The sequence below is a fragment of the Heterodontus francisci genome, chromosome 37 (assembly GCF_036365525.1).
Source record: "Heterodontus francisci isolate sHetFra1 chromosome 37, sHetFra1.hap1, whole genome shotgun sequence".
In the NCBI taxonomy this organism is placed as follows: Eukaryota; Metazoa; Chordata; class Chondrichthyes; order Heterodontiformes; family Heterodontidae; genus Heterodontus; species Heterodontus francisci.
In genome coordinates, this window is record NC_090407.1 from 3,396,050 (window position 1) to 3,972,765 (window position 576,716).

At 43.8% G+C, this 576,716-nt stretch overlaps 5 protein-coding genes across 12 annotated transcripts; 2 read left to right on the forward strand and 3 right to left on the reverse strand.

Moving 5' to 3' along the window:
- Positions 1-6,134: 6,134 nt before the first annotated feature.
- On the reverse strand, positions 6,135-23,650 carry smim1 (small integral membrane protein 1). Of its 2 annotated transcripts, none has more exons than XM_068016857.1 (3): positions 23,366-23,650; positions 13,417-13,557; positions 6,135-8,398 (listed from the first exon to the last, which is right to left on the reverse strand). In XM_068016857.1, exons 2-3 carry the CDS (start codon positions 13,518-13,520, stop codon positions 8,272-8,274), a joined length of 231 nt encoding a protein of 76 aa, XP_067872958.1. In that variant the 5' UTR covers positions 13,521-13,557; positions 23,366-23,650; the 3' UTR covers positions 6,135-8,271. The 2 variants fall into 2 exon arrangements, with proteins under 2 accessions (XP_067872958.1, XP_067872957.1); XM_068016856.1 differs by having other exon boundaries at positions 23,200-23,648.
- A 92,809-nt stretch (positions 23,651-116,459) lies between these two features.
- gabrd (gamma-aminobutyric acid type A receptor subunit delta) lies at positions 116,460-163,110 on the reverse strand. Of its 2 annotated transcripts, none has more exons than XM_068016752.1 (9): positions 162,891-163,110; positions 141,808-141,920; positions 138,755-138,822; positions 130,963-131,183; positions 129,867-129,949; positions 128,763-128,900; positions 123,612-123,764; positions 117,637-117,848; positions 116,460-117,012 (listed from the first exon to the last, which is right to left on the reverse strand). In XM_068016752.1, exons 1-9 carry the CDS (start codon positions 162,956-162,958, stop codon positions 116,713-116,715), a joined length of 1,356 nt encoding a protein of 451 aa, XP_067872853.1. In that variant the 5' UTR covers positions 162,959-163,110; the 3' UTR covers positions 116,460-116,712. The 2 variants fall into 2 exon arrangements, with proteins under 2 accessions (XP_067872853.1, XP_067872852.1); XM_068016751.1 differs by having other exon boundaries at positions 123,612-123,767.
- A 25,066-nt stretch (positions 163,111-188,176) lies between these two features.
- Positions 188,177-437,160, forward strand: cfap74 (cilia and flagella associated protein 74). Of its 6 annotated transcripts, none has more exons than XR_010969608.1 (41): positions 188,177-188,255; positions 192,094-192,194; positions 203,353-203,440; positions 209,523-209,666; positions 223,429-223,527; positions 228,574-228,678; positions 232,482-232,655; positions 246,756-246,866; positions 249,140-249,242; positions 259,843-259,997; positions 266,317-266,536; positions 268,618-268,776; positions 280,080-280,250; positions 284,901-285,019; positions 287,756-287,822; positions 290,882-290,971; positions 292,712-292,858; positions 293,651-293,690; positions 296,607-296,656; positions 306,100-306,222; positions 309,438-309,559; positions 330,286-330,414; positions 340,940-341,027; positions 343,062-343,235; positions 345,349-345,482; positions 356,596-356,872; positions 360,615-360,764; positions 365,203-365,342; positions 366,707-366,841; positions 372,924-373,033; positions 375,399-375,454; positions 377,018-377,137; positions 379,273-379,425; positions 381,156-381,285; positions 382,465-382,619; positions 388,017-388,146; positions 388,374-388,501; positions 390,140-390,274; positions 401,538-401,823; positions 402,192-402,285; positions 437,107-437,160. XR_010969608.1 is itself a non-coding variant. In XM_068016858.1 (39 exons), exons 1-39 carry the CDS (start codon positions 188,251-188,253, stop codon positions 401,634-401,636), a joined length of 4,836 nt encoding a protein of 1,611 aa, XP_067872959.1. In that variant the 5' UTR covers positions 188,177-188,250; the 3' UTR covers positions 401,637-402,161. The 6 variants fall into 6 exon arrangements, 1 of the variants encoding a protein (XP_067872959.1); XR_010969607.1 differs by lacking the exon at positions 437,107-437,160 and adding an exon at positions 433,074-433,086; XR_010969606.1 differs by lacking the exon at positions 437,107-437,160 and having other exon boundaries at positions 402,192-402,374.
- A 92,529-nt stretch (positions 437,161-529,689) lies between these two features.
- On the forward strand, positions 529,690-536,572 carry LOC137351957 (transmembrane protein 52-like). Its single transcript, XM_068016859.1, has 5 exons — positions 529,690-530,675; positions 530,852-530,904; positions 531,966-532,001; positions 534,063-534,229; positions 535,767-536,572. The coding sequence occupies exons 1-5, from the start codon at positions 530,619-530,621 to the stop codon at positions 536,012-536,014; spliced, it is 561 nt and encodes a 186-aa protein (XP_067872960.1). The 5' UTR covers positions 529,690-530,618; the 3' UTR covers positions 536,015-536,572.
- A 5,441-nt stretch (positions 536,573-542,013) lies between these two features.
- On the reverse strand, positions 542,014-562,081 carry LOC137352002 (calglandulin-like). The gene is made up of 5 exons (XM_068016981.1): positions 562,001-562,081; positions 555,965-556,139; positions 550,589-550,733; positions 542,207-542,307; positions 542,014-542,096 (listed from the first exon to the last, which is right to left on the reverse strand). The coding sequence occupies exons 1-5, from the start codon at positions 562,079-562,081 to the stop codon at positions 542,050-542,052; spliced, it is 549 nt and encodes a 182-aa protein (XP_067873082.1). The 3' UTR covers positions 542,014-542,049.
- Between the last annotated feature and the right edge of the window lie 14,635 nt (positions 562,082-576,716).

The window sequence follows — 576,716 nt, forward strand, 5'->3', positions numbered from 1 at the left end:
AGTCACACACCATCCTGACCTGGAACTATATCGCCGTTCCTTCACTGTCGCTGGGTCAAAACCCTTGAACTCCCTTCCTAACAGCACTGTGGGTGTACCTACCCCACATGGACTGCAGCAGTTCAAGAAGGCAGCTCACCATCACTTTCTCGAGGGCAATTAGGGATGGGCAATAAATGCTGGCCTGGCCAGCGATGCACACATCCCATGAATGAATTTTTTAAAAAATGTTTCTGTATATATTTGTGTGTATGTGTGACATTGAGCGCTGCTGAGTGCACAGAGTGTGAAGAAGGGAGTTCGGTAAGGAGGGGAACTATAAATTAATCAAGAAAAATCAATTTAATTTACTTGAGCGAGAGAGCGAGTGGGAGAGTTCACTGGGTAACAGCGAGAGAGAAGCGGGGCTAGCTGCTTCTGTCGCCAGTCTACCGGCGTTTGGAAAGAAAATCGAGGTGTGACATCACAGGGAAGCAGGCTGGATGAGACTTCAGAGCTACAGCACAAGACAGGACGGAGGGTGGTGAGGAACAGGGAGCTGGTAGGTGAGTATTTGGTGGGTATTTTCTTACTTTTCTCTGCTGATTTTTATTTTTTCTCTAACATTTGTCTATCTACTAAGTAGAAGCTAAAATACTAGTACTCGGTAGGTGGTTACCCATTTGTTCATAAAATAGCCATTTTATTGTGTTTATTTAACTTCCAATTTTTGGTGTAGTAAATAAATAATTCGAGGCATGGCAGGGCTGCTCACACCCGTCAAATGCACATCCTGTGCCAGGTGGGGACTCCAGGACCCTACCCATGTCCTGGACAACTACATGTGCAGAAAATGCCACCAGATGCAAAAACTCGAGCGCCGAATCTTGGAACTTGAAGAGCAGCTGGTGTCACTAAGGTGCATTCGTGAGGATGAGGGATACATGGATAGCATGTTTCATCAGGTGGTCACCCCGCAGCTTAAGAGAGTGCAGGCAGAGAGGGACTGGCTGTCTGCCAGACGGACAAGGAGGACAAGGCAGGTAGTGCAGGAGTCCCTGGAGGGCATCCCACTTTCTAACCGGTTTTCAGTTCTGAGTACTGATGGGAGAGAGGGTTTATCTGGAGAGTACGGCTGGAGTCATGACCAGAGCACCATGAGTGGCTCAGCTGTGCAGGCAGGGAGGAGAAAAGACAGGAGAGAAATAGAGGCCGGGAATTCTATAGTTAGGGGGACAGACAGGTCTTTCTGTGGTTGCAGACGTGATTCCACTATGGTATGTTGCCTCCCTGGTGCATGGATATCACCCAGCGGCTACAGAGCATTCTGGAGGGTGAGGGTGCATACCCAGAGGTCATGGTCCGCATTGGTACCAATGATATAGGAAGAAAGAGGGATGAGGTCCTGCAGGGAGTTAGGAAAGAAATTGGCAAGCAGGACCTCCAAGATAGTAATCTCTGGATTACTCCCAAGGCCATGTGCTAGTGAGTATAGAAATAGGAGAATACACCAGATGAATGCGTGGCTGGAGAGATGGTGCAGGAGGGAGGGCTTCAGATTTCTGGGGGATTGGGACCGGTTTTGGGGAAGGTGGGACCTGTACAAGCCGGACGGTCTACACTTGAACAGGACTGGGATGAATATCCTTGCAATACAGTTTGCTAGTGCTGTTGGGATGCTTTAAACTAGATTGGCAGAGGGATGGGAACCTGAGGGCAGATAGGACAAATTCAGAGCAGGGAACGGGAGGCAGAAAATTAGCAAGTGACTCTGAAAGACAGAAGAAGCAAAGGTTAAAAAGTGTGCAGCGCAGGAATTTGGCAGTTAAAAAGAATTTATTAAAATGCAAGGAGTATAGCAAATAAAGCCGATGAGGTGAGGGCACAGATAGACACATGGCAGCATGATATCATTGCTATAACGGAAACTTGGCTTAAAGAGGGGCAAAAATGGCAGCTCAACATCCCTGGATATTGAGTTTTCAGGCAGGATAGAGAGGGGGATAAAAAAGGAGGGGGTGGAGCATTATTGGTTAAAGAATCAATTACAGCAGTGAGGAGGGATGATATGCTAAATGAATCATCAAATGAGGCCATATGGGTTGAGCTCAGAAATAAAAAAGGGGCAGCCACACTACTAGGAGTGTACTATAGACCCCCAAATAGTGAGAGGGAGATAGAAGAACAAATATGTAGGCAAATTTCTATGTGCAAAAACAATAGGGCAATAATAGTTGGGGATTTCAACTACCTTAACATCAACTGGGATACAAACTGTGTGAAGGGCACAAAATTCTTGAACTGCATTCAAGAGAACTTTTTTAGCCAGCACCATAACAAGCCCAACGAGAGGGGGCGCAATTCTAGATTTAGCCTTAGGAAATGAAGCTGGGCAAGTGGATGAAGTAGTAGTGGGTGACCATTTTGGAGATAGTGACCATAATACAGTTAGATTTAGCATAATTATGGAAAAGGGCAAAGATAGAACAGGAGTAAAAGTTCTAAATTGAGGGAAGGCAAATTTTATGAAGCTGAGAGGTGATCTGGCGAAAGAGGACTGGATACAGCTATTTGAAGGAAAATCAGTGGCAAATCAGTGAGAGGCATTCAAAAGTGAGATTCTACAGGCACAGTGTAGACATGACCCAACAAAGAAAAAGGGTGGTACTGCCAAATCTAGAGCCCCCAGTTATCTAGAAGCACACGGTAAGATAAAGCAGAAAAAGAAAGTTTATGACTGTCACAAAAAACATAATACTTTTGAAAGCCTTGAAAGTATAGGAAGTGCAGGGGGTGAAGTAAAAAATGAAATTAGAAAAGCAAAGAGAGGACATGAAAAAATAATGACAGGTAAAATCAAGGAAAACCCAAAGATGTTTTATCAGTACATTAAGAGCAAGAGGATAACTAAGGAAAGGGTAGGGCTTATCAGAGCTGTACAGGTAACTTATGCATGGATGCAGAAGATGTGGGTTCTTAATGAATACTTTGTCTCTCACTTCACAAAGGAGAGGGATGATGCAGACTTTGTAGTTAAAGAGGAGGAGTGTGAAATATTAGCTACAATAAGCATAATGAGAGAGGAAGTACTAGAGGGTCTGACATCCTTGAAAGTGAATAAATCGTCAGGGCCGGATGGATTGTATCCCAGGCTGTTAAAGGAAGCCAGGGAGGAAATAGCGGATGCTCTGAGGATCATTTTCAAGTCCTCACTACATACAGGTGAGGTATCAGAGGATTGGAGGTCTGCGAACGTTGTACCATTGTTTAAAAAGGGTGCAAGGGATAGGCCAATTAATTATCGGCCGGTTAGTCTGACCTTGGTGGAGGGCAAATTTTTAGAATCAATTCTGAGAGATGGGATAAACTGTCACTTAGAAAGGCACGGATCAATCAAGGATAGTCAGCATGGATTTGTTAAGAGAAGGTTGTGTCTTACTAACTTAACTGAATTTTTTGAGGAAGTAACAAGGAGGATTGATGAGGGTAGTGCAGTGGATATTGTCTACATGGATTTTAGTAAGATATTTGACAAGGTCCCATATGGCAGACTGGTCAGAAAAGTAAAAGGCCATGGGATACAGGAGAATGTGGCGAGTTGGATCCAAAATTGGCTCAGACAGGAAACAAAGGGTAATGGTCGATGGATATTTTTGTGAATGGAAAGCAGTTTCCTGTGGCGTTCCACAGGGCTCAGTTGGGTCCCTCAGCTTGGGTCCCTTGCTGTTTGTGGCATATTTTAATGATTTGGACTTAAATGTTTAGTTTAGTTTAGAGATACAGCACTGAAACAGGCCCTTCGGCCCACCGAGTCTGTGCCGACCATCAACCACCCATTTATACTAATCCTACACTAATCCCATATTCCTACCACATCCCCACCTGTCCCTATATTTCCCTACCACCTACCTATACTAGGGACAATTTATAATGACCGATTAACCTATCAACCTGCAAGTCTTTGGCATGTGGGAGGAAACCGGAGCACCCAGAGGAAACCCACGCAGACACAGGGAGAACTTGCAAACTCCACACAGGTAGTACCCAGAATTGAACCTGGGTCACTGGAGCTGTGAGGCTGCAGTGCTAACCACTGCGCCGCTGTGCCGCCCATGTTTGGGAAATTTGCAGATGACACAAAAATTGGCTGTGTAGTTGATAGTGAAAAGGATAGCTGTAGACTCCAGAATGATATCAATGGTTTGGTTGAGTGGGCGGAAAAGTGGCAAATGGAATTCAATCCAGAGAAGTGTGAGGTGATGCATCTGGAGAGGGCAAACAAAGTGAGGGAATACACAATAAATGGGAGGATATTGAGAGGGGCAGAAGAAGTGAGAGACCTTGGAGTGGATGTCCACAGGTCCCTGAAGGTGGCAGGACAGGTAAAGTGGTGGAGAAAGCATATGGAATGCTTTCCTTTATTGACCGAGATATAGAATACAAAAGTATGGATGTGATGCTGGAACTGTATAAAACGCTGGTTAGGCCACAGTTGGAGGATTGCGTACAGTTCTGGTCACCACATTACAGGAAGGACATAATTGCTCTGGAGAGAGTACAGAGGAGATTTACAAGAATGTTGGCAGGGCTTGAAAATTGCAGCTATGAGGAAAGATTGGATAGGCTAGGGTTGTTTTCCTTAGAACAGAGGAGAATGAGGGGTGACATAATTGAAGTGTACAAAATTATGAGGGGCCTAGATAGAGTAGACAGGAAGGACCTGTTTCCCCTGGCGGAGAGGGCGGCAAAGTGGCGCAGTGGTTAGCACCGCAGCCTCACAGCTCCAGTGACCCGGGTTCAATTCTGGGTACTGCCTGTGTGGAGTTTGCAAGTTCTCCCTGTGTCTGCGTGGGTTTCCTCCGGGTGCTCCGGTTTCCTCCCACATGCCAAAGACTTGCAGGTTGATAGGTAAATTGGCCATTATAAATTGCCCCTAGTATATAGGTAGGTGGTAGGGAAATATAGGGACAGGTGGGGATGTGGTAGGAATATGGGATTAGTGTAGGATTAGTATAACATGGGTGGTTGATGGTCGGCACAGACTCGGTGGGCCGAAGGGCCTGTTTCAGTGCTGTATCTCTAAATTACCAGGGGACACAGATTTAAGGTGATTGGTAGAAGGATTAGAGGGTATTTGAGGAAAACCTTTTTCACCCAGAGGGTGGTGGGTGTCTGGAATTCACTGCCCCGATCGGTTGTGGAGGCAGAAACCCTCAACTCATTTAAAAGGTACCTGGACCTGCACCTGAAGCGCTGTAACCTGCAAGGCCACGGACCAGGTGCTGGAAGGTGGGATTAGAACGGGCAGCTAGTTTTTTCTTTCAGCTAGCGTAGACACGATGGGCTGAATGGCCTCTTTCTATGCCGTAACTTTTATATGGTTCTATTATGAACATGCCTAAGTGTTTGTATTTAAACTGTAGCCTTAAACTTAGCTAGACAGGACTTCAGCCTCCACCCGCCACCCCTTCCCCAATCCTCTGTTTCCCTCCCCCACAGCATTTCAGTCCCTAGCTTTGGACATTACCTCCCTTCCCCCAGTGACCTGTACCATCATCTGACCTTGGTCCACATTATTCTCCTACCACCCAACGAAGCAGGAAAGACATTGTTGATCAAGTGTAAAGTCCCAGGTAAATGAATGAACATTGCCACACTTTCACTACACCCACCCTGATCGTCTGGGAGATTGTTCTCTCTCGTTCACCACCAATCATTCAAAGCCTAATGCAGCATTGACCTTCACAGTGATGGAAAGACTTGTCTCATTCACTGAAGTCCATAAATCAGACTGGCTTGGCTTGGTTACTGCATCCCCAGTGAACTGGAGGTGCTGTAGACAGGTCACCCCACATACCCAGATATGAGTGTGTGGCCTATAAGTACAGATGTGTCTTTGGGTATTGATGGCAGTGACCATACCTGTTGAGGTGTTGTTGGACCTGAAGATGGTGTGCCCTCCTGAATTGGCCATCATCATCCAATCCATTCATCACCATGAGAGCAGCTAAGAAAATCCCACCCTTCCAAACTTCACCATCTGGAGCTTATACTGCATCAGGAATTATCAACACTGCAGGAAAGTGAAGCTTTGACAAAGATTTCAACAGAGTCAAAAAATATACAGGCAAATGAAAAGTCTGCAAGATGTTCAATGCACAAATAGAGAACTGTTTACTGCTAAATTTCAGGACCCAGTGACACAACTGCAGCTTTGTTTACAGAGACACTGCGGACCAGGCCCTGTTCCCTGTTAGATGCCCATTTTAAATAGGTGAGGTGTTTGCTGCAAGAGAGGTTCATTCAAACTTACAACGTTCAGTGTGGGATCCAATTTTAGCAATTACTCTATTTAGGCATGGCACACATATATCTGTAGTGCAACCTCCTGCTGGCTCCAAAAATGTCTTGGAAAATTTGGCACAACATGATTTTGGTGCACGAAGTTGGGGGTCCAATTTTCTGACGTGCACCTGTCACCAGAGAGGCTCCAGGCTGTTAGCAGAATCTGGAAAAATCAGGTCTTTCTTGCATCCACCAATATGTGTGTGTGCAACTGTATAAAGCATGTACATGGATATGTAGGTAATACATTTAAGTATGTCAATGCACACGTATGGATATGAATGCATAGGATGGATAATTTTCTGGCTTGTGTTTTAGGTGAGAAGCTTCAATCTCTGGTGTGCACTGCAAATGATGTACCTGCCATCAATTAAATTAAATGATAAGTACTCTGACATGGCATTCAAACATCCAACATGTGAAGTCAGCTGGCAAGACTTCCCATCAGAAGTGAAAAATTGGAAAATTAAGCTCAATATGCACACGTTTGAATTTGCAGTTACATTTCCTTCAATTAAAACAAGCCCACCTAGCAGTGAGCATTAAATCACTGAGCCTTGCTCAATTCTACTCTGAGCCACAGGAGGAGTGGTGACATTATTCTTGAGACAATAGTCCTAATGTTAACCCTGAACCCTCCCACTCCCTGGCCAGAGAATCAATGCACTTGGGAATGGGGAAGGGATTTTAGTTAATCTGTGAATGGATTGGTGAATTGAAAGGTTGGATATTGAAAGTTTTCATGCACTGCACTAGGTACAAACAGCTCTGGCATTTGAGCAGCAGCGTGAGTGAAATCATTCTCTGCTTGTATTGATGTGAGGACACCTACGATCAAACCCCTACACACAGTTGTACTTTTCTGCTGGTGAGATTTCAGTCTATTGAGAAAAGATAACTGGGAAGTCAACTATTATTTAAAGTTTGTTCCCTCGCTCTTCCAATACTGTCTCCTCTTCTCCTGATAGGTACTAACCCACCCTAGGATACAGTTCCACAGGCAAGGCTCCTAACTGATATGTTAGAAATGGAAGATCATATGACCTTGGAGGACACCACAGCTTGATCACTCCTCACCCAATACCTACACACTTGGAAATTTTAGTAGGAGGGTATCATCGGATGGCGATCAGGAGAAGCAACATTGGAAAATTTCTCTCCCGAACCCTAAGGTCACTGAGACCAGTTTACAACAGAGACCAGGAATCAAACCTGGGACTTGCCTGGTCTGTATGGCTCAGTAACATATCCAAACAGTTAAAATGGAATATAAAGAGAAAATTCTGGATGTATTCATCAGGTCTGGCAGCCCCTGTGGAGAGAGAAGCAGAGTTAATGTTTCAGGTCAATGAGCGAACGGCCATCGAGCTGACATGTTAACTCTGCTTCTCTCTCCACAGATATTGCCTGACCTGCTGAGTATTTCCAGCATTTTCTGTTTATATTTCAGATTTCCAGCATCCACAGTATTTGCGTTAGTAAAATGGAATGGTGCATTTAGAGGGAGGCTCTTTAGTTTGAATTCTTTTTAAAAAAGAAAACATAATGAAAGTTGGTCTTGTGTGCTGCTCATATTTATACTGCTGTGATGTCACTGTGTTGCTGATGATGTTGTACCCTCCGCTGTGCTCATATCTTCCTCAACATAATCCCATAGAAACAATGTTTCTTTAAGAAAAACAAACTACATCAGGACTTAATTTGAATCCAACATTCACACAATGGCTTACTCCAGTAAGTTATCTGATGAATGAATTTCAATCATAACAATAAAAAGGTAATCAAATTAATTTCTCTTCTGTAATAGTGTCTTTAACTCTTTTCCAACATTAATAGTTTCATTATATTCAAACAGGAGGCAGGGAGCTGCTGGAGAGATCACACCTGAAAGAGCGTAGAATTATTTAATGGAATGCAGTAACTTCCTGGTTTCTGTTTCTTGTTTGTTTACTTGCACTTGTGGACATAGTAGCCTGTCACATAACCAATGATGAAGATGATCCAAAACACAGCAATTCCTCCAAGTACTTTCATCACAATGCCTAGTTTTCCAGTGCATAATTTATTATATATCCTAAAAAGAGAAACAAACAAAAATGTTCTCAATTTTAAATTAGATCAGCATTACCAAGCTTTGGCAAAACTGTTGAAGCAATATAAAAGCATTAAAGCCTTGCTACAACTATACAGGGTATTGGTGAGACCACACCTAGAGTAGTGCATATAGTTTTGGTTTTATTTAAGGAGGGATATACTTGCATTGGAGGCAGTTCAGAGAAGGTTCACTAGGCTGATTCCTGGAATGAAAGGGCTGTCTTATGAGGAAAGGTTGAGCATATACTCATTGGAGTTTAGAAGAATGAGAGGTGATCTTATTGAAACATATCAGATTCTGAGGGGGCTTGACAGAGTAGATACTGAGAGGATGTTTCCCTTGTGGGGGGAATCTGGAACTCTTTAAACAGTTTAAAGATAAGGGGCCTCCCTTTTAAGATGGAGATGAGGAGAAATTTCTTCTCTAGAGGGTCGTTAATCTTTGGAATTCCCTTCCTCAGAGAGCAGTGGAGGCTGGGTCATTAAATATATTGAAGGCGGAGTTGGACAGATTTTTGATTGACAAGGGAGTCAAGGGTTATGGGGGGGGGCAGACAATAAGTGGAGTTAAGGCCACAATCAGATCAGCCATGATCTTATTGAATGGTGGAGCAGCTCCTACTTCTTATGATCTTTATGATATTATGGCTATCTGCACACAAGGACACAACAGCAGAGTACAGCAGCAATGCTAACACTTAAAATGATGGCAAGTTCAGGCGAAACACTGTAAAGAGCCCTCCAACACATTTCATTTATTTTTAGCTCATGTATTTTGACAAAGAAATAAACGCTAAGCCTAACTGTGTCAGGACCTTGGCAGAAATGTCATAAATCATCGACGTTATCCATTCCCACGATTACTCTGTAGTTTCCCTGACTTATCATCAAAATTACAGCGGGAGATTGGGACCTAATATTGCATTAACAAAAATATTCATAAACAGCTGGAATATTAAAAGATAATGCTGGAAGTCAGCATCTGTGAACTGAATAGGTGGGTTGAAGTTTAAAGTTAGAGGTTCTTCATTAGAGTTCTAGCATCTACAGTTTTTTGTTTTTTTATTTGAAGAACTGGAATAGTTTTAGTATTTTATTCATTCATGGGATGTGAGTGTTGCTGCCAAGGCCAGCATTTATTGCCCATCCCTAATTGCCCTTGAGAAGGTGGTGGTGAGCTGCCTTCTTGAATCGCTGCAGTCCATGTGGGGTAGGTACACCCACAGTGCTATTAGGAAGGGAGTTCCAGGATTTTGACCCAGCGACAGTGAAGGAACGGCGATATAGTTCCAAGTCAGGATGGTGTGTGACTTGGAGAGGAACTTGCAGGTGGTGGTGTTCCCATGCATTTGCTGCCCTTGTCCTTCTAGCTCGTAGAGGTTGCGAGTTTGTAAGGTGCTGTCTAAGGAGTCTTGGTGAGTTGCTGCAGTTTATCTTGTAGATGGTACACACTGCTGCCACTGTTCCCCAGTAACGGAGTTAAAGGTGGTGGATGGGGTGCCAATCAAGCGGGCTGCTTTATCCTGGATGGTGTTGAGCTTCCTGAATTTTGTTGGAGCTGCACTCATCCAGGCAAGTGGAGAGTATTCCATCACACTCCTGACTTGTGCCTTGTAGATGGTGGATAGGCTTTGGGGAGTCAGGAGGTGAGTTACTTGCTGCAGAATTCCCACCCCCTGACCTGCTCTTGTAGCCACAGTATTTATGTGGCTGGTCCAATTGAGTTTCTGTTCAATGGTAACCCCCAGAATGTTGATGGTGGGCTATTCAGTGATGGCAATGCCTTAGAATGCTAAGGGGTGATGGTTAGATTCTCTCTTGTTGGAGATGGTCATTGCCTGGCACTTGTGTGGTGTGAATGTTACTTGCCACTTATCAGCCCAAGCCTGAATGTTATCCAGATCCTGGTGCATGCGGGCATGGACTGCTTTGGTGTCTGAGGAGTTGCGATTGGTGCTGAACATTATGCAATCATCAGCGAACATCCCCACTTCTGACCTTATGATGGAGGGAAGGTCATTGATGAAGCAGCTGAAGATGGTTGGGTCTAGGACACTACCCTGAGGAACTCCTGCAGTGATGTCCTGGGGCTGAGGTGAGTGGCCTGCAACAACCACGACTATCTTCCTTTGTGCTAGGTATGACTCCAACCAGTGGAGAGTTTTCCCCCCTGATTCCCATTGACTTTAATTTTGCTCGGGCTCCTTAATGCCACACTCGGTCAACTGCTGCCTTGATGTCAAGGACATTCATTCTCACCTTACCTCTGGAATTCAGCTTTTTGTCCACATTTGGACCAAGGCTGTAATGAGGTCTGGGACCGAGTGCCCTGGACGGAACTCAAACTGAGCATCAGTGAGCAGGTTTTGCTAAGTGCTGCTTGATAGTACTATCAATGACACTTTCCATCACTTTGCTGATGATTGAGAGTAGACTGATGGAGCAGTAATTAGTTTGATTGGATTTGCCCTGCTTCTTGTGGACAGGACATACCTGGATCATTTTCCACATTGTCAGGTAGATGCCAGTGTTGTAGCTTTTTAACCTGGATCCACTGAAATAATCACAATTTAGCACATGGTTAATGTTATCCTATGCTTCTTCAAATCTCTGTTATAATTCTTATTTTAACCTTAATTTTTATCTTTTCTCTCACCCTACCCTTACCACTGATCACTCTGCCCCCTCATTTTAAAGTTTAAACACCTTTTCTTAAGAAAAGTTTTTCATTGGTTTTGTATCAGCTTGAAAATGAATGTCTCAGCCAATGAAAACCATGAATCTGGAAGATTGATACGGTTGCATTATCAATAAAATCAGCTGCAATCCCGTCACAGCAATTTTGGATGGTTTGGAGGGCAAGAAACTGTCATTGGTTCACTGTCAGTGGAAGGGAAGGAAATACAGTCCTGGTACAAATTGAAAAGACTGCGGCCAGTTAAAGGGCAATATCACTTTTCAGCAAGATGGCAGAAGAAGCAATAGCCTGAGGGGTGTCCACTGGTGGCAGGCCCCATAATCCCCTCCCAGATTTTCTGTTGCATCTGTATAGGTACTGCTGGCAGTAGTGTTAAGAGGGACAGTCTGATGGGCACCGAGGGCAGGAGATTCCATGAGTGAGTGGTGCAGGCATCTGGAGGGAGATGGCAGAATTTACTATTGCAACTTATGCCACTCCAAGAATGGCCAGGTATTGCAGCAAGCGGTTCAATGACCTCAGAATGGTGGTTATGGTACGTTGAGGTTCTAGTGCTCACACACATCCTCTATCATTATAAAAATGAACAACAACAACTTCTATTTATATAGCGCCTTTAATGTAATAAAACGTCCAAGGGCCCTTTACAGGAGCATTATAAAACAAAGTATGACACTGAGCCATAAAAGGCGATATTAGGTCAGATGACCAAAAGTTTGGTCAAAGAGATTTTAAGGAGTGGCTTAAAGGAGACAAGTGAAGTGGAGAGGCGTAGGGAGGGTATTACAGAGTTTGGGGCCAAGGCAACTGAAGGCGCGGCCACCAATGGTGGAGCGATTAAAAGCAGGGAATAAAATTAAAATGAACTCTGACAAAAGGCCACTGACCTGAAACGTTAACTCTGTTTTGCTCCCAACAGTTGCTGCCTGACCCTCTGAGTATTTCCAGCAGTTTCTGTTATTATTCCTCTATCACTCATACAGCTACACCTGCCTCCTTGCCCATCATACTCTTTCTCACTCAGTACCTCACTCAGGTACCAGGGAAACTCACTTCTAGAACGAGCAACCTCTCCAAACATCCAAGCAATTTCTTTACTCAAACTCACTCTCACAACCGACAACTCACTTCAACATCAAGGACACTTCATTCAAAGGGACAAGGCAGCGTCACCTCATCACCATGGCAACATCGATTTCTTGTGGCAGTGTGGAGACAGTTTCCACATATACTGAAGCTGACGGAGTCCACCCTTCCCATCTACAACAAAAAGCTCAGGAGGCTGCTGCAGCATCAAGGCAGCAGGAAGGGTTTCTGAGGCCATTGTTGGCTTTCAGTATGGCAGCTGGCTGTGCTGCTGTACACGTTTTGAAAAGGACTCTTTCACAGGACTTCCAAGATCTGAATGGTGATAACACTAACCAGTAGAACCTCAGAAATTGTGCCCAGCACTAATGGGTTTGCAAGGAACGAGTGCAGATGTTGTTCTCTCTTCAGAGATTGTCAATAAACCTGCTTCCAGCATGGGCCAGGCACCTTTAGACATGGGTCAGACACTCTTTGCTACTGCCTGTGCTAGTCTGCCAGAAGGTGGGACACATACGGATCGGGAAGGTCCCAGATTTTCTTCCTTGAGTGAACTGATGCCAGGCAGGGCAGCAATGCTACATCTGTCCTCAGTGTTCCTTGTGTATAGAGGGGATAAATCAGCCAGGGTTCCTGCTCCTGATCACTATTCAATGACATTAGCTGGAAGCCATATGGATGCTGGCTCTGCATAGCGCTGAGCTCAGCAATGCCCTAAGGTCCAGTTTGAAACATGAAGATTGGTTATTGGAGTGTGTTCGTGGAGAGGGGCTTCCATGCAACTGTATCCTAGCAACAGCCTGAGCTTTCAAGAGGGAAGAAAATAAAGGAAAAGTGAACAGAAGCTATAGATTTTTAAAAGAAGCAAATGTAAGATACACACCCGTTCCATAACCTTTCATTTTGTTATTATTTTAACCGTATTAAAAGTAATTTCTGTGAGATTTCACTCAACACAATGTACACCATTTTCTTAAGATATCTGAGTTCAGCTGACCTGTACAACCATAATCACACAATTACATTTTTAAAGCTTAATAACATTACTGATTAAAAATAGCAAACTTAACTTTGTGCTGAGCTCCTCCATTTAAACGCTCAGCTGAAATTTCAGACAGATATATTTGAAGGAGCCAGACAGATTAATTCTTTTGCCTGTCTATAAACTGTTATTGTCTAAGCACGTGAATAATCTTATTTGAAATGAGCCTTACCTTTTACAACCTGTTGCTTCGACTGGAGAAATGCTGATGGTGACCTGGTCCTGAGCATTGTCGTTCCATCGGCTATACTGTACATCTGTCTCATGAGTGTTCATTGTTAAGTTCAATTGCTGCTGCTGACAATTGCAGGATCTGTTGGAACACAAAACTCATGCTCTCAAGGCTTTAAAGGCTCTTTTATTCAGTCTAAGTTGAGAACCAGAATTTTCTTTTAAGTCAGCATCCTATGGTTGGTTGGAGAATACAGCAAGAATACAATTAGGAATAGGAGTAGACCAATCAGCCCCTGAGCCTGTTCTGCTTTGCAATTAGATCATGGCTGACCTGTATCTTTATTTGTTCTACCTCCCTTGATGCCATAACCCTTAATACTCTTGCCCAACAAACTTGTTTCAACTTTCTTTGATTCCTTATCATTGATGCAATCCTCTAGCATGAATTTAAAGCTTTTACTATCTACTATATTACAGGATTTTTGTTACATTTTAAATTTTATATAACACAAGTGATTCCAGAACTTAAGCACAAATCTAAGCAGGACTGAGGGAGTGTTGTATTGACAGAGCTGCTGTCTTTTAGTTAAGCCAAGGCCCCATTATCTGTTGAGGTGGACGTAAAAGATCCCATGATGCTAAAGAAAGAGCAGGGAAATTTTCCAGATGACCTGGCCAACACTTATCCATTAACCAACAGCACCAGAACATATTAACTGGTTATTTATTTCTTTGCTCTTTGTGGGACTTTGCTGTATGCAAGTTTCCATTATGTTTGCCTGCACTTCAACAGTGATAACACTAGAAAGGCTGTGAAGTGTTTTGACACATCCTGAAGATGTGCAAGGTGTATAAATACCAGCTTACTCTTTCTTTTCAAAAATAGCAATTCTTCTTATTTTTAGCCAATGACATTTTATTCTCTTCACACTGCACTCCATTCACCTAACAAGAATTCCCAAACCTCCATCAAAGCTTGGGTGTTGGCAAGGACAGAGCAGGTTGATTGATCTTCCTCCCCCCCACACCATCCCCCATCCCCCGCACTACCCCGGTCCCCGAAACCACAAAGCTTTCCTCTTTGACTAATCATGTGTGTTTGTCACTTCCTCATAAGGGCTGGGATCTGAAACTTGGGAAAACATGGCAGAGAATCTCAACTGTACAAGTAAGTCTTTAGGCATTGCTTCATCATCATTGGCCACCATAAGTAAAAGAGGGAGCTTTTTCCCTCTCCAACTTTCTCCTCCCTTTTCCTGAAGCCACTGACTTACACAAAAGTACAAATCTTGATGTGCCAGCCAACTGACAGTAAATTGCCCAAATGTCTTTCTTCAGTATGAGTGTCAGAGGGCTGTTCACCCATGGAAAGAGGGAGGGAGCATTGCAGCTGTATTTGATTCTGCAGAACCTAACCACATTTGTGCAGGAGTCACTAGCCAGTAATCAGGAACAAGAATCTTAGATGATTATTGCCTTCCAGGGACCCGTAAATACAATTTATTTTCCCAGCCTGGCTGACACCTAAATACTAACGTAGCTTAAACTCTGGGCTGCCAACTCCAGTTGGGTATACTCCTAGAGGTCTCATCACATAACCGCTCGTCCCTAACCATCCTACCATCGTGCTGCCAGCATTACCCCTTGTTTTAAAACACTTTCCCACCCCAACTGAAACTCATCAGACTCTTCACTACCTGTTTGGAATAATTCTCGACAGTCGGTCAAATTGCCTTTTCCCCTTGTTTTTATAACTAAGAAATTAAAGTTTTCAAAGAAAATGGGGGAATAAAACACTTTTTTAAAATGCTGCTCTGATTGTTCTCCTGGGTTGCTCACAGCAGTGTCCTGCGATTAATCTTTAATTCCTGGAGACACCATGACAACCCTGGAGGGTTGGCAACCCTGTTTAGACTGTGAATTGATCCTGGAACCTTCCTGTTCTGTGTGACTCTGTTCCACTAAGCAGTGCACTTCTGAACTGAATCATCAGGACAGTGACAACAAAGAATCTGAGCAATTTGAATCAGTTGAAGAATGCATGATTAAATGTGCTGATAAATTCTGTCCTTGGAGGACTGTGCACAGTCTCCCTTTGTGTCTATAAAATGTGCTCTCCATTGTTGCCAGTTTTTTTGAATGCTTCCTTCTAATTTAATGTTAAGGTACTTGCCTGTCAAAGGAGGACCTGAGATTTTCCCAGAGTGAGGCAGAATTGCTCAATGCCACAGACTAAATGAAAGAGGTTGCAATAGTACAAAGAAAAGAACAAAGAAAATTACAGCACAGGAACAGGCCCTTCGGCCCTCCAAGCCTGCGCCGATCCAGATCCTCTATCTAAACCTGTCGCCTATTTTCCAAGGGTCTGTATCTCTTTACTTCCTGCCCATTCATGTATCTGTCTAGATACATCTTAAAAGACGCTATCGTGCCTGCGTCTACCACCTCCGCTGGCAATGCGTTCCATGCACCCACCACCCTCTGCGTAAAGAACTTTCCACGCATATCCCCCTAAACTTTTCCCCTTTCACTTTGAACTCGTGTCCCCTTGTAATTGAATCCCCCACTCTGGGAAAAAGCTTCTTGCTATCCACCCTGTCTATACCTCTCATGATTTTGTACACCTCAATCAGGTCCCCCCTCAACCTCCGTCTTTCTAATGAAAATAATCCTAACCTACTCAACCTCTCTTCATAGCTAGCGCCCTCCATACCAGGCAACATCCTGGTGAACCTCCTCTGCACCCTCTCCAAAGCATCCACATCCTTTTGGTAATGTGGCGACCAGAACTGCACGCAGTATTCCAAATGTGGCCGAACCAAAGTCCTATACAACTGTAACATGACCTGCCAACTCTTGTACTCAATACCCCGTCCGATGAAGGAAAGCATGCCGTATGCCTTCTTGACCACTCTATTGACCTGCATTACCACCTTCAGGGAACAATGGACCTGAACACCCAAATCTCTCTGTACATCAATTTTCCCCAGGACTTTTCCATTTACTGTATAGTTCACTCTTGAATTGGATCTTCCAAAATGCATCACCTCGCATTTGCCCGGATTGAACTCCATCTGCCATTTCTCTGCCCAACTCTCCAATCTATCTATATTCTGCTGTATTCTCTGACAGTCCCCTTCACTATCTGCTACTCCACCAATCTTAGTGTCGTCTGCAAACTTGCTAATCAGACCACCTATACTTTCCTCCAAATCATTAATGTATATCACAAACAACAGTGGTCCCAGCACGGATCCCTGTGGAACACCACTGGTCACACGTCTCCATTTTGAGAAACTCCCTTCCACTGCTACTCTCTGTCTCCTGTTGCCCAGCCAGTTCTTTATCCATCTAGCTAGTACACCTTGGACCCCATGCGCCTTCACTTTCTCCATCAGCCTACCATGGGGAACCTTATCAAACGCCTTACTGAAGTCCATGTATATGACATCTACAGCCCTTCCCTCATCAATCAACTTTGTCACTTCCTCAAAGAATTCTATTAAGTTGGTAAGACATGACCTTCCCTGCACAAAACCATGTTGCCTATCACTGATAAGCCCATTTTCTTCCAGATGGGAATAGATCCTATCCCTCAATATCTTCTCCAGCAGCTTCCCTACCACTGACGTCAGGCTCCGGTCTATAATTACCTAGATTATCCCTGCTACCCTTCTTAAACAAGGGGACAACATTAGCAATTCTCCAGTCCTCCGGGACCTCACCCATGTTTAAGGATGCTGCAAAGATATCTGTTAAGGCCCCAACTATTTCCTCTCTCGCTTCCCACAGCAACCTGGGATAGATCCCATCCGGACCTGGGGACTTGTCCACCTTAATGCCTTTTAGAATACCCAACACTTCCTCCCTCCTTATGCCGACTTGACCTAGAGTAATCAAACATCTGTCCCTAACCTCAACATCCGTCATGTCCCTCTCCTCGGTGAATACCGATGCAAAGTACTCATTTAGAATCTCACCCATTTTCTCTGACTCCACGCATAACTTTCCTCCTTTGTCCTTGAGTGGGCCAATCCTTTCTCTAGTTACCCTCTTGCTCCTTATATATGAATAAAAGGCTTTGGGATTTTCCTTAACCCTGTTTGCTTAAGATATTTCATGATCCCTTTTAGCCCTCTTAATTCCTCATTTCAGATTGCGCCTACAATCCCGATATTCTTTCAAAGCTTCGTCTTTCTTCAGCCGCCTAGACCTTATGCATGCTTCCTTTTTCCTCTTAGCTAGTCTCACAATTTCACCTGTCATCCATGGTTCCCTAATCTTGCCATTTCTATCCCTCATTTTCACAGGAACATGTCTCACCTGCACGCTAATCAACCTCTCTTTAAAAGACTCCCACATATCAAATGTGGATTTACCTTCAAACAGCTGCTCCCAATCTACATTCCCCAGCTCCTGCCGAATTTTGGTATAGTTGGCCTTACCCCAATTTAGCACTCTTCCTTTAGGACCACTCTCGTCTTTGTCCATGAGTATTCTAAAACTTACGGAATTGTGATCACTATTCCCAAAGTAGTCCCCTACTGAAACGTCAACCACCTGGCCAGGCTCATTCCCCAACACCAGGTCCAGTATGGCCCCTTCCCGAGTTGGACTATTTACATACTGCTCTAGAAAACCCTCCTGGATGCTCCTTACAAATTCTGCTCCATCTAGACCTCTAACACTAAGTGAATCCCAGTCAATGTTGGGAAAATTAAAATCTCCTATCATTGACTGGGATTCACTTACATGAGGGAGAGAGGAATAGAAGGATATGGTGATAGGGTGAGATGGAGAGGGGGTGGGAGGAGGCTCATGTGGGGCAGTAACACTAATATGGATGCTGGGTTGAATGACCTGTTTTGGTGCTGTATCTTCTATGTAATTTTTTAAAATTCATTTCATTGTGGGGCCTCGCTGCCTCAGCCAGCATTTCTTGTCTATCCCTAATTGCCCTTGAACTGAGTACCTTGCTAGGTCATTTCAGAGGGCATTTAGGAGCTAACCACATTGCTGTGGGTCTGGAGTCACTTGTAGGTCAGACCAGGTAAGGACAGCAGATTTCCTTCCCTAAAGGACATTAGTGAACCAAATGGGTTTTTACAACAACTGAGAATGGTTTCATGGTCATTAGATTAGCTTTTAAATTCCAGATTTATGAATTGAATGCAAATTTCACCATCTGCCTGTTGGGATTTGAACCCTTGTGCCCAGAGGATTAGCCTGGGCTCTGAACTACTAGTGCAGTGACATTACCACTAGATCACTGCCTCCCTTTTATCTTTACATATCACTGGAAGGGCAGAATGCTGAAAACATGTCTGTAACACTTTGGATATATACAGTAAATGTAGCCGGGTTAAGGCATTCTGCAATCTTGCAATACTAAAAAAACCTAGCCAAGGCTGAGAGATTATGATACAGTTAAGTTATAATGATCTAAACTGCATGGCAATTAGTAATATAGGACCAAATACTCATTTTAAGTCTCAATATTTAATGGCATTACTTGTACCATCATAGATGTTGGTTAATGCAGCCTTGTGTCCAACTTTAACTAGTTTAACTTTAACTAGTAAGAGTATTAACTTCACTCTATGGTATATTCTGTTCCATTATGCTTTCTCATTTAGTGCCAAAGTTCAGATCAGATAGAAAACTCTTTAATATGGCAAAGTGAAACATCTGTTGATCAAGGAATTCTTTTTCGCTGACATTGCAGTGCTTGCCTCACAGTGGGAACTGGAGATTAAACTGCTTTGCAGCAGCTTTGCATTAACATGAAATTAATTTTGTCTAGTCATCGATCTAAAGACGAAAATGATCACGGCTCAAGATACATTGATTGCAGCAGACGTTTCAATGGTTAATATCACACTAGAAATTGTACATAGGTTTTGTTACCTGGGATTAATTGTATTGGACAATTTATCTCTGGATGACAAGCTTAACTAGCTTAACTAGATAACCAGCACATTCAGCCAACTGATTAATAATAGGAATAATAGGAAATGAAGATTGAATACCAAGGTATGAGTTTACCAGTTATGGGTTGTGAGCACACTGTTGTATGGTAGTGAGTCCTGGATCATCAACAACAAGCGTGGCTGCTGTGTTTCCTACATTACAACAGTGACTAACCTTTCAAAGTACCACATTGGCTGTAAAGCACTTTGGCCTGTGCTGAGGTCATGGAAGGTGCTATATAAATGGAATTTCTTTCTTTTCTTTATGATGGAAGCCTAAACTCATTGCTGTATTCTAAATATCAAGTGGGAAGATAAAGATAAAAGCAAAATACTGCGGATGCTGGAAATCTGAAATAAAAACAAGAAATGCTGGAAATACTCAGCAGGTCTGGCAGCATCTGTGGAGAGAGAAGCAGAGTTAATATTTCAGGTCAGTGACCCTTCTTCAGAACTGGCAGATATTACAAATGTAAAAGGTTATAAGCAAGTAAAGCGGGGGTGGGGCAAGAGATAGCAAAAGAGAAGGTGTTGATAGGACAAGCTAACAGAGAATAACTGACCAGAAGGTCATGGAGCAAAGGTAAACAATATGTTAATGGTGTGGTGAAAGACAAAGCATTAGTACAGAGAGGGTGTTAATAGACTGAAAACTGAGCAACCTGGCCCCAAGCACAAACATGAAAAAAACAGTGGGTAGACACAGTAGAAACAAACTGAACAAACTAAAACAAAATAAACACAAAAAAGAAAAGAAAAAAATAACTAAAAATAAAAGTAAAATGGGAGGCCCATCATACTCTGAAATTATTGAACTCAATGTCCAGTCCGGCAGGCTGTAGCGTGCCTGATCGGTAAATGTGGAAGATAAAGATCCTGATACTAAAAAACTTGAGGAAGCTAAGCTGCCAAGTCTAATAACCTTTCTCAAACATACACACCTTGGTCATCTATCTTAGTTGGAATATAGTCATATTCCAAAGGATCACTTGTATGGAGAAGTTGTAGATGCTTCAAGGCCACTGGACTGACCTAGACTCAGGTTCAGTCATTTGCAAGCACATTTGAAAACTTTCAACATTGATACCACAAACTAGCAAGATGTGGCTAACAACAGACCACACTGGAGGGTTGCACTGCACCAGGGAGCCAAAGAGGCTAAAGACAGGTGTCTGAGAGAGAGAGGAAAGACAAGAAACCAAACAGGAAAGTGCATCAAATCCAAAGAATGAATATTGCACAGCTTCAGACCCTGTTATTATATCTGCACCCTTTGTGTCAAGGACAGTTGTTCGAGAATTCAGAGTCTTCACCCACTCATGATGCATGGTAAAGAAACTGAACAGCTTTGTTCAGATAGGTTTTTTGAGATAGGTGGCTAACATATATGTGAAGAAGCGAAGGGAAGATCTCCTGTGTTCTAGGGAGCATGAATCCTTTAACGTTAAGACAGTGGATCCCTAGCCATCTTCTGTGTCCTTTTCAAGGGCCTCAATGAAACACACATCAGCTTGCAACTGGCAAGAACTGGGTTAAGGCCTTATAATGATGATCTGTGCAGAATTCTCAGTGTATTTCAGGGTCTCTTTCAGACACACCTCTTGTAGAGGGGCAAGCTCAAGAGACTCCTGTCCTGTTCGCCTCAGAATTGGAGGCGGCACGCTGTATAGGGTGGAACCCGGTGGTACTGGTCCCTGTCCCAAATTCCATCTCCTGATGATGGTTTTGTCAGCTCTCTGCTCTGCTGAGAGTCTAGTTGTCCAGTAACAAAAGCACTGCATGAATGTACCCTAGGAGGAATTGTACTGACCTTTGAATTCAGCGGTGCCTACACCAAGATCATTTTCTGATTATTGGAGTCCATATTTAGAGAAAGAAATCACAAAGGGATTGAATGCATATTCATCCACACCCAGCAAACAGCTGAATATGTTCAGGACTGGTTGATGGCTGTCCGCTTCTGTACAGTATGTGTAGCCTGTCTAATTCTGATTTACTCCCTTCTCTCATTGTTCATTGTTTGGTAAGCAAACCCAGGTCATGTGCCTATTTTGTACCGTTATCTATCACAAGGCTTGAGGTGTCGATGGGTCACTGATTCGCAAGGGTTAGTGATGTTGGCTCAGAATGAGAGTTATGTGATTAACATATTGAGCATGGGTTGTACAGATCAGGATGTTCTGGCACGTACTGTTGCTGCTGGATCAGACTGGAATGTACTGTTGGGTGCTGTTGGACTGTGTTGGTATGTGTGGCTGGTCGCTATTAGATTTTCATTGCCAAACAGTATATGTATGTTTGTATGGCTGAGAGACTCCGTGCATGTTCAACAGCATTCTCACCAATTAATGGGTCACATAGGCAAAAAATAATTCCAGTGTCAGAATAACAGACTGAGAATAGCACAAGAGCAAAATACTGTGGATGCTGGAAATCTGAAATGAAAACAGAAAATACTGGAAATACTCAGCAGATCTGGCAGCATCTGTGGAGAGAGAAACAGGGTTAACATTTCAGGTCTGTGACTTTTCATCAAACTGAGAATAACCTGTGACCTCACAATCCACACCTGAATTACTAGCTTATACACAGGCAACAGATTCATTTGGATAATGTGATTGGTTTCGGCCAAAATAGAAAATTACATAGGCAAAGAATAATGGATCTAATGATTTGAAAAAAGAGCTATAAGCATTTCATACTACAGAAGTTGCGATAGTGATTCCTTTCTATTCCTATCTTATCTCCCCTGCTACTGAATCACTTGCCCACTCTTTTGTCACTACCAGACCTGATGGCCCCAATATAGACAGTGGCGGGGCAGGGGGAGGTCCACACAGAAACACTAAAAATCCCTGTTTCTCCATTTGCTGTGGAGTTTTAACTCCACAACTTGTGACTTTTTAAACAGGATTCCTGTCTGGAAGTTAGCCTGATTGGGTGAGGAGGACTCCGGAACAAGCCGAAATTCTGCAGCTACTACTGGGAGAATGGGCAGGGGGATCTGATTCCAACCTGGGGGGCAGTCTTTGTATGTGGGAGGTAAGGGTTCTTATGGGGGGTATCGAATTTCAGGTAAGAGGGTAAGCTTGGGGGCTGGGAGGGCAAAGCACATTTACACAGTGTTTTTCATGGCCAACGCACTTTACAGCCAATTAAGTACTTTTCAATTGTATTCACTGCTGTAATGTAGGGAACCCCAATTTATTTTATTATCTCCCTACCCGAGAGACAATGATTTTAATTACAGCGGCCTCTACTATTGGCCCAGTTGGGATCAGTTAGGAATTGAACCGAGGATGGTCCTGGCCTGTACAGTTTAGCACCACAGCAGGGAACACGTTCACCCAATGAGATGTTAAACGAAGCCTGAATTTTACTACAAAGAGTACAAACTCTGAGTGCTCATAAATCAAGCTGTGGGGTATTTTAAGTTTATTATATTCATCCTTAGTTTGTGTTTGCAGGATCACAGTATGTTGTAACTTAGGTGAACAAAAATGTTAACAGCAATACTGATTGTTATCAAATATAGCTTTGTATCACAATAAATGACCAAACTAAACCCCACAATAAACTGTTGTACAGGATGCCAGAACTAATTAATGAGACAAAAATGACAAATTGAATTTTAGTTCAATTACCAAATAATTTAACTTCAAGCCCTTACTGTAGGAATGATTACGGTCCATTTCTCTGTTCCAACCATACACGTAATGGTGTCTAATTTAACTAAACTTAACAAAATCAAGCCTTAAATTGAAATTTCATCAAATGTTTCAAGTCAAAATAAAATGAAGAGCTTAACGTACCTGATACAGTAAACACTTCTTTCACAGAGAAACTGTTCCCCGTATGGAAATTGCTTCAAAGTTTGAAAGCAGTCAGTCAGATTTCTACCAAACACTTACACCGTTGCTGAACAAACGGCTGAAATCTCAAAAATTCTTATAAATTTGCTGTAAGTTAGAAACGTACCAGGGCAATAGCTTCCAGATGGTTGTGCAATTAAGTCTTGGAGGAGTTTACAGATTGCGCAGCTGCCTGGCAGCGAGCTATGTCATGTGGGGCTGGAAGACACAACACAGCTACTTTACAAGATAACCAATAACTTCTGCCACTGACAGGCTCCTGTGGAGAAGTGAGGAATAAAACCCAGAGGCCTCAGCTAGTCCGCTGCATAATGCAGAGCCAGAAAGAAAGTCAAAGTGCAGTGCAAGACTTTTTGGTCAGGCATTGGACTCGGAATAGCTTGTGTTGTTGCAACGTGTTGCAAAATCCAGTAAACTGAAGCCTTTTAGGGTCAAAGAGTTCAGCCTAGTCCCTTCTAGGCCACTTATTAACTTCTAAATCACTCAGTGCACCTATTTACCATCCCCCACGATCCCTTCAGGGAAAACAATATTGGAAAGAACATTGACCTGGCCTTGGGCTGATAACTCAGTTACACATGAGTAAATAGTAAATACAGTGTAGAGATGTGAGGAGCCAATAGATCCTAGAAATGAGGAGATGAGGGACTGCACTCCTGAACCTGGATGTGTCAGCAGCCTCTACTCTTCCCCCTCCTTTTCTTCCTGCTCCTCCTCTTGAGCTGCTCGTTGTATTCCTGGTGGCAGGGGTTGTGCCCTCGGCCAGGTTATAGAGGATACAATAGACCACCCCAAACTGAGACCCCCCCCCCCGACTCCAGCGAATACTGGAGGGCCCCTCCAGGCAGCTGAACCATTGCTTCAGCGGCCCCTTGGTCTGCTTTGTGATGTTTTGTGTGGCAGCATGCCTCTCATTGTACACATGCTGGCCATGTGTGCTTGGGTTCTGGAGTGGAATCAGGAGCCAGGTGTAAAGTGGATAGCCCCTGTTGCCCAGCGGCAACTCTTTGGTTTGACGGTTGAAAGATTGGTGGAACAATGGACTGACGCAGAATGAGAGTATCATGATTGCTGCCAAGATAACGGACACCAACACGATGTGGTGAGTGTGACACACCAACTATACATTCAAAGTGCAGTAATCTTTCCGACTTTGGTACATCTCATACCGAGATGCGGTGCCCACAGACACATGTGCACAGCTGATGCCAAACTGCACCATGGGGAAGCCTGATATCTGGGCAAAGCCACATTCACACTCCGCCTTATCTCTGTTCAGAGAGAACACAATGAAATCCCTCTTCTGGAATAAAGAGCCTCTGTCACCTTTCTGATGGAGCACCAGACAGCAAACTGGGAGATGTTAGTTATGTCCCCTGCTCCAGCCTGGAAGGATCCTGACATGGTGGAATTCAGGGTCACAGTCACCTTCACAGCCATTGGCAGTGCCGTCCTCATCCTGCTCTGTAGTTGCAGCTCAAAACTACCTGCACTGTGGAGCCCATTTCTCCTGCCTAAGAGACTTGTAAATAATTACTAAGACTTGGGGCACAGTATACTTCAGGCATCAGTTGGAAACTGCTACTAGCTTAGAGCAACATGGGGGCAACAAATTCCAGAATTACTGCCAGCTGAGTATCACTGTGTTATCAAGGTAAGTGGGATTCTGTGCATAAATGCAGAGTCCCATTCTGCAGTGTTCAAATGCTGGTTAAATTTTAATATGGACCAAGAACTGGTTGGATATTTGTTCTACAGCCAGAATTTGACAGGTTCCCTCCCTAAGACGGTCCCTAACTGTTTAGTGTTGACATTAAAACCAAAGTGTTTATTTTCTGTGGTCCTCACAATATGATTTTATGGCAACCCAAACGCAAGATCTCTACATCTAGAAGGGCAAGGGTAGCAAAACCACCTGCAAGTTGCCCTCTGAATCACAGACCCACTTGGAAATACATCACTGTTCCTTCATCGTCACTGGGTCAAAATCCTGGAGCTCCCTCCCTAACAGTACTGTGGGAGTATCTTCATCACATGGACTGCAGTGGTTCAAGAATGCAGCTCTCCACCACTTTCTCAAGGGCAGTTAGAGATGGGCAATAACTTGCCAGCATTGCCCACAACCCGTGAATTAATAAAAAATAGGCATCTGGTAACACCAGTGGCAAATGCAATGGCAAGCTCAGTACATGAATACCCCATTCACGAATGATCCCACTATTGTCCTGGAGGCTGTAATCTCCAAACAGTCATGCTCAGCTTCAACTTGCTTGGTATAATTGTAGGGCAGATAGGCAACTGTGGATGAAATGATTCAGAGACCTCCTAGATGCTTAGGGTTCTGTGTTCAAAGAGATGAGCGAGTATTATAAGTTGATGTCCCCCAGCAACAGTACCTCCGCCTTAAAAATATTCAATGACCTCTGTTTCTCTACACTTCTCAGTCTTCCTTGGCCTCCTTGTCTCGAGAGACAATGGATAAGGTCCTGGAGGTGGTCAGTGGTTTGTGAAGCAGCGCCTGGAGTGGCTATAAAGGCCAATTCTAGAGTGACAGTCTCTTCCACAGGTGCTGCAGAGAAATTTGTTTGTCAGGGCTGTTACACAGTTGGCTCTCCCCTTGCGCTTCTGTCTTTTTTCCTGCCAACTACTAAGTCTCTTTGACTCGCCACACTTTAGCCCCGTCTTTATGACTGCCTGCCAGCTCTGGCGAACACTGGCAACTGACTCCCACGACTTGTGATCAATGTCACAGGATTTCATGTCGCGTTTGCAGACGTCTTTAAAGCGGAGATATGGACGGCCGGTGGGTCTGATACCAGTGGCAAGCTCACTGTACAATGTGTCTTTGGGGATCCTGCCATCTTCCATGCGGCTCACATGGCCAAGCCATCTCAAGCGCCGCTGACTCAGTAGTGTGTACAAGCTGGGGATGTTGGCCACCTCGAGGACTTCTGTGTTGGAGATACGGTCCTGCCACCTGATGCCAAGTATTCTCCGGAGGCAGCGAAGATGGAATGAATTGAGACGTCGCTCTTGGCTGACATACGTTGTCCAGGCCTCGCTGCCATAGAGCAAGGTACTGAGGACACAGGCCGGATACACTCGGACTTTTGTGTTCCGTGTCAGAGCGCAATTTTCCCACACTCTCTTGGCCAGTCTGAACATAGCAGTGGAAGCCTTACCCATGTGCTTGTTGATTTCTGCATCTAGAGACAGGTTACTGGTGATAGTTGAGCCTAGATAGGTGAACTCTTGAACCACTTCCAGAGCGTGGTCGCCAATATTGATGGATGGAGCATTTCTGACGTCCTGCCCCATGATGTTCGTTTTCTTGAGGCTGATGGTTAGGCCAAATTCATTGCAGGCAGCCGCAAACCTGTCGATGAGACTCTGCAGGCACTCTTCAGTGTGAGATGCTAAAGCAGCATCGTCAGCAAAGAGGAGTTCCCTGATGAGGACTTTCCGTACTTTGGACTTCGCTCTTAGACGGGCAAGGTTGAACAACCTGCCCCCTGATATTGTGTGGAGGAAAATTCCTTCTTCAGAGGACTTGAACGCATATGAAAGCAGCAGGGAGAAGAACATCCCAAAAAGTGTGGGTGCGAGAACACAGTCCTGTTTCACGCCACTCAGTATCCTACCATTTATTGTGTATTCCCTTGCCTTATTAGCCTTCCCCAAATGCATTACCTCACACTTCTCTGGATTCAACTCCATTTGCCACTGTTCCGACCATCTGCCAAATCGATTGATATCTTCCTGCAGTCTACAGCTGTCTTCTTCATTATCAACTACACACTAATTTTTGTATCACCTGCAAACTTCTTAATCATACCCCATGCATTCAAATCCAAATCATAGAGATATACCACAAAAAGCAAGCGACCCAGTACTGAGTCCTGTGGAGCAAACCATTTTCAATTCTAGCTAGCAGAGGGACCAGAAAGGGAAGTTACTGGTGAACAGTTTACTAGGCATTCACAAGATCAAATTAAACCGACAAAGTTCATGCACCTAAACACAAAACAAAAATTATTCACCTTTAATTTATCCTGTAGTTTGTCATTCTCATGTTGTGCAGGAAATAAGATGTCTGTTTCGAAAAAGTAAATTTCTAAAGAACGTGTGTAGTCTGTTTAAGGTAAAACAAGGAGCAGTTTCATCATTGTAAATATTCCAATCGACTGTAATATTCCCTACTTGCAAAACTCACTGCAAGAACCAAGGTTTTCACACACTTCTAGAACAAAAGAGCTACATTTATATAGCACCTTTCACAACCTCAGGATGTTCCTAAGCCATTAAAGTAACTTTGAAGTGTAGTCACTGTTGTAGGAAGTGCAGCAGCCAAGTTGTGCACAGCAAGCTCCCGCAAACAGAAATATGATAATGGTCAGATAATATTTCTTTTAGTGATGCTGATTGAGGAATAAGTATTCACAAGGACAACCTCTCCTCTTCACCATCATCCTAGTCTGGAACAAGGCCTTTATCAATATTACATTTATACAACATGTAGAATTAAAGCTATTATCTTGAAGTGTGATCCATGATTGGAATACGTAGCACATGTCTCCAAAGGAGCCACAACCCAAACCGATTTTACCTTCAGAGAACTGTGGCACTGGTTCCTTCAGAATGAAAGATCCACATGGTTTCAGGAAAGCTTGCATTGAGATGCTGTATTGCCTTGCAGCTTTATGTAAAACTAACTCTTCCTTTTAGGCATGTTATTGGATTGTTGGTAGATGTACTAATGGCTAGATGCATATAGTCAATAGGAAAACCATCAAGTTAGTGAATTTTAGCTTCCTCTGTTACTGCCAAAGGTCAATGTTGATACATTGTGGTATCAGCCTTTAGTTACCTCCTACATAGTAAAGTGACTGACTGACTGTAGCATTAACATTCAACTCACTGGTGACCTTCAGTGTCACTGGTTGTGCAATATAGGCTGTCCCTGCCGGTCTTTTTCAATCAGGTGGCACAACTCAAACAGAGTCTCCCTATTGACCTCGAGTCTACTCAGGCCTTGTTTAACTCATTATCTCCAGGTAGCTAACCCTTTTCTGGTAGGCCAGTTGCCCCAGGTAGTGCTGCTGGGAGTCACATAACACCTATGCCATCTGCACAGGATCATAGCCAGCAATCACATTTTCGGATAGGAACAATCATTAGAGCAAGGACTGAAAACCTGTACTTTCTCCTGGAAATGCACCACTAGTTAATCACAAATAGTTTTTCACTAGAGTTATCAAATAGAGATAAACCAGATTGGACTGCTGACCAATCTGATGACCAGTTACTGTTCTATAACCCTTCCAAATGGGAAAGATTCTGCTAAGGATACTTGACAAGATATCCCATACTTGTCCGTGCAATTTAATTAGAAATATGTGGATTGAAGATCAACTGGCTGATGGTGTCTGGAGAGAATGAAGGTGTGAAAAGAATTTGTCGATATTGCGTAAATTAAATAGCCTTTCACAGGGTGTGGTTTTGCTGAGATAATAAAAGCATTTGAAGCGTAACTTCACATTGTCTTTATTTTTTTCTTGTTACAGGGTAATAATAGCCTATTAACGCCAAACTGCATCTCAATCATTGCAAAAAGATGTCCTCTTGACTTATTTAAATATTAACAAGGTGGCTAATTTTGTTGAAACAATTATGGAGGTCTTTAGGATGCATCTGGGTTTTCATTTACAAAGAGAGGAGGAACTGGTATTCCATTATCGGTCAGCATGCGATGAAATTCAAGGCGGTCATCTAATATTTTCTAAAAGGCAAACATGTAATTATTAATTGTTTAAGACCTGCTATTCTGTTTTGCTACGTAGTTACTCAACATATTTTGAAATACAAGACACAGACAAGTCTTTGTTCTTGATGTATCAGTTTTGAACATTCTGGATTATAGTGACGAATAATGCTGATAATGGAACATTCATACATGCCAAACCAGAAAATCAGTCGACGTTGAACAGCAACTTCAAAAATGTTGACATAGTCTAAAAAGCTGACAATTTCAGAAAGGCCTAAACCATAAACCTATGACACTAAAACAAGTAATTACATTGAAACTTCTGTAATTAAAGCTGTAGATATACCCAACATAGGCTTTAGAAAGAGTACTGAAGAAATTTATTAGAATGGTTCTAGGGATCAGAAATTACACTTACAGACTGGAGTAGCTGGAGTTGTTCTCCGTGGAGTAGAAGAGGCTAACAGGAGATTTGATAGATGTGTTTCAAATCATGAAAGGCTTTGAAGGAGTAAATAAAGAGAAACTTTTTCCAGTGGAAGAAGGGTCAATAACCAGAGCACACAGATTTACAGTGATTGGCAAACCAGAGGCAACATGAGGAATTTGTTTTAACACTGTGAGCTGCAGTGATCTGGAATACCCTGCCTCAAAGGGTAGTGGAAGCAGATTCAATAGTAATTTTCAAAAGGGAATTGGATATAAACTAAAAAGGGAAAATTTGCAGGGCTACGGGAAAAGGGCTGGGAAAATGGGATTAATTGGTTAGTTCCACCAAAGATCAAGCACAGGCATTGATTGGCCAAATGGTCTCCTTCTGTTCCAAGTTTTAGTTGGTTTGTTTTCTCCGGATATCTGATGGAGGGGTCAAGCTACTCAGTGCAGATGCAAACACCTTGAGGGATTTAATTAAATATATATTTGATGGTCAGGTTTTTATTTTGCAATTCAACAGGTAACTATTCAAATCTGCTTGGTCCTGGCCATATTTTTTAATGTATTTATCAAGCAGTCTTTTGCCAATCAGTGACTCCGTAATCTTCTGAGAGATAGTCAGGCTAGTTAGTTTTGCTAAATGGCAAGAGAAAGGAAAATACCTGGTACATAAGAGTATTACTTTCAACATAGTCTTGCACAGTGGTTATGAAGTATTTATTTCCTACTATGCAAAGAAATACCTTAAAAGCTACTGTAAAAATATATGTTGTGTTACTCCTTTTATCTACTAGTTCGTTTATGGCCCAGTAAATTTGTTTGCAGTTAAAGTTAGATTAATGTTTAGTGGAATTTTATTTCATTCGGGGGATGTGGGCATCGCTGGTTGGGCCAGCATTTTAATGCCCATCCCTAGTTTCCCTTGAGAAGGTGGCGGTGAGCTGCCTTCTTTAACCACTGTGGTCCTTGGGGTGTGGGTACACCCACAGCGCTGTTTGGAAGGGAGTTCCAGGATTTTGACCTAGTGACACTGAAGGAACGGCGATATAGTTCCAAGTCAGGATGGTGTGTGACTTGGAGGGGAACCTGCAGGTGGTGGTGTTCCCATGCATCTGCTGCCCTTGTCCTTCTAGGCGGTAGAGGTTGCAGGTTTGGAAGGTGCTGTCAAACGAGCCTCGGTGAGTTGTTGCAGTGCATCTTGTGTATGGTACACACTGCTGCCACAGTGCATCAGTGGTGAAGGGAGTGAATGTTGAAGGTGGTGGATGGGGTGCCAATCAAGCGGGCTGCTTTGTCCTGGATGGTGTTGAGCTTCTTGAGTGTTGTTGGAGCTGCGCTCATCCAGGCAAGTGGAGAGTATTCCATCACACTCCTGACTTGTGCCTTGTAGATGATGGACAGGCTTTGGGGAGTCAGGAGGTGATTTACTCACCACAGAATTCCCAGCCTCTGACCTGCTCTTGTAGCCACAGTATTAATGTGGCTGGTCCAGTTCAGTTTCTGGTCAATGGTAACCCCTAGGATGTTGATAGTGTGAGATTCAGCGATGGTAATGCCATTGAGCGTCAAGGAAAGATGGTTAAATTCTCCCTTGTTTGAGATGGTCATTGCCTGGCACTTGTATGGCATGAATGTTACTTGCCATCTATCAGCCCAAGCCTGGATGTTGTCCAGTCTTGCTGCATCTGGACATGGGCTGCTTCAGTATTTGAGGAGTCGCGAATGGTGCTGAACATTGTGCAATCATCAGCGAACATCCCCACTTCTAACCTTCTGATGGAGAGAAGATCATTGATAAAGTAGCTGAAGGTGGTTGGGCCACAACCCTGAGGAACTCCTGTAGTGAAGGGTTTAAAAGGATATTGGAGCGGGAGGGGGAGGATCCAGTTGTTGTGGTCCACGTTGGGACTAACAACATAGGCAAGGCTAGGATGGAGGACCTGTTTGGGGATTATAAAGCACTAGGAACGAAATTAAGGAACAGGTCCTCGAGGGTCATAATCTCCGGATTACTGCCCGAGCCACGTGTAAATTGGCTTAGGGATAAGAATATTAGGGAAGTAAACACGTGGCTAAGGGAGTGGAGTGGGAAAGAGGGGTTCCATTTCATGGGGCATTGGCATCAGTTTTGGAACCGGGGGGATCTGTACCGATGGGACGGTCTCCACCTGAACCGATCTGGAACCAGTGTTCTCGCGAAACGGATAAATAGGGTGGTCTCTAGGACTTTAAACTAGTGACTCGGGGGGAAGGGAAAGGGAAAACGACAGGGAGTATGATGATAAATAAAAAGGTAAGCAGCAGGCTAACATGTGTGCAGGAGGGTTTAAGTTCAAGGCAGACGATGAAAGAAGCAGAAAGGAAGGATAACTCAGGAGTTATTATTAGAGATGTTGGGAATCATGAGGGTAAGAAAGCTAGCATAAAGGCACTTTACCTGAATGCTCGTAGCATTCGTAACAAGGTTGATGAGTTAACGGCACAAATCATCGCGAATAAATATGATTTGGTAGCCATTACGGAGACATGGTTACAGGTTGGTCACGACTGGGAGTTAAATATCCAGGGGTACCAGACTATTCGGAAGGACAGACAGGAAGGTAAGGGAGGTGGTGTAGCTCTGATACTCAAGGACGACATCAGGGCGGTGCTGAGAGATGATATAGGTTCTATGGAGAATGAGGTTGAATCCATTTGGGTGGAAATTAGAAACTCTAAGAAGAAAAAGTCATTGATAGGCGTAGTCTATAGGCCACCAAATAATAACATCACATTGGGGCGGGCAATAAACAAAGAAATAACTAATGCCTGTAAAAATGGTACGGCAATTATTATGGGGGATTTTAATCTACATGTAGATTGGTCGAACCAGCTCAGTCAGGGTAGCCTTGAGGAGGAATTCGTTGAGTGTATCCGTGATAGTTTTCTTGAACAGCATGTAATGGAACCGACGAGGGAGCAAGCTATCCTAGATCTAGTCCTGTGTAATGAGATAGGAATAATTAATGACCTCATAGTTAGGGATCCTCTTGGAAGGAGTGATCACAGTATGGTTGAATTTAGAATACAGATGGAGAGTGTGAAGATAAAATCCAATACCAGGGTCCTGCTCTTGAACAAGGGGGACTACAATAGAATGAGGGAGGACTTGGCTAAAGTAGACTGGAAACAAAGATTTTACGGTGGGACAGTTGACGAGCAGTGGAGGACTTTCAAAGCAATTTTTCAAAGTGCTCAGCAAAAGCATATTCCAGTGAAAAGGAAGGACTGGAAGAAATGGGGTAATCTGCCATGGGTGTCTAAGGAAATAAGGGAGTCTATCAAATTGAAAAAGAAGGCATACAAAGTGGCCAAAAGCAGCATGAAACTAGAAGATTGGAAAAACTTTAAAGGTCAACAGAAAGCTACAAAAAGAGCTATAAAGAAAAGTAAGATAGAACATGAGAAAAAACTAGCACAGAATATAAAGACAGATAGCAAAAGTTTCTATAAATATATAAAATGAAAAAGAGTGGCTAAAGTAAACGTTGGACTTTAGAGGATGAGAAGGGGAATTTAGTTATGGGATATGATGAAATGGCCGAGGCATTGAACAGGTATTTTGTATCGGTCTTCACAGTGGAGGACATTAATAACATGCCAGTAATTGACAAAGAGACGAACGTAGGTGAGGACCTGGAAACAATCATTATTACGGAAGAGGTAGTGTTGGGCAAGCTAATGGAGCTAAGGATTGATAAGTCTCCTGGCCCTGATGGAATGCATCCCAGGGTACTAAAAGAGATGGCGGGAGAAATAGCAGGTGCACTGACGGTAATTTTCCAAAATTCGCTGGACTCTGGGGTAGTCCCAGTTTATTGGAAAACAGCAGATGTGACGCCACTGTTTAAAAAGGGAGGTAGACAAAAGATGGGGAATTATAGACCGGTTAGCTTAACCTCTGTAGTGGGGAAGATGCTTGAGTCTATTATCAAGGAAGAAATAGCAGGGCATCTCGATAGAAATTGTCCCGTTGGGCAGACGCAGCATGGGTTCATGAAGGGCAGGTCATGCTTGACAAATCTTTCGGAATTCTATGATGACATTACGAGCAAGGTGGACAATGGAGACGCAGTGGATGTGGTGTACCTAGATTTCCAAAAGGCCTTCGACAAGGTGCCGCACAAGAGGCTGCTGCATAAGATAAGGATGCATGGCGTCAGGGGTAAAGTATTAGCATGGATAGAGGATTGGTTGACTAACAGGAAGCAGAGAGTGGGGATAAATGAGTGCTATTCTGGTTGGCAATCAGTCACTAGTGGTGTGCCTCAGGGATCGGTGTTGGGACCGCAATTATTTACAATTTATATAGATGATTTGGAGTTGGGGACCACGTGTAGGGTGTCAAAGTTTGCAGATGACACTAAGATGAGTGGCAGAGCAAAGTGTGCAGATGACTGTGAAACTTTGCAGAGGAACATAGATACATTGAGTGAGTGGGCAAAGGTCTGGCAGATGGAATACAATGTTAATAAATGTGAAGTCATTCATTTCGGTAGGAGTAACAGTAAAAAGGATTATTACTTGAATGGTAAAAAGTTGCAGCATGCTGCTATGCAGAGGGACCTGGGTGTCCTTGTGCATGAATCGCAGAAGGTTGGTCTGCAGGTACAGCAAGTAATTAGGAAGGCAAATGGAATTTTGTCCTTCATTGCTAAAGGGATTGAGTTTAAAAGCAGAGAGGTTATGTTGCAGCTGTATAAGGTACTGGTGAGGCCGCACCTGGAGTACTGTGTGCAGTTTTGGTCTCCTTACTTGAGAAAGGATGTACTGGCACTGGAGAGGGTGCAGAGGAGGTTCACTAGGGTGATTCCGAAGTTGAGGGGGTTGGCTTATGAGGAGAGAGTGAGTAGATTGGGATTATATTCATTGGAGTTCAGAAGAATGAGGGGGGATCTTATAGAAACATATAAAATCATGAAGGGAATAGATAAGATACAAATAGAGAGGATGTTTCCACTGGCAGGTGAAGCTAGGACAAGAGGGCATAGCCTCAAGATTAGAGGGAGCAGATTTAGGACTGAATTAAGAAGGAACTTCTTCACCCAGAGGGTTGTTAATCTATGGAATTCCTTGCCCAGTGAAGTAGTTGACGCTTCTTCAGTAAACGTTTTTAAAGCTAAGGTAGATATCTTTTTGAACAATAAAGGAATTAAGGGATACGGTGAGAGCGCGGGTAAGTGGATCTGAGTCCATGAAAAGATCAGCCATGATCTTATTGAATGGCGGAGCAGGCTCGAGGGGCCAGACGGCCTACTCCTGCTCCTAGTTCTTATGATCTTATGAAAATTGATAAAGAGCAAGTGTTAGATAGGCTGTGTGAACTTAAAGTGGATAAAGCACCAGGGCCGGATGAGATTCATCCATGGATACTTAGGGAGGTGATGGTGGAAATCGCAGAGGTACTGGCCATAATTTTTCAGTCTCCCTGGTGCTTGGTGGTGCCAGAGGACTGGAGAATTGCAAACGTTACACCCTTGTTCAAAAAAGGGTGTGAAGGTAAGCCCAGCAACTACAGGCCAGTCAGTTTAACTTCGGTGGTGGGAAAACTTCTAGAAAAAATAATTTGGGACAAAATCAATAGTCACAGCCAGCTTGGATTTCTTAAGGGAAAATCATGTTTAACTAACTTGCTGGAGTTTTGTGAGGAGGTAACAGAGAGGGTTGATGAGGGCAATGATGTTGTTGTGGTGTACATGGACTTTCAAAGGGCGTTTGACACAGGGCCACATAACAGACTTGTGAGCAAACTTGTAGCTCATGGAATAAAAGGGACGGTAGCAACATGGACACAAAATTGGCTGAGTGACAGGAAACAAAGAGTAGTGGTTAATGGATGTTTTTCGGGCTGGAGGAAGGTTTGTAGTGGAGTTCCCCAGGGATCAGTGTTGGGACCCTTGCTTTTCCTTATATATATTAATGACCTAGACCTTGGTGTACAGGGCACAATTTCAAAGTTTGCAGATGATACAAAATTTGGAAGCATTGTGAACTGTGAGGAGGATAGTGTAGAACTTCAAAAGGACATAGACAAGTTGGTGGAATGGGCAGACAGGTGGCAGATGATGTTCGATGCAGAGAAATGTGAGGTGATTCATTTTGATAGGAAGAACATGGAGAGACAATATAGAATAAAGGGCACAATTGTAAAGGGGGTGCAGGAGCAGAGGGACCTAGGTGTATATGTGCATAAGTCATTGAAGGTGGCAGGACAGGTTGAGAGAGCGATTAATAAAGCATACAGTATCCTGGGATTTATTAATTGGGGCATAGAGTACAAGAGCAAGGAAGTTATGTTGAACTTGTATAAGACACTAGATCAGTCTCAGATGGAGTGTAGCGTTCAGTTCTGGGCGCCGCACTTTAGGAATGACGTGAGGGCATTGGAGAGAGTACAGAAAAGATTCACGAGAATGGTTCCAGGGATGAGGAATTTCAGTTTTGAAGATAGATTGGAGAAGTTAGGACTGTTGTCCATGAAGAGAAGGCTGAGAGGTGATTTGATAGAGGTATTCAAATCATGAGGGGTCTGGACAGAGTAGATAGAGAGAAACTGTTCCCACTCGAGATAGGATCGAGAACGAGAGGGCACAGATTTAAAATATTTGGTAAGAAAAGCAAAAGTGACATGAGGAAAAACTTTTTCTCGCAGGGAGTGGTTAAGGTCTGGAATGCACTGCCTGAGAGTGTGGTGGAGGCAGGTTCAATTGAAGCATTCAAAACGTTTTACTACATTAAAGGTGCTATATAAATGCAAGTTGTCATTGTCAATCAAGGGATATGGGGATAGTGGGGAAAAATGGCATAGAGGTAGATGATCAGTCATGATCTGTTTGAATGGGGGAGCAAGCCCGAGGGGCCGAATGGCCTATTCCTGTTCCTATTTCCTATGAACCTATGATTCTAAACTTAGTACTATTAGACTACTTAGTACTATTTGCCATGTGAGCACAAAGTCCTCACAGTGTAAATGGAGGAGCAGGACTGTCCCCCTCAGATGCCACAACCTCATCTCAGAATGGCATGAAATGTTTGAGATTATACATAAACAACCCTACCAATGAGCTTCAGGCTGCTTGCATGCAGCCTTGGGGAGTTTATCACTCTGAAGCTGAATCTAACAGAAATATTATTGTGTTAAAATATTCAAGTCAGGGAACACAAGCTGAATCTAAATTGCTCCAGGTATAATGGGACATCTTGTGTAAAACATTGCAAGCAACTTAAATCAAGCAAAGCCAAGAGACATGGTGGTACTTTAATTAAACTTTTTACCTGGAACATTTCAAGAGTATCCTCATCACTAATTTGAGTTGTTGGTTGGACGATTCCAGGTGTGGTGTAGAGAGCTTGTACTATTTTGCTGATGAATCTTTCAAACTACAAATAACGGACATGGTAAATTAATAAATAATCCTTCCATATTCTACAGCTGTCCTGAAAGCAGGAAGCACTCACATTCAGGTGTTAAAGATTTATTACAGGTTATGAAAGGGTTTGGTAAGGTAGATATAGAGAAAAAAATTCCACTTCTGGTCTAGTCAAGCATTAGAGGCCATAAAATATCAGATAGTCACTAATAACTTCAATTGGGAATTCAGGAGAAACTTCTTTAACCAGAGGGTGGTGAGAATGTGGAACTCACTATCACATGGAGTAGTTAAGGTAAATAGCAAGAGGTATTTAAGGGGGAGCATGAGGGAGAAAGGAATAGAAGGTCATGTCAATCGAGTTAGATGGAGAGGAGAGGGAGGAGGCTCCTGGCAAGTATAAACACCAGCACAGACCCATTGGGCTGAATGGCCTGTTTCTGTGGTTTATATTCTATGTTATGAAAAGAATTTGGTTAAATGTCAATAACAAATGGAAAATTCAAATAGGAAATGGAGGAGAAAAGATGGTGAAGAAATATCAAACGTGGCAAATGTTAGATCTGTCTCTACAAGAATGATATTTATACAATGCATGTGAAGAATATCATCCGATGCTTCAAAGAGAGGGGTTAAGAAAAACAGATGATAAGTCAGAAAGGGAGAGATTAGGAGGGGTATGAAAAGGTTTGGTCAAGGTAGATGCAAACACTTTTAAAAGGATGGGAAGGAGGTGAAGAGGCAAAAAGATTCAGGGTTACACCACTCAGGTACAAATATTTAGAAAACACTTCTCATTCCAACATGCAATACCCTTTACAAATAACAGCAGAGTTAGAAAAATAAGCTGATTTTCTGAAACAACTCGTATTTGATAAAAACTGGACAATTAAGTGGAAAAATTAGTTTTCACAAAGTCAGTTGTAATTTTGATTTTACTAAAATTCCAATATCTGAAAATGTCATCAAGCTAGTGACATTTGGAGAATTTACCAGATTTAAGTTGGGATTTTTTTACTGACTTGAAAATGATTTTATGAGCACTTAAGAACCGATACTGATAAAGCAATGGCTTACAAAATGAAACCACCAACACAGAAAATAATATGAGAGACTACATTTACCCTGGTCCCAGTGAATTTTAGTGCAATTTGTAACTCCTGCAGCTCGCGTTGTAGTAAATTGCCTTGAGTAATGGCATCGTCACATTGGGCCTGAAGCTGTTTCTTCCTCACTTCTTCAACAGTGATATGAAGCTGGAGTTTATCAATCTCAGACTTCAGCCTTACTATTTCTTCATTTTTCTCTGTCAACCCTGACTGCAGTTTGGCAACCAGCTAACAATAAATCAGAAATAAAATGTTAAAAAAGCAAAACCATCCTTTGCCTCCAGGTGCACTTGGGGTCCCTGTCACAATTTAAGGTAGTTTTGCTGTGAAGTAGTGTCATGGAAGATCAGTGAAAACCTGCCTTTGGTATCACTCTCTCAGCACCCATAAACAACATCTGAATTTTGGCAGCTCCTCCCAAGCTACAACCTTCTTTCCAGCCCTTGAGTTCAGATTGGTTGGACACTTGCACAAAGTTATGAAATCAGTGATAAATTGTCATGAAAATCATTGACGTATTTCCTCACCATAAATAACCAATAGTGGAGGATTCCAAGAAATGATAAAATATGAAGAAGTAATGGTATTTCTTGATAGGACAAGAAAGAAATCAAGTGAAATACTAAACCCGTACCTCTTGGAAGTTGAAGTTTTCTTTTTGCAGATCTGCCATAACTTTTATACGATTGTTTTCTTCTCTCAGATTGGAAAACTAGGTCCATTGAATGAAACATATAACACATTTACTATCCGAAGATTAAATTCATAGTGTTCCAATCTCTAAAATAAATTGTTAACACACTTAATAAAGGATTTCACAATAGTGAAGTGTGTCATACATCTTCAACCCATTTATCGAACATTATTTCTTCCCCACCTTCTCCCCAGTTTTCTCTCCTCTCCTAAAAGACGCTTCTCCATATTGGAGTATGGTAACATTGACTTTGATGGACATTGGGGATGGGGGGGGTGGCGGAGAGCAGGGTGCTGGGGGAGGGAGCAGGGTTCTGTGGGAAGGGAGCAGGGTGCTGGGGAAGGGAGCAGGGTGCTGGGGAGGGGAGCAGAGTGCTGGGGGAGGGAGCAGGGTGCTGTGGGAAGGGAGCAGGGTGCTGGGGAAGGGAGCAGGGTGCTGGGGAGGGGAGCAGTGTGCTGGGGGAGGGAGCAGGGTGCTGTGGGAAGGGAGCAGGGTGCTGAGGAAGGGAGCAGGGTGCTGGGGGAGGGAGCAGGGTGCTGTGGGAAGGGAGCAGGGTGCTGGGGAAGGGAGCAGGGTGCTGGGGAGGGGAGCAGAGTGCTGGGGGAGGGAGCAGGGTGCTGTGGGAAGGGAGCAAGGTGCTGTGGGAAGGGAGCAGGGTGCTGGGGAAGGGAGCAAGGTGCTGGGGGAGGGAGCAGGGTGCTGTGGGAAGGGAGCAGGGTGCTGGGGAAGGGAGCAGGGTGCTGCGGGTGGCAGGAGCAAAGAACCGTGTGAGACCCTGACAATCTTAAGAGTGGAGCTTAATTTCTGTGGGTTTTAGGAGGATGTTATTTACAGGATAGAAGGTAGTGAAGGATTGAGTAGGTGAAGGTAATTATCAAATACTGTCAGCAAAGGAATCTTCAGAGTGTTTCAGAGGTTTTGGGCGAAGGCGCAAGTTCTCTTAATCCACTCGAGACATGAAGAAATAGGTCTCTCAGTGGAAAAGATTGGAATATAAAAGTATGGAAGTCTTTCTACAATTATATAAGAACAGACTTCCAGCCTTGGTGGGCTGATGGGTGTCTGAAATGCACCCCTAACAGCACCAGCATCTGCCTGCTCAGTCCCAATGTAATTGCTGACATTGGTGCTGGATAATTTTCAGGCGTCTGAATATTGCTGCCAATTACTTGCCTGCTTCGTACCTTATTAGACATGTCCTGTAGCTGAGTACATCTGTCCTTCAATTCCTTCTGCAGTCTTTCCACGTCAGCCTGAGCATTTCTTAGCTGGGCCTCGGCTAGTGACCGTTCCCTGTTTACAGACATGACTGCCCCTATGAAAAAGAACAAGAAAACAAGAACTTATATTAGTTCAAAAATGTTAACAGCTTCCTTCAATATTGAAGCTCATCACTGATCTGTTGTTCTTGCAGAGAGCCGGCACGGTGACGACAGGCTGACTGGTCTCCTGTGCTGTATACATTTTATGATTCTATAAAACTGAATGTTCCCTTTCCTACTTTACATATGTACAATTTATAATGAATAAACTATATAAAGTGGTTAAGCCTTTAATGTTTGGAATTCCGTGTCTTGTTTGTTACAATCCCGTATCCTCTGTGTGAATTGTATCTCTACTGTGCGGTTATAACTTCAGGATATAAAGCTTCAACAAATACACATCAGGAATGCATATTCAGATTAATCATTCAAAATTTGAATGGTCCCTGAATCTGAGGACCAAATGAACAAGTCAAGACAAAAATGAGATTCTTCACAAGGCAATATTAGTATTCGCCTACTAGGGAGTGGCCAATTACCTATTTTGAGGTGGTCTTCCTGCCACATATGAATTGACCATCATCACTCCAATAACAAATGGTAATGGGTACTCCCAACTTCGAAACTGGCTCAAAAACGGACCTCACATTCATTGGTTGTAAGATACAAGGTCCCAATCACTTATTCAACTCAGTAAATGAGGGTTCTGGTGAATGCTAATTTTAACTTGGAACCAGTTCTTTGGGATCCCACTGGAAAGCTGTAAGAGGCACCTCTGGTCTTTCGTGATTCCAGCAAAGCACCAATACAAATGAAGCTTGTGCTGTATAATATCTGTCAAAACAGTTTTCCCTTAAGACTGAGTTCCTGATCACGCAAAGGACAGGCTTCTTTCAGTGGACTGCTCAATGCTGGAATGGAACACTACAGCTCTATACTGTAAAGTTAAGAAACAAAACAGAGATCGGATATAAAAGTGGTCACTGTGGCAGCAAACAATGGTTACAAAGAAAATTGAAATGATAAAGGGTTTAATATGTCCATTAACAGGTATTAAGTCACTTGAACAATTTTGATATTAATGCCAATGCTTGTCAGCCTGTTGAGCTTACATGCAATGTAGGACAAGTGCCCATATGTACATATCAGGTAAGTCTATACCTACCCAACACTATTCATTTTGTGATGGATATTTTAAACTTTCATCACTATTGTGATGGTTTAAATATATTGTTTTCAGTTTGAGTCCAACATCTAAAAAATGCAGTTTATATTTTTTCTAGAATTTATATATAATCTATTTTGCATATTGTGACGGAAATCACAGATGCCAAACGGAAAATATAAATTTTGTCATATGGAACTCTGCTTGAGACTTTTACTGGACATGATAAATAACTTTTAAAAAGCAGAACAGAACAGCTAAAGATGGCCAGGCACAATTTGCATATGAAAAGCCAAAGGCTGGTTGGGAGACCGAGGTAGATTATCCAGACTATACCCAGGTTTTGTCACTAATGTGATCAAATGCCATCAACACCCTTTGACTTTGAAAGAGTCAACCTCCCCCCAAAGTATGTCTGAAGAACTTTGAATTTCAAACAACCTCCCAGAAACTTCTACTTTCAAACAGAGACATGACATACCTGCTGGTGTAACATTGAATTTGTGAATTGTGCCTCAGAAAGAAAGGAAGAGACTGTAACTGAATTCCAAGAAGAAAGCACCTCTCTCTCTGTCTCCCTCTCCAGCAAAGTCCCAGGGGAACCTCGGCTACAGCAAAACCTCAAGACTACAGAACCTTACAGACAACAACCAAGAAGATGGATAAAGCCTCTCTTCAGCCTGCCAGAACCAGAGAAGCAAGCCCGAATTGTGCACGTGGCCCCAGCAAGAACTTCAAAACTTTAACTTCAACAAAGGACATTGAAATTCAGTATTTGAATTCCATTTATTATGGACTTTATTTCAACCTCCCAACTCTATTTTTCCCCTCTGTATCTATTTGTGTGTGTGTATGTGCCTTTCGTATGAATGTGAGCATGGCTGTGCCGCCTATTTTAGCAAATTTAACCAGTTTAGAGTGATAAGGTTAATAAACTTACATCTTTCTTGTTTAAACTCAAGTAAACCTGTCTAATTGGTTCATTTGTAATTATATTCGAGGAACAGTGAGCAAGGGCTCACTGAGATGGTAAGCTAAATTAACTGTGTTAAAAGAATAAACCCTGTTGCAGTCAAATGAGAGAAGGGACAAAAGGTGAGCCTGAGACCCCTTCCTCACCCGGTCGTAACAATATTGCCTGAAAATTAGATAGAAAATTAATTTATGACTCCACCTGAAAATTGTGGCAAGTATACCTGGTCTATAAAGTGGACAATCTTCCCCTTCTTATTGTTATCATTATCCAAATATTTGGGAAGAGCAGGATCAATTAATTTCTGCAATAATACGCTCATTATCATCCAACAAAGCCAAGTCTAAATGCAATTCTTTGATTTTTTTTGGTATACATTCCTCAAAAAACAGACTTTATTTAACTGTACCAGTTGACATGTTGTAGCGCTTTCTTGTTTCGTTCAGTTTCTTCTTCAGTTCTTCATTCTGCATAATCAATTTTGTCAACTCCACTGGGTTCTCATCTTCTAAATCTAGGTCATTAGCTTCAGAATGATCAATATATTCTGCTGGACCAGGCATTGGACCTCGCTCAAACATTTCCTTGTATCTTATTTCATCTTCATCCTCTTCTCCTGTATTTATTACTATTTTTACGGTTGTATCTCCTACTTCATTTCTTTCTTCTTTTCTCTCTTCCTCACCAGTTTTTTCCACTGGAATCACTGAAAGCTACAGAAAAAAATTAATAAATGTCTCATTATCATCAATAAATCATAGAACACATCATATCAATTTGAATTACATTTTTAAAACTCTATTCATAACTAATACATTTATAACCCACTTCAATGGATTTTGAACAGGACACTTATAAGGTAAGATGAATAAACAGCTGAAGTGACATTACTTTTCCCCAATTTCATAGGGCAGGATTTTGTTCTGCCCTTGGAGACAGGCACAGAGGCGGAGGGGCAAACAAAATGGCTGGGAGCACCATTCCTGACATTTCTTGGACCCCTTGCCATTCTGTCTGGGGCGGGGAAGGCTGACAATGGTCTTCCCACCAGAGGCGAATTGAAGGGCCTCTTCCCACCTACACCTCAATTTTGTTGAAGGCAGAGGGGCCGTGGGGAGACACTGCCAAGTAAAGCCTAGCAGCTTCCTAGTGGGGTTGGGGGAGTGTCCCTCCTTTGGGGCAATCCATGGCCACTGGACGGCCCTCCAGTGGCGATCGCGCCCCTCAAGGAAGACACCCCCCCCACCCTCACTAACACCACTACCCAATCCCATCACCGGGGCCTGCCTGAATTGCCCCGGCGACCCCAACCCCACTTATCTCTCCCGGGGTCATCTCCAGTCTTCAGTACTGCAGGGCTTCCTGCAGTAATGGCAGTGGCCATTGCTCCCGGTAGCGCTGCCGGTGCTGCAGAGCTGTCAGCCCTCAGATTGGTCGGCAGCTCTGGAGGTGGAGCTCGTCCCTTAGAGGGACGGTGACCAATGAGTGGTCAGTTAACTGTCTGCCTGCCATGAAATAGCCACGGGGGTCCAATGGAGGGCCAAGGCAAGGTCTCCCTCCACCTTCCGACCCGCCATTGCAACCCCATCGCCGAAATAAAATCCGTCCCATAGTCTTTGTCACATCTGCTCTGCTGATGCCAGCTTGCACACAAAAGTTTTCAAAATGACCTCTTTTTTGCTCAACCAAAGATGCTTCTACTATGGTAGACAGGACCCCTGGTCGAGTCTCTCTGTCCACAACTGTGATCGGGTCCCCTTGTCCTCACCTTCCACCTCACCAGTCTCCATATTCAACAGATCATCTATTACCAATTCCATCAATTCCTGTGTGATCTCACAGTGGCCATATCTTCGTGTCTCCCTCTCTCTCTCTGCAGAGATGCAACACCACTCATTCATCTCCTCCTACACCCCTATCCCGATCCCAAACACTGGTCCGGGTACAACAGCAATTTACTTCTGCCAACACACCAGAGTGTTTTTTCTGCAGAGGCCAAAGGTAGATTAGGTGCCTGGGTACCTCTGTTCTGTCGACAAGTTCAACTCTGAATTGTCATCACCTAGGATTGCTAATATTATTGATCTTCTATTTTCTTTGTGTTATACTACTGTTAATTACTCCTATTGTGTTATATAATCACCAGAACATTTTTTTCCACTGTATTTCAATAATGACCCTAGTGAGATGTACAGGCTTGCAAGAAGAATGATTTGCTTAGTGGGTTAGTTTCTGGAAAAACTGATTTTGTTTGAAATTTCTTTCCTCTTTCATACAAGCATGTCACACTTAGCCAAGAGAAATGTTTGGTGCATTCAAGTATATTATTGTTTACCTCATCTTCAGCTTCCCATTCTTGTTTGCCTTGCACGTAGCTGAAGCTATCATCCAGTGTTGTGCTGGTGATGGTAATAGCACTGTTAAATCTCAAATGGCTGACTTGCAGTCCGAGTTGCCATATCTCATCCCTCAAGTTAGCAATGATACCATCCTTCACTTTACTGTCTGTTTCAAACTCTTTGAGTCTCTGTATTTCACTTTGCATCGCAAGGATTGACTGGGCCTAAAACAGAAGTGAATTAAACACAAGTAGGACAGAAGCCATTTAAGAACAATGAGACCTGACATATTGATAGGAATTTAGCTTCCTTTTCTTAAAAAAATGTTATCCATAAAATTTGTAAAAATACATTGCATAGCAATTACATAAAATGCAATACAGTTCAATTTCTTTCAATACAGTGCGGTGCCTCACTACACTTACAATTACAGGTTATATTTACAGTATACATTACATGTCAATCATTCTCTGGGTTTTACATGGGTTCCAGCCCCTCGGTGCACTATCGCAGGAGGGCCTTAGACCGCGGCCTTTCCCCATTGATCCTTTGGAGCAGCTGCCCCAAGCTTTAGTGGGTCCCTCAGCACTGGACCTTGGAATGTGTCAGTCTGCAACACTGGAAGACCAAACAGCATCTTTCACAGAGATTGGAATTCAATTTCCTGCTGCAAACGCAAAGTGCAGCGTATGCAGAATAATTATAATAATTAATTATTATAATAATTATAATGCAGAGATTTGTGCCCCAACAGTTCTGTCACTAAGAGCTTTATCAAAAGTATGGTCAAATGGAACATTCACACTCATCACCAAGACTTGTCAAAAATAACAAGCATTGCAGTAAGATACTGCAGGATGTCTGAAACCCGAGTACAAATACTCCAGCAAGGAGCTAACGCCTTCAGAGGAGGGGAGGGATGAAAATTTGCAAGAGAAAAGATGTTTCCCACAATTCTACTGTGCATCTCCCAACCACGACTTAAAACAGAGAAGAGCTTGCATTTGTATGGCAGTTTATCATGTCCTCCAGATGTCCAAAAGAACTTCGTAACCTGTGAAATACTTCCTCTACCTGCAGCAAAGTCCAGCAAATGAGATAAATTAACAAATAGCCTATCTCAGGGTCAAACTTTCAGACTGGAGCATTATTACTAACTGGAATATTATTCCTGATACCCTCTGACACTCATTGCAGAAAGGCATTTACCCAAAGTAAATACTTAGTCTACATCATTACTATTTTGGATGCCACTAATTGTGAAATTAATGCATACAAGTAGTCAAAATTTCTGAAATAAAGTTGTCTATTTACTGCTGTGTCTGCTGGCGCAGCAGATTATATTCAGAAGGGCCGTATAACTCAAAAATGGGACTATGGCAGGTCCTGAGAAAATAGGAAGACCTGAAAAATGGTTTGTCAACAGAATGTCCTACAGTCAACAACAAATTGAATTTATATAGCGCCTTTAACATTGGCAAACATCCCAAGATGCCTTACATAAGTGATACGACCAGGTGAGAAAAGGGGTCTAGGGGTTCCCTCTCAGCCTTTGTCTGGTTTGATGGTAACAGGTTTTAATTTTTAAAACACCGTGTTTTTAGCTCCCCCTCAGTGAATCCTTGTTCACTGCTCTCCAGTTGTAAGGCAATGAAATCAACCAGACAGGTTTTCTTAGACTTAAACAAGAAAGGTGTAAGTTTATTAACTTTAAAACTCTAATTCGGTTAAAACTACTCCTAATAAGTGACGCAACCACGCTAGCATGCACACCCAATAAACACACATGCAGATAGAGACAGAAAAGGAGTAAGAATAAAAGGGAAAGGTTTGAAGCAATAGCTTGGGTTCATTTACTGTCCTTCGAGTTCGATGTAGAGTCTTTGATTGCAGTTAAATCTTGCCATTTCATTGGGGTCCAGTGCATGCTTTCAAACTTGTTTCGATGTGGGAGTCTTCTTCCTTGAGGTTTAAGTGACATCAGTGGATCTGGAAATTCAGTAGAGAGAGAGAGAGGGCCAGGGAGAGAAACCTTCCTTCTCTGTTGTCTTCAAAGCAGTCTCTGTCTTCAAACTGTCCTGTGAACACAATTCAAAAACCCTGGGCCAGCAGGTTAGTCACGTGACTAATTTTAAAAACAAACTCTCCTGCGTTTTTGTGGATTCCTTTCATCTGAGCAGACACCCTCAGTGGAGGTGGGGGGTGGGGGGAATGGAATGCTGGCTCGTTCCACCTTCAATGCCTGGTGATCAAAATCCATTTGGGTTCATTGGATCAGGGAGCAGTTCCATTGTCTTTTCCTAGGCAACTGTCTCTTAGAATGCAAATTTTTCCAGCCACTGCTGATCTCTTTAACCAATACATCTCTGCAGTCCAGCAACAGTTTAAAATTATTGTTTCATACAACAAAATTAATATGCCTCATTCGTGGCAGGTGGGGTCTTCAGGACAATAAGCATGAGCAGTCAAAATTGACATCGAGCCAAAGAAGCAGATACTATGAGGGTGGTCAAAGAGGTAAATTTAATCAGAGGTAATAAAGAGGGACAGAGAGGTAGAAAGGCATAGAGGTTTAGGATGGGAATTTGTTCAGCTTTGACCTTAGACAGCTGAAAGCATGGCTGCCAATGTGGGGAGATGTGTCTGAGGCCAGAGTTGGAAGAATGCAAAATTGTTCGAGCATTGCAGGACTGGAGGAGGTTACGCTGTTGCCATGAAGCAATTTGATCAAGAGGATGAGAATTTTAAATTGTAGGTGTTGCAGGAAGCATGGGTCAGTATCGGTCAGTGAGCACAGGAATGATGAGTGAGCAGGATGTGCTGCAGTTTAGGATATGGGCAGCAGAGTTTTGGATAAGTTTAAGTTGGGGAGGGTGGTAGATGGAAGACCTGCCAGGTCAGCATTGGGATTGGTGGTGAAAAAGGCACGGATGAGGGTTTTGGTAGCAGATAGACTGATTGCCAAGGTACAAACAGCCAATGTTATGGCGGTGGAAGTAGACAGTCTTTGTGATGGAGAGGATATGGGGATCAGAAACTCAACTCAGGGTCAAAACATATGATGAGATTGCTAACAAGCAGCTTTGACTGGAGGCAATAGCTACAGAGGGGAATGAAATCAGAGGCCAGGATATGGAGTTTCTGGCAGGGGCTGAAGAAGGTGACTTCAGTCTTCACAATGTTTAACTGGAGGAAATTGTTGCTTATTCAGGACTGGATGTCAAACAAACATGCTAACAACATAGGTGCAGTGGAGAGATTGAGAGAAGTGGTGGAGAGGTATAGGTGGGTGTTGTCAGTCTACAGCCCTATCGTCATCTAATACATGCTCCAACAATCCTAGTAAAGCAAGTTATTTTAATTAGTTAAATAAGTAAAATGTAGGTTACATCCATGTGAAATGGGGAAAGGCTATATTTCAATTATGGATAAGAAACTTCCAGAACTTACAGCAACAGTTTATTTTAGTGTCAGTTTCCAACAAATGTTGCACCAGTGTATAAGGCTTTTTCTATGAATATTTTTCAGCTGACATTTAGGAGCATTCCTTTTAGGTCTTGTTGTGAATTTGAGTTTCTCACCTGTATCTTTATAGTGCTATGGTCAATGGCTTTATTTAGCTGTTGCGTTAATTCAGTGACCTCATCTTGGAGAGCTGCAATTATATAGTCCTTTTCCTTAGATTCAGCCTCAAACTGAGATAGACGCTTTACCTTATCTTCCAACATCAAGACACATTTCTCCTGTTTCCATAAAAAAAAGGAAATTATTTTGATGATGACAATGTCTTCCAAACTATTTCTGAGTGATCTTGCTGCAGAATTATTTCAGCAGACATTTCAGGAGGAAGGCTGCAAATTAATGGATAACATTTCAAGAGCAGGATGTCTGGATCCAGATAACAAATTGGAAATAACAAATCATCAATTTTAACTGGATTATTAAAAACTGCAAAGAATTAATTAGGCAATCAGTATAGCCAGGAATGAGTGGGTGGACATATCCCTGTTTCAATGCTTAGGAGACTGGACAGACAGATATTAATTTCCTCTGGTGCATGGTTAATGCATTTATGTAATTATGAATTGTAGTTTATTTGACAAATATCAAAATTTGGAAACTCTCGATTATTTGTTAGTCTCATTATTCAACAAGTGATGATTTCCTCCATTATAAAAGATATCAGAGATTTTACTCTATAACCGTCTATTTAGCAAGAGTGTATTCACACTTGCATTCTGACTCTATCTCTGTAAGTACTATGAGTTCTGCTTTTCAATGGAGACTCATCGCGAGCAATCTCACACAACTGACTTCTTGCGTTTACATAACTGAATGGCACAAAGCTCATCAACATTTCCATGGGTCTATCAGGAGCCAAGGGGATTAACACTATGGCCTGCAACTGACAAAGGCAGAACTAAGTGTCCCAGTTGACTGCATGGTATGGCTGATCTATCATCTTACATTCCCTGCAGTTTGCGGGCACTTTGGAACTAGTAGCAATGAAATCTTGCCTATGTAGTAAGTGTTAGTGGATCTTCCGTGGTATTTAACCCAGTAATCAGTTGGGAATATGTTTTCATTTGTCTTTGTGTTGCTTTCTCTATCAAAGCCTCTCCTCTCTCACTTGTCCCTCCATGACTCTCTCTGTCTCTTGGATGTCTGATGGAGGTTGTGGATGGCATGGTGTGACTTGGCACGGAAAGAAGACTCTAACGATTGCAGGCTGCATGTTTACTTGGGGTTGTGGAGAAAATGTGGCAATACAATGGCTCCTGTCTTGTTTACTCCCCCATCAATCATTTTTTCCCCTTTTATTATGCCCCCTACCATTCGCCTTCCCACCACCCCCACCTTTCTACTAGCCCCTCGTTCCATCACCTCTCACCTCTTTCCCTTTGAACTCAGCTCCTGCATCCTCCCTTTCTTTTCACTGTTGTCACTCACCTCACCTTTAACTCTCCATCTGCTTCTACTTGTTCCCTTCAGAAGCCTCACCATTTTCTTCCTGCCCAGTTCTCTCCTATTGATTTCAGTCAGAGGCTGTTTATAAAGTTCAACTTACACATTTAAAAAAATCATATTGGAATGAGGAGAGATCCTGGTCTGGATTTTTACTGGGAGCAGCTGTGTAGGCAGTCAGCAGAGCTACAGACAAGAAACCCAGAAGTGGTGTTTTAATTCCACAGCATGCATCTTTTGGCCCTGAGAGGTTCCTTAGCCAGAAGACAGCCTGATGACAGGTTTGGCCTCCAGGCAGGCAGGAAACAGTCGAGCAGGCAACAGGTCCAGGTAGGTCCTTGAAAAAAATTTAATTCCTCTCTGGCCACGGGGGAGGTGCCAGAGGACTGGAGAACAGCTAATGTGGTCCCACTATTTAAGAAAGGTTGTAGAGATAAGCCAGGGAACTACAGACCAGTGAGTCTCACGTCAGTGGTAGGGAAACTATTAGAGAAAATGCTGAAGGAGAGAATCTATCTCCACTTTGAGAGGCAAAATTTGATTAGGAACAGTCAGCATGGCTTTATCAGAGGGAGGTCATGCCTAACAAATTTGATTGAATTTTTTGAGCATGTGACCAGGTGTGTAGATGAGGGTAGTGCAGTTGATGTAGTTTACATGGATTTCAGCAAAGCCTTTGACAAGGTCCCACATGGGAGACTTATCAAGAAAGCAAATGCACATGGGATACAAGGTAACTTGATTCAAAATTGGCTTAGCTGTAGGAGACAGAGAGTGATGACAGACGGCTGTTTTAATGACTGGAAGCCAGTGTCCAGTGGCGTACCACAGGGATCTGTGCTGGGTCCCCTATTGTTTGTCATTTATATAAACGACATAGATGACTATGTGGGGGGTAGGATCAGTAAGTTCGCAGATGACACAAAGATTGGGTGAGTGGTTAACAGTGAGGTGGAGTGTCTTGGGTTACAGGAAGATATAGACGGGATGGTCAAATGGGCAGAAAAGTGGCAGATGGAATTTAACCCTGAAAAGTGTGAGGTGATACACTTTGGAAGGAGTAATGTGACACGGAAGTATTCAATGAATGGCCTGACACTGGGAAGTTCCGATGAACAAAGGGACCTTGGCGTGTTTGTCCATAGATCTCTGAAGGCAGAAGGACAGGTTAATACGGTGGTGAAAAAGGCATATAGGACACTTGCCTTTATCAATCGAGGCATAGATTACAAAAGCAGGGAGGTCATGTTGGAGTTGTACAGAACTTTGGTAAGGCCACAGCTGGAGTACTGTGTGCAATTCTGGTCGCCACATTATAGGAAGGATGTAATTGCATTGGAGGGGGTGCAGAGGCGATTCACCAGGATATTGCCTGGGATGGAACATTTAAGCTATGAAGAGAGGTTGGATAGGCTTGGGTTGTTTTCGCTGGAGCAGAGAAGACTGAGGGGTGACCTGATCGAGGTGTACAAGATTATGAGGGGCATGGACAGGGTGGATAGGGAGCAGCTGTTCCCCTTAGTTGAAGGGTCAGTTACGAGGGGACACAAGTTTAAGGTGAGGGGCGGGAGGTTTAAGGGGGATTTGAGGAAGAACTTTTTTACCCAGAGGGTGGTGATGGTCTGGAATGCCCTGCCTGGGAGGGTGGTAGAGGCGGGTTGCCTCACATCCTTTAAAAAGTACCTGGATGAGCACTTGGCATGTCATAACATTCAAGGCCATGGGCCAAGTGCTGGCAAATGGGATTAGGTAGACAGGTCAGGTGTCTTTAATGCATTGGTGCAGACTCGATGGGCTGAAGGGCCTCTTCTGCGCTGTATTATTCTGTGATTCTGTGGTCCAATCCGTGACACCGTGCAGGAGTGTGGCAATCCTGGGCAGTGGTGATCCAATCCTGGAGGAGTCTGATCCCAAACCTGGGGTCTTTGTATGGTGGGGGACAGTCTGTTGGCGGGGGACAGTCTACTGGAAGGGGACGGTCTGTTGGAGAGGGACAGTCTGTTGGAGAGGGACAGTCTACTGGAGGGGGACAGTCTACTGGAGGGGGACAGTCTGTTGGCGGGGGACAGTCTACTGGAGGGGGACAGTCTGTTGGAGAGGGACAGTCTGTTGGAGAGGGACAGTCTACTGGAGGGGGACAGTCTGTTGGAGAGGGACAGTCTGTTGGAGAGGGACAGTCTACTGGAGGGGGACAGTCTACTGGAGGGGGACAGTCTGTTGGTGGGGGACAGTCTTTGCAGGGGAGTTTTGGGGTGACGGGGAAGCACTCCTGCTCCTCCTGGCCCACCAGCAGCTGTAAAGACACTTAGCTTCTCCCTGAAGCTGTCCTCACCGCTCTTCAGCTCCTGGATTTCCCAAGGCCTGGAAAAGCGGCAAAGCAGGTTAAAGCAGAGGCTGCCAGCCTCATTAATATATTTCAATTGCGAACTCACAGCCTGGGAGCGGATTGGATGCCTGGCTCTTCTCCTGCTTCAATAAAATTCAGACATTGGAGCTGGCTTCCCAACATGCTCAGAGTTTTTCCCAGTTTAACCTCCCAACTGCACTGAATCCCAACGCACTCAGCCATGTTAAAATTCCCCCCACTGACTGTCTTTCTCTCTCTAATTAAAAAAAAAACAAAGATAATTACAGCACAGGAACAGGCCCTTCGGCCCTCCAAGCCTGCGCCGATCCAGATCCTCTCTCTAAACATGTCGCCTATTTTCTAAGCTTCTGTATCTCTTTTCTTCCTGCCCATTCATGTATCTGTCTAGATACATCTTAAAAGACTCCATCGTGCCCGCATCTACCACCTCCGCTGGCAATGCGTTCCAGGTGCCCACCACCCTCTGCGTAAAGAACTTTCCACGCATTTCCCCCCTAAACTTTTCCCCTTTCACTTTGAACTCGTGTCCTCTAGTAATTGAATCCCCCACTCTGGGAAAAAGCTTCTTGCTATCCACCCTGTCTATACCTCTCATGATTTTGTACACCTCAATCAGGTCCCCCCTCAACCTCCGTCTTTCTAATGAAAATAATCCTAATCTACTCAACCTCTCTTCATAGCTAGCGCCCTCCATACCAGGCAACATTCTGGTGAACCTCCTCTGCACCCTTTCCAAAGCATCCACATCCTTTTGATAATGTGGCGACCAGAACTGTACGCAGTATTCCAAATGTGGCCGAACCAAAGTCCTATACAACTGTAACATGACCTGCCAACTCTTGTACTCAATACCCCGTCCGATGAAGGAAAGCATGCCGTATGCCTTCTTGACCACTCTATTGACCTGCGTTGCCACCTTCAGGGAACAGTGGACCTGAACACCCAAATCTCTCTGTACATCAATTTTCCCCAGGACTTTTCCATTTACTGTATAGTTCACTCTTGAATTGGATCTTCCAAAATGCATCACCTCGCATTTGCCCTGATTGAACTCCATCTGCCATTTCTCTGCCCAACTCTCCAATCTATCTATATTCTGCTGTATTCTCTGACAGTCCCCTTCACTATCTGCTACTCCACCAATCTTAGTGTCGTCTGCAAACTTGCTAATCAGTCCACCTATACTTTCCTCCAAATCTATTTGTTTCTTGCTGTCTCACAGGTGTTAACATTTTCTGCATGAAAGTTAAGATAATCAGAGGCTCGCTGTTGGCTTCAAAATTCAGCCCAGGATAGTTGTTCCCTTCAGCTCCTTTTTGTATAGGTGAGCTAAAAATGCCTCATGGGGACAATATGGAAATAGCATTTAGCATTCAGTATAGTTATCACACCTTATAAAATTAAAATAAAGCATCTAGTTTGAAGATTTAGTGCTGCATAACATGGGCAGGGCTAACGATGTGAATCTCATCAATTCCTTGGCATGTTGCTTAACTCTGTGCCAATGCCAACTATCCCAGGATGAAAATGTACCCTATCAGTCTCCAGTAGGTACCTACAAAGGCAGTAAACGGCAACACTAGATGTGAATTCTTCTCTATTTCCAATCCCAGATGAGCTTGGATCTAATACAAGAAACTTTCTGCTAATTTTGACAATGATCTGATGGTTGTTTTTGTACCTTTTCATGTACCATGGCAACATGCCAAGGAACACCATTATTGACAGCACTAGATTCTTTTTGACCACTGCAGCTCGACTGTCCTGGGCATTTGACTGAAGTGCTCAAGTTAGTTGGGGGTGGGACTTCAATTGTACTTTTGATGTAGGATGAATGGGCTGCAGAAAAAGAAACAAAATTCAAAGAATCAAAGAGAATTGATCAGTGTCTCTGGAAAATTCTACATTGCTGTGTTCAGATATTACTGATTTTCCACAGTTTTTCCAGTACAAGTCCGTCATGAGGCGACAGATGGTGTTTACTGTTTGATTTTGAGGAAATATGATGTCAAACTTTCTAATTCTACTTTTTGTTTATTCCAATACTGAACAAAACCTCTTTAATTTACAGAATTTTGAGCATCCTGCCATTGTAGTTCACATCATTTCGTGTCATTAATTGTGAGCTTTGAACATTATAGCTGTTTTCTTGTAACAGGACTTGTAACAGGAATGACTTCAGGAAAGATATCAAGACCTTAGAAAGGGTACAGAGGAGGTTTACCAGACTGTTACCAGAGATGAGGGACTTCAGTAATAACATAAGAACATAAGAAATAGGAGCAGGAGTAGGCCATTCGGCCCCTCGAGCCAGCTCTGCCTTTCAATAAGATCATGGCTGATCTGATTGTGACCTTAACTCCACTTTCCTGTCTGCCCCCCATTACCCTTGACTCCCTTGTGGATCAAAAATCTGTCTAACTCAGCCTTGTTTATATTGAATGACTCAGCCTTCACTGCTCACTGGAGAAGCGAATTCCAAACACTAATGATGAAGAGAGGTTGGAAAAGTTAGAACTGCTCTCCTTGGAATAGAGAAGGTTAAGAAGTGAGGTTTTCGAGATGATCAGAGGTTTGATAGAGTTGAGAAAGAAAAACTAATCTCGGTGATGAATGTGTCAATAACCAAAGGTCATGGATTCAAAATCATTAGCAAAATAGCTAGAGGGGAGATGAGGAGAGATATTTTCACTCAGGGAGGCAAAGAGAGGAGTTTTTTTTATCCAGTCTGGACTGATGATTTTAAACCCAGTCTGCTGATCGACTACATCACACAATCCCTTCTCCTCACATACAAGGTTACAAAATCTCTTAAGTATTGCTACAGACGTATTATATACACACTTTGTAACACTATTCAACAGTACCATTTCAACCGAAAAATCATTGTGGTCTTACCTTTTGTGGTGCTTTTGTCATCAATTATATTTGTCATAGCTCTGCTGTGTGTCTGAGTGTTAGAAAGCAAAAACAGAATTTTCTTACTGTGATCAATCAATAGGCTTCCACCAGCCAAGAAAGCTGGATGAGGATCTATACACATGTTTCGAACAAACATAAAGATTACTGATAGGATTTAATATACTGAACATTTGACTTGAATGCATGATGGGAGACAGTATCTCACTGACAATTCAAGAAATTTGATTTCACACAATTAATAGTCACTGGTTAAACCCCAGTGTAAACAACCAAAAAATGGGGGCAGTTTTTAGGAATGAGAAAAAGCCAATTAAGGAGAACAATGTAATTGCCCTTTGCAAGATCAACTCCACCGAACCATCTTCTTACTATATCTCACAATCAGTCTCTCCCCTCAAACACATTTCTCTCGAAAACATTTCCACTGTCTTTGTCAATTTCACTGCTGTCTTAGAACATAGAACATAGAACAGTACAGCACAGTACAGGCCCTTCGGCCCACGATGTTGTGCCGAACCTTTAACCTACTCTAAGATCGAACTAACTACCTACCCTTCATTCTACTATCATCCATGTACCTATCCAAGATTCGCTTAAATGCCCCTAATGTATCTGCTTCTACTACCACCGCTGGCAGCGCATTCCACGTACCCACCACTCTCTGTGTAAAGAACCTACCTCTGACATCTCCCCGAAACCTTCCTCCAATCACCTTAAAATTATGCCCCCTGGTGATAGCCCTTTCCACCCTGGGAAAAAGACTCTGACTATCCACTCTATCTATGCCTCTCATCATCTTGTACCCCTCTATCAAGTCACCTCTCATCCTTCTTCGCTCCAATGAGAAAAGCCCTAGCTCCCTCAATCTTTCTTCGTAGGACATGCCCTCCAGTCCAGGCAGCATCCTGGTAAATCTCCTCTGCACCCTCTCTAAAGCTTCCACATCCTTCCTATAATGAGGCGACCAGAACTGAACACAATATTCCAAGTGTGGTCGAACCAGGGCCTTATAGAGCTGCAGCATAACCTCGCGGCTCTTAAACTCAATCCCCCTGTTAATGAAAGCCAACACACCATACGCCTTTTTAACAACCCGATCAACTTGGGTGGCAACTTTGAGTGATCTATGGACATGGACCCCAAGATCCCTCTGTTCCTCCACACCACCAAGAATCCTGTCTTTAAGCCTGTATTCTGCATTCAAATTCGACCTTCCAAAATGAATCACTCCACACTTTTCCAGGTTGAACTCCATCTGCCACTTCTCAGCCCAGCTCTGCATCCTGTCAATGTCCCGTTGCAACCTACAACAGCCTTCCACACTATCCACAACTCCAGCAACCTTCGTGTCATCGGCAAACTTGCTAACCCAGCCTTCCACTTCCTCATCCAAGTCATTTATAAAAATCACAAAGAGCAGAGGTCCCAGAACAGATCCTTGTGGAACACCACTGGTCACCGAGCTCCATGCTGAATACTTTCCATCTACTACCACCCTCTGACTTCCACGGGCCAGCCAATTTTGTATCCAGACAGCCAACTTTCCCTGAATCCCATGCCTCCTTACTTTCTAAATGAGCCTACCATGGGGAACCTTATCAAACGCTTTGCTAAAATCCAACTACACCACATCCACTGCTCTTCCTTCATCAACGTGTTTTGTCACATCTTCAAACAATTCAATAAGGCTTGTGAGGCATGACCTGCCCCTTACAAAGCCTTGCTGACTGTCTCTAATCAAACCATGCTTTTCCAAATAATCATAAATCCTGTCTCTCAGAATCCTCTCCAATAATTTGCCCACTACCGACGTAAGACTGACTGGTCAATAATTCCCAGGGTTATCCCTATTCCCTTTCTTGAACAAGGGAACAACATTTGCCACTCTCCAATCATCTGGTACTATTCCAGTGGACAGGGAAGACGCAAAGATCATCGCCAAAGGCTCAGCAATCTCTTCCCTCACTTCCCGTAATATCCTTGGGTATATCCTGTCTGGCCCCGGGACTTATCTGTCCTCATATCATTCAAAATTTCCAGCACATCCTCCCTCTTAACCTCAACCTGTTCGAGCATATCAGCCTGTTTCACGCTGTCCTCACAAACAACCAGGTCCCTCTCACTAGTGAATACAGAAGCAAAGTATTCATTTAGGACCTCCCCTACCTCCTCCGACTCCAGGCACAAGTTCCCTCCACTATCCCTGATCGGCCCTACCCTCACTCTGGCCAACCTCTTGTTCCTCACATAAGTGTAGAACGCCTTGGGATTTTCCTTATCCTTGCTGTTTGAAATTCCATGCTTTTTTTTTAAAGTGTAAAATTAGGGCAAATTCTTTTCCTGAGCGGCAAATTGGGGTGGAAGCAAACTCTGTGGATGTTCCACCCTAAAAATCGATTGCCCCCTGAATTCCCTGGGCAGCCGCCCAAGTATAATATATGCAAAGTGACATGCAGGCCTGACTTTCCTGGCTTTCTGAATATTGGAAAAATAATGGACAGAAAAAGACCAACTGTTCCAGTGTGTCTGGTCCATGTTCCAGTGTGTCTGGTCCATGCTGCAATGATGTGCACCATGATCTCATTCTCTCCCCCCACCTCAACCCCCAGCTCCATCCAATCAGCAATGCAATCACCTGGCAGAGGCTAAATCAGCCAACAAAACCCTTGACCAATTTAGGGGAAAAAAACCACTGGGTATTTCCTCTCCTACCCCTGAGGGCAATCCAGGAAACCAAGGTAAGAATCCTTTGATCCCATGTCCCAGACCTCACCATCTCCCATGCAAAGCTCCATGGCCTGCTGACTGTGGGTTTAAGCATCCAGATAGTGGTGTTGCACCCTCCAGCGCCTAACCTCTCATTGAATAGATTTCTCTTGCAACAGTGTATTGATGGAATTGAGGATTGTGTCTGAATTAACAGCAAAATGCTGATGCAAGAGACATATTGGTAAAACAGAGGAAGAGGTTTTTAAGGTTGTGTAAATGAGTACGAGCTATTAGGGAGATGATTACACATACCATAAGGTTCCAAGTTAGAGGGCAGTGTGAAGGGTTAATTGACCAGCTCCTAACTGTAGAGGGTACAATGGTACTCAGGAGCCCCAAGGAAGTCAAGGGAAAGTGGCTGGTATGTTACCTTGCCTGTCCTGGTCAAGTCATTGAACTTCTTTTGACACTGCTCTGAGGTTCAGTGCCAGTATCACCTCCCTTCACAAGGCCACGAGAGATATCTTTGAGGTTTCCTCTTATGCTGAACCAGAGTTGTCTCTCCTGTGTTCAGTATCCTCAAGGAGAGTTTGGAGGTCCTTTGTTTCTCTTTGCATTGCCCTTGTCCCCTTTCCTGCTGCCAAATCATCCAGGGGAAGATATTCTTGAAGAGTGGGACAAAGTGACAAAAAAATGAACCATCCAGTGCAACTACCTGACAGTGAACTCAGTGAAGCAAAACACTTTCCTACTGAGCCGCTGCAACATTTAGCTCCATTTGGCTTTTTAAAGGCTGCATTCTAATTTACAAGCACCCTCAGTGGATTACTCTCATTTTATACAGTATTTGTGCTGGAGATTATCTAATTTCTGGCAGGTTCATCAGCAGGTACCGCTCCACATTGATGTAACTCCAGTGCAACTCACCAAGTGGAATTTTGGGCTATTCTGTCCAATTTCTTTCCTCACTCCTCAGGCTGGATTCTGTGTTGGAGGCAGGGCTCCTGTTGCTGGGCCAAAAAGGCGGGGAGATCCCTGCTTCTGCCTTTGTGTTCCCAGCAGTGGTGGGAAGAGGTCCTTAATTGGCCATTAATAGGCCACTTGTGGGCCTCACTTGGTCTCTGAGCATGACACCTTGCCAGCCTATCCGACCCCCCGGAAGATCGCATCATGATGGGAAGGTGACAGACCCTCCGACCCCCCCCACCCCCACCTTGCCCCGCTCCCTGCCCCCCCCCCCCATCACGATACTCCATGCCCCCCACCTCCTTCTCTGCCTCAGGGGGCCACACCAAATCCTAGCCCTAATTTCATCATTTTACCTAATGCCCCCTCCCTCCAACTCATCTTTGACCCCCGGTGCTAAAAAGAACAATTTGTCTGGATGATTTGGCTCTCAGGGATGGGATTGATTTTTGCAAGAAATTTAACATAAAAAATAACAAAATATTGTTGTTTATTTCTTTGCAGGAGTGAGATTAACAAACCTTTACATGGCTTTGATTTACACCCAGCTATTTGCTTATCACTTTCTAATAAAAGCAAAGCTCATTTGCAATGGTTTAATTTTTGCAACAAAAGGGCAGAATGAAATCAGGAATCAAGGAAAAATTATCCATCTACCATTGTTAAATCAAAATCAGAATAGTATGATTGAAAAAAGCTGGCATGATAAACATACCTCCTTTCCAAGTGTACTTTCAAATATTTGTTTTGCATTTTCAAGAATTCGTTCCTTAGTCTCAATACATTTCAGTTTGTCAGTGTCTGCCTGTGCTTGACGGTCAGTTCTTTGAAGAGCAGAGAACCCCCGCATCTTCAGGGTGAACTCTTCACCAGGCTTTCTTTTTGTGTGATATAAAAACAAGAAATGCTGGAAATACTCAGCAGGTCTGGCAGCATCTGTGGAGAGAGAAGCAGAGTTAACATTTCAGGTCAGTGACCCTTCTTCAGAACTGGCAAATATTAGAAATGTGAAAGGTTATAAGCAAGTAAAGCGGGGGTGGGGCAAGAAATAACAAAGGAGAATGTGTAGATAGGACAAGGTCACAGAATAGTTGACCAGAAGGTTGTGGAGCAAAGGCAAACAATATGTTAATGGTGTGTTGAAAGACAAAGCATTAGTACAGATAGGGTGTTAGCGGACTGAAAACTGAACATCCACAAGTACAAACATGAATAAAAACAGTGGGTAAGCAAACTGAACAAACTAAGATGAAATAAAATAAAATAAACACACAAAAAATATATAAAACACTAAAAATGTGTGACTGCAGAGCCACACAATTATACTAAAATATCAGTGGATGTAAATGAAGGCCTGTATTTGTAAATGCACAAGCAGTAAATTGTTTATTGTACCAGCAAGCTGTTCCATTTGCAAAGCCAGTCACTAATTTAGTGATGCCATGCCTGCATTAAATAAAACAGCATACTTGCCTTGTGCTCCAATTTTTTTTCCAAAGAGCTGTGAAGGTAATTTAAAATTACTTCAAGATGAACACCAGTATAACCTGTTGGGCCGAATGGCCTGCTTTGTGCTGTAAATTCGATGGAATTCCACATAAGATGCCAACATTTCAAAGGCGACAAAATATTTGCCTTCATTCTAAAGGTAATTAAAATTGCACAAAGACCTTTCACGGCCCCATGCCAGGGAAGAAAAGCTAGGTTATCATTTTGGGTGAAGACTCTTTGCCAATATTACCCGGGGAAATTCAATTCTGCTAACAACCAAAGTTGAACCTTTGGGCTGGTGTCCAAACATACATTGTTAGAACTACAGGGCTCCCTAAAGAGTCCTCGATTGTTAGAATTAATGTTTCATGAATCCACAATGAACTTACTACAGCTGAAAGTGTACACACACAAACTAGATGGAGAGAGATTTTCTAATCCTACCCTGTTGCTTTATCCACATTACAACAGATAATAACCTCTGAAGATATTGAGAATTCAGGCAGATATTCTACAAGTTAAAATGTATTATCCAATAAATATCGCATCTACTTTCACATTCTGTGGAATGATTCATGAAGTTTATATTATTTGTGTACACAAACGTTGCATTAAAAATCAGGAGTGGATAAAGAACACATACACAAGTACAATTTGCTTATGTGTTACAGGTCTAAAAATTTCAATTAGAATTTTTTGATTTTCAAAATTTGAGATGAATTTTTAAAGCCGGGTTTCCCTCCCCGTCCCCTTTAAAATGAATGTATCCATCTAGTAAAATGTACCGGAAAGCTGCTCTCTGATTCCGGGAGGGTCAGTCGATGGGCTGAATGGCCTCTTGCTGTGCACTCCTGCTCGGATTCTATGAATGACGGAATGAGGCGGGAGCCAGGGGATGATTGACAGGTGGAAGAGCAATGAGTTTATGGAAGCAAGCGTGTCCGGGAATTCCGAAATTACTCTTCAATGGTTCGGGTGCAAGAGCACAACAGCAGAGGAAATCATAGCGCCACTTTGTTGCCCAGCAACGAGCAGCGTCTGATGAGCAACAAGGGATGGTCATGAATGGCAGGTCTGTGCCCTTTGCTGACTTCCTGCAAATGAACTTTGCCAGCCATTGTTACTGTGTCTGTGGTGCCAGGGGTCTCCCTCCTGGCTCTATTAATCCCCCATTCTCTGGCAAACTAACACACCTAGCAAAGCACAAATGCATTGTATTTCCCTGCTTTGCCGGCAGCCAGAATCCTCCTGATTGTAGAGTTCACCTCCAAGAAGCAGAGTTCCCAGTCAGACACCGGCATTGACCTGTTGGGCCGAATGGCCTGTTTCTGTGCTGTAAATTCTATGTCTATGTCAACCAGATGCCAAGGTGACCTTGGAGAGGGCACACACACAGTGCCACAGCTACATTTGAGACCTTCAGTGCCCATTCTGATTTAGCTGACATGATACCTTTTGGTTTTGTTGGGACTATGTGACATGGCATCTTCTAGTTTGATCAGACCATATGTTTCTTCATTGTATCAGTAGTTATGTAGTGGTGTATTTGTTGTACCCTTAAAGGGGCACTCGTTTTGCTGGGTCCTGTTTGTTGGCACAGGGCCAACATAGTGCCAACCCTATAGCTCAATCAAAACAGGCCCACTGAAATGGAAGGACCAGAATCTTGAAACCCCCTGCGCAACTCACTCCTGTTACCAGCACCAGCGTAAAGGTTCTAGCTCGTCAGTTTGAACAGATGGAGCAACCAGCACATGGACGAAAAAGAGTGTGTGCTGGTGGAAAAGCAGGAATCCTCTCTATAATCTACAACTTTTAAGAATGGCCTCTTCAAAGGAGCTCAAGGTCTAGAAATTACTGGGCAGTCCTACCACAGGGATATGATCCTGGGATGAGTCATTCTCTAATTTTCCAGCCAATTGTATTGAAAGTAGCCATGGCATTCCATTGGTGATGCTCCCTTCTTAAAGCATGATTGTCCCATTATTAATATTGATCCATGTAGCAAATAGAACAAATGTTGCATTTGTCCTACAGAACAGAGGAGGAGAATTCCCTCTCTCACAATAAGCCTGGTTCTGAGACTTTCATAGGGGCTGTCCTGAGAGAGGAGAAACTGGGTAAGCAAATAGATTTCTGCCTAAAGGCCTTGAAGAGTTTTTAAAAAAATACTGCAGCCTCACAGCTCCAGTGACCCGGGTTCAATTCTGGGTACTGCCTGTGTGGAGTTTGCAAGTTCTCCCTGTGTCTGCGTGGGTTTTCTCCGGGTGCTCCGGTTTCCTCCCACAAGCCAAAAGACTTGCAGGTTGGTAGGTAAGTTGGCCATTAGCAATTGCCCCTGGTATAGGTAGGTGGTAGGGAAATATAGAGACACGAGGGGATGTGGTAGGAATATGGGATTAGTGTAGGATTAGTATAAATGGGTGGTTGATGGTCGGCACAGACTCGGTGGGCCGAAGGGCCTGTTTCAGTGCTGTATCTCTAAACTAAACTAAACTAAACTTATTCCTCCCACACAGCTAGTCTCAGACAATGAAACTCCTATTTTCAGGAGGCTGTTTCAATTGGAGCCTATTTAAGGCGGTATTTATGTTCTTTTGCACAGTGGAGAGGAATTACTCCGATGGTTCACACAAACAGTTGTTTTCAAACAAGCTATTGATAGCATGAAAGAAGCAGATAAAGCCTCACAGCTCTATTATTGTAACATTAATGTAATAGTTTACTCAAACATACACTTGTTAACAAGGACATTATAAATAAACTGGCTGCTTCCAGCCCTATACATTGCTGCAAGACATGATGTGCAATCAATTCTGAGGCATTTGTCTCAGCTGGCACCAACAGAATGCTAATCCAGTGCGAGATCAATACCCAGGCAGTCTTGGTACAAGTTACGTAGGGCCATTAAGTAACAACCAGTTATACACTTGAATTTGCAATGTATTTTCAAACATAGAAGTCAGTGTGCATACAATGCCAACATCCTCGTGTAAGGGAGGGATAATTATATTTCATTAATATTTCTAGACACCATTCCAAAATCACAGGACAACATCAAGTCAAAGGGCAGCAGCGAAAATACAATACATAGAAAAAGTAATTGTTAGGTGGAACTGATCTTGGGTTTTGAAAGTCTTTTTTCTTGTAGGAGAATGTAGGGTTAACACCAGTACCTTTTAAAACTAGACACCAAATATCAGCTTTTCAGAATAGAAATCCATTTATATGTGTCATTGTTTGGCAGCATTAGTCAGGAAAATTTTAAAATTAATTTAATCAGCAACTAAACAAACTTCAAAACTCAGAATACCATTCAGGCTATGTCCAGATCTGCAGTTCTGGATTTGACAACAGACATTAACTCTTGGCTGAAGGGAAGATTGTGAGAGGTAAGGAGTTCTACAATCATGACGTCAAAGAACAAAGAACAGTACAGCACAGGAACAGGCCATTCGGCCCTCCAAGCCTGCGCCGATCTTGATGCCTGCCTAAACTAATACCTTCTGCACTTCCGGGGCCCATATCCCTCTATTCCCATCCTATTCATATATTTGTCAAGATGTCTCTTAAACGTTGCTATCGTATCTGCTTCCACCACCTCCCCTGGAAGCAAGTTCCAGGCACTCACCACCCTCTGTGTAAAAAACTTGCCTCACACATCCCCTCTAAACTTTGCCTCTCTCACCTTAAACCTATGTCCCCTAGTAACTGACTCTTCCACCCTGGGAAAAAGCTTCTGACTATCCACTCTGTCCATGCCGCTCATAACTTTGTAAACCTCTATCATGTCGCCCCTCCACCTCCATCGTTCCAGTGAAAACAATCAGAGTTTATCCAACCTCTCCTCATAGCTAATGCCCTCCAGACCAGGCAACATCCTGGTAAACCTCTTCTGTACCCTCTCCAAAGCCTCCACGTCCTTCAGGTAGTGTGGTGACCAGAATTGCACGCAATATTCTAAGTGTGGCCTAACTAAGGTTCTGTACAGCTGCAACATGACTTGCCAATTTTTATACTCTATGCCCCGACCGATGAAGGCAAGCATGCCGTATGCCTTCTTGACTACCTTATCCACCTGCGTTGCCACTTTCAGTGACCTGTGGACCTGTACGCCCAGATCTCTCTGCCTGTCAATACTCCTAAGGGTTCTGCCATTTACTGTATACCTCCCACCTGCATTAGACCTTCCAAAATGTATTACCTCACATTTGTCCGGATTAAACTCCATCTGCCATTTCTCCGCCCAAGTCTACAACCGATCTATATCCTGCTGTATCCTCTGACAATCCTCATCATTATCCGCAATTCCACCAACCTTTGTGTCATCTGCAAACTTACTAATCAGACCAGCTACATTTTCCTCCAAATCATTTATATATACTACAAACAGCAAAGGTCCCAGCACTGATCCCTGTGGAACACCACTAGTCACATCCCTCCATTCAGAAAAACACCCATCCACTGCCACCCTCTGTCTTCTAGGACCGAGCCAGTTCAGTATCCATCTTGCCAGCTCACCTCTGATCCCGTGTGACTTCACCTTTTGCACCAGTCTGCCATGCGGGACCTTGTCAAAGGCTTTACTAAAGTCCATATAGACAACATCCACCGCCCTTCCCTCATCAATCATCTTCGTCACTTCCTCAAAAAACTCAATCAAATTAGTAAGACACGACCTCCCCTTCACAAAACCATGCTGTCTCTCGCTAATAAGTTTGTTTGTTTCCAAATGGGAGTAAATCCTGTCCCGAAGAATCCTCTCTAATAATTTCCCTACCACTGACGTAAGGCTCACCGGCCTATAATTTCCTGGATTATCCTTGCTACCCTTCTTAAACAAAGGAACAACATTGGCTATTCTCCAGTCCTCTGGGACCTCACCTGTAGCCAATGAGGATGCAAAGATTTCTGTCAAGGCCCCAGCAATTTCTTCCCTTGCCTCCTTCAGTATTCTAGGGTAGATCCCATCAGGCCCTGGGGACTTATCTACCTTAATGCTTTGCAAGACACCCAACACCTCCTCCTTTTTGATAATGAGATGACTGAGACTATCTGCACTCCCTTCCCTAGGCTCATCATCCACCAAGTCCTTCTCCTTGGTGAATACGGATGCAAAGTACTCATTTAGCACCTCACCCATTTCCTCTGGCTCCACACATAGATTCCCATCTCTGTCCTTGAGTGGGCCAACCCTTTCCCTCGTGACCCTTTTGCTCTTTATATATGTATAAAAAGCCTTGGGATTTTCCTTAATCCTGTTTGCCAATGACTTTTCATGACCCCTTTTAGCCCTCCTAACTCCTTGCTTAAGTTCCTTCCTACTGTCTTTATATTCCTCAAGTGCTTCATCTGTTCCCAGCCTTCCATCCCTTACAAATGCTTCCTTTTTCTTTTTGACTAGGCTCACAATATCCCGTGTTATCCAAGCTTCCCGAAACTTGCCAAACTTGTCTTTCTGCCTCACAGGAACATGCTGGTCCTGGATTCTAATCAGTTGACGTTTGAAATACTCCCACATGTCAGATGTTGATTTACCCTCAAACAGCCGCCCCCAATCTAAATTCTTCAGTTCCTGCCTTTTTTTTTCTTTGGCCTCCTTGTCTCGAGAGACAATGGGTAAGCGCCTGGAGGTGGTCAGTGGTTTGTGGAGCAGCGCCTGGAGTGGCTATAAAGGCCAATTCTAAAGTGACAGACTCTTCCACAGGTGCTGCAGATAAAATTGGTTGTCGGGGCTGTTACACAGTTGGCTCTCTCCTTGCGCTTCTGTCTTTTTTCCTGCCAACTGCTAAGTCTCTTCGACTCGCCACACTTTAGCCCCGCCTTTATGGCTGCCCGCCAGTTCCTGCCTAATATTGTTATAATTAGCCTTCCCCAATTTAGCACCTTCACCTGAGGACTACTCTTATCCTTATCCACAAGTACCTTAAAACTTATGGAATTATGGTCACTGCTCCCGAAATGCTCCCCCACTGAAACTTCGACCACCTGGCCGGGCACATTCCCAAATACCAGGTCCAGAGAGGCCCCATCCCTAGTTGGACTATCTACATACATACCGGGACAGAATTGATGTGGGGGGAGGGCAGGGGGAGGGTATTGTGTAATGTTTTCAACAGAGAGGATGCAAGGGGAAGGGGGGTGCAGTTGTACATGGGACACTGGAAAGGATCACACTAAGGATCTTCTATTAAATAAAGTTGTTTGTTTCCTAGTGACTAAGCCTATGTTTTCGATGCTTTGGGTTGCATTTACTTTACAACAGTTGTGTCAGAGAAGGCAGTTTTGCTTTATACCAACACTACATTACAGTATACAGCAGGTATATCCAGAGTTCATCTGGGCCTTCATGTATACCCTAAATAAAATGCATAGCTTTAGTGGCAGTGCTACACTGAAACTGCTTTACACCAATCACGATCCTGTTGTAACATAGATTCTCAATCTTCACTTTCCACTTTGCAGAACAGAAATTAAGAATGAAACATTCTAAACTTGCAGATTTCTGTGTAATTTGAACCAGCTGCACACTGAATACCAGGAGATATTCTATTGCCAACATGCATTTACTTAGAAATGACAGCAGAGAAACAGGCCATTCAGCCCAACTGCTTTATGCTGCATGAGCCTCCTCTATTCTCCATTCCAGAATGGTTCCAGGGATGGGGGATTTAGAGTTACAAGGTTAGATTGGAAAAGCTGGGTTTGTTCTCCTTAGAACAAAAGAGATTGAGGAGAGATTTAACAGAAGTGTACACGATTATGACAGGCTTCGGTAAGTTAGACAAAGAAAAGCTGTTCCCATTAACAAATGGTACAAGGTCTAGGGGGTACAGATTGAAAGTTCTGGGCAAAAGATGCAGGGTGAACATGAGGAAGCACTTTTTAAACGCAGTGGGTGGTAATGAGCTGGAATTCACTGCCCACAAGGGTGGTGGAAGCAGAGATGATCAATAACTTCAAGGGAAAGTTGGATGACCACCTGAGGGAAACAGATTTGCAGGGCTGCAGGGATGGAGCAGGGGAGTGGCACCAGCAGCATTGCTTGTGGAGAGCTGGCATGGACTCAATGGGCCAAATAGCCTCCTTCTGTGCCGTAAATGACTATTCTATGACTCTATTCTTCTCCATTTCACCCTATCAGCACATCCTTCCATTCCTTTCTCACTGCTTATCTAACTTCCCCTTAAAAACATCGATACTATTCACCTCAACCACTCCCTGTGGAAGCGAGTTCCACATTGCTGCCAGACCTGCTGAGTGGTTCCAGCATTTCTTGTTTTTATTCCACATTCTCACCACTCTCTAGGTCAAGAAGTTTCTCCTGAATTCCCCATTGGATTATTAGGGAATATCTAATATTTATCTGCTGTGGTTTTGAACTCTCCCCACAAGTGAAATATTCACTTTAGAAATGAATGAAAGCAGTGGTAGGAATATTATGCTGGGAAGAGATTTGCCCGCAATCTGCCTATTTTACTGCTTTTTGGCGGTCTCATGACAACTTTGCGGTTTGTCGGATTATTGTCTGGAAGTTTCGCTGGTGCCGCACCGTGTTAGTTAAAACCACCGTGTACTTTCATCAGTGATTCTCTGCTTCCCACACAGTCGGTTCAAATACCCACCTGAGAACTTGCTGATATTGAGACAGTTAATTCAGTCATTGATTGAGTTCCCTGCAGAGCGGATTTCTGACACTGTCACCCGCCTGTCTAACCATGTCTCACATTCCAGCCCTGGTTTGTGACGCTTTAAAACGGGCACCGAATTGTCGCAGCTTCGGAAATCAACAGCCAGGAGTTAATAGTGTGCGGGAAAATTGCTCACATTGTGGGGAGAGAATGGGCCAGTGTTTTCTCATGTTACTATGTTATTACTTAGTATCATTGGCAGTGTTATAAAACTTAGTAATGCGAAGGAAATCCTGATATCCAAGATGGGTTTTTGCCTGAGAATAATTCTCCTGGCATTATTAATACGAAAGATAAAGGATGCTTCCACTGAATTCTCAGTGCAAGGTAGGGTGTAGTCTGATTAAACTGCGATTAATGTGGAAATTAATTCAGCATGGTTTGATCTGACTTGTAGTCATCAGGAAATGGGTGCATTTCTGATCAGACTATTTGTTCTGTCAGATGCGGGTTTTGTTCAGTTGCATTTTCTGTGTTATGAGCCAGAGTTTTTATTCATTTGTAACATGGCTGTAATGCAAGTGTAATTTCACTTAGGGTTCATAATCATAAAGGGACAAGGCCAGCTGAAATGTTACATTAAAGACAATGTGCCAGGTTTGTAAAGAGAGCAGTTATATGAACAATTTCAGATAATTAGCAAAAGAACCAGGGGAGATGAGAATGTTTTAATGCAACAAGCTGCTATGATCTGGAATGTGCTGCTAACTTTCAAAAGAAAATTGGATAAATAGTTGAAAAGGAATACATACTTGATGGGGTAGAAATAAAGTGATATTAGCAAAGAAAACACAGCTGATTGGTGAGTAGCTGGTGAGTCTTTATTTAAGTAGTAAGTTTAATAGTCTAATAAGTAGAGGCATGGCAAGGCAGCTCAAACCTGTGGAGGCGCATCCTGTTCCACGTGGGAACTTCAGGACACTTCTCATGTTCTGGACAATCACCTGTTCAGGAAGTGTTGTCAGCTGCAGCAGCTTGAGCTCCGGGTTTCGGAACTTGAGCAGCAGCTGGCGTCACTGCAGTGCATCTGTCAGGTGGAGAGTTTCATGGATAGCATGTTTATAAATGTGGTCACGCTGCAGCTTAAGGGTATTCAGGCAGAGAGGGTATGGATGACCACCAGGCAAGCAAGGAGGACCAGGCAGGTACTGCAGGAGTCCCCTGAGTGCATCTCACTCTCCAACCAGTATTCCGTACTGAATACTGGTGAAAGTGATGGTCCCTCTGGGCTGTGCAGCAGAGTCTAGTCTGCAGCACCACAGCTGTCTCAGCTGTACAGGGGGACAGGAGGAAGATTGGCAAAGCAATACTGATAGGGGATTCTATAGTTAGGGGAACAGACAGGTGCAGACATGAATCCAGGATGGTATGTTGCCTCCCTGGTGCCAGGGTCAAACTGTCACTGAGCAGCTGCAGAACACTCTCAGGGGGGCGGCTGAGCAGCCAGCAGTCGTGGTCCATATCTGTACCAATGACATAGGTAGAAAGAGGGATGAGGTCCTGCAGGCAGAGACTAGCGAGCTAGGAAAGAGACTAGCAAGCAGGACCTCAAAGGTAATAATCTCTGAATTACTCCCAGTACCATGCGCAAGTGAGTATAGAAATAGAAGGATAGAGCAGATGAGTGCATGGCTGGAGAGATGGTGCAGAAGGGAAGGCTTCAGATTCCTGGGACATTGGGATCAGTTCTGGGGGAGTTGGGACCTGTACAGGCCAGACTCGTTGCACCTGAACAGAACCAGGACCAATGTCCTTGTGGGACAATTTGTTAGTGCAATTGGGAAGGGTTTAAACCAATTTGGCAGGGGTGTGGGAACTAGGAGGTAATATTAGAGAGGAAACCAAGATGTACTGAGAATTGGAAGAGACAGATAGCACTAGAGTAGGAAATAGTAAGGTATTAGGTGGGGTCAGAGTAAGAGGGAATGTAATAAGGTCTAAATTAGGTTTACTGTGCATGTGTATGAATGTGCAGAGTGGGGTAAACAAGGTTGGTAAGCTGCAGGCACAATAGTCCCCTGGAAATATAATGCCTTGACAATATGAAGATCTGGTTCAAAAAAGGGCAGGACTGGATACTAAATATTCCTGGATTGCAAGGCATTTAGGAAAGATATGGAAGGAAGGAAAGGAGGAAGGGTAGCTGTATTAATTAAGGAGAATATTACAGTGCTGGAGAGAGGATATCCTAGAGGAGTCAATGACAGATTTTATTTGGTTAGAGCTAAGAAACAATAAAGGTACCATTACACTACTGGGGGTATTCTATAGGCCACCAACTAGTGGGAAAGATATAGAGGAACAAATTTTCAAGGAAATTGCAGATAGGTACAATAATTATAGTGTAGTTATATTGGGGGAACTTTAATTATCCTAATATAGACTGGAATAGTCATCGTGTAAATGGCCGAGAGGGGCAAGAGCCTCTACAGAGTGTTCAGCAGATTTTTCTACAGCAGTATGTTTTGAGTCCAATGTGGAAGGAGGCTTGCTGGATCTGGTTCTAGGGAATGAGGTGAGTCAAGTGAATCAAGTGCCAGGAGGGGGACATTGAGGGGACAGTGACCATAGCATCATAAATTTTGGTTAGCTATGGAAAAGGACAAGGAGCAATCCAGAGTTAAGATAATTAATTGGGGGAGGGCCAACTTTAAAGGAGTGGTAATAGATCTGGCCCAAGTAAATTGAAATCAAAGATTAGAAGGTAAAACTGTAACTGAACAATGGGCGGTTTTTAGAGAGGAGATAGCTTGGATACAGTCAAGGTACATTCCCACAAGGGGGAATGGTAGGGCAAACAGATCCAGAGATCCCTGGATGATGAAAGAGATAGAGAGTAAGATGAAGCAGAAAAAGGTGCACATGACAGCTGTCAGGTGGATAATACAACCGAGAACCAGGCTGAATATAGAATGTTCAGAGGGGAAATGAGAAAACAAATAAGAGAAGCAAAGAGGGAGTATGAAAAGAGACTCATGGCTAAACAAAAAAGGGAATCTAAAAGTCTTCTATTGGCGTATAAATAGTAAAAGAGTAGTAAAAGAAGGAGTGGGGCTGATTAGGAATGTAAAAGGAAATTTACACATGGAGGCAGGGGGCAAGGCTGAGGTACTAAATGAGTACTTTGCATCTGTCTTTACCAAGGAAGTAGATGGTGCCCAAGTCATAGTGAAAGAGGAGGTCGTTGAGACACTGGATGGGCTAAAAATCGATAAAGAGGTATTGAATAGGCTGGCTGTACTTAAAGTTGATAAGTCACCAGGACCAGATGAGATGCATCCAAGGATACTTAGGGAAGTAAAGGTGGAAATTGCAGAGGCACTGGCCATAATCTTCTAATCCTCCTTAGATACAGGGGTGGTGCCAGAGGACTGGAGAATTACAAATGTTACACCCTTGTTCAAAAAAGGGTGTAAGGACAAGCCCAGCAACTGCAGGCCAGTCAGTTCAACCTCGGTGGTGGGGAAATTTTTAGAAATGATAATTTGGGACAAAATTAATAGTCACTTGGACAAATGTGGATTAGTTAAGGAAAGCCAGCATGGATTTGTTAAAGGAAAATCATGTTTAACTAACTTTCTTGAGTTTTTTGATGAGGTAACAGTGAGGGTTGATGAGGGTAATGCAGTTGATGTACATGGACTTCCAAAAGGCATTTGATAAAGTGCCACATAACAGGCTTGTCAGCAAACGTATAGCTCAAGGAATGAAAGAGATAGTAGCATCATGGATACGAAATTGGCTGAGTAACAGGAAACCGAGAGTAGTTGTGTACGGTTGATTTTGATTGGCGAAAGAAGCAATGGCAACATGAGTAAAACCTTTCTTTACACAGCGAGTGGTCAGGATCTGGAATGCACTGCCTGAAAATGTGGTGGAGGCAGATTTAATTGAGGCTTTCAAAAGAGAATTGGATAATTATCTGAAGAGAAAAGCTTTGCAGGGCTACAGGGAAAAGGTGGGGGAGTGGAACTAGCTGAGCTGTTCTTGCAGAGAGCCAGCACAGATATGATGGGCCAAATGGCCTCCTTCTGTGTTGTAACCATTCTAATGTAGAAACAAAATGCAGAAGGCGAATCGATAACAGCAATACCACTGTCCTCAAAAAAGGTAAAGCAAAGGGTGGGAGATTCCTACAAGCATGAAACCTTTGCTCACATGCAAAGATAAAATCAAACCGTAACTCATTTGTTTTGCAGATCCATTTCTAAATGAATGCATTTACAGAAAAATCTATTGTCACGACAAAGCAATTTGCAGGCTGGATTTGGTGACACAATTATTTTACTGTCAGTGCCTGCCAGGATATACTGGGGATGGAGTTAACAACTGCCAAGGTAAGATAACACCGACAGTCAATCAATATCATTAGTACTAACAATCTAGTATTTAAAAAAACGAGTCTCCCCAGCGTTGCTATTCAATGGGTTAATTGGTCTGTGCAAAAGGAGATGAATAGTAATGAAACCACTCTTGACTCGTGGTTTAATGTGCAACCCGGAGGCAGGTTTTTGACAGGCATTTTACAATATATAACTAATTGACCCACCAGAAACATAGACTGGATACAGCACAGAAAGAGGCTATTTGGCCCATCACGTCCATGCCAGTTCTCTGTAAGAGCATCTCAGCTAGTCCCACTCCTCCACCTTTTGCCCATAGCAAATATTTTCTCTTCTGATAATTATCCAATTCCCCTTTTGAAAGACACGATTGAATCTGCCTCCACCACACTCTGACAGTGCATTCCAGATCCGAACCACTCGCTGTGTAAAAAGGTTTTTCCTCTTGTCGCCTTTGGTTATTTTGCCAATCACCTTAAATTGATGTCCTCTAGTTCTCAACCCTTCTACCAATGGAAACCCTATCTACTCTGTCCAGACCCCTCATGATTTTGAACACTTCTATCAAAATTCCTCTCAATGTTACCTTTTCTAAGGAAAACAACCTCAGCTTCTCCAATCTATCCATGTAACTGGGGTCCCTCATCCCTGGAACCATTCTTGTAAATCTTTTCTGCACTCTCTCTAATACCTTCACATCCTTCCTAAAGAGTGGTGCCCAGAATTGGACACAAAACTCCAGTTGAAGCCGAACCAGTTGTTTTGTAAAGGTTCATGATAACTTCCTTGCTTTTATACTTGATATCCCTATTTATAAAGCCCAGGATCCCGTGTGCCTTATTAACCACTTTCTCAACCTGCCCTACCACTTTCAATGATATATGCACATTTACCCCCAGGCCCCTCTGTTCCTGCACGCCCTCTACAATTATAACCTTCATTTTGCCTTTCTTCATTTTTGTCAACCAAAATGAATCACTTCACCCTACTCTGCGTTAAATTGCATTTGCCATGTGTCTGCCCATTCCACCAGCCTGCCTACGTCCTCTTAAATATCATTGCATTTATCAAATTTCTTCGTTGCTCACAAATCCCTCTTAGAATCATAGAGTCATAGAGTCGTACAGCATAGAAACAGGCCCTTCGGCCCACTGCGTCCATGCCGACCATAATGTCTATCTATACTAATCCCACCTGCATTAATTCCATATCCCTCTATTCAAGTACCTGTCCAGATGCCTCCTAAATGTTGCTACTGTTCCTGCCTCCACCACCTCCTCTGGCAGTTCATTCCAGATACCCACTATTCTTTGTGTGAAAAATGTACCCCTTTGATCCCCTTTAAACCTCCTCCCTCTCACCTTAAATCTAGTTTTAGTCACCCCTACCACGGGAAACAGACTCTGGCTATCTACCCTATCTATGCGTCTCATAATTTTATATACCTCCATCATGTCCCCTCTCAGCCTCCTTCGCTCCGGGGAAAACAGACCCAGCCTATCCAATCTCTCTTTATGACTCAAGCCCTCCAAACCAGGCAACATCCTTGTGAATCTTTTCTGCACCCTCTCTAGCTTAATCACATCTTTCCTGTAGTGCGTCGACCAGATCTGCACACAGTACTCTAAATGCGGCCTAACCAACGTTATGTACAACTGTAACATGACGTTCCAACTCTTGTACTCAATGCCTTGGCCGATGAAGGCAAGCATGCCATATACCTTCTTCACCACCCTGTCTACCTGTGTTGCCACTTTCAGAGAACTATGTACTTGCACCCCAAGGTCTCTCTGCTCAACAACACTCCCCAGGGCCCTGCCATTCACTGTATATGTCCTGCCCTGGTTTAACTTCCCAAAATGCATCACTTCACACTTGTCTGTGTTAAATTCCATTTGCCACTCCCTTGCCCACTTTCCCAGTTGATCTATATCCTGTTGTAACCTTAGACAACCTTCTTCACTGTCCACTGTACCACCAATTTTGGTGTCATCTGCAAACTTACTAATCATGCCCCCTACATTCACATCAAGTCATTAATATATATGACAAAAGACAGAGGGCCCAGCACTGATCCCTGCGGCACACCACTGGTCACCGGCCTCCAATCTGAAAAACAACCCTCCACTACCACCCTCTGCCTCCTATCACCAAGCCAATTTTGTAACCAATTTGCTAGCTCACCCTGGATCCCATGTGTTTGAACCTTCTGGACCAGCCTACCATGCGGGACCTTGTCAAAGGCCTTGCTAAAGTCCATGTAGACAACATCCATCGCCCTGCCCTCATCAATCCTCTTGGTCACCTCCTCAAAAAACTCAATCAAATTCGTGAGACATGATTTCCCATGCACAAAGCCATGCTGACTATCCCTAATCAGACCATGCCTTTCCAAATGCCCATAAATCCTGTCTCTCAGAATCCCTTCCAATAACTGTCCCACCACTGATGTAAGGCTCACCGGCCTGTAGTTCCCTGGCTTATCCCTGCTGCCCTTCTTAAATAAAGGCACAACATTAGCTATCCTCCAGTCTTCTGGTACCTCACCCGTGGCTAATGATGATACAAAACTCTCTGCCAGGGCCCCAGCAATCTCCTCCCTTGCTTCCCATAGCATCCTAGGATACACCTGGTCAGGCCCTGGGGATTTATCCAGCCTAATGCGCTTCAAAACCTCCAACACCTCCTCCTTTGTAATGTTGATATGCTCCAGGATATCAGTGTTCCCTCCCTTGAACTCACTAGCTTCCATGAGCTTCTTCACGGTAAATACGGACGAGAAATATTCATTTAAGACCTTGTCTATTTCCCCTGGCTCCACACCACACTGATCCTTAAGGGGACCTACTGTCTCCCTGGCTACCCTTTTACTCTTAATATACTTATAGAATCTGTTAGGATTCTCCTTTATCTTATCTGTCAGGGAAATCTCATGGCCCCTTTTCGCCCTCCTAATTTCCTTCTTAAGTGTAGTCTTACATCCCCTATACTCCTTGAGGACTCGCTCGATCCCAGCTGCCTATACCTGACATATGCCTCCTTCTTTGTCCTGATCAGACCCTCAATATCCCTCGTCAACCAAGATTCTCTAAACTTGCCAGCCTTGCCCTTCAATCTAACAGGAACATGCCGGCCCTGAACTCTTCCTATCTCACTTTTAAAAGCCTCCCACTTGCCAGACATCCCTTTACCTGTAAACCCTCCCGAGTAGTACTCGCAAACCTCCCCGCAAGGATATTGGTCCCCCTCCAGTTTAGATGCAACCCGTCCCTCTTGTACAGGTCACCTCTGCACCAGAAGAGATTCTAATGATCCAAATAACTGAAGCCCTCCCGCCTACACCAGCTCTTCAGCCACCCATTTATTTGCCTTATCCTCCTATTCCTACCCTCACTAGTACGTGGCCCAGGGAGTAATCCTGAGATTACAACCCTCGAGGTCCTGCTTTTTAACTTCCTGCCTAATTCCCTATATTCACTTTGCAGGACCGCATCTCTCTTCCTGCCTATATCGTTAGTACCAATATGGACCACGACCTCTGGCTGCTCACCCTCCCCTTTCAGGATGTCCTGCAGCTGCTCCAAGACATCCTTGACCCTAGCACCAGGGAGGCAACATACCATCCTGGAGTCTCATTTGTGGCCACAGAAACCCCTATCTGCAACCCTTACAATAGAATCCCCTATCACTATATCTTTTCCAGCCCTTTTCCTCCCCTGCTGTGCAGCAGAGCCCTCCGTGGTGCCATGAACTTGGCTGTTGCTGCTTTCCCCTGGGAGGTCATCCTCCCCAACAGTATCCAAAGTGGTATATCTGTGAGAGGGGGATGGCCACAGGGGACTCCTGCACTACCTGCCTGCGCCTACTACTCCATCTGGTGGTCACCCATCTCTTTTCTGCCTGTACAGCCATTACCTGCAGTGTGACCACCTCACTAAACGTGCTATCTTCTCAGTCAATCTCTAGATTTCTGGAAGCTGTATATTGTACAGTTAGCCCTCACTGCCCAATGTTCCTGTAATAATATGACAACATAGCAGAATATTACAATAGGTGCGTGCCATCTTGCCTACAGTAGTAACCAGTTGCAAAGCAGTTTGGTGACAGGAAATGAAAAGCTATGATTAGTTGTTGATCGAGTTTAAATATTTTCAATATAAAATGAAAAAATGCAAGCATCAAAAGCTATTGCTGACTTCTAAAAAACCTGAGAGCTGTCACAGGATGGTTAGGGTTAGGGGAAATGTTGACAGTTCAGATAATTTATCTAACTTGGTGACTAAACCTTCCAAAGAGGCCTGAAACTGAGAATCTTGTTTTCCTGACCCTCTTCTGATGAAAGTGTCATTTAAATAACCCCAGACTGGAAAGCCCAGTAACCCTGTGGTTGAACAGGAACAGTGTCTAGCACTGGGACAGGGGAACAGGGGAACACCTATCCTATGATCTAATCTCATATTGTGTTCATCAGCTACATTTCAGGGCAGTTATTTTGGTGCGGAGGGTCTTACACTACTGGTATGACCTGAGGATCACAGTCAGCCAACAAGGTAGCAACAGCCCTATTTCTCCTGACTGTTGCTCATTGGTTCCTGACGATGAAAATATATCTTCCAGTTTCTCGCTTGACCCTGATTATCCAACTTCTTCAACACAAACAGTGTCAATCTGGCATCCATCAGCAATATTTTCAAGTTTGGTAGAAAGTTCAATACACAACATTATCATGTATTAATCTGGTAATAGCCAATTCACTTTATTTCTGAATTTGGTGGGGCATAGTGCAATAATGGAATGTTTAATACTTCACTTACCTTGTGTCAGTAACAGGGACTCTCAGATCTGGAACAGTATTTTTAGCTGAAAGAAAGTCTTGCATTATACAGCACCTTTCACAGCCTCAGGACATCCCAGTAAGCTTCATTTTCACAGCCAATGAAGTACTTTTGAAGTGCAGTCACTGTTGACCTGTACTAATGTAGATGCAGAGTAAAACTCCCTGTGCCAACAAAGTACCTCAGCCCCAACCCTCAGCAAAGCTACTGCACTGTAATATTTTTCCATTTCACACACTGGCTATTCTGTGACCTGTCTTAATGAGATTGCTAATTTAGTGTCAACTACTGTAGAAGTAAGAGGAGTTTTAAGTCATACGCCATTGCCATCAAAAGCTGAATTAACACCGTACAAATGCACTCAACCTGGGATATCTGCTAGCTGGCATGTTGCATCAATCTAAACTGACTCTGAGCCCAGACACCAGAGGTGAAAGGGCAGCAAAGTATCATTCTTGTTAATCATAGCGTAAAAAATCTAAACTTCAGGATGTCAGTGAATTCATTTCTCATGGTTTGTTTTATTTTCTTTTTGCATCTAGAACCTGATGGGATAGTTACAGTTTCTGACCAGGGGATTTGCAATGGAACAGAATTTCAAACTTGTCTGATAACAAAAACAGTCGGAGGAAATGTTACGTTCAGTGTTTCTGTCTCGGGTTATAATCTTGAACAGATTGCATGGTTTAAATTTTATGCTTCTCAAGGACCAATTTTTCACAGGTATACAGGCTGCAAAGGAGCAGGTGAATAAAACACATTTATACTGACAGATGAATAACTCGTACTTACCTCCATGTCAGGTATAGTTAGTCAATACTGGGTAATAATGGTATGTGAAAAATACACCGTTTGGAATGATGGGCCCATAATTCACAATCTGTGATCGTTATGCACGTCAAGATAATTAAAAATTCTAAATCAAAAATATGTCTACTCCATCTACTCACTATTGTGTGTACGTATATGTACTGTAATAAATATACCTACGTTAAAAGGTATTTGATGCTGTTTTGAATCCCTTTGTAAGCCAGATTAGTTTTCCATTGTTTTAGGTAAATTCAGATGAGCCGTTACTGTTCCTCTCCCAGCACGTCTCTCTATATCTTGCATCTCACTCTCCCCTTCACCTGTTTCTTTTCCACCGTGTCATTCTCTTACCTCTCCCAAACATCCCTAGTGCTGGTCCTGGCATTATAATCCTTCCCCTGCTCTCGCATTCACTCTGTATAACCTCAGCATTTTAGTACAAGTCACAATGAACCCTTGCCTGTCATCCAACTGATATGTAGAGCTAAGGTTCAACGACTGCTGTGAGAGCACGGACTCACCACTCCATCACCTGTCTGGACTTAAGGGTTAAAATGCCAGAATTCTGCTATCCTGAAGATGAGAGCATGCAAGCAAAAATGTTTCCTATTAACGAGGAAGGATTTTTAAAATGCCATGCTCTGTCTTCATGGGGAAACACTTTACATTATACCTGTACTCCCCAGATCTAATGTATGCTTTTAAATGCAACTCTTTGTTAATCAGTTTTGAAAAGGGGACACTATTTTTGTTTCCAATTTGAGCTCTTAATGTCCCAAAGGTACTGGGTATGGTTCCCCACTGGTACCCAAGTGACCATTCATCACTGAGCTAGTGTCAGTCAGCTGCTTAACTGTGGAGTGCATCGCAGTGGAGGCTTATCCTGTCACCTGGTGTCCACACATGAGCACTTTATAGCAGGGTCATTGGAAAGTGAACAAACTTTACCCCAGTGTGGAGTCCAATTGAAGCAGAATTTGAAATGCTGTAGCTGGGAGCAGCTAACACAGCACAGACCAGGCAATGAACCCAAGACTTGTACTCTTTAGCTTCACACTGATTGGTGCATCTACTAACTGAGCCATCATGAGGTGTAGAATAGAATAATGACTTTTCTAGGAGTCTAGGAGCTTTCTCTGTTTAATTTAATTTCTTTAAAAACATTTTGAGCATTTTTTTTAGTTCACCTTGTAGTGATCTGGTCTACTGATCTAGGGTGCTGTGTTCTGAATGGTCTGAAAATGAGCATGGAAAACTGACAGTCTTCCACTTAACCCAAGCTCCCAGGATACCCCTCTGCTCATTAATTGTAACTTTTTTAAATTAATTCATGGGATGTGGGCATCGCTGGCTAGGACAACATTTATTACCCATCCTAATTGCCATATGATCCAGTTACAGCCACTGTGCTGTTAGGAAGGGAGTTCCAGGATCTTGACCCAGCAATAGTGAAGGAACGGCGATATAGTTCCAGGTCAGGATGGTGTGTGGCTTGGAGGGGATCTTGCAGGTGGTGGTGCACCCATGTATTTGCAGCCCTTGTCCTTCGAGGTGGTATAGGTCGCGGGTTTGGAAGGTGCTATCAAAGGAGCCTTCGTGAGTTGCTGCAGTGCATCTTGTAGATGGTACACACTGCTGCCACTGTGCATCTGTGGTGGAGGGAATGAATGTTGAAGGTGTGGATGGGGTGCCAATTAAGCGGGCTGCTTTGTCCCGGATGGTATCAAGCTTCTTGAGTGTTGTTGGAGCTGCACCCGTCCAGGCAAGTGGAGAGTATTCCATTACACTCCTAACTAGTGCCTTGTAGATGGTGGACAGGCACTGGGGAGTCAGGAGGTGAGTTACTCGCCACAGAATTCCTAGCCTCTGATCTGCTCTTGTAGCCACAATATTTATGTGGCTGGTCCAGTTCAGTTTCTGGTCAATGGTAGCCCCTAGGATGTTGATGGTGGGGGGTTCAGCGATGGTAATGCCATTGAATGTCAAGGGGAGATGGTTAGATTCTCTCTTATTTGAGATGGTCATTGCCTGGCAGTTGTCTGGTGCAAATGTTACTTGCCAGTTATCAGCCCAAGCCTGGATGTTGTCCAGGTCTTGCTGCATATGGACATGGGCTTGTGCAATCATCAGTGAGCATCCCCACTTCTGACCTTATGATGGAGGGAAGGTCATTGATGAAGCAGCTGAAGATGGTTGCGTGGTTGGGTCTAGTACACTACCCTGAGGAGCTCCCGCAGTGATGTCCTGGGACTGAGATGATTGACCTCCAACAATCACAACTATCTTCCTTTGCACTAGGTATGACTCCAACCAGCGGAGCGTTTTCCCCATGATTCCCATTGACTCCAGTTTTGCTAGGGCTCCTTGATGCCATACTCGGTCAAATGTTGTCTTGATGTCAAGGGCAGTCACTCTCACCTCACCTCCGGAATTCAGCTCTTTTGTCCATGTTTGAGCCAAGGCTGTAATGAGGTCAGGAGCTGAGTGGCCCTGGCAGAACCCAAACTGAGCATCACTGAGCAGGTTATTGCTGAGCAAGTGCCACTTGATAGCACTGTCGACGACCCCTTCCATCACTTTACTGATGATCGGGAGTAGACTGGTAGGGCGGTAATTGACTGGGTCGAATTTGTCCTGCTTTTTTTGAGCAGGACATAACTGGGCAATTTTACGGGTAGATGCCAGTGCTGTAGCTGTACTGGAACAGCTTGGCTAGGGGCGCGACTAGTTCTGGAGCACAGGTCTTCAGTACTATTGCCGGAATATTGTCAGGACCCATAGCCTTTGCAGTATCCAGTGTCTTCCTCCTTTTCTTGATATCACATGGAGTGAATATGATTAGCTGAAGACTGGCATCTGTGATGCTGGGGACTTCAGGAGGAGGCCGAGATGGATCATCCACTCGGCACTTCTGGTTGAAGATGATACAGATGCTTCAACCTTATCTTTTGCACTGATGTGCTGGGCTCCCCCATCATTGAGGATGGGGATATTTGTGGAGCCTCCTCCTCCGGTTAGTTGTTCAATTGTCCACCACCATTCACGACTGGATGTGGCAGGACTGCAGAGCCTCATGGATTCCCAGTTTTAAGTTGCTAGATCTGTTCAAAATTTATCCCATTTAGCACGGTGGTAGTGCCACACAACACGATGGAGGGTATTATCAATGTGAAGACAGGATTTCATCTCTACAAGGACTGTGCGGTGTTCACTCCTACCAATACTGTCAAGGACAGATGCATCTGCAACAGGCAGATTGGTGAGGACGAGGTCAAGTAGGTTTTTTCCCTCTTGTTGCTTCCCTCACTACCTGCCATAGACCCAGTCTAGCAGCTATGTCCATTAGGACTTGGCCAGCTTGGTCAGTAGTGGTGCTACCGAGCCACGCTTTGTGATGGACTCAGAGTATATTTTGTGTCGTTGCCACCCTCAGTGCTTCCTCCAAGTGGTGTTCAACATGGAGAAGCGCTGATTCATCAGCCGAGGGGGTCAGTCAGTGGTAATCAGCAGGAGGTTTCCTTGCCCATGTTTGACCTGATGCTATGAAACTTCATGGGGTCTGGAGTCAATGTTGAGGACTCCCAGGGCAACTCCCTCCCAACTGTATACCACTGTGCCACCACCTCTGCTGGGTCTGTCTTGTCGGTGGGACAGGACAAACCCGGGGATGGTGATGGCAGTATCTGGGACATTGTCTGTAAGGTATGATTCCATGAATATGACTATGTCAGGCTGTTGCTTGACTAGTCTGTGGGACAGCTCTCCCAACTTTGACACAAGCCCCCAAATGTTAGTAAGGAGGACTTTGCAGGGTCGACAGGGCTGGGTTTGCCGTTGTTGTTTCCCGTGCCTAGGTTGATGCCAAGTGATCTGTCCAGTTTCATTCCATTTCTTAGATTTCGTAGTGGTTAGATACAACTGAGTGGCTTGCTAGGCCATTTCAGAGGGCATGTAAGAGTCAACCACATTGCTGTGGATCTGGAGTCATATGTAGGCCAGATCAGGTAAGGACAGCAGATTTCCTTCCCTAAAGGACATTAACAATACATTTTGCAATACTAAATGAAAAACTGGCCTTTTCAGTCAAATACTCTTCCGGGCCTTATTCTACCTGCTTTTTTCTCTTGTTTAACATCATGGATATCTGATTTTGAGAAATAGCAGATATTTTCATACTACAAAATGTTTAATAAGATTGTCTGTGGAGTTTGTGTGAGGGGAGGGTGTGAGGGGAAAGTGTAGGGGGTTTGTGGGGGGGAGGGTGTGTGGGGGAGAAGTTGTGGGGAGGGGGTGATTGTGGGGGGAGGGTGGGGGGGGAAGGTGTGGGGGGTTAGGGGAGGGTGTGGGGGGGAGAAGGTGTGTGTGGGGGGAGGGGGCGGAGGTTTGGGGGGAGGGTGTGTGGGGGGAGGTGTGTTGTGGGAGGGTGCGGGGGGGGGGGGAAGGTGTGCGAGGGGGGGGAGTGGAGAAAGTGGGGGAGCAAAGTGCCAATGGGAGTAATAAAGGAATTGTTCTCTTCAAATGCTGTTCCATGTTTAATGCATTTTTGATGTTGATGTAAAAGTGTCAATTAAACTGAGGAATCAAGTCCCAGTCTGTAGCTATTGAGAAAGAGTGCAAGGACCAGTCAGCAAGAGCAGCAGCATTGCAGCCTACACTTCACACTTTGCCCAGAAGGTGGGAGCTCTCTGCTCCTCTGGAGGCTCCTCTTGCCGGTGGGACAGGACATGCCCATACCCGGGGGTCATCTTACACTGCCTGGCTTCCACAAAAGCTGCTTCATAATCAGCCATGGACTGGCATCCTGAAAGGGCTCAGAAATGAGGGGTGTGATTGTGCCAAAAAGCAGAAAACAATGTGACTGGAGATGCTGATTAATATAAAGAATTAATATAATATATCATTAATTAATATAAAGAGTTATGCCCAGTGAAGATTATGGGTGCTTGCAAGGTTCACAAAAATCAGAAACAATGTATGTTTGGTTTTGATTGGCCTAAAAGGACTTTGCTGTAAAGATACAAAAAATAACTCACAGCAGTGAGAGAAATAATCAGATGATGAGTTTTTTGAGTGGTGTTGATTGAGGGACAAGTATTGACCGGGACATGGGGGAGAACCACCACCCACTCCTCCCCAACCCCGTGCTTTTCAAAATAGTGCCTTGAGTTCTTTACATCCCCCTGAGAGGGCAGATGGAGTCTTGGTTTAACATTTCATCTGAAAGAGCCGATGGACATGGAGATAAAATTAAGTAGGTGATTTAGAACACGGAGGAGGAGAAACCTCTAAAAGTTTGCACTTGGTCTGAGGAGAATGCACTACTGCAATTAGTGATTGAAGCAAAGATTGTGTCAACATTTAAGAAGAGGTAAGGTGGATGGTTGAAGGAAAGAGGGCAATGGTATGTGGGACCGAGCAGACTCATGTGATCAGGACTTCTGCTTTCGCCAAGGATAAACACCAACTTGGACTGCTTGACCTAAACATCATGTTTCTGAATTGTGATTTCAATGTTAACCAATGTAATTCATCTTTCCATGCAGCTACAGGCGAAGACTGACACCTCCTGCAAATTTGCTTCCCAGAGTTCTGTTGAAGAACGAGAATCAGGAAATCGAGCTGATCAACATCAGCGAAGATGATTTCTACCCAAACAGGTTTTGGGTTGAGTTGGAACCAGTTATTATTAAACATGTGGAACAGGAGATAGAACCTTATGATGACACTCCTTTTGAATTGCTAAATCCCTCGCGAATACGCTATTACTTTGTTCTTGACAGCCACCCAATTGGTAAGAAGAATTCTTTCTGTTTCCACGCTTAAAGATGAGCAAACTTAGAAAACAGAATAAGAATCTTCCCAAACATTTCAGTAAACAGTGCAGGCATCATGGGAAATAACAAAATACACATTTTCAGCAGTGGCAGAATAACAAAACTGTCTGATTAACGTGCAGCAAACTTTAAAATACATATAAAATTAGTTTTGTGGTAGTTTAAAAAGGAATACAATGAAATACGACAGTTTATCTTAAATTATAAAGGATTGTCTGTGTAAACAAAATGAAGCACAAGTGCAGTTATCAACTGCTCCCCTTCCTTTGTCTGTCTGTCCCCCTGAATTAAAATATAAGCACTTGAAAATAGTTTCGCAGTAAAACTTTATCAGATAAAGTTCCTAAAGTACATATTGCAGCTTGTTTTGAAATAATTTGGGAAAGAAACAAACTGATAATTACTGCTTGAACCTATCTACAAAAGATGATTCAAAAACATTTTGAGTGATTCATTTGTCTTTCTTATTTTTTAAATTATTGGTTTAATTTTAGCGATTTCATTTAAGAATGGTTGTTTTTATAAGTCCTTGATTGTTTTTCATCGGCAGCTCTCAAGCTACTGACCATCTTTTTGATGTACGTGCTCCCTAATATTTTGCTCTGATTTCTGACAGTTTTATCTTGAGCCAGTCAACAAGTTATGATGGCAAAAGTGTCACTCTAAAAATTGTGACAAGGGAAAGTGTGACAACAGGAAGTGTATGCTCAATGCAGGTTTCCAATATATTCTAGAAATGCATTCTAGCATTCTAATGTTTCCTGCTATTCTGCTCTCCAGCCTGTACTAGATATCACTACTAATTTTGTAATAAATGTGAATAAAATATTGAGTACTTCCCTCCCGTTTAAATTCCTTCTAGGGATCCTGGTAATACATATTTGAAGGAATTTATTTTTCTTCAAGAAAAGTCAGTTGCTGTCAATGTGATGCTTTTTATGGTCCTTTGCTTAGCAGAGCAGCAGTTAGCACTGAACAATAAGAGATAAGACCTTTCAATCATATTGCTCCCATTGATATGTTACAACACATACAATAGTGAGCACAGTAGCCGTGGGAACAGCCACCTGATTACTAGAGACCAGAGAGAAATCCACCAACTGCTGCCCTCACTTTACAGAATAGATCCAAGTAACATAGAACAATCAAATTGGTCACATGAGCATCAGCAGCCAATGAGATTGCTAGAAAGTGACAAATAGAATGGCCAAATGTTCACTATTGGTTAACAAGATTGATTAAAAAGTTCCACTAAAATTTAAGAGGTCATATGATCATTATGAGCCATATGAGTCAATGGCCATGTTAACATGATACACACCTTAAGTTATGTGGAAATATTAACTTATGCATTAAAATAGCAGATTGAGGAAATCAAATCAATATGAATGGGTACAGTGAGTTTCAGGCAACCTTCCCTTGCAACAGGAGTGGAACTTGATATCACTTCATCAGTGCTAACATTTCTGTTTTCAAGCCTCGCTTAATCAGCAGCCATAAAGCATAAGACAAGGGATAATTGAGAGAGGCCAGTATGAGGAAATAGCTATCTTCATAACATTTAGGATTATTGGCAAATTTTGTAGGATGTATTATCCCTTTATTGGTACTACCTTTGCTAGTATGGGAAAGAAGAGAGTTGTTTAAAATGTCATGGCTGAAATGGTGAGAAAGATAAAAGTGAGTTTGGATATGAAGTATTGTAGCTTCACAAGACTGTAAGTATAAAAGAGTTTTTTGTGATTGGAAAATGAAAAGTCCTGGAGGATTCTGTTTATTTAGACGAGTCTAATTAGACAAATGGATAATGTAAATATATGGCAGTCTGGCTGTATTATTTAGCATTAATGAAGTTTTGCTTGTCTTTTATAGATATTGGAGAATATTTCTTAGGAGATATTATACAAATCCATATAGCATCCTATGTCGCAATTTCAAAGACAGCGTTTGTTAGATGGTACAGAGAGCCTTTGAAACTGTCACAGTTTGGGGAAAATGTAACTGTTTTAGAAGAAGGAACGGAGGGCATCTTAATCAATGGAATAAAGTAATACTAAATTAAAAATCTTCAAACGTGTGTGAATGTGTGTGAATCCGTTGCCTATTTTTAAATTAATTCTTCAATGTACAATTGAATGTGCATTCCAATTCATGCTGTAAATTCTTTTCTTATTTAACAAAGCTAACTAGCAAACTAATTAGCTGATTTCATGCCACTGTACCTTTTCTATAGATTTTTGGAAATTTGAAATATTGTCTATTTTGTCTATTATCTATACTGCAAATAATTGTCACTCACTGCATGGACATCAACCAATTATATTACAGAATTGATATGCATACAACTTTTATTGTACTCTTATTGGGCCCTAACTCTAGCAAAATGTAAATTTTGTCACAAAGAAAGAAAAACTTGCATTTATATAGCACCTTTCACAACCACATATGTACAGCCAATGAAGTACTTTTGAAGTGTAGTCACTGTTGTAATGTAGGAAACGCAGCAGCCAATTTGTGCACAGTAAGATCCCACAAACAGCAATGTGACAATGATCAGATAATTGAGGGATAAATATTTCCCAGGATACTCGAACTCTCCTGCTCTTCTTTGAAGTAGAGCCATGGAATCTCTAACGCCCACATCAGAGGGCAGGAAGGGCCTCAGTTTAACCTCTCATCTGAAAGACGACACCACCGACAGTGCAGCACTCCCTCCGTACTGCACTGGAATGTCAGCATTGATTTTTGTGCTCAGTTCCTGTAGTGGGACCTGAACCTGGAAATTTCTGACTCGGAGGCAAGAAAGAGGTAGGATCTCTGTTCATTCACCTCCCAGTTCGATATATGAACATAATAACATAAGAAATAGCAGCAGGAATAGACCATTCGGCCCCTCAAGCCTGCTTCACCATTCATTACGATCATGGCTGATCTTCTGCCTCAACTTCACTTTCCTGCCCACTCCCCATATCCCTTGATTTCCTGAGAGAGCCAAGATCTATCTTTCCTAGCCTTCAATATACTCAATGATGGAGCAGCTACAATCCTCTGGGATAGAGAGTTCCAAAGATTCACAACCCTCTGAGTGAAGCATCTCAGTCTAAGATGATTGATCCCTTCTCCTGAGACTGTGCCCCGTGTTCTAGATTGCGAGCCAGGGGAAACAACATCTGTACATTGAATCTGAGCTGGGTTCAACAGTGTGTGTTATTAATGGTCTGCGGTATATTCGTTAGATCCCTGGTGACATCTCTTTTAGTATAAATACTGGTACGGGCTTAGGAAAGCAAGCTTATTGGAGATTGGTAGATTTAGACAAATTAAATTGTTGTACCCAGAAATGATTGATGGAATTCCATGTGGGAGATGTAAGATAACACACTGCAGTTTGGGAAACATGCAGTCATTAACAAAAGGTCAATGAATAACAAACATGTGTGATTATTGATCAATTATTAAAACCATTCAATCAATACAAGCTAAGGTGAATCAAAATGAGATTTGATTATAAATGAAACCACATTATTTTTAATCCTTCATAACTTCAAACCATATTTGAATGTTGGCAGAAAATTTCTAGCCATTGGAATTGTTAATGCATTTATGATTTTGCCAGACCAAGCACACAGTGGGAACACCTCCTCATTGTGTGTAATTTTGGCAATTATCTTTAGGAAGTTTGGTGAGTTGGAGAGCGTAAAAATTTTGAGAATAAGTTGACAGAATTGGACTTTGTCTTATTGAAGAAAAGTACATTTTGTAGTGATCTGATTTAAGACTTTAATATATTGAAAGGGAGAGACAACGCGGATGTAAGTGGACTATTTAAGCAGAGCTGTGATTGTAAGACTGAAGGACGTGATTTCAGAATTAATGATCTATAAATTTGGTCGCGCAGTGCCTGTTTTTTGGATGTGAAAAGGTCTATATGGCAGGCAGGAAGTGTGTATACACTGCAAGTAAAACAGGAAACACAGAGAGAAAAACAGTAACAACAAGACAATAGAGACAATTAAGAGAATGACCATATTTTATAACTTATTGCATACAATGCCAGGAGAGATTGACTGTGAAATAAAGAAATATTGATTTCTGGAGCATCAAACTTTAGAGGCTGGATTGTCCCAGTGACCACAAATAAGGAGCAATTCTAATAGCTATTTTTAATCACGTGCAAACATTTTTATATCAGGGTGATAGAACAAATTCAAATTGGGGAAACGTGGAATGACTAATTATATATATTTAACAATATAAAATAAACTACTGATATTACCAACTTTATGGTACGTAGGTGTGTTTTACATTCATCAATACATTGTCAACATATTTGTTCTAAATTTTACTTGTCTATGTTTTTCAGGGATGGTGAATTTGGCCACATCCGTGCTGTTGTTTATGATTTTAAGAAGAAAATCCCTGGGATTGTGGCTGTAGCACAAAGGCTATTTGACATCAGGAAAGGTACAGGAAACGGAATCTTTCCCCAACACTCACTCAGATCTTATTAATGTGGCAGTGCATAGTTTCTGTTTCATGAAACCATTTAAATTGGGAAAGGTGCACAGATACATTGTACTGTGCTGTAGTCAATCTTACACTGTATTTCCTTGTATGTTAGTTCATAATCTCAAGTATGCATTTTGTAATTATATACAAAATATAGATTTGAGGCATATTAATCCAGCAATTCTGCGGTAGTTTATGTTTATCCTTTTTTGTGAGGATATCTGAATGTTCATCCCTTTTCTAGTCAGTATTAAAACCCTTTTCTTCATCTACTTGGCTTGACACCTACAGATAAGAGGGCAAGCACAGTTCCTGTTCCCATACCGCCAATCCCCACAAAATTTGCTGATGATGCCAAATTTGGAGGTGTGGCAAACAGTGAGGGTGGTACAAATCACCTGCACCAGGACATAAATAGATTAGCAGAATGGGCAGACAAATGGCAGATGGAATTTAATACAGTGCATTGTGAGGTGATGCATTTTGGCAGAAGGAAAAGGAAGAGGCAATATATACTTAATGGTACAGTTCTAAAGAGTGTGCAGGAACAGAGGGACCTGGGTGTGCATGTGCATCGATCTTTGAAGATGGCAGCCTATACTGAGAGAATGGTTAGTAAAGCATATGGGATCTTGGGCTTCATAAATAGAGGTGTTGAGTACAAAAGTTATGCTGAACATTTATAAAGCTCTGGATAGGCCCCAACTAGAGTATTACATCCAGTTCTGGTCACTGCACTTCAGGAAGGATGTGAGGTAAAGGCCAGCTTGGGTCTGCAAATGAGACCCGACCCGAGCCCGACAGAACCCCAATCCCAACCCGGCCCGAGTCCTTCCATTTTTCACTTTGTTGCTGATCTGCACAAGCTTAAAATAACTGTAACAAAACCACCTTTCAAGTCCAAAAAGTACATTAACAGTGGAGCCACTTACCGGAGGTGGTGGTGGAGCGTGTCCGACCCGGCCCGAGCCCGAATGCCGGACCCGGAAATGCGACCCGACCCTGACAGATGTCGTTGGGTCCCGTTGGGTTCGGATCAGGTAGACGGCCTTTAACGTGAGGGTCTTTGAGAGGGTGCAGAGGAGATTTACCGGAAGGGTTCCAGGGGGATTTTAGCTACAAGGTTAGGTTGGAGAAGCTGGGGTTGTTCTCCCTGTAGTAAAGGAGATTGAGGGGAGATTTGATAACAATGTACAAGATTATGACAGGCTTAGGTAAGGTAGACAAAGAAAACAGTTCATATTAACTAATGGTACAAGGATTAGGAGACACAGATTGAAGATTTTGGACAAGAGATGCAGAGGGAATGTGAGGAAGAATGTTTTTTACACAGCATGTGGTAATGACCGGGAACTCACTGCCTACGAGGGTGGTGGAAGTGGAGACAATCAATGATTTCAAAAGGAAATTGGATGAGCAATTGAAGGAAACAAACTTGCAGGGGCTATGGGGATCAAGCGGGGAATGAGACTGACTGGATTGCTCCGTGGAGAGCCAGCATGGATTTGATGGGCTGAATGGCCTCCTTCTATGTCATAAATGACTCTATGACTATCGATGCATGAATCTCCACTCCAATTTACTATCCTCCTACTGGGATATGGCGCTACTTCCTCTTGGCACCTTTTCAATTGGCAGAGCTCCAAGCAGGAGCTAATAAAATATATTTATTAAGTCTAACTTAGAACACAGGATTTAGATTAGCTTTCTTCAGTGGTTTCATCATGTGAATAATGAAAATTAAAAGGGGTTTTCTGACGAATTCACGCTGAAGTAGAATGGATTTTATTATAGAATTAAGAATTGGAAAAAGAACTTGGATTTGGATCTAGCACAACTTCAGGATTTTTCGAAGGACTTCAGAACCAGTGAATTACTTTTATGAGATGAATAACCAGTTAAGCTGTTCTTCTAGTGTTGGTCAAGGGATGAATGTACAGTAACCAGGACAGCTTTAAGCCCTTTTTTGAAATACTGCCACGGAATATTTTATATCCATGTGCACAGGAAGGCAGTCTTCCGTTTAACATCTTGTCCGAAAGACAGTACATTAGGCAACTACAGCGCTCCCTCAGTCCTCCGAGATTATGTGCTCAGTTCCTGGAGTGGAGCTTAAATCTATAATGTTCAAATAATTAATTTGGATCTTTTATGTCCACCTGAGAGGGGAAACTGAACCATGGTTTAACCAAAAAAATGGCACCTCTGACAGTGCTGCATTCCCTCAGTACTGCACTGGAGTCTTACCCTGGATCAGGGCTGAGCAACCTGTTTAACTGAAGAGCCTTTTTAAAAAAGGTTTTCTATAAGAAAAACCTTTGGGAGCCACAAGTCACAAATTCAGCATTTCTAAACCAAATTGCCAAGTGTCTCTGGTAGAGCACATATATAATGTAACATATCATAAATAAAATACATTATTGAATTTATATATTAGAAAAAATGAAAATTAAAACAGACCTAATTCTGAGTTATCCTGTTTCTTGGCATTTTTTAAACAATTTTTTAAACTAACTTTAACTAAGGATGTGTAGAAATGAAGACAATTCTTTTGGCTATTGATTCTCATGATAAAAAAGCCCAATCAGAATAATTTATCATCTCAGTTATATTCGAAACAATAATCATCGCTATCACAAAACCTGTTTCTCGAACCAAAGGCATTGTCTATAACTGTGATGTAGCGATACTGCTCAAACAGGTTTATTTAGAACACAATGTTTTTCGTTAGAATAATCATTTGAAATTGTAACGTGCAGCATAATGATTAGCCTTTTATCCCCACAATTAAAACATGACTCCTACTTTTCTGGACTTCATTTTTTTTAGGCTTTTTTCTCGTTACTGCGATCCAACTTGAAAAAGGTTTGGAGCTGCAAATATCATGTTAAAGAGCCACATGTGGCCAATCCCTGCTCCAGATTATTATAATCTCAGATCACTGGAGTCTGACTGAAACCATGTGCTCCTGATTTAGAGGTGATAGTACTACCACGGAGCCAAGGCTAACACGTAAACTAGCGCTGTTAAACTCAGTTTTGTGATTTATTCAGAACCACTGGTTTGCTAGTCCACTCCCAACCCTAATCACAGTTGTTTGATACAAACTAATATTTTGTGTCTGATGCTCATTATTGATCTTCTAGGAAGGACACTCTGGTCTTCAAGAACTGAATCAAGTTCTTCAGTTGGGCTTAATTTATATTCCAAGAGGTGCTATTTAAATGCTGTAGTTTGGGTACTGTAACTCATGCCTTTACTCCACTGATATGGAATATCATTGTCAGTAAATAAAGAACAGTCTGTACATAAGGACTAGGAGCAGGAGTAGGCAATTCAGCCCCTCGAGCCTGCTCCGCCATTCAATACGATCATGGCTGATCTCATCTTGGCCTCAAATCCACTTTCCTGCCCGTTCTCCATAACCTTTCAACCCATTACTGATTAAAAATCTGTCTATCTCCTCCTTAAATTTACTCAGTGTCCAGGCATCCACCGCACTCTGGGGTAGTGAATTCCACAGACTCACAACCCTTTGAGAGAAGTAATTTCTCCTCATCTCTGTTTTAAAATCTGCAACCCCTTATCCTAAAACTCTGGCCTCTGTAACTCAGATCATCCTGCCTTCACAGGAGGAGGAGGATAGTGTGTTGGGAAGTGGGTCTGGCACGTTAAGAAATAAAATGGGGCAAATGTTAAGACAACCTTTAAAGAAAAAGTTTTTTAAAAAACTTTTTTCATGCAAGAATAATTTTAATTCATTTCCACTTTGCTTGTTTGAAGATTAATTATGAGGTTTGTGAAACACAATGTTACAGATGTTCTTAATCTTTTGCTGGCCTGCAGACATAACAAAGACCTGCAGTGGCAGTATCAGGAGCACTCACAGCTGCAAATGCAATGCTGGATTTGAAGGAAATGGTGTTCACTGCACTGGTGAGTATTTTTGCAGGGTTGTTATAGAATAGAATCACAGCATGACACAGTGCTAGAAGAAGGCCATTTGGCCCATTTTGCCTGTGCTCACCCTTTGGTAGAGCTATCCAATTCCCCATAGCCATGTATCATTTTTCCCTTCAAGTATTCATTTTTTGAAAGTTATTTTTGAATCTGCTTCCACTGCCCTTTCCACTGCATATTCTGGATCAGACAACCTGCTGTGTAAAAAAACTGTTTCCTCATGTCGCCTCTGGTTCTCAGGAAGGAGATATTAGCCTTGGTTTTAAATCTTAGCCCTCCGGTCACCAACCCTCCTGGAAATAGTTTCTCCTTATTGACTCTGTCAAAACCATACATGGATATGATAACCACGATCAAATCTCCTCTTCTCTGACATTATCTAGAGATTGCACCTTCCCTGCGTCCTAGTCAATGACCTGGCAAAGTACTGTGGAGTTACAGTCAGCTTCTCTGATCAGGTGCACACTGGCAGTCTGCAGGATAGTGCCAGTGCTGTGACTAAAAGTGCTTCCATTACAACATGATGCAGTAATGACAACATTACTATGATTGACTTTTTGGTTAATAAGGATATATCATCCGGCTGAAGAATGAAACAAGAAATGCACCAATTCAAATACAGCTAGAATGTTTTAATCTATGAATTTTTATTGTAATTGCTTTTTCATTATAACACACACTTATTGTTGTCATAATATGCCGTAAACATGGTAGAGTTTGCAAAGTGTGATACTATCGTGGCTTGTGGGTGACCCCAAAGACTGGCTGTAGGGAATGGTTCACTGTCACAATGTCCTGTTGTACTTGTTCAGAGTCGATCCCTGCTGGGTTTTCATTCAGTCACGCTGCCTTTATGAATTACCATATTTGGTACTCCTCTTCTGTAATGTGGGGAGGCCACTCAGGGCAGCACAGTTCCCTCGAGGGGGTTTGAGGTCCCTCAATAGCACATGCAAGGGACTTGATTTAGACAGCCTTGTGTCTATAAAACTCCATCATAATTTTCCTCCTTTTTCTCAGCCACTCCATACTCCTCCATCTTTCCAGTCTCCCTCGTTTTTTGTTCCTTCTATTTCATATGATCCTAGTGACTTTATTTTGTATTATTAACCCAAGATTTGCCATAAGCCTCTTTAATGAGTCTCAGTTTAATTTGTCTATTCATCCAAGACATTCCCGATTTTTCTGTACCACCTTATTTTCTTGTGGGAATCTGTACCCTTTGTTTACTGTTTTCTCTGACAGCTTTCCTTTCCAGTTTATTTGTGCTGGTTTCTTTTTTATTGTTGAAATTTGCTTTTCCAGTCAAGTACCTTTATCCTCAACAGTTCCCTTTCTTTTTCAATTTTTATACTCATAGCAGCATAGGCACAGGCCATTCAGCCCCTTGAGCCTGTTCCACCCTTCAGTTACATCATGACTGATCTGTATCTTCACTTCATTGGCCCACCTTGGTTCGATAAGACTTAAGACCCTTACCTAACAAAAATCTATCAATTTCATTTTTAGAATTTTCAACAGTTTTTGAGGGAGAGTGTTCTAAATTTCCCTCCCCTTTGTGTGAAGAAGTGTTTCCTGGCATCACCCCTGAACGGCCTGGCTCTAATTTGAAGGTTCTGCCCCCTTGTTCTGGACTCCCCCACCACCACCCCCCACTCCCCCTCCCCACCAACCCCCCGCCCCCACCAGAGGAAATAGTTTCTCTTTATCTAATCTCAAATCCTTTAATAATCTTAAACACCTTGATTAGATCATCCCTGAATCTTCTGTATTCAGGGGAATACACGCCTAATCTATGCCACCTGTCCTCATAATTTAACCCTTTAGCCCCGGGATCATTCTGGTAAATCTGGGCTGCATCCTCTCCAAGCCTTTCTGAGGTACTGGATACTGCCTGTGCGGAGTTTGCAAGTTCTCCCTGTGACCTCGTGGGTTTTCGCCAGGTGCTCCAGTTTCCTTCCACAGCCAAAGACTTGCAGGTTGATAGGTAAATTGGCCATTGTAAATTGCCCCTAGTGTAGGTAGGTGGTTGGAGAATTGAGGGAAGGTGGGGATGTGGTAGAGAATATGGGATTAATGTAGGATTAGTATAAATGGGTAGTTGTTGGTCGGCACAGACTCGGTGGGCCGAAGGGCCTATTTCAGTGCTGTACCTCTCTATGACTCTATACAGGTTTTTTAGAGATACAGCACTGAAACAGGCCCTTCGGCCCACCGAGTCTGTGCCGACCATTAACCACCCATTTATACTAATCCTACACTAATCCCATATTCCTATCACATCCTCACCTGTTCCTATATTTCCCTACCACCTACCTATACTAGGGGCAATTTATAACGGCCAATTTACCTATCAACCTGCAAGTCTTTTGGCTTGTGGGAGGAAACCGGAGCACCCGGAGGAAACCCACGCAGACACAGGGAGAACTTGCAAACTCCACACAGGCAGTACCCAGACTTGAACCCGGGTCGCTGGAGCTGTGAGGCTGCGGTGCTAACCACTGCGCCACTGTGCCGCCCAGAACTGTAAATGAGGTCTGACAAACTTAATTATGTTCTGAGAAATGTTCTACTTTTCACCCTTTCACTGGATGCAGCTCCTGCCTTTGTCAGGGGAGTTGCTGGAATTCAAACCAGTGTCTCTGCTTTTATAAGGTAACCCATCCTGCCATACACAAACCCAATGACAGCAATGCCACTGACAACAGGGCAGGAATAGGAACTGGAATTTGGAAATATTCTGCTTTTGGACATGTTCTTCTGAGTTAAACTCAGTCCTGTGCTTGATTGCTTCAGACTGGGTAATTTTCCATCATATCTCATTGATTGGGTTGGATGTTATTACTTTATGACGATGACCCAGTTTACAAAAATGAGTTGCTAGGCAGAGCACAGCCACTAGATGGAGCAAATGTACTAATTTTGTTTGCAATGTTCCCTGGAAATACAATACAGCATCAGGCACAGGCCATTCGGCCCAGCTGGTCTATGCTGGGGTTTATGATCCACATGAGCTGCCTCCCACTCGACTTCATCTCACCCGACCTGTGTAGCCTTCTATTCCTCTCTCTCTTATGTAGATAATAACTTTATAAGTTTTAAGATATTGGATTTTCCTGTTTCTGATAGATAGTTGATGATCTGTGGAGAGTGCAGGTCTAGATGCCAGGTCTGGAACTTGATGCTCTCCTGAAGTGTTTGAGAGGCTTTAGGAATGCTGTCACTATCTGTTCACCATTGCAAGACAGAATGGTTCTTCTATAAAGTGATCTGTGTTTCTAAGATTGTACAGTATTTGGGGCATCACACTGCCTATAAATTTGATATATAAATAGCTCATTCTCATTACAAGAGTTAATGCAGCAGCTGACTTGATTTGTCAGTATGCAAGTAAATTTTGATTGGGTGATAGCAAATACTAAAATCATTTAAAGGTCCAGCATGTACTGAGCGGGCCGAATGGCCTCCTTCTCTGCCATAAATGAGTCTATGAAATGGTAATTGAAGTATTTGGAAGCCCAGTGACCTTAGAGTAGGAGCCAGTCTTTCACTTCATGGTAGCATTCCTGCCTCTGAGTCACAAGGTGTGGGGTGCGAACCCACTCCACTGTCCTGCTGTTTGGAGATTGAAGCTCCGGCTCGGAATTCCGTGCTGACGCCCAGCAGCATCCTCGTGTCCTGTGGGTGTGGGTGTGGGTGGCCCCTCCATCATTGTGTGAGTTTTGGAAGGCCATGGAACCCTCCCGCAATCTTGGACTAACGCCAGTATTGGCTGAAATGATAGAGGAGGTTTCACATCGTGGCCCGTCCGACTGTTAATCAATGTGCTCATTCTTCCAATTCGCTGTTAAGATACAAAAACCGTTACTGTGGAATATTCTTGCAGGGATATTGTGACCAGGTCAGAGAGTTCTGTGCATCTGCCAGATCTGCTGCCGTGTAAACCTCTCCCCAGTGATTGTGCATGTGTTGCTGCAAAACCCAAGTTCTCCTCAGCACCATTTCCATTAACATGAAGCAACATGGTGCTTTCACTGAGGTGGCTATCACAACAAAACTAGTGCTGAAGGCTCAGACATACTCTTCTAAAACCCATCAGGAAATACTATTGAAGGACTTCAAGTGGCTGGTGTTATTCTTGCCACAGACCTGGGTCTTCTTAATGGATGAACCTCATTGCAATAAGCAGTGAACCAGCATTAACAGGATGAGGAAACCCAGGGCTTCCTGTGCAGACCCAAGCCTGGAAAGAACAGCTTAACGTAGTGGAGGCAATTGCAGGCATGGGGTATGGGACAGAGGGGCTAGCAGTGGCTGCAGTCTCCAACCTTCCAGGAATGTCTCAGAGTCTCCAGGAATTAAAGATTAATCTCCCAGACATTGCTGTGAGAAACCCAGGAGAACAATCATAGGCACTTTAAAAGAAATGACTCAAACAGTTTTGTTTACTGGTTACAAAAATATTGGAGATGGGGGTTGGGAGGGGCGAAGGTTGCAGGTGATATTCTGAAACCTCCAGGAATACATCCAACCACAGTTAACGACGCAAAGCGGGAGGAAAGATTTTCACTGGGCCAGGAAAATATTAATTCTCTTCCTGGCCACACAAAGATCTTTAAAAATAAATGCACCGTTCCTGTTTTTTCTGAGCATCTTGCAGCAGTCACTTTGCAAATACAGAGCACTTGCTCCATCCGTTGGTAGCCAAAATGGCGCTGAGGTTCGACAAACCTCCCAGAGCCCTGATTTGCACATTACAAGTGGGCCGCCTGAAATGGGGAGATGTTTCTGGCCGCTTTTCACCCTCTCCCCAAGAAAAAGGAGGAGAGATGATCAACAGTGGGAAGGAGACAGTATGTCCAGCACTGAGTGTCGAGATGTCACTGTCCAGTTCCTGCCTGCCAGAGGCTGTGAAAATTGTCCCAGAATCTGAAAGAGCTCAGGAACCTGCTGACAGGCAGCGGCCGGTCTCTGATTCAGAACCTCAGTGGAGTCATTTTAACCTGACTCACTGGGCAGGAAGCCCACAGGATCGGGTAGAAGGTGGGTTTTACACTGCCCAATATTAATTCACTTCGACGGAGAGTAAACTCAGAAAGGATGTAAAACCAGCGTTACTCCCTGTCAGCTTCCCGCTGAGTGGTATGAGTTAGAATTGGCCCTTAAGCCATCCATTCAAATGGGAATCTTTTTGGAATATATTCACAGACCTTTTTCGCTGGACAGCAGTGAATTGCACTGCACAATTTTTCTTAAATTAACCAGTGAAAGAATATTTGGTATAAATTCCACTATTTACAGAGGAATCGCAGAATATCACGACCCAGTTAAATAAACATGCCCTCTGTAGCACGAATTGTAACTCATTCAAAACAAGCAATTCATTAATGAAATGATGATCGTTTGAGTTTCTAACTTTATGTTTTGTGTTTGTACTTTTTCAGATATTGATGAATGCAGACGAGGAATGCCTTTCTACTGCCTCTACAGAGCAGTGTGTATTAACACATACGGCTCATACAAATGTGAGTGTGTTGAAGGATATGACGGAGATGGCATATATTCATGCATAGGTAAATCAAGCAGCATTTTAACAGCCAATGTGAAATATTTACTGTATTGATTGTACTGGAGAACAGTGTTTACGTGGAACAATGAGCACTTTCCCCCATTCAATCATAGCCCAGTGCTGAGTGAGTTAAATCTGGATAAGCCGCAGTTTCTATACTCAGTCAGCTGGAACAGTAATAGGGACACTGCAACTAGCAGCTGCTCACCTGGGTCAGAGAGGGTTAAAATCAGGCAGACTTTTCACTCCTGTTCATTGTCTATTGACCCTGCTCAATAATGCCTTAATTTCCTGGTTTGCGATATTTACCCATCTTTTTGCAGTAAGTTGCAGCCTGGAACACAGTCCCAGTTATCTCCTGTTATATGTCTTGTGTTTTGAAAGGTCTTTCCTGTGTCTTTATCTTTATCTAAAGTTTATGGGTTAGCTGGAAAGACTGACGATTGAGTCAGAGTGAGAGGGGTTGCACATCACATACACCCCTTCAGGTAAAAGCAAATACATTCTTAAATCTATCTCCCATCAGAAGTAGAGAGATCAATAAAATTAGGATTTTTAAATGTATCGAACAGTTAAATAAGTTCACAAAAGCAAAATACCGCGGATGCTGGAAACCTGAAATAAAAACAGAAAACGCAAGTGTGGCAGCATCTGTGAAAAGAGAAGCAGAGTTAACGTTTCGGGTCAGTGACCTTTCGACAGAACTGAAAAACTTAAAGATGTAACCGGTTTTAAGCAAGTGCAGAGGCAGGGAAAGGGGAACGGGAGGAAAGAACAAAAAAGGTGGAAGGAAGATAAATAAAGTTCCTAGTTTACAGGTTCAATTGCTAAAACTGACCTCATCAAAAATTATGAACTCAGGCCCCAGATTTCTTGCAGCTCTGCTGTGCGATTGAGCAGAATTCACGGTGACACTGCCTCCACCCTGAATCCCAAGGACAGGGCCATTAACGTAAGCAGGATGGCTGGCCGTGTCCGTAAAGGCACATCATCCCACACCCCACACTCTGTACAGGAGTCCCAGGAAGGACACCTACTGACACAGAATACCCATACTCTGCAGCTGCCAAAGGGTCTGTCAGCCTAATCTCTGCAAAGTAATTTGTTCCTGTTCGGGAGCTCTCACGGGACACGTAATGGAAACTATTTCTGCTGTCAGGGTGCACATGTTCGTTTGGCCCTTTCAGGAGAAGGACTGGATGGATTTTCTTGGGAATGCTTGGGAACTCTTCCAGTCAAGCCCCCTTGATGAGGGGATGGGGAACAATCTTTCCAAGGCCCCTCTACTGGAATTTAGCATGTTTTCTCCCAAGACTAGCATGGACTCAGTGGGCTGAAAGGCCTCCTTCTGTGCTATAATAACTCTATGACAATAAAACATGAGGCTCATAATTAGTGTTTGCAATTTTTACCTAATTTTATTCTGATTTTTAATTTGGTGCCAATAAAAGATTGCTTAAAGACTAATAATTGGCCTACATGGTTCCGTGTCAAAACATCGTCATGGTAACAGAGGATAAAATCCAATGGTCTAGGAATCGAATTGCACAGCACCCATTTTTTGGGTGTTGCATGGATTATAGACCCCAGAACGGTGAGCTAGAAGTGTTCACACACTTTCATCCAGAAATATGTCACACACCATATTGATTAAAGTCAAATAAGAGGCGTCCTTTACCCCTGCCAGAAGCAGGTATTAGGCCTTGTGCATAAGCAAATAATCGGCCAAACACCTCTTGAGACTCTCTCTCCAAGACTGGTGTGCTCTGAGTTAGCCAGCACCATCATGGGCTGCACATGGGGAACCCAAGTCCAAGGATCACCTGCAACAATAACTGAACCACAAGCCTTTGCTCTCGCGCCCCACCCCCACTCATCTATTGACTCTATCGACTCCAAAACCCTTTGATCACCCACACCCCTGACCCAGCCACCCCTGGCTCCGTGATTTCCAACACTCCTTCAGACCCAGGATCTCCGGCCTCCTGAGCTTTTTCCCCTGGCCTACGTGACCCCAGGTCCCCCAACCCAGGGCCCTGCTTTTCCCAGATTCCCCCCAGCCAACCTCCCCCTCCCCCATCCCTGATCTGGCCCCCAGACATAATTACCTGGGGCTGCAGTGGCCTGATTTATCTGCAGTCTTTGTCAGTAGACTATTGCACCATTACAATGAGCTCCGAGGACCAATTTCAGGATATCAGGGTACCTTAGACATTACCATGCAGGGGTCGATCCCTGCTCTCCTCATGTGCCAGAATTTCTAAGCCAATTTTCTTTCTATGTGCACCAATGAATTTTATGTCCTTTGCTATGTCCGTAGCCTGTCTGCTCAATGTGTCCTTTCTACAGATATTGATGAATGTTTACAGCAGGAAGACAACTGCAACCAAGATGCAATTTGTGTGAATACCCTGGGATCATTTATATGTGTTTGTCAGCATGGCTATTTTGGTGACGGGAATCAATGTATAGGTAAGGAATACTCTGCCAATTAAACTTGCTCATTAAATACTGCATTGGTTACTGATACAAATACATTGATGTTGAGGAAGGTGAAAAGGAACAAGGGCTGGATGATGCATTGGCTTAGAATGTTGCTCATTCATCTCTTTTCAGTCTGGGTTTGATCTGGTTTTGAACCTTGGGGTTTAAAATCACCTCTTCCTGTTGATTGGGAGAGTCTTGTGTGAAATTAATCTTGATATTTGCACTGCAGTTCTAAGTGAATCCATGTGCCAAAATTCAACGTAGTTCAACATTAATAACAATCTCACTGAGAGGCAAGTGAGAGAAATAGTAATGTCATTCATGGTGCAGTAGGGGATGCTTATTGGAGGTTTGGGTTAATATTGTCAGTAAAGAGAAAACAGAGCTTTTCCCGTTTTGTACATGGTGATGGCACTGGGTGATAATATTGGAAATCTTCAGGGCAATTAGGGATGGATAATAAATGCTGGCCTTGCCAATGATGCCCACATCCCATGTACAAATAAAAACAATCTGTTCCATTCTCCAGCATCACCTTTCCACGGGTTACTGCCACAGTCCAGATCACAATCCTAATATGATTGCTCTTGTGTTTTTATATTTTGCTGTTTGCCTGCAAAATACTTCAAATGCCATTCATTGGCTGTGAAGTGCTTTGGAACATTGCGAGGTGCTTAACCCATGATTCTTCCCCGTCATCTCACTGGCTAGGCACAGCCTGCAGCCAAAATGATTCAGGTGATCCAATGCTGCTGAACTGGAGTAGTGTCATAGAATCATAGAGTTTTACAGCACAGAAACAGGCCCTTCGGCCCATCGTGTCTGTGCCGGCCATCAAGCACCTATCTATTCTAATCCCATTTTCCAGCACTTGGCCAATAGTCTTGTATGCTATGTAGTGTATTATTGATCATCCCTCCCTTCTCTATTGGGATTCACTCAATCTCCATCCACTGCTTCACCAAGGCTGAGCCCAGAAAGGCGGCATTGTGGGGACTGGAGCGATGTCAAACATCCCATGATGATGCTCACTGTTGCTTGTTGTCTGTATGTACTGTCCTGATGTCCTCTTTTGTGGGACAGTGATCTGCGCTTCATTTATTCACATTGTTTCCCTTAACAACAACAACTTGCATTTATATAGCATCTTTGACATAGTAAAACATCCCAAGGTGCTTCACAGGAGCGTTATCAGACAACATTTAACACTAAAACACATAAGCAGATAATAGGGCCAGTGACCAAAACCTTGGTCAAAGGGGTAGGTTTTAAGGAGCGTCTTAAAGGAAGAGAGAGGGAGGTAGGGAGGTGGAGAAGTTTATCGAAGGAATTCCAGAATGGGGGAGCTAGGTGGAAAGGGGAAAATAAGACTGAAGAAAAGCTCACCCTGTGCAGACTACCAAAAATAAATGCAGCCAGAAATACACAGCATGCCTGTTATAAATATCAATGATTTTGTGGCATTAAGGAGTTCTGACCCCCCGCCCCCCCCACCCAGGGCCTGTTTCCTTCCTCAGCCATGCTATCGACTTTAGTCTCAGAGGTGTGTTGCTGCATATAGGGACAGCAGAGGATGTTGTACTTGGAGTTTGGGAATGGTTCCCAGGGCAGATTCCTGTTGGAATTAACTCTGGGAGGATGCAGACTCCCTTCATATTTTTAACTCTAACGATTCAATTCAATTTTCCAGGAAGCAAAATGAATTTGGACAGAGGTTTCTTTTTACTTTGTTGCAGCTGTCAGTACTTGGACACCCTGGTCTCCTTGGTCAGTCTGCACTGCGACTTGTGGGATTCAGAACAAGATGCGTATTCGCTTGTGCACACACCCTGAGAGTGGAATGCGCTGTGAGGGCCCCTCAGCAGAACTGATCCCCTGTGAAGTACACAACCCTTGTCCAGGTATGCTCACTGAGAATAGACCTTCTCTGTACAGTGAAATAATTCCTTTTAAAGTAACTGGTGCACTTCCACAAAGCTCTAGTTAGTGAGCCAAGATAACCCAATCAAACCTCTACACCTGCAGTTTCCATGGGGGACTTTTCCAATCTCCTGTAACATCAGCAGAAAATCAGTAGAAATTATGAAGGGATGTGAAAATTCCATCGTCGCACTTCTCTCTCTGTCACTGCCTTTCTTATTTGCTTTTACTTTGCCATTGCTTCTCTGAATTTTCCTCTCATTTCTCTTAAACTCTTAACACATCATCCTAAGTATTTTCCCTTCCTCCTTTTCTTTAATTGATCACCCAAGGAGAAGGTGGATTGTGCCCATGGATTGTGGCACATCAAAAGTTGAAAAGAATAATCAATGGGTGAATCGGGACATCAAGTTTAGGTAATGCCATGCTTTGGTTATAAAAGCCTGAGTATTACAGAACAAACAAAAGACCCAAGAGTTCTTAAGGTCCCAGAATAGAAGGAAAATATTTGAAGGAGAGAAAGATTCCAAGGATATGGGGATAGAACAGTGGGGTGGCACTAACTAAATGCTCCTTGAAAGGGCCAGTGCCGACTCAATGCATTGAATGGCCTCTTTCTGTGCTGTATTATTCCACGATTCTATTAATTTGGCAGGGAGCAGGAAGAGTGTGTAAGACAGCACATTTAAACTGGAGAACTAAGAGAGAAAAGCTCAGAGCTGCATGGACCATAGCAATAAGAGATGTACAAGAAGGATTAAGATAGAAAGGGAAAAGTTGGAGGCTAGAGATTTGAAAAGGATTGTCTATCAGGTGACAAGCTTTTTCTTGTATTTCAGAAAGTAAAAAAGTTGTCGGAAAAGCTTCTTCGGGTGTGGGAGCACAGTAGGACAAAACTGATGAGGAGAAAAGGAGAGTTTAGCATGACAGAGGAAAATAAATTCCTGCGTTTTAGCAAAGGAGGCAATATGGGAGGTCAATTTGAGATCAGAGGAGATTCTGAAAATGTCATATATGCAAAGGGACTGAGGGAAAAGCCATCAACGATGTCAGTTTTGCTGGTTTGCGACAGACATAAAGAGGGTATCACTTTGAAAGCAGCTTTTTGTTACTTCATTGATGGGTATGGGGGAGATCACAATGTAGTGAGAAGTATTCTGTGGATCTTGTCCATTCAGCTAGGTTTCTCAATTTAATATTTCTCAGTTTAAAATAGCAGAGCCTTTATAGGACACTTTGGAAGCACAATGTTCACTTCTTTTGAACTTTCCCCAAATAAAGCCAGGCTTCTGACCAGCAACTTTAGCAATTGAACTTTGAGTGAACTCACCTAGTGTTTACTTAACATCAATTAGACATTGTAGATTAAAACAAAAACACCTACCCAGACTTTAGCAGTGTTGCAATAATACATTGTGTTCTGCCTGGTATAACATTCCTGTTCTTAGGAAACAGGGTTTACTGTGAGCATTACCTGAGAATTCAATTAGTGATATTATAAAAATGGTGCATATTATGTACATTTCCTGTCACACTCAATGAAACACTTCTGTATATCATAGTAAATGGAGAATGGTCGGAATGGTCTCCCTGGTCAGCTTGCTCTGCCTCTTGTCGTGGGACCAAGAGAAAAATTCGTATCTGTGACAACCCCACTCCAGCCCATGGTGGGATACCATGCAGTGGAAATACTGACGAGACCACGACATGTGGAAACAATGACTGCCCAGGTAACATTATAACAACTTACTGTCTGACTTATACAACAAAGGTCCCATTTAAAAGCATGGCACGGCTGCATTTTCCAAGCATGACATCCCAATCGAAAGCCCATCTTGAGTGTCAATGAGTGCCCATGCTTGTAGTTCAACGCTTTAATTTGAAAAATGGCATGGGAGATGTGAGTGTGACAACTGTTAGTTGCATCTTGTCGATGTGCTTTGTTGAGATTTGGACATGCATGAACTGCATTGATAGCACTGTAAATGTTCATGCAATAATATGGAAGAGATTGATGGGCAGCACTTTGTGACATGGAATCATGGGTCAGCTGTGAGATACATGAGATTGTTGATCATTTACACTTTGGTCAATTCCTTAAACTGTGTAATGTTCCCTCACATCTGTTCCCAAGTGCTGCAGTACTGGCTGTGGCGTGAAGCCTGATTGCTCCCTCTTGCCAGGCATATTACACTGCCATCCTCTGTGGAGGGTGCCCTGCTGATCTAAACGCAACAACCTTCCTTGTATCCAGCATAGCCACTTTGTCAACCATTCATTAGAGGTTAAGGCTGCTGTGCCACTTGCCCCCAAACTCCTCTTCATGCCTCTACATCTCTCCTATCTTTCTTAGCCATCACTTCTTCTGCTTACAGTCTTTAGCCATCACTTCTTCTGCTTACAGTCTTTGCAAGGGGATGAAAACTTGTCTGAGCCTTTGAAAAGGGTCTAATTCTTTTCATTATCAAGGTTAAAATGTCTGTATCCCTTTCACTGTTAACAGCAGCACTTTAAGAACCACGTGCTTGTGATATTCTGTCAGGCCGCCTTCATTTTTTCCCTGAAGGATATTCACAAGCTAGTCTTGCATTATCCAGTGAGGCTGGATCATCACTGTGCTGCCAAATATCACAAGCCTCATGTCATTTTGCCAGTGGTTTTCTCGCCATGATCATGGAATTAGCTTTTCACCCCAAAAGGCTTGATATAATCGGATTATCAGTGTAAATGGAACCAACAAACTGCAGCTAGCTTGAGCTGAGATGACTGATCTCAGCAGAACTCTACAATTAGCCTGATGTCCTTGAGCTAAGGAGAGGAAGACTAAATCACTTGGGTCTCAAACTCCTAATTGCTGTCCAGTGACCCTTGCTGAAAATGCCTACAAATAGATGATGGAAGGATTATGCGCTGCATTAATGGAGCTGGAGTTGAAAAGCTTGCCAACACTCATTATCTAATCTCATACATAAAGAATGGACCAATTCAGACTCCTGTGAGAGTCAGAGGGGGTAATTTGGACTCTGTGTGATAATGTAAAGCAGGTGATAGTGAATCAGCTGCTTGTTTTGCATCTCTCTCAGTTTTTATTTCCATTGAAGTCCGTTCACAAATCTGTCGTACCAGATCAAAATTACACGCCAGAGTTGTCAGGAGAGATGAGGAGAAAATGAAAACATCTTAAAAACGCAGACTGCTACTACTTTATGACATTCTATGTAATGAAATCTTTGCTGTATTTTACACTTTGCATCTTTTTTTGTTTTATTCCAGTTGTTGGGATGTGGTCACTGTGGACAATGTGGACACCCTGTCCAGTCACCTGTGGCATGAGTGTGAGGAAACGTTTCCGGGTTTGCAGCGAGGTATTTCCCGGAGCTGGTGGCACTTATTGCCTTGGCCGTAATCATGAGGAAAGATCATGTGGATTTCCGGTGAGGATGAGGTTATTAATGCTCCACCAGTTCAGTCCCGGTGCAAAATGTATCAAGTGTGCCCATTGTGTGGCTGAGCTGGGCATTAGAAAATAGAGGAGATACCAACAGTAACAAGCGGAGGGATAAAGCAGATCTGTTATCAGGTTGTAAGGATTTGATCTTGGGAACATTCACTTTATCTACTTAACAATATAATTGATGCTATTTAATGTGTTTTTTTTTCGTAATTCTTGTTTTTAAAATGTGTTTTTTTTCTCTTCCTATTTTCCTTGCAATTTTTTCCCATTTACTGCTTACTTCGCTCATGAAGGTGGGACGTGCCTTGCAGCGACTGGCCATTTATCAGTACCTCATCGAAGTGAGAACCTAGGTTATTGCAGTATGGGAGCCATCAGCTAAGTCATACAGTCCTTGACCAGCATGCAGACTTGCACACCTCCCAGCACAGATCCTCAGTTGTCATTTGGGAGTGGGAATTTCTTCATTGCCTGGGAATGCAGTTGCTAATTATAGTACCCCATGTAGTTCCCCACCCCCAGTTATGCTTTGATTAATTTCAGTTCATGCACTGACACTGGAACAAGCATTAACGTTTGATTGGCTAAATCACAAGCTCAAAAGGTTGTTTTTTCAGCCAGTTAAATGGCCAGAGCTGGCGGGCAGCCATAAAGGCGGGGCTAAAGTGTGGCGAGTCGAAGAGACTTAGCAGTTGGCAGGAAAAAAGACAGAAGCGCAAGGGGAGAGCCAACTGTGTAACAGTCCCGACAACCAATTTTATCTGCAGCACCTGTGGAAGAATCTGTCACTCTAGAATTGGCCTTTATAGCCACTCCAGGCGCTGCTCCACAAACTACTGACCACCTCCAGGCGCTTACCCATTGTCTCTCGAGACAAGGAGGCCAAAGAAGAAGAAATGGCAAGAATTTGGCGATTGACCCTAATTTTACTTTCCATTGAAATCAATATTAGTGGGGTGTAAAATCGATCCTGTCAATTTCCCAACGGTGGGTTAGGTTAAAATTATGTCAGGTTAAAGCGAGAGGAATCACTAAACAGAAAGAACTATGAGAGTAAATCAGTCCTCATGCACTAAGGGTTATCATTGTACAAACGTTAGGGTGGTGCAATCCCTAAGAAAATGCACATTTTCTGAAAAATATCCAACAGCACCAATAATTAATTTCTTAGGGATTGCACCACCCTAATGTTTGTACAATGAGCTGATGATTCGAACAGAAAATCTATATGAAACACATCTAATCAAATTATGCCACACCTGGAGTACTGTGTACAGTTTTGGTCTCCATATCTAAGGGATATTCCTGCCTTGGAAATGGTGCAACGAGGGTTCACTAGACTGATTCCTGGGATGAGGGGATTGTCCTATGGGGAGAGATTGAGTAGAACGAGTTAACATTCTCTGGAGTTTAGAGAAATGAGCGGTGATTTCATTGAAACATATAAAATTCCAGGAGGATTGGACAGGGTAAATGCTGAAGGGCTGATTCCCCAAGCTGCAGGGTCTAGAACTAGGGAGCATAATCTCAGGATAAGGGGTCAGCTATTTAGGACTGGGATAAGAAATGTCTTCACTCAGAGGGCTGTGGATGCTCAGTTGTTGAGTATATTCAGGCTGGGATCAATAGATTTTTGGATGGGGATTGGGCGGGAAAGTGGAGTTGAAGTCATAGATTAGCCATAATCTTTATAAATGTCTGTACGACTCGAAGGTCCGTAGGCCGACTCCTGCTCCTATTTCTTATGCTCTTATCAGCTTCAAATACTCAAACAAAATAATAAACTTGCTAAAAAATGTACTGCCTGATTTCCAAGTCAGTCATTGATATAAATATTTAATTGCATTCTTTATTGCTAGAGTACCTTTGATTAAAACGTTATTTTGTTCTGGACTTTGAATGAGAGGCTGCACCTGTTAATGCATCTTCTAAAATTATCATTTGAGATTATTATTGGTTTGTAAATCAGAGTTACATAAAGTTAACATCACAAACTTGTCATAAATACCGGAGAACAAGAAACCCTCTCCATTGAATGAATTTCTTTTGTCGGTGACAGTTTTGAAGATATCAATGTTTCAGGAGCACATTCGTTTCAAGTAAAATACATTAATTTTATAAATGAAAAAAATGCATAAATAGGCTCCAGATTTATTTTAGAGTTCCACTGGACTCAAATTCCAGCAGGTTATGCTGGCTGCGTGAGAGTTCCTGGTCAGCCTTTGCAGCCTCAGCAACCTTTGCTTGTCCATTACTCAGCCATTGCTGCCAAGGAGGCAGAATCAGAGGCAGTAAACCTCCACGCTGGAGATCTCTGCTTCCCTGGCTCTGAAGGGACCCAGTAAATTGCGAGAGGCCAGTAAGCCAAGAACCATCAGGCATACCTGCCACCAGATGGGTGCAAGTGGCAGCCACTAGGGGTTCCAAGTGAGGCCCAGAATGCTTTTAAAAAAAAGCCGCCTTACATGGTGTTGAAACGGAGATGGATGATATCCTGAAGGGGCCTGGGCATCCCAAGATGTAGGCAGACAGGGTATGTATTTTCTGGGTACAGGGGCAGGCCGTGCCAGAGATGCACCCATAACGATGCAGGGGATGCACTAGTTGCATACAACTGATGTGCCCTTCTATTGACTCCACAGTCTCAGGCGAGGCAGCTCTGGAGAGTGCCAGTGGGCACAACCCTTGTATAAGTGCTTGGATTACTGCTCTTGGATGTTTGGGGTCATGGTCTTTCCTGATGATCACACTTTGCCATTATTTGGAGACTAATTTTAGTTCATTTGTTTCTTTTTGTACAGGTTGATTACTGCAAATATCTGTCTCAGCCTACAAACTCTATCATTACGGGAAGATGGATCTAACAGTGTGTTTATTCATTGAGCTGTGCTGAGCTGCACTCTGCCAGTATTTCACATAGAGCATAGAGCTGGCACCATCACAAATTCACCAGGCTGGTCTTTTTGTATATGTATGTATTCTTGTTTATATGTTAAATGCTTTCAGTCTTAAACTGATATTGCGCTTTGAAGCATACAGACTTCTGTATACATATTCTAATTCTGATTATAATTAAATAAAGCAGTGAAGAATGGAACATTGGTTTTCTGTGATATCTCAGTATTCAAGATCAACCCTTGGAGCAGCATGCGGTGGAAGGAAATTCTTGTCTTCCTGGCAGACTGGTTCTGCCAAGTTCATGTCCTGTGACGTTGACAAAAACATTAATATTGCAGAAATGAAATATCACCCACCAAATGCACCTAAGTTATTGTAATGTTAACACCAAACTACTTAAACACCTAAACCACATTTCACTGATCAAATATTTCTGTGCTTGTTCTGTTGATCATCTTTGCTTCTATTTTCCTTTAATTTTATTCTTTTCTACCTATTCTGCTCTTTTTGCTATTATCATGCAGGCCCCCACCTGCCAAGAATGAGGCACATTAATTTCACCACATGAACATTGATTTTTAAACTGTTACTGAAGTAAAGAAAGAACTTGTTTTTTTAAAAAAAGCCACCAGACCCTTGACTGTAAAGACATTTTCATTGTAACAGACAGTACGTGGAAAGGACAAAGGAGCCATTCACTGCTCCAATTTAATCCACAATGGACTTTTGATTACCAGACGTTGAAGGTGGAGAGGCTAGCATTCCAGGTTAACTGATAAGATGGCCGAATACACAAACAGACATGGTCAGACCAGTTTAGTCACATGACTAATTGGCTGTTGGAGTTTTTTTGAATTTGAACACACCACAGAGTTTTAAAACTCAGGAAGCTGTTTGCTCCTGGACTGGAAAAGACCTCTCGCGGCTGGCTCGTCGCAGCCTCTCTCCTGTCTGCTCATCTCTTTCTCACCTGCTTTGGAATCCACTGAAGACGGCACAGTGGCGCAGTGGTTAGCACCGCAGCCTCACAGCTCCAGCGACCCGGGTTCAATTCTGGGTACTGCCTGTGTGGAGTTTGCAAGTTCTCCCTGTGTCTGCGTGGGTTTTCTCCGGGTAGTCCGGTTTCCTCCCACAAGCCAAAAGACTTGCAGGTTGGTAGGTAAATTGGCCATTATAAATTACCCCTAGTATAGGTAGTTGGTAGGGAAATATAGGGGCAGGTGGGGATGTGGTAGGAATATGGGATTAGTGTTTTCTTTTCTTTTGGGCCTCCTTATCTCGAGAGACAATGGATACACGCCTGGAGGTGGTCAGTGGTTTGTGAAGCAGCGCCTGGAGTGGCTATAAAGGCCAATTCTAGAGTGACAGGCTCTTCCACAGGTGCTGCAGAGAAATTTGTTTGTTGGGGCTGTTGCACAGTTGGCTCTCCCCTTGCGCCTCTGTCTTTTTTCCTGCCAACTACTAAGTCTCTTCGACTCGCCACAATTTAGCCCTGTCTTTATGGCTGCCCGCCAGCTCTGGCGAATGCTGGCAACTGACTCCCACGACTTGTGATCAATGTCACACGATTTCATGTCGCGTTTGCAGACGTCTTTATAACGGAGACATGGACGGCCGGTGGGTCTGATACCAGTGGCGAGCTCGCTGTACAATGTGTCTTTGGGGATCCTGCCATCTTCCATGCGGCTCACATGGCCAAGCCATCTCAAGCGCCGCTGACTCAGTAGTGTGTATAAGCTGGGGGTGTTGGCCGCTTCAAGGACTTCTGTGTTGGAGATATAGTCCTGCCACCTGATGCCAAGTATTCTCCGAAGGCAGCGAAGATGGAATGAATTGAGACGTCGCTCTTGGCTGGCATACGTTGTCCAGGCCTCGCTGCCGTAGAGCAAGGTACTGAGGACACAGGCCTGATACACTCGGACTTTTGTGTTCCGTGTCAGTGCGCCATTTTCCCACACTCTCTTGGCCAGTCTGGACATAGCAGTGGAAGCCTTACCCATGCGCTTGTTGATTTCTGCATCTAGAGACAGGTTACTGGTGATAGTTGAGCCTAGGTAGGTGAACTCTTGAACCACTTCCAGAGCGTGGTCGCCAATATTGATGGATGGGGCATTTCTGACATCCTGCCCCATGATGTTCGTTTTCTTGAGGCTGATGGTTAGGCCAAATTCATTGCAGGCAGACGCAAACCTGTCGATGAGACTCTGCAGGCATTCTTCAGTGTGAGATGTTAAAGCAGCATCGTCAGCAAAGAGGAGTTCTCTGATGAGGTCTTTCCGTACTTTGGACTTCGCTCTTAGACGGGCAAGGTTGAACAACCTGCCCCCTGATCTTGTGTGGAGGAAAATTCCTTCTTCAGAGGATTTGAACGCATGTGAAAGCAGCAGGGAGAAGAAAATCCCAAAAAGTGTGGGTGCGAGAACACAGCCCTGTTTCACACCACTCAGGATAGGAAAGGGCTCTGATGAGGAGCCACCATGTTGAATTGTGCCTTTCATATTGTCATGGAATGAGGTGATGATACTTAGTAGCTTTGGTGGACATCCGATCTTTTCTAGTAGTCTGAAGAGACCACGTCTGCTGACGAGGTCAAAGGCTTTGGTGAGATCAATGAAAGCAATGTAGAGGGGCATCTGTTGTTCACGGCATTTCTCCTGTATCTGACGAAGGGAGAACAGCATGTCAATAGTCGATCTCTCTGCACGAAAGCCACACTGTGCCTCAGGGTAGACGCGCTCGGCCAGCTTCTGGAGCCTGTTCAGAGCGACTCGAGCAAAGACTTTCCCCACTATGCTGAGCAGGGAGATTCCACGGTAGTTGTTGCAGTCACCGCGGTCACCTTTGTTTTTATAGAGGGTGATGATGTTGGCATCGCGCATGTCCTGGGGTACTGCTCCCTCGTCCCAGCACAGGCATAGCAGTTCATGTAGTGCTGAGAGTATAGCAGGCTTGGCACTCTTGATTATTTCAGATTAGTGTAGGATTAGTATAAATGGGTGGTTGATGGTCGGCACAGACTCGGTGGGCCGAAGGGCCTGTTTCAGTGCTGTATCTCTAAACTAAACAAAGACACATGAACCCCAAGAGAGAAAAGTCTCCTACAGTGAACAAGGTTTAAGAAGAATACTGGGCCCCAACAAAAAGCAAGAATTACTTACAAGCAAGAACTACCTACAAGAGGACTACAGTGAGCTCGAAGCACAGTAACAAGAAACCCTTCTGATATTGCCTCAAACCTCTCTATTTTTCTTCTGCTCTTTTCTGTCTCTATTTGCCTGTGCACATCGCGTATGCGTGCTTGCGTAGGGATGTGAGGTTGTTTCCCCTGGCTGGAGAGTCAGAACTAGGGGGTCACAGTCTTAGGATAAGGGGGTGGCTATTCAGGACTGACATGAGGAGAGGTTTCTTTGCTCAGAGGGTTGTAATAGACTGCATATTCGTGATTATATTAGGTTAGAAACTGTACAAAGATGACATGTGAATGTCTCAAAATGGAGGGAAATCTCATGACTTTCTTGATGATTGACAGGTTGAGGAGCAATTTTATTTTATTATTCGTTTCATGTGATGTGGGTATCGCTGGCTAGACCAGCATTTATTGCCCATCCCTAATTGCCCTTGAGAAGGTGGTGGTGAGCCACTTTCTTAAACTGTTGCAGTTCATGTGGTGTAGGTACACCCACAATGCTGTTAAGAAGGGAGTTCCAGGATTTTGATCCAGCGACATTGAATGAATAGCAATATATTTCCAAGTTAGGATGGTGTGTGGCTTGGAGGGGAACTTGCAGGTCGTGGTGTTCCCATGCATCGACTGCCCTTGTCCTTCTAGGTGGTAGAGGTCACGGGTTTGGAAGGTACTGTCGAAGGAGCCTTGGTGCATCGCTGCAGTACATCTTGTAGATGGTACACACTGCTGCCATTGTGCATCGGTGATGGAGGGAGTGAATGTTTAAGGTGCTGGATGGGGTGCCAGTCATGCGAGCTGCTTTGGCCTGGACAGCATCGAGCTTCCTGTGTAATGTTGGAGCTGCACTCATCCAGACAAGTGGAGAGTATTCCATCACACTCCTGACTTGTGCCTTGTAGATGGTGGACAGGCTTTGGGGAGTCAGGAATTGAGTTACTCACTGCAGAATTCCCAGCCTCTGACCTGCTCTTATAGCCACGGTATTTACATGGCTGGTCCAGTTCAGTTTCTGGTCAATGGTAACCCTCAGGATATTGATAGTGGGGGATTCAGCAATGGTAATGCCATTGAATGTCAAGGGGAGATGGCTAGATTCTCTCTTGTTTGAGATGGTCATTGCTGGCACTGTGTGGCGCAAATGTTACTTGCCACTTATCAGCCCAAGCCTGAATGTTGACCAGATCTTGCTGCTGATGGATACGAACTGCTTCAGTATCTGAGGAGTCGCAAATGGTGCTGAACATTGTGCAATCATTAGTGAACATCCCCACTTCTGAACTTATGATGGAGGGAAGGTCATTGATGAAGCAGCTGAAGATGGTTGGGCCTAGGACACTACCCTGAGGAACTCCTGCAGTGATGTCTTGGGACTGAGATGATTGGCCTCCAACTAAAACCATCTTCCTTTGTGCTAGGTATGACTCCAACCAATGGAGATATTTCCCCTTGATTCCCATTGACTTCAATTTTGCTAGGGCTCCTTGATGCCATACTCGCTCAAATGCTGCTGTGATATCAAGGGCAATCACTCTCACTTCACCTCATGAGTTCAGTTCTTTTGTATATGTTTGGACCAAGGCTGTAATAAGGTCAGGAGCTGAGTGGACCTGGCAGAACTCAAACTGAGCATCACTGAGCAGGTTATTGCTGTTTAAGTGGCGGTTGTTAGCACTGTCGACGACATCGTCCATCATTTTGCTGATGATCGAGAGTAGACTAATGGGGCATTAATTGGCCGTGTTGGATTTGTCCTGCTTTTTGTGGACAAGACATACCTGGGCAATTTTCCACATTGTTGGGTAGATGCCAGTGTTGTAGCTGTACTGGAACAGCTTGGCTAAGGGTGCGGCAAGTTCTGGAGCACAAATCTTCAGTACTACAGCCGTGATGTTGTCAGGACCCATACCCTTCACAGCTTCCAGTGCCTTCAGCCGTTTCATAGAATCATAGAAAATTTACAGCACAGAAAGAGGCCAATTGGCCCATCGTGCCTGCGCCGGCAAAAAAAGGAATCATCCAGCCTGATCCCACCTTCCAGCATTTGGTCCGTAGCCCTGCAGGTTACAGCACTTGAGGTGCATATCCAAACACCTTTTAAATGAGTTGAGGGTTTCTGCCTCAACTACCCTTTCAGGCAGTGAGTTCCAGACCCCCACCACTCTGTGGGAGAAAAAGGTTTTCCTCTTCTCCCCTCTAATTTTTCTCCCAATCACTTCAAATCTATGCCTCCTCGTCACTGATCTCTCTGCTAAGGTGAATTGACCCTTCACCTCCACTCTATCCAGGCCCCTCACAATTTTGTACGTTTCAATCAGATCTCCCTCAGCCTGCTCTGTTCCAAGGAGAACAACCCCAGCCTATCCAATTTTTCTTCAGAGCTGCATTTTTCCAGTCCTGGCAACATCCTCGTAAATCTCCTCTGTACCCTCTCCAGTGCAATTACATCCTTTCTGTAATGAGGTGACCAGAACTGCACACAGTACTCAAGTTGTGGCCTAACCAATGAGTTATACAGTTCCAGCATAACCTCCCTGGCTCTTATATTCTATACCTCGGCTAATAAAGGTAAGGATTCCATATGCAGTCTTAACCACTTTATCAACCTGTCCTGCTATCTTCAAGGATCTGTGGACATTCACTCCAAGGTCCCTCACTTCCTCTACACCTCTCAGTATTCTCCCATTAATTGTGTATTTCTTTGCCTTGTTTGACCTCCCCAAATGTATCACCTCACACTTCTCCGAGTTGAATTCCATTTGCCACTTTTCTGCCCTCCTGACCAGTCCATTGATATCTTCCTGCAGCCTACAACTATCCTCCTCACTATCTACCACACGGCCAATCTTTGTGTCATCTGCAAACTTCTTGATCATGCTCGCTACATTTATGTCCAAATCTTTTATATATATACACATTAAATAGCTAATATAATTGTTAATATTTAATTAATATATATCACATGGAGTGAATCAAATTGGTTGAAGACTGGCATCTGTGATGCTGGGATCTCAGGACAAGACCGAGATGAATCATCCACTCGGAACTTCTGGCTGAAGATGGTCGCAAATGCTTCAGCCTTTTCTTTTGCACTGATGTGCTGGGCTCCCCCTTCATAGAGGATGGGATATTTGTGGAGCCTCCTCCTCCTGTTAGTTGTTTAATTATTCACCACCATTACGACTGGATGTGGCAAGACTGCAGAGCTTTGATCTGATCTGTTGTGGAATCACTTAGCTCTGTCTTATCGCATGCTGCTTCCGATGTTTGGCATGCAAGTAGTCCTGTGTTGTCGCTTCACCGGGCTGACACCTCATTTTGAGGTATGCTTGTTGCTGCTCCTGGAATGTTCTCCCGCACTCTTCATTGAACCAGGGTTGATCCCTTGGCTTGATGGTAATGGTAGAGTGGGGGATATGCCGGGCCATGAGGTTACAGATGGTAGTTGAATACAATTCTGCTGCTGCTGGTGGCCCACAGCACCTCATGGATGCCCAATTGTGAGTTGCCAGATCTGTTCTGAATCTATCCCATTTAGCACAGTTGTAGTGCCACACAACACGATGAAGGGTATTCTCAGTGTGAAGATGGGACTTCGTTTTCACAAGGATTGTGTAGTGGTCACTCCTACCAATACTGTCATGGACAGATGCATTTGCCACAGGTAAATTGGTGAGGATAAGGTCTGGTAGGTTTTTCCTTCTTGTTGGTTCCCTCACCACCTGCTGCAGATCCAGTCTGGCAGATATGTCCTTCAGGATGCAGCCAGCTCAGTTAGTCGTGGTGTTAACAAGCCACTCTTGGTGATGGACATTGAAGTCCCCCACCCAGAGTACATTCTGTGCCCTTGCCACCCTCAGTAAAGTTCTGCTCAGGTCAGGAAAAAAAAACCCAACCCGAACCCGACAGAACCACATCGGACCCAAGCCCGACCTGGCCCGAGTCCCTCCATTTTTTCCCGCACCCAACCCGACCCAAGCCCAACCCGACCACCAGAATGTTCACTTTACCTACCTTGCGAGTCCAAATCTGCAGGAAGCTGCAGCATGAGCGCGATGAAGTCATAGAGATACTCACTCGCTCACTGTGCAGACTCAGAATTTCCCTCCTTGACGTCCCGGACTCCAAGCTCAGGTAGGCTTTTCAACTTTTGATACTTACTAAACTCAACTTCCCAGCAGAGCAAAATGTAATACTTACTGTGTGTGTCTGACCAGGACCCGGCCTGACCTGACCCTGAAAGCCAGACCCGGAAGAGCGACCCGACCCGAGCCCGACACACGTCGTCAGGTCCCATCGGGTTCGGTTCGGGTAGCAGGCCTTTAACCCTCAGTGCTTCTTCCAAGTGGTGTTCAAAATGGAGAAGCACTGATTCATCAGCTGAGGGGGGGAGGGCGGTAGGTGGTAATCAGCAGGAGGTTTCCTTGCCCATGTTCGACCTGATGTCATGAGACTTAATGTGTTCCACAGTCAATGTTGAGGACTCCCAGGGCAACTGCCTCCCGACTGTTTACCACTGTGCCGCCACTTCTGGTAGCTCTGTCCTGCTCGTAGGACAGGAAATATCCAGGGATGATGATGGTGGTGTCTAGGACATTGGATGTAAGATATGTTTCTATGAGTATGGCTATTTCAGGTCACAAGTCCCCGGCTGTTAATAAGAAGGACTATGCAGGATCGACAGGGCTGGGTTTGTCGTTGTTATTTCTGGTGCCTAGGTCAATGCTAAATTTTCCGTCCTGTTTTATTTCTTTTCAAATTTTGTCTAGCGGTTTTGTACAACTGAGTGGCTTGCTAGGCCATTTAAGAGGGCAGTTAAGAGTCAACCACATTGCTGTGGGTCTGGAGTCACATGTAGGCCAGACCAGGTAAGGACGGCAGATTTCCTTCCTTAAAGGACATTAGTGAACCAGATGGGTTTTTTCGGCAATCGATGGTAGTTTCATAGCACCATTACTGAGACTAGATTTCAATTCCAAATTTTTATTAATTAATTGAATTTTTATTAACTATATTAAATATATAAACTATCCAACACTGTTAAGTTAAATGAGCTTTATTATTTCCAAAGTACAGATTGTTTGCATATTCACATCAGATGATTTGCTGATTTAATTCAGTTTTAAGACATCAAGGTTGTTGAGGGCAAAAATCAATATACAAAGGATAATGGAGCACAGATAACTCATCACATCAGGCATTAATCACATTTCATTATTTAGTATTTATATACATTTATCAAATGTTTCCTTGACATATCAAAAGCATCCAGCTCAAAGGTTCTGGAGGTTTGGCATCATGCATTTGTTCTGTGTTGATGTACAGGTTGTGTCTTCCTATACAATATTGTGATGGGACCAGTTTCCAGGCCGCACTGGTGCATCCCACTTACATGGTATAAGCGACCCAGTAGATGATATTGACTGCAGCAAAAGCAGCTGGAAAGACGGCTCTTGCATAAATATCAATCGTGTCAGAATCAATAGGTTTGAAAACGGATTTCAGTGTAAGCTTTTTGTTAAGCTTTGGGTTATGCTTATTTACTCTTGTCTTTCCATTTTCAACTTCATCTCCACGGAGAATCCTATGAGCCCGGTGCAATCTGTTGGACATAAGCAATTCCTGGTTCAACCCAGCTGCTGACAAGGAGAACAGAACTATTGCATCCTTTCCGTTTCTTTTAATTGCCTATAATAAAGAGGATGTTGAGAGGTACAAATACTGCAAGCACATATAAGCTGAAATTCGTACAATGCACCAAAAGAACAACTTTATCAGATATATTGACAATATCAACTATCAATAAACAAATGCTAGAACTTCGCCAATGACTCAAGTGGCTGCTCATTGCCTAGTGCAGTCTGAGCCTAGAAAGGTTTCAGGTTTGTGTCCTGCTCCATGATGTTAGCTGATCTCGGTTTGTACTGCAATAGGAGTGTTACAATTCCCTTCAGCGTCCCCGGTATAAACGGGAAACGTCAGCAAGGGTTTCCATTTCTGAACGTTATGCAGTATCCTGATAAATATTCTGTGTTTGAGAACACTGGGTGAAGACATAACCAAGACTGATTGCACTGCCTCCCACAGTCTAAATTCACACGTGAAGAACAGTTAATTGAGTAAGGCAGAGGAGGCAGGGACAGCATGAGTCAGCATCTTCAGGGGAGACAAATCTAAATCTCAGTTGAGGTTTGATTTCAGATTCTAACCAATTAAAACTGTTTCACACCCTTGTTTGCACGACATGATCTCAGCCTAAAATGTGTATTTACTCTTTGAACTAATTCAATGCTGCGTTACATTACTACTCACCTCCGCACATAATTTATTTCCCTTAATCTTTGCACGCTGCTTTCGCATGTAGTCTGCATTGAAGTGGGCAAACGCATACTCAACTAGAGCAGCAAAGACAAAGACATAGCAGATCCAGAAGTACACATCCAGTGCTTTAATAGCTGATGCCCTGGGTAGAGATTTCCTTGCACTGATCATCAGTGTTGTCATGGTCAACACTGTTGTGATACCTGGAAGGAACAGTTTCAAATAAATCAGCCATTTAAAGTGATGGGATGAGTTGATAGTTTATGTTTCTTGCCACAGAATTTATCTGTTTATTAAACTTTAATCAGTAGTGCAATGTGCATAATTGCACAAGAACATTTTAAATCAAGAACCATTTAAACCAGTTTCTTTTAAAGACTTGTAGGGCAATCCACAGTTCAATGCTCCCATTAAGGAAAGACACTCACAGGCAGCACATCCCAGGAAATGGCGAGTGTTCAGTCCATGATTTTCCATTTTTGCAGCTCAGTTTCTCGAGATGTGTTTAGTACACATCCAGATTATGGAATCACCTCTTATGTAGTTTTTTTTTAATTGGGAACTCGTACCCCGATCATTTCATACCAGTCAGGGAGTCAAAAGGTAAACTGAGCAAATCTCCAGAATACCCTTGTTACAACACTCTTCAAAAGTCAATTGTGTGATTTAGCACTCCTGGCTCAGAGCTTTGACTAATCACTGAATTGTTACAGCACAGAAGGAGGCCATTCGGCCCATCAAGTCTGCGCTGGCATGGGAGCACACAAGGGGATATGAGGCTTCATAGTCGGTCTGTATGTCTTGTAGCATATACAGTCTTCTCCCCATTCATTTTAATGATAGAAAATCATGTGGGCCACAAATTGGGCTCACTGAGCTCTGTGTCAAATTCCGGACATGCACTTCCACCGTGTAAAGCCTTGTGTCAGGAGTGTGAGAACATATCCCTCCGGATATGATACATAGAAAAATCATATTCTATAAAGAAATGTTCCAGACAATTGCTTTTCCTGGCATGATATTTCAATGTTCCAAATAGTTCAGGAGCCACTGGCCAGATTTTCAGCACACCCCCAAGTCAGGAATGGAGGCAGGCAGGCACTAGATAGTGCTGCCAGCCTGCGTGCCGGTTCCCTGGCTTCATTCCACCCCTGGACCAATTTCCTGGAGGCAGGATGGTGGGGCACAGATCCATCTGCCTACATATGGCAGTAGCCGATTACACCAATTAAAGGCCTATTAAGGCCTGTTAACGGAGGCCTACTGGGATTTTCCAGTAAGCCTCCAGGTTCCTGGAGCTGGCAGGGGGCCCGTCTAGCTGCCTGGAGACAGACCAGGATGTTGGGGGAGGGGCAGCGCTCCAGCCAGGCTTAGAGGCCCTCCCTGACTGCAGCAGCAGCCAAAGGCTGCCCAGTAGAGGGGTTGCCCCTCCCCCCACTGTGGTGGCCTTGCTGCAAAAGCAATTTTTCATGTAAAATTTAAAAAAGTTGGAGAGTGTCTCCATTTGGAAGCACCCTCTCTGTACACTTACCCTCCATTGCATCCTGCTACTGCTGTCAAGCTAGAAGGCCTTTGATTGGTTCTCCTGCTTCAAGAGCCCACCCATTAATTGGATGGCGAGTCTGCACTCTGACATTAATTGGCCGCTCTGGGAAAATCCCATTGAGTGACTGTTTCCCGCACTGTGCAGGCTTCTGACCCACATTTGAGCTTGATGGCGGGGTTCAGAAGCCCACAGGGGAAATCCTGCCCCACCACTCTAAATCACCCCTATGTGGAGTTTTCCTTAACACTCTGCATTCCATTCATAATCAGATAGTCGTTCCACCTCTTTGTTTAAAATGGTTTTAATTGGCACAGCATTAACTACTTTAAGTGGGAGCCTATTCCAAAATTTCACCACCCTGAGGGGAAATAAATTCCTTCTGATCTCAAATCTTATTTCTGCACAGAAGGCAAACTTCAAAAATTCAGCTTCCAATTCTCTTTCATAACCAAAATATAATAGTACAAGCGATGTTGCATTTGTTTGCATCACAGGTTGCCCATACAGTTGTAGCCAAGGTTAACCCAGTTTAGTCTGACAGCACCTTGTGCCTCTAGACATTCACTCATGCTCTCAAAGCAAATAAATGGAGTTGAGGTAGAAGATCAGCCATGAATTTATTGAGTAGCAGAGCAGGCTCGAGAAGACATAGGGCCTTCTCCTGCTCCTACTTCTTAAATTGAACTAATTTTGCATTACAATCTCCGATATTAAAAATGATATATTTTTTCATGTTATCTCATTTTGGGAAGTACCTTAGAACAAACTGCGAGCTTTGAGACATAGAAACATAGAAAATAGGAGCAGGAGTAGGCCATTCGGCCCTTCGAGCCTGCTCCGCCATTCATTATGATCATGGCTGATCATCCAACTCAGTAACCTGTTCCCGCTTTCGCCCCATACCCTTTGATCCCTTTAGACCCAAGAGCTGTATCTAACTCCTTCTTGAAAACATACAATGTTTTGGCCTCAACTGCTTTCTGTGGTAGCAAATTCCACAGGCTCACCACTCTCTGGGTGAAGAAATTTCACCTCATCTCAGTCCTGAAAGGTTTATCCCATATCCTTAGACTATGACCCCTGGTTCTGGACTCCCCCACCATCGGGAACATCCTTCCTGCATCTACCTCATCAAGTCCTGTTAGAATTTTATAGGTTTCTATGAGTTCCCCCCTCACTCTTCTGAACTCCAGCGAATATAATCCTAACTGACTCAATCTCTCCTCATACATCAGTCCCGCCATCTCAGGAATCAGTCTGGTAAACCTTTGCTGCACTCCCTCTATAGCAAGAACATCCTTCCTCAGATAAGGAGACCAAAACAGCACACAGTATTCCAGGTGTGGCCTCACCAAGGCCCTGTATAATTGCAGCAAGACATCCCTGCTCCTGTACTCGAATCCTCTCGCTATGAAGGCCAACATACCATTTGCCTTTTTTACTGCCTGTTAGACCTGCATGCTTACCTTCAGCGACTGGTGTACGAGAACACTCAGGTCTCGCTGCATATTCCCCTCTCTCAGTTTATAGCCGTTCAGATAATAATCTGCCTTCCTGTTTTTGCTACCAAAGTGGATAACCTCACATTTATCCACATTATACTGCTTCTGCCATGCATTAGCCCACTCAACTTGTCCAAATCACCCTGAAGCCTCTCTGCATCCTCCTCACAGCTCACCCTCCCACCCAGTTTTGTGTCATCTGCAAATTTGAAGATATTACATTTAGTTCCCTCATCTAAATCATTCATGTATATTGTGAATAGTTGGGATCCTAGCACCGATCCCTGCGGTACCCCACTAGTCACTGCCTGCCATTCTGAAAAAGACCCATTTATCCCTGCTCTTTGTTTCCTGTCTGCCAACCAATTTTCTATCCATTGCAATACACTACCCCCAATCCCATGCGCTTTAATTTTACATGCTAATCTCTTATGTGGGATTTTGTCAAAAGCCTTCTGAAAGTCCAAATAAACCACATCCACTGGCTCCCCCTCATGAACTCTACTAGTTACATCCTCGAAGAATTCTAATAGATTTGTCAAGCATGATTTCCCTTTCGTAAATCCATGCTGACTCTGCCCGATTCTACCACTGTTCTCTAAATGCTCTGCTATAAAACTGCAGGGCTGACTCTGCAATTGGCACTCCTAGCAAGAAGCCGCTCTCACAAGGATCACAGGTCACAGGTGAAGAAAGAATACATCAAATCAATGCCTTTCGTGAGCTCAGATTGTCACAAAGCACTCTACAATGAGGTACTTTTAAAGTATAGTTATTATAGTAATGTAGGGAAACATAGCAGCCAATTTGCACTCCTAAAACTGAGATAAATGGCAAGATAATTTTGCTTGGTTGAGGGGCAGTTGTTGATCATATTACCAGGAGAATTTGCTGCTCTGTTTCACACAGTTATTGAACTTTATATGTCCTCCAGAAAAGGCAGGTACAGCTTCGGTTTAACATCTCATCCTAAAGAAGGCATCTTCAGAAGTGCTGCACTGACCGCATCAGTACTGTACTATTATAGTAGAATATTTTAAAGGCATTTAAAGGACTCAAAAATATATGTGTAGGGGGCATGAAAAAGGAAAATCCCAAGGTGTTTTATAAGTATATTAAGGGCAAGAGGATAACCAAGGAAAGAATAGGACTCATTAGGGACCAAAGTGGCAATGTGTGTGTGGAGCCGGGAGACATAGGTGAGGTTTTAAATGATTATTTTTCATCTGTGTTCACTATGGAGAAGGACGATGTAGGTGTAGAGATCAGGGAGGGGGATTGTGATATACTTGAACAAATTAGCATTGAAAGAGAGGAGGTATTAGCGGTTATAGCGGGCTTAAAAGTGGATAAATCCCCAGGCCCAGATGAGATGTATCCCAGGCTGTTATGTGAGGCAAGGGAGGAGATAGCAGGGGCTCTGACACAAATTTCCAAATTCGCTCTGGCCACAGGAGAGGTGCCAGAGGACTGGAGGACAGCGAATGTGATACCATTATTCAAGAAGGGTAGTAGGGATAAACCAGGTAATTACAGAGCAGTGAGTCTAACATCAGTGGTAGGGAAATTATTGGAAAAAATTCTGAGTTACAGGATAAATCTCCACTTGGAGAGGCAGGGATTAATCAAGGATAGTCAGCATGGCTTTGTCAGGGGGAGATCGTGTCTAACAAATTTGATTGAATTTTTTGAGAAGGTGACTAAATGTGTAGATGAGGGTAAAACAGTTGATGTAGTCTACATGGACTTCTCTAAGGCTTTTGAAAAGGTCCCGCATGGGAGATTGGTTAAGAAGGTAAGAGCCCATGCGATCCAACATAATTTGGCAAATTGGATCCAAAATTGGCTTAATGGCAGGAGGCAGAGGGTGATGGTCGAGGGTTGTTTTTGCAATTGGAAGCCTGTGACCAGTGGTGTACCGCAGGGATTGGTGGTGGGACCCTTGCTGTTTGTCGTGTACATTAATGATTTAGACGTGAATATAGGAGGTATGATCAGTAAGTTCACAGATAACAGGAAGATTGGTGGTGTCGTAAATAGTGAGGAGGAAAGCCTTAGATTACAGGACAATATAGATGGGCTGGTAAGATGGGCAGAGCAGTGGCAAATGGAATTTAATCCTGAGAAGTGTGAGGTGATGCATTTTGGGAGGACTAACAAGGCAAGGGAATATACAATAGATGGTAGGACCCTAGGAAGTACAGAGGGTCAGAGGGGCCTTGGTGTACTTGTCCATTGATCACTGAAGGCAGCAGCACAGGTAGATAAGGTGGTTAGGAAGGCATATGGGATACTTGCCTTTATTAGCCGAGGCACAGAATATAAGAGCAGGGAGATTATGATGGAGCTGTATAAAATGCTAGTTCGGCCACAGCTGGAGTACTGTGTACAGTTCTGGTCGCCACACTACAGGAAGGATGTGATTGCACTGGAGAGGGTGCAGAGGAGATTCACCAGGATGTTGCCTGGGCTGGAACATTTCAGCTATGAAGAGAGACTGGATAGGCTAGGGTTATTTTCCTTCGAGCAGAGAAGGCTGAGGGGGGACCTGATTGATGTATACAAAATTATGAGGGGCATAGATAGGTTAGATAGGAAGAGACTTTTTCCTTAGTGGAAGCATCAATAACCAGGGGGCATAGATTTAAGGTAAGGGGCAGGAGGTTTAGAGGGGATTTAAGGGAAAAAATCTTCACTCAGAGGGTGGTTGGAATCTGGAACACACTGCCTGAAGGCGTGGTAGAGGCAGGAACCCTCACAACATTTAAGAAGTATTTAGATGAGCACTTGAAATGCCATAGCATACAAGGCTACGGGCCAAGTGCTGGAAAATAGTAAAATAGTAAAAACAAAATAGTAATGAAAGTGAACTGTTAATTGGCTTTAGAAGTCAAGGGTGAGCTGATGAATATATTCACCTAAGGAAACACGTGCAGGCACTGCCGACTGACTAATCCAGAATGATACCCAAGACATTGCCACCAGCAAGATGGACGGCATGTACGATTGAATGATGTAAACACCTCTGTTCCTCCGCAACTGGAAATGAAGACTTAGCCGTGGAAATCGACCTGCTGGACAACCAACAAAGAATTAATCCTAGAAGACCTCAGAAAGATTTACTACCGATAATTTGTGTAAGTACTTGTGGTTACAACAGGCATCAACACAGTCATTTTGTGTCCCTTTTCTCTCCATAGCATACAAGGCTATGGGCCAAGGGCTGGAAAATGGGATTAGAGTAGTTGGGTGCTTGATAGCTGGCAGAGACACAATGGGTCGAAGGGCCTGTTTCTTGCTGTATAGCTCTGACTCTATGATTCTTCCTTTCCTGAAGGTGCTGGCTCATTCTCCCGTGCAGTTCCATAGGTACGGAGCAACCTCAAGTATCTCACCCAAGTGACCTTTCTTCATGTTTATGGGTAGTAAGTGTCATCAATAGTTCACCTGGGGAAGGGGAGCAAGGGCATTAAAGACAATGTGCATTTGTACACAGGTATTTTTCAGCACTGGCTAAAGAATGGTGATTTGGAGTGGGAATTCTGTCAGATTAATCCCTTCTGATGCTCATGGACGCTGACGCCAACTGTAGGATTCCTTCCATCACTGCAGCTAAAACTGGGATCAAACCAGAACTTTCCTCGTTTGTGTGACTCAATATCACAAAATACTAAGACAGGGGGTGGGGTGGATCTTACAATCAAATTTTGCTGAGAAAGCTTAAATAGTTCAGAACATTCTACACATTTTATTAGTAATATAATATTAGAATTTTGCAGCACAGCAAGAGGCCTTTTTTAATTAATTTATGCGATGTGGCCATTGCTGGCAAGGCCAGCATTTATTGTCCATCCCTGCACAACTCAGTGCCTTGTTAGGCCATTTTAGAGAGCAGTTAAGAGCAAACCACATTGCTGTGGGTCTGGAGTCACATATAGGCCAGTGTAGGTAAGGACGGCCAATTTCCCTCCCTAAAGGACATTTAGCTTATTGGGTTGGTGCTGCTGCTCTGAAAGCTATTGACTTCAATTCATTCCCTCCCCTTCTCCCACACCCTTTTAAACTTTTCCTTTACAATTATTTATCCACATTCTTTTAAAAGACGGTTATGGATTCTGCTTCCAGCACTAGCTTTGGAAGGGCATCTGACAGAGCTTTAAATGTTCACTGCAGCACCCAATGACTCAATTGCTAAAAGCAGCACCATGGGTGGAACTGAATTATACTGGCTCAGGAAGGCTGCAGCTTTAATGCTCACTATGTGGTGAATCAGCTGAGCTTAAGCACATCAATGTTAGAAAGCTGCAGAATGTTCCTGCTCCTGGTCACTGTCCAGTGACTCCTGCTGGGAAGTGTGTGTGTGTCTGAATGTGGATTGAGGGCCAAATCAGGCTTGTTTGTTCACCAGGTCAAATAAGCTGCTGGAACTCACTGTCTGGAGGCATTAGGTGTGCTGTGAGAGATAGCCAAGGTGATAAAAGTTTTGCCCCAGCATCCTCAGGGGAAGTGGGCAGAGAACAAAGAGAGAACAGAGGGATGAAACAGGAAGAAACTGCAAAGATGACTTGAATCATTTAACCTGATGGGAATCTGTTTCTGCATATAAATAACAAAAAAAGCCATCTTACTTGTTGCTGCTTAATTAAATCCCTCTTTATGAGCCAGCTGGATTAGTCAGTTTGGATGAACTGAATCTCCTACATATTTGGCAGAATTCTAATAAAAGATCAAGGATAAAGGTTGTTTTATATGTTTTTTGTGCCTTCAGTCTGACTGTTCCTATTTTAACTCTGTACTTCCCTTCCTCTGAGCCATCTGTCTTTTATGAGACAGATGCTGCAATGACCATGGTCATCCATCCCTACCTGGTCTTAATAACTGGACAGGTAACAGGAATTATTTTATTCAGTGGTGCAGTGGTTAGCACCACAGCCTCACAGCTCCAGCAACCCGGGTTCAGTTCAGGGTACTGTCTGTGTGGTGTTTGCAAGTTCTCCCTATGACTGCATGGGTTTCCGCTGGGTGCTCCAGTTTCCTCCCACAGCCAAAGACTTGCAGGTTGATAGGTAAATTGGCCATTGTAAATTGCCCCTAGTGTAGGTAGGTGGTAGGAGAATGGTGGGGATGTGGTAGGGAATATGGGATTAATGCAGGATTAGTATATATGGGTGGTTGATGGTCGGCACAGACTCGGTGGGCCGAAGTGCCTGTTTCAGTGCTGTATCTCTCTATCTATTATATCCTCCACAGCAGTTACATTATTCTATGAATCAGCATTTGGCGACATTTTATATTAAAGAGATGTTAAATTCAAGTTAAGAGTAAAAATTAAGTTCAGAGTGTTATGTTTTAGCTCCTCCCAAGGATTGTAAGGTGTTGGGAAATCAGATTCTATTGGTGTTTGCCAATGTGAATATGCCAACCTCGAGTAAAGCCAGAGTGGATTCTTTGCAGTTATGTCCCTGACATTTGACTGAGTAGTGGTTATGTTATAATAAGGGTTAAAAGATCAGTGAAAACAGTCTCACTCAAACAGCTATTTGTAAACTGGGATGGCATCTGCGATCAGTGGAATTAAAAACTGTGAGCTATTGAATTGAAGATATGAAGTAAAAACCCAAGTTCACTGAATTCACTAATCCCCTTCACCTGGCACACTTGTAAACAATATTGTTTGGAAAACTGGGTCAAAAACCAAAATGAATTAAACGCCCCCACCCCGTGTCCAACTTTTAACCCGATGAGCACCATGGAGGAGTTGGCACGTTGGCACCAACAGCATTTTATTTATTTATTTTTATTTAGAGATACAGCACTGAAACAGGCCCTTCGGCCCACTGAGTCTGTGCTGACCAACAACCACACATTTATACTAACCCTACAGTAATCCCATATTCCCTATCACCTACCTACACTAGGGGCAATTTACAATGGCCAATTTACCTATCACCTGCAAGTCTTTGGATGTGGGAGGAAACCGCAGCACCCGGCGAAAACCCACGCAGTCATAGGGAGAACTTGCAAACTCTGCACAGGCAGTACCCAGAATCGAACCCAGGTCCCTGGAGCTGTGAGGCCACGGTGCTAACCACTGCGCCACTGTGCCGCCCATTCTGGCTTCAATGTGAGTTTCATGATATTAAAGATGACTGGGCCACATCCATAACAACCATTCTACTATCAATAAAATAGATAGTGAGAGCAGAAAGATAAAAGAGTAAATATCCTCTGAAATGGCCTAGCAAGCCATTCAGTTGTACGCGGCTCACCACCGCCTGCTCAAGGACAATTAAGGATGGGTAATAAATGCTGGCTTTGCCAGCGATGCTCACATTCCAAGAACGAAAAAAATTTAACATTATAAATTTAAAACCTAGGGAAAAAGTGATAAAACAGATCAAGTTAGAATAGATGGGAAGGAATAATATTGAAGTTAAAATATAAAAAGGACAAAGATAGAAAATCTGAAAGAAGAAGAAGGGATAACAAATTGTGTTTAGCTGTTTTGTGTAACAGTTTATGACTAATATTAAGAGTAAGTGAAGGTTTACCAGACTGATTCCTGGGATGGTGGGACTGACGTATGAGGAGAGATTGAGTCGGTTAGGATTATATTCGCTGGAGTTCAGAAGAGTGAGGGGGGATCTCATAGAAACCTATAAAATTCTAACAGGACTTGACAGGGTAGATGCAGGAAGGATGTTCCCGATGGTGGGGGAGTCCAGAACCAGGGGTCATAGTCTAAGGATACAGGGTAAACCTTTCAGGACTGAGATGAGGAGAAATTTCTTCACCCAGAGAGTGGTGAGCCTGTGGAATTCGCTACCACAGAAAGCAGTTGAGGCCAAAACATTGTATGTTTTCAAGAAGGAGTTAGATATAGCTCTTGGGGTGAAAGGGATCAAAGGATATGGGGGGAAAGCGGGCACAGGTTACTGAGTTGGATGATCAGCCATGATCATAATGAATGGCGGAGCAGGCTCAAAGGGCCGAATGGCCTACTCCTGCTCCTATTTTCTATGTTTCTATGTAAACCTGTTTCTGATGTTTTAGTGTCTTTACTATTGCAATATTAGTCCTGGGCTTGATTTTAACTTAACAGGGATGGTTACACCCTCAAAGTGACATCAGTAGCCTAACCATCCTGTTAATCTTGATGATGCAGCAGGCGCCATTTTGAAAGGAGCCTGCCACAGGGCTTCTGTAGCACCTGCCTGACTCTGGCAGTAGACCCAATTCAATATGCAAATCGGGGTCCTAGGAGCCTGATTGCCATTGTAGGTTGGAAATGGTCAGAGGGTCGGCACTAAGCATATTCCCACCATTTCCACTGGTAATAGAGGAGAAGAGGCCCAGCAAAGCAAAGTTTGGAATTACATTTGTGGGGATAGGAGGAGCAGTGACACAGCAGGATGAGCCAATTACTGTCATTCAGCCTGAACTGATCTTACTTGGGAAGTATTTCTTGCTGCTTGTCTCAGCTCCAATGGAGAATGATTGACTCCTCAAAGTGAGACCAGCCACTGACAGCAGGCAGGAAAGATAATTTTTATGCTGTGATGTGAGGAGTATTGGAAGCTTTAGGCAATTGTCAGAAGAAAATAAATCAATGAGATTCAAGTATAGAACTGCAAAGATCATCTCACAGTCGGATAAACTTTGGAAAAGGAAGTATAAATTGAGATTGTCCCGAAAAAAATCAGCGCAGAAGTTGGCAAGTATCTGTTAAGAGCACAGAGAACCTTTCATGTCACAGAAAATATCATCATTACTGTAGTCCATCCAAAGTGGAAAGGTCACAGGGAAAAACAGCCCAGGCATGTGGATATGCCATTGAGTATCATTGAAATTCCAATCTCTAACAATTAGCAGTTTTGCTGCAATCACAATCAGAATGCAACCCAAATCCAATTCCCATTTAGTATAATTACTGCACCATTTATCCAATCTAAAGACCATAAAGAATGGCCGAGATACTGACCATAGTGTCCAGGTGGTGCTAACACCCACAGATACATGTTCATTATTGTACTTCACTGAGTAGCTAATTTGCTGAAATTGGTGCTTACCTGATTTGAAATTCATCATTTCTGTGACAAAGTAATAGTTGGTTATTGTAAACTGAGCCAACTGAATTTGGTCCAGTCCATGTATCTGATCCTGATTGTCTGACCAATTATAAACAATATCGTCTGCTGAATAGCCATCTGGAACAATAAATATCAGATTGGTTTGAATGAAATAGCACACAGAAATGCCATTAGCAAATCTTTGATTTCCTTGTGCAAGATGTGAATATTTTTCATCTGCATATGACTGATTTGGCCAAGAGAACCTATGTATCACTTCAACCCAACAGTCTCACCCTCTTTGTCACACCTTCTGTTCCCTAAATTATCACTAACAATCCAAACCACCCTAACTGGCATTGGGAGTGACCACTTTTTTTACTCTTTTTATCTAACTTCTTTTCAGAGTGGAAAGGGTAGGACTTAAGAGGCAAATCACACGACAGCATTCTTCCGCTGACCTTGGTTAACCAGCCACTTCCGAGTCAGCGATGAAAATATACAAATATAAAGGGAGCTCTCCCATCAGCTAAGGAACATAAATATGTGAGGTATCTGCATATTTATGATGATATCATCTTCCATCAACACAATGATTTTATGATGCATCTTTGTCAGACAAATCAAATAAAATTAATTGCTAATCACCTCTCTGAAATGATTCCCCGGTTCTATAGATTGTCTCAGCTGTTGCACATACTAAAGATAAAATCTGAGCCCTTGTTATGTATAATTACTCAGTGTGTTCATTGAAAGCACAGCAATAAAAATAAATAGCTTCTACTGTGCACATAACTTTCAGTACACCCCTCAATAAGCCTTCGAGATAGCCCTTACTGGTCCTAAAACCCACCCACAAGCACACCCTCATTAGCCCTCTCAAACACTGCACACTAACTCTCAGGTCCACCCCACACTAATCCTCAAGCCCATTCCTCACTAACCATCAAGTATACCCTTCATTACCTCTGTAGTACACCCTTCACTACACCTCCCACTAACCCTCATACAGTTCCTCATTGCTACACGGCTCCCTGCGATGGTATTGCAGAGCAAGATTAACTCTGAAGACAGGAATAATGCTTGGTAATAAAATAAACTCACAACTCTCAAGATCCAGCATGCATTCCTGCTCATCCATTGGGTACTTGGTGAGGTCCATGTCACAAGCAACTGTGGAAGTAATTCTGGCAAAGATAAAACAGACCAGGATTAGACTGTTGATTCTAAGCTGTGATTCATTGTGAGTAATTCCTTGGGGCATCTGTTTATAAATTTGAGTCCATCACACTTCACAGGTCATGCTGTAAAGGTGTCAAAATACAAAGTCAATTCATGCTGGTTCCTTTTGACCACAAACTGGAAATTTGCAAGGAAATGCCATTCTGGAAACTTGCATTCACAATGTTTTGTATAGGCAACAGTTAGATTACATGGACAAGACAAAGTAAATGCAGCTGCACCTTCACAGCAGAATAATACTTTGTCCATTACATGGTAAAATATTCCTGTCGTTATAAAATGGCAAATCATCCAACTTACCATGAGCAACGCAAAAGGAAATGTCCTATTTGTTTATAAATTTCTGTAATTTGCAGTTTAAAAAACAGAACATTGGCTAATAACTTCCACACACAAGTGGTAATTTTACACAACAGTATTGCTAGCTTTGCCCATCGACGAAACATATCAAAAATGCAAGCACACAACAGGCACCATTAATGGTCAGGAAATCGTACACAACATACTAGCAGCACAAATTCATAAAAGTACCCATATAATGCTCTGATTATTGAAACAAACATGTTTATAAAGTTATCCACATATTACAGTGACATAGTAGTTAGCATCGCAGCCTCACAGCTCCAGCGACCCAGGTTTGGTTCTGGGTACTGTCTGTGCGGAGTTTGCAAGTTCTCCCTGTGACTGCGTGGGTTTCCTCCGGGTGTTCTGGTTTCCTCCCACATGCCAAAAACTTGTGAGTTGATAGGTAAATTGGCCATTGTAAAAAGAATTGCCCCTAGTGTAGGTAGGGGGAAGGTGGGGATGTAAGAGGGAAAAATGGGATTAATGTAGGATTAGTATAAATGGGTGATTGATGGTTGGTGCAGACTCAGTGGGCCGAAGGGCCTGTTTTGGTGCTCTATGACTCTTATCTATTTTGGAGTACTAAACTGCTGGAAGATACATTTAATCCAACCTGATGCTGTATAATATGACTCCATCTGGCTGAAGCCTGATAAGTTTGTTTTCCACTGTAACATCGTGAAACCAAGCTGACTTTGCATTCACTATGTAGGTGTCTGGTAACCACAGCTTATCCACAAAACGACTGTCCAAACCCAGGGTCTTGTTAGTGTGGTTGTAAGACAGCCGTTCATCTTTCCAGATCTGACGTAGGAAAACTGTCATTGTGTAGTCCTGACAAAAGGAACAGAAGAAATACTTCAAGGGAGAGTTTCAATTCTCAGTATGATGCTGAATTTATCAGCTATTGGTGCACTTATTTTATAGTGGTTTGATCCTCCTCGACCTTAAGTAATTAAATTCACATCGATGAATTTCAGTTTTGTACAGCATGTTATTAATTACCCATAATTTTTTTACAAATCCCTTATTGGGAACATACATTCTCACAAAGGACAGAAAGAAACATTGTTGAACAAATTAAACAGTAGTTAACAGCACTGGGTATACTCTACTATTTCACTGAAATTTTCCTCTTCAGCCTCAGGCCACTTCAGAAACTTGAAAGTAAAATGCTCATCCTTATATACCTGCCTGCTCTTGTCTAACCCTTAAAGGGGACATCCTTATCCAGGCTGGGGTAAAGCATCTGTCCTTTCCTAGGCCCAGCATGAAGTGCCAGTAGTGGATGCAATTGTATCCTGTGGTGTGGGTCACTTAATTTTTGAAAGGCTTATTCTGACCCTAACAACACTGGACATCAGTAACGTGTTAGCATTACTGACATCCAGTGGTCCTATGGCAGCATTGACAGTAAAATATGACTTCACTTCATTATTAAATACCTTATTTGTTTCTGTCTTCTTCTTTTGGGTGGCACTTCCAACACCCGGTAGAAGTGACACCAGAAGATCACTATGTGGCCTTAAATGGACGAAGACTTGGTGGGACATGTTCCCAACATATTTTCTATCCATGCCCACGAGTTATGCCAGAAAATTGATGCAATTTGAGGAAGATTCTTAGAACTACTGCCTATTTCAAAAGGTTTGGAACATGAGCGAACCTATGGGAAACTGTTGGTATTGTTTACTCAGTAAAACATATTTTGAACAGAATCTTCTAAACCACGTCATTACGGCAGCTACCTCAATTTCGCTGTAATAAAAACAGAAAATGTTGGTAACACTCAGCAGGTCAGGGAGTATCTATGGAGAGATGCTTTTGTTCCCGATTTCTCAGTGTCTGTGCTTTATTTTCAGATAACTTTCCCAAGCACATTTTCAACATGAGGCATTTCGTATACCATTGTTTCAATCTATTCTATAAAGTGTCGAAGCAATTCTTTGCTATATACTGAAATTAACCTGGAATAATTGAATGGATCACAGAATTTTCTGATGGGAATTTGATCACTCTGCACATATCTGTTATTATTAGGGACAAATTCAAATTTTTACAAGTTGCTTAGAAAGTGGAAAATTCGGACCAGGTTGGATTTAGCACTTGGTTCTCAGTTCATCAAGAAAGTCAATATGGTAATCGATTTTCTTGGCATTGATAAATGTTGCCAGTTCTGCCTGCAAAGCTGAAGGATTCTTTAACCTAAAGATAAGCACTGCCAAACACATACTCAGCACAACAGAAAATTGACTTTGTGAAACAATACTTATTTTCCTGATATTATATATAGCCGCTAAATGCATTGCACTGCTGAACTACAAAAAAGTCCCCAGCGAGTTAACATCCGTAGCACTTAAAACAGCCAGAAGCGCTGCACAAATAACAGCCAGGCGCTGCGCAAATGACTACTGGCAACACCTATGCAGTCATATTCAGCTGGCCTCCGACACCGGAAACATCAGAGGAATGTATGATGGCATTAAGAGAGTTTTTGGGCCAACCATCAAGAAGATCGCCCCCCTCAAATCTAAATCTGGGGACACAATCACTGACCAACACAAGCAAATGGACCGCTGGGTTGAGCACTACCTAGAACTGTACTCCAGGGAGAATGTTGTCACTGAGACCGCCCTCAATGCAGCCCAGTCTCTGCCAGTCATGGATGAGCTGGACGAACAGCCAACAAAATCGGAACTCAGTGATGCCATTGATTCTCTAGCCAGCGGAAAAGCCCCTGGGAAGGACGACATTACCCCTGAAATAATCAAGAGTGCTAAGCCTGCCATACTCTCAGCACTCTACGAACTGCTTCGCCTGTGCTGGGACGAGGGAGCAGTACCACAGGACATGCGCGATGCCAATATCATCACCCTCTATAAAAACAAAGGTGACCGCGGTGACTGCAACAACTACCGTGGAATCTCCCTGCTCAGCATAGTGGGGAAAGTCTTCACTCGAGTCGTTTTAAACAGGCTCCAGAAGCTGGCCGAGCGTGTCTACCTTGAGGCACAGTGTGGCTTTCGAGCAGAGAGATCGACCATTGACATGCTGTTCTCCCTTCGTCAGCTACAGGAGAAATGCTGCGAACAACAGATGCCCCTCTACATTGCTTTCATTGATCTCACCAAAGCCTTTGACCTCGTCAGCAGACGTGGTCTCTTCAGAATACTAGCAAAGATCGGATGTCCACCAAAGCTACTAAGTATCATCACCACATTCCATGACAATATAAAAGGCACAATTCAGCATAGCGGCGCCTCATCAGACACCTTTCCTATCCTGAGTGGCGTGAAACAGGGCTGTGTTCTCGCACCTACACTGTTTGGGATTTTCTTCTCCCTGCTGCTCTCACACGCGTTCAAGTCTTCAGAAGAAGGAATTTTCCTTCACACAAGATCAGGTGGCAGGTTGTTCAACCTTGCCCGCCTAAGAGCAAGGACCAAAGTACAGAAAGTCCTCATCAGGGAACTCCGCTTTGCTGACGATGCTGCATTAACATCTCACATTGAAGAGTGTCTGGAGAATCTCATCGACAGGTTTGTGGCTGCCTGCAACGAATTTGGACTAACCATCAGCCTCAAGAAAACGAACATCATGGGACAGGACGTCAGAAATGCTCCATCCATCAATATCGGCGATGACGCTCTGGAAGTGTTCAAGAGTTCACCTACCTGGGCTCAACTATCACCAGTAACCTGTCTCTCGATGCAGAAATCAACAAGCGCATGGGAAAGGCTTCCACTGCTATGTCCAGACTGGCCAAGAGAGTGTGGGAAAATGGCGCACTGACACGGAAAACGAAAGTCCGAGTGTGTCAAGCCTGTGTCCTCAGTACCTTGCTCTACGGCAGCGAGGCCTGGACAACGTATGTCAGCCAAGAGCAACGTCTCAATTCATTCCATCTTCGCTGCCTCCGGAGAATCCTTGGCATCAGGTGGCAGGACCGCAACTCCAATACAGTAGTCCTCGAGGCGGCCAACATCCCCAGCTTATACACACTACTGAGTCAGCGGCGCTTGAGATGGCTTGGCCATGTGAGCCGCATGGCAGGATCCCCAAGGACACATTGTACAGCGAGCTCGCCACTGGTATCAGACCCACCGGCAGTCCACCGCTTTAAAGACGTCTGCAAACACGACATGAAGTCCTGTAACATTGATCACAAGTCGTGGGAGTCAGTTGCCAGCGATCGCCAGAGCTGGCGGGCAGCCATAAAGGCGGGGCTAAAGTGTGGCGAGTCGAAGAGACTTAGCAGTTGGCAGGAAAAAAGACAGAAGCGCAAGGGGAGAGCCAACTGTGTAACAATCCCGACAACCAATTTTTTCTGCAGCACCTGTGCAAGAGTCTGTCACTCTAATATTGGCCTTTATAGCCACTCCAGGCGTTGCTCCACAAACCACTGACCACCTCCAGGCGCTTATCCATTGTCTCCCGAGACAAGGAGGCCAAAGAAGAAGAATATCAAATTTATGTAGCATTGCCACTCCACATTAAGAGGATCAGCATCGGAAACAAGTCCTGCCTGAAATGGACTAATTAAGCAACAGGAGGCCTCTTGAAAGCTGTTCCTACTGTGCCTATGACTCATTGAACTGAGATCGGTACTGCAGATCTCAGAGAACTGGTATTGCCATATGCTAAATGGCAGAGATCAGAGTGGGGCAGACTGTGGCTTGAGTTTTAACGTATGCTTTGTTGTTGATGAATATAAATTGAAAACATTACTAACCAATGTCTCCACAGCATTAATAAGTAATAAGTCAAATAAATTAACTTTTATTTAAGAAAAAAAAGCTTTTCATGTTTGGTTTAGATTTCAGAAGTTTCTGGACAGTCCTTTCGTAAGATGACTGTCTGGTCCACAGCCCTTGCTAGTTTATCAGCTGTAGCTCAGTTGGTGGCACTCTTATCTTGGGTCAGAAGGCTGTTGGTTCAATTCCCACTCCAGGATCTGAGCACAAAAATCAAGGCTGACATTCCAGTACAGTACTGAGGGAGTGCTGCACTGTCAGAGGTGCTGTCTTTCAGATGAGATGTTATACCCAGGCCCTGTCAGCCCTCTCAGGTGAATGTAAAAGATCCCATATTTTGAAGAAGAGCAGAGTGTTCTCCCTGGTGTCCTGGTCAATATTTATCCTTCTGTCAACATCACAAAAACAGATTATCTGGTCATTATCACTTTGCTGTTTGTGGGAGTTTACTGTGCGCAAATTGGTTGCTGCGTTGCCTACCTTATCAACAGTGACTACACTTCAAAAGCAATTCATTGGCTATAAAGTGCTTTGAGATGCTCTGAGGTTGTGAAAGGTGCTGTATAAATGCAAGTTTTTATTTTATATTTTAGCATTCCTTGCATTGGGTTATCAGTTTTGTTTTAAGTTCCTGTTTTAAGCTAAACATACCCGTGCAGAAGAAGTGAACAAGATAGATAAATGGGTTAAAAAAAAAATCACTGTATAGGAACTGTTGCTATGGGGCTAGGATCAGAGAACAGGCAGCTATTTTGATTTTTTTGAATGGAAGGCTGTGTTAAACTCTACAGTAGAATCCATTTGCCAGTTTATACTGATTCAGCCATGTGGATGATCTTTTCAGAATGTTGGATGTTATAGTCTGTTAATAGAGAATTATTTGGCAAGGCTGTTGATAAACGGGAACACTGTTTGTGAAGTTTAATCCCTACAATCAAAGTTCAGCACCTTAACAAGACACAAGTAAACCTGTTTTTTCTTTTATTTATTTTTTTTATTATAAACTGTCTCCAACCTAGTTGTGTTGATCAGGCACTTTGTAACTGTGGTTCTGAAAAGCCCTTTTTACTGGTTATCACGTGTCAATCAAGAGGCCACGGCCAAGATAACAGAAGCATTTAAATCTTCCAATCCATATACTAGAAACCAGCACAGGCACATATCTCCAATGTAGTGTCTACCACCTGCAAGAAACTTGCCATCAAGAATTGTGGTGCATGATTTTATAACCATTAATTTAAATGAATTTAAAATCATGCATAGCGCACATCTGAATTACTGATAGGAGATCCTGGCAGGCAGGACTCACTGGTAGGAGCACAAGATTAGATAAGTTATTCCTGAAGTGGAAACGAACAACAAAGCTTGGCCATGACACAGGTACATTCCTCATTAATGCACATTGAGCTACGTTTTCAGGCCATAATCTATCTCTCAAAAACAATATTGCAGCTGGACATTGCATCCAGATTTGATGGACATCATAGGAGACATAAACCTGCACATTAGAAATTACCTCTTACCTGAAACAGGTTGGCCTCCATCTGCTCATCTCAGTGCCCGTGAAATGGACACTATGTGGCCGAATTTCTGGGCCATTGCGTCACAGTCCAAAGATAAAACTGGCAAATAACAGGAAGGCACAGGATAGAGTTCATGATATTCGGTAACTCACTCCATTGGAGAAGATTTCTTCTATGTCTTCAGTGCAGTGAAATTGTAAATGTGTTCCTTATAAACGTGTTTACAGTCTAACTACAGTTAGTGCAAAGAGCATATCCTCCCACATGTGAGGAAGCTGTCATAGCTTAGTATATGAGAGAGTTTAGAAGGCACTAGGGATGTGGAGATTAGGAGGGAGTATAGAACTACTGCTACATAGCATATAAATCATATATTATGTTAATGTGTCCATACACCCTGATTATGCATGAACACAGAATAGTTCATGTAATGACAGTACAGTACCTAAACAGACAAGTGCTCTTGTGTCCTCAAAATGTATCACATAATAAACAAGAGGAACCTAGTGTACCCAAAGCTGCACCTAAGGAGCACTAAACACTTAAGCATTAACTGTGGCCACTTCCACTTCAAGCATGGACCAGCACAGATATGCAAATTATAAACCAAGTCAACAGTCCTGTTGGGAAACAAGCACACGATGAGGTATGGCGCACAGGTGAGGAAGGGAAATCAGTGGTGGTTTATGAGTGACCGTCTGGTACAGATGGATGCTCAAATTTCTGAGTGTTAATACTGAATTGTCTGGGGAGACAGACTTGGTTCATCTGCCTGCACATAATGTCCGTTACAAGTTGTAAGTACTATCAAATTCACTGCTGACTTTCACAGAAGTTTTGCTGACTTCAGAAGCCCCACATAGCAAATACAGCCAATGAAAAATGTACATTACCATAGTCCAATAGCTTGTTCAAGGTTTAGGTTCATACATGTATATCCTGTATCTTCAGGGTGAGGGCAAACTGGAGGGAAGCTAACGTACTGTTAGAACTAAGAAGAAAGAACTTGCATTTATGTAGCACCTTTCACGTCCTCAGTATATCTCAGCCAATTAACTACTTTTGATGTGTTGCCACAATTGTTTTGTAAGTAAATATGGTTGCCAATTTGCACAAAGTAAGGTCAGCAAACAACACATGAGATAAATAACCAGATAATTTGCTTTGGTGCTTTGGCCAGAACACCAAGAGCACTGTTATCTGCTCCTCAAGTTAAAAGACACAGTGAAGTTTCTTTGTTGCACGTTCATAGATGTTGTGTTATCTGTCCCAAAGTAAAACTTGGATCATTCACCAGGAAGCAGCTGTTTCATCAGGCCTTATTATATTGCCATTTCCCACAAAGACAATTTATATAGAAAAAAAGCGAGAAATACATTACTAAAGATGAGGATAAACAGAGCTCTATCAGTTATTCATTCTGAAGCTGACAATTTAAATGATGCTTTCTGGGTTCTCATTCCTATCTCCAGAGGTTGAAAAATTATCTCACTCATTGTCTTAAAGAAAAAAGAACATGTTGTAATATATATTAGTAAATCAAAACCATACAAAATACAGCAGACTGTCTATATAACACTTATTTTAAAAGCTTCACAAGGTAGCACATTATGGTGAAAGGCATGTAACGGGGAGGATATTTATATTGCTTCCCTATTGGTAATGTAGCCTTTAACAAAGCGTCATATCAAAGATTGGAGCATAGATTAGGGAGCGTTCGAGACTCATTTACTTTCATTACCTGGCACATGCATTGGAATGTAATAATGTCTGTCCTAATCCTCTCATTATCTTTTTCATTTTTGTACGATGCTTTATTTAGAATAACGGTAATAGTGTATATTAACCAGATTCAGACACAGCTTAGACATAAAGTCCACCCACCATGGCAAACGATAGTGTTACTACAGGGTTTGAGAAACTTCTGTTCCTCACATAGGGTTGCCTCTTTGCCAACACAGGCTTTGTTTCACAAGCATAGGGACTTGTACTTACTCAGAACACTTGTATTGCAGACCCTGGTTTATTTTGTTATGTTAACATGACAACACACCAGGCAGTAAACAGGACTAAAGTTGAATGTAAGTATCACATACATCTTTTTAAACAAGGAAAGAGCAAACAGTACCATATTAGCTTCTGATATATGGTCAATACTGGCAACTTCTATAGCCAAAGCTACGTTCAAAGGAGGCCCTGTATAAACAAAAGTACAAAATCAGTAAATAAAGGACTTTTAAGAAAAATATTCATACATTATGGGATTTGACTTAAATTAATGTTAAACCGCATAACATATTATCTATGTTTTATCTCCTATTACTCCCACAAACCCATCATACAGCAACATCACAGTGACCTGGAAGAAGCTGAATATTTGTGACAATTAAATTGAGCATATATATTACTATAGATGATAAATATTTATATCTGAACTACAGCGATTAGATTGGTCTGATCATTAACAATTTTGGCGTGGCGTGTACACATGAATCCAATGTCTGTATGCTGCCAGCTCACAATCCTTCTCAACTGGTGTTTCACATTATTTCGTGAGCTAGCAAATAAAACTAAAGCCTATATTCCCTTTGTGTTTGCTGTATTTTTCTTCATTTTTTCCCCCTCATCTCCTGAGGTGCTGCCGTGTGCTTGGGTACTGTTCATTGACATCTGCTACTCTTCTGTCTCTCTTGCCCAAGTGGTCATTCTTTATGTGTGAACCAGGGCAGCAAGTGCCTCCTGGCTTTTTTTCATGGAGTTGGATATTGGAGTTAACCTGATCTTGTCCTCATCCAATGACCATACATAGAAACACGAGTAAGTCATTCAGCCTCTTGAACCTGCTCTGCCATCCTATTAGATCATAACTGATCTGCACCTCAGCTCTATTTACCTGCCTTTGCTCTATACCTTGATACCCTTATCTATCACAACACAGTCTTGAAAATTTCAATTTACCCAGCATCCAGCCTTTTATGGGGGGAAAAGTTCAAGATTTCCACTACCTTTTGTGTGAAAAAGTGCTTCCCAATTTATTTCTTAAAATGGCCCAGCTCTAATTTTAAAATTCATCCTCCACCTGAGGAAATAGTTCATCTGTATCTACATGGCTGAATGCTTTTATCATTTTAAATGCCTCGATTATATCACCCCAAACCTTAGAAAATAAAACAGCAAGATCTCATTTTGTAACATTTTATGTCAAAGCCAATAGATTCAGTTTTGTAAAGTGCTTTTTCCCTGGGTCAGAACCTGTCATAAATCATATACAGCACAGAGCGGCACACAGAGTGAATGTCAGAGAGGTAACAGTGCTCTAGCTACACTCACAGATTGGAACTCTTACAATAACACACTATGCATAGAGTTCCAGGTAATTCGTTATCATGAGGGTTCACTGTGTTGCATTTTAGTGAGATGAGAGAATTTGATTTCAATGTTTTCCCTATTGTGTTGTGCCAAGTTGACTAGAAATTATCTTTGTTGGATTTCAGTATCAGTTCCAGAGAAAAGGATGCATCAAATTCCATTGGAGCTTCCCTGCAGTCTAACTGAATTCTGTTAATTGTTTTACAATAAGTAGTCTGTCTCAAAATAAACATTTGTTAACTAATAGTACAGGAACTGAAAGCAGATTGAGAGGCTTCATCAAGATGAAGCTGATAATTTTCAATTTTAACAACAGGTGGTGGTGGTCGTGGCTGGAGAACCAACAGTATTGATTGGCTGGCTGTTATACACCAAACCCAATTTGCCTCACCACTGACTGGAATAGAAACAGAAATCAAGTGTGGCCAATCGAATACCATGACTTTTCCACATCTAATGATGTTGCAATTTAACACCGCCCCCCCCACCCCCCCCCCCCCCACACAATGTCTCTGTTCCTATGAAATGCTACTCGTGTCAGATTATGTCATTCCATTTTAAATTTATTCCTTACTTTTAGTAAGTTTCTTCAGCCTCATAAATGGATCTCTGTGCAACAGCCTCTGTTTCTCTGCAGTCTGCTCCCAGACCTCCTCGGTAAAGACCAATAGGAGACTGTACCAACCTGCCTGGTCATTGATTTTTCCAATTTTCATGCTAGAAATTGTCTAATTTCTGCACTACTCTGCCAATTCCCAACATTACATTTGAGATTGGGAACTTGTGTGTTAGGAGTTACAAGGAATGAAATCCAATAGCGACAGGAGCTCAAAGAGAGCAGCAGTGGCTCTACTGCCCAGTTATACCTGCCAGGAAATCAAGCAGAGTGTTTAACAGGGGCTGATCTTTACCTTTGTATTGGTGAAGTTCAGGATGCTTTGTACAAGATCATGACCATTTCCTACCATCTCTTATAAATGAATAAATATAATTTCCCTAATAACTGAATTAGTAAAAACACTAGCCTGTGTGGGATTGAGTTTTGCCTGCCAAAGAGGTCCTAGATTTAATCTCGCATCTGTGCTGTTATTTAAACTCAGTTCAGTATATTATCATTGGTGAAAGAAGGAAATAAATCAACCAGGATCCCTAATCTTGACTGCTATCCAGTGAAAGTGCAGATACATTGCTGTTGGGAGACAAAATAGTTGGATGTGCTGTGAAGTGTTGTTACGTTACCAACTTCAGGAGAAGGGGAAAGAAAAGAAATGAGCAACAGGGTTCGTAACATATGGTTCCAAGGCTTCCAGTTCAAAAGCGTTAAAATGATGCAGATAGCAATTGTGCATAATTACACCAACCACTGGTGAAAAAGTCCAAGAAGCTTATTCAGGGTTGTATTGTTCACAGCTGTTTGGGATTTCCAGAACTGTTGCTAATTTATCTTCTTCACATTGTAATAATGTTTGTCTTATTAAATTGTCCATAAAGAGTCAAATATGTGAACTACACAGTATGGGGCAATTTTATCAGTTCAGTGCAGCCAGTGGAAAGTTTCACCACTTACAACACAAATTGGAAATTCAGGTACACACTGTCCATGATTTTCTGAAGATTAATGATCAGAAAATTATGGGCCATGCAAGCCCAAACTTCCAATTTGTGCTGCCAATGCAAGGTTTCCGTCAGCAAAGTGATCTCATTAAATTACCCCTATTTTAAGTGCCTTTATATAACTTTTCAGTAGAATATTATCAGTTCTAGAGTGTACATGTACTATTATTCTACTTGTCTTTGTTTTGTTGGGCTTACCTCCTATTCCTGGTCGAAAGTTCCGAGCGTATCCCTTCATTAAATCATCCAGGTTTGGTAACCAGGAAATTTCTATATCAGTGGTTATATACTCCCCGAGATCAGTCATTGCCCTGTTTTAAAAAATGGTTTATTTAAGGTTACAGAGTCAGTTTAACTTCAAAGCAATGATGTGGTAAAATGCAACCAACATTCCACTGATGGCTCATCTGGCAAGGCAGCATGTAGTTAAGCCATAGGTCTTAGGTTCTAAGCTGATTTCAGCAAGGCCTCAGTGCCTCTGAGATACAGAAGGGAAATTCAGGCGAGAGTTCCCATTCTTACTTTCAACCTTGCTGTCAAGTGAGGGTGAAGCTGCTGCTATGTAATATATGCTGAAACTGTTACTATTGAGCTGAAACATAAAATCATAGAATAGCACAGAAGGAGGCTGATGGGTCTGTGCCAGCTCTCTACAAGAGCAATTTAACTAGTCCCACTCATGGAGTCATTTATGGCAAAGAAGGAGGCCATTCGGTCCATCAGGTCCATGTTGGCTCTCCGCAGAGCAATGCAGTCAGTCTCACTCCCCCACCCTTTCCCCGTAGCCCCACAAGTTTTTTCCCTTCAGATAATTATCCAGTTCCATTTTGAAAGTCATGATTGAATCTGCCTCCACCACGTTCCAGATCCTAACCACTCGCTGCACAGAAAAGTTTTTCCTTATGTCGCCTTTAGTTCTTTTGCCAATCACTTTAAATCTGTGTCCTCTGCTTTATGACCCTTTTGCCAATGGGAACAGTTTCTTTTTACCAAAGGGTCAAATTCACAGCACCATAGGACTGGCATGTATATTAGTTCCAGTTGGGAGCATCTGAGTTGGAGACAATGAAAGATAATTTGACATTCCTTGAGACCATGCCCATTTATTGCTGTTGTGATCATATTTCTGACCAAATAAGAATAGTGGGCTCTGTTCTTTGAGGTGGCAGGGGGTTGGGGTCAGTAAATTCTTATTAAAAGCTGACACTAGGGCAAGGCAGGTTAAAAAAAAGAAATAGAGGCATCAAAAAGGCAATCTGCTTTTGGGAAATAGGAAATAGTTGCAAAATACAGGAGCATGGAGGGAAAGGAAGTTCTGCCCCAGGACCGTTTTATTTAGGTTAAGTGAGACAACTCGCAACATGCATCTTCATTGTTTTAACATGAAGCCAAGTTCCATTAATTGAGCTATGAAAATCTGATTCTAACTATACTCTGTACATGCACCTGACTGTGGAATAAAGCAGCTTATGGTTCAAACCAAACTTTGGCTCATTTAGTTTAATTTGGCCTCCCTTGAGAGAAGTTGAAGGAATACACTTGCAGAAGACAGAGATCTGGTCTAGATTACAAACCAATTTCATAGTCACATTCCTGGATCACAGTATCATACAAGTAAATATAGGCCAATGGGAGTCAACTCCCATAAAGGCCTCTCAGACTACTTACAGGAATCGGGTCCCTTTCAGAACAAGACTGGCTGCATTGTTGGGGGCGAATGGAGTGGTAAGGCCACTGACCCCATTTTTGAGGCTGTTACTGCTCCATTACGATGGGTGAAATCGATTAAAATCAACCTCAATTAGCGTAGCTGAGGGAGTCAGTTCTAGTTTCTCTCCATCAACTTGACTCCACATTATCAGTGCACAGCCATTATTGTGCTGAAACTGGATGAATATGTGCAAATATAAAAACACCTTGACTGAGTGTTTTCCAGCATTAAATTATTCAGGGATGACTGAGTCAACCTGCAGTCAGTCACACTCCCAACTTCTATGGGAGTTCTGATGAAAGGTCATTGATCATTGGGGTGGCACAGTGGCGCAGTGGTTAGCACCGCAGCCTCACAGCTCCAGTGACCCGGGTTCCGTTCTGGGTACTGCCTGTGTGAAGTTTGCAAGTTTTCCTTGTAACTGCGTGGGTTTCTGCCAGGTATTCCGGTTTCCTCCAACAGCCAAAGACTTGTAGGTTGATAGGTAAATTGGCAATTGTAAATTGCCCCTGTGGTAGGAGAATGGTGGGGATGTGGTAGGGAATATGGGATTAATGTAGGATTAGTATAAATGGGTGGTTGTTGGTTGGCACAGACTCAGTGGGCCAAAAGGGCCTGTTTCAGTGTTGTATCTCTCTATAACTCGATCTGAAATATTAACACTTTCTCCCTCCACAGATACTGCCAGACCTGCTGAGTGTTTCCAGCATTTGCAGCCGCTCACTACTGCTCTAATTCAACTGCTGTGTGACCATATCTTAAATCTTATATTATACTGATTAAAAAGCCTTTTGCTATTGAAGATTCTTCTCCATTTAAAGAGCAGAAGGCAACCTCGATTATTACACTCAGAGATGTGGACGCATCAATGTAACTGATACCCTTACTTTTACAATGACATACAGTGAAGTATATATTAATTTACAGTGGAGCACACAATACTGCATATATTTTATTGTGAAACACCATACTGAGTATATTATTTAACAATTGTGTACAGCTAAAGTATTATCTCCAAAGTGGTCTTACGTTTAATAATAAAATTATTTGTAAAATAATCAGTCATTTTAACAGTACAGAAGTGCTCTGTCAAAGCTAGAACTGTATAATTGCAAGAGTTATTTTACTGTTTGCAGTATTTACTTCTGTATTTTACTTCTTTGGTAAGTGTCTGCATTAATTGTATCGGAAAGCTTTTGGTCGCCTGTCATTTTAATTCTGTGCCCCACTCCCACTCTGACCTCCCTATCCTCAGACTTCTACACTGTTCCAATGAAGCCCAAAGAAAGCTTGAGGAACAGCACTTCATCTTTTGATTAGGCATTTTAAAGCCTTCTAGATTCACCATTGAGTTCAGCAATTTCAGATCATAAACACTGCTTCCATTTTTTCGGGCAGTAGGTGTTGGTAATGATTCTGTTTTCCCGTTTACACCCCCTATAGACCCACCTTTTGTTCTCCTGTCCCATTAGCAGTCCCTTTTGCCTTGCACAATCATCTCTTTTGTCATTTAATCTCTCCTGCCTCCGGCCCTATCACAGACCTTCCCTTTTGTCCTTCCCTCCACTCTCCCCTTTCCCTGCCTCTGTACTTGCTTAAAGCCTGTTACATTTCTAACTATTCCCAGTACTGATGAGAGGTGATAGATCTGAAATGTTGGGCTGGATTTTACCAAGCCCCGACTTCGGGCTCCGAGGCTGGGATGGTGGGGGGCGGTCGGGGGGGGGGGGTGTGGGCGGCTGCCAAGTAGATAGTTCTGGCAGAGGCCGCCATGAAGGCTGATACAGGAAGAGCCCGGCCCGATCCTCCCGGCAGTGGCGAGGCTCTGTGGCGGCCACCCCACCACTGGGCGACAGGACCTCAATTTCAATATTTAAATCAATGACATGAATACATTTAAATGAACTTACCCTCAATCTTTCAGGCCCACCACAATCTTCAGAGCAGCGACTGGCAGTCCCGCACCTTCAATTCCCTGTCTGAGGAAAGCCGGCGTGACATTGTTGGGGAGGGGGTGGAGTTAAGATTTCCGGTGTTGAGGGGCTGCGGGGAATGGAGTCAAATAAACGTAATGAGGGTAGGGGATGGTGGGAAGGGGTGAACTTTAAATTTTGAGTCTGGTGGGGCAGAAGGTCAGATTTAAAAGGAAAGTGTTTTGGGGGAAAGCACAAATAGTTAATGCAATTGTTATTGGGGGGTGGAAAGAGGTGTTAGTATTTTATTTGCTAAATTTTTGGGGGATGTATCTTTAAAAGTTTAAATATGCCGGCAGGGCTGGCTGCTCTTTAAAAATGGCGCCAACGCCTGCGCACAGGCAGCTGACGCCATTGCCAGCAGACAGCCCGCCCCCTCCACATGATTGGGTGGGGCGGGCCACCCGGGCTATTGAAATGAGCCGCCATGCGGGGGATTGTGGTGGCTCTGCAGCGTTGCCGTTTGTTGAGCCCGCCGTTGAGAGCGGCAGCGAGTTCTTACACTCCAGCCCGTTAACTCTGTTTCTCGCTTCAAAGGTGCTGCCTCACCTGCTGAGTGTTTCCACTATTTTCTGTTTTTATTTGTACCTAAAAAGCATGTTGTTTTAAATAAATAATTTATCTTTGCTTTTCATTATTTCAATGTCATGTTTACAGACAGTTCAAAATTATTGCCATTTATTTCGATGTTACAAGCAACTTTTGTTTCGAAGGAGTCTGCTGTAGCTCTGAGGTTTGACTGCAGCAGTGAATTTGTTTCTAGATAGTATAATTAATGTTACTAGTGTTATGACCAGGTGAGAAAAGGTATCTAGGGGTCCCTCCCAGCCTTCAACTGGTCTTGCTTTAACAGGGTTTATTTTTAAACACACTGTTTTTAGCTCCCCTTTGGTGAATCCTTTTTCACCGCTTTCCAATTATAAGGCAAAGAAACCAGCACAAACAGGCTTTCTTAGGTTTAAAGAATAAAAGTTGACATTTTTAAAACTTGAACTTAAACTTAAACTCTAATTCGATTGACGCCTACGGATACACAGCATGCCCACGCTAGCATGCATACGTGATACACACATGCAAATAGAGACCAAAAAGAGCAGAAGAAAAATAAAGTGGCAACATTTGAGGCAATATCTGAAGAGTTTTTGTTACGGTTCTTCGAGCTCACTGTGGAGTCCTTGATCGTAGGTAAATCTTGCTTTTCGTTGGGGCCCGGTATTCTTTTTAAACCTCGTTTGCTGTAGGAGACTTTTCTCTCTTGGGGTTCATGTGTCTTCAGTGGATTCAGAGACATGTGAGAAAGAGATGGGAGCAGACTGGAGAGATCTTCTCAGTCCAGGTGCAAACAGTCTTTCTCTGAGTTCAAACTCTCTGTGGCCAGTTCAAAAGAAAACCCTGGAACAGCCAGTTAGTCATGTGACCAGTTGGTCTAACCAGTCCTGGCCTTTGTGGATTGTACCCTCCTTAGCAGGCCCTGGAATGCACTTCCTCACCTTCCATGTCTGTTAGTATGCAAATGTTTTTTTTCCAGCAACAGCTGATCTGTTTAACAAGTCATTTCCTCGCTCCAACAACAGTTAGAAATCAATGTTCATGACAAAATTGATGTGCTTCATTCTTGGCAGGTGGGGGCCTAGCATGACACTAGGAATATACATTATAAGTCATGTGACTTAGTACTATATACAATTTCCCACAAAGTTCATTTGTTAATTCTGCACTGTCTTGCAATTTAAAATGTACAGTATTCTCCCTTGCAGAGTGTATTCATATGAAATAGGCATCTATTTGTCTTGGGATCTTTGACTCATCAATATTTTACCATAGAAGCAACTTGAAAGAGATATGTCAGCTTGAAAATACTTTTCACTTCTGAAGATCCCGTCGTTTTCTATAACAGTTACATTTCCTAAGAATCCAATTATTTTCTCATTTCAGGAACACATCTCTAAGAAATATGTGGATGTGATTTAACAGTCCTGAAGGCGGGCTCTGTATGAAATATTGACTTGTTCTCGCCACAGATTCTGACTGACCTACCATGTGTTTCCAGTCATTAACTCAGTTCAATATCCTACCCAAAAGACAGCACATCTGACAATGCAGCTCTCCCTCAGTACTACACTGTAGTGTTAGGCTGGATTTTGTGCTTGAGTCTCTCAAGTGGGACTAGGAACTCACAACCTATTAATTAAGAGATAAAAGAGCTACCACTGATCCATGGTTCACACCTCTCACAGCCCTAGGACCTTCCAAAGTCAATGAAATGAATTTGAAGTGTAATCACTGTCGCAATGTAGGAAATTACTCAACATATAAAAGGTTTCGCAACTTTTAGTAATTGTTGCCATTGATTGTGTCAAGTCAACCATTTTTAGTCAATTAAAAATTACATTTTTCAACTTATTAGTATATATCTATTCCTAAATGGAAACACCACTACAATTTCATGAAATGTTGCAGTGTTATAGATAATAACAGAATCTTCAGAACCCATTTTTAAAGACTGCAGAGATGAGAAATACTTTCAAATTGATATCTCTTTCAAGTTGCTTGCCTGTTATGACACTGATGAATCGTCGATTCCTTGACAATAATATCTTCTTCTTTGGCCTCCTTGTCTCGAGAGACAATGGGTAAGCACCTGGAGGTGGTCAGTGGTTTGTGGAGCAGCGCCTGGAGTGGCTATAAAGGCCAATTTTAGAGTGACAGACTCTTCCACAGGTGCTGCAGATAAAATTGTTTGTCGGGGCTGTTACACAGTTGGCTCTCTTCTTGCGCTTCTGTCTTTTTTCCTGCCAACTGCCAAGTCTTTTTGACTCGCCACACTTTAGCCCCACCTTTATGGCTGTCCGCCAGCTCTGGTGATCACTGGCAACTGACTCCCACGACTTGTGGTCAACGTCACAGGACTTCATGTCGCGTTTGCAGACGTCTTTAAAGAGGAGACATGGATGGCCGGTGGGTCTGATACCAGTGACGAGCTCGCTGTACAATGCGTCCTTGGGGATCCTGCCATCTTCCATGCGGCTCACATGGCCAAGTCCTCTCAAGCGCCGCTGGCTCAGTAGGGTGTATATGCTGGGGATGTTGGCCACCTCAAGGACTTCTGCGTTGGAGATATGGTCCTGCCACCTGATGCCAAGGATTTTCCGGCGGCAGCGAAGATGGAATGAGTTGAAACGTCGCTCTTGGCTGACATACGTTGTCCAGGCCTCGCTGCTGTAGAGCAAGGTATTGAGGACACAGGCTTGATACACTCGGACTTTTGTGTTCCGTGTCAGTACGCCATTTTCTCACACTCTCTTGGCCAGTCTGGACATAGCAGTGGAAGCCTTTCCCATGCGCTTGTTGATTTCTGCATCGAGAGACAGGTTACTGGTGATAGTTGAGCCTAGGTAAGTGAACTCTTGAACCACTTCCAGAGCGTGGTCGCCAATATTGATGGATGGGGCATCCTGTCCTGTCCCATGATGTTCATTTTCTTGAGGCTGATGGTTAGGCCAAATTCGTTGCAGGTAGCTGCAATCCTGTCGATGAGTCTCTGCAGACATTCTTCTGTGTGGGATGTTAATGCAGCATCGTCAGCAAAGAGGAGTTCCTTGATGAGGACCTTCCGTACTTTGGTCTTCGCTCTAAGATGGGCAACGTTGAACAACCTGCCATCTGGAGGAAAATTCCTTTTACTGAAGGCTTGAACGCATAAGACAGCAATAGCGAGAAGATCCCAAACAGTGTAGGTGTGAGAACACAGCCCTGTTTCACACCGCTCAGGATAGGAAAGGGGTCTGAAGAGGCACCGCTATGCTGAATTGTGCCTTTCATATTGTCATGGAATGAGGTGATGATACTTAGTAGCTTTGGTGAACATCCGATCTTTGCTAGTATTCTGAAGAGACCACATCTGATGACGAGGTCAAAGGCTTTGGTGAGAGCTATGAAAGCAACGTAGAGGGGCATCTGTTGTTTGCGGCATTTCTCCTGTAGCTGGCGAAGGGAAAACAGCATGTCAATGGTGGATCTCTCTGCTCGAAAGCCGCACTGTGCCTCAGGGTAGACATGCTCAGCCAGCTTCTGGAGCCTGTTTAAAACGTCTCGAGCGAAGACTTTCCCCACTAATAATAATCACATACTGCAAAAATGTAATCAGTAATTAATCGTAACTACTTCTGCTCATCACAAAATATCAGCTGATATTGGGACTGTATAGAAGCCAGATTCTAAAAAATGACTAGAGGTGCATTCACACTCTGACTAAAGAGATGGTGTGAAACAGTTCACTTTGCTCTGATGCTTCAGCAACAAAGCTTGAATGCAACACAGGGCCCATCCTGACACCTGAATGAAACTGAAGGAGACTCCCTGGAGGTGGTAGTTTTACTCTTCTTCACCTGTGAGTCAGTCAGGCCTCGATACTTAAAGTAGTCTCCATGTTTGGTGTTGGTCCCAGCTTTACACCATTGCTAAAGTTGAGGTGAGTGAATGTAACCCAAAAACTCGAATTGGTATATTTCATTAAAAAAAAGCTTTAAGATTCTAAGAAATGTATCAATAATACATAATTGATTTTCCCAACTAAGGACTCTCTTCTCTGAGTTTGAATAAAAGCACAGACCAAATTTGCACATGATTAATACTTTAGTTAACTCCTTTTCAAATCCCCCATGGCCTCGTCCCTCCCTATTTCTGTAATGTCCTCCAGCCCCTCAACCCTCTAAGATATCGCACTCCTCTAATTTTGGCCTCTTGGGCATCCCAAATTTTAATCGCTTCACCATTGGTGGCCATGCCTTCAGCTTCCTGGGACCCTAACCTCTGGAATTCCTCCCCATCTCTCTATTTGTCTTTCCTCCTTTAAGATACTCCGTAAACTCTACCTCTTTGACCATCCTTTTGGCCAGCTGCCCAAATATTGCCTTATGTAGATTGATGTCAAATTTTGTTTTATAATGCCTCTGTGAAGCGCCTTGGGACATTTTATTAAATTAAGGGTGCTATATAAATATAAGTTGTTATTATTTGATTCAGACTGTTCCTCCAACAATTCTGTCGGGTTCGTCACTGTCAAGGATATTGATAGTTTCTTGCCACCAGAATGTCCAAGAATTTCTCGCTCTTTTATTTTATTCTATATAAAGTAATACCATGTCTTGTTTACAGCAATGAAAAGATGAAAGCGTTTCAAGGTGGACAGTGTCACCGAGGAGGCCGTTCACATTCCACACAATCCTTCTACTGTAGTTTCCACAGCTGTCAAATGTCAGTAAGATTAGAGCCCCCAGCAGTGAATTAGCAAGCTACTGTGAAATTTCCTAAGGCTAGACAGAAAATGTGCAGACCATGTTAACCCAAGCTGTATGCAAACTGGCTTTGATTTCAGTATTTGGTACCTGTTATTTTCCTTGTGTACCACTTCAGCATTGTCTAGAAGTCACAGTGTTTTTTGTTTCTATACATTATAGTTAAACATAGACCTTTTTAATTCAATATAATAAAAGCAAAATACTGCGGATGCTGGAAATCTGAAACAAAAACAAGAAATGCTGGAATCACTCAGCAGGTCTGGCAGCATCTGTGGAAAGAGAAGCAGAGTTAACGTTTCGGGTCAGTGACCCTTCTTCGGAACCCCTTCGGACCTTTTTAATTCCTTTTGTTATTTCTTCCACTCCATTTTACTTTCAGGAAAATATATCTAACCTTCAGTGTAATGTTTTATTTTCTGACAATTGTTACTCCTATGTATTGACACATAGGCACATATATTCATGCCTTATTTTGACTGAAAACATAAAACAAAATGAAGCTGATCAATGGGAAGGGAGATAATGGAGATATAATTTCCCTAGTTTAAAATAACACCGCATAAAAAGAGCAAATGCACCCGTGTTTCAGTTCAGTGTACAATATATCAGAGATATGTGAGGACATCCACTTTAAATGATTAATATTGTGCCATTATGACTGTTAAGTTAATCAGATCAAAACAACAACTTATAGTTATATAGCACCTTTAACATAATAAACATCCGACAGTGCTTAACTGGAGCATTATAAAACAAAATTTTACACCAAGCCACATAAGGAGATATTAGGATAGATGACCAAAAGCTTGGTCAAAGAGGTAGGTTTTAAAGATTGCCTTAAAGTAGGAGAAAGCAATAGAGAGGTGCAGAAGTTTAGGGAAGGAATTCCAGAGCTTAGGACTCGGGTAGCTAAAGGCATGGCCACCAATGATGCGGCGATTAAAATTGGGGATGCTCAAGAGGCCAGAATTAGAGGAGCTCAAATATCTCGGAGGTTTGTGGGGTTGGAGGACATTACAGAGATAGGGAGAGCAAGGCCATGGAGTAACTTGAAAACAAGGATATGAATTTTAAAATCAAGGTGTCGCTGTACTGGGAGCCAGTGTAGGTCAGTGAGCACTGGGTTGATGGGTGAACAGGGCTTGGTCCGAATAAGGACACAGGAAGCAGAGTTATAGAAGACGTCAAGTTCAAGGAGGGTAGAGCATGGGAGGCTGACCAGGATAACCAACAATTGCGTATTATGAAATAGCACAACCATTGAATGTAATAGTAATTATTCTTCTCAGTTAACATAAATGCAGGATAGTTTTTTTTTATACATGTGCTAGTAAATCCCAGCAAAATGACTAAAGGCTAAGTAGAGAAAGAAGTTTAAAATGCTTATATATATGATAACTTTTTTTATATATAAATTGTTGCACCCTGGACATTGTGAACACAAATAGTTAGTATACACTGGTCAGCAATCAGCAGCTTCTGTAACATATTAATTGTTGCAGCTATCATAACCCACTTACACCTACAGTAATTTGCTTTCAGTGAAGTGCTGGTACTCAACAAATATTGCCAGTCTTTCCCCAATATTCAACAGTTTGAATGAGCAGAGCTCATTCACTACAGTCACTGCTGTCGCCCAGACACTGCAGCATTGATAAGTCTTAGCATAATATTTTAAGATATCACTATTGCTACGACCAGGTGAGAAGGGGTCTAGGGTTCCCTCTCAGCCTTTGCCTGATTTAACAGGAACAGGGTTTAATTTTAAAACGAGGTGCTTTTAGCTCCCCTCAGTGAATCCTTGTTCACTGCTCCAATTGTAAGGCAAAGAAATCAAACAGGTTTCCTTAGATTTAACCAAGAAAGGTAGAAGTTTATTAACTTAAATTCTAATCTGGTTACTGGTTAATGCCTACGAATATGCGACGTGACCACACTAGCATGCATACGGGATAAACACACACGCAGATAGAGACAGAAAAGGTAGAAGGAATAAAGGGGAAAAGTCTGAGGCAACATCTGGTAGTTACAGTCCTTTAAGTTCAATGTGGAGTCTTTGGTTGCTGGTCAGTCCTGCTATTTGTTGAGGCCCAGTTTACACTTCAACTTATTTCGATGTAGGAGTCTTTTCTCTCTTGAGGTTTACGTGTCTTCCGTGGGTCCGGTGGCTTGGGAGAAAGCGAGAGAGAGACAGCCAGGAGAGAGGCTTCCTTGCTCCAGGTTCAGTTTCCACTCCCTTCTGCCTTTCTCGGTGACGCAATTTTTTAAAAAAACAGGTTGTCCAGCAGGTTATGTAACTAGCTGGTTTGACCACTTCTGTTTGTAGATTCTGCCATCTTAGCAGTCATACTGGAACAAGAGCTTCCTCATCTTCAGTATCTGGTTTCAAAGTCCATTTTGGGTTAAGTGGACCAAGGAGCACTCCTTTTGTCCCTCCAAGCACTGTCTGTTAGTATGCAAATGTTTTTCCAGCCACTGCTAATCTGTTTAACAAGTCGCTCCAGCAACAGTTTAAAATCAATGTTCATATGATAAAATTCATATGCCTCATTCTTGGCAGATGGGGGTCTGCATGACACCTCCACACCCAATGGAATGAAATGCGAATTTTAAAAACAGCATTTCATTAAAAGGGACTAGTGAGAAGATAAGGACAGGAACACACACACTTATCTCTATCAATCATTCAGAGCCCTAACAATTGTTACAGCCTGTCTTTTCTTGGAGGCTGTGCTGATTTAAATGGCCCTTTCTGGCATCCCAATAACATGTGGTTTTTGGAGCAGTTTTTTCAGTGTGCACATTTCCATGACTCCTAAGGGGTCTTTGTTCTTGTTGAGGTCTGCAGGGGAGAGGGTTAGGTTTAAGTAGCCCAAGGTTGGAGTTCTGTTCAGGAGTGGCAGCAGTGGGCGGTTCCCCTCTGAACTCTCTTTCAATGCTTTGATGAGTCATGCAAGGACTTTTCACATCAGGGGATGGATGGTTCCCTTTTTTCCTGACTGTGGGGGTGGATTCCTTGCTAATCTCCCCTTTGTCCTCTGGGACACTCCTATCAGGTATTTGTCCAGATTCCGTTGCACTCCCCTGCGGCACCTCGCCTAGGTGAAGCATCACCCTCACGGTTTCTTTGCCCGCTTGATGACTTTCCTTGTCTCTTGCAGGTGCCTGTAAATGCTGTTAGCAACTCTGGTAGGGTGCTTCTAGCATCAGCATTTACAAATGAGGATGTGGTGTCTAGTTTTTTAAACATTTCGGGGTTGGCTGACCATATAATAGGGGTTTTCGTCCGGGATTCTTCCCGGACTTCCTTTAACCTGCCCTCTTGGTCCCCTTTTCCCCGTTCCCTGCTGACCTGTTGCCAGCCTGGTGCCTATCTGTCCCCTTTTGCTCTCGGCAAGAGTCCCTTACAGTTCACCAGCCCTCTGCTGGAGGGTCTTCCAAGCACCGGTACAGGATTTAGGGGTGCAGATTTCACTGTAGGTTGGGGTTTCCCCTCAAACTGGCACATGTGGCAACTCCTACAGTACTCCACCACATCTTAGTGGAGTTTTGGCCAGTCAAACTGTTGTCTTATACGAAATTTGGTTTTTCCTATACCGACATATACAGCCACTGCAATCTTATGGGCCATTCTTACTATTTCCGGTACTTATGCGGCACCACTAACTGATGAACCACTGTCCACTCCTTGCTCTCAGGTCAATGAGGACAACTCCATTTCCTCATCAACACCTCATTCTCTAAGTAGAAGCAATCAGGGACTCCCTCTGCTTCAATTTCAGACTGGACAGCCTGTGCTAGCTCACAATACTGGGTCAGCTCGCTGAGCCTCAGCGAGGGAAGATCCATTTAACTCATTCCCTGGGTCTTCTAACTTCCCAAAGAAAGTCTCGGACAGGCAGACCCCATGGTCATCTGCCTGCACTGCCAATTCAGTCTCCTCTGGGGGAGCTGGTTTGATCATGGCCTGATTCATTACACATTCAGGGAAACTGCAGGGGACCGTCTCCTGCCATTGCTCTGCTCTCTGGCCTCCTGCAGTCTCTCTTTCACTACTGGAGAAGCTACCACCTTCATCCCCGCCAGATCATTACCCAGGAGCAGGTCAACCCTGTCCACAGGCAAACTAGGGACAATCGCTATGGTCATCGGTCCCGAAACTAGGCCATATTCCAGGTGCACCTGGTGTACAGGTACAGGCATACGCTGCCCTCCAATACCATTCACCACCATTCTGGAGTTTACTGCACTCTCTGGGGGAAAGGTCAGGCCTTTTCCCAGTAAAAGGAATCTAATGGCCCCTGTGTCCCTGACTACAGGCTTGCTCTATGAGCCTTTTGTTCCTCTACATGTGTGTTTTTGGAGAGTGGGAGAGAGTTTTTAAATTCCTCTAGCAATATTACTTCCCTGAGATTCTCATAGCTGAGCTGTACTTTAAGAGCCCTCAGCCACTGCTTATTTCTCTCAAACTCCAGCTAAGTTTGATCATCTTGCTCCTTGAGTGTTCTAAACGTCTGGCGATAGGCTTCCAGTACTAACTCATATGCCCCGAGGATAGCATTTTTGTCAGTTCATAATTTGATGAACTCTCATCTGGCAACACGGAATAAACCTCATGGGCTTTTCCTACTAATTTACTCTGTAACAGCAGAGTCCAAGCCTCATTTGGCCACTTTACCTGCCTTGCCAGTTTCTCAAAAGACACAAAAAATGCTTCCACGTCTCCCTTATTGAATTTTGCGATCAGTTGGGAAAGTTTTAACGATTCTGTACCCAGCCCTGAATTACGCTCCTCCATATTTGCCATGCTTTCACTGAGGTTACTCTGTCGCCCCCTAGTTAACTCAAGTTCCTCTCATTCATAATTTCTGCACATTCTTTCTGGAAGGTTCTTTCTCTTTCTCTCTCCTCCCTGTCTTTTTCTTTCTCCTGTCTTGTTTTCTCTCTCTCTTCTTCTTCACATTCCTTCTGGAAGGTGCTTTCTTACTCTCTCTCCTATCTCTCTTTCTTTCTCCTGTCTCTCTCTTTCTCTTTCCCTGTCTTCTAACTCAAGTTTCCTTTGTTCCAATTGTATCTTTGCTAGCAGTACCCTGTCTGGGTCTACTTCTAACCCGGTTTCTGCTTCTTCAGATTCAAGGGAAAAATGGTTGGCCCTATTCTTAGGAGTTCAGACTTCCTAGCCTTGCCACGTACAGTGATCCCACACTGCTCAGCCATTTTCCTCAACTCTTCCGTAGACAGTGCTTTTAACTTATCCCAAGTTACTTCACCCTGGCTTGGGGAGCGACTAACTTCAGTCGCCGACATGTTAGTATTCTGCTGATCTGTTTAACAAGTCATTTCCTCACTCCAGCAACAGTTTAAAACCAATGTTCATATGACAAAATTAATATGCCTCATTCTTGACAGGTGAGGGTCTGCATGACACTATTGTATGTAGGTCATTGTAATGTATTATCATGTTCTTTAGTAATAGTAGCAGTTAATGTAAAACAGCCACATCATTCTGAAGCCTCAGACAGAAATGCCACCACTCATAATCTAACAGAAGAACTTGTGCTGAAGGTACAATTTGCTGTAATACGTATGAGAGAGATAGTTTAACTTTTTCCTTAATTTTTAAAGTTACAGTTAAATGCAGGGAAAGATGTTAAATGGGGGAGATGCTCTTCCGCAGTAAGTGGGGGGACCTGTACATTTTTTAGTGAATGGTCTAAGAACAGAAGAAGCAGAGAGGTATGGGTACCTGCCCACCATTATGATGAAAGTGAGATCCGCAACAACCTTAGGGGATTGGAACATATTAGATTTTGGAAGGAAAAATGAAGAGAAAATATAAACTAAAAATGGTGCAATTTTAAAGGCCATGCAGGGACAAGGAGATCTGGGCACACTCATACATAAATCTTTGAAGATGGTAGGACAAGTTGATAAAGTGGCCATAGAAGCATGTGGAATCCTTGGTTTTATAAGTGGAGGCAGAGAGTACAAAAACAAGGAAGTTATGGTAAACCTTTATCAATCACTGGGTTGACTTCAGCTTGAATATTGTGTCCAGTTCTGGGCACTACACTTGGGAAGGATGTCAAGGCCTTGGAGAAGGTGCAGAGGAGATTTACCAGAATAGTATCAGGGATGAAGGACCGATTAGGTGCAGAGACTATAGGAGCTGGGATTGTTTTCCTTAGAGCAGAGAAGGTTAAAGGGAGATTTCATAGAAGTGTTCAAGATTATGAGGGGTTTTGATAGAGTGGATAGGGAGAAACTGTTTCGATTGGCAGATAGGGCAGTAAACAAAGGGCACAGATTTAAAATAATTAGCCAAAAAGCCAGGGGGGAGACGAGGAGAATTTTTTAATGCAGTGAGTTCTTGTGATCTGGAATATGCTGCCTGAAAGGGTGGTGGAAGTAGATTCAGTAGTAATTTGAAAAGGGAATTTTATACATGCTTAAAAAGATTACAGGGCTATGAGGAAAGAGCAGAGGAGTGGACTAATTGGATGGCTCTCCTAAGAGCTGGCACAAGCACAATGGACCAAATGGTTTATTTCTACGTGTTATGATTCTATGACAGAAGTGACAAAATGCGTATGTACAGGAGGTAGGGGAAGGGTTAATTAACAAGATCTGGTGGATAGTTTGACAAAACCTTTCCTACTTGTGTTCATGTGTTGATGTAAATCATTGAATGGCATCACCGTGTCCTTCACATACAATGTTAAATGAAAAAAATGACTTATGTGGTATTTCTTTCTCATTCCTCCAAATGAAAGATTTCCCAAACACTTTTTTGGCAAAGACAGTACTCCAGTAAATCCTGCTGAGGAGGAGAATTTTCTTTGGCAAATAAGATCTTATCCTAAAGCCTCCACTTTGCCATTAAGAGGATAGTGTGAAGTCATGTGTTAGTCAGGTTGTGAATGTTGTATCACCTCTTACATTAGCATAGCTTTTCATGCAACATGTGATGCGTTTTAGTTCTAACTGAACTACCACAGAAACTATCTTGAAGCTATGTGTCATCTGTGGCTCAGTTGGTAGCTCTTGCACCTCTGATTCACAAGGTTCTGGGTTTAAGTCCAATCCAGGACTTGAGTAGAGAAATCAAGGCTGACGCTCCAGTGTAGCACTAAATGAGTGCTGCACTGCTCAAGGTGTTGTCTTTCAGATGAGATGCTAAACAGAGTTCCAGTCTGCTCTCTTAGGTGGGTATAAAAGATCTAATGGCACTACTGGAAAAAGAGCAGAGGAGTTCTCCCTAGTATCTTGGCCAAAAGGAAAAGAAAAATTACCCCTCAATCAACATCACAAAAACAGATTATCTGGCAATTATCACATTGCTGCTTGCAGGAGTTTGTTGTGTCTCCTACATTACTACAGTGACTGCACTTCATTGGTTGTAAAGTGCTTTGAGGTATCAGGTGGTCATGAAAAGCATTATATAAATACAAGTCTTCCTTTTTTTCTGTTTTATAAAAACATCCAAGTGTTAATATTTCAGCCCAGTGTCATGCTTGGAAGGGGTGACTGGAGGAATTATGAGAATAAAAAGTCAACTGTAAAGCTGAACCACAAGAACATGGACCCTTGTACCACAGGCAAAATGGAGTAGCAGTCAGGTGACCCCCTCCTGTATTGACAATATGCACCCCCGTCTGTTGAGGATGAAACTTGTTAACCTCGTCTGAAATAGCTCTGGCTATTGATGACACCTATCTTCATGAATGAACTAACAAAGAGTTCTGGAGACAGACTGACTCACAGCCCAAACCAAAATGAATAGAATGGCCCCCATTCAGACTTCAATAGATAGCCCTAGTTTCCATATTCCATTGTGTGGCCACACTAGCGGAGAGGGCCCTGTGACACCTGACAGAGACGCAAATGTGATGGATTTTTATCTTAAAAGGTATCCATCTGGAGAGAGAGGGGAAATCAAGCCAAGACTATAGAATGCCAGTTTCTAGCCAGAGGCTGTGAGAGAGATTCAGCTAAATAAAAGAACCCTGCTGAACAACAAATGAACAACCACTACAGCAGAGAAATTACTCAGTGACTTTGTGACACTTCATCTGTAAATGTAAACCAAATTCCACCCATCAACTTTGGGCTAAGTTTTAGTCACTATAACTCTATAACACCTCAGTAAGTTCAAGACTGCAAACATTCAGGCTGCCCCTTTAAAAAAGACTTTCCTCCTGAGAAGATTCAATAGTATTCTGTAGAGCATGAACTCTTACATCACCTTGGACTTAAATTGCATCCTACCCTTTTCTCTCTATCTATCTATTCTTGTGAATGCATGTGTGTGAGTGTGTGTGTGGGGGTGAAGGTTGCAACCATTTCTGGAACTGTTTAAAAATAGTTATCTTCCTTTTTTAATCTACGAGAAAACCCATAGTTTTTCTGTTCATTTGATCCTAAAACTATCCATGCACTAACGCACCATTTTTAGCAAAACACGATTGCAGTCAGTCGGAGGTGAAAAGTCGAAGCCACCCATACACCTATACCTGACCGTAACACCAGATAAAACTTAATTATAATATACTTGTCATGGAATTCGGTTTAGGTTAAATACCCAACGTCACACAAGATGATAGAAATAGAATCATAACTTGTAGAGTTTATGGAACTCACGACACAACTGAGATCTTCAAATTCCAGCCTAACACTGACAATGCAAGAAAAATAAACAGTCAGGACCACGCCATAATATTTCACAATGTGTGGCACAATACAGTCTCTAATGTTTATGCACTAGTAGCTCCAAATGAAATTACTAAACTACAAATAAAAATAAGATAAAAATGCTCATATCTAAACATAAATTGCAATCTGGATATTGGATACACAGGATACTAGTACATGCTGGCTGAAAAAGCTTACTAATGTTGCAGCCCTCAAAACTCAGTCAGACATGCAGTGGTTATTTTTTGGTCAACCACTAGTTCCGGAGGAATGGGACTGACTGGATTACTTTACAGAGAACGGGCATGGACTCGATGGGCTGAATGGCCTCCTTTTGTGCTGTTATGACTCTAGGATGGGACACTCTATAGTATTTGATGCTGCACATTATCACATTTTTCAAGCTCGGTTATTACTTGCCGATTATTGCAATACAATATATTATGTACTTTAATAATGGTAACGGTTAATGCAAAGGATCCATTTTTTTCTGTAAATTCATTGCCAATATACTTAAGAGGTCAGCAATGAAATTTCCCTCTCCTACAGTGACCCCAGTGACCAAACCTCATACTACAATAACCTTACTGGAAAATCTGTACGTTAGGCATAATATGACACACTGTGTAAGTTTCCTGTAAAAGAAATTCAGGAGCATCGTCACTCTCACTCCTTTAAGAACAGAAGAAAACTCAAGGAGAAAGGCCATTTGGCTCTTCAATTCTCATTCCTATAGTAGACAAACTCTCCCATTTATTTTGTATATTCAACATTATATTTTTAAATGTTCCATTTTTCCCAGACTGAGACACGTTATAGCAATATTTTCCAGTTATATTTTCATAGTTCATGCTTTATTTCAATCACAACCTGCATTCATATAGTGCCTTTAATGTGGTAAAACATCCCAAGATACTTCATAGAAGCTTTATCTAACAAAATTTAACACTGAGCCATTTAAGGAGATAAAGGGCAGCTCACCAAAAGCTTGGTCAAAGAGGTAGTTTTGACAGAGTGTCTTAAAGGAGGAAAGAAAGGAAGATAGGGTGAGAGGTTTAGGGAGGGAATTCCAGAGCTTAGGTCCCAGGCAGCTGAAGGCACAGTCACCAATGACAAAGTGATTAAAATTTGGGATGCTCAAAAGGCCAGAATTGGAGTAGTGTAGAGACCTCAGAGGATCGTAGGACTGGAGGAATTTGTAGAGATAGTGAGGGGTGAGGCCATGGAGGGATTTGAAAACAAGCATAACAATTTTTAAATTGAGGCATTGATTAATCAGGAGCCAAAGTAGGTCAGTGAGCATGGGGATGATGGGTGAATGGGACTTCGTGCAAATTAGGACATGGGCAGATGAGTTGTGGATGACCTCAAGTCCTTTCTGGAGCTCAGTGCCAGATGATCTCTATGTACATAGTAACCCCTAATTCTCCAAAAACAACAGTTTTAATGAAACTTTAATAAATAGAAAATGTTTTTAAAGAAGCAATACATGTCAGCTGGTTAGGCAACTGAATCACATGCCCTTGTCCCAGCTCTGCTACATCCATAATAACAGCAAAAGAATATTGCATTTATATAGTGCCTTTAACATAGAAAAAATAGCCAATGGTGTTTCACACAGGTGTAATCAAAACAAACTGGTGAAGAGTCAATGACTTAAATGGAAATAGAACTCAGGTGAGAAGGAAAACAGGCTGCCAACTCGCTATCACCTGTTTTACACTATCGCACAGTCAAGATCTACCCATCAGGATAGGTAACCAAAGCTCGGCCAAAGCCGTGGATTTTAAGGAGGGATTTGCAGAGTATGGGGCCTCAGTATCTGAAGCAACGGCTAACTATGGCAGAACAAAGGGAGGGGGAATGGACAAGAGGCCAGAGATAAAAGAACAGAGTTGTGGGTTGTAGGGCCAGAGAAAAGCACAGAGATAGGGAAGGGCAAGGCCCTTGTGCATATATACAAAAATGAGAATCTTACTTAACCTCATGTTTACTTAACAGCAATTAAATTTTTTGCCCTTAAAAGGAACACAGCTTCACCTTAACAGAATAATTGCAGAGCACATGGGATAGCAATCCAGTCCTTAGAAAACATTATATTTTCCACTAGTATAAATACAGGTAAATATATTTGTGAATGTATGATCTCCAATGGCATTGTTCACAGTGGGGCAGAAGATACACCGAGGTAGATATTGGATGCTGTTGTGCCGGTTTTGTTGGTGCATCGAGGCTCAAATCCAGGGACCAATTTCCTGCGGCTGAAAGATGATCAACCCAATATTAGGCCGGGGCCATTTTTCAGGCAACCCCGTGGAGGCACAACAGGTACCAGCAGCTCACCCAAATAATACTAATGAGGCCTAAGCTCAATTTTGACCCATCTTGGGGCACATGCTCGGTGCTGAAAATGGGCCTGAAGGAATTTCGACTCTATTGTGTGATAGCGATTGGGCTGCTGCCAACAGAACGTGAGGGGAAAGGGTTGCAGGAAGACGTGGATCTTACAGGCAAGACAAACTGTTAGGCTTTTTCTCAACCTCACCACTGTTCAAAAGTAGATCAATGAAGCCAGATCCCTGTTTGCTATCCTTTTGTTTATTGGCTCAACCTATCAAACTTCACATTTTCCTTTAACCATTGAATACTGTTCAGTGAATATGGGGGGAAAATGTAGAGATTTGATGCTAATTGTAGTCACATGGTGAAAGGTATATTAATGATTTCGCTGTCAGAGGAGAAGGTAATGCTCGAAAATACATAATTATCTTCCGGAGACAAACCAACCACGTTTTTCGCTCAATAGAACCGATTTGATGATTGTTACATTAGATCTGTAGACGCAGTGCGCTGTGTTTAGTAATGTTTTAATATTAACTATTAAAAATGTTTAATATGATAATATTCAGAGACAGTGCGTGCTCCATTGTGAAAACTCAATACACAATGTTCTGTTCTCCGCTGAAATTAAATTATAAAATAATCTAAAACCTAACGGTAGTTTATAAAAAATGGGAAGAAGATTCTCGTGGGCGGGTGTATTTGTATTATACTGGCTGCTTCCCATCTGAAGTCTTTTCAAAGTATCTCATTAGAAAGTCGTAGAGAAGGAAGGGATTAAAATTAAAAAACAGACATTTGGAAGAAGAAAATAGGTCAATGCAATATGGAAGGGTTAACAAGTGTTTGTAAATTGCAGAAAAGAAATTCATTTGAAATAATTCGGCGTTCCACCGCCTTCAGATGAGGGAGTTGGCACAGGACTCTGCGTGTCCCAACCTCAGTAAGTTAAAGTGACAAGGAATAATGATCGCAATCTGTGTGTGCATGTAGATACATATTATAACATGATATCGATTATAAATATATAATGGTGCATTTGTAAAATGGAACGCCAGTATGTTGGTTGAATTTACCTGTGAACATATTTATCTGATTGTATCAACACTAAAGCAGGCTGCTTGTACAGTCATTCTCAACACCTTCCTACTGAAAAGCAGTAACATACATACTGGGAAAAAGTTACAAGCTTTCCAGAAAACGAATCGAAGCAGACGTAACCTAATTTAAAACAATGGAAGATTGCCAAGTACAATAATTACTTACCTTATAAACTTATTGTGCTGCGCACAGAGTAAAAGCAGAGATGTGAATGTTAAAGTGATAAATTCCATTTTATTTCCCTGAAGTTAGGTTTTGCAGGGGAGCCGACTTGTTTAGGAGGAAAACTGTCCGCTGTGCAGAGCTGTGGATAAAACGTTGAGGGATTGTCGCTTTTCCATTTTTCATGTGCTGATCTTCCAGTCTGAGGTTTTCTTCTGAACTGTCTACAAGATCCTTCGGGGTAATAGTGTTATCACCAAACGCAATCAGGAGCCGGCTTTTCCCCTTCATTGCACACCACTCCCAGCCCACATCCACAATCTGCTCCCATTTAAAGGGATAGCGCCAACTCCTTCCCTCTCGGTACAACATTTAAAGCTGCATTACCCCAATATTTGAAAACCAGCAATCCCTATGTAAATACGGTGCTACTGAAAAAATGTGGCACTATTGCACCAAGTTCTTATCCCAATATCACTGATTGTCTCACTAAGTTACGAACAATTCAGCTAGAATTGATGCCTTTTCTGCTTTACTATATTGTCTGTATCGAAACTTTTATCAACTTGGTTAATAAAATTGCATTTCTTACATTTCAGCACTATTAGAGAAAAAAATAATAAAACAAGGTGTTTAAAATCCTCATTTGGTCAAGTCCCAAGATGATACTGTATGAACATACGAGCAATGACGGACTGGAATAGACCCTCTGGTCCATCCAGTCTGTACCACATCTGCCATACCTTGTGCAACAAAATATAGAGACTCCCCATGCCACTCGAAAGCCTGGCAGAGGTGGAAAACCAGATTAAAACCCTAGACCAATTCGGGAAAAGAATGGAAAATACCTCTCCAAGCCTCTAAGCCTATTAAAAAAAAACTCCAGGAGACCACTCTGGCTGTGAGTAATGTCATGCAGTACCTACCTTTTGTACAAGCTGATCTTCAACCCAGCGAGAAACAGGTTCAGCTTTCACTTGAAGGAATTCAGTGAATCAACATACACTGCACAGGCCAGCAGCTTGTAACCTTATTAGGTTTTCACTGTAAAAGTTATATTATGGCAGTGAACCATTATTGTGCACCTGTGGGGAGACCAGAGAAGGTAGGGTTGTTCTCCACAGAGCACAGAAGATGAAAGGGAGATTTAATAGAGTTGTACAAAATTATGTATTTTGACAAAGTACATAGGGGAAACCTGCTTCCTCCGGCAGGTGGATCACTAACCTAGAGGACACAGATACAAGGTAACTGACAAAGGAACCAGAGGCAAGATGAGGAGAATTTTTTTTTATGCATCAAGTTGTAACCATCTGGAATTCACTGCCTGAAAGGGCAGTGGAAGCAGATTTAATAGTAACTTTCAAGAGGGAGTTGGATAAACGCTTGAAAAGGAAAACTTTGCAGGGCTATGGGGAAAGGGCAGTGTAGTCTGACTAATGGGATAGCTCTTTCAAAGATCCAGCACAGGTATGATGGGCTGAATGGCCTCCTTCTGTGCTGTACGATTCTGTGATTCTTGTAATTGCAGGCACTAGCACTGCACTGGCACTGATAGGAAAATCAGCCCAGGCTCCTGCTCTTGATCTCTGCTGGAAATGCCGGTGAGGATGGTTTTAGGTTCTGGCCATGTTGATCTTTCAGAAAGCTGGCAAGGATATGATCAGACAAATGGCCTCCTTCTGTGCTGTAAAATTTCATGATGCTTTGAGTATTGAATATTTGTTTCCTTGTCCACTTCAAAATAAATTGCTTTAGATGAAAGCAGCCCTTGGGCTATAATATTCCAAGCAGATTTCTAAAGGAAAGTGTTTTAACTGCTTGTGGATTGATTTCAGCTCTATTATGTAAGGATGCTTTTTGTATCTTTTTGCTTTATTATTTTATCTGTAAATAAATATGACCAAGTTGTTTAGCCTGTATGAAGTAGTCTTGTGGTGTGTTAGCTTTCTGCCTTGCAAGGCAAGAGGAGAATGTATTGCGAATCCCACATATTCTCCAGCAAACAATTTAATAAATCAGTGCTACACCAACACACGCAAAAGCAAAATACTGCAGATGCTGGAATTCTGAAATAAAAGCGGAAAATGTGAAAGGTCACTGACCTGAAACATTAACTCTGTTTCTCTCTCCATAGATGCGCCTGACCCACTGAGTATTTCCAGCACTTTCTGTTGTTATCTACAGTAACCTATACTTGACAGGGAATAGATGACATTTTATTTATTATTTATTTTATTTTTATTTAGAGATACAGCACTGAAACAGGCCCTTCGGCCCACTGAGTCTGTGCCGACCAACAACCACCCATTTATATGAATCCTACAGTAATCCCGTATTTCCTACCACATCCCCACCATTCTCCTACCACATACCTACACTAGGGGCAATTTACAATGGCCAATTTACCTATCAACCTGCAAGTCTTTGGCTGTGGGAGGAAACCTCAATTCGTAATGGACTCAATCTATTTATGGAACTGGTTGCCTCGCCTCGAACGTAAGAAACATGTTTGAAAAAGCCTGAACTATATTGGGCTGGATTCTGTTCTCAACTTGATGTCGGGTTTCATGGCGGGGGATGGTTGAGAATCAGAGTGGCAGCAGCCGCCACGGAACCCGACACTGGGATTGCAGGGCCCAATCGTCCTGGTGGTAGGACAACAAAATCCAGCCCAAAATGTTCTTCTACTATAATCCATCCAAGTGCTGGAAGAACATGAACATCTTCCAAACCTCTACCACCTAGAAGAACAAGAGCAGCAGACACACGGGAACACCACAACCTGTTGGTTGCCCTCTGAATCACACACCGACTTGGAAATATGTCGTCATTCATTCATCTTCACTGGGTCAAAATCCTGCAACTGCGTACCTAACAGCACTGTGGGTGTACCTACACCACATGGACTGCAGTGGTTCAAGAAGGTGGCTCACCACCACCTTCTCAAGGGTAACTAGGGATGGGCAACAAATGTTGGCCTCTTACACAAAGACTTCTGGGAAACAAAGGAGAACCTAGGTTGTAACCAGAAGCTACATGTGAGTGGGCAGGAAGTATTGTGACAAATAGTGAAAACTTTTTTTCAAAACCTTTGAGCACATCTGGCAGTGATCACTTCAGCAAAATAAAAAGACAAATTAAGATAGGGTGGAAAGTTTTCACAAATGTAAATGTCATCTGGATTGATGGATATGTAAAAATGGAGCAGAAACAAATATTTTTATATCATTAGCGTGATATAAAAAGTGATTCTGAAGTGCATACGTAGATGTTGGGTAATGATGGAAACAGGCTTGACTGTAACAACTTCCATGGTCAGACTGGCTGCTAGAACTCATTGTCCAGGCTGACATATGAAGATTGGTCTCATTAGCTTGGAATGCAAAAGTAAGGAAGTCATGCTTCAGTCATACAGTCCTTTGGTCAGACCCCACCTGGAGCACAGCATTCAGTTTTGGGGACTGCACTTCAGGAAGGATCTATTGGCTTGGAGAGGGTACAGCATAGATTTACCAATGATACCAAGCCTTTAAGGGATGAAGTATGAGGAGAGATTGCATAAACTTGGCTTGTATTCACTTGAGTTTAGATGGTTGAGAATGTTCTAATTGACCTTTTTAAAATGATAAAGGAATTTGATAGGGTAGAGACAGAGGAATTCTGTCCCTCCAGTGGGGGAATCCAGATAAGGGGAATAATCTCAAAAATAGAGCTAGGCTAATTAGGTGTGAAATCAGGAAGCACTTTTTCACACAAATGGAATGGAAATCTGGGATCTCGCCACCAGAAAGCTGTGGATGTTGGGTCAATTTCAAGTTTCAAGATTAAGAGCAATTGATTTTTGTTGGGTAAGATTATCAATTAATATGGAGTTGACGTACAGATCAGCCATGGTCTTTCTTTTCTTTTTATTTATTCGGGGGATGTGGGCGTCACTAGCATTTATTGCCCATTCCTAATTGCCCTTGAGAAGGTGGTGGTGAGCCGCCTCTTGAACTGCTGCAGTCCTTGGCATGTAAGTACACCAACAGTGCTGTTAGGAAGGGAGTTCCAGGATTTTGACCTATTGACAGTGAAGGAACGGCAATATCTGTCCAGTTCAGGATGGTGTGTGGCTTGGAGGGGAACTTGCAGGTGGCAGATCAAACTCATGGGGCTGAATGGTCTACTCCTGCTCCAAAGTTCCTAATCTATCTACTCAGCTGGCAGAAGGGGAAAAATGACACCTCCAACAATGTAGCATGCCCTCACTGCAACAGCAACAACTTGCATTTATACAGTGCCTTGAACATTAAGAACATCCCATGATGTTTTACAGAGATGTGAGAAAAAACAGTGAGCCAAAGAAGGATTAGAAAGAGTGATTAAAAGCTTGCCCATGCGTGGTTTTAAGGAGGGTCTTAAAACAGAGGAGAAGATTTGAGATCTAAGCACCCAAGTAGCTGAAGACACTGCTGCCAAGGAGGATAGAGTCAGAGGATTGGAGAGCTCAGGAAATTCAGGAGGAGACAAATTACCAGAGAACTCCTGGCACCCGTGGAACTGTACCACAAATGGTAAGTGGCTGGGGTGGGGGGGTGAAATTGGAGAGAGTTTTTTTAAAGACTTATTAACTTTTTCAGCTCATTTACCAGGCACAAATGTTGAATGGCATTGACCAGTTTTTGAAAGGATTCCATTTTCTATAGTTACAAGAGCCACTTCAATTTAGGCACTCTCTCTACAGCCCCATATGAGTGACAAATGGGTAGGAAGATCACGATCTATATTATAATAACAATGCTACTGAGGGTTTCTCCAGGAAGAAATTTATTTCAGTGTTTCCATGAACCGCGTAATAGTATCTGTTGCCCAATTAGAAAATTGCATAGTGCATCTAAGTTATAGATGTTGAGCTGTTTTCAAATTACATATACTGCCTACCTATCTCAGTAAAAATTTGTCAATATTGAATTAGTAAGTGTGTTTCATTCTGCCTATGGGTGCCTGCATTATTGTGTCATAGATACATCTTTTCCATTTTCTGCTCAGACCCATTCACCAGGCAAATAATAATCAGTTTTTTACCCCAAAGCAAGATGCAATCACTTTGCCAATAGAATTAAAGTTTCTAGATAATTGATTTTGATTAGAACAATTTTTGAATTCTTACTAAAACTAATAATTATCTCACCCCATTAAATTATGGTCCTTCACTGAATCTTAATTAGATAGTTCAAGAAGCTCATTAAATAGGAGTAGACAGAACTTTAATTCCTTCTGTATATACTCTGCTTGACTGGAAGAACGACTGTAGGGCAGATTCTGTAGCACCAGTCATAACAGAGGAAAAAACTACTGATTGAGCGTGCTAAGTGTTTAAAATTTGACATTGCGACTTTCATATTTTGGTCACGAGCTTTCCTTCATGTTGGGGAAAGGACTAAAAAAGCCACCAGAGCAAAAACTATGTTGTTGGCCTGTATGGATGGGTTGAGCACTGAACTTCTCTGATCAGAAGAAATGTTAGAAGTTTGTACTTACTGGCGACAGTATTACTGCATCTGGAGGTCAAGCTTTGGGAAATCACTTTCCAGCCTTGGAGCTTGTAGTGATAACAGTGCTGTAGCCAAAGTGGTGGGGCCCATTGGCAAAAGTTCTGTAATATATAGGGAGCACAAACACATTTCAAGTGGATTTACTATGACTGATCAGGTTACCAAAGTGTTTTGCAACTATAATAACTCCAAATATTGATCACCTAAGTCAGAAGGTTTTGGAGAAGGATTAAGAAGATGTTGAAAGGAGATTTTGACGTTGATTTTAGGGAACTGTAGAGAAAAAAAAAGGGTTCTGGAAACTACAGAAAATGTAGTTAACAGTATACAGCTTTGCCCAAAGGATTAGAGTTTAGTGAAGGAGAAAAATGCTATTAAATCGGGCAGAAAGATAACTTCAATAAATGCAGAGGGTTACTAAACTGAGTTAAACAGTGGTTAACCTGCTTCTTGGTTTAAAGGGACTCCGATTTTATAGTGTAATCATCTAATGTCAGATAACGGTGGAAAACTACTAGTGCTATCCTGGGTATAAAGGTCAAATATTAACCCTAATAGGTACGTACCAGAATCCTAGAAATGCAATATGTTGAGTTGAGCCCATCGAAGAATGCGATACTGTAATTCTGTTATACTGTATGTAGGAAAACTAGCTAAGACGGATATGTAGAGTGGAACAGTACGTGTTAGGGAAAATAGAACTGTAAGCTCAGTGTGATAGTGACATATAACTGTAGTATTAAAAAGGTGGAGGCGTGATCAATAAAAGGGTTGAGAACTGATTAGTTTAGCACGGTTTTAACAGCCCTTTGTCTTGTCTTATAGACCTATGATAAGCAGAATACATTGTGAGCTGAAAAAAAGGACACTTGGAACAATGTGTGTACTGGCACATAGGCACTCTTACAATCTTCTTTGGCCTCCTTATCTCGAGAGACAATGGATAAGCACCTGGAGGTGGTCAGTGGTTTGTGAAGCAGCGCCTGGAGTGGCTATAAAGGCCAATTCTAGAGTGACAGGCTCTTCCACAGGTGCTGCAGAGAAATTTGTTTGTCGGGGCTGTTACACAGTTGGCTCTCCCCTTGCGCTTCTGTCTTTTTTCCTGCCAACTACTAAGTCTCTTCGACTCGCCACACTTTAGCCCCGTCTTTATGGCTGCCCGCCAGCTGTGGCGAACGCTGGCAACTGACTCCCACGACTTGTGATCAATGTCACAGGATTTCATGTCGCGTTTGCAGACGTCTTTAAAGCGGAGACATGGACGGCCGGTGGGTCTGATACCAGTGGCGAGCTCGCTGTACAATGTGTCTTTGGGGATCCTGCCATCTTCCATGTGGCTCACATGGCCAAGCCATCTCAAGCGCCGCTGACTCAGTAGTGTGTATAAGCTGGGGATGTTGGCCGCCTCGAGGACTTCTGTGTTAGTATATATATATATATATATGTGTGTGTGAAGGGAATGGCGATCGTCGAGCAGTCTCTCTCGAGCGGATCGAGCGAGCTGCAGCCCCTTATGCATACTTGTATTGAATAAACCTTTGCTTGTTTGTACCCTCAGCCATCTCCGAATCGAGTGTTTTTTGATACTCCACAACACTACTAAGCTGAAACCAACTAATACTGTTGTAATTTTGAAAGTCAGGTTTATTCCTATGCTTCTGATGATTTGGGTTCTGCTGGTATGTGCTCGATATCAGTCACCTTTTTTGAACTGAATAGTTCTGAACTCAATGATCCTACTAACTGTAACATGATACATATAGTTGAATAAAACAGTCATTAGCAGTATACTGAACTGGGTCCTGTCAAACCTTCACCTATCTGACAATGAGCTAAAAGTTGAATGGTACTTTAGCAGGTCTTGTACCACACAACCATTGGCTAATGGCAAAAGCTGTGGCTGGGCCCTGTGTAGGATAAATTAAGAGCCAAATTAGGCAGCACTACCAGAATTCTAAATAAAACATAAATCCAAATCCAGTTTCTCCTATCATAAATAACTACTCTTCCTCATACCTGTTTCCTGTAAGGACTCCATCCCATTCTCCCGGTTTCTCTGTCTCCGACACATCTCTTCTGATGATGCAACCTTCCACAACAGCACTTCTGAAATGTCTTCCTTTTTCTTCAACCAAGGATTTCCCCCCACTGTGGTTGACAAGGGCCCTCAAAACCGTGTCCGACCCATTTCCTGCCCTTCTGCCCTCACCCCTTCCCCTCCCTCTCAGAACCACGACAGGGTTCCCCTTGCCCTCACTTTCCACCCCACCAGCCTCCACATCCAGAGGATCAACCTCTGCCATTTCTGCCAACTCCAGTATGATGCCACCACCAAACACATCTTCCCTTCCCCTCCCCTGTCAGCATTCTGAAGGGATCGTTCCCTCTGCGACACCCTGGTCCACTCCTCCATCACCCCTGACATCTCATCCCCTTCCCATGGCACCTTACCCTGCAATTGCAGGAGGTGTAGTACCTGCCCTTTTACCTCCTCTCTCCTCACCATCCAAGGCCCCAAACACTCCTTCCAAGTGAAGCACGATTTACTTGCACTTCCTTCAATTTAGTATACTGTATTCGCTGCTCACAATGCAGTCACTCAATCTACACTGGGGAAATCAAACATAGACTGGGTGACCGCTTTGTGGAACACCTCTGCTCAGTCCAAAAGGATGACCCCAAGCTTCCGGTTTCTTGCCATTTCAACACACCGCCCTGCTCTCATGCCCACATTTCTGTCCTTGGCCTGCTGCAGTGTTCCAGTGAACATCAATGCAAGCTCGAGGAACAGAATCTCATCTTTCGATTAAGCACTCTACAGCATTGTGGACTCAACATTAAGTTCATTAGTGCATGACTGACCTTTTTTAATTTTTAATTTCTTTTTTTTTAAATTATTTTATTTTTTAACCATGTGCCTGTTTTTCATGTTGTGATTTTGGACCTACCTAGGCTCAACTATCACCAGTAACCTGTCTCTAGATGCAGAAATCAACAAGCGCATGGGAAAGGCTTCTACTGCTATGTCCAGACTGGCCAAGAGAGTGTGGGAAAATGGCGCACTGACACGGAACACAAAAGTCCGAGTGTATCAAGCCTCTGTCCTCAGTACCTTGCTCTATGGCAGCGAGGCCTGGACAACGTATGTCAGCCAAGAGCGACGTCTCAATTCATTCCATCTTCGCTGCCTCCGGAGAATACTTGGCATCAGATGGCAGGGCCGTATCTCCAACACAGAAGTCCTCGAGGCGGCCAACATCCCCAGCTTATATACACTACTGAGTCAGCGGCGCTTGAGATGGCTTGGCCATGTGAACCGCATGGAAGATGGCAGGATCCCCAAAGACACATCGTACAGCGAGCTCACCACTGGTATCAGACCCACTGGCCGTCCATGTGTCCGCTTTAAAGACGTCTGCAAACGCGACATGAAGTCCTGTGACATTGATCACAAGTCGTGGGAGTCAGTTGCCAGCGATCGCCAGAGCTGGCGGGCAGCCATAAAGGTGTGGCTAAAGTGTGGCGAGTCAAAGAGACTTAGCAGTTGGCAGGAAAAAAGACAGAAGCGCAAGGGGAGAGCCAACTGTGTAACAGCCCCGACAACCAATTTTATCTGCACCACCTGTGGAAGAGTCTGTCACTCTAGAATTGGCCTTTATAGCCACTCCAGGCGCTGCTCCACAAACCACTGACCACCTCCAGGTGCTTACCCATTGTCTCTCGAGACAAGGAGACCAAAGAGAGATTTTGGACAGAGCTGCTCATTATTCTGCCATTAACACTCTCTCTGGATTAGTGCTTTGTCTTTCACCACAACCGTTAACATGTTCTTTACCTTTGTCCCAAGACAGCTTTATTATTTAATCTCTCTTGTCCTCTGCCCTATCACACACCTTCCTTTTTGATCTCTTCCCCACCACCACCAACGCCCCATTTCACTTGCTTAAAACCTAACACTTTTCTTACCTTTGCCAGTTCTGATGAAAGGTCACAGACCTGAAACGTTAACTCTGCTTCTCTCTCCATAGATGCTGCCTGACCCGCTGAGTATTTTCAGCAATTACTGTTATTATTTCAGATTTCCAGAATCTGCAGTATTTTGCTTTTATTCCAGTTCTCCTTCACTGCCAGTAATACAAGTAATAAAAGGTTACTGCACAAAGGGTAGTGGAAATCTGGAACTCTCTCCCTGGGGATCAGTTGAAAATTTCAAAACTGAGATTGATGGATTTTTATTAGGCAAGGATATTAACAGTTATGGAATCAAGGCCAGTAATTGGAGTTAATAAACAGATCAACCAAAATCTAATTGAATGGTGGAACAGGTTCGAAGGGTTGAATGGCCTTCTCTTGGTCCTATCTTCTTATTTGTAGATTTTCCAAACATTTGCGATTGCCTACTGTGTTTGAGATGGTATTTCCAGCACATGTGGAAAATTGACAGTTTTTATATTTAAAGATTTTGAAGATCAATTTTTCTTGCCTATCAGAAAGATGGGTTGGAAACAGTCCTTGCCATTGGTGTCAGTGTCTGGAAGCAGCTAAGGAAAGCAATTCTTGAGATACATTCAGTGTCTCTGGAAGGAAGTGTGTCACCTCTGCTACATTATTACCAATAAAGTTGGGGTTCCATCAGCAGCAAGCTCACTGATTTATATTTCCCAGTTGTGATATTCCCCTATCTGCAATAAAACTTGCCCTGCAATATTACTGTAGTATTCACACAGTTCTGAAGATTTTGAGTAAATCTGCTTATTTCTCTATCGTCTCCTGGGACTGGAGTGTGCTGATATGTAACAATGGTTAGTTAGCAGAGTTCATTGTTATAATTAGTACCTCTGTTGAAGACTATATGGCTGAGAGACATTGTTAATAGTCTCCTCAATTGGTGTGTACTGATGTGATTATAATGGCAAATTTATTTGATACAGAACTGTTTCAAATATAACAGATTCTCTATAATTGTGATTGTGAGGTTCCTAGAGCTACAAAATTTGCCCTGTTTATATTGTGGATCTGAATAGCAACACGAAACACTATAGCACAATCATCAGACCTTCAATGATAGCTGAGTAAGCTCCATACAGTCAGCGTTATGGCCTTATTTCTGGTCTGAACAGAAGGATAAAGGACTCAGCCTACCTGTACTCATGCAAAAAAGATCTGTGCTACTACTATTTTGCTGCACATCCCTCTGACTTGGATGGTACAAAGAAAAAATGTCCTTGTAGCATGCTCTCATGAGCCTTGCAGCGCTGCCAATACAGCTGGGGCTAGAATTGGTAGAATTACTTAAGACAAATGCAGCATAAGCTTACAAGTCAGGGATCTGAATAGGGCATTAATAAAAACAAGAAGTGCTGGAAATACTCAGCAGGTCTGGCAGCGTCTGTGCAGAGAGAAGCAGAGTTAACGTTTCAGGTCAGTGACCCTTCTTCAGAACCCTGAACCCTGAAGAAGGGACTCTGACCTGAAACGTTAACTCTGCTTCTCTCCACAGATGCTGCCAGACCTGCTGAGTATTTCCAGCATTTCTTGTTTTTATTTCAGATTTCCAGCATCTGCTTTTATATCCAAATAGGGCAAATTACTTCACACAGCATGGTGCCATGATAATTCCCCTGAATTTCTATACCCACAGGTGGAGGGAGGCTTTAATTGTCAGTGTGTTTCTAGAATTGCTGGTCTCTGTAAATTTGCACCTGCATGCGGCAAAAAGAGGTCACAGAGAATTTAACCTGTGGGCCACATTAACACGCTGCAGGCCAATATCCTGCCTGGAATGTGTGGAAAGTGGTCAGGAGGTAGAAGGTGGCTTGTGGAAATATTCAGACTGAGGCTCTCATGGCACGGAAGAAGGAAGTCCTTTTCAGGGGATGTCTAAACATTCCTAATGGGTCCTGATGCAGCACTCCTGCTCCTCCTGACTCCACAGAGGAAAGTAAAGAGAAACTTATCTGAAGAACCTCTTCTGTTTCAGATCCTCTTCTCAATTGACTTTACCTGGTGGACAAGCTGCTACAGCTTTCCCACTCACACCGGAGTTAAAATCACGATCACAGCCCGGTGACGTCACTGGACTGGTGGGTCCCTTTGTTATTATCCACATTGAAGGATAGAGCAGATTGTATTTGAAGGTGATAGGATCCAGGAGAGACATCAGCGGGTAAATCACTTGATTGATTTTAACTGTCTACCTGTTAGGCAGGCAGGGTTAAAGTCAACTCCATCATGTGTATCATAGCTTGTCGGTCATATACTGCAATGCTATATAAAAAATCACAGAGGAAATGAAAATGTCGGCTTCTGAGCTGATGTGAGAAGCAACAAATTGCTAGGACAATTTATGAGCCTTATTTGTATTGTGTCATGGATAGTTTGGAGAAACTGGGCTTGTTCTCCTTAGAAAAGAGAAAATTGAGAAGAGATTTGATAGGAGTGTTCAAAATCATAAGGGATATTGACAGAGTAAATTGAGGGAAACTGTTCCCATTGACAGAAGGTTTGAGAACCAGAGGACAGTAATTTAAGGTGATTGGCAAAAAAACCCACCGGCAACATGAGGAAAAACTTTAGGAAAGATGTGAAGGCATTTGAGAGGGTGCAGAAAAGATTTATAAGAATGGTTCTAGGGATGAGGGACATCGGTTACTTAGACAGACTGAGGAGCTGGGTTTGTTCCACTGAGAAAAAAGAGATGAGATTGGATAGAGGTGTTTGAAATTATGAGGGGTCTGGACACACTAGATAGGGAGAAACTGTCCTTGTTGGTGGAAGGATCGAGAACTATAGGACACTGATATAAAGTGAAGTCAAAAGAAGCAACGGTACGATGATGACACCTGGCATTACCTCACAGCCACCTCTCTCAGCCCCGCCACTGTCACTAAATTATCAGACTGCTTGACCAACATCCAGTATTGGTTGTGCAAAAATTTCCTCCAATTAAATATTGGGAAGACTGAAGCCGTTGCTTTCAGTCCCTGCCATAAACTCCACTCCCTCGCCCCTGACTCCATCCCTCTCTCCGACAACTGTCTGAGACGGAACCAGACTATTTGCAACCTCGGTGTCACAGTTGAGATGAGCTTTCAACCGCATACCTACACCATCACTAAGACCATCTATTTCCACTTCCCTAACATTGCCCAACTCAGCTCCTACCTCAGCTCTTCTGCTGCTGAAACCCTATTCTAACGCATTCCTGGCCAGCGTCCCACATTCTACCCTCTGTAAACTTGAGGTCATCCTAAACTCTACTGCCCATGTCCTAACTCGCACCAAATCCCATTCACCTATCACCTCTGTGCACACTGACCTACAATGGCTCCCAGATAAGCAAAGCCTCGATTTAAAAATTCTCATCCTTGTTTTTAAATCTCTCCATGGCCTGGCCTCTCCGTAATCTCCTCCAGCCCCACAACCCTCCGAGATATCTGCGCTCCTCCATTTCTGGCCTCGAGCATCCCTGATTTTAATCGCTCCATCATTGGTGGCCGTGCTTTCAGCTGCCAAGGTTCAAAGCTCTGGCTTTCCCTCCCTAAACCCTCCACCTCTATACTTCTCTTTGCTCCTTTAAGACACTCCTTCAAACCTACCTCTTTGACCAAACTTTTGGTCACCTGCCCTAATAGCTTCTTATGCGGCTCAGTCATATTTTGTTTTATAATACTTCTATGAAGAGCCTTGGAACATTAAAATAAATTAAAGATGCTAAGTATGTACAAGTTGTTGTTGTTTTGCAAGACTGATCCAGGCAAACCGATAACCATGATGGTGTCCAAATATCATAGGCAGATCTTAACAATTAGACATTAGGGGGTTGAAGTTATGCAGGGATTCTCCTGAGTGTCCACATAACTCCAGAGGATTATCTGAGGAAATCATGTCTCTAATACTGTGTGCAGTTTTGGTCTTTTTATTTAAGGAAGGATGTAAATGCGTTGGAGGCGGTACAGAGGAGGTTTTCTAAATTGATACCTGGAATGAGCGGGTTGTCTTCTGGGGAAAGGTTGGACAGACTTGGCTTATTTTCACTGGAGTTTAGAAGGGTGAGGGGAGACTTGATTGAAGTATATAAGATCCTGAACAGTCTTGACAAGGTGGATGAGGAAAGGATGTTTCCCCTTGTGGGGGAGTCCAGAACTAGGGGGCACTGTTTTAAAATTAGGGGTCGCCCTTTTAGGACAGAGATGAGGAGAAATTTTTTCTCTCAGACGGTTGCGCGACTTTGGAACTCTGGTTCAAAAGGCGGTGGGGGCAGGGTCATTGAATTTTTTAAGGTGGAGATAGATAGATTCTTGTTAGGCAAAGGAATCAAAGGTTATCGGAGGTAGATGGGAGTGTGGAATTCGAGACACAAACAGATCAGCCATGATCTTATTGAATGGCGGAGCAGGTTCGAGGGGCCGAATGGCCTACTTCTGCTCCTAATTCATATGTTTGTATGTAAACAGAAATTCTACCTTTGGAGTTATAATAGAGGTCAGGTAGAACATTTTTGCATACAGTGTAATATGCCCATGGATTAAGTTACTGAGGAAATCCATTTGAAATGTACAATAAAAATGGATTGTAGTGGCAATTTCATATGTTCCTGCAGCAAGAAGTGATTAAAGGATATGGTGAGATGGGGGTTGAACTAAGTTGAGATAAAAAGGCTTTTGAATTTTGGGCCAAAAGTTATTTTATTTGTTTCCAAAATGTCTTATCATCTTTTCATGATGAGGAAATACTCAAACCTCTCCTGCACTTGTTCATTAATTTGTCCCCAACATCATTAGGAACACATTTCAAGAAGTCATTTTACCTAGACAACTTTGATGTTCTTAGTTTGGGTAATTTTACTTATCTTGTTATTCTAAGTCAAAATGCTCCAATTTTCAGATAGCACCACAATTATATTAACCCGGTTATCTTCTTCTCCCCTACATGTGCAGCACCCACTTGATATTTGGGTTCTTTTGCAGTTGAAACTGATGCTTATTTTTCAATTGGATTAACCTTAAACTGCTACTGAAGGTAGCATCTCTCACATTGGGAGAGGTTCCTCCATGATATCAAATTCAGGTAAAAGCCCTACCTCTTCTACTATGTAAACTTAGCTTTTGCTAATTCAAAGTCTTTCAAGTTATTTAATATGTTTTACACACACTCTGTAACAGCTTTTAAATTAACAGCATCTATTTTATATATTCAAAATATATTTTAATATGCTTCTTAATTTGTTATTAGACTTTTCCTGCATCTTCATAATATATGCATTGGATTCAAAATACAATCATGTGAATAAACACAATATATTTAATAAAAACAAGAAATGCTGGAACCACTCAGCAGGTCTGGCAGCGTCTGTGGAAAGACAAGCAGAGTGAACGTTTCGGGTCAGTGACCCTTCTTCGGAACTGGGTCACTGACCCGAAACTTTAGGTCTGCTTCTCTTTCCACAGATGCTGCCAGACCTGCTGAGTGGTTCCAGCATTTCTTGTTTTTATTTCAGATTTCCAGCATCCGCAGTATTTTGCTTTTACAATATATTTATAATTTGCTTATTTTATTTTAATATGAAAGTAACAGCCCTCTTGCCCATGACGATAAAAATCAAGGTGATGCCTCAGACAAGTCTCAAAGTTGGGTTTGGATCAGTCAAACACCTGGCCTACATTTTTAGAAACTCATTGCACGGATGCAGAATTCTCCTTTCCATGCACAGTATAAATAAGACGAATTATGCCACATGAATACACCCTGGCACAAAATTCGGATTCAGACACCACATTGTAAATCACCCAGAATCCACAAAGAGGGCCGAAGGGCCTGTACTGCGCTGTAATGTTCTATGTTCTATATCTAAATGTTGGTAGCATCTTTGTTGCCTTTATAACAATTTTTCCAGATGCCTCCGCCGTTGCACCAAAAAGCTGTGTATACATCCATACAAAGATGTAGATATATGCTACTAAGGAAAGCACAAAGAGAAAAATGAAGGCATTCTGCTCAGGATGAAATATGAATGAGTTTGCTCCAATGAAATCAGAATCCTCGACACCAGTTTTGAAACTGAATTTGATGGCAATGAGCTGACATAAAATGAAGTATTGGAGTGAGAATTCAGTTAAATTACCCCTTAGTGAGAGGAGAAAAATACCAAATTTAATCAACCCTGATTAATGTCACTAACAAGATTACTTTAACGAATCAAACATTTACATGTACTGGCTTCAAGAGCAATTATTTGAGGATTTACTGAAATGAGTGATTTAATAAAGCTCAGATAGCACTTCAGTAGTTCATTCCAGAATATTATAGCTAGCATTTTATTTCAAAGAATTGCAATATAGAACAATGCTTTGAGTATATGAATAAAAATGGCTATAAGCAGAACCAGGAAGTGAATATGATTGAAGCTGCACTCAGTCATGATAAAAATTACCCAATGGCTATTGTATTTAATGTGCTTCTGTCATATTTCTTGTGTAAATTGAAGAGGCATTACCTCTTCCTGAGCACAGTCATTTATTTGATGTGTATTATAAGTATAATTATGATTAATACTTCCTGACAGGAATGTGTCATGAAGGAATACCTTCAATGAATGTTAAACTGATTATATTAATAAATGGGACACATGCATCTAATTCACTCATTTCTAATTTCTCTACATAATAATAGTGACTACACTTCAGAAGTACTTCATTGGTTGTGAAGTACTTTGGGATGTCCTGAGATTGTGAAAGGCGCTATATAAATACAAGTTCTTCTTACTTTTTAATTTGCACAGCTGGATGTGTGAAACTACTCTAGGTAAGAAAATGCTTGTTTCCAAGGAGGCTGTGTTTGAAGAAAACATAATAGTTGAAAACATTTCAGATATATGAGCCTTTGATGTAGCAAATTCAAACTGAATCACTTTGTGATCTGTTGACATGAAATAATGCAAATTAGTTGGTGTTAATTAGATCATACGCTTGTCTGTCAAAATGTTTTTGTTGAGACCTTCTCCAGTGAATTAGTTTCTAAGTGCATCACCTAGTACAGTACTGAGCAATGCAGGTTCAATCCCTTTGCTGTGCTAAGTTGGCTAATCAGGATCATAGATCACTGTGATGCCTTTCACAATAAACATTCTGCCAACACTAACCATCTGAGATCACACATGAAGACTAGTCACTTGATGAGGTGCTGGAAAACTGTCGGTATCTGTGGAACTATACCCTGGGAATGCTCAATACGCTCAGCAAATGAGAAAAATAAAGGAAGGAAATAATTGTAAAAAGGAAAAATCAACTATAATTTGTTCAGATTTTCTTTGTCATGAAGCACTTTTGAATAAAAACTTCAATTCATGGCAACTGAATCTCATCTTGTACAGAATATGTGTTCCTAATGCCAAATTTTCACATTTTACTGCAGATGCTGGAAATCTAAAATACTTTCCACCTTATACTGGTTTCATGCTTAGTTATCATAGTGTCACAGAGTAATTTACGGCAAAGCAAATATTTTAAACAATAGCACATTTGTAAGTTCAAGTATAGAAAAGTAAATATCTATACAAAGTTTGTTGACAGATGTTAAGTAGTAGTAGAGGATTACAATACAAGACTGTAAAAGCACGAGTTTGTTGACTGTGCATATTTTTCTCTCAGCCTCTCTCCTCACTCAGAAGAATCTTTTACGTCCTGTCTATCAAGTACTTCAACATGAACCCATTTGGAAGGTTGAATTTGAATGCAGAATACAGGATTAAAGACAGGATTCTTGGTAGTGTGGAGGAACAGAGGGATCTTGGGGTCCATGTCCATAGATCGCTCAAAGTTGCCACCCAAGTTGATCAGGTTGTTAAGAAGGTGTATGGTGTGTTGGCTTTCATTAACAGGGGAATTGAGTTTAAGAGCCGCAAGGTTATGCTGCAGCTCTATAAGGCCCTGGTTCAACCACACTTGGAATATTGTGTTCAGTTCTGGTCGCCTCATTATAGGAAGGATGTGGAAGCTTTAGAGAGGGTGCAGAGGAGATTTACCAGGATGCTGCCTGGACTGGAGGGCATGTCCTACGAAGAAAGATTGAGGGAGCTAGGGCTTTTCTCATTGGAGCGAAGAAGGATGAGAGGTGACTTGATAGAGGGGTACAAGATGATGAGAGGCATAGATAGAGTGGATAGTCAGAGTCTTTTTCCCAGGGTGGAAAGGGCTATCTCCAGGGGGCATAATTTTAAGGTGATTGGAGGAAGGTTTCGGGGAGATGTCAGAGGTAGGTTCTTTACACAGAGAGTGGTGGGTGCGTGGAATGCGCTGCCAGCGGTGGTAGTAGAAGCAGATACATTAGGGGCATTTAAGCGACTCTTGGATAGGTACATGGATGATAGTAGAATGAAGGGTAGGTAGTTAGTTTGATCTTAGAGTAGGTTAAAGATTCGGCACAACATCGTGGGCCGAAGGGCCTGTACTGTGCTGTACTGTTCTATGTTCTATGTTCTAAAGCGAGCTATTGTAGTACCCTGAAAAAGATGGTTTATGGTCTGTTGTAAAAACAATTAAAGGGAGATTATAGTCTACTGAATTACCATATACTTAATTGCTATAAAGGAAAATATTTGCATACTTACTGATGTTTCAGTCATCTCTGTTTTATGTTTTACAACTGCTTACAGACAACTAGGAACAACCTTTTGTGTAGGTCTTTCTCTGATGTGAAATTATGTGATTTCAACAACTTGAATATAACACATTTAATGTAGTAAAATGTTCCAAAGTGCTTCAGAAAAAGATAAATATGGAAATGGACCCCCCCACCCCACCAAGCAGGAATTCAGAGGAGTTAAGGTTGGTGATCAAAGGTGTGGTCAAAGAGAGAGATTCTGAAGAAGCTTTTGAAGGCAGAGACAAATGTAGTGAGATGGAGGGTTTTAGAAAAATTCCAATCTGCAGGGCTGTGATGGTTGAAGGCTCTACCACTAATTCTGGGGTGAGGGGGTTCAGAGTAGGGCAAAGGAGGATGATGTAGTCAATGGGCTGGCTTCAATTTTAGAAACTAAGAAATCCATAGCTTTCTCACTTTTGACATTAGAGAATGAAAGGGCTGGGGAAGGGGATTGAAAAATGTTTGCTGGTGGAAATAATTGGCCTGGACTGTTGTTACTGTCTCAGGAAAATCTTGGACTAGTAATAAGATTTGTGCATGGAGAAGTAGAGGTAATATTCCTTGGTATGTCCTGAATTGGTACGATGGGCTGTAGTCAACATTCTCTAGTCTTTAAGTAATTGGAGCAGAACTTCTATTCCAAAAAAAAAACTGTAGGTCAGTCAATATTGGTGTGAACCTGAACATATCTTTCGCTTTCAGTTGCTGACTGGCCTGCTGTGCATTTCTAGCATTTTCCAGTTCCATTTCAAATTTCCAACATTTTGTTTTGCTTTTATTCTTCATTCTGCCACATCAAGCAGTGCCCCAAATCTCCTCAGCGTATTGATACAGGCAAGAACTTCCAAAGATCATCTAATATATGGAACGTCCATTTCCTAACAATGGCCATTGAAAATCTCCAGGAAAATACACAAATGACATATTTTCTGCAATAAACAGAGCAGCCTCTAACAGGGTCCAGAAGGACAGGGATTGTAAAGTGAAAAAGTAACAGGAAAGAGTAAGTATAGGGGAAAGAGAGACTAAGACAAACAGAGAACCAGCAGAAGAAGAAAATAAACAAAAGAGGAAGAAATCAAGAAAAACTAACAAAATAACATACCCTGCCAAAAAGAAAAGAAGCAAGTAAATGGGAGACGGAAGGAAGAACAGCAAAACCACAGAAGTGAAAGAGTCAGAAAGAAATACTGCACCAAGGCATGGAGAAGGGAAGCAACATTTCAGTAAACAGTAAGCAATGTATATTTGTACTATCACCTTGTATTTAAAGCCCAAAAGTTGATTTAATTCATATTGATGATGCTATTCCTGCTGAACTCTCTTGTGAGATTAAGTTGGTTGTTTTTAGACCTGTGTAAACGGTGTAATGATGAAGGATTTGGAAAATAAGTCCCTTGATAGTATGTATCTTTGGCATCAAGGAACACCTGAGCTGTTGAAAATTTCAAAACATATTTTTGGGAACAATTTACAGCTAAAAAGTATACTTGCTGTATTAATCATAAAATCATAGAATGGTTACAGCACAGAAGGAGACCTTTCAGCCCATTGTCTCTGTGTCAGCTCTCTGCAAGGGCAATTCACTTAGTCCCATTCCCCCACATTTTCCCTGCAGCCCTGCAATTTTTTCTATTCAGATAATTATCCAATCCCGTTTTGAAAACCACAATTGAATCTTCCTCCACCACACTCTCAGACAGTGCATTCCAAATTCTAGTCACTCACTGCATACAAAAGTTTTGCCTCCTGTCACCTTTGGTTCGTTTGTTGTTCACCTTAAATTGGTGTCCTCTGGTTCTCGACTCTTCCACCAATGGGAAGTTTCTCTCTATATACTTTGTCCAGATTCTTCATGATTTTGAACAGCACTATCAAATCTCCTCTCATCCTTCTCTTCTCTGAGGCGAACAGCCAGCTTCTCCAATCTATCCATGGGACAGAAGTCCCTCATCCCTGGTACCATTCATCTAAATCGTTTCTGCACCCTCTCTAATGCCTTCACATCCTTCTGAAAGTGTGATGCCAGAATACTCCAGTTGAGGCCAAACTAGTGTTTTATAAAGGTTCACCATAACCTCCTTGCTTTTGTACTGTATGCCTCTATTTATAATGCCTAGGATCCCATATGCCTTATTAACTATGTTCTCAATAATGTTTAATGAACAGATCATCTTTTATATGACAACAGTGTTCCTTTGAATCATGAATTTGTGGCCAATATCCTTCGACCTATCTCCTTCAATTTTTCTCACCTGTTCTTCCTAAGGTTCTGCGCTTGCTGGGATATCATTCCGCAGGCATTAACCAACTGTTCAATCTGGCACTCTGTAACAATCAGCATTTCTCCACGGATATCCGGACAGTGTCATCAAGCTGTTAATGAGATTAAAGCCTCGTCCTCTATTTGCTGCTCTCCACACTTTACAGCAAAATCGAGCAACTATCTGATTTGATATTTCGCCTCTATCTCAGAATGTATCCCCGATGATGAGAAATCATCCCCAATAAGCCTAGCTTTTTTGTGTGTCATAGCCTTTGTAAAGTAATTTATTGATGTAGTTTTAACAATTGAAGAAAATGTGCCAATAACATTAACATCATTTCATTGAGTAAAATGCTTGTCAAGCACCTTCAAGCAATGATACAGCCTTTTTAAGTACTGTGGCACTAAACTACCCCAAAGGCCATTTATAATTTGGTGAAAGCTGAGCTCAAATCTATAGGACTATTTTTGCATTCTTGGTGAAAAACCATAAACTGAATGTACAGGTCAGTGTCAGTTACCCACACGTCTCTATGATAATATATGACAATTTGTCAAGGTTATAATCACATATACAATCATGTGTAGTGTCTTAAACATGGCTATTATTGAAGATTACATGCTGTTGTATGTATTGTGTCCCTGTATCCTATGTGACTATGAACATGGTGAACCTTCCTCATCCTTCTCAATCATATCATCCTCCTCCAATGCCTTTCTTCCGTTGTTCAGCCTGATAAGACTGCCCTCACCTGATTCTGTTCTTACCTATTCATTCGTAGCCAGACGATCTCCTGCAATGGCTTCTCTTCCCACTCCCACACCTCTGGAGTCCATCCTTGGTCCCTTCCTATATCTCATCTACGTGCTGCCCCTCGCAGCATCAATTGAAACAGATTCCACGTGTATACTGAAGACACCCATCTCTACCTCACCATCACCTCTCTCTACCCCTTCACTGCTTCTGACTCATCATACTGCTTGTCTAACATCCACAGGTGGATGAACAGAAATTACCTCCAAATAAATATTTCTTCCACCCTCCCCTAATTCCGTCCATCTCCACCTCACCTCAGATCATCTACTGCTGAAATCCTTATCCATGCCTGTATTATCGGCAGACTCTAATATCTGAATGCTCTCCCCTGCCTATCTCTGTAACCTCCTCCAGCTCTCTGCTCCAATTCTGGCCTCTTATGCATTCCCATTGATGACTGTCAGCTGCCTAGGCCCCAAGCTCTGGAATTCCTTCCCTAAATTTCTCCACCTTGTTACAACCGACCGCTCAAGACAAAGCCCCCAATCAAAATATATGATTCTGATTGCAGTGGGAGAAATGCACTATCAATTCAGTCCCGTCCCTCCACAGATCGCCTAACATATCACTTTAAACTTTCCAAATTAAAGAACGCCACAGCCAAAATGACCATCCACCAACCCCCGAATGAGTCCAACCAAACCAGGTGTCTTTAGATCAACAAATTAACTGTTTAATTAGAAAAACTAAATTCTTAAACACTACTAGGATATAAACAACATTTAAAATAGAAAAATTAGTGTCCTTGCAGATTTATGCTCCTGGCGAAGTGGAATCTTCCAATGTGGAACTGTCCGAGGTTGCTTGAAGTCTTCGCATCTGTCCGATGAGAATAAAAAAAAGTCCAACATCTGAAACTTCAACTCCTCTTTCATCCAGCGATGACCTCAGCCGATCAACAACTCGCAAACACTTCAATGAATCAATTTGGCTTCAGAATTTTGAGGGGTGAAAAATGATCAGTCTAAAATTCACCTTCCTTCAGTTTAAATTATCAAAGAATTCCGTTAGGTTCATGTTGGTCCAGCTGTCTGTGTCTTAGAAGAGTCTGTTTCAACTAAAAGCCAGTTCAAAATGTAATACCCTAATATCTTTATGTGACTCGGTGTCAAATTTTGTCAGATAACGTTCCTGTGAAGTGTCTTGGGATGTTTTTACAATATCAAATGCACCATATAACTGCACATTGTTGTTTTTTTATGAAATTCAGTGGCGCACACTCCTCTGTTTCTCATCATTACTTATCCAAGCACAGAACACCGCAAATGCATATATGAAGCAAGAATGACTAAAAATTGGAATTTGAAGGTTAACTTTCCTTTGGGTAGTTTATTATAATTGCCTTAAAAAGTTCCTCATTACATAAAAGTGCTTGACAAGCATTTTACTCAATAGAATGATGTAAATGTCATTGCAATATAAGCCCCTCAGAAGTGCTCTTAAGCCATGAAAATGTCATTGCTTTTGTGCATGATATTATCTCAATAAATGTTATGTGCAGCTCCTTGGGGTATTCTCGATCCCTTTCTAAACCCAGCATCCATCCAAACCAGCCCAGTAACAACATTCAGTGCAAGGAACTGTGCAGCTGTCTCATTTATTTGTGTCAGTCATTTTGGAAATTTGGGTCACCTTTCTCAGCTTGTGTGAGTGCTTAATGCTTGCAAATCTGTCGCCATCACATCCGTCATTTTCCATGTATTTTTCCTGTTTTGTACCAGATGTTCTTAATGTCTAAGCTTCCATTTAAAATACCCACTGGCGAGAAATTCATCTCTGCAGTGCCACCGCCAGTGGTGCTAAGGAGGTCTCGTGCCGTTTTGCTGCGGTGCCTGCACCAGCATCCCCAGCATGTGCCAGAAGGCTGTGAAGGAGTGCTATGCTGACATCACACTGCCCAACTGGCTGCTGCAATGCCAGGATACCTAATTTGGACCATATAGGTTCAGGCTGCTCTCTCTCATCCTCCTTGGGCTGAGCAGGTGGCAGTTCAAGGATATCTGAAAGCAGGAAATCAGATGAGGAAGGTTTGTGTGAAGCAAGGAGGGTGCAGTGGGAAGCAACAAGTCCACATTCAGACCATCTGCAGCTTTCTCTTCGTGCCAGATAACAGGATGAGGGAGTGCTGGGAGTTGTGAAGGGGCATAAGGCAGGAACATTCTGTCATCCTCAATGCTCTCAGCGATTACGGACGCCACGGGCTCTGTCGCAACTGGCCCCATGATGCTGAGAGCCATCTCCTCTGTAAGGCTCAGGAGCTGTAGGTGTCTTTGTCCCCTGCCAGTTCTGATCTGCTTCCTTCGACTGAGTGCCACATTGTCCTGCAAAAGAGAGGCCAGAATGTCAGTGCATACCGCTGTGTTTAGGTGCTGTGCCTGGCTAAATAGCTAAAGGTATATGGAGGCAGTGAGAGATGGGCGTGAGGCTGGCAGCATTGGTAGGGGTGTGAGGGTGAGATGGAGTATCTGAATGTTAGATGTGAGTCCTGAATTTTGGGAAGTGATGGGAGTAGGGTGCATTGGGCAGCATGAGAGGTTGATGGTATGGTGGGTAGGAAATTTCATGTGAAGATGCATTCACTGACCTTGACCACCCATGTGAGGTCATTAGACTTCTTTTTGGCACTGCAGCTAAGTTCTTGGGGCAAGACTCCAGCAGTTGTCTTCCCTGGGCACCTGCTCCCACTCCCTTCTGAGGACCCCCCCATGAACGCATGACTTCTCTTCTGCCCATCTCCACCACTAGACCTCCAGCGCCGCATCCGTCACCCTGGAAAACTCTCTCTGCGTTGGTGCACCATTTTCCATGTTTTAAATTCCAGCAACATTATTCAGTGGAGCTTCCCTTAACGACAGTCTGCCTTCAAGAAGAAAGTGCTGGCTGCACCACATGCCATTAGCGCACGCAGTTTGGCCCCCTGCTGAACGCAGAGGCAGCAGACAGTGAGGAACCTGCTTGGCCCTACGCTACAATCAGGAAAATGAGACGGGAGCACCAAATTTGCCTGCTACCCACCTCCAATGGAACCGCCGTGGGAATGCCACGAATCACGAATTCCACGCCCAAAAAACGTGGCAGCTGAATTTTTTAGCCCACTGTCTCCATCGTGCACTGGATGAAATTGTTCTATTAGAGAACAGCATGGCAATTGTGTGTCATGTTCAGTGGATTGGAAGGAGAAGAAAAACAAATTGTGGAAAAACAAAAGATGAGTAAAGGAGTCAGTCAGATCCATTATTAAAATAAGTTATGAAAAATAAACTGATCATGCATTATTGCAGCCATATTAATAAAAGACAGTTAATTATGACTAACCACAGTCCATCATTTGAATGTACTCAATTTGAAGGTCTCATTTAGAATGAATGGATCATTTTACACTCAATAATCTGCACTGATGATACTGCTCTGCAACCAGCTGCCTGTGCCAATAAAGTATATATTACTACTGCAGCAGTTACAGCGGGAGAAACTGGGAGATGAAAAGAAAAACTTGCATTTATACAGCACTTTTCACGACCGCCGGACATCTGAAAATTATTCACAGCCCATGAAGTACTTTTGAAGCATAGTCATTATTTTAACGTAGGAAATATGAGCCTAGAGGTTGTTGATGAGTTATTTGGGGGTTCGGTGCTGTTTATATGGAAGTTTTTGGGGATAATCATTGGGCCCAGACTTGGTGCCGCTGAGGATGTGAAAGGCGCTATATTAACAGCAATGAGTACCTGCAGCGGCTCGTCAGCTCGTGAGACCCATCCCCAAATAAAATAAATTAATCAAGTTCTGTCAACACGGCCGCTCTGACTCTCCTCACCCAGCGGCAGCTTCCCTAGCAACCGAATGCTCCAAGTCCCGCTTTCAATTCAGAGAGACTAAGCTGACAATATTTTTAAACTTCTTCCCCATCAACCTGCCACTGCATTACTGGAGCATCAGAGCAATGACCCTGTTCATATTAATCACATTTTGCTGTGATTTTCCTGATTATAAACCTCTCACCTCCCCCAGGCTGGATGGTTCCCCCCGGGTCGTCGCCATGGAGACTGCAGGCTGTTAGGCCTGAAGCCTTGGCCTCGGGTGGATGCGGGAGTTCGTATGAGGTACGCTGGGGACTTGTGTAGGGTTTTTACCGGCGCGATATGGGAGGGCGGAGCTGGGCGGTTGTGTATCCCCGCTCGGGGTCGGCTTTACCAAAAAGACCCCCTTAAATCACCCCGCAATCCACCTAAACCCCCCACCTTCACCTCTTTAACACCCCCAGCAACTCCACCCTCCCATGCCCCAGCAACTTCCCTTCCCCCCCCCAACACCCTCCCATGCCCCAGCAACTCCCCTCCCCCCCCCCAACACCCTCCCATGCCCCAGTAACTCCCCTCCCCCCCCCCCCAACACCCTCCCATGCCCCAGTAACTCCCCTCCCCCCCCCCCCAACACCCTCCCATGCCCCAGTAACTCCCCTCCCCCCCCCCCAACACCCTCCCATGCCCCAGTAACTCCCCTCCCCCCCCCCAACACCCTCCCATGCCCCAGTAACTCCCCTCCCCCCCCCCCAACACCCTCCCATGCCCCAGCAACTTCCCTTCCCCCCCCCCCAACACCCTCCCATGCCCCAGCAACTCCCCTCCCCCCCCCAACACCCTCCCATGCCCCAGTAACTCCCCTCCCCCCCCCAACACCCTCCCATGCCCCAGTAACTCCCCTCCCCCCCCCCAACACCCTCCCATGCCCCAGCAACTTCCCTTCCCCCCCAACACCCTCCCATGCCCCAGTAACTCCCCTCCCCCCCCCAACACCCTCCCATGCCCCAGCAACTCCCCTCCCCCCCCAACACCCTCCCATGCCCCAGCAACTTCCCTTCCCCCCCCCCCCCAACACCCTCCCATGCCCCAGTAACTCCCCTCCCCCCCCCAACACCCTCCCATGCCCCAGCAACTTCCCTTCCCCCCCAACACCCTCCCATGCCCCAGCAACTCCCCTCCCCCCCAACACCCTCCCATGCCCCAGTAACTCCCCCCCCCCCCAACACCCTCCCATGCCCCAGCAACTCCCCTTCCCCCCCCAACACCCTCCCATGCCCCAGCAACTCCTCTCCCCCCCAACACCCTCCCATGCCCCAGTAACTCTTCCCCTCCCCCCCCCAACACCCTCCCATGCCCCAGCAACTCTTTCCCCCCCCCCCCCCCACAACACCCTCCCATGCCCCAGTAACTCTTTCACCCCCCCCCCCCCCCCCAACACCCTCCCATGCCCCAGTAATTCCCCCCCCCGGCAACACCCTCCCATGCCCCAGTAACTCTTCTCCCCCCCCCCCCCCCCCCCCCCCCCCAACCCCCCCCAACACCCTCCCATGCCCCAGCAACTCTTTCCCCCCCCCCCAAACACCCTCCCATGCCCAGCAACTCCCCTCCCCCCCCCCCAACACCCTCCCATGCCCGAGTAACTCCCCTTCCCCCCCCCAACATTCTCCCATGCCCGAGCAACTCCCCTCCTCCAACACCCTCCCATGCCCGAGCAACTCCCCTCCCCCCCCAAACACCCTCACATGCCCGAGCAACTCCCCTTCCACCCCCCCAACACCCTCCCATGCCCGAGTAACTCCCCTTCCCCCCCCCCCAACACCCTCCCATGCCCGAGTAACTCCCCTTCCCCCCCCCCAACACCCTCCCATGCCTGAGCAACTCCCCTCCCCCAACACCCTCCCATGCCTGAGCAACTCTCCTCCCCCAACACCCTCCCATGCCTGAGCAACTCTCCTCCCCCAACACCCTCCCATGCCTGAGCAACTCCCCTCCCCCAACACCCTCCCATGCCTGAGCAACTCCCCTCCCCCAACACCCTCCCATGCCTGAACAACTCCCCACCCCCAACACCCTCCCATGCCTGAACAACTCCCCTCCCCCAACACCCACCCATGCCCAAGCAACTCCCCTCCCCCAACACCCTCCCATGTCCGAGCAACTCCCCTTCACCCCCCCCCAACACCCTCCCATGCCCGAGCAACTCCCCTCCCCCAGAACTCCCTCACGCCCTCAGCACCCCCTTAACCCTGACCCCCAATCTCATTGCCTCCCCCCACGCTGAGCAACTCCCCCTTAACCCTGGCACTAACCAATGTCAACCCACCAACCTCCCCCTCCAAGCAATTTCCCCTTAACATCCTTCCCTGCCTTGCACAACACCACCCCCCCCCCGCCTTATTAGAATGTGTGCAGGGGTTAGGGGAGAAGGCGGGGGAATGGTATTCGGTGAATTCTTCATTCGTAGAGCTAGTGCAGGCAGGCACAATGGGCATTGTAACAATTCTGTGATTCTCTTAACCCACAACCTCAGTCCCTCCCTGCCACCCTGAGCAACTCCCCCTCCTTTAAACCCCTCCCCAGCAACTCCCAACTCTCTCAGCCTCTCTTCCCCCCACCAAGCAACTCCCTCCCTTAACACCCCCACTCCCAACCTCAGACCCTTCTCCCGCTGCTTTTCCCTGGCTTTCAAAAGGGAGTTGGATAAGCACCTGAACGGGAAAAATATTCAGGGCTATGGGGAAAGGAGAGAGTGTGGGGCTAGCTAATTTGCTCTTGCAGAGAGCCTGCAAGAACATGGCAGGCCGAATTGCCCCCTTCTGTACTGTAACGATTCATCTTTGATAATATTGCTTTTAAAATATCTGAAAACCTTAACATAGTTATCTGTGTGCAGTCTGCAGATTTCAATGGTTTTTTATTCTGTTGTCACGGGTTCGCTGAAAGTATCCAAATCCGTTCCCAAGTAAAAACAAAAGAATTATGTGGAATTCTGTAATTTCCCTTCCAAAACTCTGATTTTGCATCCACTGTCCTAAGATATACATTTTTTTGCCAAGTTTGAGCTTAGAGTTGGTTATTCAAGGCCAATATTCTTCTTTTGTTTCTGAGAGACACTGTTGAATAAATTGTTGTATAAATTATCTCCCAATTCCCTGGAATTTAGACGATTAAGGGGTGATTTGATTGAAGTTTTCAGAATATTAAGGGGAACAGGTGGGGTAAATAGAGAGAAACTATTTCTGCTTTTTTTGGGAGTCTCGGACTAGGGGGCATAGTCTAAAAATTAGAACCAGACCTTTCAGGAGTGTAGTTAGGAAACACTTCTACACACAAAGGGTGGTAGAAATTTGGAACTCTTCCACAACTACCAATTTATGCTAGATCAATTGTTAAATTTAAAACTGAGATCAACAGATTTTTGTTAACCAAGCTATTAAAGAATACGGAGCATAGGTGGGTGTATGGAGTTAGGTTGAAGATCAGCCATGATCTCATTGAATGGCAGAGCAGGCTTGAGGAAAATAAGCACCCTACCCCGTTCCCATGTTGCTGTGCTTGAGGTCTTCCACAAGCGCCCCAAGGCAATTCATGGAGGCATTAATGTAGCATGATGTTATCATCACGCAGTCGGCAAATTGCATTAACAGCTGCTGTCGATATATTATATATTCTCTACTATTAGAAAAAATACTCCCTTAAAAATCTAATCGCTTTAAAAAAAATCTTTTCAATTTGAAAACTGTAATTTATTCCGTGTAGGGGTAATTAATTAACTGACAGTACAATTGCATAAAATTATCTCATACAATAAAGAAAATGTATTTTGTGAAAAATGAATTGTATGCATGGTACTTTACATCTAATGTGATGTATTTAATAACACTCCACACGTAATGTATAAATACTGTTAAATTATTGCACTTAATTATGGATAGTTTCTAAAGCAATTATATTTACTTTGCAAATAATTGCTTGAATACAGTACAGTTTTGCGACGGTGAGCAATTTATGTATGAGCAAATGGAAATTTGCTTTTTTTGGGCACATGTATTTTTGAAAAGGGCAAGTCTTTATTATTATTAGCTGTGGAACACTTGCATAAAATGCATGAAACTTCTGATTTCTATCTATGTTGCAGCCTGTTCAGCTGGGACAGTATGGAGGAAGAGGATGATTATCTGTATGAAAATGAAGGCGAGGAAGAAGCAAAACTGGATCCAGAACAAGAAGTGGAAAAAAGTAAAGATAGCATTGTTACTTCAAATATTTTTTTCCAAAAATAGCTTATTAGTGATATATAGTGTCATTGCTTTAAAAAATTGTAACATGTGAGGGGGTTATTCTGCCCATCCTCCCACAGAAACCTACACCTCCACCCCATCAGAGTAAGCAGCTGCTTCTTGAATGACTCCAAAGTCTTTGCCTCCACTGCCCTTCCTGGAAGACTAGTCCAAGTATTGTTTACTTTTTGTGTGAAGACATACTTCCTGACATCTATTTGGAATTTACCATACACCAGTTTCACCAGCTCAAGTGTCCAATTGACAATCAAAAGAGGGCACAATTGCTAGGCAGGTAGCAAAAGGCACTAGTGAGAAATGAGTTCTTCTTCTTCTTCTTTGGCCTACTTGTCTTGGGAGACAATGAGTAAGCGCCTGGAGGTGGTCAGTGATTTGTGGAGCAGCGCCTGGAGTGGCTATAAAGGCCAATACTAGAGTGACAGACTCTTCCACAGGTGCTGCAAAAAAAATTGGTTGTCGGGGCTGTTACACAGTTGGCTCTCCCCTTGCGCTTCTGTCTTTTTTCCTGCCAACTGCTAAGTCTCTTCGACTCGCCACACTTTAGCCCCGCCTTTATGGCTGCCCGCCAGCTCTGGCGATCACTGGCAACTGACTCCCACGACTTGTGATCAATGTTACAGGACTTCAAGTCGCGTTTGCAGATGCCTTTAAAGCGGAGACATGGACGGCCGGTAGGTCTGATACCAGTGGCGAGCTCGCTGTATAATGTGTCCTTGGGGATCCTGCCATCTTCCATGCGGCTCACATGGCCAAGCCATCTCAAGCGCCGCTGACTCAGTAGTGTATATAAGCTGGGGATGTTGGCCGCCTCGAGGACTTCTGCGTTGGAGATGTGGTCCTGCCACCTGATGCCAAGTATTCTCCAGAGGCAGCGAAGATGGAATGAATTGAGATGTTGCTCTTGGCTGACATACATTGTCCAGGCCTCCCTGCCATAGAGCAAGGTACTGAGGACACAGGCTTCAAACACTCGGACTTTTATGTTCCGTGTCAGTGCGCCATTTTCTCACACTCTCTTGGCCAGTCCTGACATAGCAGTGGAAGCCTTTCCCGTGCGCTTGTTGATTTCTGCATCGAGAGACAGGTTACTGGTGATAGTTGAGCCTAGGTAGGTGAACTCTTGAACCACTTCCAGAGCGTGGTCGCCGATATTGATGGATGGAGCATTTCTGACGTCCTGTCCCATGATGTTCGTTTTCTTGAGGCTGATGGTTAGGCCAAATTCGTTGCAGGCAGCCGCAAACCTGTCGATGAGACTCTGCAGACACTCTTCAGTGTGAGATGTTAATGCAGCATCGTCAGCAAAGAGGAGGTCCCTGATGAGGACCGTCCGTACTTTGGTCTTCGCTCTTAGGCGGGCAAGGTTGAACAACCTGCCACCTGATCTTGTGTGGAGGAAAATTCCTTCTTCTGAAGACTTGAACGCGTGTGAGAGCAGCAGGGAGAAGAAAATCCCAAACAGTGTAGGTGCGAGAACACAGCCCTGTTTCACGCCACTCAGGGTAGGAAAGGGGTCTGATGAGGCACCGCTATGCTGAATTGTGCCTTTTATATTGTCATGGAATGTGGTGATGATACTTAGTAGCTTTGGTAACCAAGAAAGAAAGAAGGAATTAAAACTGTAAATTAACAAAAAAAATCTATTTTTCCTGATATATACTTTTTTTTTTCTTTTTATTTTGCGCCTCCTTATCTCGAGAGACAATGGATACGCGCCTGGAGGTGGTCAGTGGTTTGTGAACCAAGAAAGAAAGAAGGAATTAAAACCCTAAATTAACAAAAAAATCTATTTTTCCTGATATATACTAATGACGTAGATTTGGGTGTACAGGGCACAATTTCAACATTTGCAGATGACACAAAACTTGGAAGCATTGTGAACTTTGAGGAGGATAGTGATAAACTTCAAGAAGGCGTAGACAGGTTGGTGGAATGGGTGGACAAGTGGCACATGAAATTTAATGCAGAGAAGTGTGAAGTGATTCATTTTGGTAGGAAGAATGAGGAGAGGCAATATAAAATAAAAGGTACAATTCTAAAGGGGGTGCAGGAGCAGAGGGACTTCGGGGAATATGTACACAAATCATTGAAGGTTGCAGGACAGGTTGAGAAAGCAGTGAATAAAGCATATGGGATCCTGGGCTTTCTTAGTAGGGGCATAGAGTACAAAAGCAAGGAAGTTATGATAAGACTTTATAAAACACTGGTTCGGCCTCAACTGGAGTCTTCTGGGCATCACACATTGGGAAGGATATGAAGGCACTGGAGAGGGTGCAGAAAAGATTTTTGGGAATAGTTCCAGGGACGAGGAACTTCAGTTCTGTCGATAGATTGGAGAAGCTGGGGCTGTCTCCTTGGAGAAGAGAAGATCAAGAGGAGATTTAATAGAGGTGTTCAAAATCAGGAGTGGTCTGTACAGAGTAGATAAAGAGAAACTGTTCCTGTTGGCAAAAGGATCCAGAACCAGAGGACACTGATTCAAGGTGATTGGCAAAAGAACCAACAGCGACGTGAGGAAAAAGTTTTTTACGCAGCAAGTGGTTAGGATCTGGAATGCACTGCCTGAGAGTGTGGTGGAGGCAGATTCAATCGAAGCCTTCAAAGGAGAATTGGATAATTATCTGAAGAGAACAAATTTGCTGGACTACGGGGCAAAGGCGGGGGAGTGGGACTAGGTGAGTTGTTCTTGCAGAGAGCCGGCACGGACACAATAGGCTGAATGGCCTCCTACTGTTCTGTAAACATTCTATGGCTCTATGATTCTAGTAATTGCCATAAATCAACCAAAGTGTTGAAATAGTTTTGAATTTATTTTGTTGGCCATCAACAATGTTGTTTCATAGGCCATAGGTGTGCACTTCAAAAAAGCTAATGTCTGAATGGCTTGGATTTAAGTTCCATTTCCTCACAGCTTCTAATTTTTCTCTGACACATCCATAATGATGGTTCTTGAGCTTTGCCCCTTTCAGGGTCTGTGTCCCTCAAGGCATCTTTGAGGGTTTTTGCATTAGTATGATTCATCAATGCTTCTCAGAACCAGTTTGCACAATGCAACAGAAGACCCAGCTTTCCGACTGCTTTAAGTCTGCACATGAGTATGCGAGACCATGTACTTCTCTCAAATGTCTTCTCTACGCTTCATCTGCATTTTCCTTTGCAGGTGGTTGTAAAACTATGGCCCTGTAAGGAATCAATGTCTTCAGGAGGGAAGGGGAGTAACCTGACAGCAATAGGAAAAAAAGTGGTTTAAGATAACGAGAAAAAATTGAAAACTACGTATACCCTCATTACTAACAGCATCATGCACAGCATATTTTGAAGAGTCACTGACATTGTCTGAACCCTCATATGTGTTACATTCTTCAAATGTACTTCAGCGTGTTTGTCGTTATAAATATGGCTGTGCGGTTTCTGGAGGCGTTTTGGGTCCTAGTGGCAGTTGTTATGGTGAACGTTGGCTGGAGCCTCTCTGTTGAATTTGTGATATGAACTAAAATTGAATTTATTTCTCGAGATCTAATAGGAAATCCCTTTTTCATACTGTAATGCAATGATTAGTAGCAGCCAACTTATTCCAACTTAAGTAAAAACAGAATGTTGGAAATACTCAGCAGGCCAGGCAGGATCAGAACAGAGAGAAGTAGCATTTACTTTTCAGTGCATTGTCAGGAGTTCTAACGAAAGGTCATCGACCTGAAACGTTAACTCTGCATCTGTCTCCACAGATGCTGCCTGGCCTGCTGCGTATTTCCAGCATTCTCTGTTTTTATTTCAGATTTCGAGCATTTACAGTATTTTGCTTTTGTATTATTATTCCAACTTAGCTAACAATACATTTGTATCAGTGTGGATGATAGTGGAAACAGCATTGTCTAAAATATTGTCCCATATGCTCGAGTTCCATAAGGTCTTTTTTTTAATTCATTCATGGGATGTGGGCGTCGCTGGCTAGGCCAGCATTTATTGCCCATCCCTAATTGCCCTTGAGAAGGTGGTGGTGAGCTGCTTTCTTGAACCGCTGCAGTCCATGCGAGGTAGGTATACCCACAGTGCTGTTAGGAAGAGAGTTCCAGGATTTTGACCCAGCGACAGTGAAGGAACGGCGATATAGTTCCAAGTCAGGATGGTGTGTGACTTGGAGGGGAACTTGCAGGTGGTGGTGTTCCCATGCATTTGCTGCCCTTGTCCTTCTAGTTGGTAGAGGTTGCGGGTCTGGAAGGTGCTGTCTAAGAAGCCTTGGTGTGTTGCTGCAGTGCATCTTGTAGATGGTACGCACTGCTGCCACTGTGCAACAGTGGTTGAGGGAGTGAATGTTTGTAGATGGGGTTCCAATCAAGTGGGCTGCTTTGTCCTGGATGGTGTCGAGCTTCTTGAGTGTTGTTGGAGCTGCACCCATCCAGGCAAGTGGAGAGTATTCCATCACACTCCTGACTTGTGCCCTGTAGATGGTGGACAGGCTTTGGGGAGTCAGGAGGTGAGTTACTTCCCGCAGGATTCCTAGCCTCTCACCTGCTCTTGTAGCCATGGTATTTATATGGCTACTCTGGTTCAGTTTCTGATCAATGGTAGCCCCGAGGATGTTGATAGTGGGAGATTCAGTGATGGTAATGCCATTGAATGTCAAGGGGAGATGGTTAGATTCTCTCGTTGAAGATGGTCATTGTAGGCGCGAATGTTACTTGCAAATCAGCCGAAGCCTGGATATTGTCCAGGTCTTGCTGCATTTCTACACGGACTGCTTCAGTATCTGAGGAGTTGCAAATGGTGCTGAACATTGTGCAATCATCAGCGAACATCCCCACTTCTGACCTTATGATTGAAGGAAGGCCATTGATGAAGCAGCTGAAGATGGTTGGGCCAAGGACACTACCCTGAGGAACTCCTGCAGTGATATCCTGGAGCTCAGATGATTGACCCCCAACAACCACAACCATCTTCCTTTGCATTTGGTATGACTCCAACCAGCGGAGAGTTTTCCCCCTGATTCCCATTGACTTCAGTTTATCTAGGGCTCCTTGATGCCATACTTTGTCAAATGCTGCCTTGATGTCCAGGGCAGTCACTCTCACCTCACCTCTTGAGTTCAGCTCTTTTGTCCATGTTTGAACCAAGGCTGTAATGAGGTCAGGAGCTGAGTGGCCCTGATGGAACCCAAACTGAGCGTCACTGAGCATATTATTGCTAAGTAAGTGCTGCTTGATGGCACTGTTGATGACACCTTCCATCACTTTACTGATGATTGAGAGTACACTGATGGGGCAGTAATTGGCCGGGTTGAACTTGTCCTGCTTTTTGTGTACAGGACATACTTGAGCAATTTTTCATAATGCCGGGTAGATGCCAGTGTTGTAGCTGTACTGGAACAGCTTAGCTAGGGGCGTGGCAAGTTCTGGAGCACAGGTCTTCAGTACTATTGCCGGAATATTGTCAGGGCCCATAGCCTTTGCAGTATCCAGTGCCTTCAGTTGTTTCTTGATATCACGTGGAGTGAATTGAATTGGCTGAAGTCTGACATCTGTGATGCTTGGGACTTCAGGAGGAGGTCTTCAGAATCAACAGCTTTCCTTTTAATACCTGATAAATATTGCAACCAACAGAGGCTCTGGTTAATCTTGATAGTTTTGTTCACAGAAAGTGACATTCATCTAAAAAATGAAATAAGCTTAAGTTGTATGTGGGATGTTTGGAATGTCAATCAATATCATATTGTTTTTCCATATCTGCATTTGTGTAACTGGAGCTCATGTTTTATTCCTTTTCTTGATATTTTGGGTTATACTTTATCATTCCACTATGCAGTTTAAAATTCTAAATCATTTCCTGGATACTATTTTGGTCCTATGTTCAAGAAAGAATTGTAAAGATGCAACTCAGATGACACAGTTGCAGAGAATGCTGGCTTTACTGTTAAAGTTACAGTCTGAAAATGGATGATGTTGTCATTGAAAAGGACACACTATTGAGGCACCTAAAATTAAACTTCATGCACTCAGTCTGTGAATTCCTTGAAAGGATGAGCAACTAGGGATGGACATCAAATCCTGGCCTTGCCAGCAATGCTTCCATCCCATGAAAGAATAAAAAAAGCGGATGATTGTTTTGACACCGTGACTTGGACAGAAACTTGGCTACCAGTTGGCGTCACTTTGTTTGTTACTGAAGCCTCTTCATCTATCTATACTTTCCACCATCTGCCTGCAGTGGTACCATTTCCCTTATCACTAAACTACTGGTCTCTCCCTGTACCTTGCCACTTTCACTTCGACTGTTTCACTCTGTTCCATCTCTCTCATCTCTTTTTTAAAATCCTTTTGTCTACTGACCCCCAAGCTCCATCCTTAGTTCCTGCCCAGGACATCTTTCCTCCTTTCTTCCCTTCGCCCTTGCGTTGTGAATCTTCATATTCAGTAATTTCAGTCTTCATCTCAGCTGAGCCAAAGTTGGAGATATTGGGAGGGATGAAGAAAAGCTTGGTCAAATATCTGGGTATTGTCATCTGGAACCTCAACCCGGGTCTTTGGATGATGTTTCCAAGGGAAACATGTAGATGAAGAGGAGGAAAAGGTCAAAAATAGATTCCTGAATTCTCTAGAGATAAAGCATAATGGTTCCAAGAGAAGCCATTGTTGGAGAATCTCTGGCTATAATTGGATAAGTAAGAAAGGAACCAAATGAGGGCAGCCCCACTGAGCTGGGCAATAGAAGAGAGGCAGATGTGGTGGATGATGAATGTTAATTGTGTCGAAGGCTGCAGAGACATTAAGAAGTACGAGGATGGATAGTACCCCATAGTTAATGACATCTCTAATGTTCAAAGAGCTTATGAACATCTGTTTAGGTGCCTCTCTTGCTTTACCTTTCCATATCTCACCAAACCATAGCTTCCCCAAGTCCTCCCACCCCAGGTCTTAATTGCCATCTCTCTCTAGTTCCTTACCCATGTCCTTTCCGAGATAAGAATTGGTTTTGAGAAAATTTAGACCTCACTATTAGCTAGTACTAAATACAGTAATCATAACTGACAGCTGAGCAGTCTTGATCTATTGCTGTAGTTCAACTGCAATTGCTGTTTTTGCAGTAAATCGAACCTGCTTTCCTTACCACTCGAATTGTTCTGTTACCAAATGTTATTTTATTACACAAATATTAACAGTATGTTACTGCATGAGTACATTTTTAAATTGTTTCTTTGCTATTGCCAAGGCAGCATTATTATAGAAGACACTGAACACATTTCCAAATGTGAGATGAAAAAAATGCCAAATTTAATTTACAAACGTAAATATTTATTTTGCATTTCAATTTCTGAGGAACTATACATAACTTTTCAAATAGGTTTATTATTATACAGATTTTCATTTGAACATTTTTTTTTTACAGAATTTGTATTATTTTAGAAATACAAAATATGCAAATAGCTAGTGTAATCTAATTTAAATATGCATATTTCATTTTTGCAAGAAAGATTTTAGTAATGAATCTTTATCAAGCACTTATTTAAATTATTTCTACTATAGGGTGATTGCAAAGTAATATATCATAGATACAAAAGATATCAGTGATTAGCACATGTTGAATGCACATTGGGACCCTGTGGCAACATATGTGCAAGTGACTGTAGCAGAGAAATGTGCATTTGGAATTCTGCAGGACAGATAAACGAAAGTAAGCACTGATGGATCAATTTGTATGTAGTTACCAAGCAAATGAAAGAAGAATGGAAAATGGTACTTTCGATAGCTGTTCAAAATGAACTTGCCACTTTTCATTAGTTCATACTCGCCACTTGCCTGGATGAATATAGGTCCCACAACGCTCAAGAACCTTGACACCATCCAGGAGAAAGCAGCCTGCTTGATTGGCACCCCATTCACCATCTTAAACATTCACTCCCTCCACCACCAGCGCAGGATGGCAGCAGTGTGTACCATCTACAAGATACACAATGCAGCAACTTACCATGGCTCCTTCGACAGCACGTTCAAAATCTCTAGCCTCTGCCACCTAGAAGGACAAGGGCAGCAGATGCATGGGAACACCACCACCTGAATGTTCTCCTCCAAGTCACACACCATCCTGACCTGGAAATATATTGCTGCTCCTTCGCTGTTGTTGGGTCAAAATCCTGGAACCCCCTTCCTAACAGCACTGTGGCTGTAACTGGATCATATGGACTGCAGCGGTTCAAGAAGATGGCTCACCACCACTTTCTCAAGGGCAATTAGGACTGCGCAATAAATTCTGGTTCAGCAATGCCCAGATCCCATGAATGCCTTGAGGGATAATTGTATTTAAGTAATTGGGCTGAATTTTATCAGCGCGCCGAGTTCTGTGCTGGTGTGCTGTGAAGTCAGCAGCCTTCTGACATGGAAGTGTCGCTGCAGAGCCCCTGCGCCGTGCAGGGTCTCATTTAAATGGAGGGGGTGGAGCGGCTGCCCCCGATGACGTAGAGGGAGCAGCAGCCGCGTCCCTGGCAATGGTGTCTGGTGCCACCGCATAGGCCCCGGTGCCATTTTTAAAGGGCCCCAAGCCCTTCAGGTAAATTTAAATGTTTAAAGCGCTTTAACAAAATTTTTATTTCAAATAAAAATTAAAACATTGAGGCCCTTTCCCAACCCCCACAATGCTGTTTTTATTGTCGGAAGTGTTTGGAATGTATTTTGGTCCCAGCATGAATTTTCCCTCCTGCAGCCTCACCACATTAGCCCTTCAGCCCCTTTCCACCTTCTCAACGACCAACGATAATTGTTTTTCCTGCTTCGCCTCCCCCCCACCATCCCACCCTGATAATTTGACTCCCCTCCCGACCAGTGTCTCGCCTCGGACTTCCGTACGGAGTTCTGAAGACGCGCAAGTTGCCGTAAAATCAGCGTGGGATGGCCGGCGGTGGCAGGTAAGTTCATCTGCATTTTAATTAACCCTTTTTTAATGAAGGCCTTGCCACTCGGTGGCGGGGGGCTGTACTGAGGCCTCGCCGCCGCCTCTAATATCCAGCTGGGCCTTCTCGGCATCATGGGTTGTGGCGGGCCGCTCCCGTTAGCATTTTATGGGCCTCTCCACCACAATCCACGACACCAAGGGGCTGGTAAAATTCAGCCCATTGACTAAGCTTTCTGAATAGCTTTCAGAACCATCTTGGTCCATTCTACTTAGGCAGACTCTGGTGTGGTGTATATTTGTATTTTAAAAAACAATGAAAGATTGATGGCATGCAACATGTGTGAATGCCTCAGTAATACAGTGGTCATATAAATACTGCAGTGTTTCAATAGAAGACAGAATCACAGAATAATACAGTGCAGAAGATTCCCTTCGGCCCATCGAGTCTGCACCGATGCATTAAAACACCTGACCTGTCTACCTAATCCCATTTGCCAGCACTTGGCCCATAGCCTTGAATGTTATGACATGCCAAGTGCTCATCCAGGTACTTTTTAAAGGATGTGAGGCAACCCACCTCTACCACCCTCCCAGGCAGGGCATTCCAGACCGTCACCACCCTCTGGGTAAAAAAAGTTCTTCCTCAAATCCCCCTTAAACTTCCCGCCCCTCACCTTAAACTTGTGACCCCTCGTAACTGACCCTTCAACTAAGGGGAACAGCTGCTCCCTATCCACCCTGTCCATGCCCCTCATAATCTTGTACACCTCGATCAGGTCACCCCTCAGTCTTCTCTGCTCCAGTGAAAACAACCCAAGCCTATCCAACCTCTCTTCGTAGCTTAAATGTTCCACCCCAGGCAACATCCTGGTGAATTGCCTCTGCACCCCCTCCAATGCAATTACATCCTTCCTATAATGTGGCGACCAGAATTGCACACAGTACTCCAGCTGTGGCCTTACCAAAGTTCTGTACAGCTCCAACATGACCTCCCTGCTTTTGTAATCTATGCCTCAATTGATAAAGGCAAGTGTCCCATATGCCTTTTTCACCACCGTATTAACCTGCCCTTCTGCCTTCAGAGATCTATGGACAAACACGCCAAAATCCCTTTTTTCCTCGGAACTTCCCAGTGTCAGGCCATTCATTGAATACTTCCGTGTCACATTACTCCTTCCAAAGTGTATCACCTCACACTTTTCAGCGTTAAATTCCATCTGCCACTTTTCTGCCCATTTGACCATTCCGTCTATATCTTCCTGTAACCTAAGACACTCCACCTCACTGTTAACTTCTCACCCAATCTTTGTGTCATCTGCGAACTTGCTGATCCTACCCCCCACATAGTCATCTATGTTGTTTATATAAATGACATACAATAGGGGACCCAGCACAGATCCCTGTGGTACGCCGCTGGACACTGGCTTCCTGTCACTAAAACAGCCGTCTGTCATCACTCTCTGTCTCCTACAGCTAAGCCAATTTTGAATCAAGTTACCTTGTATCCCATGTGCATTTGCTTTCTTGATAAGTCTCCCATGTGGGACCTTGTCAAAGGCTTTGCTGAAATCCATGTAAACTACATCAACTGCACTACCCTCATCTACACACCTGGTTACATGCTCAAAAAATTCAATCAAATTTGTTAGGCATGACCTCCCTCTGACAAAGCCATGCTGACTGTTCCTAATCAAATTTTGCCTCTCCAAGTGGTGATAGATTCTCTCCTTCAGAATTTTCTCCAATAGTTTCCCTACCACTGACGTGAGACTCACTGGTCTGTAGTTCCCTGACTTATCTCTACAACCTTTCTTAAATAGTGGGACCACATTAGTTGTTCTCCAGTCCTCTGACACCTCCCCCGTGGCCAGAAAGCCCCTGCAATCTCCATCCTCACCTCCCACAGCATCCTGGGACACAAATCATCCGGACCTGGAGATTTGTCCACTTTTAAGCCTTCCAAAACCTCCAATACCTTGTCACTCCCTATGACTATTTGCTCAAGAATCTCACAGTCTCTCTCTCTCTCTAGGTTCCATATCTACATCCTCTTTCTCTTGGGTCCATATCTACATCCTCTTTCTCTTGGGTAGAAGTACTGAATAAAGTGCTGTGTAAAGCAAAGTGCACTTAAAAGAACAATTTTTGGCACACAATCACTAAAAATGTTCAGTCTGCTGCCTGATAAATGTTGAAACTTTCTGTTTTTATTGAAGGAATGGAAGAACAGCTTTGTGATTATGAGGAGCTAGGGATGGAAAGTGATGATGGGATTCCAGGTGATGATGACTCTGAAGTTACTCGGTGAGTTGGTGACCTCTGTGGAATATTGGTAAGGGTATCAAAGGTTAAGCAGTTCAATGAAGTTAAGAAACAGATCTGTTATGATCTAATTGAATGGTGGAATAGGTTTGAGAGGGGCTGATTGGCTACTTCTGTTTCTATGTTTCTATATTGAGGTAATTGTTCACACCAACATTTTCAGTATCTTCTGTGGCTTTCCTTTGAGGCATTTAAAAAAAATTTGCTATATCAATCCAAGCAGTTCTGATTATGGATTATGCAACCAGTTTTCTTGCAGAGAAACTGGTCCTAAATTAAAACAATTAATGTGCATTGAATTAAATTAGATTGCCAGATTCATTTTGAGTGTGAACTTCCAACATTTTAATAGGTGAGTCCCAAAAATGTTATTTTTAATATTTTTTCAAACCTTCTGAATGCTTTTACTTTGAAATCTAATCTGCTCTCCAGTATTCATGCTACTGATTGGTTGGTTCATTTTATCCTGCAACACCTAAGGTAGAAAAGTGTAATTTTTCTATAATAGGGAAGCAAATCTATGAAAGGTGCAGAAACCCTCTCTTCCTACAGCATTTAATGAGCAATAACAAGTCACAGGATTTCTAGAATAACTAAATTATGTATTTGGATTTCTGTTCGACAAAATGCAAATGTGGTTTTCAAACACACCAGTAGAAAAAACTGAGCTCAAGCCAGGCAGGCGAAAGAAGGAACTGGGAAGGATTAGTACATTTGGTTGCTTTTGAAATTCATTTCATTGTTTTTCCCCGGAGGGGTTTATGTGTGCTAACACTCTGACATACATGTATGTGGGTGTCAAGTTGGCGGGGGTATATTGCAACTTGTAATATAATTATAGGATTTGATATTGTAAACTACAAGGAAAAACTCAGGTGGTGTATTACATTACATGTTTCAAAGATTATTGTATTTCTGTTACATTTGACTTAGTAAACAGAACTATTTCTCTTTAAAAATTATTCTTTTCTAACTAGAAGTAATGACACCTTATTGGTTTGTTATAATTGTACATTTTAGGGTAGTTCTTACAAATTCCTGCACCGAGTACTGTTTTGCTTGCCAGCTGTGCAAACTAGGAATTCAGGCAGAGACACAACAGACACCAGAGGATTTAACATCCGTAATGGGACAGCTGACAGTCTCTTAACATCTGCTGGTGGTCTATATTCTAACACACCTTGATTGGAAATTAGAAAATTATGCACTTGTATAATTCTCATGATTTTATTCAACTTTGCATTAGTACTAGCATGTGTATTGAATTCAGGTATGATATTTGTACTAGTTTTCATCGTAGCATGATGGGTTTTTGCCAATTGATACCTATGTCCCAATACTCTGCAGATGTGACAAAAATTAAACATTCTTGCCCATAACATGTTTTTTTAAAATTCTTTATTGCTGGCCACCATATACACAAGACAGTGGATAGGTACTCATAAGGGGTTTAACAAGCTGGATAGAATGTACATTACAGTCTGTAATGCCAAAGAGTCAGTTTAGATGCATTATTCCCTGTCAATAATTTCTTGGCATTTTTCTATTTGGATGTCGTTCTATCCAATTTAGTCAGTTTGACACTTGATCAGTTGCAAAAAGATAGGCTGAGATGTCTTTGAGCTTTGCAGTAAGTGGCAGATGTGCATATATGGATAAATATTCAGTATAATTGCCAACCTGAACTTCTTCATCAGAACTTCTGATGAAGGGTCACTGACCTGAAACATTAACTCTGTTTCTCTCTCCACAGATGCTGCCACACCTGCTGAGTATTTCTAGCATTTCTTGTTTTTGTTTCAGAGACACTATCATTGTGTTTCACCATGTAAGAAGGAAGCAATTGTGTTTTAAGGGTGAAATTTATAGTGAGAGTTAATGCAGGAGAAGCATCATTGTTGCTTTAATATTTTGAGACTAGAAAGGTTCTAAGAACTGTTATACTGTTTGTACCAAGTACTACTTATTTACCCTTTTAATGTTAAATAAACTTGTCTATTGGTTTATAGGGTTGGTTTTTCCCACCAATTGGGTGTCCCGAGCCTGGATTTGCCAGCAGCGCACCCAATGGCACAATCTTCCCTGAGGCTGTTGCCTAATTGGCCACCTCCACGCTCACGGTCCTATTAAGGGTTGCAGGCAGGCTCTTGATGCTGCAGTCTCAATCATTGGACTGGCAGCTTTGGAGCCTTGGCAAGCCTGCAGCGAGGTGCCCTCTGAGGTGTGTAGTTAAAGTTAAAATTATGAGGGACGAAACTGTTGGGTCCCTCGAAGTAGAGGGGAAACCCCTCCAGGTGGATTGTTTGGGCTGCAAGTGTGGCCTTTCCTGCCAGCAGCCTCCTGTTTGAGGCACGGAATCTCTATGGAGATGCTGGTCTCCGCATGTGGCAGGAGGGCCACTCTGCTGGCAGCAAAATCCTGCCTCCCCCTGCAGAATCGAACTTAATTGGGTCGGTAATCAGCTTAATTGACTGCCCACCTCTGTGATGTGGGTAGCTGATCCAGGCCCACCTCTGTGATGTGGGTAGCTGATCCGGATCCCGCTGACTCCTGGAAAACTTGCTTAGCAGTGGGAAAATTTCGGGGAGCCATCCCAATGAGGCTCCCCCTATTTTCCTGGCCACCGTTCCCTCCCCACCCCCCACCCTGGCCTCCAAGCCTACCATCACGAGACTTGGAAATTTCGGCCCGTAGTCTCTACTTTGGTCTGATCGAGTGTATATTCATCCATCTCTGAAAGTGTTAGCATGTGATATATTCCAGTGTAATGGCGTCAAATGGCAAGGTTTGTCTGTTTGACGACTTGTTCCCACTACTTTTACCTACAGGTAAAATTTCAGCCTGATTCATAGAGGTAACGAGGTCCTGTTACCAGTGTGTTGGTGACATTAAACCAAGGAGATTATCCAGCATAAAATCCCAAAATGTATATTTAAGCTGAAATAGTATTCATGATTAACCTTTTCTATTCCACTCATAAACTTCTATAAGGTGCCATCTTATATACCTCTTTTCAAGGTTGAAGAGTCCTAGCTTTTATAACCTTTTCTCTTAACTCAGTCCTTTCACACCAGGCATCAGACTCAATTCTCTTCTCTCTCACTTGTAGGACTTGGCTCGTTCTCTCATGCTTTAATGACTGGAACTGAATGTAGTTTTCAAGCTGTAATCTGACCAGAGTATTATTATAGCTTCAGTATGGCATCCTCATATTTAAATTCTATTTATTTTGGCAATTTAGCTCACTATTCTGTTTTCTATATCAATTGCTGCTCTGCAATGACTGGTATAGAGCCTACCTATCACTCCCAGATCCCTTTCAACGGGCTGAATTTTCCGGTGAGCGTTGGGACCGTATATGGGTCCCGACTTTAATGGTGTCCGAATTCTGTCTGCCTGCGTGAGCTTCCCGGAGGTAGCCAATTAACACGCAGATGGGAGGGCCAATCGGAGTGCCTGAGGCTGTGGGAGACTGGTAGCCCCACTGGGAGAGGTAGGTGCTGCTGATGTAGGTGGGAGAACGTGACGCCACCTCACAATGGAGGCACTCTCTGAACACTTCAAAGTGTGTTAAAAGTAAATGTGACCACAGCTGCCACGCCATCGTAGTGGAGGGGTAACCCCTCAAGAGGATGGCCTGTGGCGGTGGCTGTGGGCCATTGATCACCATGGCTCTGGAAGGGGGGATTTAAAGGAGGCATCGATAGCGCCCTGAGTCCTCCGCCGGGAGGCTGCCTGCAATGAGCTGGTGGCCTCCACTCATGGTGGGGGCATCTCTGATGGTGGAAAAATACTGGTGCCTTTGCAGAGTAGCCCCTAAATGGGGACTGAAATTGCCCTAATTAGCTGTCCACCTCCATGGAGGGGGCAGCCGACCCGGGTCTCAGCCCGGCCCTGGGAAAATCCCCCAGAGGCAGGAATGTGTCGGGAGCCGTCCCAACGCGGCTCCCTCCTATTTTCCCAGCATCCGCTTCTGCCTCTAACCCCAGATTGTCCTGATGAGTGCCAGCCAAAAAGCTTCAACAACATGTCTCTATTTTCAGCAATACTCAAGTTCTGTACTATTAAACGACTATTTGCATTGAGTTGAATTGAGGTAATTTATGTCAATCAGAAACAATAAAGCTCCAGCACTGTTCCTGAGAGCATGTCACTCAGTCTGACATTACTCTTTTAACCAATACCGTTGCATACTTTCTTTCAGCCTTATCCACCGCCTCAAGACTGTGGGCTGGATTTTACACGCGGCAGATGTGAACAATGGCGGTCCGCCCATGCGGACGGCACGTTGCGGAACCGCCGTGGTATTAAATGCGGCGGCTCATTTAAATGGCCAGGGCAGACCACGTCTCTCTCCCCCCCACCCCACCCGATGACGTGAAGGGGGCGGGGGATTCGTCCCACTGCGCAGGCACCAATGCATTTTTAAAGGGCTTCGAGCCCTAAGTTGCAATTGACAATTTAAAGGGACATTGCTTTTAAAAGATTACATAGCTTGATTCTGACCCTCTCCCACCCCCCCCCCCCCCCCAATAAACATAGAATTAAGTACCTGCCCTCTTTCCCCTCTCCAAAACACTTAACTGGTGCACCTGACCTCCCCGCCCCTGCCAAAGTTCCTAAACTTTAAAATTTACCCTTTCCCACCATCCCCTTAAATTACTCTGATGCCACTAGCCCACTCCCGCACAGCGAAGCTTACCTGCTCCCCCCCCCTCTCCACCAGTGTTCCGCCTCGGATTTCTGGATGGAGATCTGAAGGCATGGGAGCGCCGGCCATCGGTACCAATATTGGAGTGGGATGGACAGCGGGAGCAGGTAAGTAATTAATTCATTTATTTGCATTTTTTAAAATATGCAGATTTGGCTGATGTCGCCAAGTGGCGGGGATGATGGGGGCTGCCATGAGGCCTTGACGCTGCCGGCAATATCGGGCCGGGTCTTCCCGGCATCGAGGCTCATGGTGGGCCGCTGCAGAGGCATTTGCCGACCCCCCCGCCACGACCCCTGACATTAGGGGTCTGTAAAATCCAGTCCTGTGTAATAGCCTTTTATGTAGAACTCGGTTGAAGACTTTCTGGAAGTCTGGTTATATTATATCATAGGGCTTTCCAATATCCATTTCCTCAAGTAAGTCAATGAAATTGGTCAGACAGGGTCTGTCACTTCTGAAACAATGTTGACAGTCAGCTTTGGTTCTGAATTGAATAAAAATTAGCTGTTAAGGCTAGTGAACCTTCAGTTTTCTGTCTTTGTTTTTTCATGAAAATAAGTACCACATTGGGCCGGAACAACAACTTACATTTAGAGCACCTTTAACGTAGTAAAATGTACCGAGGTGCTTCACAGGAGCATTATCAAACATAATTTGCCACCAATCCCCATAAGGAGAGTTTAGGACAAATGACCACAATCTTGGTCAAAGAGTAGGCGATAAGGAGCGGCTTATGGGAGGAAAGGAAGGTGGAGAGGAAGAGAGGTTTAGGCAGGGAATTCCAGATCTTAGGCCCTCGACAGCTGCAGACACAGCTGTCAGTGGTGAAGCGATTAAAATCAGGGATGCTCAACAGGCCAGAATTGAAGTCAATTTTGTATTAGAAGTTTCCTTTTGGGGCAGGAGAGCTCCTCTGGGCTCTAGGTCCCTCTAGCAAACCTACAGCTTCCCTCCCACAACTGTAATCTTTTACCCAATCCATGCCCACCACTTACCCAACCGCCAGTTTCACAGGACCCTGGCTGTATTCCAGCCATGCACGACCACTGCCAACTAGCCTGATGTCATTGACACTGGGTTCAAGCAGGAGTTGCATCTTTTTTAAAATCCAGGAATTAAAATGGGTCAGGCCTCAAGTTGGTGAGCTGGGCAAATCCGGTGCTCGACTCACTGGCTGCTCACCGCCATCTAAAATCGGGGCTTGTGTATTTTTAGCTACCTTTACTTGTAGTTTTATTTTGAGAGACTGTATCTGATGTAATATAATGCTGCAAACTGAGTAAGTTGTTGACAAAATTGTTCAACTGTATTTTGATTTATATTTAATATTATTCATCATTTTATTTTAAGGGAGGAAAGTGAAGCGGCTGTTGATTCTACTGGTCCAAAAGGCCTGAGCTATCCTGAGAGGGTGCAGGTCCGAAAACGCCAGAGAAATCTGAAGGAGCTTGAGATACTCCTTCAGGAAATAGATTTGAAAGTTCAAAAAATAAGGTATTTAACAATTTCTGCAGTCAAATAGGCGTTCTGGGGATACCATACCTTTAGAATTGGGAAAAAAAATATTCATTTCTGATGTCGGTGTCTGTGTATGGATATAAATAGTAGTACGTTGTTGGTCTCATATGTTTGAGGTTAAAGTGTGGCAATGTAGGAGATCTCTGTAATGCATCTTCTGTTGGCACATGAGATGAGAATATTTGATATTGTCACTAGTGCAAAGCAGAAAATGTTTTGTTTCCTTGCATTTCGCCTTCAAGCACAGACAGTGGTGCTTCAGCACATTATTTTCAGAATGTGTAATTGATTGATGGGGGCTCGCTCCCTATTATCTGTCTACCTTTATGAACGAGCACCTGATTCAAACCATGGAACTGTATGGTGAATGAAACTAGTGTGATTTAGCTGATCTTTTCCTTTGTGAAATAGTTCTGACTGAGCACACTGATTTTCTTTCTTATACTTTTGTCAGGCATTCACAGCAAGAATTATTTTTTTTATGAGAGTGAGCAGGTGAACAGTTTAATTTTCTCTGTCAGTGCATCAAGCATAAGATGTGTGGAATGAATGGGTTGACTCCCGGATGCACTTTTCTTTGGAAAATAAATTGGGGAAGTAGAGGGCAGAACCTGTCCCCACCTCTACCTGGTGGAGCGTATCTGCAGCAAAAAACTGCACCACCAGAGCATCCAATACCTGAGTGTTAACTGAAGGGTCTAATAGCAGCAATAATAAATCTAAAAAGCCTCTTGAAAAATATCTTTTGACTTTAAAGCTTGTATTGCTGCAAGATAATCATAATTCTACTTTAGTTTAATTAAAAGCAAAATACTGCAGATGCTGGAAATCTGAAATAAAAAGTGCTGGAAATACTCAGCAGGTCTGGCAGCATATGTGGAGAGAGAAGCAATGTTGACATTTCAGGTTCTGGTGAAAGGTCACAGACCTGAAACTTTAACTTTGCTTCTCTCGCCACAGATGCTGCCAGACCTGCTGACTATTGCCAGCACTTTTTGTTTTTATTCCACTTTAGTTTCTCTTGTGGATGGAGAAGGCCTGATCTGCAAATATGTGAGGTCCCTCATGGAGTCACAGCCTTCTGTTGTGGCCGTTTTTTCCCCTGTAAGGAATGAAACAGGGATGAGGAGTATAACATCGAGAAGTGATGCTGAAGAAGCCTCTTTCAGTAGGGTACTGGTAAGATGAAAATGTGCTTCATATGGATGAGGAGGCATTGAAGCTTGGGAGCTTCTAGCAAGTGAACAGGCTTGTGCTGTGAGAATGCTAAAAGAAGATTTAGAGAGATGAAGATGAAAGGCTTTCTGAACACATGCAAAAGAGAGATTGTGAGAGGCAGCATTTAGGTACACATATAAATCACCTCTTAGTTGAGAAGCATAGCCATCTGGTGCCCTACTTTGTCCCATCTGGTAAGGTCTGTGAGCTTCTTCGGCATTGTATTCTGCACACTCCACGTGCATTGTTGGCCAGTGCAGCTGGAGTTTAGTTCCCTTACTGTCTTCTGCCATTCATTGTGTCCTGTTGTTTTACTCCTAATATGGGGATCAGCACTACCCTGCGCCTCGCTGCAGCTTGCTGCAGCACTTCCATGCATACCTTTAAAAAAAAACTGTGAAGCCCTTTGCCTTAATCATCATGTTGCTGCCATCCCATCCAACCAAAGAAGACAAGAAACTTATTAAGTGACTGAATTTTAAAATCAGCAAACAGCAGTTAAATCCATGGCAGTCTTCAGTCACTAAATACTTTGAAAGAATTTTACATTAAACTCTCAGCCAGTTTCAATCTTTTTAAGTTAAAAATAATCAGGAGCTAAAACAGTTACTTACCTACTCACAAGAACGTCAGAGCTAGCTAGTTACAATACTTCTGCAGCATCCTTGTTTTTGACTCTTCTTTCACGATGACCTTTAGATCAGTCTTCAACCTTTAAGGCTCGAGATGCACCTGAACTTCCTTTCATCTGGGTGTAGCTCCACAAGTGCATGAAGTCCACCTTCTATTCAAGTGAATAACTTCAGGAAATCCAAGCTTGCCAGTTTTACCTGGGCACACTTCTGACGCACTGTGAAAATACTGTAGTCAAGCAGTTCTCCCCCAAGAAAGTAATCTGTCATAAAACCGAAGGACCATTAATAAGCAGAATAGATCCTGAAACTTAATCACTGTGGGCAGCACCAATATAGGTATTATGCACATAAGAAATTGGTCCTGATTGCAACCTGACCTGCGCAGTGGGAACAGTTTGGGTGAGCCAACCATTTTACAACCCATCCGAAGTCAATGGAACATTAAATCAGGCTGGATGTCAAATAGATGCCCAACCTGGACCCGCTCCATTCCTACCTGGCAGGTTAGGTTTAAATTAGGGCTATTATTTTGGAACATATTTTTGGCATGGTAAAGGATTATGAAATAAAGTCAATAATTATATTGCTACTGGTGCTCTCTCAACACGTCTTGATTTTGTTTCATTTTTTAACTACAGCTATAATAGAACATTCGTTAAAAATCCTTCACCTGGTCTCCCTCAAAAGAAGATCACAGCTTCCTGTCACCAACTTGCTTGGCATCCTTTATTTCGGGCTTTCTTTACCTGATAGATGACTGCATGCAGTTATCTAAGAATTAATTCTATATAGTTCACTCCACGCATAGGTCACAACAGATTGTACAGCAACTGTTATGGTATTGGACTGCGCTGGACCCATTCTGGAATTCCTGTAACTCATTTAGATCAAGGGGAACCATTCCATATTTTCTGATTTTTTTCCCTCCACAGCCTTATGCAAGATCTCTGCTGTCTGGTCATTATCCTGTTAATGCATTAATGCTCGAGCCTTAGAGACTTGCATACCAATATCCATAGAGTTTATGTGCAATAAATTTTGTAATCACTTATGTCAAAGATAGATTTTCTCATGCTGAAGATTGCAATTTGAGTAACTTGTGTTACATATATGATTGGAGGTTGGGACAATATTTGACTGCTTTCTAAAGAGAAGATCCAGGTCCATTGGGAAAAAGAAGTCAATAATAGATTTGAGTGGAGGAGTTAGTTCTGCACCTTCACAGTTACTTCCTATAGATAAATGGTATTGTAAGCAACAGTTTATGTTAGGTGACATGTTCGTCAACATGCATTTCATTTTTCTGTAATGATAAACAAAAAGGCATGCTTCGAGGAAACCTTTCTTTGCTGTGCTTTGAATATATTTTGCTTTTCTGGTCTTGCTCTGGGTTAATTTTTATTGCCTCTGTTATAATTCTCTTTCTTTCCTTTTTTCTGCCCTTTTGATATAATTACTAAATTTATGAATGTCCTGTTAGATTCTTTAGCTTGTGAACTTATTATTTAAATGACTGGTAATCAACTTTCAAAGAACAGTACAGCACAGGAACAGGTCATTCGGCCCTCCAAGCCTGTACCGATCTTGATGCCTGTCTAAACTAAAACCTTCTGCACTTCTGGGGACCGTATCCCTCTATTCCCATCCTATTCATGTATTTGTCAAGATGCCTCTTAAACGTCGCTATCGTACCTGCTTCCACCACCTCCCCCGGCAGCAAGTTCCAGGCACTCACCACCCTCTGTGTAAAGAACTTGCCTCTTTTGTCTTGGCATTTGGGGCATTCTTTGAAACCAAAATGACTTGCCTTGTGGCCACTACATTCTCTACCAAAACATCCAGTTCTTTATCTGTAAACATAGGTTTGCTCAGAACTTAAGACATTCTGCACTAACATTTCCACCCAGAATTGCTGTTGGAATGTTTGCATGTATTCTCGCAGGGTCAAGTGCCTAATTTTTGACTCGACTCACTCCTAAACTATGTTTTACAGGTAGGCTATTATTTAAAGGTAACAGAACAAATTAAATTTATTACATTGGATTCCAGGTTTTCTTTGTCAGTTTGAACATTTCAGTCCGTGATTCTGGCCATTTATAATTACTCCATTGGTTTATTGGTTTATGGAAAATTCTGTTTTTATTGTATGGGACTGTGGTATCTTCTGGAAGTTTTTGCCAGTGTTCATATTCCATGTTACCAACAACTTTTCTGGATGATAATTGCAAATTGGTAGCCTTGCTAGGAGTTCAGCATTGTAAGACTTTGAATTTATTTTCTGGTGGTTACATTTTTGATGTTCTGAACCAAATGATAGAAAACAATGTTTTTCCCCCTCTAAAATTCACCCCAGATGCCTTTTTACCTTCCAGCTAGAAGACTGTTGTCCCCTCCCAGAGTGTTTGCAATGTTCTTAATACAGTACAATAGGTTAGCATTCGAAATAGTTCTGTGTATCCACCAGATATTATCACAAGAATGTATTTGGGACAGTCGAATGTTCATTTTGTGTATTAAGAACATAATACTTTAGAATTAAATTAAATGAATATTTGATAAAAGCATGACAATCACGACAAAATTGTTTGCCCTTAAAATGAAAAGGTGTTGCATTATTTGTGACATTTTGCAGTCAGGCAGTTCATTTGCACATGGCATGTTGTGAGGTTGGGAATGATCTATGGCAGTAATTAGAGCATCTCACTGAGGGATTCTGACACTTTACTGCTTCATTGCTCTTTCAGCTGTTCAGATTCAGACAGAAAAAATTCCAGCACTAGGTAGATGCCTGCTAACATTGCTATCCAAATATATTTATATTTTCATAATGGAGTACAGTACTCTTGTATTTTGTTATGTTAACCACTTACCTATAGTTGTGTTAATGTATTTTTCAGCTATTCATTTATCTGATGTAAATTTGCATTTCTTTTCCCTGTTTATTGCAGATTGTTTAAATGTCTGGATGGAATCAATTTTATTTTTTAATATGTTTACAAAATACTTTTTCTTCTGTGTTTTCTTAACATCCAATCTCTGTAAACTGTTTGGACCTATGCTAGAAATGCAAATAATTTTCCTGCCATTTTGTACTCCAGTATCAGCCAACAGTTATGCCGTTATGTCGATAATGATATACTCTCATTATTCATTATCATTGGGGCTTTCACAGCGAATGGAATTAATTTAATAATTTTTAATAATAACAAGCTAAAAATATACTTTGTGCATTTATGACATAAAATGGTAAATGTGGATTAGGTATAGATATGGATCTGGGCCCTTTGTTGGTTTTGGCTGTGTATATGCCTGAGTAATGACTGACCAAAATTAAATTGACGATTCTTGCATATCTTTCATTATAACTCAACTTATACTTATTCTGTTTCTCAATCTGTGATTGCTGGAAATACTTGTTATTTATTACAAATTGTTACATAACTTATTACCAAAACATCTCTTGTAGAATTCTTTAGAGTCATGTTGTTACAATGAGGTACAGGCAGGTGTTTACTTACTTTTTTTTTCATTCATGGGCTGTGGGCATTGCTGGCTAGTCCAGCATTTATTGCCCATCCCTAATTGCCCTTGAGCCTTCATGAACCACTGCAGTCCTTGTGGTGCAGGTACATCAACAGTGCTGTTAGGAAGGGAGTTCCAGGATTTTGACCCAGTGACAGTGAAGGAACAGCGATATATTTATTTATTTTTATTTAGAGATACAGCACTGAAACAGGCCCTTCGACCCACCGAGTCTGTGCCGACCAACAACCACCCATTTATACTACCTGCAGTAATCCCATATTCCCTACCACCTACCTACACTAGGCAGGATGGTGTGTAGCTTGGAGGGGAACTTGCAGGCGGTAGAGGTCATGGGTTTGGAAGGTGCTGTCAAAGGAGCCTTGGTGAGTTGCTGCAGTGCATCTTGTCCAACAGAGAAAGGGACATGAGGGCAAAGAGAGAGAGAGAGGGCAAAGAGAGAGAGAGAGAGGACAGCGAGAGAGGAGCAGAGAGAGTGGGGACACAGAGACAGGGGAGAGAGAGGGAGGGACAGAGAGACAAAGAGGAGGGGACACAGGGAGATGGGGGAGAGACATAGAGAGAGGGAGAGACAGAGGGCTGAATTTTATGTCGTCCAGCAGGTCGGATGGTGGCGTAGGGGTGGCGTAAAATTGAACAGGAGGCTCCAGGAAGCCTACCTGCCCTGCTCCCGCCTCTGGTCAAGTTTACGGCATCGGTGGGGGCCAAGAAACGGCCCCCTGCCCAAGGCCAATCAAGGCCTTAAGTGGCCCTTTAAGGGCCCTCGCCCACCTCCATGGGTATTTTACCCATGGCAAGCGGGCGTGCTGGGGACGTGAAAGGCTGCCCAGCGATGGCTGCTGGCCTTTCCGTGCCCCGGCAGTGGGGGGGAGACCATGGCAGTCGGGCACAGTGTGTCCAATTGAGTGCCACCCCCACTTCCCAACCCACCCTTGGGACCCAAGACGCCCCCCCCTCCCCCCAAATGACCACTCCAGCCTCACCAGGGAATCCCCGGCTGGGCTGCTGTCCCGTCAGTGGCCACCGCTCCCAGTGGCGCTGCTGGGACTAAGAGCTGCCGGCCAATGAAGCGTGTCTTCCTCCCTCAAGCGGGTGGAAGATCCGCCTCAGGACAATTAAAGCCCGGGGATCACTTTTACGTTGGTGGAAAATTCTCGTCCGCCTACGGTAAAATCCAGCCCGGAGAGAGGGGGAGAGTGTGATCAAGATCATTCCTGACAGATGGACATCTATCCGGAATAATCCGCATCGCTACAACAAGTGTGCAGGCAAACATTGACTACTTGTGTCAGCAAACAATTGCCAGATATCTCATTAAATCATTGTCCAACATAGTGACAAGAAAGTAAGTCAATAAATTAACCTTCTCATTTAAAGTTTCTTCGCAAAAATTAACATTTGTTATTTTTATTAATAGTGTCATGCTAGGCCCCCACCTGCCAAAAATGAGACACATCAATTTTGTCATGAACATTGATTTTTAACTGTTGTTGGAGCGAGGAAATGACTTGTTAAACAGATCAGCTGTTGCTGGAAAAAAAATATTTGCATACTAACAGACATGGAAGGTGAGGAAGCACATTCCAGGGCCTGCTAAGGAGAATACAATCCACAAGGGCCAGGACTGGTTAGACCAGCTGGTCACATGACTACCTGGCTGTTCCAGGGTCTTTTGAACTGGCCACAGAGAGTTTGAACTGAGAGTGTCTGTTTGCTCCTGGACTGAGAAGATCTGTCCTGTCTGCTCTCATCTCTTTCTCACTAGCCTCTGAATCCACTGAAGACACATGAAACCCAAAAGAGAAAAGTCTCCTTCAGCGAACAAGGTTTAAGAACAGTACTGGGCCCCAATGAAAGCAAGATCTACCTACAATCAAGGACTCGACAGTGAGCTCGAAGAACCGTAATAAAATCTCTTCAGATATTGCCTCAAGCTTTTCCATTTTATTATTTTTCTTTTGTTCTTTTCTGTCTCTATTTGCATTTGTGTATCGCAAATGCATGCTAGCGTGGGCGCGTCCTGTATCCATAGGCGTCATCCGAATTCGAGTTTACGTTTAATAAATTTCAACTTTTCTTCTTTAAACATAAGAAAGCCTGTTTGTGCTGGTTTCTTTGCCTTATAATTGGAAAGCAGTGAACAAGGATTCACCAAGGGGGAGCTAAAAACTGGTGTGTTTAAAATTAAACCCCGTTACGGTAAGACCAGGTGAAGGCTGAGAGGGACCCCAGACACCTTTCTCACCTGGTCGTAACAGTAGTAAGATAAATTATTAATGCCTTTATCTTTCCAATTCAGCCCTTGTGCATTGTATCCTCTGTAGCAGGCCCTGGAATGTGCTTCCTCGCCGGCCCCCTATGTAAGACAAATATTGTAAATGTAGCACCCTATTCGAAAAGGTTGGACAACCCTGTTGTAAATTGTGCACACTGCTGCCATTGTGCATCGCTGTTGAAGGGAGTGAATGTTGAAGGTGGTGGATCGGGTGCCAATCAAGCGGGCTGCTTTGTCCTGGATGGTGTCAAGCTTCTTGAATGTTGATCGAGCTGCACTCATTCTGGGCAAGTGGAGAGTATTCCATCACACTCCTGTCTTGTGCCTTGTAGATGGTGGACAGGCATTGGGGAGACAGGAGGTGAGTTACTCGCCACAGAATTCCGAGCCTCTGACCTGCTGTTGTAGCAACAGTATTTATGTGGCTGGTCCAGTTCAGTTTCTGGTCAATGGTGACCCCCAGGATGTTGATAGTGGGAGATTGAGCGATGGTATTGCCATTGAATGTCAAGGGGAGATGGTTAGATTCTCTCTTATTTGAGATGGTCATTGCCTGGCACTTGTGTGGCATGAATGTAACTTGCCATTTATCAGCCCAAGCCTGGATGTTGTCCAGTTCTTGCTGCATCTCGACATGGGCTGCTTCAGTATCTGAGGAGTTGTGAATGGTGCTGAACATTGTGCAGTCATCAGTGAACATCCCCACTTCTGACCTTATGATGGAGGGAAGGTCATTGATGAAGCAGCTGAAGATGGTTGGGCCTAGGACACTACCCTGAGGAACTCCTGCAATGATGTCCTGGGACTGTGGTGATTGACCTCCAACAACCATAACCATCTTCCTTTGCGCTAGTTATGACTCCGCCCAGCAGAGAGTTTTCCCCCTGACTTCCATTGACTTCAGTTTTACCAGGTCTCCATTTTGCCACACTTGGTCAAATGCTGCCTTGAAGCCAAGGGCAGTCATTCTGGGAGCCATGCTGTCCTATAGTAATTTTCCAAGGATTGCACTCCTATATTTCTGTAAAACCCTTCAAGATGTTTACACTTGTGGATGACTCCAAAATTCAGGATTATTAATATAAGATAGCCACTAATAAATCCATTTAAGAATTCAAGAGAAATCTCTTTACCCAGACAGTGGTTAGAATGTGGAACTTGCTACCACATGGAATAATTGAAAGGAATAGGAGGTTATGTTGGTAGGGTTAGATGAAGTACAACATCAACAACACCTTGCTCTTATATTGCACCCTTAACATAGTAAAACATTCCCAGACACTTCCCAGGAGCATAATCAGACAAAAAATTACCACAGAGCCAAAGAAGGAGACAGGAGGAGGCTCGTGTGGAGCATAACTTGTAACTATATCGCCGTTCCTTCACTGTCGCTGGGTCAAAATCCTGGAACTCCCTTCCTAACAGCACTGTGTGTGTATCTACCCCACACGGACTGCAGCGGTTCAAGAAGGCAGCTCACCACCACCTTTTCAAGGACAATTAGGGATGGGCAATAAGTGCTGGCCTGGCCAGCGACGCCCACATCCCATGAATGAATTTAAAAAAAACACTGGCATGGACCTGTTGGTCTGTTTCTGTGCTATACGTTCAATGTAATTCATTCTTCCTATCTTTGCAGTTTTCTAAAATTGTTTCCCCTAATTCCAGTCTTCAGCTTTCCTTTTTTTTCAACAGACTTTTTTATCCTCATGCCTACTCCATTGCATCTATTGCCTGCAACTTCTTATGTTTCTGGCCTCAACTTCTTCCTTTCCCAGTTTGTTTGCAAATCTTTTACTCTTTATTCACGCCAGTTTCAAACCTCTGATGTTTCTTAAGTATCTCCTCATTTGACTTAGTATTGTAACTTTACTGATGAACCCTTTCGTATTATCTGAATTTTAATCTTTTTATCAACATTTGTGAACACATCATGCTCATCTATGTTTTTCCATTGTCATGCCTGGCATAGGTTTTAACGTCGATATTTTTTTGGGATGGAGGAAGAGAAATAATTATGTCAAAAGGTAATCTCCAAAAATCAGGACAAAGTTGAGCAGAAAAGGGAATTCCAGCTTACAGGAGTATTATTCTTTTCTCAGTGGTTTCTTCGGGGGCGCAGTATAGTGTTTGCCTTTGTATCTTTCCCCAGTTTTTTTCTGATATATATCTCACTGCCATTGTAATATCTCTACGAGCCACCTTTGTCTAATTTATATGTGTATGTGTTTTATATAATAGGGCACTTTGTCTTTGATAGAAATACATATTCATAAATAAACTACGTGTGTTTTGGAGCCTGGACTTTGTGCTTCTCTGCATTCGCTGTACACAGCTGCTTTGATGTCTTCTCTCTCTGACCATGTATCTAAGCAAAACAAGTAGATGACAGACATAACAACAGATGTAACAGTCTTAAATAATTCTTAAAACATTACCAATACTGGCTTAGAAAGTAGCATGCAATATTAATGTATGAATGCTTAATGCATTTCCATCACATTTCTGTCTGCTATTTTAACAGATACAGTAACTCATTCAAAATAAATGTCTGTTAAAACATGTGATAGTGGAATGTCATGTGAGTTCTCAAATATTGCGAACAGTTTGTTGGATATTTAGTTGTTCATAAATTAGCTTTTTGGCAACATATGAAGGTGCTGAGTATTACCACTGACTCACCTCACTCCCCATTTTGGGTTGCCTACAGTTTATATAGTTGTAGTTACAAAATTACTAACAATGAATCAAGGTTGAGATTTTTTAATGCCATAGTCATTTAAAAAATATATAATATACATACAGAATATAATACAAATCAAGTGACAACAGAGAAACAGGCCCATCAAGCCATTACCTGTTTTCCCCATCAACCACCTAGTCTCGTACCTTCCCCTTGATCATATAAGAGAGAGAGAAAGTCATATTGTGTAGTCTGAATATTGATATTATGACTTTGTGTTAGAGAGAGTGCATTGCCAACTGCTAGAATATTCAATTTATTTGTGGAATGGCTGAAACATAAAGCCTGGAGATTCAGTTGTGGAGCCATTTTGACTATAATCACATCGGCAGATATCAGTTTCACCAACTTCATGGCTGACATACTCTGCTCCAGGCTATATTAATATGTTTACATAACTGGGAGCTGGTAATTCCCATCACAGTTCAAAGATTTTGATCATTACGAAGAATGACTCTGCCTGTAGGATTGAACCACTGAATATTTCAGTTCGCTATCAATAGTAAGGTTTTACAGTATGTAGCTTTGTTAAAGGTTTATATTCAGTGTTTTATTGCCATCTTTATGCGGGAAGTTAATTTTTCAGTCATCTTTTAGTTATGGTAAACTGGAAGGAGTGTTCTACAAGATAACACAGAATTTAATATATATTAAGTACTAGAGTGTTGAACTATTTAAGTTTTGATGGACCTTTCCTAGTAGGTGTAAAGAGATGCCTTAAGGAAAGCTGTTTACTCCTAAGTGAAGGTATCTTTAAAATAAGGCCACAATATCTAACTGGAGTAAAGCATAAAAATGATCTCTTTGCTGTTTGGTCTCCTGTTTGGGGGAAGTGATGTAAATAGGAGCACCAGAGGTCAACTAAAAGCTAATTACCGTTGCTCAGGAAAGTTTGTCTGTTTTAAAGAAAACCTACAAAGTAAGAATCCTGCTTGTTCTCCTGAGACTCACCAGAATAGAATAGTTTATTGGTCTCTTAATGCTCCACACTGGGGATGCTTATCTGCAGCGTGACCCCTCGGGGAGAGCCCATCTTATCAAGGGCAGAAGAAACCAGCAGAAAATGACAGGCATTGTTTGCTCTTTCTTAATGCTTCGATTGATAACATGGTAATTGCTTATTGATAAGTTCCCTGTCTGATTAGTTGGGATGTGTTACTGTATTAGAAATATGTTTTTCTATCAATTGGTGCAAGTATGATTTGGAGTTTCCATATGTGCATTTTCAACAGTGCCACTTTGAGGTGTGACAGACATGCTAGATGCAAAACCTAGATGGATAGATGGTTAAAACTGACACATTTTCAGAATAAGAATAACTTTTAAGTTGTGTTGGGATATGAATAAAGAAATGTTTGTAACCATATTTGTATTTTCTAGAGTACTACAAATTATTAAAGGGTTAATTTTTTTAACCAACCATTTGAAATGACTAAAATATAACACACAAGACAGTAGACACGATTTCACCTTATTCACAGTCATAGAATCATAGAGTCGTACAGCATAGAAACAGGCCCTTCGACCCACCACGTCCATGCCGACCATAATGCCTATCTATACTAATCCCACCTACCTGCATTAATTCCATATCCCTCTATGCCTTGCTCATTCAAGAACCTGTCCAGATGCCTCTTAAATGTTGCTACTGTTCCTGCCTCCACCCCCTCCTCTGGCAGCTCATTCCAGATACCCACTATTCTTTGTGTGAAAAATGTACCCCTTTGATCCCTTTTAAACCTCCTCCAGCTCACCTTAAATCTATGCCCTCTAGTTTTAGTCACCCCTACCAGGGGAAAAAGACTCTGGCTATCTACCCTATCTATGACTCTCATAATTTTATATACCTCTATCATGTCCCCTCTCAGCCTCCTTTGCTCCAGGGAAAACAGACCCAGCCTATCCAATCTCTCTTTATAACTCAAGCCCTCCAAACCAGGCAACATCCTTGTGAATCTTTTCTGCACCCTCTCTAGCTTAATCACATCTTTCTAGTAGTATGGCGACCAGAACTGCACACGGTACTCCATGTGCAGCCTAACCAATGTTATGTACAACTGTAACATGACGTCCCAACTCTTGTACTCCGTGCCTCGGCCGATGAAGGCAAGCATGCCATACGCCTTCTTCACCACCCTGTCTACCTGTGTTGCCACTTTCAGGGAACTATGTACTTGCACCCCAAGGTCTCTCTGCTCAACAACACTCCCCAGGGCCCTGCCATTCACTGTATATCTCCTGCCCTGGTTTAACTTCCCAAACTGCATTAAATTCCATTTGCCAATCCCTTGCCCATTTTCCCAGTTGATCTATTTCCTGTTGTAACCTTAGACAACCTTCTTCACTGTTCACTATACCACCAATTTTGGTGTCATCTGCAAACTTACTAATCGTGCCCTCTACATTTTCATCCAAGTCATTAACAGTGTATGAGGAGAAAATGTCATTCAAACTTGATTACCAATTTCCCTTAAATTTTCTAGTTATTTAATTATGGAAATGGATAAATAAAACTTCTGTGCTAATCAAAACAAATTGAACATACATTTTATTTAAATAAAAAGTAAAATTATGTTTTTAACTTTGTCAAGATGTCAGTGAATTAGTTGATATTAATTGAGAAATTAGAATCCCAACCACCGGAAAATATATGAGAATACCAGCCAGCGAATTTTAGATGGTACAGGTGAGGTGTCAAATCAGGGAAAAAAATTGTGCAGTTATTTTGTCCTATACCAGGAATCTTTATTTTCTTTTATCCATTTCTTTAAATTTGTTGCAAAATTTTTGTATTTATCAAGATGAAGAATATGTTCTGAATTTTCTCCCCTTATTTCTCTTTAGGCTAATAATTATAAAACAAAACCGTTAAATGTGTAAAGCCATAGCAAATTTTATATTCACTGGCTGCAAAATTACACTGTGGCCTATGAAAGTACAGCTGCTTAACGTGTTTATCTGCAATTCCTCTCTCCACTATTTCAATGAGGTGTTAACCAACTTCAAATAAGTGGGTTAATGCCACCACTAAAATAAAAGCGAGGAATTTTGTATGAAAATGTTAAGCATTCACACACTGGTAGTTTCAGCATGACTGCGTCCTGTGGCTAAACCTGAAATGCATAATTTTTGCTTTTTAAAATGTTAGTGTTGAAATGCAACCTCAGTGTTTAAAGGCTAACCGTTACAGTTTCACTCAGTATAAAAGCAGCTTACAAATTCAATTGAAATAACAGAATTTCCAGAAATGTTAGATGCATGTTGTTCTGAAAGCTGTCCACTTACATCTGCATGTTCTTTCATCGGCATGCTTTCGAATTTTAGAGAAGAATTAAAAGAATGTGCCAGGAGGATAGAAACTTTGGAGAAGGAGAAAGAGAAAGTGGAAGACGATATTCAAGAGCAGCAAACTGCCAGCAACAAGTATGTGATCTTTCTGCTGTTTAGTTCATTGCATCACACATCTGTCTGAATCAAATTCTTCCAGCATCCAGTGAATTTAATATTGCTTAGCAGTGTATGTAAATAAATTAATCTATTTGCTCTGTTTTCTTCATAAGTTCTCAACTTGTCTTTATTTCTGCTTCTCTCTCTTTCTCTTTACTTGGGAACCAATTTCATTTGGAATAGCAGTACATCCTGGTGTTGGCTGCACAATAGGAATAGAAAATTATTATCTTGATATCATCATTTTCATTAAAATAAAAGCAAAAAACTGTGGATGCTGGAAATCATTTTCATTGTTTTGACATCTAAAATTCAGCCTGGTTATGAATTGTCTTTATACAGTTAGTAACACCTTGTGCTTAGAAAACTATTATTTATTTTAGTTTTTTTCAATTTATGGTATAAATTATGAGCTTTGAAGATAAGACAAACATCCCAAGGCTTGTAAATATATTAGGTTGAAGAAGGAACTTGCATCTATATAGTGCCTTTCTCAACATCAGGATGTTATACGGTGTTTTACTGCCAATGAAATAGTTTTGAAGTGTAGTCACTGTTGTAATTCAGGAACTGCAGCATGCAATTTGCACACAGCAAAATCCCATGAACAGCAATGTGATGGTGACAAGATAGTGGTTGAGGGATAAGCATCGACCAGGACAATGGGGAGGACTGCCCTGCACTCCTTCGAAGTAGTGCCATGGAATCTTTTACGTCCACCTGAAAAGGCAGATGGGATCTCGGTTTAACATTTCATCTAAAAGACGGTGCCTCTGACAGTGTAGAACTCCCTTAGTACTGGAGTGGGATTTGAACCCACAACTTTCTGACTCAGGTGAAAGTACTACCACTGAACCATGACTGATGCATTATAACAATGCTGCACAGAATATTAATTTATTCAAATATCTTTATTGTCCTTAATTAAATATTGGGAAGACTGAAGCCATTGTTTTCAATCCTTCCTCCAAACCTTTTTCCTTAGCTACTGATTCCATCCCTCTCCCTGGCATCAGTCTGAGACTAAACCAGTCTATTCGCAATCTTGGTGTCATATTTGGCCCCGTGATGAGCTTCCGACCACGTATTCACTCAATCACTTAAACCACCTATTTCCACTTCTGTAACATCGCTTGACTTTGCCCCATCTCAGCTCATCTGCTGCTGAAACCCTTTTTCATGCATTTGTTGCCTCTAGACTTGACTATTTCAACACACTCCTGGCTGGTCTCCCACATTCTACCCTCTGTAAACTTGAAGTTATCCAAAACTCTGCTGCCTGTACCTTAACCAAGTCCAGTTCACCCATCAGGCTGAATTTTACCAGCCCCACGACGTCAGGGGTCGTGGTGGAGGGGCCTGTAAAATACCTGCGGGAGTGGCCCGCCATGACCCCTGATGCCGACAAGGCCCTGCCGCATTTTACCAGTGGTAGTGAGGCCTCGGTGTGGCCCACTGCCACTTGGCAGTGGGGCCTTCACTTGCATATTAAAATGAATGGAAATAAATTTAAATCAACTCACCTTATCCCGGCAGTCGTCCCACGCTGATATTACGGCCACCAAACGGAAGTCCCACGCCTTCAGAACTCCATTTGGAAGTGACACTGGTGGGGAGGGAGGAGCAGTGAAATCTTCAGGTTGGGAGGGGTGTAGGAGCAGGGAAAACCTCTCCGATTGGTTGTGGGGATGGTGAGAAGGGGTTGAGGATCAAATGTTCTGAAGGTGTGGGGTTAAAGTTCGTAACTTTACAGATTGGTTTCTCTGGGGGATGGGTTGTTTTATTAATTGATAACTCATTGGGGGCGTTGGAAAGGGGATTGAAAGTGTTTCTGACAATTTGTTTGTTATAAAAAAAACTTGCCTGTTTGCCTCAAGAAAACCTGTCCGATTGGTTCTTTCATGATCACAGTAAAGGTAAAAGGTAAAACACTCAGAGGTGTAAGCACAACCACAGTTTTTAAAAAAAGGAATAAACCCTGTTGCGATCAAATAAGAGGAAGGGCAAGAGGGGTGACTGTGATCCCCTCCTCACTTGACCGTAACAACATTATAAAACAGCCAAGGCACTTTGCAGAAACGTTCTAAAACAAAGACCGAGCCACATAATGTCTATGCTTCTATGACTTTATGGCAGGTGATTGAAAGCATGAAATGGTGGAATCGCAGTGGAACTTGCTTACACCTCAAACTTCAGCCACTGTGGCAATCTACCCACTCCGCCTTTAATAATTCCATTTGGAATTTTGGATCCACTGATTTTAGGGTTAAACTGAATTAGACTTGATAGTTAATCCCTCTCCAAACAAGTTACAAAATCGGAGATAAATTGCTAGTATTCTATAAAAACCCACTGAAATTATTAATTTCGCATTGCAAGCGATGAGATCAGCAATAGTCTATGAAATGATTATTTGGTGTTCACTAATAGGGTCATGTTCAATCGTGGTCATGGTCCAGAGAGAGTTAAGAAGAAGAATTGGATAGTTGTCACTTTCCTCAGCCACAGAGATCCTTGTGCCATGCAACAGTGCTCCCTTTTGTCAGCAGGTTTTATGACAATGTCAGGGTTGGAACTAAGAGATTTTTCCTGTTAGTCAGTCAGTCCTAACAAGTACCAACAACAGCATAATCATATTCAATAGTGAGATGACAGTATAGTGTATTTTTAAGGCCAAATTAAATCTATTTGGCATTTTACAAATTGGCCATGAAATTCTGGGGCCTGAATATTAGTGTATAAATATCTTTATGCAGTAATTTTTCTTCTATTTTAATGGAGTTGTTAACCTACTTAGAAAATAATTATTGCACTCTAATATTCACATTGCATCATTTCAGGAAATTTTAAATCTGACTTCTCCTGCCTCCAGCAATTCTTGGACCTCTCTTTCTTGCCTTTTACCTTTTCAGTATCTTTGCATTGAGTGCCTCTCTCACAGCATCAGTTGACTGAATTTCTCTACTCCCTTCACACTCTCCTCCAACACCATCGGAACTTTTTTTTCTTCGTTCTCTTAGTTCCCAACCTGACAGTGTCATAAAACCTGCTAACGAGGAGCAGCATTGTTGCATGGCGTTAGCCTCATTTTATGGTAGAGGTTAGTTGGCGACATTTTGACTCCTGTTCCTAATTCTGTCTGGACTATAACCTCACTATTCAACTTTAAACAGTCATATCTGGACTGTTGCTGGTCTCATTTCTTCCAGAGATCGTCACCCTTGACCAATTCAGGCCTGCACTCGCAATTTTCACCTACTCCTCAACAGTCACAAACAGGTCTGTACTGGCAGACCCATCAATTGACCTAATTGTCTCCTCCTTAGTGTGGACATTGAGTCTCTTTACACTGCCTTGGGGTTGATTGTTAACCTGAAGCAGGGTTAGATCAGGCACGTGAGTGACAAAGACACTCACTACCCGAAGTTTGTTTTTAACTCCAAAACCTCCTTTATAATTCGTCAGCCTACTTTCTAGCCATTATGGGTGAGAAGAGGCGGCACAGTGGCGCAGTGGTTAGCACCGCAGCCTCACAGCTCCAGCGACCCGGGTTTAGTTCTGGGTACTGCCTGTGTGGAGTTTGCAAGTTCTCCCTGTGACCGCGTGGGTTTCCACCGGGTGCTCCAGTTTCTTCCCACAGCCAAAGACTTGCAGGTTGATAGGTAAATTGGCCATTGTAAATTGCCCCTAGTGTAGGTAGGTGGTAGGAGAATGGTGGGGAGGTGGTAGGGAATATGGGATTAATGTAGGATTAGTATAAATGGGTGGTTGTTGGTCGGCACAGACTCGGTGGGCCGAAGGGCCTGTATCAGTGCTGTATCTCTCTATGACTCTATGACTAAGAGGGCACACAGCAGCAGTTGGCAGGGAAAGATCAGGCAGTTCCTGGCTGTCCATCAGCTTGCAGCTAAGTGATGAGGAGGCATTTCGAAAAGGAAGAGAGGGGGAGTCTGGAGCACAGGAGGCCACAGGTTTTCTTGTGAAGGCCAGAGGAGCCTCATTCACCTCCAGAAATGAAAATGGTGCCAAAGGTTTAAGTCCAGAGTAGATAAGTAGTCTGCTCATTTTTTTTAAACAGCCCATTTGTCTAGTTTCCACCAGATGGGTAGCATTAAAATTGACCCTACCACTCTCACCAGATTGGGTTTCCAGGCTTTTCTTCATTCAAATGCATCCACACCAGCCTCATCTTGGTTGATGTTACTCTCAACCTGAACTAGATCTGTTTCAACTCAGTTCCTCCAAATTAAACATGTCTTAGTTTTGGTAGAATATGAGGAACGCTCCTTTTTCCAATTCTATGTAGGCCTTGTCACTGACTTCTTCTGTTACATTGCTGACTACGTTGGTATAATTTGCTGCTTTCACTTCTATCAAAGAATTTCATTTACTCATTTCCACTCATTCCTGACCTTTCACATTGTCCATTTCACATTCTTTCTTTCTTTCTTTCTGTACCTGGATTTCTCTCTCTCTCCATCTCTGACTGTGAACCTTTCATAGATATCTATTACAATGCTACACGCTCCCCAGCACCAATATCCCTCACCTTGATGAGCATAAAGAATTTTTTTTTAAAAAGGAATCTGACCTTTTGTGCCCCTCCCCCAAACCAGTAGACTACGCAAGTAATGAAAAAATTAAGCATAAAGGAAAAGGAACTACCTATTTTTGGAAGCCGCTGCCTGGCACCTACAATGTCAAATGTACCATGACAGAGGTAGTACAATATCTTGTGTGTGTGTATATGTACTTTTATGTATTTGTATCACCATCACCATCATAATATCTCCTCCTTTAGCTCAGTGTCAATTTCTTGCTGATTGCATTCCTCTGAAGTGCCTTGGGACATTTTGTAATGTTAAAATCATGGTATAAATGCAAGTTGTTTAATTAGTTCCACAATAACAAATGTTGAAGGTGGGAAGAATTAGATGAAAGCAAAAATAAGGAATTTCTTGTCTTTGGACATAATTTTTGTCATTATTAATATTCCTCATTTTTTTCCTGATGTTGTTCCAGTGTTGCTTTGTTTCGCCTTCGGGCACAACACAGACGGCTGTGTGAAGAGCTTCGTGGGGAAGAAGACCTTGAATCAAAAATTGCTTTGACATTGCAAGAGAATGAGTGAGTTACAGACTGACAAGAGAGGAAGGGTGTCTGCAAATGCTTCACTTTGTCATAGTAACAGATTATATTTTCATAACTCTTTGTTGAACGCACTGATGGATGGCCTGTACATGTGCTAAAGGAGCAAAGTAGATATATCTCTTCAGCTTTTCAAGCTGAGATTTTCCTATGGACGGTTAGCATGGGGCAAAGAATTTAACAGCAGTTTACAGTAATTGCATCATGAAGACATCATAAGTGTAGTTAACATGTGGAATCCTTACTTTTGTTGGCCAACTTCACAAAATCTGATTTGAGCTCATAAATAGTCTTCCTATGTAATTAAAATGAAATGGCTTTGATCAGCAAAAATAACCCAATCAGAAGTCCAAAGTCGTAGATATGAACAATTCAATTTTTGATTACTCTACTTTATGGGAATTTGCAGCGAGTTGATCTATAATGCGTAAGATCATGTCAAGTCGTGAAGGGCTTCCTAAAGAGGAATAAACTTTTTGGGGCCACACATGCTGACAACTCTGCAATGGTTAAAGGCTCATTTTAATTTAATATGCCAGTGGGGAATTTAGTTAGCAAAAGAGAATAGTGGAACACAAGAACCCACAGATCATTTCACGGTTTCTATTAAAGTTGTTTTGCTAAATCTCATGATTTTCAAAAAAAACAACAACTTTGTCATGTTCTAGTGAGATAAATCGGATACATATCAGGGAACAGTGACTTATGGAAGATAAGTCACTGAGTAGGATCAGTCATGTAACTTGTAAACACTGTAGTGAGTTATCTCCCTCAGCACAACTTTATTCTTCATAATTTACCAGTTCTTGGAATGTGTATCATTTCATTGCATGTGATATTTTGTTTCATTTTGAATTAAATTTTACTTTGGTTTTATGCCAATTTGACTTGACTTACCAGGATAGGTTAATTGTGAGGCTGCAAAGTGACCTATTATAATTATATAATGTGGAGCAGTGTCTGCAGTCAGCAAAAATGTAAATGAAAATTATTTTTACGGTAAACTTAATGTACATGTTGTAACTTATTACACACTGTGTTACTACTGCAATAAAACTACTTTGAATCACAGGGATGAACTTTACGTCCCCCCCAAAGAGCAGGGAGGGGGTTGGGGGGTGGGTGGGGGGGGGGGGGGGGTGGTTGTGGGCAGGCGTAAAATGGAGCGGGAGGCTCGGGGGGTCCTTCCCGACCCGCTCCAGCCTCTCCCTCCACTTTATACACGGCGGTGGCAACAATAAATGGCCCGCCCACCCCAGGCCAATCAAGGCCCTTAAGTGGCCAGTTAACGGCCACTTAAGGGCCTCTGCCCCCCATCACGGAGATTTTACCCATGGCTGGTCAGGCAGCCCAGGCCCGAGAGAAGACGCCTAACAAAAGCAGGCGGCTTTCTGATGCATCCGGTGGCGCTGCTGGGACTAAGAGCTGTCGGCCCGCTGATTGGCCTGCAGCTCCATTAGGCAGGACTTCCTGCCTTAATGAGGTGGAAGTCCCACCTCAGACCAATTAAAATGGGGACCATAAAATGCGGTCTGGATACCTAGGCGAGGCGGGTGCGCCACCAACTTTTCAGGTGGTGGACAGCTCCCGTCTGCCAAGGGTAAAATTCAGCCCATAGAGTCATGCAGCAGAGGAGTCCATTCAGCCCACTGTGCCTGTGCCAGCTTTTTGGTCAAGCTATCCAATTAGTCCCTTGCCCCAGCTCTTTCCCCATAGCCCTGCAAATATTCCCGTTATAGATATATATCCAATTTCCCTTTGAAAGTTACTATTGAATCTGCTTCCACCACATTTCAGGCAGCAAATTCCAGATCATAACTCGCTGTGTAAAAAGAATTCTGCTCATCTCCCCACCCCTGTCCCATGGGCTTTTGCCCAATTATTCTAAATCTGTGTTCTTTGATTACCAACCCTTCTGCCAGTGGTAACAGTTCTTCTCTGCTAGAAATTTACGGCATTGGCACATTTTATGGTACCACACTTAGTATCTATCTACTAGCTGGAATTGAAAGCTAGCCTCAGTAATGGCGCTATAAAACTATCATCGATTATTGTGAAAACTCATCTGGTTCACTAATATCCTTTAGGGAAAGAAATCTGCCGTCCTTACCTGGTCTGGCCTATATGTGACTCTATACCCACTGCAATGAGGTTGACTCTTAACTGCCCTCTGAAATGGCCTAGCAAGCCACTCAGTTGTCAAAGTCAATTATGGTTGGGCAACAAATGCTGGCCTTGTCAGCGATGCCTACATCCCATGAAAGAATTTAAAAAAACTATCTATTATCTATCTCTCTATCTCATTAACTATTGTACAGAATTGTATTTTTAATATTTTTTTAATAGTGGGTTTGATAACATTTAATTTTTAAAAATTTATCCATTGTCTTGCAACCAAATGCTGCTCGCAAGTCCGTGAATCATTGTGGGCTTTGGGGCTGTAATGGCTTCATTACTTTAATGGCTTCTCCTTTTAAAGGAGATACTCAGGCTGGCAGTCAGTTGAATCTGTAGAAAGCTCCTGAAATTTAAAGTGGAACCTGTTCATTTCCCATTTCTGCTTACGCATATTCATCTTGGAAAATCCAATTACCTTCTTGATTTTAATGTCCCAAGTTGAAATATCTTATTCTGTATCCAAAGCAAAGTGGTAGAGATTTTAAACAAATTTTCAGCCATGGTAGAATCTTTTGCCACTTTTGTGCTAAAAGAGAGCGGAAGAATAATCTCCACCATTGTTGATTTGTATTTTGCTTTGCATTATGTATGTATTATGTTTATATGTTTACCCTAGTACCTGAAAAAATGTAAGTAGAGCACTACTTTGGCGGCACAGTGGCGCAGTGGTTAGCACTGCAGCCTCACAGCTCCAGGGACCCGGGTTCGATTCTGGGTACTGCCTGTGCGGAGTTTGCAAGTTCTCCCTGTGTCTGCGTGGGTTTCCTCCGGGTGCTCCGGTTTCCTCCCACATGCCAAAGACTTGCAGGTTGATAGGTTAATTGGCCATTATAAATTGACCCTAGTATAGGTAGGTGGTAGGGAAATATATAGGGACAGGTGGGGCTGTGATAGGAATACGGGATTAGTGTAGGATTAGTATAAATGGGTGGTTGATGGTCGGCACAGACTCGGTGGGCCGAAGGGCCTGTTTCAGTGCTGTATCTCTAAACTAAAACTAAACTAAACTAAACTAGAACAAATTAACATATAAATCCTAAAACCAAAAGTAATCTTCAAATCTAGAAGGGTCACTGACCTGAAACGTTAACCCTGCTTCTCTCTCCACAGATGCTGCCAGACCTGCTGAATATTTCCAGCATTTCTTGTAATTATTTCAAATCTAGAATTTGAGGGTTTTGCCCTATCCACTTTCCTACTTTCTATTTTCACTTTAGATTTCTTATACCTAGATATTATTAGAACTATCCTTTATAGTTTTATTAGTTGTGGCGGCATTTAGTTTGCTAGCCTATAGTTCAGCTTTTAACTACTAAATTAAATAATTTAATCATATTAATTTAACTTTTATTTCACAGAATCATAGGGTTTTACATTTCACTGTTTGTTTACTTTCCTCACTTAATATTTCTGGTATTTACACCTTTTTTTATGGTACGGTTGGTGATAACAAAGAAGCTGAATAGTTAACTTCTTACACTGACATTTATATTTATTTAAGTGGTGTATATCTACCACAGATGAATTCTACAGAATGTTTCCTTTTTGAACGTTACTAAAGTTTTGCTCAGAGCTGGATTTCGGTCCTTTTTTCCCCATTTCAGACGGAAACTGTTTGAAGTTGAACTTGAACAAGCAAAAATGACACGACTCCATGAAGAACATAAGAAGGACGAAGAGGAATATGAGGCGCAACGCTTGCTAGAGGCAAAACGGAGACTGGAAGCCACAGAGGCGGCTATTTTACAACAAGGGAAAAGGAAAAAAGTGACCAAAAAGTTAGTGAAACTTAAATCCAGCAATTTACTTTAGTCTTTAGTCATTGTTTGAACAGGTTACGAACAGTACTGTTGCATCATGCTTTTCAGTGCTAGTGCTCTTATTGTTCATGTAAACTTTGTAAACCTCTCATTAATGGCTAAACTGCAAAATAACATTTAATGTAAATGAGAACTGCAGTCAGATATTAGTCACTCGAGATGTTTACTCTGTATTTTACCAACATTTTTGTATTGTTTATTGATATATTTTGTACTATTAAGGTGATAGTGAATAGAACATGTTCAGCTTATTCATTTAGTGTGAACAAGAAGCAATTTTAGTAGAGCTTAGAAAATGAACAAATAAGGAAATCTGAAATAAAAACAAGAAGCTGAAAATACAGAGCTGGTTCAGGTCAGCACCTGAAAAGGGAAAAGTCAGGTTGTTTCTTCACCATAACTGATAGGTTACTGCTCCTGAAACTTGGCTGAGCTTGGTTGTGAACATAGGAACAGTAGTAAGCCACTCAGCCCTCAAGCACATTCAGCCATTGAATTAGATCATGTCTGATCTTATACCTCAACTCCATTTACCTGCCTTTGCTTCTTATCCCTTTACATTCTTATGATCTTGGTCTTGAAAATTTAAATTGTCCCAGCATCCACAGCCTTTTGGAGGAGAGAGTTCCAGATTTTCACTACCCTTTGTGTGGGAAATAATTTCCTGATTTCACTTGTAAATGGCCAAGCTCTAATTTTAAGATTATGCTCTTGTTCTGGATTCCCATACCACAGGAAATAGTTTCTCCATGTCTATATTATTGAATCCCTTTGTCATTTTAAACACCTTGATTAGATTACCCCATAGCCTTCTAAGCTCAATGGAATACAAGCCAAGTTTATGCAACCTATTTTCATAATTTAACCCTTTAAGTCCTAGTATAGTGCTACATGACTACAGCACTACATGAACTGCTATGCCTGTGCTGGGACGAGGGAGCAGTACCCCAGGACATGCGCGATGCCAACATCATCACCCTCTATAAAAACAAAGGTGACCGCGGTGACTGCAACAACTACCGTGGAATCTCCCTGCTCAGCATAGTGGGGAAAGTCTTTGCTCGAGTCGCTCTGAACAGGCTCCAGAAGCTGGCCGAGCGCGTCTACCCTGAGGCACAGTGTGGCTTTCGTGCAGAGAGATCGACTATTGACATGCTGTTCTCCCTTCGTCAGATACAGGAGAAATGCCGTGAACAACAGATGCCCCTCTACATTGCTTTCATTGATCTCACCAAAGCCTTTGACCTCGTCAGCAGACGTGGTCTCTTCAGACTACTAGAAAAGATCGGATGTCCACCAAAGCTACTAAGTATCATCACCTCATTCCATGACAATATGAAAGGCACAATTCAAAATGGCTCCTCATCAGAGCCCTTTCCTATCCTGAGTGGTGTGAAACAGGGCTGTGTTCTCGCACCCACACTTTTTGGGATTTTCTTCTCCCTGCTGCTTTCACATGCGTTCAAATCCTCTGAAGAAGGAATTTTCCTCCACACAAGATCAGGGGGCAGGTTGTTCAACCTTGCCCGTCTAAGAGCGAAGTCCAAAGTACGGAAAGACCTCATCAGAGAACTCCTCTTTGCTGACGATGCTGCTTTAACATCTCACACTGAAGAATGCCTGCAGAGTCTCATCGACAGGTTTGCGTCTGCCTGCAATGAATTTGGCCTAACCATCAGCCTCAAGAAAATGAACATCATGGGGCAGGATGTCAGAAATGCTCCATCCATCAATATTGGCGACCACGCTCTGGAAGTGGTTCAAGAGTTCACCTACCTAGGCTCAACTATCACCAGTAACCTGTCTCTAGATGCAGAAATCAACAAGCGCATGGGTAAGGCTTCCACTGCTATGTCCAGACTGGCCAAGAGAGTGTGGGAAAATGGCGCACTGACACGGAACACAAAAGTCCGAGTGTATCAGGCCTGTGTCCTCAGTACCTTGCTCTACGGCAGCGAGGCCTGGACAACGTATGCCAGCCAAGAGCGACATCTCAATTCATTCCATCTTCGCTGCCTTCGGAGAATACTTGGCATCAGGTGGCAGGACTATATCTCCAACACAGAAGTCCTTGAAGCGGCCAACACCCCCAGCTTATACACACTACTGAGTCAGCGGCGCTTGAGATGGCTTGGCCATGTGAGCCGCATGGAAGATGGCAGGATCCCCAAAGACACATTGTACAGCGAGCTCGCCACTGGTATCAGACCCACCGGCCGTCCATGTCTCCGTTATAAAGACGTCTGCAAACGCGACATGAAATCGTGTGACATTGATCACAAGTCGTGGGAGTCAGTTGCCAGCATTCGCCAGAGCTGGCAGGCAGCCATAAAGACAGGGCTAAATTGTGGCGAGTCGAAGAGACTTAGTAGTTGGCAGGAAAAAAGACAGAGGCGCAAGGGGAGAGCCAACTGTGCAACAGCCCCAACAAACAAATTTCTCTGCAGCACCTGTGGAAGAGCCTGTCACTCCAGAATTGGCCTTTATAGCCACTCCAGGCGCTGCTTCACAAACCACTGACCACCTCCAGGCGCGTATCCATTGTCTCTCGAGATAAGGAGGCCCAAAAGAAAAAAAAAAAAGAATAATTCTGGGGAATCTGTACTGTATTCCTTCCAAAGCCAATATATCGCTCCTGAGGTTCGATGCCCAAAATAGAAGTACTCCAGATGGAATCTGACCAATGCTGTTCCCAACTGAAACATTATTTCCTTAGTTTTGAATTCCAGCCCCTCTGAGATAAAGGCCAGCATTGTGATAAGCATTTTGCTTACTTTTTGTACAGCTCATTGTCTCTCCATTAAGAAAATATTCAATTTTTCTACCTCAGATCCAAAGACGATGACTTCACATTTCCTCACATTGAACTCCACCTGCCATAGTTTTGCCCATTTACTTAGTCTATCTATGTCCCTTTGTAACTTGTTGTGCCCCGGCGTAAGGTAAGTGGTTGGGAGGGTCCTAGGTGATTGCGATCTGGAAAGGGGAAGGGAATTCCACAGCAAGAGAGGCCTTACGTCTCCTTGTAGGGCCCAGAGGAGCAATGGGAAGTGCCCAGCTGCCATTTTAACCACCTGTCCACCTGTTGCCGCAGACTGGGAAGGATTAAAATCAGATTTCAAGTTCTTTATCATGGCCTCTACCCAAGCCACTTAACCTAAGGAAGAAGATTCGGCAAAATTAAGCTATGGAAAGCAAAACTTCAAATAATCTATCTAACTTGCATCCAACTGCTGAATCTTATTTTCAACTGTTGAGTCAAGGATGTCTTATGGAATATCTTATATTTGTTATTGTTCACTTATGGAATGAAGACTGCCACCTATAGTGCAGTAGGCAAAAGAGGCTAAATTTCTCAGTCACTGGGAATGCATATTTAGATAGAGAATTAATTGCCCCCCTACACCCTCCCCCATGCTCCCAATCACAAAACATTTGTAAAGAGCCAGTCCATTTACCAAACCACCACTTGGTCTACTTCAAAACAGCCTTTCATTGTGACTTAGAAGGAAAACTATGATGCATGAGATGTAGTTGCTTGACAGGCTGTCCAGCAGACAGTTGCTACTTCAGACTGGAATCTTGTCTAGCAGTCAAAAGCTCTAGACTTCACCTGGGCTTGGATCAAGCACGTGATCTTTAGCGTTACAGAAAATCACTTGCAACCACTCATTACCATTGGTTTAATAGCCAAAAAACTGAAATGCTTTGGTCACACTTCCCAAGATTTTTGTCCTTTCATTCTAGGTATCAGCTGTGGCTCAGTGGGTAGCACCCTTTTATCTGAGTCAGCAGCTTGTGGGTTCAAGCCCCATTCCAGAGACTTGAGCACAAAAGTTTAGGCTGACACTCCAGCACAGTAATGTGGGAGTGCTTCACTGTTAGAGGTGCAGTCTTTCAGATGAGATGTTAAACTCTCAGGTGGATGTGAAAGATCCCCTGGTGCTATTTCAAAGAAGAGCAGGGAGTTATTACTGATGTCCTGGTCAATATTTATCTCTCAATCACCATAAACACAGAGTATCTGCTCATTATCACATTGCAGATTGTGGGAGCTAGCTATGCGCAAATTGGCTGCTGCGTTTTCTACATTACAGCGGTGACTTCACTTAAAATGTACTTCATTGGCAGTAAAGGACTTTGGGATGTCCTGAGGATGTGAAAGGTGCTAAATAATTGCAAGTCTTTTTTTTATTTTAATGGAACATGAGGATTATTTTTGTGATATTCCAATATGTACTGCTGATAGATAAGAATCCTTGCTGGGAATAAACATTCATAAAATCAGCCCTACTGAGTCAACTGAAGCATTCAAAGACAAATTGGAGTGATTTTGTTTCATTGGGTTTGGAAAACACTAAATGATCCAACTGGTTAGGCTGAGCTGCTTTTACTTCTTTCTACATTCTTATATTGTGATATTACAGTTTCACTCATTATCTGGTCCATTGAGAATAATTCAGAAAGGAATGTGCGGCACAGTTGCGCAGTAGTTAGCACCGCAGCCTCACAGCTCCAGTGACCCGGGTTCAGTTCTGGGTACTGCCAGTGTGAAGTTTGCAATTTCTCCCTGTGACCGCGTGGGTTTCCGCCGGGTGCTCCGGTTTCCTCCCACAACCAAAGACTTGCGGGTTGATAGGTAAATTGGCCATTGTAAATTGCCCCTAGGGTAGGTAGGAGAATGGTGGGGATGTGGTAGGGAATATGGGATTAATGTAGGATTAGTATAAATGGGTGGTTGTTGGTCGGCACAGACTCTGTGGGCCGAAGGGCCTGTTTCAGTGCTGTATCTCCAGATGACTTTAATAGAACCCCTATGACTAGATAGCACAGTGGGTTAGCACACAATCCATTTATCCCAGTGACATGCATTTAAATCCAGTTTAAACTGACAACTTTAAAGTGTTCTATCCCAGCTACAGGGTTAATAACTAAAATGAGATTTGGTAGTCTCATGTGAACATACCTAGTTCCTGGTGCATACGACCTATATATAATTGATATGAATTTCCAATTGTATTCTGGTGGTAAGGAAATTCCAATATGACTGTTAAGTTGCTAACATTATACTTCCTTGTCACAAACTGAAAATGAGAAGCCCTCTTATTAAAGTCAGGAAGACTGCTCAGTTCAGGCTGCCCTCATGCAGTGAATGTAATCTGTGGGGCTATAATATAACATCAGTCTAAAGTCAGTACTAAATCATATAATGCTTAAAGGAGAATTCTAATGGGGTAGAAAGAACTTGTTCTGAACCTTCATATCTCTTAAGAATAATTAGTAAAAGGCTTCCTTCATTGAGCCTACGACGTTAGAGTTTAATGAAAGTGGATGTACTGTACTGAAAGCAGGAATGCTCTCAAGGAATGAAACCAATCTCACCGCCTGCAGTTATCTGGCTAAATCAGGAAATATTTGTATTGTCAAAGTAGTTTTGCTGCCCGTCCAGCTAAACTCCGTAAGAACCACTTTAAATACATTTTTTTCCTCTGTCTGTAAACAAACAAATGAACCAAGTGACATCCAATGAAGATCCTGTACTGAAGGTGGGAAGAGTACATCTGCTAACACAAAGGGCTGAATTTTATAGAGCCCTCAACGTTGGGAATGGTGGCATGGGGGGGGGCATGAAGATCGCTCTGGATGAGGCCCGCCACTGACCCCGATGCCATGAGGGCCCAGCCTGATCTCAACAGAGGCGGAGGAGCCTTGTTGCGACCGCCCCTGCCGCTTAGCGGTAGAACCACACTTTACATATTTAAATAAATTACCTTACCTGAATTAATAAAGGTCCGGTCGCCTCCTGATTTGCCGCACCAATCTTCATTCTGGCGGCCGCAATGCCGCGCCTTCAGATCCCCGTCCGGGGAAACGAGGCGCGACTCCTGTTGGGAGGGGGGAGGAGGTACTTTTCTTAGTACAGATGGGGGGAGCGGGGTCAAACTCTTTGGATTAGTTGGGGGGATGGTGGGAAGGGGTTGAGGGTTAAAGGTTATGAACTTCAGGGTGGAAGGTCACATTGTCAAGGTAAGTATTTTGCGGGGTAAGCGGGCAAGGAATTAAATGTAAGGCTATTCGGGGGGGTGGGGGAGAGGGGATGGAAACATTTTTGCAATTACTTTTATTACTGTAAAATGCAATGTTCCTTTAACATTTGAAACATTTATTTGGGGTTCTAAGCCTTTTAAAAATGACGCTGGCACAGGACGCCATTGCCGGGGATGGCTTGCCCACCCCCTCCATGTCATCAGTGGGGTGGGGGTGGCCGCCCCGGCCATGCTACTGAGCGGCTGCATTTCAAATCACTGCGGCTCTGCAACGTGCGCCCCGTGTGTACGGGCCATCATTTTTTCACCCACCGCCTATTCTGGAGGCGGGCCTATGATATCCAGCCCAAAGCGTCAGCCTTCTGGGATCTACGGATGAGCACTTCAACTAATGATCATTCTTCAAAAGTAGGTGTTTGTTCAAAATGAAACAGTGAGACATCCAAGCTGATTAAATGTGTTACATTAGCAGTTCCCTTTAATTAATCCATATAACAAATATTGGGAGTACTGTTAACTTTTAGAGCCAAGCAAAAATCAAGGGAATAGCAAATCATAGAAATTTACAGCATGGAAGGAGGCCATTCGGCCCATCATGTCTACACCAGCCAACAAGTAGTCATCCAGTCTAATCCCACTTTCCAGCTCTTGGTCCATAGCCTTGTAGGTTACTGCACTTCAAGTGCATATCCAAGTACTTTTTAAATGTTATGAGGATTTCTGCCTCTACTAGCCTTTTAGGCAATGAGTCCCAGATCCCCACAACTCTCTGGGTGGAAAAGTTTCCCCTTGAATCCCCTCTAAACCTCCTACCTCTTACCCTAAATCAACGCCTCTTGGTTATGGACTCTCAACCAAGGGGAATAGGGTCTTCCTGTTTATCTATACTTCAATTAGGTTTCCTTTCAACCTCCTCTGTTCCAAAGAAAACAACCCTAGCATATCCAATTTTTCCTCATAACTAAAATTCTCCAGTCCAGGTAACATCCTCATAAATCTCCTCTGTACCCTCTCTAATGCAATCACATCTTTTCTATAACGCGGTGACCAGAACTGCACGCAATACTCGAGCTGTGGCCGAACCAGTGTTTTATACAGTTGCAGCATAACCTCCCTACTCTTATATTCTATGCTTCAGCTAATAAAGGCAAGAATCCCATACGCTTTCTTGACCACCGTCTCTACCTATCCAGCCACCTTCAGGGATCGATGGACATGCACTCCAAGGTCCCTCTGTACTCCTCAGTATCCTACCACTTATTGTGTATTCCCTTGCCTTGTTAGTCTTCCTGAAATGCATTACTTCACACTTCTCCGGCTTGAACTCCATTTGCCACTATTCCGCCCACCTGACTAGTCCATTGATATCTTCCTGCAGTCTACAACTTTCTTCTCCATTATCAACCACACTGCCAATTTTTGTACCATCTGCAAACTTCTTAATTAAAACCCATACATTCAAGTCCAAATTATTAATATATACCCCAAAAGCAAGGGTCTTATTACTGAGACCTGCAGAACCCACTGGAAACAGCCTTACAGTCACAAAAATACCCGTTGACCATTACCCTTTGCTTCCTGCCTCTGAGCCAATTTTGGATTCAACTTGCCACTTTTCCTTGGATCCTATGGGCTTTTACTGTTGTCACTAGTTTGCCATGTGGGACCTTATCAAAAGCCTTGCTAAGATCTATATAGACTACATCAAGTACAATACCCTCAGCGACCTTCCCTTAACAATTCCGTACTGACTGTCTTTAATTCGTCCGATCTTTCTAAATGATGAGATATCCTGTCTCTCAGAAATGTTTCCAACAATTTATCCACCACTCTGGTTGAGCTGATGGGCCTGTAACTACTCGGTCTATCGCTTTCTCCATCCAGTCCTCTGGCAGGACACCTGCAGTCAGAGAGGATTGGAAAATGATGATCAGAGCTTCTGCTGTTTTTTCTCTTGCTTCCCTTAACAGCCGAGGATGCATTTTGTCCAGGCCTGGGGATGTATCCACTTTCAAAGATGTTAAACCCTTAATGCTTCCTCTCTAACTATGTTAATTTCATCTAATATTTCACACTCCTCCGCCCTGATTGCAATGTCTGTATCATACCTCTCTGTGAAAACAGATGCAAAGTATTCATAAGAACCATACCAGTATCCTCCGCCTCCATATGCAGGTTACCCTTATGGTCCCAAATAGGACCTACTCTTTCCTTAGTTATCCTCTTGCTCTTTATGTATTTATATAAAAAAAACTTTGGCTTTTCCTTGATTTTACTTGCTGATATTTTTTCATGCCCTCTCTTTGCTTTCCTAAATTCCTTTTAAATTTCCCCCCTACAGTTTTATATTCCTCTAGGTTTTCTGCAGTTCTGAGTCCTCACTATCTGTTATAAGCTTCCTTTTTTTTCTTTATCCTCTCCTTTAAGCGCTTTGACATCCAAGGGCTCTGGATTTGTTAGTCCCACCCTTTTTTTTAATGGAAGATAGTTTACTGTGAACCCTCACTGGGCTAGATTTTAAGGAGCCCTCGACATCTGGATCCGTGATGGGGGGGCCTGAAGGTGGCCCCAGATGAGGCCTGCCAAGGACCTTGATGCTGGCAGGGCTCGGCCCGATCCTCCCAATGGCAGCAAGGCACCGTAGCGTCTCCCTGCTGCTGGGCGATGGGATCTGAATTAACATATGTAAATGAATAAAATTAATTTTGGGGCGGCACAGTGGCGCAGTGATTAGCACCGCAGCCTCACAGCTCTAGGGACCTGGGTTCGATTCTGGGTACTGCCTGTGCGGAGTTTGCAAGTTCTCCCTGTGATCGCGTGGGTTTTCGCCAGGTGCTCCGGTTTCCTCCCACAGCCAAAGACTTGCAGGTGATGGGTAAATTGGCCATTGTAAATTGCCCCTAGTGTAGGTAGGTGGTAGGGAATATGGGATTACTGTAGGGTTTGTATAAATAGGTGGTTCTTGGTCAGCACAGACTCGGTGGGCCGAAGGGCCTGTTTCAGTGCTGTATCTCTAAATAAAACATGCACTTACCTGGGATCTTGCTGGCCCATCGTGATCTTCAGAGTGGCGGCCAGCACACCTGTGCCTTTGGATCCCCATCCAGGGAAACGAGGTGCAACACTGGTGGGGAGGGGGGAGGAGGTAGGTTTATCGGTGCGAGGGGGGTGGGGTGGTGGAATGGGGTCAAATTAGCATCATGTGTGCAGGGGATGGTGGGAAGGGTTGTAGTTGCAGCTTTGTGCAGTTTGTAGGAGGTCGGTCATATGGTTAAGGTAAGTGTTTTGGGGGGGAAAGGGCAAATTTATTTAATTTTTATTGGGAATGTGGGAGAGGGGCATAAGAAATGTATTTATGTAATTTTATTGCATATTTCTTTAAGCTGGTAGGGCTGACAGCCCTTTAAAAATGGGATCAGTGCCTGTGCACTGGCTAAAAAGGTTCTCCTGAATGCATTTTAAGAATTATGTTCCCTCTGTGCCTGTCACACTAATTTTATCCCAGTTACTATTCAGGTAGTTGAAATCCCCCACTATGACTGCCCTATTGTCTTTTCACTTCTCCGAGATTTGCCTACATATTAGCTCTTCCATCTCCCTCTGACTGTTTGGGGTGTGTCTACAGTACTTTCCCAAGACTGTGATTGCCCCTTTTTTGTTCTCAGTTCAACCCATATTACCTCATTTGATGATACGTCTACCATATCATCCCTCCTAACAGCTATAATTGTTTATTTAAATAGGCAACTTGTTTTACATCTTGCTTGATTCTCTTTTTGTGCACTGCCTTGTGGGCGTCTCGGGAGAGACCAAGGCTAAGGGAGTAAGCCCTAACAGATAATCCGGAGCGGAACCCCGTAGGCGGTCATGTGTCACCTTTGGCATGTTTCCGGCAGTTCCTGCAGCCATACCGGTGCCAAACGTCGTGCTCTGCACTCCTTTGGACCCCACCAGAAAGGCCGAGAGGGGGGCTTTGACGACTGGGCAACTCTCAACCTCCATAAATTCGCCCAGGCATGCGCCATGAGAGGTCACTCCATAGTTGCCTCACAGCGACCGAAACAACACGGAAGGCAGCAGTTACGGGTTATAAGTCCAGATAAATTGGCGTAGAAACTGGGCGCCACGGATTGCCTTTGTCGGTGGGAGAGGTCATTGCACCTCACTGGACAGCTACCGCCCGCCTCAAACCGGGCAGCCCCCGGTCAGTAAGGTTCTGTCCCGCCACAGTCTACCTGCTTCAATGGGTGCTTGGAGCTCAGGGTCATTGCCCGAAAGGTGGACTGATACACTGCACCAAACAACACGAAAAAAGGAAAGAAGGTACCAGTCCTTCGCTTTGCAAGCTGGAAGGTCAGAACTATGTGTCCTGGCCTGTCGGAAGACCTTACTCAAATCAACGATTCTCGGAAGACTGCCATCATTAACAACGAGCTCAGTAGACTCAATGTAGACATTGCAGCACTTCAGGAGACTCGCCTCCCCGCGAGTGGATCTCTAGCAGAGCAAGACTACACCTTCTTCTGGCAGGGTAGGGATCCTGAAGAAGCAAGACAGCATGGAGTGGGCTTCGCCATCAGAAACCCCTTGCTCAGCATGATAGAGCCTCCCTCAAATGGCTCGGAACGCATACTGTCCATCCGACTGCTCACCACCTCTGGTCCAGTACACCTACTCAGCATCTATGCTCCAACACTCTGCTCCCCACCTGAAGCTAAAGATCAGTTCTACGAGGAACTCCATAGCATCATTAGCAGCATCCCCAACACCGAACACCTATTCCTGCTGGGGGACTTTAATGCCAGGGTTGGGGCCGACCATGACTCATGGCCCTCCTGCCTTGGCGCTATGGCATTGGAACGATGAATGAGAATGGGCAGAGACTGCTTGAGTTGTGTACCTATCATAACCTCTGCATCACCAACTCGTTCTTTCACACTAAACCCTGTCATCAGGTTTCATGGCGGCACCCAAGATCGCGTCGTTGGCACCAGCTAGACCTCATTGTCACAAGACGAGCCGCCTTAAACAGTGTTCAAATCACACGCAGCTTCCACAGTGCGGACTGCGACACCGACCACTCCCTGGTGTGCAGCAAGGTTAGACTCAGACCAAAGAAGTTGCATCATTCCAAGCAGAAGGGCCACCCGCGCATCAACACGAGCAGAATTTCTCACCCACAGCTGTTACAAAAATTTCTAAATTCGCTTGTAACAGCCCTTCAAAATACTCCCACAGGGGATGCTGAGACCAAGTGGGCCCACATCAGAGAAGCCATCTATGAGTCAGCTTTGACCACCTACGGCAAAAGTGCAAAGAGAAATGCAGACTGGTTTCAATCTCATAATGAAGAGCTGGAACCTGTCATAGCCGCTAAACGCATTGCACTGTTGAACTACAAGAAAGCCCCCAGCGATTTAACATCCGCAGCACTTAAAGCAGCCAGAAGCACTGCACAAAGAACAGCCAGGCGCTGCGCAAACGACTACTGGCAACACCTATGCAGTCATATTCAGCTGGGCTTAGACACCGGAAACATCAGAGGAATGTATGATGGCACTAAGAGAGCTCTTGGGCCAACCATCAAGAAGATCGCCCCCCTCAAATCTAAATCAGGGGACATAATCACTGACCAACGCAAACAAATGGACCGCTGGGTTGAGCACTACCTAGAACTGTACACCAGGGAGAATGTTGTCACTGAGACTGCCCTCAATGCAGCCCAGCCTCTACCAGTCATGGATGAGCTGGACATACAGCCAACAAAATCGGAACTCAGTGATGCCATTGATTCTCTAGCCAGCGGAAAAGCCCCTGGGAAGGACAGCATTACCCCTGAAATAATCAAGAGTGCCAAGCCTGCTATACTCTCAGCACTACATGAACTGCTATGCCTGTGCTGGGACGAGGGAGCAGTACCCCAGGACATGCGCGATGCCAATATCATCACCCTCTATAAAAACAAAGGTGACCACGGTGACTGCAACAATTACCATGGAATCTCCCTGCTCAGCATAGTGGGGAAAGTCTTTTCTCGAGTCACTCTAAACAGGCTCCAGAAGCTGGCCGAGCGCATCTACCCTGAGGCACAATGTGGCTTTCGTGCAGAGAGATCGACCATTGACATGCTGTTCTCCCTTCGTCAGATACAGGAGAAATGCCGTGAACAACAGATGCCCCTCTACATTGCTTTCATTGATCTCACCAAAGCCTTTGACCTTGTCAGCATACGTGGTCTCTTCAGACTACTAGAAAAGATTGGATGCCCACCAAAGCTACTAAGTATCATCACATCATTCCATGACAATATGAAAGGCACAATTCAAAATGGCTCCTCATCAGAGCCCTTTCCTATCCTGAGTGGCGTGAACAGGGCTGTGTTCTCGCACCCACACTTTTTGGGATTTTCTTCTCCCTGCTGCTTTCACATGCGTTCAAGTCCTCTGAAGAAGGAATTTTCCTCCACACAAGATCAGGGGGCAGGTTGTTCAACCTTGCCCGTCTAAGAGCGAAGTCCAAAGTACGGAAAGTCCTCATCAGGAAACTCCTCTTTGCTGACGATGCTGCTTTAACATCTCACACTGAAGAGTGCCTGCAGAGTCACATCGACAGGTTTGCGGCTGCCTGCAATGAATTTGGCCTAATCATCAGCCTCAAGAAAACGAACATCATGGGGCAGGACGTCAGAAATGCTCCATCCATCAATATTGGCGACCACGCTCTGGAAGTGGTTCAAGAGTTCACCTACCTAGGCTCAACTATCACCAGTAACCTGTCTCTCGATGCAGAAATCAACAAGCGCATGGGAAAGGCTTCCACTGCTATGTCCAGACTGGTCAAGAGAGTGTGGGAAAATGGCGCACTGACACGGAACACAAATGTCCGAGTGTATCAGGCCTGTGTCCTCAGTACCTTGCTCCATGGCAGCGAGGCCTGGACAACGTATGTCAGCCAAGAGCGACGTCTCAATTCATTCCATCTTCGCTGCCTCCGGAGAATACCTGGCATCAGGTGGCAGGTCCGTATCTCCAACACAGAAGTCCTCGAGGCGGCCAACATCCCCAGCTTATACACACTACTGAGTCAGCGGCGCTTGAGATGGCTTAGCCATGTGAGCCGCATGGAAGATGGCAGGATCCCCAAAGACACATTGTACAGCGAGCTCGCCACTGGTATCAGACCCACCGGCCGTCCATGTCTCCGCTTTAAAGACGTCTGCAAACGCGACATGAAATCCTGTGACATTGATCACAAGTCGTGGGAGTCAGTTGCCAGCGTCCGCCAGAGCTGGCAGGCAGCCATAAAGGTGGGGCTAAAGTGTGGCAAGTCGAAGAGACTTAGTAGTTGGCAGGAAAAAAGACAGAGGCGCAAGGGGAGAGCCAACTGTGTAACAGCCCTGACAAACAAATTTTTCTGCAGCACCTGTGGAAGAGCCTGTCACTCCAGGCGCTGCTTCACAAACCACTGACCACCTCCAGGCGCTTATCCATTGTCTCTCGAGATAAGGAGGCCAAAGAAGAAGAAGAAGATTCTCTTTTTAAGAAAATTGGGAGAGGTATCAAACTTGCTACTGATTCGTCATCGTTGGTTTTTATGCCCGTTGATAAAAGTAAAAATTACCCCAGTATCTTTAGATGATTAAAAATAACTAATAGAGTTCCTTAAGGAATAATTCTAATAAAAGAAATTAAATGTGAATTCATTTTCAGCTGTTTAGAGTTTAGAATGCAATAAGTAGTCCTTCTGAGTTGGAAGAAAAATGAAAGAAGGGAAAAAAACAACTTAACGAAACACAATACATTGGGGAAAGGAAAGGGATAATGTGGCTTTCAGAAATTGTGCGAGTTAAATATCCTCCTAACTATTATATGTTGGTTTCAAGCCTTCATTTATTTGTAAGTTACTGTGTATTGTTCTGCTGTAATTTTCAGGAATATAAATAATATTTATGAAGTAGATAGATGACTGTGAAGTTGAATGCTGATATTTATGATCTTCTATTCATGTACAGGAAGCTGATGAAAGATGTTGAAAAACAAGAGCTGGAACATAGAAAGGTGGTTGAAGATGCTAAAAAGTCCAATCAAAAAACAGTACAGTTTTTGAAGGAATCTATGGCTAGGTAAAGCATACAAGTAAAACTATAAGGGGGAACTGTATATTAATGAAATAGTTTTTAAAAATTCTTATAAATATAAAAATGATTCTATTAGAAGACATTTTCCTTTACCATACATGGGGAAGGCAATTAGTAAAATTAGATTCTAAGATGGAACTACGTCGATTTTTCCTTACAATTATTCTGATACTTCACCACTACTGGCATCATTCAAACAGGAGGTCCATAAGAGAAGTAAGAATAAAGACAGGTTTATTTTTATTGTTTCATTAAACTCATCATGCACTGCTAATGGCCTGAATCCCCCGTTTGATTTTATAATCATAATAGATATACAGGTATTTTGCAGCATTCACCAATAGTCTTAACTTACTGGATATGCAAATTAATCCTGACCTTATCCTTGCATAGAGCCCTATCTCCTCCAGTGCTATAACCCTCTGGGATATCTGCGCTGCTCCAATTCTGGTCATCTGAACATCCCTGATTTTAATTGCTCCACTATTGGTGGCCATGCTATCAGCTACCAAGACCTTAACCTCTCGAAGTTCTTTCCTATACCACTCTGCCTCTCTTCCTCACTTTCCTCCTTTAATACAGTATTTAAATCCTTCCTCTTTGACAAAGCTTTTGGTCATTTGCCCTAATATCTCCTTGTGTGCCTCGGTGTCAAATTTTGTTTGATAACACTCCTGTGAAGCACCTTGGGATATTTTACTATGTTAAAGGCACTGTATCAATACAAGTTGTTGTTGTTATCAAGCATGGATTTCACTATTTTTTTTTGCAAGAGTGATATGCAATTCCCGTTTGGTTCAGCAAATCACAGTTCTTTTGTTCTACCCAGTTCTGCAGAGATCTAAGGAAATGTACTCCAGTAAATTAGAGATATAATGCTGGAACTGTATAAAACGCTGGTTAGGCCACAGCTGGAGTATTGTGTACAGTTCTGTTCACCACATTACAGGAAGGACATAATTTCTCTGGAGAGAGTACAGAGGAGATTTATAAGAATGTTGCCAGGGCTTGAAAATTGCAGCTATGAGGAAAGATTGGATAGGCTAGGGTTGTTTTCCTTAGAACAGAGGAGAATGAGGGGTGACATAATTGAAGTGTACAAAATTATGAGGGGCCTATATAGAGTAGACAGGAAGGACCTGCTTCCTCTAGCAGAAAGGTCAGTTACCAGGGGGCATAGATTTAACGCGATTGGCAGAAGGATTAGAGGGGACATGAGGAAAAACTTTTTCACCCAGAGGGTGGTGGGTGTCTGGAATTTGCTGCCCGTATCAGTGGTGGAGGCAGAAACCCTCAACTCATTTAAAAGGTACCTGGACATGAACCTGAAGTGCTGTGACCGGCAAGACCACGGACCAGGTGCTGGAAAGTGGGATTAGATCGGGAGGCTAGTTTTTTCAGCCAGCACAGACATGATGGGCTGAATGGCCTCTTTCTGTGCAGTAACTTTCATGTGATTCTATGGTCTAAACTTCTGTATCCTTTGAGACCAAATCATTTGTCATCCTCGTGTCCAAACTGAACATTGGTCCATTGAAAGGTCAATAACTGCATACTGCTGTTTTAGCAGATGAATTTCTCCTTTAAGAAATCAGGAGACCTACTACTGCTTGGGCTAACCTCGGATAATAAGGATGCGGATGTTGACATGGTCAAAATCTAGAGTTGGCAAGACATAAATCTTTAGTAAGAAAAGATCTACAAAACAAAGTAACAGACTTGCATTATTGATGAGGAATGATTTAGCAACAGAAGGGCATCAGGTGAAACCAAATGAATGGAACTGAGAAATGAAAACGGAGGTGAATTGTTGATTGTTAACTGCCATAGACTACCATCATTAGTGAAGAATGTTGATGAGCTGTTGGCACAGGTAAGAAAGGGGTGTGGAACATCATAATGTGTCTGTTGTAGGGAAATTCAAGGACAACTAGAGACAGAGGTAAAAATGCAAACAAATTCACTGAGTTGGTATGGTATTGTTTACTCATGAACTGTGAGGCAGGCTACAGCAGAGGCTGTGTTGGTTCCATCAAAACTGGTTAGTAACCTGGAAGTTGGTGAGCATCTGGGATCCAATGATCATTAAATTATTGATTTAATGGTGGGTGTATCTTCTGATCACTGCTGCTTGCAATGGTGCAGAGTGGAAATTAAACCCCAAGACATAATAAGGCCTGTATAAATCTAAGTGTTACAAAAATAAACTGTAATGAAATTTTGAGCATATTGTAATGTGGTGTTTCTTCTCAACATAGAGCTCGTCAAGAACAAGCTGATCAAGAACTACAGATAAGAGAGGATCTGGAGAAGAGGATGCAAATTATATTGTCACTGAAGCGCAACATTGCAATGAGCCGAGTAAATATTGCTATGATAGCTAACTGGATAAACAAATCAAAGTTACAACATATTTATTTATTGATGGAAGTTAAATTGTAGATCTATCAAAAAGCAAGGTGATGTGATCCAATATAACAGGTTGCTGCCTTAATTCTCTAGAACACTTTTCAGATGTGGATTTTTACTCTCAGTTCCACATTCTATGCCTTAAATGACTCTATGGGCTGGATTTTAAAGCCTCTCCACCGTCGAGAACATTGGTGGGGGGTGGGAGCAGTGAAGATCGATGTGGCGGAGGCTCGCCAGTGACCCCGATGGCGGCAGGCCCCATGCCGATTTTGGTGGCGAGGCCTCATGGTAGCCGCCCTGTGGCTCGACGACGGGACCCCCATTTTAATATGTAAACTAATTTACATACCAAATTTAATGAGGGTCCTGTTGCCTCCTAAATCACCGCACTGTTCTTCATTCAGGCAGCCGATGATGCTGTGCCTTCAGATCCCCGTTCAGGGAAACATGGCACATCACCTCTGTGGAGGAGGGAGGAATTTTGCTCTGCGCAGGAGGTGGGGGAAGCAAGATTAAAACATTGCGGATTGGTCGGGGGTGGGGGGGGGGGGGGTGATGGGAAGGAGTAAAGGGCAAAGTTGCTGAACTTTGGAGGGGGGAAAGGGCAAATTTTCACTATTCGTATTCTAGGGGGGAAAAGGGCACGAATGGCTGGAAATGCCATTGTGGGGGGTGGGAAAATGCATTGAAAGATCATGTAATTCTGTTTTGCTGCAATGTAACTTACCTGGCCCTTTAATTTTTAAATGGCTGTTAAGGGTTGTAAGCCCTTTAAAAATGGCTTTGGCACCTGCGCATTGGCACTGGCGCCGTTGCCTGTGATGGCTCACCCACCCCCTCCAAGTCATTGCAGGGGGCGGGCAGCACAGCCATGCTAATGAGGTGCTGCATTTGAAATCGCAGCGACTCTGTGACACGGCGCCAGTGTGGGTGGGCCGAATTTTTTTACGTCCCCCGCCTTCTTCAGCAGTGGGCTCTTAAAATGCAGCCCAATGACTCTATCCAGTGAATTTCAACCTCAGCGGGGCTATTAGATTGAAATCCAGGCATTTTTCACCCAGCCTAAAGGAGGTTTGCACATGGCGTTGCGATGGATGGGGTTACATAGCATTGATAAAGTTCTTGAACAGTTCAGATTGATCAGAGGAATTTAAACAAAAGCAGAATTAATAATGACTAAAAATGGTAGAAGAAAAATGATTTGATTTTTATTTTTGATTAAATTTGACAATTGTATTATAATGTGAGATAAATATTGTTTCAGTCTTATTCGCATTCCTTTAATTTATTTCTAAGCACTTAATTGTGAGCAAATATTGGGGCTGATTTTCATATACTCGTGTAAGTCTTTCTAACTTGAGAATTAGTGCAGACTTCAGCAGAATGATAATGTGACAACAGCACTCAATTTTTTGGGGTCAATCTTTGCATAATTATTCACATCTCAAGGTGCAAATTTAGACAGATGCAAGGTGCATTCTAGTGGCAGGAGTGGAAAATTATATTTAAAGGAATGTAGATAATTAAAGGGAAGTCGCAAAATAAGGGACACACATTCCTACAGCCTTTGAAGGGCTCAAAAGGCAGTTAAATACATTGGCAATGTTTGCTCAAGGAAAAGGGAGAGAGGGCTAAGAAGTAACAGCGAAAAATGAAGGGAAAGAAAATCCAGTGTGTAAGCAAGAGTCTGCACGTAATTGCCAGATCATCTAGACACCTGACCCCTGTTTGACTGCTCAAGCCAGGGTGGTAATGGCAAAAAGGGTTATCCAATTTAGGGCAACATTTTAAAAATTCTTTTATGGGATGTGGGCATCACTGGCAAGATGAGCATTTGTTGCCCATCCCTTATTGCCCTTGACAACTGAGTGGCTTGCTAGGCCAAGAGTCAATCACGTTGCTGTGAGTCTGGAGTCACATGTAGACCAGACCAGGTAAGGACGGCAGATTTCCTTCCCTAAAGGACATTAGTGAGCCAGATGGATTTTTATGACAATCAATGATAATTTCATGGCACCATTGCTGAGACTAGTTTTTAATTCCAGATTTTGTTATTAGTTAATTGAATTTAAATTCCACCAGGTGACATGGTGGGATTTGAGCCCATGGGTTACTACTTCAGTGACATTCCCACTACACCACTGTCTCCCCCTGGTTTTCGCTGTAATAGCCCAGCTGAGGTTGTAACTCACTGGATAGAGTCATAGAGTAATTTACGGCATCAAACATGAAACTATCTCCATAGTTTGCACTGCAGCAAGCTTGGAAGAAGATGGAGTCAGGCTTAAGCCCATAGCAGACCGGTGCTTTCATTGATGTGGCAATCCTGTACTGCATGGCATTTGTAGGTGTTCTAGTAGCCCTGCCTGTCTGAAGACCTGAAGCTAGCGAAGACAGTTTTTTTTTATTCATTCATGGGATGTGGGCATCACTGGCCAGGCCAGCATTTATTGCCCATCCCTAATTGCCCTTGAGAAGGTGGCGGTGAGCTGTCTTCTTGAACTGCTGCAGTCCATTTGGGGTAGGTATACCCACAGTGCTGTTAGGAAGGGAGTTCAGGATTTTGAACCAGCGACAGTGAAGGAACGGCGATATAGTTCCAAGTCAGGATGGTGTGTGACTTGGAGGGGAACTTGCAGGTGGTGGTGTTCCCATGTATTTGCTGCTCTTTGTCCTTCTAGTTGGTAGAGGTCGCGGGTTTGGAAGGTGCTGTCGAAGGAGCCTTGGTGCATTGCTGCAGTGCATCTTGTACATGGTACACACTGCTGCCACTGTGTGTCGGTGGTGGAGGGAGTGAATGTTTGTAGATGGGGTGCCAATCAAGCGGGTTGCTTTGTCCTGGATGGTGTCGAGCTTCTTGAGTGTTGTTGGAGCTGCACCCATCCAGGCAAGTGGAGAGTATTCCATCACACTCCTGACTTTTGCCTTGTAGATGGTGGACAGGCTTTGGGGAGTCAGGAGGTGAGTTACTTGCCTCAGGATTCCTAACCTCTGACCTGCTCTTGCAGCCACGGTATTTATATGGCTACTCCAGTTCAGTTTCTGATCAATGGTAGCCCCTAGGATGTTGATAGTTGGAGATTCAGCGATGGTAATACCATTGAATGTCAAGGGGAGATGCTTAGATTCTCTCTTGTGTGAGATGGTCATTGCCTGGCACTTGTGTGGCGCGAATGCTACTTGCCATTTATCAGCCCAAGCCTGGATATTGTCCAGGTCTTGCTGCATTTCTACATGGTGCTGAACATTGTGCAATTATCAGCGAACATCCCCACTTCTGACCTTGTGATTGAAGGAAGGTCATTGATGAAGCAGCTGAAGATGGTTGGGCCTAGGACACTACCCTGAGGAACTCCTGCAGTGAGGTCCTGGAGCTCAGATGATTGACCTCCAACAACCACAACCATCTTCCTTTGAGCTAGATATGATTCCAACCAGCGGTGTTTTCCCCCTGATTCCCATTGACCTCAATTTTTCTAGGGCTCCTTGATGCCATACTTGGTCAAATGCTGCCTTGATATCCAAGGGCAGTCACTCTCACCTCACCTCTTGAGTTCAGCTCTTTTGTCCATGTTTGAACCAAGGCTGTAATGAGGTCAGGAGCTGAGTGGCCCTGGCGGAACCCAAACTGAGCGTCACTGAGCAGGTTATTGCTAAGCAAGTGCCGCTTGATGGCACTGTTGATGACACCTTCCATCACTTTACTGATGATTGAGAGTAGGCTGATGGGGCGGTAATTGGCCGGGTTGGACTTGTCCTGCTTTTTGTGTACAGGACATACCTGGGCAATTTTCCATATTGCAGGGTAGATGCCAGTGTTGTAGCTGTACTGGAACAACTTGGCTAGGGGCGCGGCAAGTTCTGGAGCACAGGTCTTCAGTACTATTGCCGGAATATTGTCAGGGCCCATAGCTTTTGCAGTATCCAGTGCCTTCAGTCGTTTCTTGATGTCACGCGGAGTGAATCGAATTGGCTGAAGTCTGGCATCTGTGATGCTGGGGACTTCAGGAGGAGGCCGAGATGGATCATCAACTCGGCACTTCTGGCTGAAGATTATTGCAAATGCTTCAGCCTTATCTTTTGCACTGATGTGCTGGGCTCCCCCATCATTGAGGATGGGGATATTTGTGGAGCCACCTCCTCCAGTTAGTTGTTTAATTGTCCACCACCGTTCACGGCTGGATGTGGCAGGACTGCAGAGCTTAGATCTGATCCGTTGGTTATGGAATTGCTTAGCTCTGTCTATCGCATGCTGCTACGCAGTTTGGCATGCAAGTAGTCCTGTGTTGTAGCTTCACCAGGTTGACACATAGTTTTGAGGTTTGCCTGGTGCTGCTCCTGGCATGCCCTCCTGCATTCTTCATTGAACCAGGTTTGGTCTCCTGGCTTGATGGTAATGGTTGATTGGGGGATATGCCAGGCCATGAGGTTACAGATTGTGGTTGAGTACAATTCTGCTGCTGCTGATGGCCCACAGCGCCTCATGGATGCCCAGTTTTGCATTGCTAGATCTGTTCGAAATCTATCCCATTTAGCACGGTGATAGTGCCACACAACACGATGGACGGTATCCTCAATGTGAAGGCGGGACTTTGTCTCCACAAGGACTGTGCGGTGATCACTCCTGCCATTACTGTCATGGACAGAAGCATCTGCAGCAGGCAGATTGGTGAGGACGAGGTCAAGTATGTTTTTCCCTCGTGTTTGTTCCCCCACCACCTGCTGCAGACCCAGTCTAGCAGCTATGTCCTTTAGGACTCGGCCAGCTCGGTCTGTAGTGGTGCTACCGAGCCACTCTTGGTGATGGATGTTGAAGTCCCCCACCCAGAGTACATTTTGTGCCCTTGCCACCCTCAGTGCTTCCTCCAAGTGGTGTTCAACATGGAGGAGTACTGAGGCATCAGCTGAGGGAGGGTGGTAGGTGGTTATCAGTAGGAGGTTACCTAGCCCATGTTTGACCTGATGCCATGAGACTTCATGGGGTCTGGAGTCGATGTTGAGGACTCCCAGGGAAATCCCCTCCCTACTGTATACCACTGTGCCACCACCTCTGGTTGGTCTGTCCTGCTGGTGGGACAGGACATACCCAGGGATGGTGATTGCAGCGTCTGGAATATTGTCTGTAAGCTATGATTCCGTGAGTCTGACTATGTCAGGCTGTTGCTTGACTAGTCTGTGGGACAGCTCTCCCAACTTTGGCACAAGCCCCCAGATGTTAGTAAGGAGGACTTTGCAGGGTCGACAGGGCTGGGTTTGCCGTTGTCATTTTCGTTGCCTAGGTCGATGCGGGTGGTCCATCCGGTTTCATTCCTTTTTATTGACTTCGTAGCGGTTAGGTCCAACTGAGTGGCTTGCTAGGCCATTTCAGAGGGCATGTAAGAGTTAACCACATTGCTGTGGGTCTGGAGTCACATGTAGGCCAGACCAGGTAAGGACAGCAGATTTCCTTCCCTAAAGGACATTAGTGAACCTGATGGGTTACAACAATCGACAATGGTTTCAGGGCCATCATTAGACTAGCTTTTAATTCCAGATTTATTAATTAAATTCAAATTCCACCTTCTGCTGTGGTGGGATTTGAACCCATGTCCCCAGAGAAATACCCTGAGTCTCTGGGTTACTAGTCCAGTGACAATACCACTACGCCACCGCCTTCCCCACACATAGTTGTTACCAGATGGATGCGACAGTTCTCAAAACGCAGTTGGTAGCATCTTGGCTGATGTGATTAATCAGGCTTTGCTGGTTAATGGGCACCCTGGCATGTCTTCTTTCATGCAGTACTCCTGGGAGCATGAAATAATGTAATTTAAGATGCTACTGAAGAACTATTTAACAATTTATATGGTCAAATATTCATTTTACTTGTGTAATCGGATCTGCCGTCCCAGCTTCCTTTATGACTAGGAGCTTCTGCATGTATTAATAATTTGCTAAAGTGAGGTCTGGTCACCTTTGTAAATCCAGATGTACATATACCAGCAGTTGGGCACAAAGCACTTCTCTTGCAACCTCAGCTGCTTGACGTTATCCTTTTCCAAACCATTTGGAGATAGTAATGGTTCTGTGGCAAATAAAAAGAAACTATTAGCACAAAGGATCATGAGAATCTAAATGCCAACATGAAAAGTATTAAGAAAAGCATTGCAGAAATGGCTCTAAATGTACCTTTAAGCCAATGCTAGAGATAGTTCAGCAGCTAGGAAACTTGGGATTTGCACTTGGCACAGACCTGACATGTCATTGTTATATTACAAAAAAGTTCCCCATTTCAGGTAGGAGCTTCCTGTGCCCTTACCCCAGCCCGCTGAAAATGTACATCATGCACAAAGGTCGCAAAGATCCATCTTTAATGGGTCTTCACCCCTTTTTCTGTGCTGCTAACACCCTCTTGTCTGGCATACATACAAGGCTGAATTTAGTGAGGTCATTTGGAGTGGGAATGGAGGCATGGGACGCTGGAGAATAGCGCTGAATGCCCCGAAATCCAACATTGTGATGTTGATTCTGGATTTAATCAGCATAAGGATTGTACCAAGGTGGCGTTGCTGAACTGACACAACAGGACTGGCATTTAAATTGTAGAATAGTTAGTTATAATATACTTGTCTGTGATTGAAAGTGATTTCAGTGGGTGGGGGGCCTTGGGATTAAATGGATGATGGCCCTCACGTGCCTTCGGATTCCCAGCCATTGAAGGGCGGCAGCACCGAGGCGAGGCCTCAGTGCCGCGACGGGAAGGCAGCCATGACCAGCATGGATAGGGTGTTATGAACCTTGGACTTAGTAGCATGATAATGTTTTAAAAACTGTGATTTTTAAAAGTTTTAAGATGGAATTAGAGAATTCCAAGTGACCTTACATCCACTCTGCTTATAACAAGACAGATATCTTGGTTACAGGGAACACAGTTCAAAGAATTTTTTGAAAAACAAGCTGCAGGGGTATAACATCTGAAGAACAATGGGTTTCACCCTCCCAGACTTTTGGAACGTAAACCAAGAGTCAGTGATTCCGAGAATTCAAATGTGCATGGCAGCTGCTAACACTTGGAAACAATGAAAATTTCTGCTGAAACCAGACTTCTGGACTTTGCATATTGGAAAAGGACAATGAACTATTGACTTTTGATTCCAGATAAATTTAACAGATATTCTGAAGGCAAGTAGGCTGTAAGAAAGGAATAAAATCAGAAAGTGCTGGAAATACTCAGCAGGTCGGGCAACATCTGTGGAGAGAGAAGCAGAGTTAACGTTTTAGGAAGTCCCCTTGAAGAGATGGCTACTCATCCCTCTATGAGAACCTGAGACAGAGGCGCTACAGCTCAAGCCATCTTCTCACTAGGGAGCAGGCCAACGCGCTTCTGAAGATGCGGTTCCATTGCCCTGGTCTGTTGGGTGGTGCCCTGCAGTGCACTCCTACAAGGGTCTCGCACATTGTGTGGTCTGCTGCGCTCTCCTTATGATGAAAGGTCACAGACCTGAAACGTTAACTCTACTTCTCTCTCCCCAGATGCTGCCTGACCTGATTATTTCCAGCACTTTCTGTTTTTAATTCCTTTCTTACAGCCTGCCTGCCTTCAGAAAATCTGTTAAATTTGTCTGGAATCAAAAGTCAATAGTTCATTGTCCTTTTCCAATATGCAAAGTCCAGAAGTCTGGTTTCAGCAGAGCTTTTCATTGTTTCCAGATGTTAGCAACTGCCAAGCACATTTGCATTCTCAGAATCACTGACTCCTTGTTTACAATCCGAAAGTCTGGGAGGATGAAACCCATTGTTCTTCAGGTGTTATACCCCTGCAACTTGTTTTTCAAAAAATTCTTTGAACTGTGTTCTCTGATGTCCTCGTAACCAAGATATCTGTCTTGTCTTTAAGCAGAGTGGATGTAAGGTCACCTGACTTCTCTGATTCCATCTTAAAACTTGTAAAAATCACAGTTTTTTAAACGTAGTCCTCCTAGTTTGGGGGTATGAAATGAAGAGCTGTGGCAGGCTGGACTGCAAAGGGTGCAGGAATCATAGCAGCTGCCAGGAAGGTGAGCACACACGTGGAGGAAGCTTTTGTTGTGATCACAGACTAGTTGAATGTTGTGGTAATGGAAGCCCTTCCTGGTGATGAATCTCTGGGCAGTCACTCGGTGCCTTGATGGCCACTTGGGTGCAATCGGTGATGCCCTGTACCTGGGAAAATCCAGCGATGGAGGTGAAACCCACTGCCTTCTGTTCCTTCAAGGCCCCATCTGTCTGGAATTGAATGTACTGTCTAGTTCTCACAAATAGTGATCTGCGAGATGCAGTGGTGTACAGCCATTTGTGAGACACCACCAAAGTCTGTAGCTGATCCTTGGAAGGAGCCAGAGGCCAAGGTTCAAGGCCACAGTGACTTTGAAGTTTATTGGCAGGGCATGGTGAGCAGCGCTGCATGGTGTGAGGTCTTCTGCCATGAGGGCACAAATCTCTGTGACCATGTGCTTGGAAGGTCGCAGTCTCCTGCGCCGCTGGTTCTCTGACATGTCCAGGTAGCTCTGTCTTTGACGGCATAGCCTATGCTGAAGGTGTGACCTCTGTTGCCTTCCTGCCCCTTGTCCCTCTCTGTTGCCCTCCTCATGCCCAGAGCTGTACCTTCCTGTGCAGGATGTTGCTCCTCATTGCCACTGGACCTGACATCTGAGAGTCGTGCCCCCACTGCCAGCTGGTGCCTTCCTTGTGCTCAGGTGACCCCCCCAATTTTGTCTGGAAGCCTTGCTCCTTCCTCTTATGCCTCCCCAATGCCAGGAGGGTGACGATCCCTGAGACCTTAATGACCGTTCTCCCGCAGCCTTCATTGACCGCATGGCACCAGTTTGCCAAAGGCCCCATCACCCTCTGTGTCATTCTGCCTTTTATGTGCCCACCTAATTTCTTGGGGTGGTCATGACTGGCTCTTTTTTGTGTGTCTGCCACCAGGCACCTGGTCGGCACTTGGTCTGCCCCTGAATCAACAAAATCTCAACATGTCCCTCAACGAGCGCTCAATGAGCTCTTTAACTACCTTCACTGCCCTTATTAACGGATCCGCGCGTTCTCGGGGCTAGTCTCCCTCTGCCCCAGTGAAACTTGCGGGAACGGCGACAGGTAACAAGCACGCTGGCAGGCACTGATATTTTCATCAACCATCAGCCTTCATTCCTGCCTTAAAATCCTGCCCCTGTTTTTGGTGAGTTGGATAATATTTTTATGTTAAATTACATTCTGCAATTTTAAAACACAGTTACTAACTTGTTTTAAATGAAAAGGTTAGCAACTGTAATAATAGAACAGAAAAAAATTAACAGGAGCGTGTTAACCAGTTTACTAAAAATAGTCACAGATGAAATTAAAGGACTGAAAGGAGAGGCATCAGAACCACTGCTCCTTGGATACTGCATGTTTCTGTATTGCACTGAGCTTACTTGGTGCTATAATGAAGTCAATTCATTTAAATAAATTTTTGGTTATAAAGGTGCATGTTGCTTTGGAGGTGTTACTGCAGGAGGTGCTTTATATAATTTCACTGTAAGCTTGGTACTGCAACACAGAGCAAGGAATATATAGCACTGTAGCAACTGTTCATCTATTTAATTTGGAATGCACAGGGGATACACATGTTTTACCAGGGATCCTTACAATGCTGCGATCAGTGTGCTTGCCCTGGGGCCTATGAAATGTGGTAAGAAACAAGCACCAAACACACTAGCTACAATAAAGTTCCTGCATGCTTCATATTCACAAACTCAGAGGAACACTCATTCTCATACTCGTTCCTTAAATCAATCAGCTAAAAATGTCAAAAATAACAAATACAAAAGAGTAAATAAGAACACCAAATAAAATACAACCCCGCCAAGAAAGGACTCAAAATTTCAGGCAAAAAGCAGCATTACACACCTTTTAAGAAATTACCTACAAAGGCCAGGGAATGACTTGTCCAGTGTACCTATTTTATGGGTGCCTGATGTGGTTCACTTCCCAGGCGGCCCTCAGGAAATCATAGGTGGGATAATTTTAAATATTTCCTGATATTTACTTAACCCTTCGCTGTTACTTACCAGTGATAATAGTGTAGACTGGCTGAAAAATACCTGGCTTTGTCCATCAGAATCGAGGTAGACCTAGCATTTACTAGCCCAAAATGTTGACAGTGTGCATTGGTAATTCACATGCTCGTGGAAGACATCCTAGTCGAGGACAGTAATATTTCCATTCTTGCACACTTCCAGCAAGGATCACTGGATAATGATTAAAAGCAGGAACCCTGGCTAATTCTCCCCACCCTAACCCAAAAGTACTGAGGCTAATTGTAGTGCTTCTACTGACATCCAGGCTGAGATCAGCTAATTCAGATCCAGGACATTGGTTCTTATAACTTAGTTATTCAGTGGACAAGCTGTTTGAGCAGTGAGGGAGCTCACTTTAGCTTATATAGTGTTTGGTCATGCTGCAGGACTATAAGTAATCTATGTTGCATATTCTTTAGCTTCTACGATTAAGTTACTGCAAAAAATTAAGTCTCTTACACATGTGCTAATAGGAAAACCTACGAGTAATGCAGGTGAGGAAAAATGCTCGGGCTGCAGCAGAAAAGAAAAAGAAGAAAATGAGATCTTCTGTGTACTTGGAAAGTGGAAATTCCCTACAACATATGCTCAACCAAAAGCGCCTGCAGGAATTTGAGAAAAAGAAACAGTGAGTATCTTTGACTACTCAACAAATTTGTGAATGACAAGGAGCTTGGAAGTATTGTGAACTGTGAGGGGGATAATGATAAACTTCAAGGGGACATAGGCTAGTGGAATGGGCAGAACAAGTAGCAGATAAAATTTAGTGCAGAGTAGTGTGAAGAGATTCATTTTGGTAGGAATAACGAGGAGAGACAATATAAGATAAAGGTTACAATTCTAAAGCGGTGGGGGGGGTTGCAGGTGCAGAGGGACCTGGTGGTATATGTGTACAAATCATTGAAATTGGCAGGGGAGGTTGAGAAAGTGGTTGATAAAACATACAGGATCCTAGGCTTTACAAATAGATGCATAGAGTACATGAACCTTTATAAAACACTGGTTCGGCCTCAATTGAAGTATTGTGTCCAATTCTGGGCACCACACTTTAGGAAGGATGTGAAGGCATTAGAGAGGATGCAGAAAAGATTTATCAGAATGGTTCCAAGGCTAGGAACTTCAGTTACATGGATAGATTGGAGAAGCTGGGGCTGTTTTCTTAGAGAAGAGATTAAGGGGAGATTTGATAGAAGTGTTCAAAATCATGAGGGGTCTGGATAGAGTAGATAGGGAGAAACTGTTCCTGTTGTTGGAAGGGTTGAGAACCAGAGGACACTGATTTAAGCCGATTGGCAAAAGAAGCAATGGCGACACGAGGAAAATCCTTTTTGCGCAGCAAGTGGTTAGCCTCTGGAATGCACTACCTGAGAGTGTGGTGGTGGCAGATTCAATCGAGACTTTCAAAAGAGAATTGGATATTTATCTGACATGAAAGAATTTGCACGGTTATGGGGAAAAGGCAGGGAAGTAGGACTAAATGAGTTGTTCTTGCAGAGAGCCGGCACGGACACGACAGGCTGACTGGTCTCCTGTGCTGTAAACATTCTATGATTTTATGAAACTGAATGTTCCCTTTCCTACTTTACATATATGAGAGATTAACAACTTATAATTTTACAGTAAAAACACAAATAGATAAATGATGTAGAAAACACACACACACATATATACATATATTCAAAGATTTGAATCCATTTATGTATTTACTTATTTATCAGAGTTCCTATTAACATCACTGTACCAGCCAATGAGTTGGAGGCAGGGAGGGACTTGGGGCAAGACTCATTTAAAAAAAAAGTGCCTTTTATTGCTAACAAAGTCTATTTACTCAGCAAACTGAGTCTGTTTAAACAACGCACTACAGCCAACAGTCGACAGAATCTATATAAGAATCTCTACGGACTACAGAAAACAGAACTTCTGAACAAAACTTCTGCAACCTCTCCCAGTAAAAGCAGGGTGATTTCTCCAGCAAAATGCAGTGAGTGAAGGATAATTGCATAAAATTATATCCATAAAAATCAATCCCAGTTACTTAGAGCAGTGATCTCCGGTTAAAATTGACGATGGGGGTGGGTGAGTGGGGGAAGTGGGGCGGTGGTGTTTACCTGACCATTTCCACTCTGGCTGGGACTAGTGGTCTTACTATTACGCAGCTGGTATAAGTTGACTCATATATAGGACTACCTTCTTTCGCACTCTCCATCCCAAAAAATGTGAAAATAAAAATCAGTGGCCTATAAGAGATCAGTCACTGCAACTCCTCAGAGAGGAGGAAATTTGTTTTAATGTGCTCTGTCTGTTCTACTTGCTACCAACTCTGTGCAGAGACAGTAGTGGGAGACAGGAACTCATGAGTGATGAGAAAGACTGGAGAATCTAGAATGTACAGTGTGACCAGGCCACAAACAGGAGAGTGTAATCCCTAGAGTAAGCTACAGTACCATCCGCCAATGACTTGGTAAAAGGCCACTTTGATACTTTCGACTTTCGCTCAGGAATAGGAAGGGTGCAGTCACGATGTTGGGGGTTTACTAAAGGCCTCCCAACAGCCAGCGGGAGATAGAGGAGCAGATATGTAGACAGATTTTGGAAAGATGTAAAGGTAACAGGGTTGTAGTGGTGGGTGATTTTAAGTTCCCCTATATTGATTGGGACTCACTTAGTGCTAGGGGCTTGGATGGGGCAAAATTTGTAAGGAGCATCCAGGAGAGCTTTTTGAAACAATATGTAGATAGTCCAACTAGGGAAGGGGCCGTACTGGACCTGGTATTGGGGAATGAGCCCGGCCAAGTGGTTGAAGTCTCAGTAGGAGAGCATTTCGGGAACAGTGACCATAATTCCGTATGTTTTAGGGTACTTGTGGATAAGGATAAGAGTAGTCCTTGGGTGAAGGTGCTAAACTGGGGGAAGGCTAATTATAACAATATTAGGCAGGAACTGAAGAATTTAGATTGGGGACGGCTGTTTGAGGGTAAATCAACATCTGACATGTGGGAGTATTTCAAACGTCAGTTGATTAGAATCCAGGACCGGCATGTTCTTGTGAGGAAGAAGGATAAGCTTGGCAAGTTTCGGGAGCCTTGGAAAATGAGGGATATTGTGAGCCTCGTCAAAAAAAAAAGGAAGCATTTGTAAGAGCTGGAAGGCTGGGAACAGACGAAGCTCTTGAGGAATATAAAGAAAGTAGGAAGGAACTTAAGCAAGGAGTCAGGAAGGCTAAAAGGGGTCATGAAAAGTCATTGGCAAACAGGATTAAGGAGAATCCCAAGGCTTTTTATACGTATATAAAGAGCAAGAGGGTAACTAGGGAAAGGGTTGGCCCACTCAAGGACAGAGCAGGGAATCTATGTGTGGAGCCAGAGGAAATGGGCGAGGTACTAAATGAGTTCTTTGCATCAGTATTCACCAAAGAGAAGGACTTGGTGGATGATGAGTCTATGGAAGGGAGTGTAGATAGTCTGGGTCATGTCGTTATCAAAAAGGAGGAGGTGTTGGACGTCTTGCAAAGCATTTAGGTAGATAAGTCCCCAGGGCCTGATGTGATCTATGCCAGAATACTGAGGGAGGCAAGGGAAGAAATTGCTGGGGCCTTGACAAAGACCTTTGTATCCTCATTGGTTACAGGTGAGGTCCCAGAGGACTGGAGAATAGCCAATGTTGTTCCTTTGTTTAAGAAGGGTAGCAAGGATAATCCAGGAAATTATAGGCTGGTGAGCCTTACGTCAGTGGTAGGGAAATTATTAGAGAGGATTCTTCGGGACATGATTTACTCTCATTTGGAAACAAATTAACTTATTAGCGAGAGGCAGCATGGTTTTGTGAAGGGGAGGTCGTGTCTCACTAACTTGATTGAGTTCTTTGAGGAAGTGATGAAGATGATTGATGAAGGAAGGGCAGTGGATGTTGTCTATCTGGACTTCAGTAAAGCCTTTGACAAGGTCCCTGATGGCAGACTGGTACAAAAGGTGAAGTCACACGGGATCAGAGGTGAGCTGGCAAGATGGATACAGAACTGGCTCAGTCATAGAAGACAGAAGGTAGCAGTGGAAGGGTGCTTTTCTGAATGGAGGGATGTGACTAGTGGTGTTCCGCAGGGATCAGTGCTGGGACCTTTGCTCTTTGTAGTATATATAAATGATTTGGAGGAAAATGTAGCTGGTCTGATTAGTAAGTTTGCGGACGACACAAAGGTTGGTGGAGTTGCGGAAAGTGATGAGGATTGTCAGAGGATACAGCAGGATATAGATCGGTTGGAGACTTGGGCGGAGAAATGGCAGATGGACTTTAATCCGGACAAATGTGAGGTAATGCATTTTGGAAGATCTAATACAGGTGGGATGTATACAGTAAATGGCAGAACCCTTAGGAGTATTGACAGGCAGAGAGATCTGGGCATACAGGTCCACAGGTCACTGAAAATGGCAACGCAGGTGCAAGGAAGGCATACGGCATGCTTGCCTTCATCGGGCGGGGCATAGAGTATAAAAATAGGCAAGTCATGCTGCAGCTGTACAGCACTTTAGTTAGGCCACACTTAGAATATTGTATGCAATTCTGGTCACCACACTACCAGAAGGACGTGGAGGCTTTGGAGAGGGTACAGAGGAGGTTTACCGGGAAGTTGCCTGGTCTGGAGGGCATTAGCTATGAGGAGAGGTTGGATAAACTCGGATTGTTTTCACTTGAACGACGGAGGTGGAGGGGCGACATGATAGAGGTTTACAAAGTTATGAGCGGCATGGACAGAGTGGTTAGTCAGAAGCTTTTTCCCAGGGTGGAAGAGTCAGTTACTAGGGGACATAGGTTTAAGGTGCGAGGGGCAAAGTTTAGAGGGGATATGCGCGGCAAGTTCTTCTGACACAGAGGGTGGTGAGTGCCTGGAACTTGCTGCCAGGGGAGGTGGTGGAAGCAGGTACGATAGCGACGTTTAAGAGGTATTTTGACAAATACATGAATAGGATGGGAATAGAGGGATACACTCCCCGGAAGTGCAGAAGGTTTTAGTTTAGGCAGGCATCAAGTTCGGCGCAGGCTTGGAGGGCCGAATGGCCTGTTCCTGTGCTGTATTGTTCTTTGTTGTTTGTTGACCACCAGTGTTTGACCTAAATTTCTGGTTTTACTTGTGAATACCTGCAGTGTTTTGTTGATATCGGATTTTAAACCTTATTCTTGCAAAGAATAGAATTTTACATGTAAACTGATAAGATTTGTATCCTCCTTATACTGGTGAAAAGTGGTTTCTGTTTTATAAATTAACTACATTACATGTGGTGATTTTAATTAGAACTATCTCGGTAGGTTTCATGTTGACACCAATTCAAATATATGGCAATATCAACTATAGGCAGACTCACACTCCAACCCATCCCAGGCTACCAGTTTCAACAACTATGTTCTGACTGCTTTTGAAATACTTGCACATATGGACACACAGGGTCTGACATATGAACACTGTTTGGCATACTTACAAGCTCTGTGAATGTACTAAAAATGTACCCATAAAGTTCATCAACTGAGAGGCTGGAGTATTAATAGCATACACAAATCTAAATAATGAGCCCAGATTGTAACACTGAGTCTTGGTATAATGATATTTGTTTCATGCTGTTTCATGTGGGATACACAGGAATTTAGCGCTGTTTAAAATTCAGTAGTACAAGACATTTTGTGATACACGTCAGTACTTCCTTCATTTGTCTTTTTCAGTTCCATTAGAGTCTGTATTTTTACCTCCGTTTTGGTTTGGTTTAGAAGTTATCCCCCTCTTGACTGTAAAGGGAATATTTCAATTGGTCTGAGCCCATTCTAGTGGATGTGAACTTTGTAGTCCAAATGTGCACAGCAATGTTACAGTGATCACATTACTTGTGAAATGAAGCAATCTTGCTGAGGTTTTGACTAGGTTTCTTTCTTATTCGAAATCTCACCATTCAAAAGTGATGGGGGAGAAGAATGGTGAACTTTACAGACAGTGTGAGGAATTGCAGATAAATAGACTGGGAGAGAGAACTTTGTTTAACTGTTAAAATTATCTCATCTGTAATTTTAAAAATGCACTAGCATACCATAGCCCTAATTCCAGGATTGTGCAATTAGGGCCTGGTCTACTTAGAGAATGGATGAGAGTGCACATGGGAGGGTGTGACTGAACTCATCTACTAATTTTAATGGCCTACCCGCACAAGTGGAAGGGCCCAAAAAGGATCCTGATTGGCCAGGGCATTTTAAATCTGCCAAGGTTGCAGTTCTTAAAACCCTGATTGACACCAAAATTGCATTGGGGTCCAATCTCCTCATTTGATCCCCCTATTTAAATATTATTAAGGAGGCCACTATTTCTTTCTGGCAGGGGAGCTGGCTGTCTAAATCAAGCTCCACCTGTAAATTGGGATGGGTGGAACCTCAGTAGTAAGTTAGTGATTTAAAAAAAACAATCATGTGGCTTCTGCTCCGTTTATACAGAAACATGGAGCGGTATCAAGATATAAATTGGTCCTGTGATATCTAACATACGTACAAACTCCTCAAAATTTCAATATTTTGTTATGTTTAATGTTTAATTCAGTGTGCAAATGTAATCTATAGATAAAAACTATATAATGTCTATTGATAAGTATGTAATTCATTTTTTACAAAAATGTAATTCATTGAAATAATCTGTATTTGGACTATAGAGAGCTATTATCTATCTGTGGTTTCAGAATGGTTAGAATTTGAACTTGCTACCAAATGGAGTAGTTGAGATGAACAGCGTAAATACATTTAAGGGGCAGTTAGATAAGTATTGTAGAAGAAAGGAATAGAAGGATATGTTGACAGGTTGAGTTGAGGTAAGGCCAAATGAGGCTCCTGTGGAGCATAAACATCGAGATAAACCTGTTGGGCTGAATCCCTATTAATTTATTATAACTACTGGAATTTTGTCATATATTTATCTTTGAAAGGGCATTTGCAGAAGAGCAGAAAACATTGAAGGTGGAAATTATGTCTAAGATCCTTAGGGAAGAATTCAATATGGAAAAGAAGAAAAGGGTCAATCCTGCACTATTCCCCGAAACTCTGAAGAGCCATGATAAAACTTCAGAGATGTGGAAACCAAGAAAAAAACTGCTGCAATACTTAGACAAGACCTCTGAAGATGAGAAAATTATAAATACCAATGAAGTAAGTGAAGTAACTCATCTGGCAAAATTAATGCACTTGATCAGTGCGGCGCAGTGGTTAGCACTGCAGCCTCACAGCTCCAGGGACCCGGGTTCGATTCTGGGTACTGCCTGTGTGGAGTTTGCAAGTTCTCCCTGTGTCTGCGTGGGTTTTCTCCGGGTGCTCCGGTTTCCTCCCACAAGCCAAAAGACTTGCAGGTTGGTAGGTAAATTGGCCATTATAAATTGTCACTAGTATAGGTAGGTGGTAGGGAAATATAGGGACAGGTGGGGATGTTTGGTAGGAATATGGGATTAGTGTAGGATTAGTATAAATGGGTGGTTGATGGTCGGCACAGACTCGGTGGGCCGAAGGGCCTGTTTCAGTGCTGTATCTCTAATCTAATCATACTACATGTTTATTACAATTCTATTTAGCAGCAGATTTGTAAAATTGCACATGCCATCTGACTGATGAAAGAATTGTAACATCCTGCAGAACATATTGAGCAAGGATTTTCAGTGTTGAGTGTTGATATAAAAAATGTGACTCAAAATTATGACTAATGAATTAAGGTCAATGGCCATGGAGTACTCACCAAATGTAAAGTTTTTAATAATATACATAGATATAATGTTACAGATAATTTGTCTTCTGGAGCTGTTGAGTAACACTTTTATATTGAATATATATGTCATTGTAAAACTGTTCTGTGTGTATTGAGTGACATTGCAGGGTGTCATTGTCATCAGCTTTTCTAATTAAGAGGTAGTGGCTATGCAGAAAATCCTTTCAAAGTAAATTGAAATAGTAACTTGCTGGGGGCTATAAATGGAATTAAAAAGTGTAGTGTACATTTTCTGTCAATAATTCTGAGGCTGCCAATGCAATAAACCAGTTTTTCACATCATGCTGTTCAGTTAGTGCTGTGATCTATTCAAATGGAAACATTTTCAACTCACCACTACAACTCCTGTGGAGTTGCTTGTGGAACAAGTAATGGAACTTTGAGAATAAACAGAGGATGTGTGCCCGAGGCTTGGCAGAGAATGAACAAGGGGCGGGAGCCAAGCTCCCCAATAAAGCAGGAGTGCAGAATAACAAGGCGTTAGCAAAGAGCAGCAGGTTACCATGAGGCAGCGCTGGTGACGATAGGATTAGGAAAGCATAATGGCTGCTTGGAAAGCACCAGTAGCTCAGCTTTGGAAATAAGGACATACCTATATTTTTCTGTTTGTTGGGTCCCTGTAGTGCATTTTGCTATCGTGGAATCTCAGAGATTTGATTTATTTTCCCCCATACTTGATTGTTAACAAACCAGAAAGGGGAATTTATTTTTTTCTTTCCCAGTATATCATTGGCTGTTTTTTTACATCAGATACATAGGAATAGATTTTCAATTTGATGACCAGGCCCAAAAAAACTACCCCATAGACTCAATTAGATATTGGGGATGTGAGCTGATTGTTATGAAGTCAGTTCTGCTGCTGGTATTAGCAGCAGTTCAATGGGAATAGTTGATCTTTTAAGCAGTTTGATTGCCCACTTTCTAATGCAAGTTGACTACCACTGCCCCGTAGTGTAGCAGCAGGACCTGGAAGTATAACAATGAAACTCCATTGTGATCTAGTTTGTTACGTGTGTACCTTTTAACCTCTCCAAAATGTATTTAGTTAACGTTGTTTGCCACAATTAATAAAATGCTTTATTCCACAGCAGGTAAAACATTGCGTATAATGAAAGTAATTTGGGACAATAAATTCAACTCCTGCTTGGGTACGGTTACACAAATAAAGAGCACATTCACTAGCGCAGGGAGGATTTTTACTTAGAACAAGAACTTAGGTTCACTCTGCTATCCGTTCCTCCATGGATTGACAACTCAGCATCAGGCTGGCTGGAGCAGCCAACCAATATTAGGCAAGCTTCTGCTCAAAAAATATTTTATCACTCCTCAGTTCTGAGTTCTATTTATGAAAAAATAGCCCAGAATTCCGAATCTTGACACTGATATTAAACCAGTCAGAAAGATCAATCCCTATAGACACACACGCAATTATTATATGCATAGATTCTGATAGATTTGCTTCTTTCCCCTGCAGCAAGAATGGCGATCCCTATCACAAACATCAGATGAAGAAACTGTCACAAAACAGACCCAACATCATTTCAAACAGGACGTCAGTGACGCTGAGGATGAAGAAAGTCTTAATCAGCCTGAATTTTCAGGGCTTTGGGATAACCAAACTAAACACAGCAAGGTATAAAGGAGAATAAGTCTGGTGATGATTAGTGACGATGCATTGGAGTCTTGCAACCAAGGAGCAAAGCACAGAGGGAGGCTAGAGAAAGTACATATATTAACTAAATCCACTTTTGTAAACAATCTACTTTGGTATCTTTTACATAGCGATTCTAACTAAGCATAATATGGTAAATTTTGAATTATAAGTCACAATAATATTTTTGTATTGCTGAAAATAGAGACATTTTGTTGAAGCTTTTTGGCTTGCACTCATCAGGACATTTCGCAAGAATACCAATGTAAGGGAAGCAACAAATTTATACTGTATGAGAAGAGAGTGCTGAATGATTGCAAGTGGACTTTGATTGGTAGAGGCGTTGCCATGGAGAATGCACCAGTTTATGGTGACTGACAATTAACTACCAAGCTTTGTTTGAAATTTAAACCAGGCAGCTTGACTCTGATAGGTCAAGGCATTGCCCTGAGGGATGAACCAGTGAATGGCTGTCACTTATTTTGTTTAGCTAAAACAAGCGCAATGTATGTACATATTCTTTCTGTCTGCAAGGAACAGGGCCCTGTGTATTAGTATATGTAGCTTCCAGTATGCACAAATGCGCCACACTGCGAGCCCGACTGACCATCTTAAATTGGTTCTCAGTGTAATTCTTAGCAGGATTATTTAGCAAATGTTGCCCAATCACATCTAATGTTGGACACTGTGTTTTGAGTTTTGTAAGCTCTGGCTGGTTGGGTATGGCCTGTACCTTTCCTGTTGCGAACAGCGGAAGGGACATGCTATTTGATACAACCCGCCAGTTTTTGGGACATACGGCAATACTCAAGTTCTGTACGACCAAACGAATAATATTTTTTCTAATGACCATTATAATTGAAAGAAACAAATTTCAGTGGTAAGTGCAGAGAAGTGTAAATTAATACATTTTGGTAGGAAGAACAAGGAGAGGCAATATAAAATAAAGGGTACAATTCTAAAGAGGATGCAGGAACAGTGAGACCTGGGGGTATATGTGCACAAATCATTCAAGGCAGTAGGATAGGTTGAGAAAGCCATTAAGAAAGCATACAGAATCCTGGGCTTTATAAATAGAGGCAAAGAGTACAAAAGCAAGGAATTTATGATAAACCTTTATAAAACACTGGTTTGGCCTCAACTGGAGTATTATGTCCAATTCTGGGCACCACACTTTAGGAAGGATGTGAAGGCTTTAGAGAAGGTGCAGAAAAGATTTATGAGACTGGTTCCAGCAATGAGGGACTGCAGTTACGTAGAAAGATTGGAGAAGCTGGGTTGTTCTCCTTACAGTAGAAAAGGTTGAGAGGAGATTTGATAGAGGTGTTCAAAATTTTGAGGGGCTTGGACAGAGTAAATTGAGGAACTGTGCCTATTCGCAGAAGGGCCAAGAACCTGAGGGAACCAATTTAAGTTGTTTGGCAAAAGGACCAACGGCGACATGAGGAAGAAATTTTTAAGGAACGAGTGGTTATGATCTGGAATGCACTGCCTGAGAGTGTGATGGAGGCAGATACAATGTGGCTTTCCATAAGGAATTGGATAAGCACCTGAAGAGAAAAAATTGCAAGGCTACAGGGAAAGGACATTAGCTAAGTTGCTCTTGCAGAGAGCTGGCAGGTACACAATGGGCCAAATGGCCTCTTTCTGTGCTGCAACGATTCTATGATTCTAAGTATGTAGAAGGTGCAGGTTATACACTGGATTTTATGCAAAAAAACACATTTTGAACAGTATTTCCTAAAGAAAAAGATTTGAAGAAATAAATTGAATGCTCTTGATTATTAGAAATACTGTGAACTTCTGATCTTTTCAAATAGAAAAAGATAATATGAGAAATGTTAACCCCTCACCTGATGGAAAGCCTGCGGGGTGGAGTGGTGGGGGAAGTTAAAATGGAGCAGGAGACTTAACCTCCTGCCAACATCCTGTTGATTGCAGTTTTATATTGCAGGCACTAATTGACACCCACCCGAAGCTATTGGGGCCCTTCTTTAAACATGTAGTTCTGGCCCCCACTGCAATCCTAACCCCAGGCCTTTGTAAGGAAGTCCTTATGGCTTCCCCACCAGGTTAAGCCTGTCAGGAACAGGCACTGGAGTAGAAAGGTCCATAAAGTTAGGTGTCCTTTTCAAAAAAAAAAGGTAGTTTCTTTGTGAGCTGGATGGTCAGGGCCCCCTAGGGAGACCTTGGGCCCCAGCATGAAGACTGATTTGAGATATAATGAACCACTAGTTTTAAACTTAGCTTGAACAGATTCATGAATATTAGGCAATAGAAAAAAATCCTCCTGAATATGCCTGTCATTCTGGGAATTTCATGTCATGAGCTGTACTAATCTTGAAGGTAATGTGAAATTTGGGAGACAGGAATGTGTTCAATATCGATAACTGCTATTAATAGGATATTGACTGTTCGACTTGTGTTGATAATTGAATGCTCTGTGGAGTGTGAATGTAATTTCTTACTAATGTTCAGAAAAGAAATCTATATTGAAAGTTAAAATTAAATTCCTAATGTTCTGAAAGATTCATGTGTTTTCACTGTACCATCCAAGGAAAGCTCCAAATCATAGAATAGTAACAGCACAGAAGGAGGCCATTCAGCCTGTTGTGTCTGTGCTGGCTCTCTGCAAGAGCAAGTCACTTAGTCCCACTCCCCTGCCTTTCCCCCATAGCCCTGCAAATTGTTTCTCTTCATATAATTATTCAATTCTCGTTTGAAGGCCTCGATTGAATCGGCCTCCACCACACTCTCGGGCAGTGCGTTCCAGATCCAAACCACTCGCTGTGTAAAAAAGTTTTTCCTCATATTGCCGTTGCCTTTTTTCTCCAGTCACCTTAAATCGGTGTCCTCTGGTTTTCAATCCTTCCATACTGGGAAGTTTCTCCCTATCTACTCTGTCTGGACCACTCATGATTTTGAACACCTCTATCTAATATCCTCTTAATCTTCTCTTCTCCAAGGAGAACAGCCCCAGCTTCTCCAACCAATCCATGTAACTGAAGGTCCTCGTCCCTGGAACTATTCTCGTAAATCTTTTCTGCATCCTCTCTAATGCCTTCACATCCTTCCTGAAATGTCATGCCCAGAACTGGACACAATACTCCAGTTGAGCCCAAACCAGTGTTTTATACAAGTTTATCATAACTGCCTTGCTTTTGTACTCTATACTTCTATTTATAAAGCCTAGGATCCCATACACTTTATTAATGGCTTTCTCAACCTGCCCTGCCACCTTCAATGATTTGTGCACATATACCCCAGGTCCCTCTGCTCCTTTAGAATTATACCCCAATAATTTTTATTGCCTCTCATTTGTTTGTACCAAAATGAATCACCTCACACTTCTCTGCATTAAATTTCATGTGCCACCTTGTCCACCCATTCTACCAACTTGTCTATGCCCTTTTGAAGTCTATAACTATCCTCCTCATAGTTCACAATACTTCCAGGTTTTGTGTCATCCGCACATTTTAAAATTGTGCCCTGCACACCCAAGTCTACTTCATTATTTTATATCAAGAAAAGCAGGGATCTTAATACCAACCCCTGAAGAACCCCACGATATAACTTCCTCCAGTCAGAAAAACAGCCGTTCACCACTACTCTCGGTTGCCTGTTACTCAGCCTATTTCGTATCCATGCTGCTGCTATCCCTTTTATTCAATGGGTTCTATCTTTGCTGACAAGACTGTTGTGTGTCATTTCATCAAATACTTTTTTGAAGTCCATGTACACCACATCAACTGCATTACCCTCATCAACCCTCTCTGTTATCTCGTCAAAAAACTCAAGCAAGTTAGTTAAACACAATTTTCCCTTAACAAATCTGTGCTGGCTTTCTAGTGACTGTTAATTTTGTCCCAAATTATAGTTTCTAAAAGCTTTCCCACCATTGCGATTAAACTGACTGGTCTGGAGTTGTTGGGCTTATCCTTACACCCTTTTTGCAATTCCCAGTCCTCTGACATCACCCCTGTATCGAAGGAGGATTGGAAGATTATGACCAGTGCCTCTACAATTTCCACCCTTACTTCCCTCAGTAACCATGGATGCATCTTGGTGACTTATCAACTTTAAGTACCACCAGCATACCTAATACCGCCTCTTTATCAGTTTTTATCCCATCCAGTGTCTCAACTACTTCCTCATTCGCTATAACTTTGACAGCATCATCTTCCTTCATAAAGACAGATTCAACGTACTCATTTGGTACTTGAGCCATGCCCCTTGCCTCCATGTGTGAATCCCTTTTTTGGTTCCTAATTGGCCCCAGTCCTCCTTTTACAACCCTTTTACTAATCATATGCTGTTACGACCGAGGCAGAAGCAATGCACTATCAATTCAGTCCCATCAATCCACAGGTCGCAGCATATTATTAAAGTTTTCTTATCCAACCGGAAAACAGCCGAATTAAACACTCTAGTAACCCCCAGAATAAAACAGACCAAATCAGGTATCTTTAGACAACAATAAACTAAATCTTAAATACTATTAAGATAAACCTATGTCTAAAGACCTTATAACTTATTTTAACCTAACTCCCCCATTCACACACATACACTCAAAAATCAACGGGTAACCGGTTTTTAAAAAGAATGATGTTTTTAAAAATTAGCTGTTTCTTAAGAATAAATAAATAACTGGATTGTTAGTCTTTGTGGGTTGCGTTCCTGATGGGTGAGGTGTCCTAGTGTAAAAATAATCAAATGCCAGTCGAAGTCTCCACGCGGATTTAATGAAACAGTCTCTTAGTAAATAGACATTCGGCTGCAGCAGGCTTCACACCGTTCTTTCAATGATGAGCACAGCAATAGGTCTACTTGAATTTTTAAAAAATCAGCAGTCTCTCAGTTGAAACTTTACTACGAATTCCAGCAAACGCAATCAGTGAAGAGAGAGACAATCTTGAAGCAAAGACTTTTAGATTGGAAGTAAAGAAAAGGAATTTTGCTATCTCCAGCGATACAAATGGTCTCTTCAAAGTTTTTTTTCCTCAGGCAATTAACATAGCTTGTAGCTCATTGTAGAATTTCTGCTGAGAGAAATAGACAGCTCTTTCCTTCAGTAAGCACACTTTGCTGGTGTCTCTCAAAACTGGTTTTAGCTGGTTTTTACACACAGTTAAATTGAAACATTATGCCACGTGACCTCCTCACTCTCCTGCTGTTGCCTAGGTAACAAATTCAGCTGTGGCACACTGTTCTCAGAAATCTAACACTTTTCTGTCTTAAAGGGACACTTTTTTTAACAGAGTCTTAAAGACACACTGTTTTAAACAGGAGAAAATAAATACAGTTCTGTGACAATGCCAATCTCTTCTCAAACTCTCTCTTTGCTTCTCTTATTTGTTTTTTCAATTCCCCTCTGAACCTTCTATATTCAGCTTAGTTCTCAGTCGTATTATCCATTTGACATCAGTCATGTGCCTAAGAAAATATTCAAATAGTTAAACTGTGACAAGAAGTTGAATTTTAATAGCATTTTTACCACAGAGAAATGTCCCAAGGAACTTTACAGGGCCAAAAAGAAACAGATGTTGATAGAATTAGAAGCAGTGACTGAAAGCTTGGTCAGAAAGAGAAATTTTAAAGGCAGCGCGGGAAGTGGAAGGATTTAGGGAGGCAATTCCAGAGAGTATGGCCAATGTAGCTAAAGATTCTGCTATCAATGGTAGTGCAAATGGCAGGATCTGAGAAGCAGACTGTTGGGGGGAGGCACTGGGCACATAAGGGTGAAGGAGTTTGTGAGGATAGGGTGAGCAAGGGCAGGGGATAGACTTTAAAGTAAGGACAAATAATTGGATGGGATGGAAATCAAAAGAAAAAGGGTTGAGGAAGATGGGAAAGCCATTACAAAGTGACCAGACAATACATGAGGATGGGGCTGGAAGGTGGTCGGGAACAAGGGGAAAGGAGCGGGAGGTGGTGGCAGAGGTAACTGCACCAATAATCTCAGTAAGAGTCAAAGAAATCCATGAGCTCTTTGTGTTGGCAGTGGGGTGGAGAGGGTGAGAAAAAGAGATTTGAGGATTTTGTTTGGCATGGAGAAAAGAAGCCATGGGTTGTCATTGCCTTTCAGGATAATCCTGGAATAATAGAAGGATTTGGCTTTGATGAGGGAGGCATTGTAGAGTTTAATGTTGTAAAGCTAGATATGGCAATGAATGACAAGGCCATATTGTGCACCAAATGCACTCAATTTGTATCCCTCAGACAAGTCTGAGAACTGTTTGGCAGGAGTGGGATTTGGGGAAACAAAGCTGTTGAAAGGAGAGACAAGATCAGCACTGGCGGTGGTGTTATAATAGGTCGGAATCCAGAGGCAATGAAATTGAATGTTTGAGACTTAATTTGTGAAGGAGTTGGGGCAGATCTTCATCCAAGGACACAGATTAAGGGTAGTGGGGTTAGAGAAATTCAGGGGGAGATGGATAATAAGGAAAAAGAGAATGTGGTAAGAAATACCCTCTTCGGTGCTTAAGATCTCAAAGGTGGACAGGGTGCATGAGATGGCAAGATTGAAGGAGTAGCTACCATTGTGGTTGGGGCATCTTGTGTGAAAGGTAAGATTTATTGAGGATAGGTGGGCAAAAATGTTAGATAGGGGCATGGGCAGTTGAAACCACTGTTGACGAGTTTTGTGGTGCAAGTGTTGAGGGAGGAGACTACATATTTTACAAAATTTTTCACTTTATTATGAAACAGGTGAAATTTCATCTTGTACATTATTTATCTTATTAATATGAAGAAGTTTACAACTTTCACTATCCAGAAGGTATTTATTGATTGAGACTGACTGATTTAATTGCAAACACTGCTCATGAGGGCCTTTAAGTCAAAATAGTCAAGAGCCTATTCATTTTAATATTTTTTTTTTTAATTTCTTGTTATTTAAAAAAAAGCAGAACACCTAAGCTTGAAAGCAATAAATGAGTAATGTTTGATAGTTCTATTTTGAACTCATTAACAACTAAGCATCTGTCTTATTTTGATGTAAACGTTTCTAGAATGCATTAATATGAAGATTCTGCTATCAATTGACATTTACAATAAATCTTCATATACTACCAGATGCTACTATATTTTCTAAATGAGCAACTCATCATGTCTGAAATAAATGTAATTCTACAGGGCTTTTTCTGGTCTCTGCCATTTTTGGAGTTTCCTTGCTGCCATATAAAGAACTTCTGTCTGTCCCCTATAAGATGCATGAAACCATGGGGATAGAGGTAGTGCCAGGAGCGAGACTTCCTGAGCCAAGGACTCCTGCTGCTGCTCCTCAGTTGCAACGAGCCATTTGTGTTTCACCGAGCGAATGGAATATACCAACTTCTACAAGAATCCATGGGTACTCCACCAGTGCAGGCCTGGCCAGGCAAGTGGCCTGCATTCTTGAAGAGTTAAAGAAGAAAGTTTCTTCTTACAATTTGTCCCCAAGCATGTAGAGTTGACAGGGTCACGATGGAGGCGAGAGCAACCCCACCACCACCACCCCTTAAGGCAAGAGAATGATGGAAGTTTCTGTGGCTATGGGCCAGGTCGGCACCAGAGATGCTTACATCTGTTTGCCCCACGTAAATAAAATATTCTCCTACTGACCTCTCAGGGTCAATGCTGGAGTACAACATCGGGCAAGATCTGAGCAAATTCAGGGCTAATTACATTTTGGTTTGATAGAATAATTTTTGTTCTAAACTAATAGCTGCCGAGCAGCTCATCAATTTTATATTAAGAATAAAATTTATGTTGCTTAAGTAACCATGGTGATTTTGTTAAATTAGGCCTAATCAATAATCAACAGCTTCATGAGGTTTATCCATAGTTGTGCCTGTTATCTCTGCAAACATTTTTCTGAACAATTCACCCGAAAAGTAGCTATAATTTGAAATCCACTCAATCCGGGAAGTTCTATCTGAGAATCTGGTTTTCTGTATTTTTTTAACTTGCTACTCAAGATTCTGAAATAAGCACTGTAAATCTTTTTCTGAGTGGAACGGTGAAATAGTTTTGACAGAAGATTTAAACAAATGGCTTTTCCTTTAAATAGTACCTTTGTAAAAGACAGCTTGAGGCTCTGCTTGCCCAATCTAAACTATCTGTGATTGTGGTAGAGTACGCAGAACTGTCACATGAATTATCATATTAGCTGGTGCTGTGTCCTAACGTACTAATACAACTTGATGGGGTAGAAGGGAGGCAGTGAAATTCTATTTTTCCAGTTGACCAGTGTTCTGTATTTGTTACTTGTCATGTACTGTTGGTTGAATACAGTAAAAGCAAATGTTACACAATCACCCATGCTACATTTGACAAGAAGCTCAATAATTTCCATCTTTGCTGTCTGCATCGCACGGTGAGTATATTCTGGCAGGACAAAATTGCAAATGCGGGAGTCTACTCAAAGGCAGAGCTCCCAAATGTGTTGGTACTAATCAGACAGTGGTGGCTTCGGTGGATCGGACACGTCGGCAAGATGGAAGACGGTCGCATACCCAAAGACCTTCTGTATGGTGAGGTAGCTGGGCCAGACGACCAGTGGGGCGTCCGAAGCTCTGCTGCAAGGATGCTTGCGAGCGTGACGTGAAGGCCCTTTCTTTTGGGCCTCCTTATCTCGAGAGACAATGGATACGCGCCTGGAGGTGGTCAGTGGTTTGTGAAGCAGCGCCTGGAGTGGCTATAAAGGCCAATTCTGGAGTGACAGGCTCTTCCACAGGTGCTGCAGAGAAATTTGTTTGTTGGGGCTGTTGCACAGTTGGCTCTCCCCTTGCGCCTCTGTCTTTTTTCCTGCCAACTACTAAGTCTCTTCGACTCGCCACAATTTAGCCCTGTCTTTATGGCTGCCCGCCAGCTCTGGCGAATGCTGGCAACTGACTCCCACGACTTGTGATCAATGTCACACGATTTCATGTCGCGTTTGCAGACGTCTTTATAACGGAGACATGGACGGCCGGTGGGTCTGATACCAGTGGCGAGCTCGCTGTACAATGTGTCTTTGGGGATCCTGCCATCTTCCATGCGGCTCACATGGCCAAGCCATCTCAAGCGCCGCTGACTCAGTAGTGTGTATAAGCTGGGGGTGTTGGCCGCTTCAAGGACTTCTGTGTTGGAGATATAGTCCTGCCACCTGATGCCAAGTATTCTCCGAAGGCAGCGAAGATGGAATGAATTGAGACGTCGCTCTTGGCTGGCATACGTTGTCCAGGCCTCGCTGCCGTAGAGCAAGGTACTGAGGACACAGGCCTGATACACTCGGACTTTTGTGTTCTGTGTCAGTGCGCCATTTTCCCACACTCTCTTGGCCAGTCTGGACATAGCAGTGGAAGCCTTACCCATGCGCTTGTTGATTTCTGCATCTAGAGACAGGTTACTGGTGATAGTTGAGCCTAGGTAGGTGAACTCTTGAACCACTTCCAGAGCGTGGTCGCCAATATTGATGGATGGAGCATTTCTGACATCCTGCCCCATGATGTTCGTTTTCTTGAGGCTGATGGTTAGGCCAAATTCATTGCAGGCAGACGCAAACCTGTCGATGAGACTCTGCAGGCATTCTTCAGTGTGAGATGTTAAAGCAGCATCGTCAGCAAAGAGGAGTTCTCTGATGAGGACTTTCCGTACTTTGGACTTCGCTCTTAGACGGGCAAGGTTGAACAACCTGCCCCCTGATCTTGTGTGGAGGAAAATTCCTTCTTCAGAGGATTTGAACGCATGTGAAAGCAGCAGGGAGAAGAAAATCCCAAAAAGTGTGGGTGCGAGAACACAGCCCTGTTTCACACCACTCAGGATAGGAAAGGGCTCTGATGAGGAGCCACCATGTTGAATTGTGCCTTTCATATTGTCATGGAATGAGGTGATGATACTTAGTAGCTTTGGTGGACATCCGATCTTTTCTAGTAGTCTGAAGAGACCACGTCTGCTGACGAGGTCAAAGGCTTTGGTGAGATCAATGAAAGCAATGTAGAGGGGCATCTGTTGTTCACGGCATTTCTCCTGTATCTGACGAAGGGAGAACAACAGCATGTCAATAGTCGTTAGAATATAGTCGTTAGAATAGTCAATAGAAGGCCCTAAAAGTTAACTATTGCACCTGGGAGTCACTAAAGAGGGAAATAGCGACACAATCTGTGAACTGGTGTGCACTACCACAACAACCACTGGCTACAGCAACTTGACAACAGATGCCAACGCCGAAAACAACAACTCACAGCGTCACTTGGCAGCTTCATGTGTGGCACTTGTGGCAGAACCTGCCTGTCAAGAATTGGCCTTCACAGCCATTAACAAAGATGGAAAAAACCCCAACCAAATGGATTGTTAGCTGCATGTCCATCATCTTTCCTAAATGGAAGGATGCCAAGTCAACATTTGACGTGGGATAAACTGGTTACAGTAATACACTACTTCCATTGGGTAGAATTCATACCTTTTGAGGGTGAAAGCAGCATTAGTCGTATTAAATTGAAAAAATTAACCACAATGAAATCAGAATCAATAAATGACCTTCCATACTGTACATGTTCCAATTCATCCTCATTTCTGTTGTAATTGTTTTTTTATTGTTTGGGATTTAATTTAAAATTAAATTAAAATCATCTGCCTAATATCTCCTTGTGTGGCTCAGTGTCAAATTTTGTTTGATAATGCTCCTATGAAAGTGCCGTAAGACATTTTACTGCATTAAAGGCACTGTATAAATACTAGTCGATGTTTATGTTGCTGTAGTTAAGTGAAAAATATTTTGCTAACTACAGCATGTGATGCTGAAGCTAGTTTTGATTTATCGCAGTGACATGCTGATGTCATTTACCCAAACAATTCAGTTTGTGCAAGTAAATCATTTAGATCATTAATAACATTAATTTGTGACATGATATTAATTCAACATGGAAACTGACATACCATTTAATAAAAAAATTAATACGTTCAGGGTACACTGGAAGTCTACTAGTTTGGTTACTTGATCAATTTAATAAATATGTTCAAATCAATGTATGGGAATGGTGTTTCATAATTGAATCAGTTATCTATATTTTCAAAACATCTTTCCAAAAAGCAACAACATTCTGCAACTCCTACCCACTCCTACCAGTACTTATATTGTGGTTCTTTTGATTTTTGGGGGGAAAAGATATTTGTGTCAGCTGATGCTGGCTTTAAAGGTAGGAAATTATAAAAACTATGTCAATGGATAAGAAGGCTAGGGTGTGTGCTATATATAGGCTTAATTCTTTTTAAAGAGTTTGTTACCATATGTTGAATTTATTTTCTATATCATTGTTCAGGATGAAACCATCAACAAACATTTAGTTGCGGGTACTAGTAAAATGGAACAAGAGATTTTGGCTCGACAGTTAGAAAAGCAAAGAAGTGGGATCATCCAAAAACAAGTAGCAGCTGGTCGGGAATTCAAAGGCTGCCCTTTCTACAGCAAGCCAGATATTATTCGCTTCCAGGTTGGTGTGATAAAATCAATTTGAACAGTTGTACATTCTTTAAAATCTGTTGAGCCAATGTTGAAAGTAAAATTATTCTTCACTAGCTTCCTACACATACACTGAAGAGAAGAACAGGTTCTTAATATAGCAAACTGTGGGTGTGACTCCTTTGTTCAAAAGCTGAATGCATTATTTGATGGTAAGGAAGCAGCTTCATAAACTAAGTAGCACCTCCTTTATTTGCTTTAAAATCACAAAGGTGGGGCAATTCCATTATATATCCATTGATATTCACCGATTTGAGCCTTGGGCAAATATATGGTATATTCTTCCCTTCATCCTATCCTGAAATTTAATGTTTTGCAATAAAATCCTAATCTCCTGGCACTCCTGATCCTCTCTCTCAATGTCCCCCCTCCCCCCCCCCCCCCCCCCAGTACTCTTCCCCCACAGTAAAGAATCGCGCAGCCCTTTACTGACTGCTGGTGCTCAACACTGAGGCCTGGTATATTTGCCGCATCGTAAGTCAATGCCAGAAAATTATGTCAATGAGCTGACCTTGCATTACTTGCCAAGATCAACACAGTTCTGTGCAGGGCTGCACAATGGCATAGTAGATAAATCATTTTAATGTTGAGCCTTTTTTTCAGGAAGTCTGTTATGATAAAGATGTATTTTAGTGTCTAAAAATGAATAACATTTCAGTGAGTTTAGCATTATAGTAATCCAAGGGAGATAGATAACAACTAGTAGGAAATTTAAAAAAATATTGTTTTGAGTTTAACTCAACATCCACTCAGTGAATGTTATCCTTCTTTCCCCACTCCTGTTCATTTTGGTTTTCTTGCTTGTTTGTGTTGGCTGCCTTCTCTTGACTCCCTGCTAATTTTGTTTATGCCTCCTCACTGCTGGTAATCTTGTTCCTGTCTGTGTCCTCCTGCTGATTTTCCCTTTTCTAATTTCACTTCTCAGGCATTCCTGTTTCTTTCTGGTAATTTGACTGGTTCAGCGAATTTCACAGCCTTTTCCTTTGCATCTCATTCTCATAATGTCAATGCAGACAGGTTACTTAACTTGGAATTTGAGTGCAGAGCTAAAGAACATTAGTATAAAATTAATGAACTGGGCAAATATTTTAGATTAAAAGAATGGTTTTCTCTACAGACTCGTGAGTACGTGAATTAGGCTCCCAATTAAAAAAGTTAATGCTCTATCAATGAATGCCTCAAAAAATAACAGCTGCACAAAACATCATAGTACCTGAGCTGTTGGAGCTGTGAAAATGTTATCGCCAGAAGGGCCCAATCAGGAATATATAAAACTCACAGATCCGAAAAGCATATTCAGCCTATCAAATTTTATCCCTGCAGTACAATAGGATAACCCCAATTTGACTATTCCAATTTGACTATTCTAAACGTTTCTAACTCTTTGAGTAGGTTTCATCTGATATCTGTTCTAACTCTTCAATAATTTTCATTTATATGCTGCTTTCTTGGTCTTTTGCACACATCCACCACACTTCACATTTCATACTTGAGCATCAGAAAAATGGAAGACAATTATTTACAACCAGAAATTTACAAACATCTGTATATCTGCAAACTTCCTTACCAAAAGCAATTAATCTCTAATTAGCCTCAGAAGGAACATCTAATTGGTCTCAGGACAAGCCTATATAAAGATATTAGACTATTCTACCTGTTTCTTTTCTTGCTCCCTCTTGTTCTGTTCGATCCTACTAAGAGATTCCATTAGTTTTTTTTTCATTTCTGATGAAGGAATTATATCCAGAAGAGTATTACAGCGACAGAAAGGACGTTTGAGGACTCGGCTACTGAGGTAGTATGGGCTGAGGTTAGAAACAGGAGAGGTGAGGTTACCCTGTTGGGAGTCTTTTATAGACCTCCGAATAGTTCCAGAGATGTAGAGGAAAGGATAGCGAAGATGATTCTCGACAGGGGTGAGAGTAACAGGGTAGTTGTTATGGGGGACTTTAACTTTCCAAATATCGACTGGAAGTACTATAGTTCGAGTACTTTAGATGGGTCAGTTTTTGTCCAGTGTGTGCAGGAGGGTTTTCTGACACAGTATGTAGACAGGCCAACCAGGGGCGATGCCACATTGGATTTGGTACTGGGAAATGAACCCGGCCAGGTGTTAGATTTAGATGTAGGTGAGCACTTTGGTGATAGTGATCACAATTCGGTTAGGTTTACCTTAGCGATGGGCAGGGACAGGTATATACCGCAGGGCAAGAATTATAACTGGGGGAAAGGAAATTATGATGCGATTAGGCAAGATTTAGGATGCGTAGGATGGGGAAGGAAACTGCAGGGGATGGGAACAATCGAAATGTGGAGCTTATTCAAGGAGCAGTTACTGCATGTCCTTGATAAGTATGTACCTGTGAGGCAGGGAGGAAGTTGTCGTGCGAGGGAGCCGTGGTTTACTAAAGAAGTTGAAGCGCTTGTCAAGAGGAAGAAGAAGGCTTTTGTTAGGATGAGACGTGAAGGCTCAGTTCGGGCGCTTGAGAGCTACAAGCTAGCCAGGAAGGATCTAAAGGGAGAGCTAAGAAGAGCAAGGAGAGGACACGAGAAGTCATTGGTGGATCGGATCAGGGAAAACCCTAAGGCTTTCTATAGGTATATCAGGAATAAAAGAATGACTAGAGTTAGATTAGGGCCAATCAAGGATAGTAGTGGGAAGTTGTGTGTGGAATCAGAGGAGATAGGGGAAGTGTTAAATGAATATTTTGCGTCAGTATTTACAGTAGAGAAAGAAAATGTTGTTGAGAATACTGAGATTCAGGCTACGAGGCTAGATGGGATTGAGGTTCACAAGGAGGAGGTGTTAGCAATTTTGGAAAGTGTGAAAATAGATAAGTCCCCTGGGCCAGATGGGATTTATCCTAGGATTCTCTGGGAAGCTAGGGAGGAGATTGCAGAGCCTTTGTCCTTGATCTTTATGTCGTCATTGTCGACAGGAATAGTGCCAGAAGACTGGAGGATTGCAAATGTTGTCCCCTTGTTCAAGAAGGGGAGTAGAGACAGCCCTGGTAATTATAGACCTGTGAGCCTTACTTCGGTTGTGGGTAAAATGTTGGAAAAGTTTATAAGAGACAGGATTTATAATCATCTTGAAAAGAATAAGTACATTAGAGATAGTCAGCACGGTTTTGTGACGGGTAGGTCGTGCCTCACAAACCTTATTGAGTTTTTCGAGAAGGTGACCAAACAGGTGGATGAGGGTAAAGCAGTGGATGTGGTGTATATGGATTTCAGTAAGGCGTTTGATAAGGTTCCCCACGGTAGGCTATTGCAGAAAATACGCAAGTATGGGGTTGAAGGTGATTTAGAGCTTTGGATCAGAAATTGGCTAGCTGAAAGAAGACAGAGGGTGGTAGTTGATGGCAAATGTTCATCCTGGAGTTTAGTTACTAGTGGTGTACCGCAAGGATCTGTTTTGGGGCCACTGCTGTTTGTCATTTTTATAAATGACCTGGAAGAGGGTGTAGAAGGGTGGGTTAGTAAATTTGCAGATGACACTAAGGTCGGTGGAGTTGTGGATAGTGCCGAAGGATGTTGTCGGGTACAGAGAGACATAGATAGGCTGCAGAGCTGGGCTGAGAGATGGCAAATGGAGTTTAATGCGGAAAAGTGTGAGGTGATTCACTTTGGAAGGAGTAACAGGAATGCAGAGTACTGGGCTAATGGGAGGATTCTTGGTACTGTAGATGAACAGAGAGATCTTGGTGTCCAGGTGCATAAATCCCTGAAGGTTGCTAACCAGGTTAATAGGGCTGTTAAGAAGGCATATGGTGTGTTAGCTTTTATTAGTAGGGGGGTCGAGTTTCGGAGCCACGATGTCATGCTGCAGCTGTACAAAACTCTGGTGAGACCGCACCTGGAGTATTGCGTGCAGTTCTGGTCACCGCATTATAGGAAGGATGTGGAAGCTATGGAAAGGGTGCAGAGGAGATTTACTAGGATGTTGCCTGGTATGGAGGGAAGGTCTTACGAGGAAAGGCTGAGGGACTTGAGGTTGTTTTCGTTGGAGAGAAGGAGGAGGAGAGGTGACTTAATAGAGACATATAAGATAATCAGAGGGTTAGATAGGGTGGATAGTGAGCGTCTTTTTCCTCGGATGGTGATGGCAAACACGAGGGGACATAGATTTAAGTTGAGGGGTGATAGATATAGGACAGATGTCAGAGGTAGTTTCTTTACTCAGAGAGTAGTAGGGGCGTGGACCGCCCTGCCTGCAGCAGTAGTAGATTCGCCAACTTTAAGGGCATTTAAGTGGACATTGGATAGACACATGGATGAAAATGGAATAGTGTAGGTCAGATGGTTTCACAGGGCGGCGCAACATCGAGGGCCGAAGGGCCTGTACTGCGCTGTAATGTTCTAAATTCTAAATTCTAAATTAACCTGTCTTCACACTTTACAGATGCAGGCCGACCTGTGATGTATTTCCAGCATTTTCTGTTTTTAGTTCAGATTTCCAGCATTTGTAGTTTTTTTTTATTTTGCCTGATTTTTCCTTTGCCTATCCTACAAATGTTCTGACAGTGCATTGCATCTTGAACATCATCACCTTGTTCTGTTACAACTCACTGCACAAATGAATTGATGTCAAATGGTAACAATCATGTTGTGTTTTTAGAACTTTGATGTTGGAAAAACATACAAGAAAAAGGCGACGCTGATAAATGCTTCATATGGTATCACTTTCTGCAGGCTGATTGACATCAGTGAATGCTTGAAAGATTCCATTGAGGTTGAGTAAGTATTGTGTGGAAACTAGGAGAATGTTTTATCACCATTAAACAGGCATTTGAAATTAAACAATTAGGTTAAATAGTGATAAAATTGTAATAGAAATGTATTTTTGTCACCTATTGCAATTACTTTTGACAAACAAAGGGACATATGCTTTTATTTTGACTGCATTTTCTTCAATCAATGATATAAATAGAGCATAAATGGCAGGGAGCTGTGTGATACATTCTGGTAATTCACAAGCTACAAAGTTATGAGTGAATTATGGTCAGTTCAACCAGTTGTATGATATCACACATCTATTAATTTATTCTGTTTATATAATTCAATTCCATAGATAATTCAAATGGAAATTTCAGTGGTACTATTAATTCTTCCTCATTCACTCAATGTCTACATAAAATTAACATGGCATTATCCAAACACTGGAAAAATTAAGGACTATAGTTGTAGACTTAAAATGGTACTAACTACATGAAATTTAAATATGGAGACCTTCATCCTGATTTTAACGGGCTGGAAGTTGATGGGCAGGGGTGGGGGCTGAGGCCTCAGCAAAGCTCAGGAGGTTTTAACTCCAGTGCCTCATCTGCATAGACCCCATAAGTCTCCTGCTGAAACCCAGTAGGAAGGGGCAGCTGACCACCAATTGGAAGAGGGATGTGGGGAAAGTGGAGTTGCACACCTGGGACCTGAAGGAACGATCCTTGCTGCTCAACTGAGAGAGCGTTCCGGAGGGCCTCACAGTTGGCTGAGAAATGGGGTGCAAAGCATGGGGCAGGAGAAGCCTAAACATTACCTGTGGGACCCGGAGGAGCACTCCTGCTGCTCTGAGCCCCGGAAGGAAAGCATAAAAAAGAATTTCCATTTACCTTTCTGGACCTCTTATGGCTCCAGCTTCTCACTAGTTTGGCCTGTTGAAGAAGCCATGACAGCTTTCCTATGTAGGCCTCTTTTTAAAATTGCAGTCAGGCCACAATGGCATAATTGAAGCTCAGTCTGCAAAAAAAAGCCCCCACTGGCTTCTGGTAGGTGTCCCTCTTGCCTAGTCAGAAGAGCAGGCTAAGATTGGAACCTGGGGGTAGATGGCAGAATTGGTGTGGGTAAGTGCGAGGGGCAATTTTAACTGGCTGCCTGCACAGTGCGGTTAAAATCAGCCCATTTATCTTGGAATTAAAGTGTGTACTACTGATCTGATTATTAGTGATTATTGTGCAGATGTCACCATGATGTAATACAGGCCCTATTGTAGATGACATTAGCCAACTGATTTCACATGATACAAATACTGGAAATTAAATGAAAGTTTTTTAATATGAGTTAATTTATGAAAATATGAATAATTCCCATGTTTTAATCTGTGCTGCATGTTCTTACAGCCTACTATTGATTCTATCACCAAAATACAAAGTTCTATTGTACGTATGCAAGAGTAATAGCTATTTGAGAGCAAGTCTTCTTTAAAAAATAATTTACATTTACTTACTCTAAGTACTGGGATGACATCCAGTGGAGTGGAGTGGCAACTCCCATCACGTTTAGCCAGTTCTGCTGATAGGGAGTTGTGAGTCAGGCTGACAACCAGTCATGTAACAAATGGCTTTATTGCGGACATAACTCACCACATAATCTGCTGGAATCAAAGCAGCCAAAGAAATGGGATTTTTAAAAATTCTTTCATGGCAAGGCCAGCATTTGTTACCAATCTCTAATTGCCATTGACAACTGAATGGCTTGCTAGGCTATTTCAGAGGGCAGTTAAGAGTTAGTCACATTGCTGTGGCTCTGGAGGGAAGACCAGGTAAGGACGGCAGATTTCCCTTTTTAAAGGATATTAGTGAACCAAATGGGTGTTTATGACAATCAGCAATAGTTTCATGGCACCATTACTGAGACTCGCTTTCAATTCTAGATTTTTATTAATTAATTGAATTTCAATTCCACCAGCCTGCGTGGTGGGATTTGAACCCATGTCCTCGGGGCATTAGCCTGGGCCTCCAAATTGCTAGTTCAGTGACATTACCACTATGCCATCATCTCACTGCTCATATGTCATTAGGCATAGAAGAACTCTATGCAACTAAACCAAATAGTTGAGAATCAAATTTTGAGTAAAAGGATTTTAAGTTAAATATTCCTGGTTGCCTTACCAATGCATTACCCTGATTATTCTTCCAAGTTATTGGGTTTGGTTATATCAATCATGTCAAAGATAACTACCCCTGATTAGTGACAGAGTGACTGACCAGCATAACCTTCTCAAACACATTCAATCACTTCTATAGAGCAAAACAATTGCAGAAAACTCAACACACTCTGTTTTTATATTGCATTCAGCTTGTCTGTGACAATTGGTGAGTTTTTAATGGTGATTTGTTGGGATGTAATGGTTAGAGAATAAGTATAACTGTATTAGTGTAGGGAATATAGGGGTGAAATTGGTCTTAGGCATTGACACAAAATGAATGATAGTGAATGTGCAGCCAGTTCACACCTGCCTTGTTTCCATTGAAGTAAATGGCAAAGAAAGATCAAGTGGGGTGTAAAGTGGGTCGCTGATTCGCAGTCACCCATTTCTGGCTTTCACCCAATACCAATTTCAGCCCATTATTTTTGGGATCGTTTGTATAACTGATTTTGTACATCATTACATCAGTTATAACATTGTTTTGTTTTTTTCCAATGTCACAGAGGAAACAATTTGATTGTTACCTCACGTTTTACTGTATTTAATCTTAGATTCAAGCCTCCAGGTCAAATTTCAGCTGGTATGTCTTGTGAGATGGCAGTGACTTTCAAACCTGCGGTAAGAAGAAATATGTGCATAATCAGAGATATGTGTGTCAAGAGTATCCACTATTGGTAGTGAAAACAGCTACTGGAATGCTTTCTTCAGTCAAGTGTCCATAAGCAATCCTGTTTGCTTTTATGGTATGCTGACAGCTGTGCCTCTTATAACTCAGTTCCCAATCCTTTCTTTTGTAAAGGGCCAATTGAAAACATTGTACATAAATTACCAGACACTGTTTACATGCACAATGTTAAATTTCTTAGTCCAATTGATGTGTTGGAAGAGTGTGGGGAGTTTAACACCTATAGGGCATGTACAGGTCTTACCTCATTCATGATTTGGATCTTGCATGTGTTATTACTGAAATGGAAATTCTCATGGAGTATCTGTATTGCTTCTTGAGTTTGCCATTGATCGGTGATAGAGACAGACCTGTATGCAACCTGTTCCAAAATATTCTTGTGCTTTCTCTGTTGTGTATTCTGTTACCTTGGAAATTCCCTGACCACCTTACTATAAGTTGCATTTTTGGCTGCAGGTCTCCTCGGAAGCTTTGACCCTACCATCTCTTTCCCATAGACAGACTTTTGCCCTTTATTACTTCCAAGTTTTTCGGCTAAGTATGGTCCTTCCAGTGAGTTTATTGAATTGGGTACCCTTTCTTATTTTCTTTCATTTTTGCTATACCCCAACTCTTGAATCCCCTGCTCTGTTGGTTTAGATTCCAACTAGGTGCATGTGAGATGGTGAGGAATGCCTCAGCATATGGTTAGAAGTGTAGTGCTCATTTATTATAATGTTGGCCTCAGTTTCTTTTTTTCTGTTTTGCTGGCTAATAAGTGGAAAATGTATTTCTGTCATTGCTTTATAACAATGAGGTGTAACAGAGCTTTAAATAATTTGTATAACTGTTTTTAAAATAATTTTAATTGTGATAGCAACTGTCTTGATTAGGACTTGCATATCACAAATTGCTGATTAAACTTAATTTTAAATTCATATACGTTATGCAACTTATCTCAACTTGAATGACAAACATTTCTAGGCAGACTGGGTAGACTTTTGTTTTTACCGCTTCGGGTTCAGCATCACCTGGGTGGATAAATAGCTGGAAGGAGGATTGCACACTGGTAATAGAACCTGCCTGATTTTCCTTCCATCAAAATTAATGAATATAGATATCAAATTGTATTTCTTCATTGGCCTCCTAAAAATTTAAGCAGTGTCATTTCCATATTTTTTCTATTTGTGTTTGTGTGACTGAAAAGTACAACAAAATTAATTAATGACCAAACATGAATACTGGAAAGGAAGAACTTGCATTTATATACTGCCTTGCACATCCTTGGGCTGTTACAAAGCACTCCACAATCAACGGATTACTTTTGAAGTCTCGTTATGTAGCAGTGAATTTTACATCGCAATGTCACACAAATAGCAAATAAGACAAGTAACTAACCTGTTTAGTTTGTGCAGGTTGAGAAATTAATGTTAACCAAGATACCAAGAGAATTCCTTGGTCCTCTTGAAATAGTGTCACGGAATCTTTTATGTACTCTTGAGCAGGCAAATGGGGCTTCAATTTAACATCTCATCCAACAATGTAACAATCCATCATTATTACACTGAAATGTCAATATAGATTATGTGCTCAAGTCCTAGATTGGGGCTTCAGCTCACAACCTTGTGACCCAGATGTGAGCCAATCTGACGCTGGAAATCTGAAATAATAACAGGCTAATCAGCATCTCAGAAAGGTTAGCATTTTAGGTATAATCCTGAACTTACAGTTTTAAAGAAAGCAAAAACTAAAGGTAGAATAACTCTATCTTCTGGCCTCGGAAATTCATCGGTTTTCCTAGTGTAACTGATCCAACAGTTACACCAGGATCATATTTGCTTGCTCTTTGCTCTGGGAAATTCTGTTGCTGAGCCAATATTGGGAGTAGAGAGGTGGGGAGGAACCCAGACCCTTGTTAGGATCATTGAATCATAGAATAGTTGCAGCACCGAAGGAGGCTATTTAGCTTGTTGTGTCCATACCGGCTCTCTGCAAGAGCAACTCAGCTAGTTTCACTTCCCCGTCCTTTCCCCATTGCCGTGCTGATCCAAATGTTTTAAAAATTAGCTTAATAAAGAACAAAGAGAACAAAGAACAAAGAAAATTACAGCACAGGAACAGGCCCTTTGGCCCTCCAAGCCTGCGCCGATCCAGATCCTCTATCTAAACATGTCGCCTATTTTCTAAGGGTCTGTATCTCTTTGCTTCCTGCCCATTCATGTATTTGTCTAGATATATCTTAAAAGACGCTATCGTGCCCGCGTCTACCACCTCCGCTGGCAACGCGTTCCAGGCACCCACCACCCTCTGCGTAAAGAACTTTCCACGCATATCCTCCCTAAACTTTACCCCTCTCACTTTGAACTCGTGACCCCTAATCTTGATAGGTCCAGTCAACTCCCTGTCTGGACCCCTCAATGGATCCACTTCCGGAAGCCAGTGTACCTCTCAACATGGAGTTTTGCCAAGTGGAATTGTGGATTGGATAATCGGAAGTCAGTGTTCCCAATTTCTAATCCACACCACAATGGAGTGTGGCTCAACACCAGGTGCCTCAAAAGGGCTATCCTTATATTCCTAGCTGAGTTCTGAAATCCAGTTTTCGTCATACTGATGTCTTCTTACAAGTATCTGAAAACCTGAAATTTTTGAGGGATCAGGGAGAATACTTGGCGCACTATTTGTGTGAACCAGGTGTATTTGATATTTATGTTGGTGCAGATTGGCACTGAAATAGGAAAAAATGTGGGAAACATACAATGGAAGGTAGTAGAAATTGTTCAAGATACTTAACAAGATGTTGAAAGGGCTGAGATCAAGAAGACACTGAAGGCAGAAGTTAACATTCATCAAATAGGAGAGACACGTAGGTCGAAAACTTTTACAGAAAAAGATTTTTTTTAAAGATTCAAGACAGGAATGAAGAATTATCATGTTTAGCATAGCCATTGTTGGAGGAAAGAGTTTGATTAATGTATAAATCCATGACGATTATTTCTATGTTTGTACCTAGGTTAATGAAGATCTTGAAGGAGAGATAATGTTTCGGACTCATATTGGTTCCTTTGCTGTTCCACTTAAATGTACAACTAAAAGATGTATTGTAAGTCTTGACACAAAATACATGCACATTTGTTGTTATTATGTTTATTGTTTGAACTGATATGTAGGAAGACAAAATAATTTTTCACACATTTTGTTCTAGTACCAGGGCTGTTCTAATTGATCCCCCTATGGATTTCAATATCCAGAAACCCATGTAGTATAATCCCTTAGCATTTATTTGATAAGCTCTAAGCCACAGCCTCAAAGCCTGCAAGGACAACGTTGTAGTTGTCTACCTCCTATAACAATTGTAGGGACATCAACTGTGTTCTCATGATTTGATGACGTTTAGAGTGTAAAGACTAGCTGAAGTGCTGATATTCTATCCGTTATTAAACTCTGATACCTCAACAGATTATGTCATGCCCATTTTTTGACAGCCACCAGCACAGCACGAAGTCATAAGAAGAGTGTAACGTCTTCAGTGGTATGCTTCTTGTTTAGTTCATCCCAATTATAATCTGAGAGGGGAAAAATAGAAAGCAAAAAGTTATGGCCTTGCAGCAGTAGTTTAGTTTAGCTTAATGAACTGGCCTGGGCCTCCTGTTCCAGTGTAGAGGAGGGGACAGTCCAGATGATTTGCTGGTCTACCTGATAAGTCTGACATTGGTTTAATGTCTTAGCTGAAAGATGGCTTCTCCAACAGTGCATGCTTTCCCTCAGCACTGACTGTTGCATGATTCTTCAATAAACACTTTTTTAATTTCAGATATTTTGTGATTTCCACGACTGGGGAAAAATTGACCTTGCTTTAGAGCTGAATCATTTATAGGGGTAAAATTCAACATGATGTCACCAACAGTGCTGCTAAAGGCAGTTTGAAGGGAATTGCTGTGTTCCAAATTTACTTAATTTGAAAGGTGCTTTTATGGAAAAAATCTTTTTTTTTTCTTATTTGGAAGGATAAAAGAAACACTTCTGGTTCTAAGTCATATAGATCAGCAGATTTCCAGGTTAAATACTGGGTCTGATTCCCCATGTTGAATTACTTATTTTCAGCCAGCAAAACAGGACTACTAAAATTGACCACAATGTCCCGAGACTAAGGAGAGGAAAGATTATGTCCTTATCACTATCCATTGTCCATTGTGGGTGTTAGATTTGACTATTGACATGCTGATGCAGGTAATGGACAAATAGCCTGCCAATACTCTCATGAATAATGTATCAGAGCCCTGCTGGAACCAGTAGAATAAGTTCTAGATATTAATGTTTGCAATATTCGTGCACACATGCTCACTGTTTTCATACGGCATTCCTCTGTCTGCCATTTTAATGGGTATTAATCTATTTAAAATAATTATTTCTGCTCTTAAAGTAGCATTAAAGAAATATCATACAAATGTGTCAAATAATCATACCTCACTGTCACCAAACAAATTTTCTAGCTTTATAGAATCATAGAGTCGTACAGCATATAAACAGACCCTTCAGCCCACCGCAATATCGCAGCATGAGTCAAGCCTTCAGGGGAAAAATGAACAATGGGAGAAAAATGTGACACTCTACCTGTGTTGGCATTTCTAATTGTTTCAAAATCCAAAAATCATTTGTTCCTTATATCGGTGGGCACACTGTGATAAGTTGCTTCAAATTTTCTGCATATACTGGATGTTTAGAATGGAATCTAAAGTCTGTAGTTAATAAGAAAGACTAAACTTAAATATATTGTGAAAAATGTTGTTCAAACACAAACACCAATCAGCTATGAGTAATAACTTTAAATTGGTTTCTGCAGCTCGTTGTAGATAAGCAAGTTGTTGATTTTGGCTGCCATGTTATTGGTGAAACAATTACACAGAACATCACTCTGACCAACCATGGAGCAATGAGCACATATTTTCAGTTTCTGAAATTTCTTCCCAAACCATCGCTTATCATAGAGGTAAGCATGCTTACATGGTATCAAACTTCCTTTAAGTAAGCCATCAATGGTTCAAAATCTGTTTGCAAATAGTGCAAAATTCCAAAACAGTGGTGGGGATTATTTTAATCAATTTGTTTACATCGCTTTTGAATATGTATTATTAGATATTTAATATTACAAATCAGAGACGTGATTATATAACTCCTTTAATGGCATTGTAAGGAGATGATGGATGTTGAAGGATATAATGAAGCAGAGGGAATTCTTGAGACTGATGGGGAAGTGTGCTAAAAGGAGTGTTGGCAGGTATTTTTGAGAGAGATGAAAGGGGCTAAATTGGATAAATTCAGGCACAGGGTTCGTGATGCGCGATTACTGTGCACCCAATTGAAGAAATGCAGGCCGCGCACAAACTTTGTGCAGGCTGCCCATTTCCACAATTGTGGCATGCAGCTGTGTAGCAGTGAAATGCAAAAGCAGTGAAAACAACCTCACTATAAGACATAATTCCCACTTTAAATAGGCTGGGGGGGAGACTGGCCAGAAATTGCACTGACAAAGTGGGCTAGCTGTCCACTTCCAAACACATTTGGGTGCGTAGCCTATCAATCATACAAAACAAAGCCTGCCATTAAAATTGCTCAGGCTTCACACTGACAATGTCATATGAAATTTGGCACTCGCCCCGTCCCTCGCTTGTCCGAATCCTGCCCTGAGCTAAAATCAGGGCCAATGAATTCAAATTGTTTATATTCAAACTAACTGTCATTACACAGTCTGCCATCTAATTTGCTTTTATTATTTTTCTAGGAAACAAATGAATTGATTGTTTCATCAGACCTTGCACAAGGTAACTTACTAAGTTGAATTTACAAAAGCAGCAAAAAATGTGCACAAATTTCCTCCAATTAAATATTGGGAAGACTGAAGCCATTGTCTTCAGCCCCCCACCACAAACCCTGCTCACTTGCCACCGACTCCATCCCTCTCTCTGACAACTGTCTGAGGTTGAACCAAACTGTTCGCAACCATGATGTCATATTTATCCTGAGATGAGCTATCAACCACATATCAGTGCTATCACTAAGACTGCCTATTTACACTTCTGTAACATTGCCCAACTCTGACTCAGCCTCAGCTCTTCTGCTGTTGAAACCCTCATCCATACTTTTGTAACCTCTAGACTTGACTATTCCAATGCACTCCTAGTTGGCCTCCCACATTCTACCCTCCGTAAACTTGAGGTGATCCAAAACTCTGCTGCCTGTGTCCTAACTCCCACCAAATCCCATTCACCCATTACTGCTGCACTTGCTGACCTAGACTTGCTCCCAGTTAAGCAATGCCTTGATTTTAAAATTCCTGTTTTCAAATCCCTCCGTGGCCTGGCCCCTCCCTATCTTTGTAATCTCCTGCAGTCCTTTAAGCCTGCCTGGAGTGCTGGTCCCCAAGTCTGCCGCCAGGAGACTGCCTCCAGACAGCTACACTGTTCTCCAACGTCTCCGAGAACTTAAAGGACTTGGACAATGAAGAACTTGGACAGTAGACCTTAATAAGCCTTTAACAAAGTCAATTAGCTACTAATTTGGTAGATTGCCACTTCTGGCAAAATGGTCCGGGGGCAGGATGGAGCCTGGGAATCGGCATGCCGGCCAGTGGTGTGAATTTACGTGCCTGCTCACCTCCATCAGGGCCTAAAAATTCAGCCCTAGGAATTTTACCAGTGATCTGGGGATCATATTACATGATTCCACCCAGTTACAACAGAGTTGCAGATTTATAGTGATGTAATTGGAAATTGATTTATTTAAATAGTCAAGATTTTTATTTCATGTTTTGAGCAGTATCTTCTGTCATTCCATCTATAGTTTCATTAAAAAGACATCAATGGCATTGTAGGTAACCTATAAAGTTCCAAATTTCCCGTAGTTGGAAGCCATTTAGAGTTTGCTTGTTGCATATCAATGGCAACAACAAAGATTGCAAAGTTTAACCGTAATTAAATTTTGCAACTTGGAAAATAAGTACCCCACTTGGTGACAGTTATGTGGATACATGTTATACTCCAGACAATTTCAGTCTATGTATGCATACTGCTTCTCCCAACAGACAGGGAAGATGAACAGTAATTGAATTTGCATTTTTTACGTTACATCGAGTCTACGGCACAGAAAGCCAGCGTTTATGCTGCACATGAGCCTCCTCCCATCCCTTTGCATCGAACCCTATCAGCGTATCTTTCTATTCCTTTCTCCCTCATATACTTTTCTAGCTTCCCCTTAAATGCATCTATGCTGTTCGCCTCAAATACTCTCTGTGGTAGTGCATTCCACATTCTTGCCACTCTTGGGTTTCTCCTGAATTTTCTGTTATATTTATTAGTGACTAACTTATATTTATGGCCTTTAGTTTTGGACTCCCCTAAGAGTGGAATCATTTTCTCTATGTCTACCTTATCAAACCCTTTCATAACCTTCAACACCTCTATCAGGCCACTCCTTGTCCTTTTCTTGGCTAGAGAAAAGAGCCTTACCCATTCCTGATAAGTATATCCTCTTAGTTCTGATATCGACCTTGTGAATCTTTTTTGCACCTTCAGGGCTGAATTTTACCGGCCCCTCAATGCCACAGGTCACGACGCAGGGTCCAGTAAAATGCAGCGGGGAGAGGCCCGCTTTGACCTGCGACGTCCAGAAGGGCCCGCTGCATATTACCAGCGGCAGGGGGACCTCGGTGTGGCGGGCCCTTCATCTTAATATTCAAATTGACAATAAAGAGATGTAAAAGAACTTACCTGCAGGCGGTGGCCACCCCACAATGATTTTACGGCCGCTGTTTGTACTCTGTGCGCCTTCGGAACTTCGTATGGAGTTCCGGGCGTGAACCTGGTGGGGAGGGGGGAGGAATAGAATTTCCAGGGTGAGAGGGGTGGAGGAGCGGGGTAAACAATCTTTACTGGCTAATGGGATAGTGAGAAGGGGTTGAGAGTCAAAGGGAACAAATTTTGGGGGGAAAGTTTGGAATACTATTAAAGGTTTATTATAGGGGAAGAGTGCGATTGATGTATAATTTACCAATGGCGGGTTGGGGGAAGTGATTTATATTTGAAATGACATTTTATAGTTATATCCTGGAGATCGGGCCCTTTAAATTTTAAAATGCAACTGGCGGGCTTAAAGCCCTTTAAAATTGACACCTGCGTGGTGGCACTGGATGCCATTGCCGGGGACGCGGCGGCCGGCCCCTTACGTCATCCGGGGCAGCCGCTCAGCCACTTATATTTAAATGAACCCCCGCGTTAATATCGCGGGGCTCAGGGACGGCGCATCCGTGTGGGATGCGCGCCGCTTTTAGAATGCGCCACCGCGAACTGCGGCGCACTCGTAAAAATCAGCCCTCAGTTAATATTCTGGAGACCAGCACTGTGCACAGTACTCCGGGTGTGGTCTGACCAAAATTCTTTGTAACTTTAACATAATTTCTCTGCTTTTTCAATTCTATCCCTCTAGGAATGAATCCCAGGATGTGGTTTCCTTTTTTAATGGCCTTTTTAAATTACGTATGTCGCTACTTTTAGTGATTTGTGTATTTGTACTCTCAGATCCCTTTGCTCCTCTACCCCATTTAGACTTATTATCCGAGCGGTATGTGACCTCCTTATCAAAAAGTACCACCTCCCATACCCCTATATTGAATGCCATTTGCCAATTACATACCCATTCTACAAGTTTATCAAAATGTTCATGTGATTTATTTGAATTTCCAGATTTATTTGATCTTGAACAACAGGCTTGCAATAAGATCAAAGCTGGTGAGGTAAGAATAATGGAAGCGATGCTGAAAAAAACGGAATTCTTAAAATTATTTGTACATTAATGTACTGTTTTGATTTTCACTGCAGTTGTGACAGATCAGAAATTAACATTCAAGCAAAAACATCTTAGGCTAAATTTTCCAATATCCTTGTCGCTGGTTTCTTAATAGTGTTATGATCAGGTGAGGAGGACTCCTGTCTGTTCCCTCTCCTTGTTTGACCACAACAGGTTTATTTCTTTTTTAAAGTGGATATACTGGCCAATTCAGTGAGTGTTTAACTGCTTATGAGCCGTGGCCATAAAAAGAGCCAATTGAACAGGTTTTCTCGAGTTTAACAAAGAAAGATCCAAGTAAAAATAATAAAATTTGCTCCAACTTTCACACAGACACAGATAGGTTACAGAGTGGAGAAGGATAGATTGGTTGAATTCGAGTCCAGAGAAATAAAAGGAGTATACAATCTGTGGAGGTTAGTGACAAAGCGGGCTTCAGGCTGAATTCTTTGGTTGTGCGACTTTCCTTTGGTGGTCCTGAGGCTTCCTGTTTGAAGGTGTGGATGCTGATTCGGTGGTTCTCCGGGCGACAGCAATGTGACTGATCTTCTTCCGGAAGCGTCGCTGTCTGTTCTTTCCGAAAAGTTCTTTATCCACTTTGGGCGGCACAGTGGCGCAGTGGTTAGCACCGCAGCCTCTCAGCTCCAACGACCCGGGTTCAATTTTGGGTACTGCCTGTGTGGAGTTTGCAAGTTCTCCCTGTGTCTGCGTGGGTTTCCTCCGGGTGCTCCGGTTTCCTCCCACATGCCAAAAGACTTGCAGGTTGATAGGTAAATTGGCCATTATAAATTGCCCCTAGTATAGGTAGGTGGTAGGGAAATATAGGGACAGGTGGGGATGTGGTAGGAATATGGAATTAGTGTAGGATTAGTATAAATGGGTGGTTGATGGTCTGCACAGACTCGGTGGGCCGAAGGGCCTGTTTCAATGCTGTATAACTAAACTAAAACTAAACACGTGCTCCCCTGTCAGTCTTAAGTCATTAAGCCCAGTGAGCATCAATCATGAACAGACTAACAATCAAACACAGATTAATTAAACCACTGAACACTACAGTCTGCAGCAGGAAATATGCCTCAGTGCTCATGGTCAGCAGACAGAGTTCGAAGCTTGCAAGGTTTGAGTGGTTCATCTCCACCAGTTTAATATTCAGGTTTCCAGCTGGCGGATTAAAAAATCATCATTCGACCTAGCACGTTTACATGACAAGACTTGGATAGGAGTATTGCTCCATGAATCGCTACACTATGTCTCCCTCCCTCCCTGCTCTCCCTCCAGCCATTTCTTGGCAGGGAACCCTGACAACATAAGATAAACCATTACCCCCAAACTGGGGCACTCCACCAGTATCTCAAGGCCAAAACTATAAAACAAGCATACCAGGAAGTTGCCAACAAAACCTTCAATGGCTCTACTACTAAACTGTGAGCACAACTGTTATTCACGACTGTTAATTATTAAAAAGCTATTACAACCATATAACAGAATATTATAAATTATATTTTTAGAATGATTGTTCTTAGACAGCTTCCTGAAAATGCGAATGCTCCCCAAATTCACACTTGATGACCCACTTGTGCCATGTATTATCATATTACCTCTTCTGTGTCCTCATTCCCTTACTAATTATTTTTCATTTTTCCTAACTGAATTGGCATTGCTGTATATTGATGAAGTTATCTAGTTACACTGTTTAACCTACCTGCTGCTTTATCAGCTGTATCCTTGGAGATTTCTCTTTAAAGTGTTCTCTTCGTACCAACAAATTATCAACAGCAGTAAAGAAACCAATGAGCACTATTGCTTTATTATTTTATCACTTTATTAATTTATTTGCTGTCCCAATTTTTCCAGTGTGCCAGTGACTATGGAGCTAGAAACTCATCCAGGATCAAAGGGGCATCTCTATGGCTGGTGGAATTCTTGCCCAGATAGAGATACACCCAGTTACAAATTCTAAGCTTTTAATTCTTTCATCTTTTTTTGAAGAGTTAATTAATGTTCACAAACTTGAAAACAAATTGGTAATTCTGCATGTTTTCCAGCATTATCTGGTTAAGTCTTGCTTTTTGTTCTAAGCATTCACTACAGAAGAAAGGATATTTTCTGACAAGCCAAGAGTACACTAGAGTCTGAGTATTGATTCATGCTGTGGGAATTCCTATGAAGACTGGCAGTAACAACAACTTAAGCTAAGGGTGGGGACAACTATGGCACTGGTACCTGGGATCCTGGGAATTAAGAGCGAGGCAAGCAGTATCCATGTCTGGCCCATGTTTTGATATAGTATGGTTGGCTGAAGTGTTCTGCGTTGTGAAGAGGATGAGTCAGTAATGGGAATGTAGTGCAACTATCCCAACATTATTAGACTCATGGGCTAAATCCATTGGATCCAGGGAGGACAAGGAGGTAAATGAATCTGGCTGATTAGATGGATTTGTGACATTCATAAAAAATAAATAACAAAAGGATTTTTTAAGTACATAACATATTTGGAACATTGAAACAGATGATTTTACATAGAATTCCATAGCACAGAAACATCGTACAGCACAGAAACAGACCATTTGACTCAACCAGTCCATGCTGGTGTTCATACTCCCCTCGAGTCTCCTTCCATCCTTCCTCATCTAACCCATCAATGTAATCCTCTAGAATATCTCCTTCATGTGCTTATCTAGCTTCCCCTTAAATGCATCTATGTTTTTTGCCTCAACTACTTCCTGTGTTAATGAGTTCCACATTCTGACCACTCTGCTGCTTATAAACCTATGAATTAGCATTTACCCTAAGGTAATAAAACAGTGAAGTCTCTCTGTCACCCATATTCAGCTAATTCTTTGTGCTGCGCTACGCTGCACGTACACACTTTGTTCCTACTCATTATATGCTAACCATCCCATCATGCTCTTGTGCTTAAGCCAAGCCATTTATCCTGTCATGGTACACTATCCTACACCTCATGCAGTGTGCATGGAATTGAACACATGCTCTATGGTTGAATGCATTGCTTCGATGGATTTGAAATGAGGTAGAGGGACAAATGTTAACAATTAGTGGCAAGAGAAAACAGTAGCAGATGACTGGCAGCTCTAAGCAGTACCAGGTTGTCATGCAGAGTGTGAGAGGTAGAGAGTTCAGTGCCAAGAGAAAAGGAGGGGAAGATAGCCAAACACTCTGCATGGCATATCCTCTGGCCTCACCATCTGCTTCTTACCTTCTTTCTGTCTACAACATCTATGGCGACCTCCTCCATTGGCGTGATTCCTTGGTAGATGGTAGCTCTGCTCTAGTTCAAGTCATCTGCACCAAATTGTCCTGCAAGAAAAGTAGATGTGTTATTCCTTCAAGTGAGAGCTGGACCTGTTTCTGGCTGGGTGGAGATCACCTCATACAGATATTGCATAGAGTTATCGAGGCCAGGGTGATCTCCTGGACTAATTTTTATCATCTAAAGGAGATGGAGAGGAATTTCCCAGATTTTTATTTCCCCAAATTGGCCTGGGTTTGTAATCTGTTTTTCATCTCTCTCAGGCTGTGGGTAAGGAACATATATATTGTGATGAACAAGATATCACAAAGATTGTGGGATGGACCAGTGGGTCATTCCTGTCAGTCATTGTCCATATGTGTTAAAGTGTGGCCTGTTGAAGATTTAAGTGACAGCTTAGCATAGTTTACATGGTGATTGAAAGATGCACCGGACTTGTAAAAGCGAGTGCAGTGATTGTGATGGTAATAGCAGGTTCAGAATGTGAAAGTGGATGCAGAAGGAGGTGCAAGGAACTGTGCTGCTTTGATTGGAGGAGAGGGGTGGGAAGCGGGGGAGGGAGGGCTTGTTATTGCTTGGGCTACAGGAGAGTGGTGCAGGACTGAGATGAGAATAAAGGAGCTCTGAATGGGTGGCTTACCTTAACAGTTCTGGTCAAATCATTACAGTTGCAGCAAGACCTGTACAACGTTAAAGCTTGGGCTGATAAGCGGCAAGTAACATTCTTGCCACAGAAGTGTCTGGCAATGACCATCTCCAACAAGAGAGAATCTAACTATCTCCACTTGACGTTTGACAGCATTACCATTGCTGAATCCCCCACCATCAACATCCATTGACCAGAAACTTAACTTGACCAGCCATATAAATGCAAATGAAGACCTGTGCCCGACAGAACCACATCTGACCCCTCGCCTGACCCGGCCCAAGTCCTTCCAATTGCTCCCGCACCCGACCCAACCCGACCATCAGTTAACCTACCTTCCATTTTTCACTTTGTTGCTGATCTGCACAAGCTTAAAATAACTGTAACAAAACCACCTTTCAAGTCCAAAAGGTACATTAACAGTGGAGCCACTTACCGGAGGTGGTGGTGGAGCGTGTCCGACCCGGCCCAAGCCCGAATGCTGGACCTGTAAGTGCGACCCGACCCAACCCGAACCCGACACATGTCGACTGGTCCTGTCGGGTTTGGGTCGGGTAGCCGGCCTTTAATATAAATGCTGTGTCTACGAACACAGGTCAGAGGCTGCGAATTCTGCAGCAAGTAACTCACTTCATGACTCCCCAAAGCCTGTACATCATCTACAAGGCACAAGTCAGCAGTTTGATGGAATACTCTCCACTTGCCTGGATGAGTGCAGCTCCAACAACACTCAAGAAAGTTGACAGCATCCAGGACAAAACAGCCTGCCTGATCAGCACCCCATTCCACCACCTTAAACATTCACTCCCTCCACCATTGGTGCACAGTGGCAGCAGTGTGTACTATCTACAAGATGCCCTGCAGCAACTCACAAAACCTGCCCTGACAACACCTTCCAAATCCCCAACCTTTACCACCCAGAAGGACGAGGGCAGCAAATGCATGGGACCGCCACCACCTGCAACTTCCCCTCCATATGAACATAGGAGCAGGAGTAGGCCATTCAGCCCATCGAGCCTGCCCCGCCATTCAATACGATCATGGCTGATCATCCACTTCAATGCCTTTTTCCCACACTATCCTCATATCTCCTTATGTCATTGGTATTTAGAAATCTGTCAATTTCTGCTTTAAACTCGATGACTGAGCTTCCACAGCCCTCTGAGGTAGAGAATTCCAAAGATTCACAACCCTCTGAGTAAAGAAATTTCTCCTCATCTCTGTCCTAAGTGGCTTCCCCCTGATTTTGACATTGTATCCTCTGGTTCTAGACTCCCCAACATCTTAGCTGCATCTACCCTGTTTATCCCTTTAAGTATTTTTTAGGTTTCAATGAGGTCACCTCTCATTCTTCGAAACTCTAGAGAATACAGGACCAGTTTCCCCAATCTCTCCTCATAGGACAGTCCCTTGAAGCCACTTTGCATCTTCCTCACAACACACATTCCCATCTAGTTTTGTGTCATCCACGAACTTGGAAATACTACATTTGGTCCCCACATCCATCATTGATATATTGTGAACAGCTGGGGCCCAGCACTGATCCCTGCGGTACCCCGCTAGTCACAGCCTACCAACAGGAGAATGACCCTTTTATTCCTACTCTCTGCTTTCTGCCCGATAACCAATCCTTAATCCATGCCAGTATATTACCTCCTATCCCATGTGCTTTAATTTTGCTAACTAACCTGTGGGGGACTTTATCAAAAGCCTTGTGAAAATCCAAGCATACCACGTTCACCGACTCCCCTTCATCAATTCTGTTAGTAACATCCTCAAAAAACTCCAACAGGTTCATCAAACATGCCACACACCAACCTGACTTGGAACTATATTGCTGTTCCTTCACTGTTGCTATGTTAAAATCCTGGAACTCCCTCCCTAACAACACTGTGGGTGTATCTATCCTAGATGGACTGCATCAGATCAAGAAGGCAGTTCACCACCACCTCTCGAGGGTAATTGGCGATGGGGAACAAAATGCTGGCCTTGGCAATGATTACCACATCCCATGAATGAATAAAAAAATGCAAAAAATCCATTCACATCTGTGAAGAGAAAACATAGGTCAACATATTGGGTATGGATCCTTCTGCATTCTGAGGAAGGATCTACAGCCAAAATATTAACCTGTCTTTTCTCTTTACGGATCCTGGTTGCCCTGCTGTGCTTTTTTTATTTGTTCGTTGCATGTGAGGATCGCTGGCGAGGCCAGCATTTATTGCCCATCCCTAATTGCCCTTGAGTGGGTGGTGTGAGTTGCCTTCTTGAACCGCTGCAGTCCATGTGTTGTTAGGGAGGAAGTTCCAGGATTTTGATCCAGCAACAGTGAAGGAATTTTGAGGGAAAGTATTTTGAATAAACTGTGTTTTTATTTCAGATTTACAGTAGACAGTTTTGTTTCTTTTTCATTTTATTTATATGAGTTTGGATTTCTTGCTGTGCTGATAAGTGGCAAGTAACATTCGCACCACACAAGTGCCAGGCAATGACCATCTCCAACAAGAGAGAATCTAACCATCTCCCCTTGACATTCAATGGCATTACCATCGCTGAAACCCCCACTATCAACATCCAAGGGGCTACCATTGACCAGAAACTGAACTGGAGTAGCCATATAAATACCGTGGCTACAAGAGCAGGTCAGAGGCTAGGAATCCTGAGGCAAGTAACTCACCTCCTGACTCCCCAAAGCCTGTCCACCATCTATAAGGCACAAGTCAGGAGTGTGATGGAATATTCTCCACTTGCCTGGATGGGTGCAGCTCCAACAACACGCAAGAAGCTCAACACCAGGACAAAGCAGCCCGCTTGATTGGCACCCCATCTACAAACATTCACTCCCTCCACCACCGACGCACAGTGGCAGCAGTGTGTACCATCTACAAGATGCACTGCAGCAATGCACCAAGGCTCCTCAGACAGCACCTTCCAAACCTGTGACCTCTACCAACTAGAAGGACAAGGGCAGCAAATGCATGGGACCACCACCACCTGCAATTTCCCCTCCAAGTTACACACCATCCTGACTTGGAACTATATCGCAGTTCCTTCAGTGTCGCTGGGTCAAAATCCTGGAACTCCCTTCCTAACAGCACTGTGGGTGTACCTACCCCACATGGACTGCAGCGGTTCAAGAAGGCAGCTCACCACCACCTTCTCAAGGGCAATTGGGGATGGGCAATAAATGCTGGCCTAGCCAGCGAGGCCCACATCCCATGAATGAATAAAAAAAAATTGACAGCCAGGACCATGTGCCAAGAACTGAAAACTAGTGATTGGTTAAAAAATGTCACCTTGATAGATTTCACTCACTAAAATAAATGAAGCTCCATATATTTAACAGTGAATTAATGGCTTCCTATAAAGTAATATATGAAAACGGCGAATTGCAAATTATTACCAGATGTGATGCATCCAGGGATACTGAGGGAAGTGAGAGTGGAAATTGCAGAGGCACTGGCTATAATTTTTCAGTTTCCCTGGTGCCTGGTGGTGCCAGAGGACTGGAGAATTGCAAATAATATATCCTTGTTCAAAAAAGGGTGTAAAGATAAGCCCAGCAACTACAGGCCAATCAGTTTAACTTCGGTGGTGGGAAAACCTCTAGAAAAAAATAATTCAGGACAAAATTGATAGTCACATGGACAAATATGAGTTAATTAAGGAAAGCCAGCATGGATTTCTTAAGGGAAAATCATGTTTAACTAATTTGCTCTTGTTTTTTGAGGAGGTAACAGAGAGGGTTGATGGGGGCAATGCTGTTGATCTGGTGTACATGGACTTTCAAAGGGCGTTTGATACAGTGCCACACAACAGACTTGTGAGCAAACTTATAGCTCATGGAATAAAAGGGACGGTAGCAACATGGATATGAAATAGTTTGAGTGACAGGAAAGAAAGAGTGGTTCAGTGATTTTTTTCAGGCTGGAGGAGGGTTTGTAGTGGAGTTCCCCAGGGATCAGTGTTGGGACCCTTGCTTTTCCTGATATATATTAATGACCTAGACCTTGGTGTACAGGACACAATTTCAATGTTTGCAGATGATAGGAAATTTGGAAGCATTGTGAACTGTGAGGAGGATCGTGTAGAACTTCAAAAGGACATAGACAAATTGGTGGAATGGGCAGACAGGTGGCAGATGAAGTTCAATGCAGAGAAATGTGAAGTGATTCATTTTGGAAGGAAGAACATGGAGAGACAATATAGAATAAAGGGTACAATTCTAAAGGGGGTGCAGGAGCAGAGGGACCTGGGTGTATATGTGCATAAGTCATTAAAGGTGGCAGGACAGGTTGAGAGAGCGGTTAATAAAGCATACAGTGTCCTGGACTTTATTAATTGGGGCATAGAGTACAAGAGCAAGGAAGTTATGTTGAACTTGTGTAAGACACTAGGTCGGCCTCAGCTGAAGTATTGCGTCCAATTCTGGGTGCCACACTTTAGAAATACATGTGGGCATTGGAGAGAGTACAGAAAAGATTCACGAGAATGGTTCCAGGGATGAGGAATTTCAGTTTTGAAGATAGATTGGGGAAGTTAGGACTGTTTTCCTTGGAGAAGAGAAGGCTGAGCGGTGATTTGATAGAGATATTCAAAATCATGAGGGGTCTGGACAGCAACAAAAACTGTTCCCACTCATGAAAGGATTCAGAAAAAGAGGGCACAGATTTAAAGTATTTGGTAACAGAAGCAAAAGTGACATGAGGAAAAACGTTTTCATGCAGAGAGTGGTTAAGGTCTGGAATGTGCTGTCTGAAAGTGTGTTGGAGGCAGGTTCAATTGAAGCATTCAAAAGGGAATTAGACTGTTATATGAAAAGGAAGACTGTACAGGGTTACGGGGAGAAGGCAGGGGAATGGAACTGAGGGAATTGCTCTTTCAGAGAGCCAGTGTGGACACGATGGGCCGAATGGCCTCCTCCTGCACTGTAACAATTCTGAGTGATTCTGCCTTTGCAGCTGCCTTTTATTTGGGCATGGATTTGAGTTGCTGTCTGTGCAGGTTTGACAGCCAGGATAGCTACCAAGGAATGAAAACTAGGCACTAGTTTAAAAATGTGACCTACTGTGATGTATTTAATAGAAATAAGTTACGCCAATATGAGTAGTTACTCCTGAATCCATACCATGAAACAGTCTTGTGTTTGTTTAGTAGCAGAAACATTAGTGGCATGGTAAAAACATCTCAATAATTACATGCATATTTTAACGCTGCATAGACATGGCTCACCTCTTGTGTGTCTTTGGAACAAAATTATTATGAGATGGAGCATAAACATGGCAACTCCAGCTGTCACCTAGAAATAGCTGTAACATGGTTGCTCTCAATGCAAAGTTAATATTGGTAAATTGACAGCGTCCTATAAAATAATACATGAAAACTGCACATTGCAAATCACTGCCTTTGCCGCTGGCTTTTAGTGCCTTAAATCATCGCTGGTCTTTTGTTTACTGAAACTTTTTTGTTTTAGGTCACAGAGGAGGAAATTGGTCCGTTTTCGTCTATCAAGTTGCCAATCATCTTTGTAGCTACAATCCCCGGCGAAGCATACGCATCGCTTGAGATAATATTTTCTGATCCAAAATCCAAAAATGTAAGTCTCATATCTAGTTAGTTGATTGCATATATATTTTGGAATAATAATCAAAACATAAATTTGGAACGATTTAAATGTCTACTTGGCTCAGTTGGCACAATGTTTGCCTCTGACTCAGAAAATAATGCATTCAAGTTCCCCTACGAACTTGAACACATCTCAGCCCATACTTCTGTGTCATTTGGGAACTGGTGTGTGCTGTCAGGTGAGCAATCCTTCAGATGAGATATTAAACTGCGGAACCTTAGACCTGTTCAGGCGGATGTTTAAAGATCCTTTTTCAGTGGCTATTCTTGTATCCATACACAATATGCCTTATTTGAGCCATAGCTACTGAAGAAGCAATTATTATGGTGTAGTTTTGACAGAAGATTTCTTCCACCACAGCTTGTAGCCATGCTCAGAAAGTGCTCTGGTTTTTCAGGGTCATGCACCATCTGAATGTAATCGGCTCGTACTGATTGATTAGAAGGTCCATTACTTTGCTTTCCTAGTTTATGATGTTATCTGAATCCTTCAGTTGTGTTGGGGGTCTTATAATTATTTTCCACCAATCCATTGTTCTAATATAAAGCAAAATACTGGAGATGCTGGAAATCTGAAATAAAAACAGAAAGCGCTGGAAATATTCAGCAGAGTTAATGTTTCAGGTCTGTGACCTTTCATCAGAACTGATGACCTGAAACGTTAACTCTGTTTCTCTCTCCACAGATGCTGCCTGACCTGCTGAGTATTTCCAGCACTTTCTGTTTTAATCCATTGTGCTATGCATATTCACATTTGTTTCAATGGAGTGTCATCAAGTATTTATTTTTAAATATTTTTTCCCTGGAGGTATTTTACTGTGCTCCATCTGAAAACATCATTGGTCAGCCTTTGACCTCATGATATAGCCCTTCTGAAACATACCTCCATCAATTTTTTGTTTGCTTTCGCATAGCTAGTAACCTCCTGTGGATCTATGATAAGAATCTAATAACAGTATAAACACTTAAAATATTAAAGTTGATTTATCTGTACACCAATAAGTTCAATATACTTAAGTTGTCACGGTTCAAACTGTCAGAAGTGTTAAAAAAGACAAAGAAACTGAATTGTGTCTTGCAAGTGGTCAGTGGTTTGTGAAGCAGCGCCTGGAGTGGCTATAAAGGCCAATTCTAGAGTGACAGACTCTTCCACAGGTGCTGCAGATAAAATTGGTTGTCGGGCTGTTACACAGTTGGCTCTCTCCTTGCGCTTCTGTCTTTTTTCCTGCCAACTGCTAAGTCTCTTCGACTTGCCACTCTTTAGCCCCGCCTTTATGGCTGTCCGCCAGCTCTGGCGATCACTAGCAACTGACTCCCATGACTTGTGGTCAATGTCTCAGGGCTTCATGTCGCATTTGAAGACGTCTTTAAAGCGAAGACATGGACGGCCGGTGGGACTGATACCAGTGACGAGCTCGCTGTGCAATATGTCTTTGGGGATCCTGCCATCTTCCATGCGGCTCACATGGCCAAGCCACCTCAAGCGCCGCTGACTCAGTAGTGTGTATAAGCTGGGGATGTTGGCCGCCTCAAGGACTTCTGTGTTGGAGATACGGTCCTGCCACCTGATACCAAGAATTCTGCGGAGGCAGCGAAGATGGAATGAGTTGAGACGTTGCTGTTGGCTGACATACGTTGTCCAGGCCTCTTTGCCGTAGGGCAAGGTACTGAGGACACAGGCTTCAAACACTCGGACTTTCGTTTTCCGTGTCAGTGCGCCATTTTCCCACACCCTCTTGGCCAGTCTGGACATAGCAGTGAAAGCCTTTCCCATGCGCTTGTTGAGAGACAGGTTCCTGGTGATAGTTGAGCCTAGGTAGGTGAACTCTTGAACCACTTCCAGAGCGTGGTCGCCGATATTGGTGGATGGAGCGTTTCTGACGTCCTGTCCCATGATGTTCGTTTTCTTGAGGCTGATGGTTAGGCCAAGTTCATTGCAGGCAGCCACAAACCTGTCAATGAGACTCTGCAGACACTCTTCAGTGTGAGATGTTAATGCAGCATCGTCAGCAAAGAGGAGTTCCCTGATGAGGACCTTCCGTACTTTGGTCTTCGCTCTTAGATGGGCAAGGTTGAACAACCTGCCACCTGATCATGTGTGGAGGAAAATTCCTTCTTCTGAAGACTTGAACGCATGTGAGAGCAGCAGTGAGAAGAAGATCCCAAACAGTGTGGGTACGAGAACACAGCTGTGTTTCACGCCACTCAGGATAGGAAAGGGCTCTGATGAGGCACCACTATGCTGAATTGTGCCTTTCATATTATCATGGAATGAGGTGATGATACTTAGTAGCTTTGGTGGACATCCGATCTTTGCTAGTAGTCTGAAGAGACCACGTCTGATGACGAGGTCAAAGGCTTTGGTGAGATCAATGAAAGCAACGTAGAGGGGCATCTGTTGTTTGCGGCATTTCTCCTGCAGCTGGCAAAGGGAGAACAGCATGTCAATGGTGGATCTCTGCTCAAAAGCCGCACTGTGCCTCAGTGTAAGGCATTTACTTGTATCAATGTGCTTATGTTAAAAAGTATAAAACAAGATTCAAATGTCTTTATTTCACATTATGGAGAAAGGCCAACAGCAGACTAAAATAAACATTAGAGATGCTGGAGAGTTGGATTTCTAAGTTGCTCTCTTTTCAGTGCTACTGAGAAGTTGATTAATGATACCATTGTTCAATTGTTTTATATAACTAATAACACGGATTTGATTGTCAAAATACATAGGCTCTTACTCCAGTTTTTCTGGCAAATTATGGGCATCCATTGCTCACATAACCAGTATTTGCATAACCATAGCTTTAATCGGAAGGGCACAGGAATCTTTTATAATGCTGCTATTTCTATCATTTATATCTCCTTTACAAAGCATTCAGCTTTGTGTGATTTCCCTCTAGCTGGTACAATGGTAGGCTGAAGAGTCTCTCTGTTGATGCTGTTTCTGCACCAGCTGTCAGTAGGCGTCCCAGAGTCACCAGACACCCCTTCATTTTCACAGAAAGGGGATATATAAGAAAACTGGCTCTAAAATGTATTTCAATATTTATGAAACAAAATTCTTTCTAATTTGAGACTGTACTATTCCACTACAATGCAATAACATTCTTGGAATTGTTGCAATTTTTAGATTAAACACAGCAGGTTATGCAGATTAGCCCTGATAATTTTTTTTTCCACTCCTAAAAATAGATACCCATTAAGGTTCGAGCACTGGCCATTGACGTACCAGTCTGGTTATCAAATCCTAATATAGACCTGAAAATCTGCATGTATGACCGGCTTTACCAAGATTCCATTTGTGCTCACTCTAGGTAAGTTGATAAGAAAAGAAATTACCCTTTATGGTAGAGTGGATGTGATGTAAAGAGACTGGAGGTGAAATACATGGTGATTCTGCAAAGGATGACAGCACAGAAGTATTCAGCTATAACAGACACATTTTCAGAGAATTTTTTTTTTCCAAAATATACTTTGTTCATAAAAATCTGTAAAAAATACATTACAAAACAGTTCCAAACAGCACCAATCAAAAAATACAAACTGTGCCAAAGAGGTCAGTTTCCTTCAATACAGGAGTGAGTTGCCTCACCACCCTTCCATTTCATTTTTCCTGCCATATACATTTTACATTTTCAGAGAAATATGCCTTGTAAAGGTCATTGTAAGCTCTTGGCTTTCCCAAGAACATACAAACTGAATCCTATTTCTGTCTTTTTCTTCCCATGATGCTGATGCTTCCCTTAGCAATACGCTTACTTGCTCCAATTCTTTAAAAAACAACATTTTGAACAAAGAAATAACAATCTGATTTTGTTTTTCCAAGATCTTAGGCATAGTATTTTATTCATTTTGCTTTGCTGACAAAAGCCCATAGTAGAATTATGAAGGACTATGTAAACCTAACCTTATGGGTGCTGCATTGACAGTACTTAGTCTTGAGTATTGCTGAAAATTCTTTTGGGCCTCCTTATCTCGAGAGACAATGGATATGCGCCTGGAGGTGGTCAGTGGTTTGTGAAGCAGCGCCTGGAGTGGCTATAAAGGCCAATTCTGGAGTGACAGGCTCTTCCACAGGTGCTGCAGAGAAATTTGTTTGTTGGGGCTGTTGCACAGTTGGCTCTCCCCTTGCGCCTCTGTCTTTTTTCCTGCCAACTACTAAGTCTCTTCGACTCGCCACAATTTAGCCCTGTCTTTATGGCTGCCCGCCAGCTCTGGCGAATGCTGGCAACTGACTCCCACGACTTGTGATCAATGTCACACGATTTCATGTCGCGTTTGCAGACGTCTTTATAACGGAGACATGGACGGCCGGTGGGTCTGATACCAGTGGCGAGCTCGCTGTACAATGTGTCTTTGGGGATCCTGCCATCTTCCATGCGGCTCACATGGCCAAGCCATCTCAAGCGCCGCTGACTCAGTAGTGTGTATAAGCTGGGGGTGTTGGCCGCTTCAAGGACTTCTGTGTTGGAGATATAGTCCTGCCACCTGATGCCAAGTATTCTCCGAAGGCAGCGAAGATGGAATGAATTGAGACGTCGCTCTTGGCTGGCATACGTTGTCCAGGCCTCGCTGCCGTAGAGCAAGGTACTGAGGACACAGGCCTGATACACTCGGACTTTTGTGTTCCGTGTCAGTGCGCCGTTTTCCCACACTCTCTTGGCCAGTCTGGACATAGCAGTGGAAGCCTTACCCATGCGCTTGTTGATTTCTGCATCTAGAGACAGGTTACTGGTGATAGTTGAGCCTAGGTAGGTGAACTCTTGAACCACTTCCAGAGCGTGGTCGCCAATATTGATGGATGGAGCATTTCTGACATCCTGCCCCATGATGTTCGTTTTCTTGAGGCTGATGGTTAGGCCAAATTCATTGCAGGCAGACGCAAACCTGTCGATGAGACTCTGCAGGCATTCTTCAGTGTGAGATGTTAAAGCAGCATCGTCAGCAAAGAGGAGTTCTCTGATGAGGACTTTCCGTACTTTGGACTTCGCTCTTAGACGGGCAAGGTTGAACAACCTGCCCCCTGATCTTGTGTGGAGGAAAATTCCTTCTTCAGAGGATTTGAACGCATGTGAAAGCAGCAGGGAGAAGAAAATCCCAAAAAGTGTGGGTGCGAGAACACAGCCCTGTTTCACACCACTCAGGATAGGAAAGGGCTCTGATGAGGAGCCACCATGTTGAATTGTGCCTTTCATATTGTCATGGAATGAGGTGATGATACTTAGTAGCTTTGGTGGACATCCGATCTTTTCTAGTAGTCTGAAGAGACCACGTCTGCTGACGAGGTCAAAGGCTTTGGTGAGATCAATGAAAGCAATGTAGAGGGGCATCTGTTGTTCACGGCATTTCTCCTGTATCTGACGAAGGGAGAACAGCATGTCAATAGTCGATCTCTCTGCACGAAAGCCACACTGTGCCTCAGGGTAGACGCGCTCGGCCAGCTTCTGGAGCCTGTTCAGAGCGACTCGAGCAAAGACTTTCCCCACTATGCTGAGCAGGGAGATTCCACGGTAGTTGTTGCAGTCACCGCGGTCACCTTTGTTTTTATAGAGGGTGATGATGTTGGCATCGCGCATGTCCTGGGGTACTGCTCCCTCGTCCCAGCACAGGCATAGCAGTTCATGTAGTGCTGAGAGTATAGCAGGCTTGGCACTCTTGATTATTTCAGGGGTAATGCTGTCCTTCCCAGGGGCTTTTCCGCTGGCTAGGGAATCAATGGCATCACTGAGTTCCGATTTGGTTGGCTGTATGTCCAGCTCATCCATGACTGGTAGAGGCTGGGCTGCATTGAGGGCAGTCTCAGTGACAACATTCTCCCTGGAGTACAGTTCTAGGTAGTGCTCAACCCAGCGGTCCATCTGTTTGCGTTGGTCAGTGATTATGTCCCCCGATTTAGATTTGAGGGGGGTGATCTTCTTGATGGTTGGCCCAAGAGCTCTCTTCATGCCATCATACATTCCTCTGATGTTTCCGGTGTCTGAGGCCAGCTGAATATGACTGCATAGGTGTTGCCAGTAGTCGTTTGCGCAACGCCTAGCTGTTCTTTGTGCAGTACTTCTGGCTGCTTTAAGTTCTGCGGATGTTAAATCGCTGGGGGCTTTCTTGTAGTTCAAAAGTGCAATGCGCTTAGCGGCTATGACAGGTTCCAGCTCTTCATTATGAGATTGAAACCAGTCTGCATTTCTCTTCGCACTTTTGCCGTAGGTGGTCAAAGCTGACTCATAGATGGCGTCTCTGATGTGGGCCCACTTGGTCTCAGCATCCCCTGTGGGAGTGTTTTGAAGGGCTGTTACAAGTGAATTTAGAAATTTTTGTAACAGCTGTGGGTGAGAAATTCTGCTCGTGTTGATGCGCGGGTGGCCCTTCTGCTTGGAATGATGCAACTTCTTTGGTCTGAGTCTAACCTTGCTGCACTAATTCTCATGCAGAGGAGCCTGCTTAAGCAAATAGCCCATTTTGGCGATGAGATTTAGTCATTCATGCGGTGTATGATGGAATGATTTTCACATTTGCCTCTGCTAAAACCAGGTCAATTTTATGCCAAAGCAGTATAGCAGTTGAGGGCTTGTATTACCTGCATTACAGAGATGGTCTACCAACAATCCCTGCCTGCCAGCCCATCCTTCTTCACACATGCTCCTGGACAACAACAGCAGCAACTTCTTGCACTTGTGTGTCCATTAGGGAAGGATATCTGCACCTTTGACACAGTGAAGTGCCCTAAGGTGCTTCACTGGGGCAGAATAAAGAAATGGATGCCAAGCCAAAGAAGGGGATATCAGGAAGGATGATGAAAAACTTGGACTAGGGGGTGAATTTTGAGGACGATCTTAAAGGAAGAGGGGGAGGGGTGAAGGGCTGTGGAGTTTAAGGAGGGAATTCATGAGTACAGGCCCTGGACTGCTGAAGACTTAGGCATGGGAAGGTGGAGGGAGGGTGGAATGCACAAGAGGTCAAAGTCAGAGGAAGAGAGAGTCTGGTTGGGTTGGGGTGTGGTGGCTTTAGAGCTGAGCCCTGAGATTAAATTGGACTGCCAGTTTGTCACACGTTGCCAGTAGAACCGTACATTGAGGTAAACTCCTAATCCTGTTCCAACCAAATTTGAGGCTAAGACAGTCAGTGGGCAGGATGTAGCAGCAAGTTTTTGAGAGCTTGTAAAACCCCTGAGCTGACAAAAAAAACATGTATTAGGTAGGAGGGAAAAGTTTGGGGGTAGGCAGAGTTCAGGGGGCTGGGTCACATGCTGTGTAGATTATTCAATTCATTTAAACAATTTAGACATCATTGGGAGATATAAGAGGGATATGAGCAGTTTAATTCTACTCGTTTTAAATGGGTTAGTCACTTATCAAGTGCCTGTTGAAGTTATCTTCATTGTATTTTCATTCAAATCCTTGAGATGGATCTATTTTCCAAAAACAAAATGGATGAAAAACTACAAGGTTCTATTGAAAGATCTGTTGCCTTGGAAAACCAATTGGCTATCAATGAATCCAGTCAGGAGTGGAGAATGTTAATTTTTTTTTCCAGATTTTATTCTTTATTTTTATGAAATGAAGATCTCTTTGACTTGAGGAGGCCAAGGACTTTTACAGCCTGAGTCATTTTATTTTGCAGAGGTTAATTTCCTAATACGGCACTTTTCAGCCCCATTGAGGTCTCCTCAATCGGATCCCCAACATTGAACCTAGGCTGTACATATCTCTTTCTATCTATATGCACTTACTTCGATTTAATCCCAGTATAATCTTTAAAGCTAGTGCCCTCTTAGTGTGCACAGCAATTAATTATATATCTGACTGTTGTGTTCTGAAGAGGATTCTGCAGATAAGGGGGAGGAGGGGTGGAGATTGGGTTGAGGAGAGAATGTCAGATACGTCTATTAGAAGATACTTGACGAACAAAGACATTTTGATCTCATTAAAATCAATGTTGCTCAACAAAAGGATTTAACATTCAGATCATTTGTAGGATCTTTTCATACTCGTACAAGTTTACAACATATACAGTTGACATGTTAAGTGCCACTTGTTTGGAAGGAGTCTCACTTTGCTTATAAAAGATTTCAGTATCTTGTCTCTACATGTCTTACCCTTTCAAAGCAAACAATACATTTCATTGGGACTATGACCTATCTTCTTTTGATCATGAGGTATTATTATTCGGAAAGGCATTCCCATTGAAACTGCGCTGAGGAGAATGGGTTTCGTGAATAAAGGTTATTTCAGCATTAAGTGGATATAAGCTTCAACACTTGTCAGCTGGCAAAAATGTAAAATTGCTGCAAGGTATTTTCAAGATGGCTCCTGGGCTGGAAGCTCCCTAGGAAGCTCCCTTGCTGTTCAACTCTATCCATGGCCATCTGCTCCCATCCCTAACGTTTTCTCCCCCAATCTGCCCTCTTAAACTGTTTAAATTCCCCTGGCTCTTTAAATCAGTTCATTTTAGCCCTATCTAAAAGTTAACAGTTAGTTTAGTGTATGTTACCTGGGCCCACTGCCCTCCCCCAGCCACACCTGCTCTTTGTTTTCTCAATGAAATTGATCCGGATGAAACTGACGAGCACAGCTGTCGATACTTCGATCTCCGATCCTGCTGTCTTCACAGTCCAGAGTGTCTGCAGCCACGGCATGCGGTAAGTCCATTGAGGTGAAGAAGGAGCTGCGGGACCCGAGAGAAGTCCTGTGAAAAGGTGCCCCGAACACCCAAAACATCCACGAACGGCCCCCCCGGCCGCAACTTCAAAGCGCCCGCGGGAGATGGCTCTGAGAGCATCTGCAGCGCACTGTCGGCAATGCTGCATGCCTTTATTTAAACCACTGCAAAAAAAAACCCTTAGCAAATGTAATCACCTCTAAGTCTGCCAAATGATGCTTCACCTCCCGAAGGACGTGGATGAGCTTTCCGGACGTCGATGGTGGGCACTGAGGAAATGGCTTATTACCTGCACCAGATTCCACCCCCCCTCCCCCCCCCTTTACCCCCCTTCCACCCCCCCCACCCCCGTCCCCTTCCCTGCTCCACCCTCTCAGCTCACCCCCTCACAACCCCGTCCCAGCCCGCCCCCCCCTCGCACCATCTTCACCCCGCACCCCCTTCCCCTGCACCCCCCCCCACCCCCTCCCCCTTGCATCCCCTCCTCCCACCGGCACCATCCTACACCTGTGTAGGGGCCCCAACAACCCCACTGCCTTGTGGGCGTCTCGGGAGAGACCAAGGCTAAGGGAGTAAACCCTAACAGAAAATCCGGAGCGGAACCCCGTAGGCGGTCATGTGTCACCTTTGGCATGTTTCCGGCAGTTCCTGCAGCCATACTGGTGCCAAACGTCGTGTCCTGCACTCCTTTGGACCCCACCAGAAAGGCCGAGAGGGGGGTTTTGACGACTGGGCAACTCTCAACCTCCATAAATTTGCCCAGGCATGCGCCATGGAGAGGTCACTCCATAGTTGCCTCACAGCGACTGAAACAACACGGAAGGCAGCAGTTACGGGTTATAAGTCCAGATAAATTGGCGTAGAAACTGGGCGCCACGGGTTGCCTTTGTCGGTGGGAGAGGTCATTGCACCTCACTGGTCAGCTACCGCCCGCCTCAAACCGGGCAGCCCCCGGTCAATAAGGTTCTGTCCCGCCACAGTCTGCCTGCTTCAATGGGTGCTTGGAGCTCAGGGTCATTGCCCGAAAGGTGGACTGATACACCGCACCAAACAACATGAAAAAAGGAAAGAAGGTACCAGCCCTTCGCTTTGCAAGCTGGAACGTCAGAACTATGTGTCCTGGCCTGTCGGAAGACCTTACACAAATCAACGATTCTCGGAAGACCGCCATCATTAACAACGAGCTCAGTAGACTCAATGTGGACATTGCAGCACTTCAGGAGACTCGCCTCCCCGCGAGTGGCTCTCTAGCAGAGCAAGACTACACCTTCTTCTGGCAGGGCAGGGATCCTGAAGAACCAAGACAGCATGGAGTGGGCTTCGCCATCAGAAACTCCTTGCTCAGCATGATAGAGCCTCCCTCAAATGGCTCGGAACGCATACTGTCCATCCGACTGCTCACCACCTCTGGTCCAGTACACCTACTCAGCATCTATGCTCCAACACTCTGCTCCGCACCTGAAGCTAAAGACCAGTTCTATGAACAACTCCATAACATCATTAGCAGCATCCCCAACACCGAACACCTATTCCTGCTGGGGGACTTTAATGCCAGGGTTGGGGCCGACCATGACTCATGGCCCTCCTGCCTTGGGCGCTATGGCGTTGGAAGGATGAATGAGAACGGGCAGAGACTGCTTGAGTTGTGTACCTATCATAACCTCTGCATCACCAACTCGTTCTTTCACACTAAACCCTGTCACCAGGTTTCATGGAGGCACCCAAGATCACGTCGTTGGCACCAGCTAGACCTCATTGTCACAAGGCGAGCCGCCTTAAACAGTGTTCAAATCACACGCAGCTTCCACAGTGCGGACTGCGACACCGACCACTCCCTGGTGTATTGCTGAAAATAGAGACATGAAATTTAAACCAGGCAGCTTGACTCTAATTGGTCAAGGCATTGCCCTGAGGAATGAACCAGCGAATGGCTGTCACTTATTTTGTTCATCTGAAACAGGCGCAATGTTTGTACATTTTCTTTCTGTTTGCAAAGAACAGGGCTCTGTGTATTAATATATGTAGCTTCCAGTACGGGTAAATGCGCCACACTGTGAGCCCGACTGACAATCTTAAATGGGTTGTCAGCGAAATTCTTAGCACACTATGGATTATTTAGAAAATGTTGTCCATTTGCAGAATCACATCTAATGTTGGACACTGTATTTTGTCTCTATTTTTAGCAATACTCAAGTTCTGTACTACCAAACGACTATTCGTACTTACTCTATTCTGTACCTGCACATTACAGTGTGTAACTATGCTCATCCGATACGTTACATGCAGATTATTTATTTATTTAATTTATTTATTGAGATACAGCACTGAAACAGGCCCTTCGGCCCACCGAGTCTGTGCAGACCATCAACCACCCATTTATACTAATCCTACATTAATCCCATATTCCTAACCCATCCCCACCTTCCCTCAATTCCTCTACCACCTACCTACACTAGGGGCAATTTATAATGGCCAAATTACCTATCAACCTGCAAGTCTTTGGCTGTGGGAGGAAACCGGAGCACCCGGCGAAAACCCACGCGGTCACAGGGAGAACTTGCAAACTCCGCACAGGCAGTACCCAGAATTGAACCTGGGTCACTGGAGCTGTGAGGCTGCTGTGCGAACCACTGTCCCGTCCATCATAAAGTATCTTAAAAGTTGCAAATGTTATGCTATTGTCCAGTCTCCACAAACCCAATGAGCTGAATTTTGTGTTGGAGGCAGGGCTTCCGACGCCAGGTTGAAAAGGCAGGCGGGACCCCGTCTCTGCATTTTCGTGGACTCCCTGAGCAATTCTCAGGTGTTTTTAAATGTACGTTTCAGGAAGCAGGATCCCCGCCCCTGTAAAGATGGGTATCCCGCCTTCATGAGGGCTGGCAGCTCAACAGTATCAGCAGCACCACCAGGAGTGGTGGCCACTGCCGGTACGAAGAGGCTTTGGACCCAGATCCAGCACTGGAACCCCGGACAAAAGGTAGGTGAGGGAGGGTCGTCGGGGCCAGTCCAGAAGGCCCAGGCAAGAGAGGGCTGGGGGATGGTCTTGTGGTCCAGAGGGAGGGGGCTCCTGGGGAAAGGGGGGGTGGGGGGGTGAATTGGTTCCAAGTGGGGTTCCTCCATGGGCCACAATGCCCACAGAGGAGGGACCAAGCCTATAGAGAGGGCACCTTGTTTTACAAGGTGTCCTTCCCGCACAGCGGAGGCCTCCCCCACTGCTGGGAAGATCCCAATGGCACCGGGACCAGACCCCTAATTGACTTGTTAATAGGACACTTAAGGGCCTCAGTTGGCCTCTGGGTGGGAAGTCCATCGTCTGCCTATATCACTCCTAGAAAGATCATTGGGTGACGGGGAGGTGATGGGCCCTCCGTCCTTCCTCTCCCCCCGCCACCCGTCGCAATACTTCATGCCCCTCCCCCCCGCCTTCGATCCCGCCTCGGGGTCCCGTAAAATTCAGCCTAATACATTTCAATCTCTTCCTTTTAAAAAGATCTACAAAAGCTTGCTGATACAAAATTAATAAAGCTGCAATTGCTGACATTGCAACCATAAGGTAGCACAGTACTAGCACATGCGCAAATGCAGCCTCTTCCACTGAAACATCACTGTCTGCGACATTCAAGCAGCAGCCAGGATTAAAGATGGCACTGCTCAATTTATCACAGAGAAACAACTTCATCCTGAAAATCCCCTCAATGGCTGCCATCACCGCCTCCATCCCATCCCCAACCATCCCCAGCTCCCTCCTGCCATTGCGCTTCTCTCTATCGGTCCTTCCTGCGCCCGTCTTCTCACAGCTGGCTCCCCGCTGCTTTCCCTTAAGCACTCGCCATTTCCTCCCCCTCCCTCAGCAGCTCGCTCCAGACCTCGCTACTGCTCCCCCCACTCCCCTTGGCCGATTCTTCCCCACTCCTCACTTCCCATGACCACCTCCCCCCCCCCACACCCGCCACTCTGTTCTCTGGCTGCTCGCTTTCTGCTTCCCCCCACTCCCTCTAGCCACTAGCTCCGGGACGTGCCACTTCCCTCCTCTCGGGCACTCGCTCCCACGTTCGATCGTTCTCTGCGCGCTGCCCTAAGAAGTAAGGTGGGCCGCCAGGGCTGATGGGGTGACATAGGAGCATGTGGCCGAGAGGAGGGAAGTGGCTGCGGGGGTGGGGGGCGGGGAGCTGGGAGCGAGCCGGAGAGCGGGGTGGGGGGTGGGAGGCAAGGAGCAAGGAACAATGGGCTGAGGGAAGGGGAAGTGGGGGAGAACTTCTGGCGAGGTCTGGAGCGAACAGCTGAGGTGGGGGGGGGGGGTGGGGAAGCGGCCGGTGGAGAGGAAGGGGGAGGGGGAGAAAGCGTTGAGGCCTGGAGCAAGTAGTCAAGGGGGGAGAGCGGCCAGTGGGGCGGGAGAGAGCAGCTGAGTTGAGGGGAGCGAATGGCGGGGATCGAGCTCCAGCCTCAAAGTGCCCCATTCAGCTGCTCGATGACGTTGGCATTACGCGATGACATTTTCCCACGCATGCGCCAATTAGTCCTGGCAAGACAGAGGCTGTGCATGCGCAGCATCTCACTGAGAGCAGGAGACCGTTTGCACATATGCGCATCTTGGAGCGCTCTGATGACATTGGCGGGCCGCTGCGTTGTCAGGAGTCACGTTGTTCAGAAAAACCTGCTGCCCAGCCTTACTGTGATGTGAATGAGTTCTAACTGCTTACTCAAGATGTTCTACATTAGATAAAACATTGCAGTTTAACTCACGCATAATTTAATAGAAATGACGCTTGAGGGTTAGTGTTAGAACCGGGTGAGAAAGGTGTCTCGGGGTCTTTCTCTGTTTTCACCTGGTCTTATTGTAACACGGTTTAATTTTAAACACACTGTGTTTTGAGCTCTCCTTTGGTGAATCCTTGTTCACCACTTTCCAATTATAAGGCAAAGAAATGAGCGTAAACAGGCTTTCTTAGGTTTAAAGAAGAAAAGTGAAATTTATTAAAACTTAAACTCTAATTTGGTTAACACCTACGGATACATGCCGCGCCCCATGCTAGTATGCATATGCAATACACACATGCAAATAGAGACAGAAAAGAGCAGGATAAAAATAAATTGGAGAGGTTTGAGGCAATATCAGAAGAGTTTCTTGTTTAGTGTGCCCCAAGCTCACTGTAGCTCTTTTGTAAGTAGTCTTGCTTTTCGTTTGGGCCCAGTATTCTTCTTAAACCTTGTTTCCTGTAGGAGACTTTTCTGTTTTAGGGTTCATATGGCTTCAATCGTTTCCGAAGCTGGTGAGAGCGAGATGAGAGCAGAAAGGAGAGAGGTCTTTTCCAGTCCAGGAGAAAAGTGCTTTCTGAGTTCACAATCCCTGTTAGAAGTTCAAATTCAAAAAATTCGAACAGTCAGCCCATCATGTGGCCAAACTGGTCTGACCATGTTTGTTTGTGTATTCGGCCACCTTAGCAGTTAACCTGGAATGCCAGCCTTTCAACCGTCAATGTCTGGTAATCAAAAGTCCATTGTGGATTAAATTGGAGCAGGGAATAGCTCCTTTGTCCTTTTAAGTATTGTCTGTTGATATGCTAATATCTCTCTCCAGCCAAAGTCTCCAATTGTTTTGCAAAGCAAGTTCTTTCTTCACCAACAGTCCAAAATCAATGTTCATGTGGCGAAATTTATTTTCCTGATTCTTGGCAGGCTTGCCTGACAGTTAGTGATTTCTGAAAAAAATCTTTTGCAACATTAAGGTACTTAAGTACTATGATTAAGAAGCCTTACATCTGCTTCTTGCAAGATATTTGGAAGGAAAATATATATGGATATTGATGGTTAATCTGAAAAGAAATATGATAGTGTTTTTTGAAGAAAGAAAATGAGGGAATGCAAGAGACTGAAGACCCAAAATTGGCAGCTGTGGGGCTGCAAAAGCAAAGCCATGCAAGGAGGTGGGGGCAGAATGTAGAACAGCACCTGGTTATACCAAGTCCCTGCCACTTGTACTGCCATCGTAACATCTGAGCATTTTATGATGTGATTCAAATGATGAAAAAATGTCATACAACACACTTCCTGCAATTTGTGCCCTTGTAACACTGGATGCACGTGACACCTATATAGCTCTGGAATCCAGGGTTGCTAAGCTTATTGGACGGCATTTGACATTTAAGGAAGTTTGCTAAAAGCAATCAGTCACAGAAGCTGGCCTCCAATGTAAGTGGCAACACTGTTAAAGTTTTAAATTCTGTTCTGTCTTGAGCCTGGGCCCAATGCTATATTATATTTCCATCCCCACCAAAGGTGGGTTTCCCATTGACACTTGAAGTTCCGCTGTGCCCTGGATCCATTCCCAAAAGTCTTCGTCCAGAATTTCTGAGCAAGAATTTTGGTACCAATTTCAGTGTTTCAGTGCTGTATCTCTAATCTAATCTAATCTAATTGTGTTTTCTCCCCCAATCCTACGTATTTCAATGTAGCTTTGCATGCAAGGGAGAAACAGCCATTTTTTGAGTTTTTTACTGAAGTAGTAATAATAATGTTTAATAAATGTGGTTTACAATGTTCCTATCTTGAATGATGTGGCATTATCACAAAGGAATTGACTTTTTTTTTTTGAAAAGTAGAAGAAATACATGATTAATGTAAAGATTAATTCGGGTTCAATTCTGGGTACTGCCTGTGTGGAGTTTGCAAGTTCTCCCTGTGTCTGTGTGGGTTTCCTCCCACATGCCAAAGCCTTGCAGGTTGATAGGTTAATTGGCCATTATAAATTGCCCCTAGTATAGGTAGGTGGTAGGGAAATATAGGGACAGGTGGGGATGTGGTAGGAATATGGGATTAGTATAAAATGGGTGGTAGATGGTCGGCACAGACTCGGTGGGCCGAAGGGCCTGTTTCAGTGCTGTATCTTTAAACTAATTAGGGAACTGCTATTGAAATTACGGGTTCTCATGGTTTGTAGTTGGTGATTCCTGACAATGCAATTTTGTTAGTGATAATGAAAGAATAATAGGCAGTCATGACATCTCAGTAATTGGATAGTCAGAAGCTTTTTCCCAGGGTAGAAGAGTCAGTTACTAGGGGACATAGGTTTAAGGTGAGAGGGGCAAAGTTTAGAGGGGATGTGCGAGGCAAGTTCTTTACACAGAGGGTGGTGAGTGCCTGGAACTTGCTGTCGGGTGAGGTGGTGGAAGCAGATACGATAGCGACGTTTAAGAGGCATCTTGACAAATACATGAATAGGATGGGAATAGAGGGATACGGTCCCCGGAAGTGCAGAAGGTTTTAGTTTAGGCAGCCATCAAGATCGGCGCAGTTTTGGAGGGCTGAATGGCCTGTTCCTGTGCTGTACTGTTCTTTGTTCTTTGTAATAATGATCCTTTACTGCCTCTCCGGCAACGAACAAGCCACTGAACTACTATAAATGCTGGACAGTCGGTTAACCAATTGTGAAGTGTGCAAATTCAGTATAAAAACCAGCAAAAAAAGGTTCACGTTTCCTTATGAGCACTTCCAAATCCTGATGCCATCTGTAATGGAACCTTAAATCAACCACTAGAAGGAACTGACAGGGAGCAATAAAGAATGACTTAAATAACAACACAGAATAAGGTATAAATATCACTATAAAGTAGCAGGCTACAGTAGGCAAATTACTTTATATATCCTTTCCTATCCTGAGTGGCATGAAACAGGGCTGTGTTCTCGCACCGACATTGTTTGGGATTTTTTATTATTAGAGATACAGCACTGAAACAGGCCCTTCGGCCCACCGAGTCTGTGCCGAACATCAACCACCCATTTATACTAATCCTACACTAATCCCATATTTCCCTACCACCTACCTATACTAGTGACAATTTATCATGGCCAATTTACCTATCAACCTGCAAGTATTTTGGCTTGTGGGAGGAAACCGGAGCACCCGGAGAAAACCCACGCAGACACAGGGAGAACTTGCAAACTCCACACAGGCAGTACCCGGAATCGAACCCGGGTCCCTGGAGCTGTGAGGCTGCGGTGCTAACCATTTTCTTCTCCCTGCTGCACTCACATGCGTTCAAGTCTTCAGAAGAAGGAATTTTCCTCCACGCAAGATCAGATGGCAGGTTGTTCAACCTTGCCCGTCTAAGAGCGAAGACCAAAGTACGGAAAGTCTTCATCAGGGAACTCCTCTTTGCTGACGATGCTGCATTAACATCTCACACTGAAGAGTGTCTGCAGAATCTCATCGACAGGTTTGCGGCTGCCTGCAACAAATTTGGCCTAACCATCAGCCTCAAGAAAACGAACATCATGGGACAGGACGTCAGTAATGCTCCATCCATCAATATCAGCGAACACGCTCTGGAAGTGGTTCAAGAGTTCACCTACCTAGGCTCAACTATCACCAGTAACCTGTCTCTCGATGCAGAAATCAACAAGCGCATGGGAAAGGCTTCCACTGCTATGTCCAGACTGGCCAAGAGAGTGTGGGAAAATGGCGCGCTGACACGGAACACAAAAGTCCGAGTGTATCAAGCCTGTGTCCTCAGTACCTTGCTCTACGGCAGCGAGGCCTGGACAACGTATGTCAGCCAAGAGCGACGTCTCAATTCATTCCATCTTCGCTGCCTCCGGAGAATCCTTGGCATCAGGTGGCGGGACCGTATCTCCAACACAGAAGTCCTCGAGGCGGCCAACATCCCGAGCTTATACACTCTAATGAGTCAGCGGCGCTTGAGATGGCTTGGCCATGTGAGTCGCATGGAAGATGGCAGGATCCCCAAGGACACGTTGTACAGCGAGCTCGTCACTGGTATCAGACCCACTGGCCGTCCATGTCTCCGCTTTAAAGACGTCTGCAAATGCGACATGAAGTCCTGTGACATTGATCACGTGTCGTGGGAGTCAGTTGCAAGCGATCGGCATAGCTGGCGGGCAGCCATAAAGGTGGGGCTAAAGTGTGGCGAGTCGAAGAGACTTCGCAGTTGGCAGGAAAAAAGACAGAGGCGCAAGGTGAGAGCCAACTGTGTAACAGCCCCGACAACCAATTTTATCTGCAGCACCTGTGGAAGAGTCTGTCACTCTAGAATTGGCCTTTATAGCCACTCCAGGCGCTGCTTCACAAACCACTGACCACCTCCAGGCGCGTATCCATTGTCTCTCGAGACAAGGAGGCTAAAGAAGAAGAAGAACTGTAATGAGAGACAACGGCCTGGATTCTATAGGCCACCGCTGGAATAGGCGGCGGGCGAAAAAAATGGCAACCCACACACACTGGGCGCACGTCGCAGAGCCGTCACAATTCCAAAACTGACGGCTGATTAGCATGGCTGGGGCAGCCGCACCCCCCACTTTTCTCCCCCCCCCTCCTCCCAATGACACGGAGGGCGGGTGAGCTGTCCCCGGCAATGGCGTCCGGCGCCACTGCGCGGCACCGTCACCATTGTTAAAGGGCTTGGAGCCCCAAATGACTGTTACAATTCTTAAAGGAACATTGTATTTTACAGTAATAAAAGTAATTGAAAATTTTTTCCATTCCCTCTCCCACTCCTCCAATAGCCTTATATTTAAATCCTTGCCCGCTCACCCCCCAAAATACTTACCTTGACGATGTGACCTTCTACCCCTGAAGTTTGTAAACTTTAACCCTCACCCCCTTCCCACCATGCCCCCAACCAATCCAAAGAATTTGTCCCCACTTTCCACACTGAGAAAAGTACCTCCTTCCCCCTCCCCACAGGAGTCGCGCCTCATTTCCCTGGACAGGGATCCAAAGGCACATCATTGCTGGCCGCTGGAATGAAGATCGGTGCGACAAAGCAGGAGGCGACGGGGCCTTCATTAATTTAGGTCAGGTAATTTATTTAAATAAGTAAATTGTGGTCCCCTCGCCGAGCTCCACAAGGCCTCTTCTCCTCCGTTGATCTCAGGCCAGGCACTCACGGCTTCTGGGTCAGTGGCAGGCCTCATCTGGAGCGATCTTCATACCCCACCACCACCATTCACGACGTGAGGGCTCTATAAAATTCAGCACAATAGAATGTATTAATAACTTAAAATGAGCCAAATATGTAACTCTTGTATTGAAAGGCAAAATGTGCACATAATCAGGGGTCACATCATGGAACTGGTAATAAACTCTTGGATCATTATTAATTAAAAGTGGCTCCTGACAATACAGCAGCCCTTTGATGTCATCAGAGCACTCCAAGCTGCGCACATGTGCAAACGGTCTCCTGCTGTCAGTGTGATGCTGCGCATGTGCAGCCTACGTCTTGCCAGGATGAATTGGCACTTGCGCAGGAAAACATCATCGCGTAACGCCAACATCATTGAGCGGCTGAATGGGGCACTTTGAGGCTGGAGCTTGATCCCCGCCACTCTCTTCCCCTCAACTCAGCTACTCTCTCCCGCCCCACTGGCTGCTCTCCCCACTCGTTCCAGGCCTCAATGCTTTCTTCCCCTCCCCTCACCTCCCCACCGGCCACTCCCCCCTACCCCCGAGCCAGTCACTCCAGACCTCGCCACTGCTTTGCTCCCCCTTCTCCTCCCCTCGGTCAATTGTTGCCCGCTCCTCACTTCCTGCCAGCCCGCTCTCCACTTCCCCCTACCCTCCAGCCACTAGCTCTAGGCTGGGCCACTTCCTTCTTCGAGGTCACTCACTCCTATGTCTCCTATGTTGCCCCGTCACCCCTCGCGGCCCCTTGCTTCTTCAGGCGACACGTGGAGAACGATCAAACATGGGAGCGAGTGCCCGAGAGGAGGGAAGTGGCACAGCCTGGAGCTAGCAGCTGGCGGGAAGTGGGGGACATGGGGAGCGAGCGGCCAGAGAGTAGGGTGGCAGGCTGCTGCGTGGGAAGCAAGGAGCGGGTAAAATTGGCGAGGTTAGTTGGGAACAGTGGCGAGGTCTGGAGTGAGCGGCTGAGGAAGTGGGGGGAAACGGCAAGGTTGTAGCGATGCTTAAGGGAAGGCAGCGGGGAGCCAGCGGTGAGAAGACAAGTGCAGAAGGGACTGATAGAGAGAAGCGCAATGGCAGGAGAGAGAGGGAACTGATGGGAGTGGGCTGGAGGCAGCGTGGCAGCCATTGAGGGGATTTTCGGGATTAAGTTGTTTTTCTTTGATAAATTGGTCAGCGCCATCTTTAATCCTGACAGCTGCTTGAACGTCGCAGACACTGATGTTTCAGTGGAAGAGGCTGCATTTGTGCATGTGCTCTAACAGCGCCATCTGATGGTTGTGAGCAAACACAGTCTTTTCTAAAATGGGTCATGGAAGCTCATGGCTAGAGCATCCACTTCATATCCATTTGTGTTTCTCTTTAATTTCTAATCATTAAGGACATTATAAAATTAGTGTTATCCATTTTAGTATTTTTGTAATTTAATGTCTATATTTATAACTATCAAAATGCACTGTAACTGGAAAAAAAATCAGGCTATGATGGTAATTATTGCCTCAGGTCATTCGCAAAGAAAGTGAAGCTTCGTAGACTTATGCTATTCCTAATTTTTGTGTGTGTGTCATCTTAAGGAAAGCATGCTTTTGCTGCCTCTCAACTTTAGGAAAAATAATTTATGAAACCTGTGTAAAATGCAATAAAGTAGATATAGTTTATTCAAAATTGATGCAAGCTAATGAATGTATGGCAATTTCAAATAGTTTTATAGTACTGCTTAATAACTAACACTGTTCATAACCTGTTTAGACATGTAAGTGGGGGGTATTTGCCTTTGGCAATAGTGGAAAATGGGCAATTGCTATTTGACAGCATGACTTACACTCAGCTCGATTTTCTTTTCCATTTTGGATAAGTTTTCTCTGAAAATATTGACACACGCCTATGCAACCTCTGTCTTAGCTCCCAAGAAACAATGTCAGCTGCCCAAGTGGAAACCCTGCAATCATCCAAAAAAATGTTACAACAGATTTTTTAAAAAGTATTTTTCAATCTGCCTTTCTCTGCGCCTTTCCATACACAAACATCCTCTGTCCTGTACTGTTTCCATGATTTTAGAGTTTGTAACCAATCAAGCTTGTTTCTTTACTTCAACTTGCTGTCATACTGCATTTCCTCTTTCCATTCTGTCCCACCAGTCAACAAATACTGAAATGTTTAGAAATCCGATGACCTTAGGACCTTCTGTGCCCCCAATTTAAAAACTAGGTTTTCCTGATTACAGTAATAGTTGTGAAATTATGAAAAATTCTTGCAGGCATCAATCATATTTAATATTTTATTTACAACTAATTGTATCAAAATTCAAACCTTTGTATAAACAGCACAGAGTATATGTTACTTCTTTATTTTCTCCATGCACTGAACTGATTTCTTCACAGAATTGTTACAGCACAGAAGGAGGCCATTTGTCCCATCGTGTCTGCACCGGCTCTCCAAATGAGCAGTTCACCTAGTGCCACCCCCACCCCCCCCCCCCCCCACCTTCTCCCCGTAACCCTGCACATTCTTCCTTTTCAGGTAGCAGTCTAATTCCCTTTTGAATGCCTTGGTTGAACCTGCCTGCACCACACTGTCAGGCAGAGCATTCAAGACCTTAACCACTCACTGCATGATAAAGTTTTTCCTCATGTCGCTTTTGTTCCATTTGCCAATTACTTTAAATCTTGTTCTCAATCCTTTCACGAGTGGGAACAGCTTCTCCCTATCCACTCTGTCCAGACCCCTCATGATTTTGAATACGCTATCAAATCACCTCTCAGCCTTCTCTTTAAGAAAAACAGTCCCAATTTCTCCAATCTATCTTCATAACTGAAGTTCCTCATCCCTGGAACCATTCTGGTGAATCTTTTTTGAACTCGCTCCGATGCCTTCACATCTTTCTTAAAGATCTTTCTTCTCCACTTCCCAGGCTATGCCTGGCATCTGCCTCTGTTCTGCCTACTGTCTCCCAGCAACTGCTCCCAGTTTCACCTGTCCTGCCCTGACTCGGGCCCTGAATATCCTCTGCTCCTTCATCCGTTTACCAAGCTGTTAGTGCAACACTTTGATTTCAGTGCAGATATTGCCATTAGGCAAGCTGCATCTTTTCTTGAGACTCTGCCGTTACCTTTCCCTCCGAGACTCTAAGGATTTGTGTGGGACTGATGGGACAGAATGAAAAAGAGGAAATTCAGTATGACAGAAAGTTGAAGTAAAGAAATAAGCTTGATTGGTCACAAGCTCTAGAATCATGGCAACAATACAGGACAGCGAACATTTGCTTGTGGTAAGGAGCAGAGGAAGGCAGATTGAAAAATAGCAAGGATATGCCAGTTTGGAAAGTCTTAGCAAAACATTAATGCAGTCTCAAAATCAAAGTCTCAGATTTTTATGTTTATTTTGTTTAAAAAGAAAATTTGGAAACCAAAAAGAAGTTTTGCATTGATCAGGAAATAAGGATCCGGTTCTGAGATTAATTTATTGAAATAATTCATTATCTGAGAGCAGTGTGTAAATTATAGAATAATTCATTGCCTGAGAGACTGTAAATATCGAATTATTCATTAACTGAGAAAATTGTATATGTGGAATAATTAATTTTCTAGCTGGGATCAATTGTAAATTTGGAATTAGATCAAACAATTTGTCATGTTGCAACATCCTAGTTACCTAATGTACCAAGATATTCTGCCTGGTTCTGTTGTTTTGCGTTAAAGTGCTGCCAGTATTGAGAATGCCCATCCCTGAGTGACTATCACCAGCCACAACATTTACCATGCTCATTACATTACTCTGTATGAGATAGGTGGGAGACACAGAAGAGAGAAACAGAAAGGGAGAGGAGATACAGAGAGAAAATACTTAGATAAGGAGCCATGCAGAAGGAGGATGAAACAAGAAAAGAATGAGAAAAAGAGTTACAGGCAAGCAGAGATAATAGTGAGAGAGAGAAAGTGTTGCAGAAAAAGACAAAGATTGAAACAGAAAGAATTCTAGAATGGAAGACAGGTAGCAAGAGGGATTTTCTCTGTTTTTAAATTTCCCCCGCCCCCCACCCCCCCTCCCCACCACCTCCAGAATTATTCCTACTGTCTGGGGAGAGTAGTGCACAAAGTTGTATCATTTAATGGAAAGGGTGGACTTTGTTGGGCATGATGTGCTTTTTCGCACCTTTTTTCACATGTACTCTTGTGTGAACAAAATGTACACATATTCAACCAAATGTTTACTGCTACGTAAAGCTTTGAAAAAAGATTAAAACAACTTGAAGTTGATCAAACTTTGTAATTGATGCTTCCTATGTTGAAAAGAGCTGAATCAATCTCCCCTTTGGCTTAGTTGATGAGGGAACTGCCTGGAGAGGTTCTGCCAGGAAGGTCCCAAGTTCCTTAAATATGTTCGTTTAAACTTGTACTTTTTGTTTGTGAGAAACGCTATAGAGATCAACTAGTACATTATAAATTACCCTACTTGATAGTTTGATGTGCTTGTTCCCATAATGTTTGGTACAAAAATGTGACACAAATTAACTTCATAGCTGTTTTTCCTCCTCATTCATTTCTGCTTTGAGGTCCTTCTGCTAATACTTTATTCTCTGGCTAAGAAATCAAACAAATGACCTGCTGCCTGGGCCACTGTGGAACTGGCCCATGAAGGTGCAAGAGTACAACCCAACTTAACTCATTATTTCTCCTTTCTTTCTGCGATGAAGCATCTACATGGCTACAAGAGCAGGTCAGAGGCTAGGAATCCTGCGGCGAGTAGCTCACCTCCTAACTCCCCAAAGCCTGTCCACAAGGCACAAGTCAGGAGTGTGATGAAATACTCTCCACTTGCCTGGATGGGTGCAGCTCCAACAACATGCAAGAAGCTCGACACCATCCAGGCCAAAGCAACCCGCTTGATTGGCACCCCATCCACAAACATTCACTCCCTCCACCACCGACGCACAATGGCAGCAGTGTGTACCATCTACAAGATGTACTGCAGCAATGCACCAAGGCTCCTTAGACAGCACCTTCCAAGCTCGCAACTTCTACCACCTAGAAGGACAAGGGCAGCAAATGCATGGAAACGCCACCTCCTGCAAGTTCCCCTCCAAGCCACACACCATCCTGACTTGGAACCATATCGCCGTTCCTTCACTGTCACTAGGTCCCCTTGAACTCCCTTCCTAACAGCACTGTGGGTGTACCTACCCCACATGGACTGCAGCGTTTCAAGAAGGTGGCTTACTACCCCCTTCTCAAGGGCAATTCGGGATGGGCAATAAATGCTGTCCTAGCCAGCGACGCCCACATCCCATGAATGAATTTAAAAATACTTTGTTACCCTCCTTTGCTGTCATTTCTGTGATTAGAAACTCCTAACACTGTGGCCCAGAAGCATGTATCATTTCCCAGCTGATTTATCAAGTACACAACAATACCTCATCACATTTATTTAACTAGGTTACTGTTCTATTTAATTTATGCTTTATTTCATCAGGGCAAGCACAGCACTCCACTTAAAGTTTGATGTGTGCCGCGAATTGAGAAATCACTTGGAACTTCTACCAAAAAGTGGTTATATCCAAGCACATTCTAGTTTTAGTTTTCAACTCAAATTCCTGCCCAGGTAAGTTCCTCATTAGCACATTGATGAACACAAAAAACAGATTTTAAAAACAACCATTGCTAGTGTTCTGCAGCATCAACATTGACAACAAATTGAGAGAAGTGCACCGACTTACATGTGTATAGTTCTTTGAACACAGAAAACCTTCAGGCACTTCACAGTGTGAAGGAAAATAAAGTGTATAAAAGAATGCAGAAATGAAACATGAGTCACGGTGCAAGAGTTAGGAGCTGTGGAAAAAGGCCTGCCCAGAAGATGGGTTTAAAAAGGTGGAGACAGTTTGGAGAGGAATTGTAGGGGGATTGCTCTGTTCTCCGTGGTTGAGGGGGTAGGGTGGAGGTGGGGTAAATAGAAAGCCAATCTCAGAGGATTGGAGGATGCTGAGGAGGACATAACAACATATGATGAGATAGGGTTGCGTGAGATCATAAAATGTAAAAGTGCCAGTTGTAAAGGTGAATCTGCGTATTCAACCACAGAAATATTGCTTGCACCATTACCATTTATTACCAGAACTCTAATTAATGTACAGCATAGCAGGCCCTATTTCAGCAATTATAAAACCAGGGAGATATAATCTAATACTATTTTATTCTATTAGAGTCATAGAGTTATACAGCACAGAAACAGGCCCTTCGACCCATCGTGTCTGTGCCGGCTATCAAGCATCTATCTATTCTAATCCCATTTTCCAGCACTTGGCCGGTGGCCTTGTATGCTATGTAATTTCGAGTGCTCATCTAAATACTTCTTAAATGTTGTGAGGGTTCCTACCTCTACCACCCCTTCAGGCAGTGTGTTCCAGATTCCAAGCACCCTCTGGGTGAAACATTTTTCCTCAAATCCCTTCTAAACCTCCTGCCCCTTACCTTAAATCTATGCCCCTGGTTATTGATCCCTCTGCTTAGGGAAAAAGTTTCTTCCTATCTATCCTATCAATGCCCTTCATAATTTTTTATACCTCAATCAGATTCCCCCTCAGCCTTCTCTGCTTGAAGTAAAACAACCCTAGTCTATCCAGTCTCTCTTCATAGCTGAAATGCTCCAGCCCAGGCAACATCCTGGTGAATCTCCTCTGCACCCTCTCCAGTGCAATCACATCCTTCCTATAGTGTGGTGACCAGAACTGTACACAGTACTCCAGCTGTGGCCTAACTAGCATTTTATACAGCTCCATCATAACCTCCCTGCTCTTCTATTCTATGCTTTGGCTAATAAAGGCAAGTTTCCCATATGCCTTCCTAACCACCTTATCTACCTGTGCTGCTGCCTTCAGTGATCAATGGACAAGTACACCAAGGCCCCTCTGACCCTCTGTACTTCCTAGGGTCCTACCATCCATTGAATATTCCCTTTCCTTGTTAGTCCTCCCAAAATGCATCACCTCACACTTCTCAGGATTAAATTCCATTTGCCACTACTCCGCCCATCTTACCAGCCCATCTATATCGTCCTGTAATCTAAGGCTTTCCTCACTATTTACGACACCAGCAATCTTCCTGTCATCTGCGAACTTACTGATCATACCTCCTATATTCACATCTAAATTATTAATGTACACTGCAAACAGCAAGGGTCCCAGCACCGATCCCTGCAGTACACCACTGGTCACAGGCTTCCACTTGCAAAAACAACCCTCGACCATCACTCTCTGCCCCCTGCCACTAAGCCAATTTTGGATCCAATTTGCCAAATTGCCCAGGATCCCACGGACTCTTACCTTCTTAACCAATCTCCCATGCGTGACCTTATCAAAAGCCTTACTGAAGTCCTAGTAGACGACATCAACTGCTTTACCCTCATCTACACATTTAGTTACCTCCTCGAAAAATTCAATCAAGTTAGTTAGACACGATCTCCCCCTGACAAAGCCATGCTGACTATCCCTGATTAATCTCTGCCTCTCCAGGTGGAGATTAATCCTGTCCCTCAGAATTTTTTCCAATAGTTTCCCTACCACTGATGTTAGACTCACTGGTCTGTAATTACCTGGTTTATCCCTACTACCCTTCTTGAATAATGGTATCACATTCGCTGTCCTCCAGTCCTCTGATACCTCTCCTGTGGCCAGAGAGGATTTGAAAATTGTGTCAGAGCCCCTGCAATCTCCTCCCTTGCCACACATAACAGCCTGGGATACATCTCATCTGGGCTTGGCGATTTATCCACTTTTAAGCCCACTAAAACAGCTAATACTTTCTCCCTTTCAATGCTAATATGTTCAAGTATATCACAATCCCCCTCCCTGATCTCTACACCTACATCGTCCTTCTCCATAGTGAACACAGATGAAAAGTAATCATCTAAAACCTCACCTGTGTCCTCTGGCTCCACACACACATTGCCACTTTGGTCCCTAATGGGCCCTACTCTTTCCCTGGTTATCCTCTTGCCCTTAATATACTTGTAAAACGACTTAGGATTTTCCTTTATCTTGCCTGCCAGTGTCTTTTCATGTCCCTCTTCATTCTTCTAATTACTTTTTCAAGTAACCCCCCACTACACTTTCTACACTCCTCTAGTGCCTCCACTGCCATAAGCCTCCTTTTTTTCCCTTATCTAATCCTCTATATCCCTTGACATCCAGGGTTCCCTGGACTTGTTGGTCCTACCCTTCACCTTTATGGGAACATGTTGGCCTTGAACTCTCACTATTTCCTTTTTGAATGACTCCCACTGGTCTGATGTCGACTTTCCTACAAGTAGCAGCTCCCAGTCCACTTTGGTCAGATCCTGTTTTATCATATTGAAATCAGCCTTCCCCCAATTCAGTACTTTTATTTCCAGTCCCCCTTTGTCCTTTTCCATAACTGCCTTAAATCTTACAGAGTTATGGTCACTATTCCCAGAAACGCTCCTCCACTGACACTTCTACAACTTGTCCGGCTTCATTCCCAAGGATTAGGTCCAGTACTGCACCTTCTGTTGTAGGACTTTCTACGTGCTGGCTCAAAAAGCTCTCCTGAATGCACTTTCAGAATTCCACCCCATTGTATCAAATCTTCAGTAGACTGACCACTAAAGATTGTATTCTGGAATCCCAGTTGCAATTTACTCAAAATCAAGTGATAAGCAATATGTTTCTGTCATGCCACCTACTGATAATTTATAATTTATTTCCCCAGATATGTCCTTCCCTTCAAATTATGATTAGCAGATTTTGCATTCATTCATTTGAGTTATAAGTTGTTTAAAGTTTACGTGAGCAGATGAACTTAAATGGCAGTTCGAAACTTTAGTATTATCATGATATGTATTAAATAAGTAAAATCATTACGCACAAATGAATGAACTTGTGGCTGACTGAGAGAAATAAGCAAATGAACAACAGCAAGAAAAAGCAAAAAGGACTGAGATGGAAAGCAGTGAGAGAAATGAGTGAGTTGTGAAGACTGGTATAGAATCTTGAATCAGCTTCTTTCCATGTTCACACAACATAACAGGAAAACAGTTATTGTACCCTGACATATTTTGTGGTGTATTCACATGTTTTTGCTTCCGGGGAAAATAGATAAAAGGCAAATACAGAAAAGGTTTGACCATAGTATGGGATGGCACTTTATGGGTTCAGTGTATAGAGCAGTTAATCATCTCTTTGTCAGATATAAATTATAGAAATATAACTGTGAATTTCAGTGGGCATCATAGCTCTAGTTTTGAGTAGTTTATTTTATATACAAAATTAATCATAATGCAAAAGTAGATAAACAATACGCTTAACTCAGATTTATAATGGGGTTGTAACCAATAACTACTATCATTTCTCTTCAGACCTTATAAGCAATGAAATGAGAGTTTAAAATAAGCTTTTGATCAGTAATATGGTGGAAAATTATTAAGGAGCTGTAAGAGTCACTGATATAGCTTGCCTACCTTGTGAAGAAATGACAATGTTGAGCTTTTAAAGAAACTCCTACGATATATTGGAGCCACTGATCCATCATTTGTGTTGCTTTCAGAATTGTAAGATTGTGAAACGCTATCTGAGCCATTCAAGCAGGTTAATGCTTCAGTCAGAAATCCTTGACTTGAGCCCTTTCACTGGCCAAAAGTAACCCCCAATTTTGAAAATGATCTTTCCAACAACAATTCAAAATTTTTATAATGTTTCTGTTTTTAGTATCGAAGAAATACAAAATATGTGTCAATTAAACTTAGATCATTAAACCCTTCAACATCAGAGGCTTTATCAGGGCACTAACTGCTGACTGTTGGGAAGGGGTGCACGTATTTAGAATTTTTAAAATATTACTGATTTTAGTTTTAGTTTTTAGTTTTAGAGATACAGCACTGAAACAGGCCCTTCGGCCCACCGAGTCTGTGCCGACCATCAACCACCCGTTTACACTAATCCTACACTAATCCCATATTCCTATCACATCCCCACCTATCCCTATATATTCCCCTACCACCTACCTATACTAGGGGCAATTTACAATGGCCAATTTACCTATCAACCTGCAAGTCTTTGGCATGTGGGAGGAAACCGGAGCACCCGGAGGAAACCCACGCAGACACAGGGAGAACTTGCAAACTCCACACAGGCAGTCCCCATAATTGAACCCGGGTCGCTGGAGCTGTGAGGCTCCAGTATCTGTATCCAGTATCCATTTTCTCTTCAGTATCAAATAGCAACAGTATGTAGGAATACAACTCCCCTTTTAGGCTATGTATATAGTATTTGTATCAGGTACTGTAACATGCAGTAAGCCCGTTTCTCTCCCATCACCGTTATTTTTATTTTATTTTTTATTTAGAGATACAGCACTGAAACAGGCCCTTCGGCCCACCAAGTCTGTGCCGACTATCAACCACCCATTTATACTAATCCTACATTAATCCCATATTCCTACCCCATCCCCACCTTCCCTCAATTCCCCTACCACCTACCTACACTAGGGACAATTTACAATGGCCAATTTACCTATCAACCTGCGAGTCTTTGGTTGTGGGAGGAGTACCCGGAGTAACCGGAGCACCCGGTGAAAACCCACGTGGTCACAGAGCGAACTTGCAAACTCCGCACAGGCAGTACCCAGAATCGAACCCGGGTTGCTGGAGCTGTGAGGCTGCGCTGCTAACCACTGTGCCGCCCCAATGGTGTGAATGGTGGTGGACAATTAAACAACTAACGGAAGGAGGTAGCTCCACAAATATTATCTTGTACTTCCATAGTATAGTGTCCCAAAATTCTTCACAGAGGTGAAAATAGCCAGAACTGCGAAAAAGACGCATTACGAGAGCTGACTGTAAACAAGAATGGAAGGGTAGGTTTTGAGAAAGCTTTTAGAGGAGGGGGAGAGGTAGTGAGGTCAAAGGGTTTGTGAGAGTGTGCCAGAGTCCAGGGCTAAAATGACTGAAAATTCTGCAGCCAAAAGAGGAGTGATAGATTTTTAATAAAAGCAAAATACTGCAGATGCTGGAATTCGATTCTCTCCGCGTGATATCAAGAAACGACAGAAGGCTCTGGATACTGCAAAGGCTATGGGCCCTGAAAACATTCCGGCAATAGTACTGAAGACTTGTGCTCCAGAACTTGCCACGCCCCTAGCCAAGCTGTTCCAGTACAGCTACAAGACTGGCATCTACTCAGCAATGTGGAAAATTTCCCAGGTATGTCCTGTACACAACAAGCAGGACCAGTCCAACCCGGCCAATTACCTCCTCATCAGTCTACTCTCAATCATCAGAAAAGTGATGGAAGGTGTCATCAACAGTGCCATCAAGCGTCAATAACCGGCTCAGTGATGCTCAGTTTGGGTTCCGCCAAGGCCACTCAGCTCCAGACCTCATTACAGCCATTCAAACATGGACAAAAGAGCTGAACTCAAGAGGTGACGTGACAGTGACTGCCTTTGACATCAAGGCAGCATTTGACCAAGAATGGCATCAAGGAGTCCCAGCAAAACTAAAGTCAGTGGGAATCGGGGGAAAACTCTCTGCTGGTTGGAGTCATACTTAGCACAAAGGAAGATGGTTGTGTATGTTGGAGGGCAATCACCTCATCTCCAAGACATCACTGCATGAGTTCCTCAGGGTAGTGTCTTCGGCCTAACCATCTTCAGCTGCTTCATCAATGACCTTCCTTCAATCATTAGATCAGAAGTGGGGATGTTCGCTGATGATTGCACAATGTTCGGCACCATTCATAACTTCTCAGATACTGAAGCAGTCCATGTAGAAATGCAGCAAGACCTGGACAATATCCAGGTGTGGGCTGATAAATGGCAAGTAACATTCGTGCCACTCAAGTGCCAGGCAATGACCATCTTTAACAAGTGAGAATCTAACCATCTCCCCTTGACATTCAATGGCGTTATGATTGCAGAATCCCCCACTATCAACATCTTGAGGATTACCATTGGCCAGAGACTGAACTGGAGTAGCCATATAAATACTGTGGCTGCAAGAGCAGGTCAGAGGCTAGGAATCCTGAGATGGGTAACTCACCTCCTGACTCCCCAAAGCCTGTCCACCATCTACAAGGCACAAGTCAGGAGTGTGATGAAATACTCTCCATTTGCCTGGATCCGTGCAGCTCCAACAACATTCGACACCATTCAGGACAAAGCAGCCCACTTGATTGGCACCCCATCCACAAACATTCACTCCCTTCACCACCGACGCACCATGGCAGCAGTGTGTACCATCTACAAGATGTACTGCAGCAACGCACCAAAGCTCCTTAGACAGCACCTTCCAAATCCACGACCTCTACCACCGAGAAGGACAAGGGCAGCAAATGCATGGGAACACCACCTCCTGCAAGTTCCCCTCCAAGCCACACACCATCCTGACTTGGAACTATATCGCCGTTCCTTCATTGTCGCTGGGTCAAAATCCTGGAACTCCCTTCCTAACAGCACTGTGGGTGTACCTACCCAGCAGTTCAATGCCAGCGGTTCAAGAAGGCAGCTCACCACCACCTTCTCAAGGGCAATTAGGGATGTGCAATAAATGCTGGCCTAGTCAGCGATGCCCACATCCCATGAACGAATAAAAAAATAAGGGTATTAAGGGTTATGGAACGGAGGCGGGTGAATGGTTAAAATACAGATCAGCCATGATCTGAATGAATGACGGAACAGGCTCTAGGGGCTGACTGGCCTACTCCTGTCCCTATAAGTGAATTGGAGAGAATCAGATATACAAAGGAGGCATCTATTGGTTGATCAGTGGTCACATGCTGAATTAGAGCTGAATGAAGTTGCAGAGGGACAAAGCCGTGCAATAATTTGTGACTGAAAACAAGGGTTTTGAAATGTTATCCATAGGTACTGAAGGTAGACAAGCACAGGGCCAATAACAGCAACAGAATTAGTGTTGACAGTGTTGTTTTGGTCAATTTGGGAGGTCATTAAAGAGATTGTTGAAATAATTAAGTCTGGAGGTGTCGAAGTATGGATAAGCATTTCCGTGTTAATGTAGGAGTGGAGGCAGGCAATTAAAGACGGCAGGTGGGCTCTCGATGCTGGAGGGCCGATAGAGGGTAAGTAAGGGAGAGGGTGCTTCAAGTTGGAGGCACCTTCATGCCAACTTTTTAAAATTTTAATTTAAAAAATGGCCTTTGCAGGCAGGCAGGACCCCTCTACAGGGCAGCCTGCAACAAGACAGGCAAGGAGGGCCCCTAGGCCTGCCTGGAGTGCTGACCCCCAGTCTGCTGTTGGGAGGCCGCCTGTCTGCACCTAAACTGGCTCCCGTCACCTGCAGGAACGTGGAGGCTGACTAATATCCCAGCCATCCTCCTTTAATTGGCCTCAGTAGGCTTTTAATGAGCCATGTCAGCTACCCGCCATGTGCAGGAGGGTAGCCCTGCGATGCCCCCATCCCACTTCCACAAAAATGGCCCGGAGGTGGGATAGAGCCAGAGAACCAACACGCCAGGCAGTGGGACTATTTTTAGCTTCACCTCCATTCCCAGCCCCCGCAGGGGCTCAAAATCCTGCCCAAAGTGTCAGTTGCTGAGATGTAGTGTTTTAGGCAGGAACCAAGCACAATGGCCTGGATATTGACAGGCAGGTTTTCGGCATGTAGATACAGAAATGCGGGTGACCTGGCTGAAACCTTGGGCACACCCAGCAAGACCATATGGGATAAGGAGAGTAAAACCATGACTTAAGCAAGGGCTTTGTTTAACTCTACTTATCCCAATGTTGCGATCACAGGAAGGGACACTACAGAGGAGAGACAGTGGAGAATGATGGAATGGCCATCTATGCTGAGTGCTGCAGGAGAACAAGCAGGGATAGAACATTATGGCCACAGTCACTAAGTATTGGTGATATTCATGAGGACAGTTTTGGTGCTGTGGTCAGAGCATAACTGGAGTGAATCACCAGAAAAGTAAAAAGAAACAAAACAGAAAAACAAGTCATAGAGTCATGGGCTGGATTTTGTTCCCAGCCCAACGTTGGATTCCATGGTGGGGTGAGGGAGGGGGGGAGGTGCCAGAGAATTGGAGCGGCAGCAGCTGCCACGGAACCCAACACCGGGATTGCTGGGCCCGATCTTCCCGGCAGCAGGGAAGCTCTGTGGCGGTTCCACCACCACTCTGCGATAGGACCCAAGTTAGCATATTTAAATTACATATTTTCATGAATTAAAATGCAAACCGCAATGACCTTACCTTCAGTTCCCAATCTTCAGAGCGATGTGCGCACTCGCTCGCCTTCACTTTCCCGTCCAGGGAAAGCTGGTGCCACCAAGGTGGGGAGAGGGGTGAACTCTGCACTCTGATAGGTATGGGGGGGAGAGGGATGAATTCTGCACTCTGATGGGTATGGGGGAGGGAGAGGGGTGAACTCTGCACTCTGTTGGGTATGGGGGAGGGAGAGGGGTGAACTCTGCACTCTGTTGGGTATGGGGGAAGGGGTGAACTCTGCACTCTGTTGGGTATGGGGGGTGCGGAGAGGGGTGAACTCTGCACTCTGATGGGTATGGGGGGGGAGAGGGGTGAACTCTGCACTCTGATGGGTATGGGGGGGGGAGAGAGGGGTGAACTCTGCACTCTGATGGGTATGGGGGAAGGGGTGAATTCTGCACTCTGTTGGGTATGGGGGGGGGCAGAGGGGTGAACTCTGCACTCTGATGGGTATGGGGGGGGGAGAGGGGTGAACTCTGCACTCTGATGGGTATGGGGGAGGGGAGATGGGTGAACCCTGCACTCTGATGGGTATGGGGGGGGAGAGGGGTGAACTCTGCACTCTGATGGGTATGCGGGGGGAGAGGGGTGAACTCTGCACTCTGATGGGTATATGGGGGAGGGGGAGAGGGGTGAACTCTGCACTCTGATGGGTATGGGGGGGGGGAGAGGGGTGAACTCTGCACTCTGATGGGTATGGGGGGGGAGATGGGTGAACTCTGCACTCTGATGGGTATGGGGGGGGAGAGGGGTGAACTCTGCACTCTGATGGGTATGCGGGGGGAGAGGGGTGAACTCTGCACTCTGATGGGTATGGGGGGGGAGAGGGGTGAACTCTGCACTCTGTTGGGTATGGGTGGGGGAGAGGGGTGAACTCTGCACTGATGGGTATGGGGGTGGGGAGAGGGGTGAACTCTGCACTCTGATGGGGGGGTGGGGGAAGGGGTGAACTCTGCGTTATGTTGTGCTGTTTGCAGCCTTTTAAACATGGCACCAGCACCTGCTCCTTCAACAGGTGATACCATGAACAGCATCACCAAGGCCGCCTCTGCCACCTGATTGTGGGGGTGGGGGGGGGGGAACGGCCAACGTCAACATGTAAAGTGGCCACCCACCATGTAATTGCGGCAGTATGACAGTGCGGGTCCTGTGGGGGATGTCCGCCATGTTCCACACCCATCGCAGCCGCTTCCGGTGGTGGGACTACAAAATGCAGCCCATAGTCTCTCTTTTCCTTCCTCTCCCGCATCCCCAACACCTCTGTCCAATTTGATCACAGCTTGCCTTTTATATTTGAAATTTAGATGTTAAATGACTTAATTTACTAGAATTAATTGACAAAGTGAATAAGCAACACTGTGTTTTAAACCACTTTAGTAAAATGCTGGGAGATCGAGCGTAGAGTAACTTCAAACCTTCTGCACACCCAGTATAGAGGGAAACATCGCCTGTTTCACATCAGCACAACTGTCACTGGTCATTGCATTGTCAGCCCCTATTTCTAAAGCAACAAATTTATTGTTCATTAAAATTACAGCATATACAGGCAGGAGCTTTTTTTTTATTGAGGCACCACTCATTTTCATGACTGCATTTTGTTTTATTTGTTACATTGGTCAGATTAGAATGACAATTGTTGGATAGCATTCCATTGTTTTTCTGATTTTACAATTATTAACTTGCTGACTTGTCGGAGTATTTTCACAGTAAACAAAGTAAAACAAAATTATAATTGTGTTCATATATTTGTGAGGCATATTGTAAATTTGTAAATATTCCTTGTAGATTAGAAGTTCACAGAAAATCATTTTGTCAAGTTTGCCTAATATCGCCCGTGTGTTTTTTGAAAGCTGCAAATGACATTCAGTATGTTATATATTTCAGGCAATCTTTATCGGAAGATGCTAAAAAATACTTTAATGCGGAAACAAAGGTTCTGGAGGCTCCAATGAACATATGGGTGGCAAATCAGGTTACTATATCATTTTTGTAATGTGACAAAACAGTGTCCATGTGAAACTTAAGCGTTTGCTTTTGCCAGTGCAATAGTTCAGATTATCAAAATGTTTGATCAATTTCTCTATGCACTTTAAAAAACAGTAATGGTTCATTCACACTGCACCTGCAGCATCAGTGCAAAACAATTGTAGCTTTCCAGTGACCCTAAGCTTATATAATATAAAGCAGGTTTCAAGGCAGACTGAAGTGAAGCAGACTAAGACTCCTTCCTCCAGGAAGACACCCTCCTCCATACTCCATGATCTGGCTACGTTTATGCTATGACTACAGCATTGGTGTGAAGGAAACATTTTGCACCATAGAATTCCATACAAACTACGACTTTGAAACAGGCCATTTGCCCCAACCAATTTGTGTTGGTGTTTATCTTGCACACAAGCAGTACTTCTACTCCTATCTGCCCACTCTGTTCACATATCCCTCTATCCCCTGTCTAACCTTTTCTCAAAGGTTGATCAGAGGATAGGTTTTCAACTTGTCACCTGGGTGTAAATTTCCCATTCATTTCAATTGACTAAAAATCAGGCGAATTCTATGAAGGAAAGGTGATCCACTCCCCCGTTCACTACCCAAGCAATGAAGACAGAAATGTGTCCATTTTCTCTCTTTTAGGCAATAACTCTAGTAGTGCATTCCACAGTCTCAACCCACTTTTTAAAAAATTAGTTTTTGGGATGAGAACCTCAGTGGCAAGACCATCATTTATCATCCATCCTTAATTGCCCTTAAGAAGATTATGGTGAGCTGCCACCTTGAACCACTGCAGTTCATGTAGTATACATACATCCACAGTGCTGTTAGGGAGGGAATTCCAGGATTTTGACCTAGCGACAGTGAAGGAACGGCGACATAGTTCCAAGTCAGGATGGTGTGTGACTTGGAGGGGAACTTGTAGATGATGGTGTTCCCATGCATCTGCTGCCCTTGTCCTTCCAGGTGGTAGAGGTCACAGATTTGGAAGGTGCTGTCGAAGGAGCGTTGAGTTTCTATGTAAACATTTCTTCTGCTCTCTGTTCTAAATTTCTAACATTTAATCTGGTACCTTTGTCTGCTCGGTCTAAGCCCCTCAAACACTGGAAACAGTCAGTTTTTATCTGCTATGCCCCATCTCTTCATAATCTGATAAACCTCTACCAAATCACTCCTGTTTTCTAATGATAACATCCCCATTCTCAGTTGTAGAATCATTGAACTTTACAGTGTGTGAGGTCATTCAGCCTTGTGCTGGCTCTCTGAAAAAGCTATAGTTCTTTCCCCATACCCTTTTATGTTCTACTTTTGAAATATTTATCCATATTCCTTCTAAAATCTATCAAGAATTTTGTCTCCTAAATTTTTGCTAATCTTAAATTTATGCCCCATAGTAGTTGACTTACCAATCCATGCTAACAGATTTCCTCTATTAAACTTATCAAAGCACTTCACAATTTTTAACTTCTCGGTCAGATCTCCGCTTAACTTGCTCTGTACTGATGAAAAGAGCCCTAGTTTCTCTGTTCTCTCCTCATAACCAGAACCTCTCTTCCCTGTTTTTATTGTTGTATAAATGCACTGTAATGTTCACTTACTTGCTGCAAGCAATTGTATTTTACTTCAAGTCCTTTGCAGAGACAGCCAAACCAACATAATTTAATTTTGTGCAAAATACCCTTTGATATTTTAAATGAGAAAATAAAAAAATTCAGTTTCTATATTGGCATAAGGGAAGAAGATCTTTTGAGGGATTTTTTTCATTAAAGTAAGTAGGTTAACATCTGCCCTAGAAATCATCCATCAGATCTGTTCTTTTCGATTCGATAGAGTATTAACTGGTGACTGAACTTCTGATACAAAAATGCCCAATTTATACTTTTTTTCTCTCTCTCTCACTTTCTCTTGATCTCTGGAGTTTCTTGGCTACCCAATGATGTTTTTAAAAAATACATAATTAGAAAGACTTGTAGACACTTCTACTCCGACGTTCACCAGGTTTTGTCCTTTCTTTTAGACTAAGTCAGTTCCTTTCACTGTTCACGCCATTGTTACCAGCTCAGACTTAGAGATTGATCACCAAATGATTGACTTTGGTTTTTGCTCAATCTATGAGACTGTGTGGACCACTATCAAGCTCACAAACAAATCAATCCTGAGCCAGGAATATGGATTTATTGACATTCCAGAGGTAAGAGAGACATTATTGAATTTCTATCCGATTGAGATGATATTTATCAATAAGGAAAACAAAATACAGGATAAAATACTACCTATTGACTAAATATGGTAGGCTCTTGGCCTCTTCAGGTGCTGGTTTCTCTTACTGCCAGGTTGACCTGGTGGGGAAATCACAGAGGCTTCCCTGTACAGGCCTCTGGTTAAAATTACAGTCAGGTGCCAATGATGCCATTGAAGCCAGATCTGCATATTTAAAGAACGATCCCACTGGCTTTCGGTGATCATCCCTCCCACCTGCTCAGAAGAGTAAGGTTGAGCTTGGAACACTCAAAGTCTATTCTTTAACCTGTAAATATTGTTCACCTTATAGCATGAAAGTAAAGCCTGGATTCAAAGTGCAGTTTACTGTCTGTGCTTGGAACACACAGGAAGGCAGTATGTGGCCAAGATCCACGGGCCATTTTAATTTCCAAGGGTTAAATCATTGAAGGAGTTGTGCCCCAAAAGGTCTATATAAATGACTTGGATGCAGGGATAGAAGGTACTATAGCCAAATTTGCAGATGATACTAAAATAGGTGGGACAGTAAGTTGCAATAAAGAAATAAGAAATCTATATATGGATAGATTAGATAAATGGGCCAAAATTTGGCAGATGGATTTTAATGTGGATAAGTGTGAGGTTATCCATTTTAGTCAGAAGAATAGATAGAAAGGCAAATTACTATCTAAGTGGAGAGAAACTTCAGAGTGCTTCGGTGCAGAGGGTGTCCTCGTGCATGAATCGCAGAAAACTAGTTTGCAGGTACAGCAGGTGATAGGAAGCCAAATGGAATTTTGGCATTTATTGCTAAAGGAATAGAGTATAAAAGTAGGGAAGTGTTGCTGCAACTGTACAAGGCATTGGTGAGACCGCACCTGGAGTATTGCATACAGTTTTGGTCCCCTTACTTGAGAAAGGATGTAGTTGCATTGGAGGCAGTTCAGAGGAGGTTCACTAGATTGATTCCAGAGATGAGGGGTTTGTCTTATGAAGAGAGATTGAGCAGTTTAGGCCTTTACTCTCTGGAGTTTAGAAGAATGAGAGGAGATGTAATTGAGGTATATAAGATGATTAAGGGGATTGACAAAGTAGACGTAGAGAGGATGTTTCCTCTTGTGGGGCAATCTAGAATGAGAGGTCATAGTTTTAGGATAAGGGGTAGCAGATTTAAAACAGAGATGAGGAGAAATTACTTCTCTCAAAGTGTTGTGAGTCTGTGGAATTCACTACCCCAGAGTGCGGTGGATGCCGGGACATTAGGTAAATATAAGGGGGAGATAGACAGATTTTTAATTAGTAATGGGTTGAAGGGTTATGGAGAACGGGCAGGAAAGTGGAGTTGAGGCCAAGATGAGATCAGCCATGATCGTATTGAATGGTGGAGCAGGCACGAGGGGCTGAATTGCCTACTCCTGCTCCTAGTTCTTATGTTCTAAGAATAACTGGTAGTGCTGTATGGGCAGCCACAAGCCCTTCCATTGTTGCTGGCACCCAGACTTTCAGGTTCCCACTCCTGTGGCATATAGAACATAGAACATTACAGCGCAGTACAGGCCCTTCGGCCCTCGATGTTGCGCTGACCTGTGAAACCATCTGACCTACACTATTCCATTTTCATCCATATGTCTATCCAATGACCACTTAAATGCCCTTAAAGTTGGCGAGTCTACTACTGTTGCAGGCAGGGCGTTCCACGCCCCTACTACTCTCTGAGTAAAGATACCCAGCACATCATACACTTGTGCTGGTAATGTCACCAAACTTTTTAATGGCCTGTCAAGGCCAATTTATTGAGTGTGGGCACCTGGAAAATTTAAAAGGTAATGGTTCTGGTCATGGTGCAGTGGTGATCAGTAACATAGTACTTCACACAAGAGCTTCATTAGACTTATGCTTATCTGTTGGTGCTTGAGCTACTGATGAAAGAACCCCAAAAATAACGACTTTACATTTGTAAAGCTGCAGAGGTGTACAATATCACAAAATTATTGCGCTTAAACTTGTCTCAACTCACAACATTGAATTTAAAATTTAACATCGTAAAGCTAATTTGCTCATGTTATTTTTTCTGTTCCTTGCAGTATGTGGATGTGCAACCTAATGATGGCTTTGGTGTACTCATGCCTCTGGAGACTCTGAATATTGACATCATGTTCAAAGCCAAACAAGCCAAAGAGTACGCCTTTGAGCTAATTTGCAAGTCTGAAATTAACAGGTAATCAAACAAAGCTTGTGTGGAATATCTGCTTCTAACTAGAACTTGTAAACAAATTATTAGCTGAAATGTGTGACAATTTTTGGAATTACTGCGATGTTTATTTTCTGCTTTATGCCGTAGATCACTCCCGTAATGGAACCCTCTCTCTACGAACTGTAGTACGACTTTCTTCTTCTTCTTTGGCCTCCTTGTCTCAAGAGACAATGGGTAAGCGCCTGGAGGTGGTCAGTGGTTTGTGGAGCAGCACCTGGAGTGGCTATAAAGGCCAATACTAGAGTGACAGACTCTTCCAAAGGCGCTGCAGATAAAATGGTTGTCGGGGCTGTTACACAGTTGGCTCTCTCCTTGCACTTCTGTCTTTTTTCCTGCCAACTGCTAAGTCTCTTCGACTCGCCATTCTTTAGCCCCGCCTTTATGGCTGTCCGCCAGCTCTGGCGATCACTGGCAACTGACTCCCACGACTTGTGGTCAATGTCACAGGACTTCATGTCACGTTTGCAGACGTCTTTAAAGCGGAGACATGGACGGCCGGTGGGTCTGATACCAGTGACGAGCTCGCTGTGCAATGTGTCCTTGGGGATCCTGCCATCTTCCATGCGGCTCACATGGCCAAGCCATCTCAAGCTCCGCTGACTCAGTAGTGTGTATAAGCTGGGGATGTTGGCCGTCTCGAGGACTTCTGTGTTGGAGATACGGTCCTGCCACCTGATGCCAAGTATTCTCCGGAGGCAGCGAAGCTGGAATGAGTTGAGACGTCGCTCTTGGCTGACATACGTTGTCCAGGCCTCGCTGCCGTAAAGCAAGGTACTGAGGACACAGGCTTGATACACTCGGACTTTTGTGTTCCGTGTCAGTGCACCATTATCCCACACCCTCTTGGCCAGTCTGGACACCTTTCCCATGCGCTTGTTGATTTCTGCATCGAGAGACAGGTTACTGGTGATAGTTGAGCCTAGGTAGATGAACTCTTGAACCACTTCCAGAGCGTGTTCGCTGATATTGATGGATGGAGCATTTCTGACATCCTGTCCCATGATGTTCGTTTTCTTGAGGCTGATGGTTAGGCCAAATTCATTGCAGGCAGCCGCAATCCTGTCGATGAGTCTCTGCAGACACTGTTGAGTGTGAGATGTTAAAGCAGCATCGTCAGCAAAGAGGAGTTCCCTGATGAGGACTTTCCGTACTTTGGTCTTCGCTCTTAGACGGGCAAGGTTGAACAACCTGCCCCCTGATATTGTGTGGAGGAAAATTCCTTCTTCTGAAGACTTGAACGCGTGCGAGAGCAGCAGGGAGAAGAAAATCCCAAACAGTGTAGGTGCGAGAACACAGCCCTGTTTCACACCACTCAGAATAGGGAAGGGGTCTGATGAGGTGCCGCTATGCTGTATTGTGCCTTTCATATTGTCATGGAATGAGGTGATGATACTTAGTAGCTTTGGTGGACATCCGATTTTTGCTAGTATTCTGAAGAGACCACGTCTGCTGTCGAGGTCAAAGGCTTTGGTGAGATCTATGAAAGCAACGTAGAGGGGCATCTGTTGTTTGCGGCATTTCTCCTGTAGCTGGCGAAAGGAGAACAGCATGTCAATGGTGGATCTCTCTGCTCAAAAGCTGCACTGTGCCTCAGGGTAGACACGCTCAGCCAGCTTCTGGAGTCTGTTTAAAACGACTCGAGCGAAGACTTTCCCCACTATGCTGAGCAGGGGGATTCCACGGTAGTTGTTGCAGTCACCCCGGTCACCCTTGTTCTTATAGAGGGTGATGATATTGGCGTCACGCATGTCCTGTGGTACTGCTCCCTCGTCCCAGCACAGGCAAAGCAGTTCATGGAGTGCTGAGAGTATAGCAGGCTTAGCACTCTTGATTATTTCAGGGGTAATGCCGTCCTTTCCAGGGGCTTTTCCGCTGGCTAGAGAATCAATGGCATCACTGAGTTCCGATATTGTTGGCTGTTCGTCCAGCTCATCCATGACTGGCAGAGACTCGGCTGCATTGAGGGCAGTCTCAGTGACAACATTTCCCTGGAGTACAGTTCTAGGTAGTGCTCCGCCCAGCAGCTTTCCTCTTTGGCCTCCTTGTCTCAGGAGACAATGGGTAAGCGCCTGGAGGTGGTCAGTGGTTTGTGGAGCAGCGCCTGGAGTGGCTAGAAAGGCCAATTCTAGAGTGACAGACTTTTCCACAGGTGCTGTAGAAAAAATTGGCTGTTGGGGCTGTTACACAGTTGGCTGTCCCCTTGCACTTCTGTCTTTTTCCTGCCAACTGCTAAGTCTCTTCGACTCGCCACACTTTAGCCCCGCCTTTAAGGCTGCCCGCCAGCTCTGGCAATCACTGGCAACTGACTCCCACGACACGTGATCAATGTCACAGGACTTCATGTCGCGTTTGCAGACGTCTTTAAAGCGGAGACATGGACGGCCGGTGGGTCTGATACCAGTGGCGAGCTCGCTGTTTTCCTTGGGGATCCTGCAATCTTCCATGTTGTTCACATGGCCAAGCCATCTCAAGCGCCGCTGACTCAGTAGTGTGTATAAGCTGGGGATGTTGACCGCCTCGAGGACTTCTATGTTGGAGATACGGTCCTGCCACCTGATGCCAAGGTTTCTCCGGAGGCAGCGAAGATGGAATGAATTGAGACGTCGCTCTTGGCTGACATACGTTGTCCAGGCCTCGCTGCCGTAGAGCAAGGTACTGAGGGCACAGGCTTGATACACTCGGACTTTTGTGTTCCGTGTCAGTGTGCCATTTTCTAGGTAGTGCTCCGCCCAGCAGCTTTACAGGCACAATATCTGCTAATGTAGCATTGCCTAGGGGTCAAACAGAAATACTCATTACTGTAATTAGCTTACAGAATGAGACTTGAACCTTCTAATGAGCTTACAGACTTTGGAAAGCAGCAGAATAAATGCTCAGTGTAGACTTTAAATCACATAGTAGATTTATTAAAAGTGCAGATAAATTGTAGCAAGAAATCACACAACATCTAGTGCTGCTTTACAGAACAAAGAACAGTACAGCACAGGAACAGGCCATAAACTAACACATTCTGCACTTCCGGGGCCCATATCCCTCTATTCCCTTCCTGTTCATATATTTGTCAAGATGTCTCTTAAACGTCGCTATCGTATCTGCTTCCACCACCTCCCCTGGCAGCAAGTTCCAGGCACTCACCACCCTCTGTGTAAAAAAACTTGCCTCGCACATCCCCTCTAAACTTTGCCCCTCGCACCTTAAACCTATGTCCCCTAGTAACTGACTCTTCCACTTTGGGAAAAAGCTTCTGACTATCCACTCTGTCCATGCCGCTCATAACTTTGTAAACCTCTATCATGTCGCCCCTCCACCTCCTTCGTTCCAGTGAAAACAATCCGAGTTTTTCCAACCTCTCCTCATAGCTAATGCCCTCCAGACCAGGCAACATCCTGGTAAACCTCCTCTGTATCCTCTCCAAAGCCTCCATGTCCTTCTGGTAGTGTGGCGACCAGAATTGCACGCAATATTCTAAGTGTGGCCTAACTAAGGTTCTGTACAGCTGCAACATGACTTGCCAATTTTTATACTCTGTGCCCCGACCGATGAAGTCAAGCATGCCGTATGCCTTCTTGACTACCTTATCCACCTGCATTGCCACTTTCAGTGACCTGTGGACCTGTACGCCCAGATCACTCTGCCTGTCAATACTCCTAAGGGTTCTGCCATTTACTGTATAGAACACAGAGAGCATTTCCTCTTCCCTCAGAAACCTTTCATCAGTCCTCCACTCTCTTTTTACTGTGAAGACTGGGCTGAGACAAAGGAAATCAAAAGGTTTCTTGTACTAATAAATACAGTTTTCACTTATGGTAAAGTTCAAAGGCATAAGGCTGGTGTCCCCAGAGCCTGTCTTTAGCCAAAGAAGGTGACAACCTAATAATTTGCCAGATTTCATAGACTGATAACTATACATTAGTTATTTGGACATCCTTGTGATGAAGCATCAATGCTAACGACTGTATTTAAACAATATTAGCATATTATGTCTCACTTTTCACTAAAGCAACCTGATAGTTGGCTTGTACTTAAGACCAATACTACCTTAGTGACTGCACAGTTTTTAAATTGCCTTAGCTTTAAAAAAAGGACAACCAATAATAGGCAATGTACTCAATTTTTATCTCCAGTAATTCTTGCCAGCAAGAACAGCGACCAATAGTAGACAAAGGTTCATTTGGCTCTTGATGGTTTCAAAAATCTTTCTGATATGGCTAATGTCTGCTTTCTTTCACTCAGCTATAGTATAGCACTCTAATATTCCAGAGCAAAAATAAAAGAAGCACAAATTCCCTACCTAGCACCACATTGGAAGCACCATCACTGCAAGGACCGCAATGATTCAAGAAGACCGACAATCCATCTTCTCAGGGCAGCAAGGGATGGGTAATAAATGTGACTTTGCCAATGTTGCCAACACCTCAGAACATTTTTTTTAAATGCTGAAAATTTGAGATGAAAGCAGGAACTTCTGGAACTGTACAGCAGGCCTGTCAGCATTTAAAATAGAAAAAAGTGTTTTTATTTAGATCTCTAAAAAGTGCTCCCTAATTATCCATCTGTCTTTGTATAGCATGGCCTCTTAGCTGTTTCAATCTGGTACAATTGTTAAATAGATTGCTGTGCAGTATGAATGTCTGTGCCTTAAGTATCTTGTCTGAAGCAAATGGGGATGTGTTGAGGATTCCCCATCCCAAGAATGGCCATTATATGAGATTTCCATGTGATAAAATTAGCCACATGCTTCAACAATTTAAACATCCTAGCTTTTGGGAAACTCATTAAAATGAATTTGTCCAGATAATAGAGGAGTGAGCTCTCCAACTCTCTTCTTTGAGTAGAGATTTAGCACATTGTGCCTGTTGGTGACAATTAGGTAATCAATCATCTCCTCTACAATGTAATACCAACCAAGACTGTGTTTATCATTGAAAGAGAAATCAATCTGAAAGGTGTGACTCTTGTTCTTAAAATGCCTTTAAATTGAAGACTTTCAGAAAGCAGTAACTTTTAAAATTCGTCCTTGCGATGTGAGCATCTCTGGCAAGGCCAGCATTTATTGCCCATCACTAAATGCCCTAGCCGGTTGGCTTCCTAGGCCATTTCAGAGGGCAGTTCAGGAACAGAGGCAGGCGAGCTAAAAATAGCCTCGTCAGCCAGCATGCTAGTTCCTCAGTTCCACCCTGCCTCCTGGCTGTTTTTGAGGAAGCAGGATGGGGTGGGGGGGCGTGTGGGGAGCAGCAGGGCTACCCACAAACATGCAACAGGTAGCCGTCACAGCTCATTAAGAGCCTATTGTGGCCAATTAAAGCAGGCCGACTGAGACTGGCAGGCCGGGGGCCAACACTCCAGGCAGTCCTTGAGACCCTCCCTGCCTGCCTGAGTGCAGGAGCAGCCACAGTTCACCCTGTAGACGGGCTCCCTCATCCCTCCATTGGTGGCCTGGCTGCAACATCCATTTTTTAATTTGTTTGAAAATGTTGGAGGGGGTCTCCATCTTGAAGCACACTCTCCCTTACATATCCTTTATTCTGGTCTGCTGCCCCTTTCCTTCCTCTGGCCCTCCAGCTTCAAGAGCCCACCCACCATCCTTAATTGAACGGCAAGCCTGTTTCCAGGTCAATTAAGGGGAGCACCCCCATGCAAATCACAATGAGTAACTGTTTCCCCCCAGGGGTGGGTTTGACACCCGGAAACAGTCCCAAGTTCTGTTTCCAGATCCCGGAGGGAAAATCCTGCCCTTTCTCATTACATTTTTATATCAGGATGTATCGATGGCCAGAACTTACTAATTTACAGCAGTGTGTTTTAAAAGTTTTACATTGTCCACTTACCTATTCTTACCTTCCACTTTTTGCTCTTCCTGCATCACTCACTGCTGCTTGGTTGAGTGAGGGCAGTCTGTCTGTTCCCTTGTCTGTCTCAATAGCATCCTTGGGCTGGTCACTTGCATAGGTGTGAGAGTGGCCTTTGATGACTTGGCTGCCAGTTTTTTTCCTCCTTCATGACGGAGAATTAAACAGCTGGTTCTGTGCACTAATCCCAAATTTCACCAATTTTTAGACCTACTACTGCCTGGCATATATTGATTCCATATGTGTATGACCTCAATGATAACTTATAGTGTGTACTTGTACAAGAGTATGCAAGCATATTGTGGTTGTAAATCCCTTACAAGGTATATTACTAAAACAGACCAGATGAATCTTCAACCTCCTTCACTTTAATTCCTCATCAAAGAGCTGTGAGGCGATTTGTTTTACACATCCAAGCATTATTAAATGCAGCAAATTTAGCTCCTTCCAACTGTTTTTCATTAACCAATCCAAATCACATTAATAGTTAAGCAAACTAACCCCACTATTGAAACAATTGATACACTACTGAGTGAATGAGTTAACCTTTTCTTGTCAAATAAGCAGAGGAACTTGAACATTTGTAGCAAATAATTTTATTTTTAAAACAAATAATGATGAACTGCCACCCACTGCTCCAGCTGCCTGAGTTGATGTGCTATGTGCTGTGACATTGGGCCATACAGGTCAGTCTGGTCACAGGTTTGATGTCCACTCTGTGCCGAGCTAGCCAATCGCAGTTGGGAGTGCTGTGCTACAATTAGCCTTGACCCCCTGTTGCTGCAACAGCCACTACGGGCACTGAGCTCAGCTGTGAATCCGCCCAAGGTTTAATTACTTCCTGATCACGTTGCTGCCCAAACTCTCACTCCAAGAACAGCCAGTTGAACAAGGTACCTGAAGGCCATTAAGTCTGTAGAATTGTATCCAACAGGATTCAATGTTCTTCACGAGGGTCAAGAGAGAAAACTGGATGAAAAGTATGTCAGAAAATCAAAAGCAAATAGTCATGGTGAAATTCCATCTCTCTTTTTTCAAATTTTCTTCCCTTTCTTTTTTGAAGGCATTAACTCCTTCAGTAGTATAATTCCACAAGCAATGGGTGCCTTGGTCCAATTAGCAATATTCATTCAGCCTTGACAGTGTGTGGCAAGCACACTTTCTGACTGTGAAGGATCTTCTACCTGAGGCTCATCTGTGCTCACATATGCACACTCGTGCATCACTGTGTAGTGATCATGATGGGAACCCAGATCAATTATCCCTTCCCTAACCAACTACAACAAAAAATTACATTTAAACAGTACCTTTAACATATTAAAACATCCCACAATGCTTCACAAGAGTGTTACCAAACAAACTTTGACATCAAGGCACATAAGATAGCAAACCTGGGACCATTTCAGTCTATATATGATTGGATACAGACTTTACTATTGAGCCATTGAAACAGCCAGGAATTCGTTCTTTACACATCATTATTCCAAGCAGTTAGTAGTGAGGAATCACATACTCATTGTTTCCTGTGCTGCACAAATTACTACACTTTTGAAAGCACTTCCAGCTTTGGGCATTGTTTTGTGTGTGTACGTGCTGCAGATATTGTGACTGTGTGGAAGGATTGAATATAGTTGAGCAAATAAACCTCTGCTGTTTCTTCCTCTTGTCATGTAATTTATTAATAAACAGATGTGAGTGTAGTGGGAACATAGCTAAATTAAATTTAATCCCATTATCTTTGATTTGGTGCCAAATTGTTGCTGTATTCCTCAAAGGGTTAAAAACATCCAACTGTGGCACACATCAAACACTGTAACCTTCATAAATGGAGCATATCTCACCTGTGACAGTGAATTATGTAAGATCTTTCACAAGTATGAAAAGCCCATAATTCATGAGAACCACGGGCGTGAATGAGTTATGACGGTCTTTGCCATGAACGAAAGAACACCTGGAAGTTGCCAGCAGTGGTGAGGAATCATGTTTATCTGATGTGCACAGGTTTCCAGTCTCAGCACAAAATTTTGAGCTGATCTTTAAAAGAATTCAAGAGCCCCAGAGGCTGTTAACAATCATTAGCTGTTATTTCACACATGTAAATTATCACTTTTGTGTTTCACACACGTTAAGTATCAATCTTTAGAGCAGCAAGATTGCTTAACATGCCTGTAGAATAAGATTATTTATTTCAATACTAACATATTAAGTAACAGAATTTGAAGAAAAAAATATAATTTTGCCCAGCAGGAATCATTTTGGTTTCTACTCAAGCCTAATGATATGACTGCAAACTGTGCCTCAATTTGTGGGTTATTCAGCATTGATAGTTCAAGTATTATTTGCCTTTCAGATGTGATTTATCTGCTGAGCCTTATTAAAAATAAAACAAAGTAGATCAGTGAAGACACTTCAAATAATCAACAGCAGCAGGAGTCCAGTAGAAAAAAGAATTGTCCATCAGGCGGCTCACATTTTTCATCCAGCATGTCAAATCAGTTTCACAGTTATTCACTTTTCTTCTTTTTGTTCCATACTTTTTTTTTACCCTGTTGACATTTTGGAACAAGTAATTTATTTTAAAATCAGTAAATGGAATTACTTCCACTGGAGCTGTATATTCTTAAAAACTGATGCAATTCTGTATGAATTCAGACTGGTTTAAAATAATGACTATTATATCAAAGATACTACCTAAGATGTGAAGAACTAGGTTGCAGTTTTGACGCAGTATCTTACACATGACGAACCAGATGATGCTAATGTGTTATAGAAATGATTAAACAAGATTGGCTTAAGCCAAACTGGCCCCTGCTCTTCTAAGCATGTGCAAAATCCAAAACACTAAAATTGTTGTCAGTATCAAAAGTGCGCAGGAAACCTTGGCTCAATTTCAACATTTTTTTTGTCACTTTGGAATTTGGAACTCTGATGAAGGGTCATAGACCTGAAACATTCGCTCTGTTTCTCTCTTCACAGATGCTGCCAGCACTTTCTGTTTTTATTTCATTTCTAAGTTTTTTTTTTTCCAGTCATCACTTGATGACTGAGAGAGTAGGTAACAGTTTCCCAACCCCCTCCCAACCCTGAGGTGATTGGCCACTAGGTGAGAAAAAGGAATGTGGGTAGACCCTCTGTGCATTTTTCCCTTCTGCAGGAAATTTTCTGCATTGTGAAAGGTTCCATACCTCCAGACGGCCCCATTGAGATTTGATACTCACTGTGTAGGGACCTGTAAAGAAGGATCCACATTATAACACTATGTGGCACAACCCATTAGTACGTCAACCGGTCAAACCCTCTGGTTTCTGTGTCGGCATATTTTCAAAGCTGATATGTAACCAATGCATAGCAATTGACCTCAATTCAAATTCAGTGCATACTGATACTGGATGAAAAGATCTAAATGAAATGAGTTGAGGCAGTAGTCTGCAACATATAACTTTGTAATTCAAAACATTTTTGAGGCAGTTTTGTTCTACATCTAGCCACCGCTATACTTAATCTGACAGTGCTCAATGTTGATCTCATTGCCAGCAATGGAAATGATTCTTTTTCCCAACGCTGACCCTAATAGGTGCCCAAATACATTAGAAATAATAAAGTTGATGTGCACCACCATTGCTTTATTCCGAAGCACTGTCCAAATTGAACTGAACATTATATTACTGTATTTACATGTCATTAGATTTATCAGTCGCTGTCCTGCAATGATGGGACTTGCGTTGTGGCACCAAAATCCTGGCCTATATGTGTACATATCTTGCCTTTATTTCTGTCTCACTCTAAAGGTACCCCATGTTTCTGAGTGATACATAGAAAATAATTCAGGAATGAGCAACCTTATAGCTTATAACTAAAGTATTTCCCACCTCTCATTGCAGAAATGGGTATATTGCATTCATGGCACATGTGTTTTAATAAATTCCAGTGTTTTTTTACAATCTAAAAAAAAATGTTCTTAAAATTTTAAATGGTGGCTTATTTGTACACAATGGGTAGATCTTTTCCCCCCCTGTAAAGTAGATTACAAACTGTGTCGTCGTGGCAGGCAATTAGACAGACAGAAGTCTGTTAAATGCTTTATTGTCATCCAGGGAGTAACGGTCCTGTACTGCTTAATCGGTTATTTGTTAAAGTTCTGGGAAAGGTAAGATTTTGATTGTGGCAGCAGATGATTGTTTAACAACTTGTTGAGTTATTGTTAATTTCCAAGTCTCACTTTTTGTAATGTGAACATAAAGTATAATTTGTTTTGTGCTGTGCAATTGTACCTACTGTTTACAGATTGATAGTTAGCCACTGTGACTGTTAATAGGGGAACACTATACAGTGCAGGCCAGAAACTGTCTTCGCTGAGATAGATGGGTTTAGTGAATGTTAAGTGGAGCAACTGATTTAAGGTTGAACCAGTGAGTTTACTTTTCTTTTGAAAAATCCTGCTTAACTTTGTCGAGTTATCCCAGTCATGTTACTTAACTGTCTGACCACAGATATCTTATGAGTTTTCATTCTGAAGCAGTGTCTGGAACCATCTTTGCCTTTGGAGACTCATTCAAATTGAGCTCAAGAATAGGTTTCTTATGGTTATTAAAATGAGCAAGTGACATGATTTGTAGCTGCTCTTGTCCTTGTGAAATGAAGATGCTTCAGGAAGTTCAGCTGAAAAATCCACCGAGTTTAACAATCAGGAATAAAAATGAATATTGGCAAAGTAGAGTGATTTTCCAAGAATGAAATGTTACTTGAACCAACAGTACTCAGTACAGTCTCAGAAACTGCATGAATTGAATTGTCTTGCATTAGCTTCTGATCTAATTTATGATTAGGTTGGCCTTTCTGGTTTAGCTCATATTGCTGAAAATTAGCCTTTCACACAGGCCTTTACCATGTAACATATTTACAATATTATATGTAGCAGAGGCAATTAAAACTATCTTGATTGTATTAAAAGAATTCACTTTTCCACATCAATGTTATGTAAGGAAATTCAAAATGCCTGCAGTATGTACAGAAAATCAAGCAGTGCCATTGACTGTCCTGATACTTTTACAAGTGTGGAAAATCTCAATGTACAGTATTAGACTTTCAGCATTGCTAATCAAAGGCAGTAGGTACCACCTCAGAAATAACTATCATCATACTCGCTGTTTAAGGGATCATTGATGTCGTGATGTAATTTCAAAATCAGTCAGCAATATTTTATCAACACATTTTGTTTTATTATTTAGGGAATTCAAAATTTCCTGTAAAGCTATTGGTGTCTTCCCTCCGCTGAAGTTATCCCACTCGGTGATTCACTTTGCTGCTACAGCTTTGAACGATACATCTACAGTGACTCTGTATGTGGTAAATTCACACACCAGCCGAAATGAATTTACTCACCCTGTGCCAAGGATCGGAAAAGGAGAAATTGCTCCTGTGGGGCCAACATCATTTGAATTTGTCATTCCAGAATATTCATATTTAACTATTGCACCTGCTGTTGGAACTGTAATGCCAGGAGAGGTCAGAGTTTGTCCACCATGTTTTCACATATCTGAAAAGAAATTGATCTCATGCTAAGATGTGAAAAAGAAATGGAAATAGTACCATGATAGGAAGCTTGTAATCTACTTTTCCTATAAGACATGTTCATTTGGAGAGTAAAGATAATACCCAACTCATTTTCTGTAATACAAGCCACCTCCTTAATCCTCTTTCCCCTCACCTCCAACAGCAAATGGAAGGAACGTAATGATTTCCTGTCTTCCTCGAGAAACTATCGTTCAGCTGCCTTTGTTTTGCTTGCATTTTCTGAATCCCCATCAAGCCAAAGCTACCCCCTGTCCCTTTCTAACTCTAGCCCTGTTTAACCAATCATGTTTAACCAATTTATTGGAGTTCTTTGAGGAAGTTATATGTGCTGTGGATAAAGGGGAACCGGTGGATGTATTGTACCTAGATTTCCAGAAGGCATTTGATAAGGTGCCACATCAAAAGTTATTGCAGAAAATAAAAGCTCATGGTGTAGGGGGTAACATATTGGCATGAATAGAAGATTGGCTAGCTAACAGGAAACAGATAGTAGGCATAAATGGGTCATTTTCTGGTTGGCAAGAGGAAACGAGTGATGTGCCAAAGGGATCTGTGCTGGAGCCTCAACTTTTTACAATTTATATAAATGACTTAGAAGAAGGGACCGAAAGCATGGTTGCTAAATTTTCTGATGACACAAAGATAGGTAGGAAAGTAACTTGTGAAGAGTACATAAGGAGGCTACAAAGGGATATAGATAGTTTAAGTGAGTGGACAAAGACCTGGCAAGTGGAGTATAATGTGGGAAAGTGTGAAATTGTCCACTTCAGCAGGAAGAATAAAAAAAACATATTATCTAAATGGTGAGAGATTGCAGAGCTCTGAGATGCAGAGGGATCTGGGTGTCCTAGTGCATGAATCGCAAAAGGTTAGTATGCAGGTACAGCACGTAATTAGGAAAGCTAATAGAATGTTATTGTTTATTGCGAGGGGAGTTGAACACAAAAGTAGGGAGGTTATGCTTCAGCTGTACAGGGCAATGGTGAGACCAATGGAGTACTGTGTACAGTACTGTTTTTATTTAAGGAAGGATGTAAATGTGTTGGAGGCAGTACAGAGAAGGTTTACTAGACTAAAACCTGGAATGGGCATTCTGTCTCATGAGGAAAGATTGGACAGGCTAGGCTTGTATCTGCTGGAATTTAGAAGAGTAAGAGGCGACTTGATTGAAACATATAAGATCCTGAGGGGTCTTGACAGGGTGGATGTGGAAAGGATGTTACCCCTTGTGGGAGAATCTTGAACTAGGGGTCACAATTTAAAAATAAGGGGTCGTCCATTTAAGACAGAGATGAGGAGAATTTTTTTCTCTCTGAGGGTTGTGAGTCTTTGGAATTCTCTTCCTCAAAAGGCAGTGGAAACAGAGTCTTTGAATATTTTTAAGGCAGAGGTAGATAGATTCTTGATAAGCAAGGGGGTGAAAGATTATCAGGGGTAGGTGAAAATGTGGAGTAATCAGTTCAGCCATGAACTTATTGAATGGCGGAGCGGCCTACTCCTGCTCCTAATTCTTATGTTCGTATGAAGATTTATCTCACTCATCACAGATTTCATCCCTGTCCCAGCCATTATCTCCGTCTGAACCAAATAGTTCACAATCTCAGAATCCTATTCAATCCTGATTTTTGCCTTTGACTCTGTATCTTCTCCATCGGTCCTGCCTTAGCTTATCTACTGCTCATCTATGTCTTTGTCACCTGCATGCTCACTATTCCAATAATCTCCTGGCAACCTCCCATTTTCCACCCTCCCAAAGACTTCAACTGATCCACAACTTTGCTGCCGATATCCTATGCCGCATCTGCTCACCCATCCCCTCTGTTTTCTGACCTACATTGACTCTTAAACCCCAAAGCTTATAATATAATAATATTATAACACAATATTTAAAATTCTTGCCCTTGTACCCAAATCACTTTGTGACCTTGCTCTCCCTATGTCTGTAACCTTTTCTGGCCCTATATCCCTCCACCCCCTCCTTCCCCAAACTCAGTGTTCCTCGGGCTCTAGTCTCTTCTGTATTCTTCACTCTCTTCACTCCACCATTAGCAGTCTTGCCTTCTGCTATCTAAGCCCACATTCTGGAACTTTCTACTACTCTCCACCTTCCTATGCCTCTCCACCTCCCTCTCCTCCTTTAAGAACCTTTTTAAAACCTACCACTTTGACTAAAGTTTTGGTCAACCCTCCAATCTGTCCCTCTTTGGTTCAGTGTGGGCTTTATGTACACCTCTAAGAAGGAGGTTGAGATGTTATCTATATGCTAGGTGCTATTTAAGTACATGTTGCTGTTATTGTGGTCCATGTTCATAGATCTGTAGATATTGGGCTGGATTTTATAATCTCCCCATCACAGAGCCACCGCAATCATTTTAATTTATTTAAATATTCAAATTGGGGTCCTGTGACCGAGCGGCGAGGTGGGTGGGGGGCCTCCTTGAGGCCTTGCCACCGCCAGTAATATCGGGCCAGGCCCACACTGCATTGGGGTGCATAGCTCCCTCTCCCGGAGGCATTTCCCGTCCCCTCCCCCGCCATGAAACCCGACGTCGGGCGGGGGCGGGTGGTGGTCAATAAAATCCAGCCCATTGGCATTTGAATGCAATCATCACTGGTGATTCAAGTTCAGCATATCTCTGGAGAACTAGGTGGAGCTGTGGTTTGAAATGCTATCTTTTCAAGAGCGAAGAGACCCACAATTCACAAATTAATCTAAATTTGCAATCTTACTTTGGATGCGTCTAAGGATAGCTGGTCTGCGGAGTGGAAAAGTTCACACTAATACAGGAAAAGGGTGTTTTTAAAAGGTTGGTTTAAGTCATCGAGCAGAGTGAAAGGAGCATTACTGTGCATCCAGATGGGCTACACTTTACAGTGTTCGGTGCAGGCACTGCTTGGCCAAAGGGGAACACATTCCATCTGTCATCCCGTATATTAAAATCACCAGTTGTAACCATATCACTGAGTGAGATATTGTACAGGCGATTAACGATCAGTGACTGCTGCTTCAGGAACCTGTTTACCTGCTGAACAGCACAGGGGCAGCGCAGTGGTTAGCACCGCAGCTTCACAGCTCCAGGGACCCGGGTTCAATTCTGGGTACTGCCTGTGTGGAGTTTGCAAGTTCTCCCTGTGACCGCGTGGGTTTTCGCCGGGTGCTCCGGTTTCCTCCCACCGCCAAAGACTTGCAGGTGATAGGTAAATTGACCATTGTAAATTGTCCCTGGTGTAGGTAGGTGGTGGGGAATATGGGATTACTGTAGGATTAGTATAAATGGGTGGTTGTTGGTCGGCACAGACTTGGTGGGCCGAAGGGCCTGTTTCAGTGCTGTATCTCGAAATAAAATAAAATAAATAAACAAATGTCATAAATATCAGCTTTAAACATAAAAATCCTGAGAATGATTCTCTTAACATGTTGCTCATTATGGAGAGATAATGTATTCTATCCTTTTCTCTTTAAAGAATGAATTTCAGCCCCAGTTTTAAATATCCTTGTCTGCAGTTTCTCTTCAAAAGTTTAAATAGTAAAAGAAAAATTTATTTCAAGTTTGAAAGAAATGCTGGCTATTCATTGGACTGATTTTCCACATCAAAAATTTCATGCTTTATTTATCATACAAGTGTTTGTTTGCTACCTTAAAACGTTATCCTTTCTGTCCCTGAACTGTAGAAGTGTGTGGTGCACTTGATGTTTAAACCGAGAATACCAGACCGACTGGTGCAAGAAGAAGCTGTACGAATGTTGGCCTGGGCTGCAGAAATAGAGAGGCTATTCGAGAAACAGGAAACTGAGAGCACCTCAAAATCAGAGGATTTATCAGTAAGAATATTTAGACATCTCTATTTTATAATTACATGTCACTTATTCTTTTCCAACATGAACTCTAAAGTGTTGTCTTTTGGCTGTGGCAGTTCGCCTCACAAAACTGCTCTATATATTGAAACTCAGTGTTTTATTCTTCTTGGAAAAGCTAAACGGGAGGGACTGGAGGATCATTACTTGTGGCATCAGAAGAGAGCAGTGTTCAGTGTGTGAAGCATGTGTGCAATAGACCAAGAAACTACTGGTACCACAAGGCACAAATTATGAAATGTATAAAATAGCCCAAACAGAAAAAAAGTTGAAATAATTAATTATGTTTAATCCAATTTTAATGCAAATATAGGTGGAAATGCAAACTGTGACCAGAACCTCTTGGGCTTTTGTTCAGGATGTAAATATTAGACTGCCTTTTGAAGGAGGGAATAATTAAATTGTTAGAAATAAATGAACTGAGGGGGTCAGTATAGCTTTGAGTGGAAGATCATGTTTGATGAATCTATTGGACTTCTTTGAGGATTAACAGACCTAGTAGACAAGGGGAACTCCATTAATATGTGTTTAGATTTTAACCTGTTTACAGGAGATGGGTGACAAGGTAGGAAGACGTGGAATAGAGGGGCATCTTCTGGAGTGGATCATTAATAACCTGATAAGGTGGTGGAAATGGATTCAGTAGTAGTCATCAAAAGGGAGTCGGATACCGACTTGAAGGAGAAAAAAATTGTGGGGTTATGAAGAAAGAGCAGGGGAATGGAACTTTGAAAGATCTGTAACACATTTGATGGGCCAAATGGCCGCCTCCTGTGCTGTACTATTCTGTGATTATAGTTTTTTTTTGCTCTAGCCATAGTCCCAAAGGACCATAGGCATCTCTCCCCATTAGAGAGAGACAGTTGGTGATGTATAGCTTGAGGGTCACCACTCCACAAGTGTGGGGCAAGGCGAGGAGGCAGCCCTCCATGAACTACCACAGCCAGTATGGGGATTGAACCCACCCTGTTGGTGTCTTTCTGTATTTCACACTAGCCGTCTAGCCAGCTGAGCTAACTGACCCCCATTGTACACATGTGGAAAAGGTAGTTCGTCTGAGTTCAGAATTAAAATTTTGCAAAGCAGAGGAGTCATGCAGATTAAGGAGATAGGACCACAAGTGGCGAAGAAATGTGGCAGGAAAGACAGAATCTCAAAATCAGCTGCAAGTAATGTGCCATTTAGCAATAATTCTGAGGACACATTGTAATACCAGTAGCGTGTATGGATATTTACAGCTCTGGAAAGGGATGTCAGCTTTGAACACAGTTTCTCCCCACAGTCATTCATTTACACATTAGAACAGGTGGTGATCAAACCCAAGATTAAGATGCAAAGCAGTAATTCAGTCAAGTGGTCTTGATGGCATAGTAGTTCATGAGAACAAAAGGTGACTGGTCTGTTATGCCTCAAAATGACTGCCATCTATTTACTATAGTGCATAAGGTTTGTAGATTGTGTCTGTACCCCCTAGATATAAAGTATCTCCTAGTAAACCCAAAGAGCAGAATAGGAGGGAGGGATTACACAAACCTGCCTGATCTTACTTAATTTAAATGGAAGGAAAATCAGGCAGGTTCTTTTACTGGCATGCAATCCATCGCACCTGATAAAGATCTGGCCCCATGTCTTTTTCACTTATCAAATAATAATCAAACAATTCTCCCATTAGCTGACAACTCGAGCTCTCCTATTCTTGAGATGCAGCTGAAATAGAAGTCATTGCAGTTAATTGTCCCGAGCCATTTGATACTATTCTATTTCAGCTGTAGAGTTTGCAGGTAGTTCATACAATAGGGAAGAATTACTACCCATTATATCTCTTGTAATACCAAAACATAAAATTTGTGAATTGACCTGATTTGTTTGTAAAATGGTTTTAATCTTTAGATTATTCATTTTACATAAAGGCTATAGAGGCACTAGAGAAGCTGCAATAAAGATTTATAAGGATGATACCAGAACTGAGAGATTATAATCATCAATAAAGACTAAAGGCTTAATCTGAGTTTAAAGAGAAGACAGAGTGGTATCCTAATAGAGGTCTTTAAAATTATGAAGGGATTTTATGGGATAGACATAGGATAGATGTTTTCACTCGAGGGGAGACCAAAACTAGAGGACACAAATATAAGATGGTCACTAATAAATCCAATAAGGAATTCAGGAGAAACTTCTTTACCTAGAGATTGGTGAGAATATGGAACTCACTGCCACAGGGAGTAGTTGAGTAGTGAATAGCATAGATGCATCTAAGGGGAAGCTGGATAAACACATGAGGGAGAAAAGAATAGAAGGTTATACTAAAAGGATTAGATGAAGTGGGGTGGAAGGATGCTCATGTGGAGAATCAACACTGGCAAGGGCCTGTTGGACCGTATAATCTGTTTCTGTGTTGTAAATTCTATGCAATTTTCTGTAGGTATTTTTAATTGTGTTTTGCTACAACAGTATTTGATAGTATCATAGAGCAGAATATGATCTAGTCCTTTAGGAGTGAGAAGGCAATTGAAATAGCAGAGAGGAGCATCCAGAAGAATTCAGATTTGAGCACTGATGTGGTAAATTCAAAGCCCTTTCAAATCTTAATCGATATAAATTGATCCAAATGTGAATTCTTAGAGTTCCAAATGGCATAAATTGGTCCGATTTAATTTAACCTCCGATTCAGTGCAGATCCCTATAAAATAACGTTTCATGTTAGTTTTTGGAAGTTCCTTCAGTTTTCTCAGTGACATAAATTAACATTGGCTTCCATTTATCTCTCAGTTGATTTAAGGCAAGAAGCAGATGATTCATAGGCACCAGGAGCACCCCATGTTTGATCTCCAATCTTTTGTGTTCGTTGATCAAAGCCAGGGCCATTGTAAGGGTTTTACAGTTATTCCAAGCATGAGCACAGCCAGGCATGTGCTCTGCTCAGACTCTCACGCACAACTTTTAATTTCTGGAGCTGCCAGAAATGAGTGCTACCCCTCACTCTGCCCCTCAGTGCCACACCCCCTCACCACCCTTCAATGCTACCCCTCATTCTGCCCCTCAGTGCCACTCCCCCTCACCACCCTTCAATGCTACCCTTCATTCTGCCCCTCAGTGCCACTCCCCCTCACCATCCTTCAGTGCTACCCCTCACTCTGCCCCTCAGTGCCACACCCCGTCACCATCCTTCAGTGCTACCCCTCACTCTGCCCCTCAGTGCCACTCCCCCTCACCACCCTTCAATGCTACCCCTCATTCTGCCCCTCAGTGCTACTCCCCCTCACCACCCTTCAGTGCTACCCCTCACTCTGCCCCTCAGTGCCACACCCCCTCACCATCCTTCAGTGCTACCCCTCACTCTGCCCCTCAGTGCCACTCCCCCTCACCACCCTTCAATGCTACCCCTCATTCTGCCCCTCAGTGCCACTCCCCCTCACCACCCTTCAGTGCTACCCCTCACTCTGCCCCTCAGTGCCACTCCCCCTCACCACCCTTCAGTGCTACCCCTCACTCTGCCCCTCAGTGCCACTCCCCGTCACCACCCTTCAGTGCTACCCCTCACTCTGCCCCTCAGTGCCACTCCCCCTCACCACCCTTCAGTGCTACCCCTCACTCTGCCCCTCAGTGCCACTCCCCCTCACCACCCTTTAATGCTACCCCTCTCTCTGCCCCTCAGTGCCACTCCCCCTCACCACCCTTTAATGCTACCCCTCACTCTGCCCCTCAGTGCCACTCCCCCTCACCACCCTTTAATGCTACCCCTCTCTCTGCCCCTCAGTGCCACTCCCCCTCACCACCCTTTAGTGCTACCCCTCACTGCTGCTCCTTCCTTTTGCTCCTGCATGCTGCTCCCCACTCCAATCCTCAGTTCCATTTCCCTTTCCTACCTCCGACTGCTCCAAGAATGAATCACTGTAATGGGCAGGAATTCAAGCAATAGATCTGGAAGATCAGGAACTGGGGGAAGTTGATGACATAAGAGTGGAGGTTAAAGAGAGGGAGTGCCTCAAAGTTTAGGATACTGGGTAGAGAGAGGGGAGTGCTTCTGTGAATAGAGAGGTAAGTCCCTTAAAATGAAGTTTATATGTGAAGCTCTCTGCAGTTGACCAGCCTGTTGACATTCATTGTCTGACTTCACATATATTAAAGAAGGGCAGGGGTGAAGTGCTGGAACACAACTGTTACCAGTGGAGCACCAGCAAGGATTCAATGCTTTTGGAAGAGGAGGCAGTGAGAGGAGGAGAGATAATTGTCAGAAAAAGAAATGCAAGTGTTTAAAAAATTTCATTTTGAGTTATTTCTATTTTGTCCAGAGGTTGAATGGTTTCTATTATCTTCATCAGTTTGAATAATAAATATTCCACTCAATGAAAGATGAATGAGTTCTGAGAAACTGTTCTTTTTAATCCTTTGGTTTGTTCTGCAGAATAGAAAGAAAACACAGCTAAAACAAAAAGATGTAAAGGGACGTAACCCAAGTCCGCCTAAACTGCCAGTTAAGGAAAAGAGTAGTAAAAGTAGCAGCACCCTGTATGAACCTCCCAATCCAACAGACATTCTTGTTGAGTAAGTAAAATGGCATTTGCCACACAGTCTTTGTCACTTTGGGCAATGAGGGGTAATTTTATGAATTTTGCAATCCAGACACAGAGCTTTGGTCATCAAAAGAGGGAATTGGCTAAGCATCTCTAGGAAAAAAATGCAGGGCTACAAGGAAAGGGCAGGGGAGTCGGAGTAGCTAAATTTCTCTTGTACAAAGCTGGCATAGACTCAATGAGCCAAATGGCCATCTCCTGTGCTGTAACCATTCTATGATTCTATGAAAGCATGAATCAGGAATTCGAAGGTGCACCGCTCATGATAATCTGTTCATTCATTACATGGACAGAAACTTATAGGGAACATATGCCTGAAAAGCCAGTGTGCATTGATGGTGAGTGCTGCTTTGTGCTTAACGTGAAGTTATCCCAATAGTTTTCTGTTTGGGGGAAAAAATGTGCAATATTTTCTTCATAAATTGTAACTTGCACCAGTAGTAATAGAATAAGCTTCATAGGCCATAGACATAGCATACTCCCATGAGATTCTGCTATACAGGCTTTCTGGCAATCCTGGCCAGCTTTATCTTGAATGGTACAAGGCAACCATGAGGGAGGGATTCTGATCCTTCACAAATGAGGGAAGCCAGGGGCCCTGAAAAGGAGAAGCACTAATGCACCTTTCTAAGGCCTGCAGCCCAGCCTACACCTGCACTCTTTGATTTGGCTCCAATTCCCAATGCAAACAGCAACTGCCAAGGGCCAGGCCTGCAGCGGGGTGTGCTGTGCCATGCTAATTGTCTGGACCACCAAATTCAAGCTCTTGGCACTTTGGGCACACAGGGCATGCTTCTGATGTGTTCTGCCTCTCCTACACCAAGGCAAGAAAGGGGAGGAATATCAGGGTCATAGTTTATTTGAGGAAACTATCCAACTACTATTCTTTTATATTGTATTCTGGGTAAATATATTTCTATTTGTTCAGATTGGTATTGATAATACTAAACTTGTTTTAATATATTTAATTTGCGACTATTTGTATAAGCAATTTTCATAATAAATGTACCACTCCTTTAAAATACAAAAGGAACCAGTACTCCCATGTACACCATTTATTATTAAAACTTCAATAAGTTAGTAAAGGTAATAGTATTTTGTAATCATGATTTCACTTGACTGGTGCAGTTTTTTTTCTTTTCTATTATATATTTTGTGGACATTTTTCCAATTTGAAGTATATAATCAAAATGTAATGCCACGTATGTTATGTGGTTATCCAGATGCCCACTTATAAAATCTGTAGCCTTTGACGGCACCTAATTTATCCCCCAAGATTCAGAAGTTATTCTTTATTCGTTATTCTTTTCAAATAACGCTGTTCTATTTTTTCAGTTCTGTTGAATACAATGCAGCTTTTGCTTCATTGCTGAGGAATTTCAAGGAAGTGTTTCATTCGTTTGTCATTCCCTGTTTTGTTGCACATGGAGAAACAACAGACCATAAAGAGTCAGGTTGCCTCTTTTACAGGTAAAATAGCATTAATAGCATTGTACTTACAATGAAACTTGTCTTGGCTAACCCATTCAACACTCAACTGTATTCTTTTATTTTGAAACATGTGGGTATGTCTTCTGTGACCTTAATTTTTGACAAAAGCACAGAGATAATGTACACCTGGGAGTGATAACACAGTAGTACCTTAATTGAAGGGTTTTAATAGCATCATGACCTTAAGATGAAAGGACACCTTTAAAATCATTCCATAGGCCAGAATTTTACACACCCCCCAAACAGCGCGATAGTGGCTGGGTGGGGGGGGGCCTTCCCAACCTGCTCCTGCCTCTGCTACCACGTTACGCAGGGTGACGGTGGTGAAAAGCAGCCCACCCACCCCAGGCCAATCAAGGCCCTTACGTGGCCATTTAAGGGCCTCTGCCCACCACCACGGGAATTTTACCCTTGGCTGGCGGGCGGCCCAGGCTCAAGAAGAGCCGCCTGTGGCTTTCTGACCACCTGAGGGGTGGGGGTCCCTGATCAGGCACCCTGTGCCAGACTGAGGGCTGCCCCCAATGCCCCAACCACACTCAACACGCCACCTGTCCCCCCAATCAACCACCCTTGCCTCACTGGGGCCCGACCGATTGCCCCCAGTGAGGTCCCAAAAACCTACCTGTTCTCTGGGGCTCACCGACACCTTCTGTCTTCAGCTGGGCTGCAGTCCCAGCAATGGTCACCGCCGATGCGGCTGGAACAGAGAGCTGCTGACCCACTGATTGGCCAGCAGCTCCATTAGGCAGGACTTCCTGCCTCAATGACGTCCTGCCTCAGACCAATTAAGGGCCTGGGAACCGCAAAATGCGGTCTGGATCCCCAGGCCAGGTGAAGGTAAGCTCGCCACCAACTTTTCAGTCGGTGGACAGCTCCCATCCGCCGAGGGTAAAATTCCGGCCATAGTTTCTATTTTTCAAGCAAACAATACTATTGTCATTTTTTCAATCTAGAGGTTAGTTTCTGTTCCAAAAGCAGATACCGATGTGAACATTAACACTATTGCACTTCATTCCATTGAAGTGTGATGGTATTTACACTGAATCAACAGTCGTACAATATTGGTTGTCGTTTGGCATCCTTCCATCTCTGAAAGATGATGGACACACAGCAAACAATCCATTTAAGTGGGGTGTCTTCTCTTGGTGCACTTTTGCTGATGGCTGTGAAGGCCAATCCCTGAAAGACAGGTTCTGCCACAAGTGTTGCACGTGAAGCTGCCAATTGACACTGTGAGTTTTTGTTTTTGACATGGACGCCTATTGCCAAGCTGCTTTAGCAACTGGTCACTGTGGTAGCGCACACCAGTCCACAGGATGTGTTACCATTTTTCTCTTTCACCAGCTAGTGACTGCCAAGTGCAATAGTTGACATTTAGGGCCTTCATCTCATGCTCGCAAGCATCCTTGAAGCGGAGCTTTGGGCACCCCACTGGTCATCTGGCCCCAGCTATCTCACCACATAGAGGGTCCTTGGGTATGTGACTGTCTTCCATCCTGCGGACGTGTCTGATCCACTGAAGCCACCTCTGTTTGATTAGTGCCAACACACTTGGGAGCTCTGCCTTTGAGAGGACTGCCAGGATATACCCATAATGCACCACCGACAGTAAAGATGGAAATTATTAACTATATTGAATCAACAATTGTACAATATTACTTCTAGCTTATTAAAGCGAAATCATTTCAATTGATTGTTGAGCTTTTCCATGGCCAATATATACTCTAATACATTATCAAGGAATAACCAATAGATAGCATCATAGAAAGATATTTAAAATATGGTTTTTGAGGATCCATGGGTTATGATTTATATTCCACAAGTAGACCAACTAAATTGTTTGTAAACAGTCATGAATGAGTTTTGGACAATTCTCTGAGTCCCTGAGTGAGATATGGTTTATATCCCATGGCTCCTCCTTCTGCAATGTGTATATAGTACAATGGATGGACAATTGCAGGCAGTGCCTGCTATTTTTGAATAGGCACCAACAGCAGGTCAAGTTCCCTATCACCAACATGTATTTGTAAAATTATCCTGTGACATTTTCTCCTTGAAAAAGCTGAAAAATATTATGAAGAACATGTGTGTGTAATACAGTCCACAAAGAGGCGGCAGAGCGGCGCAGTGCTTAGCACCGCAGCCTCACAGCTGCATCGACCCGGGTTCAGTTCTGGGTACTGCCTGTGTGGAGTTTGCAAGTTCTCCCTGTGTCTGCGTGGGTTTTCGCCGGGTGCTCCGGTTTCCTCCCACATGCCAAAGACTTGCAGGTTGATAGGTAAATTGGCCATTATAAATTGCCCCTAGTATAGGTAGGTGGTAGGGGAATATAGGAACAGGTGAGGATGTGGTAAGAATATGGGATTAGTGTTCTTCTTTGGCCTCCTTATCTCGGGAGACAATGGGTAAGCGCCTGGAGGTGGTCAGTGGTGTGTGGAGCAGCGACTGGAGTGGCTATAAAGGCCAATTCTAGAGTGACAGGCTCTTCCACAGGTGCTGCAGAAAAATTTTGTTTGTCGGGGCTGTTACACAGCTGGCTCTCCCATTGCGCTTTTGTTTTTTTTCCTGCCAACTGCTAAGTCTTTTCGACTCGCCACACTTTAGCCCCGCCTTTATGGCTGCCCACCAGCTCTAGCGAACGCTGGCAACTGACTCCCACGACTTGAGATCAATGTCACAGGACTTCATGCCGTGTTTGCAGACGTCTTTAAAGCGGAGACATGGACGGCCAGTGGGTCTGATACCAGTGGCGAGCTCGCTGTACAATGTGTCTTTGGGGATCCTGCCAACTTCCATGCGGCTCACATGGCCAAGCCATCTCAAGCGCCGCTGACTCAGTAGTGTGTATATGCTGGGGATGTTGGCTGCCTTGAGGACTTCTGTGTTGGAGATACGGTCCTGCCACCTGATGCCAAGGATTCTCCGGAGGCAGCGAAGATGGAATGAATTGAGACGTCGCTCTTGGCTGACATACGTTGTCCAGGCCTCGCTGCCATAGAGCAAGGTACTGAGGACACAGGCTTGATACACTCGGACTTTTGTGTTCCGTGTCAGTGCGCCATTTTCCCACACTCTCTTGGCCAGTCTGGACATAGCAGTGGAAGCCTTTCCCTTGTTGATTTCTGCATCGAGAGACAGGTTACTGGTGATAGTTGAGCCTAGGTAGATGAACTCTTGAACCACTTCCAGAGCGTGGTCGCCAATATTGATGAATGGAGCATTTCTGACGTCCTGCCCCATGATGTTCGTTTTCTTGAGGCTGATGGTTAGGCCAAATTCATTGCAGGCAGCCGCAAACCTGTCGATGAGACTCTGCACACACTCTTCAGTGGGAGATGTTAAAGCAGCATCGTCAGCAAAGAGGAGTTCCCTGATGAGGACTTTCCGTACTTTGGACTTCGCTCTTAGACGGGCAAGGTTGAACAACCTGCCCCCTGATCTTGTGTGGAGGAAAATTCCTTCTTCAGAAGACTTGAACGCATGTGAAAGCAGCAGGGAGAAGAAGATCCCAAAAAGTGTGGGTGCGAGAACACAGCCCTGTTTCACGCCACTCAGGATAGGAAAGGGGTCTGATGAGGAGCCGCCATGTTGAATTGTGCCTTTCATATTGTCATGGAATGAGGTGATGATACTTAGTAGCTTTGGTGGGCATCCAATCTTTTCTAGTAGTCTGAAGAGACCACGTCTGCTGACGAGGTCAAAGGCTTTGGTGAGATCATTCAAGATGGCTCTGGGCTGTAAACTCCCTAGGAAGCTCCCTTGCTGTTCAACTCTATCCATGGCTATCTGCTCCCATTCTTAGTGTTTTCTCCCCCAATCTACCCTCTTAAACTGTTTAAACTCCCCTGGCTGTTTAATCAGTTCATTTTAGCCCTAACTACTCGCTAACAGTTAGTTTATGTTACCTGGGCCCACTGCCCTCCCCAGCCATACCTGCTCTTTGTTTTCTCAACGAAATTGATCGCAGTCCGGATGAAACTGAAAAGTGCAGCTGGTGATACTTTGATCTCCGATCCTGCTGTCTTCACCGTCCAGAGTGTCCGCGGCCACGGGGGTTAGTGTAGGATTAGTATAAATGGGTGGTTAATGGTCGGCACAGACTCGGTGGGCCGAAGGGCCTTTTTCTGTGCTGTATCTCTAAATCAAATAAATCAAAAATCTTTAGATTCGATTCAGCAAACATCATCATTCATCCTGTTGAATGTATGAAAATAACTGGAGTTACTCGAGAGGAGATAATTATATTAGCTTTGAAATTATGCTAGAGGTCTAGCAACAGCATTTTCTGCTTACCTGGCTAAAAACTGTTTCTTGAATTATATACTTTTGCATTTCTTCTATAAAACTGCAGCTGGCTCTTAAGCATTTTTCTGACACCTAAACTTTTGGATTTTACAGTCAATTGGAAACAAGACTTTTCTGATATTCATAAGATTAACTGCATGGTGCATTAAACTGTCTGGGGCAAAAGAAAATAAAGTTGTGGTTTTGTTAATTAAATGATTTTAGAAAGGCCAGTAATACTGGCAGGATTCTAAGATCTGGATATAATTAGAGTTCATCAGTGAGAACATTGTAAATATAGATCCGTCTTCTCACTTACCATTCATCCACTTTTGATTTGTCTGTTAGAACTGGCACTAGGAAGAGCTGACAACATGCCGGTTAGATTGATTATTTTGTATGTGCTGTCAATCATCTGTAGGAGGTACATTTCACAGGGTGTAGCTCTAATACCCATCCTTCTCATAGAAATTTATGTTTCAGAGCAATCAATCATTTATTAGGATTTGGAGTCATTCTCTGTGACCACCGAAAGTCTGGGATTCTGTGATATGTTAAACTTAATGAGATAATGGCCCCAATTCAACAAAATGACTTCTAAGTGCCAGGGGATATCTCATTTGATACATGCATTGCCCACTGTGAAATTGAGCCATAAAAATCAAACATTCCCAAATGTGTTTCCCTCTTTATACTCAGTTAACAGATCTCAGCCAGGGTATTAGTAGATCCAGTGCAATTGGTTTCAGTGCTGCTGCTGCTATAGAAAGGAGAAAAATTAGCTAGGATTCTTGGACTTGATTTTTATTCAATGATTATGGCTGCAAAATGTGCATGTGTGGAGATTGGGCAGAATCAGACGTAGTTGTAATGATGCTCATGGTTAAGTAGCCTCCAAGTACTCATGTCCAGAGGCATATATGAAGAATAATTTCCTGGGTGAAAACCAGACAGTGGCAACTGCCCCATGATCAGTCAACACTTTAAGCAACGAAAGGGAGTAAAGTGGATAGGAAAAATGGTTCATAAAGGAGTATATTTTATGAAGCAACATGATTGCCAATAGTAGTTACATGATCCTTTCAACTGTTGGTATCACTTTTTTGAAATCTTTCTCCAATAGTGATCACATGTCTATTCTGTTAGTGTTTTGAGAACTGTGATTAGTTCATGGGAATAATTGCATTTGAAATTGTGTTTTGCCATTGGTCTCTGATAACCAAATGACCATAACATGAGATGAAATCACAGTGGCACAGTAACATCATGAAGCACTGTCACCTGACATTTCTTGGGCTACAAAAAAAGAATTCCCTTAGAAAATATGTTACCAATGTCATAGGTAGAGTCTAAATTGGGAAGGGAGTTCAACATTTTCTTATCACTTATTCTAAAATTGATACAGATATGTAGTACAGACAGATGAGCAATGGAATAGCAGGAGATAATTAAATATACTTTTTTGAAGTCATCTAATGACATATGAATCTTATTCATAGTTACACAAACCTCTGAGCTTTATTCATCGACATCTGAAATAATAGCTTGTTACAAAGGGAATGTAATTTTTTGAAGGATAAACCACAGGATTGATTTTCAATTTTGATGTTAAACATGGGTGGTTCCTATAACTGCTACTTGATCCAAAATGCTGAATTTTTGCCTGGGCAACAAATTGAAAACCTACCTCAAATGTTTTAGTAATTTTGTGTTTAAGAGCTGTGCTCACATTGATACCTACTTTGGGAATAACCATTAATATTTTGTGTATTTGTAGCATCCACAACACCCTGTATCTGGAGGTTAATTGCCCTACAGTTGCCCCACCATTAGTACTCATTTCTGGTAACAAACAAAACATGGTGGACTTTGGAGCGATTGCAGTAGGTGAGGAAATGATTTAACTAACTGATTACAGAATTCATGATAGATATAATTGAGAATATTAGAACTGTACATTGTGTCCCTGATATCTTAGTTAGTAAATAAATGGCACCTTACGGAACTAAGGCACGTCATCTATGAAGTCCCCAGGTTCTTGATTTGACCCTCGCTCTGTGCTGTTGGCTGATCTCAGCCAGAATGGCAGTCGAAGTACTGCAACGGCTGCCAAACCCCAGGCTAAGAAAGGGAAAAATCAGCCAAGGTTCTGGTAGTTGCTAGGTGATGCATGCTGGAAAAGGTACAGATGTGGATGCCCAGTGAGGATATAATCGGTCTCAACTCTGATGTCCCCCACAATTGAATAGCCATGAAAAGTGGCTGAGGTCCAGAGGTTGGCCAACATCCATCAAACTTTACTCCAGCATCAGGCAGCACCTTCAGGGCTGGAGAAAGACTCAAAACACAGAATTCTTGTAAAAGAATGTTTCTTGAGCACACACATGAAAATGTCACCTTGGTTTTTAGCTTGACAGTCCTACATATGGGGCTAAAACTTTAGGCCCCGATAGGGGCAACCATGCAGGTGGGTAGGCACGTAATGTTGCACCAGCAGCTGACGTGCCAGTTCCCTGCTCCATCCATCCCCTGGTCCATTTTCCCGGAGGCAGAATGGGGAGGTGGTGGGGCTATTCGCCCGCAAGTGGCGGATAGTCAATTGATCTTGTTAAAGGCTTTTTAAGGCCTATTGTTGAAGGCCGACTGGAATTTTCCAGTTGGCCTCCAGTTCCCCAGAGGTGTCAGGAAACAGCATGCAGCTGCCTGGAGACAGCCTCCGTGTGGAAGATTGGCATTGGCTGGGGTGGCGGGGTGGGGGGTGGGTGCCAGTGCTCCAGGCAGGCATAGAGGCCCTCCCTGCTTGCCTGGTTTCAGCCGTAGGCCACCTTGTGGAGGGGCTTCCCGGGTGGCCCGGCTGCTAATGGGACTTCTTATTTTAAAGTTAAATAAATTGGAGAGAGGGCATCTCAAAATGCTGGCACCCTCTCTCTTACTTACCTGACAAGGCACCTGCTGCATCCTCAGTGCTGGAGGGCCTCCTATTGGCCCTCCAGCTTCAAGAGCCTGCCATCTGCCACTAATTGACCAATATGAGGCAAATCACAGCCAGGTGACTGTTCTCCACACAGTGGGCTGAATTTTATAAGCTCCCCGATGTAGGGGGCCGTGTCTGGGTGGGGGAGCCTGGATAATCCTTCCGGGAGAGGCCTGCCACAGGCCTCGATATCGGGAAGGCCCCGCCCCATTTTACAGCGGCGGCAAGGCCTCGTGACGGACTCCCCACCTCTTGGCGATGGAGATTTTATTTAAAAATGTTACTTACATTAAAATGAATGAATAATAACTTACCTTGTAGCTACGGCTGTCCCACGCCGATATTCCAATATTCCGGCCAGTTGCCAGAAGTCCCCCACCTACCTTCGGAGATCCGAGGCATAACACTGGTGGGGAGGGAGGAGGAGTGAAATTTTCACGGCTGGCGGGGGAGCAGGGAAAACTGTTCCGATTGGTGGGGGGATGGTGGGAAGGGGTTGACGGTTAAAGTTAATAAAGCTTGTGGGGGAAAGGTCAAGATCGGAATAAAAAATTTTTGGAGTGAAAGGGAAATTAATGAAATGATTAGTCATTGGGGATATGGGAGAGGGGATTGTAAATGTTAGTAAAATGGGGAATTTTATTTTTGAACATTCTGTGACTTTAAAAATTTAAATGTTACTGAGCAGCTTGAAGCCCTTTAAAAATGGCCGCCATTGCCGGGACTGTTGCACCCGCCCCCTCTATGTCATTGGGGGCGGCCGATCCGCCCCCTTCATGCTAATGAGCTGCTGCGTGAAATATCATGGCGGCTCCACGGCGCACGTCTTGCATGCTTTTTGAAGCTCGCCGCCATTCTCAGTGACGAGCTATTAAAATTCAGCCCAGCACTGGCTTCTGACCCCCCACTTGACCATAACAATGGAGTTCAAATCCAGCAGGGAGAATCCTGCCCATGGTGTTTGAGTCCTGTGTTATATACAGCTCCAATACCTGTGTCATTGCTTTTTGTCAGGCCTCTGGCAAAAGTTTGGATCAGATCTTCAGTCACTCTGTAGGAGATGATTACATTTCATAGACTTAGATCAAACATTCTGTTAATTAATCCAACCTGTCCAGTATTTTTTGATGATTCTTCATGTTTTCCAATAGCGTTAGGTGTAAACACTGGTCAAAACCTGATGTAGAAGCTTTAGAAAATAGTGCCAGTTTCTCTCAGGGACATGTTACATGCTTTAAATTTAAGTCAGTGCAATTTTCTTTCATACCATTATTGCAGAACAGAGAGTGCTTAAAAGAATTAAGGTTCAGAATATTTCTCAAAGCGACCTGGATGTATCCTTTTTTTACTATGGTAATACTTATCTTCTCCAAGAGTTCCAAGAAGTCTCTTGCAGGTAGTGCGTTGTCCTTAGGAATAGCCTGAATTTATGCACTGTTTTTATTTACCTCTCCTCTTTCATCTCTTTTTGCTCAATGCATTTGTCCAAATAAAAGGGAATGTGGATAATGTACACCCTGATTCCTGTCAACACTTAATATTCGCCAGTGTCCAGCAGGTATGAATGTGCGGCTGGGATTGACTCGCCTTCCTATCTTAAACTGTAAATGCAAGTCAAATAGCTGTCCTCTGCAGTGTTGTAGTGTTTTGAAATTGCAATTGCATTGTGCTTTGTGGACACAAGAGGCTGCTGTAGAACACGCATGCTAGCTAAAGAAAGTTGAAAGTAAAACACAATAAAGAAAACTGTAATATGTTTAACAGTCTGCTGCCCTGTCTCATCATGCTGTCTCCGTCCAAGCCTCACATCTTATACTAAACTCGGTCAGAGCTCACTAAAGTCCCGAGAGACATCACATCTTCCACCTACTATTTCCTATGAAGAGTTTCACTGGACGTTCATCATGTGGGAATCATAGGAGTCTTGCAGGTTTACGATGTTTTGCTAAATTTCATTCATACTTCAAGCAGTATAATAAGATGCAGTTTTGGCCTAGTTTATTAACTGCTGAATGTGCTGCACTGTGGAGCAGTAGAATGTAGATCAACTTTTTTTCTCCAAAAATATACTTTATTCTTAAAAATTTGCAAAAAATACATCATAAAACAGTCCTCCAGTAACAGTTTACCTGCCCTCAAGGTGGCTTTGGTGGGGAAGAGACTGTTGCCCACCTCCTTCCGGGATGTGCCTTTGCAAAGCAGGTATGGAAAGAGATGCAGTGGTTTTTGTTGAGGTTCATTGTGAGCAGCTCTGTAACAGAGGACTCTGTGCTCTATGGGCTGTTCCCAGGGACAGACACCGAGAATGTAGATTAACCAATCCAGTATGGGAGGCTGCCAAGGTTAGCAATGTGCTTCATTGCAGGAGAGAACATCAGAGGAAAAGTCTCCTGGCCTGCTATCATGGTCAGCATGATCAGAGGCGTGAGGATGCAGCAGCCAGTCTTCGTGGTTAGACAAAGGTGTAAGATACAAGCCAGAAATTAAAAGAGAAACTTTAAAATTACGTCATTCAACCCCACTGGTTTGTGCTGCTGCTTATGTTCCACGTGAGCCTCCGCCCACCCTACATCATCCAACCCTATTTACATATCCTATTCTTTCTCCTTCATGTATTTATCTAGCTTCTCCTTAAAGCTATTCACCTCAACCACTCCATGTGGTAGCAAGTTCCACATTCTGATCACTCTGGGTAAAGAAGTTTCTCCTGAATTCTTTATTGGATTTATTAGTGACTATCTTCTATTTATCTATTATTTTATCTTAACTATTCAATTAAGTGTATAACACTGTATTCACAGCAAGATGAGCCAAAGTAACGTTGCCAGATTCATTTAATTCCATCCCATCTGTTTTCTGTACTTTGATCAGTGAATCCTTGACTAACAATGTTACAGCTGAAATCATCTGTTCTGGACCCTGGTGGACCCTTCCAAATGTTAAATTCTCTTCGATCCCTTCAGCCAGGAGCAACTCACAATCTTATTTTTTCCTTCACTCCAGCAGAGAGCAAAATGGTAACACATTTTTGTTTTCTTTAGTTAATTCATATTGAATTTAAGTAGAATGCACAAAACCATAGAATTGCAATCTGTGTGTTTCACATTTGTTTTAATTGGCATGACAGGACTAAAAATCCTCATTCCAACATGCCAACAGCAGGACATCATGCTGACATTTACTGTATGACCCCTGCTATTGAAACTTGCTGCCCACATTGCAAACTGCTTTTGAGCACACACACAGACAGGGAAACAGAGATTTAATGCTTTGTTGGACTGTTAAAGAGCTATTGTGGTGAAGCGAATGGGTTTTTGTTTATGGCTAGCAGATTGAACTCATGGGGGAGGAGAAACTTTCCCAAAACGGGCAGCAGGTAGGCAGAGTGATTGCTTGGCACGCTGGTCTGGGCTTGCCTGAGGCCCCAGCCAAATTCAACATCAGGTCTCATTTGAATGGGAGCAGCAAGCTTTGGGTGCCAAACAGGCACCTCGATATCTGCTTGCCTAACGAGTTCTGGCCAGCTCTGACATGTAATTGGCCTGCAGGTAGAACCCGGGGAAAGGGGTTGGGGTGGGTGGAGCCCAAAGCAAAGGGCTGGTGGGGGTTGGGGGTGACCCAGGCTGGCAGCAGCTCAGCAGAGTTCTTCTCATCCCTCGAGTTGCATTCCTGCTGCTTCTAGCTTTGCAAAACTGTAACTTCTATAAAGTCTTGTTGACGTTTTCTGTATGGGCTCCAGTGGTCCCTTTAAGAATGGACACTCAAGATCTGGTTTTACTACATGGGTACCTGTGGGTGTGGGCATTTTTTGTCCATTACAAGAAACCTTGAATTCTTCCTTTCATCCTGCTGCTTCCTGCTCCAAATAACACAGGAAGTGCAATTTACATATCCAGATATTTAATTATAGCAGTGAAAAATCTTCTGCCAAAAGTCATTGGAAAATTCAGCTCCCACAAACTCAAAGCTAACGTCCAATTTCATATTTGCTCCAAACAAAAATATGGTTGGTCCCCTTTAAAGGCTGATTTCCTGCCAGCCCAAAAGGTATATGACCTTCATCACCACTTTATACGGGTAAAAAATGCACGCATTTCATTCTTGTGCTTATTTCTATCTCATTATTGTGTATTAATAGATTAGAATAAAGCTAACTTTTGTGTAAGAGCAGCTTTGGACAAACCCAAAAGGCCAGTCAGAAATTGCGTGTACCTAACAGAGGACATAGACCCAACAAGATCAAGCTCATCCAATGTCCTAGACTCTAATTACTGTTCGACCCTGGTGTTACAGGCCATGGCAATTAGAAATTGACCCCAAGCACATTACCATTCTAGTTACTCAGCATTGATTAGCCAAACAGAAGGGGATGGGAGCTTATTCTTTCTTTTATTCTATCCCGGGATGTGGGCGTCACGGACTTGGCCAGCATTTATTGCCCATCCCTAATTGCCCTTAAGAGTCAACCACATTGCTGTGGGTCTGGAGTCACATGTAGGCCAGACCAGGTAAGGATGGCAGATTTCCTTCCCGAAAGGTCATTAGTGAACCAGGTGGTTTTATGACATTGGTTTCATGGTCACCATTAGACTAGCTTTTTTTAAAATTCCAGATTTAGTAATTGAATTCAAATTTCACCATCTGCTGTGGTGGGATTCAAACCCGTGTCCCCAGAGCATTAGCCTGGGCTCTGGATTACTAGTCTAGTGACATTACCACTACGCCACCGCTTCCCCCTAATTACAGCTGTAATGTTCTGAAGAAGAAAACATTCATATTCTTGAACACTACACCAATTCTTATTCAGGACACATTGGGCCCAATTTTCACTCTGTGCCAGTTAATGGGTTTTGAGAGAATTAAAATCTTGCTTATTGTCTTTGTTCCTAATACTCTTTCAACAGGGTATGCTAATGTAAAGGAACTAGAAGTATAATCTGTTATTTTATATCTGATGTCTATAAGCAGAGTATAAGTTGCATATTTCCTTGATTAGTTATTTATTATGAATACTAAACCAATATTTTTGCTATGAATATTCTGGATATCTTTCCAAGGTAATATAACATTTAACAAAGCCACCTTGTATAGTTATAGAATTATCTGTATTTACTGAAGCCCCTGGTTGAAATGATCCATCATCTGTTCACAGTTTTATGAACCTTTAGAAATCCACAGTGTTAAAGGAAATCTTTCCCTAATCTTGACTGGGTGTGGTATAGACCCATCAGTGACATGTTCTGTAGGAAGAGTATTGGATGTGGGATATGTTCTTGCAAATCAAAGCAGAACAGTGACATTTCAGGTAAGTGACAGTAAAGATATGTATTTTCTTTTTTCACTCACCCAATTTTTCCATGATAGTGAGTGAAAGGTGAAGTGAGTGAAAGTTAGCTCAGTTCTTCCCTTACCCAATGTCTGCACATCAGCACTTCAAGCAGGGCTCCATGGATAATGATCGTGTCCAGGAACCCCGGCCAATTTCTCCCAAACACCCCTAATGCTGTCACAGTTAAGGTCAGCCAATAGAGCACAGACTGGAGCCAAATATGGTACCTTGCTGTTCTGTATGATTCAGCTGCTCACTAATTAATCTCACTGAGTCATTGACAAGTCAACTATCCTAGGGGTTACCATTGACCAGAAACTGAACTGGAGTAGCCATATAAATACCGTGGCTACAAGGGCAGGTCAGAGGCTAGGAATTCTGCGGCAAGTATCTCACCTCCAAAGCCTCTCCACCATCTACAAGGCACAAGTCAGGAGTGTGATGGAATACTCTCCACTTGCCTGGATGGGTGCAGCTCCAATAACACTCAAGAAGCTCGACACCATCCAGGACAAAGCAGCCCGCTTGATTGGCACCCCATCCACAAACATTCACTCCCTCCACTACTGACGCACAGTGGCAGCAGTGTGTACCATCTACAAGATGCACTGCAGCAATGCACCTTAGACAGCACCTTCCAAACCTGCAACCTCTACCACCTCGAAGGACAAGGGCAGCAGATGGATGGGAACACCACCACCTGCAAGTTCCCTGCCAAGCCACACACCATCCTGACTTGGAACTATATTGCCATTCCTTCACTGTCGCTGGGTCAAAATCCTCGAACTCCCTTCCTGATAGCACTGTTGGTGTACCTACCCCACACGGACTGCAGCGGTTCAAGACGGCAGCTCACCACCACCTTCTCAAGGGCAATTAGAGATGGGCAATAAATACTGCCCTAGCCAGCGATGCCCACATCCCATGATTGAATAAAAAAAATACATTATGTAATTAAAGGTTCTGTATAAAGAATATATGGCAAATTCTACAAATGAAGACCTGATATTGCAATATTTTGTTAGTTGAATTGAGATTGAAATTCTCAAATCATTTTCTGTAATCAATGCTAGTTGTAAATACTTTTGTCAGCTGGATTATTTTTGCTGTTGCACACTATTAGTTTTTTCCCGTATAACTCATTTAACCTTGGTCACAGCCCAAATTACACAACATTAGCTTCTTTGTAATGTACTTTATCTCTTCTGTTATTTTGCAAACTACAGCAACGTAAAAGTAATTATAGTGTGAAATGTTAGTACTGATTTAATGAATTTATGATCCTGCCATAGATTGCAAATTCAAAAAATCTACCCTGTTATTTTGAACATATATTCCATTGCAATATAAAGTGCCTAAGACAAAAGTCTTTACTTGTGCTAATACTTGTTGTTGAATTCTGTTACACAAGTACAAAGAGATTATTGACTTAACATGAATTGACTATATTGGCATATCTGGTCAGGAATGCCCAAAAAGATTGACAGACCTCGAGTGGGCACCATCAGGGTGCTGAAAAGGAGCTGGTGGTACCCACTAGGACATCAAACTGCCTGTAGGGCCATCAATCTAAGTAATCAAATGATTGAAACCCTTCCAGGGTACATTCATTGCAAAATACAGAAATTCACATGCTGTTGGAAATGCTGCCTGTAGAACCAACATTTTAAATTTAGCTTGACTTTATTAATACATTATTCTGACAGCTGCAAAATGCCACAATCCTTCATGTCATGTTCAGTGTGAAGCTGGACAGTCTGTCTTACCGCAAACACAGAGACCAACAAGTGCTGCCAGCATTCTTGGCATCTGATGAAATATCTGGTTCTTTAGTGGGTAAGGATGTTTTGATTATTTCAATTATTTGAAGTCAATTTTAATCCAGCAATTTTATAGCCAGACATTTCAAACAATTAATTCAACCAATTTTACTCCATTGCATATATTCTTTGCTAGTTTTCTCTCATTGGTGAGTTAGGGTTACCACCACTCAAGCTCATATCAACTAATTCAGCACAAACAGAGCATCAAGCCTAGCACCTTTCTGATCTATATGGCTCAGCAACTCACTGGATAATGTTCCTGAGCTATTGGAGGATACCACTGTATTGACCAAAGTCATTGAAACGCTTGGAACAACAACTTACAGAGCACCTTTAAATTAGTGAGATGTCCCAAGATCCTTCGTATGGTGAGAGTTAGACTTAAGCAGGAGCCAGGTGAGGATTTAGAAGTGGTAGTTGAAGGTACAGTTGAAGAGGCCGATAGTTTTGAATATGAAGAGAGAAATAGAAAAGCAGATTCAGTTTGAGAATTTGGGAAAAGATTATCGAAACTTCTGTCAGCAATGGTGGAACAAAGGGAGGGGAATGCATGTTAGATAAGAGTCAGCAGAGTAGAGGATAGAAGAGCTGTAGGAGGTTCCAGAAGTTGGGTAAAGAAGGCTTGGCGAGGTTTGTAAACAAGGATGAGGATTTTGAAATGAACATGCACTGGGGAATCAGTGTGAGGTCAGCAATTCAGAGGAGATGGGTGAGCAGAGCAAGGTATGGGAAAGAATGTGGGCAGCAGAGTTGAGAGGTAACAAAGGCATGAATGAGAATAATACATCTCAAATATGTTTCAATTTTATTTATCTCTTGTTATTAAGGTTCTTCCCTTCATCTGTCACTCTATAGACAAGTTACTGAATGATCATGGTGAATTATCTGTGACATTTCTATTTGCAACCGACTACTCACCATCTCAAAGTGGTGTGGTCGGAGTTCAGGAAGTTAGCATGTGAGAAATTGAAGACATAGACCATTATTACAGCCTTGGACCCAAACATCATTTCCTCCTTGTTATGATCTGGTCAGCTCTTGCTGGCTAATCAATGAGGCTGAATAATCTTTGAAAACTATGCAGGATTCCCAGTGAGTGTATTGAGTATTTGGAAAGGGAGGGAGAAAGAAAATAACACTGATCTAAATAGAATGCAATAAGTGTAATTCCCTTATTTATACATTCTGCCAGGTACTCAAAATTATGGTGACCGAAGTGTCTTCAGTGTATCTCCTGTTAAAGGTTCCATAGGACCAATGCAGAGTCAAGAATTTGAAGTCACTTTCCGTCCCGACCATGAAAGTCTATATTACTCAGATGGAATGCAGGTGGAACTGTTTGACAAGGTAACTGGAAATCCCCTATCCTAATCTCTGTATAAGGGCAAATTTGCTTTTTACAATTATCTTTACAGTACCTATGTTTACATTCTTGCACTCGATTAGATAGTTGTTGTTTCTACAGTAGAAAAATTGGCCTGGGCTCCTGCTGGGATTTTGCTTGTTGTCCATTGACCTGTTCTGGAAAGTGATATGGACAAAATCAGGTTCAGTTCTGATGTCTCACACTCAAATATATTGAATACGCTTCACAACCAACATCCCTGTTGTAAAGCTCATGTATCGTTATTGCAAGCATCTCCCATAGAACATAGAACATAGAACAGTACAGCACAGTACAGGCCCTTCGGCCCACGATGTTGTGCCGAATCTTTAACCTACTCTAAGATCAAACTAACTACCTACCCTTCATTCTACTATCATCCATATACCTATCCAAGAGTCGCTTAAATGCCCCTAATGTATCTGCTTCTACTACCACCGCTGGCAGCGCATTCCACGCACCCACCACCCTCTGTGTAAAGAACCTACCTCTGACATCTCCCCTAAACCTTCCTCCAATCACCATAAAATTATGCCCCCTGGTGATAGCCCTTTCCACCCTGGGAAAAAGACTCTGACTATCCACTCTATCTATGCCTCTCATCATCTTGTACCCCTCTATCAAGTCACCTCTCATCCTTCTTCGCTCCAATGAGAAAAGCCCTAGCTCCCTCAATCTTTCTTCGTAGGACATGCCCTCCAGTCCAGGCAGCATCCTGGTAAATCTCCTCTGCACCCTCTCTAAAGCTTCCACATCCTTCCTATAATGAGGCGACCAGAACTGAACACAATATTCCAAGTTTGGTCGAACCAGGGCCTTATAGAGCTGCAGCATAACCTCGCGGCTCTTAAACTCAATCCCCCTGTTAATGAAAGCCAACACACCATACGCCTTCTTAACAACCCGATCAACTTGGGTGGCAACTTTGAGCGATCTATGGACATGGACCCCAAGATCCCTCTGTTCCTCCACACTACCAAGAATCCTGTCTTTAAGCCTGTATTCCGCATTCAAATTCGACCTTCCAAAATGAATCACTTCACACTTTTCCAGGTTGTACTCCATCTGCCACTTCTCAGCCCAGCTCTGCATCCTGTCAATGTCCCGTTGCAAAGAGCAGAGGTCCCAGAACAGATCCTTGTGGAACACCACTGGTCACCGAGCTCCATGCTGAATACTTTCCATCTACTACCACCCTCTGACTTCTATGGGCCAGTCAATTTTGTATCCAGACAGCCAACTTTCCCTAAATCCCATGCCTCCTTACTTTCTGAATGAGCCTACCATGGGGAACCTTATCAAACGCCTTGCTAAAATCCATATACACCACATCCACTGCTCTTCCTTCATCAATGTGTTTTGTCACATCTTCAAAGAATTCAATAAGGCTTGTGAGGCATGACCTGCGCCTCACAAAGCCATGCTGACTGTCTCTAATCAAACCATGCTTTTCCAAATGATCATAAGTCCTGTCTCTCAGAATCCTCTCCAATAATTTGCCCACTACCAACGTAAGACTGACTGGTCTATAATTCCCAGGGTTATTCCTATTCCCTTTCTTGAACAAGGGAACAACATTTGACACCCTCCAATCATCTGGTGCTACTCCAGTGGACAGTGAAGACGCAAAGATTATCGCCAAAGGCGTAGCAATCTCTTCCCTCGCTTCCCGTAATATCCTTGGGTATATCCCGTCTGGCCCCGGGGAATTATCTGTCCTCATATCATTCAAAATTTCCAGCACATCTTCCCACTTAACCTCACCCTGTTCGAGCATATCAGCCTGTTCCACGCTGTCCTCACAAACGACCAGGTCCCTCTCACTAGTGAATACTGAAGCAAAGTATTCATTTAGGACCTCCCCTACCTCCTCCGACTCCAGGCACAGGTTCCCTCCACTATCCCTGATCGGCCCTACCCTCACTCTGGCCATCCTCTTGTTCCTCACATCAGTGTGGAATGCCTTGGGATTTTCCTTAATCCTACCCGCCAAGACTTTTTCATGTCCCCTTCTAGCTCTCCTAAGTCCATTCTTCAGTTCCTTCCTGGCTACCTTGTAACCCTCTAGAGCCCTGTCTGATCCTTGCTTCCTCAACCTTAAGTAAGCTTCCTTCTTCCTCTTGACTAGCTGTTCCACATCTCTTGTCATCCAAGGTTCCTTCACCCTACCATCCATTCCGTGCCTCATTGGGACAAACCTATCCAGCAGTCGCAGCAAGTGCTCCCTAAACAACCTCCACATTTCTGTCGTGCATTTCCCTGAGAACATCTGTTCCCAATTTATGCTCCCCAGTTCCTGCCTAATAGCATTGTAATTCCCCCTCCCCCAATTAAATATTTTCCCATCCCGTCTGCTCCTGTCCCTCTCCATGACTATAGGAAAGGTCAGGGAGTTGTGATCACTATCACCGAAATGCTCTCCCACCGAGAGATCTGCCACCTGCCCTGGTTCGTTGCCAAGCACCAAGTCCAACATAGTCTCCCCTCTAGTCGGCCTATCTACATATTGAGTCAGGAAACCTTCCTGGACGCACCTGACAAAAACTGCTCCATCCAAACTATTTGCACTAAGGAGGTTCCAATCAATATTAGGGAAGTTGAAGTCACCCATGACAACAACCCTGTTACTTCTGCACCTTTCCAAAATCTGCCTCCCAATCTGTTCCTCCGTGTCTCTGTTGCTATTGGGGGGTCTATAGAAAACTCCCAACAAAGTGACTGCTCCTTTCCTGTTTCTGACTTCCACCCATAATGACTCAGTAGACAAACCCTCCTCGATGACCTCCCTTTCTGCAGCTGTGATACTATCCCTGATTTACAATGCCACTCCCCCACCTCTTTTACCTCCCTCCCTATTCCTTTTGAAACATCTAAACCCCAGAACATCCAACATCCATTCCTGCCCATGTGATATCCAAGTCTCCGTAATGGCGTAATGGCCACAACATCGTAGCTCCAAGTACTGATCCATGCTCTTAAGTTCATCACCCTTATTCCTGACACTTCTTGCATTAAAATAGACACACTTCAACCCATCATACTGGCTGCAACTTTGCCCTGTCAACTGTCTAACCTTCCTCACAGACTCTCTGCACTCGGTATCTGCCTGTTCAACAGCTACCCCATCCACTGATCCGTGGCTCCAGTTCCCATCCCCCTGCCAAACTAGTTTAAACCCTCCCGAAGAGCGCTAGCAAACCTCCCGCCCAGGATATTGGTGCCCCTCCAGTTCAGATGCAACCCATCCTTCTTGTACAGGTCCCACCTTCCCCAGAAGGTATCCCAATGATCCACATATCCGAATCCCTCCCTCCTACACCAGTTCTGTAGCCACGTGTTCAGCTGCACTCGCTCCCTGTTTCTAGCCTCACTAGCACGTGGCACCGGTAACAATCCTGAGATTACTATCCTGCTCGTCCTGCCTTTCAGCTTCCAACCTAACTCCCTATATTCGCTTTTCAGCTCCTCATCCCTTTTCCTAGCTATGTCATTGGTACCAATATGTACCACGACCTCTGGCTGCTCCCCCTCCCCCTTAAGAATCCTGTGGACTCGATCCGAGACATCCCTGACCCTGGTACCCGGGAGGCAACATACCATCCAGGAGTCTCGTTCGCGACCACAGAATCTCCTGTCTGTTCCTCTAACCATTGAATCTCCTATCACTATCGCTCTCCTATTCTCCCCCCTTCCCTTCTGAGCCACTGAGCCAGGCTCAGTGCCAGAGACCTGGCCACTGTGGCTTTCCTCTGGTAGGTCCCCCCCCCCACCCCCCAAACGTATCCAAAACGGTATACGTATTATTGAGGGGAACGGCCACAGGGGATCCCTGCATTGTGCGCCTATTCCCTTTCCCTCCCCTGACGGTCACCCAGCTACCTTTATCCTGTAACTTAGGTGTCACTACTTCCCTATAACTGCTCGCTATCACCCCCTCAGCATCCTGAATGATCCGAAGTTCATCCAGCTCCAGCTCCAGTTCCCTAACGCGGTCTGCGAGGAGCTGGAGTTGGGTGCATTTCTCACAGGTGAAGTCAGCAGGGACATAAGTGGTGACCCTTACCTCCCACATCCTGCAAGAGGAGCATGCAACTGCCCTAGCTTCCATCCCCTCCGCACTAAATGGACAACAGAGATTTAAAAAAAAGGAAAACCTTTACTTCCCAAACCCTCCACACAAGAGTCCTTTTTTTTTGGTTAGAGGAGGAAGATGGGTGGGAGACACTACACGTGTAGTGTTTCGGGTTTAGCCACTGCCCGAATATATAGATTTACTTACCCAGCAGTCCCTTTGTCCGCCGAAACAAAAGGTAAGTTATTTTAAACTGAAACTCACCTTCCCAGCTGACACCTCACTCACACTATCGCTGCTTCAGCGATCTTGTCTTGTGAGGCAACATAAGTTCTTAAAGAAGGTATGGCAATAAGAGGTTTCTATTGTCCCGCTTCTCTTAAGAAATAAATAATTTTACAACATTGGTACTTAAAATGCATCCCGAATTTAAAAACAACGTGCTTTGTCCTAACTTGGATTAGTACAAATGCTACAAGGTTTGTTTTGTTGGATGTTTCCCTTACTTGAGAGAGGAACTAAACGCACAACTAAAGTAATGGTGTCATTTATTTTAAGTTATGAAAATCTAACAAGACACAGCAACTGCTTGAGGGTTAGAGCCAGGGTTAGCGGGAAATGGAACTGAGCCAAGTGGATTGAAATTGTCACAGAAAGGGATGGTAGACAAGCAGGAGAGCTTAAACCACTAAAGTATTATACAAAAATAAAACCTAGCATCTCAAGGAGATACATTGGAAGATTTTTATTGTTTATATATGTGTACATTATATCACTGGTATTCACTTGTTCATATTTTAGTATTGCTGAAAATAGAGATATGTTGTCGAAGCTTTTCGTCTTGCACTCATCAGGACAATCGCAAGAATAACTAATGTAAGGGAAAACAACAACTTATACTGCATGAGAAGAGAGTGCTGATTGGTTGGCAAGTGAACTCTGATTGGTGGAGGCGTTGCCAAGGCAAATGCACCAGTTTACGGTGACAGTTAACTGCCAAGCTTTGTTTAAAATTTAAACCAGGCAGCTTGACTCTGATGGGTCAAAGCATTGCCCTGAGGAATGAACCATCGAATTTGAATGGCTGTCACTTTTTTTTTCAGCTGGTTCATTCCTCAGGGCAAATGCCTTGACCAATCTCCAAGTGAAGGTGGTGGCATGCGCGGTGGCAGTGACCAGTGCCTGACTGTTTATTTAATCAGCCAGTACAAAAACTGCCCAAAGCTGCAGCAGCACTTCTTCTGTTGAGAGGAAATGCCAAACAGATTGATTGTCTATCTCTTTGCAGGTTGCTCATATGATCCAGCTGAAGGGAGCTGCAAGAGAGCATTTGATGTTTGTTGAAGGAGGAGACCCAATAGATGTTCCGGTTGAATCTTTAAGCATCCTACCAAATTATGAGGATACAAACATAGCAGGTATGTATGTACCTGAATAGGCTGTAAAGCCATTTACACACAGCTGAGGGGAGGATTCTTTGGTTGTTTGCCCTATACATAAGTTTCCAATCTCGGTTTCTTAACATGATATATGTTTCCCGTAGCCATTTCTACTGGCGGTCATTTTGGGAAGGGAAGAAGAACATACCTATAGCAGTCTACTTTTGGAGTTTGCGTCAGTGACTTTGTCTAACTGTTGTCCACAGAAGTCCCTCGGGCATTGAAATCAGTTCTGCTTACTCTAAAGAGCACCAAGTCTGACAATAAATTCACAACAGCTTTGAGAGAATTCCAGGTGGGATGTATCCGATCGACCCATGCTACTGCTAAAAAGGTAGTGACAGATTAACATTCCTTTAAATTGTAGATGTGTAACAAAATGCATTTTAAATAGTTAAATAAAAAGAAGTACGTTGGTCCAGAATTTGCTGGGAAAATGGTGGTGAGTTTAATACCCACACCCTTTATTTGTGTGTGAATAACCCAGCAGTTTGTAGTGAGGAAGCAATACCTCGTGAGTTGTGAATCATCACAAATTGCTGGATGATTAGCCTCACAAAAATGAGATCTCACTGTCAGCCTCCTTGTGAGTTTCAAGAAATTTCTGCGTTTGCCTTGTTGAATAGAATTAAACTTACTGCAGAAAGTTAGGGCTGGTATTTACATAGAAAGGTTTACAGCAGAGAAGGAGGTAGTTTGGCCCATCGTGTCCATGCCGGCTGCACAAGACCTTTCCGGTCTCATCCCACCTTCCAGCTCTTGGCCCATAGCCCTTTAGATTATGGTACTTCAGGTGCCTATCCAAGTATATTTTAATTGTGCTCAGTGTTTTTGCCTCTACCATCCTTTCAGGCAATAAGTTCCAGACTCCCACCACCCTCTGGGTGAAAAAAATTCTCCTCAACTCCCCTCTAATCCTTCATCCAATTAGTTTAAATCTCTGCCCCCTGGTTATTGACCTCTCTGCTAATGGAAATGTGTCCTTCCTCTCCACTCTATCAGTGTAAGGACTTTTTTAATGTTCAGATTTATATTCTGTCAATGCCACTTAACCTCTCCAACCCAGTAAGGGAACAAATGAAAGTAGAGTCTCATTCCTGCAGTTAAGGTTTGTTCCTAATTGTAATTTTTTTCTTTTTACTTTTCATTTCTGTCTCTTCTATACTCTCTCTCTCTTAATCCAGTCTTTCCTTCCCTCTCTTTATTTCTCTTTCTGTCTCTTTCTGTATCTAATTTGACTCAAATTTCCCCCAGTTCCTTTTCAACTGTTCTTCTGTTTCTTTCTCTATCCTTAAATTTCATTGGTTTTGGAGATAGGCTGTTGGTCCCATCATTCACCAAGATCCCAAATTCCCCACTGACCTCACGTTTCCAGCAATTGGTGGAGCAAAACTTCTTCCAGCTGAGGGAAAAAAATCTAACAAACAAGACACACCATGAGATACCCAGCTCCAGCAAATTCTGGGCCATTGTTTCTGTACAATTACAAAAACAAGTGTCTACCAGTATTGTGTGTATTGTTGACAAGAATATTGTCTACCCATCCTGCAGCAAAACTATAATATCAACACGGACCAGAAAAAAGACAACATGCAAAGCCTACTGGAATAAGGAAAGTGGCTCAGGCCAGTTGCAAGTGTATCAAGCATATCTAAGATGTCAAAGGGTTCTTATCACATTCTTATTTACAGGAATGCAAACCAATATTTAATTTAATCTGTGGACCAAAAACCATAAAGCCTGAATTTCATGTTTTATCCGCACCCCCGCACCACCCTCCCCCCTCCCCCCCCCTACCCCCCAATTATATTAAATATGATCAAATGGACCATCTCCAGTCAAATGGTTTGGAAGAATGGATTAAAACCACAAAGTTGGTATTGTTTAAGTTATAATTGACAGTCCAGCTGAAAAGGGGGGTTTCTGTAATCCTTTTTTAAACTACAATAGTTTGGTGTCATTTTTCTTGTAGAGTGTCGAGTTCACCATTGACAGTCCACAAGCACTTCACCTGAAAGGATTCACCATTGATCCAGTCAAAGCCATAGTGGAAGCTGATACCACAAAGGCTGTTACTGTTAGCTGGACTCCACCTCGTGGACATGATGTAAGTCAATGCACTGTGAAATCCTGTGTTAATTAAAGTATTGAATGTGAGAAACTGAAGTCTGATATTTAATTGAAACTTGTGATAATAAGTTATAAAGTACATAATAACCAACAGAAACCAGGTAACGCAGCTTTTATTAGTGAGTGCATTTCCCCTGGTACTATCCCAGGGAAATATTTGGAAAACTTACAACCAGTACACTGTTATTTCTGAAAGAAGATGATTTTCTTTTTGATGTAAACTGCTCAAAGCAGTAAAATCACAGATTGCTGTGCCTCAAAGTGCATTTTACAACATCTTTAAAGCACTGAGAAAAGAAAAAAAAATTGGCGAGAGATGCCTGAACAGGCCACGTCAAAGAACAAAGAACAAAGAATATTACAGCACAGGAACAGGCCCTTCGGCACTCCAAGCCTACGCCGATCCAAATCCTCTATCTAAACCTGTCGCCTATTTTCTAAGGGTCTGTATCTCTTTACTTCCTGCCCATTCATGTATCTGTCTAGATACATCTTAAAAGACGCTATCGTGCCTGCGTCTACCACCTCCACTGGCAATGCGTTCCATGCACCCACCACCCTCTGCGTAAAGAACTTTCCACGCATATCCCCCCTAAACTTTTCCCCTTTCACTTTGAACTCGTGTCCCCTTGTAATTGAATCCCCCACTCTGGGGAAAAAACTTCTTGCTATCCACCCTGTCGATACCTCTCATGATTTTGTACACCCTCAACCTCCGTCTTTCTAATGAAAATAATCCTAACCTACTCAACCTCTCTTCATAGCTAGCGCCCTCCATACCAGGCAACATTCTGGTGAACCTCCTCTGCACCCTCTCCAAAGCATCCACATCCTTTTGGTAATGTGGCGACCGGAACTGCACGCAGTATTCCAAATGTGGCCGAACCAAAGTCCTATACAACTGTAACATGACCTGCCAACTCTTGTACTCAATACCCAGTCCGATGAAGGAAAGCATGCCGTATGCCTTCTTGACCACTCTATTGACCTGCGTTGCCACCTTCAGGGAACAGTGGACCTGAACACCCAAATCTCTCTGTACATCAATTTTCCCCAGGACTTTTCCATTTACTGTAGAGTTCACTCTTGAATTGGATCTTCCAAAATGCATCACCTCGCATTTGCCCTGATTGAACTCCACCTGCCATTTCTCTGCCCAACTCTCCAGTCTGTCTATATTCTGCTGTATTCTCTGACAGTCCCCTTCACTATCTGCTACTCCACCAATCTTAGTGTCGTCTGCAAACTTGCTAATCAGACCACCTATACTTTCCTCCAAATCATTTATGTATATCACAAACAACAGTGGTCCCAGCACGGATCCCTGTGGAACACCACTGGTCACACGTCTCCATTTTGAGAAACTCCCTTCCACTGCTACTCTCTGTCTCCTGTTGCCCAGCCAGTTCTTTATCCATCTAGCTAGTACACCTTGGACCCCTTCACTTTCTCCATCAGCCTACCATGGGGAACCTTATCAAACGCCTTACTGAAGTCCATGTATATGACATCTACAGCCCTTCCCTCATCAATCAACTTTGTCACTTCCTCAAAGAATTCTATTAAGTTGGTAAGACATGACCTTCCCTGCACAAAACCATGTTGCCTATCACTGATAAGCCCATTTTCTTCCAGATGGGAATAGATCCTATCCCTCAGTATCTTCTCCAGCAGCTTCCCTACCACTGACGTCAGGCTCACCGGTCTATAATTACCTGGATTATCCCTGCTACCCTTCTTAAACAAGGGGACAACATTAGCAATTCTCCAGTCCTCCGGGACCTCACCCGTGTTTAAGGATGCTGCAAAGATATCTGTTAAGGCCCCAGCTATTTCCTCTCTCGCTTCCCTCAGTAACCTGGGATAGATCCCATCCGGACCTGGGGACTTGTCCACCTTAATGCCCTTTAGAATACCCAACACTTCCTCCCTCCTTATGCCGACTTGACCTAGAATAATCAAACATCTGTTCCTAACCTCAACATCCGTCATGTCCCTCTCCTCGGTGAATACCGATGCAAAGTACTCGTTTAGAATCTCACCCATTTTCTCTGAGTCCAAGCATAACATTCCTCCTTTGTCCTTGAGTGGGCCAATCCTTTCTCTAGTTACCCTCTTGCTCCTTATATATGAATAAAAGGCTTTGGGATTTTCCTTAACCCTGTTTGCTAAAGATATTTCATGACCCCTTTTAGCCCTCTTAATTCCTCGTTTCAGATTGCGTCTACAATCCCGATATTCTTTCAAAGCTTCGTCTTTCTTCAGCCGCCTAGACCTTATGTATGCTTCCTTTTTCCTCTTAGCTAGTCTCACAATTTCACCCGTCATCCATGGTTCCCTAATCTTGCCATTTCTACCCCTCATTTTCACAGGAACATGTCTCTCCTGCACGCTAATCAACCTCTCTTTAAATGCCTCCCACATATCAAAAGTGGATTTACCTTCAAACAGCTGCTCCCAATCTACATTCCCCAGCTCCTGCCGAATTTTGGTATAGTTGGCCTTCCCCCCAATTTAGCACTCTTCCTTTAGGACCACTCTCGTCTTTGTCCATGAGTATTCTAAAACTTACGAAATTGTGATCACTATTCCCAAAGTAGTCCCCTACTGAAACGTCAACCACCTGGCCCGGCTCATTTCCCAACACCAGGTCCAGTATGGCCCCTTCCCGAGTTGGACGATTTACATACTGCTCTAGAAAACCCTCCTGGATGCTCCTTACAAATTCTGCTCCATCTAGACCTCTAACATTAAGTGAATCCCAGTCGATTAGATTAGATTAGAGATACAGCACTGAAACAGGCCCTTCGGCCCACCGAGTCTGTGCCGACCATCAACCACCCATTTATACTAATCCTACACTAATCCCATATTCCTACCAAACATCCCCACCTGTCCCTATATTTCCCTACCACCTACCTATACTAGTGACAATTTATAATTTACCTACCAACCTGCAAGTCTTTTGGCTTGTGGGAGGAAACCGGAGCACCCGGAGGAAACCCACGCAGACACAGGGAGAACTTGCAAACTCCACACAGGCAGTACCCAGAATCGAACCCAGGTCCCTGGAGCTGTGAGGCTGCGGTGCTAACCACTGCGCCACTGTGCCGCCCAAAGTTGGGAAAATTAAAATCTCCTATCACCACCACCCTGTTGCTCCTACAGCTTTCCATAATCTGTTTACATATTTGTACCTCTATCTCACGCTCGCTGTTGGGAGGCCTGTAGTACAGCCCCAATATTGTTACCGCACCCTTCCTATTTCTGAGTTCTGCCCATATTGCCTCACAGCTCGAGTCCTCCATAGTGCCTTCCTTCAGCACAGTTGTGATATCCTCTTTGACCAGTAATGCAACTCCTCCACCCCTTTTACCTCCCTCTCTATCCCGCCTGAAGCATCGGTATCCTGGGATATTTAGTTGCCAATCATGCCCTTCCCTTAACCAAGTTTCAGTAATAGCAATAACATCATACTCCCAGGTACTAATCCAAGTCCTAAGTTCATCTGCCTTACCTACTACACTTCTTGCATTAAAACAAATACACCTCAGACCACCAGTCCCTTTGCTTTCATCATCTGCTCCCTGCCTACTCTTTCCCTTAGTCACGCTGACTTCATTATCTAGTTCCTTACAGGCTTTAGTTACTACATCCTTACTCTCCACTGACCTCATTTGGTTCCCATCCCCCTGCCACATTAGTTTAAGCCCTCCCCAACAGCGTTAGCAAAAGCACCCCCAAGGACATTGGTTCCAGTCCGGCCCAGGTGTAGACCGTCCAATTTGTAATAGTCCCACCTCCCCCAGAACCGGTCCCAATGTCCCAAAAATCTGAACCCCTCCCTCCTGCACCATCTCTCAAGCCACGCATTCATCCTGACTATTCTTTCATTTCTACTCTATCACGTGGCACTGGTAGCAATCCTGAGATTACTACCTCTGAGGTCCTACTTTTTAACTTGGCTCCTAACTCCCTAAATTCTGCTTGTAGGACCTCATCCCGTTTTTTACCTATATCATTGGTGCCTATGTGCACAACGACAACTGGCTGTTCACCCTCCCCCTTCAGAATGTTCTGCAGCCGATCTGAGACATCCCTGACCCGTGCACCTGGGAGGCAACATACCATTCGGGAGTCTCGTTTTCGACCACAGAACCGCCTATCTACTCCCCTTACAATTGAATCCCCTATGACTATAGCCCTTCCACTCTTTTTCCCGCCATTCTGAACAGCAGAGCCAGCCACGGTGCCATGAACCTGGCTACTGCTGCCTTCCCCTGGTGAGCCATCTCCCTCAACAGTATCCAAAACGGTATACCTGTTGTGGAGGGAGATGACCGCAGGGGACACCTGCGCTGCCTTCCTGCTCTTTCTCTGCCTTTTGGTCACCCATTCCCTTTCTCCCTCAGCAATCCTAATCTGCGGTGTGACCAATTCACTAAACGTGCTATCCACGACCTCCTCAGCATCGCGGATGCTCCAAAGTGAGTCCATCCGCAGCTCCAGAGCCGTCGTGCGGTCTAACAAGAGCTGCAGCTGGACACACTTCCTACACGTGAAGGAGTCAGGGACATCAGCCATGTCCCTGAGCTCCCACATTGAGCAAGAGGAGCATGTCACGGGTCTGAGATCTCCTGCCATTTTTAATCTTAAGCTTAAACTTAATTAAATGAAAAAGGAACGAAAAGTTTTTTACCAATCACACGATAAAAAAAAAGAGAAATAGAAAAAGCCTTACCTTATCTACACACCACCGAGTCCTTTTTTTTGGTTAGAGGAGGAGGGCGGGTGGGAGACACTACAGGTGTAGTGTCTCGGGTTCAGAAACGGCCCAAATATATAGGGTTTTACTTACCCAGCAGCCCCCTGGTCTCCGCCGAAAACAAAAGGAAATTAAATTTACTTTAAACTGACCTTCCCAGCTGCTCACTCGCTCGCACTCTCTGCTCCCGAAAAAGCTGCTGCAATGAAAGGCAAGTTGTTTTAAACGGCCCAAATATATAGGGTTTTACTTACCCAGCAGCCCCCTGGTCTCCGCCGAAAACAAAAGGAAATTACTTTACTTTATTTACGTCATTGAGAGTGAGCAGATTAAATGAGGGGATGAGTTGCAAGTTGAATCCAGGGAGAAGACTCGGAGGACGGAGTTCCGGACCGGTAAGTATAAAAACCTCACCTCGGGGATTCGCGGCCAACATCCAGGGAGAAGAATCTGAGGGTGGAGTTCCGGACCGGTAAGTATAAAAACCTTACTTCGGGGATTCACAGCCTACATCCAGGGAGAAGACTCGGAGGGCGGAATTCCGGACCAGCAAGTATAAAAAACTTACCTCGGGGATTCGCGGCCAACATCCAGGGAGAAGACTCGGAGGGCGGAATTCCGGACCAGCAAGTATAAAAACCTTACCTCGGGGATTCACAGCCTACATCCAGGGAGAAGACTCGGAGGGCGGAATTCCGGACCGGTAAGTATAAAAACCTCACCTTGGGGATTCGCGGCCAACATCCAGGGAGAAGACTCTGAGGGCGGAGTTCCGGACCGGTAAGTTACCTCGGGTGGAAAAAAAACTGAAATAAAAACTAAAAAAAAAACCTGAAAAAGTGACGTCACAGGAAAGCTGTGACCTGGTTGGCTGGTAGGGCATCTGCAAACATTTGAAAATAAAGCATTGATAAAAATTGATTAAAACCCTAATTAACGAATTAATTAATAAGTAGAGGAGTAACTAAACTGGAGGGAGGAGATTACTGTATTTAGCATTTAATATTTATAGTAGAAATCTAGCACCAGGGACCATATAGTTAATTGTAACTTAATTTGGTAAGGATTTAATAAGTGTTTAATTATTTATTTTAAATTAATTTATTAATTAGTGCTAGAAATGTCAGTTAGAGGGGTAAAGTGCTTCACCTGTGAGATGTGGGAGGTCCGTGACCCATCTAGCGTTCCGGATGACTACATCTGCAGGAAGTGTACCCAGTTGCAGCTCATCACAGACTGCGTGGATCGGTTGGAGCAGCAATTGGATGCACTTAGGAGCATGCAGGTGGCGGAAAGCGTCATAGACAGGAGTTTTAGAGAAGTGGTTACACCCAAGGTGCAGGCAGATAGATGGGTGACCGCTGGAAGGGGCAGGTAGTCAGTGCAGGAATCCCCTGTGGCTATCCCCCTCTCTAACAAGTATATCGTTTTGGATACTGTTGGGGGGGGATGGCCTGTCGGGAAAACAACAGCAGCCAGAGCAGTGGCACCATGGCTGGCAATGTTGTTCAGCAGGGAGGGACAAAGTGCAGAAGAGCAATAGTTATAGGGGACTCTATAGTCAGGGGCACAGATAGGCACTTCTGTGGACGTGAAAGAGACTCCAGGATGGTATGTTGCCTCCCTGGTGCCAGGGTCAAGGATGTCTCTGAATGGACAGGGGGCATTCTGAAGGGGGAGGGTGAACAGCCAGAGGTTGTGGTCAACATCGGTAGGAAGAGTGACGAGGTCCTGCAGGGGGAGTTAAGGGAGTTAGGTAGAAACGTAAAAGACAGGACCTCTAGGGTTGTAATCTCTGGATTACTCCCTGTGCCACGTGCCAGTGAGGCTAGAAATAGGAAGATAGTGCAGCTAAACACGTGGCTGAACAGCTGGTGTAGAAGGGAGGGTTTCAGATATCTGGACCATTGGGATCTCTTCAGGGACAGATGGGACCTGTACAAGAAGGATGGGTTGCATCTAAACTGGAGGGGCACAAATATCCTGGCTGCAAGGTTTGCTAGCGTCACTCGGGAGGGTTTAAACTCGTGTGGCAGGGGGGTGGGAACCAGAGCAGTAGGACAGCAGATGAAATAACTGAGGGAGAACGAGTAAATAAGGCCAGTAAGACTAAGAGGAAGAGCAGGCAGGGAGATGTTGCGGAGCACAGCGGGACTGGTGGTCTGAAGTGCATTTGTTTCAATGCGAGAAGTATAACAGGTAAGGCAGATGAACTTAGAGCTTGGATTAGTACTTGGAAATATGATGTTGTTGCTATTACAGAGACTTGGTTGAGGGAAGGGCAGGATTGGCAGCTAAATGTTCCAGGATTTAGAAGCTTCAGGCGTGATAGAGGGGGATGTAAAAGGGGTGGGGGAGTTGCATTACTGGTTAAGGAGAATATCACAGCTGTACTGCGGGAGGACACCTCGGAGGGGTCATGCAGCGAGGCTATATGGGTGGAGCTCAGGAATAGGAAGGGTGCAGTCACGATGTTGGGGGTTTACTACAGGCCTCCCAACAGCCAGCGGGAGGTAGAGGAGCAGATACGTAGACAGATTTTGGAAAGATGTAAAGGTAACAGGGTTGGAGTGGTGGGTGATTTTAACTTCCCCTATATTGACTGGGACTCACTTAGTGCTAGGGGCTTGGATGGGGCAGAATTTGTAAGGAGCATCCAGGAGGGCTTCTTGAAACAATATGTAGATAGTCCAACTAGGGATGGGGCCGTACTGGACCTGGTATTGGGGAATGAGCCGGGTCAGATGGTCGAAGTTTCAAAAGGGGAGCATTTCGGGAACAGTGACCATAATTCCATAAGTTTTAAGGTACTTGTGGATAAGGATAAGAGTAGTCCTCGGGTGAAGGTGCTAAATTGGGGGAAGGCTAATTATAACAATATTAGGCAGGAACTGAAGAATTTAGATTGGGGGCGGCTGTTTGAGGCTAAATCAACATCTGACGTGGGAGTCTTTCAAACGTCAGTTGACTAGAATCCAGGACCGGCATGTTCCTGTGAGGAAGAAGGATAAGTTTGGCAAGTTTCGGGAACCTTGGATAACGAGGGATATTGTGAGCCTCGTCAAAAAGAAAAAGGAAGCATTCGTAAGGGCTAGAAGGCTGGGAACGAACGAAGCCCTTGAGGAATATAAAGAAAGTAGGAAGGGACTTAAGCAGGAGTCAGGAAGGCTAAAAGGGGTCATGAAAAGTCATTGACAAACAGGATTAAGGAGAATCCCAAGGCTTTTTATACGTATATAAAGAGCAAGAGGGTAACTAGGGAAAGGGTTGGCCCATTCAAGGACAGAGGAGGGAATCTATGTGTGGAGCCAGAGGAAATGGGCGAGGTACTAAATGAGTACTTTGCATCAATATTCACCAAAGAGAAGGACTGTTTTTTTTTACAGCACTGTAACAGGCCCTTCGGTCCACCGTGTCTGCGCCGACCATCAACCACCCATTTATACTAATCCTACATTAATCCCATATTCCCTACCACATCCCCACCTTCCCTCAACTCCCCATACTAGGGGCAATTTATAATGGCCAATTTACCTATCAACCTGCAAGTCTTTGGCTGTGGGAGGAAACCGGAGCACCCGGCGAAAACCCACGCGGTCACAGGGAGAACTTGCAAACTCCGCACAGGCAGTACCCAGAACTGAACCCGGGTCGCTGGAGCTGTGAGGCTGTGGTGGTAACCACTGCGCCACTGTGCTGCCTTTGGTGGATGATGAGTCTATGGAAGGGAGTGTAGATAGTCTGGGTCATGTCGTTATCAAAAAGGAGGAGATGTTGGGCGTCTTGCAAAGCATTAAGGTAGATAAGTCCACAGAGCCTGATGGGATCTACGTCAGAATACTGAGGGAGGCAAGGGAAGAAATTGCTGGGGCCTTGACAGAAATCTTTGTATCCTCATTGGCTACAGGTGAGGTCCCAGAGGACTGGAGAATAGCCAATGTTGTTCCTTTGTTTAAGAAGGGTAGCAAGGATAATCTAGGAAATTATAGACCGGTGAGCCTTACGTCAGTGGTAGGGAAATTATTAGAGAGGATTCTTCGGGACATGATTTACTCCCATTTGGAAACAAATGAACTTATTAGCAAGAGGCAGCATGGTTTTGTGAAGGGGAGGTCGTGTCTCACTAATTTGATTGAGTTTTTTGAGGAAGTGACGAAGATGATTGATGAAGGAAGGGCAGTGGATGTTATCTATATGGACTTCAGTAAAGCCTTTGACAAGGTCCCTCATGGCAGACTGGTACAAAAGGTGAAGTCACATGGGATCAGAGGGGAGCTGGCAAGATGGATACAGAACTGGCTCAGTCATAGAAGACAGAGGGTAGCAGTGGAAGGGTGCTTTTCTGAATGGAGGGCTGTGACTAGTGGTGTTCCGCAGAATTCAGTGCTGGGACCTTTGCTGTTTGTAGTATATATAAATGATTTTGAGGAAAATGTAACTGGTCTGATAAGTAAGTTTGCGGACGACACAAAGGTTGGTGGAGTTGCGGATAATGATGAGGATTGTCAGAGGATACAGCAGGATATAGATCGGTTGGAGACTTGGGCGGAGAAATGGCAGATGGAGTTTAATCCGGACAAATGTGAGGTAATGCATTTTGGAAGGTCTATTGCAGGTGGGAAGTGTACAGTAAATGGCAGGACCCTTTGGAGTATTGACAGGCAGAGAGATCTGGGCGTACAGGTCCACAGGTCACTGAAAGTGGCAACGCAGGTGGATAAGGTAGTCAAGAAGGCATACGGCATGCTTGCCTTCATCGGTCGGGGCATAGAGTATAAAAATTGGCAAGTCATGTTGCAGCTGTACAGAACCTTAGTTGGGCCACACTTAGAATATTGCGTGCAATTCTGGTCGCCACACAACCAGAAGTATGTGGAGGCTTTGGAGAGGGTACAGAGGAGGTTTACCAGGATGTTGCCTGGTCTGGAGGGCATTAGCTATGAGGAGAGGTTGGATAAACTCGGATTGTTTTCACTGGAACGACGGAGGTGGAGGGGCGACATGATGGAGGTTTACAAAGTTATAAGCGGCATGGACAGAGTGGATAGTCAGAAGCTTTTTCCTAGGGTGGAAGAGTCAGTTACTAGGGGACATAGGTTTAAGGTGCAAGGGGAAAAGTTTAGAGGGGATGTGCGAGGCAAGTTCTTTACACAGAGGGTGGTGAGTGCCTGGAACTTGCTGCCGGGGGAGGTGGTGGCAGCAGGTACGATAGCGACATTTAAGAGGAATCTTGACAAATACATGAATAGGATGGGAATAGAGGGATATGGACCCCGGAGGTGCAGAAGATTTTAGTTTAGACAGGCATCAAGATTGGCGCAGGCTTGGAGGGCCGAATGGCCTGTTCCTGTGCTGTACTTTTCTTTGTTCTTTGCTTTTGACACCACGGTTACATTCCCAGGTTCTTTTCTGTTCATTCATTATATACTTAATTAATTTTACATACAATGTGCAATACTTGCATTTGTCAGTATTAAATTTAATTTGTCATTTGTCTGTTCTGTTAACTTTTCTAAAACATTTTACAAATTTTTAACAGCTGTAACCCCAATTTTAACTCCGATAGCCTGATGTAAAATGGGCGGGTTGGCAGGGGGTTGGAGTGGGGTGGTGGTGGTGAGCCGTTAAAATAAGAGCATTGATTTACCCCTTGTGATCCCATTGCCTTCCCGCGGGTCCTGATATTAACCTTAAATAGGTCCTTCCTGTCTGCTCTATTTCCCTTAGTGGAGAGATCAATAGCCGGGGGCATAAATATAAAGTAATTTGCAGAAGGATTAGAGGAGAGTTGAGGAGAAATTTTTCACCCAAAGAGTGGTGAGGCCTGGAACTCACTGCCTGAAAGCGCAGTAGAGGCAGAAATGCTCATCGTATTTAAAAGTACTTGGATATGCACTTGAAGTGTAGTAACACACAAGCTAATGGCCCAACAGCTGTAAAATGGAATTCGGCTGACTCGTTCTTTTGCGGCTGGCACAGGCATGATGGGCCAAATGGCCTCCTTCTGTGCCATAAATTTTCTGTTTCTATAAATATGCAAATTAGGTGCCAATGCGCTGTACCCACCTACTGTTAAAATCAGGGTCCCTGACGCTACTGTTCTGCATATTTCAGTATGGTCTTCAGATCCCGTTTGCAATTGATTTTGGTATCCAGCTCATTTATGTCGACAAGAGTCCAAGCACCGACCCTCTACACCTCCAGTTAGTTGGCATTACGCATATTTCTGAATGCTCTTAATCCAAATCCTTCCCTCGTTCCATGTTCTACTCTGTGGAACTTTGTCAAAGCTTTTTGAAGGTCCAAGTAAACTATATCATAGAGGTATTTTTTTAGCGAGTTTCAAGTTACCATGGCTGCATAAATTTCATACATTTTGCTATTTCTATATTATGTTTCTTTAAAAGAACGTTGTATATTTTAAAATGCATAACAATAGTATATCTGAATATAACTTTTTAATTTTGTTTTCAAGCCACTTCAAATAATCTCGGCTACAGTTAAAATGTCCATCAAAGGAAACATCACGGAAAATTACCAAATCATTCTAACAGCAATGGTTGACTCAACTTAAGATGAAGAACTTGGAGGGATTACTGAGAAGACTTCTTATATGCAAGACGCTTTTATGTTGCAGAAAAGGATAAATCTTTTAAATTCATATATTTCAGTTTTAAAAGTTGGCAATCTGACTAATATTTAACTTAGTTTACTAATCTACAACTTCTGCTGATTGCATTCCACTGTGAAAAGAAGCCTCTGTAAGTCAAGTTTTTTAAATCTAAATGTGCTCAGGAGGATACATTCATGTTTGATTGTTTGTCTTTTCTAAATTACTGTAACCTATTCATTCTTACAAAAGACTACAAAAAATATTATTTGTCTTTTTATACTGCGAATGAAGGTGCCAGTTACATGGTGTGACTCTGGGACTTGTATTGTTCTTTGTTGACTGCCTTCTTATCCGGCATCAACCACATATATTCATGTACAAGGTGTCTTGTTAACTGGGGGCTCAGACATGCACTAGTGACCAAGTTATTTGTACATCTATTGGCAAAACTGGTGAAAAGAATCAGAATCATTTTTGTGATTCACCTTAACCATTAAATATATCTAACATTAACAGATCTCCCACGATACTGGTGAGTCTGGGAGGGAAGGAGGCATTCGGGAGCGGGGGGCAAGTACAGGCCAACAGCAGCCTGCAATTTCACATTCGGGTAAGTAAAGCAATTTTTTTCTTGCCTTTTGGGGGTCAGCCTCCAGCAGTTCCTTTACGAGCTGTTCACCTGAGAGAGCTGACCACAGCATGCATAATGCAAACTGTGATCACTCGTAATCCAGTTTCACAAAGGAGCCTGAAATGGGCGTCAGGCCCTCGATTTGCATAATCAGCGAGCCCATCGCCAGTTTTAGGCATGGTCTCTGGATGCCTACAGGGCACCCTAAACTCTACGGCGTGTGACTCACTTCTATTGCGGACTGAGCATGGGCACACCGACTTGGGTCCTGCACACTTTCTGAGTGGTGATCTTTTCAAAGGAAGTAGATCTGATGCGCCATTCATTGCGGTAGATGAAATGATGTGGTTTATGAGAACAAGTTATTGGGTTTTTAAGGATTTGAGAGGAGTGTAGAAGCAATTAGGTGCATTTGGGAAGTAAGTTCCGGGAGTCGATAGGATTGGTAAGGTAAGTATCGAGAGTTTTTGGTGTACTTTCTAATTGAGGCATGGTACTGAAGAGTAGTGATTTGTCGGCGGGTGATGAAGTAATTATGTTCGGAGTATTGAAGCAAATTGAATGGCAATGAGTTGGGCCATGCACAATGGGATCCCAGATTTTGGGTTGGTGTAAGGAGCAAAAACGATAGCTGCATATAGGAATTGAGAAAAAGAAGAGATAATGGACAATAGGCCTTCGGAGGAGAAAAACAATAGGGAAGAGGGATTTACGTCCATTATATCTCGCTCCATGCATTAGCAGCTTTAGCTGGGTAGTTAGTTGTTTTTTGTTTTTAACTGGCACTTGAAGAGGAAATATTTGCAGGGCTATAAGGAGAGAGCAGGGGAATGGGACTAATTGGATAGCTGTTTTAAAGATCTAGCACAGGCACGATGGGCTGAATGGCTTCCTTCTGTACTGTATCATTCTTTGATTCTATCTGTGTTTTATTGGCTATATTTCTCATTATCCTTGATTGCTGCTGTCATTAAGTAGCATCACACAAAGTGGTGATCGCTGAGATCATTTGTACACATTACTCACTACCCCAAGACCCCGGTTTACACCCTTCACATGTGCGTTAACATGTCAAAGGGGACCTGTCTTTGCTATTTTTGCTTCACAAGATAGGCATCACAGAATTGTAACATGATGCAGGATGACCTGCAGACAGCACTTGGAACAGAGATGGCTGTATCCGTAGAAGTGAGGTGTACCACAGCATGAAATTTCAAACTACCTGATCTTTCCAAGCCACCATCGAGGACATCTGCTCATCAGGAAGTCTGCACTGCACACCTGTAGCTAGAAAATTACAAACACTGTTTGCAGGGGTCAACAGCATCATCAGTTTCCCTGTGGAAAGGAGGCAGAGGAGCAGAGCGTTCACTGACTGAAGAAGGTCCTGTGAGCTCATGGTATCATAGGTAGCACCCATGTGAACATCAGGGCTCTTCATCAACTGCATTCAATTTAATTCTCAGGTAGTGTCCAACTGTTTGTGTGTCAGTGGCCATTATCCAAGAAGCAGCAGGATGTGGCAGTTCACATTATTTGTAGGAATAAAAATTCTGATAGTGTCTTTTTAGGAAATCAGTTCTAATCTGTACATGGGAGCTTTTCAGTGGGTTTAACAGTCTAACAGCGGAGGAGCACCTCAAGGTGAAACCCGAATGTTTACAATTCCTCAGTCTCCACCTGCAGGAAAAATGTGCCTTGCAGTTTTGGCAGGGTAAAAGAGTGTATAAAAAGGGCAATGATTATGTACAGTGCTTTGTGGTACCACCCAGAAGGTGCAGGAAGTGCTAACTTAGGCTTGTGCCAGGCTTGGAAGGCTTCACAAAAATGTGTGCAAATATGAGGAGCACACTTACCTCCTGATACCAGCAAACTTCTTCCGCATTTGCAGCCAGTTACGAGGCGTTCACTTGGTTGGCACCTGTGCTTTTACAGCAGCATAGCCTTCAGTCCCAAATAAGACAGCCTCCTTTAGTACTCTGCCTGCAAAAGGATTTACCAACTATTCAGCATTATAAGGGCAGCAGTAGACTCTGGAATGTCACTGTGAATGAGCAGTCTGTTTTCCTGTACCCCCACAGCATATCTTTTAATGGAGAGCTGCAGCCTTTTAAGAGCACTTGCTCAACTTATTTTATGCTCACCAGCCAAGTGTGCTACAAGTCAACTTTTCATGTGCCAGTACCATTTAGAATTAGGGGGAGAACCCTGATTTCCAAATTCAGCCTGCACCATTAACCAGCTAAATGCTAATTCTGGCATTTTTAAAAAATAGGGCTTAAATATTTATATTCCAGAAACTTGCAGCGAACTCATGAGAGACTTCCTTTCCAAAGTATTTCACTGGAGATGTGCAACCATTCCTTACTCCACTTCCCCACCCCAACATTGATGTGCAAATACCATAAAACATTAACTTTCAAATGTGTTATTGGGTTTTTTTTCAGGAACAGTTTTCTTGGTTTAGTGTCCATCAAATGCTGAATTCAAGGGCACGAAGCAGATGATAAAAGGAGGGTCTTCACCCCCACCTTTATCTTGACCAGGGATTTAAAAGGTTCCCCAAAGAAAGTGTGAGCTTTGACTGAGTGTCAGCAGGGTATTGTACCACAAGGAGGCACCATAGGCAAGCCTTTACCTGTCCTCTGCTGATTCCACACACATCAAGCCCAGTTTTAACTGTCTAAGTGAATGGGATTTGAGTGAGTTAAAGTCAGGCCCATCCTTTCAGCAGCAGGAACCCTTTCACAGGTACTGAGACTAAGTGGAGCACTCCTGCTACCACTCTCAGCTAAGATCACCTCCAGTACATAACAGGACCTGGACCTGCTGGTCAGTCACCAATACATAGGGTAGAGTTTCCTATTAATTGAGCTTGGGAAACGCTGAGTAGCCAGGCACAGCAAAGAGTAAAAAGGAGTAGAGGCCTGTTACATCAGGTCCTCCCCACTGTGCTGCACATTGGGATTTCCTAGCATTTCTCAGTTGTACTGAGCCCTGGCCTGGAGTAAATACAAGCTTAGTGTAACCATTCATGTGAGAGAGGAGAGGTCACTTTCAAGATTTTCCAGTCGCTGCCGATGATGCCAGGCACTGGAATTTGCAGCGGAGCATCTGTGCGGCTTTTGGGGGTTGCCAGAAGATAAATAAGGGCAGGTAAATCTACCTACGCCCCACCCCACCCCAGAATGACCCTCAAGCCTCATGGCCTTCAATCGAGCAGCAGGCAGAAGGCCTGATACTATCAGCAAGGAGTGCAGCTATGTGCCTGATTTCTGCCTATCTTTCTGGTGCCAGGCCCAGTCAGGGGCAATCTGCACCTGGAGCGCACTCAGGACAGGTAAGTAGCCTGGAACAGGAAATTCTTGAGCATCTCCAGTCCACTGCACCTGTTAGGCATTCAACAGGCATCCAAAGAGAAAAATAAGCCCATAATCCCCTCAGTCTCAGCTTTGTGATCTGTTGATGTCTAGTTCGAGCAATTCATTTCTACTCAACATATCCCTGGCAGGTGGCTGATCCCAGCATTCAGTTTTAAATATCTTTAAAAATCCATATGTCATTAAACAAAGGCACCACCTGCCTGTTCAGATGGATGGTAAAGATCCCATTGCACCATTTGAAGAAGAATAGGGAGTTCTCCTGGGGTCCTGGCCAACATTTCTCCCTTAACCAATATCACCAAAGAAAAAGAATTAACCAGTATTTCACCTCATTTGCTGTTTGTGAGGTCTTGTTACGTGAAGGTTGTTACTGCCTACTTAACAACAATGACTGTATTTCAAACGATGCACTTTAGGATGTCCAGAGAATGTGATAAGGTGCCACATAAACATACGTTTTTTGTTTCACTTGCTGATACTTGGTGAGTTACACTGGTAACTGGAGTAACCTGGTCAGGGGGATGGTAGAGAGTCGTTTGGTCAGGTTCCCATCACTCATCCTTTAAAGTGTGAAGAAGGCCCTACTGAGTAGCTAATGTATCTCGAGTCATGCCATAATAATTTATTGCCTTAATGTATTCAATTGAAAAGATTTGATTTCCTCAACAAGATAAATTATTAAATTCAATTGTACTTTGTACTCTAGTTATATATTTCATTGCTGTTTGTGGAGCTTGCTGTGTCCAAATTGCCGCTTGCTGTGTCCAAATTGCCGCTTGTCCTGCATTACAACATTTGGTTTAATTGGCTGTACAGCACTTTGGGAAGTTCTGAGGTTGTGAAAGGTGCTATGTGAATGCAAGTTCTTTCCTTTACTTATTATTGCAGGCTGTGAGTAAAGTGCCACAGGATATTTTTTAAATTGTTAAACATTAAGATAAAGTTAGATTAAATTTTTTTAAATATTTGTTCATGGGATGTGGGTGTTGCTGGCTATGCCTACATTTATTGCCCATCCCTAATTGCCTTTGAGAAGGTGGTGGTGAGCCGCCTTCTTGAACTGCTGCAGTCCTTGGGGTGTAGGTACTGTTAGGAAGGGAGTTCCAGGATTTTGACTCAGCAACGGTGAAGGAATGGCGATATAGTTCCAAGTCAGGATGGTGTATGGCTTGGAGGGGAACTTGCAAGTGGTGGTGTTCCCATGCATCTGCTACCCTTGTCCTTCAGGTGGTAGAAATTACAGGTTTGGAAGGTGCTCTCAAAGGAGCCTTGGTGAGTTGCTGCTGTGCATCTTGTAGGTGGTACACACTCCTGCCACTGTGTGTCAGTGGTGAAGGGAGTGAATGTTGAAGGTGGTAGATGGGGGTCCCAATCATGCAGGCTGCTTTGTCCTGGATGGTGTCGAGCTTCTTGAGTGTTGTTGGAGTTGCACCCATCCAGACAAGTGCAGAGTATTCCATCACACTCCTGACTTTTGCCTTGTGGATGGTGGACACACATTGGGGAGATAGGAGGTGAGTTACTGCAGAATTCCTAGCCTCTGACCTGCTCTTGTAGCCACAGCATTTATGTGGCTGGTCCAGTTTAGTTTCTGGTCGATGGCCCCAGAATGTTGATAGTGGGGGATTCAGAGATGGTAATGTCATTGAACATCAAGCTGGTTAGCTTCTCTCTTTGAGATGGTCATTGCCTGGCACTTGTAAGGCACCAATGTTACTTGCCACTTATCAGCCCAAGCCTGGATATTGTCCAGGTCTTGCTGCATTTCTACACAGACTGCTTCAGTGTCTGAGGAATCGCAAATGGTGCTGAACATGGTGCAATCATCAGCAAACATCCCCACTTCTGACCTTATGATGGAGGGAAGGTCATTGATAAAGCAGCTGAAAATGGTTGGGCCGAGGACACTACCCTGAGGAACTCCTGCAGCGATGCCCTGGGACTGAGCTGATTGTCCTCCAACAGCTACAACCATTGGTGGCTGGTTTTACTTTGATCGCATATCATGGGTTAGATGATTTAAAGACTTTGTGACCGCTAGATGAGAGCTGTTGCAATAGCAACTCCACAAGCAATGGTGTAAATTTCCGCTCATTACGGTTCTGCGTTCTTTTTTGATTTTTGTTTTTCATTGTTTTAACTTGCGTTCCCTCAGGAAACATTTTCCTTAGATAAGCGACACAATTCAGATTCCAGTCAGAGTTCATGAAGTATAGTCCAACTAATTTCACAGCTGACTCAAGTTGGAATTTTACATGGTTATAATGTAACCTAACTGGAGTTTCCATTTTTGAAACTAGGCAGCACGTTAGCCAACGAGCATGGGAGTGCTGCATTCTGTATAAAGCAAATCAAGGTTTAACACACATACTTTTTAATCTTTTAAAACCTTCCAGCTGTCCTTGGAGTTGCACATTCTTATCTTCAGAATCCAAGCAGTAAAGAGGAAAATAAAAAAGGGGTAAATTGCACGCGGTCTTTAAACCTTGTATTAATCTTACTCGATGTGCAGCTGTTTTAAGATGACACCTCATTTTGTTTCAATAGAATAATCGACATATTGTAACTGAATGTTGATTTGAAATAAGACCCCAATTAAGTGAGGAATAATACTTGATTTGAAAGTTACGTTTTAATTGATTTGCAACTGTTTATAATATAATACAATAATGCAAGTACCACTGAGGGTAAAGCCATCCAAAAGCAACTGTAGCTAATCTGTGAAAAACTGTATCTATAAAAAAATTGAAACGGCATTTGCTCATGAATATTTGTATGTTACACAGTTTGAGTTATTTTGTGGTTAAGTGCCAATGAAAAGTGACAGAAAGCTGTGATGGGGAGAGTTAAATGTGGCTGACACTGTAACAGTAAAGATTCCATACAACACAGAACATAAACCACACTCCTATGCGGGTTATTATGACCAGGGAACCTAAAAGTCTGTCTTATGCATTTATGTAAAGAATGTTTGCTACCTGACAACATGGCAATTTGGCTCAGTGTGCCAGTCTTGGCTTAATTGGGAGAACACTCACCTTTTAAGCCCTGCTTTAGATCCTGAGCATATGATCTAGGCTAACACTCAATTGCAGAACTGTTACAGGTGCTCTCCTTTAGATGAGATATTAACCTGAGTCTAGTCCTACCTGTTCAGTAAATTGAGTGAATTTTACAGATCCCTGTCACTTTTTGAAGGCACTTTTGGACATTTCTGAGAAACGTGATAAGCCGCTGTATGTACCTAAGTAATAGAACATAGAACAGTACAGCACAGTACAGGCCCTTCGGCCCACGATGTTGTGCCGAACCTTTAACCTACTCTAAGATCAAACTAACTACCTACCCTTCATTCTACTATCATCCATGAACCTATCCAAGAGTCGCTTAAATGCCCCTAATGTATCTGCTTCTACTACCACCGCTGGCAGCGCATTCCACACACCCACCACTCTGTGTAAAGAACCTACCTCTGACATCTCCCCGAAACCTTCCTCCAATCACCTTAAAATTATGCCCCCTGGAGATAGCCCTTTCCACCCTGGGAAAAAGACTCTGACTATCCACTCTATCTATGCCTCTCATCATCTTGTACCCTTCTATCAAGTCACCTCTCATCCTTCTTCGCTCCAATGAGAAAAGCCCTAGCTCCCTCAATCTTTCTTCGTAGGACATGCCCTCCAGTCCAGGCAGCATCCTGGTAAATCTCCTCTGCACCCTCTCTAAAGCTTCCACATCCTTCCTATAATGAGGCGACCAGAACTGAACACAATATTCCAAGTGTGGTCGAACCAGGGCCTTATAGAGCTGCAGCATAACCTCGCGGCTCTTAAACTCAATCCCCCTGTTAATGAAAGCCAACACACCATACGCCTTCTTAACAACCCGATCAACTTGGGTGGCAACTTTGAGCGATCTATGGACATGGACCCCAAGATCCCTCTGTTCCTCCACACTACCAAGAATCCTGTCTTTAAGCCTGTATTCTGCATTAAAATTCGACCTTCCAAAATGAATCACTTCACACTTTTCCAGGTTGAACTCCATCTGCCACTTCTCAGCCCAGCTCTGCATCCTGTCAATGTCCCGTTGCAACCTACAACAGCCTTCCACACTATCCACAACTCCAGCAACCTTCGTGTCATCGGCAAACTTGCTAACCCAGCCTTCCTCATCCAAGTTATTTATAAAAATCACAAAGAGCAGCGGTCCCAGAACAGATCCTTGTGGAACACCACTGGTCACCGAGCTCCATGCTGAATACTTTCCATCTACTACCACCCTCTGACTTCTATGGGCCAGTCAATTTTGTATCCAGACAGCCAACTTTCCCTGAATCCCATGCCTCCTTACTTTCTGAATGAGCCTACCATGGGGAACCTTATCAAACGCCTTGCTAAAATCCATATACACCACATCCACTGCTCTTCCTTCATCAATGTGTTTTGTCACATCTTCAAAGAATTCAATAAGGCTTGTGAGGCATGACCTGCCCCTCACAAAGCCATGCTGACTGTCTCTAATCAAACCATGCTTTTCCAAATGATCATAAATCCTGTCTCTCAGAATCCTCTCCAATAATTTTCCCACTACCGACGTAAGACTGACTGGTCTATAATTCCCAGGGTTATCCCTATTCCCTTTCTTGAACAAGGGAACAACATTTGCCACCCTCCAATCATCCGGTACTACTCCAGTGGACAGTGAAGACGCAAAGATCATCGCCAAAGGCGCAGCAATCTCTTCCCTCGCTTCCCGTAATATCCTTGGGTATATCCCGTCTGGCCCCGGGGACTTATCTGTCCTCATATCATTCAAAATTTCCAGCACATCCTCCCTCTTTACCTCAACCTGTTCGAGCATATCAGCCTGTTCCACGCTGTCCTCACAAACGACCAGGGCCCTCTCACTAGTGAATACTGAAGCAAAGTATTCAGTTAGGACCTCCCCTACCTCCTCCGACTCCAGGCACAAGTTTCCTCCACTATCCCTGATCGGCCCTACCCTCACTCTGGCCATCCTCTTGTTCCTCACATCAGTGTAGAATGCCTTGGGATTTTCCTTAATCCTACCCGCCAAGACTTTTTCATGTCCCCTTCTAGCTCTCCCAAGTCCATTCTTCAGTTCCTTCCTGGCTACCTTGTAACCCTCTAGAGCCCTGTCTGATCCTTGCTTCCTCAACCTTAAGTAAGCTTCCTTCTTCCTCTTGACTAACTGTTCCACATCTCTTGTCATCCAAGGTTCCTTCACCCTACCATCCCTTCCCTGCCTCATCGGGACAAACCTATCCAGCAGTCGCAGCAAGTGCTCCCTAAACAACCTCCACAGTCTTTGAATGTAGTGGGATAGAATTCTCTCTGGATGTTAAGTGGAATATCCTTTCTCGTGCATAAAGCTTCTTTTACTAAACTGTGAAGGCTCCTGATGACAGCTCAGCAAATAATTTTTCTTTAAACACACAGCGCATATAATATACAATAAGTTGGAGGCGGAGGCTTAGTGATAATGTTGCTGGATTAGTAATCCAAAGGCCCAGGCTAATGCTCTGGGGGCATGGGTTCGAATCCCACCACGGCAGATGGCAAAATTTTAATTCAATCAATAAATCTGGAATTAAAAGCTGTTCTAATGGTGATTATGAAACCATTGTCGATTGTTGTAAAACTCCATCTGGTTCACTAATGTCCTTTAGCGAAGGAAATCTTCCCTCCTTACCTGGTCTGGCCTACATGTGACTCCAGACCCACAGCAATGTGGTTGGAGTAGACCATATGGCCCATTGAGCCATCATTCAAAATGATCATGGCTGATCTTAGGATTCAACTCCACTTTCCCACCCGCTCGCCATATCCCTTGATTCCCTGAGAGACCAAAAATCTGTCTATCCCAACCTTAAATGTGTTCAATGATGAAGCATCCACAATCCTCTGGGGTAGAGAATTCCAAAGATTCACAATCCTTTGAGTGAAGTAATTTCTCCTCATCTCAGTCCTAAATGATCGGCCCCTTATCCTGAGACTGTGTTCCTGTGTTTTAGATTCCCCGACCAGCGGAAATAATCTCTCAGTGTCTACCCTATCCAGCCCTTTAGAATCTTATATGTTTCAATGAGATTACTTCTCATTCTTCTAAACTCCAGAGAATACAGGATCAAATAGCTTAGTCTGTTAGTCTGTCATCATAGGACACCCCCACCCCACCCCCCCCGCACCGCACCAGGGACCGAACTAGCGAACATTCGCTGCACTGCCTCCAATGCAAGTATATCCTTTCTTAAATGTGGGGACCAAAACTGCACAAAGTATTCCATATGCGGTTGCACCAAAACCCTGTACAGCTGTAGCAATACTTCCTTATTCCTGTACTCCAATCCCCTTGCAATAAAAGCCAACATACCATTTGCCTTCCTAACTCTTAAATGCCCTCTGAAATGGCCTAGCAAGCCACTTAGTTGTATCAAACTGCTATGAAATCTAAGGAATGAAACCGGATGGACCACCTGGCATTGACCTAGGCACTGAAGACAACAATGGCAAACCCAGCCTTGTCGACCCTGCAAAGTCCGCCTGACTAACATTTGGGGTCTTGAAGCAAAATTGGGTGATCTGTCCCACAGACTAGTCAAGCAACAGCCTGACAAAGTCATACTCACAAAATCATACCTTACAACATCCCATGCACCGCCATCACCAACCCTGGAGATGTCCTGTCCCACCAGCAGGATAGACTCACCAGAGGTGGCGGCACAGTGGTATACAGTCGGGGGGGGGTGGGGGGAAGTTTTTAAAAATTCATTCATGGGATGTGGGCGTCGCTGGCTAGGCCAGCATTTATTGCCCATCACTAATTGCCCTTGAGAAGGTGGTGGTGAGCTGCCTTCTTGAACCATTGCAGTCCATGTGAGGTAGGTATACCCACAGTGCTGTTAGGAAAGGAGTTCCAGGATTTTGACCCAGCGACAGTGAAGGAACTGGCGATATAGTTCCACGTCAGGATGGTGTGTAACTTGGAGGGGAACTTGCAGGTGGTGGTGTTCCCATGCATTTGTTGCCCTTGTCCTTCTAGGTGCTAGAGGTCATGGGGTTGGAAGATGCTGTCTAAGGAGCTTTGGTGCGTTGCTGCAGTACATCTTGTAGATGGTACACACTGCTGCCACTGTGCGTCAGTGGTGAAGGGAGTGAATGCTGAAGGTTGTGGATGGGGTTCCAATCAAGCGGGCTGCTTTGTCCTGGATGGTGTCGAGCTTCTTGAGTGTTGTTGGAGCTGCACCCATCCAGGCAAGTGGAGAGTATTCCATCACACTCCTGACTTGTGACCTGCAGATGGTGGACAGGCTTTGGGGAGACAGCAGGTGAGTTCCTCGCTGCAGTATTCCTAGCATCTGACCTGCTGTTGTAGCCACAGTATTTATGTGGCTGGTCCAGTTCAGTTTCTCAACAATGGTAACTCCCAGGATGTTGATAGTGGGGGATTCAACGATTGTAATGTCATTGAACATCAAGGGAAGATGGTTAGATTCTCTCTTGTTTGAGATGGTCATTGTCTAGCACTTGTGTGGCAAGTATGTTACTTGCCACTTATCAGCCCAACCCTGGTGTTGTCCAGGTCTTGCTGCGTATGGATATGGGCTGCTTCAGTATCTGAGGAGTTGCGAATGGTGCTGAACATTGTGCAATCATAAGAAGAATAAGTTTTGGATGAACTGAAGTTTACAGAGGGTAAAGAATAGAGTCAGCCAAGAGAGCATTGAAATAACAAGGTGGCGGTGCTAAAGGCCTGGTTGAACAACTCAGTGGCAGATGGGCTGTCAGGAATGAAAGTGAACAGTGTTCAGAGGTGGAAAGGGGTGATCTTTGTGATGGAAAGGATATGGGATTGGAAACGGAGCTTAGAGTTGAATAGGATACCAAAGTTGTCAACAGTCCTTTTCCGCATGAGACAGTGACGTGGATGGGGCCGATGGAGTTGTTGGCAAGAATAAAGGGTTATGGGTAGGTGCTGAAGAAAGCGTCTTCTGCCTTCCCAAAGTTTAGCTGGAGGTAATTTCACTGGATGTTGCACAAGCACACAGGTAGTGGAGAGTCAAGAGTGATGACGGTGCCTAAAATGAAGGAACCATTTACAATGTCAGCTGTCATGGGGACCAGGAAGGGAAGTTGGCGAGTCAACTGTTTGCTGCACAATTACTGGTGGCAGCGAAAGTAAGCATTGTGTTCAACTTCTATAACACTAACAGGAGTCAGTGGTCTGCCTCCACTGCTATATTAAGCAGATACATCTAGTTCCATTTCATTATAAAAACAACCACATTCATAGAGTCATAGAGAGATACAGCACCGAACCAGGCCCTTCGGCCCAACGAGTCTGCGCCGACCATCAACCACCCATTTATACTAATCCTACATTAATCCTATTTTCCCTCTCACATTCAACCTTCTCTCAATTCTGCTACCACCTACCTATACTAGGGGCAATTTTTACAATGGCCACATTACCTATCAACCCGCAAGTCTTTGGCTTCAGTAGAAATTTCCAACAACACGAGCAGAAACATGAGGTTTTCACGACTGTGGCTTATCCAAGGCATTTGACAAGTTGATTGTATGGATATCAGCATTCCTGTGCCTAGCATCAATGCAATGGCTTTAACTCAATGTTATTGGGCATGCTAGCATAGTGGTTATGTTAGGGGACTAGTGATTCAGAGGGTAGACTAATGATCTGGAGACATGTTTTCAAATCCCACACTGACAACAGGGGAATTTAAGTTCAGTTAAGTAAATAATAGAGTATCATAGGAGGGGAGGTGGTGGCATAGTGATAATTTCACTGGACTGTAATCCAGAAAACCAAGCTAATGATCTGGTGAACATGGGATTGTATTCCACCACAGCAGATGATAAAATTTGAACTCCAATTAATAAATCTGGAATTAAAAAGTTAATCTAATGGTGACCATGAAACCATTGTCGATTGTTGTAAAAACCCATATGGTTCACTAATGTCCTTTTAGGGAAGGAAATCTGCTGTCCTTACCTGGTCTGGTCTACATGTGACTCCAGATCCACAGCAATGTGGTTGACTCTTAAATGTCCTCTGAAATGGCCTGGCAAGCCACTCAGTTCAAAGGCAATTAGGGATGGGCAAGAAATGCTGGCCTACCCAGTGACACCCACATCCCACAAACGAATTTTTAAAAAAGGAGAAACTTTGTTGATCCCTGTGTCATTAAAAATCTTTCTGTTATATTGAACTCTTGGAAATATAGCTGGTTTATCTGTGACGTTAGAGACAGTGGTGTTCTCAAGGGTCAGCACTAGGACTACTGCTTTTTGATATCGATATTATATGTGTATATATATATATATATATATATATATAATATAATCTATGAATGACTTGGATATGGGACTACAGAGAAAAATTTCAAAATTTGCCAATGATGCCAGACTTGGAGGTATGGCAAACAGTGAGGATAATACCAATTGAATGCAACAGAATGTAGATAGGCTAGCAGAATGGGCAGACAAGTGGCACATGGAATTTAATACAGAGAAATCTAAGGTGATGCATTTTAGCTGGGATAGGTAAAGGCAATATATAGTTAATGACACTAGTAAAGAGTGTGCAAGGACAGAAGGACCTGGGGGTTCATGTGCATTGATCTTTGAAGGTGGCAGGACATATTGAAAGAGTAGTTAGCAAAGCATATGGGATCTTGGGCTTCATAAAAAGAGGCATAGAGTACAATAGCAGGGAAGTTAACTTTCAAAATAAGGGGTCTCCCATTTAACACGGAGATGAGAAGGAATTTCTACTCTGAGGGTCGTTAATCTTTGGAATTCTCTACCCCAGAGAGCAGCGGAGGCTGGGTCATTGAATATATTCAAGGCTGAGGTAGACAGATTTTTGATCTACAAGGGAGTCAAGGGTTATGGGGGGCCAGCTGGAAAGTGGAATTAAGGCCACAATCAGATTAGCTGTGATCTAATTGAATGGTGCAGCAGGCTCGAGGGGCCGAATGGCCTACTCCTGCCCCTATTTCTTATGTTCTTATGTTGTGTTGAACATTTATAAAGCTCTGGTTAGGCCACAACCTGAATATTGTGCGTTCTGGACACCACACTTCAGAAAGGATGTGAAGATCCTTGAGAGGGTGCAGAGGAGATGTAGCAGAATGGTTCCAGGGACGAGGGATTTTAGCTACAAGGCCTAGGTTGGAGAAATTGAGGTTGTCCTCCTTGGACCAAAGGAGGTTGAGGGGAGATCTGATAGAGCTATACAAGATTATTACAGGTTTAGATAAAGTGGACAAAGAAAAGCTGTTCCCATTAGCTGATGGTACAAGGACTAGGGGACACAGATTTAAGGTTTTTGTCAAGATATGGGGGTTGGGGGGGTTTGGCCGTGTGAGGAAGAACTTTTTAACGCAGCGAGTGATAATCACCTGGAACTCTCTGCCTATGAGGGTGATGGAGGCAGAGATAATCAATAATTTCAAAAGGAAATTGGAAAGGCACATGAAGGAAATAAACTTGCAGGGATATGGGGTTAGAGCAGGGGAGTGGACTGACTGGATTGCTCTCCAGAGAGCTGGCATGAACTGTCTCTCAGTAACATTTTAACTGCTCTCATCCAAAAACAAAGTGAAAATGCTACAAAAAAAACTTACAACAAAAATAGTAAATATCTAACATGGTTTTGTGCAGGGAAGGTCATGTCTTACCAACTTAATAGAATTCTTTGAGGAAGTGACAAAGTTGATTGATGAGGGAAGGGCTGTAGATGTCATATACATGGACTTCAGTAAGGCGTTTGATAAGGTTCCCCATGGTAGGCTGGTGGAGAAAGTGAAGGCGCATGGGGTCCAAGGTGTACTAGCTAGATGGATAAAGAACTGGCTGGGCAACAGGAGACAGAGAGTAGCAGTGGAAGGGAGTTTCTCAAAATGGAGACGTGTGACCAGTGGTGTTCCACAGGGATCCGTGCTGGGACCACTGTTGTTTGTGATATACATAAATGATTTGGAGGAAAGTATAGGTGGTCTGATTAGCAAGTTTGCAGACGACACTAAGATTGGTGGAGTAGCAGATAGTGAAGGGGACTGTCAGAGAATACAGCAGAATATAGATAGACTGGAGAGTTGGGCAGAGAAATGGCAGGTGGAGTTCAATCAGGGCAAATGCGAGGTGATGCATTTTGGAAGATCCAATTCAAGAGTGAACTATACAGTAAATGGAAAAGTCCTGGGGAAAATTGATGTACAGAGAGATTTGGGTGTTCAGGTCCATTGTTCCCTGAAGGTGGCAACGCAGGTCAGTAGAGTGGTCAAGAAGGCATACGGCATGCTTTCCTTCATCGGACGGGGTATTGAGTACAAGAGTTGGCAGGTCATGTTACAGTTGTATAGGACTTTGGTTCGGCCACATTTGGAATACTGTGTGCAGTTCTGGTCGCCACATTACCAAAAGGATGTGGATGCTTTGGAGAGGGTGCAGAGGAGGTTCACCAGGATGTTGCCTGGTATGGAGGGCGCTAGCTATGAAGAGAGGTTGAGTAGATTAGGATTATTTTCATTAGAAAGATGGAGGTTGAGGGGGGACCTGATTGAGGTGTACAAAATCATGAGAGGTATAGACAGGGTGGATAGCAAGAAGCTTTTTCCCAGAGTGGGGGATTCAATTACAAGGGGACACGAGTTCAAAGTGAAAGGGGTAAAGTTTAGGGGGGATATGCGTGGAAAGTTCTTTACGCAGAGGGTGGTGGGTGCATGGAACGCATTACCAGCGGAGGTGGTAGACGCGGGCACGATAGCGTCTTTTAAGATGTATCTAGACAGATACATGAATGGGCAGGAAGTAAAGAGATACAGACCCTTAGAAAATAGGCGACAGGTTTAGATAGAGGATTTGGATCGGCGTCAGCTTGGAGGGCCGAAGGGCCTGTTCCTTTGCTGTAATTTTCTTTGTTCTTTGTTCTAACCAAAAAAAATCTGTTAAATAATCTGTGCCACTTTAACAGTTGCTTTCTGCCCGTCATTTACCTTTAATGTTTCGTGTGAATTGATAGCAACAATGCAAAGTAGTACTTGATAATGTCAAAAGCCCCTCATTTCCACGCTTATCCAGCAGAAACTGGGTGATTATGGAATGCACTGTTTCTCAGTCCCTGGAATCATACATACGTCCCTAAATCTCTCTGCCAGTCCACAGACCAGAAATTTAGCCCGATAAATATACTGTTGCTGAGTCGGCATTGTGTATGTGTTTTTCTGAATGGGTGCTAATGCTGCCTCTGCGGGGGTGTGGTACAGCCCTATCAGCTAAATCTCATTCTTGTGCTTTCATTACAGAAAGCCAGTAATTTTCCTGGTACTTTTCCCTTCCTGTAGCTTGTCGTATGGCCACATGCTTTGTTTTATACATAGGCACTGAAGCAGTTGTGTTGTGAGTCCATAAATTATTTAGATTGTATATAAGAAAGAAAGACTTGCATTTATATAGCACCTTTCACTACCTCGGGATGGCCCAGAGCACCTTACAGGCAGTGAGGTATTTTTGAAGTTTAGTCACTTTTGTAATGTAGGAATCACACATCCATCATCGAACAACTTTCTTGCAAACCTACAAATTTAAACACTGGGAGAAAACTGTAGTGTTCCCATCCCTATAGGAATTCATGCATTTTACAGGGTTTTAACCTTAAATTCCAGGTGCAGAATAAAACAGTTCTTCAGGACTCCAACTGAATTTGCCTTCAGGAATGCATTTATTCTCATAGTGGAAGTCAGGAATGTTACTAGAGCCAAAGCAGGCGATCCCAGCCTCTTTACTGTCTATAACTGGACTAAGCCTTTAATGGGGTAAATTGGCAGGGGAAGATGGAGATGCAAGAAAGGATTTGGTAATTGGGAAGTCAAAGCATAAAGAAAAAGTATCAAAAATAGAAATGCAGAATAAACTTCCAGCAAACATTTAACCCGGGCTCCAGGGATTTGGAGACTGAGGGAAAGCAAAGATAAAGAATATTGAAAAGAAAGATGTTCTGACAGCAGCTTGACCATCCATAGAGGAAGCAAAAACTGCCCTTATGATCTCTGTGGCAAGGAGATGTACTGCAGATATCCTTAGAGCTGCTGCATGCTCCCTGGTGGACTGCAGTGCTGTTAAGTACCCCTCCAATATACTGAGGATGCTGCTGGTGGACTCTCCTCACAGGCAGCCATCTACAGCTCAGTTGGGGACCAGCGTGCTGAGTGGGATTTGGTATACTGGCCTCCATAAGGGCAAATGTAGCTTCATAGGAGGTTCCAGGCATCAACCTTGTGCAAAATAGGTGCCTTCCCATTGTTTCTGCTTGCTGCAAACCCTGGAGGTTATTCTGGGATCGCAACCTATGGATTTTCAATGCCAGAATGTGCTGACACATCTGCAACACAGTCCCTTTCTGACAGTGTAGCAAAAGCCTATGAAGAAGATAATGCAGCTGAAAATCCACAGCCCTTCCACCTCACTCCCAGTGTCTATCAAACCCAAACAGGGCCCCAGCACCAGGAGGAACAAGGCTATGGGTGGGATCTTCAGGCTGGCATTCCTTCCCACTGGCCTGGAGGAAAAGCAGCAAGCTGCTATGCTAAGAGGGGTGACAATGACCTACCAGCTGGTGGAAGTAAAGCCCCCACCATGAGCAGCCACTGGAAGTATGGACCTTCCCTGAGATGCACCCCCAGAGGCACCGATGTCGGGCAACATGGGGTCACCCCTCCTCCCCTCTCCCCACCACCCTTAGGTTCCCCATTCTCTAGCAGAGTCAGTGTGAAGGTCACTTGGAGGTACAGCGTGACTCTTACGCTGGGTTGTCAGGCCTACAGATTTTCAGCCCCTATATGTTAACTTTTTGATAGGCTGCTGAGAACCTTCTGTGAACTCTGTGCAGTATACAGTTATAATGCCTTACCTTTCACGCAGTGGATTCACCTTGCCCTCCTGTATCGTACTTTTCCATTGTTGACTTACACTGTATGTCACATCGAAACATTCTGTGGCGAGCTTTAATTACATCCACTTAAGCATGTTTGTGGCTTAATAAGTCTATAAAAATTGCTGATACAGATTTTTCATAAATAGTCATGAGTTTAATGGACACTGCAGTACTTTTCCCCCAAGTGAGGGAATAGTACTTGGAAAATAACTGGGTTCAATTAAGACCCAGCACAACAGATATATTTATGATGGTAATGGCCTACGCCTGCTCCTATTTCTTATGTTTGTATGTAATTTCATTTGCTCAGCACCAGAGTTTAACACGACCCAGCCCAGAGCACTTTACCCTGGTTTAATGTGACAGTAACCCTTTACGAAATGGCGAGCATCTTTTTAACAGATTATTTTTTTAAATGACCAATTCTGTAGTTACTTTATCTGTAATCTTTAGCAAGCATATAATAATATCTTCTGGAGGTGAGGTAGCTAATATTGCTTGGCAGCCAGTTTGTTATTTGTAACACATTGTTATTCAGCAAGTGATTCCTAAACAGAACGTCACTCGATATGTTAAGGTTCCTGTGCTAACAACCTAAACTAGGTCACTTGGAATATTTTTTTTAATTGATTTGTGGGATGTATCACTGGCAAGACCAGTATTTATTGCCCACCCCTAACTGCCCTTGTGGTACAAGTGAGTGGCTTGCTAGGCCATTTAAGAGGAAAGTTAAGAGTCAACCACATTGCTGTGGGTCTGGAGTCACATGTAGGCCAGACCAGGTAAGGACAGCAGATTTCCTTCCCCAAAGGACATTAGTGAACCAGATGGGTTTTTACAACAATCCAGTAGTTTCATGGTCACAATCACTGAGACTAGCTTTTTATTTCAGGTTTATCTAATAAACTGAATTGAAATTCCTCAGCTGCTGTGGTGGGATTTGAATTCACATCTCTGGATTACTAGTCCAACAACATAACCACCCTGCTACTGTAAAAAAAACAGAAAATGCTGGAAATACTCTGGGTCTGGCAGCATCTGTGGCGAGAGAAACCGAGTTAATGCTTCAGGTCAATGACCTCTCAACAGAGCCCTGCTACTCTGCTATTGTACCTGCTATGTGCAGCTTCTTCCCCTGGGCTTGTGTGAATTATCCTCATTACCTGGCTGAGGAGTGGGAAGATTGGTGCACATGTCCCTGTAATAATATTTAGCCACACTCCATTACCTTTGAGTTGCCGTCTTGGAGTTGAAGCAAAGTGGGAGTGTGAACTGAGTGTCTGTTCAGAAAGCCCTGTCAGAACAAAGCAATCGATACCGGAGGAATGGGTGTATCCTCTTGCTACCAGATCTTGGCTGGGAACATGGCGACTGAAATGTCCGCTTACTGCTGCAATAAGAGCATAACATTCACCAGCACCATGCATGTGAATTAACAGCAAAGTAATCCGGAAAGGTAGGTAGAAAAGAAAATCAGTTAAACAAAAAAAAATAGAATCACAAACCCAATTATATGTTGTGGCTAAACCAGAAACTTACCAACTCATTTACTCACTGTTGTGAGTAACCTTTGTTTTGTGCCCAAGTATTAAGAATCAATAAGAAGAGGAATAACTGAAACAACAGTTTAATTTATATAGCACCCTTAACGTAGACAAATGTCCCAATTTTATCTCCAACCTTTAACAGTCCTTCCCTCCGACTCAAACGTTGGCTGGAGGTAGAATCATTGTGTGTTTTAGAAATTCTGGTATCTACAACATCAAGTGATGGTTTCACAACTTGGAAGTATGAGTTTTGGTCCAATCGCATCTCGCCTTTTCAGGAAGAACATTGACATTTCTGGCTTGGTGAACTAAGAACGTGAGGAAATCTGCTAGGGATTCCCTCTCCGTCACTGATAACTGGAAATATTCACAGGCTGGACCATCCCACCCTCCTAACTGAGAGAATCGTATGAAGAGGGAAGAGAAAAATGTCGACAAATTAGGAATTACATTAATTCCCTTTAACTTAAAATATACAGTGAGGTCTACCTAGATAAGGTACACTTGCACGCACATGTACATACATATGGCTTTGAAAATCCTAATGACCATTTGTTCATTTATATGTTATGTTCTGTGTATGAACCTCCTTATTTACAAACTCCATAGCCAGGGATTTGCATTTTAGTGACATTCCAGTGTGAGCTCAGTGATGGGCTTTGAACCTGTCCCATAGCTTCCTTCCTGATTACAGTCAATTTTTGGGGCTCAGACTAATTGAACATTTTACAGTGTCTCCCACCCCCATCAAGGACCCCATCTTGAAAGGGTGATTAAAGTGACTGCAGTACAACTTAGTGCCTGCCACAGTGTAGGCCCTGCAGGGCTGCTCACAGTTTTTCTTTATAAATTCCTTCTGTGAGCAAAGCAGCCTTTAAATTTTCAATTCTCCTATTCGGCCCCTTAACAACCCTGGATGGCAGGAGGACACTGGCTTTCCCAGCAACCCCCAGTTTTGCTGCAGTACAAATGATGGTGAATACATCACATTTGTCACTATTTTAAATCTGCTCACCCATATTAGAGCAGAGGTGTTCAATGTCCCCCATTAACTGTGCGCAAATATTCCTGAAATGATGGAGGTTGGCTGAGATCAGTAGAACATCTTCTTGCCTGGCTTTCTGCCCCCAGTGTCTGGTGAGCCAGCATTACCTCAGCAGAAAGCCTCACCTCATGGCCCTGATATTGGCGGGGATGGGGGCGGGGTACAGAGAGCATGGCAGTGTGGGGAAAGTCCAACAAAGCCGGGGACACAGAGGTCCTGCTGAATTTGTTCATAGTTTCCCGTCCAGCAGTCTGCCAGATAGACAGTTTGGTCAGCTGCTAGATAGGGAAACCAGCGACCGCAGATGGCAGCCAGGGAATCTTGAGCATGGTCCACGAGAGGTGGGGCTGGGAGGTGAAGGAGTGCGAGAGGAGGTTGGCCATCACAGGAGGGAGACAGCAAGAAGTTGGGGCTTGGGAGGAGAGAGGAATCAAGGCAGGCTGATCATTGATCATGGCAGGGGGAGAGAGAGGTTGCAAGTGGCAGAGGGGAGGCTGAAGACTTCTTTGAAGTGTGGTGGGGCTGGAGGGCCACTGCTGCTCCTGGCCCACAAGGAGTGCTGTAAAAGGTACTTAACTTTTCTAAACCAGCAGCTCCCACCTCCCTCTCACTGGAGAACCCCTGCGACAACTATTAAATTTAAATAAGGCTCCCAATTGCACTGTGTGAGCCCACTTCAAATATATCAATGAAGTGTCTCACCTCTCAAGGGCAGGACACCTTTGCCGCTGTACAAATGGCAATTGGCACATACATGGAGAGTTGGGATTGCATTCCCTGTTCTCAGAGGTTTGATAGGGTAGATACTGAGAGGCTCTTTTCCCCTAACGTATTTGCTGATGATACAAAGATAGGTAGGAAAGCAAGACACAAAAAGTCTGCAAAGTGATATAGATAGGTTACATGAGTGGAGAAAAAAATTGGCAAATGGAGTATAATGTGGGAAATCCTGAGGTTGTCCACTTTGGTAGGAAAAATAGAAAAGCAGACTATTATTTAAATGGAGAGAGATTGCAAAATGCCGTGGTACAGAGAAATCTGGGTGGCCTCATACATGAATCACAAAAAGTCAGCATGCAGGTACAGCATGTAATTAGGAAGGCAAATGGAATGTCGGAATTTATTGCGAGGAGGATGGACTATAAAAGTAGGGAAGTCTTGCTATAATTGTACAGGGCATTGGTGAGACCCCACCTAGAGTACTGTGTACAGTTTTGGTCTCCTTATTTAACGAGGGATGTACTTGCATTGGAAGCCGTTCAGAGAAGGTTCACTAGGCTGATTCCTGGGATGAAAGTGTTATCTTATGAGGAAAGGTTGGGCCTATACTCATTGGAGTTTAGAAGAATGAGAGGTGATCTTATTGAAACATATAAGATTCCGAGGGGGCTTGACAAAGTAGATGCTGAGAGGATGTTTCGCCTCGTGGGGGAATCTAGAACTAGGGGGGCACAGTTTCAGAATGAGGGGTCTCCCATTTAAGACGGAGATGAGGAGGAATTTCTTCTCTCAGAGAGTCATTAATCTTTGGAATTGTCTTCAGAGAGCAGTGGAGGCTGGGTCATTAAATATATTCAAGGCTGAATTAGACAGATTTTTGATCTACAAGTGAGTCAAAGGTTATGGGGGGCAGAGAGGGAAGTGGAGTTGAGACCACAATCAGATCAGCCATGATCTTATTGAATGGTGGAGCAGGCTCGAGGGGCTGAATGGCCTACTCCTGCTTCTATTTCTTATGTTTATTAATTTTTAACCCCCTCTCCCACCTACACTGACCCCCTCTCGCCCATTGTGGGTGGGGTTAATATCAAGGCCACGCATTTAAATTTGCCTCCCTTCACAATAGCCTTTACCTGACTAAGAATCCACAAGGGTATTTAGGCTTAAAACATCATGTTTGATAAATGCAAACAACAAAAAATAGGACAATTCAGGAAACTATGAGGCAGGAGTAGCTCCAGGAAAATATATTTGCTTTTACACTTAATTTTCTCTTCTTATTTGTTCCAGCAGCTTTAAGAGTAATTAACATACACCGGGTAACTCTTTTACACTTTAGACGTAGGTCCAAGACTTCATGGTTCTGCTGTGTAACCTGGAGACCAGAATTACAAATACATGAAGTTGATTCCTTGCATTTACTGCTAAATTAATGGAAAATATACAATTTCCCAAACTGGAATCATGACAGTCCAGGTTACATACCAGGAGTGGGCTGGTGAAAAATATACCCAAGTGGTATTTAACATGTGAGTGTGAATAGTAGTTTAGGATTTGTGCTGGTTAAAGAATGGTCTAAACATTTGGCTTACACTCTGCTGATTTCACAGCTGCTAGATATTAAACTGGGTGCCAAAGGGTGAGTCGCTGGGAGCCTATTCTGTGAATTGTTTTGAAGTACAGCACATAGCTGCTTAATCAGTTTTGGAGACTATTCATATTGGTTTATCACCTACTGGTGCGTTCAAGAGCTGGAGCAGTACTGTTGCACTAATTTAGTGTTCTAACATTTTTCAGTAAACTCAGTCTAAAGTGCGTGTTATTTATTGATATTGTTTTCAGAATTGATTTAATCTTATTCATATATTAATTAATAAACGTGCCTTCAGCCCATGTGACCCTGAATATCTGAATCACAGGGACCAACAACTGACTCAAAAAATGTTTTTAATTAAAAATCTATCAGCCGTGAAATGTGTTCTAAAATTAATCAGAGTGGACTATTTTTATTTCCAAAGTTTCCACAGGAGAGTGGACAGGCTAACAGACACTGTGCGGCAGTGGACAGGCTAACAGACACTGTGCAACATGGTGAAAGGCTGCATGTGGATGCAGCATGTGCTATTTTAAACCTGCTTCCCTGCTGCCTCTGGCCCAGTTCCAAGTGACTGTTCAGCTGCTCTTTCTGGCAGACAGTGAATCAGAAAAGCTGGGCACAGCACAGTCCTTGCCACCTTGTGGACAAAAATAGAGGAGAATACATTCCCTGGCCACACATACAAAGGATATCCATTTGCAATTGATTATATAGAAATATGACACACAAGATTAAATAATCATGCAGGCAGAAAGCATGAAAAGTTAAGGAAGGAATATAAATAGCCTTTAAAATCTTAATTTCTTTTTGCAACTTTTCAGAGTGACTTATTTGCACCACTTACATTTGGAGGCAGGTTCCATCTTCATCAGTCCATGGTTCCACTGTACGATCCAGAGGCAACATATGGAGATAATAGAGACAATATAAAATAAAGGATACAATTCTAAAGTGGGTGCAGGAGCAGAGGGGCCCTAATGTGTGCATAAATTGTTGGAAGGTGGCAGGACAGGTTGAGAAAATGGTTGATAAAGTAAATGGGATCCTGGGCTTTATAAATAGAGGCATAGAGTACAAGAACAAGGAAGTTATGATAAAACTTTATAAATCACTAGTTTGGTCTCAACTGGAGTATTGTGTCTAATTCTGGGCAGCACACTTTAGGAAGGCTGTGAAGGCATTGGGGAGGGTGTAGGAAAAAAAATCATGAGTGATTCCAAAGATAAGGGACTTCAGTTACATGGAGAAGCTGAGGTGGTTCTCCTTAGAGAAGAAAAGATTGAGAAGAAATTTGATCGAGGTGTTCAAAATCATGAGGAATCGGGACAGAGTAGATAGGGAAAAACCGTTCCCATTGGCAGAAGGATTGAGAACTAGAGGACACAGATTTAAGGTGATTGGCAAAAGAGCCAACAGGAAAAACATGTTTACGCAGTGAGTGTTTAGGATCTGGAATGCACTGCCTGAGAGTGTGGTGGAGGCAGATTCAATTGTGGCTTTCAAAAGAGAATTGGATAATTATCTGAAGAGAAAAAATTACTGGGCTACAGGGAAGGGGGGGGGGGGGGGGGGTGGTGGGACCAGCTGAGTTCCTCTTGCAGTGAGCTGACAGAAACTTGATGGGCCAAAAGGCCTTTTTCTATGTTGCAAGCAAATTATGATTCTATGGAGACTCTGGAAGAAGTTTTATCTCTTGGCCACAGTGTAAATGGATGATAATGAATTCACCATTTGTTGTTCCTTTCTCTGGATCTTCCTTCCCATTACTCAGGAGTGGTGGAGAATGGGCAACTAATCTGAAATCAAGCATTTCACACTCTCAGCAAATAACCCGAGAGCATATACGTGCAGCTGGTTCCTTGAGTCTACCCTGCTGGATCAGATAGTCTTAATCTGACAGCTCTACCCTGTTGTTGGTTCCCTGCAGTGGCCACTTAATATACTTGGGACTGTCAGCAACAGCAGGAGAGCTATGTGTCTGCAGCTGGCTGCATACCTGTGATGCAAAAGTGCTTTTAAAGTTTGGCAGGTTGTTTTCAAGGTGAGAGTGCCACAAAGTGATGGTATCTGGGTTGCTTTCCGTGTCACCTGAGGCCTGGAAAGAATGAGCAGGATAATTGACTTTAACAAGTGGTTGTTGAAAAGGTTTAGACTGAACGTAGTACATTTTACAGGAAACGCTCAGGTTAAAAAAGAAACTACACAGGAGGCATCCTCTGCATATTCACGTATAGATAGACGAGCATTCCAGCAGGTTGTGGAAGTGAATTCAATAAATTAGATAATTTGTGGGCTGGTAAAAGAAATGAAAGAAAGAAATTGCATTTCTATAGCGCCCTGTCACAATCTCAGGACATCCCAAAGTGCATTATAGCCAATGAAGTACTTTTAGAAGGAAACACGACAGCCAATTTGCACACAGCAAGCTCCCATAAACAGCAATGTGATAATGACCAGATAGCCTGTAAAATGAATTGCATTGGAAATGGGCAATAAATGGGGCTTTTCTGTGTCACTCTTATACAAATGTTGCATTTTACAGTAGTCAGCTGTTTCCGTATCTACTGAACACACTTGTGCAAAATCAAACTCCTGCCCTTCCCACATGGGGTCTGGCACACTATCAGTTACACTATCAGTTACAGGCCCTTTCAAGTTATTTGAAGGCCTTCCTGTTGTTAAATGTTCTGTTATACCAATAATTGGTGAAAGTCACCAAAGAACAGTAACTGATTTCTTATTGACAGACAGATCTTGAAATAAATTAGTACTATGGAGAAAGAAAATACCAGCTTTAAGAAAATAAAGAACCCAAGTATATTTTACTTTACTGCACTTTCTGTGCTTGATTGGTGTTCACCTTTGCAGTGAACACATTCAGATTCTTAAATAGCAGAGGATCTGCTGGTGAAGTTAAGGAGACAAAGAGGGTGAATTGGTTCCTATCTGTTTTCAGGCATGAACACTGTGGCCTGTACACTGCATGCAACAGAGGAGGCCAGTCTGAGGACCACCTGAAATTGTCTTCTTAACATATTGGACAAGCTTCCAGCACAATATTGAACCTCCAGAGGCAGTTCGCAACTCTGGTCCCCTTCAGTCTGGGGCTGTCTGTCTCACCGACAGTTGTCCCAAGATAATTTTTTTTTTATTTCCAAAATATACTTTATTCATAAAAATCTGTAAAAAATACATTACAAAACAGTTCCAAACAGCACCAAGTCAAAAAATACAAACAGTGCAAAGGAGATCAGTTTCCTTCAATACAGGAGTGAGTTACCTCACAACGCTTCCATTTCATTTTTCATGCCATATACATTTTACAGCAAACAAAAATTTTCCTGATACAGTTCGAGGGGTGGATCCAGCCCCTCCGTTCAGCTTGGTGGGGGGACCTTACACAGTGGTCTTTCCCCATTGAGCCTTTGCCACGGCTGCCCCAAGCTTTAGTGCGTCCCTCAGCACGTAGTCCTGGACCTTGGAATGTGCCAGTCTGTAACATTCGGTCGTGGACAACTCTTTGAGCTGGAAGACCAGCAAGTTTCAGGCAGACCAAAGGGCTTCTTTCACCGAATTGATAGTCCTCCAGCAGCAGTTGATGTTTATCTTGGTGTGCATCCCTGGTAACAGCCCGTAGAGCACAGACTCCTGAGGAGAGTGGGAGGAGGGGCCAGGACTAGTGATAAGGAACTGGGAGAAGCACTCTTGGATTCACATTAAGGTAAGTATGTTCTTTAAACTTTCCAGTGACAGCCTCCAGTGGTCCCTTTAGGGATGTTGCTTAGGGCACATGCAGGCTACTTAATCCTGAGCACAGAGACACAACGCCTGTTCCACTCAAGGCAAACAAATTTCCAGGAGGATTCCTAAAGCCGTGTTAGCATATTCTAAAGGCTTACCTCTGTCTCCAGCATCCTCTGACAGTGCCTGAACCAATATGGCATCAGGATGTCTTTCCACTACTCTTCAGGCACAGGAAGTTTGTCCCCTAAATTGGACCATGTGGGCCTGTTTTTCACCTACAAAATGGGCACAACAAGTTCCAATTACACCCCCAATGTCTGTCAGTCAAGATAATGAATGTTAGAACTACAACTGGCCTTCGTGTTTCCAGGCTAGGGAGGGGATGCTCTGATTTTAAAATTCTCATCCTGGTTTTCAAATCCCTCCTTGGCCTCACCCCTTCCTAGCTCCTCCAACCCCACAACCCTCCAGGATTTCTGCACTTCTCTAATTCTGGTCTCTTGAGCATCCCTGATTTCCATTGCTCTACCCTTGGCGGCTGTGCCTTCAGCTGTCTGGGTCCCAAGCTCTGGAATTCCCTCCCTAAACCTCTCTACCTCTCTTTCCTCCATTAAGGGGTTCCTTAAAATTTATCTCATTGACCAAGCTTTTGATCATCTGCCCTAATATTTCCTTATGTGGCTCAGTGTCAAATTTTGTTTGATAATGCTCCTGTGAAGCACCTTGGAATGATATGCTACAGTAAAGACGCTATATAAATACAGCTTGCATTTCCGCCTACCCTTGTATCATCAGCAAACTTAAATACATTGCTCTCTGTCTCTTCGTCTAAGACATTAATATGGATTGTAAATAGCTGAGGCCCCAGCACTGATCCTTGCGGCACCCCACTAGTCACAGCCTGTCAACTTGTGAATGCTCTCATTTATGCCCACTCTCTGCTTCATGTCCGTTAACCAATTTTCTATCCATGCTAATATATTACCCCCAACTCCATGAGCCCTTCTCTTGCCGATTAACCTTTTATGTGGCAGCTTATCAAATGCCTTTTTGAAATCCACGTATACTACATCTACTTGTTCCCCTTTATCTACCCTGCTAGTTACATCCTCAAAAAACTAATAAATTTGTCAAACACCATTTTCCTTTTGTAAAATCATATTGACTTTGCCTGATCATACTATGATTTTTTTTTAAGTGCATTGTTAAGGCTTCCAACACTTTCCCGATGATTGATGTCAGACTAACTGGCCTGTAGTTCCCTGTTCTCTCTCCCTCCTTTCTTGAATAGTAGTGTTGCATATGCTAACTTCCAATCTGCTGGGACCATTCCAGAATCCAGAGAATTGTGGGAAATCGTAGCCAGTGCATCCACTATCTCTGCAGTTATCTCTTTTAGAACCCGATCTCTTTTTGCAACCTCAGGCAGCACCAGACAGTCACATTGAATGTTATCACATGACAAGCAAAGGTCTATTTGATGGTTGCTGACCACTGCTCAATTTAACGAATGGTGTAGTTAATGCACAGCATCATTTAGCAAAATGTTGATACATGAAAGCTTTTTTTTTTAGATGTGAATGTTTCAATAAGCCTTCAGTGACAATCAGCCAGAGTTTACATCTGCTCAATTAAGACAATTTGCCAAAGAAATTAATTTTATTAAAAAGCTTCAAATCCCAATTACTCATAGTTGAAAAGATTTGTGAAAAAATTATTTTCTAAGTAACTGTTGCCCGCTGGGAGGCTCCGCACCATGGAATCATAAGTAAGCTGCCTACAACAGTGTGACTGTCTGGTGCTGCCTGAAAGGATCCAAATTGGCAGCACAGACTCAAAGGACTGGCTTTGCATTCTTCCAGCATTGTAAACTGCTGATAAGGTATGTCTTAGAAATTAAACACAAATACATCTGATGTGGGCATGTGTTGCTGTTTTAATACAGCTGCTGGGTCAAAAGCCTGGAATTGCCAACCTAGCACCATCACCACAGAACTGCAATGGTTCAAGGAGAAAGCCCACTACCACCATCACAGGGGAAAACATTTCACCTCTATTGCCCACATCTTGAGAAAAAAATGTAAAAATATACATGGGCACAAAAAATGTATCATCCAGAAACAAGTCTATCCAAGGTCATACAAGCAAAGTACAAAACATCAGAGGAGAAAATGAAGAATGGATTCCGATTGAGGATCCAACAATTAAATCTTGACGTACTTGTATTATCTTCACCATCTGACCGATTTGAGATCAATAAGGAAGAGAATTGAAGATCAAGTCCATCAGTGAAAAAAATTTCTGAAATAAAGCACATAGATAATTATTAGTCCCAGGAGATAATGAGATTCTGTAATATAATTTAGGTATGTTGTAGTGTAAGATGGAGGTGATAAGTGAAGTTTGAGTTTCTGAATGTTATCTGCATGTGGAGTTGTTTTCAATCATATTCCATTTATTATTTGGTTATCATTTGATGCGGAATCATTACAAATCTTAAGAACGATGCAAATATAAGAATAACACAGCCCTGTTAACATTGTTTAGCTCAGCATTGGTCAGCTGGAGACATTGAACCTGTAACCTTCCTGGTTTGAATGTTTCCATCACAAAGTAGGTGGGACTTTTATTCACTGGCTTATTGGCTGGAGTGAAGAGGAAGTAAAGTTACTGTTAAATAACACAGCCTTTGCGATCAAAGTAAGGAACACTGGCCCCTCACTTAATCGTCAGGGAATGTTGCCAAACCCGAACCTACATTCTCAGAATTCCCCTTCCAAAACTCTTTTTAAAAAGCACCTCTCCTTTGTCTAAACTGCTATTTATTTAACCTTCATTAGTTTTGTTTTAATTGTGTTTTTCCTACTTTGTAGCCACCAGCAGCAGTATTTCCAGTACCTTGTGCCAAATCAACAGGAGTGAAGGTCAAAGATTAGGAACTGGCTGTATTTAAGTCATGTGGAGAGGTGCCTATTTTCACCACTGGGAGGGAATGGGGAAGTAGTGAGTTGAAAATCACACTGCAGCACTTACCATCCCATTGCTGTTGCCATTCCAGCCATTTCCCCAGCACCTAGCAGACACCTCGATAGCCATGAAAATCAATGTTTTTTTTAATTCATTTGTGGGATGCGGGTGTCGCTGGCTAGGTTCGCATTTATTGTCCATCCCTATTTGCCCTTGAACTGAGTGGCTTGCTAGACCATTGCAGAGGGCATTTAAGAGCCAACCACATTGCTGTGGGTCTGGAGTCACATGTAGGCCAGACCAGGTAAGGTCAGAGTTCCTTCCCTAAAGGAAATTAGTGAACCAATGGGTTTTTACAACAATCGACAATGGATTCATGGTGACCATTAGATGAGCTTTTAATTCCAGATTTATTAAGTGAATTCAAATTTCACCATCTGCTGCGATGGGATTTGAACCCATGTTCCCACAGTATTAGCCTGGGCTCTGGATTACTAATCCACGACATTGCCACTACACCACCACCCACCCCCAACCCGCCCCCCAACACCAGTGACCAGTCGCCTCCGCAGAGAAGCTGCAGTATTGGGTTTTCAGTGTCGGACATAAGCTTTCCATGGGGCTCTAGATTTGGCTGTCTCACCCTTTTCTTTGTGGGAACATGTTTACTCTGAACCCCTTGAATCTCCCCTATGAATGCCTCCCACTGCTCTGACATTGATTTACCTTCAAGTAGCTGTTTCCAGTCCACTTTTGCTAAATCACTCCTCAGTTTAGTAACTTAATTGCCCCAATTAAGAACTCTAACTTCTGAAGGTAGCAGGACAGGTCGATAAGGTGGTTAAGAAGGCATATGGGATCCTTTCCTTTATTAGCCGAGGTATAGAATACAAGAGCAGGGAGGTTATGCTGGAACTGTGTAACTCATTGGTTAGGCCACAACTTGAGTACTGCATGCAGTTCTGGTCACCTCATTACAGAAAGGATGCAATTACACTAGAGAGGGTACAGAGGAGATTTACGAGGATGTTGCCAGGACTGGAAAAATGCAGCTATGAGGAAAGATTGGATAGACTGGGGTTGTTCTCCTTGGAACAGAGAAGGTTGAGGAGAGATCTGATTGAAATGTACAAAAGTTTGAGGGGGCCCGGATAGAGTGGAAGTGAAGGGTCTATTCACCATAGCAGAGAGGTCAGTGACGAGGGTCATAGATTTAAAGTGATTGGTAGAAAAATTAGAGGGGAGATGAGGAAAAACTTTTTCACTGAGGGTGGTGAGGGTCAGGAACTCACTGCCTGAAAGGGTGATTGAGGTAGAGGCCCTCAACTCATTCAAAAGGAGTCTGGATATGCACCTCAAGTGCTGTAATCTGCAGGGCTACGGATCAAATGCTGGAAGGTGGAATTAGAATGCGTGGATCATTTTTCAGCCGGCACAGACACAATGGGCCAAGTTGCCTCTTTCTGTGCCTTAAACTTTCCATGATTCTATGATTGCGTCTTTAATCTAGTTTGATTAAATAACTGACAACTGAGGTTTTGGACTCAAGTATTAGGCAATTCTCTCGTCTAATTCGGGGTGCAGATCTGAATTCTGTAGGTGGACTGGAATTCATATGATTCATATTACATCAGCCAGTTGGCAGCACTCTCACTAGGAATTTGTTTACACAAAGAGAGATCAAAAAAAACTTGCAGGAGCAATCTTTCTATTAAAGACTCCTTTCATCTGATGCATAGAGACTGGTATAACTCTGCCCCTTAATATTTCCTTTTGCTGAACAGTAAATAAAGGAGTGAGAAAACAGCAGAGAATCCCAGCAGGTCAATATCCTGCAGCCAAGCAACTTGTGAAAGTGAGTCCGGAAGCACAGGATCCAGCAGATGCTGAGGGCAAACCCAACGGTAAGGTTCAAAGCTACAAATGGCCCTGGGAAGTACCAGTATTGTTGCTCAATAAACAGAACTTGGGACCATAAGACATCTCCCTGACTGCCGTTGGCTCTGAACTTACTGCTTTGTGCTTTTGCTTAGGGTGTTAACCTGAGCTGATTCTGTCTGTGTACCTGGGGATACAAGATAATGATCCTGCAGACTGACCATTTCCTGCAATAAGCTATTTTTAAAATATGTGTAATTAAGAGTTTCAGCGAGTGCTCTGATAAAGACTGGGTTTAACAACTGGAGATACCTGTTTCTGTCTATCTGTGAACCACATACCACTGCTCCAAGCAGCATAAACATCAGGTTGCTATAAAAGCTTTTGAGAGTGAAAAGGTTTGAGGAAAATTGCTTTGAGACATGATTTGATCCTGGAAAACTATTACATGTCTCCAGGTGTGCTTTGAATCACAAACTGCCAGCCTAGTTATTTCAATCCAGTTATCAATCATTTTTTGTATGTCATCCCAATTTTACACATGAGCAACCAATGGTCAGCCAGGTTCTGGAAATTTCATAATCACCAGGAAGCCTCCATCATCTTCATTTCCAGCTTTGTGATGCTTTCACTTGAGTGTTCCTCCATCAGCCAGCATGCTGTGGGCAGACTGGTGTCTCTATCTCCCCCAACATAGTGGATTGGCGTTGACTGTCTAATTAACATACAACTGTAATTATAAGAACATAAGGACTAGGAGCAGGAGTAGGCAATTCAGCCCCTCAAGCCTGCTCCGCCATTCAATACAATCATGGCTGATCCCATCTCGGCCTCAACTCCTCTTTCCTACCCCGTTCTCCATAACCCTTCAACTCATTACTAATTAAAAATCTGTCTATCTCCTCCCTAAATTTACCCAATGTCCCGGCATCCATCACACTCTGGGGTAGTGCCTTGTAGATGGTGGACAGGCTTTGGGGAGTCAGGAGGTGAGTTACTCATCACAGCATTCCTAGCCTCTGACCTGCTCTTGTAGCCACGGTATTTATATACTGCTGCTGCTGGGTCTAGTCGTTCTGGCACCATGTGTTCAGCATAGGAGTCCCATATTTTTCAAAACAGATTTTGCACAACTTTGGAGTAATTCAAATGCTAAAGGGACATTTCACACTCACAGTTGGTAAGTTGGCAAGCCTATCTTCTATTCCCAGAGAAGTGTCTATTAACACAGCACCATCTTTCCTTACCAACTAGAACCTTCATAAACTCCAACGAATCCAGAACTCTCCAGACCATATCTCCTCCAGTTTCCATCGACCCATTTTCCTCCTTGTCATAGAGTCATTACAGCGCAGGCCATTCTGCCCATCAAGTCCATGCTAGCACTCTGTAGAGCAATCAATCAGGCCCATTCCCCCACTCTATCCCCATAGCCCTGCAAGTTTATTTCCCTCAAGTGCCCATCCAATTTCCTTTTGAAATTATTCATCTTCTCCACTTCCACTTTTTCTATCAATCTTTGGTTCCATTTTATCCTGGCTAGATCCCCTCTCATCCCATTGAAGTTAGCCCTCTTCCAATTTAGAAGTTCTACTTTAGATTGTTCCTTGCTCTTCTCCATTGCTAATCTAAACCTAGTGATACAATGATCACTCTTACCCAAGTGCTCCCCCACAGACACTTGGCCCATTTGGTCCACCTCATTCCCCAACATCAGATCCAGCAATGCCTCCTTCCTAGTTTGACCAAGAACATCCTGGCAAGAAAGTTCTCCTGAACAAATTTCAGAAATTCCCCCCCCCCTCCCTTCCCTTTATTCTTAACATTATCCCAATGGGTAGATCCTTAGATTCAAGGAAGAGGCATACAAATTTGCCAGGAAAAACAACAGACCTGAGGATTGGGAGCAGTTTAGAATTCAGCAAAGGAAGACCAAGGGATTGATTAAGAAGGGGAAAATAGAGTACAACAGCAAGCATGTGGGAAACATAAAAACTGACTGTAAAAGTTTCTATAGGTATGCAAAGAGAAAAAGATTGTTGAAGACAAATGTAGGTCCCTTACAGTCAGAAACAGGGGAATTTATTATGGGGAATAAAGAAATGGCTGACCAACTAAATGCATTGTCTTCACAAAGGAGGACACAAATATCATACCAGAAATGTTGGGGAACACAGGGCTTAGTGAGAGAGAGGAACTGAAAGAAATCAGTATTAAAAGAGAAATGGTGTTGGGAAATTGATGGGATTGATGGCCGATAAATCCCCAGGCCTGATGGTATGCATCCCAGAGTACTTAAGGAAGTGGCCCTAGAAATAGTGGATGCATTGGTGGTCATCTTCCAAGATTCTATCGACTCTGGAACAGTTCCTACAGATTGGAGGGTAGTTAATGTAACCCCACTATTTAAAAAGGGAGGTAGAGAGAAAGCAGGGAATTATAGACCAGTCAGACTGATGTTGGTAGTGGGGAAAATTCTAGAGTCCATTAACAAAGATTTTATAGCACAGCACTTAGAGAACAGTGGTAGAATTGGACAGAGTCAGCATAGATTTACGAAAGGAAAATCATGCTTGACAAATCTACCAGAATTGTTCGAGGACGTAACTAGTAGAGTTGATGAGGGAGAGCCGGTGGATGTGGTTTATTTGGACTTTTAAAAGGCTTTCGACAAAGTCCCACATAAGAGATTAGCATGTAAAATTAAAGCGCATGGGATTGGGGGTAGTGTATTGCGATGGATAGAAAATTGGTTGGCAGACAGGAAACAAAGAGTAGGGATAAATGGATCTTTTTCCGAATGGCAGGCAGTGACTAGTGGGGTACCGCAGGGTGCGGTGCTAGGATCCCAGCTATTCACAATATATATTAATGATTTAGATGAGGGAACTAAATGTAATATCTCCAAATTTGCAGATGACACAAAACTGGGTGGGAGGGTGAGTTGTGAGGAGGATGCAGAGAGGCTTCAGGGTGATTTGGACAAGTTGAGTGAGTGGGATAATGCATGACAGATGCAGTATAATGTGGATAAATGTGAGGTTATCCACTTTGGTAGCAAAAACAGGAAGGCAGATTATTATCTGAATAAACTGAGAGAGGGAATATGCAGTGAGACCTGGGTGTTCTCGTACACCAGTCGCTGAAGGTAAGCATGCAGGTGCAACAGGCGGTTAAAAAAAGCAAATAGTATGTTGGCCTTCATAGCGAGAGGATTCGAGTACAGGAGCAGGGATGTCTTGCTGCAATTATACAGGGCCATGGTGAGGCCACACCTGGAATATTGTGTGCAGTTTTGGTCTCCTTATCTGAGGAAGGGTGCTGTTGCTATAGAGGGAGTGCAGGGAAGGTTTACCAGACTGATTCCTGGGATGGTGGGACTGGCATATGAGGAGAGATTGAGTCGGTTCGGATTATATTCGCTGGAGTTCAGAAGAGTGAGGGGGGAATCTCAAAGAAACCTATAAAATTCTAACAGGACTTGACAGGGTAGATGCAGGAAGGATGTTCCCGATGGTGGGGGAGTCCAGAACCAGGGGTCATACTCTCAGAATATGGGGACTTTCAGGACTGAGGAGGAGAAATTTCTTCACCCAGAGAGTGGTGAGCCTGTGGAATTCACTACCACAGAAAGCAGTTGAGGTATGTTTTCAAGAAGGAGTTAGATTTAGCTCTTGGGTCTAAAGGGATCAAAGGGTATGGGGCGAAAGCGGGAACAGGTTACTGAGTTGGATGATCAGCCATGATCATAATGAATGGCTGGCCTACTCCTGCTGCTATTTTCTATGTTTCTATAATTAAAGTTTCCCAATATCACCGCCCAATTGTTCATCCCAGCCCAATCCTGTCCTCCCTTGATGCCTGCACATGTTCATTTTCCATCAAGTATCACTGAGCTGTAATCAGGAATGAGGACATTGGCTGTTTTTCACTCTCTAGGACAAGAAGGCAAATCTGAGCTCCTCTACCTCTGCCTCAGATGAAGATGTCTAACTCAACAGAGACCAGGGACTCATCCCATACAGTGCACTTAATCCTTGAATCATTTGAGAACCCCAACAAGGAAGGCCAATATCTCAGGGTATGACAGAACCACTTTTTATTGAATAGTTTTTCCGCAACATAAAGTATTGTTCTCTTTACACATCTTGATCATGTCATCCCTGCCCAAGGTTTAATGGACTAGCATCTAGCAAACCGCAGGAATTTTTGACCTTGATTTGCAGTATTGTTTTAGGAGCTAGTTATGAAATGGATGGGCAGTCCAATCATGAGAGAGACTGGTTAAACTAAACAACATTAGAATATCACAACATCTCCCTGTAAGAATGAAATAAAAAAATTGTTGTGAATAACACCTTCTGATAATGCTACATTTCTGACAAGCCACATAGGATGTACTTGTGGCTCCTTAACTTTACATCACTCCTTTAGCAGAACCCCTGATTGCCTTATCAGTGCTGTAAAGTCAGTGAGCTGCACTCTAGCACCATTGGTATCCAACCAAAGAGATTGTTTTTGCTGGTGCCTCCAGAGTAGCAATACCCCCACACTTTGTAAAGTTTAATTAGCAACATAGAGTCATAGAGTCATAAAGCACAGAAACAGGCCCTTCGGCCCATCGTGTCTGTGCCGGCCATTAAGCACCTATTTATTCTAATCCCATTTTCCAGCACTTGGCCCGTAGCCTTGTATGCTATGGCGTTTCAAGTGCTCATCTAAATACTTCTTAAATGTTGTGAGGGTTCCTGCCTCTACCACCCCTTCAGGCAGTGTGTTCCAGATTCCAACCACCCTCTGGGTGAAAAAACTTTTCCCCAAATCCCCTCTAAACCTCCTGCCCCTTACCTTAAGTGTATGCTCCCTGGTTATTGACACCTCCGCTAAGGGGAAAAGTTTCTTCCTATCGACCCTATCTATACCCCTCATAATTTTGTATACCTCAATCAGGTACCCCCTTCTCATCAGGAGGCAGTGGATCTCATTCTTGCTGGTCATGGAGAAAGTGGAATCCTTCCCTGCCTGTCAGGGAAGCTTCAGCAGCCGGAGCATTGGGACTTGCAATGTGTAATCAACCACACATGTATCAGTTTCAATGACGTAAAATCTTCTGTGCAGCACCAAGAACCCCAGGGTATCACAGAAACCTTACATTATTCTTCTGCAATACAAAGAGAGTATTGCTGTGCTTATGTAGACCCAATCATATCATCCCTGTCCAAGGTTAATGGGCTATGGGCCATCTAGCAAACAGGAGTGATGTTGCAGTTTTGACCACATTTACAGTAGTATCAGGAAGCTGGTGTTGGAAGTATATAATGGAGAATGGTTAGCCTAAGTAGATTTATGATATCTTCCTGTAAGAATGGAACAAAGGGCTTATTGTAAATAATACCAGCACAGAGGAAACCTTACAAATGAATCTGGAGCCATTGGGCAATGCCAAGCTTTGCCATGATCAGTGAAACAAGTAAGTTATTATTTAAAGATACAGAGTCATAAACCTTTCATCCCATTTGTATGGTTGCAATTGTCCGCAGTAGACCAAATGTGACCACCAGAGCGGGGTAAAATCTATTACCGAACATCTGTATAACCTGCATTGATCAACTCGGGGAGGTGTAGCTGACAACACTTGCTGCAGCCTGGAAGGAGCAAGTTGTATAAAAGTTCAAAGCTGTGATGATCTTTGACAGCCAAAGGCAGCGCTGTCCACACCCTGGTTTAGGGCTGGGGTTAGGGCTGTGGTAACGGCAGCTCGATTACCTCCTCCTTGCTGGAATAGGGACACTTCAGTGCAGTTGAGGTTCCTACAGCCTGTTAGCACCATGATTTGCTGGCGCAGACCACTAGGGTCCTACAACAAGTGAAGGATTCTTATTTAAATATTATAAAGAGCCATTTAAATGATTCTGGCATGAGCCTTGGACGCCTATAGAGATGCCCAATCCAATACAGCGGATAGGGGACTTGCAGCACAAAATGAGCACCCGTCCACTACCCAATATATTGGGCTCGTGGCCCCTATTTCACAGCTGTAAAACAGGCACAGTGTGATCCAATTTGTAGACTGAACTTCCCTTTTAACTCTGAAAATTCGATCTAAAAATTGCAAATTTAGAGTGGCTGTGAGGGACACAGTGAAGTAAACACAATCTCAGTCAGTACGACAGAGAGCAAGAGCCCTGCATACAAAATATTATTCAGTGCTTGTAAATAAATTAATAATTTTAAAGATTGACAAAACCTTTAAGTCAGGCTCCTTTAAGTGATCTAAAGTGAAGTTAACTTCTACATCCTGGAAATTCTAATCATCTTGTTGATACATAGAAACATTGAAAATAGGAGCAGGAGTAGGCCATTCGGCCCTTCGAGCCTGCACCGTCATTCAACACGATCATGGCTGATCATCCAAACTCAGTAACCTGTTCCTGCTTTCTCCCCGTATCCTTTGATTCCTTTAGCCCTAAGAATTATATCTAACTCTTTCTTGAATATATTTAATGATTTGGCCTCAACTGCTTTCTATGATACCTCCAGATACCGTTTATAGAAGTATCAAAAATAGAATCAAATGTTTTCCTAGTCACTGGTTGTGATACATTGAGAATGGAGAAGTGTGCCCAGTTTTAGTATTTCATTTGTGTACTTCAGTGTTCAGTAACACAGGTCAGTTTTTTCCATGACCCTGCCTTAAAGAATGTCTCTATCTGCCCACTGTCAGTCGAGTGAAAAGATGATTGATACTTTTGTCCTGCAGAATGGAAAATTCTTCTCATTCCTCTCCCGCCCACATTTTCCTACCTTAAAGGTTGTTTAAACACTGGAAGGCATTTCAAACATTGCGCATGGAAAAGGCACGTGCATGGCTGAACTTGGTGAACTGCAGTGAATCTTTTGTAAGTTTATTGCTTGTGACACTGTGCTATGTTACACAATCACAAACTAAAGTAAGTTAGGTTTCTGTTGGTACTCACTCCATCAGTGCCATGAAGGTGGGGTGGGGGGGTGGGTAGTGGTGGTGAATGGGGGGTGAATGGGGGGGCTAGTGATTGCCTCTGCTTGGCTGTGGTTTTCTATCAGTCAGGAAGGAAGGTGGATCAAACTGTAGATGGAAGAGAAAATGATCAAGTTAAGGGGTAAAGTGACCTCTTTCCCTTCCTCTGATGTAGAATAAGCATTGATGAAACACTTCACAATTGTGATTGTTTGTATCACCAAATAACCAAACTAACTACAGCTATGATTGCAGGTATCAATCTAACCGAACACAGCAGACCAAATAACACTATAACCAAACAATGAGTATCTTCAAACATTTCATCCTTCCTTCAAAAAATGGGCACCAATTATGTAAAATTTCCATTTTTATAATGAGCGACATCTTCTGACTTTCCATTTGTACTGGAGAAAACAATTCAAGCTGTCAAACTGACAAGGCGTACAAATTCCTATGCTACAGATATTTAAAAAATATAAAACTAGACAGTCATTTCCAATCGAGAGAGAAATTTCCCACTAACCTTCTAAGCAACTTCAAGGGACATATTTAAAAAAATATAAAAATGAAAGACATTTGGACTTCGAATTGACCTGGAACTCTACCAAGAACATAACTCTCTTAGTCTACCTGATCTCATGAATTACACTGCATTGACTGCCTGGGGGTGAAATTGGACAAGGGAAGAGCAGTCCGTGTCACCTCGGTTACCTGTTAGACGCTTAGCCTGATATTCAATTCCCTTGACGTCAACAGAGGTGAGTGCCAGGCGTGTGGTATAATGGGAGGCAGATTCAATTCCCGTGGGCATCTCCGCCCATGTCCAATTTCACCCCCACCAAGTTACACGAGCTGCAGAATAATGCATTGTGTGTCACATGGTGGAATACTGCTCTCCTTAGAGTTGACAGAACCATTAGTCAGAGGCAGCACATAGCAGTAAATCATGGGGGTGCTGTTTTCAGTTTTCTGTGGGTAGTGGCAGCGAGAGAGAATCTTCAGCACATCATAGAAAATATCCCCTAAATATAATAGATTCAGGGGAAAATGTCCCTAGTTAGAATGGGTATATCATGTATCTGATGAGGATAAATCAAGGATTTGCTTATATGAAGATTGCATAGATGTGCATTTGGCTAAATGTAAAAAAAAATTAAAATCATTAGTAATCTACAAAGAGAAATTGATAAAAATCTCAGTCATAGTACAGTCTCAGTGATTTTATTTCAGAGCTCTAAGTTAAACATTGTTTACTGAGCTATCTTTTAGTGGGGTGTCTGTAAATTAACATTTCTTAAGAAAACAAAAAATACAATGGCATTATGTCAAAAAGGTTGGAACACTACCCTTTCTAAGTAATTTTCTGAAACAAGAGGTGAGGTCATGATGCTTTTTGTCACCATAGTACACTCAGGGACTATCCAAAGGTTTGACACAAGGGGCTGAATTTTATTAGCGGCCGCACATTGCGGCGGCACGATTTCAAGACGGCGGCTTTCAGGCCACCACTCAGCCCCTGCGATATTTCACTCGGGGGCTCATTTAAATGGAGGGGACGGAACGGCTGCCCCCGATGATGTAGAGGGGGCGGCCACTCCCTCCATGGCAATGGCATCCAGTGCCACCGTGCAGGCACCAGACATCAGCGCCTTAGGAAATAATTAATTTTTAAAAGTCATATTATCGTGCATTTTCATTTAAAAATAATTAAAAGTTGGAGGTCCTTTTCCAACCCTTCTCCCCCCACAATGTTTTTTTTATTGGCACATATGTAGAAAAATGACTTTATTACCAAGCCGAACTTCCCCCACAACCTCATCATACTCGCCCTTCAACCCCTTCCCACCATCCCCACAGCCAATAAAAAGTGTTTTTCCTGCTTCTCCCCCCTCCCCCTCACCCCTCATCCCCCACCGACCTGAAAATTAAACTCCTCCCCCTTCCCCACCTTGAATCCACAAACAGGGATCGGAAGGCACGGGACTTCCAGCCATAGGCCGGAATATCACCGTGGAACTGCCACCCAGTCCAGGTAAGTTGTTGACCATTTATTTGCATTCATTACAATATGCAAATGAAGGCCCTGTCACCGTCCGACCGGGGGTGGGGGCCGCACCGAGGCCTCGCTGCCGCTGGTAAAATACGGCGGGGTCTTCTCGGCATCAGGGGTCGTGACGGGCCGCTTCCGCAAGTATTTTATGGGCCCCCCCTCACCCCGACGTCAAGGGACTGGTAAAATTCAACCCAAGGGGCTTTTTACTCACTGCTGGGATCATTGGAGGAGTTCCGGACATTATCAGAATTGTCATTGTCAAAGCAGAATGGGAGAGTTGATTTATATTGTGGGTGCAACTCACAGCTGGTGATTGATAGATTAATATTTGTGAACATTGGGAGCAGGTCACAAGATACTTGAAAGAAACACGGAGAAATTTAGGCCTTAGATTTCCTCAATTCCAATGAAAAATGCAGGGACATGGTTGCAGGGACTCCACTCATTGTAGTGACTTTATAAGGGGTAGAATATTCTCCCACCTTGTGGAAGACCAGTGACATTAAGGGGTGACCGAGCAATGCAGCTGGAATGGTCAGTGACTTGCTGCTCCAACATTCCCACTTTTCCTGCTCTGTCTTAGGGCTGGCGGACAGTATAATGAGTGAGATGTGGTGTACCAGCCTCCAGACAATTACACAGAGGCCCATATCTGCTGTCCTCTGCACCCTCTGCATTGGGGAATTTTCTGACCAGATGGGGGCGGTGGGTGTAGCTCATCACCAGGGAAACATCCAGATTAACTGCACGCTCACTGACAGTGCAAACTCCAGTGGAGTCAGCACTGCTGGCGGGATGGTGTAACCACCAGGGTCACAGCCAAGAGAATTTGCGGACACAACCCTTCATAGTCCAAGACCCAGACTTGAATTCAACCTCAGAGATAGTTAAGGATTTAATTGAAATGAAATTGATCATTCCAATCTATTTTACTGAACAGGACTGATGTACAACTTGTGAAAATGTTATTTGGAAACAATGGGAATAAGTTTAGTTCCATTTACAATAGTTCTGTAGAGACAGACATGTAGTAAGAAAGATTTGCATTTCTATAGCACCTTTCACGACCACCAGACGTGCCAAAGCAATTTACAGCCAAAAAAGTACTTTCAAGTCTAGTCACTGTTGTAAAGTGGGAAACAAGTAGATAAAACATTATTGCTATAAAACTGAATCAGAAGATCTGTAAACAAACTGTTACCAAGCAATGCTTCCTGTTTTCTTGTTCAGGATTCTGTAGTTCTGTGTAGATTAACAAACATATTCGGTATCAGTCCTTTTCTTCAGTGAAACTTGAGAACTCAGCAAAGCAAATCGAAACTTTCAAGGGGAGGTTTTCTGCTCCCAAACTCCTCAGTCTGCAAGTTTCTACCCGTTAGGATAAATGGTCAGAAAGTCACGGGCTGGGGAATGTCTGAATTTTGGGCTGAATTTTACAGACCCCCTGACATTGGGTTCATGGCAGGGTAGGGCCGGAAAACGCCTCCAGGACAGGGCCACCATGCACCACGACGCCGGCAGGGCTCGGCCTGATATTGCCAGCAGCAGCGAGGCCTCGGGGCGGACCCCGCCACTCGGCAACGGAAACCCCATTAACATATCTAAATAAATTTAAATTAAGGAATTAATAATACTTACGTTCCCGCCGTCTGTCCTGGTGCGATCTTCGCCCCAGTGTCCGGCACTCCCATGCCTTCGGATCGCCATCCAGGGAAATGAGGCGCAACACAGGAGGGGAGGGGGGAGGAGGTAGGTTTCTCAGTGCGGGGGAGGGGGTGCAAAAGGGGTCAAAGTAACATCATTGCATCATTGGTGTAGGGGATGGTGGGAAGGGTTATAGTTTAAAGTTTATGCATTTTGTGGAGGGGGGAAGGTCAGGTGGACAAGGTAAGTGTTTTGGGGGGGAGAGAGCCAAGTAATTAATTACATGGTTAATGGGGGAGTGGGAGAGGAGTGAAATAAATGGTTTAAATTTTTTTTATTCAATATCTCTTTAAATTTTTGAAATCAATGGAAGGGCTCAAAGCCCTTTAAAAATGGCATCAGCACCTGTGCACAGGCAGCTGACGTATTGCCAGGGATGGACAGCGCACCCCCTCCACATCATTGGGAGTGGCAGCCCACCCCAACTATTTAAATGAGCCGCCGTGCTAAATATCACAGCGGTTCTGCGCCGTGCGGTCCGCACGGGTGGGCCGCCACTGTGTTCGGCCACCGCCAATTCTGGCTGAATATAAATTTCAGCCCATTTAATGATCACTTTGAGGTGCTGGAGGGATGTCAGTGCCCGAGGAATTACACTGTAGCGTGACAACATCTTCTAATTGCTTACCACTTACATTCTGTAAGAGATGAAATGAACTAGAGTTAAACAAATATATAATAATTAAAGCCAGTGATTTACAATTTCCACACAGGTAGGAACGTTATCGTGGAAATTGAAACCCAAAATATCACTGTTTCACAATTCTCAGGAACAAAAATATCTGATTCACTCAATCACCATAAATAATAGCTCTGAGAATATATTGATATATATTTAAGATCAAATGGTTTTGCCTCTGATTGATCATGTGCAAGACCACACACACACACAAGAGGTTATATATTTAATTAAAGCCTTTCACTATCTCTTTCTCTATGAGATGCTGATTGTGACACTGTGTATGTGTAGCATTTCCAGTTTTTATTACTGTACATTTACAATTTCCAGGCTGCGTTTCCATATCTCTCAATATCAGTGATGCAAGTACCTCAGTCTGGCCTTTACAATAGTATTTTTTAATACGTTCCTGGGATGTGGGCGTCGCTGGCCAGGCCAGTATTTATTGCCCATCCCTAATTGTCCTTGAGAAGGTGGTGGTGAGCTGCCTTCTTGAACTGCTGAAGATCATATGGTGTAGGTACACCCACTGTGCTGTTAGGGAGGGAGTTCCAGGATTTTGACCCAGCAACAGTGAAGGAACGGCGATATAGTTCCAAGTCAGGATGGTGTGTGACTTGGAGGGGAACTTGCAGGTGGTGGTGTTCCCATGCATCTGTTGCCGTTGTCCTTCTAGTTGGAAGAGGTTGCGGATTTGGAAGGTGCTGTCTAAGGAGCCTTGGTGCATTTCTGCAGTGCATCTTGTAGATGGTACACACTGCTGCCACTGATCGTCAGTGGTGGAGGGAGTGAATGTTTGTGGATGGGGTGCCAGTCAAGCGGGCTGCTTTGTCCTGATGGTGTCGAGCTTCTTGAGTGTTGTTGGAGCTGCACCCATCCAGGCAAGTGGAGAGTATTCTATCACACTCCTGACTTGTGCCTTGTAAATGGTGGACAGGCTTTGGGGAGTCAGGAGGTGAGTTACTCGCCTCAGGATTCTAAGCCTCTGACCTGCTCTTGTAGCCACGGTATTTATATGGCTACTCCAGTTCAGTTTCTGGTCAATGGTAACCCTCAGGATGTTGATAGTGGGGGATTCAGCTGTCGATATGTCATTGAATGTCAAGGGGATATGGTTAGATTCTCCCTTGTTGGAGAGGGTCATTGCCCTCCCTGGCACTTGTGTGGCGCGAATGTTACTTGCCACTTATCAGCCCAAGCCTGGATATTGTCCAGGTCTTGCTGCATTTCTACATGGACTGCTTCAGTATCTGAGGAGTTGCGAATGGTGCTGACCATTGTGCAATCATCAGCGAACATCCCCACTTCTGACCTTATGATTGAAGAAAGGTCATTGATGAAGCAGCTGAAGATGGTTTGGCCTAGGACACTACCGTGAGGAACTCCTGCAGTGCTGTCCTGGAGCTGAGATGATTGACCTCCAACAACCACAGTGGCGCAGTGGTTAGCACCACAGCCTCACAGCTCCAGCGACCCGGGTTCAATTCTGGGTACTGCCTGTGCGGAGTTTGTAAGTTCTCCCTGTGACTGTGGGTTTTCGCCGGGTGCTCCAGTTTCCTCCTACAGCCAAAGACTTGCAGGTTGATAGGTAAATTAGCCATTATAAATTGCCCCTAGTATAGGTAGGGGGAAGGTGGGGATGTGAGAGGGTAATGGGATTAATGTAGGATTAGTATAAATGGGTGGTTGATGGTCAGCACAGACTCGGTGGGCCGAAGGGCCTGTTTCAGTGCTGTATCTCTAAATAAAAAAAATAAAAAACCACAACCATCTTCCTTTGTGCTAGGTCTGACTCCAACCAGTGAAGAGTTTTTCCCCTGATTCCCATTGACTCCAGTTTTGCTAGGGCTCCTTGATGCCATACTCGGTCAAATGCTGCCTTGATGTCAAAGGCAGTCACTCTCACCTCACCTCTTTAGTTCAGCTCTTTATTCCATGTTTGAACCAAGGCTGTAATGAGGTCAGGAGCTGAGTGACTCTGACGGAACCCAAACTGAGCATCACTGAGCAGGTTATTGCTAAGCAAGTTCCGCTTGATGGCACTGTCGACGACACCTTCCATCACTTTACTGATGATCGAGAGTAGACTGATGGGGCAGTAATTGGCCGGGTTGGATTTGTCCTGCTTTTTGTGTGCAGGACATACCTGGGCAATTTTCCACATTGCCGGGTAGATGCCAGTGTTGCAGCTGTACTGGAACAGCTTGGCTAGGGGCGCGGCAAGTTCTGGAGCACAGGTCTTCAGTACTATTGCCGGAATATTGTCAGGGTCCATAGCCTTTGCAGTATCCAGTGCCTTCAGTCATTTCTTGTTATCACGTGGAGTGAATCGAATTGGCTGAAGTCTGGTATCGGTGATGCTGGGGACTTCAGGAGGAGGCTGAGATGGATCATCAACTCGGCACTTCTGGCTGAAGATTGTTGCAAATACTTCAGCCTTATCTTTCGCACTGATGTGCTGGGCTCCCCCATCATTGAGGATGGGGATATTTGTGGAGCCACCTCCTCCAATTAGTTGTTTAATTGTCCACCACCGTTCACGGCTGGATGTGGCAGGACTGCGGAGCTTAGATCTGATCCATTGGTTATGGGATCACTTCTCTGTTCACGTGGCGGTCATTCCAGTCATGAAGGCAACAAATTCAAAACATTTTCAATTTCTGTAAGTTTACAGTGAAAAGCTTTGATCAAATCTGTATCCTACCCATGATGATGCAGTGACATTGATCCTTCCAGACAATCCCCTTCACCTTTTACAATTCTAAGTCTGGAGTAGATGGATTCCGAGGAGATCTGCAAGCAATTATTGTTCTGTGGGACCTATGGAACTAAATGTATCTGTTTTCTTTTTGTAATTTTGCTGATTAGAAGGGCTGCCAAAGTCTACAGGAACCTCTCAGTTCACACCAATAGCATCAGCTGTCACTGGAGACTGAATTCTTTGATTGAATTTGAAGATATACAGGTTTATAGATATGTAGAAAGGTAAAAGGAAATACGCCAAAACAGAAATATTCAAAGTCAGAACAGGAGAAGTGTACGAAGCATACATTGTGCAGTTGGAATTTTGGAAAATGCACTACCCAAAGTGTTACTGAGACACACAGGCCAGGAAGGTTACACAGTTGAATCTTAGAGATATGTTGTGCTTGTAATCAGCTGGAGCAGCTCTTAGAGCAGGGAAGGGTGAAAATGTTTGCCGAGATTACTGTTCCGAACCGGTTGCCCCTGATTGAAGGATACATGTGGCCATTAGATGAAGACAGGGTCAGACCCGCTGTGATGTGTGCCTCCAGCATGTTTGAATTGTCTACGATCATGAAGATAATAAAATATTTCTAAAGACAAACTGAGACCTAAGATTGATAGAGAAGCAGACGAGCAAGTGGAAGATATTGGGAAGGGGAGATATCGAAACAGAATCCCAGAGGAGAAAGAGGCAGAGGCGACAGATGGAAAATAAAAGACCAAAGGGGAATTGAGAAAGAAGACAGCTGAGAGAGAGGACCAGAAAAGAAGAGGAGAGAGACTGCGCACATAAAAAAAGGTGAGAAATAAAGGGAACAGAAAGAGAAAGATAGCGAGGATAATGAGGAGAATGAGGACCGGAAAAGAAGAATAGAAAGATAGGTAAAGAACAATGAGGAGAGCAAAATAACCAGGCTTTGGGCAAGAGGACGGAGACAAAACAGGGTGAAGAATGTGTGTGAGAAAGACAGAGGGTAGACGAAAGGAGGGAGAGGATAAGACACAAAGGGAGACAGGTCCTTGTTTGCGTCTGTGTCCAAAGACTTGCATTATGATGTCTCCCATATCAAAAGCACTCTCTCCATAAGAAAATAAATGAAAATAAATGAAGCAGGAGCTACCAGTGCTTAATCTAGTCCTCCATGTTTATTCCTTGAAGTTAAGAGTTTCTGCAGTCGCACATCAACAACACGTCTCAATTTTGTAAAGTCTCCACCACATAATAGTGGTAAAGATTCACCTGCCCTTTCTCCTGTCTGTGCAATTTGCTCCCGAACATTGTTAGTGCCTGGAACTGTGCAGAATTTTAGGTGCCGAGATTATTGTCTAAACCCTGAACTCGGAATAAGGCTGCAGGAAATATATCATTCACCTGTACATCATTCACCGGTGCATCACTCACCGGTATATCATTCACCGGTGCATCATTCACCGGTATATCATTCACCGGTACATCATTCATCGGTGCATCACTCACCGGTGCATCATTCACCGGTGCATCATTCACCGGTATATCATTCACCGGTACATCATTCATCGGTGCATCACTCACCGGTACAACACTCTGCAGTGCATCACTCACCGGTGCATCATTCACCGGTATATCATTCACCTGTACATCATTCGCCGGTGCATCACTCACCGGTGCATCATTCACCAGTATATCATTCACCGGTACATCATTCATCGGTGCATCACTCACCGGTACAACACTCTGCAGTGCATCACTCACCGGTGCATCATTCACCGGTACATCACTCACCGGTACATCACTCACCGGTGCATCAATCACCGGTGCATCACTCACCGGTACATCACTCACCGGTACATCACTCACCGGTATATCATTCACCGGTGCATCACTCACCGGTATATCATTCACCGGTATATCATTCACCGGTGCATCACTCACCGGTATATCATTCACCGGTACATCATTCACTGGTGCATCATTCACCGGTATATCATTCACCGGTACATCATTCACCAGTGCATCACTCACCGGTATATCATTCACCGGTATATAATTCACCGGTGCATCACTCACCGGTATATCATTCACCGGTACATCATTCACCGGTGCATCACTCACCGGTACAACACTCTGCAGAGCATCACTCACCTGTACATCATTCGCCGGTGCATCACTCACCGGTGCATCATTCACCGGTACATCAATCACCGGTACATCACTCACCGGTGCATCAATCACCAGTACATCACTCACCAGTATATCATTCACCGGTGCATCATTCACCGGTTCATCACTCACCGGTACATCACTCACCGGTGCATCAATCACCAGTACATCATTCACCGGTGCATCACTCACCGGTTCATCAATCACCGGTACATCAATCACCATATATCATTCACCGGTTCATCACTCACCGGTACATCACTCACCGGTGCATCAATCACCAGTACTTCACTCACCGGCATATCATTCACCGGTTCATCACTCACCGGTACATCACTCACCGGTATATCATTCACCGATGCATCACTCACCGGTATATCATTCACCGGTTCATCACTCATCGGTACTTCATTCAACGGTGCATCACTCACCGGTGCATCAATCACCAGTACTTCACTCACCGGTATATCATTCACCGGTTCATCACTCACCGGTACATCACTCACCGGTATATCATTCACCGATGCATCACTCACCGGTACATCACTCACCGGTGCATCACTCACCGGTGCATCATTCACCGGTGCATCACTCACCGGTACATCACTCACCGGTACATCACTCACCGGTATATCATTCACCGGTTCATCACTCACCGGTACATCACTCACCGGTGCATCACTCACCGGTACATCACTCACCGGTATATCATTCACCGGTTCATCACTCATCGGTACTTCATTCAACGGTGCATCATTCACCGGTGCATCACTCACCGGTACAACACTCTGCAGTGCATCACTCACCTGTACACCATTCACCGGTGCATCACTCACCAGTGCATCATTCACCGGTGCATCACTTACCGGTGCATCACTCACCGCTGCATCACTCACCGGTTCATCACTCACCTGTACAACATTCACCGCTGCATCACTCACCTGTACAACACTCATCGGTACATAACTCACCTGTAAATCATTCACCGGTGCATCACTTACCGGTGTATCACTTACCGGTGCATCACTCACCAGTACATCATTCACCGGTGCATCACTCACCGGTACATCACTCACTGGTATATCATTCACCGGTGCATCACTCACCGGTACATCATTCACCGGTGCATCAATCACCGGTACATCACTCACCGGTATATCATTCACCGGTTCATCAATCACCGGTACATCACTCACCATATATCATTCACCGGTTCATCACTCACCGGTACGTCACTCACCGGTATATCATTCACCGGTGCATCACTCACCGGTATATCATTCACCGGTTCATCACTCACCGGTATATCATTCACCGGTGCATCACTCACCGGTACATCACTCACCGGTGCATCACTCACCGGTACATCACTCACCGGTGCATCATTCACCGGTTCATCACTCACCGGTACATCACTCACCGGTATATCATTCACCGGTGTATCACTCACCGGTACATCACTCACCGGTATATCATTCACGGGTTCATCACTCATCGGTACATAACTCACCTGTACATCATTCACCGGTGCATCACTTACCGGTGCATCACTCACCGGTACATAACTCACCTGTACATCATTCACCGGTGCATCACTTACCGGTGCATCACTCACCGGTACATCACTCACCGGTATATCATTCACGGGTTCATCACTCATCGGTACATAACTCACCTGTACATCATTCACCGGTGCATCACTCACCGGTACATCACTCACTGGTATATCATCCACCGGTGCATCACTCACCGGTATATCATTCACCGGTGCATCACTCACCGGTACATCACTCACCGGTACATAACTCACCTGTACATCATTCACCGGTGCATCACTTACCGGTGCATCACTTACCGGTGCATCACTCACCAGTACATCATTCACCGGTGCATCACTCACCGGTACATCACTCACTGGTATATCATTCACCGGTGCATCACTCACCGGTTCATCAATCACCGGTACATCACTCACTGGTATATTATTCACCGGTGCATCACTCACCGGTACATCATTCACCGGTACATCACTCACTGGTATATCATTCACCGGTGCATCACTCACCGGTACATCACTCACCGGTGCATCAATCACCGGTATATCATTCACCGGTGCATCACTCACCGGTTCATCAATCACCGGTACATCACTCACCGGTATATCATTCACCGGTTCATCACTCACCGGTACATCACTCACCGGTATATCATTCACCGGTGCATCACTCACCGGTTCATCAATCACCGGTACATCACTCACCGGTATATCATTCACCGGTTCATCACTCACCGGTACATCACTCACCGGTATATCATTCACCGGTGCATCACTCACCGGTACATCACTCACCGGTACATCACTCACCGGTATATCATTCACCGGTGCATCACTCACCGGTACATCACTCACCGGTGCATCATTCACCGGTTCATCACTCACCGGTACATCACTCACCGGTACATCACTCACCGGTTCATCAATCACCGGTACATCACTCACCATATATCATTCACCGGTTCATCATTCACCGGTGCATCACTCACCGGTATATCATTCACCGGTTCATCACTCACCGGTACATCACTCACCGGTATATCATTCACCGGTGCATCACTCACCAGTACATCACTCACCGGTGCATCATTCACCGGTTCATCACTCACCGGTACATCACTCACCGGTATATCATTCACCGGTTCATCACTCACCGGTGCATCAATCACCGGTATATCATTCACCGGTGTATCACTCACCGGTACATCACTCACCGGTACATCACTCACCGGTATATCATTCATCACTCATCAGTACATAACTCACCTGTACATCATTCACCGGTGCATCACTTACCGGTGCATCACTCACCAGTACATCACTCACCAGTACATCATTCACCGGTATATCATTCACCGGTGCATCACTCACCGGTACATCATTCACCGGTGCATCACTCACCTGTACAACACTCATCGGTACATAACTCACCTGTACATCATTCACCGGTGCATCACTTACCGGTGCATCACTCACCAGTACATCATTCACCGGTGCATCACTCACCGGTACATCATTCACCGGTATATCATTCACCGGTGCATCACTCACCGGTACATCACTCACCGGTACATCACTCACCGGTATATCATTCACCGGTGCATCACTCACCGGTACATCACTCACCAGTACATCACTCACCGGTATATCATTCACCGGTTCATCACTCATCGGTACATAACTCACCTGTACATCATTCACCGGTGCATCACTTACCGGTGCATCACTTACCGGTGCATCACTCACCAGTACATCATTCACCGGTGCATCACTCACCAGTACATCATTCACTGGTGCATCACTCACCGGTTCATCAATCACCGGTACATCACTCACCGGTACATCACTCACCGGTATATCATTCACCGGTGCATCACTCACCGGTACATCACTCACTGGTGCATCATTCACCGGTTCATCACTCACCGGTATATCATTCACCGGTGCATAACTCAACTGTACATCATTCACCGGTGCATCACTCCCCGGTGCATCACTCACCGGTGTATCACTCACCAGTACCTGGTACAATTCGGCAATGTTACTTTGCGCTGCCAGCATTCATTTTATGCAACATCTGATTCTGTTACAGTTTCCACCAATCAGAAAGAGCTGGACCCATTAGGTTAAAACATCTAGTCATTTTCTCAGAAATATTACTTTAAACCTTACCTATCTATCTGCTAATATAAAATCTTTGACAGAATCCACACACACCTGATTTCACACTCCAGTCACACTATAAATACCAATAAATCACAGGTGAATGATCCCGGAATTAATGAGAAAGGATCTCTGATTTTCTGATCTTTTCAGTGACTCTGATTGACTTTATTTGCATCATTTCCTCAGAGGGGGCATCTGATCAGTGATGGAAAAAGGACAAAGCAGGTTAGCAGCATTAGAATCATGTTCCAGCCCCCAAACATGCTACACAAGATTATCACAAGCTCGTATGAAACAAATAAAATAATGGTTCCCACTGTTGAGTAAGAAAGTAACCTTTGGTGCTGTGATACTTTGTAGAGCTTGAGCATTTTAATCGAAGGGGCATAACCCCACCAAATCCTGAATTTCTCCCAAACCTTCAGCCCACATGACACCTTCCATACTCGGTGCTAGAGACAGCCCCTAGGCCTGTCCCGAATGACAATCCACGTGATCATGGTCTGTCAAGGGTAACTGAATATCCTGCAGAAACATAATCTGATATGCAGTTCCCTGAATGCAGCAGAGACAATGGAATTAAAACAGCTCAAGAACAGATCAATGTGAAAATTAAAGGGGAGACATTTTGTCAGAAAAAGGGAAGGGGGGGGGGAATCCGTGGTTAAGATCCAAAAGAGATTTGAGGTGCCAGGAAAGAGCTGGAGAGGCACATAGCTACTGCAAAACTTAATGGCAAAAATTCTTTCAATACCATACCAACATGAAGGTTGTCAAAGAGGAAGTTAAAACTGTACGGGATCCAAATGGAATTGAGCGTGAAGATGAACAGGAGATAGTAAATCTGCTAACTGACTTTTTTACTGAAGAGATGAACAACATACGATTCAACATTAAACACACGTCGGAACTTTGATTTGAATGAAGTACCAGATTGAGATAGGCCTAAATTCATAAGAAATAGGAGTAGGAGTAGGCCATTCGGCCCCTCAAGCCTACTCTGCCATTCACTAAGATGATGACTGATCTGACTGTGGCCTCAACTCCACTTTCCCACCGCCCCCCTCCCCCCACCTCCCCCGCCCCCCTCCCCCCACCTCCCCCATTTAGTATAAGATACAGACTGTTGAACATAATGGAGTCTTCTTTATTCTCTTTTAGTTTCACTTTTCCTTTGCGAGCATGTGCGTTCTACAGCAGCCTCAAGTGTACACAAAGCACATTGCAATCGCAGTTTCAAAATACTACACCATAAGTGTCACCTCCAAATCAGAAGGTGAAGACTTCAAATCCCACTCCAGAACTTGAGCTCATAATCGAGGTTGGCACGCAGTACAGTGACGAGGAAAAGTGAATCATTTTAGGTACCGTCTTTCAGATTAGTTGATGATCTGAGGCTCCATTATGCCTGTTCAGGTAGATATAAAAGCTCCTGTCCTACTATTCAAAGAAGAGTTCTGGTCAATATTCCTCCCTCAATTAACACCATCAGAAGCAGATCATTTGGTCATTTATCTTCTGGGATCTTGCTGTGCCTACATAAAAACAGTGACCGCACCTCAGAATCAATCCATTGCCTGTAAAACACTTTGGGACAACTTATTGATGATAAATGATGATTATCTCATTGCTTTGCCAGTATTCTCAGGACAATGTTTACATCCTGTGAATATTTTGTTAGCAAAGCAGGGAGATGCTGAATTGCACAAGTTATCAGAATTTCTTCTGCTCTGGGAGGTGCCAATTGGAAACCCTTATAGAACCAACTGAACTGAGGAAATGACTGGTCCTGGGGTTAGTAAATTGCCTGAACAAGATCACTTTTATAGGTTCAGTCATAGTGTTTCCTAATGCATAATTTAGGTCATCAGTTTCCCCTTTGTTTTATTATTCTTATTCAATACAATTGTGTCATTTGCTGCAAAATTGAGTCCATCATAGACTTTCCTCTCATTGTCGTTCGTATCTTTTATAGTCAACAGAGGGGCTCAACTTACTTAAGGCAAATTGCTGATAAGAAAACTACTTTCCTGAACCTCACCCCAGTTTGTAAAGTTTAACTGCACTGATCGACTGTGTTTAGAAGAGAGTGTAATATATTCAACCAACAGAGGGAGCTGAATGAATTGCAGATTAATTATATTGTGTGATTCGGTGACTGTTTAATCTTCTGCTCCCTGATTACCCACATCTTCGATCAGACGTCACCATGGGTCAGAAGCAAAAAATACTTGCATTTATATAGCACCTTTCATGACCACAGGACGCCCCAAATACAGCCTTCCTTTTGGCCTCCTTGTCTTGAGATGGTCCGAGAGTGACAGACTCTTCCACAGGCGCTACAGGTAAAGTTGGTTATCGGGGCTGTTACACAGTTGGCTCTCTCCTTACACTGCTGTCTCTTTCCCTGCCAACTGCTGACTCTCTTCGACTCACCTCTCTTCAGCCCCACCTTTATGGCTGCCCGCCAGCTCTGGCGATCACTGGCAACTGACTCCCACGACTTGTGATCAATGTCATAGGAGCTCATGTCACGTTTGCAAACGTCTTTAAAGCGGAGACATGGACGGCCAGTGGGTCTGATACCAGTGACGAGCTTCCTGTACAATGTGTCTTTGGGGATCCTGCCATCTTCCATGCGGCTCACATGGCTAAGCCATCTCAAGCGGCGCTGGCTGAGTTGGGTGTATAAGCTGGGGATGTTGGCCACCTCGAGGACTTCTGCGTTGGAGATACGGTCCTGCCACCTGATGCCAAGTATTCTCCGGAGACAGCAAAGATGGAATGCGTTGAGACGTTGCTGTTGGCTGACATTCGTTGTCCAGGCCTCGCTGCCGTAGAGCAAGGTACTGAGGACACAGGCTTGATACACTCGGACTTTTGTGTTCGTGTCAGTGCGCCATTTTCCCACACTCTCTTGACCAGTCTGGACATAGCAGCAGATGCCTTTCCCATGCACTTGTTTATTTCTGCATCGAGAGACAGGTTACTGGTGATAGTTGAGCCCAGGTAGGTGAACTCTTGAACCACTTCCAGAGCGTGGTCACCGATATTAATGGATGGAGCATTTCTGACGTCCTGTCCCATGATGTTAGTTTTCTTGAAACTGATGGTTCAGTCAAATTCGTTGCAGGCAGCCGCAAACCTGTCGATGAGTCTCACCATCCACAAACATTCACTCCCTCCACCACTGACAATCAGTGGCAGCAGTGTGTACCATCTACAAGATGCACTGCAGAAACGCACCAAGTCTCCTTAGACAGCGCCTTCCAAACACGCGACCTCTACCAACTAGAAGGACAAAGGCAACGGATGTATGGGAACACCACCTGTAAGTTCCCCTCCAAGCCACACACCATCCTGACTTGGAACAATATCGCCGTTCACTGTTGCTGGGTCAAAATCCTGGAACTCCCTTCCTAACAGCACTCTTGGTGTATCTACACACCCTAAGGAGTTCCGCGGTTCACGAAGGCAGCTCACCACCACCTTCTCAAGGGCAAGTAGGGATGGGCAATAAATGCTGGCCTGGCCAGCGACGCCCACATCCCATGAATGAATAAAAAAAAACATTAGTTCGGGTTTCTTTTTTTTATTCATATTCATGGATTAGAAAATTTTTGAACCTCAATTTATAATCTTTTCCAGCCCAAGACTGCTCCCATAGCAAAGAATAAAGTACATTTGAACTATTTACAGTGGCTATCAGCATTGTACTGCTGTTTGCTCAGCCCATAGATCTATCAATCTATTTTTAAATCAGAATCAAAAAATCTTTAAGCTGTCAGTTGACTGTCCTAACGATTAATGGTGTCAGTCACTGTAACTCGATGCATGTTTATGCACCAAATCAGCTAATGCAAGCTTTTTTTTTTAGACATTATGAAGTGCTTGATTAAATAAGAATGGGGTTTGTGCCCAGCATTCTGCTCAATAGTGTTGCAAAACTCGGCCAGTGAATGATGCAAACACACACAACTTCATTGTATCTTTTAATCCACTTTTTGATTGTCCCATTGACCTTGCTGTAGAATCCTCTTGCTTTGTTGCTTTTCCCACTACCCTAAATTGCATTAAATCTGCCCTGAAATAAAATCTTCTTAGGTTGGGGTTAGATTTAGGTTTTGGGTTAAGATGGATTTTGAGTTATGAGTTGGCTTGGGATGAGAGTTATGATGTGCTGAGGTTAGGGCTAGATCAGACAATGGGTTGGGATGAACTTAATTTTTGGTGAGGGAGTAGTTTATTTCTTTGAAAGAAAGTATATATCTCAGTGGGAAACTGTGTATTGGATGGATTCATGTAGCGTGATTCATGATTTTGTTGTGGGAGCCATTGTATTTTGTGACACCAGATTTGCTACTGCCGCTGCACTCCCTTAACAGTGGGCAGGCTGCCATATAAGTCTGAAGATTGGTGGAGCTGCATTGAAATTTGTGGGTAGGGTGAATCATTGCACAGATAGAGTCGATGTATGTGAGTAACCCCTTCCACTGATGTACAAAATGTCACAAATTTCTTTGTTGTCCAGGAAGAAATTGCTTGGCTCTTACCAAAGATATGTACCTTCACTTTATCAAAGATAATGCCACATTCTCAGATTCACAGCACCACTCACCCTTCCTTGTTCCTGCTTCTGAAGTAGGATGTTGAAAGAATTATGAAATTAATAAGTTTCTAATATAGTGGCGCAGTGGTTAGCACCGCAGCCTCACAGCTCCAGCGACCCGGGTTCAGTTCTGGGTACTGCCTGTGCGGAGTTTGCAAGTTCTCCCTGTGTCTGTGTGGGTTTCCTCCGGGTGCTCTGGTTTCCTCCCACCTCCAAAAGACTTGCAGGTTGATAGGTAAATTGGCCATTGTAAATTGCCCCTAGTGTAGGCAGGTGGTAGGAGAATGGTGGGGATGTGGTAGAGAATATGGGATTAGTGTAGGATTAGTATAAATGGGTGGTTGTTGGTCGGCACAGACTCGGTGGGCTGAAGGGCCTGTTTCAGTGCTGTATCTCTAAATAAATAAATGTACTGTGCAAGTGTGATATATACATGTAGCGTATTTCCACTTTCAGTTATTGGGAAAAGGGTTGACTTTAAGTTATTTTGTTATTGCAAAAAAGAACCTTTTAATTTTTTATTTTAAGGTTTTGAAAAATAAAAGTGAATTATTAAATATCTAGATGAAGAAAAAAATCAGAAATAGCCATTGATCAATAGTTAAAAAAAGAATTAACTAGCAATTATTAATAATAATCCAACACATTTGAATGTTACAACGTCTAATTCTTATCAGCACTAAACAGCTGTAGAAATTATACCTGCAGAACTTGGCAACTGCTGTGTTGTAACAAGCTATTCCCAGGAACATCATTGAGTCTTTTAAAATATATTTTCATATATAAATGCCTCAAACTAAAACTATTTAAATAGTTTGTTCCCTCCCGATCAGCTTAATGATGCTTATATAATAAAAGCAAAATACTGCGGATGCTGGAAATCTGAAATAAAAACAAGAAATGCTGGATTCACTCAGCAGGTCTGGCAGCATCTGTGGAAAGAGAAGCAGAGTTAACGTTTCGGGTCAGTGACCCTTCATCGGAATTATTAATGATGCTTATATTCAGCTGACAGCTTAATGACAAGAGATGGGTAACCGATGGAAACCATCCCTTCATCAAGGTTTCAGAACCCAGTTACACATTCTGTCATGTTCATTGCCTAAGCAACATGGTGCACGGTCCTTATCATCAGCTCCCACTTTGACTTTTCCCCTTACTGCTCTGGTTGCTTCTTCATTTTGAGAACCTCAGTCAGTCTCCCTCCTGCCAGCTCTCCTTCCAGGTCCTGGCTCCCCTGGTGACTTCCTCATAACAAATCCTTGACAATTTCAAACTACGCCTAAATTCTCATTGTCCCTTTGCTCCACATTTTCTGCCCTTGTCCTCATTCACCTGCACACCAACCTATCCACCCCTCAATCTCACCGTTATGCGTGACCTTGTCACTTTTGAGGTCTCTGTAACTCAGGACAGTAGCCCCAGACTCTGGATAACAGTCAGGGGTAGGAACCCCTGGTTTTACTAATTTTATTCCATCCTTAGCTCGGAGGTGCTGAGTCCAATTGGAGTCCTATTGCCATCTTAGCTGTGAACTGGAAACTCCGTGTGGAATTTGGTTGGTCTACTTGATGCAGTTCATCACTAGAAACTGTAGAAAACTTTTTACCAATTCAACCCTTCAGGAGCTCACTCTTTACAAAAGAAGTCAACTTTGTTCTCTCGTCAGTTGCTCCTTTGTATGGAGTTTACAACTCACATGAGAATATATGTATCTTTAATATACAATCATTTCTTTGACAGAACTATGTCACCTTCCGATCTACCTCCTGGGCTTGTGCATGAATCATATTCATGAAGTTGAATGACTCATTTCAATTTCATCTCGCTGTCTACCCATACAACAGTCAGTATGGTAATGACTTTATTCCTTTACTGACCTCAACAGGAAACAGCATTGCTGGGGGAGTTGTTTAGCAGATCAGTTGCTCATTAACAGCAACTTGAAAGGTGATGTCATTGGCATATTAATAAGTAATGAATCTAAACGTAGAGATTCTGGTTGTGCATGACATGGCACTGTCATTATAGGAATGCACATGAACTAACAGTGTTTCTTTCATCATTTCCTGGCCATTGGACAGAATATTGCCTCCAGTCCTTCATTCAAAATCTAAAAGGAAAGATTTTCTCTGTCAGAAACTTGCCTACAATTTTGCTACAAATAATAAACAGGGTAAGTCTTTCTCCTGAGAATATTCCCAGCTCTCTCGTCTAGTTGGTAAAATTGCAAGTTCAGAAATCTCATGGTTCAAAGTTGCACACCCTCAGGATGCCCCCAGTCGGTTGTTAATTACTGAGGAAAAGCAGCATGCTCCCATTCTTCACCAAAGCAGGAATTTCTCCTGTCACCCCCAACCTATAATGATTGTCCCTCTATTCAGTTTGACTCCAGTCTCTAGAGAATGAGACCTGCAATTCACTCTTAGAAATATGTACATTACTCTAAAGACCCGTGTCAGTAGCATAAGCTGCCACAGTGTGGGCCTCACACAGACAGCAGCAATCCAATAGTAAAATTGCTAGGATTCACTGAGGCTAGTGACAGTGAAATCCCATTTATAGCCTGTCTTCCCAATCGTTGGCTTGGTGAATCCCAACTGATTTATTGGTAGGTTGAAGTGGTGCCAATGGCCAAGGCACTAGAGCAATAGGAAAGCAACTTTAATCAGCACTGTCATTCCTCGGATCATTTGTAGAACAAAGAACAAAGATAAGAACAAAGATAATTACAGCCCAGGAACAGGCCCTTCGGCCCTCCAAGCCTGCGCCGATCCAGATCCTCTCTCTAAACATGTCGCCTATTTTCTTAGGTTCTGTATCTCTTTTCTTCCTGCCCATTCATGTATCTGTCTAGATACATCTTAAAAGACTCCATCGTGCCCGCGTCTACCACCTCCGCTGGCAACGCGTTCCAGGTGCCCACCACCCTCTGCGTAAAGAACTTTCCACGCATATCCCCCCTAAACATTTCCCCTTTCACTTTGAACTCGTGTCCTCTAGTAATTGAAACCCCTACTCTGGGAAAAAGCCTCTTGCTGTCCACCCTGTCTATACCTCTCATGATTTTGTACACCTCTATCAGGTCCCCCCTCAACCTCCGTCTTTCTAATGAAAATAATCCTAATCTACTCAACCTCTCTTCATAGCTAGCGCCCTCCATACCAGGCAACATCCTGGTGAACCTCCTCTGCACCCTCTCCAAAGCATCCACATCCTTTTGATAATGTGGCGACCAGAACTGTACGCAGTATTCCAAATGTGGCCGAACCAAAGTCCTATACAACTGTAACATGACCTGCCAACTCTTGTACTCAATGCCCCGTCCGATGAAGGAAAGCATGCCGTATGCCTTCTTGACCACTCTATTTACCTGCGTTGCCACCTTCATGGAACAGTGGACCTGAACACCCAAATCTCTCTGGACATCAATTTTCCCTTCTTTCCTGGTTTCTGTTAACTGCAAGAATCCTTTGTTTAACTCTTACTCAAGCTTCCTTCTGCATGTTACTTAGAGTTCCTTCCTCTATTATGAACTGCATCTGCAGGTACAGTTCTACTTACATTGAAATGTTCCCCCTTTTTCGACCCCCCCACCCCACTCCTCAAAGTTCTTTATCTTGGCCCTGTTGCTGTGGGGACACATTATGTCAGGTCTATCATCTGCCTATAGGGAAGGATTTGGGAATTGGGTGAAGACTGGTCTGAAAGCCACTCTCATACACTTCTGGGTAGCTGGTTCATTTGGGAGGCATTGTGTGCACATCACACAGTCTAGGGAGAAACAAACAAGAGAAAATGTGGAGGAATTTTTTTATGGGGTTCCTTTATGGCATTTTATGATTGCAAGTGGCCTCATAGCTCATGTTTAATACTCTCTCTTATCTGAGAGTGAAGTATTAATAATAATATCAGGTTGTACTATTAAATTTCCACATTCTAAGGGGTTTTTCCTATTTTATCTTTCAATTCCATTTTCTCCTCTAAGCCATAAGGCAGTGATTCATGGTGAAGTATTTACTCTGTGATGGCAGAGTCTTCAGGGACCATTCCCAAATGCCCATCGTGAAACCAGTCAGTGATTATTGTAACCGTGGAGGAGGGGTTTACAGCTAAACCACTGCTGTCCTTCCTGGTTTGCACAGCTGCAGATACACTCCAGTATAAACAGTCAATTAACACCGATCCCAGATTCACTGCTTCATTCTTCAACCATCACCTCCCATACAGCTCATCGTCTTCAATCATCAACACTGAACACATTAAAAAAAGCTTGTAAGAAAATGTCATCATGTACATCAGCCATCTGATACGTGCACAGACTATTGTTTGTAACAGCCAGTGTCAGTGGGTTAGTGCATCATATGATGGTACCAAGTCTTGGAGACTAGATTGGACGTAGGTTCAATTTTGCAATATTCTGGGTTAGCCGATCTCAGCTGGAGACTGGAATAAAGGCACTGTAATTTCCCTCTGTACCGCAGGACAAGCAGGGCAGGGAGGCAGAATCAGCTTGGATTCCTGCTCCTGATCATTATCTAATGACCTGTTAGAAATGCGTATCTGAGGATATCCACAGTCACATAGTCTGCTGGCTCCAACTCTCCAGCCTCGCAGGTGAAGAGTGGACACTTGGTCAAGCCTGGTATTGTCAATGTGAGAGTGCACGAGAATGGGTCAGTACCAAGAACAGAGTAATTAGGTGCAAAGCAATACATTTATTAATCAGATTCGCACACTCAGCTACCAAGTGTATATAAGTAATTTTAACAAAGCATTGGGCAAACAAGACTTTCCGGTGTGTTACACAAACATTCTGACTCAGTTGTCTACTGTACAAAGCAGTTTCACCCCTCAGGCAGCAGTCCACGCCCCATTCCGGATCTATTTAAAGCAAAAAATAAATAAGCTTGGTCAATATTCTGAGGCTTAGTCTCTGCCATTTGTTGTGCCAACTTGAGCAAATGTTTCTTTTAGATAAAAAGCAACTGAGCAGGTTTTGAACAAAACCACAAAAAAGTGTATCTTTATCACCATGAAGGCATTTCATGCTAATCACTAGCGATAAAGGTTTATTGTTAGCCTTCACATTTCACTCATTCAGTTGGTGAGATCAGGATGTGAAATTCAGCCTTTAATCTGTTCAATCTTCAACTACGTGACAAGTTCCAAGTCATCAAAGCTAGTGCAAATCCTGGCTTGAATTCAAAGTACGTTGATTACAGTGAAGTGAGCTCAGATACTATTTTTTAATATTATGGTTTTACGACCAGGTGAGGAAGGGGTCTCAGGCTCCCCTCTTGCCCCTTTCCTGGTTTAGCTATAACACTGTTTGTTGTTTAAACACAGTGATTTTTAGCTTATCACCTCAGTGACCCCTTGCTCACTGCACTCTAATTGTAATTGCAAATGAGCCAATCAGACAGGTTTTCTTGGGTTTAAACAAGAAAGATGTAAGTTTATTAGCCTTATCGCTCTAACCCGGCTAAAATTACTAAAATATGCAACACAACCATACGCGCAGGCATACGAGAGGCACACACACCAAATAATAGAGGGGGAGAAAGAATTGGGGCGGTTGAAGTAGAGTTTGTAATAAATGGAATTCAGTTACTGGGAGGTAATGTCCTTGATACAATGTCCTCAATTGAAGTTAAGGTCCCTGTATCCCTGAGTATGACTATCGGTTTGCTTGCACTCGAGGGGTATGGGGTTACTCTCCTATATAAAAGCAAAATACTGCGGATGCTGGAAATCTGAAACAAAAACAAGAAACGCCGGATTCACTCAGCAGGTCTGGCAGCATCTGTGGAAAGAGAAGCAGAGTTAACGTTTCGGGTCAGTGACCCTTCTTCGGAACATCCTTCCGAAGAAGGGTCACTGACCCGAAACGTTAACTCTGCTTCTCTTTCCACAGATGCTGCCAGACCTGCTGAGTGAATCCGGCATTTCTTGTTTTTGTTATGGGGTTACTCTCCCTTTGGATACAAAATCCTGGTAACCTTCAGGGATCCTATTAAATTTTCCTGCACCTATAGCAGTATTTTCTCTGAGTCTTACTGCTGCTGCAGTTAAAGCCACAGCTTGTTCTGCTGTGCTTTCCATCAGGGTCCCTTCTCCTGCTCTGAGCGGGTGTGCCCTGATTAACCCTATAGGCTTTCCCTGTAGTTTCCAACAGTTCAGCTCTTAGATGACCTGCCTTATTACAATGGAAACACACAGGTCTCAGGATCTCACTCCTACTTTCAGCACGATCCTTTTTGGCTGGACAAGGGCCCCCGTATGTCCAAATTTTCTTTCTCTCCCAGGACTGCTTGGTCTCCTATCACCTTCCCACCCTTTGTCCATTTCGGCTTTGTGGGGGTAACTAGGAAAGGTTTACCCCTGGGGAAGCGACTTGTAAATGAAAGTGAACTCATCAGCCAGAACTGCGGCTTGCCTCGCTCTATGTACTTTTTGATCCTCCACATGGGTCTTTCTGGAGAGTGGAAGAGAGTTTTTAAATTCCTCAAGGAGAATTACCTCTCTAAGGTTTTCATAGCTGGGCTGTAATTGAACAGCCATCAACCACTGGTCAAAAGCTAGCTGCTTACTTCTCTCAAACTCCAGATAAGTTTGATCAGCTTGTTTCCTAAGGGCTTGGAACTTCTGGCTGTAAGCTTCTGGTACTAGCTCATATGCCCCGAGGGTAGCATTTTTAGTCAGTTCATAATTTGATGAACTTCCATCTGGCAACAAGGAATAAACCTCATGGGCTTTTCCGGTTAACTTTCTTTGCATCAGGAGAGTCCAGCTCTCAAACAGCTATTTTAACTGCCTTGAAAGTTTCTCAAAAGTTACAAAAAATCCTTCCATCTCTCCCTCATTGAATTTTGGAATAAATTGGGAAAATTTCAAAAGCTCAGCACACAGCCCCAGATTACTTGTATTCTCTATATTGGCCATGCTTTCACTGGGGTTTCTCTGTCGCCCCCTAATTAATTCAAGCTGCCATAGCTTCCTTTCCTTCTGGAAGATTCTTTCTCTCTCTCCTCCTGTGTCTTCTAATTCAAGTTTTCTCCGTTCCAGTTGTATCTTTGCTCACATTACCCTGTCTGACTCTAATTCTAACCCTGTCTCTGATTCTTCAGATTTGAGGGAAGATGGTTGTCCTCTAGTCATAGAGGGATACAGCACTGAAACAGGCCCTTTGGCCCACAAACAACCACCCATTTATACTAATCCTACATTAATCCCATATTCCCTACCACATCCCCATCATTCTCTTACCACCTACCTACACTAAAGGCAATTTACAATGGCCAATTTACCTATCAACCTGTAAGTCTTTGGCTGTGGGAGGAAACTGGAGCATCCGGTGGAAACCCACACGGTCACAGGGAGAACTTGCAAACTCCGCACAGGCAGTACCCAGAACCAAACCCGGGTCGCTGGAGCTGTGAGGCTGCGGTGCTAACCACTGCGCCACTCATGTCTTAGGAGTTTGGATTCCCTAGCCTTGACACGGACAGTGATTCCACATTGCTCAGCCATGTTCCTCAACTCCTCCATCAATAGTGCCTTTAACTTATCCCAAGTTACTTCACCCTGGCTGGGGGAGGTACTGGCTTCAGTCGCGGACATGTTAGTATTTTAGCAACACAAACCACAAGAAAACCTGTACTGACGTCTTTTCTCTTTTTGATTGGGATCAATTTGATTTCCCACTTCCAATTTCTCATTTGGCTGTGGGTCCAATTCAGATGCTAGCCCCCAAATTTGTGTTACAACCAGGTGAGGAAGGGGTCTCAGGCTCCCCTCTTGCCCCTTTCCTGGTTTGGCCATAACAGGGATTATTTTTTAAAACACAGTGATTATAGCTTCACCTCAATGAACCGTTTGCTCACTGCACTCTAATTGTAATTGCAAATGAACCAATCAGATTTAAACAAGAAAGATGTAAGTTTACTAGCCTTATCACTCTAACCCGGCTATAATTACTAAAATATGCGTCGCAACCCTGCTCGCATGCATACGAGAGGCTCAGACACAAAATAATACAGAGGGGAGAAAGAATTGTGGGGGTGGGGGGGTGGGATGCGGGAACGGTGGCATTGAAATAGAGTTTGTAATAAATGGAATTCAGTTACACGGTGACAATGTCCAAGATACAATGTCCTCAATTGAAGTTAAGGTCTTGGAGATCTCGCTGGAGCCCAGTGTACAATTTCAAGCTTGCTTTTCTGGTACCAGAAGGACAAAGATATGCTTTTTCTGCAGTCTTGAAGCATAGAAACTGCCACCGTGGCTTTCCTGGGACTTTGCTGGAGAGAGAAACAGAGAAAGAGGTCTTCTCTTTGGTCTTCAAAATTGCAGTCTGATTCCTTTCTGTGGCACAATTCAAAAAGACCCGAGTTTGGCCAGCAGGTAGGTCATGTGCTCTCTTTATTTGAAACAGCAGCTTCTTGGAGGGTTGTTGGATTTCAAAGCTTTCCAGACACACTTAGTGGGGGGTGGATTTCTGGCTCTTACACAGTCAAAGGATGCTGATCACAACTATTGCCCAGACCAATCTTGTTAATCGAATCAGTGAGCACTCCCATTGTCTCTGTTTTTCAAATGTCTTTCAGAAGGCAAATGTGCAACCATGTTTTCAGCCATTCAGCTCTGTTTTGTTTAGACAAATTATTTGCAATGTCCAGTAAAAAAGGTTCAAGTAGTGTCCCATGTGACAAAATTAATGTTTCCATTTGGCAGGTGTGATTTCCATTACAATGGACAAAAGCTCATTGCTGCAGTTAGCATCGCAGCCTCACAGCTCCAGGGACCCGGGTTCAAGTCTGGGTACTGCCTGTGTGGAGTTTGCACGTTCTCCCTGTGTCTGCGTGGGTTTCCTCCGGGTGCTCCGGTTTCCTCCCACAAGCCAAAAGACTTGCAGGTTGATAGGTAAATTGGCCATTATAAATTGCCACTAGTATAGGTAGGGGAATATAGGGACAGGTGAGGATGTGGTAAGAATATGGGATTAGTGTAGGATTAGTAAAAATGGGTGGTTAATGGTCGGCACAGAGTCAGTGGGCCGAAGGGCCTGTTTCAGTGCTGCATCTCTAAATCTAAATCTAAAAAATGGAAGCACATTAAATGATGGGATGAGGTGGGATTAAATTAAGAAATATAACAGATGTGAAATATCCTCTGATTGGACAGTCATGATATCCACAAGCCCAATTCACTAGGAAAGCTTGCCAGTTGGAATCAAGTCCTTGTACTATCTTGTAATCCTCCATATGATCACCTAGCTGCTGTCTCAATGTTTCTCCAGTATTTCCTCATGACTGAGACCTTTGACACCAGCGATAAGCCTTGTGATTCTTCTCTGAATTGCCCCCAGCACTTTAATATCGCTCTTATGTCGCAATGACCAGGACAGGATGTAGTACTCAAGGTGTGGCTACAGTAGACAATTTGAGTATGGCTCCCTTTTCCTGTTTACCTGATTAGTTTAACATTCTATTTGATTTGTTGAATGCAGTGATTGGCCAGGTTGAACTATCAAGTCTGCTCAAACTTTTAGATCTCTTTTAATGTCATTCTTAATTATTTCAACAGCATACTTGATCATTTTTCCTTTTATATGCAGGTACCTTAAACTTGGTCTGAATTACATTTCATCAGCTATAGTTCTACTACTTGCATATTTTGTGCAACTTATGTTCTATTCCCCGAACCACATCCCCAAAATCACCTGGTTTGTGTCGTGTGCAGATTTGATCAATGCACATTAAGTTTCTGAATCCAATTCATTAATATAAATTAAAAACATACGACACTGACCACTCCCTGGTGTGCAGCAAGGTTAGACTCAGACCAAAGAAGCAAAGAAGTTGCATCATTCCAAGCGGAAGGGCCACCCGCGCATCAACATGAGCAGAATTTCTCATCCACAGCTGTTACAAAAATTTCTAAATTCACTTGTAACAGCCTTTCAAAACACTCCCACAGGGGATGCTGAGACCAAGTGGGCCCACATCAGAGACGCCATCTATGAGTCAGCTTTGACCACCTACGGCAAACGTGCGAAGAGAAATGCAGACTGGTTTTTAGAATTAGAATTAGAATTAGAATTAGAACATTACAGCGCAGTACAGGCCCTTCGGCCCTCGATGTTGCGCCGACCATCTGACCTACACTATTCCATTTTCATCCATATGTCTATCCAATGACCACTTAAATGCCCTTAAAGTTGGCGAGTCTACTACTGTTGTAGGCAGGGCGTTCCACGCCCCTACTACTCTCTGAGTAAAGAAACTACCTCTGACATCTGTCCTATATCTTTCACCCCTCAACTTAAAACTATGTCCCCTCGTGTTTGCCATCATCATCCGAGGAAAAAGACTCTCACTATCCACCCTATCTAACCCTCTGATTATCTTGTATGTCTCTATTAAGTCACCTCTCCTCCTCCTTCTCTCTAACGAAAACAACCCCAAGTCCCTCAGCCTTTCCTCGTAAGACCTTCCTTCCATACCAGGCAACATCCTAGTAAATCTCCTCTGCACCCTTTCCAAAGCTTCCACATCCTTCCTATAATGCGGTGACCAGAACTGCACGCAATACTCAAGGTGCGGCCTCACCAGAGTTTTGTACAGCTGCATCATGACCTCGTGACTCCGAAACTCGATCCCCCTACTAATAAAAGCTAACACACCATATGCCTTCTTAATAGCCCTATTAACCTGGGTAGCAACTTTCAGGGATTTATGTACCTGGACACCAAGATCTCTCTGCTCATCTACACTACCAAGAATCTTCCCATTAGCCCAGTACTCTGCATTGCTGTTACTCCTTCCAAAGTGAATCACCTCACACTTCTCCGCATTAAACTCCATTTGCCATCTCTCAGCCCAGCTCTGCAGCCTATCTATGTCCCTCTGTACCCTACAACATCCTTCGACACTATCCACAACTCCACCGACCTTCGTGTCATCCGCAAATTTACTAACCCACCCTTCTACACCCTCATCCAGGTCATTTATAAAAATGACAAACAGCAGTGGCCCCAAAACAGAACCTTGCGGTACACCACTAGTAACTAAACTCCAGGATGAACATTTGCCATCAACCACCACCCTCTGTTTTCTTTCAGCTAGCCAATTTCTGATCCAAAGCTCTAAATCACCTTCAACCCCATACTTCCGTATTTTCTGCAATAGCCTACCGTGGGGAACCTTATCAAACGCCTTACTGAAATCCATATACACCACATCCACGGCTTTACCCTCATCCACCTGTTTGGTCACCTTCTCGAAAAACTCAATAAGGTTTGTGAGGCACGACCTACCTTTCACAAAACCGTGCTGACTGTCGCAAATGAACTTATTCTTTTCAAGATGATTATAAATCCTATCTCTTATAACCTTTTCCAACATTTTACCCACAACTGAAGTAAGGCTCACAGGTCTATAATTACCAGGGCTGTCTCTACTCCCCTTCTTGAACAAGGGGACAACATTTGCTATCCTCCAGTCCTCCGGCACTACTCCTGTCGACAATGACGACATAAAGATCAACAACAACGGCTTTGCAATCTCCTCCCTGGCTTCCCAGAGAATCCTAGGATAAATCCCATCTGGCCCAGGGGACTTATCTATTTTCACTCTTTCCAAAATTGCTAACACCTCCTCCTTGTGAATCTCAATCCCATCTAGCCTAGTAGGCTGTATCTCAGTAATCTCCTCGGCAACATTTTCTTTCTCTACTGTAAATACTGACGAAAAATATTCATTTAACGCTTCCCCTATCTCCTCTGATTCCGCACACAACTTCCCACTACTATCCTTGATTGGCCCTGTTCTAACTCTTATCATTCTTTTATTCCTGATATACCTATAGAAAGCCTTAGGGTTTTCTTTGATCCTATCCGCCAATGACTTCTCGTGTCCTCTCCTTGCTCTTCTTAGCCCTCCCTTTAGATCCTTCCTGGCTAGCTTGTAACTCTCAAGCGCCCTAACTGAGCCTTCACGTCTCATCCTAACATAAGCCGCCCTCTTCCTCTTGACAAGCGCTTCAACTTCTTGAGTAAACCACGGCTCCCTCGCTCGACAACTTCCTCCCTGCCTGACAGGTACATACTTATCAAGGACACGCATTAGCTGCTCCTTGAATAAGCTCCACATTTCGTTTGTGCCCATCCCCTGCAGTTTCCTTCCCCATCCTACACATCCTAAATCTTGCCTAATCGCGTCATAATTTCCTTTCCCCCAGCTATAATTCTTGCCCTGCGGTATATACCTGTCCCTGCCCATCGCTGAGGTAAACCTAACCGAATTGTGATCACTATTGCCAAAGTGCTCACCTACATCTAAATCGAACACCTGGCCGGGTTCATTACCCAGTACCAAATTCAATGTGGCATCGCCCCTGGTTGGCCTGTCCACATACTGTGTCAGAAAACCCTCCTGCACACATTGGACAAAAACAGACCCATCTAAAGTACTCGAACTATAGTATTTCCAGTCAATATTTGGAAAGTTAAAGTCCCCCATAACCACTACCCTGTTACTCTCGCTCCTGTCGAGAATCATCTTTGCTATCCTTTCCTCTACATCTCTGGAACTATTCGGAGGTCTATAGAAAACTCCCAACAGGGTGACCTCTCCTCTCCTGTTTCTAACCTCGGCCCATACTACCTCAGTAGACGAGTCCTCAAACGTCCTTTCTGCCGCTGTAATACTTTCCTTGATTAACAATGCCACACCCCCCCTTCTTTTACCCTCTTCTCTGTTCTTACTGAAACATCTAAATCCCGGAACCTGCAACATCCATTCCTGCCCCTGCCTCTCACTTTGAAGAGCTGGAACCTGTCATAGCCGCTAAGCGCATTGCACTGCTGAACTACAAGAAAGCCCCCAGCGAGTTAACATCCGTAGCACTTAAAGCAGCCAGAAGCACTGCACAAAGAACAGCCAGGCGCTGCGCAAATGACTACTGGCAATACCTATGCAGTCATATTCAGCTGGCCTCAGACACCGGAAACATCAGAGGAATGTATGATGGCATGAAGAGAGCTCTTGGGCCAACCATCAAGAAGATCGCCCCCCTCAAATCTAAATCAGGGGACATAATCACTGACCAACACAAACAAATGGACCGCTGGGTTGAGCACTACCTAGAACTGTACTCCAGGGAGAATGTTGTCACTGAGACTGCCCTCAATGCAGCCCAGCCTCTGCCAGTCATGGATGAGCTGACGTACAGCCAACCAAATCGGAACTCAGTGATGCCATTGATTCTCTAGCCAGCGGAAAAGCCCCTGGGAAGGACAGCATTACCCCTGAAATAATCAAGAGTGCCAAGCCTGCTATACTCTCAGCACTACATGAACTGCTATGCCTGTGCTGGGACGAGGGAGCAGTACCTCAGGACATGCGCGATGCCAATATCATCACCCTCTATAAAAACAAAGGTGACCGCGGTGACTGCAACAACTACCGTGGAATCTCCCTGCTCAGCATAGTGGGGAAAGTCTTCACTCGAGTCGCTCTAAACAGGCTCCAGAAGCTGGCCGAGCGCGTCTACCCTGAGGCACAGTGTGGCTTTCGTGCAGAGAGATCGACCGTTGACATGCTGTTCTCCCTTCGTCAGATACAGGAGAAATGCCGTGAACAACAGATGCCCCTCCAAATTGCTTTCATTGTTCTCACCAAAGCCTTTGACCTCGTCAGCAGACGTGGTCTCTTCAGACATCTAGAAAAGATTGGATGTCCACCAAAGCTACTAAGTATCATCACCTCATTCCATGACAATATGAAAGGCACAATTCAACATGGCGGCACCTCATCAGACCCCTTTCCTATCCTGAGTGGCGTGAAACAGGGTTGTGTTCTCGCACCCACACTTTTTGGGATTTTCTTCTCCCTGCTGCTTTCACATGCGTTCAAGTCTTCTGAAGAAGGAATTTTCCTCCACACAAGATCAGGGGGCAGGTTGTTCAACCTTGCCCGTCTAAGGGCGAAGTCCAAAGTACGGAAAGTCCTCATCAGGGAGCTCCTCTTTGCTGACGATGCTGCTTTAACATCTCACACTGAAGAGTGTCTGCAGAGTCTCATCGCCAGGTTTGTGGCTGCCTGCAATGAATTTGGCCTAACCATCAGCCTCAAGAAAACGAACATCATGGGACAGGACGTCAGAAATGCTCCATCCATCAATATTGGCGACCACGCTCTGGAAGTGGTTCAAGAGTTCACCTACCTAGGCTCAACTATCACCAGTAACCTGTCTCTCAATGCAGAAATCAACAAGCACATGGGAAAGGCTTCCACTGCTATGTCCAGACTGGTCAAGAGTGTGTGGGAAAATGGCGCATTGAGATGGAACACAAAAGTCCGAGTGTATCAAGCCTGTGTCCTCAGTACCTTGCTCTGCAGCAGCGAGGCCTGGACAACGTATGTCAGCCAAGAGCGACGTCTCAATTCAATCCATCTTCGCTGCCTCCGGAGAATACTTGGCATCAGGTGGCAGGACCGTATCTCCAATACAGAAGTCCTCGAGGAGGCCAACATCCCCAGCTTATACACACTACTGAGTCAGCGGTGCTTGAGATGGCTTGGCCATGTGAGCCACATGGAAGATGGCAGGATCCCCAAAGACACATTGTACAGCGAGCTCGCCACTGGTATCAGACCCACTGGCCGTCCATGTCTCCGCTTCAAAGACGTCTGCAAACGCGACATGAAGTCCTGTGACATTGATCACAAGTCGTGGGAGTCAGTTGCCAGCGTTTGCCAGAGCTGGCGGGCAGTCATAAAGGCGGGGCTAAAGTGTGGCGAGTCGAAGAGACTTAGCAGTTGGCAGGAAAAAAGACTGAAGCGCAAGGGGAGAGCCAACTGTGTAACAGCCCCGACAACCAATTTTTTCTGCAGCACCTGTGGAAGAGTCTGTCACTCTAGAATTGGCCTTTGTAGCCACTCCAGGCACTGCTCCACACACCACTGACCACCTCCAGGCGCTTACCCATTGTCTCCCGAGACAATGAGGCCAAAGAAGAAGAGAGTAAATTAGTATTTCACTGACTTTACTCAGTATAAATTACTCCTGATGCTGACTGACCACCTGAAATTAGATTAAATTTAAAATATAATGCATTTTGAGCAGAAAGCACAGATTGAGATGGTTATGGAGAGTGTGGGAACAGTGAGATCAGTATCCCCAAAATGGGAATTTGGCTAGAGTTGTGATTTAGTGATGGTTAAGTAGCTCAGTACTAGTGTTTTCTCATGTGTGCTTTTCCATCTTTAACAATTTTAAATTTACTTTTGTGCAACTGAGAGTGTATTTCCAGTTAACAAGTGGTGTGTGATTATTAGTCTAGAATTGGCCTTTATAGCCACTTCAGGCACTGCTCCACACATCACTGACCACCTCCAGACGCTTACCCATATTCTCTCGAGATAAGGAGGCCAAAGAAATTAAAAACAGTAATTAAAATACCAATCACTAGAACATTCCATGATTCAGCAATCCCCTTGACCAGAACACAGCTACTCAAACAAATATTTGTTTCTTTCTATCCTTCAGCAATCAAGATTTGGACTTTAATGTAGAAAAACATCCCAAAAGATCCCATTCATTATGTGTTTCAAAGTGTCTTTAGCTTCACCTTAAGAATTCATGGACACCCAATCATTTTTATTGGTTACAAGATAATTAATTCTTCAGTGAGAATACTCTAATAAACTGATTCATTGATGAAAGGTCAATCCAAACTCATAGTTTTGATTCCGAGGAGTAATTTAAAAGAAAACATGGAATGAAGTGAATATTAGAGGAGTGTTTGGCCACAATTAACTCATTAACCAAACTGATGGTCCTGAAGAGAGCACACAAAGATATTGATGTAAGTATTTATTTATTTGCCAATTTATCTATGTATGCATGTTTGGAAAGAGGATGACCAATCAATAAAAAAAAGAACTTGCACTTATATAACTCTTTCTGGACATCTCAAAGCATTTCACAGCCAATTAAGTACTTTTAAAGAGCAGTCATTTTAGTAATAGAATATTATTTTATTTAGAGATACAGCACTGAAACAGGCCCTTCGGCCCACCAAGTCTGTGCTGACCAACAACCACCCATTTTTACGAATCCTACATTAATCCCATATTCCCTACCACATCCCCACCATTCTCCTGCCACCTACCTACACTAGGGGCAATTTACAATGGCCAATTTACCTATCAACCTGCAAGTCTTTGGCTGTGGGAGGAAACCGGAGCACCCGGAGGAAACCCACACAGTCACAGGGAGAACTTGCAAACTCCACACAGGCAGTACCCAGAACCGAACCCGGGTCACTGCAGCTGTGGTGCAAACCACTGCACCACTGTGCCACCCTTTATATTAGTCATTTTAGTAATCCAGAGAAATGCAGCAGCCAATTTGTGTACAGCACCGACCCACAAACAGCAACGAGATTAATGAGCCAATAATCTGTTTTGGTGGTGCTGGTCCAGCAGGTAATGTTGGTCAGGTCGGGGCACCAGATTTCTTGTTCAGTTGTGCCAAGGGATTTTGTACATCCATCTGTGAGGGCAAACAGGGTCTCAGTTTAACATTTCATCCAAAAGATGGCACCTCTGACATTGCAGCAACCTTCTCAGTCTACACTACAGTGTTAGTCTATTTTACACATTATAGGCCAAGCAAAAACACTGTTGTAATTTTTCCTGTGTTGATTTCATATTGCTTGTCGAAGTGCACTTTTGTGCCAGTGTAAGAACAGTATGGACCGAAATATGTATAAATACCAATCTTTGGAAGGACTGTGATTTGTGTATAGATAATAATCCTCGTATAGATTCTAATCTGTATGAGGGACTATGTAGTCTTCGTGACCAGAAAAACTACATACATACATCAGCGAATGAATTTAGGTAAAACATTTGTGCTTTCACAGGAGTCGATTTCTGTAAAATTGATATGTTGTACAGTCTTGCTAATTTAATTTTTTCTCAAACTGACTGACATCATATCTGACTGGGAGTTTCAAACCCTTCCTCTCCTTTTATACTGCAAGAGTTATTTGACTTTAACAAGGTTTCAATGACTGAAATGATTAAATCCTCATTCACTTTTCATAAACCCAGTTCAGTTCTCCGAGCAGGCACACCAGATGGATAAATATTCAGTCACTGCCTGCCATCAGTTTTCTCCCCTGTTTGAAAACATCGGCCTCCATAAAAATTAACAGGTAGGAGAAAACTTGACATTTATTTAATTAGATACTAAGATTAGGCAAAAACGATTATTTATACCATTTCCATCAAAATAAGGCCAAATATAGCTGTTTGGATGGATAAGTGTAAACATGTCTACCATTATGGTCTATTTATTGCACTAAAGTCTAATCAATCAATTCTGACGTCTCTGTGTACATTCTTTCAATTGACCATGGAGTCAAAATCTTCATGCTGATTACATGGAGCTCTGAGTTACTCAACACAAAAGGCGTTTAAAACCAACAAAGCAGAAAGAAAAAGGTAGAAAATTAATTGAACTGTGTTTATGTAAACTGTCATCAAGTAGATTTAGAGTAATTGGCAGAAGGATTAGAGGGGAGTTGTGGAGTGAATTTTTCACCCAGAGGGTGGTGGGAGTCTGGAACTCACTGCCTGAAAGGGTGGTAGAGGCAGAAAGCCTCACAACATTTAAAAAAAAACTTGGATATGCACTTGAAGTGCTGTAACCTACAGGGCTGTAAATCAAGGGCTGGAAAGTGGGATTAGGCTGTGTAGCTCTTTTTCAGATGGCACAGACGCGATGGGCCGAATGGCTTCCGCCTGTGCTGTCAATTTTCTGTTTCTGTTCTAGTAGCTCAATTAAAATGTATCTTTACACCAATGCACAAAAAAAAATGAGAGGATTCTATTTATTTTAGGCCCCTTATCTACCAGTCATCATTTGTAAAAACACTTCATCCTGCTTCATATTGACACTTTTGCTTAATTGTCGATTGCAACATTAATACTAATACTAACACAGTTCTTCCTGTTCCAGTAAGGACCTTATTTGGAAGTTCTTGCTACAGTTCATTGTGTGGAAAAATGCATTGAATGCATGCATGCTTTGATGGAGTAGAACACACAAGAAGCAAACCGGTAGAAACTGTAGATTAGATCTAGTATTGAGGAAGTATAAAAGGTACCCTTATATAAGTAAAACAAAAAGGTGGCTTTATCTTAATTAAATAAACTGGGGCAAATCAGCCAGAGTGAAAGTACATAGGGGCCCAAATAAAGAATGAGCTGGACTTGCAACAGACCACAGTTGAATGAAGCTGCAATGGGTAAACTGGCTTTGGGCAGAGCTGAGCAGGTACAGCCTATCTATACAGGTTCTCCATTCAACACTCTGTTAAAATAGAGGCAATGATTTGAACTGTCCCTTCTTTAAAACTGCAGCAAATATAATGAATGAATATTCTAACAGGAGTTGCTGGTTGGGGGGATAATGGTCGGTATTGGGCATATGGGGAGTTGTGTATATTTTTTAATCTTATTATTAATGTCATGTACGTGAAGTGCAACAATTGAAAATACAAGAATGCAAACTGAAGAGTTACAAAAATTGACTTTTCCTTTAAAAAGTGGACAATGTGCTGCAAATGGCCACCAAAAGTCAAACTGTGCACTCAAACTGTCTTACTGTTTGTTAAGGACAAAAGGATACATTCCAAGCTAAGAGGTGTCAATTACACCCATCCTGAACCCATCAAGAGACATTTTTGAATTGAATGGGTTCTTCTGAAACAAAGAAGGTGTGAAGTAGCCACATCCTGGGCGATTGTCGGTCACCACAGGAAAAGGGATCTGCATCTCCTAATAGAGGCAAGATGTGAGAGATTTCTGACCTTAAAAAGTAGCTCTCTGGAGAGAGAGATCAGAAAAAACATCACAGAAGCCAGTCCAGCTGAGAGCTGGGAGAAATCCAGCAAAAGCAAACTGCTATGAGTTCTACACTTCAAATTGTGTAGCAGAGAACTGAAAGTGATCTCCATCTCTAGACTGAAGTCTCAACTAACAGAGAAATCTACAAACAACACAGGCCTGCAACTTTAAAAGAGAAATTGACCCCCGAGAAGATTCAGCAGGTTGACTGTGAACCCTGAAAACCTACCTCACTTCAAACCACTTACCCCTTTACCTCTCTATCTATCTATTCTTTTGTGTATGTGTGTGTGTGTGGGTGTGTGTGTGGGTGTGTGCACTCGCACGAAATGACTGCATGTGTGGGTGTGATTGCAACCATTTCGGGAATGAATATTGCTCAATACATAGTTAATCTTCTGTTTTAAACCTACAAGAAAACCTGTCACTGTCTGTTTATTTAACAAATAAAACAAAAGGGGTTAAAACCCTAGTAACAAAAACACTTGCTGTGGTCAGTTGGGAGGTGAACAGTGGGAACCACCCATACCCCTTACCACCTTTCCATCCATTTTATTCCAGCTTCTTTGAGCTGTTTCTCAATGCTGTTGATTTTCTGGACAGTGGGTATTGTCCAGTTCCACGGCAGCCAAAAAGAGTTGTGCATATGAGTCGCCAGTGAAGAAAAAGGTCGTGTATCTGAGTCACTAGTCAGGTCTTGGGTGTGTGTCTCTCAGTCATTAACAACACAAGCTTCCTCAGGGCATATCCCACTCTGCTGCTGTAACTTTGGTGGAAATTCAACAAAAACCCTAGTTCTGTTTGTAAACCATTTTTCTGCCAAAGTTACGGCAGCAAACCCAGAGGAAACCAATTGCAATGGTTCAGTGGAGGTGTGTATCTGAGTCACTAACAGCCCAGTGCCAATTTAGAAAGTGAACCTGAGGGAGTGGTACTTAAATAAAGGTCACAACTTGTATCCACTACACTCCCCTATTTGTTATGTTTCTTATGACTGCAGCTCCTCAAAGCCGCAAGACCACAATTGTCATCGCTTAAAGGTAGAGGACCCAGCCTCTGTACAAAGAGCAAAGAACAGTACAGCACAGGAACAGGCCATTCGGCCCTCCACGCCTGTGCCGATCTTGATGCCTGCCTAAACTAAAACCTTCTGCACTTCCGGGGTCCGTATCCCTCTATTCCCATCCTATTCATGTATTTGTCAAGATGCCTCTTAAAGATGTCTCTATGGTACCTGCTTCCACCACCTCCCCCGGCAACAAGTTCCAGGCACTCACCACCCTCTGTGTAAAGAACTTGCCTCGCACATCCCCTCTAAACTTTTCCCCTCTCACCTTAAACCTATGTCCCCTAGTAACTGACTCTTCCACCCTGGGAAAAAGCTTCTGACTATCCACTCTGTCCATGCCGCTTATAACTTTGTAAACCTCTATCATGCCGCCCCTCCACCTCCGTCGTTCCAGTGAAAACAATCCGAGTTTATCCAACCTCTCCTCATAGCTAATGCCCTCCAAACCAGGCAATATCCTGGTAAACCTCTTCTGTACCCTCTCCAAAGCCTCCACGTCCTTCTGGTAGTGTGGCGACCAGAATTGCACACAATATTCTAAGTGTGGCCTGACTAAAGTTCTGTACAGCTGTAGCATGACTTGCCAATTTTTATACTCTATGCCCCGACCGATGAAGGCAAGCAATCCGTATGCCTTCTTGACTACCTTATCCACCTGCGTTGCCACTTTCAGTGACTTGTGGACCTGTACGCCCAGATCTCTCTGCCTGTCAATACTCCTAAGGGTTCTGCCATTTACTGTATACTTCCCACCTGCATTAGACCTTCCAAAATGCATTACCTCACATTTGTCCGGATTAAACTCCATCTGCCATTTCTCCGCCCAAGTCTCCAACCGATCTATATCCTGCTGTATCCTCTGACAATCCTCATCACTATCCGCAACTCCACCAACCTTTGTGTCGTCCGCAAACATACTAATCAGACCAGCTACATTTTCCTCCAAATCATTTATATATACTACAAAGAGCAAAGGTCCCAGCACTGATCCCTGCGGAACACCACTAGTTACAGCCCTCCATTCAGAAAAGCACCCTTCCACTGCTACCTTCTGTCTTCTATGACCGAGCCAGTTCTGTATCCATCTTGCCAGCTCACCTCTGATCCCGTGTGACTTCACCTTTTGTACCAGTCTGCCATGAGGGACCTTGTCAAAGGCTTTCCTGAAGTCCATATAGATAACATCCACTGCCCTTCCTTCATCAATCATCTTCACCTTTATTTGCTCTGAGGCGGGACTTCCACCCTGTTGAGCAGGAAGTCCCGCCTAATAGAGCTGTTGGCCAATCAGCGGGCCGGCAGCTCTTAGTCCCAGCAACGCCACGGGGAGCCACTGCTGGGACTGCAACTCAGCGTCCCCAAAGAAGATACCGGGGAGCCTGGAACCAAGGTAGGTTTTGGTTGCCTCACCAGGGTTGATCGGTCGGGCCCCAGCGAGGCAAGGGTGATCGATTGGGAGCACAGGGGGCGCATTGGGTGTTGGGACTGGTTGGGGCAGTGGTGGCGGTCCTCCATCGGGCACAGGGTGTCCGATCATGAGGCCACCCCCCCCAGGTCATCAGAGAGCCGCCTACTTTTGTCAGGCAGTTTCTCTCGGGCCTCGGCTGCCAGACTAGCCATGGGTAAAATCCACATAGCAGTGGGCAGAGGACCTTAAGTGGCTGTTAAGGGCCTTGATTGGTCTGGGGCAGGCGGGCTGTTTTTCACTGCTGCCGCCCTGCATAATGTGGTGGCAGAGGTGGGAGCAGGTCGGGAAGGGCCCCTCCGAGCCTTCCACTCCATTTTATGACCAACCCCTCCTCCCCCCCCACCCCACCACTAACTTCCCGCTCTTTGTGGGGGCATAAAATTCAGCCCAAGGTATTTTTTCCCAACACATTTGGCTGATTTTTATGGACGGAGGCTGAAGTCCTGTCACCGGGGCTGAAAGCAGGAGGCAGCCCCATTTTGGGGAGTGGCAGGACCTGGGGAGCCATATTCCCAGTGGTGGCCAATTATGTGGCTGTCACTGGAGCTGTTGTCCCTAGTGAGAAGAGGGGCCTGCCCCCAAGAGCTGCTGGCCTAATCAGAGGACCGACAGTTCAGCAGAACAACTGCTAGCAGTGGCTAATGCTGAGGCGGCACATGGAGGATGAGGGCACTTCGATGGCCGTGCACTCCCAAAGAGTAGTAAATGGGGTCTGGGGATGCCACGGCCAGACAGGCAAGCCCCAGTAGTCAGAGGGGTGGGTGTCGCTGAGGGCAGGTGCCGTTGCCAGAGGGGCAGCCATTGCTGCCGGGGGAGCACCTCCATGGGCCATGGAATGCCCAAAAAAGGAGGATCCCACCTGCTGGGGTGCTGCCAGGTTTGACTGGATGGTCATCCCATGCAGTGGGCCCCTGCCTCTCGCAAAATGCCTGCAGAGGCAGGAAGAGGCCTTTCACAGGCCACTTAAGTGACCCAATTGGGATCCCAACGGGCGGCGCATCTGTCAGCTTTCCTGCCGCTGGCAAAATGGCTCTGCCGCAGCAGGAAGGGCTTTGACACTGGCTTTTAACAAGTGAATATTTCTGACATTTGTCGGAAATTCTAAAATGTTCCCCGACTTTGAGAAAAATTATTTCAATTTGATTTCCTCATCAACTTTTTGAACAGACCAGGCTCGATGCATGAACAAAAGACTAATGGTTCATTACTAGTTCATTAGAGAACAGACTGGTTTCAGTCTCATTTTGAAGAGCTGGAACCTGTCATAGCCGCTAAGCACATTGCACTGTTGAACTACAAGAAAGCCCCCAGCGAGTTAACATCCGTGGTACTTAAAACAGCCAGAAGCGCTGCACAAAGAACAGCCAGGCTCTGCGCAAATGACTACTGGCATCACCTATGCAGTCATATTCAGCTGGCCTCAGACACCGGAAACATCAGAGGAATGTATGATGGCATTAAGAGAGCTTTTGGGCCAACCATCAAGAAGATTACCCCCCTCAAATCTAAATTAGTGGACACAATCACTGACCAACGCAAACAAATGGACCGCTGGGTTGAGCACTACCTAGAACTGTACTCCAGGGAGAATGTTGTCACTGAGACTGCCCTCAATGCAGCCCAGTCTCTACCAGTCATGGATGAGCTGGACATACAGCCAACAAAATCGGAACTCAGTGATGCCTTTGATTCTCTAGCCAGCGGGAAAGCCCCTGGGAAGGACAACATTACCCCTGAAATAATCAAGAGTGCTAAGCCTGCCATACTCTCAGCACTCTACGAACTGCTTTGCCTGTGCTGGAACGAGGGAGCAGTACCTCAGGACATACGCGATGCCAATATCATCACCCTCTATAAAAACAAAGGTGACCGCGGGGACTGCAACAACTACCGTGGAATCTCCCTGCTCAGCATAGTGGGGAAAGTCTTGGCTCGAGTCGCTCTAAACAGGCTCCAGAAGCTGGCCGAGCGTGTCTACCCTGAGGCACAGTGTGGCTTTCGAGCAGAGATCGACCATTGACATGCTGTTCTCCCTTCGTCAGATACAGGAGAAATGCCGCAAACAACAGATGCCCCTCTACATTGCTTTCATTGATCTCACCAAAGCCTTTGGCCTCGTCAGCAGACGTGGTCTCTTCAGACTACTAGAAAAGATCGGATGTCCACCAAAGCTACTAAGTATCATCACCTCATTCCATGATAATATAAAAGGCACAATTCAGCATAGCGGCGCCTCATCAGAGCCCTTTCCTATCCTGAGTGGTGTGAAACAGGGCTGTGTTCTCGCACCGACACTGTTTGGGATCCTCTTCTCCCTGCTGCTCTCACATGCGTTCAAGTCTTCAGAAGAAGGAATTTTCCTTCACACAAGATCAGGGGGCAGGTTGTTCAACCTTGCCCGTCCAAGAGCGAAGACCAAAGTACGGAAAGTCCTCATCAGGGAACTCCTCTTTGCTGACGATGCTGCATTAACATCTCACACTGAAGAGTGTCTGCAGAGTCTCATCGAAAGGATTGCGGCTGCCTGCAATGAATTTGGCCTAACCATCAGCCTCAAGAAAACGAACATCATGGGACAGGACGTCAGAAATGCTCCATCCATCAATATCGGCGACCACACTCTGGAAGTGGTTCAAGAGTTCACCTACCTAGGCTCAACTATCACCAGTAACCTGTACCTCAATGCAGAAATCAACAAGCGCATGGGAAAGGCTTCCACTACTATGTCCAGACTGGCCAAGAGAGTGTGGGAAAATGGCGCACTGACATGGAACACAAAAGTCCGAGTGTATCAAGCCTGTGTCCTCAGTACCTTGCTCTATGGCAGCGAGGCCTGGACAACGTATGTCAGCCAAGAGCGACGTCTCAATTCATTCCATCTTCGCTGCCTCTGGAGAATCCTTGGCATCAGGTGGCAGACCGCATCTCCAATACAGTAGTCCTCCAGGCGGCCAACATCCCCGGCTTATACACACTACTGAGTCAGCGACGCTTGAGATGGCTTGGCCATGTGAGCCACATGGAAGATGGCAGGATCCCCAAGGACACATTGTACAGCGAGCTCGCCACTGGTATCAGACCCATCGGCTGTCCATGTCTCCGCATTAAAGACGCCTGCAAACGCAACATGAAGTCCTGTAACATTGATAACAAGTCGTGGGAGTCAGTTGCCAGCGATCGCCAGAGCTGGCGGGCAGCCATAAAGGCAGGGCTAAAGTGTGGCGAGTCAAAGAGACTTAGCAGTTGGCAGGAAAAAAGACAGAAGCACAAGGGGAGAGCCAACTGTGTAACAGCCCCGACAACCAATTTTTTCTGCAGCACCTGTGGAAGAGTCTGTCACTCTGGAATTGGCCTTTATAGCCACTCCAGGCACTGCTGCACAAACCACTGACCACCTCCAGGCGCTTACCCATTGTCTCCCGAGACAAGGAGGCCAAAGAAGAAGAAGAGAGTAAATTAGTATTTCACTGACTTTACTCAGTATAAATTACTCCTGATGCTGACTGACCACCTGAAATTAGATTAAATGCATTTTGAGCAGAAAGCACAGATTGAGATGGTTATGGAGAGTGTGGGAACAGTGAGATCTTCTTTGGGCCTCCTTATCTCGAGAGACAATGGATACGCGCCTGGAGGTGGTCAGTGGTTTGTGAAGCAGCGCCTGGAGTGGCTATAAAGGCCAATTCTGGAGTGACAGGCTCTTCCACAGGTGCTGCAGAGAAATTTGTTTGTTGGGGCTGTTGCACAGTTGGCTCTCCCCTTGCGCCTCTGTCTTTTTTCCTGCCAACTACTAAGTCTCTTCGACTCGCCACAATTTAGCCCTGTCTTTATGGCTGCCTGCCAGCTCTGGCGAATGCTGGCAACTGACTTCCACGACTTGTGATCAATGTCACATGATTTCATGTCACGTTTGCAGACGTCTTTATAACGGAGACATGGACGGCCGGTGGGTCTGATACCAGTGGCGAGCTCGCTGTACAATGTGTCTTTGGGGATCCTGCCATCTTCCATGCGGCTCACATGGCCAAGCCATCTCAAGCGCCGCTGACTCAGTAGTGTGTATAAGCTGGGGGTGTTGGCCGCTTCAAGGACTTCTGTGTTGGAGATATAGTCCTGCCACCTGATGCCAAGTATTCTCCGAAGGCAGCGAAGATGGAATGAATTGAGACGTCGCTCTTGGCTGGCATACGTTGTCCAGGCCTCGCTGCCATAGAGCAAGGTACTGAGGACACAGGCCTGATACACTCGGACTTTTGTGTTCCGTGTCAGTGCGCCATTTTCCCACACTCTCTTGGCCAGTCTGGACATAGCAGTGGAAGCCTTACCCATGCGCTTGTTGATTTCTGCATCTAGAGACAGGTTACTGGTGATAGTTGAGCCTAGGTAGGTGAACTCTTGAACCACTTCCAGAGCGTGGTCGCCAATATTGATGGATGGAGCATTTCTGACGTCCTGTCCCATGATGTTCGTTTTCTTGAGGCTGATGGTTAGGCCAAATTCATTGCAGGCAGACGCAAACCTGTCGATGAGACTCTGCAGGCATTCTTCAGTGTGAGATGTTAAAGCAGCATCGTCAGCAAAGAGGAGTTCTCTGATGAGGACTTTCTCTACTTTGGACTTCGCTCTTAGACGGGCAAGGTTGAACAACCTGCCCCCTGATCTTGTGTGGAGGAAAATTCCTTCTTCAGAGGATTTGAACGCATGTGAAAGCAGCAGGGAGAAGAAAATCCCAAAAAGTGTGGGTGCGAGAACACAGCCCTGTTTCACACCACTCAGGATAGGAAAGGGCTCTGATGAGGAGCCACCATGTTGAATTGTGCCTTTCATATTGTCATGGAATGAGGTGATGATACTTAGTAGCTTTGGTGGACATCCGATCTTTTCTAGTAGTCTGAAGAGACCACGTCTGCTGACGAGGTCAAAGGCTTTGGTGAGATCAATGAAAGCAATGTAGAGGGGCATCTGTTGTTCACGGCATTTCTCCTGTATCTGACGAAGGGAGAACAGCATGTCAATAGTCGATCTCTCTGCACGAAAGCCACACTGTGCCTCAGGGTAGACGCGCTCGGCCAGCTTCTGGAGCCTGTTCAGAGCGACTCGAGCAAAGACTTTCCCCACTATGCTGAGCAGGGAGATTCCACGGTAGTTGTTGCAGTCACCGCGGTCACCTTTGTTTTTATAGAGGGTGATGATGTTGGCATCGCGCATGTCCTGGGGTACTGCTCCCTCGTCCCAGCACAGGCATAGCAGTTCATGTAGTGCTGAGAGTATAGCAGGCTTGGCACTCTTGATTATTTCAGGGGTAATGCTGTCCTTCCCAGGGGCTTTTCCGCTGGCTAGGGAATCAATGGCATCACTGAGTTCCGATTTGGTTGGCTGTATGTCCAGCTCATCCATGACTGGTAGAGGCTGGGCTGCATTGAGGGCAGTCTCAGTGACAGCATTCTCCCTGGAGTACAGTTCTAGGTAGTGCTCAACCCAGCGGTCCATCTGTTTGCGTTGGTCAGTGATTATGTCCCCCGATTTAGATTTGAGGGGGGCGATCTTCTTGATGGTTGGCCCAAGAGCTCTCTTCATGCCATCATACATTCCTCTGATGTTTCCGGTGTCTGAGGCCAGCTGAATATGACTGCATAGGTGTTGCCAGTAGTCGTTTGCGCAACGCCTAGCTGTTCTTTGTGCAGTACTTCTGGCTGCTTTAAGTGCTGCGGATGTTAAATCGCTGGGGGCTTTCTTGTAGTTCAAAAGTGCAATGCGCTTAGCGGCTATGACAGGTTCCAGCTCTTCATTATGAGATTGAAACCAGTCTGCATTTCTCTTCGCACTTTTGCCGTAGGTGGTCAAAGCTGACTCATAGATGGCGTCTCTGATGTGGGCCCACTTGGTCTCAGCATCCCCTGTGGGAGTGTTTTGAAGGGCTGTTACAAGTGAATTTAGAAATTTTTGTAACAGCTGTGGGTGAGAAATTCTGCTCGTGTTGATGCGCGGGTGGCCCTTCTGCTTGGAATGATGCAACTTCTTTGGTCTGAGTCTAACCTTGCTGCACACCAGGGAGTGGTCGGTGTCGCAGTCCGCACTGTGGAAGCTGCGTGTGATTTGAACACTGTTTAAGGCGGCTCGCCTTGTGACAATGAGGTCTAGCTGGTGCCAACGACGTGATCTTGGGTGCCTCCATGAAACCTGGTGACAGGGTTTAGTGTGAAAGAACGAGTTGGTGATGCAGAGGTTATGATAGGTACACAACTCAAGCAGTCTCTGCCCGTTCTCATTCATCCTTCCAACGCCATAGCGCCCAAGGCAGGAGGGCCATGAGTCATGGTCGGCCCCAACCCTGGCATTAAAGTCCCCCAGCAGGAATAGGTGTTCGGTGTTGGGGATGCTGCTAATGATGTTATGGAGTTGTTCATAGAACTGGTCTTTAGCTTCAGGTGCGGAACAGAGTGTTGGAGCATAGATGCTGAGTAGGTGTACTGGACCAGAGGTGGTGAGCAGTCGGATGGACAGTATGCGTTCCGAGCCATTTGAGGGAGGCTCTATCATGCTGAGCAAGGAGTTTCTGATGGCGAAGCCCACTCCATGCTGTCTTGGTTCTTCAGGATCCCTGCCCTGCCAGAAGAAGGTGTAGTCTTGCTCTGCTAGAGAGCCACTCGCGGGGAGGCGAGTCTCCTGAAGTGCTGCAATGTCCACATTGAGTCTACTGAGCTCGTTGTTAATGATGGCGGTCTTCCGAGAATCGTTGATTTGTGTAAGGTCTTCCGACAGGCCAGGACACATAGTTCTGACGTTCCAGCTTGCAAAGCGAAGGGCTGGTACCTTCTTTCCTTTTTTCATGTTGTTTGGTGCGGTGTATCAGTCCACCTTTCGGGCAATGACCCTGAGCTCCAAGCACCCATTGAAGCAGGCAGACTGTGGCGGGACAGAACCTTATTGACCGGGGGCTGCCCGGTTTGAGGCGGGCGGTAGCTGTCCAGTGAGGTGCAATGACCTCTCCCACCGACAAAGGCAACCCGTGGCGCCCAGTTTCTACGCCAATTTATCTGGACTTATAACCCGTAACTGCTGCCTTCCGTGTTGTTTCAGTCGCTGTGAGGCAACTATGGAGTGACCTCTCCATGGCGCATGCCTGGGCAAATTTATGGAGGTTGAGAGTTGCCCAGTCGTCAAAACCCCCCTCTCGGCCTTTCTGGTGGGGTCCAAAGGAGTGCAGGACACGACGTTTGGCACCAGTGAGATCAGTATCCCCAAAATGGGAATTTGGCTAGAGTTGTGATTTAGCGATGGTTAAGTAGCTCAGTACTAGTGTTTTCTCATGTGTGCTTTTCCATCTTTAACAATTTTAAATTTACTTTTGTGCAACTGAGAGTGTATTTCCAGTTAACAAGTGGTGTGTGATTATCAGTCACGAGCTTGCTATTTGGGCTGATTGAGCAGTAGGAACATCGGAGCAGGAGTTGGCCATTGAGCCCATCGAGACTGCTCCGCCATTCAATCTGATCATAGCTGATCATCCAGTTCAATGTCTTTTTCCCACACTATCCCCATATCCCTTTGTGTCATTGATATTTAGAAATCTGTCAATCTCTGCTTTAAACATACTCAATGACTGAGCTTCCACAGCCCTCTGGGGTAGAGAATTCCAAAGATTCACAAGCCTCTGAGTAAAGAAATTTCTCCTCATCTCCGTCCTAAGTGGCTTCCCCCTTATTTTGAAATTCAAGTAGATTCAGTAGATAATGGGTTGTTACAGCAGGTACCTCAAAGTACTGGAGCAGTACCACCAGAGGTACCTCCGCAGAATCCTCCAAATCCGGAGGCAAGAAAGACGGACCATCAGCGGCGTCCTCTCCCAAGCCAACCTGCCCAGCATTGGGTGCTAATCACCCAAAACCAGCTCCGCTGGCTGGGACATGTCGTTCACATGCCTGACACTAAAGCCTGGCTCAGGTATAAAATTAAAAACCCAGCCCAGGCCCGACCTGACCACAGCCAACCCGAACCCGACCCAGGCCCGAGTCCTTTAATTATTTTTTGCCCCCGACCCGGCACGAATCTCCTTTATCCACCCGGCAGCAGGCTATTCCTGCAGATGGAGTAGGGGGGAATCATGGGTAAGCCTGGTCCCGTGACTTCCCGGAAGCAGTGTCCAGCCCAACCCTACCCGAGCCCAAATGCTGGACTCGGAATTTCGACCCGACCCGATCCGAACCTGACACATGTCGTTGGGTTTGGGTCAGGTAGCCAGGCTTTACCTGACACCAGACTCCCGAAGCAGCTGTTCTACTCAGAACTTGGTCACGGCAGGAGACTCTCAGGAGGACAGCGGAAACACATTAGAGACATCGTCAAAGCATCCCTGAAGAGATAAAACATCCCTGTCGACTCGTGGGAGTCCCTGGCTCATAACTGTCCTAGATGGAGAAAGCTCATTCAGAAAGGCATCGTACAGCTTGAGGGACTTCATCAGGAACATGCCGAGGCGACATTGAGGTGTCAGAGGGAGTGCATAAACCTCCAAACTTCTCATCTACCTGACCCTTCAAGCACCACCTGCCCCTCATGTGGCAGAGTCTGCAGATCACACATTGGATTATTAGCCATCTCATAACCCATCGAACCGGAGTGGAAGCAAATCATCCTGGATCCCGAGGGACTGACTAAGAGAAGAGAGATGTTAATAGACTGAGACCAGATTTATCAATGCAGGAATCTGGCTTCAGTGGGAATTAGAGGTGGAGAGTTTAATAGAAATCATAGGTAGATAAAGAATATAAACTTAAATTAGATCTTAATTAATATTTATGGTAAGAACAACAGGACAGAAAGGGAAAGTGATGTGCAGGATGGGAGAAGTTTGAGTATGAGAGTAATCTTGCCTGGTGAGGTGGAAAGAGAAATTAGCACTCTGATCACTTTCAAAAAAGGAGTTTGCACAGGCACAGAATAAATACAGACCATTACGAAAAAGAGACTGCTTCAGGATTTGGCGGCTGTGGATAAATAGAAATTTAATAACAAATTAAAATTAGAGGTATATGGGAGCTATAAGTATGAGAAAAATGAGAGATTATAAGTTAAAAGAACCCTAAAATATTCTTGAAATATATTAGTAACGTGTGTTATTTGAGATGGAACCCCTGAAAGGTGAGAATAGTAAGTTCATCAAAGTTAAATAGAAATTGACAATGATGTTTATGTACTTCATGTTAGTGTTGACAAAGTTAAATGTGAGGTTATAAAGAGAAGAGGCTGAATTTTGTTGGGGTCCCAACGTCAGGATCTGTGATGGGGGGGTTGCTAGAAGACTGTACCAACATCAGCCTGCCGTGGATCCTGTGCCGGGAGTCCTGGGCCCGATCCTCCCAGCAGTGGTGAGGCCCCGTGCCGGCACCCCCCGCACCCCCCTCGGCCACTGGGCGACAGAACACGACATTAAATATTTAAATTCAGCACATGACTATATTTAAATAAAATTGACCGTGATCTTACCGGCTGCCTGGGATCTTCCCTGTGGCGGCTGACACTCACGTGCCTTCACTTTCCTGTCCAGGGAAAGCTGGCACTACCAAGGTGGGGAAGGGGGGAACTTAGGATTTTTAATGTAGTGGTGAGGGTGTACGGAGTCCAATCAGCATGTGTAGTGTAGGGGAGGGGGGGAAGGAGTGACCTCTGCACTTTGAACAGTTGGAGGGAAAGGTCAAATCTTCCATGTATCAGGTAAACTCCCACCTGTCAAGACTGAGGCGCACATTATTTCGCCACATGAACATGAAAACTTAAAATTGCAAGTCCTCACCAGAAAGATATTTCCATGGTAACAGACAATGTTGAAACAATGGAGACTCTGCAGTTGCTCTCCAATACTCAGTACTGATCAGACTAGTTTTAGTCACATGGCTAGCTGGCTGGGGCAGACAAATTTGAGCCTCCAACAAGGGATGTGAAGAGACTGTTCCATATAAGGAACTAGTCATATGACTAATCTGCTGAGTACCCTGGGAGCTTTCTGAATTTGAACGCCCAAACAAAGGAATTGCCAGGGAGAACGCCATGTGCTCTGATGGAACTAAGAACATCTCCTCTGCCTGCTATCTCTCAGGGAACTGAAACCATTGAAGACTTGAAACTCAAAGAGAGAAAGGTTTGCCGCGTGAACAAAGTTTTAAGAAGATTACTGGGCCCCAACGAAACGCAAGAATATAATTTCAATTAAGGACGACAGTGAGCTCGAGAAACAGTAACAAGATATTGCCTCAAACTGTTTTACTTATCTCTTCTACTCTTTTCTGTCCTTATCTTGCATGTTTATATCACGTGTGCATGCTAGCGTGAGTGTGTCATATATCTGCCGGCGTGAACTGTATTAGAGTTAAGGTTAAGGTTTAATAAATTTCATCTTTCTGCTTTAAACCAAAGAAAGCCTGTCTGTGCTCAGTTACTTGCCTGATAATTGGAAACTGTGAACGTGGATTCACAAAAAGGGGAGTTCAAAACACAGTGTGTTTAAAATTAAAACCCTGTTACAATGAGACCAGGTGAAGACAGCAAGAGACCCCTAGACGCATTGCTCACCTGGTTGTAACACATGTAAGTGTTTTGAGGGGGGGAGAGGGCAACTATTATATGTAAGTGTTATTGGGGGTGGGGGAAGCAGCAATTTTTATTTTTGCTGTATACTGGGGGGGGAGGGGTTTAATTATTTAAATTTAGCGGCAGGACTGGCTGCCCATTAAAAGTGGCACCAGCGCGCCAGTGTGCCTGCACAGAGGTTGCACAGCGTGCCTCCACATGATTGGGGGCGGGGGGGTGCAGCCTGACTGGCATATTACCGTGAGCCACTGCGCATTAGATCACGGCAGCATAGCAGCGCTTGCAGGCCACCATTTTTTTTCGCAGTGGGAACATTAAATCCAGCTCAAGTACAGGATTAAAGAAGTTAATGAATCTAAAGGAGGACAAAGTGTTGGGACTTGATGGGATATCACCAAGGACCCAAGGAAAATCGGAGAAGAAATGGTGCAGTCTCGAGAAACAATTTTTCTGGGCTCTATTGAGATTAAATGTGAGGTGGAAGATGGGAGAGTGACCGATGTAATATTTATTTGTAAAAAGGCAGATGGAGTTAGCTTGCGTATTTATAGGCTAGTTCGAAAAATAGCTGTGTTAGGAAAACGTCAGAACATTTGATTAGAGATGACTTTACTAGATTTCTGGATGCAGAGAAAATAATTCAAAGCAGCCAATGCAGATTTCAGAATCGAAAATGATACTTGACAAACCTGATTGAGTTCTTTAAGGAGGTGACTGTATAGTGAGTGTGGTATACGTGGACTTATAAACTGCCTCTGTGTGTCTCCAGTTGATGCGATGCGTCAAGTCTGTTAGTGTAGTGGGTGGTTTGTAGAGGTTAATCTGCTTGTCACCCTTCACTTTCAGCTCTCACTAGTACAGGTATTGCGAAAAAGAGAGCTGAGTGTGTAGGCCTCTCCCTACCAGTACATAGCCTTTCCTTCAGCAAGCCCTGTGTAGTGCCTCCCCATGGCGACATATGTAAACTGGGTACCGCACAGTCCCAGGCTAAACTACAGGGGACTCGGAGGAGACATGGCCCCCAATCACATGGCATGCAGGCCCACTGGCGTGTGGTTCTGCACTGGTGCCCACGAACCAGACCCCCAGCTATGGGCAAATAGGCTCACTGCCTTGAGGGTGTCTCGAGAGAGAAGAAAGCTAACAGAGTAAACCCAGACAGGAAATCCAGAGTGGAGTCGCACTGGCGGTTTTCGATCACTTATCAGGCAGCTTTCTGGCAACTCCTACAGCAGAGCTGGTACCAAACAGTATTGGTTTTCTCCTTTTCCTTTGGACAATATTAGCAATGTCAAGAGGGGTTCCTGATGTTCAGGCAACTCAAGGTCTCCATACTGTTTGCCCAGGCCTGCTCCCTGGAGACAACACTCCAGCTACATGGGTAAATGTTAGCACAACATGGGAAGAAACAGTTACCGATTATAAGCTCTCGCTCGATTGGTGTAAAGAGCGCCAGGGATTACTTCCAACAGTGGGAGAGATCATCGCGTCTCATTGGATAGCTACCACCCGCTCCAAGCTGGGCAGCCCCCAATCAGTTAGGTGCAGTCCTGCCACGACCTGCTTGCTTCAATGGGTGCTTGGAGCTTCGAGAGTCATCTCTCAACAGGCTGGTCGATAATCTATGTACCAGGCAAGACAAACTCGTCAAAGAAGACACCAGTCCTTCGCATCACAAACTTGAACATAAGGACCATGTGTCCTGGCCTTACCGACAATCTTCTGGAGGTTGATTTCACACACAAGACAGCTGTGATGGACAAAGAACTCACAAAGCTCAATGTGGACGTTGCTGTGCTGCAAGAAACTAGACTCGTTCAAAGTGGATCCCTCAAAGAGAAACACGACACCTTCTTCTGGCAGGGGAAAGCCCAAGAGGCAACTCGTGAGCATGGAGTGGGTTTCAAAGTAAAATACACGCCACTTGAGATGAGTGAACCCCCCCACAGTAGGCTCAGAGAGACTTCTTACTCTTCACTTGTCAACAAGCGGGGGCCCAGTTAATCTCATGTGCATCTTTTCCGCGACACTCACCTCCACCTCAGATGTCAAGGATCAATTCTGTGAGACACTTGATGCTGCCATCAGCCGAATTCCCAGCACTGAGGGACTTTACCTTCTAGGGGACTTCAACACAAGTGTGGGTACTGACTACACAGCTTGGCCAACGTGCATAGAGCACCAGGGGATTGGCAAGATGAACGAAAATGGACAGAGGTTGCTGGAGCTCTGCAGTCACCATGGACTCTGTGTGACGAACATCTACTTCCAGGTCAAGTCGTGCCACAAGGTGTCCTGGAGACATCCGAGATCACGCCACTGGCACCAGCTAGACCTTATCATCACCAGACGTACCACCCTCAGCAGTGTCCTCATCACACGCAGCTATCACAGCGCTGACTGTGACACTGACCACTCCCTGGTGTGTAACAAGGTCAGGCTTCAGCCAATGAAGCTTCATCCATCCAAGAAGAAAGGTTGTCCTCTGATCAACACTTGCCGAACCACTGATCCAGAAAGGACCCAGGAGTTCCTCAACATCCTCGATCAGGCTCTTTCAGACAACAATGCTCAAGGCCTCAGTGCAGTGTCAAAGTGGAATCATCTGCACACCACCATCTATATCTCTGCACTCACTGTATGGGAAAAGAGATGGGAGGAATGCTGACTGGTTTGAGGCTTATTGGACTGAAATGGAGTCAGTTACTGTAACTAAGAGGAGAGCACTCAAGAACTATAAGCAATTCCCCAGAAAATAAAATCTAGATGCTCTCAGAGCTGCCAGAAACAAGTCTCCGCAGACTGCTCGGCACTGCACCAATCAATACTGGTTAAAACTCTGCAACAGCATACACTCTGCCACTGAATCCGGGGATGCTAGAGAGATGTACGAAGGAATTAAGAAAGCAACGGGCCCAGCAGTAACTAAATCAGCACCTTTGAAGACAAAGACAGGGACAATCATCACTGAACCTAACAAGCAGTTGGAAAGGTGAGTGGAGCATTACCTTGAACTCCACATAACAGAGAACATTGTCATTGAAGCAGCTCTCAGCGCCATTCCAGACTTCCCTGTCATGGAGGAGCTGGACAGTGACCCCACCATAGTAGAGCTCAACAAGGTCATTGACCACCTTGCCAGTGGTAAAGCCCTGGGAAATGATGGTATTCCACCTGGAATCATCAAAAGTGGAAAAGCGGCTCTGCTGCAGCATCTCCACGAACTTCTGTGTCTCTGTTGGAAGGAAAGATCTGCGTCTCAAAACATGCGTGATGCAAACATTGTCACCTTGTACAAAAATAAAGACGATCGCAGTAACTGCAGCAATTACCGAGGCATCTGCTTGCTAAGTATTGTGGGGAAGGTCTTTGCTCGCGTTGCTCTGACCAGATTGCAGACCCTGGCGTCACACATCTATCCTGAGTCTCAGTGCAGCTTCAGAGCTGGTAGATCGACAGTCGACATGATTTTCTCACTTTGGCAGTTACAGGAGAAGTACTGTGAACAGTACAGACCACTCTACATTGTCTTTATAGACATCACCAAGGCCTTCTATTCTCAGAGACGGACTCTTCAAACTGCTGTGGAAAATAGGCTGTCCTCCTGGTCTCTTGGGCATCATCTCTTCTTTCCACGAGAACATGCACAGTTCTGTCAGTTACAATGGAGCAACATCAGACGCTTTCACGATCAGTAGCGGGGTAAAGCAGGGCTGCGTCCTGGCCCTAACTATCTCTGGCATATTCTTCATGCTACTATTGTACGCTTTCGGTTGTCTACCTGCATACCAGAGCTGACAGCAAGCTGTTCAACTTGGCAAGACTGCACGCCAAGACCAAAGTGTGTAAAGTCCTAGTCCATGAGTTACTGTTTGCTGATGACGCTGTGCTGACATTCCATAATGAAATTCACTCGCAGCAGCTTGTAGATCGGTTCTCCCGGGCCTGCAAGGAGTTTGGACTGATGATCAGCATCAGGAAGAAAGGGCCAGGATGTAGAGACTCCACCTTCCATCAACATCGACAACCTCACTTTGGAGGTTGTCAACAGCTTCACATACCTTGGATCAACAATCACCAGCAATCTGTCCCTTGATGCTGAAATCAGCAGCAGGATTGTCAATGCTGCAGCTGTCATGGCAAAGTTGAAAAGACGAGTGTGAACCAACAGCAAACTGACTGAAAATACAAAGCTCCATGTGTACCAGGCTTATATTCTCAGCACCCTCCTTTATAGCAGAGAAACATCAACAACTTATACAAGCCAAGAAAAGCAGCTGAACAGCTTCCACCTCCACTGCCTCAGAGGGATATTGGGCATCTCCTGGCAGGACAGAGTGCCGAATGCGGAAGTACACCAGTGTGCAGGGATCCGTAGCATGTTTGCCCTCTTGAGTCAGCGGCGACTCCGGTGGCTGGGTCATGTGAGCCCAATGGATGACATCTGCATCCCCAAAGACATACTCTATGGCGAGCTTGCTTATTGGCATGAGACCAACATGTTGCCCACATCTGCAATACAAGGATGTCTGCAAGCAAGACCTCAGAATGACCAGGATCGGAATTGATGTATGGATGTCCTTGCTGCTGGTCAGAGTTCCTGGAGACTGGCAGTCAGGAAGGGCATGGAAAAAGCAGAAGACAAAAGAAATGGCCATATGATAGAACAGAGGGCCCAGGGGAAGGGAAGAAAACTTTGGGCCAATGCTATTCATCTCTGCCAGTTGTGGAAGGGATTGCCACTTATGAGTCGTCCTCTACAGCCACAAGAGGTGATGTTCAACTCAGAAGTGACATACACCCCAGGCGCAGTCCATCATCTACCTAGACAGACAAATGCCATCATAAAAAGCCTCTGCATAGGACATTCCAACGTATTTCCCAGCCAAAAAAGTATCTCTGAAGTTTAGACGCTGTTGTAATGTAGAAAAACAGGCAGCCAATTTGCAAACAGCAAGCTCCCAAAAACAGCAATAATATAGTGACCAGATAATCTGTTTGTAGTGATGATGGTTGAGGGATAAATATTGGCCAGGACACAGGGAAGAACTCCCCTCCTCTTCTTCAAATAGTGCTCTGGGATCTTTTATATCCACCAGAGAGGCCAGATGAGGCCTTGGTTTAACATCACAATAAAAGACAGCACCTCTGACAGTGCAGTACTCCCTCAGTACTGCACTGCAGTGTCAACCTCAGGAGTGGGGCTTGAACCCAACATCTTCTGCCTCAGAGACAATGCTGCTAGGACTCAGCCATGGCTGACTAGTAATAATATTTATTTCAGCGTAACAGCATGTGCTGAAAACTTATAAAACTGGTTAGCCCTGAAAGTCAAGTGTGTCTGAGCGTCTGATGGTAGTTTAAGACTCAAAACAAATTTTCAAAAGGTTAAAACAGCACATCCTCCATCCAACAGACTCACCAACATTTGACTTGGGTTTAGCACAGTGGTTGGCGTGACACTACCACTTTAAATAGGAGCCAGTGTGCCAGTGTATTTGTCAACTAATTTGAAAGGTATTTCTTACCCACAGTGAGTAAGTATATTAGCAACCCAGACTCTATGAGATAAGCAGCCAAAGATTGGAAGAATGACCCATAACAAACTTAATGTTGAGGAAATGACTCAGCACAGGCTGTGTGAGCTGATGCAATGGGATCTTATCCTTGTAAATGAAAATACCAGACAAGTTAAAAGCTCCCTCGTGAAATTCTGCATCTGTGTTCAAACAGAGCGTCCCACTGTACAATAATTGTTTGGTCAGCTGATCAATCATTAATGGTGATGGAAAGAATATAATCAGTTGTGTTTTTGCCTTGCATAGTGTGGTCCAAACCCCAACTCACTGAGTGACGATGCTGGCTTGTATTATCCTACGTCACAGTAATCTTTTAGTTCAGCCCACAGAACAGAGCGAGAAGTTAGCATTTGGACAAAAGATCAAACTGCTTCTAATTTGGACATTCTAGATAAAGGAGAGCAACAACAACAACTTATATTTATATAGCACTTTTAATGTAATAAAATGTCACAAGGTGTTTCATAGGAACATGATAAAACAAAATATGACACTGCGCCACAAAAGGAGATATTAGGTCAGATGACCAAAAGCTTGGTCAAAGAGGCAGGTTTTAAGGAGAATTTTAAAGGAGGAAAGTGGGGTAGAGAGGCAGAGAGGTGTAATGCTCACTCTCAAATGCTCACTCTCTAATGCTCACTCTCTGCTGCTCACTCTCTAATGCTCACACAATAATGCTCGCTCGCCACTGGTATCAGACCTACCGGCCGTCCATGTCTCCGCTTTAAAGACGTCTGCAAACGCGACATGAAGTCCTGTAACATTGATCACAAGTCGTGGGAGTCAGTTGCCAGTGATCGCCAGAGCTGGCGGGCAGCCATAAAGGCAGGGCTCAAGTGTGGCGAGTCGAAGAGACTTAGCAGTTGGCAGGAAAAAAGAGAGAGGCGCAAGGGGAGAGCCAACTGTGTAACAGCCCCGACAAACAAATTTTTCTGCAGCACCTGTGGAAGAGCCTGTCACTCTAGAATTGGCCTTTATAGCCACTCCAGGCGCTGCTTCACAAACCACTGACCACCTCCAGGCGCTTATCCATTGTCTCTCGTGATAAGGAGGCCAAAGAAAAAGAAAAATGCTCACACACTAATGCTCACTCTCTACTGCTCATTCTCTACTGCTCACTCTCTAATGCTCACTCTCCACTGCTCTCTCTACTGCTCATTCTCTGCTGCTCATTCTCTACTGCTCACTCTCTAATGCTCACTCTCTACTGCTCATTCTCTACTGCTCACTCTCTAATGCTCACTCTCTAATGCTCACACACTAATGCTCACTCTCTGATGCTCACTCTCCAATGCTCATTCTCTACTGCTCACTCTCTACTGCTCACTCTCTACTGCTCATTCTCTACTGCTCACTCTCTAATGCTCACTCTCTACTGCTCATTCTCTACTGCTCACTCTCTAATGCTCACTCTCTACTGCTCACTCTCTACTGCTCATTCTCTACTGCTCACTCTCTGCTGCTCACTCTCTGCTGCTCACTCTCTACTGCTCATTCTCTGCTGCTCATTCTCTACTGCTCACTCTCTAATGCTCTTTCTCTACTGCTCACTCTCCAATGCTCATTCTCTACTGCTCACTCTCTGCTGCTCACTCTCTGCTGCTCATTCTCGGCTGCTCATTCTCTACTGCTCACTCTCTAATGCTCACTCTCTACTGCTCACTCTCTACTGCTCATTCTCAGCTGCTCATTCTCTACTGCTCACTCTCTAATGCTCACTCTCTACTGCTCACTCTCTACTGCTCATTCTCTACTGCTCACTCTCCAATGCTCACTCTCTACTGCTCACTCTCTACTGCTCATTCTCTACTGCTCACTCTCTAATGCTCACTCTCTAATGCTCACTCTCTAATGCTCACACACTAATGCTCACTCTCTGATGCTCACTCTGCTGCTGACTCTGCTGCTCACTCTAATGCTCACACACTAATGCTCAATCTCTGATGCTCACTCTCTACTGCTTACTCTCTACTGCTCATTCTCTGCTGCTCATTCTCTACTGCTCACTCTCTAATGCTCACTCTCTACTGCTCACTCTCTACTGCTCATTCTCTACTGCTCACTCTCTAATGCTCACTCTCTAATGCTCACACACTAATGCTCACTCTCTGATGCTCACTCTCTAATGCTCTCTCTCTGCTGCTCACTCTCTACTGCTCACTCTCTACTGCTCATTCTCTACTGCTCACTCTCTAATGCTCATTCTCTACTGCTCATTCTCTACTGCTCACTCTCTAATGCTCACTCTCTACTGCTCACTCTCTGCTGCTCATTCTCTACTGCTCACTCTCTAATGCTCACTCTCTGATGCTCACTCTCTAATGCTCATTCTCTACTGCTCACTCTCTGCTGCTCACTCTCTGCTGCTCACTCTCTACTGCTCATTCTCTGCTGCTCATTCTCCACTGCTCACTCTCTAATGCTCTTTCTCTACTGCTCACTCTCCAATGCTCATTCTCTACTGCTCACTCTCTGCTGCTCACTCTCTGCTGCTCATTCTCGGCTGCTCATTCTCTACTGCTCACTCTCTAATGCTCACTCTCTACTGCTCACTCTCTACTGCTCATTCTCGGCTGCTCATTCTCTACTGCTCACTCTCTAATGCTCACTCTCTACTGCTCACTCTCTACTGCTCATTCTCTACTGCTCACTCTCTAATGCTCACTCTCTAATGCTCACTCTCTAATGCTCACACACTAATGCTCAGTCTCTGATGCTCACTCTGCTGCTGACTCTGCTGCTCACTCTATTGCTCACACACTAATGCTCATTCTCTGCTGCTCACTCTCTACTGCTCACTCTCTACTGCTCATTATCTACTGCTCACTCTCTAATGCTCACTCTCTAATGCTCACACACTAATGCTCACTCTCTGATGCTCACTCTCTAATGCTCTCTCTCTGATGCTCACTCTCTAATGCTCACACACTAATGCTCACACACTAATGCTCACTATCTAATGCTCACACACTAATGCTCACTCTCTAATGCTCACTATCTAATGCTCACACACGAATGCTCACACACCAATGCTCACTATCTAATGCTCACAAACTAATGCTCACTATCTAATGCTCACTCTCTAATGCTCACTCTCTAATGCTCACACACTAATGCTCACTCTCTAATGCTCACACACAAATGCTCACTCTCTGATGCTCACTCTCTGCTGCTCACTTTCTGCTGCACACTCTCTAATGCTCACTCTCTACTGCTCACTCTCTAATGCTCACTCTCTGCTGCTCACTCTCTGCTGCTCACTCTCTACTGCTCACTCTCTAATGCTCACTCTTTAATGCTCTCACACTAATGCTCACTCTCTAATGCTCACTCTCTACTCTCTACTGCTCACTCTCTGCTGCTCACTCTCTACTGCTCAGTCTCTACTGCTCACTCTCTAATGCTCACTCTCTACTGCTCACTCTCTGCTGCTGACTCTCTACTGCTCACTCTCTGCTGCTCACTCTCTGATGCTCACTCTCTACTGCTCACTCTCTAATGCTCACTCTCTGCTGCTCATTCTCTAATGCTCACTCTCTGCTGCTCACTCTCTAATGCTCACTCTCTGCTGCTCACTCTCTGCTGCTCACTCTCTACTGCTCACTCTCTAATGCTCACTCTTTAATGCTCACACACTAATGCTCACTCTCTGATGCTCACTCTCTAATGCTCATTCTCTACTTCTCATTCTCTACTGCTCACTCTCTACTGCTCACTCTCTAATGCTCACTCTCTGCTGCTCATTCTCTAATGCTCACTCTCTGCTGCTCACTCTCTAATGTTCACTCTGCTGCTCACTCTCTGCTGCTCATTCTCTGCTGCTCACTCTCTACTGCCCACTCTCTGCTGCTCACTCTCTAATGCTCACTCTACTCTCTACTGCTCACTCTCTGCTGCTCACTCTCTACTGCTCACTCTCTGCTGCTCACTCTCTAATGCTCACTCTCTACTGCTCACTCTCTGCTGCTCACTCTCTACTGCTCACTCTCTGCTGCTCTCTCTGATGCTCACTCTCTACTGCTCACTCTCTCCTGCTGACTCTCTGCTGCTCACTCTCTGATGCTCACTCTCTACTGCTCACTCTCTAATGCTCACTCTCTACTGCTCACTCTCTAATGCTCACTCTCTACTGCTCATTCTATGCTGGTCACTCTCTACTGCTCACTCTGCTGCTCACTCTCTAATGCTCACTCTCTGCTGCTCACTCTCTAATGCTCACTCTCTACTGCTCAGTCTCTGCTGCTCACTCTCTAATGCTCACTCTCTACTGCTCACTCTCTGCTGCTCACTCTCTACTGCTCACTCTCTGCTGCTCACTCTCTGATGCTCACTCTCTACTGCTCACTCTCTAATGCTCACTCTCTGCTGCTCATTCTCTAATGCTCACTCTCTGCTGCTCATTCTCTAATGCTCACTCTCTGCTGCTCACTCTCTGCTGCTCACTCTCTACTGCTCACTCTCTAATGCTCACTCTTTCATGCTCACACACTAATGCTCACTCTCTGATGCTCACTCTCTAATGCTCATTCTCGACTTCTCATTCTCTACTGCTCACTCTCTACTGCTCACTCTCTACTGCTCACTCTCTACTGCTCACTGTAATGCTCAGACACTAATGCTCACTCTCTGATGCTCACACAATAATGCTCAATGTCTGATGCTCACTCTCTAATGCTCACTCCCTAATGCTCACTCTCTACTGCTCACTGTAATGCTCAGACACTAATGCTCACTCTCTGATGCTCACACAATAATGCTCACTCTGATGCTCACTCTACTGCTCACTCGCTAATGCTCACACACTAATGTTCACTCTCTAATGCTCACTCTCTGCTGCTCACTCTCTACTGCTCACACTCTGCTGCTGACTGCTGCTCACTCTAATGCTCACACACTAATGTTCACTCTCTAATGCTCACTCTCTGATGCTCACTCCCTACTGCTCACTCTCTGCTGCTCACTCTCTACTGCTCACTCTCTACTGCTCACTCTCTAATGCTCACTCTCGAATGCTCACACAATAATGCTCACTGTCTGATGCTCACTCTCTAATGCTCACTCTCTAATGCTCACACAATAATGCTCACAAATGCTCACTCTCTGATGCTCAATCGCGAAAGCTCACTCTCTGATGCTCACTCTCTGCTGCTCACACTCTAATGCTCACACTAATGCTCACTCTCTGATGCTCACTCTCTGCTGCTCACTCCCTAATGCTCACACAATAATGCTCAATCCGATGCTCACTTTGATGCTCACTCTGCTGCTCACTCTACTGCTCACTCTCCAATGCTCACACACTAATGTTCACTCTTAATGCTCACTCTCTGCTGCTCACTCTCTACTGCTCGCACTCTGCTGCTGACTGCTGCTCACTCTAATGCTCACACACTAGTGTTCACTCTCTAATGCTCACTCTGATGCTCACTCCCTACTGCTCACTCTCTGCTGCTCACCCTCTACTGCTCACTCTCTACTGCTCACTCTCTAATGCTCACTCTCGAATGCTCACACAATAATGCTCACTGTCTGATGCTCACTCTCTAATGCTCACTCTCTAATGCTCACACAATAATGCTCACTGATGCTCACTCTCTGCTGCTCACTCTCTACTGCTCACTCGCTAATGCTCACTCTCTGATGCTCAATCGCAAAAGCTCACTCTCTGATGCTCACTCTCTGCTGCTCACTCTCTAATGCTCACACGAATGCTCACTCTTTGATGCTCACTCTCTGCTGCTCACTCTCTAATGTTCACACTCTGATGCTCACTGCTGCTCACTCTCTGTTCACTCTCTGCTGCTCACGCTCTACTGCTCATTCTATGCTGGTCACTCTCTACTGCTCACTCTCTGCTGCTCACTCTCTAATGCTCACTCTCTGCTGCTCACTCTCTACTGCTCAGTCTCTGCTGCTCACTCTCTAATGCTCACTCTCTACTGCTCACTCTCTGCTGCTCACTCTCTACTGCTCACTCTCTGCTGCTCACTCTCTGATGCTCACTCTCTACTGCTCACTCTCTAATGCTCACTCTCTGCTGTTCATTCTCTAATGCTCACTCTCTGCTGCTCACTCTCTAATGTTCACTCTGCTGCTCACTCTCTACTGCTCAATCGCTGCTGCTCACTCTCTACTGCCCACTCTCTGCTGCTCACTCTCTAATGCTCACTCTCTACTCTCTACTGCTCACTCTCTGCTGCTCACTCTCTACTGCTCACTCTCTGCTGCTCACTCTCTGATGCTCACTCTCTACTGCTCACTCTCTACTGCTCACTCTCTGCTGCTCACTCTCTGATGCTCACTCTCTACTGCTCACTCTCTAATGCTCACTCTCTACTGCTCACTCTCTACTGCCCACTCTCTGCTGCTCACTCTCTAATGCTCACTCTCTACTCTCTACTGCTCACTCTCGGCTGCTCACTCTCTGATGCTCACTCTCTAATGCTCATTCTCTACTGCTCACTCTCTGCTGCTCACTCTCTACTGCTCACTCTCTAATGCTCACTCTCTGATGCTCACTCTCTAATGCTCATTCTCTACTGCTCACTCTCTACTGCTCACTCTCTACTGCTCACTCTCTGCTGCTCACTCTCTGATGCTCACTCTCTACTGCTCACTCTCTAATGCTCACTCTCTGCTGCTCACTCTCTACTGCCCACTCTCTGCTGCTCACTCTCTAATGCTCACTCTCAACTCTCTACTGCTCACTCTCTGCTGCTCACTCTCTACTGCTCACTCTCTGCTGCTCACTCTCTGATGCTCACTCTCTGCTCCTCACTCTCTAATGCTCACTCTCTACTCTCCACTGCTCACTCTCTGCTGCTCACTCTCTACTGCTCACTCTCTGCTGCTCACTCTCTGATTCTCACTCTCTGATGCTCACTCTCTAATGCTCATTCTCTACTGCTCACTCTCTGCTGCTCACTCTCTAATGCTCACTCTCCACTGCTCATTCTCTACTGCTCATTCTCTACTGCTCACTGTCTAATGCCCTTTCTCTACTGCTCACTCTCCAATGCTCATTCTCCACTGCTCACTCTCTGCTGCTCACTCTCTGCTGCTCACTCTCTACTGCCCTCTCTCTAATGCTCACTCTTTGATGCTCACTCTCTAATGCTCATTCTCTAATGCTCACTCTCTGCTGCTCATTCTCTAATGCTCACTCTCTGCTGCTCACTCTCTAATGTTGACTCTCTGCTGCTCACTCTCTACTGCTCATTCTCTGCTGCTCACTCTCTACTGCCCACTCTCTGCTGCTCACTCTCTAATGCTCACTCTCTACTCTCTACTGCTCACTCTCTGCTGCTCACTCTCTACTGCTCACTCTCTGCTGCTCACTCTCTAATGCTCACTCTCTACTGCTCACTCTCTGCTGCTCACTCTCTGATGCTCACTCTCTACTGCTCACTCTCTACTGCTCACTCTCTGCTGCTCACTCTCTGATGCTCACTCTCTACTGCTCACTCTCTAATGCTCACTCTCTGCTGCTCACTCTCTACTGCCCACTCTCTGCTGCTCATTCTCTAATTCTCACTCTCTACTCTCTGCTGCTCACTCTCTGCTGCTCACTCTCTACTGCTCACTCTCTGCTGCTCACTCTCTGATGCTCACTCTCTAATGCTCATTCTCTACTGCTCACTCTCTGCTGCTCTCTCTACTGCTCACTCTCTAATGCTCACTCTCTGATGCTCACTCTCTAATGCTCATTCTCTACTGCTCACTCTCTGCTGCTCACTCTCTGCTGCTCACTCTCTACTGCTCATTCTCTGCTGCTCATTCTCTAACGCTCACTCTCTAATGCTCTTTCTCTACTGCTCACTCTCCAATGCTCATTCTCTACTGCTCACTCTCTGCTGCTCACTCTCTGCTGCTCATTCTCGGCTGCTCATTCTCTACTGCTCACTCTCTAATGCTCACTCTCTACTGCTCATTCTATGCTGGTCACTCTCTAATGCTCACTCTCTGATGCTCACTCTCTACTGCTCACTCTCTGCTGCTCACTCTCTAATGCTCACTCTCTGCTGCTCACTCTCTGCTGCTCACTCTCTACTGCTCACTCTCTGCTACTCACTCATGCTCACTCTCTACTGCTCACTCTCTACTGCTCACTCTCTGCTGCTCACTCTCTGATGCTCACTCTCTACTGCTCACTCTCTAATGCTCACTCTCTACTGCTCACTCTCTGCTGCTCACTCTCTACTGCTCACTCTCTGCTGCTCACTCTCTGATGCTCACTCTCTGCTCCTCACTCTCTAATGCTCACTCTCTACTCTCCACTGCTCACTCTCTGCTGCTCACTCTCTACTGCTCACTCTCTGCTGCTCACTCTCTGATTCTCACTCTCTGATGCTCACTCTCTAATGCTCATTCTCTACTGCTCACTCTCTGCTGCTCACTCTCTAATGCTCACTCTCCACTGCTCATTCTCTACTGCTCATTCTCTACTGCTCACTGTCTAATGCCCTTTCTCTACTGCTCACTCTCCAATGCTCATTCTCCACTCCTCACTCTCTGCTGCTCACTCTCTGCTGCTCACTCTCTACTGCCCTCTCTCTAATGCTCACTCTTTGATGCTCACTCTCTAATGCTCATTCTCTAATGTTCACTCTCTGCTGCTCATTCTCTAATGCTCACTCTCTGCTGCTCACTCTCTAATGTTCACTCTCTGCTGCTCACTCTCTACTGCTCATTCTCTGCTGCTCACTCTCTACTGCCCACTCTCTGCTGCTCACTCTCTAATGCTCACTCTCTACTCTCTACTGCTCACTCTCTGCTGCTCACTCTCTACTGCTCACTCTCTGCTGCTCACTCTCTAATGCTCACTCTCTACTGCTCACTCTCTGCTGCTCACTCTCTGATGCTCACTCTCTACTGCTCACTCTCTACTGCTCACTCTCTGCTGCTCACTCTCTGATGCTCACTCTCTACTGCTCACTCTCTAATGCTCACTCTCTGCTGCTCACTCTCTACTGCCCACTCTCTGCTGCTCATTCTCTAATTCTCACTCTCTACTCTCTGCTGCTCACTCTCTGCTGCTCACTCTCTACTGCTCACTCTCTGCTGCTCACTCTCTGATGCTCACTCTCTAATGCTCATTCTCTACTGCTCACTCTCTGCTGCTCTCTCTACTGCTCACTCTCTAATGCTCACTCTCTGATGCTCACTCTCTAATGCTCATTCTCTACTGCTCACTCTCTGCTGCTCACTCTCTGCTGCTCACTCTCTACTGCTCATTCTCTGCTGCTCATTCTCTAACGCTCACTCTCTAATGCTCTTTCTCTACTGCTCACTCTCCAATGCTCATTCTCTACTGCTCACTCTCTGCTGCTCACTCTCTGCTGCTCATTCTCGGCTGCTCATTCTCTACTGCTCACTCTCTAATGCTCACTCTCTACTGCTCATTCTATGCTGGTCACTCTCTAATGCTCACTCTCTGATGCTCACTCTCTACTGCTCACTCTCTGCTGCTCACTCTCTAATGCTCACTCTCTGCTGCTCACTCTCTGCTGCTCACTCTCTACTGCTCACTCTCTGCTACTCACTCATGCTCACTCTCTACTGCTCACTCTCTACTGCTCACTCTCTGCTGCTCACTCTCTGATGCTCACTCTCTACTGCTCACTCTCTAATGCTCACTCTCTACTGCTCACTCTCTGCTGCTCACTCTCTACTGCTCACTCTCTGCTGCTCACTCTCTGATGCTCACTCTCTGCTCCTCACTCTCTAATGCTCACTCTCTACTCTCCACTGCTCACTCTCTGCTGCTCACTCTCTACTGCTCACTCTCTGCTGCTCACTCTCTGATTCTCACTCTCTGATGCTCACTCTCTAATGCTCATTCTCTACTGCTCACTCTCTGCTGCTCACTCTCTAATGCTCACTCTCCACTGCTCATTCTCTACTGCTCATTCTCTACTGCTCACTGTCTAATGCCCTTTCTCTACTGCTCACTCTCCAATGCTCATTCTCCACTCCTCACTCTCTGCTGCTCACTCTCTGCTGCTCACTCTCTACTGCCCTCTCTCTAATGCTCACTCTTTGATGCTCACTCTCTAATGCTCATTCTCTAATGTTCACTCTCTGCTGCTCATTCTCTAATGCTCACTCTCTGCTGCTCACTCTCTAATGTTCACTCTCTGCTGCTCACTCTCTACTGCTCATTCTCTGCTGCTCACTCTCTACTGCCCACTCTCTGCTGCTCACTCTCTAATGCTCACTCTCTACTCTCTACTGCTCACTCTCTGCTGCTCACTCTCTACTGCTCACTCTCTGCTGCTCACTCTCTAATGCTCACTCTCTACTGCTCACTCTCTGCTGCTCACTCTCTGATGCTCACTCTCTACTGCTCACTCTCTACTGCTCACTCTCTGCTGCTCACTCTCTGATGCTCACTCTCTACTGCTCACTCTCTAATGCTCACTCTCTGCTGCTCACTCTCTACTGCCCACTCTCTGCTGCTCATTCTCTAATTCTCACTCTCTACTCTCTGCTGCTCACTCTCTGCTGCTCACTCTCTACTGCTCACTCTCTGCTGCTCACTCTCTGATGCTCACGTTCTAATGCTCATTCTCTACTGCTCACTCTCTGCTGCTCTCTCTACTGCTCACTCTCTAATGCTCACTCTCTGATGCTCACTCTCTAATTCTCATTCTCTACTGCTCACTCTCTGCTGCTCACTCTCTGCTGCTCACTCTCTACTGCTCATTCTCTGCTGCTCATTCTCTAACGCTCACTCTCTAATGCTCTTTCTCTACTGCTCACTCTCCAATGCTCATTCTCTACTGCTCACTCTCTGCTGCTCACTCTCTGCTGCTCATTCTCGGCTGCTCATTCTCTACTGCTCACTCTCTAATGCTCACTCTCTACTGCTCATTCTATGCTGGTCACTCTCTACTGCTCACTCTCTGCTGCTCACTCTCCAATGCTCACTCTCTGCTGCTCACTCTCTAATGCTCACTCTCTACTCTCTACTGCTCACTCTCTGCTGCTCACTCTCTACTGCTCAGTCTCTGCTGCTCACTCTCTAATGCTCACTCTCTACTGCTCACTCTCTGCTGCTCACTCTCTACTGCTCACTCTCTGCTGCTCACTCTCTGATGCTCACTCTCTACTGCTCACTCTCTAATGCTCACTCTCTGCTGCTCATTCTCTAATGCTCACTCTCTGCTGCTCACTCTCTAATGTTCACTCTCTGCTGCTCACTCTCTACTGCTCATTCTCTGCTGCTCACTCTCTGCTGCCCAATCTCTGCTGCTCACTCTCTGCTGCTCACTCTCTACTTTCTGCTGCTCACTCTCTGCTGCTCACTCTCCACTGCTCACTCTCTGCTGCTCACTCTCGAATGCTCACTCTCTACTGCTCACTCTCTGCTGCTCACTCTCTACTGTTCACTCTCTGCTGCTCACTCTCTGATGCTCACTCTCTACTGCTCACTCTCTACTGCTCACTCTCTGCTGCTCACTCTCTGATGCTCACTCTCTACTGCTCACTCTCTAATGCTCATTCTCTACTGCTCACTCTCTGCTGCCCACTGCTGCTCACTCTCTAATGCTCACTCTCTACTGCTCACTCTCCAATGCTCATTCTCTACTGCTCACTCTCTGCTGCTCACTCTCTGCTGCTCATTCTCGGCTGCTCGTTCTCTACTGCTCACTCTCTAATGCTCACTCTCTACTGCTCACTCTCTACTGCTCATTCTCGGCTGCTCATTCTCTACTGCTCACTCTCTGATGCTCACTCTCTACTGCTCACTCTCTACTGCTCATTCTCTACTGCTCACTCTCGAATGCTCACTCTCTACTGCTCATTCTATGCTGGTCACTCTCTACTGCTCACTCTCTGCTGCTCACTCTCTAATGCTCACTCTCTGCTGCTCACTCTCTAATGCTTACTCTCTACTCTCTACTGCTCACTCTCTGCTGCTCACTCTCTACTGCTCAGTCTCTGCTGCTCACTCTCTAATGCTCACTCTCTACTGCTCACTCTCTGCTGCTCACTCTCTACTGCTCACTCTCTGCTGCTCACTCTCTAATGCTCACTCTCTACTGCTCACTCTCTAATGCTCACTCTCTGCTGCTCATTCTCTAATGCTCACTCTCTGCTGCTCACTCTCTAATGTTCACTCTCTGCTGCTCACTCTCTACTGCTCATTCTCTGCTGCTCACTCTCTAATGCTCACTCTCTACTCTCCGCTGCTCACTCTCTGCTGCTCACTCTCTAATCCTCACTCTCTACTGCTCACTCTCTACTGCTCACTCTCTGCTACTCACTCTCTGCTACTCACTCTCTGATGCTCACTCTCTACTGCTCACTCTCTGCTGCTCACTCTCTGCTGCTCACTCTCTGATGCTCACTCTCTACTGCTCACTCTCTGATGCTCACTCTCTGCTGCTCACTCTCTACTGCCCACTCTCTGCTGCTCACTCTCTAATGCTCACTCTCAACTCTCTACTGCTCACTGCTGCTCACTCTCTTCTGCTCACTCTCTGCTGCTCACTCTCTGATGCTCACTCTCTACTGCTCACTCTCTACTGCTCACTCTCTGCTGCTCACTCTCTACTGCCCACTCTCTGCTGCTCACTCTCTAATGCTCACTCTCTACTCTCTACTGCTCACTCTCTGCTGCTCACTCTCTACTGCTCACTCTCTGCTGCTCACTCTCTGATGCTCACTCTCGACTGCTCACTCTCTCATGCTCACTCTCTGATGCTCACTCTCTGATGCTCACTCTCTAATGCTCATTCTCTACTGCTCACTCTCTGCTGCTCACTCTCTAATGCTCACTCTCTACTGCTCATTCTCTCCTGCTCATTCTCTACTGCTCACTCTCTAATGCTCTTTCTCTACTGCTCACTCTCCAATGCTCATTCTCTACTGCTCACTCTCTGCTGCTCACTCTCTGCTGCTCACTCTCTACTGCCCTCTCTCTAATGCTCACTCTTTGATGCTCACTCTCTAATGCTCATTCTCTAATGCTCACTCTGCTGCTCATTCTCTAATGCTCACTCTCTGCTGCTCACTCTCTAATGTTCACTCTCTGCTGCTCACTCTCTACTGCTCATTCTCTGCTGCTCACTCTCTACTGCCCACTCTCTGCTGCTCACTCTCTAATGCTCACTCTCTACTCTCTGCTGCTCACTCTCTGCTGCTCACTCTCTAATGCTCACTCACTTCTGCTCACTCTCTAATGCTCACTCTCTACTGCTCACTCTCTGCTGCTCAGTCTCTGATGCTCACTCTCTACTGCTCACTCTCTACTGCTCACTCTCTGCTGCTCACTCTCTGATGCTCACTCTCTACTGCTCACTCTCTAATGCTCACTCTCTGCTGCTCACTCTCTACTGCCCACTCTCTGCTGCTCATTCTCTAATGCTCACTCTCTACTCTCTACTGCTCACTCTCTGCTGCTCACTCTCTACTGCTCACTCTCTGCTGCTCACTCTCTGATGCTCACTCTCTAATGCTCATTCTCTACTGCTCACTCTCTGCTGCTCACTCTCTACTGCTCACTCTCTAATGCTCACTCTCTGATGCTCACTCTCTAATGCTCATTCTCTACTGCTCACTCTCTGCTGCTCACTCTCTGCTGCTCACTCTCTACTGCTCATTCTCTGCTGCTCATTCTCTACTGCTCACTCTCCAATGCTCATTCTCTACTGCTCACTCTCTGCTGCTCACTCTCTGCTGCTCATTCTCAGCTGCTCATTCTCTACTGCTCACTCTCTAATGCTCACTCTCTACTGCTCATTCTATGCTGGTCACTCTCTACTGCTCACTCTCTGCTGCTCACTCTCCAATGCTCACTCTCTGCTGCTCACTCTCTAATGCTCACTCTCTACTCTCTACTGCTCACTCTCTGCTGCTCACTCTCTACTGCTCAGTCTCTGCTGCTCACTCTCTAATGCTCACTCTCTACTGCTCACTCTCTGCTGCTCACTCTCTACTGCTCACTCTCTGCTGCTCACTCTCTGATGCTCACTCTCTACTGCTCACTCTCTAATGCTCACTCTCTGCTGCTCATTCTCTAATGCTCACTCTCTGCTGCTCACTCTCTAATGTTCACTCTCTGCTGCTCACTCTCAACTGCTCATTCTCTGCTGCTCACTCTCTACTGCCCACTCTCTGCTGCTCACTCTCTAATGCTCACTCTCTACTCTCTACTGCTCACTCTCTGCTGCTCACTCTCTACTGCTCACTCTCTGCTGCTCACTCTCGAATGCTCACTCTCTACTGCTCACTCTCTGCTGCTCACTCTCTACTGCTCACTCTCTGCTGCTCACTCTCTGATGCTCACTCTCTACTGCTCACTCTCTACTGCTCATCTCTGCTGCTCACTCTCTGATGCTCACTCTCTACTGCTCACTCTCTAATGCTCACTCTCTGCTGCTCACTCTCTACTGCCCACTCTCTGCTGCTCACTCTCTAATGCTCACTCTCTACTTTCTACTGCTCACTCTCTGATGCTCACTCTCTACTGCTCACTCTCTAATGCTCACTCTCTGATGCTCACTCTCTGATGCTCACTCTCTAATGCTCATTCTCTACTGCTCACTCTCTGATGCTCACTCTCCACTGCTCACTCTCTAATGCTCACTCTCTGATGCTCACTCTCTAATGCTCATTCTCTACTGCTCACTCTCTGCTGCTCACTCTCTGCTGCTCACTCTCTACTGCTCATTCTCTGCTGCTCATTCTCTACTGCTCACTCTCTAATGCTCTTTCTCTACTGCTCACTCTCCAATGCTCATTCTCTACTGCTCACTCTCTGCTGCTCACTCTCTGCTGCTCATTCTCGGCTGCTCATTCTCTACTGCTCACTCTCTAATGCTCACTCTCTACTGCTCGCTCTCTACTGCTCATTCTCGGCTGCTCATTCTCTACTGCTCACTCTCTATTGCTCACTCTCTACTGCTCACTCTCTACTGCTCATTCTCTACTGCTCACTCTCTACTGCTCATTCTCTACTGCTCACTCTCTGCTGCTCATTCTCTACTGCTCACTCTCTAATGCTCACTCTCTAATGCTCACTCTCTAATGCTCACACACTAATGCTCACTCTCTGATGCTCACTCTGCTGCTGACTCTACTGCTCACTCTAATGCTCACACACTAATGCTCAATCTCTGATGCTCACTCTCGACTGCTCACTCTCTACTGCTCATTCTCTGCTGCTCATTCTCTGCTGCTCACTCTCTAATGCTCACTCTCTAATGCTCACTCTCTACTGCTCACTCTCTACTGCTCATTCTCTACTGCTCACTCTCTAATGATCACTCTCTAATGCTCACACACTAATGCTCACTCTCTGATGCTCACTCTCTGATGCTCACTCTCTAATGCTCACACACTAATGCTCACACACTAATGCTCACTCTCTAATGCTCACTCTCTAATGCTCACTATCTAATGCTCACACACTAATGCTCACTATCTAATGCTCACATACTAATGCTCACACACCAATGCTCACTAGCTAATGCTCACAAACTAATGCTCACTCTCTAATGCTCACACACTAATGCTCACTCTCTAATGCTCACACACAAATGCTCACTCTCTGATGCTCTCTCTCTGCTGCTCACTCTCTGCTGCTCACTCTCTGCTGCTCACTCTCTAATGCTCACTCTCTGCTGCTCACTCTCTTATGCTCACTCTCTGCTGCTCACTCTCTGCTGCTCACTCTCTACTGCTCACTCTCTAATGCTCACTCTTTAATGCTCACACACTAATGCTCACTCTCTGATGCTCACTCTCTAATTCTCATTCTCTACTTCTCATTCTCTACTGCTCACTCTCTACTGCTCACTCTCTACTGCTCACTGTAATGCTCAGACACTAATGCTCACTCTCTGATGCTCACACAATAATGCTCAATGTCTGATGCTCACTCTCTAACGCTCACTCCCTAATGCTCACACAATAATGCTCACTCTGATGCTCACTTTGATGCTCACTCTCTGCTGCTCACTCTACTGCTCACTCTCTAATGCTCACACACTAATGTTCACTCTCGAATGCTCACTCTCTGCTGCTCACTCTCTACTGCTCACACTCTGCTGCTGACTGCTGCTCACTCTAATGCTCACACACTAATGTTCACTCTCTAATGCTCACTCTCTGATGCTCACTCCCTACTGCTCACTCTCTGCTGCTCAATCTCGACTGCTCACTCTCTACTGCTCACTCTCTAATGCTCACTCTCGAATGCTCACACAATAATGCTCACTGTCTGATGCTCACTCTCTAATGCTCACTCTCTAATGCTCACACAATAATGCTCACTGATGCTCACTCTCTGCTGCTCACTCTCTACTGCTCACTCGCTAATGCTCACTCTCTGATGCACAATCGCGAAAGCTCACTCTCTGATGCTCACTCTCTGCTGCTCACTCTCTAATGCTCACACTAATGCTCACTCTCTGATGCTCACTCTCTGCTGCTCACTCTCTAATGCTCACTCTCTGATGCTCACTGCTGCTCACTCTCGGTTCACTCTCTGCTGGTCACTCTCTACTGCTCATTCGATGCTGGTCACTCTCTGCTGCTCACTCTCTAATGCTCACTCTCTGCTGCTCACTCTCTAATGCTCACTCTCTACTCTCTACTGCTCACTCTCTGCTGCTCACTCTCTACTGCTCAGTCTCTGCTGCTCACTCTCTAATGCTCACTCTCTACTGCTCACTCTCTACTGCTCACTCTCTACTGCTCACTCTCTGCTGCTCACTCTCTGCTGCTCACTCTCTGATGCTCACTCTCTACTGCTCACTCTCTAATGCTCACTCTCTGCTGCTCATTCTCTAATGCTCACTCTCTGCTGCTCACTCTCTAATGTTCACTCTCTGCTGCTCACTCTCTACTGCTCATTCTCTGCTGCTCACTCTCTACTGCTCACTCTCTGCTGCTCACTCTCTAATGCTCACTCTCTACTCTCTACTGCTCACTCTCTGCTGCTCACTCTCTACTGCTCACTGCTGCTCACTCTCTAATGCTCACTCTCTACTGCTCACTCTCTGCTGCTCACTCTGTGATGCTCACTCTCTGCTGCTCACTCTCTAATGCTCACTCTCTAATGCTCACTCTCTGCTGCTCATTCTCTAATGCTCACACAATAATGCTCACACACTAATGCTCACTCTCTACTTCTCACTCTCTACTGCTCACCCTCTGCTGCTCACTAATGCTCACACAATAATGCTCACTCTCTACTGCTCACTCTCTACTCACTCTCTACTGCTCACTCTGCTGCTCACTCTCTGATGCTCACTCTCTGCTGCTCACTCTCTACTGCTCACTCTCTGCTACACACTCTCTACTGCTCACTCTCTACTGCTCACTCTCTGCTGCTCACTCTCTGCTGCTCACTCTCTACTGCTCACTCTCTAATGCTCACTCTCTGCTGCTCATTCTCTACTCACTCTCTACTGCTCACTCTCTGCTGCTCACTCTCTGCTGCTCACTCTCTACTGCTCACTCTCTAATGCTCACTCTCTGCTGCTCATTCTCTAATGCTCACACACTAATGCTCACTCTCTACTGCTCACTCTCTACTGCTCACTCTCTGCTGCTCACTTTCTGCTGCTCACTCTCTGCTGCTCACTCTCTGCTGCTCACTCTCTACTGCTCACTCTCTAATGCTCACTCTCTGCTGCTCATTCTCTAATGCTCACACACTAATGCTCACTCTCTACTGCTCACTCTCTACTGCTCACTCTCTGCTGCTCACTTTCTGCTGCTCACTCTCTACTGCTCACTCTCTACTGCTCACTCTCTACTGCTCACTCTCTGCTGCTCACTTTCTGCTGCTCACTCTCTGCTGCTCACTCTCTGCTGCTCACTCTCTGATGCTCACTCTCTGCTGCTCATTCTCTAATGCTCACACACTAATGCTCACTCTCTACTGCTCACTCTCTGCTGCTCACTCTCTGCTGCTCACTCTCTACTGCTCACTCTCTAATGCTCACTCTCTGCTGCTCACTCTCTACTGCTCACACAATAATGCTCACTCTCTACTACTCACTCTCTGCTGCTCACTCTCTAATGCTCACTCTCTACTGCTCACTCTCTGCTGCTCACTCTCTGCTGCTCACTCTCTACTGCTCACTCTCTGCTGCTCACTCTCTGATGCTCACTCTCCGCTGATCACTCTCTGCTGCTCACACAATAATGCTCACTCTCTACTGCTCACTCTGTGCTGCTCACTCTCTACTGCTCACTCTCTGCTGCTCACTCTCTACTGCTCACTCGCTGTTGATCACTCTCTACTGCTCACTCTCTACTGCTCACTCTCTGCTGCTCACTCTCTACTGCTCACTCTCTGCTGCTCACTCTCTGCTGCTCACTCTCTACTACTCACTCTCTGCTGCTCACTCTCTAATGCTCACTCTCTACTGCTCACTCTCTACTGCTCACTCTCTGCTGCTCACTCTCTGCTGCTCACAATAATGCTCACTGTCTAATGCACACACATTAATGCAAGGTCAGTTCATAATAATAAGCACTCAGCCCTCTTGGCACACAGCAGATGATACACTACCAGAGGGTCTCGGCACATGTCATCCAGCAGCAACAGCTCTTAAATGGCCACTAGCCAACCTGTAATAAAGAGAAGTGATTGAAGCATGACAAAAGGAGGAACACTGCCGCCATTCAGTGTGACATTGCTTTAGAAGGATGAACCTGTAATAATGAACAGCACCAAAGCTTTGTTGGTGTTGGTCAATCATGTATATGCTGTCTCACCTGTGGCCCCTCACCTGCGAACATGTGTGAAAGGTGTTTGCTGGGCTAACATGTGGCTTTCTTAACCACTGTGTAAAGTGTTAAACCTCCAGAAAGCATATTATGGAAGGATAATGCTGGAGCCTATCTTTACACAGTTTCACTTTTATTGTGCACAGTAAAAGGATTACAAACATGTAGGTCCTCACTCAAAACCTCCACCACTCTCAGTGGGAGTCTGCTTATGTGCTCAAGTAAGACCCCAATTAACACTGTCTACCTGCATATGATCAAACAATTGACACACAATTAACAGATTCACTAATGCACCTCACTCTGAACTTGCTGCAGCTTAACCGAGGGACAATCTGCTACAATTTGCCAATGGTTTATTTTGCTAAATTTACAGGAATGCTCATGTGGTTCCTGGATGGCAATTCTTTTGGTTCACTGCAGATATAGAGTTTGGGGAGAAATGATGGCCAATGGAGTTGATGCTTTATTTGGCAAGGGTATTGGACCGCTGCAGTGATGACTGTTGTAGATTGGAGGAATTAGGCACCTAATAAATATTTAGTCTTTTAGACGCCACCTGATGATCCTTCCTGACTGAGTTGTTTTTTGCTCAGCCAAGCTTTCTGTCTTGTGATCTTGTCCTTGTTCTCCGCCCACTTACTGCTGCCTCTCTTTTTCTGCCGGGTCCATGGCTGAGCCCCTTTGTAAAGCAGGATCCTGATTACAGCATCTCCAATACATTCTGTAACATTCTCCACAATCCCTCCATGCATCAATATCTGCTTCAGATGCTGGTAACACAACTGAGGCATGAATGGAAGCTTGTGTTGCATTGCACCTCCTCTCAGGTCTTCTCCTGTGGTTATGCAGAAATATCATCTGCAGGGTAGCAGCCAATCATGTGTATAATTCAGTTCCTACCATCACGTATTAGCCCACTCCTCCTGAATTGGGGACAGAGCCTTTGATGGCCACAGAGGTTGTGCACTGCACTCTGGGGAATCCTGCAATGTGTACAGAACGAGAGGACTCTATCTGTCTCTGGCTGTATTCCAAAAGGAAACGGAATTATTCACTAGTAAATATTACGTCAGTAAAGCTATGTGACGAACATGAGCACTGCAGATTTGGCGATGTGATTGAAATTGGCAATCAGGAGGAGGATGGGGAGCTGGGGAATAGGGGTAAGGAGGTAGGCAAACAGGTGGAGAGATGGGGAATTGGGAGGGGTAGGGAGGTGAGGAATCGGGAGGGTGGGGAGAAGAGGAATTGGGAGGGGGTGGGGAATGGGGAGCTGGGGAATAGGGGTAGGAAGGTAGGCAAACAGGTGAGATGGGAAATTGGGAGGAGTGGGGAGGTGAGGAATCGGGAGGGTGGGGTGGTGAGGAATCGGGAGGGTGGGGATGTGGGAGGGGTGGGGAGGTGAGGAATTGGGAGGGTGGCGATGTGGGGAATAGGGAGGGTGGGGAGGTGTGGAATAGGGGTGGGGAGGTAGGCAATCAAGTGGAGAGATGGGGAATTGGGAGGCGTGGGGAGGTGAGGAATCGGGAGAGTGGGGAGGTGAGGAATTTGGGGAGGGGAATGGGGAGGGTGGGAAGATGGGGAATTGGGAGCTGCAGGAGAGGCTTGTGACCGGGCAGGGGGAGGCTGGAGACTGGGGCTGGGGTTTAATTGTATATTATTTGTGAGTTTAATTGTATTCGGTTGGCGGGCATTAACTGTGGATTCACTGGTGCTCCTTTAAATAGAAACAGATTGAAACTATGTTTAATCATGCATTTAATATTTATCCCTTAACCTTGTTAAAATTCAGGATATATGGTGAGATGGTAAGAAAATTTGACCAGATTTGAATTAAGTGGTATTTGGTATTTAACTGGGATGGCATGAGAGCTCAGCTAACAGAAGGTCAGCAGTGATGGCAATAATCTTAACGGGGCTGGGCAGACAGGGAGTCAGGCAGACTGCAGCATTTGTCTATGTACCAATAGTTTCAATACACAGTAATGTGAATCACTTCCAATAATTCATCTGTTAAGTTCAGGATCTAACTAAAAGGGTGATTTCAACCTCAACCTTCCGCCAGAAAGCAGGTGCATGAGCTACTTACCTGCTACAAAAGTGCCAGGACCCCGATATCCTGAGGAAGCAGCAGTGACTGCCACCCAAAGCCAATGGGAGATCTCTGGTACCTGACTGGGAAAAACCACCGGGCTTCCCCACCAGGGTCCAATTTCTCAATGGCGGCTGTGCCTTCAGCTGCCAAAGCCTTTATCTCTGTATTCCCCCACCCCCCCCCCCCCCCCCTCCCCCCCCGAACCTCTCCGTCTCTCCATGTCTGTCTAGCATTCTGCATTCAGGCATTATATCCTGATCTGCCTTTTTTCTATTTCTTTCTGTGTTTCCTATATATTTTTCTGTTCATATATTTGTGTGGATACACCAGGGAAAGAGTAGAAATATGAAACTGTTCCTAACTTTCTTTTGTCACATTGGCTCCTAAATGCCAGTGAGTTTAAAGGTTAAGGGTTCAAGCCCCTGTCCACCAGGACTTGAGCATGTAAAATCCACACCAGTGCAGCAGTGAGGGAGTGCTGCATTGTCAGAGGCACTGTCTTTTGGATGATATGCAAGGTCCCATCTACCTGTTCAAGTGATGTAAAGAAAATCCTGAAGAACGGCAGGGGAATGCCCCAATGTCCTGTGCCAGTGTTTGCCCCTCAATCAAACAAATTAACTGATGTACCTCATTTCTGTTTGTGGGAGCTTGCTGTGCACAAATTGACTGCTGTATTTGCTTACCAAACAGCAGTGACTAACAGCACTTCCACAGTGATGAATTGTTTCTGAAGCATTTTGGGACATCTTGAGATGTGAAAGGTGATATATAAACGGAAACTCTTTCTTTCCTTGAACATATATCACAACATTTATTCCCACTTACTCCCCTCTTCCTTTTTCTTCTCAGTCCCTTTGCTTCCCCACAATTTTTCTTTTCTAACTTATTTTAACATATCATGCTTTCAGTGTTTCTCAATTCTTGCTGGTCCTATTTTGATTATTTTTGTTCCTTATTTGCTCCTGTAACGTAGTCCTGTACAGATAGCAAAATAAGAGAGAGGGGTCTGCACAGAACAGAACAGGAGGGTACAGTATACAGTAAATGGCAGAACCCTTAGGAGTATTGACAGGCTGAGAGATCTGGGCGTACAGGTCCACAGGTCACTGAAAGTGGCAACGCAGGTGGATAAGGTAGTCAAGAAGGCATACGGCATGCTTGCCTTCATCGGTCGGGGCATAGAATATATAAATTGGCAAGTCATGCTGCAGCTGTACAGAACTTTAGTTAGGCCACACTTCGAATATTGCGTGCAATTCTGGTCGCCACACTACCAGAAGGATGTGGAGGCTTTGGAGAGGGTACAGAAGAGGTTTACCAGGGTGTTGGCTGGTCTGAAGGGCATTAGCTATGAGGAGAGGTTGGATAAACTCGGACTGTTTTCACTGGAACGACAGAGGTGGAGGGGCGACATGATAGAGGTTTACAAAGTTATAAGCAGCATGGACAGAGTGGATAGTCAGAAGCTTTTTCCCAGGGTGGAAGAGTCAGTTACTAGGGGACATAGGTTTAAGGTGAGAGGGGCAAAGTTTAGAGGGGATGTGTGAGGCAAGTTCTTTACACAGAGGGTGGTGAGTGCCTGGAACTTGTTGCCGGGGAGGTGGTGGAAGCAGGTACCATAGAGACGTTTAAGAGGCATCTTGACAAATATATGACTAGGATGGGAATAGAGGGATACGGTCCCCGGAAGTGCAGAAGGTTTTAGTTTAGACAGGCATCAAGATCGGCGCAGGCTTGGAGGACCGAATGGCCTGTTCCTGTGCTGTACTGTTCTTTGTTCTTTGTTTGAGAGAGAGCACATAGACAGCTAGTTTAATAATTCTCTATTGCTGAACTATTTCTGGTGCAGTTGTCTTAAAGTCACTGAGTTAAGCTTTTCAATGGCTGTCAGGAACTTGGCCCGATGGCCATGCACTGGTTCAACATATACACCCAATTTTCCAATAAGTAATTTGCATCTGATATTTATTAATTTCCCAAAAGTTCAGACGGCAAGTGAGGAACTGCTACAACTAACTGTTTGCCTAGCTGCCATCCTGGCTGCAGAAAAGGGTCTCATAAAGGTAGCTGCACTGTGCATTGATAATGAGATATTTTGCAGGAGAGGGGAGGTTGGTGCAGCATTTTGTCCCATCTATTGGCATTTTTTTTGTACTGAGGACTCTGCGAATTTTACATTTTGGTCTATTCTCTCCTGCCAGTTCTTTCGGTCAGAAACCCTGTTTGCTGGGGGTTTTTAGACTGTGCTTTAGAAAGTGATGAGCATCAGCACTCCTTGCCATTTCCAAACATGCTGGCTGAGGAAGAGGAGTTCATGAGGGACCAGCAGATCATTGGAAGTGATAATGGATGAAAGATTACACAAAGCAGCACTTTTTAAAAAGATAGCTCTGGAAAAATAAAATATATAAATGCAGCCATTGGGAAAATGAAAATAATGATATCTGACTACTGTATTGATCTTACAGTGCTGTCACTGTAATCGTAACAGCACAGTAGTATAAGCAAGGTGGCACAGAAAGCACAGCAGTAACCCAGACAGCAGAACAGTCAGAGCTTTCTCATTCGTAGTCTGTGCGGACCCCACAACTCTACAGTTAAAATTGTGATATTTTTTAACAACAGTGTGTTGCCCTCGTGCTCTGAGATTCACCCCTTGTTATAAATGGAGGGGATTTCACAGCATTGGGATCTCCAACTTATTTTTTAAAGCTCCCTCTCGAAGAGAAGGTTCTGCAATTTCAACTGGCTATGTTTCTGGGAATTGGTGCAATACTTTAATGTGGCTCATTATTCAAGTAAGATTAATCGAAACAAAAGCTGTTTTATTTTCATGTGGTGACTAATGGTAGGACTATTAAACCACTGATTAAGTAAACTAACTAATTACAATTAAGCACCAAAGCAGAGTTGTCCTCAAGGCAAAAGTATTTGTCGAATCTTTTTATTGGGGATGGGAATAGGACACAGATTATATTGACATTGACACTAAGATGCAACAACACATTGTAACAATATCAATTATGGCATTGGGAAAAATACCAGATGTAAAAAACTTGGTTAATATCCTCCACTTACTATTATCAAGATAACAAACCTGTCACTTTCCAGTCTAGGGGAGACTCCTAGTACGTTGTGGGAGTCTTATAAATAAAGAAAGTGTTGCTGAAACTAAATAGTTTTAAGAAACATCAACTTGTTAAAGGATATTTCAGTTGGCACACTGCCATGTTTCAAAGGGAAATCATCAATGTAATTCAGACAGCGTGTGTGTCCATCCCCAAAAACAGTCGGCTTCTGCCTGAGCCTTTGAAATCAGCACAGCCTTCTGAGAAACTCCATGACACCTTGCTGTTGTAGCAAGCGACAGCTGTGCTATTTGTCTTCTAGTGGGCTGTGTTGCTGAAATGTTTACAGCCTGCTAATTGTATATTAATTGAGTGTTTAATTGTATTCAGGTTGTGGGCATCAACTGGGAATTCACTTTGTAATCCTATATATCTTCTTTGGCCTCCTTATCTCGAGAGACAATGGATACATGCCTGGAGATGGTCAGTGGTGTGTGGAGCAGTGCCTGGAGTGGCTACAAAGGCCAATTCGAGAGTGACAGGCTCTTCCACAGGTGCTGCAGAAAATTTTTTTGTCGGGGCTGTTACACAGTTGGCTCTCCCCTTGCGCTTCTGTCTTTTTTCCTGCCAACTGCTAAGTCTCTTCGACTCGCCACATTTTAGCCCCACCTTTATGGCTGCCCGCCAGCTCTGGCGAACGCTGGCAACTGACTCCCATGACTTGTGATCAATGTTACAGGACTTAATCAGCAAGCGCATGGGAAAGGCTTCCACTGCTATGTCCAGACTGGCCAAGAGAGTGTGGGAAAATGGCGCACTGACACGGAACACAAAAGTCCGAGTGTATCAAGCCTGTGTCCTCAGTACCTTGCTCTATGGCAGCGAGGCCTGGACAACGTATGTCAGCCAAGAGCGACGTCTCAATTCATTCCATCTTCGCTGCCTCTGGAGAATACTTGGCATCAGGTGGCAGGACCGTATCTCCAACACAGAAGTCCTCGAGGCGGCCAAAATCCCCAGCATATACACCCTACTGAGTCAGCGGTGCTTGAGATGGCTTGGCCATGTGAGCCGCATGGAAGATGGCAGGATCCCCAAAGACACATTGTACAGCGAGCTCGCCACTGGTATCAGACCCACCGGCCGTCCATGTCTCCGCTTTAAAGTCGTCTGCAAACGCGACATGAATCCTATATATGAGAGCCGACTAAAAGAGTAGTTGTTGGATTTGGCATTACATGTGTGTCTTTGTAACTAAAAAGCTTCTAAGTATCTAAAGACTACATTATAATTCTATCCTTCACCTTTAAGCAATTGTCCTGTGCTATTATGTTCTATTCCAGGTAGCTAGGCAGTGAAGGATAGAACTGGAGCTTAATCTTTACATAGCCACTTTATAAACTAGTAAAGCAGTTTTGCTTTTACATCTCTCTGTGGACCTTTGCCACCTTTGAAAATACTAAGCTAATTACAACCTTACAACAACTGAGTAAGTTGCTATAGAGACAATACCAGTGGGACAGTCTCTACACCAGCTGCAGCTACAGATGCTGTGGCAGAACCATTTCAGGAGATAAATCAGTAGGTACGGTCCCCACTAGATAATGTGGGCAGGCTGGCACCAACAGGATTTGCCCACAATATGTGATAGATGGTGAAACCATGATAATACAACACTGATTGAAGCTGCCTGCAGACCTGACTGCCTGAAATCAGAGGAGCTTTTAAATCGCTAAGTACTGAAATGCACGAAATAGCTAGGGTTTTTGTAATTCACTCCTATGGTAATGATTAATTGTTTTCCCTATATGGGAAGCATCCCTGAAGAGATCAAACATCCCCATTGACTCGGAGTCTGTGGCTTGTTACGTGTTAGATGGAGAAAGCACATTTGGGAAGGCATTGCACACCTCCAGGGACCTCATTGGGAACATGCAGAGGTGAAGTCATGGTGCCAGAGGGAGCGTACAAACCTCCAAACTACTCATCTACCTGACCCTCAAACACCACCCGCCACTCATGGCAGAGTCTGCAGATAAGTGCAGACAGTATAAGTCCAGGACAAAGCAGCCCGCTTGATTGTCACCCCATCTACAAACATTCACTCCCTCCACCACCGACGCACAGTGGCAGCAGTGTGTACCATCTACAAGATGCACTGCAGCAATGCACCAAGGCTCCTTAGACAGCACCTTCCAAACCCACGACCTCTACCAACTAGAAGGACAAGAGCAGCAAATACATGGGAACACCACCACCTGCAAGTTCCTCTCCAAGTCACACACCATCCTGACTTGGAAATAGATCGCCGTTCCTTCACTGTCGTTGGGTCAAAATCCTGGAACTCTCTTCCTAACAGCACTGTGGGTGTACCTACCCAACATGGACTGCAGCGGTTCAAGAAGGCAGCTCACCACCACCTTCTTAAGGGCAATTAGTGATGGGTAATAAATGCTGGCCTGGCCAGTGACGCCCACATCCCATGAATGAATTTTTAAAAAGTGGTGCAGATTGTAAGAAGTTCAACAACAAAACTGAGATTGAAAGTTTTTACTCGGCCAAGGTGGCTAGAAGGAATCAAGATACAGATCAGCCTCTTCTCTTTGAGACAATCCCTCGGGATCGAGGATGATTTGCTTCCACTCCGTTTCGATGGGTTCTGAAATGGCTGATCAGTCCGGTGTATGATCTGCAGACTCTGCCACATGAGGGGCAGGTGGTGCTTGAAGGGTCAGGTAGGTGAGTAGTTTGGAGGTTTCTGCACTTCCTCTGATACCTCAACGTCACCTCCACATGTTCCTGACAAAGTCCCTCAAGGTGTACGATGCCTTCCCATATGAGATTTCTCCATCTAAGACGGTCCCAGAAGTTGATGGGTATGTTTTATCTCTTCAGGGATGCTTTGAAGACGTCTCGAAAGTGTTTCGGCTGTCCTCCTGGGAGTCCCCTGCCATGACCAATTTCTGAATAGAACAGCTGCTTTGGGAGTCTGGTGTCAGGCATGTGAACGACATGTCCCGCCCAGCGGAGCTGGTTTTGGGTGATTAGCACCCAATGCTGGGCAGGTTGGCTTGGGAGAGGATGCTGCTGATGGTCCGCCTTCCTTGCCACTGGATTTGGAGGATCTTGCGGAGGCACCTCTGGTGGTCCTTCAGAATTAAGATACAAATCAGCCATGATTTTATTGAATGGTGGTGGAACAGTATTGGGAAGGGAGTGCTGAATGGGACCTCCTGATCCTATGTTCCATCAGCTGTGTCCCATTGCTATCTTTATCATATTAAACCACTTCCCAAAGACTGATTGAAGCAAATGTGATTTATCTTCACAATTATTTATGCCTCCATTAACACACTTAAATAAGCACCAATGAAGAGCAGTCCCTTGGAAAAGATGTTCAATAAATTGTCTTTCGGCTATGAGAAAAGCCTCGTGTTATACTGACACATGCACTAGTGATCTAACAATACATTTCAACATTATTATTAAAGTAACGGAATACAAAACAGTTAATTGATATCCTGCAATTTGCAGTAGCTTCAATGCCAAGATGATAACTGGAATTTTCATGAGTTTCCAGTCAGTAGATATTTGAGCAGTTCACACAGTAGCATTCCTGTAGTAGAAGCTATGAAATCAGTGAAGTGGATCTCAGTGATGGAGTGATAGAGTTGTATTATACATTGAATTTTTAAAACAAGAACATTTGGTCATTTCAATAATTCATGAATCATAGAATGTTCCAGCACAGGAGACCATTTGGCCCAACATGCCTGTGCTGGCTCGTTGAAAGAGCTATCCAATTTGTCCCACTCCCCTGCTCTTTCCCTGCTATTTTTTCCTTTTGAAATATTTATCTAATTTCCTTTTGAAAGTTACCAATAAATCTGTTCCCACCATCCTTGCAGGCAGTGCATTCCAGGTCATAACAATTCACTGAGTTTAAAATAATTCTCCATCTCTGCCCTGACTTTGTTTTCAGACTGGTTAAACAATCATCCACCACTACTTTCTGTTTTCTGTCCTTTAACCAATTTTGTATCCACTGCCCCTTTAATTTTGATAGCTGATCTGTTATATGGCACTTTATCAAACTCCTTTTGAAAGTCCATATACGCATCAACTGTACTACCCTGATCCACCCTCTCCATTACTTCATTAACGAAGTCAATCAAATTAGTTAGATAAAATTAGTCTTTAACAAATCCATCTTGGCTGTCAATTATTAACCCATGTTCTTCCAAGTGGCAATTGACTTTGTCTTGGATTATTGTCGCTAATAGTTTTCCCCACCACTGTTAGTGTCTCAACCACATTCTCTGCTTCCAAAAGAAAGTTTCCTTTTTGGCCTGTAATCAAGCCCACCTTTCCTTTCACCACCCTTTTACTCTTTGTTCTCCTTTATCTCAAGGGGGCGGAATGACAAAGGAAGAAAATTATTCTTCAGTTGCACAGAGCTTTGGTCATAACCCCATCTGGAATATTGCATTGAGCTCCGGGCACTGCACCTCAGGAAGGGTATATGGGTCTTGGAGGGGATGCAGCACACACAGCAGATTCACCAAAATGATACTGAGGCTAAAAGGGTTACATTTGAGAACAGGGTGTATCAACGAGGGTTGCATTTCTTTGAGGTTGAGGGTGGATTTCTTTTTCCATTCGTAGGGCATCGCTGGAAAGACCAGCATTTTTATTGCCTGTGAGAAGGTGCTGGTGGTGAGTGGCTATTTCAGCAGCTAAAGAGTCAACCACATCACTGTGGGTCTGCAGTCACATATAGGGCAGACCGGGTAAAACAGCAGATTTCCTTCCCTAAGGGACATTAGTGAACCTGATGGGTGTTTTTACAACAATCCTGTAGTTTCATGGTCACATTACTGACATTAGCTTTCTATTTCAGATTTATTTAATTAGGGGAGGTGGTGGCATACTGGTATTGTCACTGGACTAGTAACCCAGAGATAAAAACAAGAAATGCTGGAACCACTCAGCAGGTCTGGCAGCATCTGTGGAAAGAGAAGCAGAGTTAACGTTTCGGGTCAGTGACCCTTCTTCGGAACTGACAAATATTAGAAATATTTTTATTCGTTCCCTCCGCGACACCCTGGTCCACTCCTCCATTACCCCCACCACCTCGTCCCGGTCCCATGGCACCTTCCCCTGCAATCACGGGAGGTGTAATACCTGCCCATTTACCTCCTCTCTCCTCACTATCCCAGGCCCCAAACACTCCTTTCAGATGAAGCAGCGATTTACTTGTCCTTCTTTCAATGTAGTATACTGTATTCGCTGCTCACAATGTGGTCTCCTCTACATTGGGGAGACCAAGCGCAGACTGGGTGACCGCTTTGCGGAACACCTCCACTCAGTCCGTATGCAGGACCCTGAGCTTCCGGTTGCTTGCCATTTCAACACTCCCCCCTGCTCTCATGCTCACATCTCTGTCCTGGGATTGCTGCAGTGTTCCAGTGGACATCAACGCAAGCTCGAGGAACAGCATCTCATCTACCGATTAGGCACACTACAGCCTGCCGGACTGAACATTGAGTTCAATAATTTCAGAGCATGACAGCCCCCCATTTTACTTTCATTTTTTGTTATTTTTTCTTTTTTTTCATTTTTACATTTTTTACAATCTTTCCCTTTTTTTGCATTTATTTCATTTCATCTTAGTTTGTTCAGTTTGCTTACCCACTGTTTTTTTTATGTTTGTGCTTGCTGCTGTTCAATCTTCAGTCCGTTAACACCTTATCTGTACTAATGCTTTGTCTTTCAACACACTGTTAACATATTGTTTGCCTTTGCTCCATGACCTTTTGGTCAGCTATGTGGCCTTGTCCAATCTACACCTTCTCCTTTGTTATCTCTTGCCCCACCCCCACCTCACTTGCTTATAACCTGTGATGAAGGGTCACTGACCCGAAACGTTAACTCTGCTTCTCTTTCCATAGATGCTGCCAGACCTGCTGAGTGGTTCCAGCATTTCTTGTTTTTATTTCAGATTTCCAGCATCCGCAGTATTTTGCTTTTATTTTAGTAACCCAGAGACCCAGGTATTGCTCTGGGGACATGGGTTCGAATCCCACCACAGCAGAAGGTGGAATTTGAATTAAATTAATAAATCTGGAATTTAAAACTAGTCTAATGATGGCCATGAAACCATTGTTGATTGTTGTAAAAACCCATCTGGTTCACTAATGTCCTTTAGGGAAGGAAATCTGCTGTCCTTACCTGGTCTGGCCTACATGTGACTCCAGATCCACAGCAATGTGGTTGACTCTTACATGCCCTCTGAAATGGCCTAGCAAGCCACTCAGTTCAAGGGCAATTAGGGATGGGCAATAAATGCTGGCCTGGCCAGTGACACCCACATCCCATGAAAGAATTTTTAAAAACTGAATTTAAATTCTCCAGCTGCTGTGGTGGGATTTGAATTCATGTTTCCTGATTATTAGTCCAGAACTCTCGGTGTTCAAATAGAGTAGGTACATGGAATCTATTTTCTCTAGTAGAGGAAGCCAGAACAAGGGGACAGAATCTTAAAATTAGGGGTAAAGTTAGGAACTGCCTTTTCACATATAGAGTGGTGGAAATCTGGAATGTTCTCCCCCAAATGGTTGTGGATGCCGGGCCAATTAGATCTTTCAAGGCTAAGGTTGGTAGATTTTAATTGTGTAAAAGGGTATCAAGGGATATGAATAAAGTGGTTAAATGTAGTTGAGGTACAGGACATGGCTGTACAGGGGCTGCTGGACAGTTCAGGGCAGGGGGGAGGGTGAGAGCAACTGGGGAAATGTGACTATAATTATCGTTACCTGCTCCTTGTCTAAATGCTGCAAAAATTCAAAGTGCAGATTGACTGCAAATCAATCTCATTGACGTTTAATTGGACAGTTATTCTTTACAATGGGGTTTTCCATTCTAAGTAATCAAGCTTGTCCATTAACTCTTAAAAAGATTCTTTACTTGTGTGTGTACAGGGATGACATTACTTGAATGCTAAATTTGATATGTCACAATGAAGCAATCCTTTATACAGTGTAGGTAATGTTTACACTTCCTGTGGAATTGTTTATTCAATTTTTCCCAAAAAATACTTTATTCATAAAAATTTGTTAGAAACAATACATTACAAACCAGTTCCGATTTGACATTCCAGAAAGTGCAAAAGAAATCAGTTTCCTTTGATGCAGAATGTGAGTTTCCTCACAACTCTTTCCATTCCATTTTACATGCAATGTACATTTGCATTACACAGCAAAACCATATTTGGTGTATACAGCCCGAGGGGTTTTACACGGGTTCCAGCCCCTCAGTTCACTTTGGCGGGAGGACCTTACACTGTGGTCTTTCCCCATTGAGCCTTTGCTGCAGCTGCCCCAAGCTTTAGTGCATCCCTCAGCACATCGTCCTGGGCCTTGGAATGTGCCAGTCTGCAACGTTCAGTCGTGGACAACTCTGTGCGCTGGAAGACCAGCAAGTTTCGGGCAGACCAAAGGGCGTCTTTCACCGAATTAATAGTCTTCCAGCAGCAGTTGATGTTTGTCTCGGTGTGCGTCCCTGGGAACAGCCCGTAGAGCACAGACCCCTGTGTTACAGAGCTGCTTGGGATGAACCTGGACAAAAACCACTGCATCTCTTTCCACACCTGCTTTGCAAAGACACATTCCAGAAGGGCAAGTTCTCCCTGTGTCTGCGTGGGTTTTCGCCGGGTACTCTGGTTTCCTCCCACCACCAAAAGACTTGCAGGTTGATAGGTAAATTGCCATTATAAATTGCCCCTAGTATAGGTAGGTGGTAGGGGAATATAGGGACAGGTGGGGATGTGGTAGGAATATGGAATTAGTGTAGGATTAGTATAAATGGGAGGTTGATGGTTGGCACAGACTCGGTGGGCTGAAGGGCCTGTTTCAGTGCTGTATCTCTAAATAAAAAATAAAATAAAAATAAAGGAGGTGGGTAATAGTTTGTTCATTAATTTTTTTTTTCAAAATATACTTTATTCATAAAAATCTGTAAAAATTACATTCCCAAACAGTTTAAAACAGTATCAAGTCAAAAAATACAAACAGTGCAAAGGTGATCAGTTTCCTTCTGTACAATCATGAGTTGCCTCACAACCCTTCCATTTCATTGCCATGCCATATACATTTTTACATTTACAGCACACAAAATTTTCCCGATACAGTTCGAGGCGTTTCCCATGGATCCAGCCCCTCAGTTCAGCTTGGTGGGAGGACCTTACACTGTGGTCTTTCCCCATTGAGCCTTTGCTGCGGCTGCCCCAAGCTTTAGTGCGTCCCTCAGCACGTAGTCCTGGACATTGGAATGTGCCAGTCTGTAACATTCGGTCGTGGACAACTCTTTGCGTTGGAAGACCAGCAAGTTTCGGGCAGACCAAAGGGCGTCTTTCACTGAATTGATAGTCCTCCAGCAGCAGTTGATGTTTGTCTCGGTGTGCGTCCCTGGGAACAGCCCGTAGAGCACAGACTCCTGTGTTACAGAGCTGCTTGGGATGAACCTCGACAAAAACCACTGCATCTCTTTCCACACCTGCTTTGCGAAGACACATTCCAGGAGGAGGTGGGCAACCGTCTCTTCCCCATCACAGCCACCGCGGGAGCACTGTGCGGAGGGGGCGAGACTTCGGGTGTGCATGAAGGATCTGACGGGGAGGGCCCTTCTCACCACCAGCCAAGCTACATCTTGGTGCTTGTTTGAAAGTTCTGGTGATGAGGCATTCCGCCAAATGACTTTGACGGTCTGCTCAGGGAACCATCCGACAGGATCCACCGTCTCCTTTTCCCGTAGGGCCTTGAGGACATTCCGTGCAGACCACTGCCTGATGGATCGGTGGTCAAAGGTGTTTTCCCACAGAAACTGCTCCACGAAGGATAGGTGGTACGGCACGGTCCAACTGCATGGTGCGTTCCGCGGCAATGTGACCAGGCCCGTCCTTCGCAACACCGGGGACAGATAGAACCTCAGCACGTAGTGACACTTGGAGTTTGCGTACTGGGGATCTACACACAGCTTGATGCAGCCGCACACGAAGGTGGTCATCAGGATGAGGGCCACATTGGGTACATTTTTCCCGCCCTTGTCCAGAGATTTGAACATCGTGTCCCTCCGGACCCGACACTAGTCCTGTTCTAAATCAGTGGAACTCTGGCAAGTCGCTAAATTCGGCAGCGTTTGGTATCAGGCAGTACATTTTACTGTTAATCTATGTTTGGGAACACAATACAGATCCGAACTGATTACCAACCTCCTTCAATCCACACTGCCTGTTTTGCAAAGGCAATCCTATGTATTGAGTCAACCTGTTAACTGAGCAGTATTGTCGGTGCAGGCTGGTGGGAACTGCCCCAGTGTAAAACCGTGTTAAGCGCTGCAATCTCTTTACATACTTTCTGAATGAGGCGTGTCAGTCAGAGAGCAGTACAGAATTTTATTAAATAATCACCTTGTGTAACTACCAGCTTTTAAATTAGTCCGGGACATTCGGTAACGTCCTTCAAATTATAAAAGTATGCAAGTGATTCTGAACATGTCTCGATAAATATTTTAAATAAAGGAGCAGTTTCTCTACCTTCTCTTTGATGTTTGGTTAATGGATTAGGACATACAGATTTATAAACTACAGGAGCTAACGTTAAATTTTCGGATTGAAATGTCTGTTTACATTATTGTGTTTTGAAATGTTTAATATAACCCTTCAAAACTTGCTTCCTGGCTCTGACTGCAATGTAATGCGCTCAGATATCTATCCAGTTTTAAACATGACCACCCCGTGATGTTCTGTTAACTGCAGGAATGATGTACAGAATAGATTAAACAGGAAAATAGTCTGTTCCTTATGGAAGGGCACAGAAATATTCGATTATTGGGTAAAAGGACCGTGCAAAATGCAACGTGATTCCCCAGAACAAAGCAACATCTCTCTCACTCACACACACACACACACAGACCCAGGGGATCCCTTTAAACCTGTCCCCAATGCCGGGTTGTGTGGGTGGAGGGAGGGATTTCTCTGCCTCTGAGTGTGTGAGGAGGGAGAGGGGGATTGCTCTGTCTGAGGGTGTGAGGAGGGAGGGATTGCTCTGTCTGTGTGAGGAGTGAGGGAGGGATTGCTCTGTCTGAGTGTGTAGGGAGTGAGGGAGAGATTGCTCTGTCTGAGTGTGTGAGGAGTGAGGGAGGGATTGCTCTGTCTGAGTGTGTGAGGAGTGAGGGAGGGATTGCTCTGTGTGTGAGGAGTGAGGGAGGGATTGCTCTGTCTGAGGGTGTGAGGAGGCGGGACAGGTGATTATAAATAGGAGCGGCTGTGAGCTGGGAGTAAATCACTTGAAATTGCATTTCAGTCAACTGGTTAGTTAGAGTGGGATTTCTGAGTGGTGACTGGGAAAGCGGCTCTGTGTTCCTGGACAGAGAGAGTGGGATTTCTGAGTGGTGACTGGGAAAGCGGCTCTGTGTTCCTGGACAGAGAGAGTGGGATTTCTGAGTGGTGACTGGGAAAGCGGCTCTGTGTTCCTGGACAGAGAGAGTGGGATTTCTGAGTGGTGACTGGGAAAGCGGCTCTGTGTTCCTGGACAGAGAGAGTGGGATTTCTGAGTGGTGACTGGGAAAGCGGCTGTGTGTTCCTGGACAGAGTGGGATTTCTGAGTGGTGACTGGGAAAGCGGCTCTGTGTTCCTGGACAGAGAGAGTGGGATTTCTGAGTGGTGACTGGGAAAGCGGCTCTGTGTTCCTGGACAGAGAGAGTGGGATTTCTGAGTGGTGACTGGGAAAGCGGCTCTGTGTTCCTGGACAGAGAGAGTGGGATTTCTGAGTGGTGACTGGGAAAGCGGCTCTGTGTTCCTGGACAGAGAGAGTGGGATTTCTGAGTGGTGACTGGGAAAGCGGCTGTGTGTTCCTGGACAGAGTGGGATTTCTGAGTGGTGACTGGGAAAGCGGCTCTGTGTTCCTGGACAGAGAGAGTGGGATTTCTGAGTGGTGACTGGGAAAGCGGCTCTGTGTTCCTGGACAGAGAGAGTGGGATTTCTGAGTGGTGACTGGGAAAGCGGCTCTGTGTTCCTGGACAGAGAGAGTGGGATTTCTGAGTGGTGACTGGGAAAGCGGCTCTGTGTTCCTGGACAGAGAGAGTGGGATTTCTGAGTGGTGACTGGGAAAGCGGCTCTGTGTTCCTGGACAGAGAGAGTGGGATTTCTGAGTGGTGACTGGGAAAGCGGCTGTGTGTTCCTGGACAGAGAGATGGGCAAGTTTCTGCTCATGCTGAGAACCGTCATCTTCACTTTGTGCCTGTTTGAGGTTAGTCTCTGTGACTTTTAACGATCACCGTTAAATTTAATTAACAGGTTTAAATTATTTGCCACAGCCGAGGACTGTGTTTCCTGTTTCTGTGATTACTTTTTAAGTTACACCTGTGTTAAGTCTAAAATCCGCTCTTGCAGGTACTGAAAGTAATTCTTTGCCATTTGCACTAGGTGCCTGTTACTGAAGCTCAGAAATGCGGCTTGGAATTCGGAGAAAGCAGCAGGTGAGTCTGTACATCAATCAGTTCCTGTTTGAAAATCACAAGTTCACAATGACTTCATCAGATCAGGCAACACGAGGCCATTCGGCCCGTTGTCTGTGCGGGATTTGAGGAGAACGATTTCGACCCCACGCAGAATAATCCATGTTCGAGTCAATTACAAATACATCGAGAGCTTTCTTATTATTTGGAGTTTACTTTTCTGGAGGTTTTTCTGTTAACTTCGGGTTGTTTTGTTTAATGTCCCTAATATTGCCCTCTCTGGCCGCGGTTATTAGGCTGTTGTTGTATTTACATCGGGTTAGTCATTTGCTCGATACATTGTCTGAAAATACATTGTTTATGTTTTGACAAACTATAGGCAATTTAAACCATGCGTAATAAAATAAACCCAAAACATTCTGCTCGCCATATCGTTAGAAGATATAGAGGCATTGGAACGGATGCAAAAAGGATTTGAGAATAATGCCAGACGTGCAAAGACATACACATCACATGATGAACTGGCTCGGTCTCTTTTGAAAAGAGAGCTGAGGGCTGACCTAATAGTGGTCTTTAAAAATATGAAAGGTTTTGATAGCGTGGATATGGGGAGAATGTTTAAACTTATGGGGAAGAGCAGAACTAGAAGTCATCAATATAAGATAGTCACCAAGAAATCAAATAGGGAATTCAGAAGAAATTTCTTTACCCAAAGAATGGTGAGAATGTGAACTCGCTACCAGGGAGTGGTTGAAGTGAATAGTACAGATGCATTTAAGGGGAAGTTAGATAAACATATGAGGGAGAAGGGAATAGAGGTTACGATGATAGATTTAGATGAGGAAAGATGGGAGGAGGCACAAGTGGAACATAAATGCATCGAATGGTCTGTTTCTGTGCTGTATGTCCTAAATAATATGTTGATCTGATCTGCTCTTCACTCCTTTTTCCTCTTTATCTCTTCCTCCATCACACTTTTGTGCAGATCAAAATCTCTGATTTCACTTCAGAAGGTATAATGTTTAAGAATGGTTGGTTGTGATGAATGTCCCCAAACAATTTATCTGTGTTTCTAATTGCAGGTGTCCCTCGAGCTGGACCAGTTTGTGGTATGTATGGTAAGTATCAGTCCAGCTCTCTATAATCACTGTATTTAGTTTCACCACTTTGATTTCTGCAGTTCTCCATCAGAAGCTCATGTCAAAGGATTAACCATGTTTAGTCACTCAACAGGGTTAAGATTTTTTGTAAACTGGTTGCACAACTCTAGGTGCAAAAGTTCAAAGGATTACATTGTGAATCCAACTGAGACAAAGATTAGTTGGTGCAAAGACTTTTTAAAACTTTAAGCTATTTGTTCTGAAAGAAAATTACTGTAATGAGGATCCCCTTTATATTTAATGAGTGGTGTTCCACCTCCCCAGTATGGTTATCTCTTGATCAAATTTAATGAAAGCACCTGTCAGGATCTGACATGGGCTGTGAAGCACTGAAGTACTTTTGAAGTGTAGGCACTTGTAATATAGGAAATGTGGCAGGCAATTTACACACAGCGATGTGATAATGAGCAGAGAATCTGTGATGTTGATTGAGGGATAAATATTGACCAGAACACCAGGGAGAACTCCCCTGCTCTTCGAAATAGTGCCATGGGATATTTTACATCCACCTGAGGGAGACGACAGAGCCTTGTTTTAATGTCTCATCCAAAAGGCGGTATTTCTGACATTGTCCTCTGAAATGTCCTAGCAAGCAACTCTGTTGTCCAGGGCAATTGGGTATGGGGATGGGCAATAAATGATGGCCTTGTCAGCCCATGAAAGAATTAAAAAAAAACATGTATCTGGAGTGAGACTTGAACCCACAACCTTTCAACTCCGGTGAGTGTTACCTACCCACAGAGCCACACTGATACTGCAACTTGGAGATGAGTGACAGGGCCCACAGGAATCCCCATGCCATGACTAAAGCTGCCTATTTCTGCCTTCATAACGTTGCCCAAATCCACCCCTACCTCAGCTCATCTGCTGCTGAAACCCTCATCCAGACTTTGTTCCCTCTAGACTATTCCAATGAGCTTCTGGCTGGCCTCCCATGTTCTATCCTACATAGAACTCTGTTGCCTGTCCACCTATCACCCCTGTGCTCACTGACCTACATTGGCTCCTGGTTAAGCAACACCTCTTTTTATAAAAAAAAATTCTTATCCTTGTCTTCAAGTCCCTCCACTTCCTCACCCCACAACCCTCCAAGATCACTGTGCTCCTCGAATTCGGACTTCTTGAGCTCCACCACTTGACTGTGCCTTCAGCTGCTGAGGCCCTGAGCTCTGGAATTCCTTCCCTCAACCTCTCTGCCTCTCTTGTCTCCTTTTAAGATGTTCCTTAAAACAGACCTCTTTGACCAAACTTTTGGTCAAATCTACTAATAACTGTGTCTCATTGTCCAGTTTTGCTTCAAGCTCCTGTGAAGCTCCTCGGGACATTTTACTTCATTAAAGACACTAGATAAATACAAGTTGTTGCCATCCTGATCATCTTAACCTGTAGACCATGAAACATTTATTGTATAAAACAGCATCAACTGCACAACAGGATATCATAGCAATTAATAAAACCAGACTTTAAGATTTTCCAAATAGGCGATGCACTTTAGGGAAATAGACTGTACTAACCCACCTGGAAACTATCATCGGATTTTATTCAGCTTGCAATCAGTTTGCAGAGATTTAAGTTTGTCCTAAATAAATCTCCAACTGGATCATTTTAGTTACTCTGCACATTTTGGATCAAGTACCAACAACTTGACAAGTGTATACATTCAGTCTGTTTTGTTTGCCTAACCCATCATTCATAAATATGAATATGCAACAAAGGAAAAGCCTACAAACGGAGGATTAGGCAGCCAGTTAAGCAAGGTGTTTTTCAAAATAAATATGCGGATAATTAATCAATTATCTGAGCAACATGGAAAGAGAGAAATAAACAACATTTAACAAACACAAGATGGAAGGCATGCTCATCACTGATCATCCTGGGGATATTAAGCTTATATCACTGATTCTCCAATAGATTTACATGTGTTTTATTGTTTTGTGAGTTACTAAAGTTAGTCAATCAATGACGATTGAACTGGTATTTATGCAGTCTTGAAAGTATTTTTTTTTCCTTGTCTTTCAGGTTGATTTTGTTGACCCTCTTTCTGCTGCTGTTGTGTGGGGTGACAGCCAGTTGTGTGAAATGCTGTAGAAGGTCTAAACCCCAAGTTCCCACTTTCCCAACTAGACCTTATGAAGTTACAGTGATTGCCATTGATAATGACAGCACCATCCACAGCACTGTATCACGTAAGTAACAAACTATTAGTCTTTCCCGTTCTTAACTAGTCCGCTTGATAGAACCATAGAATGAAGCAACACAAAAGGAGGCCATTTGGCCCATCGTGCTTGTGCCAACTCTTTGAAAGAGTTATCCAATTAGTCTTATCCCTGACTCTTTCCCCATAGCCCTGCAAATATTCCTCCTTCAGATATTTATCTAATTCCCGTTTGAAAGTTACTATTGCATATGCTTCTGCTTCCACCCTTCCAGGCAGCACATTCCAGATCAGGATTTGTGTTTATATTAATAATTTCTGTTGCCTCTGGTTCTTTTACCAATTACCTTCTGTCCGACATGATTGCAGATCTTAGTACAATTGAGATTGGGCAAATTAGTTTTTTTAATTTCCCTTCCTTGCTTTTTCTGCTTTTCTCAAGCCATTTGTGACTGTAGCTGAGAAAACAGGTGTTACTTGTGGTCAAAAATCTTCCAGTGTGTCTTTGATTCAAACACTAGGAGATGGACAGATAATCTCACTATTTGTTCTCACATGGAGTGGGGCTGAACTGAGCCTCTAGTATCTCCATTTGATGGAACAGCTGAAATTCAACAACTCACAGGCATAGGACATCATTGACATGACCCTAACTTCCACAGTTCTATACATTGGCCCACTACCACATTGTATCACTGTGATGCCCCTCGTTGCTGCCAATGTTTGGCTTATGGTTAAGTGCATGACCATGAATTCTACTTACTTTGGCTCAGCATGTTTATATAGAGAATCTGAACTTACTAGACCAGGACATCCAGGTTTGACCCCCAATCTCTGCTGAATGAATTGAGCTCAGCCATGGCAGATAATCGTGGTACTATAGTTGGTTATAGCCTCTCCAAGACTGCGAATGAGGCATAAAACAGCCCAGCTATATTACTGTTCATTGACGCATTTTGGAAAGTGCACAGGGGTAGACCATGTGTGAGGGCTGGACCAGGTTCAGCTGTAATGCCACTTTTGTGCCCCCCCCCCCCCCAGAGGTTGATTGGCAGACAAACCATATCAAAGGTAGCAAATAATGGCCACGAGTGAACTTGTGCACGGCAGCAACCAGTCAATGCCTTGGAAACCCTCTTGCTAATCCAAGGGAGCGTAGATAATTGGCAAGTTAAAATATATATCTTTTGTCTTGGCAGCAATTAAGAGCAGGAGGATATTAATTTATTTGAAGGCATTTTCAAATATCTGAAAACTACTGTGGTTAAAATCATCTTTTCTGAGAATATTTTTGGGGTAAAGCCACCAGTCCGGCACCTTTTTTTAAGTGAGGATTTGAGAGCACCGAACAGAGATAACATTGATTCTGAACTCACTGCAAGCCCAGTTTCAAACTGGGAGCTGTGAAACTACAATTTTTTTAAACAATGATTATTGAGCTTTCTAACCTCTTACTGTCTGCTTTCAATTACATAGAAAGTTCCAAAAACAAAAGTACATAATTTTAAAAATCTTTTATGCAGTATTCCAGTGAGCCAATTTAACATAATTTTTCTCTCCTTCAATAGCAAACAGTTCACTACAGTACATCAATAGGAATGGCAATGGACTCCAGGAGGCTAGCAGCTTCATATTGCCTCCTCCACCATACAGTCTATATGCTGTAGAAACCCCTCCACCATATGAGATGGCCCTGAAAATGGCCAAACCAATCGAGACCTGTGACCCAAAGACTCAGGGAGAAAATCTGACGAGGAATGAAGAACCCAGTCCTACAGATGAAACATCCAGGGTGACCTCATCAGTGTTGCCATAGCAATCAACACCTCTTTTTTAAGTGACTCAACTTGTTCAGTTTTTTTTTTTGACTTGTATTTCTGAGCCAGCTGAGATCAGCAGAGCAAATGTCTTCCTTGGATTCCAAAGGGAACTGTTTATAGTGAGTCCTTCTTGCTTTAGCAAGTGAAATATTTCCAGCAGATTGCTGCAGAACAAAACTCCGTTACTAAGTAATGACATTTGTTCCGTGTGATTTATATCAGCAGGGTATATCACTAATATTCAATTCAAATGAATGCAAATAGAGTTTCTGCAATCTGATTGTTTAAAGTTAAGAAAATGACGTTGACAAAAGATATTCTGAACATTGTGTAGTCCCATCCCAATGTGTGTTTGGCTCCAGGAGAATGGGTTTTGAAGAATTTGGTTTCTACCATCACTGAGTGTGCCAAACAGTTAGTTTTCACAAGGTCAAGGCAATAAACCATGATTTTTCAGTGAAGGAAACCTTTAGCATTCATCAAATCTTAGTGTTCATTTTCATTAGGAATCATACCTCTTCAAATCAAATAAAAACCTTTCTTTGTACTGTTAAGTGTCTGTCGTGGCTGCTAATGCTTGTGTTTGGTAATCCAGATATGATTTATTAGTTAGTTGTTGCAAAGCTAACCAATCCACGAATGAAGAAGTTAAATTTTACAATGTATTGGCTAGTTTAATCAAGCCAAATCATTTGGTGACTACGTAACCTAAAGAGACGACTGGTCATTACACATTCGCAAAATCATTTGGAATAAGATTAAATCCCTTGCTTCTGGTCCAAAACTGCTTTCCCCTAGAAGGGGGAAATATACCACCTGTTGCTAACATTCTGAAAAGTTATGAAGTATTGTTTACATAATGTGGAACTGTATTTAAATTATACTGATTATTTGCATACTTTTATGTAATAATGAATCTCTGTGTATAGTGTCTTTCTCAAAAGCCCTATGGGTTTAGTATTTTATAACAAATAAATGTGCTTTAAAGCTTTTTATTATTTAATAGTCATCTTGGACATGTTTATGTTTAGAGATACAGCACTGAAACAGGCCCTTCGGCCCACCGAGTCTGTGCCGACCATCAACCACCCATTTATACTAATCCTACACTAATCCCATATTCCCACCTGTCCCTATATTTCCCTACCACCTACCTATACTAGGGGCAATTTATAATGGCCAATTAACCTATCAACCTGCAAGTCTTTGGCATGTGGGAGGAAACCGGAGCACCCGGAGGAAACCCACGCAGACACAGGGAGAACTTGCAAACTCCACACAGGCAGTACCCAGAATTGAACCCGGGTCGCTGGAGCTGTGAGGCTGCGGTGCTAACCACTGCGCCGCCCTGTGAAGTTAACAGTCAGTAACACAGTAAATGCTAACTTATTTGAAGTGTTCAGAGTAAAAATTGATTATTTAATTACTCATAAGAACTTTTTGTGATTATCACAATAGTCACAGCCTGAGGTCATATACCTGTGACAGCAGGGAGCCTCTCAGATAATTTTCCACAAGGGCTAGCTGTTTTCTGCCACCTTGTTTATTTGTCATGTACCAGATAGAGGCAGTGTTAATAGGTGTTACAACCACAGAGGAGTATTCCAGCTTCAACTAATCCTGATATCCACACGTGCACTTTCAGCAAATGATAAAGGGAACATTGGTGGCTTTTCCATTCTCCTCTTTTTCTTCCCCCACCCAATCCCTTCAACCCCTAGGCAGAGACCCACTGTAGTGCCCTCACTTCTGTAGTACTGAGTGAATGCTGCACTGTTGGAGGTGCCATCTTTTGGGCAAGACGTTGTTTGACTCTCAGGTAGGAAGATCCCATGGCTAGTGGGGGGGAAAAAAGGCGTTCTTCCCCAGTGTCCTGCCCAACGCCTCTCAACCAGCATCTAAAACGCATTATCTGGTCATTGTCACGTTGCTGTTTATGGGAGCTTGCTGTGCACAAATTGGCTGCTGCATTTCCTACATTACGATAGTGACGACACTTCTCGGAACCTTAAACTTGCGTCATGAAAGGTGTTTATATATATATATATAAATATAGTAGGTTTTTTTTTCTTGGAATAGACCATAAGCAGAATCTTGCTTCCTCCTGGTCTAAATGACTCCACACCGCATTAGGTGATATGATTTAGCTGCAGAGCCACCAGGACTGCTGCTTCCTCGGTCAGGAATTTCACCCATATTTGCCGCAATCGGGCACAAAGTTAATAGTCAAAAAGATTCTGGAATTTTGACAGTTTAGTTACGTGTGTTAGTACAAAACGCTCTAATCGATCACCACTCAATCATGGCCCCACCCCTAGCTTACACAAGTTAACTACATAGATGCATTCTCTTCAAATAATGACCAGATTTTCTGGTGCAACAGGAAATAAAGTCATTTCTCGGGTGTTTTATTGCAATCGTTTGAACGTTTAAAAAAAAGAGTCAAGACTTGCTCTGTATTTTCTATTTCTTTGAATGCATTTTTATGGAATCGCTAAATCACATTAAAAACTGAAAATCTTTCCTGATTGCAGGTTCTTAAACATGTGGCTGATGTGTATGAATGGTGATTAAATAAATTCAAACTTTTGCTTTCATACTTCAGGAATATACTGTGAATATCCTTGAACTGTTGATTTACGCCCATATTAATATTCAGTGTTTTGTACTACAATTGGCAGGAAATTTGAGTGTAACTTGACATCGGTTGAATGGTTGCATTGTCGAGTCTTCAGGTTATGTGCATGGAGGAAATTCCAGCCCATGGTGCTGTGTGTGCTCAGGCTGCACTGAGTTGGTCTCAGACAGTCCTGCAAGGCCAACTCAGTTATATTGTGGTGTAGTTTCTGGTACTCAGCACATACTGTTCTAGGAGCATGTTTAGGGTTTGGAATATTGGAGACCAGCAGCTTTAAAAAATCATCATTCTATTTTCATTGTTTAAGGCACAGCAATCCTTTCGATGCTTTGGCCCTTGGGGACTGACAAAGTGAGGAACTAGGCTAAAGGGAAAGGCTTTAAAAACAAAAGGGTCACCCAGGCAGAATCAAACCATTTTTAATTATGGGCTTCCTCTGAATGCCCATTCCATTTGTATGTGCACTCCAGCAGTATGATGGGAAGGAGCCCTAATTTGCATGAAGCTCTGTGCTGTAATAAACCTCATGTGCATTCTCCACATAGGTTCCGAGTCCTTGAAATGCTTCAGGACAGCATTTTGGCATGCATTGCGCATCAGGTGCTTAACTGACCTCATGCCAGTGCGACCAATACTAGGGGAGAACAGGTGGCCAATGCACCTCAGTCGTACCTGCATCTCATTGTTGATGCCAGCGGAAGAGCTGACATTATCGGTTGATTTATCGCACCTCTAACCCCTCGGGCTGTATCCAGAAAATATTTGTTTGCTGCAAAAAGTACATGGCAGGTAAAATGAAATGGAAGGGTTGTGAGGCAACTCACTCCTGTATTGAAGGAAACTGATCTCCTTTGCACTCTTTGTATTGTTGACTTGGTGCTGTTTTGAACTGTTTTGTAATGTATTTTTTACACTTTTTTTATGAATAAAGTATATTTTGGAAATTAAAAAATAATTGATCTCACCTCAGCCATTGTTTTGAATTCATTCCTTCAGATGCCAAGTCTTTTGAATTCAACAGCTCAGCTTGGAGTTCATGTAAGTGCACCAATTTAACAGGAAGAAGTCTTTAAAGTAAAAAATTAATTGATTCTCTTTCAAACTTAACTTTTTAAAAAGGACGATTTCTATATTGCTGAATTGCTACTTATGGCCGATTGAAAGAAGCCCGTGCTGGGAATGGAACCTTTCTCCACATTGGGAAGCCAGTGTCAACATCAGCCACTCACAGATCAGGAATGAGGAGGAAAGTGGAAAGTGCAGAACATGTTCCTCAGTACACCATAGATTTATTTTTAATTTCACACACCAACTGTTCGGATGACTTCTACCAATTTCCAGTCTAATCCCACGAGGAACCGGGTGAAGAGGGTTTTAATTCATGATGTACTCTTACAATCAGCAGTACAATCAGCAGAGAGTCAGTCTCATTTCATCAGTCAGTGTTTGAACCCAGCTATCAGAAGAAAGAGTGGTGCATTGACCAAGTATTCCAAAGAACATTTTGATATGATCCCACATAATTATGTTAGAAAGAAGTTAACAGTGAAAGCATAATGGTTACTAAATAATACATTTAAATATTAAACCCACATGCCTCCCAATTAATTGTAGCTTCATTACCTTGTATGTGTGTAGCCTTGGTTCAGTGATAGCATTTTCGCATCAAAGTCAAAAGTTTGTACATTCAAGCCCCACTCCAGAAACGTGAGTATATAATCCAAAGCAGCACTTCAGTACCTTAGTGTAGTACCGAGGGACTGGTGAACTGTCAGAGATGTTGCCCCAGAACTTCCTTGGGCTTCTTGCTGTTGTGTCAGGAGCCCCACTAACGTGTAAGCAGCTGCAGAAAGTCAGAGGAAATTCAAGGCCTCTGTCTTTGGGATGAGATGTTAATTTGAGGTCTGCCTTTTCAGATGGAAATAAAAGATCCCGTGGCAGTATTTGAAGAAGAGCAGGGGTGTTCTCCTCTTGTCCTGGCCAATATTTAACCCTCAACCAACATCACTAAAAACAGATTATCTGATCATTTTTTTCTTACTGTTGCTTGTGGGAGCTTGCTGTGCACAAATTGTCTGCCATTCCAACATTACAGCAGTGACTGCACTTCATAAGTGCTTCATTGTCTGGAAAGCACTTTAGGATGTTCTGAGGATGTGAAAGGTGCTATATAAATATTTGGAAAGTGTGTCTTCCAAAAGAAGCAAATGTTAACTAGCACGTCCAAAACGAAACAACGGTACAGCACAAAACATCAGTAGATGTATTTTATAAATGTAATAGAAGTGCAAAAGCACTTGGGACAGACCAAACTCAATGGGCTAACTAATATTCCGGGATTGTGTAACTGGTGGAAGGAGGTTCATTCTCATTATGCATTTGTTTGGGCAATGGATGATATTTTTGTGAATTATAACCAACTAACAGGCTACACCCCAGTGCATGGACTATTCGGGTTTATGGTTCCCCACAAAAAAATACTAACAATTTACATACCTGCAGCACAATCAAAGCTAATTTTAACTATATTTTCGAGGGGAACAAAGAGTGATTTACATACTGGCATCAGGCTGTGCAGGGTTAAACAGTTTCACTATCCTGGAAATAGGATTTTAAATTTTAAAATGTCAATGTTGGTGAAGGCAACATAATCACAATGTGGCATCACAGCCATCTCAAGGTGTTTAGAGGCAGGGTTAGTTTCTGTAACAGCTTCTCTGACGCTCTATTTTAAGTGCAAGTTGTGCTGGAACAGATGTGTGATTTAAATGCTGCTGCATAAACTTTTCTAATGTGGATTTTTACAAGACCAAGCTCATTATTATCTTTTTTTTGTAGAGACACAGTCATTGAGCTGAATAATGTCACTTCTGTGATCCATTTGTGTGACCTACACACACACCCACACATACACACACATACATGCCCACACATACTCACACAAACACACACATACACACAGATACACACACACAGAAACACAGACACCAAATTACAAGGTTTACCCAATGCTTTTCAGTGACAACAATGCCTGTTTAGATGTTGCCTATCTCACCATTGCAAACAATTTAATTTGTTTTTAATATTAAAGTTGTGAGAGCAAAGATACTAGACAATTGCAAATACTGAAGAACCAAAGCCCAGTTGAGATGGTCGGGGTGCAAGGTAAAATCATTAGCGGCATCTTTCTGGATTGTTCTTTATGACTTACAAAACTGTAATGGCAGCTGCGTGGCACTTAAAGACAGAACAAGACAAGGTCTAAAAATTAAAAAATATCTATTTGTCATGATGTAAATGGTCTTGATGTAAACGTTGACCATTGTGCAATTATCTGCTGGTTTTAGCACTAGTGATTCACCGTCCAGATGGAAACTCTCACTCCCGAAGTGTTTACTTGATCAACTTGAATGATTCACCAGTTATCATGTCGACAAATTCTAGAAAGGAAATGAGGTTTGTGTGTCAGGTCAGCTGTATTATAGCCTTGTGTGCCAGCCTGGCTCAATCAACAATTCATAATCACCACAAGTTTGTGATTTTAACTAACCTTGATAGTCTATTGTGCCATCACCATCTTTATCAGCTTCTTTCATCATGTGTTCTGCCTCTTCTTCATTAAGAGGCTCCCCTGCATTCATCAGGACATATCTTAGATTAAAAAAAAGCAAATATGAGGTTATCACAAAAAAGAAAAACCTCACACTTTGGATGTAATTCATTAAAGCTAATAATGCCTCCTCAGTTGCTAAATAGATCACCTGAATCAGACAGGAAGAAGCAGCTGAATCCTTGGGCTGCAGCAAGTCAATGGAACCAGATGCAGTGGAGGTGGGAATGCTACAAATGAACTCCGCACCTTTGGATGTTACTGACCACTGCCTGGAAAATGTGCATCCATGAATAATATTGAGTGAGGTTGGGACTGAGTTAGACTGAGGTGCTCTCTTCCCCTCTCATGGTGCTGTGAACTGAACCATGCTGCCCCATGGTCTGAGTCAACTGACATTCACAGTCTCGAGTCACACACTGGGCAGGATCCCAAAGGATAGCTTTTCCTGTAAAGTCATTCATAAGAAATGGTCAGGAATGGTCAGGAATGGTCTATGCCTTCAGGAAGGAAGAGGAAAAATTTGGGTGGGAAGCTTTACATTTTTAAATAAAATGCGAAGTAAAGATATCTATTAAATCTTGAAGAATAAATGTGATATTATTAGATGCATGGTTTATTTATTTGCCATAATCAACAATCAGTTAAATATTAGCTAAAATCTTTCATAACACAATAGTTTCAAAGATGTATTAGTTAATTATATAGTGGGATAAATATTGAATAAGCATGAACCATGATCGGAAGTGAAAATATTCCATAATGGACATGAATGATACAGTTTACACTCTGCTTTTTGAGTTCTGATATATATTATTATGTTGTCTGCAGCTCCCCAGCACAGGTATGGTAAAGTGCGGCAGAACTCAGAGTTGAAGAGACTGAGAGACACAGGTGACTGACCATCATTATGGTCAAATAGAATTCCCGCTATTCTCAAAAGAAATGTACTTATTACGACTATTTAGACAGAATTTGGCATGCACAGTTTTTTATTTTGGTGGACAGATGTTTCCCTTGCTCCATTCCCCTGTCCCCAATCCAAGCAAAACTTTATCAGAGTTCATAACACAGGAGGTTCTATTGAACAAGTAAGATTGCCCTCTGCTGGCTTTAAGCCGAAAAAAAATTGTTCATAGAAATTACTTGCGATTTTGGAACATTTCATTTTCACATTAGGGCTGGCATTCTGTTTCTGGTGCAGCACTACCGTGACCAAACCACAGAGCATTCACCGGGCATCATTTGGCAGTCAAGCCAATCTCGTGAATCTGTGAAGCCAGTTTACATTCATAATTTCAACATACTTTCTGTTCACATTCGACAGCACTTGGTGCATGGCTGGGATATCCAGTGAGACAGCAGCTCATGGCTGGGATATCCAGTGAGACAGCAGCTCGTGGCTGGGATATCCAGTGAGACAGCAGCTCGTGGCTGGGATATCCAGTGAGACAGCAGTTCAAGGCTGGGATATCCAGTGAGACAGCGGTTCAAGGCTGGGATATCCAGTGAGACAGCAGCTCAAGGCTGGGATATCCAGTGAGACAGCAGTTCAAGGCTGGGATATCCAGTGAGACAACAGTTCAAGGCTGGGATATCCAGTGAGACAGCAGCTCATGGCTGGGATATCCAGTGAGACAGCAGTTCAAGGCTGGGATATCCAGTGCTGGGATATCCAGTGAGACAGCAGTTCAAGGCTGGGATATCCAGTGAGACAGCGGTTCAAGGCTGGGATATCCAGTGAGACAGCAGCTCGTGGCTGGGATATCCAGTGAGACAGCAGTTCAAGGCTGGGATATCCAGTGAGACAGCAGTTCAAGGCTGGGATATCCAGTGAGACAGCAGCTCGTGTGTGGGAAATCCAGTGAGACAGCAGCTCATGGCTGGGATATCCAGTGCTGGGATATCCAGTGAGACAGCAGTTCAAGGCTGGGATATCCAGTGAGACAGCAGCTTATGGCTGGGATATCCAGTGAGACAGCAGCTTATGGCTGGGATATCCAGTGAGACAGCAGCTCATGGCTGGGTTATCCAGTGATACAGCAGTTCAAGGCTGGGATATCCAGTGAGACAGCAGTTCAAGGCTGGGATATCCAGTGAGACAGCAGCTCGTGTGTGGGAAATCCAGTGAGACAGCAGCTCATGGCTGGGATATCCAGTGCTGGGATATCCAGTGAGACAGCAGTTCAAGGCTGGGATATCCAGTGAGACAGCAGCTCATGGCTGGGATATCCAGTGAGACAGCAGCTCATGGCTGGGATATCCAGTGAGACAGCAGCTCGTGGCTGGGATATCCAGTGAGACAGCAGCTCGTGGCTGGGATATCCAGTGAGACAGCAGTTCAAGGCTGGGATATCCAGTGAGACAGCGGTTCAAGGCTGGGATATCCAGTGAGACAGCAGCTCGTGGCTGGGATATCCAGTGAGACAGCAGTTCAAGGCAGGGATATCCAGTGAGACAGCAGTTCAAGGCTGGGATATCCAGTGAGACAACAGTTCAAGGCTGGGATATCCAGTGAGACAGCAGCTCATGGCTGGGATATCCAGTGAGACAGCAGTTCAAGGCTGGGATATCCAGTGCTGGGATATCCAGTGAGACAGCAGTTCAAGGCTGGGATATCCAGTGAGACAGCAGTTCAAGGCTGGGATATCCAGTGAGACAGCGGTTCAAGGCTCGGATATCCAGTGAGACAGCAGCTCGTGGCTGGGATATCCAGTGAGACAGCAGTTCAAGGCTGGGATATCCAGTGAGACAGCAGTTCAAGGCTGGGATATCCAGTGAGACAGCAGTTCAAGGCTGGGATATCCAGTGAGACAGCAGCTTATGGCTGGGATATCCAGTGAGACAGCAGCTCATGGCTGGGTTATCCAGTGATACAGCAGTTCAAGGCTGGGATATCCAGTGAGACAGCAGTTCAAGGCTGGGATATCCAGTGAGACAGCAGCTCGTGTGTGGGAAATCCAGTGAGACAGCAGCTCATGGCTGGGATATCCAGTGCTGGGATATCCAGTGAGACAGCAGTTCAAGGCTGGGATATCCAGTGAGACAGCAGCTCATGTGTGGGAAATCCAGTGAGATAGCAGCTCATGGCTGGGATATACAGTGAGACAGCAATTCAAGGCTGGGATATCCAGTGAGACAGCAGTTCAAGGCTGGGATATCCAGTGAGACCGCAGCTCGTGGCTGGGATATCCAGTGAGACAGCAGGTCAAGGCTGGGATATCCAGTGAGACAGCAGTTCAAGGCTGGGATATCCAGTGAGACAGCACCTCGTGGCTGGGATATCCAGTGAGACAGCAGTTCAAGGCTGGGATATCCAGTGAGACAGCAGCTCATGGGTGGGAAATCCAGTGAGACAGCAGATCATGGCTGGGATATCCAGTGAGACAGCAGTTCAAGGCTGGGATATCCAGTGAGACAGCAGTTCATGGCTGGGATATCCAGTGAGACAGCACCTCATGGCTGGGATATCCAGTGAGACAGCAGTTCATGGCTGGGATATCCAGTGAGACAGCACCTCATGGCTGGGATATCCAGTGAGACAGCAGCTCGTGGGTGGGAAATCCAGTGAGACAGCAGTTCAAGGCTAGGATATCCAGTGAGACAGCAGCTCGTGGGTGGGAAATCCAGTGAGACAGCAGCTCATGGCTGGGATATCCAGAGACAGCAGCTCAAGGCTGGGATATCCAGTGAGACAGCAGCTCGTGCGTGGGGAATCCAGTGAGACAGCAGTTCAAGGCTCGGATATCCAGTGAGACAGCAGTTCAAGGCAGGGATATCCAGTGAGACAGCAGCTCGTGGCTGGGATATCCAGTGAGACAGCAGTTCAAGGCTGGGATATCCAGTGAAACAGCAGCTCATGGGTGGGAAATCCAGTGAGACGGCAGCTCGTGGCTGGGATATCCAGTGAGACAGCAGTTCAAGGCTGGGATATCCAGTGTGACAGTAGCTCGTGGGTGGGAAATCCAGTGAGACAGCAGTTCAAGGCTGGGATATCCAGTGAGACAGCAGCTCATGGGCGGGAAATCCAGTGAGACAGCAGCTCATGGCTGGGATATCCAGTGAGACAGCAGTTCAAGGCTGGGATATCCAGTGAGACAGCAGCTCGTGGGTGGGAAATCCAGTGAGACAGCAGCTCATGCTGGGAAATCCAGTGAGACAGCAGCTCGTGGCTGGGATATCCAGTGAGACAGCAGCTCGTGGCTGGGATATCCAGTGATACAGCAGCTCTTGGGTGGGAAATCCAGTGAGACAGCAGCTCGTGGCTGGGATATCCAGTGAGACAGCAGCTCGTGGCTGGGATATCCAGTGAGACAGCAGCTCGTGGCTGGGATATCCAGTGAGACAGCAGCTCGTGGCTGGGATATCCAGTGTGACAGCAGCTCGTGGCTGGGATATCCAGTGAGACAGCAGCTCGTGGCTGGGATATCCAGTGTGACAGCAGCTCGTGGCTGGGATATCCAGTGTGACAGCAGCTCGTGGCTGGGATATCCAGTGTGACAGCAGCTCGTGGCTGGGATATCCAGTGAGACAGCAGCTCGTGCGTGGGAAATCCTGTGAGACAGAAGTTCAAGGCTCGGATATCCAGTGAGACAACAGTTCAAGGCAGGGATATCCAGTGAGACAGCAGCTCGTGGCTGGGATATCCAGTGAGACAGCAGTTCAAGGCTGGGATATCCAGTGAGACAGCAGCTCGTGGCTGGGATATCCAGTGAGACAGCAGTTTAAGGCTGGGATATCCAGTGAAACAGCAGCTCATGGGTGGGAAATCCAGTGAGACAGCAGCTCATGGGTGGGATATCCAGTGAGACAGCAGTTCAAGGCTGGGATATCCAGTGTGACAGTAGCTCGTGGGTGGGAAATCCAGTGAGACAGCAGTTCAAGGCTGGGAAATCCAGTGAGACAGCAGCTCGTGGCTGGGATATCCAGTGAGACAGCAGCTCGTGGCTGGGATATCCAGTGATACAGCAGCTCTTGGGTGGGAAATCCAGTGAGACAGCAGCTCGTGGCTGGGAAATCCAGTGAGACAGCAGCTCGTGGCTGGGATAGCCAGTGAGACAGCAGCTCTTAAAGGACTGATGGAAATATATTAAAGGATGATGTTACTTAAAGGTGACTGGTTACATTGGTGTTTAAGAAAAGAATAGTTTCAACCTTTTTAAAGACAGAAACTAATCTTTCAATATATCTCTGCCTTTCCAACGGTGACAAACAGCAAGAGAAAGCCTGAAATGGAGTGTGTGGATAAGAGTGGATTAACCCAACACTGTATCTGATGACTGCTGCAGTGGATGCATGCTGCATGAGATGGATGGAGGACAATGCAGGACCTCGGGGCAACCCTGAGGGCATCTATCCAGCTACTTATTAATAGATATCCAGTTGGGAATGGAATTGAAGGTTCTAGGGGTGGGTTTAGTTGAGATAATCAAATGCTACACAGGCTACAGTGGTCTTCTGTTGCTGGAGCTGAAGAGGTGGGTATTTGGTGTGCAGAGGGTAGCAGGCCCAGGTTGTACAGTGGAGAGGTGGGTATTTGGTGTGCAGGGGGTAGCAGGCCCAGGTTGTACAGTGGAGAGGTGGGTATTTGGTGTGCAGAGGGTAGCAGGCCCAGGTTATACAGTGGACAGGTGGGATTGACAAATGTTCTTGAGGTTTACTTGATTATCTTTGGGGATCATGGAGAATGTGAGCAAAACTTTTTTCCTCTGGGATGAGACAGGGAACTGAATGTGACAGTGACTAGAATGGGCTGAATGCCTCTGTTATGTTATCTGAAGGGATGAGAGAAAACAGGCTAGTGGGCCCCTTTCAATTCTGCTCTAAGATTGATAAGTTAAGAAAGAACAGTGTTAAATTCCAGAAAGCTTGTTGAGGAAGGATACTGCTGGAGCCTATCTTCCCTCAGTTTCACATTTATTGTACAGAGTAAAAGGATTACAAATAAGTAACTCCTCACTCAAACCCTCTACCAGTCTCAGAAAGTGTCTCCTTACAAGCGCTCAAGTAAGACCCAAATTAACACCCTCCACTTGCATATAATTAAACAACTGATACACAATTAATAAACAGCACTGACAGGAGCCAATTTCCCTCTCTCCCTCCACCCAAGCACAGTCCAGTCAAATCAGAACACGCCTAAAGTGTGCTCCACCCAAACAGACCCGAACTCAGCCATATTTCCAGGTTCAGGTCATTAGCACGATGCTTGGAATGGGTTCACATCCAAAATGGGGCAAGGAAACTTGATTGCTGCTGCAGGCATGAAAAGCCCACCGAAGTGGTAATGGCTGAAGGCCCTGCGGTTACTCTTCAGAAACAACGACCAAATGGACTGAAACGCCACTCACCCTGCTCACTGACCCTTCAAAGAAAACACTTGACTGTTCGGGGTGGGAAGAACTGGAAACTGAGGAAAATGATACAGGAGATGTTCTGATACCGTACTCATACCATTTACATATGATGTAAACATTTTCCCACCAGTTTCAGGTGGAACTTTGCTGCCCATGCCTGAATGTTACCCATTTGTGCATATGAAGTATTCCAACGCACTCCTGGCCAGCCTCCCACATTCCATCCTCCGTAAACATGAGGTCATCCAAAACTCCTCTGCCCCTGTCCTAACCCACACTAAGTCCCATTCACCCATCACCCCTGTGCTTGCTGGTTAAGTAACACCTCAATTTTAAAATTCTCATTCTCATTTTCAAATCCCTCCAAGGTCTCGCCCTTCCTATCTCTGGAATCTCCCCCAGCCCCACAATACTCTGCACTGCTGCAATTCTGGCCTGTTGAGCATCCCCGATTTTAATCACCCCACCATTGGTGGCCGTGCCTTCAGCTGCCTGGGCCCCAAGCTCTGGAATTCCCTTCGTAAACCTCCACTCGTGACCTCGCTTTCCTCCTTTAAGACACTCTTAAAACCTACCTCTTTGAACGAGCTTTTGATCACCTCCCCATATATCCTCTTATTTGTTTGATAATGCACCTGTGAAGCACTTTGGGACATTTTATTAAAGGAGCTATATAAATACATGTTGTTAGATTGCCGTTGAAGCACAAAAGGGGAAATGGGCTAAAAATTAGAGACAGGCCTTTGAGGAGTGAAATTATAAAACATTTCTACACACAAAGGCTGGTGGAAGTTTGGAACTCTTCCACAAACTGCAGTTGATGTTGGGTCAATTGCTAATTTTAAATCTGAGACTGATTAAATTCCTGGTAATTGGGGATATTAAGGAATACGGGGTAAAGGATGGTATAGGGAGATAGGTCACAGCTCAACCATGATCTCATTGCATGGCGGCATAAGCTGGAAGGCTAAATGGCTCGTCCCCTTCCTATGATCTAACGTAAAGGGAGCAGGGGCCAGGTATAAATAGATTTCACTACTTTTAACTCTGAGAACTGGGCATAGTCTGGGTGTGAAAGCAGAGACAAATTAGTCCCAGGATGTTCTAGTGATACTTACAATCTATCGTGGACTTTGTCCCAGTTGTTTAATCATTTAAGAGAAACCTTCACAAAATTTCTGCTGCTATCCAAAGACTGTGAAACAAAACTCCATCATCTTTATTAACATCACCAAGAATATATTAATGGTCATCCATCTCCTGATTGTTTGTGGGATCTTTCAATGGGCAAAATTGATCAGTACTTGCCTAGATAACGAGAGTCACTGTACTTTATTACTAATCCGCTGTATGTGAAGCACTTTGAAATCTTTGTGAGAGGTTTGATAAGCTGCTATTTTAACGCAAGGCTTTTCTTTTCATTCTTTTTAGCATTTATATCTCCATTATTCAAACTAGGGCACTTGAATCCCAGAAATTATAATGTCCCGACCCTAGCACATTAACTACATTGTTCTACGGAATATTTGATCACTTCTGTCTGCTTATTCCTACCACCTTCAAGCATATTTTGAATTAGATGTTTTTTATCTAAACCAACCCAAAATACCAACACCAAGAAAAGCAACACTGATTTGAGGTGGAGGTTTAAAGGGTGCTTTGTAGCACGGTGTAAAGGTTTGATCCTGTTTAGTAGAAATGCCGAGTGAGATAACAGTTTGTTTGATGTTTAGCAACAAACAATGGCATGGATCCTTTTATGAGAATTGATTTATAAGTGTCATCGATATTTACAATCGGTGATGAGCAGTGAGAACAGATTGCACAAAACACAAGGAACACAAGAGGTGGGAAGCTACCAGTGCAGCTTTTAAACATCTTCAGGATAAATCTTAAATCTTTATGTAACGTAGAGCAGACAGCTTCTGCTGCTGCTGTCACTACTTGTGACAGTGAAAGTACTCACTTTAAAGTGTTCCATTCAATGTAACCTTTTCTGTCTGGGTCAAATACCAAGAAGGCTTCCTTGAGCTCTTTATCCTGATCCTTTGCTTTTTCATGGTAATCTCCCATCAGGGCCAAGAAGTTTTCACGGTTAAATACACCTTTCCCTGTCAAATAAATGCCAGAACAAATTGTAAACTTCCTTCTCTGTACAACTTTACATGTGACAAGAGATTTATTTTTTAACTTACCCTGTTATCATTTTAATGTAAATAGCCAGAATATAAGATTGGAACATGGTCTTCTTTAAGAGCTGTTATTATTGAACAGCCGAATGTAACACTATCATTGAAGGAAATTAACCTTGCTATGAACGCTGAACTGTGTAACATGATTATGTTTTAAAAATTGTGATTTTTTTTTTTAAAAGTTCAAGATGGAGTGTGGAAGGTCAGATGACTTCACATCCACTCTGTGAAAGGAGAAGACCAAAGGCTTGGTTACCAGGAAAGCAGAGAACACAGATCAAATACTTTCTTTTGAAAAACAGAGATTGCAGGGGTTTCACTCTCCCAGACCTTCAGGTCATAAAACAAGTAGTCAGTAATTCGGAAGATGCAATTGTACCAGGCAACTGTTAACACCTGGGAAGAATGGAAGGCCCAAGTGGCTCTGTGAAACCAGACCTCTGGACTCTATATATTGGAACAGGTCAATAAGCTATTGACTTCTGAGTCCTGATAAATTTAACAGATTTTCTGAAGGCAGGCAGGCTGTGAGAGAAGAAACTAGCAGTTTCGGCCTCAACAGAGAGAGCGGAGACACCAGCTCTCGGAAGCCTGGTACAGTAAAGGACTGCGAAGACTTGAACCTGTTTTGAAAGCTGAAGCTTGTGGCGAAGTAGGAGACCAGAAGGATCACCAGGAACTTTCCCATTCGCGGACATCCAGGTCGGATGTGCTCGGAGAAGTGAGCAAAGAGGACATTCATTTTAAAAAGGTCTGGGAGATCCAACCCATCGCAACTGGGAGAAGTTTGGGACTTTTAACCAAAGAGGATTTCACCGTCAAAAAGGACTGTGTAATTTATAAGTGTGGTGTGAGGTTTTCAAGTGTTTTAATAAGTAAAGAAAATACCTTTCTTTGTAACTTGGGGTATCAGCTACTTACAAGGTACTGTTTGGTTAATTGGGGATTTTTTTTAGTTTAGTCATTACAATAAAAGTCTTAAAATGTGAAATCTTGTTATGTACTTCTTGCAATTGGGTCTGGGGGTGGTTCACATCTCGTATTTTTCATGTTAACGAACTCACCGAGGTTGTAACAACTTGCACTTTGAATCATATATCCGTTTCAATGTTCTATAACATTTCCTCTTCTGAAAGTGATGACTCAGGTTTTAGTACATTTCCACTGCGGAATTACTGGAGGTATTTCACCTAAATATTAAAATATTTCACCAAGGTGGCAGCAGATTCAAGACTGATCCTGTGCTCAAATGATGTTCACACTCACTCACACTCACTCACATATACTTGTACTCATTCATGCTCACACTCACACACATTCAGAATCACTCACACACAATCATACACTCAGGCTATCACTCACTTACAAACGCACTTGCCCACACACACGGGCCAGTATTTTTTGAGGCCCCCTGAGGCGGGACCGGAGGTGGGGGGGCATGGAGTATCATGATGTGTGGCGAGGGGGCGGCAGGGCAGAGGGCCCGTCGTCTCCCCATCGCCTGGTGATCTTCCAGGGGGTGGGATAGGCCAAAGATGGCCTTCCCACCCAGAGGCCAATAGAAGCCCTTAAGTGGCCTATTAACGGATAATTAAGGGCCTCTTCCTGCCACCGCTGGGATCTTACCAGCAGCCGGGGGTACCGGCGGGGCGGTGCGGTGGGGGCGCGGGGGCCTCTGCCACTCTGGGAGGATGCCTTGTAAAATTAGGGGCCCTCTCTGTGGGCTTGAAGTGGGGGTGTTCCTTCCTTCATGGGCAATTTGTGGCCCAATGAACAACGCCCACCAGGAACAACTTTACCAACCAGGACACCCCCTCCAGCTGGACTGCACGAATACCCACCCACCCCCCCCCCCCCCCCCCCCACTCGCTGGGGCCTTTCGGACTAGCCCTGGTGATCCCACCTCACCTATCTCTGTTCTGGAGTTCCACTGCTGGGCCTGGGTCCGATGCCTCTGCGGTACCGGCAGTGGCCACAGCTCCCAGCAGCGCTGCTGATACTGCGGCGCTGCCAGCCCTCTGATTGGCCGGCAGCTCTTGGAGGCGGATCCCTATCCCTTTTTAGTCTTTAAAGGGACGGGGATCTTGCCTCCTAAAACTTTGATTCAAAAAGACCAGAGGATTGCACTGGGGGGGGAACGAAAAGGCCGGGTTCACCCCACTTTTTCAGCCTGGCACCAGGAGCCCCACCTCCAGCACAAAATCCAGCCCACTGTTTCCAACAGAAACCTAGTGGTGGCAACAGGGAGCTAATTGTGGTACCGATACACTGCCTGAGATTGATACACTGGGATTGATACACTGGGATTGATACACTGGTACTGATACACTGCCTGGGATTGATACACTGGGATTGATACACTGGTACTGATACACTGCCTGGGATTGATACACTGGGATTGATACACTGGTACTGACACACTGCCTGGGATTGTTACACTGGGATTAATACACTGGGATTGATACACTGGTACTGATACACTGCCTGGGATTGATACACTGGGATTGATACGCTGGTACTGATACACTACCTGGGATTGATACGCTGGGATTGATACACTGGTACTGATACACTGCCTGGGATTGTTACACTGGGATTGATACACTGCCTGGGATTGATACACTGGTACTGATACACTGCCTGGGATTGATACACTGGGATTGATACACTGGTACTGATACACTGCCTGGGATTGTTACACTGGGATTGATACACTGGTACTGATACACTGCCACTGATACACTGCCTGGGATTGATACACTGGGATTGATACACTGGTACTGATACACTGCCTGGGATTGTTACACTGGGATTGATACACTGGTACTGATACACTGCCACTGATACACTGCCTGGGATTGTTACACTGGGATTGATACACTGCCTGGGATTGATACACTGGTACTGATACACTGCCTGGGATTGATACACTGGGATTGATACACTGGTACTGATACACTGCCTGGGATTGTTACACTGGGATTGATACACTGGTACTGATACACTGCCACTGATACACTGCCTGGGATTGATACACTGGGATTGATACACTGGTACTGATACACTGCCACTGATACACTGCCTGGGATTGATTCACTGGGATTGATACACTGGTGCTGATACACTGCCTGGGATTGATACACTGGGATTGATACAATGGGACTGATACACTGCCTGGGATTGATACACTGGGATTGATACACTGCCTGGGATTGATACACTGGGATTGATACAATGGGACTGATACACTGCCTGGGATTGATACACTGGGATTGATACACTGCCTGGGATTGATACACTGGGATTGATACACTGCCTGGGATTGCCTAACACAGAATAGATCAGCAACTGAACCTGGAACTTTCCCAATCTGTGCAGTTCAGTAGCACACCATGCAGGGTAATGACCTATCACGAGTGCCCAAATAATATTGTTTTGATCTAATCTACTTGACATAAATGAAGGATTCAGAGTGTGCAATTCTGAAGCTAAGTATGTGTTAGTGATGCTCTGTGTTCATTACTGACATGAGGGAAATGTTCTGGAAGAAGCCTGTCCTATGGATAAATTGTTAGTTGAAGATCCCATTTGTCCTGGTGGAAGATGTAGATTATGGAACTATCACAGAGTCCTAGGCTGGAATTTTACCCTCGGGGGACGGGAGCCATCCACCGCCTGAAAAGTCGGTGGCGAGCCCGTCTCCGCCTGACCTGGGGATCCAGACCACATTTTGCGTTCCTCAGGCCTTTAATTGGTCTGAGGCGGGATTTCCACCTCATTGAGGCAGGAAGTCCCGCCTAATGAAGCTGCCGGCCAATCAGTGGGCTAGCAGCCCTCTGTCCCAGCAGCGCCACCGGGAGTAGTGTCCACTGCTGAGCTGTAACCCAGCATCAACAAGAAGAGGAAGGACGTCTGGGAAAAGGTAGGTTTTCGGGGTCTCACCAGTGGTGATCAGTCAGGCCCCGGCAAGGCAAAGGGGGTAGATTGGGGGGACGGGAGGGGTGCGAGTTGGGGTGGTTGGGGCACTGGGGGCGACCCTTATCAGGTGGCTTTTCTCCAGTCTGGGCTGCCCGACCGGCCATGGGCAAAATACCCGTGGTGGCGGGTAGAGGCCCTTAAGGGGCAGTTAACTGGCCATTTAAGGGCCTTGATTGGCCTGGGGCGGGCGGGCAGGTTTTCGCCCCCACCGCCATGTGTAAAATGGCGGTGGAGGTGGGAGTGGGTCGGGAAGGGCCCCCCAAGCCTCCTGCTGCCTTGTACGTCCCCTGCCCCTGCCATCATCCCGCTCTTTGGGCAGGGCGCAAAATTCCGGCCCTACTCTTTCCGGCTTTAGTGTAAGCAAGATGTGCTGTCTCAGCCAGCTGCTTGGCTAAGCATCTTCTCTCCTCTCCTTAGTGCATGATCCATGGGTGCCTGCAGCCCTCTGGTATCAGCCAAGTGGCACTATTCATATCTGAGCATTATTAATGACTGCCAGTAGGAATTTAACTGTTGGAGGCAGCTGATTCTTTCCTCACTCCATTTCTAAACGCAGGCATACACTTTCCAGGAAGGGCCACTGGACAGTGCTGAGGGGCAGGAACCATATCTCATTTTTGATCCATCCATAACTTGGGATGATGGCACCAATTGTAGCCTTCCTGCTGTCACCCAACCAGGATGAGTTTGCTCAGTTTGCTTATCATCCTCCTGGTTACAATGGCTCGGCACCACACCAGGTGACTCATTTACCTACTTAGCCACTGGTTGGTGTTAAAAACCTTCTTGATAAACTAACAATTGGAATGAAACAGCACACAAGCCATTCGGCTCATCAAATCTGTGCCAGCTCTCTGAAAGAGTTATCCACTTAGCCCCAATCCATTGCCCATTTTCTGTAGATTATTCAACCCACATAGTATTCTTCCTCTTCCTCTTCTTCTTCCTCCTTGTCTCGGGAGACAATGGGTAAGCGCCTAGAGGTGGTCAGTGGTTTGTAGAGAAGTGCTTGGAGTGGCTATAAAGGCCAATTCTAGAGTGACAGACTATTCATATTGCTCTTATTTTAATTGGTTGTTGTATTTCTGTTATTGATGTTATTTCATTAATGAACTAACCTTTCTATCTACTATTCCTGACATCTCAGCAGAAAAGCCAAAAAGGTTTCTCACCATCTTTATCCACATCTTTGGCCATTTGTGCCAAATCCCGTTTGGTTAGGTCAATGCCCAGCAGACTCATGAGTTTGGCTAAGTCATCTGTTTTCACCAAGTCATTCCCTTCTTCATCAAACATTTCAAACACTCCCTTGTACTCAGCAAGTAGCTCAGCGGACAATGTGGTCGACTGTAAATGTCACAAATTAAAGAAAAACAATTAAAAATGAAGGACAGCATGTAATACATGAACAAAGCACTCTGCTTGATTTGCTGCTCAGGATCTCTAACCCTACACTTCTAATTTAGAGACTCTTCCCTGCTTTTTCACACCCAGGCCCCACACACAATTTTCTAGCTGCAAGATAGAGAAACTGACCTGTTCCCAGGCACCTGCTGCTGATGTCCATATGCTAATCAGCAACAGGGGCTGAATTAGCCTCCAATTTTCCCTTATTCCCTTTGGAGAAGCAGCTAGCGCTCCTCAGGGATTTTGCATGTGGAAAATCCAGCCATGAACAAACATGTTAGCACTCGACAGGTAGTGTGTTAAATCATTAGATGCAATACACCCATTAAACCCTTATGAGACAACCAGCAGTGTTTCATGTTGGTAGTCAGTGTTTTGAGGTAGGGTGGGGTTCCTGAAAATTATGGCAGTATTTGCTGACAAAAATCATTCCAACCTCTCCCCCATCCTCCAGCCCTGCTCTCCATCTCTCCCCTCCACCCCTCCTCCAGTGTGGCTCCTTCTAATTCTATTGGCTGATACACCAGACAGGTCCCCATGACAGTATGCAGATCTGGCAATGTCAACTGTCCCTGTTGGGACACGCTAAGAGAAGGACCTATTGAGGACATTAGCCGGAAGACAAATGATCAGAAAGGCAAGGAAATGGGAGGGAAGGGGAAAGGAGGTGACTGGAGAGGAAGGGAAGGAAGGGCAGAGGAGGATAAGAAGAGGCGAAGAGGGGTGAAGACATGAGGGGTGGGAAGGGAAGGTAAGTGAAGATAGGGAAGGAGCAGCAAGCACAATGGATAGCAAGTGGAAGTCACTGAATGGATGGTGAGAGAATGGAAATGTTGGGTACCAAAGGGGGGGGCGGGGGTTGGGTAATGGATGACAAGGAAAGAGGACAGAATGGATGGTGAGAGGAGGAAATGAATTGTAGTGAAAGGGTGGATGGTAAAGGGACAGAGGACTGACTTTTAGAATGTCCAACATCTGTCTGCTGTGCCATATGGCAATAATCTCAATAAATCAGATGCTTATCTGCCATTCCACTCCATTTCCCTAACAGTTTCATTTATTATTTTTAAAATTAATGATCACATGTAGCATAATCATTGATGACAACTCCCTTTGATTAGTTTGTTACACATATTAATGGCAACTTGCCAAACTGATTCCAATTGCTTTCAACCTCGCACTTTTTTTTTAGAAGCTTTGAATACAAATAAATCTTTTAATTCAGAAGGTCGTATTAACCCTTTCAAAGCAGGGGCTTTTAGGGTTTGCATTTTTATTTACCTTATATTCAAAATATTAGTTTTGATTTTAAAACTGCATTCATAAAATTAATAATTTGGAATAGTTTTTAAACATGCAAAACTTGCAAATAAAAATGCTGTAGAGAGACAGATATTAGGAATAGGACACAGAGCTTGCAAGTTAGCTGCAAGGGTATCTGTCATTTGGCAGCAAATCCCACCATCTCCCTAGTCCACTGATGCTGAAAGCACTTGTAGTAACTGACCATTGCCCATGGCTGTGATCAGTTCACCCAAACCCTGCTCAGCTGCGTAGCTCATTAGAAGATGAAGTAGAAACAGTGGATTTATCAGTGGAAGTGGTGGGGAGCCAGCTTCAACCTTTTAACTGTGTTGTTACGATTTTAGTTCATTTCCTTGAATCACTGAAAACTCTCCACATAGCATTTATTAACTCAACAAAAATATGAATGTGTTAAAACATTTTCTAGTTATCAGCCAGACTAATAGTTGATCAATTTTATAAATCATTTCACTTTGTTCCCTCACTTACACAGTTTAAAAACTTAGATATTTGTGTGGGATGAAATGGCTAGCAAAATTATTTTGCTGGGAGCAGAGTCAATAATTTCATTTCAAAACAACAATTAAACCCACAGAAGAAACAAGGATCCCTATCTTAAATTAAAAACCTACAGTTACGCAACACACATCTAGTTTAGCCATTAAGCCTGCATTCAGATATGCCTGTTCAATCAGTCTTGTAATATGAGGAAACAATTTCTAATTGTCCATTGCATTGCCACAAAACACCAATATTCTGTTCAGATTTTACTTACCATGTTGCTGTAACTACAAGACCAGTGATAGGGATCAACCGTAGTCTACCAGTGATCTAGCCCAACCAGAAAACCAACACATCTTTTACATTATTGAAGAGAGTAAGTCTCTCAATGCCCAGTGGATTTGAAAGTTAAAGCTGCCTTTTATGGTTTGACTGAAAGTCTCATTGGTCCTATTTCTGGATTGTGGATCATTTTCTTCTGTGAGTTCTCATGTACTAATTTCCTAGTGATAAAGGATTGAACAGAATCATACTGAAGTGTGGTTAGCATTAAACCTATCATTTTTTTGAGGTAAAGCAACATTTTTCATATCAGGACTAAATACTTCTTTGGATTCTGTACTATCAGCTGCATCTGTAAATGCTCATTAGCAATATGAAGCTGTCTCCTTTCTCAGGCTGTTGTTTCCCCAAATGTGTTCCGATCACTCGCAGTTCTCTTTCTTTAGATCTCCTTTTTGAGACGATCCTATTAAAACAAACTCTGAACTGTCTCATGCTGGGATATATTTTGCAAATGACATGTACTGACTGTTTGGAAAGGGAGCAGAAAAATGCCACAACACCCAAGAGCAGGTGAAAGGCACAGATGTACCTGGATGTTTAGTAATCGTAAGCAAATGATCTAAAAAATAAATCTGAGAGTATTTTGCATCTCTCTTGAAGGAGGCAGATTTAGCAATAAAGAACAAATAGGAAAAACAGCGGATGCTGGAAATCTGGAATAAAATCAAAAAATGATAGAAATTCACAGTAGGGGCATGAGCCACTTACAACAGAAAAAGCACATTAACATTTCAGGTGAAGACCTTTCATCAGATCTGAGAAAGGAAGGCAGGTCCTTCCCTAAGTCTGATCAAAATAAAGTGGGTGGGTAGAAGAACAGATAAAGGTACAAAAAAGCAATTGTGTTAAATAGTCCATGAATAGATCTTTAGAAAGTTGTAAAATTCACTCAACAATATACAAAGGGCTGGTTGTGAGAAGACATTAGAAAGACAAAGTGTTGTCAAAAGATGAGTAGAATAGATGGGAGTGAAGTGGAATGTAAATAGGAAAAATGACCAAGAAATGTGGGAGACTGCCAGGGTGGGAAATTGCTGAAGTCAGACTAGGGATTGGAGATTTTTCTAAACGTAGTACAGCAAAGAGTTTGGCTATGAGCATGTTAAGCAGTTATGTAGGAACAGCAAGGATCATAATTTAGAAAAGGACAGACTTGCATTTATATGGCAACTTTCACAACCTCAGGACATCCCAAAATGCTTCACAGCCAATGAAGTTCTTCTGAAGTGCAGTCACTGTTTTAATGTAGGAAATGCAGCAGCCAATTTGTGCACAGCAAGATCCCGCATACGGCAATGTGATAATGACCAGGTAAACTGTTTTTAGTGATGTTGATTGAGAGATAAATATTGACCAGGACGCCGGGGAGAATTCCCCTGCTCTTCTTCAAAATCTTCATCTTCTTCAAATTCTTTCCTGTTCACTGAGTTGGCAGATAGGACCTCGGTTAAATGTCTTATCCAAAAGAATGGGAGGGATAGTTGAATTGGTGAAGAGCAGAAAGGTTAGGATCCAGAAGCCTGATCCTGGAATTACCGCACCCATTGTCCTACAGATGATATTGGGACATCATAGTGATAGTTATCAGTGCACGCACAGCAAAAGGTCCAAGCAAATGTTCAGAATAATGTGGTTTTCACCATGTATAATAGCAGAAATAAACCAGTTACTTGGGCATCTGCCTTTGTTGTTTCAATGGTGACTATCACACTGATAGGAGGAAAGAGGAATTTCGAACAGGATCCGTTTAAATTCTTTCACTTGTACACTTTATACAAGATTGCAACATGTCACAAAGCTCAGAGGAAGCCTATTTCTGCTGATTTTATAAGGCTTTAGCTCACTGAGACGATCTCTTAAAGAAGTACCAAGGCAAAGGTTATCGACTGTCACTGATCCTATTCAAGGCTTTCATCAGCAGTCAGTTGGATGGAATCATGAAGGATGGATGCAGAGATCTGGATTTTACATCCTTGCAACATCTTCAGGGAATTTCAGGAGTTCCACCCACCCCTAGGATATGCCCTTGACACCGATTGTTCTAATGGGGTCAGGTTACTCTGTGGCTGGGGTAGAGAATGGTGCAGTATAACACTCCTCCCTTCTCAAGAGAAGATTTTTACCCTCCTATACCTTTTTTAAATGCTCCTGCTTAAATGCAGTGCATCTGTAATTTTGTCCAGTGTTGTTGGAGGGTCTACAACTGAAACGTTAACTCATCTGGTCTCTCCACGGATGCTGGACTGACCTGCTGAGTTTTTCCAGCATTTGCAGTTTCTTTTTATGTCCACCACAAAGACAGAGCTCCTTTCGGGAAGCTTCAGTACATTTCATTTTCTCCACAAGAATGTATGTTCCGATTTAAATACCTTTCTTCATCATTCATGAAAGCCAGCCTTTTAAAGGAGCTGAAGTCATTAGTCTGATTAATTCTTTCCTATCTGCTGTACTGGGAGCACCTATTGTTGTATAACATCCAATCCCCCCACCATTTCCTTTAATCTGATAATCCAGCTTCATCACTCCTGGGGGCCACTCTGACAGTCAGTGAGGAACCTGGAAAACTTTATCGGCAGCGCTGAAGCTCCAGAGAAGTTCTGTCTGGAACAGAGCTTGGCATTAGGTACTTTCCCTGCCCCTCCTTCTCTGCCATGCACCCGGGCAGCACACATAGCGGTGAGGGTGCTTGCCATGCATGTAAATTATGTGACCCCAGATACTCCGGGAGTGGAGGTCACCAGCACATGCTCTGCTACACCTCTAATGGTAGAAAGTGGGGCAAAGAATTTTTGAGTGTCACCAGGATGTTTGCCCAAGAGAAGTATGACGACCAAACCCACTGCTGTTCTCAGTTGCAATCCACATCTGTCTACTTTGCAGCACAGGGTAGTGTTAACGATTGGAAACCCAGGCTGATTTTATTTGCTGCCTAGCCCTGGGGTCCTGAGGCTAAATGGCGCACTCTTACTGCTGACCAGCTAACTCAGCAGAGGCTGGAGATAATTCACTCGATCTTCCTGCTCTGTGTGGCTCAGCACCCAGCCAGGTAGTGCATTTATCAACAAAGCCACAAATGTTAATGAATAATCGTTTCTTGCCTCTTGTGTATCACTAAACTACTAAATCTAAATGTAGCTGACAGCAGCGCTAACTAGTGTGAAAATACTTACTGTGCCAACATGAGGTGAAATTCCAAAACTCCCCCAGGCCTAATCCAAAAACAAAATGCTTCCATGTTTGTCTATTTGTGCTGTGGTATTTTGTGGGCTGACGGTTACAGTTACACTGGTGAGATGCTGCAAGATGATGCCAGACACAGTCTAAAGTGTTCATGTCTATCACCATCTATCACCTGTTTTCAACTTGTTCATTCCCTGACACACGTGAGAACTGAATGTCTTAAAATGTGAACGTTTGGATTTTATTGGCTGTTAAAAGTTTGGCCATTGCCCTGAAATTGTCGTTCTTCTTATATTTTGTGTTTCATGGTAATGATTCAGAACAGCATTCAATAAATCCAATGGTAAGTTTCATACAATCAGAGGAACCAATGGTCAAACTGGACAATACTCTGGTCAGGGCATATATTGGGCTGAATTTTGTTGAGGTCCCGATGTCAGGATCTATGGCGGGGGGATCGAAGGTTGTACCGGTAGTGGCCCTCCACGGAGTCCGACACCAGGAATGCCAGGCCCGATCTTCCCGGTGGCGGCCAGACTCCGTGGTGGCATCCCCGCCGCTGGGCGAGGGGACCCGAATTTAAATATTTAAATAAAGTAAATAAATATATTTAAATAAAATTGACCGTGATCTTACCGGCTGCCTGGGATCTTCCGAGTGGCAGCTGGCACTCACGTGCCTTCACTTTCCTGTCCAGGGAAAGCTGGCGCTACCGAGGTGGGGAAGGGGGGTACTTAAGATTTTTAGTGTGGGGGGGATACGGGGTTAAATGTGCATTAGTAATGTAGGGGAGGGGGGGAAGGGGTGACCTCTGCACTTTGAACAGTTGGAGGGAGGGAGGTCAAATCTTCCATGTAAGTGTTTGTGGGGGAGAGGGCAACACTTATATGTTAGTGTTATTGGGGGGGGAACGGAAAGGGGTGAATTTTTTTGTCGTGTACTGGGGTGGGGGGGGGAGGGGTTACAGGTTTAAATATTTAAATTTAGTGGCAGCTCTGCTGCCTTTAAAAATGACACCAGCACCTACACAAAGGCAGCTGACACCATTGCTGGCCTCACAGAGCTGACCCCATCACACGATTGTGGGGGCAGCCCGACCAGCATAGTATGTTGAGCCACAACGCATTAGATCGTGGCGGCATGGCGGCATGCAGTGGGCTGCCGTATTTTTCACCCGCCAGTGCTCCCGGTGGCGAGAGCGTTAAATCCAGCCCATTGTGTAGTGTGTCAAATTCTGGGGGAGACAGTGGCAATGTCACTGAGTACAGGGGACATGGGTTCAAATCCCACCGCTGCAACTGGTGGAATTTCTTTGTTCAATTAATTAATAAAAATCTGGAATTGAAAGCTAGTCCTAGTAATGGTGCCATGAAAGTATCATCGATTGTTGTAAAAACCCATCTGGTTTCACTGATGTCCTTTAAGGAAGGAAATCGGCTGTCTTTACCTGGTCTGGCCTACATGTGACTCCAGACACACAGCAATGTGCTTGACCCTTAATTGTCCTCTGAAATGGCTTAGCAAGCCACTCAGTTGTCAAGGGCAATTAGGGATGGGCAACAAATGCTGGCCTTGCCAGCGATGTCCACATCCCATGAAAGAATAAAAAAAGGGAGGTGTTCATGTAGTGGAGAACAGCGACACAGCCAATCCCCAGTCAGGGCCTGAGTTAACTGGAGAAGGCTGAAGAGTCTCGGGCTTGTAAGCCCGTAAAGGAGGCATCTGAGAGGTGGTGCTATAGAGGTCTGTAATGTACCTCTATACAGATGGGGTAAATCTGGAATACTACTTTCAATTAACTGATGGGAATAGGACAAAGGGGCATAGGTTCCAGCTACTAAAAGGTAACTAGGACTGATATCAAGAAGTTGATAGAAAGGACCTATTTCCCTTCATAGAGGTCAACTACCAAAGATCATCATTATCATCATCGACAACAACATATTTATATAGTGCCTTTAAGATAATAAAACATCTCAAGGCACTTTACAGGAGTGTTGTAAAACAAAGTATGACACTGAGCCACATAAGGAGATATTAGGTCAAAAAACTTGACCAAAAGCTTGGTCAAAGAGGTAGGTTTTAAGGAGTGTATTAAAGGAGGAAAGTAAGGTGGAGAGGCAGAGAGGTGTTGGGAGGGTATTTCAGAGCTTGGGGCCCAGGCAGCTGAAGGCACAGCCACCAATGGTGGAGCGATTAAAATCAGGGATGCACAAGAGACCAGAATTAGAGGAGCACAGAGATCTTGGAGGGTTGTGGGGCTGGAGGAGATTACAGAGATAGATTTACAGTCATAGATTTAAAGTAATTGGTGGAAAGATTAGAGTTGAGTTGAGGAGAATTTTTTTCACCCAGGGTGGTGGGAAGTCTGGAACTCACTGCCTAAAAGGGTGTTAGAGGAAGAAACACTCATCACATTTAAACTACACTTGGATATGCCCATGACATGCCATAACCTACATGGCTACGGACCAAGAGCTAGAAGGTGATAGATCTTTTCTGATTAGCTGCAGTAAGGCTTCATGGATTCAGGGGTAATAAACACATCGACCATGCAATTCATGTCCCTGTACACAATGTTGTGCTGCATATGAATCAAAAGTGTTTGTAATCCTCTGTGCCCACCATAGCACTGCAGTGTAAATCAATGCCAGGAGAAACAGAGGAATCAAACAGGAAACAAAATGAGCAAAAGAAACATTTCGATGATCTGTTTTATCCCCTTGTGTCAAAAGAAAAATCAGTCTTTCAGATTGTTAACTCGTCACCTGGTATCATCTGCCCTTTCCCGTCCCCCAACCAGGAAACTGGGTTAGAATGAAATTCTCAACATGTTCGTCCTATCAGCTAGCTTCAAACAGGTGCCTGCTGGTCCCAAGTGCACAGTTAGAGATCAGCACACCAAATAAAGCAAATGATTAGAGACACTTATTTAAATCATCTGCAGAGATCCAGAGGGTATTTCACGATCTGGATATTTATAAACCTGCTCTGCATAGTTAACTTTTAACGCTGATTCTGTATTTATTTAAATACTTTATGATGTAACGAAAGTATTGACTAAAAGGTTAATTTTTGCATGCAGCGTAACTATGGTGATATATAAATTTGTAGCTGCCCTCTGAAATGGCCTGGCAAACCACTCAGTTGTAACAAACTGTTCATTACATGGACTGCAGCGGTTCAAGAAGGCAGCTCACCACTACTTTCTCAAGGGCAATTAAGGATGGGCAATAAATGCAGGCCTTGATAGCAATGTTCACATTACATGAATGATTTCTCTAAATAAAAACTACACCCTCCCTAGAATTGGTGGCAAATTATAACAACATTAACAAACTGGGCAAAACAGCTAAAGGAGCTACAGGAAAGTAACATTACCAGCAAGGGGTGAGTTAATTCTATTAACGACAAGATAGAAACTGGAGATTTGTTCTCTTTGCAGGTTATTTATCAAATGCCTGCTGTGTTTGCTACACATGCCCTGAACTCTGGTGCATAACTCACAATCCTGATTATTAATGGCACTGTGGATCGGTATCTAGAGTCAACTGGTGGCCCATGTAGAAAGCCCAGGGATAAACTAAAGCTACCAATTGCTAATAAACACACTTGTGTAAAGGGTGTCTTTAAGAGAATTATCTTAGTTCAGTTGGTGGCCTGCTCACCTCGAGATGAAACAATATCTCTCCTGGTTGATATTCTTAAATAGATGAACCACTCATCATCTTTATTGCTGTTGGTTCAGGGCAGCTGTTCTCTTTGCCTACACAGCAAGTCACTGCACTTTAAACAATACATCAATGCAAAGTATCTCAAGATGCTTCAGCCTGAAAGGTGCCATATAAATGCAAATACTATTTGTTATTATTGGAGGAAAAGTGTTGTCTTAAACCAAATTACAATTGAGTACATGAGTCTGTCATCAAAAGCAATAAAGATTCATTTAAGCATTATTATACTTAGTGTTTCTTTGTGTCAGGGGAGATCAAAGTCCTTGCATTTGTATTGTTGTAATCAACTCTCAACGTTAAATCCTCGCTAACGCACAGCCAATTCTGACACACAGCTAATTGCAGCCCCAAAAAACACCACATTTGCCACGTCCAGTGGCAGAAAGACATAGTCAAGACTGGCTATAATGTAAGAGCATCTTTAAGAACTGCTTTTAAGGAATTTTATCAGGTTGCCAAACGTATTATCCAAGGGAAAGATGGCAGGTTTATCTAAGGTGGAATGAGCTCAACAACCTTTAGTATGAGATGACTGCATGGCATTTGGTGTGAAGTATTGTTATCCAGATTTCTCGAATTAAAATCAAATAAATGAATTATTTCTGCTCAACCAACAATAATATTTCATTACAAACCCACTGCACTGTTCCTGCCAGAACTCACCACTTCAGTGCAGTCTAATCAGGACGGTGAGGGGGGGTTCGGGGTGAGGATGGGAAGGGGAAGGGGGACGGTTTGATTACAATGTTCCGGCTATCACGAGCAGAATGGAGAATTTGGTCTTTTCCTGTTCATCATGTCTGTAATATGTCATGGGTTTTTCTTTTCCCAAAAATATACTTTACTCATAAAATTTCTAAAAATATATTACAAAACAATTCCAATTGGACATTTTATAAAGTGCCTTACAGATCAATGTCCTCCAATACAGTACATGAGTAGCCTCACTATCCTTGCCATTTCAGGTTATATTTTCAATGTACATTTGCAATACATACCAAAACCAGTCTCTGGTGTATACAACCCGAGGGGTTTCCCATGGATCCAGCCCCTCCATTCACTTTGGCGGGAGGACCTTACACAGTGGTCTTTCCCCATTGAGCCTTTGCGGCGGCTGCCCCAAGCTTTAGTGCATCCCTCAGCACGTAGTCCTGGACCTTGGAATGTGCCAATCTGCAACATTCGGTCATGGACAACTCTTTGTGCTGGAAGACCAGCAAGTTTCAGGCAGACCGAAGAGCGTCTTTCACCGAATTGATAGGCCTCCAGCAGCAGTTGATGTTTATCTCAGTGTGCGTCCTGGGAACAGAATGTACAGCCTCCAGCACACCCCATAGTCCGGGGCAGGAACTGACTCCTTCTTGTTACCAAATTCAAACACAGTTAGGAGAAACCGAACTTAGTTCATCTGATGCAAGGGCTTATCACTCAGACCATACATAATCAGAGACAACATTACGGGCTTTGGTGTAATGCAAAAGTAACATGATGTACTCTTTCTCTTCTTTCTTTTTCTATTTCTCCCTCATTTCTCTTCACCCAATCATTGCATTTGCCTCTGTAATTACAACGATTCTCTTCTCACTGTTGGGCTAAAGAGAAACAAGGGAGTTGATGTGAAAAGGGGACATGGCAGAGGGAGGATGAGAAAGTAGCATCTAAAACTGGCAGCAAGTTGGCAGAGCAGCTGTTCCAGCTGTTCATTTGTGCTGATGTGGGGCCTGAGCCTTTTTCAGGCCCAGATTCCAATAATGTGCCAGACCTGCCAAGAACGCACTGTCCTGCCAACTGAGTTGCTCTCACTGTGTGCTGATGTGCCGTTGGAGCTCGACATTAGTGTTTTCCTTTCATTCATTCGAGGGATGTGGGCATCGCTGGCTAGGCCAACATTTATTACCCATCTTAATTGCACTCAAGAAGGTGGTGGTGAGCTGCCTCCAGGCCCACAGCAATGTGGTTGACCCCTAAACGCCCTCTGAAATGGCCTAGCAAGCCATTCAGTTCAAGGGCAGTTGTGGATGGACAACAAGTGCTGGCTAGTCAGTGATGCCCACTTCCCACAAACAAATATTAAAAAAACCTCTGCGGTCTTGGGATGTAAGTAAAGCCACATTACTGTTAGAAAGGGAGTTCCAGGATTTTGACCCAGTGACAGTGAAGGAACGGCGATATAGTTCCAAGTCAGGATGGTGTGTGGATTGGAGGGGAACTTGCAGTGGAAACCCGGCCTACAGTCTGCTGGAATGTTTAGAGGAATTCAGTACTACTGTAGCACTGCGATGGATGCATTTGCTGCTCTATAGTCCACCTCAGGGCTCATGGTGCCTCCAGTTGATGCCCCCATCACAGAGGTTGAAAAGGGCAGTCTGTGCTTCTTCCATCCATGCTCAGTCTGTTACTATAGAGATGTACCAAATTGGAGAGGGCTGTCACTAAGCTGTTGGAACTGGGTTACAAGCATCTCACAGGACCTCAACCATCTCCATAACACTATTCAGTCTGCTTTTGCATAGCAGTAAGGCGAGCATATATGAAGCCGCTGTTTCGGAGGATAGCAGTGTATGCATTAACTTTCATTAAACCCTGCAGCTGGTTCAGTTCAGGACTTAACTGCAATGAGATGAGGATCACCAGATCCGAGTCTCAGATCATGTGAACCCACCACTCAGATCACACTGAACAGGATTACCAGAATAGATTAAAGAGTTGTAACATTATTCAAGGGGATGCATTAACACACAGGACAACAGGTTCCGTGTGCAGGCGCCCTGAGCAAAGCTGGAATCCCATTTGTGTTTTAATGGTTTGGGAGTCAGGGTGGGGTGGGGGGCGGGTAGAGAGGAGGTGTGGTTGCGTGAGGGGGTGTGGGGAGGTGCAGAGGGGTCCCAAATGCTGTTTGGCATCAAGGAGCCAAGAATTCTCAATCTGGCTTTGCACCACAGGCTGGCCCCATTGCAAATTACAAAGAACATTGCCACACTGAGAGAGAAATAACATTATTGTTATATTAAAGCTGTTAATGTGCAGACATTGTTTTTGACAAGGTTTGGAAGTGTGATAGATATGGGGTTTTGCTGATATTCTTATATAATTTTCCAAATATAATTTAAGCAATTTAATTGGTGCACTTCTGCCTTTCTTTTATTGGTAGGTTCTCCAGAATGGACATTCAGGATTGGCTGGTTCTCAGTTTCTCAATGACAGTTTTCCAGCACTTTCCCCACTTGTGATTCTTATGTTCCCCACTTCCTACATTCTGATTTGGAGCCAATCAGAAAAGGATGACAACAGAAAGTGTGACGCCAGTGTGTAATACCTGGCAGGACGTGCACTTGGATGAACCAACTTTATAAGTCAGGCAGACTGTATCATTTGTCTATGTACCAATAGCTTCAATACATAGTAACGTGAATCACTTCCAATAATTCATCTGCTAAGTTCAGGATCTAACAAAAAGCAGAGTCTTTCTATAGAACAGTCACAAAGTTCGATCCATTTGCTTCTTTAATCACAAATGCTGAGACGCAAGGACATCATAGCAATGAAAACATTCTCATGCTTCAGTTCCTCTACAAGTTCCTGTATAAACTTTCACTGAGCACCTTGCCAAATTCTGACTTGCATCAGTGCAGGAATGATGGAGGTGCCGATTTTGCTGTGGGATTGGACTGAACCCTCTTCTTCACAATGCCTCAGTGAAACTCTTCCAACAACACACCTTTCCCCATTTCAAAATAACATGATTGTACCAGGCAGAGTCAAGTGGAAGAACTAACACTCCTGATTGTATCTACCACGTCTTGTTGGAATCTTGTATCATTGTTTTTGTAAATATTGTACAGGTATGTATGGCTCAGCACAGTACAGTGTAGGCAGGCGCACTGTGTTAAAGCACCAGCACAACAGGTGTATGATGCAAAATTCGACAAATGGTTTACCGGATCTGATTTAATAATCATTTCCTGTTTTGATCAGTTATATTTTATGATCAGGATTAAGCAGCCCTTTGTACTGTGTATTGTCAATGATCCCCATTGGGTCATATGTCTTTCTGCCTTACTATTTAAACTTATTTAAGCGATTTGAGTGTTGGTTTATAGATCTGAGGCAGATGAAATCTTGAGCCATTTCCCTTGATTTAGGTTCACTGAGTACAAGAACCCGGAGCTGACCACTTTGCCAAGCTTTTGGTCACCTGACCTAATATCTCCTCATGTGGCTTGGTGTCAGGCTTCTCTGATAATGCTCCCGTGAAGCACCTTGGGATAGTTTACTATATTAAAGGCGCTGGTTAAAAGCAAGTTGTTGTTGTTGAAGACCTTCTAAGAACAGTAGAGCTGGTGTCAGTAACTCATAGATTTATTTTAAAAAAGAAACTTGAGAAAGGTTTATTGTGGAGGGGAGGAAGTGTGAGTTGGGTAAAATCATCTAGTGATATACCAAGAGTATCCATGGTCACCTGGAGTTTGTCTGATTGTCTATGGAGTTATGAAGAGATTTTCCCAGGATTTTTCCTGACTTTGACCACAGGAGTCTTTGCTTCATCCTCCATTTGGTGTTGGTAGTTGTGGGAAGGGGGAAGGGGAGGGAACAGTGTGTGAGGTTGCGTTGTGGATAGAGTGAGTGTGAAGAGAACTGAGAGTCTTTTCCCTCCCTACCTTTCATTATGTTCATAGCTTCCAAAACACCTTAATCCACATTTCTCTGGCAGAAAAAATTTAACCAATGCCACTTCAGTAGGAAGCATCTTCAGGATACAACAGGGGAAAAGCTGAGAAATTTGCCCAGTTTAAGATTTATTAAATCTACTATGGGAAGAGGAGCTGAGGGGAGTGTAACCGACACATGACAAAAGAAATTGTATAATGTGCAAGCTACCTGTCTGCAAGCAACACTTCCTATAACACTTTATATCATCATTTACAATTGAATCTGCCTAGATAAACTTTTATAATGAGATTCTTCCAATCAACATCATGACACCATTTAATAATGAGAATTGTGTTTGCCTACTTTGATGCAGCTGCAGACTCTGGCCACTAGGTATTGCTGTGGCTCAAGCCACTCAACTACATCCGCTAAATTGGTTCCCCCAATTTTTGGGTCTTTTTTCCTGTTGTCAAAGTGGTGCAAAGCCAGATTGAGAATTCTTGGCCCCTTGATGCCAAAAAAACATTTGGGACCCCTCTCCCCACCCCCTCAAAGGTGTTTTTAAGTCCTGATTTTCTGGTTTTGCACCCAATAAAATGGGGTATCAGGGGCTCCATATTCCATTGTGATATTTGCAGGCATTGCACATCCAATTCCAACCATGCAATTTACCCGATTTCGGGCTAGGCCCTGCCCAAATTCCCCAGCCCAGTTTGTTTTCCCTGGGGTGGCCATTGGCTGGTTTCAATATGCCCACTCCAGGGTTTGTGTGCCAGCACATCGCAACCTTTTTTTTCATTCGTTCATGAGATGTGGACGTCGCTGACAAGGCCAGCATTTATTGCCCATCCCTAATTACCCTTGAGAAGGTGGTGGTGAGCTGCCTTCCTGAACTGCTGCAGTCCATGTGGTGTAGGTACAGCCAGAGTGCTGTTAGGAAGGGAGTTCCAGGATTTTGACCCAGCGATAGTGAAGGAACGGCGATATAGTTCCAAGTCAGGATGGTGTGTGACTTGGAGGGGAACTTGCAGGTGGTGGTGTTCCCATGCATTTGCTGCCCTTGTCCTTCTAGTTGGTAGAGGTCGCAGGTTTGGAAGGTGCTGTCTAGGGAGCCTTGGTGCGTTGCTGAGTGCGTCTTGTAGATTGTACACACTGCTGCCACTGTGCGTCGGTGGTGGAGGGAGTGAATGTTTGTAGATGGGGTGCCAATCAAGCGGGCTGCTTTGTCCTGGATGATGTCAAGCTTCTTGAGTGTTGTTGGAGCTGCACCCATCCAGGCAAGTGGAAAGTATTCCATCACACTCCTGACTTGTGCCTTGTAGATGGTGGACAGGCTTTGGGGAGTCAGGAGGTGAGTTACTCGCCTCAGGATTCCTGGCCTCTGACCTGCTCTTGTAGCCACGGTATTTATGTGGCTGGTCCAGTTCAGTTTCTGGTCAATGGTAACCCCCAGGATGTTGATAGTGGGGGATTCAGTGATGGTAATGCCATTGAACATCAAGGGGAGATGGTTAGATTCTTGTTTGAGTTGGTCATTGCCTGGTACTTGTATGATGTGAATGTTACTTGCTACTTATCAGCCCAAGCCTGGATATTGTCCAGGTCTTGCTGCATCTGGACACGGGCTGCTTTAGCATCTGAGGAGTCACAAATAGTGCTGAACATTGTGCAATCATCAGTGAACATCCCCACTTCTGACCTTATGATGAAGGGAAGGTCGTTGATGAAGCAGCTGAATTTGGTTGGGCCTAGGACACTACCCTAACGAACTCCTGCAGTGATGTCCTAAGACTGAGATAATTGACCTGCAACAACCACAACCATCTTCCTTTGTGCTAGGTTTGACTCCAACCAGTGGAGAGTTTCCCCCCAGATTCCCATTGACTCCAGTTTTGCGAGGGCTCCTTGATGTTACACTCAGTCAAATGCTACCTTGATGTCCCTCACCTCACCTCTTGAGTTCAGCTCTTTTGTTCACATTTGGACCAAGGCTGTAATGAGGTCAGGAGCTGAGTGGCCCTGGCAGAACCCAAACTGAGCATCAGTGAGCAGGTTATTGCTAAGCAAATGCCACTTGATAGCACTGTCAACGACCCCTTCCATCACTTTGCTGATGATTGAGAGTAGTCTGATAAGGCAGTAATTGGCTGGGTTGGATTGTCCAACTTTATGTATACAAGACATACTTGGGCAATTTTCCACATTGCCGGGTACATGCCAGTGTTATAGCTGTACTGGAACAGCTTGGCGAGGGGCACGACACAAGTCTTCAGTACAATTGCTGGAATGTTGTCAGGGCCCATAGCCTTTGCTGTATCCAGTGCCTTCAGCCATTTCTTGATATCACATGGAGTGAATCAGATTGGCTGAAGACTGGTATCTGTGATGCTGGGAACCTCAGGAGGAGGCCGAGATGGATCATCCACTCGGCACTTCTGACTGAAGATGGATGAAAATACGTCAGCCTTGTCTTTTGCACTGATGTGCTGGGCTCCCCCATCGTTGAGGATGGGGATATTTGTGGAGCCTCCTCCTCCGGTTAGTTGTTTAATTGTCCACCACCATTCACGACTGGATGTGGCAGGACTGCAGAGCTTAGATCTGATCCATTGGTTGTTGGATCTCTTAGCCCTGTCAATTGCATGTTGCTTACACTGTTTGACACGCAAGTAGTGCGGTGTTGTAGCTTCACCGGGCTGACATCTCATTTTTAGGTATGCCTGGTGCTGCTCCTGGCATGCCCTCTTGCACTCTTCATTGAACCAGGGTTGGTCTCCTGGCTTGATGGTAATGGTAGAGTGGGGGATATGCCGGGTCATGAGGTTACAGATTGTGATTGAATACAATTCTGCTGCTGCTGATGGCCCACAGCGCCTCATGGATGCCCAGTTTTGAGTTGCTCGATCTGTTTGAAATCTATCCCATTTAGCACGGTGGTAGTGCCACACAACACGATGGATGGTATCCTCGATGTGAAGACGGGACTTTCTCTCCACAAGGACTGTGCGGTGATCACTCCTACCGATACTGTCAAGAACAGATGCATCTGCAACAGGCAGGTTGGTGAGGAGGAGGTCAAATAGGTTTTTCCCTCTTGTTGGTTCCCTCACCACCTGCCGCAGACCCAGTCTAGCAGCTATGTCCTTTAGGACTTGGCCAGCTCAGTCAGTAGTGGTGCTACCAAGCCACTCTTGGAGATGGACATTGAAGTCCCCCACCCAGAGTACATTCTGTGCCCTTGACACCCTCAGTGCTTCTTCCAACTGGTGTTCAACATGGAGAAGCATTGCTTCATCAGCTGAAGTGAGGCAATATTTGGTAATCAGCAGGAGGTTTCCTTGTCCATGTTTGACCTGATGCCATGAGATTTCATGGGGTCTGGAGTCAATGTTGAGGACTCCCAGGGCAACTCCCTCCCAACTGTATACCACTGGACCGCCATCTCTGGTGGGTCGGTGACCTCTAACCCCAGTGACTCCACAGAGCCTCATACCCTGATTTTGATATTTTAAAATATCTGAACATCTTCCAAAAGAAATTTCCAGCTTGAAAATCAGTTTCTTTTTATTCAGGAAGATAAGATTGATTAGATGTGACACCAATTTTGAAGAAAAATCTGTTTTGAAGAGAAAAAGGAGGTGGAATTATATTTTTTAAAAAGCAATTTTGCTGCATTATTGAAGAGAAACATGCCATTCAGATCAGTAATATTATTTCACTACCTTGAAGAGATTCTGAAGATTACAGCAGAGTAAAAATACCAGCTGCCATTTACTGACATCTCGAGCCTATTGAGCAAATAGCTTAACCAGCAGCTGTCAGTGATTGCTTGTACCCCCTTGTGTCTGATCATATGAGCTGATCTAAAGTTAGCTGGAACTGTGTCAGCAATGCTAATTGATTTCCCTGGGCTTTGCTAACGAACAATATTTTTTTAAGAACCATAACCTAGATATTCTGTCCTCTGGGTGCAAAATTTTGCTGTGGGGAGTGGGGGGTGGGGGGGGGGGGGTGGAGGGGGGTTGAAATTTGAGATGAAACCTGGATCCAGTAATTTTCTGCTCCATTTAGACTTGGCAGGAAATTACAAGCTGGGCAGTACCTAGTTGTTTTGCCCACCTGTTTCCCCAAAGCCCGGAGGCAGGTTGGGGTGTACCTGAGGGGGGCATTTACAGGCTCGCCCCTGCTAGGCCAGTGCTCCCTCTGTCCACTGACAATAGGGATAGGTCTCATTCTGATCTAGTTAACATGCTAACGATGAAAAGGGCAACAATAACTACTCTTCGAGGATTCAGTTACAGAGTGCCCCTTTGTTCCGTCAAAGGAAAATAAATGTAAAACAGTTGGACAACCTGGGACTTTGGCTCCCTTTTGTATTGCTACAGGCACAGAGACCCACCCCATGATCTAAATGACCCTGTTTCCAGGGTTGTGGGCTTGTCCGTAGTGGGTGACACCTGCAGCCAGAAGCTCAGCTCTATCACGCTGTGCAGAGGAAAGACATTGAAAGATAGAAAGAGTTGCATTTCTATAGCACTTTTCATGAGCTCAGGATGTCCCAAAGTGTTTTTGAAGTGTGGTCACTGTTTTAATGTAGGAAGATTGGCGATGGGCGTTAGTTCGCAAAGTCAGAGGAGCTGAGGGTGGGTTTTTTGAAGAAAGGGCTGATGACAGTGGTTTTGAAAGGGATGAGGACAGAGCCTGAGGACAGGGAACTAGAGAGAGCAGGGGGAAGATGAGAGAAACAAAACAGAGTTCAGGGTTCGGCCGGGAGGGAGCCAGGGGGAGGTTTGGCAACGGGAGCAGCAGAGGCAGCCGAAGATAATTTTTACCTTGTTGACAAAAGAGCCCATGAGCACCTCACACTCGTTGCTTATTAAGTGAAATGTAGGAAGGAGAGTTTTAGAGAGAAACAGATGATGAATATACATGATATAGTTTTGGTCACAGTTGAAGGACTTTGAATAAGTTTAAACACCTCATTAGGAAGGATTTTGAAGCCATGAAAAGGTGTGATGTAGATTCGCTGGGATGAAATGATTTGTTGGAAAGAGCAAATTGAAAAATGAGGGCTGTAATTCACTAGAACAGAGAAATTAAGGGGAGATATTGATAATGAAGGGAAGGATAAAGGAGGGTAACAGATTCACACAGCGTGCTGTGTCACCCACTGGTGTCCTCAATGATCCCCAGGACATATCTACATAATAAAGGTATTCAGTCGCAAACTGACACTGTAGCTGTGCCAGGATTTACATCACTGACAGGGCAGTTTCTTGAAGAGCCTCTGATAGGTCAGGTAGCTGTGCTGTGGATCCGGGTTTCACTTTCAATAGACACTGCTCCCCAGCACCCTGAGAGGGCAGGAATAAGAAGTGGGAAGAAAACATGATGGAGGAAGCAGAAATCATTTATAAAAGAGGATGGTGGTCACCTCCGGGAAACATCTTTGTTTGCAGTGTCTGCAAGAGGTGATAGCTGGTTATGAAAATGCTGAGATGTGAAGAATCATTAAACACAGGAATATTCAGTAATTATTGTCGTTTTTGCTTTTTCACTTTTTTGCTTTATTGCCAAGTTCATGAGCATCATTTCCTGATAAAATAGAATAACTGCAACATTCCATTTTTAATAAGCTCTTCATAGCAAACCAACTAATTGTGTTTAACCAAAATCTAGATGTAAGCAATTTGCAAATCACATTCTGTTTGATTGGATAATTCAGTTGTGAAAAATACAGTCACATGAAATTAATTAAGAATTAATCTACAGGCATCTGATTGGATATTTCAAACCCAATCTCTTAATTCCCGTACTGTCAGGCAAACATTCCATACGTTTATCAGGAGACGCTACAGAATGAGCTCTTACTGGGAAAACACCATTACAAAGACTCCTATCAGACTTTGTGTTTGGTGTACAGGCAATAATCTCTATGAAAGGTCACATATTTGGATATAATGCAGAAGTTGTTTTTATATAGAATCTTACCAGATCTCAGAAACATCTAACATTGTACAGTTGAAGTTATGATGTGGACTAATCATTTTGTACACAGCAAAGTCCCACAAACAGCAGTGAGATGACTGACAATTTCTGCCATTGGTTGAGGGAGGCCATTTGAAGAACTCCCTGCTTTTATTTGATTCGTGAAATCTTTAACATGCCCCTGGATAGGCTAACGGGCCATGGTTCAACATCTTATCTAAGAAACAGCAACCCTAACATTATAGCTATCCCTCAGTACTGCACTGAAGTGTCAACCTAGATTATGTACTCAAGTTTTGGAATAGCTCATGAGTCCATAATCTTCTGACCTGGAAGAGAGAGTGCTGCCAACTAAGCCAAGCCTCGGATTATATGAAAGCATTAGGAGAATTCATTCGGAATTATTTGATCTCCCGTGATGTTATATGCGAGGAATCAAGTCCAAGTGCAATATTCAGATCAAACAAGGTAAGAGGATGAAGTGATAATAGGACCAAGGCTAAAAGAGCGGAAAGTGTTCGGAGAAGGATAAAGTGAAGGAGGAAGATAGGAGCGATCAGGAGTGTGGAGGAGTGAGGAGGATGAGGGGAGGAAGACAGGAAAGGGGGAGAGGAGAGGAGGGAGATGAGGAAGGAGAAAGAGTTGAAGGAAGGTGGCAATGGGTGAAAGATGGGCCTAAGAAGAGTTCTACAGGTCCAGGCCCAGAGGTGCTGTCCGTGTGGTGGAGAAATGCTGTTGGAGGTTCTAATGCCTTCAATGGCTGTGAGCAGGGGCCTGCAGACCAGCCAAATCCTAATCATTCCCAGCAGAAATC

Bases quoted from the DNA above. Each gene is read 5' to 3' on its own strand.
- smim1 (XM_068016857.1), bottom strand. From the start codon at position 13,520: ATGAACACTCATGAGACAGATGTACAGTATAGCCGATGGAACGACAAT. The intron at 8,399-13,416 runs GTAAGGCTCATT...TTCTCTTTTTAG, and splicing joins GAAGCAACAGGTTGTAAAAG to GATATATAATAAATTATGCA.
- gabrd (XM_068016751.1), bottom strand. From the start codon at position 162,958: ATGGAATTTATCACTTTAACATTCACATCTCTGCTTTTACTCTGTGCG. The intron at 131,184-138,754 runs GTACTGTTTGCT...TCCTTTTGTCAG, and splicing joins ATATATCAGAAGCTAATATG to GACTACACAATGACAGTTTT. The intron at 128,901-129,866 runs GTGAGTTTATTT...TTATTGTTCCAG, and splicing joins CATGCTGGATCTTGAGAGTT to ATGGCTATTCAGCAGACGAT.
- cfap74 (XM_068016858.1), top strand. The intron at 280,251-284,900 runs GTTGGTGTGATA...TTGTGTTTTTAG, and splicing joins CAGATATTATTCGCTTCCAG to AACTTTGATGTTGGAAAAAC. The intron at 377,138-379,272 runs GTAACACATTTT...ATCTGTTCACAG, and splicing joins CTCCAGCAGAGAGCAAAATG to TTTTATGAACCTTTAGAAAT.
- LOC137351957 (XM_068016859.1), top strand. From the start codon at position 530,619: ATGGGCAAGTTTCTGCTCATGCTGAGAACCGTCATCTTCACTTTGTGC. The intron at 530,676-530,851 runs GTTAGTCTCTGT...CATTTGCACTAG, and splicing joins TCACTTTGTGCCTGTTTGAG to GTGCCTGTTACTGAAGCTCA. The intron at 530,905-531,965 runs GTGAGTCTGTAC...TTCTAATTGCAG, and splicing joins GAATTCGGAGAAAGCAGCAG to GTGTCCCTCGAGCTGGACCA.
- LOC137352002 (XM_068016981.1), bottom strand. From the start codon at position 562,081: ATGCCACCACGGAGTCTGGCCGCCACCGGGAAGATCGGGCCTGGCATT. The intron at 550,734-555,964 runs GTGAGAAACCTT...TTTATTTGACAG, and splicing joins CAAAGATGTGGATAAAGATG to GGAAAGGTGTATTTAACCGT. The intron at 542,097-542,206 runs GTTAGTTAAAAT...TTTCCTTTCTAG, and splicing joins TGGCACAATAGACTATCAAG to AATTTGTCGACATGATAACT.